This window comes from Sciurus carolinensis, chromosome 4 (genome assembly GCF_902686445.1).
Source record: "Sciurus carolinensis chromosome 4, mSciCar1.2, whole genome shotgun sequence".
Lineage (NCBI taxonomy): Eukaryota > Metazoa > Chordata > Mammalia > Rodentia > Sciuridae > Sciurus > Sciurus carolinensis.
The window spans coordinates 125406901-125983616 of NC_062216.1; the positions used below are offsets into that span (position 1 = coordinate 125406901).

A 576716-nucleotide genomic window follows, 5' to 3' on the forward strand; every position below is an offset into this window, starting at 1 on the left:
CCTTGAATCAGGCTGTCCTTCTCTAACTTCCACCAGAACTGGCCCCTAACACCAAGACCTCAGTCCTTCCATTTCTTCCTTTTCCCTTAGTCTCTCATGACACCCTACCCCTGCCTACCTCCACCAGGCTTCACATCTTATTATTATTATTATTTTTTTATTTAAAGAATCTGGGCAGCCTCCCCACTTTCTTTTCTGCTGTATCTGACCTGCAATGTGCTTTCTCTGCACCTGAGCACTGTTAAAGTCATCTGCAGCACTGTGCTGACTCTGTGCCATCCCGCATCTAGAGTACCTACCTCGGCCAGTCCTACCCTGCTGCTCAGCAGCCTGTATGTCTCGGGCCATCCCAGCCCCTTTCTGCACAGTGGCTGTTGGAAGGCTGCCCCTCCAACCTCCTTGCCTCTCTGTCTTCCCACTCAACTTGGCCCCTGAACCTGCTTTCAGCTTTACAGGGAAAAGAGCAGGCGTCCAGTGGCCCCTTGGTCCCCTCTTTTGCTTGTTAACAGATCAGCATCCCATGCATCTGCACTCCCTCTCCACCAACCCAGAGGTTTTCTTCTGCATTCTGGATCCCTTTTCTCTCCTTTGCTCAGTCAACTAGCCTTTGCGCTTCACCATCAACCACTTACTTTCTATGTCTGCTTCTTCACAACATATACCCCTGATGATAACTTTTTTCAATATTTAGGAAGAAACCCCTTCCTTTAACATCTATCTTCATCTAGCCTCCTTTTCTTCTCAACAGGGCTCTTGAGAAAGCAGATTGTACTGGCTCACCCTTTTTCTTTCCTCTTTGTTCCTTGGTTCCTTTAATAAAAGGTTTGCCATCCTCTCCACTCCAGTTCCAAATAATCAATGGCCTCCTAAGGGTCAATCCTAACGTAAGAGTCAATACTAAGGTGCCACCTCACTTGGTTCTCTCAGAAGTTAACATAGTTTGTTGAATACTTTCTTCTGAAAAATCTCTCTCTCTCTCTCTCTCTCTCTCTCTCTCTCTCTCTCTCTCTCTCTCTCTCTCTCTCTCTTCTCTCCTCTCTTCTCTCTTCCCCTTCCAGAATACAGCTCTCCCTTGGTAATATTTCTACCACTTTGATCTTACTTCTTCCTTCACCTCTTCCTCCTCTAGTATTACCTTAGAGGTTGCAATATTCTGGGTTTCTACCTCTGCCCTTCCTCTCTTCTTATCCCTCCCTTCTTCTGTTCTGCTCTCCTCCTCTCCCATCCCCTCCCTTTCCTTCTTCTCTCCTCTCTCCTCTCTCCTATTCTCTCATGACCTCCCTTAATGAATTCATTTACTCCTGTGACTTTAACCACCCTCTGTTTTCTGATTACTCCTCAAACTCTGGGCTCCTGGTTCTCTGAATCAGAGTAATTAGTATCAATCAACCACAAAGTTTGCCAGCTGAGCGAACTTGGGAAACTCAGTTCACCTCCATAAGCCTCAGTTTCCTCATCTGTAAAATGAGATCAATAATCTACCTGATAGTAGTAATATATCTACTTCCCAATTTGAACTTTGCTCTCTGACTTGAAAAAAAAAAATCTGTTCTATTTTACTTGACCGTTTGGAGGCCTGCAAATAAAGAAGTCCATTTTTAAATTATTTATTTTTTTTACAGACTGCATTTTGATTCATTGTACACAAATGGGGAGCATCATTTCGTTTCTATGGTTGTACATGATGTAGATTGAAACAGCCTTTGAAGCCTACGTAAGACTAGTTAACACCAGCAATCTGAATGCAGTTCCGTGCAGTGTCTGTCAACTCCATTAATATGCAGAAAGCATATCTGGGGAGCATGCCCACATAGGCATGCCTTACCCAATTAAACCACTGGCAATTCTAGAAGGCACCATGCCGCTGTAGCCTCTCTTCGTGAATGGCCTCTCTTCCTTGCCACCTTCCTCTGCCAGCTACCCCAACACCTCTCTATCAGCTCACCAGTAGATTGACTACTTCCATTCTCTCTCCTGCAGCACTTATCAAGTTCTACTTGTGCCTGCTTCTCAATCATCCTGAACTTCACTTTTCTGTCATATCTTTGTCCCAGAGCCCAGCACAATGCCTGGCATAGAGCACACATTAAGCATCTGTACTTGGATTGACTAGATAAATGAAAAACTCTGGAGCCATGCTCCATTAGAATTCCACTAGGGGTCACTTTCTCTACATGTTAGGCAGAAACAGTGCAGGCACTTGGTGAATCAGTTCTATGAAAAATTCAGCTTTGTGTTTAATTTTTAAAGTCATTTGTTGTTTATTTAATGGAAACTGAAATTCTGGCATGTCGTACAAGCCTTGGAGCACTGTATGAATGTCAGCTCTATCTGATTTTATGGATAATGTCAATATTCATGTTTGTGTAAAAAATGAAATTGAATATGGCATTTAATTTTGCATATTAAGAATTCAGATCACTGAACTCACATGAAAGGCTATTGCCTGTTTTTAAGTGAATATCCTTAGATAAGGTTCATATTTAATTAGTTCATTTAAAATATGTTTATAAATTATCTCAAAGATCTGTTCTTCTAAATATTTATTTTCCACACACACCCTCATTTAACATCAGTTGCAAAATTAATGATTATTCCTACAATCATCTTGATCTACTTATTACCCCAGAGCTTTAATAAGGGAGGGTGACATGAAAATCAAAGGAAGATTAGTAGAGGAACAGGACCAGAGGGATGGAGGAAGGAAGGAAAGGGGGAAATACTGGGCAATGATATTGGTCAAATTCTATTGTTCTATTGTGTGCATGTACAAATACATAATAACAAATCCCACCATTATGTGCCATTATAATATACCAGTAAAAATATGAAAAAAATAAGAGGAGCTGATCAGTGCAAAGCTGATTCAGTAACCATAAATAGCCACTTAAATACAGCACAAATATACTTTGCACAGATATAATGCTTAAATATTTTGGTTGATTTCCTCAAATGCAATATTCTTGACTGGTCTTCAGAGCAGCCGTGGCACCAAGATTCTGTTAAGGAAAAACATTGTTCTTAGTAACATTAAACTTGTAATGGCACAGCTAACGGCGAGACAGGGAGCTTAGATTCACTGTCAAACGTTTAGAAAACACAGAGACATCAATCAATGATTAAACACCACGAGGTAAGAGTACACAGGAGGAATTACTAAAAGGATGGTTGCCTGGTGAAACTGGGCCCTGAGGACTATTTCCCGTAACCTTCGGGAAAGCCTTCCTATGAGATGTCTCCCTCTCATCACAGAAGTCTCCTTCTTCAATGACTGACTATGAATGCAGGTCATTTCTTTATATGCCAGGAAAATTATATCTACATCAAAAAAACTTAGTCTGTGTTGTGTGAGCATATTGCATAGAAATCTTCCTATTAGGAAAGGTCTCACCATTTTGGAAAAATCTCTGCCTTCACCTAACTGGAGGAAGTCTTTGTTTCTTAACTTTGATTTGTCATTGTTGCAGCTGTTGTTACTGTTTTGGATTTTGTATCCATCTCTGCATTCATTCCTGAAAGAATTCTTGGAGCAATCTTGGCTTGCCTGAGCTCTGCTCTGAATACCTAGAACAAGCTGCCCACATGGAGTGACCTCTTCCTCTTCCTCTGTACATGAGCAGCAGGGTAACTACAGGTTTTGGCTCCATCCTTTCCTCAGAGAAAACCTCTCACCTCTCAGATTAGGTTAAAATTGTTTTAAGTCCTCTTTTAGCTCTTCATATGTCTCCTTTATACTATTTACATGGAGATTCTGGTAATTTTCTTTTTCAATAACTGTCCCTCAAACTCAGCTGAATGCTTCAGGAGAGTTCCAGGTGAGTCTTTGCCCACAATTACCCTGCAGAGTGTCTGAAATGAGATAAGAATTCAATACATAAATGCATAAGTGAATAAATAAGTGCATGCATGGATGTTACAAGGAATGAATAAATAATTTAACCTGTAACACCACCAAGTTGTTATAAAACAGGAGAAAATAAATGTATGGTACTGTTCCTCCTCAGTAAGTCTTGAGATGATAGACATAGGCAGAGGTATTTTGACTTTGAACCCTCTCTAGAGTAGAATTCTATCTTCAAAGTTTCTTTCCATTCTTTGGAGGCAGAGTTCCCAACTGTAGAATGCAGGATTCTTTAGGAAACTTCTGGAAATGGAAGAAAGGTCCTGGATTATTCTGGATGAGTGGGTATGAGACAAGGGAAGCTAAAATGTTCTGTATGATAAAGAAACAGAAATGTTAGCTATTTTCCTTTGCAGTCCAAGAAATTCGTGATTTGGCATTCTCAGTGCAGGGAAGAGTTGGGAAAGGGGATTCAGCAGGGGGGAAATGGTCTTAGGAATATGTCAAGTGAAAGAAAAAAGGCTACTCCTCCTCCTCTCCCATCTATTACTGACATCATTTACTAACCCAGGACCTGGTCTAAGTGTTCAAGTATTTTGCTTATTTGATCCTCACGAGAACCCTAGGAAGCAAGTTTACTGTTTCTTAATTTTACAAATGAGTAAACGAAGATGCATGAGTCAAGGAATTCACCTGAGGAGGCACAGCTGGTCGGAGGCTACTCATGTAGCAACCTCTATTAAGGAAGGATGAAGCATTTTAATGATGCTAATGCCTGACGTTTAATTTTTTTTAGCTTTTAAAAAAAAATTTTGAGGTGCTGACAATCTAACCCAGGGCCTCATGCCTGCTAAGAAAATGTCCTACCACTAAGCTATATCCCTAACCCTTTTTATTTTTTCGAGATAGGATATTCTAAGTTGCCCAGGCTGGCCTTAAACTTACAACACTCTGCCTTAGCCTCCCAAGTAGCTGAGATTACAGGCATGCACCACTGTGCCTAGCCCAAGTCTTAGCTATTTAAGGCTCAACCTAAATGACATTCATCTGTGCTAGGTGCTGTGGCTACAGGGTGAACAAGAAAGTCCTCATCTTCTTGGAATCCACATCAAAATAAGGATATTGGATAATTAAGGAAGCTACTTAATTGAAATATTATGAGTACTTCGATAGAAAAACAGCAGTGTAGGGGAATTTACTTGTTATTACATACAAAGTGCTCAAAACAGTGCAAGGCTTGCAGTAGGCATTATAATTTTCATCATGATCAATATCATCATTAGGAAAAATGCCAACACAGAATGAGAAACTTTTCCTATGGGGGAATAAGAAAGCCTCCCTAGGGAAATTTGCAACTGTACAAAGACCTGGAGGCAAGAGCGAGCCCATTGAATGGGATGCACTGTGTGAGGTTCATTATGGCTGGAGCTTAGGGTGATGTGAAAGACAGAAGCAATAGGAGAGAAGGTAAGCTCAGGAGTTAGGCTCACACAGCTTGGAAAGAAACTTTTAATCATGTTTTATGCTATGGGCAATGAGAGCTGTTGATGGGGTTAATTTTTGGATGCCCTAGATGCATTGTGGAGGACGGATCAGAGAAGCATGAAGAAGGGAGTCAGAAAGACCACACAGGAGTTTGGTCAGGAAGAGAGAATGATGACCAGGACTGGAATAACCCAGGGAAGATGGGGAGAAGAGGGCAGAGCAAGCACAGTTTCAGGAGGTAGTACTTATTTTTTTATTATTATTATTATTATTATTATTATTATTATTGTTATGTAGCTTTTAATTTTTTACAGACTGCATTTGGATTCATTGTACATAAATAGGGTACATAATTTCGTTTCTATGGTTGTGCACAATGTAGATTCATACCATTCATGTAATCATACATGGTAGTACTTATTGAGCTTATAACAAAGTGAGCAGGAGTGGACAAAAGCTGGAGATGCCTCTAAGATTCTAACTTTAGCAGTCAGGTGCAGGACAGGATCATTCAATGGCATAGTGGACTCTGTCAGATGGACAGGTGTCCTAGGGAAGTCACTCCACTTTTCCAAGGACTGACACAGGTCACCCATTCTCTGGGTTCATTTACTTATCATTTCTTTTTCTGTTAGAACATATATCAGGACTCTAGACTGCTGGGGCTGCATTGGATCTCACAGAATAACAATGACCTCCTTATATATGAACTTCAGGAGTCACAGAATACTTCAGTCTTCAGTAGTCTCCTTAAATAAAACACCTCAGGTTCATATGGTGTGGAGTTGCAGGAAATACAGTCCTGCCCTAGCTATTTCTGACTGATCTGAGGAGGATGTTTTCATGGCCTCTTGTCCCCTTAACTGCCCATACTCCTGTCTTCTATATAACCCTCTGTCCATTACCTCTTTTACTCTCCAGAATGTTCCAACTTTTTCTGGACCACTTCACTCTAATTTGACCTCACAGCCATGACCTTGCAACTTATAAGATGCTATGAACTCAGTGCTGTTTCCTGTAGCTTGCACAACAAAAGACTGAAAGAAAATAGAGTGGAGTTACTACACAAAATACAAACCATTAGAATGAGGTAGCAGACTTTCCCTTAACCCACTGTCCATTCTGTCCAGCGTCCTTATCCCTGCCAGCTGCCATGTGGCTGGACATGCTTTCATTTACAATAGATCTCTTCACCTGGCTTGTCCCCTCTATTCCTTGAGATCCCAATCCTCTGTCCTCTGCTCCTTTCCCATGTCAGCTGTCATTCAAAAAAGTCCTCCCCTTTCCATTTTATCCACACCAGTTTTATTTAGTTATGTTTCATTTTGCACTAGGCTCTGGATCTTGACTGAATAACCAACAGGCTCCCAAGATGAACTCTGCTGCACTTTTCCAGTAGTACTTTTCCTTCCTGCTCTCCATACTTTATTTTGATGAGAAAACAGAAATCCTCAAAACCTAAGTGACTTCAAAGTTGAGTAGCTTGTCAGTGATAACTTTTAGAACAGAGCATTTTTTCCCCTGAGACTTCCACTTCCAGTCCCATATATGTTTTGTCCAAATCTCCTTTTTCCAGTCTGAGAGGTCCTTGAGGACGTGGCAGTGCTAGGTCGCTCATCTCAGTGCTGCGGCGTAGTAAGATTATGCTCCATGAATGTTTGCTAAATGAGCTTGCTTCGTTCACATTACTTCAACATTCTTTGGTGAGATTTGGTGACACTGGCTGCATGGTGGAGCAGGGATCAGAGCCCAAGCCACCCTGCCTTTCCCTTCAGCGCCAATGACCACCTATGGCCAGTAGAGGGCAGCAGAGGCACAAAGCACCGACCCTGAAGGGGCTTGCTGAAACACTGCAGCCAAGGTGAGGTCAGATACAGCATGGAATACAGTGGGTGGTTGTCAGATTTAGCAAATCAAAACATAGGATACTATGGGACTTACTTATATTAAAGTTATTTGTTGTTATCTGAAATACAAATCATCTAGATGTCCTACATTTTACCTGAAACCTCAACAAGTACTATTGCACATGAACCTGATACTCAAGAAGTGGCTATCAGAAACACACTGGAAGGAATTTGACAGGGAACAGCATATGGTGAGCTTACAAAAAGCAAATATGAGTGCTTATTGCACAAGGGATTGGCTAACTCAAGTCAATATCACAGGTTTCCCTGGAGGATAGACTCTATGGTGGATAATGGAGCCATCAAGGTGACAAGGCCTTCTTCTGTCACCTCCTGTATGGGGCATGGTCCTGCATGCATGCCATGCAACAGATGGTGACAGTAGAAAGAAGATGTGCAAAACCTCAGTATGTGATCACAGATCAAGTAGTCATGGCTTAACTTGACATTAACAATTGTAACTTGTATTAACCCCCTTCTTTGACCTGGGGAGTCTTTCAATTTGCATAACAATCCATTTCCATTTTTCCAGAATCTTAGTTTTCCACATAATTTTCTGCAACATTCCCTCTTCCCTAAGGCTCATTTTCATTTGAAATACCTCCATACTTCCACTTGTTGAACGTACTTTTCTCTAATTAAATGGAGATATTAATTCTTAATCTAATTGATAAATACAAATGTTGAATCATTTGAAACACACATTCATTTAGGTCTGCATATACTGAGTATTTACCGTGTAAAAGAAAGGCTTCACCATTTGGAAATTTATATTCTAAGCCAGGCATGGTGGTGCTGTAATGCCAGCTACTTGGGAGGCTAAGGAAGGAAGGTCACAAGGTCAAAGCCAGACTCAGCAACTTAGTAAGGCCCTGTCTCAAAATATAAAAAGGCTGGGGTGTGGCTTAGTGGTTGGGCATCCTCCTGGGTTCAATCCCTGGTACCGAAAGAAAGAAAGAGAGAGAGAGAGAGAGAGAGAGAGAGAGAGAGAGAGAGAGAGAGGAGGAAGGGAGGGAGGGAGGGAGGGAGGAAAGAAGGAAGGAAGGAATTCTACTTAATAAAATAAATCATCAGGCACCTGGTCCAACCTACTCATTTATGGATGGGGTGGCCAGGCCCAGAATGTAAAGACTTGCAGGAAGTTCGACACAGAACTTGTGAGAGTGCTGGGGTTTGAACCCTCCTACACGCCTCCTTGCATCCATTTTGGTACTGCACAATGCTGTCACTGTGCTTTAGCATTCAAAGATCCTGCCCCCAGTGCAGTTTTCCAGTCCCTCATTCCATACATTCTATATACATTCTCCTTAATTAAATTATAGACAATTGTCATCAAGGGCTCTTATGTGCCTAAGATTAGGTTGTGCAGGACTAGATATGACTCTGTGTCCTTTGGTGACATTTTCTCCCATGAAACCCTTTAGGTCCTTGACTTTATAACCAAGGAGGTTCCCTCTCTGCCTCCTTCACTTTTGTCTTTCTCTACCCAGAAGAAGGAATGTTCCTTTGAGTTCACTCTATCACTCTCCCTCCACAATTTCAACGAATACTGTCATTGTTTCAGTTGCCATAAAGCCACCTCTCTGACCCAGATCTTTATCTTCACTCCTGACACTTCCCTAGGACCATACATTCAACTCTTATCTGGGTATTACTTTTCAGATGTTCCACAGATACCTCAAACTGTCCCAAACTGAGCTCTTCTCTTTCCTCTTTCCCCCAAGCTGCATTCCAGATCTTGCTAGCGACATCATTGTTCATCCAAATTTCCTTGTCCCCCACCCTCTAATTGCTCACCAAGCTCTCAAGTCTGTCCTTAGCATTCCTTGACCCCATCTCCTCCTCTCACACCCCCTGCCTTGGTTAAGGCCAGGTGTCAGAGATTCAATTGCCTATAGGAAGTGAACAAGCGAGAAAAAACATGTCATTAAGAGGGCCAGTGAGGAGTGTGACCAAATAGTCAGCAAGCCTCATTTAAGGGAGGCACAAAGCACTTAGTTTAAGCAAACTCTTGCCATGCGGGAATGCTGGTCCACTATTGCCAGCTATTCCAAATTGAAGAGATGCTTACATTTTTAATGTGAAATCTTCTGATTTTTAAACGTGGGAAGTTATTTAAAAAAAATTTTTTTTAGTTTTAGATGGATGCAATAACTTTATTTTATTTATTTATTTTTATGTGGTGCTGAGGATCAAACCCAGTGCCTCACATGTACTAGGCAAGCGCTCTACCACTGAGCCACAAACCCAGCCCCCATTTAATTTTTTTAAAAAAACCATTTGGATGGGAAAAAAGCACAGCAGGCCCCTGAGATAATGTCTGTGGGTAGATTCTGCCCTTTGCCTACCAGTTTGCAACTCCTGTGTAGGCTCTCCTTCACTCTTACTTAGACTATTGCACAAGATCCAGAGAGGTCTTCCTCCTCCACCCCATTGTCAGAGTGATTGTGTACAGGTGTAGTGGTGATGATGTTGATAATTAAAATTTTGGTTTTGAGAATTTACCATGTACCATCTATTTAATCCCCCAAATTGTCCCATGAGGTACTATTTTGTGCTGGGGATTGAACCCAGGGCCTTGTGCTTGCAGGGCAAGCACTCTACCAATCAAGCAATAACCACAGCCCCTTGAGGTACTATTGTTATCACCATTTTCACTGAAAGTTATGCTTTTAGTGAGCTTTACTATCATGTTCTTTCCATGTGGCCTTCCATGTCCTAATCTGGTGGTTTTTAATCTTTTGTGGACCCTTGATCTCCTGATAAATACTATAGAAAGACCCCAATTCCTTACTTGATTCTTCTCACCCTACTCTGAAGGGCTTTCTAAGCACTTCCAAGAACTCCTTTGGTATTTAAAACCAGCTGAAATTGACAATGGCTTTTGGGTGGTGTGCCCCAATTATGGACTGGGATTCTATATGGACCTCAGTCTCTTTCTTCCTTTTGGGGTGTCTCTGACCTGTTCCTTGGATAGAGTGGACAAGATGCTTTGAGAACTTACATGACTCATGTCTATACAGTCTTTCTGGGGGCTCTGAGGTCAGGTCCAGTTCTGAGAGGGGTGACCTGGCAAGTCAATCACTCGACTGGGTAATGCAGTATTTTTTATTTATTTATTTATTTTTTATTGTAAACAAATGGGATACATGTTGTTTCTCTGTTTGTACATGGCGTAAAGGCATACTATTTGTATAATCATAAATTTACATAGGGTAGTGTTGTTTGATTCATTCTGTTATTGTTCCCTTCCCCCCACCCCTCCCACCCCTCTTTTCCCTCTATACAGTCCTTCCTTCCTCCATTCTTGCCCCCCTCCCTAACCCTAACTCTAACCCTAACACTAACCCCTCCCACCCCCCATTATGTGTCATCATCCACTTATTAGCGATATCATTCTTCCTTTGGTTTTTTGAGATTGGCTTATCTCACTTAGCATGATATTCTCCAGTTTCATCCATTTGCCTGCAAATGCCATAATTTTATCATTCTTTATGGCTAATATTCCATTGTATATATATGCCACAGTTTCTTTATCCATTTATCAACTGAAGGACATCTAGGTTGGTTCCACAAACTGGCTATTGTGAATTGAGCAGCTATGAACATTGATGTGGCTGTATCTCTGTAGTATGCTGATTTTAAGTCCTTTGGGTAGAGACCAAGGAGTGGGATAGCTGGGTCAAATGGTGGTTCCATTCCAAGTTTTCTAAGGAATCTCCACACTGCTTTCCAGAGTGGCTGCACTAATTTGCAGCCCCACCAGCAATGTATGAATGTACCTTTCTCCCCACAACCTCTCCAACACCTGTTGTTGCTTGTATTCTTTTTTTTTTTTTTTTTTTGGGTTCAAGAGTACAATGTCTTTTATTTTATTTTATTTTATTTCTGTTATTGTTATTTTTTTCCCCTTCCCCTTCACCCCCCACCCCTCTTTTCCCTCTATACAGTCCTTCCTTCCTCCATTCTTGCCCCCCTCCCTAACCCTAACTCTAACCCTAACACTAACCCCTCCCACCCCCCATTATGTGTCATCATCCACTTATTAGCGATATCATTCGTCCATTGGTTTTTTGAGATTGACTTATCTCACTTAGCATGATATTCTCCAGTTTCATCCATTTGCCTGCAAATGCCATAATTTTATCATTCTTTATGGCTGAGTAATATTCCACTGTATATATATATACCACATTTTCTTTATCCATTCATCAATTGAAGGACATCTAGGTTGGTTCCACAATCTGGCTATTGTGAACTGAGCAGCTATGAACATTGATGTGGCTGTATCTCTGTAATATGCTGATTTTAAGTCCTTTGGGTATAGGCCAAGGAGTGGGATAGCTGGGTCAAATGGTGGTTCCATTCCAAGTTTTCTAAGGAGTTTCCACACTGCTTTCCAGAGTGGCTGCACTAATTTGCAGCCCCACCAGCAATGTAAGCGTGTACCTTTCTCCCCACATCCTCACCAACACCTGTTGTTGCTTGTATTCTTGATAATCACCATTCTAATTGGGGTGAGATGGAATCTTAGGGTGGTTTTGATTTGCATTTCTCTTATTACTAGAGATGTTGAACATTTTTCCATATGTTTGTTGATTGCTTGTATATCTTCTTCTGTGAAGTGTCTATTCATTTCCTTAGCCCATTTGTCAATTGGATTATTTGCATTCTTGGTGTAGAGTTTTTTGAGTTCTTTATAGATTCTGGAGATTAGCGCTCTATCTGAAGTATGATTGTAAAGATTTTCTCCCACTCTGTAGGCTCTTTCTTCTCATTGCTGATAGTTTCCTTTGCTGAGAGAAAGCTTTTTAGTTTGAATCTATCCCAGTTATTGATTCTTCCTTTTATTTCTTGTGCTATGGGAGTCCTGTTGAGGAAGTCTTGTCCTAAGCTGACATGTTGAAGATCTGGACCTACTTTTTCTTCTATAATCTGCAGGGTCTCTGGTCTGATTCCCAGGTCCTTAATCCATTTTGAGTTTAGTTTCGTGCATGGCGAGAGATATGGGTTTAGTTTCATTCTGTTGCATATGGATTTCCAATTCTCCCAGCACCATTTGTTGAAGAGGCTATCTTTTCTCCATTGCATATTTTTGGCCCCTTTGTCTAGTATGAGAAAATTGTATTTATTTGGGTTTGTGTCCATGTCCTCTATTCTGTACCATTGATCTACCTTTCTATTTTGGTACCAATACCATGCCGTTTTTGTTACTATTGCTTTGTAGTAGAGTTGAAGATCTGGTATTGCGATACGCCCTGCTTCACTCTTTCTGCCAAGGATTGCTTTAGCTATTCTGGGTTTCTTATTCTTCCAGAAGAATTTCATAATTTCTTGCTCTATTTCTGTAAGGTACATCATTGGGATTTTTATTGGAATTGCATTGAATCTGTATAGTACTTTTGGTAGTATGGCCATTTTGACAATATTAATTCTGCCTATCCAAGAACATGGGAGATCTTTCCATCTTCTAAGGTTTTCTTTAATTTCTTTCTTTAGTGTTCTGTAGTTCTCATTGTAGAGGTCTTTCACCTCTTTTGTGAGATTGATTCCCAAGTATTTTATTTTTTTCGAGGCTATTGTAAATGGGGTAGTTTTCCTAATTATTCTTTCCAAAGATTCATCGCTTATGTATAAAAATGCATTAGATTTATGTGCATTGATCTTATATCCCGCTCCTTTACTGAATTCACTTATGAGTTCTAAAAGTTTTCTGGTGGAATTTCCTGGTTCCTCTAAGTATATAATCATATCATCAGCAAATAGGGATAGTTTGAGTTCTCCTTTTCCTATTCGTATCCCTTTAATTTCTTTGATCTGTCTAATTGCTCTGGCTAGAGTTTCAAGGATGATATTGAATAGAAGTGGTGAAAGAGGGCATCCCTGCCTTGTTCCAGTTTTTAGGGGAAATGCTTTCAGTTTTTCACCATTTAGAATGATATTAGCCATGGGCTTAGCATAGATGGCCTTTACAATGTTAAGGAATGTTCCCACTATCCCTATTTTTTCTAGTGTTTTCAGCATGAAGGGGTGCTGTATTTTATCAAATGCTTTTTCTGCATCTATTGAAATAATCATGTGATTCTTGAGTTTAAGTCTGTTGATATGGTGAATGACATTTATTGATTTCCTGATGTTGAACCAACCTTGCATCCCTGGGATGAAACCCACTTGATCATGGTGCACTATCTTTTTAATATGTTTTTGTATGTGATTTGCTAAAATTTTGTTGAGAATTTTTGCGTCGATGTTCATTAAGGATATTGGTCTGAAATTTTCTTTCCTCGATGTGTCTCTGTCTGGTTTAGGTATCAGGGTAATATTGGCTTCATAGAATGAGTTTGGGAGGGTTCCCTCCTCTTCTATTTTATGGAATACTTTGAGAAGTATTGGAATGAGCTCTTCTTTAAAGGTTTTGTAGAACTTGGCTGAGAACCCATCTGGTCCCGGACTTTTCTTTGTTGGTAGGCTTTTGATGACTTCTTCTATTTCATCACTTGAAATTGGTCTATTTAAATTGTGTATGTCCTCCTCATTCAGTTTAGGCAATTCATATGTCTCTAGAAACCTGTTGATGTCTTCGAAATTTTCTATTTTGTTGGAGTATAGATTTTCAAAATAGCTTCTAATTATGTTTTGTATTTCAATCGTGTCTGTTGTGATATTTCCTTGTTCATTCCGAACTTTAGTGATTTGGGTTTTCTCTCGTCTTCTCTTTGTTAGTGTGGCTAAAGATTTATCAGTTTTGTTTATTTTTTCGAAGAACCAACTATTTATTTTGTCAATTTTTTGTATTGTTTCTTTTGTTTCAATTTCGTTGATTTCAGCTCTGAGTTTAACTATTTCCTGTCTTCTACTACTTTTGGTGTTGGTCTGTTCTTCTTTTTCTAGGGCTTTGAGCTGTAGTGTTAGATCGTTTATTTGTTGAGTTTTGCTTCTTTTATTGAATGCGCTCCATGAAATAAATTTTCCTCTAAGTACTGCTTTCATAGTGTCTCAGAGATTTTGATATGATGTTTCTTTGTTCTCATTTACCTCTAAGAATTTTTTAATTTCCTTCCTAATATCTTCTGTTATCCATTCATCATATAATAGCATATTGTTTAATCTCCAGGTGTTGGAGTTGTTTCTGTTTTTTACTCTTTCATTTATTTCTTTTTTTTAATTGTAAATAAATGGGATACATGTTGTTTCTCTGTTTGTACATGGCCTAAAGGCATACCATTTGTGTAATCATAAATTTCTAACGTCAATCCATTATGATCTGATAGAATACAAGGTAGTGTCTCTATCTTCTTGTATTTGTTTACATTAGCTTTGTGGCATAATATATGGTCTATTTTAGAGAAGGATCCATGTGCTGCTGAGAAGAAAGTGTATTCACTCCTGGTTGGATGGTATATTCTATAAATGTCTGTTAAGTCTAAATTATTGATTGTGTTATTGTGATCTATGGTTTCTTTGTTCAATTTTTGTTTGGAAGATCTGTCCAGTGGTGACAGAGGCGTGTTAAAATCACCTAGTATTATTGTGTTATGGTCTATTTGGTTTCTGAAATTGAGAAGGATTTGTTTGACATACATGGATGAGCCACTGTTTGGGGCATAGATGTTTATGATTGTTATATCTTGCTGATTTATGCTTCCCTTAAGCAGTATGAAATGTCCTTCTTTATCCCTTCTGACTAACTTTGGCTTGAAGTCCACATTATCTGAAATGAGGATGGATACTCCAGCTTTTTTGCTGAGTCAATGTGCATGGTATGTTTTTCCCCATCCTTTCACCTTTAGTCTATGGGTATCTTTTTCTGTGAGGTGAGTCTCTTTGCCGGCAGCATATTGTTGAATCTTTCTTTTTAATCCAATCTGCCAGTCTATGTCTTTTGATTGATGAATTAAGGCCATTAACATTTAGGGTTATGTAATGCAGTATTTTTAAAGAATTGAATGAAATTGGATTACTGGCTTGGTACTGACATGCTAATTTGGAATAACTTAAATTGTTTAATATACACAGGAGCCCAGTGCAAAGTATTTCTGCAGGACTGTCAATGTGACATAATAATGGATAATTCAAAGAGACATTTCAGAAGAACAGATACAACATAGGCATTAATTACATGTACTAATATCTGAGTGTCATCTTTTCAGGTGAATTTTTTTACTTCAGAAATGTCCCCACAATGATCATCTCCGTAATTTGGCAATGAAATCATTTCACAAAGAGATAATAAGTGGAGCCTTTAAAAAAAAAATTTTGTAGTTGCAGATGGACAGCACACCTTTATTTTATTTATTTATTTTTTTGTGGTGCTGAGGATCAAACCCAGTGCCTCAGACATGCTAGGCAAGTGCTCTGCCACTGAGCTACAGACCCAGCCCCTAGGGAGCTTTTGAAGCATGGTGTGGGAGCTGGAAGGAAGCACTTTTTTCTTGAAATATGAACTCCTGGTCAAGTATTATGGGAAAGGTGTCAATCAACAAAAATCTGTCCCAAACAGAGGCAGCCAGAAAAGCACAGAACATTCATTTCTCCTACCTGTACACTGTTAGTCTTAGATGCCTGTGCATAGAGTTCTTACAGATTGATCCAACAGCTGTGAAAATCAAGAAACCTCCAGGGGGGGAAAAAAAACTGCCATGCAATGTAAGTTATTTATCACTTACTGATAATGTGATGTTGTAGTGTCTTAATAATTGTTTTAAATTTGCCCAAAGGTCCCAGAGAAGTGTGTATCTGTTTGACAAGTATCAATATACAAAAGAAAGGCAGCAAATCAAGGACGATTTCCACTGTGCTGCAATGTGAGCCTCTGATCTGTGCCTGCTTCCAGGGTACACCTGGGGATGTGAGGAGGCTCGCCAAACTTTCTGTGTTTTTTTCCACCCAAAGTGGAATTCAGGGTTTTGAATTTTTAAATTTTTTTCTTTTTTTTTTTTTTGTGGTGCTGGGGATTGAGCCCAGGGCCTTGTGCTTGTAAGGCAAGCACTCTACTGACTGAGCTATCTCCCCAGCTCGAATTCAGTTTTGTTAGTACCTTAATGAAGTCTGCCACTGAGTAAAATGTGTTACGGCATTGGGCTTTCTTTTCGAAAGGAGAATTCTCGTATTCTTTTAAAGTTGCTCTGTAGCTGCTCCTTTATCCTCACTGTAATTTCTTTTCTGCATTCTCCTCTTTTCCATCTTCCTTTCCTTTTCTTAAAACATATTTTTTTGGGGGCTGGGGTTGTGGCTCAGTAGCAGAGCACTTGCCTGGCATGTGTGAGGCACTGGGTTTGATCCTCAGCACCACATACAAAAGAAAATTAAAAAACAAAACATATGTTTTTAGTTGTCAATGGGCCTTTATTTTATTTATTTATTTATATGCAGTGCTGAAGATGGAACCCAGGGCCTCACACATGCCAGGCAAGCACTCTATCACTAAGCCACAACCCCAGCCCCATTTCCTTTTTTTTTTTTTTTCCTCCTCCTAATTCCAAGTTAGTTAATCATCACTTTTCTTCAGCGTTCCATAAGCTGGATGATACTTTTCCTCCTTGGTCAGAAGTAGATGTTGTATTTGGAATTTTCTTGCAAATGGAGGGGTTTTCCAGTCATTTAACACACCTGTTAGCCTGCATGCAGTTGGTCTTCTGTGATAAGATGGACCTGCAGAACACTCAAATACATTTCTGTCCCACCAAGTCAGTCTATTTCATGTATTACAGATCACACATGGCATAAGCATGGCTTTTTTCATGTGTTCTCTAATTTGCATTCTTCCTATTAAATAATTAACTCCATAGCCAATATAACATAATATCTCATCCATGTCACTTTTTAACATCTCTGCCTCTATTTCAGTTGACTACTCTCTGAAACAGCAAACCTTCCCCAGTCACTCTCTATCCCCTTACTGTCTTTTATCTTTGCTTCTAGAATACATCATCACTTAATATTTAGTTTTGTATGCTCTTTGACAGGGATATGGTCTATTTTGTTTATTTATTGTTCTTCTCCAGTATCCAGAACAGTAAACTCTCCTGAAATATTTATCAACTAAATATTTATTGAATAAATGAATTATAACAACCTACTTCTTCTTACTAATACTTTCCAAACATTTTGCTGCCTTTTTCCTTTTCTTTCTTTTTTATTAATCATATAAGATCACAAAATGCCAACCTGGCCACCTAGGGATTGATCCCCAGTACTGTCTCTTTGTGGTAGCAGAGTTGATGTGGTTTTTCTTTAGTGCTTATTTCAATAATATCACATTTGCTAACAGAGGAGCCTCTATAAAACATATTTAAGAAGGCAGTAATAGTTAATCAACATAATCTCCCATAACTTATAAACTCATATGTTAAAACAGAAATATAAGAGTATGGTCTTAGCCCAAGAAATATTTTAGCTTAAGCATTACTCATGTAATAAAGCAAACTACATTGAATTATAATAGAGGTAATTGAAGTCAATTACTTTGCTTGTATCATTGGCCAAAGCAAGTCAGATAGCCATGATGACCTTCAAATAGATGGGGAAGTACAGTCCTACTGGCTGCCTAGAAAGAGAGGAACCAGGTATTAGTGGACAGTAGCACTACATGCCATGTGTGAGATCTGTTGACTGAATAAAATCTAACACATCTTTAGTATAATTTTTGCTCTGTATGCAATTGCCAAGCTCTATGGTAATGCTATTATCAACTCATTTCTTGCCTTAACTCTACCATACCCCTTTGGGTCCCACTAAAACAAAACAGAAAAAAAAAAAAATGCTAGCTTAAACATTCATTGGAATGAATTAATTTGAAGTTCTTTCAACATAACCACTGTTATCATGACTACATCTTAATTGTACCCTTTACCCTGTCACACTGATTAAACAGACCACTAAACCTTATTCCCTCCCCACTCACCTGGTAAAATGTTTAAGTTTTACTAATGATAACTTCACAGTATTACCTGCCTGGAAACTTTATAGGCACACTAAAACTAATATATTTTGCACATAACCAGAAAACACATCATGTAACAGGAAAATATCTTGCAAAGAAGCAACATGATGCATAATATACTTGAAGATTTTGCTTCATGATTCAGATTAATTGATTCATTTAAGAAGCCTTCCTCGGATGGATTTCAAGGGGATGTTGAAATTAGAGCTTGGTTGATGAGAGATAAGTAGTTATGTTTTCAGAAAAAGTGTTAAACTTCTGTCTGACACTTTTAGTGACTGCACTGATCTGCCCTTGCTGTGAGCCCCTGAAGCACTGTAAGCTCTGGCTCTACCCCACTGCTCTCCAGCCTCATCTCGTACCCACTGCACATGCTTAGACTTCAGTGGCAGTTCTGGAACCACAGGCAGTTCTGGAATTCCTCTTGTTCTTTCCCCACCTGTTTCTGCATGACAATGACTTTCTGGAAAATCCGTTGTCTCACAGAATACTCCATCTTTTTGATCAGTTATAGGTAAACTGTGGCCTGTTTTATATAGCCCCAAAGCTAAGAATAGGTGTAAAAAAGGTGTAAGGGGTTGTAAAAAAACAAAAACAAAAAACAAAACAAAACAAAAAAACAGTAAAGAAAGTGAACGATGAGAAGGAAAATAAGGAAATGTAGGCCATGTGCAATCTGCAAGATCTGAAATGCTTACCCTCTGGCCATTGGCAAAAAAAGTTTTCTCACCTGCTTTATCCTGATGAACTCTCTTCTAATCTATTTCTTCCCGGTATCATTCAACTGGTGCCTCAGTTCCTTGGATTTTGGGAAAATTGGAAATTAGGTCTATAATTGTGCTATCCAATATGGTAGCTGCTAGCCAGTTCCAGCAACTTAGCGAAAATCTAAACCAGAAGCTTTCATCATTGCATTCTGTAAAGATTCTTTTCTTCCTCTGTTGGAATGTAATTAGACCCTATATGAGGAATTGATCTTGGAACTTCTGCATTCGGCTCTTGAAAATCTGCTCTTCCATTCATCTTTACTCCCAACAGCAGCAGCAGCAGGCGACTGCACGAAGAGCCCAAGTGATCAGAGGCGGAGGCCCCGAGAGGACCCCAGAGGAGGCAGGGAGGAAGAAAAGAGTGTGGGACCCAGAAGGGGAGGGGGTGGACTACGATGCGACCTCCAAGTCACCCAGATACTGCTACCCAAAGCACTCAGGAAACGATTGTTTCAGAAAGAAAAGTTATCTGTGTCAAATCCTGCCAGGTCAGGTAAAACAAAGGCTAGAATGTATTCACCGGATTTAGCCCTTCGTTGGGGCAGATTCAATGATGTGGTGGAAACAGTAGCCATTCCTGTGTTTCTACACGTGGTCCTTGGAAACATTGGGGTTTTGTCAGCTGCAACCAAGTTTTTCTTCTAAGATAAACAGAGTATACATTTGCTAATTTGTGTGTATGTGTTGTGGGGCAGACTATTTCAGTTTTTTTCTCCCATTTTTTTCCCTTACATCTTTGGTGCTATTGTTTAGTCCTTCAGTATATTTTATGGTGGATTAGTTCCAGGACTCCCCAACTCCTATACCAAAATCTGGGGATGCTCAAGTACCTTATATATAATGGCATGGTATTTTCAGATAGTCTAGTCACATCTTCCCATATACTTTAAATCATCTCTAGAGTATTTTTTCACGGGGGCGGGGGGGTACAGGGGATTGTACCCGGAGATATTTGAACACTGAGCCACATCCCCAGCCCCGCCCCCCTTTTGTATTTCATGTAGAGACAAGAGCTCTCTGAGTTGTTTAGGAGCTTACTAAGTTGCTGCGGTTGGCTTGAACTCGTGATACTCCTGCCTCACCTCCCAAGCCCCTGGTATTACAGGCGTGTGCCAATACTCCCGGCATAATTTTTAAAAATCCCTCTCTTCCTCTTATATTTCCCTTTCTCCACCCCTTTCTAATCTCTGGGCTGCAAGTACCTAGTTTTGCCCTACTGCAAACAGATAACACCCAACTTAAAGACGTCTGGGAGAGAAGCATGTACTCACAGAGGAAAGGATGAAAAAAACTTTGTTATCTAATCCAGTAGTTTCAAAACCTGGCAGAGCATCCCAGTAGACAACCTGGGACCTGCATTAAAAAGAATACTAGGTCCCAGCTTTAGATTCCATTTCAGTGGGTCTGGAGTGCAGCCTAGAAATCTATCTGAATAGGTGCCTTAGGTGATAAAAACTCAATTCTTCTGTGGACCTTTTATAGTTAAAAAAAAGCGAAGCCCCAAACTGTCACCATTAAAGCCTCCCGATCGCGGATTCGCTGTCATGTTTTCCTTAGTGGCCGAAGGTCGTGAGGGTCATCAGCTATTTTGGTTTTCAGCGAGGACCGATGCCGGGGTCCGGTTTCTGAGGGTTCCCGGGGCTCAGGAGACTGGGCCTCTCGCGCCCCGCCCTTTTTCTCTCCCAGCCCCCGCCGGACTTTTGGGCGGGGCTTGGCCGCCGCCCAGACCCTCCGTTTAGTCACGCACTACATGGGCGGTCCCGGAAGCCGTCGGTCTGACGGTCGAGGAGCTGATTGGTCTGTAGTGGTCATGCACCTCTCCTGGGTTTTCCAGAGTTGTTTGGGTTGAGTTCCGGAAAAGTGAGCATGGCCAGGTTGAACGGGCACTTGCGGGAGCTGCGGGGACCTCTGCTCCCGCCCAGGGAGGAGGTGGAGGAGGACTATGACTATCTAGAGGAAGATGTGGAGGAGGATGAAGACTCAGTGTTCCTGGACGCCGAGGAGCTCTGCAGTGGCGGCGTCAAGGCTGGCAGCCTCCCTGGGCGCATCCAAGGTTGGAAAGAACCCGGCCCTGGCGGGTGGTGGGCTTCGAGAGTCAAGGAAGTGTCTCCTTCTGACTTCGTCCTGGAATAGTCGTTCTCTGGGCGCTGCTCACAGTCTTACCTTTGGGATGGTCTAACTGATTTATTCCTACTTAGGATAAAATAATCTTAATAATAGTATCTTTAACACATGCTACATATTAAAGTTGAATTTTGTATGTTATTTCATGTTAACAGTTATTCGAGGTAGTTGTACAGTTAAGGAAATAGGGATGTAGAGCCTAAATCCCCACCCAGCATCCGGATTTTTAATTATTTACCTACCCTGTCTAGAATGAAATACGTGGTCATTCTTTAGCTACTTAGGGGAAGATATACAAGGAACATCCCAGCATATTCTTGAGGTGTTAAATTTGTGTTAATAACCTTGTGATTTTTTTGACTTTTTTGCAGTTTTCTGTGCTGTGAATTATACTTGTTGTGTCTGTGTAGTGACTAGTATTTAAGAATATTTTGATGTGTGGACCATTGCTTTCCAGTAGAAATTTCTGAGATGGTGGCCAGTTCAATAGCTACTTGCCACTTGTGGCTATTTAGAACTTGAAATGCCAGTGCAACTAAGGAGCTGAATTTTAAGTTTTATATAACTATAAATTTAAATAGCTACATGTAAGTAAGCAGTGAAGATTTAGATAAAATTTTCAAGTATTTGTGGATGGTTTAGTTATTTATTCTGAAGTATTATCAACTGATTATTATGTTCAAACCAAGATGTTTGGTGCTGGCATGCTCCACAGACATAAAATGATGAGGTTACTGTCTTAATAGAGCTTACCTTCTAGTGAATTCAATAAACATTCTTTACCACAGTACTTAAAGGAACTCTAAATAGTACTTTGAGAGTTTATATTCATGAGATTCAGGTAAGGCTTTCCAGAAGAAGCGACAAACCAAGATCTGGAGTAAATGTAGTAAACAAGGAGAGCATTTAAGGCTCATGGAGTAACTTGTGCAAAGACCCTACAGTGGGAGGCACCAAGGGATTTTTTAATCAATTGCATGAAGGCCACTGTTGATAGATGTCAGAGTGGCAGGGAGAAGACTGTTTTAGAAAGGAAACATCAGACACTTGCCTTACAAATACTGTGCTTATCTTTTGGAATATAAAGATGCATGAAGCACTGTCCCATTATAGCCAGCTTGCAGTGTAGTAAAGGGAATCAGGTAACAGGTAGGCCGAATGAATTGTTGTAAGTACCCTAGTAGCACCTAAACATCCTATACATCACTCAGTAGGTACCCTAATAGCACCTATAGGGGCTATGGAGGATTTGTTAAAATAATGGGGAAGAGGATTTTAAATCTCCTGAATTTACTTTTTTCCCCTTTAGTTTTAATTCCTGATGAAAATACTCAAGAGAAATGTAAAGTGTTTGGACGTTTTCCAATAACTGGTCCTTGGTGGCGAGTGAAGGTCCAGGTGAAGCCTACGGGATTGAAGAACTATCAAGTTCAAGGATTTCCATCATACTTTCTACAGTCTGATATGTCACCACCAAATCAAAAAAGTATCTGTTCCCTCTTTCTTAAAGAGTGCGGTGTCTCCTCTGATAAAAGAGAAGAATTTTTAGCATGGGTAAACAATGTATCAAGCTATAACGATCTCAACTTTGAAAATCTTAGGGAAACATTAAAAATTTTCTACATGGAAGAGGCAAGAAAAAATAAAAAGAAATCTGCAGAGAATGAACAGGAGGAGTTATTACTAGATGGTGAGATAAGTGTTCCTCCGGAAAATACAAGTAAGTATGATTTATCATGGGTTTTTTTTTTTTTTTTTTTTTTGCAGTGCTGGGGATTTGAACCCAGGTCCTTAGTGCTTGCAAGGCAAACACTCTACCAACTGAGCTATATCCCCAGCCCTATCATAAGTTTTAGTGTCATTGAGATCCTGAATGACTGGAGTGTTTGAAATAGTACCATTGACATGTCTTGGTTTAGTACAGGTTGAGCATCTCTATTCTAAAAATCTGAAATGCTCCAAAAATCTGAAACTTTTTGAGTACCAACCCAATAGTGCCAGTGATACTTTCTGATGGTTCATTGTACTCAAACTTTATTTCATGCACAAAATTCCTAAAAAATATTGTATAAAATTATCTTCAGGCTATGTATAAAAGGCGAGTATGAAAAATAGGTGAATTTCGTGTTTTGACTTGAATTCCATCCCCAAGATATCTCATGTGCTTACAGATATTTCATTTCTGAAAATATACAAAATCCAAAACACTTCTCCCAAATATTTCAGATAAGGCATTCTAGACTTGTATTCCTTTTTAAAATAAATTTAATTGAAATGTGTTTTGGTTGCTTTTGGAGGATGTCACGGGTAGCTCAAGTACCTCATCTGTAACATGAAGGAAATGCATGAGATGATCCTTAAGTTCTTTTCCCACTTCCTTCTGCCTCTAAAATTATGATCTCTCTCTCTCTCTCTCTCTCTCTCTCTCTCTCTCTCTCTCTCTCTCCCTCTCTCTCCCTCTCTCTCCCTCTCTCTCCCTCTCCCCTCTCCCCCCTCTCTCTCTCTGACTTTTGAGAACTCAGAGAGTGCCTTAAGTTCTTAAGAAAAAGTTGTTAATTATTGTTTTTTTAAGAAGACAAAAAAATAAGGCTATGAGTAATCCATTTTGGAAAGATTTCAGTCCAAAATGATTTAAATTTGGTTTGTTACCTGGATATTCAGATATGTAGAATATTGCATTTCTTAGTTGTATCAAATTTTGTGGTACATCAATAAATGACTTCAAGGACAAAGCAATCATAATTACAGTTGGAAAAATGATTATAAAGATAATATGTCAATTATTTTTATGCTTTATCTTTGTGTAACTGAGTCAGAATTTTTCTTTTTATATAATCATGTTTTTAACTTGTTTTTATTAGTGTATTATAATTATACATATTTGTGAGATTCATTGTGACATTCATATAGTCACATGATTTGCTCCAGTTCATTCCCCAGTGCTTGCCCTTTCCCTCCCTGCCTCTCTCCAAATGTTCCCCTTCCATTTTTCCTCTGATCTTCCATTTATTTACATGCATATTTTTTTTCATTAGTGAATTATAATGATCAAAGTACGATCCATGATGGTATATTCATACATGCACATAGCACGGTTTGGTTGATTTTATACTCTAGTTCTTCCCCTTTACCTCCTTTTCTCCCTCCCCTTTGGTCCCCTACCTGAATCAAAATTTTATTCTGATTTTATTGCAAGTGAAGGGAAACAAAAGAGTTTAGAAGTAGTTATCCATGCATTTAAAGAACATACATTTGGTGTTAAACACAATGAAAACTTTCTCAATATAAAAATGATTGCTATAATATAAATTTTCTTACTGGCTAAAGTACATTTATTAATTTTTTTAAATTTAGATATCTTTTTGGGGGGTGGTACTAGGGATTGAACTCAGGGGCATTCAACCACTGAGCCACATCCCCAGCCCTATTTTGTATGTTATTTAGAGACAGGGTCTCACTGAGTTGCTTAGCAACTCGCTTGTGTTTAGGCTGGCTTTCAACTTTTAATCCTTCTGCTTTAGGCTCTAGAGCCATTGGGATTATAGGCATGCACCATTTAGCCTGGTTTGATTTAGATTTCTTGAACTTGTTGTGCTAAATGAGAAAGTCCTTCAAGTTAGTCGTTCTCTGGGCTAAATTAAAATTGTTTAATTTCTTCTTTTGTCATATCCTGTAGTTCCATTTATATATGTAATGACAGCTTTGCAGTTTCCAAAAGTAATGGAATTCCTTCCAGTTCTTCTGCCTCGACACTTTAAACGACTCATAAACTCTGATTCTAATGAAGTGTTAGAAAAGATTGAAGAGATTTTAGGTACACACCCATGGAAGCTGGGATTTAGTAAAGTAAGTAAGAAATTTGTTCAACATCTTGTGATCTTATGTATAAAGCAGAATTTTTCAGATTTTAACAATTTTTGCCTTTCTTCCAATGGAAAATATTTTGCATGAACCCCAGTGTTGATTTTTCTTGGAGTGTAACAAACTTCTTGTGCCTGTAGTTCTTTTGTAATTATGAAGTTGATAAATTTATGAATGAAAACCAAAAAAAAAAAAAAAAAACCCCAAATGGATGATATTCATATTCTTGGTATTAATTTAATCATATCACAATTTAATCTGACATCTTTTTATGTAACAATATTGCCATTTACATTGATCTTATTGAAAACAAGGGTTCTTGTGAATTTGGCAATTCCATTCTGCTGTGCAATTCAATTTCCACTGTTCAATAGGGAACTATATAAATTTTTCATTATTATTTTATGATTCATTATGATAACATTTGATTTTTAATTGGCATGATAATATCATTTAGAAATCAATTCACTTCTGTTCTTGTTGTTAGAGACCAAGAGTAGAAAAGTGGTACTCTGAGGCTCCATGCTGGTAAAAGCAAATGTTGTACTTAAATTTGGGTAGTATTTGGTTATAGGTGGTGGGTTTTGGGTGGATTTTGTTTTGTTTTTTTGTTTTTGTTTTTTTGGTACTGGGAATTGAACCGAGGGGTGCTTAACCACTGAACCACATCCCCAGTCCTTTTTATATTTTTTTATAGACAGGATCTCGCTGAGTTGCTTAGGGCCTCACTAGGTTGCCAAGGCTGGCTTTGATCTCACAATCCTTCTTCCTCAGCCTCCCGAGCTGCTGGGATTATAGGCATGTGTCACCATGCCCAACTTATAAGTTGATTTTATTAAATGAAAATGTAGTTGAGAAATTCGTTGATAATTCTTGGACTCTCAAAATGTTTGCAGACAACAGCTTAAATAATTGGGATAATGAATTCATCCTTTAAGTTTTATGACTATAAATTCAATAGGCTTTCAAAGATAAGATTCTGAAACATCAAATTATCATGATATATTTATTCAGTGAAGAAGGGAGACATATTTCTGGGTTGTAAGAGGCAGATAATTGTTTACCTTTATTTTTAACCTCCCATCTTTGTAAATATAAGATATTAAGGAGAGTACTTCAGAGATCTAAAATTTGTGCCTGTCCATATTTCAAGAATAAATTATGTACACTGTTACTACTAAAAATGTATATTGTGTTAGGTTGATACAATTTAGCAAACATTTATCCAGACCTTACCAATGTAGAACACAGATGATCAGACCCTCACCCTTATTTTGACTGGGCTCACCATCTTCCTGGTGAGGAATAGAACTTGAGTTTTTCTTTGGAGTCAGTTTTCAAACTAAGGCCAGCCTTCTTTTCTCCTTCTCTCTGTCCTTTCCTCTCTACCTCTTCTTAAAAAAAAAAAAAAAAAAAAAAAAAAATTGTTCTTAAAAAGGATTAGCTGTCAGCTACTTCATTTTTCACCTCCTGGACTAAATGGAATCCTGGATTAGAAGTGGTTGGAATCCCAGATTCTCTCCCTAGAGTGGTCATTAAATAATTTATCCTGGCAAGAGAACAGGGCAACACCCTGATGACATTCAACTGAGAGATGCCAGGCTTGGGGACACCAGGTGATATTGAGGCAAAAATTATCTGGTGGTGACTGAGATTATTCAGTTGGGGAAGAGGCCCCTCCTTTTTCCTCAGTCTGTATCTGGGAGTCTTGTCTCCTGTCCAGTCTCTGTTCTCAGAGAAGTCATATGTGGGAAGTTAGGCCTGGCTGCAGAGGTCAGGGACTCAAGTAGGATAAGGAGGGCTAAAGCCCTGCCACTCTATGGTATCGTGTTCATTTCCTGGGTGGCCACTTAACACAACAATCTGGGTGGCCTAAACAACAGAAATTTATTCTCTCATGCTTCTGAAGGCTCTAAGTCTGGGCTCCAGGTGGTGACAGGGTTGGTTTCTTCCAAGGCCTCTCTCCTTGGTTTGTAGATGGTCTCTTCTCCCTGTGTGTCCACATAATCTACTTCCTTGCCTTTCTGTGTCCTCATCTGTTCTAACCACACTAGTCATATAGGATGAGGGCCCATTCTAATGACCTCATTTATGAGGTTATGATCTCATTTAACCATAATTACTTCTTTGAAGGCCCTGTCTCCAAATACAATCACATGCTGAGGTACTGGGTGTTAGGACTTCAAGGTATGACTTTTATGGGAACACAATTCAGCCCATGACCCACTGAGTAGATCTGGGTGAAGAGAATTCTGTGCCTCTTCTGTAGTGTTTTGGAAGAATTGTTGGTGGACACATAGGAAATTAAGCCAAGAAAATGAGGTAGTCATTCACTCATGATATATACAAAGTCCCACCCAAAATACATCATGTTATTAGATTGTGAATCCTATTTACATAGCATAATAAATACTGATTTAAACTAGATTGATTAAGAAAGTGTATCCTATAGAGCCAGGTGTGGTAGTCCACACCTGTAATCGCAGTGGCTCAGGAGGCTGACATAGGAGACTCAAGATCAAGATCAGTCTCAGCAACTTTGGCCCTAGGCAACTTAGCAAGACCCTATCTCAAAATTTAAAAAAATAGTAATAACAAAAGGGCTGGAGAAGTGGCTTCATGATAAATCCTGATGCAAAATTAAGAAAAAGTAAAAAGAAAATGTATGCTGTAGCTTTTTCCAAAGACAGGAAGAGGAGAAGTGTGCATGGAGGTGATAGTATGAGAGAAAGAGAGAGCTCTTCCTTATTGAAACTATTTCCATAGCAGAGAATTAATAATAGAGATCTAAAAATTTGTTTTTAAATTCAAGGAGTAAGATAAATATTATTTATAAATTTACAGATAAATTCCAAAGTGTTGATGATGTTTCTTTTAGGTAGTCTGGGAAAGAGTAAGCCAGGGGATTCCTATTTATTGTAATAAGCCTTGGAGTATTATTTGACTTTTATAAATGATTTGTATATTTCTTAGATAAAATATAATTCTATTTTAAAAATTATATATAGCTATAATCACAGGACAGTCCATTAAATAATTAGTGATATATTAAGTATGTAATTTTTCCTCAAGATTTAGTTGAAATATATAATTCTGGGACTTAAAAATTGTTAGCAAATAATATGGTTTTCTGTAATTCTAATAATACTTATCAATATTTACAATATTTACAATTTCTGTAAAGCAATTTGACCTTCATTTCCTCAAAGATAACCTACAGAGATCTGAAGCTTTTGCGATGTGAAGCAAGTTGGATGGCTTTTTGTCAGTGCCCGACTCTTCTCCAGTTGATGACTGACTTGGAGAAGAATGCCCTGGTCATCTACTCTACCCTGAAGCAGATCTGTAGAGAGCATGGTCACACGTGCATTGAACAGGCTGACTTGACTTTGGAAATGTCAGAGCACATGTCTTTTCATGATGCTTGGCTATCTCTGAAGTTTTTGAAGGACATTGGCGTGGTGACATTTGAGAAGGACTGGATCTTTCTTTATGACCTTTATCAGGCTGAGAGAGGCATTGCCTCATCAATAAGTGACCTGATGAAGAGACCTCCGTGGCATTTACACGTTGATGTCAAGAAGGTGCTGGCATCTATTCGTGCCCCCAAATCTGAGGATTCAGGAAGTGATGAGGAGGAAAGTAAACCTGATGAAACAGAGTTAGAAAATTCTGAGGGCATTTTGGACCCATGGGGTAGTGATGACCTTACTTGGGATAATGGTGAAAATGAAACTAATGCAGAAATAAATGAAGTCCAGTTGGATCAGGATCAAGTGGCTGCCTTGGAAATGATTTGCTCCAATGCTGTGACAGTCATCAGTGGGAAAGGTGGCTGTGGGAAGACCACCATTGTTAGCCACCTTTTTAAACATATAGAGAAGTTGGAAGAAATAGAAGTTAAAAAAGCTTGTGAAGATTTTGAACAAGACCAGAATGTCCCAGAAGAATGGAATACCTTCTTTGAGCAGAGTCATCTGGGAGCAGAAAAGACTATAGAAGTTCTGCTCACAGCACCTACAGGGAAGGCAACTGGCTTACTGAGACAGAAAACTGGGCTTCCTGCTTATACGCTCTGCCAGGTAAAATCTTTGGCATTTTGACTATTGATAAAACTTTTGCCATAAAGATACACTTATTTCTTACTTATTTCATTAAGTTCAGTGTTTCTCAGAGACAGATCTTGACCAAGTTTCTTATGCATCAACTCTGATCAATTGGTAGTATCTTACTATCTGTTGGATGTTGAGATAATATTTCTGAAACCATGTTTAGGCCCAAAAGGGAGAGCAAGAGCACAGGAAGAGCTCTGGAGTGATAATTATGCCATTTATTTATCATCTTTGAATTAGGGTTACCAGATAATAGCAGATGTCAATATAAATAATTTTTTAATATATGTATGTACCAAATGTGCATGAACATACTTATAACTAAAAAAGTCATTTATTGTGTATGTATGCAGTTCATATTTAACTAGACATCCTGTATTTAATTTGGCAATTCCAGCTTTGGCTAGCGTGTAGGGAACCCAGGCTACAAAGTTCTTGGAGTGATCAGAGTGCTCATGGAGGAGACATGTATTGAGGTGTTTGTACTAGAAGTACAGAGGAAAGTGTCAGGGATTTCTCAGATCATTAGTTGGAAGTGTCAGACAAAAGAAAGGAAATGACTAGAGGTAACTCCAAATGTTTTGCTGTGAGACAAGGCCACTGAGAGAATGAAGATTTTGTTCAACAGAATTGATGCATTTGAATGGGAAATATGAAGGCTTTCTTTAATAAGCTTGTTAAGTCTAGTTTTAATAGAAAATTAAAGACATGATGTGATACCATTTAAAATATGCATATTACACATATATTACACAGCTGTGAATTGGAAATATTTCTGGCATGATATACACCAAAATGTTTAGTTTTCTCTGATTGCAATTTGACAATTTTTTCCTCATTTATATTATAAAAATTTAATATCACTCCTGTAATAAGTAGCATTATTGGGTGAATTGGTGTGGTGGTAATGGTGGCTTTTAAAATGAGGAGGTCAGAAGCTTAGAACACTTGAAAGAATAAAAGGAGTAATTTTAAATTAGGTGGAGAAGGCAAGTCCTTGATGTCCAGAACAAGAGAAGAGAAGGGCTTGAGGGATTAGAATATCTCAGGATGTTCAGAAGTTTAATTTGGGAGTGAAAAAAAACAGGGAACTTTCTCTGGTTTAGTGCAACTAGAAAGTGTAATGTTTTACAATGGAGCTGTGTTTGAAGATTGCTAAATTAAATACGTTCCTTGCTGGGAAGCAGTTTTTTGAACTGTTTCATCCTTTTATTTTGTTTTAAGATTATTTGATGTATCTTTTCTTATGTATTCATCCCTCTAACTTTTATGTCCTCTATTTCTTTATCTCTTTCCATATCTTTCTTTATTCCTCCTTCATATATAAGGGTTTTGTTTTAAAATTATGTTTTTTTTTTTAAACCTGACTTTAGATATGCCTTACTTTGCTTATAGGTCAATTATAGCTTCTATTTATGGGACAAAAAGCTGATGGACAAGAATATGCCATGGAAATTTTCTTCGGTTAGAGTTCTGGTTGTGGATGAAGGGAGTCTGGTGTCTGTAGGCATCTTCAAGTCGGTTTTAAAATTACTGTGTGAGCACTCTAAACTTTCTAAGCTTATTATCCTTGGTAAGTTATAATATTGGTGGAATTCTAATGTGGAGTTCAAAGCACTGTGGTCAGCGTGCTGTTCACGTCGTTCCATTGTACCATTTCCTAGGGTGGGAAGCCACCCTTGGGGCCCTCACCAGGGCTGCACTTAGTTAAATCTGACCACTCTCTAAGCGCCTTGGGTGGGGCTTTGTTTGACCAGGATGCTAGCAGGTGAGGATGAATGAAAGGGCTGTCAAGGGTCACTGCAGAACACCTAAATGATGGCTATTGTTAGAGGAGTAGTGCCACAGAGTCAGAAGAAATCAGACTATAAATTATTTGGAAATGGTAAAATATCTGAATTATAGAACTCTTAAAAGAAATTCTATGATTTGAAGCTAATTAGAACATGGCAGCCTCTAAAGTCTTCTAATTTGTTGAGGTTCCCTTAGATTCTAATGAATAGTGATCTATGGACTGTATGATTTAATGCAGAAAAAAAATCAAATAGCAATCTGAGAATCAAATTATATATAAATTTTTTTTATATCTTTGAAAATGTTTTATAAGCAGCTGATTGTATTAATGGCTGAAACATTTTTCCTATTTCTACCTAGATACATATATTTCTTACTTTTAGAGTTTGTGTTTTGTTTATTTCAAGCAGAGATTTTTAATAGAGTGAAATCTGTTGTCATTAGATTGATGGAACTTGTCTGTTATCAAGTGCTTATTTATTTTATATTTTATGAATTTATGTAATTGAGGCCATGGATTCTTCCAGGTTCATTAAGACATTGAGTAAGACTGAATAAGTGACTGACTACTAGTTTTCTAAGGCCTGTTTTTTTTTTTTTTTTAAAACATGTTGGTTAAAATGTATATCCCTCTATAGTCTGCCATTGTTACAGGTATGAATGAAGTTCAGTTTAGATTTGTTGCCTTATTGTGTTTCATCTTTTCTTTTATCTTTTAATGTTTAATTTGAATATTTTAAAAATATTTATTGTTCTTAAATAATTTTGAACAAAGATTTTGGGAGCTTTTTTTTCTAAATTATAGCAAATTCATATTTATTACATGTATCAATGGGGAGAAATAAAAATAATTTCTGAAGTTTTAGATTCCAGTTACTAAAACTTAGTGTCTTTTTTTTTTTTCCTCTCCTGTTAGGTGATATTAGACAGTTACCTAGTATTGAACCTGGTAACTTGCTGAAAGATCTTTTTGAGACTCTTAAGTCAAGAAAGTGTGCTATTGAACTGAAGACAAACCACAGAGCAGAATCTCAGTTAATTGTGGACAATGCTACACGGTATAATATAATGAAGACTTTGCATTTTCTTTCTGTTAGACTGGAAATAGAAAGTAAAATAGAAATAATAATAATTAGTATGTGTGTGTGTGCGTGTATGTGTATATATATATATATATATATACACATATATATGCACATATATTAACTTTTGAGTTAAAGTGATTTAGTATAATATACTTATTGTACCTTTTATCAAACCTATCTTAAAGTAGGTATCTTTTGCTCACAGAAAAACAAAGTTAATATTCTTTTCTTAAAAATTGTTTTTAGATGTTGATAGACCTTTGTTTTATTCACTTATTTATATGTGTTGCTGAGCTTCAAACCCAGTGCCCCACACATGCTAGGCAAGTGCTCTACGACTAAGCCACAACCCCAGCCCAAAGTTAATATTCTTAATGCTGGTCCAGCATAAATTATTATTGAAACTTAAGAATGGATATGTTTTGCTGATTTGAAATGCATCTGTAAGTTCCACCTCTGTGGATTCCACCTATCAGGAATTAAAAATATTTTTAAAAAATTTGCATCTGTTCTGAATATGAATAGAATTTTTATCATTATGTCCTAAACAATACAATAACTACTTACATCTCATTTGTGATAGGTATTATAACTAATCAGAGGATTATTTAAAATATGTGAGAGGATATGTGTAGGTTATATGCAAACACTCTGCCATTTTATATAAGGGACTTGAGCATCCATAGATTTTGATATCAGTTGCATTATGTTTAGAGACTGGAATAAGCCCAAAGAGAACAGAGGCTTGAAAATGAATGAGTTCACTCATATTCAAAGGAGATTGAGAGAAATTTTCCTTTAATTTTTGTGGGGGGAAGTCTAATGTATAAAAACTAAATGTGATATTTACTCCCAAATGAATCCTGGTGGCACCCACAGCATATTACTCCTCTTAAAGTAGAAAAGAATCCACTTCTTCCCTTAGACTTTGCATAAACCTTTGGACCGAGCCTCTGTGCAATCAGGCATTTGCTTTTTTCATAATCTTTGTACCAGAAAATCACAATTATTACTATTTCATGACATTTATAATATTAAAATATATAGATGTAAAGGAATCTTGAAATACCAAGAAACTGTTTCATTCATTGGGTCAAAAATTAACTTTATAATTGACAGGAGTAGGGTAGGTGATGTGGATTTGTATGGAGACATTAAGAAAAATAATGAAGTTAGATATATAATGTTCTTTTCCTATAACTCTTTTGCTTCTTCCTAAATGGCACTTTTTTTTTTTTCTTTGTACTGGGGATTAAACCCAGGGGCACTCAACCACTGAGCCATATCCCCAGCCCCTTTTTATATTTTATTTACAGATCTTGCTAAGTTTCTTAGGGTCTAAGTTGCTGAGGCTGGCTTTGAACTTGCAATCCTCCTGCCTCAGCTTCCTAAACCACTGGGAAGGGCATCTAATTTTGCTAGATGATTGGTCATTTTAAAGTTCCCAAACTTGGAGGAATCTCAACCACATTATATTCCTTAAATTAATTTTACCCGAAACTCAGGAATTCTTCTTAGTAACCCTTTCCAATATCAGTTGTCCAAGCTATGCTCCTATCATCATTTCATCTCAATCATCATCCCCAAATATTTATTGTGAAGAATTCCTGTGCTATCCCAGGAAAATACTTCTAAGAAGTAGGCTACATGTCCTGGATCAGAAGCAAAACAGGAAATCAATGATGATTCCTAGGAGCCCGCAAATTAAATCTCATTCCCTTTCCTTTCTTCCCGTTCAACTTTGGCAAAGGATGAAGATGATACAGAAGGTCACCCCACCTCGGAGAGTCAGGCTGCTGTGGGGTCTATTCCCAGATTCAGTCAGTCTTCTTCCAAAGAACTAAGGAGAGGCTCTGTTATGACAAGCCCCCGGGATCTTACTGTGTTTTCTGATGTGATTCTCTAGTCTTGAACACACGAGAATGAGGGAAGAATGAGGAGGGAATACAATGAGACAGATGTGGGCATGCGACTCCAATGGGAAAATGGAAGCATGTACACAAAACAGAAGAAAGGAGAAGAGGATGGTAGAAAGTAGGGAAAGGCCCCAACTAGTCCAAATCAATTTAAATGGAGAGGTTATATCGAACCCCCTGGACTCAGATTTGCCTCCCAGTTCCTTGCTTGCTATCTGTTGGGTGGGACAACTCTCTAGATTTGACTAAGCCTCCTATTGCTACTTACCTCTGAAATGAGGATAATACCTACCTTGTATGGTTCTTTTGGGTCTGGAGATAAGTAGGTCAGGTTCTTAGTAGTGCATAATACATCCTCTGGTAGTTTTTTTTTTTTTTTCCTCAGTCTTATAACTTAATAAGAGTAACTGGCATGGTGGTGCATGCCTATAATCCCAGCGTCTTGGGAGGCTGAGGCAGGAGGATTGCAAGTTCAAAGCCAGCCTCAGCAACTTAGCAAGATCCTAAGCAACTTTTTATCTCAAAATAAGGGCAACTTTTTTTTTTTTTAAAGCACTGGCTTTTTAATTTTTATTTTTGTTTTCTAGTTGTAGATGGATGTAATACCTTTATTTTATTTTTATGTGGTGCTGAGGATCGAACCCAGGGCCTCACACATGCTAGGCGAGCACTCTACCACTGAGCCACAACCCAGCCCAATAAAAGCAACTTTTAATCTCGAAATAAAAAGTAAAAAGGGCAGGGATGTTGCTTAGTAGTTTGAGCACCCCTGTTTTCAGTCACTGGTATCAAAAAATACAAAATAAAAAAAGTAGGGGATGGCATGCTAAATGTAGCACCTGACTTTGTGGTCTCCAATTCTATTAGAAAACTCATTTACTATTTATAATGCATATCTGGGTGGCATTTTCTTTGTGCTTATTATCTTTAATAGATATTAATTTTTGTAAGTCTGATCATATATGAAGATATTTTTAAATGATAATATTCTTGGTTTATTTTATCTTTATTCAAGAATCTCAAAACGTGAATTTCCAAGATTTGATGCAGAACTAAATATCTCTAATCCTCCATTCCCCATCTCAGTTGAAGATAAGACATTTATCTTTGTCAGACTCCCAGAAGATGACACCAGTTCTCAGTTATCTGAAAGCAGTCGTCACTCCTGTAAGTGTATGCTTCTATGACACATAGAGTTACATATTTCAGTTTTATTATATAGTTAAGTGACTAATTATAAGTTTATTTGATGATAGACATAAATATTGCCAGTCAATGGGCCACTGAAAATAAATAAATGGATTTACTAATTTTCAAAAGCAGATTACCCTAGAAGTGTGTAAAGAAGTAAGCTCTGGACGACAGTAGGGACCAGTAAATACTTGTTGAGTGAATAAGTAGCTATAAATAATTTTGTTTAAAAGATGTAGAGAGAGTGGAAAAAGCAGACAGCAAAACAGCACGACACTGTATGTGCAAATGAAAAAAAATGTTGAGAGACATTTGGAGATTCCTGCTCTGGCAGGCCAAGGTTTTGCTCAGATTAAGCTCAAGTTTGACCATTTTCTAAAAATAATCCTCCCTTGATTTGAGAAATAAAGGGTTCAGTGAGCAACTAATTTAGCCTTCCTAGAGCAGATGATCACATGCCTGGGGTTTTTAATTCCCCCATGATTCTTCTTCTATTAGGGAATTGCACAAAGCCTAGAGTTCCTACGTAAATTTTTGTTACCTTCTGTCCCATGAGAAAAGATTGCCTTTTTGTACCTTTACTGAGAGACTAGAGGAAGTCTGTTTGTCAGTGTTCCATGTAAAAGGAGGTTTTAAGTAGTTGTCATTGTGGTCAGTCATCTTAGCTCTAAAGAGGAAGGGAGGCTGTCCCCCTGCCCCCCATTTGGATGATTATGTCCACCAGCTTTCATTTTCACATTCATAGTTTGGATATAATGAGTGGTCAGACTATTTAATAGCTGGTAGTCAGCACGAATTCCATTGGAACGGTTTCTGCTATGCCAGGGCTAATGTTTTAGTAATTGAATCATGGAGAGGTCTAGGGGGAAGGAAGGGAAAGGTTGGGAGGATATTGTGGTATTAGGGGAGTGTCCTTTTCCAGTCAATGCAGAAGCATCTCAATATTGTATACTGGTATGTGCCAGTTAGATATTATTTTGAATATAATACCCATCTCATATGAGTATTATAAATATTAAGATAACATTTAAAGCATATAGATTCTCAAATTCTCTTTCTAACCACTAGTACCACAGGGACTTAAAACAAAGTTTTATATTACTAATTCTGTTACATATTTTGTATTCTTGCTCATTTCTTAAGTTCAGCATTCATAAATTATCAGTGAATATATAGTGAGCTTATTACAATAATAATAGGAGCCATCCAGGCCATTGGTTGATCTCTCTGTTGAGGGTGGGATGTCTGGAACCCTTCTGTCCATTCTCTTTCCTATTACTTTAGCTGATGCAGGGAATGAGGTGGGCATTTCCATGGGAAGCTTGTGTTCCATTTGGGGAGATATTTTTTGAGGCCCTTAGCAGGAATTCTGAGTTAATTTCTCCATAGAAACAGTGTTATGATTTGGTAATTTTCTGTGTTAACTTTATTCTTTTGCTTTATCAGATTTATATTCTGCAGTTAGAAGTTTACTGGAAGAAAATGACTTTAAAAGTGCAAAAACATCACAATTTATTGCATTTAGGAGGTAAAGCATTTGCAGTACTTTAATGTTTTTCATCTAGCTTTTAAATTTAATAACTCGTTAATGTAGATCTTACTTGGAATGGGCGAGACTCTTATAATTTATCACTGTTAATTCTCATTCTTACTTTGGAGGGCACTTTCTAAATGTGGCTCTTTCTACCAAATATTATATTTAGACATTCACAGAAAATCTAAGTGGAACAAAAGTTTATGTGAGCATATAAAATTGTAAAATATTTTTGCTGGAGAAAGTTCTGGAATCTTCTTATAGAATCCAGTATATCAAAATTGTTGATAACACAGATAATCTTATAGCAGACACCAGTTTTTTTTTTCTTTTGTGGTGCTGGGAATTGAACCCAGGGCTATAGCAGATGCCAGTAAGGTGACCCTTGCATTTTCCTGTGTTTCAGGCAGGACTGTGACCTCATCAATGACTGCTGTTGCAAGCACTACACAGGCCACCTCATCAAGTGAGCATCTCCAAGAACTGATACTTCTGAGCACAGTCCTTCCTTGAGTCCTTGTTCTTTTGTTTGCTGTAGACACATATACTTTTTTTTCCTCTCCTCATTTGTGAAATATAATGATCTCTTCAGTTAAATATATATCCATAGGAATTGACATTCGTGGTAGTGAGTGTATTAAGAAGAAAAATAAGAAATGAAATTTTCCTTTTGATTTCAAGTGTGGTAGCCTTCAGCTTCTGCAAGATGAACATAGGGAGTCAAGGAAGAATTTCTAAAATTATAATGTGTAGTGCTTCCAAGAAACTAAGCAACCTGACGCCTGCAGAGAGTACCTTCATGAATGGCCAGCAGAGAAGCAGGAGTGTAAAAGGGCCACTCTATACATGGGGAACATTAATTCATTTATCTTGTGTTTGCCAACACTTACTCTTTATTCAGTATAGACATCCTAGGGCCATTTAAGGCACAGGAGCTCCTGCCTGCTGAGGAAAGATACACAAAAAGCTGTGTAAGGTAGCCTAATTAGGGGTTAAAAATAAAGGGTTGGGCCCTTTGGGTCCTAGTAATTGTTATCTTAGAAGGTAATTTCACCTTCACATGTATTTAAAAGAAGATACTTTACACAGAATTTCCTTTATCAAGCTGGAATAAGAGTGAATAAGATAATAAAGCTAAAACACCATAGTAACTGGTGTATCACCAATATTTATTCAATTTGCTGCTATTCTAATAGGTGAACATAATTATTTTCATAGAAATATGTGTAAGTGCTCTAAAATCTGAAATAGGATAGTAGTAGGTAGTAAAAGGAGAGGAGAGAAGGAATTTTAAAGACAGAATCAATAAGATTTTTGGTAAATTTTAAAATATAGGAGGGGAAAGAGCATTTACACTAAAATTACTAACTTGAAAAAATTTGCCTAGGAAATGGCATTTACATTTGAGGTGATACAAAAAGCGGATGTAAATTGTCCCATGATAATTGTGAAAATCTGATTTCTTGTTGACCTTTGGAGAATGAAAACAATATAAAGAAAGTGTGGAAATCATTTTGATAATTTAGTCAGTTCTAAGTAGGAGCTAATGTTTAAACAAAATAAAATTGAAATTTTCTAAACTCTGATTATATATTATCATTTTCTAACGCAGAGACCATCAGAAGAGACTCATATTTGGAGTTGGTGATAAAATTTGTTGTACCAGGAATGCATACCTTTCGGAGTTACTTCCTGGAGTTACCTCTGGAAGTCAGCCTGATAATGATCTAGAAGCCAGTGGAGAAGGCTTTGGTGGGACTCCTCATGATTTTCCCAAGAATAAGCCTGACTTTGAAAGTGGTATTCGCCTGTGCAATGGAGAAGTATTTTTCATAACAGGAGTAAGTGTCAGAAAAATAATACCTTTTTACCAATTAGAGCTATATTTTTATTGCTTTATAATTGTAATGTCTGGTTTTAGTGTCGGAATAATGATGGAATAATTGAGAATAATTGAGTTGGAAAGGGCTTCTTTTTATATTTTTCCAGAAGATTTTGTAAGGCCAGATATTTTTCAATAAGTTTAAAGACCTTGAGTAGCAAAACCAATACACAAGTGAGATACGTAGACTTTGCAAAGCATCATGTCCTTAGTTGTACCTTAAATATAGAAACGCTCACTAAATTTGTTTTCATTTTGGAGACCTCTTCTAAACTTGTATTCTTAAAAAGCTGTGAGGATTGATTCCTAAGTATTTTATTTTTTCCGAGGCTATTGTGAATGGGGTAGTTTTCCTAATTATTCTTTCCAAAGATTCATCACTTATGTATAAAAATGTATTAGATTTATGTGCATTGATCTTATATCCTGCTACTTTACTGAATTCACTTATGAGTTCTAAAAGTTTTCTGGTGGAATTTCCTGGTTCCTCTAAGTATATAATCATATCATCAGCAAATAGGGATAGTTTGAGTTCTTCTTTTCCTATTCGTATCCCTTTAATTTCTTTGGTCTGTCTAATTGCTCTGGCTAGAGTTTCAAGGACGATATTGAATAGAAGTGGTGAAAGAGGCATCCCTGCCTTGTTCCAGTTTTTAGGGGGAATGCTTTCAGTTTTTCACCATTTAGAATAATATTGGCCATGGGCTTAGCATAGATGGCCTTTACAATGTTAAGGAATGTTCCCACTGTCCCTATTTTTTCTAGTGTTTTGAGCATGAAGGGATGCTGTATTTTATCGAATGCTTTTTCTGCATCTATTGAAATAATCATGTGATTCTTGACATTAAGTCTGTTGATATGATGAATTATGTTTATTGATTTCTGAACGTTGAGCCAACCTTGCATCCCTGGGATAAAACCCATTTTATCGTGGTGCACTATCTTTTTAATATATTTTTGTATGCAATTCGCTAAAATTTTGTTGAGAATTTTTGCGCCGATGTTCATTAAGGATATTGGTCTGAAATTTTCTTTCCTTGATGTGTCTCTGTCTGGTTTAGGTATCAGGGTGATATTGGCTTCATAGAATGAGTTTGGGAGGGTTCCCTCCTCTTCTATTTCATGGAATACTTTCAGGAGTATTGGAATGAACTCTTCTGTAAAGGTTTTGTAGAACTTGGCTGAGAACCCATCTGGTTCCGGACTTTTCTTTGTTGATAACAAAAGAGGTGAAAGACCTCTACAATGAGAACTACAGAACACTAAAGAAAGAAATTAAAGAAAACCTTAGAAGATGGAAAGATCTCCCAGTATAGGCAGGATAGGCAGAATTAATATTGTCAAAATGGTCATACTACCAAAAGTGCTATACAGATTCAATGCAATTCCAATTAAAATCCCAATGATGTACCTTACAGAAATAGAACAAGCAATCATGAAATTCATCTGGAAGAATAAGAAACCCAGAATAGCTAAAGCAATCCTTAGCAGGAAGAGCGAAGCAGGGGGTATCGCAATACCAGATCTTCAACTATACTACAAAGCAATAGTAACAAAAACAGCATGGTATTGGCACCAAAATAGAAAGGTAGATCAATGGTACAGAATAGAGGACATGGACACAAACCCAAATGAATACAATTTTCTCATACTAGACAAAGGGGCCAAAAATATGCAGTGGAGAAAAGATAGCCTCTTCAACAAATGGTGCTGGGAAGACTGGAAATCCATATGCAACAGAATGAAACTAAACCCCTATCTCTCACCTTTCACAAAACTCAACTCAAAATGGATCAAGGACCTCGGAATCAGACCAGAGACCTTGCATCTTATAGAAGAAAAAGTAGGTCCAAATCTTCAACATGTTGGCTTAGGATCAGACTTCCTTAACAGGACTCCCATAGCACAAGAAATAAAAGCAAGAACCAATAACAGATAGATTCAAACTAAATAGCTTTCTCTCAGCAAAGAAAACTATGAGCAATGTGAAGAGAGAGCCTACAGAGTGGGAGAAAATCTTTGCCACTCATACTTCAGATAGAGCACTAATTTCCAGAATATATAAAGAACTCAAAAAACTCTACACCAAGAAAACAAATAACCCAATCAACAAATGGGCTAAGGAAATGAACAGATACTTCACAGAAGATCTACAAGCAATCTATAGACATATGAAAAAATGTTCAACTTCTCTAGTAATAAGAGAAATGCAAATCAAAACTACCCTAAAATTCCATCTCATCCCAATTAGAATGGCGATTATCAAGAATACAAGCAACAACAGGTGTTGGCGAGGATGTGGGGAGAAAGGTACACTCATACATTGCTGGTGGGGTTGCAAATTAGTGCAGCCACTCTGGAAAGCAGTGTGGAGATTCCTCAGAAAGCTTGGAATGGACCTACCATTTGACCCAGCTATTCCACTCCTCGGCCTATACCCAAAGGACTTCAAATCAGCATACTACAAAGATGCAACTACATCAATGTTCATAGCTACTCAATTCACAATAGCCAGATTGAGGAACCAACCTAGATGCCCTTCAATGGATGAATGGATAAAGAAACTGTGGTATATTTATACAATGAATATTACTCAGAAATAAAGAATAATAAAATTATGGCATTTGCAGGCAAATGGATGAAATTGGAGAATATCATGCTAAGTGAGATAAGCTAATCTCAAAAAACCAAAGGAAGAATGATCTCGCTGATAAGCGGATGATGACTCATAATGGGGGGGAGGGGGCAAGAATGGAGGAAGGAGGGACTGTATAGAGTGAAAAGAGGGGCGAGAGGAGTGGGGGGGAAGGGAAAAAATAACAATGAATCAAACAACATTACCCTATGTAAATGTATGATTACCCAAATGGTATGCCTCTACTTCATGTACAAACAGAGAAACAAGATGTATCCCATTTATTTACAATAAAAATGAATAAAAAAAAAACAAAGCAGGCAGAGTAGCTTTTCCTCTACTGCTTGTAAACCTATTAATAGTCATGTATTCTTCTGATGCTATTTATTACAATGGCATTCTAATGGCTACTAACTTTTAGCCACAGTGTACAGGTGACATGGATGGAAGTTTATCTGGGGTTAGAGATTTGAAAAAGAGTGGAGATCTCAAATGATTAGAAACATTTTGAAAACTAACCAGTTTTAACTGGTTTACAAGAATAGGAGGTTGTTTCCAATGAATGAATACAAGTATTAAACATAGACAATTGCTAAGATCACAGAGAGACAACTAAACATGATGTCCTCCTATAGTCTTACCAGACATTTCCTACATTCTTGATAAAAAGATCAAACATGAGCATCTAGCTTCTGGATCAGACTATCTCTGTTGTTACACTTCTGGAAGAAAGATGACATAGGAGCATGTTGAGCTGTGCCAAGAGCATAAGATCAACAATATCCAGACTGGCAAACTCTACAGGAAAAATGGCCTGAATTTTTTAACAGATAAATTTGTAAGGATACAAAAGAAATGGAAGAGAAAACTATAAACTGAAAGAAATTTAAAATAAATATGAAGTTTTCAAACCATGGTCAAGTCTAAAACTATAATGTACCTTTGTGCAATAAAACTGTTTAAAATGTGAGGACATGATTACCATAAAAGTCAAGATCAGGATTGCTTTTGTGGGGAGAAAGAATTTGTGATTGGGATGAGGCACATGGTTCTGGAACTGACAAAATTTTTTTCTCGACTTGGATGGGACTTGCCTTATAATAATCCATTAAATGATTCATTTCTTTCAAAAAAAAGAAAAGAATGAAGGAAGGAGGGACTTTACAGAGGGAAAAGAGGGGCAGGAGGAGTGGGGGGAAGGGAAAAAATAACAATGAATCAAACAACATTACCCTATGTAAATGTATGATTACACAAATTGTATGCCTCTACTTCATGTACAGAGAAACAACATGTATCCCATTTGTTTACAATAAAAATAAATTTAATAAAAAAGCTGTGAGGAAAAATACTTTGAGAAGTTTCAAGACTTAAAGTTTCTATTTGGTAAAATATTTTGAGTGTGGATATATTCAATTAGGTATACATTTTAAGTCTTTTTTGGGGGGGATGGGTACTAGGGTTTGAACTCATAGGCACTCAACCACGGAGCCACATCCCAGCCCTATTTTGGATTTTATTTAGATACAGGGTCTCACTGAGTTGCTTAGAGCCTCATGAAGTTGCTGAGACTGGCTTTGAACTCTCTGTCCTTTGCCTCAGCCTCCCAAGCCACTGGGATTACAGGCATGTGCCACCATATATGGCCCATTTTAAATATTTAAAAAAATTTTTTTTGGGGGAATCTAACCCAGTGCCTCATGCATGCTAAGCACATGCTCTACCATGGAGCTACACCCCCAGTTCCACCCCAAGTCCCAAGCCTCTTGAAATTCTTAACTGTAATGAATGTACATTCTACTTTACTTTTAAGGTGCTTACATTTCCTGTTCAACCCAAAGAGAATATCTTTACTGTGTGTGTATTTGAAGACATACAGATAATTTTTTGTTTTTGTTGCAGGATGTAACTGATGTAACTTTTGGAAAGAGAAGGTATTTGACCATTAATAACATGGCTGGCTTGGAAGTAACAGTGGATTTTAAAAAACTAATGAAATATTGTCACATAAGACATGCATGGGCAAGAACTATCCACACGTTTCAGGTAAGAGTGGACTTATACAAAGCTACATAGATTACCAAGCCATCGAGAACTTTTCTTTGTTTTCTTTTAAATTTTATTTGCTTTTATTTTTCTTTTTATTATTTTTGCAAGGTTGAGGATTTAAACCAGGGTCTTGCACATGCTGAGAATTCTCTGCCACTGAGCGACATCTCCAGCCCTTGCTTTTATTTTTTTGATTAGAAAACAAAGTGCACAAAAGTACAGAAAACAGTAAACAGATCCTAATGTTTTGCTCTTTTTACTTCAGAGCCCACTTTGTTTTGGGAACTGAAACATGTAGTTAAAGCCTCATCTTTCAGGTCTCCCCTCCCTCCTGCACTCTCCAAGTGACTTGGTGTGGCTCCACGCTGCTCTTATCTTTATTTGAAATTTTATATTTTGTTCATTATGAATGTTTTTCCACCTTATTTTTGATTTCTAAGAATATTACATTAAAATATTACTTATCTTATTGCTGAATTTCTTAGTGCCCCTTGAATTTTGTACCTGTGTAGTCCTGGGCCTGTTTCCCACCTTCCTCTGAAGGGACTTCTGTCCTGTATTTGGTGTATGTTGTTCCATTTTATGCAGAGTAATATGTACATCTTCTCTGTTTCCAAGGTTTAAGCAAATGGTATCATCACATTTCTGTTCTTTTACAACTTGCTTTTCTTTTTTTCTTTCTTTCTTTCTTTCTTTCTTTCTTTTTTCTTTTGTACCAGGGATTAAACCCAGGGGTGCTCAACCACTGAGCCACATTCCCAGCCCTTTTTATATTTTATTTAGACACAGGATCTCACTAAGTTGTTTAGGGCCTTTCTAAGTTGCTAAGGCTGGCTTTTACCTTGTGATCCTCCTGCCTCAGCCTCCTGAGCCTCTGGATTACCCGTGTGTGCCATCACACCTGGCTCCTTTTGCCTTAATCAACTCTGTTGTTGTAGAGTTTACAAAGCACATTTTAACTCTAAAGATGGTTGAGTTTTGACAAGTGTACTTGTGAGGCAACCCCCAATTTAAGGTTTTAAACTTATTTCTGAATAATTGTTAGATTTACAGAAGAGTTGGAAGGATAGCACCGAGTAAGGAAGGATGGTAAGGATGGTAAAATGGTTGCCTCTAAGAGCAGCGTGGAGTACGGATATGCACTGCTACTCTATGTGCTTGCTAGTGTAGACTGCAAATTTGGCTTAATTTTCCTTTTGGTCAAGGTGCCAAAATAAAGAAAGACACAGTTGATTGTGCCTATTACAATTAGTTGATTGTTGGATAAAACAAACCAGTTATTTTATTTTATTTTATTTTTTATTTATTTCTTTTTTTTAGGTTACTTAAGTTGTTTATTTGCATTAAAGAATAATCTTCCAGTTAGTTTACAAACATTGTTGAATTTTTCTTCCATAAATATAAAGATTGCAGATACACTAACAATTTTTTCTTTGAAAAAATAATATATTATGCAACACCTTGTAGTATACAGTTACAATGTATGCATGTGTATATGTGTGTATAAATTTAAATACACACACACACACACACACGCACATACATTTTCTACAATCATGGAATTGGAGAACAATTCTGTTATTTCTTTTCATCTCTGACATTCTCTCATACTGATTTCACTCCTGAAATTTAACTGCCAGATGTGTTCTTAGAAAAATCCATATTGGTTTCCATTACCACCAGAAAACTGACTTTAGGTGAAAATGAATGGGGAAAATGAATTCTGTAATTATGTCATTAAGTCAGCATAAATTATTGCCATTTTGTATTTAAATATGGTTAATTTTTTCTTGCATATATATGACTATATTGAAATGGTTATAAAGTTAAAATATAGCTATTAAATGGCTTCGAACTGATAGAAGAAAATCAAATGAAGTCTTTTTTTTTAAATTTATTTTTATTGTAAACAAATGGGATACTTGTTTCTGTTTGTACATGGAGTAACAGTATACCATTTGCATAATCATACATTTACATAGGGTAATGATGTTTGATTCATCCCGTTATTTTTCTTCCCCCCCACCCCTCCCATCTCTCTTTTCCCTCTACACAGTCCCTCCTTCCTCCATTCTTGCCCCCCTCTCACCCCCCATTATGTGTCAACATCTGCTTATCAGTGAGATCATTCCTCTTTTGGATTTTTGAGATTGGCTTATCTCACTTAGCATGATATTCTCCAATTTCATCCATTTGCCTGCAAATGCCATAATTTTATTATTCTTTATTTCTGAGTAATATTCATTGTATATATATACCACAGTTTCTTTATCCATTCATCCATTGAAGGGCATCTAGGTTGGTTCCACAGTTTGGCTATTGTGAATTGAGCAGCTATGAACATTGTTGTGGCTGTATCTCTGTAGTATGCTGATTTGAAGTCCTTTGGGTATAGGCCGAGGAGTGGAATAGCTGGGTCAAATGGTAGGTCCATTCCAAGCTTTCTGAGGAATCTCCACACTGCTTTCCAGAGTGGCTGCACTAATTTGCAACCCCACCAGCAATGTATGAGTGTACCTTTCTCCCCACATCCTCGCCAACACCTGTTGTTGCTTGTATTCTTGATAATCGCCATTCTAATTGGGATGAGATGGAATTTTAGGGTAGTTTTGATTTGCATTTCTCTTATTACTAAAGATGGTGAACATTTTTTCATATGTCTATAGATTGCTTGTAGATCTTCTTCTGTGAAGTATCTGTTCATTTCCTTAGCCCATTTGTTGATTGGGTTATTTGTATTCTTGGTGTAGAGTTTTTTGAGTTCTTTATATATTCTGGAAATTAGTGCTCTATCTGAAGTATGAGTGGCAAAGATATTCTCCCACTCTGTAGGCTCTCTCTTCACATTGCTCATAGTTTTCTTTGCTGAGAGAAAGCTATTTAGTTTGAATCTATCTGTTATTGATTCTTGCTTTTATTTCTTGTGCTATGGGAGTCCTGTTAAGAAAGTCTGATTCTAAGCCAACAAGTTGAAGATTTGGACCTACTTTTTCTTCTATAAGATACAGGGTCTCTGGTCTGATTTCAAGGTCCTTGATCCATTGTGAGTTGATTTTTGTGCAGGGTGAGAGATGGGGATTTAGTTTCATTCTGTTGCATATGGATTTCCAGTTTTCCCAGCACCATTTGTTGAAGAGGCTATTTTTTCTCCATTGCATATTTTTGGCATCTTTGTCTAGTATGAGAAAATTGTATTTATTTGGGTTTGTGTCCATGTCCTCTATTCTGTACCATTGAACTACCTGTCTATTTTGGTGCCAATACCATGCTGTTTTTGTTACTATTGCTTTGTAGTATAGTTGAAGATCTGGTATTGCGATACCCCCTCTTTCATTCTTCCTGCTATGGATTGCTTTAGCTATTCTGGGTTTCTTATTCTTCCAGATGAATTTCATAATTGCTTGTTCTATTTCTGTAAGGTACATCATTGGGATTCTAATTGGAATTGCATTGAATCTGTATAGCACTTTTGGTAGTATGACCATTTTGACAATATTAATTCTGCCTATCCAAGGACATGGGAGATCTTTCCATCTTCTAAGGTCTTCCTCAATTTCTTTCTTCAATGTTTTGTAGTTTTCATTGTAGAGATCTTTTACCTCTTTGGTTAGATTGATTCCCAAGTATTTTATTTTTTTTTGAAGCTATTGCAAATGGGGTTGTTTTCCTCATTTCCCTTTCAGCTGTTTCGTCGCTTGCGTATAAAATGCTTTAGATTTATGCGTGTTGATTTTATAGCCTGCTATTTTGCTGAATTCATTGATGAGGTCTAGAAGTTTTCTGAAGGAGTTTTTTTGGATCCTGTAAATATAGAATCATGTCATCAGCAAATAGTGACAGCTTAAGTTCCTCTTTTCCTGTTTGTTTTCCTTTAATTCCTTTAGTCTGCCTAATTGCTCTGGCTAGAGTTTCAAGGACAATGTTGAATAGAAGTGGTGAAAGAGGACATCCCTGTCTTGTTCCTGTTTTTAAAGGGAATGGTTTCAGTTTTTCTCCATTAAGAATGATGTTGGCCATGGGCTTAGCATAAATAGCCTTTACAATATTCAGATATGTTCCTACTATCCCTGTTTTTTCTAGTGTTTTGAGCATGAAGGGGTGTTGTATTTTGTCGAATGCTTTTTCTGCGTCAATTGAAATAACTATATGATTCTTATCATTAAGTCTATTGACATGATGGATTATGTTTATTGATTTATGGATGTTCAACCATCCTTGCATTCCAGGGATGAACCCCACTTGATCGTGGTGCACAATTTTCTTAATATGTTTTTGGATACAGTTTGCCAATATTTTGTTAAGGATCTTTGTATCTATATTCATCAAGGATATTGGTCTAAATTTTTCTTTCCTTGATGTATCTTTTCCTGCTTTGGGTATGAGGGTGATATTAGCTTCATAGAATGAGTTCGGTAGGGTACCCTCCTTTTCTATTCCCTGGAATACTTTGAGAAGTATTGGAATGCGTTCTTCTTTGAAGGTCTTATAGAATTTGGCTGAGAATCCGTCTGGTCCTGGGCTTTTCTTGGATGGTAGATTTTTAATGGCTTCTTCTATTTCATTCCTTGATATTGATCTGTTTAAATTGTTTATGTCCTCCTGGTTCAGTTTGGGAGGAGCATATGTCTCTAGAAATTTATCAATGTCTTCGGTAGTTTCTATTTTGTTGGAATACAGATTTTCAAAGTAGCTTCTCATTATGTTCTGTATCTCAGTGGTGTCTGTCATGATATTTCCTTTTGCATCATGTATTTTAGTAATTTGAGTCTTCTCTCTCCTTCTCTTTGTTAGTGTGGCTAAGGGTTTATCTATTTTGTTTACTTTCTCAAAGAACCAAATTTTGTTTTGTCAATTTTTTGAATTTTTTCTTTTGTTTCAATTTCATTGATTTCAGCTCTGATTTTAATTATTTCCTGTCTTCTACTACTTTTGCTGTTATTCTGTTCTTCTTTTTCTAGGGTTTTGAGCTGTAATGTTAGGTCATTTAGTTGTTGACTTTTCATTCTTTTCTGGAATGCCCTCCATGCAATGAATTTTCCTCTTAGTACCTCTTTCATAGTGTCCCAGAGATTTTGATATGTTTTATCGTCATTCTCATTGACCTCTAAGAATTTTTTTATCTCCTCCCTGATGTTTTTTGTTATCCATGTTTCATTCAGTAGCATATTATTTAGTCTCCAGGTGTTGGAGTAATTTCTGTTTTTTATTTTGTCATTGATTTCTACTCTAGTCCATTATGATCTGATAGAACACAAGGCAGTATCTCTGTTTTTTGCATTTCCTAAGGGCAGCTTTGTGGCATAACATATGGTCTATTTTTGAGAAGGTTCCATGTGCTGCTGAGAAGAAAGTGAATCCACTCATTGATGGATGGAATATTCTATATATGTCTATTAAGTCTAGGTTATTGATTGTGTTATTGAGTTCTATGGTTTCTTTGGTTGGATTTTGTTTGGAAGATCTATCTAGTGGTGACAGCGGTGCGTTAAAGTCACCCAGAATTATTGTGTTATGGTCTATGTGATTCCTGAAATTGAGAAGGATTTGTTTGATGTAAGGGGATGCACCATTGTTTGGGGCATAAACATTTAATATCGTTATGTTTTCCTGATTTATGGTTCCCTTAAGCAGTATGAAATGTCCTTCTTTATCCCTTCTGACTAACTTTGGCTTGAAGTCCACTTTATCTGATATAAGGATGGAAACCCCCGCTTTTTTACTGAGTCCATGTGCGTGGTAGGTTTTTTCCCATCCTTTCACCTTTAGTCTGTGGATGTTTTTTTCTATGAGATGAGTCTCTTGCAGGCAGCATATTGTTGGGTCTTTCTTTTTAATCCATTCTGCCAGTCTATGTCTTTTAATTGATGAGTTTAGGCCATTAACGTTCAGGGTTATTATTGAGATATGATTTGTATTCCCAGTCATTTGGCTTATTTTTGTTTTTAAGTTGGTTTGGTTTCTCCTTTGAGTGGTTTTTCTCTAAGTTAGTTCCTCCCTTTGCTGACCTCCATTGTTGTTTTTCATTTCCTCCTCATGGAATATTTTGTTGAGAACATTCTGTAGTGCAGGCTTTCTATTTGTCAATTCTTTTAACTTTTGTTTATCATGGAATGATTTTATTTCATCTTCAACTCTGAAGGTTAGTTTTGCTGGGTATAGGATTCTTGGTTGGCAACCATGTTCTTTCAGAGCTTGAAATATGTTGGTCCAGCCCTTCTAGCTTTTAGAGTCTGGGTTGAGAAGTCGGCTGCTATCTGTATTGGTCTCCCCCTATATGTAATCTGATGCTTTTCTCTCGTGGCCTTCAAAATCCTATCTTTATTTTGAATGTTAGGCATTTTCATTATAATGTGCCTTGGTGTGGATCTGTTGTGATTTTGTGCATTTGGTGTTCTGTAAGCCTCTTGTATTTGATTTTCCATTTCATTCTTCAGGTTTGGGAAATTTTCTGGTATTATTTCATCGAAAAGGTTGTTCATTCCTTTGGTTTGTATCTCTGTGCCTTCCTCAATATCAATAATTCTTAAATTTGGTCTTTTCATGAAGTCCCATAGTTCTTGGAGATTCTGTTCATGATTTCTTACCATCTTCTCTGTTTGGGCAACTTTATTTTCAAGATTAAATATTTTGTCTCCAGTGTCTGAGGTTCTGTCTTCCAAGTGGTCTAGTCTTTTGGTGATGCTTTCCATTGAGTTTTTTATTTGGTTTATTGTTTCCTTCATTTCAAGGATTTCCGTTTGGTTTTATTTTGAGAATCTCTATCTCTTTGTTGAAATGATCTTTTGCTTCCTGCAGGTAGTCTTTCAGTTTATTGGTATTATCATTCATTGCCTGCATTTGCTCTCTTATCTCATCCTTTGCTTCGCGAATCATCTTAATCATGTATAATCTGAAGTCCTTTTCTGACATTTCTTCTAACACACTGTCATTGAATTCTATTAATATAGAATCTAGATTTGTTTGGATCATTTTCTTCCCTTGTTTTTTCATGTTGTTTATGTGTCTTCCCTTCTAGCAGTGCAGATCTGGGGTATTGCAGATTTCCCCCTATAGGCTTATAGTGGCCCTATAGGTTTACAAAACCCTTTCTTTAAGGGGAGATCAATATTAGCAGTGCCCAAATCAGACACTATGCAATCCTAGACCAAATAGGCCCTATGAGGACAATAACAAAATTGTCATAGTAAACAGAATGAGTTCAAATATTATCTTCGGTAAAACAAACAGATTTGCAATAAGGTCTGCAGTTTCTAATGGAGGACAAAGAAGATGCAGAGGGATGTAGAATGTGGCTGTTAATGGGATAAGAAAAGAATATACAGAAGTTCTAGAAAATTGAAAGAGTGAGAGTGTAATCAAAAGAAATTGGATATTAGCATGCAAAAAAGGGAGAAAGAGACTCTGAGGGAACTGGTAAACAAAAGGAAAAGAGAGCAAGAAAAGTAAAGAAATAAAAACTTAAATTTTTTTAAAAGGAGAAAAAAGAAAATCTACAGTATAACATTCATATACTAATGAAACCTCCAAGTGTTCAGTCGCCTGATGCATGAGAGGTACCTGACAATGAGCTCCAGCAGGCGTCGCAGGATGGGATTTGCCCCACCCAAAGATCGGAGCTCCGGCTTCCAGGATTATCCAAGATGGCCGCTCTGGCTTCGAAATGTGTTGGCAAATGGGGAGCTGCAGCTCAGGGGTGGACGTGGTCAGCTGGAGGTCCCGGAGGTGGGATGCGGTTGGTCCAGCAGGGGTCCTGGAGGTCCGGAGTGTTTGGTGTGGTTGTGGGATCCTGGAAGCTGGGTCCAATCAGTCGGTCTGGGGTCCCGGTGATAGGGCGCAGTCAGTTGGTCTGGGGGTCCTGGCGGCAGGGAGCAGTCAGTCGATGTGAGGGCCCGAGGCAGGGAGTGATCGGTCAGGCTGAGGGGTCCTGGAAAGGGGGCTCAGTCAGTCCGGCCAGGGGTCCTACGGGGCCTGGCTGTTGTCTCAAAATGGTGGCAGCCACGTGTAATCAAACTGCAGGTACTGTAACAGTCCAAACCCGTTATTTTAAATGCCAATATTCCTGACCCTGAGATCCTGGAGAGATTTCTCCCATGGATCTTCCTTATGGGATATTTCATTTTAGAAATTCTGTCCATTAATTTGGGAAAATTTTCATCTTTAAGATTTTTTTTCCTCCCGTTCATCTATTCTCTCTCTGATTTCTAGTATGTGCATATTGGACTTCTAAAACTATTTACCTTAATACCTTATCAAATGATCATTTTGCCCTGTTTTCTTAAAGAGTCCCTAAAATTTATATTCTTGTTATTTTGTTGGATTTCTGAACAAATGCAGAGTGAAGGGGTCTTTATTATTATTGGGTTGAGTTTAAAGTAGTTCCATTTAAAGATATTTGTTGAGTTCAGCTCTGTTCTTGGTGCTTAGCATATGTCATTATATGAAACAGACAAAGATCTCTGCCATTATGAAGGTTATACTTGGTGGGAAAAGGAATAGAGACAGACACAATCATAAAACAACACAATAAAAACAAGCAAAAAAAAACAAACCCCTATATATAGCTTGAATATCCCTGATCTGAAAATCCAAAATCAGAAATTCTCAAAAATATGAAACTTTTTGAGTACTGATCAGATTTTTAAAAAAATAGAGGATTTCTTTTAATCATTTCAGATTTCAGGTTTTCAGATTAGGACTGCTCAACCAATCATGTTTGTACAAATATTCCAAAATCTGAAAACCTCCAAAATCTGAAATACTTGTGGATGCAAGCATTGTGGATAGGGAATCCTCCACCTGTATTGTTAGAAGGTAGAAAAAAGGTGGGTGTGGGAGCAGTTGTGATTTTAAGTAGGTGATCAACACAGACCTTGTCAAGAAGGTAGTGCTTGGCCAGGGTTTTGAAGGAGGTAATTAGTTAACCATGCAGGTGCGTCTAGGAGAAAGGAATTCTAGATAGAGGGAGTATCCAGAGCCAACATTCTAAGATGGGAGTCGACGTGGCATATTTGAGGTGGAAGAATAGCAAGGAGACCACTGTGGGAGAGTGACAAGAGATAATGTCAGGGAAGTAATGTGGGGTGGTGGGGCATCAGGTGGCTTCCTAGGGTCCTCTAAGCCTATCCCATATGGTAGCCACATGTAGCTATTGAGCACTTGAAATGTGGCTAGTGTGATTGAGGAACTGACTTAATTTTAAAAATAGTGGATTCAGTCATTAGAAAACTTAAGTACATTTGAAACAATTTGGGTGTGTTTTTCAATAATAAATTATGAACTCTAAATATAGGTTGAGTATTTCTGATGAAAATTTAGCATCCAAATTGAGCTGTGCCTGGAGTATGAAATACAGAATGTAGGTAGACATTTCATGTGTAGGAATACATGAGTTAAGTCTAAGGCGAAGAAGTGGTACAGAACTGTAAAACGTGTTTGGCTTTGGAAGAGAAGTAACTCTCAGACCGCTACAGTCTGAGGAGTTGGTTCAAACTCTGTGGAGGGGGATCCAGGACCTTGCTGGGAATGTGCTTTCAGTTTGTTTTGGTGGATCTGTATTTTCACAGGTGACATCTTGTCAGTTGCCTTTCCACAGTTCTCCTTTTGGTGGGCGGGATGTGGAGCATGGAGGAGAAGTGTTTGCACCATTGTGTTCCTTTGTGTTGGCGCTGGTTGTGCTGCTCGCAAAATCCAGGAACCGAGAATAGTCCTCAAACGTGAAACTGTTTTACAGTTACATGGAGATGTTGGCGTTTTCCTTGCCTATGCAGTTCTAAACTATTTAGGTTTACTAAATTTAAAAAACAAAGGTTGGGTTTTCTTTTTGCTTTATCTTGATAAAGGTAATAAATGGTTCAATAATGAGAAAGTGCATTGGAGCAGTCATTGTTAGGCCCTCTCTTTGGAGACATTAAAATTTTGATAGAATATTACTCCTTTTGGGATTTATTTTGTTTTCCATATTTATGTTGGTTTTTAATGCACTTTTTAAAATCAGTGATTTTATTTTTTACATACTTGTAACCATCATTCTTTATAGTGTCAGGTTTTTACATTTTTGTTATATTTTAAAGCAATTTGATGTTTGTAGTCAAGTGCGTGTGTGTATGCATCTGTATTTTCAATATATATATGTTTATTATTTCTATTACTAAAGGATATAAAATATGTCCATTCTTTTACATTATAAGTAACATTAGGATAATACTTTTATATCTAAAGTCCATACAGTCATCTCAAAGTCTTTGGTTAGGGAAACTTTGGCACTGCATGCCATCTTTGAAGTTTGTGACTGGATTTCCACGAGGCACCTGTGGACCTGTGAGACCTGAACTTAGCAGCATTGGTAGCCAATGTGAGTTCTCAGGTCATACATAACATGAGTCCATGAGATGGGTTCATACGAGTGCTCCGACCAGACGGAGGGCGCGGGATGCGTGAGAGCGTTGTGTGGACTCACCTCTCTCCCCCTTTTGAGAGCTTTCTGAACCCATTCTCAGTGCTGTCTCCATACCTTGTTATCGCCTCCCAGGGGTCCGAGGAGGACACGGTGGTCTACGTGGTGGGGAAGGCAGGCCGCCAGCACTGGCAGCACGTCTACACTGCAGTGACCAGGGGCCGCTGCAGAGTGTACGTCATTGCAGAAGAGTCTCAGCTCCAGAATGCAATCAGGAGAAAAAGCGTTCCCAGGAATACTCGTTTAAAACATTTCTTGCAAAACAAGCTCTCCGTTAACCATGCATCTGTAGCAGACCTTCCGTCCCAGTTGAAGAACTCTGGAGACAGTGGAGGTCCCAGCACACCACCTTCGGCATCACCCCTCCCTACAGTCCCAGTCAGCACAATCACACACGATGTCTCCAGGTGCAAGTCCTCTGTGGCTGAAGATGGGACCTTCGCCTGGGATGGAGGCTGGCAGCTGTCTTCATTTGACGAAGCGGATGCAGATGAGGATCTATCACAGTCACGAGGGTCCAAGAGAACCTGTGGAACAAGTGACTACGAAAGTCCAAACAAAGTCCTCATGGTAGGAGTGGCATTCAAATGTGCTGCTGTTTTATTTCATTTGCAAATGACTGTGTATTTCTGTTAGCATTGCATTATGCTATAGGACTTAAAAACTGCTTTCTCATCCTTGTCAAAATTCCCCTCTTCTGCACCCAGTTGGTCCTTCTCACCCATGCAGGAGGCCTCCACTCTAGGCAGCCTGGATGGATGGGAGGTGAGATGCCAGGAGAAAGCTCTGTCACTCGACACCTTTTTTCCCCATGTCTTCCTTGTCAGCTTCTCGCCCTCTTCCCCACCCCCACTTCGCAGGCCATAATCTCACTTATCTTCCCAACTCCACTGAAACGGCTTGTTCCGGTCCTCAGGGCCTTTTCTTAGTCTTGTTCTTCTTGACTTTTCCTTGACACATAATAATTTTACCTCCTGCTGTTTCAGTGTCTCCTTCCCTTGATTTCAGGGGTACCTTTTGCAACACGTCTCCTACCTCAGTGTCCCCTTTTTTTCCCCACCCCTTGTTTCCTGTACCTGGTGACATCTTCCCAAGGCTCAGTTCTCTTTTCCTTTGGGAACACACCACATTCTCACCACTAGAGCCAACCCCTTTGCACTGGTACTTCATTCAAGGAAGCTTCAACTTTCCAAGTACTGGGAACTCAAGATAAGCAGGTAAGTGACAGTCCTCCCTTTGCACTGATTGCCCATAGTGGAGACAGACAGCTAGGTAAGTGACTTGGTGATTCACTGATTGCTCTGATGCTAGAGAGCAGTTAATGAACCCGTTTCCTAATCTGTTTCTTTGTTCCTAGAGATTGATCTTTCTGGAACCACAGCCTCGCATTGTACTCTCTCTTCCATGTCCCTATTTCATTCTCCAGTCTCTTAGTGATACAGCTTAACGTCTTGGAGTCACCTCAGACTTCCCTTGCCTTCACTCTACCTCCTGGGAGTTTGCTTTATTTCAAAATATCTTTCTCAGGGATTTCTTCCTTTCCATCCAGTCTGTCCTATTTTAGGTCCTTATCTTGTCTTGGATGATGTGAACCTCGCTGCCCTCCTCTGCCTGTTCCCATTCTGCTAATCCACTCCCCACCCTGTGATCACATTATCAGCCCCCTGGGTACTCAGCTCATTCCTTTGTTCAAAAGCCATCAGTGGCTCCTGGTGCCTACAATATAAATTCTCAACTATTTGTCTTGACATTTGAGACCGTTCTTGGTTTGATTCCAGCTTTCCCAGCATCGACTTCATTTCCCACTATTCATTTTCTACTTCAGTCAAGCTAGTGTCTTCATTGATTAAAATGGACCAAACTTTCTCTAATCTTGTCCCTTTGGCTCTTATATCCTGGAGATGGACTCTGTTCAGCTTGCTGACTCGATAGGAAGGGTGGGAGGAAGAATAATCCAAAGAGTTCCTGGATGTCTAGTTGAAACAGTTTGGGAAATTGGCTGTGCCATTTCCTGAGATGAGAAAAATGTGAATAGAGCTCGTTTGGGGAAATGCAGGTCTCCTGTGACAGGCTGTGTTTAAGGTGCCAGTTAGACATGTGGGATTATAAGTTACTTCTAAGTATAGTTCCAACAGAAGCTTCAGAATTGCTTAATGTGCAGCAGCAGACTTGGTAGGATGAGTCTGTCAACTTCCAAGGCTGTAATAAATTCAAGGGGCCACCGTGGGAGCTCAGAGAAGAAAGTGCTCATGTAACCTCCCGTCCCAGACTGAGTTCTGAAGGGGGAATGCTCATGTCCTCTGTCCCCAGAAAGATAGGGGACATTTCCCAGGTTCTCTAAAAGAGTCTGCCTGACAAAGGGCTCAGTTGAGAAGGGTCAGTTATGAGTATAGAACAGCATGGCTTGAGCACAGGGTGCAAATGAGAGTGGAAGCTACGGTCACAGGAAGACTCAGGAAGGATAGGCAAAGGGTCTCCTGAACAGATTGTCCATTCTTCTGATTACAGTGAGAACAGCAGAAGCACTTTAAGTGATTCATGAGTTGAAATTTAGGAAGGTGTCTTTGACAGTGGTTTAGTGGGTGGTGGCGAGGGAGACACTAAGGAACAAGTTCCAAGCCTAAAGACTATTTCAGTAACCTGGATAAAATGATGAGCTTGAAGTTAGCTAGCAGTGGGGATGGGGAAGAGATGCTAAGGGACAGAGCTGCTGGGACCTCATCTGTGTATCTGCCTTGGGGTGAGATGACTCTTAGGCTCCTGGGCTGGGCATGCAGGTGAATCCAGGTACTATAAACCAGGGTCATTAGAAGAGGCAGAGGGACAGGTTTGGTGGGAAAACTAAGTGGACATAAACTGCCTCACCCTTTAGTAATATTAGAATCCCTGCTGATTCAAAGCTTCATTTTATTCCCAGGATCAACTCTTTAATCTGGAATTTCCATGTCAGTAAAACACCTTTTTCTAAAAGTAAACTTATCATCTCTTGCAAAACTCCCACCCCTTGTTTTCTTTTTTGGTTGTACTAGAAATTGAACCACGGGCCTCGCCCATGCTAGGCAAGTGCTTTGCCTCTGAGCTCCATCCCCAGCCCTGTTAAGAATTTTATTTTGAAACATGATCTTGTCAAGTGTCTCAGGCTGGCCTTGAACTTGGTATCTTCTGCCTCAGTCTTCTAAGTAGTTGGACTTACAGATGTGCACCAACATACCTGACTGAGATTTGTCATTTTTTAATACAATGACAGAGCTGCCTGCATACCCTTCCTTCACATTCATATGGCTTCATAAGAATCACACCTGCATTTAAATCCTACCATTACAGTCATGCGTTGCTTAACTGCAAGGATAAGTTCTGAGAAATCCTTCACTAGATGACTTCCTTGTGCAGTGTCACAGTGTGCATACACCAACCTGGATGGTGTAGGTCAATCACTCAGTGTGGCCCCTTGCTATAGTCAAGAGGCACAAAAAGAGCCTTATGTGATGCACATGCCTGTAATCCCAGTGGCTCAGGAGGCTGAGGCAGAGGATCACAAGTTCAAAACCAGCCTCAGCAACTTAGTGAGACCCTGTCCCAAAGTAAAACATTAAAAAAAAAAAAAAAGGTACTGCGATGTTGCTCAGTGATTAAGTGCCTCTGCGTTCAAGCCTTGGTACCAAAAAAAAAAAAAAAAAAAAGAGGTGCAAAAAGCGTGAGGTGGATAAGACTTGCTGGCCTGATATGGCATCCTGTTTGATAGTAAACTTTTAGTTTTACTGAAAAATTTTACTTAAGTAGTACTTAACAACTTTTAGTAAGTAGAGTGCACTCTAAAATAACAATAAAAATTATAGTAAATACATAAACCGGTAACATAGTTATTATCAAGTATTATATTGTCTACCTGATTGTATGTGCTGTCCTTTTATAAGACTGGCAGTGTAGTGGGTTTGTTTACACCAGCATCCCACAAATGCAGGGATAATGTGTTTATTGCAGTAGGCAACAGGAAGTTTTCAACTCATTATGATCTTATGGGACCACCATCTTACATAAGAGTCTGTTGTTGACTAAAATGTCATTATGGGGTGCATGGCAGTACTAATGTCTGAGCCCCTCCCAGATGAAAGCTTTTGTGCTTCTTAATAGATTTATGGCTTTGGGTTTTGAAAAAAGTCCCCAAAGAAATTTCAAGTTGATATTTTTCCTGCCTCCTGCCAAATACAACAAAAAAAGAAAAACAGAAATGTACCTTTAGGTAAAAGCATATCAGTAAACATTGCTAAACTTTATAGGAAGAAGTGATTTCTAGAATTTTTTAAAAATCACATATAAACATAAAAAATAAAGTAGGGAGGCATGTCATATAATTCTTGAATAAAGAACAGTCCTTATGTTAGTCAAGGTTCTTCAGAAAAATAATCATTAGGAGACACATGCACATTTGTTTATTTATATATATGTATATATATCTGCTTACATATCTCACAGTGGGATTTATTTCAAAGAATTGATGCATTTCATTTATTTCAAAGAAATGTGATTATGGAGACAGGCAAGTCTGAAATTTGCAGGATCAGATTTTGATCATGCTACTCCTTGAGTCTGAAAGCAGTGAGCTGATGCAATTCTCTCTTCCTTGGGGGAGGACGATCTTTTCTCTATGAAGACTTTCAGCTGATTGGACCAGGCTCATCCACATTATAGAGGGCAATCCCCTTTACTGGAAACTAGATGACTTCAGTGTTACTCTCATCCAAAATATAACCTTCATAGAAACATCTAGAATAACATGTGACCAAATGTCTTGGTACTTTGGTTTTAGACACAAGATAAAATTAACCATCACAGTGCTCTAAAATTAACTATTTAGCATCATAAAGAATGAATTGTGTTTATTTTCCTCTGGTGGTGAAATGTCTGCCCCTCTTGGCCCACTGACTGGCTCTTGGGAATCACTATTTGTATGAAGATAGGACCTTGGCACTGCAGTGTTTCATCTTACCGCATGTAGATCCGTCTTAATGAGCATGCAACCTGGGCTGTGTACTTGGGAATGCACACATTTTTAATGCTCAGGCATAGTCATCTTGAAATTCTTCATGTTTGAACAAGGGGCTTTGGTTTAGTTTTTTACTGTACTGCCAAATTATATAGTGAGCCCTGTGCATACCTTAAGCAGGTGGACCCATGTCCTTATTCAATAATAGTCACTTGTACATGAAGACCCAGAGTTCGGTGCTGGGGATAACATGGTGAGCACAAGCAGACCAACCCTCCCAGGAGTGACAGATGATGGTTCTGGTCACTCACGTCTCCCCAGGTTTGGTAGAAATGTATTATTTCTTCTTCAGAAGCAGTGGGAGGGAATAGAAGTACATAGAGATAGACTGACTATATTTTTATAAAACTTGTTTTTATTGTTGTCCTAACAGGTGGAAGAATCGTCTCCACAAGTGTCTTCTAGACTTCAGAATTTGAGACTGAACAATTTAATCCCCAAGCAACTTTTCAAACCCACAGACAATCAAGAAACTTTTAACTTTCCCCAGGATTGCTCAGAATAATTACCTTTTTTTGTTGTTGTTGTTTTAAGACAAATATGCACGTTTTACCTTCAAAGTTTCAAGATAAAAGAGGATGCCTATAACTGGAATTTTGCTTGAAGATGTTTGTGTTAGCAGATGTTTAAAATCCACTTGATCAAAGAAAACTTTAATGATTTCAGTATCTATCATCATGAGAACTGGTAGCCATGGACATAAACAAGGGGAAATGATATTATATGTTAAAAAAAAACCCTTGTATTTTAAAATGTGTTTTATTTTCTAGTATAATGCCTTATTAATTTCCATGATCATTGCCAGTTGTCTTTGCCAACAGTTAAAGCAAAGAAGAACTGTCGCTCTCACTGACACACAATCCAGGATGCCAGGTCTTCTGCAGATGGTCCTTCACATGCTGCTGCTCACTCCATCGCTGCTGCTGGGGTGGGGACTTTGCCTGGAAATGTCTTCTGAGTTAGGAACATGTTGTTCTGAGTAGATCTCATGTTAGGAAATTTCTCTTAGAGCAATTCAATTTAAAATTTTTTTATTGTTAAATACACTATGGTTTGAATGTGTCCTCTGAACTTCATGTATTGGAAACTTGATCCCCAATGCAAAGGTGTTGAGAAGTGGGGCCTCAGCCAGTGATTGTGGGAATAGGCTTCTGATAAAAGGTGAATCCAGCCCCCTCTTGCTCATTTGAGTGGTTCTCTAGTCCTTCTGCCTTCTGCCAAGAGGTAACAAAGCAGGAACACCCTTGCCAGATTCATTACCTTGATGTAGGCACACCTAGCTTTATTTACTGTGCTTTACTGCGCTTCTCAGACATTGGGTTATCTACAAATTGAAGTTCTGCAGCACCCCTCTGTGGAACAAGTATATTGGCATTGTTTTTCCAATAGCTCAGATGATCCAGTTTTTAGCAATAAAGTATTTTTTAATTGTTTTATATGATTTTTGATATAGAACTATTGCATACTTAATAGACTTTTTAGTAATATAAATAAATTTTATATGTATGGAAACAAAAAATTCATGTGACTCATTTTTTGTGATATTCTCTTTATTTTAGTGAACTAAAACCAAAACTAAATATCTCTGAGATGACTGTGTTGAACTTCCCAGCCTCCAGAACTGTGAGAAATAAATCTATTTTTTAAGTAAATTACCCAGTCTGATACTCTTTTATAGCAACAAAAGTCGACTAAGAAAAATAATAAAAGAAAAATAAAGAGGAAAAATGTACTTGTTATCCCAATTTTTAAAATATCTTTGTTGTGATCCCCCCATTTAAAATGTACCATGCAGAAAGTTTTCGTTTGGTAACTGTTAGTACATTCACAGAATTGTGCAACTTTCATTACAATTCTAGAACATTTTCATATCAAAAACATGCCACACACCTTAGCCATGAGCCCCTAAACCACTCCAACCCTGGGCAGCCATTCATCTACTTTGCCTCCATAGGTTTGCCTGATTGGGACATTTCCTATAAATGGAATCATACAACATGTGGTCCTTTGTCACCGACTTCTTTGACTAGCATTATGTTTTCACCTTTCATCCTATTACATCATTGCTTCCTCTCATTTATTGACAAATGATATTCCATTGATAGCTAGAGCACATTACATTTGTCCATTAATTAGTTGATAGACATTTGGGTGGTTTCTACTCTAACTAATGCTGCTTTGAATGTTTATGTACAAATGTTTGTATGGATGTATGTTTTCATTTCTTTAGGGCATATAACCCAGAGTGGAATTGTTGGGTCATCCATCTGGTAACTATATTTTACCATTTGAGAAGCTGTTACATTTTATATTCTCCCCAGCAATATTTCAATTTCTGCATATTTTCTCCAAGATTTGTTTCTTTCTTCTTTTTTCTCCCCAGTGTTGGAATCAAACCCAGGGCCTCATGCATGCTAGGAGAGTGCTCTGCCACTGAACTATACCCCCAGCCCTTAATTTCTTGACAATGGCCATTCTAGTGTGTATGAAGTGATATTTCATTGAGGTTTTGATTTACATTTTCCTTATGGCTAAAGATGTCCAACATTTTCCATGTACTTTTAGTCATTTATATGTCCTTTATAGAGAAGTATTTATTCAGATCTTTTGCCAACTTTTTCATTAGGTTTCCTTAAATTATCAAAATGTAGGAGTTCCACTTAGACTGGGCAGAGGGGAGTGAGGGGAGGGGAGGGGACATGGGGATAGGAAAGATGATGGAATGAGATGGACATTATTACCCTTTGTACATGTAAGATTACACAAGTGGTGTGACTGTATTGTGTATAACTGGAGAATTGAAAAGTTGTGCTCCACTTGTGTACAATGAGTCAAAATGCATCCTGCTGTTATGTATAAAACTAATTGGAACAAATAAAAAAATTTAAAAAAATTTTTAAATGTAGGAGTTTCATATAAATTTTACATATATGTCCTTTATCATAAAAATTATTTGTAAAAATTTTCTCTCATTACATGGAGTTTTACTTTATTTTTTCTTTTCTTTCTTTTTAAAAAAATTTTTAAAAATATGCAGTGCTGGGATCAAACTCAGGCTGTGCACATATTAAACAGGGGTTTACCACTGAGCTACACCCCCCACCTTAAGTTTTACTTTCTTGCTGGTGTTCTTTGAAATATACGTTTTTTTTTTTTTTATTAACTATGTCTTTTTTTTTTTATTGTAAACAAATGGGATACATGTTGTTTCTCTGTACATGGCGTAAAGGCATACCATTTGTGTAATCATAAATTTACATAGGGTAATGTTGTTTGATTCATTCTGTTATTTTTTCCCTCCCCCCCACCCCTCCCACCCCTCTTTTCCGTCTATACAGTCCTTCCTTCCTCCATTCTTGCCCCCCTCCCTAACCCTAACTCTAACCCTGACACTAACCCCTCCCACCCCCATTATGTGTCATCATCCACTTATTAGCGATATCATTCGTCCTTTGGTTTTTTGAGATTGGCTTATCTCACTTAGCATGATATTCTCCAGTTTCATCCATTTGCCTGCAAATGCCATAATTTTATCATTCTTTATGGCTGAGTAATATTCCATTGTATATATATGCCACAGTTTCTTTATCCATTCATCAATTGAAGGACATCTAGGTTGGTTCCACAATCTGGCTATTGTGAACTGAGCAGCTATGAACATTGTTGTGGTTGTATCTCTGTAGTATGCTGATTTTAAGTCCTTTGGGTATAGGCCAAGGAGTGGGATAGCTGGGTCAAATGGTGGTTCCATTCCAAGTTTTCTAAGGAGTCTCCACATTGCTTTTCAGAGTGGCTGCACTAATTTGCAGCACGTTTTTAATTCTGATGATGTCTAGTGTTTTGCTCAGCTTTTTTGTTGCTGTGACCAGAAGATCTGAAAAAGAATAATTTTAGAAGAGGAAAACTTTATTTGGGGCTAACTGTTCCAGAAGTCTCAGTGCACTGATGGCCAGTTCATTTGCTCTGGGCCCCAGGTGAGGCAGGACATCATGGCAGGAGAAGCTTGGCAGAGGAGCAACTCAGGACATAGCATCAGGAAGCAGAGAGAGACAGCTCCCCTCACCACAGACAAAATACAAACTCCAAAGATGCTTCCTCAGCAGCCCACCTCTTCCAGCCACACCCTACCTGCCTACGGTACCACCCAGTTAATCCATATCGGTGGATCAGTGATTAGGTCAAGACTCCTAGCCTAGTCATTTCACCTCTAAACCTTGCACTTTCTCACACATAAGCCTTTGGGGGACACCTCATAAATAAACCCTAACACCCAGAATATCTATTTTTTAATTGTTTTATTGCTTGTACTTTTGGTGTGAAACCATTACCTATCCAAGGTATGAGGATTTACTCCTATTTTTCTTCTAAGCATTTAATCACTTTAAAAGCTCCTACGTGCTATAACCTGCGCAGCAGTTAATTCAGAAGCTGGCCAAGGGGCATTGGGGGATTAAGAAAAACACACAAACCTTTAGAGAGAAAAGTGGGATCAGGTGGGAAACCACTCAGAACAGTGACCCAGAACTGGCACCACATGTTTATTGTATAGGTTCTATCATCAAAAGGTTGTGAGAAGTTTCTGCAAAGCAGACAGACTTGAAGCTCACAGCACTGAGGAGACATTATGGTTATCTGGCTATGCTCAGAATCCTCTATCCCTAGGAGTCAGTGTCTGCATTTCAAGGTCAGGACTGATAGCTGAGTGTTTGCCCAGAGTGACCAAGAGCCAGTGTCACCATAGCAATGGGAAATGTTAACCCTGTACTTGAACACAGAGGAATCCCAGTGCAAGTGCACGGCAACCGCGAGGCCATCAGACACCTCCACTCCCCACACTTATATGTAGATTTTTCATTAATTTGGAGTTAATTTGTGTATTCAGTGTGAGTTAGAGATCTTGCTTCATTCTTCTGCATGTGGATATCCAGTTGTTCCAGCTCCATGTCTTAAAGGGATTATTCTTTCCCTATTGATTTGTCTTGGTACCCTTGTACCAAGAATTGAATATAAACGTGAGAGTTTATGAATTCTCAGTTCTGTCGATTCACACACTTGTCCATGTGCCACATACCTCATTGCTGTAACTTTGCAGGTTTTGAAATCAAGAAGCATGAGTCTCCCAACTTTGATGTTCTTTTCCAAGACTGTTTTGGTCCTTCTAGGTCCCTTGCATTTTCATATGTAAATTAGGAACTACTTGTCAGTTTCTGCAAAGAAGCCACCTAGAACTTTGATGGGGGATTATGTTATTAAATCTATAGAATTGGTGGATATTGCTATTTTAACAATGTTAAGTCTCATGATTCATGAATATGGGATTTTCTTCCATTTATTTAAGTCTTTATTAATTTCTTTGTTGTTTTCAGGTATACTCTGAAAAGTGCTTTTTTTAAAGTTACAATTCTTTTTTTTTTTAATTAAGTTTATTCTCAAGTATTTTTTTTGATACTTTTATAAATGGAATTGTTTTCTAAATTTATTTTTGGTTTGTTCATTGCCACCATGCAGAAGCACAATTTATTTTTATAGATTGATCTTGTATCTTCTTGTATATTGATCTTGTATATTGATCTTGCATCTTCTTGTATCTTGTATCTTGGGGAGTTCTCTCTTGTTCCTAGTGTGTGCTTATCATGAAGGGGCATTGAATTGTGTCAAACACTTTTTCCAGGACTATTGAGATGATCATGTAATTTTGTCTTTTTTCATACCGATCTTACACCAATCTTCTGGATGTTAAACCTACTTTGCATCCCTAGAATAAATCCCACTTAGTCACAATGTATAATCCTTTTAATATGCTGCTGCATTCACTTTCTAGTGTCTTTTGTTGAGGATTTTTATATCTGTAATCATAAGAGTCAATCTATAGTTTTCTTTGCCTAGCGTTGGTATCAAGGTAATAGTGATCACTCAGAATGCAAGGAGAGGTATTCCCTTCTCTTCTATTTTGGAAGAGTTTGTGAAGAATTGGTACTGATTTTCCTTTAATGTTCGATAGAATTCACCAGCAAAGTATCTGGGCCTAGGCTTTCTTTGTGGATAGTTTTAAAAGTACTAATTAGATATTTTTATTTGCTGTAGATCTATTTAGACTTTTTATTCCATATTCTATTTCAGAGAGTCAGTTTTGATAGTTTGTCTCTCTAGGAATTTATCTGTTTTGTATTTATTCTGCTGTCACACAGTTGATTCTAGTATTCCTTTATAGTCTTTTCTATTTTTGTAAGGTTGGTGGTGAAGTTCTCCTTTCCTTCCTGATTTTAATAATTTGAGTCAGTCCTCTTTTTTCTTGGTCTGGCTAACAATTGATCTTTTTAGTTTCACAGATTTTTCTCTACTGCTTTGCTTTCTCTATTTCATTAATGTTAACTTTTGGACCTTATGACTCTTAGGAAGGGCTGTCTAGTGGGGTTGTATGCTGGCTTATGCTGAAGGTTAGCCAAAGTTCTGGGGCCTGTGGGAAGGAACTTACTATTTTGTCTGGATGGTTCAGTGGGGTACAAACCATTCAGTCAATCAGTTATGAAGCAAAGAATAGGAATTTGGGAGGACATTGTGTGTCTTGTCTTATTAGGTAAACAGGGGGGGGTGGGCATCTATCAAGTGATATGGGGAAGAAAGTTTCTTTGCAATAAACTACTTCCTGGAATACAAAATCTGGCAGGTGGGGAAGAGGGGCCATTAATACCAACCTTACAGAAATTTTTTTAAAAAATTACTCTAATTGGCTATATTTCAGAGCACAGGGTGCAGGTAAAGTATACTGTTGTCAAGAAGAAATTTAAAATAGCCCATTTTCCTTAAAACACAGTAAAACTAATATTTTGTAATTGAATATTCCAAAGCATCAGTTCTGTTTTTTTTTTTTTTTTTTTTTGTACTGGGGATTGAACTCAGGAGCACTCAACCACTTAGCACCTCCCTTTTACCGAGGCTGGCTTTGAACTCACGATCCTCCTGACTCAACCTCCCAAGTCACTGGGATTACAGGCATGTGCCACTGCACCTGGCTCAAAGCACCACTTCTTATACTGGATTATACTGCTCACCAAAATACAGGTAACTTATCCAAGATTCTATAACCTTTGTTAAAAGAGGATGCTTCTAGGAATCCATGGTTTGGATTTAAAGCAAATAGAGTTTAATCAGAGCATGTTAAGATTGTGGGGTCACATAGTGCAGCCTACTACTTTGCTGGACGCCCATCAGTCATCAAAATTACACGCATCACTAGTGCAAAAAGTCCTGACTGGAAGCCATGACCATTGTATAAATCTAGGGTTATAAGTAACTTTCATATATTAAACTGAAATCCGTGTCATTGGAACCTCCATTCTGATTCTGACCTAGTGATACAAACACAGACCTTGCCTCCTCTGCCCAATTCTACTAGACTTTGGGTGGTAGCACAAATCCTTTCAGTTAGTTTGAGCAGAAGGCTGTTTTCTAGAAGAATGCTCAAAACTGTGGACTGACAATGGCATAGAGGCCTGGTCACTATATTCATAATGTGCCACCTGAAATCATTGGGTTTTATTGTTTCTTAGTTTGAACTGAGATGCCTGAGTCTTTCACATGATATATAGCTTCTCATTTGCATTTATTCACATAATCAGTGCTAACCACACATCAGTCATTGGCTCTCTGCAGAAATTAGGCCACACTACAACCAGTGCAATAAAAACTTGAGCAATTGTTCGGGTTTTGCAATATGTTAGAAGATAACCATGTTTCAGAATGTGACCTAAGCATGCTGAGTGTAACTGTATACAAATAAAAGAATGTGAATTTACAGGGCCTGTGTTGGGACTATAGGTGTACTTTTATTTTAGATAGCATAATTAAAGTTTGTATATTTTAATAGTTAATGTAAATGTATACACATGTAATGTCCTCTGAGGGCAGGTGTAATCCTTGAGTTAAGATCCCTGTTACCTTTCAGCCCTTCCTCCTGTTCTTTCCCCCCAGCTCTCATACCCGTGACCTTCAGAAGTGCAGGTGGAGAAGCCGTCTCAGGCAAGTGAATTTTATACCACCAGTAACGACCAGAGCTGAGATCCAAACCCAGGTGAGATTTTAAAGTCCATGCTCTTCTCATGTGTCCACGGTACTTTTCAAGTTTATAGCAAAGCATCTCCCAGTGAAAACTGTATACAGGTGAGCACTATGTGGCACTCAGGGTGGACCCTGAAATATGAATTCAGTGTACCAAAAAAATCCACGTCAGAGTTTTTTGACTTTTTAAAATCACTGTTTATTCCATTTGTAGAGGGTTTTTTTTCATACAAATATTTGCAACAGTTTTGAATTCCCCAAAACCATACATAGACGATAAATACCATGCTATTAAAGTATTAAATTTGTACAAAAATACTTTACAGTTTAATACTTGTTTGTTACAAATAAAATACATATTTAAGTGACTCATGATCTTTTTTTTTTTTTTTCTTCCTTAACATGATTCTGCCATATACTTTCTTGCCCTGGCGGTTCTGAAATGTGATTTAAATAATATATTTCTTTGCACAAAAAGAAAGGTGAAATTTTTCCTTAAACAAAGGACACAGTGTTTGAATGCTTTGCCTAAGTGGTTGTTTGGATTATTAACCAAAATGAAAATGTTTGGAAAATAATTGTTTTGACGTTCTACCATCAATATACAGATCTATATTTTAAATATTTACCAAATAACAGTTATTAGTGTACTATTCAAAATATCTGAACAAATGAAAACAGTTGCCAACAATCATTAAAAGCAACTGTCACAATTTATTGCTTTGAGGGATGGTAATAATTGGCAATGCATTTTGTGAAAAATGTATTTACAATTTCCATAAGTGGCATGGCTCAGAACAAAAGATAGTCCAGTGTCATTTTTAAGTACATGTGCTGTACACCCCTCAATATTAACCAGTTTTCAAAACATGTCAAGCAGTATGAGTTTAATTTGCCTATTATTAAGATGAATCTCATTTTAATAGAATCTTCATTCTCTCTTAAATTCTTAGTCTTGAATTTTAAAAACAGGATAATATAACTAATTCTCAGTGTTCCTACACACTCTAATTTCATTATCAGAGATTTTCAGCTATTAAAAAATGTGTCCTTAAAAAAAAAAACAGGTCACAAGACATATCCTGTTTGATCATTTGTTGCATAGGGAATAGCATACATCTTAGTTAAAATCATTCCTATATTTGGGCAAACATTTACCACCACCTATTATGGTCTCCTACGTGCATCATTGCTGAAACATTTTAAGATAACTTTATACCCGTGCCCCTCCCATCGCGGCAGCCCCTGCAGCGTACCAAATACTAGTTCCCCAGGAAAGCCAGCTTTGTGTTGGTCAAGTTCTTACGTTCATGACTTCATAGTAAGAAACCAATTTCAAGGTGAATTAAGGAAATTATCATAGAGAATATTTTCAGACATACATTTCTCTTTTTAAAAAGCGATCATTAAGATGAACTTGTAAAAAAATTTCCTCTGCTGTTAATTGTGGTGTGGGGGGGAGGGCAGCCTATTTTTCTCTTTTTCTCTACCAATGGGCCTGGCAGGGAATTGCCTGCTATATATCATAGTGGTCACCTAAAAAGAAACCTTCAACTTGAAAAGGGAAGTGAACATGAGCCATGAGAGATTTTAAAAGACCCCTGTGCTTGCAGTTAATGCCACGTGATTATCTGTGCTTCAAATGTCACAGAAATCTTAAAGGGATTTTTAGCACCATGTAGATATTGTCTTTTGTCCTGCTTTATAAAAGTGTTGCTATAATGTATTAGTGGGTTCTCGCATCTCCAGATTACCACCGTGGCTAGGCTGTTGGAAAAAGGCGCTGTTCTGTTCACTCCAGTCTCCTCCCGGTAGAGTCTGTTCTATGGATTTCTGGGAAGCCAGTGGGTTTCTGCTAATAACCAGGTCCAGCTTATTACCAGATTCTGCTATGAGGGGCACGACAAGACAGCAGTCAAAGTCTCTAGTTCGGACATGATTAATCTGAAAGGCAAAGAAGAGTTATTGTTGTTATAGCTGTTGTTTCCCAAACCTGGAGTGCATGTCTGGTGTAGCAAGTTGGTTAATCAGGAAGGTGCTTAAATGTGCATCCTGTGCAAAGGTCCCCCACCCCTGTTCTGACTATACCGTGATGTGGCCACCGGCACACAAATCATTCTCTGCTAAATTGTAAGGCCCCTAAGAGCAGGAACAAGTGCACATCCTCCCTTCCCCAAGCTAGCAAATTGCCTCTCTGAGTGGAGGTGGCCCCACTGCTGAATATTACCCTCTTTGCAGATGGTAATAAAAACTTTGCAGAGGCTATAAAAACTTTGTCTCCCAATAATGGGTCGAACTTTTGCCCACTGAGAGAATCAAAATAGTGTTAGAAGTTCATTCTGTTGAAGATGAAACAGTCATTGTTACTGTGAATGTAATTTTAAATTCAGCAAAAAATACAGTATTGATAATTATTTGTTTTGCAGTAAATATACAAATAAAATTTTTAGTGAATAAAAATAAATAAATAAAAGTTTTGTCTCAGAGGAGCAGTTGGTAAGGGTGGGACTAGGCTGTAACTGCAGGCAGTTCAGCAGGTTCCACAGCCCACGCTCTTAACCATGACCCTTAAAAGTGAGCTCCTCTTGCCTGAGTTTTTAAAACCATCTCCATTCTGCTTCTACTCCTTGACTTCCCCTTCTTTCCTCCATCTCCTGAAGTCTGCTCCTGTCACTTGTATTGTACTGCCGGAGAGCGACCCCGGAATGGTGTCGAGTTTTCCTCCTCCTTGGCCTCTAACACTTTCTGCTCTCAACCTTTAACTCTCTTCCTTGGTATGCAAAGGCCACATTCAAAAGCCCAGGTTGGTGGCCAGAGATAAGGAGCTAGAGTTATCTTTCTCTGCTAGCAGGCCAAGCTCTCTGCTTTCCTCACCATTTCCTTTAAATGGTCCATTCAGACATTTTGCTCTCAAATTTATACACAAGGGAATGGATGACCCTCAGGAATAGGGTGACCTACAGGAATAGGGTGACCCACACCCTATTCCCTTGTGCATAATGCTAGCTGTTGCCCTCTCTTTCTCCCTAACTCTTCATTCCTGTCTGTGACCTGGGAACAGTTGGACTGTCCACTGACCCCATTGGGCCCTCCCAGTCCAGGGTCTATTGGTAAACAGATAGGAATTTGCCTCCTATTGTGATGCTGTATTGAATTTGAACCTTCCTGGGGAGAACCAGAAGCGGTCCCAGGCCAGGTTTCCCCAGAGAACTGAAGGGTGGTCTCCTTGCACCAGGGTTGACAACCAGGCAGCATCAACTGGACACTTGTCAGACAAGAGCCATAAGGGCCTCTGCCAATATAAAGGAGTCTCCCATGTGAGGCGCCCTGTGTCACAGGGCAGACAACTAGGCCTTGGGCCATTCAGTACATGTCCATAGTTGTTCATCTAGTAATTTCTAGAATATATATGGAAAATGAAGCATCCTAGGACAAGACTAATTGTTCTATTGCTAAAGTAAAAATAACCACCAGGATTGGTATTAAAACTATGTGGTTGATCAAAGATAACTGGGTAAAAGACATTCCATGAAGGGCACAGCAGGAATGTACACACTCATCTTTTCCTGACTGACAGGGGTCGTTCCTGGTGCTGGAACCCCAATTTATCTGGGGGCGCTCCAGATGCTCAATTCTTATTACACCACTCTATTTTGCTTCTCTTACCATTCTAACTGTTTGCCTTTGGTATTTTTTCTGCCTTATTGCTTCCTGTCCTCTAAATGTTGTTATTGTTAGAATTCTATACATGGTTTTCTCCCTTACTATAAATCAACTTTATATAAATCCTCACCTTCAGCATCTTTAGCTCTTGCTCTAGCTAGCATCTCTGCTAAGCAGATATGACCTTTCCACTGCCTCCCAGGCTGCTCTGCCAGAATGTGCTGAAGCTGGTTAAGACTCAGTGGGTCTGAAATAGGTGTCTTACCCACAACTACCTGGTTTCCTTACCTGTCTGGCCCCATTCACCCATGATAATATTGTATTGCCTTTCTAACTTACATATTATGCCATCAGTTTGCTTAAGAAATTACTATGCCTCCAAAATAGCTTTATCATGGCATCCAAAGCCTTTCACAGTCTGAATCTGCTACTTTTATATTTCAGCTTGGAGGTATAGCTCCAACTGGTGGATCACTCATAGAGGCTCGGTACATGCCCATAGTTGCTCATCTAGTAATTTCTTAGAAGATATATGGAAAATGAAGCATTCCAGGACAAGACTAATTGTTCTATTGCTAAAAATAACCAAAATAACCACCAGGATTGGTATTAAAACTATGTGGTTGATCAAAGATAACTTGCTTCAGTGAATACTCCCCTGCAAGTCAACCAATCAAGGGCAGCCTCAGGCTTTGAAAGTCAGCTCTTGGTGACAGACTTATTCCAGCTGAATATGTTTCTAAGACTCACATAAACCCACTGCCTTTTTTTCTTTTTGGTACCCAGAGACACTCAACCACTGAGCCACATCCCCAGACCTTTTTATTTTCATTTTTAAAATTTGAGACAGGATCTTACTAAGTTGTTTAGGGCCTCGCTAAGTTGCTGAGACTGGCTTTAAACTCTTGCCTCAGCCTCCCAAGCTGCTGGGATTACAGGTATGGGCCTGGCTTAATCCACTGCTTTGCTTGCAAAATGCTCTGAAATCTGTACTATGTACTAAAATCTGTATATAGGTCTGGCATTTGCTTTGATAAATGAAACTATTCTGACCATAATACTATATTAAGTTTTAAGGTTCAGCTCTTTGGTTTCAGATATTGTGTGAGATATTGAGATTCTGAAGGACCATATCATGGCAAATGGAAGAATAAGGTACTAGCCCTGATCTCAAGGAGTTTGTAATCTGCTGGGGAATATGGACAGGGAAACAGGCAATTGGAATAAGGCAAATTCTGCCAAAGGAAAAAGATTCTATCTGAGATTGATTGTAAGATATATGTTTAGGAGTAAGTGAGCATTGGTCAACTAAGACTTTGAGGAGAAAGCTAAGTCAATACTTCCAACCTGGCTGCTCATGGAATCACTTGGGGGATGTTTTAAAATCCTGATGCTGTTTCTTACTCCTAGAGATGCTGATTTAATTAATCTGAGATTTGTTCTGGACATTGGGATAAATTCTCTAATTGATTTTGTTTTTCAGGTCAGGTGGAGAATCACTGATTTGAGTGAAGCCAAAAGGTTAAGTAGGAGTTGGGCAGGTAGGCAAGGGGACAGGAAAGCAGGAGTTTGCTGTGCAGAAGGTGAGAGTGTGTTGCAAGGTTCAGGGCCCAGATGCTTCTGTTCTTCCATAGAGTGCTGACTACTTTCCATGTGACAGGCATCGTTCTTGGGACTGAGCAGAGTGGTGAGTAAAATCCCTGCCCTTACAGAGTGATATTTTAGTGGGTAAGAAGTAAACAAATAACCAGTGAGATGTCTGGCCATACCGCGAGCACAGAAGCAGGGTAAGGGAATGGAGAGCGACGGAGGTATTCAGAGGGTGGCTTGGCAATGGCCTTGGAGAAGGGACCTGAAGCAGGGAGCATGTGCATATTTGGCAGAGGAGCACTGAAGTTCAGGGAACAGCAGGGTCAACTGCCTGAGTACGAATGTGCTTGGTATGTTAAGGAACCTCAGTGGAGCCTGGGTAGGAAATAAGGCACATGTGCCAGTGATAGAAAGCCTAGTGGTGGCAGGACATTTCTGCCTTCCTGAAACAAGTCCACTTGCAGCTAGAGAATAGATGAAGAGAGGGACAAGACAAGACACTGGCAAAGGAGAGGCTCAATCACAAAGGTCTTGTGGGTTATACTGAAGAGTGGAAAGCAAGGACTAGATGGTGGGGACTTGGAGAGAGAAAACTATACATAATATTGACTTATTAATACATGCCACACTGATTTCATATACATGGAGTGTCCAGAAAAGGCAAACCTATGAAGCCAGAGAAAAAAATCTGGAACTGACTAAACCTAGGTATAGTGATGAGGAATGGGATGTGACTGCAGATGAATATGGGGTTGTGTTTAGGAATGATGAAATGTTCTAATTAGATTATGGTGAAGATTTCACAACTTTGTGATTTTACCCAAACCTGTAAATTCAATACTTTAAATAGGTGAAATTTGTGGTATGTAAATTATATCTCGATAAAGATGTTAAAAATGTAAAAAAAAAAAAAAAATACATGGTCACAGTTGAATATTAGTGACCCATGGTTAGCACTAGATTGGGAAAGATGGCTTGGAGCTTAGTGCTAAAACACTGATAAGAAAACAAAGAACTCTTTAGGCTGGGATAGAATTTACTAGAGCTAAAAATTCTTTATTTAGCTGTTTATTCTTACTAATTCTGTAATCTTGATGACAAGGTTTGAAGGCAAGAGTGCAAAGAACTCCAAATGTACAGGGACATTTGGAGGAAGTCCCCAGTCATGAGTCAGTTGCAAGGAAGTGGGATTCCACCTGAGGTCTTACCTGTAAGAGCCTGTCATAGGGCTTTAAGCCACCAAGATCACCTGGCCCAGCTGGACGAATATTTTTGACATATACTCCTTTCTCTAGTAAGCCATCAGCTACGCTGAACCCGAAGTCCTCCATGTCAGAATCCTTGTACAAGGTCACCTGAAATGTGAAAAAATGTGGAGAGAAAAGTTAGCAGGCTGGAGACTTTAACTTCTGAAACTTTTTGATAAATAATCTCTTCAAAATACTTTCAGCAATATAATGGATTTATAGACTAGCATAGGTAGCTCCCACATCCACCCCTGCAACTGGCTGCCACTCCAAGAAAAATCACTGGAATCTATAAAGTTCCATCCAGAAATGGTAAAAAAGGAGGGGACCTGGAGAGTCCTGTTGTTTGTTTTGTTTTGATTCTTTTTCTCCCTCTTAAATTGCTATCACCAGGTATATGTAGGGGAGAACTTCCCTAGAACAGGTTGACATCTGCTCTTTTCCTGGAACACCTCCCTGAGATTGAAGAATAGCCAAAGGCCTTTCCCTCTCCCCACCCCAGCCTGGAGCTATGCTAAATCCAATTCTCAGTGCACCCTCTTTTCTCTGAGCAAGGACCATGAAGTCCATTATTTTATTTGCTATGGTACCAAGTCAGTTCCATCAATGAAAGTGTTCCTGTAATGAACACCTTGCTCTTACTAGGCTCGACAGATTTCCTCAAGACATGCCTAGGGTTTGGTCTCATAGCTCAAGGTGTGCACCCTTTCACATTATGAATGTCAGCTGGTTCCCTTTGCACCCAAGGCTAGTTAAAGCTTTCCCAATCCTCCTTGCTCCACCTGACCACCTGCAAGAGTTAGTCTGAGGTTAGAAGAAGAAATTATTTGTACCTTTATCAAATCCCTACCATATTCTAAGCACAGGCATGGATGCTGGAAACACCAGTGAAAAAGAGGAAGTGGAGTTTGCTCTCAAGAGCAAACCCATGACCTTGAATGGTCTCTGTACCCTCCTGTAGTAAGGAAGTTCACTGGTACACTCAGTATGTCTCATTCACTATAAGGTGGGCATTGTTTATATGAAGATGTACTTGAAGCCCTCCACAAAAACTGATGCACAGTTCAAGCAATGATTTGGGCTTACTTCTTAAACTGCCATTTAAAAAATCATTTACTTAATTTTAAAAATAGAACTAATGGATGAATACACTTGCAAAATGTGAAAATTAGGTCTTTTAGAGCAGGATTATTCTTTATGTCCAGTTATTTTACTTCAGAGAGGTATGGAGTTCTGCAGGAAATAAAAAAGTGGTCAGTTTGTGGATTTTATTTTACTGGCTGGAGAGCTAAAATATCTGGCTGACTGGGTCAATACTATTCACCAGGCAGCCCTAGTGGTTATAGCCATATTAGAAGTGAAGAAATTCAATTTTATAGAGGTTAAGTAATCCGCCCAAGGCCACAGAGGTAATAAATGGTGGAGCCATGTCTGTCAGACTCCAGACACAAAGTACTTAACTATTATACTCCACCAATGCTCCAAATGCTTTATTCCATTGAGTCTACGAGGCAGGTTTTTTTTTTTCTTATTTAAAATTTTCTGAAATCAGACCCTTTTGTAATTAATTGATGGCATCTTGTATCCTGTGAAACAGGGTGCTAAGCATATCAGCATTCCCCTCTGCCCCCACCAGAAGAAAAGGGTCAGAACTTTGCCTCACCTTTGTTTCTTGGGGAAAATGGGCTTGCCAGGTAGAGTCCTCCTGAACAGGAGTATGAAACAGTAGCCCATGGGTCTCAGACCCCATCCCAGAGCCCAGTGTCGACGTTGTGTGTGTGTGTGTGTGTGTGTGTGGGTGGGTGTCCTAGTAAAATCCTACAGGCCTCCAATCTGGCATGCACACTGTTGCATGTGTGATTGAGAGAGTATCCCCCCAAAGCAAGACTCATCAGGAGAGGAGGGGAAGTCTTTCTTGTTGACTTGGGCTCAGCTATGTGGCAAATAACTGCCCACCCTAGCTCTGTAAGGTGAGTAGAGGTCTTTTTTGTTGTTGTTCATGGATCTATCTGAAATTCCCAAATAGTGTCTGCCACATAGTAGGGTCTTGGGTGGAATAGAAAGGGCTCTTTCTAATATACCATTTGGTCAAGAACCAGATGTGTTGTGCTATGCCTTTGAAAACTGCTGCAAAGCACATGAGTGTAAACTAAAAGGAATTTAATACTGGAGTTCAAACCATCTTTCCTTGTCCTCACTCAAGGTCTTGCTGGGTATTTGCAAGGCCATCCTGAGACACCATGGCTGGACAAGAAGTTGCAATGGCGACACCTTGTGGCCATGAGAAGTGAGACACCTCTGATACCACAGCCAGGTCTCCTGGTAGGAAATCAGGATTCCCAGGCAGCAAGGGAGGTGGGTAGGGATTCGGTCCTCCAGGGGTAGATGCTGCTCTTCCCACTAATAAGATCTGTAGGACTTGCGAGTAGTTTAGAAAGCTAATAGGGTATTGCTGTCCCTACAAAGTTTGTGGGATAAGCCACATAGATATGAAAATGAAATCTCAGAGAGGGATAGAAACAACTCCAAGGTCAAACAGAGCAAGCAACAGAGAACTGGTTTCTGACTGCAAGTTCTTTTGCACACTCTGCCTAGCACAGAGTTGCTTAAAAATACTCCTTGCAGGCTGAGGGTATAGCTTAGTGGTACAGTGCTTACATAGCATGCCCAAAGGCCCTGGGTTCAATTCCTAGTACCCTAACAAACAAACAAAATCAAAATCAAAAACAAAACAACCCCCCCCCACACACAAACACATCATAGGAATATTTACATCATTCCATAATAATTATTACTATTTTGTCCTGGCCACAAAAGATTTTTTTGCACTTCTTTCTCAATGAAAGGAAGCATTGTTTATTGGAGGATAATTTTTTAAAAAGAAAATTTCATGCATATTTCAAGAGTAAAGAGGCTGCAACACAAACCTCATTACTCAGAGCCAATAACTACCATGGGCTTGCCACTTTTACTTCATTTACCTTTTTCCCCCTTGAGTAGTATTTTAAGGCAAATGCCAGCCTTTGTGTCATTTCTCTTTTACATACTTTCATATGCATCTCTAAAAAATATGCTCACTTTCTTCTGAATAGGCATTTCTCAAAAGGAAACATAAAATGGTCAATAAGATATGGAAAAAATACCCAATGTCTCTGATCACTAGAGAAGTACAAATAAAAAACCACAATGAGATGTTGCACCCCAGTCAGAATGGCAATTATCAAAAGGATGAAAAATAACAAATGCTGTCAAGGATTTTGAGAACAGAGAACTTTTACGTACTGTTGGTGCGAATGTAAATTAGTACAGCTATCACAAGTATCAGTATGGAGGGTCCTCAAAAAACTAAAAATAGAACTACTGTATGATCTTACAATCTTACAAAGGAAATTAAATCATTATGTTAAACAGATATACCAGAACTCCCATGTTCAAGTCCACACGTTACATCTCTTCTGTAGATCACGAGCCTTTTCCCCACTAGTGCTACTGACTTACTGTTAACCCCCTGATCCAGCACTATTCTCAATAGCCAAGATATTAAATCAACCAAGGTGACCATTGACAGATGAATGAGTAAGGAAAATGTGGTATATACACAGTAGAATATTATTCAGCTATAAAATAGAATCAAATTCTGTCATTTTTGGTCAGATGAATGAAACTGGAGGACATCATGTTAGGCTAAGTAAGTCAGGCATAGAAAACCAAATACTGCTTGCTGTCATTCACTTGTGGAAACTAAAAAGTTGATCTCATGGAAGAAAGTAGAATGGTGGTCACTAGAGGCAGGGAGAGGAGACAGAGGCTGATAAAGGGGACCAAGAAACATTCAGAAAAACTGGGTCACTAGTCCTAGTGTTTCAAAGCACAGTAGAGTGATTATCCTCTATGACAATTGATTGTATATTTCAAAATAACTAAAAGAGTCTGAAAGCTCTCAGCACATAGAAATAATAAATGTTTGAAGAGATGAAAATGCTAACTATCCTGATTTGTACATTATACACTGCACACATGTATCACATTATTGTAACTGTACCCCATAAATATGTACAGATATTATGTGTTGATGATAAATTTGAAAAATAATAAAAATTATTCCTATTAGAGAAAACTAGAAGTATACACAGGTTGCAGACATAGGAGAGAGAAAACATGATAAATCTCTTATATAACCTGAATGTCATTAATTCACTGGCCCAATCTTACTCGTAACTCTTTTATTTTTAAGAAATTTTTTTAGTTGTAGATGGACATAATGCTTTTATTTTGTTTACTTACTTATTTCCATGTGGTGCTGAGGATCGAACCAGTGCCTCACACGTGCTTGGCAAGCGCTCCACCACTGAGCCACAACCCCAGCCCCTTTACTGGTCACTCTTATTCTTCCATATCCTCTGCCTAGTCTGTAATTTTCCCAATTGTCTCAAAGCTGGTCCCCCCTTCCCAACAATCATCTCAAAACTGGTGTTTTTTGGTTTTTGTTTTTGTTTTTTGGTAAAACATAATACATCTATGTTAGGCCTCTTAGATCTCCTCGTCTGTAAAGCATGTGCCGACACTTTTCCCCAGTGTTACCTTCTTACAGCAGCCCCACCTGACTCTGAGGTTTCATTCCAAGACCTCAGTAAGTGTCTGAAACTCTATAGATAGTACCAAACCCTGTATTTAAGTGCTTTGATGCTGCAGCAGTCAATCTGATCACCAAAAGGGCTACTTGGTGACTAATGGGAGGAGAAATGTGTGTAGGGTATGAGTAAAATTGACAAGGGGATAGTTCACATCCCTAAAACCTCAGAATCGTTTAGAATATTCCATTTAATATTTTTAGACCAAAGATGGTGGCAGATATCTGAAAAGTTCATGTTATGGTTTAGATATGAGGTGGCATCCCAAAAATTCATGTGTGAGACAATGCAAGAATTTTCAGAGTTGAAATGATTAGATTATGAGAATCTTAACTAATCAGTGAATTAATCCACCGAAATGGATTAACTGGGTGGTAACTGTGTGGATAAGGTGTGGCTGGAGGAAGTAGGTCACTGGAGTGTGTCTTTGGGGCTTATTTTTTGTCCCTGGTGAGTGGAGCACTCACTCACTCTCTCTCTCCCTCTCTCCCACACACACACTCCTCTCTCCCTCCCTCACCCTCCTTCCTAGTGTCATGTGCTGAGCTAGTTTCTTCCACCAGATTCTTCTCATGATGTTCTGCTTCAGCTCCAGCCTAGAACAATGGAGTCGGTCATCTGTGCACTGAGACCTCTGAAACTGTGAGTCAAAAAATAAACATTTCCTCCACTAGGTTGTTCTTGTTAGGCCTTTTGGTCATAGCGACTAAAGAGCTGACTAACACATCGCAGAAAATGAAAGTGCAGGTAGGAGGGTGAGCCACATGGCTGACAGTGCCATCTGTCTTGTAGCATGTTCTTCTACCTCACCTGTTTCTGTCAATGGAACCTAGCTCTATGCTTGGTTAAGTCAGGGTAAGCTTTGCGGGCATGGATAGATCACAGGTGCACAGTGCTTCCTGTGACATCACATCGCTTAGTCACTCAGGGTCTCCCTGTCCCACTTGGGTTGGTCGAGACATGATAGCCTAATTCCTCCTCTGTAAGGCTCCTCACCAACAGTTCATCCATACATGATCACTGTCTGAAACAATAATTTCATTAGGGTTGCAAAGTGATAATCTTTTTCTAATCCTATGAATCTTCTGAATTTATCATCTAGAATTCTTTTGTAAAGGAGAATTCTTTCTTCAATTATTGTTGTTTGATTACTTTGAAATGCAGTCCGTATAAGATAGGCAGAATGAATGTTAATTCTTTCTTTGCAATTTCAGAACAGAGAATGAGTGCACTGAATAGTTCCAACGGTGTTCCCAGTGAGAATTTCTTTTCTTTACTTAATTTCTGTTAAGTATCACTATGACTCTGGGTTTTTGTATATTTGTCATTTTTCTTTGTTTTGCAGTGCTGGGGATTGAACCCAGGGCCTTGTGCATGCTAGGCAAACACGCAATCACTGAGCTACACTCCCAGCCCTATTTGTTGCATTTCAGTCAACTGCATCGATATCCTTTTGGATGTTCAAAATGCTTTCATTATCTTTGAGCATGGGAGTCCTTCATGTGGACTCATGGTCCTTCTAATAGAACCTTCTGTTCTGATAAGCATAAGATATCATAGACTTGCCATAAATACTTTCTGCTCCTTTTCTGGGATCAGCCATTCCCCTGAAGAGCCTTGATTAGAGGAAATGCTGCTATTGTATATTTTAGCTCCTTTCCTTTAATCTCCATGCTCCTCCTTCAAAGGAAGGAAAAGAAGGAATAGCGGGGAGAAGGTGTTAAAGGAAGAGGAGGAGGAGGCAAATAGGTAACGGTTGCCAAGAGATTGGCATTCTTTGGGCCCTGTTTACTAGTAGATGAAATCTCTCTTACTGAGGTCCCTGATTATGTATGCTTGTCTTTGGTGTTGATTCTGGGGTCTCTTAGCCTTTTGCTCCTTTTCTGTCTCTGTTCCTAGCCATATTTTCTCCATGTGACAAGCAGCATACCTGGGGCAAAAGATGTTGCCACTACTCCTTAGAGGGTGGTGTATCTTCCTAGCTGTCCCTGTTCCACGTGGGTACAGCAGTATGGACCCTGTGCATATGGTTTGTTGGGTAAGTGGATCAGCATCTGTCCTGCAAACTCAGCCACATTCTTGAGGTGCATCCGAATGTGAGAGTCCCATGTCTGATCTTGCAATGGATAGTGGAAAGCACACTTTGATCTTAGATCTGAGATATGTCTTCCAATGCAGTAATCCAGAATCTTGCATTTGGGGGAACATTTGGGGTAGACTTGGAATAATTATAAAGCTCTTCATTGTTCAGTTGGCCTGTGACTCTTGACTACCTGGCTCCACAGGTCAGAACCCAGGATGGGAATGGCTTAACCATACTTGGTGTTGCTGACTCCAATCAATGATAACACATTAGCCAAACCATTGGGATGGATGCTGACCACAGTGGCTTAGCAGATATGCCCACTACCTTTAAAGTCATAGTTTCTCGCCAAGGCCCTCAACTTTCTTAAGGGTCACATTTGATGTATTTGTCTGACAAACTCCTTAGGATGAGAGGTCAGTAAATGGTTTAAAATGGAAAGTAATCTGTTTCTCTGGGAAGATTTCCTAAGGTTAGAGGCCACTCAATTTTAATAGTCAGCTGTATCCTTCTCCTGGAAATAGCTTGGTAATAGTAAATTAACAAAAATGAAATGATATAAAAACCACTTAACAGAGAAGATTCCAGAAATCAGTCATAAGAATGAGGAACACAGCTGACTTCTCTCAAAGCGGCCACCACAAACTGTGCTGCGTAGCCCTGTTTGCCTGAAGGTTGGTAGTGGTCACTTGGTAGTGATTTATTTCTTGTCCCAAAACAATTCTAAGGATTCTGAGGTATAAGTCTCATATTTCTCCCCATAGATGAATCCCTTACCCAGGCAGCTTCTTACATTTGATTTCTTTGGATCTCCCAACAACCCTGTACACCAGACTCATTCCCTGTCTACTCATAAGGACACCAAGCTTTAAAGAAGTCGACAGAGAGATTTGTCCTGATAGGAAACATAAGCTCTAGAATTCTACACAAGAACACCTGACCTCATTGGCTGTGTTCCATCCTCCAAATCATGATTTTTCTTTTCTTTTCTCCTTTCTCTTAACAAAAATCTCATAGCTGGTCAGGACGCTTTCATTCATTTTAAGAGCCCTAAAAGCTAAGGATGAATAATTCATCATGTCTGCTGTTTCTTCTTATCAGAGCCCTCTTGTGGTTTGCCAAGAACATCCACGCACACTTCTGCTCTCTGCTTCTAAAGATCACCATCCTGACAGTTGATTTTGCAATTCCCCCAGCCCATGTGAAGCAAGGTTTTTCTTGAAGGGTCTTATTTGGTATTGAATAGAGGATGCCTCTGGGGAACCTGGACCATGAACACATTTGCAAGTTTTTTTTTTTTTTTTTTCTAAAAGAGTTAATGTACCTCTAGGAACATGACACTCTGAGCTAGAATACAGTTCTATAGAGCTCAGGTGAATTTTAACTCTTCCTTAGTTCCTGCTGCCATTTCTTCTAATGGCCCCCTCCCACCCCCAAAACAGAAGCTGTGGCAATAGGCAGAGGGCATTCGCCAAGATTCAAGTTCAGCCTTGTAGCCAGGTGTGGTGGTACATGTCTGTAATCCCAGCAACTCAGGAGGCTGAGACAGGAGGATCACAAGTTAGAGATCAGTGTCAATAATTTAGCAAAGCCCTAAGTAATTTTGCAAGAACCTGTCTCAAAATAAAAAAGTAAAAAGGGCTGGGTATGATGCTCAGTGGTAAAGCACCCCTGGGTTCAATCTCTAGTCCCCACTCCAACCCCAGCACAATGACAAGTTTGCCTTGTTTTACATTTCTAAGCAAGTCTATGCATGTCTGCACCAAGTCCTCCAGGCTAAGATCAGAAACCCACAGCTTTTTTTCAGTTTTAATGCACGTGACAAGATTTAGCCAGCTGAGCCCACTATCTCTCCATTTGGATTTTAAAGGCTTTAGCATCTTGAGCAAGTCATGGCAAGTGACAGTCATTCCAGAAGCAGTTCCCAAACATTGACAGTCTCCCAATGGCTCAACCTCTGGTCCCAGTGGCCTCAAGGAGCAAACCAACACCTCCCTCTGAGAGATGGTGCTGGTTTTCCTGCAAATCGCCATGACTTGGGTTTACACTTGGTAGACAACACTGGGGCACACACCCTGTTCCTTTAAACCTGACAATTTAAATAATGTCCGTTTTGGTGACAGTCCTATATTACCAGTGAATCTGGAAAAAAAAAATGCCATCCTCTCAATTGCAATTTTCTAGCCCAAGAGGAAGCAATCTCAGTTTATGCCACTAGAAACTCATGGGTTTCCAGACAAATTGGGTCAGAAAGGCAGCTGCTGCCTCCTGTCTGGGGAGTCTCCTTGGCAGAGGACAGAAAGGGACAGCTGCTTCAAACATTGCCTCCTGCTGCTCTCTGGCAACAGGGCTGGAAAAATGACAGCTCACCAACAAGAGAATCAGGAGCTAGCATTAGGCTCTAAGTGTGAGCAGGTCAGGGGCTGACTTGTCCTTGGAGCATGAGTTCCAACCAAGGGAGCACACAGTGCCTGCGAGCTGTGGCGGATTTACATGCTGTTTTCCTGATTCACCCCAGTGCACCTTCACACACCTACCATTTCACATAATGTCACAGATGAAGGAGACCAGTCTCCAAATTCTGCAGGAGCTCAAACCCAGCCCTGTGTTGCTGATGGTCACCTAGTCATTGTCAGCTCAATTACTGGCCCTTTTTATTTGCCCCAACCACTTCCAAGTTGGCCAGTAGTGTGGCCAAGTCCCTGTTCCTGGCATCTCTGTTCAGGACTGCCTGCTGCCTCCTCACAGCACTGTCCCTCTCCACTCCACCTCTGCTTCCTAGCTCCTAAGTCACTCTGACCTGGCCCTTATCCAACTATTAACCCTTCCTGACTCCTTTGCAATTTATAGACTTCCATTCCCATAGGCCCATGTGGGCCTCCTTGATTCAGGGACTGCTTGCAGCTCTGGGTAGGAGGCATGCTGTCTACCCATGCCTTGGGCCTATGGATATTGGGATCCAGGCTCGCTGTCATTCAGGAAGGATGACAAGTTACAATGACCAGACTCCCAGGGCACTGAGTGCCAACTGCCTTGATTGAATTTCCTCATTCTAGGAATTACTGAAGTCTGACATTACAAAGAGCCCAAGAAAGAGCTCTGTATTCCATTTAGGGAATAAAGGACACAAGTCTAGGGCTCCACTGTTAGCCAGTTAAGGACCACAGTCCTGCCAGACAAGTAATTTGGCAGAGAAGTGATGGAGGAAGGGGTGCAGAGGGCTTTTCTCCAAGAACCTGGAAACCAGGGAAACAGAATGACCTTCAGAGCTATACCACTTGTGAGCATCTTATAGATAATATGAAATTTTACAACCTATAAATAAACATATTTGATCATAACAGAGATGCGACAAGGACATCAGGGGGAGATGAACAGTAAGACTTAAGGGAAACTGTTAAAATTTCTGAAGAGAGGCAGTGGTGGTGGATCCATGACAGCTATGATAGGACTCACAGTCAAAACTGGAAGCAAGGCACATCAGAACACTGTCCAGCCAGCCTGCCCGAGCATGACTGGAGGCTGGGGCATGGCAAGTCTGCTTGGCTTACTGTTTCATTTCTGTTGTTCACAGCACAGGCTGCAAAGGCGACAGCAACTCAAGGAAAGTGATAAGATGTAAACTGAGTTCAGTCTGGGAAGGATGTGAGTGATTTCTGCTCTGCCCCTTAGAAAAGATAGTGCCTGCCATGGGTGTTGTAATCCCAGTGGTTTGGGAGGCTGAGGCAGGAGAACTGAGAGTTCAAAGCCAGCCTCAGCATCTTAGCAAAGGCCTAAGCAACTTAGTAAGTGTCGGGGTTTCTAGAGCCCCCGGCCTTAGACATGGTCAAGATGGCGCCTGACGCTGAGCCAAAAGCGGCCAGCTATACAGTAAACAACCAGCGAATTCCAATGATTGGCTAGTTAACGATGTGACTAGAGCATGCCCCCTCGTGTACCCATCCTGCGCCTGCAGCTGTCCGCGTTTATCTCGTGTACTCTCCCCTGATTGATTGAAGTGTATATAAGCCTGGTGGGTGGGAGAGTAGGGGGCAGAAGCTGAGGAAACGGAACGAACGGAGCGGAAGAAGCTGCGGCGACGGCGGCGGCGACAGCGGCCGCGGCAGCAGCGGGAGCGGGAGCGGAGCTGGAAGGAGGGAGTACGCGGGAGTGGAAGGAGCTGGGAAAAGGGAAGCTGAGAGTGCGCAGAAGCTAGGGGTAAGAGAAGCGTAGGAAAGAAACTGTGCATAATAAACTTCCAAAGCTTCAGACATTTGTCGTGTCTCTCTCTGCGGCCAGAGGGGACCCGATAAGTAAGATCCTGTCTCTAAATAAAATATAAAAAAGGGCTAGGGATGTGGCTCAGTAGTTAAGGGCCCCTGGGTTCAATCCCTGGTACCAAAAAACAAACAAACAAACAAACAAACAACAACAACAACAACAACAACAAAAGATAGCCCCGAAACCTGCCTAATTCCTCTACAAGTCACTGAGCAGTTTGATTTCAACTTAGAAATCTCACACCAACATTCTTATTTTCCTCACTGACTGAAATGTGTCTATATTGCTATCTGTATCTATCTGTATAATTTCTTTATCCCTCTTTAAATGAAGGTTCCTTCTACTGTCATTCTTTGTTATTGATTTAAGCAAACAAGCATTTTTTGGCACTTGACAGTCATTCATATAAAAATGATGTTTTAAAAAGTAATTTTGGACAGAATCACAGACACGGGAAATGATACGTTTTAAGGATTGTCAGGGCTAGATGCCATTATTTATTTGAAACATACAATCCAGATTCCAACCCTTGGTTTTCAATTCCAGTTTCCACAACTGGCATAGGATATAGGGACATCAAGATGGTGGTGGCAGGGCCCAAGAAAAATGCTGACTGGAGTTTAAGACTGATAAGTCACCATGTCCCTGTTTATGATAGAGCCCATTACCATGACAGCACCCACCACTGAGGGCTTATCACCCATCGCTACAGGTTCTGAATTCTAATCAGGTAAAAATCAAGTAACAAATGGAAACTGTATTCTAGTTAGGTGACAATAAAGTAACCAATGGGAACAAAGGGGGCAAGGTCTTCAATCAGCAGAAAGGAACCTAGGCACAGCTCAGCACATAAAGACAAGACTCATTCACACCTGGGCCTAGAGCCACCCTCTGGCAAGGCCCACTCTGCTCTACTTTATGGAGTACACCTTCACCTTCAACAAGTCTGTGCTCTGCCTGTTACTTCTGCACGTCTTGCTTAATTCTTTTTTAGGATGCCAAGAACCTGATCCTAACTGGAAACCTCAATAGTATCACAGCAACGTGCCCGTTATCTGTCCCTGGTGTCAGAGGGAGAGAATACTCCTCAGACTGACACAGGGACCAGTAACACACCTATTTCTCGGATCCCACTGGGGCTTCTGTCTTCTTCTGTGGCTCTAGGGTGGCAGTCTGAAGCTTGTGAAAGTCTGGGTTCCGGGGAGATCTCATTTTCTGAATTTCTGACGCCAAAGCTGAGGCAGAAGTCTGAATGAGGGTGACTTCATCAGGAAAAGGTTATTGTGTGAGGTCTTCCTCTCCCAATAACAGGCTACCCTGCCACTTCTTTGCTAAGTGAGAAATTGGAGGTGCAGAGAGGTGACATGGCTTCCGAGTGGCAGTGTGTGCCTAACCTAGGTCTGCCTCACAACAAGGCCTGTGTTGTCTCTGCTTTATCATTCCTTGCCTGAGGAGAGAGCGGCTCAATCTAGCAAAGAGTGACAGACAAAAGCAAAAAAAAATTCATACGTTGAGGGTGTTGCTTTAGCTCCGACTGATTTCCACAGCAGACAGTTCTCCTCTAGCTATTTGGAGAAGGTCTACACCTGGCAAGATATTGAGTGCCAGCTCCAAATATTTAGTGAAGAAAAAGAGGTGTGTGCCAGAATAAGACATGTAATTCCATTTCATCTTCCCTCCTAGGGCTGAGTCTGTTACTGCCTCAGGAGAATGTTGTACCAGAAGCTGGCTTTAAACACCAAAAGTGACACTTCTTTCGAAGAATAAAACAACTTTACTGTACCAAAAAGAGCAAAACTCCCCTCTCAGAAAACTCAACACATACTGCAAATGCAAGATAACCTTGGGTGGAGGAAAAGCTGATGTTTGCAAAACCAGCTGGGAGAAACAGAGGTCACTTATGAGTGACTCGGGTGTTCCAGCTTTGTGCCACCAGTAGCTGTAAATAAAGGGAAGTGCTGACAATTTAAAAACATTTAAAAACATTTCTGTGAAAAGAGAAATGAAACTAGAGGCATACAATTAAGAAGTACAGTTCTATTGAAGACCATGAATGACAGGGGAAAACGAAATGTCAATATATTTTTTTAAAAAGTTCAAATGCTCTGAATGTGGAGAATGTTCCATTCTATTGAAGATTTTGTTTTGCCTTAAGGTGTGAAAGGAAGTGAGGCTAGAATTCATCTCAGAAATAGATTAAGTGGACACCAAAGGATATTTAAGTTTCAGAAGGGAAATAAGGGTTATCGATGAACTGTAGCTAAGATCACAAGCTCCTTATCTGCAAAGAGAAAGAACCTGCGATAAGCTGTAGGACAAAACAGAATTCATTTTAAAGATAAAATACAGAAGCTGCAGGGCTAAGATGCAGCCTTCCTTCCTCTTTAGATTGACACTCTGTTGCTGCCTATGATTTTCCTGAAACAGAATAATCACCTGCAGTTAGTAAAACCTAAGGGGGCTATTTTCAACCTTTAGCTTGCACTGAAAAATCCATTGAAGGGGTTACTAAAATGTAGATCTTTACCCCTTCATGAAAACGCTGACCATGTAAGTCTGGGTGGACTTATGAGCCTATAAGGACCATGCATCTTAACAAGCATCTCTCAGTAAAGGTTATTAGGAGTCCATAATCCAAACTATTGTCTAAGGCTATAGTCCTTAAACTACTGATTGAGACTTATTTTTGTATTATGTGTGGATTTGGTACTGGGGATTGAACCCATGGGTGCTTTACCACTTAGCCACATCCCAGTCTTTTTAATTTTGAGACAGGGTCTTACTAAGGTGCTGAGGGTCTCACTAAATTGATAAGAACTTGCAAACTTGCAATCCTTCTGTCTTGGCCTCCTGTGTTGCTGAAATTAAAGGCATGTGCCACCATGCCTGGCCAAGTTGGGACCTATTAATAAGTCTGGAAATCATCTTAATGCAATTAGCATTTGAAAAGAAACCAAGCAAAGTCAGTGTATACTGTGCAGCAAGTTTTGAATTCATTCATATATATCAGTGTGGGCGAATGGGAGTGTTGAATTAATCAGTACAATGTATTTCAGACTGCGTCTCAGCTGAGCAAATTGGAGAAGCAGTGACCTAATGGGATTGAGCATCCCTTCTCTGGACTCCCTCAATGTTCCGTGCACCCTGACACTAAGTACCAAACCAAATCAACTTCCTCCTTCCTACTACTTCTACATAGCTGGAAGGATGACAACTAGTTTTTTTTTTTTTTTTAACTACAGGAATGAATGTGGATGACTTGAAGAAAAGCCCGCCAAGACCCTGGAACGGCCTCAGACATAGGTGACAGGAAATGTACTAAAACCATTTGGAACTGGGGACCCTCCAAAGGTCTGAAGAAAGAAAAAGAATGGAGGAAAGGGATGGGTAGATGATGGGGAGCAAAGACAGGAGGTCAAATGGAGCCATGAGAAACTGGTAGATAAGCCAATACTTCATTTGTTCTTTATGAAGATAGTATTAGTGACCCACCCCACCCCCGTCCCCAGGAGATGAAGTGGTTTCAGCTTTTCTTTTTCTTTTTCTTTCTAGCAATGCAAGGGGTCCTTATTTATTCATTCAGGTTATCCAACTTCTAGTAAAAATAGTATTTTGCAGGCACTGGCCTGGATACAAACAGCTTAACCATGTAGCAAACAGAAACTAGAAAGTCAGCAACAGGAATAGCACCACGCGTGTTTAGAATGGTGTGCTGTTTACCTCGCCCAGCCTGCCCAGTCTGCATCTGCAGCTCTGAGGAACTCCTCCACTAGATCTGCTTAGGACAGTTCGCAATGCGGCTCTGGGGACTGAAAGCCAGCCCTCATTCTGACTGCCAAGCTAGGCACTCTGGTTTGGGCTATCTTCAACTTGAGGAAGGGGCATTTTTTAATTCCCTATCCTTCTCCATGCCACCACCCTGAGATGCCTTTTCCTCATTTTCCACAAAGATTTATGATAGGTTAGCAACATACCAAAGGGAAGATAACTCCATTTCATCACAAGTCTGTCTTTCCATGATGTTGGGTAATCTTTCAGTGTTCAAAAGACCCAGGCATAATTAACAGTGTTGACTGTGAGCTCAGCATCTTGTCTAAAGATAGTTGCTCTCCTTCTCAAGCACTTCAGCATTTGAGGGTGTTAAGCAACACACACCTTGGATGCCCCACCAGAGTAACAAATTCACTTTAAAAAGAAGATACTGGACATGTGGGCTAAACCACTCCAAAAAGTCCACAGGCTCCTCTGCTTCTTCACTTAACTAGGAAATTTTAAGGGATTCAAGGACACTTATTTTATGGTGGATCACCTTAGAAAAAAAGAGAAGTTACATGGCAAATGTACTTATTGCCACTGTGTAGGACGAAGGAGTGAAGTGAAGGGAAAAAAAAGCATGTAATTTATCAGGCCATGTTAGTCCGGCTGTGTCTGTGATCTCATGGCCTCCAACTCACATACTGCCATAAGATGTCCCAACCAGTCTGTCCACTTCTTTTCATCATGTCAATAGTAGATAATAATTTTTTTCCTTTTGAACAAGATATACTTTTTAGTATAGCTACTTAAAAAAAAAAAGCAACTATAATAACTTGCACATCCAATTCACTGTCATTATCTTTGCTAAATGCTTTCAGCACAGGAGGGATAGGAGACAGGTCTTTTGTATTCCTGGCCATCAATAATTGTCCTTTGAGGAGACAGCTTCACTCCAGAATGAAAAACAACAATAAAAAAAGAAAAACGACTATTTTATACTTGTTATTTCCTTTTCCTATAAATAGGGATAATAAATACCTCTTAAAGGAGGGCTATTGTGAGGGCTAGAAGTATACAGCATGTAGACAGCCTATAGTAGGAACTCAATACCTGTTGGCATCCTTTCTCTTTGGGGCTGAAGGAGGGTGGGTTATCAAGCATGCTCTTCTCTGCATGCACATAAATTGAGAGGAGAGGGAATCAGGAGGGCCCAGCCTTCTTGGCACACAGAATTAGCATTGAATATGTGGCTTCTGCAATTTAATCACTGTGGGAGTTCCTGCAGCCTAATGGTGTGCCTCAATTAATGTATCAGGATATGTGGCTTACCAAGCAGACACATCCATCGCATGGTAAACAGGTAAATGAGCTACCTAGTGGCATGGGGCTGACCCAGGTCCCCATTCTAAAATGCCAGAGACATTTTTGCCTTCCTGTAAGTCTAATTCCTCCTGATGCATGGAGCTCCAATTCTAGATTCTGAACATGTGGAAAGATATGCATTCCCTCCATGCACCCCTTGGATAACCCTTTGCACATGCTTCTTCCTGTGTTAGGAATGCCTCCCCCACACCCTCCTCTGCATGGTCAACACCTACTTCTAGATGCCTTTCTTGCCCCCTTTACAGTGGGTGAGGGTCCACCCTCTGCACTCTAAGGTTGCCCCAGCTTATCCTACCATTATCTCCCCACGTCTTCAAGACTGTCTTCCCACTCAGCTACATGCTCCCTGGGGATTTGCAATACATTCTTTGAATGAATGAGTGAATGAATGAACGAATGCACAATCTATGTATTAAATGAATGGATGACTGTGTGGTGAAAGAAAGGACCCAGGATTGGAACCCAACTTCCACACTATCCTTTCTTTCATCATATTCTTTTTGTCTGCTATAAAATAAATAGCCAGATTTTATGGGGGTTGTTAGGGAAACTGAAGTCTTAAAGAGGAAAAGGGGGGTAGTGGCCTATAATCTACTCTCAATCTAACATCTATTTGCTCTTCTGGGTAAGATGAATGATGAATCTCTGCTTAATAGATTCTTAACTAAGGGAGAGTGTTGGTTCTCAGAAAAGTGAGGTGAGATTATTACTATTTTATACATTCTAGCATTTTCACAAAATATAAAGCACTAGCTCTAGAAAAGGAAGCCAAAGACACCTCCCAAACACAGCTCTCCTCAGCCAGGGTCCCATAGACATTGATTACATATGCCTTGTCTGAATTCTGCCAGCAGCTCTGGATTCAGCTGAGTACAATAGGGAAGCAACTGTCATTGTCAGAGATGGAACATCACTAGGGCCCCTCTTTGTCCTGGCCCCAGAGAACTTCCTTGCCATCTACTCTAAGTCTGTACTTGAGGATTAAACCTGAACCCCCTTTTCAGAGACGCTGTGAGTGTATGATTCCTTTCCCACTTCCCATGAAGTTGGAATAATAGACTAATAACAGCTCCATGTGATATTGGAGCCTCACATTTTCATAAGATTTTGAACATAAACACATTCCTGACACATACACTGCTTGAAAGCCAGTCTTCCTTGCTTTCCAGAGTAACTTTGCAGGGATAGTGTTTTGAGAGAGACCAAAGCCTCTGGGCTCTGCCTTGTCTCCTTGACTAAGCTCATGGAGAGGGCTGTCCCCTATCTGCACCACACCATGCAAAATGGCTACTAACTTTGACCCCAGGGAAAGAGAAGAAAGCTTCCTAACCTTGTGCAGCTCCACAGGAGTTGGGGACATTATCTCCTTTATTTCTTGCTTCATTTTTCTCAGGGTCACCGACTTCCTGCCCACATCTGAGGGCAGGGTGTTGCTCCGAGTTGTTTGGCTGTAGTGTGGCCGTGAGCTGCTCCGTTCCTGGAAGCTGGCCTGTCGCCCCAGCTGGCTGCGAGGTGTCGGAGTCTCATGATTCAGACTCATAGTGCTCCCCGACATGATTGTTGCCTGTGGCATTGACAATTTTCAGAAACAATTAAGCCATGGGTGAGGAAAGGGTTTGGTTGCTCAAGGTTAAGCACAATTCTCCTTCTGCCCAGTCCAAATACATTCTCTTCAGGGCAGAGGCAAAGGCTGGAGAATGGACATACTAATTGAACTATGAAAGTCTGGAAAATGCTTTGCAAGTGACATTTGTAATGCACATTTCAAATCCAATGTAAATACTTAAGCCCTTAAGTTTATTTACTCAAATACCACCCCTAGCAGTTTAAAAACAACATTTGCTTACTACATTTTAAGCGTTAACTTTTCAGTGAGTGGGTTCTTGCAGAAATAAGCTAAGAGCCTCTCAATGGGGACCAGGCTGCCTCTATTTCAATGCTATTTCTAGCTCCAACTGGAGCTAACAAAGGGTTAGAATGGGATTATTGATACACAGGCAGTGTATCCTCAAGCTTCCCACCTAGCACTGTATATTGTCCATCCTTTGGTCAAGTGGCTTATCCTAGAAGACAGACCTAGTTGACCTCCACATCTTTCAATATAGAAATGGTCTCTGTAAGATCTGCAGGGGATAATCATTTTTTTTTTATTGTTATTGAATTCAACCCTTTGCTTAAAAGCTATGTGACTTGGATTAGATTTCACCAGTGAATTGGGAAGTTTGTTCAGTTTCAAGTATATTTCCTGCCTAATACATAAGCAAGGATAAGATTAGATCCCAAAGATGACTGAATCTCAGAACCAGAACAAAAGAGGATTTGAAACCAGTATTATGCTGGGGATGTTCACTTCTCATGTTAGGAAGATGTGAAGAGGGGCTGGAGTTGTGACTCAGTGGAAACCCACTTGCCTGGCATGTGTGAGGCCCTGGGTTCAATATTCAGCACCATATATAAATAAATAAAAGATGCATTGACAACTAAGTATATACATATATATATATAGAAGAAGATGCTAAGGTTCTAAAAATATTACTGTAGCCAGCTCTGTACTCCTAGATAAGATGGATACACAAAGGTAAACTAGCACTGGTAAATCTGCCTATAATCATGGGAACAGAAAACTAGTTTACTATGCATGTGATTGATTGGCTAAAGCATGATTTATTTATATTCACAGCAATGCTAAAAGGAGCGGTTTAACTTGTTGAGTCCTTACACTCACTCATGTTGGCCTTCCAACAACTCTATGAGGTGGGCTCTCTTATTCCTCCTAATTTACAGGTGAGGAACTGGGACTCCAAGAAGCTGACTTACCCCAGATCACATGGGAATCATTGAGCCAAGGGCGCTATCTACAACTATTTACCAGAGGGAACCCTGCAAAGTGAGGGCCGTTTTCATTTGGCATCTCGCTAAGATTTCACAATTCCAAAATTTACCTGGTGTTTACGCACTACTAACAAAGTCTTTAAATAACAGTCAAGACATGTACATATATCTAACAACTCTGCTGAAAAATAAATAAAACCAGCAACATATTGATATTCTGACTAGAGCAGTTATCTTACTGATAATCCTAAAAAGGAAATTTATGACTTAAAAAAAACTTCTTGCTGAACCTTAAACATTAACCCATGCTAAGTACCGTATATATTATGTACTGATCACCATTTAATACTTAAGTAACTCTGTAGGGTAGGTATTATAATTATTAAGTTTCCCCATTTGCAGTAAGGAAAAAGATGCTCGAATGAGTTAAGCAACTTGCCTATGAGTGTGGGCTTAGAATCCCAGCAGTATGGTTCCAGAACCCTTGATGACCTGGGTACATTGCTTAACAGTCCAGTATTAACCATATAAAATATTCTTATATATATATATATTGAAGTGTTGGGGATTGAACCCAGGGCCTTGATGATGCTAGTGTTCTACTACTGAGCTATCTCCCCAGCCCCAGGAAAAAGGGCCCCTAACTTTTAAATGAGTATAGAAATCCATATGATAGTTTATTTCAGATGGATACCCCTTTAAAATGGAAAAACACCTTTCCATGGCGAGCTGTGTTGGCATCATGGGACATCCTTTATTTTCTGGCACTTAACATATATCATGTCTGCGTTTTATCCACTCTAACTGACAGGCACTTGATGATTGTTTTCCTGTTGTGGTGACCATCCATCTATTATTTTTACCTACTTAGACTAGTTATTTGCTTTGTTAATATCTATTTTTTTTACATTCATTTTTCACAGGATGGGCAGGAAACACTTCATCACTACATCTGGGAGATGACAGTTTGGCTTTGATGAGTCCCAGCTGCCATAGAAGAAGTTACAAACGGATTTCAAAGAGTTCCAGTGGAAAAAATGAGATTCTATCAATAGTTCTTTGGTTCAACTTTTCAAAACATGGCTTGATTGCTTTGTTTACAGTGAGCTTCAAGTAAATTAGTAGCATCCAAAGAGGAATATAAAAGTTAAAGAGTACATAATAATTTAGGTTCTGACATTTAGTTAAACCTTCTTCCTTCATAATATTAAAAAAAATAGTTAAAGCAGTGTTCATTAATCAAGAAATGGCAAATACCATCGTAGTTAAGTTTTATTGAACATTTTATTGAACATTTGTTAAGTTCTATGTTCTTAGTGCCATAGCTTATTATGATCCCCATATTTTATAGAAGGAATATCTAATAAGAGATGTTGAAAATTTGTTCAGTCAGCCTCAGTTTGAATTTTTCTCCTTGGGTAAAGCTATACATTTTTCAGTGCTAAAGTTGGACCTAAATTATTGCTATCAATAGGGAAATGATTAGTAAATTAATCGCTTTCCATTTTCAAATCAGTTGTAATCGTTTTTCATCTTAGTTAATTTACACTTATTAGTGCTGTAGTATACTTTAACTTTCAATATTGGACAAAAATTTCACATGCAGGAATATAGTTCCAATATTTTTTTCATAATAGCATTTCCAGTCAAGGGAATGGAGTTCATTTAAACTAACAAGTGAATATTATTTGTGGTAAAGGTATAAATATGACTCTAATTTGTGAACTTGCCAATCATTCAGACGATCCAAAGATTTAATTTCTCTTTAGCTTATACATGCAGTCCATTTTCTTTCTGCATATATAATTTCAAGGGCCACACCTGCAAGGAGTTATGTTAGAGCAAATTCGTAGGCGGTCATGACGTGACTTCTATGCTAATGGATGTTGTTTTCATGAGATAACTCAATTTCTGTGTGAAAATAACAATCTCATTACATTACTTTTAATATCTTCTTTTTGCCTAACACAAAAGAAGTTAGAAGAATAGTTTGTTCTTCAGAAGAGAAGTATTGAAATGCAAAAAAAAAAGGCATAGGAGGCAAACGTGTTTTTTGAAAGAAGGGTATGCTCAAGAATTATGAATCAAATCGTGAATATTGTCAATGCCTTGCTAACTTTGGGCCACTTTGACTCATCTTTCTACATACAGGAGGTGGTAAATGTTTAAATAAACCAGCTGACACTTAAGAATTCTGTTCTTTTTGAAAATTATATAAAAAGAAATCAATTGCTCACATATTTATTCATTTAAATTATATAGAATTATCCATAATCCATATCCAGGTCCTTTAACTGTGCTCTGAAGCTGAAATTCATGCCAGGTAATACTATGATGTTTATAAATTCAAACTAATATTTTTTTATAATTTTCTTTGCAGATTCACAAACATTAGAATCACATAAAATATCCACACATGCAATCGAAAAGCAAAATAATATAAAGATGAGTAATCATTTTAGAATTGCAAGAGTTTCACCCAGTTATGCCATTCACATTCCTTATGGTGATTTGGGGACCTTTTATGACATCAAAATAAAAATGAGACTTTTGCCACTTTTTAAAAAATTTTAACAGCTTGGAAAATTTAAAAGAACATAAAAGGAAATAGTCCAGGGCTTCCCAGACTAAAGTGTGAATACTGTCAGCGAATTCATGGCTTTGATTACAGTACGGCCAGGAGTTCAAGCCGTTCCGCTCCATCTTGTTCCTACTCAGATTCACATGAAGTTAATATGGAATCAGGATTTGCAATTAACAGCAAAGTACTATGTAATATTTTGCCTGCTTATCAAATAGACTGGCCTTGTTTGCCAGCTGCATTATCATCTCCTTTAGAGGCAAAACAAAAACACAATGAAATTTCCTCTTATGTTCCTCTTGACATCAAATTCACTTCTATACCAGGTACAAATGAAAACATGCCAAAGAAACCTTTCTAAAGCAACTAAGAGAATGAGATGCGCCACTGCTGGGAGACTTAGCTTGCTCCTTAGCCATTTGGTAGGGAACAGTCAGGGTTAGCAGGGAGCAATGGCAGAAGCCACAAGTCAGTAAGCTTGGGGTGGGAACAGGAAATAATACTTTCAACTGCATCATATAAAATCAAATTGCTGTCCAGAAGGCAAGGAGGCAGGGGAGGCAGCTTCACAAGCAAAAATATAAACATAAAGGGTAGCTACCAAGAGAGTCATGTTTCTCAAAGACACACGCCTGTCAGCTTTCTCCTGTGGAAAGGGGTTAAAGCTTTTAAATGAACTGGTGTGATCAGTGCAAACTTAAAAGGACCAAAAAATGAATGTAGAAACAATAAAGCAAATAGCAGGACCGAGGCTACCTCGAGTTCTCGCAGAATTCCTGACTGTCCACATGTTTCTAAATCCTCCAGTGCTTGAGACCAGAAGTTCTCCTCTTGCTCAGCCTCTGCACTGTCAGAAGTCCCTGCAAAACTGACACCACGAAACACAGTCAAGGTTGAGAATTTACCAAACATAATTTTCCTCCTGTATGCAGAACATTTCTCTTTTATCTCACATGCACAAAAAACAAATTAAATAAAGATTAAGAGAGAGAGAGAGAGAGAGAGAGAGCATTTGAATCTGGCTTTCTTTTAACTCTGATCTCCAAGTAAAACCAGCTTGGGTGTAAGGATGTTTAGGAAATGCAAAGTCTTGTAAAGAATGAAAGGCTGGTTCATTCACAGCTACTTCTAAATGTGCTGCATTGACACAGCCCTGTTGGAATGGAGTGCAACATGGGGACACATCTTAACTGATTCAAAACAATAAATGGGTAAGCACTGGAAAAATAAAAATCAAAAAGAAACGAGAAGGAGTAGTGCACAAAGGGAGGACATGGTTTATAGAAGTTGACTTCCAGAGCCAGGAATGGTGGTGCACACCTGTAATCCCAGTTACTCAGGAGGCTAAGGCAGGAGGACAGAGAGTCTGAGGCCTCGCCTCGGCAAATTAGTGAGACCCTGTCTCAAAAAAGAAAAAAGAAAACCAAAAAACAAAAACGGTGACTTCCCCCTGTGCTACCACTGTTGTCTTTAGAGGAAATCTAGCTCTGCTTGTGTAGTGGTGCCAGGCTGGTCAGGCAGAAGTTTTAGAAACTGCCTTATGGCCACCATGGCTTCAGGAAGTCAATGCTAACATCATGTGCCACTGGAAATAGAGAACTTCAAATCTTGCCCAAATGACTGGCCACAAAGTCATCTTGGGTGGGGCAGCAGTGGATGGAAACCTTACCCACTGGTTGTGGACCGGTCCCACTCTTCATTATTCAGTCCCACATCTGGGTAAGTCTGGCTTCGAGGCTTGGGGACCGGGGACAAGCTGCCTCTCTGTTTCGGACTCCTCCAGTCATAGGTGTTGAAATTGTATCCTGAGGCCTGAAAACTGGTGCCTAAAACATAAACAAAGTGTTAGGACTGGGCCTGGGGATTGTTGAACCTATTGAGAAAAGACCCCGTCAGTCAGCAGAGGGCTGGCACATAGCAATAGCAACAGCAGCGACAACCTCGAGCATACAGTGGTGCTTATCACTCACAAAGTGCTCTATTTGTGTACCTTCTTTATTCTTCAGAGCCAAATTTGAAGGTAGGTACTATGGTTATTGTGTTTTATAGCTGATACCAAAGGTTCAGAACAGCCACTTCAGGTACCCAAGGCGACTTGCCAACCTCCCTGGGGGTTCAACTCATAACTTCAGTAGAATCAATTTTCAGATCCCCAAATTCCACAAGCACTTCTTCCCCTGATGTAGCTGACACCATGCCAGTTCCTCTGTCTCACTTCCCCTCTTTTAATTGCTCTTCTGCCACATTACGAATGAAAGACATTTATCATCCATTTCAAATTTTTGCTTGGCTTGGGAGATTAAAAAAAAAACCTCAGCTGCCAAATCAAGAAATAAGTTAGGAAAGGCTCATTTCAATGAGCAGGTCATTTAGAACCCAGGTCTCATCTTAACCAGGCAAACTCATGGCTGTCAGGGACCAAGAAGTTCTCATTCTGAGAACATTCTGACCTTTACAATAAGCAGCAGCACCCCTCCCCCCCCCCGGCTGATAATTCTGACAGTATGGCGCCTATGGCGCCCACGGCTTCTCTTCCGGGACTACACTTTCCCGCCGGCGCGAACTTCACCTTCCCGCCAGCGCGAATTTGCACCCTATCAGGAACCCAGCAGAAGAACACAACCAACCAGGCTGCACCTCGTCATACCCCTCATTCCCTCAGCATAAATACCCGTGAGAACAATAAAAATTTGCAGCTTGATCAGAATTCCTGTCTTGCTGTCACTCCCTGTGTCTCTTGTCCCTTCATTCCTTCTCTCTTAGGTTTGCTGTCCTGCGTTGATGTCCCGCGGGTCGGGACAGTTGGCGCCCAACGTGGGGCTCGAGCCTTTGTTTGAGAAGCGAACGCTGCCCTCTGGGGAAGACTTGGCCAAGCGGGATTCGGGATCGCCTCGGTAAACGCGACTGGGAGTCAGATCCAGGAGGAGAGTGAGGCCGGCGCAAGGTGAGTGACGCACCATGGGACAAGCAGTTTCGTCACATGATTTGTTTCTGACGGGTCTCAAGGAGGCCCTCAAGACTCGGGGAGCGCGTGTTAAGAAAAAGGATTTAAGATCATTCTTTTCATACATAGAGGATTTGTGTCCTTGGTTTCCCCTTGAGGGGTCAATTGATGGTAAAAGGTGGCTCAGAGTAGGAGACTGCCTCAAAGATTATTATGAGACTTTTGGTCCTCAAAAGGTGCCTGTCACTGCCTTTTCTTATTGGAATTTAATTAATGAGATTCTTAAAAGCTCACCCTTTGACAGTGGTACTTTAAAACTTGTAAAGATTGGGGAGCAGGCAATGCAATCCACCTCTTGCCCCCCATCGGCATGCCCTTCGGTTAGTATTCATATGCCCCCTACTCAGCCTTCTCAGGACCCTGGGACCCTCCCAGACCCCGGGAACCTCCCAGACCCCACCTTACCAAAAAAGTCCCCTAAAAGTCCCCCTAAGATTTATCCGGTTTTAAATCCCCATGATGAGTTGACCCCAGAGGATGAGGCTACCCTGGAGGAGGCAGCGGCTCGATACCATTCTCCAGACCTGCCACCTCTTAAAAATCCACCTCCCTCTTATATATCCCCTGCCTTTTGTGCTCCGGCCCCTCAGGGACCTACTGCCCCCCCAGACATTTTTTCCCCACTTCCCTTGCCTAATCTAACCCCTTTACGCGAGTCTCTCCAACATAGGTGGGAACAAATCCAACTTTTAAAAGAACTAAAAGCCCTTGAGGCCGAACTTCGCTCACTGGCCTTGGGCATGGAGTTAACACGAACTGGCCCAAGACCCCTTAATACTCGTAAGGTGAAGCTGCGTGGTCAGCCTGTTCTTGCCTTTCCAGTTACTCGCAGTCAAGCAGATCAGCTCGCACAGACTAAAGCAGAGGGTCTAGAAGGAGGTCAGGAAAAGGAATCAGGGGAGGAACAAGAGGTAGAACCAGAGAGGGAACAAGAGGAGGACCAGGAATCAGGGGATGAGGAGGAGCCCACCTCTGGACAGAGTGGAGCCCTTGGTTCTTATAAAAGGCTGAGCCTCCGCTTTCTTGAAAGACTTAAAAAGGCTTGTACACAGTATGGCCCCACTGCACCTTATACACTGGCCTTGCTAGAGAACCATAGTACACAGTGGCTCACCCCTAATGATTGGAAATTTTTGGCCCGAGCCACCCTCAGTGCGGGTGACTTCCTGTTGTGGAACGCAGACTTTAGGGAATACTGTCGGGAAACTGCCCAAAAAAATTCAACCAAGGCTTCCTCTAAATCCTGGACCTATGTTAAACTAGTGGGTAATACGCCATTTGATACTAACCCTAAACAGGCACGCTTTCCTACTGGGCTCCTAGCACAGGTTCAAACTGCTGGTTTGCAGGCTTGGAGACGGCTCCCTCAAAAGGGCTCGGCCACCACCTCCCTAGCAAAAATTCGTCAGGATCCTGACGAGCCTTACAGTGACTTTGTTGCCCGGCTTAATCTAACTGCGGAGCGCTTACTTGGACCAAGTGAAAACGAGAGCTCCTTTGTAAAATATCTTGCCTTTGAAAATGCCAACCCAATATGTCAAGATGTTCTTCGGCCCCACAAAGATAAAGGGGACCTTTCTGACTTCATTAGGCTGTGTGCCGGGGTAGGAACAGCCCATGCCATGGGTCTCGCCATTGGTGCCGCCTTCACCAAGGCCCTTCACCACCCTGGCCCACGTACTTGCTTTACTTGCAAACAACCTGGCCATTTTGCGCGAGACTGCCCAACAGGGAAACTGGGTCAAGGACCCATATCTCCTCAAACAGGGACTAAACCACCTCCGCTCACCCTTTGCCCTAAATGTGGTAAAGGTCGCCACTGGGCCAAGGAGTGTAGATCCAAGACCAATGCCCTTGGACAGCCTATTCCCTCTAACTTCTCGGGAAACTCCTCTCGGGGCCAGCCCCTGGCCCCGACCACCCCCAGAGCAAACCCAGGGGCAATAAGGTTTGTTCCCTCTCAGACTCCCAACCCAATCCAGGCTCCCTGTCCTTCTCCACAATCACCTCCCTCCAACGTGCTACCCCAGGCAGCGCAGGATTGGACCTCTGTGCCTCCACCGATACAATATTAGACTCTATGCAAGGACCTCAAATAATACCCACTGGGGTTGTAGGCCCCCCTCCACCTCATATGTGTGCTCTTATTCTTGGGAGAGCTTCTACCACCTTACAAGGTGTTCAGGTCTTCCCTGGCATCATTGATGATGATTACACTGGAGAAATTAAAATACTGGCCACAGCTGTTAACGGAGTAGCGGCCATCCCTGCAGGAACAAAAATTGCACAATTAATACTCCTTCCCCTCAATTCAGGAAATTCACCAGGAAACACAGCCTCTTTAGGTTCCTCTGATGTGTATTGGGTCCAACCTATCTCCCACAAAAGACCCACTCTTACCTTATTTATTGAAGGAAAGAAATTCCAAGGGATCCTAGATACTGGTGTGGACGCCACAGTTATTTCTCAAAAATATTGGCCATCAGAATGGCCCCTCACCTCATCACTAACTGACCTTAAAGGAATAGGGCAGTCAAGAAACCCCTTAGTTAGCTCCAGGGTGCTTAATTGGACTGACACAAAAGATAACACAGGGAATAAAGGAACCGTTACCCCCTTTGTTGTTCCTGATCTCCCTGTCAACCTTTGGGGACGAGACATTCTAAGCCAAATGAAAGTTACTCTTGCTAGTCCCGACTCTTTAGTCACTCATCAAATGCTTCGTATGGGCTTTATCCCTGGTACAGGCCTTGGGAGGCTAGGACAAGGACAGGTTGAGCCTGTACAGCCCACACAAAAAACAGACAAATTTGGACTTGGGTATTTGGATTTTTAGTGTCGGTCCCTGACCCTCCTGTACCCCATGCAGACAAAATTATTTGGGAAACTCAAACTCCTGTGTGGGTGGATCAGTGGCCCCTTACCCAAGAAAAATTAGAGGCTGCCTCCATGTTAGTACAGGAACAGTTGACAGCCGGCCATGTGGAACCCTCAACCTCACCCTGGAATACTCCTATTTTTGTTATTAAGAAGAAATCAGGCAAATGGCGCCTTTTACAGGATTTGCGCGCTATCAATAAGGTTATGCGCCCGATGGGGGCATTACGGCCAGGCATCCCTACACCGGTAGCTATTCCTAGGGACTATTATAAAATGGTCATCGACTTAAAAGATTGCTTTTTTACTATTCCTTTACATCCTGAGGACAGACCCTATTTTGCTTTCAGCCTCCCCCGCATCAATTTTCAGGGCCCTATGCAAAGATTTCAATGGAAGGTCCTTCCCCAGGGTATGGCTAACAGTCCTAGTCTTTGCCAAAAATATGTTGCTCAAGCGGTAGACCCTGTGAGAGAGTGGTGGCCACAAGTTTATATATTACATTATATGGATGATTTGTTAATTGCTGCACCTAATACCTATGATCTTAACAATTGTTATTTGGATCTCTATAAAGCCCTTACTGCCTTGGGACTTCAGATAGCCCCTGATAAGGTTCAAACACAGGACCCCTACACCTACTTGGGCCTCAAACTTCAAACTAATCAAATTCAAATCCCTAATATACAATTGCGTGTGGACCATCTCCACACTCTTAACGATTTCCAAAAACTACTAGGGGATATCCAATGGCTAAGACCATATTTAAAACTACCCACCTATGTGCTTTTGCCTCTTAATGATATTTTAAGGGGAGATCCTGACCCTTCTTCTCCTCGAGAGCTTACTCCCGAGGCACGGCAAGCATTAATTCAAGTCACAGAAGCCATCGCTCAACAATTTGTTACACAAATATAACCTTCCTTTGGTTTTGGTTATATTACACACCCCTCATACACCCACAGGACTATTCTGGCAGCGGGATCCACATTTTAAAAATAAGGGTTGCCCCTTGCTCTGGGTTCATTTGCCCGCCACATCCTCTAAAGTTATTGCTGTCTATCCTGCTCAGGTAGCTTCTATCATTATTAAAGGTCGCTTGCTTTCTCGACAACATTTTGGCAAAGACCCTGATAACATTCTAATTCCATACACTAAGGATCAAACCCAATTTTTGCTACAGACGAGGGATGAATGGGGTATTGCTCTATCAGGCTTTTTGGGAATAATCGATAACCACCTTCCCAATGACCCCCTTTTGCATTTTGCTCAGTTACATCCATTTATTTTTCCTCGGGTTACTCGGAAGGCTCCTATTCCACAAGCCCTTACTGTTTTTACAGATGGCTCCAGCAATGGCCGTGCAGCCTTTGTTGTTGATAATCAGCCTACCACCTTTGACACTGCTTATCCATCAGCACAGCTTGTAGAATTGTTTGCTATAACACAAGTCTTTATGACATTTTTTGATAAACCTATTAATATTTATACAGACAGTGCTTACATTGCCCATTCTGTGCCCCTATTGGAGATTTCACCCGCCATTAAGGCTTCCTCCAATGCAGCCTTTTTGTTTAACCAGCTTCAACAACTAATTCAGGCTAGAAAATATCCATTTTTCTTAGGACACATTAGAGCACATTCTGATCTTCCCGGTCCCCTATCACGGGGTAATGCTCAGGCTGATGCAGCCACTCGGTCTCTTTTCCCAGTTCTTATTGGATCCATCCAAGAGGCCACAGATTTACACAAACTTCACCACTTAAATTCTCAGAGCCTTCGGTTACTCTGTAAAATTACCAGGCAACAAGCAAGGGAAATTGTAAAAGCGTGTCCTGCTTGCGTTGTCTCCCTTCCTATTCAACATCTGGGTGTTAACCCTCGAGGATTACTGCCCAATCAGATTTGGCAGATGGATGTTACTCACTTTCCTGAATTTGGGAAAACAAAGTACATACATGTTTCCATAGATACCTTTAGTGGCTTTATTTTTGCATCACCGCATTGCGGAGAAGCTACCAAGGATGTCATTTCTCATCTTGTCTCAGCCTTTTCCATAATGGGAAAGCCAGCACATATTAAGACAGATAATGGCCCTGCATATACCAGTACCAAGTTCAAACAGTTTTGTGCCACTCTTCAAATCTCTCATACTACTGGAATTCCATATAACCCTCAAGGGCAAGGCATTGTGGAACGTGCACACCTCACCTTAAAAACCTGGCTTACCCGCCTTAAGGCCTCTTCCCTTGCATTTACCACTCCCAGGGATCGCCTTAATCATGCATTATTTGCTCTTAACTTTCTTACCCTAGACAATGAAGGACATTCGACCGCAGACAGACATTGGCATCCCTCTTCTAATTCTGCTCGCCCATCTGTTATGTGGCGCGATCCTTTAACAAATAAATGGAAAGGCCCAGATCCCGTCCTCATTTGGGGACGAGGCTCAGCTTGTATTTTAGATCAAGAACAAGCAGCCCCAAGATGGTTACCAGAACGCCTGGTCAAACAGGTCAATGATTTACCACAACCCAGGGACGGAAACCTTCCCCCTGAGGATGAATCTTCCTCTCTTATAGATGCAGCCGACAATCTATGCGAAAAATCCCCTGAATGACAGACCCTGTGACTGCACACCATTGCTTCTCTGGATAATGGCTGCCTGTTCACTGCTCTCCCACAGCCATGCAGGACTTGAGGACCCTGCTGCGGCTCGTGAGTATTTACTGGAGCTCAGAAACAAACCATGTAAGTGTGAGGGAGGATTTATATTGAGTACTGATGAGGCAAATCACAAGCCATCATACGTTGGTAATCTCCCGAAACAACGCCAAGAGATAGATTGCGGCAGTCACATCGCAGTTTGGGAAACGCATACTCAGTGGTCTTGTATCACAAAACCACAAATTATTCCCCCAGTTAATGGCAAACCTGCACCCTGTTCTTGCACAACCTTTCACACTTCCTTCCATAGTTCTTGTTATTCCTCCGCTCAAACCTGTTCCTCAGGGGGTAAAATCTATTTTACTACCACTTTGTTAAGGTCCCATACAGGATCAACTGGAGGGGATTGGTCTAATACCCCTGGAAAATTAAGTGTTGCATCATGTCCTGCAGACTTAGTAGGGCAAACAGTTTGTTGGTCTACTATAGCCCCCCTACATGTATCTGATGGAGGAGGCCCACAAGATTCTAATAGAGCCAAACAAGTCTATGAGAAAATTCAACGGATGTACGAGGAACTGCATCCTAGTCTCTTATATCACCCACTAGCATTACCTAAACACAGACCTTCTGAGATAGACCCTGCCACTTACGATATTCTTGAAGCCACTTATGCCTTGCTTAATCGGTCTAATTCTCCCTTGACTGCAGATTGTTGGCTTTGCTTGCAGTTAGGATATCCCGCTCCATTAGCTATTCCAATTGATTATAGAAATGACTCAGCTGCTACCCCTACTAGAAAAATTGCTGGAAATGTAACCTATCCTAATACACCATGGTCCAATTTAACCAGTAAAAATTGTCTACCGACTCCACCATTTTTGGTACAGCCATTCACATTTTCCAATACTACTTGCTTTTTCTCACCTGGCTATAATAATACCTGGGATTTAAATGTAGGGATTATGACATTTAGTGATTGCTCTGAGACATTCAAATTTTCACAGCCATTGTGCCCCCCTAATGGCACCGTATTTGTCTGTGGAGGTAATAAGGCTTTCACTCAACTGCCAGCCAACTGGACTGGACTATGTGTCTTAGCTGCCTTGCTCCCAGATGTAGATATTATTCCAGGAGACGAGCCTGTTCCTATACCAACAATTGATCACATTGCAGGACGAGCTAAACGTGCTGTCACCTTTATCCCTTTACTTGCAGGACTTGGAATAACTACAGCAGTGGCCTCAGGTACTGCTGGTTTGGGGGTCTCTCTTACTCAATATACAAAATTATCCAGACAATTGATTTCTGATGTACAGATACTCTCAAGTACCATACAAGATCTTCAAGATCAGGTGGATTCCTTAGCAGAAGTGGTCCTACAAAATAGGAGAGGTTTAGACCTTCTAACTGCCGAACAGGGAGGCATTTGTCTGGCTTTGCAGGAAAAATGCTGTTTCTATGCCAACAAGTCAGGAATTGTTAAGGACAAGATCAAACAGCTGCAGGAAGACTTAGAAAAACGCCGACAAGCACTGGCTGATAATCCACTATGGACTGGATTCAGTGGACTCCTTCCCTATCTCCTTCCCTTCCTAGGTCCCCTCCTTTGCTTGCTGCTTATTGTATCTATAGGTCCTTTGATATTCAACAAGATCATGGCTTTTCTTAAAGCTCAAATTGAGGCTATACAGGCGAAACCTATTCAGGTTCATTACCATCGACTGGAGATGATGGATCGCGATGGTGATCTTAAAAGACCATCACCCCTGTGAGCTGAACTGGACAGCCAATGACGGGTAAGATTCGTGAGAGCTCATACCAACCTAAGACAGGAAATGAGGGCCAGAGCCTCATTATCCAATGACGGGTAAGGATGTTGCTCTGCCACGGACAACCTAAGACAGGCGCAGTTCCCGAGGGATTGTCACTCCAGCCCTATACCTGTTCAGGCAAGCTGTGCCCCCGTCTCGCCACATAACCTCTATCACCCCCTTAAAATATGGCTATCGAAAAATGGTCAATAATTTTATATAAGAAAGGGGGAAATGTCAGGGACCAAGAAGTTCTCATTCTGAGAACATTCTGACCTTTACAATAAGCAGCAGTGCCCCTCCCCCCCCTCCTGGCTGATAATTCTGACAGTATGGCGCCTATGGCGCCCACGGCTTCTCTTCCGGGACTACACTTTCCCGCCGGCGCGAACTTCACCTTCCCGCCAGCGCGAATTTGCACCCTATCAGGAACCCAGCAGAAGAACACAACCAACCAGGCTGCACCTCGTCATACCCCTCATTCCCTCAGCATAAATACCCGTGAGAACAATAAAAATTTGCAGCTTGATCAGAATTCCTGTCTTGCTGTCACTCCCTGTGTCTCTTGTCCCTTCATTCCTTCTCTCTTAGGTTTGCTGTCCTGCGTTGATGTCCCGCGGGTCGGGACACATGGCAAGGGTTTTACTCCTCTTTTGTCCATCTTTCTGTCCCTCAGAACTGCAGTTCAGAAGTAAGATGGCAGGGTGAGGAGGCTGGTGCATCATTGTTTATTTGAAGCAAAATAAAGACTGACTTCTTTTCTGACAGGGAGTTAAGTCTGATTAGCTTCCTGGGTGACGGAGTGAGGGATGGCTTTGGCAATTAGATTACATAATGGACATTTCCCATGAGTTTGAGTTAAGACAGTGGCTTCAAGATCTTGGCAGAAATATACTTAAAGCATATTTACAACAAATTACATTTAAATTGGAGGAGAAAAAAATGTAGATGACAACTTTAAGTATGTGACAGGATATGTGGTTTTTCAAAAATTCTTCAGGGGGTTCAAATGGGAGAATGGAAGTTTGGTTCTAAGTCTGGTTCCACAGTCATCACAATTGCTTTGTTCACCACTTTGGGTTGTGTGTGTGTGTGTGTGTTGTGTATGTGTTTACATGTATGCAATACAATGTATATACATTTTTTTACTGTGTTTAAAGCATTTAATATAGCAAATAGGACTGGGCACCTGTCTTCACAGTTCCATGACCTGCTCATGTAAGAGGACTCTGTCTCCATTGACATCCCTGCTACGTCTTCCCATTCATTTCCCTCCACTGTGGTAGGATCCTATGATCTGGCTGCTAACTAGAGTCCAGGGAAAGTATTATGTCTAGGCATAGTGCTCCCTGATCAAAGCACTGGATCTCAAGAAATCAGGGCAAGTCCCAATAGCCCCTGATGGAAATCCTCTACAAACCTTCTGCTTCCCGTCCTCGGAGCAGGGTAAATATTGTAACAGTGGTCCACTTTGTGTCTTTTCTTGCTGCTCTGCTACTGCAGTTTATTTTTAAAATGGACGTTTCTTTCTCTTCCTCTCTCTGCTCCTCCCTAATCTCTCCCCCTCCTGATTCTCAGGGGAAACAGGATTACCTTTCTTCCCCATTTTAGACAGATTTATCTGTCCTTGAGTACACACCCACCATAGGAACGCAGTAAACCAGACTTTGGGGATGGTACCAGAAGATCTCAGAAATGACTATCTCCCAAATTAACAAGCAAATTACAATTCCAGGCAGAGAACCCATGGAATGTAGTCTTTGAGCCACCTCTTTAAAAGTTCCCTGTTTTTGCTGATGGGCAGAGTCACAGCCTCTAGGATAGGAGTCCCCTGGGTTTCTCCTTTGCTAGCAAAGCAATGAACCTTCTTTTTCCTTTTTTCTCAAACCATGTCCTTATTATTGAATTGGCATCAGGGACAAGGACTGAGCTTCCAGTGACAATATTAACAGTTCACTATCCCATTCTCTCAGATAACTGCAGAAATGTGGCTAGTATTTCTGTAACTCCTTGTGATGGGCTAATCTTCTCATTCCAAACCAAGCCAACCAGCCCCAAGTACATGAAGTCTCATTTCTTCTGATACAAAAAGCAGAGGCTGGTACCTGACTTTCCTGGCTTTAAACTCATTAAAGGCCAAATGCTCATTGGCGGTATCCTCCTGGGGTCTTCTTTTCAGATAAGCGTTAACCTGTATGATGGTTAGGTTCTCTGAGGAAATTCCCACAAGTTTTAGACTGGGCGGAATAATTTTCTGATGTTCTTTCCATTATTTCTAAGTAGTTCTTGGTGACTTAGGCAGGAGTGAGAGGATGGGCTTGAGCAGATGTGCATCCCATATCTAGAAATGCTGACCATGAAAGGCATGTGCATCTCTAGTGGCCTTGCTTATTTTTTTGTGTTAGTTTATTTATTTATTTATTTATTTATTTTTGCTACCAGGGATTGAACCTAGCGGTGCTTTACCACTGAGCCAGCTGATGTGCAGCCCCATATCTAGAAATGCTGACCATGAAAGGCACGTGCATCTCTAGTGGCCTTGCTTATTTTTTGTGTGTGTTAGTTTGTTTATTTATTTTTGCTACCAGGGATTGAACCCAGTGGTGCTTTACCACTGAGCCACATCCCAGCCCTTTTTTTATATATTATTTAGAGACAGGGTCTCACTGTGTTGCTTAGGGCCTCGCCAAGTTGCTGAGGCTGGCTTTGAACTCCTCATCCTCCTGCCTCAGCCTCCTGAGCCACTGGGATTACAGGCATGTGCCACTGTGCCCAGCCAGAATGCCAGTCTTGAGGCGGGAATACTACTGATCAGACTAAAACTATATTTCTTAGCCTCTCTCAAAGATAGGTGTGATCTGATAAAAGCTCTGGCCAATCACACGATCAAGGGAACTTCCAAGAAGGCTCCTTAAAACTCTTGTTCCTGACACTGGGGATACAAATGAAACAACTGGAGCTCTGGTAACTGTCTTGAATCCAGAGGTAACTTCAAGGATGGAATTCAAGTGCTGAGTATAAAAAGGCAGAAATATATCAGTACATAGGTCCTTGATAACATTGTGGAGTTATGTTTCAGCCCTGAAATGCCTACATCTTTATAATTTAAGTCACTGCACTGTTAGGATTTTCAGTTCTATTTAGCTGAATCCAATCCGATGGATTGGTAATCAATTGGGTTATAGTTTGCTTTATAAGATCATAGTCCTGATGATCCTGATTTTCTAGGAAAACAAATAATCAAAAAGCACCAAGGACCAAAGCTTGCTTAGAGACTAGAAAATAGTAAGGAGTTGGGTGTACGAGGAGTCAAGGGTGCTGTGAGGAAGACTAGATTACAAAGAACTCTGCGTTTTAAACTGAGGACTTTGGCTTTAGCCTGTAGCAAGAGAGAACCAGCAATGAGATTTCGGGTTTGTTTCAAGGAGTGCTATTTGGCTTTTCTAAAGACCACTGATAGAAATGTGAGCTGATAAGATGCTGGAAGTAAGAAGCTAAGTGGGGACGTATTTAGTTAGGCCTGGGTGAAGCTATGTGACAAAGGTGGAGGTGATGAACTGTTAGAACTAGGAGCACACCTGGCCCCAATGACACCGTGGGCTGACCTGCCTACTTCAGACTATAAACCACAGTGCAAGCAAAATAAATACCCAGCTCCTTATAATGCCATCATTTGGATTTTCTTTTGTAAGCAGTTGAACTCAATCCCTACTTGATGCAGGTGGACAGTGATATAATGATTTTAAATAAGGAATATCTTAGCAAAATTAGGTTTGGACAAAGGCAGGCGAGTTGCCAAAGTTTAGCAGTGAACAGGCCAAGAAGACTCAGTAATCTCAGGAGTCAACATTCCAAGCCTCAGAAGTCCAGGTAAATATATCTCAACTGCCAGAGACAGATTTAAACTGCTCTTATTGAATGGCAGCATCAGCACATGAAATTAAAATACTTGTATGACAATGAAAACTATGTCTTAGATTAAAACTTGGTAAAAGAAAGAAAAAAGAAACCATTCAAATATATATATGTCCTAAGTAAGTACTCTTTTGATTTAGAACTGAAAACCTTTTTTCTTCTTCTTTTTTTCATCTTTATTTCTTCTGTACCTGGGTGTCACTATCTGGTTTTATACTTGGTGTCATAATGTAAGGTATAAAATTCAATCTGGATTTCTTTCACTGCAAGTAATGTTTAGTTTTAGTTATTTGCATAATGGAAAATGTTGGTACTTCTGAAAGTGGATGGAATCTTGCTATGATGATTTTATTTTTAGGGTAAATAATTATTTGTAAAGTTCTGATACTCCAACAGTCATGCTTGGTTTTCAGTACTAATGCAGATTAACATGGTCTCTCTCTGTAGTTCTTAGTTCATACTCAGTCTTAATGTAGAAAAGCAAACTAAACAATGCTGGAACATAGTCATAAAGTTTGAAATCAGAGGATGGTTTTGGACTATGCTCTTCACAAGTTGGGGCTGTAGCTCTCGCTGTTACTTTCATTTTTGGAAACCAATATTAGTATAGGAAAGAAAGCCAGGTAATTCTTGGCTAAACTGGTTTTCCAAAGACGCATTTTTGTTAAGAATGAGAAAAATCAAATCTTACATTTGTATAACTATTCGTAATTGTTTTTGCCAAGAAATATTCAGCGTTTAGATGAGCTCTGCTTTTCAAATGACAGAGCAAAGCTCATTCTACCTTCTCTTGGAAATCAACTCAAAATAAATAGAACTGACAAATAACAGTATGTATTCCATGTTCAAGCCCATGAGAACATTTCTCATAATACAGAAGAAACCCTAATACATGAGAAAAGTGGCCAAATGCAGTGAGTCAATGGGAAGCCACGCTGGGAAGGTGGTGGCAGGAAGCTGAGAGATGACATGAGTGACCAGAAATTACAGAGGGAGTTCAGCCAGCCAAGGCAGAGGCCACAGCACCAGGTCAACAACAACATGCAGACTGGGATACTAGAATGGGTTGGTGGTAGGAAGTGCCCTGGAACCATTTAGGCACCAGGCTAAAGTCAGGGAGGTGGGCTGACAGGCAGGGCCTTCACACAGGCCACAGCCTGCAGGAAATGATATGCCAGGTGGCAGCCAGGAGTCCTGCACCGTGAGCCACGCAGCACCACTCACTGCCAGCTGTGGAGGGGCTCACTCACTCATGCCACACTGTGAAATGCTAAGCTTTGCTAACCTGGAGCACAACCCGGCCTCCTCTAGCTCAGAACCTTTACTAAGCTTCAGCTGAGGAGGAACTCACTGGATAAAATGATGAGCAGTAATTTAAAAAGGACTGGCATATGAGGTATGCCAAGTTAACATCAAACAATTAGAACAAAATAATAGCAAAACAAAGCTGTCACAGATGAAGGATGCTCAAGAGAAAAAGCATGGCATGGAGCAAATGATAAATATAACCAAATAGATCATCACAAAATTAAAAAAATGCAGAGCAAGGCCATCATTCTATAGAACAATGGATCAAAGCAGAAATATAAGAGCTCAGGGGAAAATGTGCAAGGCAAGATGATAAAAGGAGAGAAAACATGAGCATGTAGAGATCAGAGAATAAGTGGAAGGAAAATAAATCCCATCATCTGGGCTGCTCTCTGTGTGGAGCAGGTTTATCCTTAACTATGTTTAGAGAAAGTTGGGCTCCAGCTGTACAAGTGGGCATCTGCTGTCTTCTTTTGTCATCTTTATGAAAACTACAAGGAGGTATGGGAACAAATTAATTATGCACCTGATTCAAGTCAGAAAAGGAACGAAATTGAAGAGAAACTAAATGAAAGTTAAATTAAAAGCAAAATTTTAAGGAAAAAAGAATCTAGAAAGGAACTAATAAATAAATGTAACTGTCAAAACCCTAGAAAAAAATACTAAATAAGACAAATTATTCCTAATTGAACCCTGGAAGCAATAAAAACATAAATATACCAATTAAGGAACAATATTAGGGTTATAATTTTAGAAACTGAGAAAATAAATGGAATTATGAAATGACTTATTTGTAACTACATCCAAAAATCTAAAACAGTTGATTAAACAGTTGGATGTTTTTCCCCCTGAGAAAATACAAATGAGCAAAATGACCTCAAAAGGGAGAAAAATCAGACAGTACCTGAGTTGCCTCAGGGATTAGAGAGTACAGGAGCTACACTGTCCACGAGAACAGCCCAGTCCAGGTTTCTCAGTTTCCTTGTGCTGACCTTTGCTACATCCAGGTAGAGCAAGCACATGGATTTCTCAGAGGAAGGAATACTAAACATAAAGGAGCCCAAAACACAAGATCTGGCTAAGGTAGCAGGGCAGGAGACATAGAAGGGGCTAGAGAATGGGGAGTGGAAGCTGCCCCAAGAGGCAGACTGGAAAAAGTTTGCATCCTAGAGCTACACAATATAACTGAGGATCACCCACTGTGGGACTTCCTTAAACATATTCCTTTTTTCCCTACCAGCTCTGATCAATCTATCCTACTTCCCTTTTCATTAACTAAGTATTGCTTAGCACTGTTGTTATTTGTTTTTAATTTGTTAATCATCTGGTCCTTCAGGTGGGTAACCTCTTGTATGAGAACAAAGACCCTGGCCCTGTTGTCCAACAGTGCATCCACATTGTATATTGACCTTATATCATGCCAGTCATTACATAGCCATTGGCTGAATAATGTTTGACATTCTGGAGAAGCAGCAGAGAACAATAAGGAACATGGCTACAAAGACATGGATTCTGGGCCCAAGGAGGAAGATATGCCTCAGGAAAGTACAACATTCCATTGGGAATGGGGCAGTGATAGTAGACTTAAAGAAGCAGTGAGAATGTAAAAGGGCTTGCTGGATAGAATAGAGAGCCTCCTGAGAGGCTGGGGACAGGTTGGAGGGAGATGCAACATTCATAACATGATATTTAATAGGAGGGGGAAAAAGTGTACTTGAATGCCTTGCTTGCAAAAAAGTCAACCAATGCAATCTGGAAAGACCTCATTTAACTCATCATCACAAGTAATGAAAGAAAAAGAAATTCAGATTCTGAGAACTTGGCAAGCAGTAAGCTAAAAATGAATGACAGATGTCATATGCGCTCCCCAAAACCCTTACATGGAGGTAGGCTACCTTGACAGGCTCTACTAGAATCACTAAAGATGGCTTGCCTTGCTCTGGGCTGTCAGACTTGTAAGACTTTGCTTTCTGAGTGCTACACTTCAGCAAGTATAGAGACTTGAATATAGTCAGAAGAGAATACTGCAGGATGATAAAGTAGGTTAGGCAAGGAACAGTTAAAGAACCGGAGGCTATTTTGCTTGGAGACCGAAAGACTCAGAAGAGAAGTGATAACCATCTTCAAGTACCTGAAGGGCTGTCAAGTGGAAGAGGCTTTAGTCTCCTTCTGAATCACCTTGAGGGTAGAACCCAAACTAGTAGGCAGAAGCCAGGGGCAGGTGGATTGCAGCTCAATACAAGCAAGGACTTTGAGCTGTCAGAGCTGCAGCAGGAACCTGTCACTTCAGCACTTGAAGTCTTGCTACCCTGCTGGCCTATAGCAAGTCTGCACAGAGCACTAAGAGCTGCACTGGACATTGCCTAACCAACTCTAAATCCTCTCTTCACACTGAAACCTGCAATCAACACCAGTCTTCGACCCCCAGGTTCATTTGAGAATCACTTGAGGTTAGTGATCTGCAAGTGCTCAGTAGAGTCCAAATGTTCCACAAACACAAGATGTGGCTACAATTTTTTGATTATCTTGGAGGACTTCAATTCCACCCTGATAGTCGTTATCTCTACTTATCCCTTAGTTCCTTCAACCTCATAAAGATTTCTAATTTGTCAATGCCAAATTTACTACTATTATAACCACTATTCAAATTTTTGAAATGATTCATAAATAATAAATGTTTCTTCATCTTTCATTAATGAGAGACAGGCCCCATATTTAGCATGCTGAACACGGTCCTCTTCCCAAGGAGAAAGGACTGGAATAACTTGAGTTCTTACATCTCACCTAATGGGGTGGAACTTACTAATGTCAACAGATTCCTTACAAAAATTTCTGTGTAACAAAAACATCTTCACATTAATAAACAAACAAAAACAAACACATTAATCAATGAACCTCAGACTCTATTCTGATAGAATTTGACTTGTGTCCTTTATCTAGTGTTCTTTGGTGGCCCATCAATTTTCAGGCAATGAGAATGTCTGTTATTGAGTGGCATAACTAACTTGTCACAAGGTGTTATGACTTGGAAAAATTAATTGCCAGATAAATGAAAGTCTCAGTTCTATTTTAGATGTTCAATATATTTTCTCCACCAAACTCCATTATCATCTCTAATAGGTAACCACTTGACAACTTTGAAATATCATTTCCTTTCCATTTTTCCCACCCATCACAGAACTTAACAGAGAGCAACACAAGAGAGGTAAGCTGAGAGAAAAAAGCTGAGAAAACAAGGACAAAGTAAAACCAGACACAGACTCTTCTAAAAGTACAGCTAACCAAGCTACCAAGCCACCCACACATCCGAATGCGTGTTCTGATTGTTTGTTTATGCATTTTCTTCTTTGACTGACAGTGAAGATGATGCCTGTAAAGAAAAATCTACTACATATTTTCATGTACTCTCATTACACCTCTCTAATGCTGAGTACCAGGGAACCTCTACAAGTTTCTAATTAAAGCTGAGACTAGGTAAGAATAAGTGGTGTCACAAATCATTGGATGATCTTTTATGCTTAGCATCAGAATCCCCTATTCCACCTTTGTGGAAAGCTTGCAAAAGGCTAAAAAAAATGAGATAATGGGGCTTGTCTTCAGTGAACCACTTCATTGTAGGGTCTGCCTCATATCAACCAGGAAAACATCTGCATTGAACATTTGGCCATGAGAAGACCTAATGGACGTCTGTTAGTGTTTGATACATGTTCATCAGCACTAAGGAGTATTCAATGTGTTCGTGTGCTGCCACAGACAGACACAGGTTAAGTAAAGATATGGAGCAGAGAGTGGTTCTCTGAAAACAGGGGTTCACCAATGAGAAGTCCTGGGTTTCAAAATGCAGGGCATACCTTGATTCCCATAGCTGGCATCTATTCCAGACCCATCCCATGAGTCCACTGCACTGTCCACGCTGGGCACCGTGGAGGTGTACATGTCAGAGAGTTTGCTGGGCTTCTGTGTTGAAGAGGAGTCCTCCTCCACATCTCCTAGGTCACTCAAGTGGCTGGGAATGGGGAACTTCTTGGGACTCGATGCTGACGGGGCTTTACAGACAGGAAAGAAGGTCAAGTGTCAGAGCAAATTTAAACAAAAAAGATCCTGGAATACACTGCAGGTGGAGAGTCACTTCTCTAGAAACACACATGTAGACATTGGTACATTCTTTTAGAAAAGGAAACACATTGGAAATCCTTAATTGAGGCTCTCGACCCACTCACCATCTGTCTGTTTCTTAATTTTCAAGGTGACAGTCTCTCCTGCCATCTGTAGCAAATGGATGGCCTCACTCAGAGGCTTCCCTTTCAAGCTGCTGCTGTTGATGGCCAGGATCCGATCTCCTATGTGGATTGCACCAGTTCTGAAACACCAGAGAGTAACAGGAGAGGTAGAAATAATCTCTGCATACTTTATCCATTTACAACAATAAAGACTTGGCAAGGGTCTCCAGAAGTCACTTCAAGCTTTCTCTTGGGCATTGCTATAAGATAACTGCATCTGCTGTGAATTACTTTTTAGTTTCAAGTAAAATTAGAAAAATTGTTTTAATTAGTTTTGAAAATGAACTTGGATAGTTTTTAAACTCCAAGAAAGCTGAGTCATTTGGTATCCCCCTAACAAGTTCCCCCCCAAAAAGTTTTAATGTTGGACAATAAAGGTAGTGACATGTATCATGGACCATTCTTTCTACAGATTTAAAATGTTTATCAGTTTATAAGAAGTGAGGTTCAGGAAGATGGGGACACACACCAAACCCTGATGTGGCAGGGCTTCCCCTGTTGATGATTGCAAAAGGCTGAAAGCAAGAATTAGTTAGTGTTATGTTTGAATCTCTCTGTCACCTGCCAGCAGAGTCATCCCTAGTATGATCTGGTACCTTATGTTAACCTCTTTGGGTACCAGTTCAACATCATTATGATGGAGACAATCATCTCACAGGAAGCCCTGAGGATTAAATAGGAAGGCATGTCAAGGGTTTGACATATTGCTTGGGATGTGGATTAAGAAAATAAATTATTGATCAACAAGCTAATAAACTTAGATCTTTTCTCTTCCCATCTGCATCCAATTCTGAACTAGTAGATTGGTATTTACAATCCTGATGTGTACCACATTTGTCTTCACAGGGAAGTACTGGGTGGGAAAGGAGTAGACTAGGCAGAGAAGTTCAGGGATGGTGTGAAAACTCAGCTCTTTACTCTGGGATGAAGGCCGGAGAATCCAAAGTCCACATACCAGCCTCTGGTTGGATTGGCTCACTCTAAATACACTCAGTGAAGGAATTATTCAACTCAAGAAGCTGCTGGTGATGGGTGTTCTGGTCACAGCTTGCTTCCAGGCCAGTGGCAGAGGTGCTGGGCAGCAGCAACTGGGGTGACAGAGGTGACTCATGGGCACACAGGCTACTATTGTATCTATTCTTAAGGATTTTTTTCCCCCGGCGGGGGGGAGGTGGAAGAAAAGCTCTCTCATAAAGAGTTTTAGTTTACAAAAGATCTAGGTTGTAAGCCATAAACTTTTCACTGTATCAGATCAATAGTAATTTTTTCTTTCTTGGCTCCCTAACAGAGATATGTAGGACAGGAGGCCACCTGGCAATACTATGTTCTGTCTGCTTAATATCAGAATATCAGATATTCTGATATCTGACCCTTCATGAGCTGGGTCAGTCTCCTCAACTTTCAGATGACGATGTTGGAAAGCTGATTTCTAAGGTATTTGCAGCTCCAAAATTCCACAATACTGTTTCAATTTTGCAAGTCACTGTCTTCAAATGTCAGCATGAATATTGTGTGTATTCCTGAGCTAGGTCACTGGAGAACAGATCTGGCTATAGGGTTTGTTCTATGTCCAACAACACATCTCAGAAAGAAATGTGATTCAAGAGAGGGTGGAGAGTTGGTGAGGTGTGTGTATCATTGGCAAAGGAACAGGTGAACACTACAGGAACATCCCACACTACAGGAACATACCACACCATTCGGATGGGTCACTTTGTATCCTGTAATCTCTGAGGATGAAGCCTGTATCGTTCTTTTGGAAAACATGGCAGCCAGGCACAGAACCTGCTGTCAGCAAGCAGAGGCTCAGCAAATGTTTGCAGAATTGAATTGGATAAGACTTTTAAACTCTCTGAACTTGAGTCTCCCCAAAATGGACACAACATAAATTCACTGTGGTCAGTTTATACATTTCTGGAGAGTAATATCAATGCTAAGCCCATGACATCATTTACTGCCTGCAAAATCCCCCTCAAAGTCAAGTCAGAGCTGTGCTTGAGAGTTCTCCAGCTCTGAAATCAATCCTCTGTGCAGATTTAAAAGTCAACAGATAAACAAACAGGAGAGGGGAACATATTTTTGTGTGGTTGGGAGGAAGGAAGCCCCTCTCAGATGCAGGTAATTATAGCAGTTCTTTCATATTTTACCTTTCAGCTAATCCCCCTTTAGTGAGGCTTGAAATGATTATAGGATCAAATGGCTCTTCAGTTCCTGAAATTGTGATGCCAAGGGGCCCCCCGTAGCGCTTCAGCTCCACAGTGTAAATAATTGCTCCGGAACTTTCTTGTTCATCTGCAATAAATGCCAAGGAATCATAATTGGTTTCTTTGGAAAAAAGCAAAATAATAAGACACATATTCATACATAAAGTAGGAAATTTGAAACATCACCATCAAAGCATTAAATCTCAGAAAATAATGACTTTAGGAAGTAGCAGTTCCTTAATAGGATTTTACATTATAATGTAGGGATATAGTCGTCAGTGTCAGTGAAGGAGAACACCGCCTAGTGATTTGCTTTTCAATCTGTGAGTGATTCACCTAACTGGGGCTGCAGAACTTTTAGGCACAGTGCTGGCCTAGCATTTTGGTAAGTATGTGCTAAATACGGTGACATAAACATCTGGCTGAGTAGGTACTGTGGAAGGAGAGGGTTACTCTGTCACAAAGAAGAGCTTGGGCTATGGAGTTCGCATTTTCAAGCTTTACATGTAAACTCTCGATGCAGGAAAGGTGATTTTGCTCAGGGTTGGATCATGTGATAAGACATGGTTGAGACTTAGATTAACTTGAAGACAATAGCAGGAAATTGAGACTCCTTTACATATCCTCCCACAGATAGTGTCTTGAAATGTGTCTTATGGATGGAATTCATGGGTATTAAAACAGAGGCTTGAATGATCCTTTGCTCTTGAGAGTAACAGCTGTCCTAAGCTATGTTTCAGGAGCTCATGCCAGGGTGCCACATTGTCCTGTGCTAATTTTGGTTATTCAGCATTAGCATGAAGGAAGACATTTCTGAATATGATCTACCTCAAGCACTGGTCAGAAGATATCATGAGCCACCCACCATCGGTGAGTGCTGTGTCCGTGTCCCAGTTGCATTATGAAGTCTCAGAACTCAAAGAATTTTATTTGCTTGTGACATGCTTAAAGTTCCTGAGCATTTCTTGTTTATTCCTTGAGGCTAGGAGCTGTGAATGGTTAAGGAGCTGTTTCAGTTTGTACCTAAGGATAGAATGAAATGGTCCAGTAGCTACTTTAAGCAGTCAGCTTTTACAGTCAGACTGTATCATAGTAAAGCAGCAAGCTACATTTTTGCAAAGAGCAGCTGTTCATTTACGATATGAAACTCTTAGAGGAGGAGGGAAGGAAAAGCTTGAGTTAACAATTCAATTATCTGTGTGTGCAATGAAGAATTAGGGTGAATATAAAATGAAAAGTCCATGTGGGAAACAATGTGCCCTCTTCTATCAGTATTTGCTTTACTTCTGGCCCTACACCAGGGGTTCTGGGGTATAGCCATCACCCTCACTTTCTGAGTACTCTATTCCTTGTAGGTTCATTATGTTTAGAATTGAAGACCATCTACCACACACTGAGATGATTAAATCAACTTCTCCTCTTAGGGCATGCCAATCTGCAATAATTGACTCGAATTTATATTAGCAGGTGAGAATTCTCCATATCAAGCCTAATATGGTTCATAAATTTCTTCCATGCTTAAGCTGTGGCCAATAAGCTCGTCATGATCTGCAAAGTCTCCAGAAGAAGCATCAGGGTACAGGGTCATCAAATCAGGGGCAGAGGTCAAAGCTTCCATTTTTCTATAGTATATCTTGTTACCCTTCAGAACTGGTTTTGATCTACCTCAATAGGTTGTTTAGATTACATGTACTTTACAGCCTGCAACAAGAAGTATATTCTGGCTTAGTTAAGCATTATTTACTGCAGGACACTCTCTCTGGGTGGCTGGGTATGCCACTGAAAGACTTGGCCCTTGAATGCACACACTATATAGGGAAGCATGAAAACAAGGTTGTTGGTGGGCCCCAGGTATTCTGTATTTGGGCATCAGCTCTTTATGGGATTTGGGGAAAATGGCAGTTTCCCAACACCTGGAGACTCAGGATCTTGTAAGAAATTTCAGTTGAAACTTCAGTCAGGTGGAAAAGAACGCTGGTCCATGGGCAGGTGACTTTGGGTCAGTCCCACTCTGGGAGATTGGGGAGAACCAGTTCTAGTTAGCTAATCCTCTAGGCAACCAGAGAGAGCACTGTTATTTGTGGACAGTTCTGCACCTTGCATCACAAAGATGACAAACATAACATCAGAAGTGGAGCAGAGGGGTTTTAGGAAAGTAGGTTACCTTATGTAGGGATATTTCATAGGCGTTTAAGGCATCACTATAACTATTAAAGCAATAGTTAGAAAACTCAGTGAGTTCAGATAGTGATGGAGATGCAAGTCCATCATTCTTTATCATCTATCTGTATATATGTATATATGAAAATCTGAATCACATTTCTGGGAAATGTGAACATTGAGTGAATATTTGATTAAGAATTATTGCTACTATTTTGAAACATGATGATGTTAGTTATATGTTTTAAAAGACTTTCTTTCAGAGATACATTGTAACATTTACAAAAAAAATAAAAAATTGGTAGAATCGGGCATGGCGGTGCACACCTGTAATCCCTGCAGCTCGGGAGGTTGAGGAAGGACAACTGCAAGTTCAAAGCCAGCCTCAGCAACTTGAGGCCCTAAGCAACTCTGTGAGACCCTGTTTCTAAATAAAATACACAAAAAGGGCTGGGGACAAGGCACAGGGGTTAAGAGCCTCTGGATTCATTCCCCAGTACCAAAAAAAAAAAAAAAAAAAAAAGGTAGGCTGCCTGGAATTTCATAATCCAGCATGTGGGAGGGCTAGAGAAAGTAGACTGGGATTATGGATGAAGTAAGATTGGTCACCAGTTAATAGTTAATGCTGATTGACACATGATGGCTTATTGCATTATTTTTCTCTGTTTTTGTATACACTTGAAATTTCCTAAGTTTTTCTTAACAAGAAAGTAATCTTAGTTCTCTTGGAAAACCCCATGCAGATGCCTTGAATAAACAGGTATTTAATTAGTCTGGCTTTCTTTTTTCATCAGTGATTGTGGTGGCTGCCCACACATGGTTTATCCAGACCATACGGCCCATCTGGTCACAAGGCAAGGTTCCCATGTCTCCCAGTGCCATTTACCCTCCAGGAGGCTCTGTCTGGCTCTGCTCAGCTTTTCATAGCCAGGGTTTCTCAGTGGTTTTCTTGCTTGAGATCCAGCTTTTACTCTTTCTTTACATCTATTCTCCCCAGTGCTGCAAACACATAATTCTCTCCCTTTTCTTCCAGAATTTTTTTAAAAACATAAACCTAGATAGGTTACTCTTTACTTGAAGCTTTTCATTGGTTTTCCAACTACTTATGAATAAAGTGAAACCCCCTTTGAAAGAGCTGATCTGGAGCCTCAATCTCTCCAGAGGGTCACATCATCCTTCCTTTCTCCCCAATCTAACCTCCTAATTCATTTCTTGCAGAATCACTGCCATTCCTTAAAAGGCAGTTTCCTTTTCTTCCATATATATATATATACATATATATATATATATATATATATATATTTTTTTTTTTTTTTGGTGCAGTCTAAGGTGGATTCATGTTACATGTTGGTATATAGACACAATATTGCAATAGAGTTTGGCCAGTACTTCTGCTTTCCCTTCCTGCCTCCTACACGTCTGGTTCCTTTCCTCTACTGATCTCCTTTAAATTTTCATAAGATCCAACCCTCTCCTTTCTTTTCCTTTTTTTCTCTCTGGCTTCCACTTATGAGAAAAAATATATGACCCTTGCCTTTCTGAGTTTGGCTTATTTCACTTAACATAATGTTCTCAAGTTCCATCCATTTTTCTGCAAATGACATAATTTCATTCTTCTTTATGGCTGAATAAAACTCCATTGTGTGTATATACCACATTTTCTTTATCCATCCATCCACTGATGGACATCGAGGCTGGTTCCATGATTTGGCCATGGTGAATTATGCTGCTGCTATAAACATGGGTATGCATGTATTACCACAGTATGATGACTTTAATTCTTTAGGATAAATACTGAGGAGTGGTATAGCCAGGTCATATGATAGTTCCATGCCTAGTCTTTTGAGGAACCTCCATACTGATTTCCATAGTGGTTGTACAAATTTGCAATCCCACAGTGTAAAAGTGTTCCTTTTTTCCACATCCTCTCCAGCATTTATTATTGCTTGTAATATTGATGACTGTAAAAGGCACCTTTCTAACACTGTCAAACTGCACACGTTACTCCCTGCGCACAGACATCCTTCTTCCATCTGTTCTGGAGAATTTTTTCTACTTCAAGACTCAGATGTCTTATTTTTCAGGGAGCCTTCCTGGCCCCTCGGTTGGGTCTAGGGGCCTTCCCTATGACACCTCACAGTCCCCATGCACTCTTCTAGTATTTTTCAACTTTTTATTTTCATTCTTTCCACAAAGGAGAAAAAAAATTAAATTCTTTTGAATGAGAGAAATTAAATAGTAAGGAATAAAACTCAGTCAGGTAGGGATTGAGCTTCAGAGAGCCTCAAACTATTGTCATTACTATAGTATCTAAGATTCTTTGCTCCTTGAGAACCAATTTTTTGCCCTCATCAAAATGCATGTTCCAGCATATACTTTTCACTCTACATCTTAATGGATCTCTTTTCTTGCTTCCTTCCTTAGAATAGGATCATCTTGAAAACACAGGTTTTTATCTTCATATCCCCCAGCATGTCTGGCACCAGGGAGAATTCAGTAAATGCTTGAAAGGAGCAAAATCATAAAGGAACACTACTGTGTAGACTGGTTCCCAGGAAGAGACCCCTAGGAGAGCCCTGAGTGAGCACCCTTGCTGTGCCAAGGTCTACCTTCCTTCTTCAAGGCAGGTGCCACAAAGCCAAACTGACCCTTGTAACATGTGAAGCTAAGACCTGGGCTGCCATCCTGGGGACCAGCAAACCTAGAACTTCCTCCTACCCATGTTCCCAGAGTGTAGAGTCAGCTCCAGGCTGAACTTCCAGTTCCATCTGCCTTCTTGGGCTTTAGCCCAACTGGCGTCTGAAAGGCCTTGCGCTCAGGAGGAGAGTACTAAATGCAATTTAGAAAGCAGGGCTCAGACCATTTTGGAGGTGGAAATACTCCAAGGTTCTCTCTCCTTGAGGCTGCTGCAGCTTAAAAGCTTAGAAAGAAGCAGTTAGAGCATTCAGCCAGAAGAGAAACTTTCTGAGAAGCAAAAATGCAGAATTACCAGTAAGTTTCAACGTGAGCCTTAACAGATGTTAATGATATTATAAGCAGCTTTTATATCACAACAGAAGGTTTACAACTATTAGTGAAATACAGGAAAGAGGGCCAGCCTACTTGTTTGTTCTGCTCAGCTCTAGTTAAGAAAATTAATGGGACCACAGAACAGATGCAAAATTGCTGCATTACTTATCTACGATGTTATTTTCAGGCTTCTTGAGCGCTGCCTGTTTAACAAAATGAACGCTCTCTGGCTTGGATCCACAATAGCAGCTGCTTCTGTGGCCAAGCAGGAGGCTTGGATTCGGGAGAGAGTCTTTGGAAGGCAGACACGGGCAGGTCAATCAAAGTTCACTTCAACTAAAAATGATGGCTCTAAAACAATGAATTTTTTTGAGTGTGCCTAAATTTCTTGGAGTTGGGCAGGCCTGAGAAACCATTAAAGAGAAACCCTCCCTATAGCTTCCTTCCTGTTGTAGGGCCATTTCACCTGGTCATGTCAAAGTAATGAACCAGAAGAGTTCCAAGGAGTTGTGGAGTGTTTAAGAATGGAATTCAAACTTCCCTAAGTTAGGGATAATTTTTAAGTCTCAAAGATAGATTCCTTTGTGACAGCCCTTCTTTAAGTGTCCTGGGACCGAGAGTTTTGGCATCATCTGGGAACTTGTTAGAAATGCAAATTATCAGTCCACTCCCAAACCTGTAGGAATCAGGAACTTTGGTGGAGGGGCCTGCCTTTCTGTTTTTTTGTGGTTTGTTTTCATTTTTGTTGTTTTGTTTTGTCTTTGGTACCCAGGATTGAACCCAGGGGCACTTAACCACTGAGCCACATCTCCAGCCCTTTCTTTTATTTTATTTAGAGACAGGGTCTTGCTGAGTTGCTTAGGGCTTCACTAAATTGCTGAGACTGGCTTTGAACTTGCTATCCTCCTGTCTCAGCCTCCCTAGACACTGGGATTAAAGGTGTGTGCCATGGCTGATCCTCTGTTTTCACAAGCTCTCTGGTGATTCTTGTGCACATTCAAGTTTAAGAGGTATTATTTTGAGAGATCAAGTACAAAGAAAAGGAAGAATACTTCTGTTTTTCTATCATAGGTTCTTCCTATAACCAGCTTCTTGCTGATACCCTATATTCCAGTGTTTCCAGCATATCCAGGATCATACTTGGGAGCATATAATGAGGCATCTCCCCTCTAATCTAGGTATATGTATATATCTGAAAGCTCAAATCTTTGAAGGACAGATTTAACTGGTAATAAGGCTATATTTGCATGAGACTGTGCTTGGAAATGTATAAAGATAATTTGCTGTGGATGGAACAAGCTGCTGTCTGGAAATATTTTTCAATATGGATTCAAGTTCATGAAAGTAAAGTACTATTATTAGAATAACAAGCACTATATATGAAGCAAGATCATTTAAATCAAGAGAGAAATCATTAAAGCTTTGTAACTGATTGACAGAAAGGCAGTAATACAAAGCAGATCCTTGTAAACTATATGGGATAGATTTGTAAAACTCTATCTCTTCCTACAGATCCCCAAAAGTCTCTATAAGCTTTGCTTCAGGGATCCAGATGCAGTCAAGGTGAAACAACAGGTTTTTCTTGGAGAGGATTATTTGCATCTCTGTGGACCTGGGGACTGAGTAGCAGCCATCATCTTGGAGCTGTGGACTCACAAGAACGTTTTGTCTCTAGTTGGGTATGTTCCTGTGATGATGAAAGATGACAAACAAAAGCTTACAAAGGCAGAATGGTGACTGAATCTAGAGGGAGAAAAATGCCTGTCACCCCAGTGTTCCAAAAGATTTGCCTATGATTAAGTAAAGCTAAAATTATTTTTAAAAACATTTTCATAATGACTTTACCCATTCACTGGGCCTCACTAGGTATAAACAATATTGCTAAAATAATCAACTCCTTTGATCCTTAAAACAGCCATGCAAAGTAGGTATCAAATGGACATTTATAGTTGAGGAAACTGATGCTCAGAGAAGTTATTGGGCTCAAGTTTCCCAGCTTGTCAGATGGGAAACCAGTCTAGTGTTCTTGGTTATTTCATTCTACGGAGTTGGAAACAGTTATTTCAGACTCATTCAGCATGTTAGTAAAATGAGTGGTCACTAACCAAACAGTATGGGTGCACTTCCCTGCTGTAAGTCTTTTGGTGGTCCCATCCCCCATTGGCTTTCAGGATAAAATTCCCATTTCTTAAGATGGTTTGTGCAAGGCCCATAATGGTCTGTCTCCAGTGGGCTTCCCATCTCACTCACTACCATGTCCTTACACTTTAGGCTTCAGCCGTGGTTGCCTATGGAGATATGCCTCACTTCCTCTCTCCTGTCCTGCCTGGGCAGGACCCACACTTTGGAGACTAAGCCTGTTAGACTCATCTCCTCGAGCTCCCTATGCTCAAAAAGATGCCCCCCGCCCTTTCTCTTAACAGGTATGTAAACACAGAGAATATTCATGGTACTGTTAAAGGCAGGTTTCCTTCTGTTTCTCCTGTTGAGTGATGACTAATTTAACGGCAGAGATTGGGCCCTCTTTATTTAAGAGTCCCCAGCACAGTTCCTGCCACCTCATAGACACCAAATAATGCTGATAGCATGGCTGAAGACCAAAGATTATACCAACACGTGGGATCATCCCACCATCTCCTTGTATAAGGTCAATGGCAGAATAACAAGATGGGCATGCCCAGAAGAAATGCTGACATTTTGAAGCAACATCTTTGAAACCTGTTGCAGTACTGGCTAGCTTAGGAAATCAGATTGCATCAGGCATGGTTATAGACTCCTGTTGGCAAAGGATGGCAAAGAGCAGGCAATTAAAGAAAGAAAGGGAAAACTCTTAGGGTAGAGAAAGTCCAGTATTAGTATGAGCAATTTTTCAGGGGTAGAGGATGTATGTACACTGAATATTACCATTCAAAAGTATTGAGACAAAGGATGGGAACAATTCATTGTGACAATTCAAATTACCAGCATAATTTCAGATTAGGAACAATATCACAGTTCCCAAATTAGTCACTATCCTGATGACAAGTGCTTATCTTCCACTCAGTTGTATCTTGATCAAGGATCAGAATAAGTGTAGGGAAAGGGATTTCAGGAGCTTCTTATAGTAAAAACACTCCCCACTCACTGAACACTGACAGCCAGTCCAGGTTACAACAGCTCTCTGAGGGGGATACATACGTTTACATGCATGTTATTTGAAATAGAGCTGAATCTAAGAGAGGTTTATTAACTTGCTCAAACTTCCACAGCTCAAGTATAGCAGAGTTAGACCTTAACCTCAGGTCTGTTGTGCTTTAAGATGACACAGACTAGCTTGAAGTAATCTGTGACCAGGTTTTACATTTTTAATGATGGGGGTTCTTCCCACTTGCTTTGCTCTAAATAACAAAGAATTTTTTTTTTTTTTTTTTTTTTTACTACTCAAATTATTATTATTATTATTTTTTTATTACTCAAATTATATTTTCACTCTCCTGAGGGAAGAGGACATGAGGGTCATCCTAATTCTTCCAAACTGATACTCAGATGATAATTTTCAAATAGTGATCTGTTATAAAAACTTGTCTGAATGCACCTACCTTTTGGTATACCAATTTGAGAAAATTTGGTTTGGGTAAATATATCCCTCACATCAATATTTATAGTTTTATTTTGTCTATGTGTATTTTTTAATGGAAGTATTTAGAATTTTTAAAAATAGATCATTTTAAAAGTTAAAAAACTCTTAATAAGCATGATAATTACCATAATATTAGGTATAAGGATTATAGAAGAAAGGTATAAAGCACAAAAATAAGACAAAGGAAATCAGCAACTGAAACTAAGATTTAGCTTTCCAAGTGCTCTGTTGTTGTCTCTGAAATCCCTGCCAATACATCTGCACAGCTGGACTTTGAAATGAGACACACTGCCAACTGTATACACCATACATATTCATCTCTGGCTTGGCTTTTTCACTGTGCAAGGAAGTAGACAAGATCTGCTTAGCTGGGCAAATCATGCAAAATAGTTTTCTCCACAGGGCTTTGCCTCTTCGCTAGGATGGAACCCAGATGATGCTGGAGGCTTTAGCCCTCTCTTGAAATAAATCCCCAAAAGCAAGTGCAACTGAAGCAGACTCAAACGAAGAGGAATGCAAATGTTGGCATAGAAAATCAGTTGCTTGAGAAATAATGAGTACCAATGAGTGCATATTTTTAAACATTGTCATAAAATATATTTGTATATAATCATCATTACCAACTGTGTTGATCAATATAATGACTAATTTTTTTAAACTTTGAATAAAAAGCATTAACACATGACCTGACATGACCATGAACTCTAGATCTAGGTGGTTGATGGGAAGATTCCAGAACATGGATAATAATTCATTACTGGTCGATGCTATGATTTGGATCTTAAATGTCCCCCCAATCTTAAATGATGAAGGCCTGGTTGCCAGTCTGTGGCACTGTTGAGATGGGGTGGAACCTTTAGGAGGTAGGGCCTTGTTGAAGAAAGTTAGGTCACTGGGGGCATGTGCTTGAAAGGGTATTGGCACCTGGCCCCTTCTCCTCTCTCCCTTTGCTTCCTGGTCACCATGAGGTAAGTAGCTTTGTTCTATCATGTGTTCCCAGCCATGATGTTTTGCCTCACCACAGGCCCCAAAACACTGAAACCAACCAACCATGAACTGAAAACTCTGAAGCTATGAGCCAAAACAAACCTTTCCTTCTTATAAGTTTACTTCCTCAGGTAATCTGTCACAGTGATAGAAAGCCGATTAATGCAGTGGGAATAAAATTACATGTCTATATCTAAATTATAACCAGTCCTTGCTTAAACAATTTAACTACCCAGTTTTTACTTTATTGGATTAATTTTGGCTTTCCATTGTAAAATATACAGACTAATGCTATGAAATTCTCCTGAGAAATAGGTTTATTTTTCTAGTTCCCCTGTACCCTTCCACTCCTGCTCTTCTTGGAACTGCAATGTTGAAAGTTTAGAATCAATTATGCTTATTCCAAGCTTGTTTATGCCAGTTATACTTGTTATTATATAAAGAATCTATATAGTTGTTCCATAAAAACAAAATCAAATACATTAGGCAAAAATGTATTGTTAATTAAATAGAAGAAAAACTCTAAAACATTGGAGAAAATAAAAATGTAAGTGAAGTAAGTTATAAAATTGCTTTAAATTCTCACTGCATTAAAATCAAAACTGCAAAAAAGTTTTGGTGTACTATTGTGCAGTAGGGGGACGATAGATAATAACAATGTACTATATATTTCAAAAAAGTAGAACAAAGGATTTTAGAAGTTTTTATCATACAAAATAATAATGTTTGAGGAGATAGATGTTTAACCTCAGTTAAACATTCCATAAAGAATATGTGTGTCAAAACATGTTACCACATTAATAGGCATAATTTTTGTTTTTATGTATCAGTTTAAATACATTTAATTTAAAGAGTAAAATAAAACTGAAAATCATGAACTATATGCATATAGTTTAGACAAAGATTTGTTAACTATACTCAGCAGAATTCTATTCATAGGAAAGACCTTGACTTTACCCATAAGATTGGCAAAATTTAAAACTAAATGTTTATGCTTTGAATATTTATCATTTTCTATAATTCTTCACCTTATTTGACTTTTTCAATTAATAAACTTTTTTTTTTTTTTTTCATTTAGCTCCAAATTGTTACCACAGACAATAGACTCCCTCTGCAGTGTCAACTCAAAGTGTGCTGTTTGCATGACTGAGCAGCACCACCTGGAAGTTTGTTAGAAATGCAGAACGCCAGGCCCCAGCTGGGGATGGGGCCCAGAAACTTGTGTTTTTGTAAGTCCCAGAGGCATTCTGAGGCTCCCAGAGGCAGTTCCGAGGCCTGCTAGATTCTGAGAAGCATCGTTCCATTCCTACTGCATTCACATGCTACTGGACACCCTGAGAATGGACACAGGCCTTCAAAAAGGCAACATGGCGCAAGATGTATCAGAAATCACAAGTCTCCTTCTTTTTTTTGCTCAGCAATCCTACTTCTGGAAATATTTTCTAAAGAAATAATTCAAAAGAAGAAAAGTTGAACAAAGGTATCTATGCATGAACATCTATGATAGCGCTATCTACTATCTACAATAATGAAGCAATGGAAAGCAATTTAAGAATAAAAGAATGGTAAATAAACTACAGGCAATGAAAAACAAAGACAGATACGAAGGTCTTGTAAATGGTAAAGTGTCTGTAAAGCTAAGTAAAAATGCAACAGTCACTATGGATATAATTATGTAACATAAATATCAATGAAGACTTGGAAATGACTAATTCCATTGTATTACTGTGATATTGGGCGATGATTCAGTTTGCATCCCCAAAATTATTTAATACAAGCACAATAATATATATAGTAAAAATACCTCAATTATTTAATTTAAATGCACCATTATTAAATTTTTTTACATCATTTAAAATTTATATGATACCCTGAATGCACTATTAAAAGTTTCTTTTAACTACATCAAAAACATTGCTGCGATGTCGCTAGCCAGCTGTTGTGTGTAAAACATCAAGCGCTACTATATTTTGACAGATGGACAGTTAGAAGAATCAGTCATAAGTAAGGATGCCATCAATACCTGAATTATCTTCATCTTTGCGGATTTTGAGCTTTACCAGGTCTTCACACTGCTGGAGGATCTGAACTGCATCTTCCATGGAACAGTTGTCCAGCCGGATGTTATCAATTGCAAGTAATTTATCCCCAAGTTCCAGGGTTCCAGTTCTGCGAATAAATGCAGAGTAACACATGACTAATGATGAACACTTAAGCAGGCCATTTAAAGAGGCATTAGCATAATGCAGCATTATGGTAATCTTCAGAGGAAAAGAGTTTCTTCAAACTGTTTTTAAATTGCACTTATTGACAAACCCCATTTTTTCCAGCCTTGTTTGGGATGGCTGATGTGACATTAAATTGCTGAGTATTACAACATTTTAAAAATGCTTTTGTCAGTTAAACGGGGCATCCATATAAGCTTCACTAAGAAAGTCCAAGGTTCCTGGGAAGTGGGGTAATGAGCTGGGGTTTGCAGAGACTTCTGGGTCCTTATGCTCTTCCACACTGTTGAACCACTTGGTAATCAAATAGTAGGAGAGGATGAGAGAGCGGGGGAAATCAAGGTAGGATGGAGTTAGAGGGAACTCCAGAATTGGAATCTCTACCATTTCTGCAAGTGTCTGGAGGAGGGAGAAAAGGTGTAGGTGAATCTGATGCTAGTTTTTTGGAAAGTGGCCTCTTAGAATCTAACACTAACAATGAACAAGTACAAGTCTGTTGAAAGTTTTTAAGGTCCATGATAAAATGAGAAAAATAATGAGAATGTTGTGCATGTGTGTTTGCATGTGTGTGCATGTATAGGCACACATATTTGTAAGAACCGTCCTCTATGTATCAAGTCTTTGACAGAGAATGCTAATTGCTTCCTAATATCCATTTTCCCCTTTGTTTTTCTGAGTAACCTCCTAAAAAATGTATGTTCTTAGCCCTTCTCCAACCACTGCCTTCTGCCTGTGTTTAGGACAGGGGGATGACCATCAAGAAAGAGGGATTGCTACTTTCTCCCAGCAGTGACCCCCAGTCCTGGATGGCCTGCCTACCTCCCAACTGTTTTATGAGAGACAAACTTCTTTTTTGTTTGATCCTTGAGATCAATAAGTTTCTTTTTCACAGCAGCCAAGTCTAGACCTATCCACTTAAACTTATACAATGTCTTTCCTTCCTTTTGCATGTTAAAATACTTCTTTAATGACATGCTTGTGGAATAAATGGAATTTTTTTGAAGTCCTTAATGGAAAAATAAAAGGAAAGTGAATAGTCTTATATCAATATTTTCAATCATTTAAGAAGTAGTTTTATCTGTGAAATAAAAGTTTGAGACTCCCTGATTTTAGTGGAATATGAGCCAAATAAGAGACATGAACATCGCTAATGCTCATAGATCTTGTGTGCTCAGGGAGGATATTCTGACATCTAGCAACACTGTTCCATGAGCTGTCATGTCTATGAGGAATACCTCTCATAATTGGGGCTAATTTCAGGATTTTGGCTGGAAAATCAAAGATGGAAGATGACCAATGAAGAAGAGCCCACACTAAACTCATGAAAGGTCCTGAAAATCATTTTTAGTTGATTCTTGTCTGCTCTGGGTGGAGAAATAAATTGATATAAGGGGAATATCTACATAACCATTGCTACCAGGTATATCAAATATGATTGATTAATAGGGACTGCCTATACAATATTGAGAACAGTGATCCATTAGCAAGATCTGCCTTGGGATGGAAGGGGTCATTTTTGCTTCAATTAAGAGATGTCTTGGAATAAACCAGAAAATACCTTTCCTTACCTGTGTGCCACACTCCCTTTCTTGATATCTGAAATGACAAGGGGATCCCCTGGTTTTCTACTTGATGGTGCTGTAATTATGAACATAAGACAATCATATCTTTATACCCATGATTTGCCCAGTACATTTCCCCTGATTTATAATAACTTTCATTAATGCAATTAGAGTTTGTATGCAAAGCAAACATAATCAGTAAATGAATTAGAAAAGGTGTACATAATATCTACAACAATGTTTATGTTACTTATAAACTTAAAACCTAAAGCAAAGTCATTTAACGTTGCAGTTGGAAAAAGCAATTGGAGAGCTGTCCATCAGGTTTAAATCTCTTTTAATCAGTTATTCTCCAGGGAGGAACTGACGGATTGGTACCTCAATAGGAGAATTTTAGAATCCACTGGGACTTCCCTTAGTGCTGCTGACAGGTGATTCTTTCTCCCAACCTGTCCTGCACTCCTTTCCAGGGAGGATACTGTCCTGCTGATGGGGATGTGCCTTGTTACTCAGGTGAACCAGGAGGCAGAATGGATAAGAAGTGCTAATTTGAAGCTCTTCTTTTTTCCCCCAGAAAGAAATCTTTTGGTAGGTGGGCTATAAATCTTTAACTTCTGCTCTCAAATTCACATCTATTCATATCATTCTGAAATGTTCTGGAATATGACTATTTTATTTTATTTTTTTAATTTTTATTTTTTACAGACTGCATTTTGGTTCAGATAAATGGATGGAATTTGAGAATATCATGCTAAGTGAAATAACTGTTTTATTTTAATGACTGTAGTAAGTATTTTATTGCTGGTTAACTAAATTTTCATATATTCTGATATAACTTTGATTAGGTTGGCCATTGAAGCTATTATTCTGCATAATAGTCAGTTTTAGGTTTTATAAATTTTCTTAGGAATATTTCCATTTGATAAGTATGAAAACCAATTAGAACTGAGTTCACTTAGAATTACCTCTGGAAATGAGTTATAGTCCACCTAAGTACAAAAAATCATCTTGACTTAGGAAGTTTACATGTAATTTAGGAGTTTGATACTAAAATTAACCAAATTCAATATTTGCAAAAAAAAATTGGCCTCTGAGAGATGTTTTGCCAACCTGAAACCTGGAATAATATGCTTTTAGAGACCATTAAGAGGTCCCTAAAGTAAGATTTTATGATAAACAGTCTGATAAACCCATAATAATCATAGAACCATATCATATCCCATAATCCCATCTGAATCCCAGGAAAAAGTTTATGCACAAGAACAGATGGTTTAATATCTAACACAATATTTTTTTAAAAAAAGCAAACACAAATATCAATATCTGACTCACTGTTTAAATTAGTACACAGTAAATACTAATGAGACTTCATTTAATCATTATACTTAGCTTCTGGCAAAGAATACAAACTGCTCTATTTGCTACAATTAATTCATTATTTAAGTCCTCAGTCAATGCTTTGATACAGTTCCTCTAGAGAAATCTACCATTTTTTTACTCATGTCAGAATTGCCAAACTGTTCTGGGCACAGCTGTAGAGTGGTTGCTTAGCAAATATGAGGCCCTAGGTTCAAACCTACACTCAAACAAAAGAAAAAAAAAACCAAAACAACATAAAAGAAAAAAAAATGTGTCAGAGGATGTAGAAAACCATACTGTCTGAAAACTTTTCCTGTTTTTGAAGACAAGTACACTCTTGTGAATTCTGAAATTAAATGGAAATCAATGAAGTGGTTCAAGAACGTTCTGTAACATCCAGTCATTGGTGGAACTTATTCTGCTAGTGAAGGCATTTGGCTCAAAGAGTTTGATGAAAAAACAAAGCTACCATGGAGAAATTCTTTGTCCCTCTCTCTGTGTTTCTCATTAAACCTTGCTTTAATTGCAACCGTATATACAATGTATGGCAAGTAAACTGGGTTATTTGATTTGAAATGGAGCACTGAGTAAAGTTTTTTATTGCAAAGTTGGCAAAACCCATGAACCATTCTCTTCTAAATGTGTGGAAGACTTAGGGGGAGAATGACAGATCTGTTGTGCTTGTCATAAAGGTTACTTCATGATTTTCTAAGAAATAAAGCAAGCCTTCATTTCTGCAAACAATTCAGTCACAACCAAAAAGGAAATCCAACAAATTAGCTGCACTCAAAAAATTGCTGCCTTTTGCTTTTCTGGTACAGAATTTGTGAAGGTTCATCAATCAGACGGTGACAGGGCTGAGAGGTGTGCCGTGAGAGTAAAGCCAAGGTTAAGGCAGACAGAATGGTTTTGGACGTCTGCTTGGCCCTTTATTAGCTCAGGGTCTTTGGGCAGGTTATGCAGCTGAGCTGGACTGTCCTTTCTGTGAAATGGGGACAGAGGTCCTGGGGTTGCTTTGAGGATTAAATAAGAAAACACATAGAACTACACAGTGCCGTGCCTAGCATAAGGTCCATATAAACCCCCAAAACAAAATCTCAGAATTTTGTTTTATTAGAAGGGCTTTACTGACAGTGGCACATGACACAGACAGCCAGGGTTTTCTGTCTTGAAAAGCAGGAAGGTAACAGCTATGATTCTGACTAACTGGGTGTGAGGGTGTCCGGGTGTGGCTTCCAGTCCCAAACTGCATCCACTTTATTTGCTACAGTAAATCACTCCATACTATAGCAGTAACATCCACAAAAGTAATGTCTGATGCTAATGTGCTGTCAAGGTTTTATTGGGAACTTAAGAAAATTAGTCTAAAACTGTCCGCCACGTCCTCACTCAGGGACTTGTTTCTTGGTTGATGAGGTCTTGGAGGGTGCCCCATAAAGGTTTTGATGGGATGTTTCCCTGGATGAAGGGCCCTTTTTTGGTACTCTGAGTTTTCACAAGTAAATAGAAAGGGATTTTGTGTAAAGATGGTGAGGAAAATCAATGAATCCTTAACATGCCTCATTTTCACTCATAATACCTGTGTGTGTTAGGGAAGTGGGTTCCTGGATTTCCTAACTTAGGAGGTATAATTTAGAGTAGGCTCTAGAATTTGTGGTCTAGAGCTGGGTTTAAAATATTGCACAAGGCTCTTGTGTGCAAAGTAACTAATGGTCATCATTATCCTAACATCATTATACTAATGTTAGGGTTCTCAACATGTTCTAGGCATTCTACATACACTAACTCACTTAATCTTGTCAATGCTGTGCAGGAGGAAATATGTACACCCTTTTAAAGGTGAGGAAACTGGGACAGAGAGAGCGAGAGAATCAGGTGATCACTGTCCAAGTCAAGGCTTCCTCAATTCATTCAAGAGTCTGTGCACAAACATCTGTGTTCATCATCTCCTGTCAAGGCTTGTTTCCTGGAGGGAAAAGGGCTTAGTACAACATTGTTTGCTCATGAAGACTTCTTATTCACTCACTTAATAAATACAGGTTTAAATGAGCACCTTGTATGTGCCAGGAACTATGGCAGGCCGTGGGAATTTGCTATTTTGTAGCAACACAAATGGATTCTGTCCTTCTCCCCCCCCGCCACCCCTTTTATCACAAGTTGTGCTTTCTCAACTGGCAAATTATAAGCATGTTCCAAGAGGAGACACAAACTCAGCATGGTGATGATTAGTGGCATAAATGGGGCTGTAGTTCTGCAAGGGCTGGCAAGCACGTGTGACAGGCTTGTGTGTCATTTCTCCATCCAGCAGTGGCACGGCACTTCCAGCTTCCATGAATAGCATTTGCTCATGGCTGGCTACAATTCAAGCCATTCTTGGGGGGGCGGGATTTTGGGGTTTTGCCATTATCAGTGTTAAAGTCAGTTTTAGCAGTAATGGTTGGCACATACAAAAAACATCATAAGAGAATTTTAAAGATCTCCACATGCAAATAAACAAATATCGTGCAGCTGCATGTACGTAACTACATCTCAAGCTGAGCAGATCAATGTCTATTCTTTTGAAAAAGATGCCACAGGGTTATGTTTGATGGCTAGTTAATGAATCATATCTTTATTTATATCATTTTTTTAAGATTAAATTTATTACATAAAACAACCGAAGAACATTTTCCTAAGTAAAAAAATTGGAAGTAAAATAACCGGCAGTGATGGTAGAAGTTTCCACGGAGGTGATGCCCTCAAAATACCCACCAGCAGGAAGCATCTGTCTGGACAGGGCATTTACTCCTGAAATCTATCACAGGAACACAGGGGGCAGGATGTATTGACTGTGTGAAGGTAGAAGAAGGGAAGAACAGAAGCAAAAGCAGGTCTCTGGGCAGAGCCAAGAGATTACACTGTGTGCACCTCAAGGGATACCGCCTGAGCAGTCTTACGGTGGAATGAAGGAATGGAACGAATAAACAGAATAAATGAAAATTGCCCTAAAGTTATGTGGGGTTGCAGAAGCCACTTTGAACCCTAAATGTTTTGGGGATCATAAGTCATGATGTGTCCTCCCTTAATCTCAGTAGCCACAGCTGTTGACAGAATAATCACAAACTATATTTGCTTCACAGCATTCTTAGAGGCTGAAAGACCCAATTTAGAGTATAAATGACTTCAGACGCACTTAAAATAGGAATAGAGTCGCCAAAATCTCATTTGTCTTTCTACTTTCCTCCTAGTAGGCCACTTTGGGACATGGAGGGATATAGATCCCCTCTCATATATATGGCTTCTTATTCTTAACATTACTCTGAATTGTAGAAACAATCTTTCTGGTGGTGTAGTAGATACGCATGTTTTATCAGTTATAAATAAAATTGCATTTTTAGCGTTAAATTTATATCATCAAAGTGGAACTGGACAGTCGCCCTTCATACTGCCCACTGAGAAGTCCTTTTATTTATTTTGCTTTAACCACGGACATAAATGCTATCTGACAGTGTTGGAGGTACTTTTATGTAGCCTCATCATTCTTGAGGCAACGACCTCCTGGTCACAGTCATTGCCTCTGTGTCTCCTTTCACCTTTATGCACTGATCATTTGCTTCATTTTCTTGGGACATTTATGGATGAACTGAGTCTATGGATCTTAAAAGGACAAATCCTGCTCCCCTCAATTTCCATTTTATGAAAGTCCATTGGGGAGGAAATTTTTAAAATTGTTTTACCAAACTAGTCATAAAACTAGAGCCTGAGGAAGAAAATGAATTAAACACATTTATATACTTTGCTTTTCCTTTTGGTTTGGTTAACCAACATACTTTCAATGCCATGGAAGAATGCAGGGATTTAATAAAGTAAGGGACCTTGTTTTAGTCTTGTGAAATGGATTATAGATTCACAGTAGACACGAGAAGATAGTCTTAAAAGTGAAAAATATTATTTGTTTTATTGCATTAATTAAATATAAAACTTAATCCACAATATGTTAAAATGTAAGGAATTTATATATATGCTTTTTTATTCATTTAATTATTCATGGGGGGAGTTGAAACATACTTACTAAAAACTTACTTTTTACTTGCTAGGCACTATACAAGGTAAGGCAGTAAATGATTTTATATAATACCTAAAACAACTGTGTTTTGTAGATATCCTCACTTCCATGTTATAAAGAAAAATAGCATCAGACAGTGTTTTGGTGACTGGCCCCATTCAAAAGGTAAGTGCTAGAGGATTGACCAACTCCATGTTTTTACATCATGACAGCAATACTCAGCCACCACACTGAAAACATGTGCCATGCCTGTAAATCATTCAACGACCCAATTTTCTAGTGTCTTTAAGATTTCATGTTTTAAATATTTCATATTTCATACTTTTACTTACAACTGATCGTTATTCCAAGTTCCACATTGTGCTTCTTGGGGAGCTTTACGTGAAATGTTCCACTACTTGGGATGACAGACTCTGTAATTTCAAAATAAAACAAAGAGTTTCATATGATAGTTGTGGATCTGGGGTTGGAGAAGTGCCTTAATTTATAGTGTTGACAATGAAAAGCTTAACAAAAGAAGTAGAAACAAGGATGATACTCAAAACTTTTTGCAACCAGAGCAATAACTGACTGTATAACCAATTATACTGAATGCTGACTCTGCAGAGTTCAAACAGAGTGACCCAAGAGGCCCCAAATGCAGCCAGAGTGACCCTATAGTCTATAGATCCTGGGGACAGACTGGAGGTGGGCTCAGATACTGACCAGTCAGTACAGAAGTAAGTAAACTAGTATTGCAGCAACACAGAGAGAACTAGTGTGCCCTGGCTGATTCTCAACCCTTGATAGAACTAAGTTGATTTTACCGAGACCTGACTCTATCTGGGAGAAGGAATTGTTACATACTCTTTTTAAAAATTTTTTGATAACTTTTTTATTTTTATGGGGTGCTGAGGATCGAACCCAGTGCCTCACAGGTGCTAGGTAAGTGCTCTACCACTAAGCTATGGCCCCAACCCTTGTTGCACATGCTTAAGTGTACACTTAAAATTACTTTAACAGTCTGGAAAAGCTTTAATTAGTGATACATGGAAATAACCTCTAAAGGGATAACATGTACTCATACGAAGTTGCTAAAGACTAAAATCCCTTCTTGAAGGTTTTGGAAAAGTGTAGGAAGAAGTCTGAAGAACAAAGGAAATGTGAGTGGAAACAGGGATTGTGGGATGGCCAAACTAAGCCCCCTGACAGCCTCATCATCTCCATTCAAGGCTGATTCCAGAATGAAGATCTGAGTACAGCAGCCATGGTGTGGGCAGAACTCGCAGGCCCTCGGGTTCCCAGGCCAATTTGTTAATCATGTGTTTAACACACTTTGAATCTCTGCACAGCAGAGATGAAAGCCAGGATTGGACTCATGGAAGTAGTACTCCCTTCCTGGTCCTGACTGAAATTGCTCTTCTTGACCTTTTGTCCTCTCCCAGGAGAAGTTTAAGCAGTAGATTTTTTACAAGACCAGCATCTGATCTTCCAATTAGGAAGGTTCATCCAAGAGTGTTAAACGAGAGAACACAATAAAAATTCCACCTTCCTCAGCCTCCAGGCTTCTAGAAGGCCCCCTGTAAGAAAGGATCTCTAGCCACTCCTCTTTCAGAGGTGCAGCCAAGTCTTCTGTCTCTGACCTCCTCCCTTCGCTCTTCAATTCACTTCTAAGGGATGGGAGGGAATTGGCTACCTTTCCCACTTGCTCAAACTCATCTCTCTGAGACCAGACCAGTGCTGACTTCTCTGTTGTCCTCAACAAACAACACTCTGATGTGCCAAGAAGCGAACCCACATATATGTCTTAACTTATTCATTAAGAGTTTGTATCTTCCAGGCATGGTGGTACATGCCTATAATTCCAGTTGCTCGGGAGGCTGAGGCAGGAGGATCGCAAGTTCAAAGCCAGGCTCAGCAATGGCCAGTTGCTAAGCAACTCAGTGGGACCATGTCTCTAAATAAAATACGAAATAGGGCTGGGGATGTGGCTCAGTGGTTGAGTGCCCCTGATTTCAATCCCCAGTATGCTACCCACCACCCAAAAAAGAGTTTTTATCTTTCTCATTTTTCCAAAAGGACTTGAGATAGATAAAATTATTATTCATTTCTTCTAATAGATTTTAAAAAAGATCTGTTAATTTTGATAAACTGGGATAGAAAAGAGAAAAAAGAAGGTAAAAAACATAGATTTTCCTCCTTCCTAACTACCAGTACTGCAAGTACTTCCCAAATATTTCTCCAACTCCTTCTTTTCCTGGAGACATCTCTTTCCTGAGCCTGACTTATTCCTCACTCCAACAATATAAGGCTAATTGGCACCTTTTTTCCCCACAAGTGACCATTTAAGAATTTGGAGTTAGCACGCACAGTGCAGGGAAGGTGGGACCTTTGAAAGTGTGCACACTTTGCCCATATGTACCAATAGTCAATCTGCAGAAAGATGGAAGAAAGAGACAGTGTGCATGAGGAGAGAGCACCAGGTCCCAGGTCTTGAAGGGAGGGCCTGTGCTTGACCTCCATGGCCCTTGGCATCTGCTTGTAGCCCCTCCTGCCTGTGAAACACAAACTATACTTCTAGTGAACGCCTCCTTTCTGTCTAAACTAGCTGGAGTGCACTTCTGTCTTTGCCATTGAAAGATCGTGGAAGAACACACTGATGGAGTGGGATGGGAACCAGCGGAAATCCACCACCCAAGTATTCACAGGCACAGCAGGAATAAATGATTTGGTTATGTGGTCAGAGAGTACACATGGGGTATATAAATTCATGTGGCATAGGAAGCCCTACAATTTTTGGAACCCATTGTGTGTGTGTGACTGTTTTAGTTTTTCTGTTTTAAGAAAAGGTTCTCTGTGAAAGGGGAGGGGAGCGTACTGTATGTTTGTGATTATGGATCTCTGTACAGATATAACATTTTACCTGCACTGCTGGCCTGATACAAGTGAGTTCCTAGAAAAATGCATGACTACACAAATGGTATGCCTTTACTTCATGTGCAAACAGAGAAACAATATGTATCCCATTTGTGTACAATAAAAAAAAAAATGGGCCAGAGAACACTGATCTATAATAATTATTACAGCGACATTTTGCTTTTATAAATTTTTAAAGCAGGGAACCTTGACCAAGATTAATATTGTTAATGGCATTGGAAGGGATATTATCACTTCCTGGAAAACACTAATGAATCACTTTGACTATGTAAAATTTGAAATATTCATAATGATAAACAAATATCAACTAATGAGTCTCTTTGATCAAACTGTGGCTTCATTTTAATCCTTAAATGCCAACATGATTTGTTTTATATTTGTTATTTTTTCCTTATATAATTATTTGGCTGTTAAAGCAAAAGCATATTTAATGTGGGACTTTATAAAGCAAAACAACTAAAGAGGAAAAGGTTCTAATATGTGGAAAAAACAATAGGTTTAGAGTAAATAAATATAATTCCGGGAACAAATGATGTTTATTTTGCTAGACTCCCAAGTGATTATTTTACACTTCCCTGGTTTTGCTTTATCTTTGTTAATACTATAATTAAAAACACATTTGGGTAAAAAGGTTTCCTTCTTTCCCATTGGTCTACTTTTCTGCCTGAAGCATTTATTGTTGGCGCAGTAAGATAAGCACCATATCCTGATTCATCAACTGGGCGCCCTTGTGAGGAGTGCAAATGTTTAACTGCCCCCCTCAGAGGAAAGCATGGGGCTCCAGCAACGGTAGCAAGCGTTACTTGATAGGATTTGCACTGAGAGTTCTTTTCAGAACACAAAGCTATATTTTCTCCAACAAAATAACTTCAGAGTTAGAGCAGAAATTTCAAGTAGTTCTGACATCATTCATGGTAGTTTGGTGTTTGAAAGAATAAAAAAAGGCAAAATATAAATTGTGCTCATACTACAACTTTATAAAATTATACATATACATATAAAGGATTTTGGTAAAGGAATATAAACAGAGTGATGGTGTTATGAGCACTTTCAACTTAAAAAATTCTATTAACATTACTGTGATGTTTGTGCAATACTATCTGTTTGCAGAGACTTAGGCAAAAGTATATTCAGAATTAAGCTTTTTAACTACCTTTACGTCATTTAAAATGCTTATAAAATAGTGGTAGTTTGTCCCTGAGACCCAGGGGTGGGAGAATTAATATCAGTGTATAAACAATTTCTGAGGAACACATTTAGAAATGAATGGCTGACGTCCAGACAACTGGGAGTGGGTCCAGGACAGGGCCGTCTTGAAATAACTCACACCCAGGGATTCCCTAACAACTGTCCCGAATTTTTGACTAACTAAAAAGGATTTTTAAAAAAATTCAGGCAGTTTCCAATAGATTCCAGTAGATCAATAATGACTAAATAGGGTGTCTTACTAAAGATTCTGATGCTGTATCTGCAGGAGAAGAGCCACATCATCAGTGATGTCTGACATGAAAGGAAGGAGAGAATGACAATGGGAACACATTTTTTCTTGATCATCTCTATCGATCTGAAATGCGTTGCTTTCTGGACCAAACAAGGGCTGGGAAGATGACCTTAAGTTTCTTGTTCTTGTCCCTTATTAAATATGGGTACTGAATAAAGTACGTTTAATAGATGCAACCTTAAACTTAAGATATTAAAGTCTTAAATCAGCAAATATTAAAATACACATTAAGTATGCATTAAGCAATGAACAAATTTCAAGGATACACATAAAATAAAAATGCATACATAACACAAGTTAATACTTAGATACTGTTTATGAAGAAGGTCAAATTGTTTGGGTCATTGCACTACTGAAAGGTAGTGAGTAGGTGCTGCTGAATGTCCTACTGTGTGCAGGATTCACAGTTCCCTGCAACAAAGGCTGTCAGTGGGGCAGACATACAGGAATCTGATTGTTTCATAGTGGTAAGTCTAACATTTTTCTCTTTTTTTAAATTCATATTTTATTTTTTTAATGAAACAGCTACCGTAACATGAAATGGAGAATGTGGGCTGCAAGTCAGTGGCTTTAGGACCTACCATTCACTTTGCTGTATGACCTAGAGTTGCCCACCTGAGCCTCAGTTCCCCTCTTATAAATAAATGAAGGTATGGGAGTATAAGAGTTCTTTTACCACTAATGTTCTGTCATTGTAGTAAGTATGTCTGGGGTAACTGGGCAAACTTCCTGTTTGAAAACCATAACGTCACTGCCATCTGATTCCGACAGGGCCCTTCTACCTGGTTCCTGCTGGGTCACAGTTGACTAGAAGGGAGGGATGCTAAACCTAAGCTGGCCCATTAGATTTGCTTTCCTGTGAGTTAGAAGTTAGAACTGGCTGTCCACTTTAGCAAAGATGGGCCCAAAATGCACAATAAAAAGGCAGAGAAAACTTGTCTACAAAGACAGACAGAACAGACTGCAAAAGAAGCAGCTCTGAGACCAGGAACCCCAGAGAAAGTGGGTTTGATCTCAGTTCTTGATGCAAACTGAAGTTCCTGACCCAGCCTCCAACTGCACTTCATTCACCCATTCATTCATTCACCAAGTACTGATCAAGAGCTTGGTACATGATTTTGGGTGCTCAGGGTACATTTGTGAATAAAACCCACAAAATCCTGACATGGCTAGATTTTTCTACTGGAGAAGAGAGACAATAAATACTTCTACAACATATTATCAGAGTATAAGGGCTAAGAGTCATCCATCTGGGCAGGAGGAGAGGGACAGAGAGTCAAGGAAGAGTTTTCTGAGTGAGCGACATTTAAATGAAGACCTGAATAAAATGAGTAAACCACCCAGGGTGCATCAGGGAAGAGCTGTCCAGGCAAAGGACTCACTCACTGCATGTCAAGTGTGGGTGGTTCCCCCTCCCCTCCTGGTTTCAGTCCTGACACCCTTCTAGAAATTTCACTAGTGGAAGGTCTTTCCCTCACCCTGCATTCTCCACTCCCAGATCTCCTTGGGTCAAATGATCTCTGCCTCCACTCCACGTTAGAACATCAGTACTTTGAGCTTTGCTTGACCTTCCCTGAAATTCAAAACCCTAATACATCATGGGCCTCAACCTCCTAGCTGTAGCTCTCTCACCTGCTTTCTCTCAATGTACCCATTTTTCTTCCTGGAGACCCCAGTTCCTTAAGTCCTCCCTGTCCTCTCAGTCTATCAGGCTGATCCTTTTTTGGTTCCCGTCTATCTCCAGCTCCGATTCTTTCAAACACAGGCAGTATAGTGTAGTGGTTGAGTGTGGCCTTTGAAGTCAGCCAGCTGGGGTTATAATGTCAGCCCCACCATTACCACACGGTAAGCTTTGATTTTCTGAGGATATAACACTAGTGGCCAATGTCTTTGCTGTCACATGGGTTAGATGATCTAATGCACACACAGTACTTAGGACAGTAACAAGCCACACAGTGAGCACTTGGTAAATATCATCATGGTAATTAGTGTGCTATTTTCATAATTATTCATCTTCACTCTCAGCAGTGGTTTGCACATTCTTGACTTGGGTTCTTTTATTGAACCTTCTCTAGAAATCTCAGTCTCTGGTCCAATCCAATCCTCTATTTCTCTGCTCTTATTCTTTGGCAGCTGAGATTTCCTAAATCCTCATTTTCATTCCCAAAATGAAATGGGACAAAAGTCCATAATTTGCAGGTTGACTCTGCTTGGTCCCCCACCCAGCTTGAAGATTCCTTTATGTGCTTCCGGTTGGTTTTCTCACTCATTCTTTGCACATGCAAACCAACATCATTCTTTTCAACAACCCAAGCTATAGGCCCTTTCACCTTTGCTTACATGAACTACTGAAACACAGTTTAAAATGTATTTACAGTTTCACATGCTTTTCTTTAAATTCATGAGAGGAGGTCTTCTATCTTCTGCCTTAGGGTAGTTATCTACTTACGTTCTAGATAACATTTCCTTCTCATTCCTTCGGGGACCTGATTCCACCAATTATCTCTTCTCTCCCTCATTGTTTCAGGGCCCCGCCATGCTCAAATATCTCCAATCTCAACAAAACAAAACAAGTCACCTCTGAACTATGAATCTCCCTCTATCTGTTGTCCTATCTCCTTTCTCTATGACTAAATTTTTGGACCTTGCCAAATGTCCCCTGGGACAAAAATTAAACCTGCTTGAGAACTACTGAATAGAGGACAAGGCACATAGAACAGGGTCACAAACACATAACTAAATACAGTACAAGTTTTAAAAAGAGGAACCCATGACTCCCAGTCATTTTCACCATTTAGTTCATTTTTCCTGCTAAACTTGCTTTCTAAACCCAAACCCCAGGCAGGTGACAGGCACAGCAGGTCTGTATTCTCACCCTTCCCTCACTCAGCTCACTACGATCTGACTTCTGTCCTCACATCTGTGAACCTACCCTGGCAGTGTCTTTTAAAAAAAAGAAAATTATAATTGTTAAACCAAAGGACACTTCCAGCTTTGAATTCCCTGCAGTAACATTATGTTATTGAACATGACTTTTGCCTCGAAACTCTTGCTACTCCAAAATGCCACCATCTTTTGGTTCTCCTCCCACTTTTCATTAGTCATCTTCTTTATCTCCTTTGCAACCACCTTAGCGCTTAAAGTCTCAGTATTCCTCAGGTAGAACTCTGCCCACTTCTGCCCGCTTGCCCAATTACCTTCCTACCCTCGCTCTCCCTAATGCTTAGCTTTTCCCCAATGACTTTAACCATCGCTGATATATTGGTCATTCCTTGGTCCTGCTCATGAGCCTGGATCCCAATCCCAGGCTCTTGGAGGTGTTGCCTTCCTGGGCCCTTCCCTATGTCCTCCAGCGGCCACATAAATTCACTAATCCTCTTGTCTTTCACCAGTACTTATTCTTTTCCAATTGGCAATGAACTCCTTGGGATATTGATCCCTCCCATTTTTAGTTCCAATGACCTGAACATAGCACAGTGCATTTAGTAAGGGTGTTCAGTAGCTGCCTTTTGGATTAAGAGGCATGCTTGTCTTGGCATTGGCTATGGATTTTTCAACTCATGCCTGAATTAGAAATCTACTGTTTCTCTCCAAAAAAAAAAAAAAAAAAAAAGTTCCTCTTTCCCTCATCTTCTGTATCCAATCTTTAGTCAAGTTCTTTTGGCCCTACTTCATGCCATGGTCTGAATTTCACTGTCCCCACTTCTTAGCACTACCCTCTTGTCAGGTCATCATGATTTTTTTTCTTTACCTCTCTAATTGCTATAAAATCCTTTTTCTTTTTTTCTGCTTCTGCTATTTTCCCCCTTACATTTCAGAAGGCTGTTTCTGAAACATTCATCAGATTACCCCCACTGTGCTGCATAAAGTGCGCCCTGGCTTTGTTAGACGTGGAGTATCAGTTCTTCACCAGGACACTGTATTCTGTGGCCCCTTCTAGCCTCTTCAACTCCAACTCCAAATCCAGTCCAGTTCTCCCCTCTACTCCTTCCTATGCTCCAGCAACAGTCCTTTCAACTGCTTCTCACCAAACTTATTTTTCAGGCTCAAGTTCTTTACACTGGCTACTCCTTCTGTCTAGAGTGTTTATTTTCCCAGATCCTTGATGGCTGACACTTTCTCTATTTCCAATTTCCACTCAAATATCACTTTCCTGGAGAATTATCCTTCAAGATAGCTCCCCCAGCCATTCCCTAGCCCTCTAGCCTGCTTTATTTTCTGCTGAGAACATATTATTATCTATGTTTATATGTATTGCTTTCTAAATTAACTTTCTGTGCTGCTATAAGCTTCATGAAGACAGGGCTATTTTCTTCCTTTCCTGTCCATTGTTACATCTACATTGTGTAGGGGATTATAGAATACTCAGCAGATATTTGTTGGAATTAGTTGATCCCTGCATCCCAAAGGCATGGCGTATCTTTACTGACTGGTGAATGTTAGTGGGCCGTAGAGTGGAATTTCACTTGAGTATCCAGCTTTCTTTAATGGAAAGTAGATTTAATCTTTGTCAGTCAAACACCTGCTAATTACTGACTAGGACATAGCACCATGACCAAACTCCTAGGCTCCCCTGAGCCCTCTTCTTTTGAACAGGACTTTTCCTTGGCTTGGGAGCTCAGTTTCAGTAAGAATCCTCCTGAGCCAGTGTATAGACACCACCCTTGCCCCCATCTAATCTGGATCCTCCTAGAAATTCCCCTCCAAAGACCTGCTCACCCTCACCTTGTGCATTAGCTACATAGAAATCCCCATCTGTCCTGTCTGTTTGGAGTGGAGTCCAGTCTCTCCCCTACTACAATAATCTTGACTCAATTGAACTAGTCTTGAATAAAGTCTCCTTTATTATTTTAAATGAGTGCCTGGTGCAATTTCTCTTTAACACTAAAGGCCAAATATTTACCTACTAGGCTTGTATAAATTTACCTAATGAATTTTTATTACTCTACCATATAACTTCCCCGTGTTCTTTGCAGTGGGAAGGGTCAGACAGGCTTTTCTTGTTTCTGGGATTAAAGAATTTGGTTTCTCCAGCATAGAGAGGAAGGTTAGAATAAAGGCAACATGACTTTTTGAAATCGCCTCCATAGTGGCTATTACTCATTCAATTTGTCACATTTATTTTCAGTTGTTCTTGTGGTGACATTTTAATGAATAATACAAAAACAATGCGCAATTCAAAATGACACCTGAAACCTCTTAAACAAAAACATGGTCAGTATATAAAAAAATAATTCTCTCTCTTGCCACATAAACAATATAATTCAGATGCGGCCAGCTCCTGATGCTGCCACGGTCTTGAGATTTGGACTGTACCTGCGACATCAAACTCAATTTCCAGGGTGACCTTGTTCGTGATGGAAGAGTCTCGGAGGAGCTGATTGGCTTCCTCAAAGGTACTGTCTTCAGTTGGAATTCCATTAATGGCCATCACTCTGTCTCCGATCTGTAGTACCCCGCATCTAATTTAGAACCACATGTTAGAGGTTGTAGGTAGAATACATAATCATCAAGTTGAACTTGCCAGATCTACCTCATTTGATCCTTGCAAAATAGCATGACTGCTTGGTCTTATTTATTCAATGCTGCGGGAATCACATTAGGTCAACTGCAATGTCTTGTGCTCCTGCATTTCATGGCTACAACTGTGGGCAAGGGAATCCTGAAGTACCCCAGGGAAGTAATTTATATTTTGTGCTCATAGTACTGTTATAATGTGATCAAAACTGATACATTCCTGCATGGTAGTGAAACTACTGAGGTTTGAATTTCAGATTTTTTTTTTTGGCATGGATTTTCTCCTTTTTAATTAATACAGCCTCTAGTCTCCTGATGGACAAGAATCTGCTAGATTAAGGCATCCATGCTTATAATTCTTCTCAAATCTGATCATGAACATAAAATTTTATTGTCACAACAGAGTTCACTGTGTCTGGCATTACCTGCATTGAGCACTGTTCCATAATTTATTAGCCATTCAAAGATAGCCAGCACCAGAAATGCATAGCACAAAAAAATACTGTGAAAGAAAAGCATCTCACCTCTCCGCTGGGCTGTCAGCTTCGATATAGGAAATCAGAGGTGGGGAGGAGAGAGTCTCTGTGGCAAACACACTGCCCTGCAGTTGGATTCCAAATCCTGTGACAGGATCTGCTGTCAGCACAACCTCTGTGGTCTCTGTGTGAACCACCTGTCCAGCCAATCCCACTGTGCTAGAGGCTAAAGACACTGGAGGAACAAACAGGAAAAAGAAGGACTTTAGGTTTAGGCAACTACCAGGAACACTAGCATTTCCCAAATAGATCATGTCCCTGAATGAAAGCCCATTGGCAGTGGTGAGAGTTTAAATTTTGGCTTTTCAGCAAAAAGGTTGGCCAGAGTCAAACGAGATAAATGATTCTCCCCCAATTTTTCATATTTCAGTCATAACACCAGTGTAGTTCCCTCTGTTATACCCGCAAACCAGGAACTGATATGGGGGCTGCAGCAACAGGATGGCCTTGGGATGTGGGCATGTAGGTTCTGGTCCTGGCTCTATCACTGAGCAGCAGCTGGGGGCCCTTGGGGAAGGCCGTTGCATCTCTGTGTGAGTCTGGGTCCTATCTAGGGAAAGGGGAGCTGGGCTGGCAGGTCTAATGCTTTCCTGCTTTAGCCATCTGTGCTTGAGCTTTAATGACTTTTTACAAACAACCTGACCTTCAACTTTCAAGACACAATCAATCTAAATCTGGTCACTGAAGGCTGTTCTGGTCCTCAACCTTATTCCAGCACTGAGTTGGCACAAGAGAGTCATTTAAACCATACACTCCTCCTACCCCCAAATTTGGCCTCCTCAGTCTATGTTCTTTCCCTCTGGGTCTCCAGCCTACCTGTTGTCTCCTGTTCCATTCTTTACTAACACTCATCTGAGCTTCCAGCTAGACATTGCCTTCTTATTCCCATCCCCAGCTTTGACCATAAAGGACCTGATTCTCTCCAGGATGCACCTCCTGGACCGTGCCCACAGGAGCTGGCCACCTGTGCTCTCAAAGCACATTCTCTGCCTGCACAGTCCTATGTTGAAGCGTTACTTCTCCAAAAAAAGGGGTTTCTAGTGCCCTTATTGTAATTAAAGCTTGATGACACCAGATACTGTAAAACCTTTTCTAACGACAACCCATTTTCCTTCATTCCCCTTGCAGGACAAAGAAAGAGAAAGTTTTATAATACTCCTAGCTCCCATTTAAAATTCCATAGTCTTCAGGTGCTGTGATACACACTTGTAATCCCAGAGGCTTGGGAGGCTGAGGCTGGAGGATGGCAAGTTGGAGCCCAGACTAAGCAACTTAAAAACTCTGTCTCAAAATAAAAATTTCAAAGGGTTGGGGATATAGTTTAATGGGAGAGTGCCCTTGGCTTCAATCCCCAGGCCTTCAGAGACAAAAAACAAAAATAAATGAAATTACATAGTCTGTACTCATTTCTGCTTTGTCTCATCTGCAAGTCCATATTTTTCTATTCTTTCAAAATTCCCACCCATCTGCTTGCTGATGTGGCGTCTTTTTTCTTAGCTACTTCCTCTTGCCTGTGTCTTTTCCTGTTCCTTATCATGGCGATGGCCTGTGTACATGCTGGCTTTGCAGCTCTTCACTCTCAGTGTGGGTTATTAGCAAGTCCTCCCTAACGTGGCTCTGCCAGCCCGGCCCGACGCTCCACTCCATCCTTCTTCGACATGGATAGATCTCCAAGGTCTGAATCTGAATTCCCCTTGATGAACACACATTCCTCATGATCCTTCGTTCCTAGTTCCTACACTCTCGCTTTCTCCTCTTTCTGATCCCTATCTCATCCCTTCTCACTTGTCTCCTGGTTTTCAAACAACATCTCTAGCAACAGAATTTCTCTCATCACATGAAAGCATCCTAAAAGGTGCCTTCTGTGCTTCTGTGTCATAAAAACCTCTCTTGCTGCTTTTCTAAACTTTCCTTTTCACTAGTCGAGCTTCACACCAATCTATTGATTTGCATTGATTCTGAAGCTGCTTAGAATTTGGCTTCTTTTACCCTTTGCTGAAAGTACTTTCACCAAGGATTCCCTTACGATCCAAATGAGTGACCTCATCTGCTCCAACTACTCTGGAGTGACTGGTTTCAGGACCACCGCTTCTGAAATCACCCTTTAGGTTTTGATGAAGCTTTGTTCTCAGTCTCCTACCTCTTCAGCCCCTACTGGTTACTTTGCCTCCATCTGTACAAGAATCTCGGGCTCACCTGTGGTTCTATCCTAAGTTCTCTCATTCTTTCCATCGCTTCCAACTTGCCCATGACAGGACCTTGGTGTGCACCTTTTCAAATCTCTCTAGTTTCAAGTTTTAGTGACAAATTTCTTTTCTTGATAGCTAACCCATCTGCAAACATGTTTTGTTGACATCTCATATTTTCCAAAATTAAGTAAATCATCTTCCCTTTCTCATTGCCTCTCCATTCCACAAAAATACTGTCACGTCAGTCCAGGCCTGAAATCTCAAAGCAGCCTTTGATTCAAAACTGCCCACCGTCTCATATCAACCAATTGCTAAGTTCTCACAGGTTGAGCCCTATAAGATCATGTGTATAAGTCCTTTTTCCCCTTTTTACTTTCAATACCTTAATTCAGGCTTTCATTACTTTCTGTTTCAGCTATTGTAATGTACATATTTCTGGGTCCTCTCATGCTGAATGCTCTTTAGATATTAGACCTCCTTCACAGTGAGGTCCGGACTTCTCTGCTCCCCTAGGACTTCTTTACCATAGCACAGGTTACTGTGTAGACCTCCTGTCAGTGTCACTTCCTGTTGTCTCTTGCTATAGGCTTTGTTGCCCAAGTGGCCTTTCCGATAGGCAAAGGTCATCCCTCAGTTTACAGTATTTCAACAGTTCCCATTTCCTAGAAAACAAACTTTTAAATTCTAGCAGTGCATGCAAGACTCTTCACAAGTTCACTTTCTCCTGCCCATCAGGTCTCCTGTACTTCCACAATCCCTCCGTGAGCCACGTGCTCTAGGCCTCTGGACACAGCTTTGTGTCTTAGTATATACTCTGCCCTCTGCCTCTTTAGCCACTCCTCTGGGCTTTTAATGTCCCCTTTCCTGCTTAACTCAGGCAGAATTCGGTACTTCCTTTTCTGCACTTACACATTTATAATTCATAGTGCTATTTTGGTACTTATCAGGTTTGTATTTGCTTGCCTGTCTCTCCACTTGACCCTGAGTTCTTAAGTAGTTGGGAATAGATCTTTTTATCTTGATATCTCGTTGTTGGAATGTTCAATAAATGCTGAATAAATGAGGAATGAGTCAAGTTTTGTGATATCATCTACATTTTCCTCTTTGGAATCGACATTTCACACAGGTGTGATAAGTTAACATAAAGAATTAGAAGTCACTCCTGAGGACCCAAAGTCTTCCATCATGATAGATCACTGTAGTTGACAGGACAAGGGAGGGTGAGGTAGAATATGTCTGGGGCGGGCAAACCCCCTACTTTTCTTTATAGGTTACTTCATTGTTCTGCCTCTGCAGTTGGTGGGTGGGGGAGGGAGTCTCCACCCCAGGCTTTGCACAGACTGTGCAAGTTCCACCATCCCAATGTCCTACTGAGGGACTATCATATATTGACACAGATACATTTTCTGGTGTGGCTTCGTTGATGTTGAGTGTGCTTCGATTGCCCTCCAAATCATACATTTTGTTATCTGTGACAGAAAAGCGAGAGAAGATGCCATTTCCCACCAGTGAGGATCTGATGAGCTGCATTTCCTTCCAGCTATACTCATAGGAGGACAAGGCCAGGTGTCACCATCTTGTGGGGGTTACTTCCACTCATCTTCCAGGAAGCTTTGTGGATTTCAACAGCAACACTTCCCCCCTTTTGAATTTTTCCATAGGTTCACATTAGTATTTCTTTCCATTCAATATCTCAATTTGAAATATTTTTGGGACTACTGAACTGGAGTTAAAAGAAACTGGTTTTACGAGAACAAAGAAACATCATATCAAAATCTCTGGGACACTATGAAAGCAGTATTTAGAGGAAGATTTATTTCATGGAGTGCATTTAATAAAAGAAGTAAAACTCAAAAAATAAACGACCTAACACTACAGCTCAAAGCCCTAGAAAAAGAAGAACAGACCAACACCAAAAGTAGTAGAAGACCGGAAATAGTTAAACTCAGAGCTGAAATCAACGAAATTGAAACAAAAGAAACAATACAAAAAATTGACAAAATAAATAGTTGGTTCTTCGAAAAAATAAACAAAATTGATAAACCTTTAGCCACACTAACAAAGAGAAGACAAGAGAAAATCCAAATCACTAAAATTCGGAATGAACAAGGAAATATCACAACAGACACGACTGAAATACAAAACATAATTAGAAGCTATTTTGAAAATCTATACTCCAACAAAATAGAAAATTTCGAAGACATCAACAGGTTTCTAGAGACATATGAATTGCCTAAACTGAACGAGGAGGACATACACAATTTAAATAGACCAATTTCAAGTAATGAAATAGAAGAAGTCATCAAAAGCCTACCAACAAAGTAAAGTCCAGGACCAGATGGGTTCTCAGCCGAGTTCTACAAAACCTTTAAAGAAGAGCTCATTCTAATACTTCTCAAAGTATTCCATAAAATAGAAGAGGAGGGAACCCTCCCAAACTCATTCTATGAAGCCAATATTACCCTGATACCTAAACCAGACAGAGACACATCAAGGAAAGAATATTTCAGACCAATATCCTTAATGAACATCGACGCAAAAATTCTCAACAAAATTTTAGCAAATCACATACAAAAACATATTAAAAAGATAGTGCACCATGATCAAATGGGTTTCATCCCAGGGATGCAAGGTTGGTTCAACATCAGGAAATCAATAAATGTCATTCACCATATCAATAGACTTAAAGTCAAGAATCACATGATTATTTTGATAGATGCAGAAAAAGCATTTGATAAAATACAGCACCCCTTCATGCTCAAAACACTAGAAAAAATAGGGATAGTGGCAACATTCCTTAACATTGTAAAGGCCATCTACGCTAAGCCCATGGCTAATATCATTCTAAATGGTGAAAAACTGAAAGCATTCCCTCTAAAAACTGGAACAAGGCAGGGATGTCCTCTTTCACCACTTCTATTCAATATCATCCTTGAAACTCTAGCCAGAGCAATTAGACAGACCAAAGAAATTAAAGGGATACGAATAGGAAAAGAAGAACTCAAACTATCCCTATTTGCTGATGATATGATTGTATACTTAGAGGAACCAGGAAATTCCACCAGAAAACTTTTAGATCTCATTAGTGAATTCAGTAAAGTAGCGGGATATAAGATCAATGCACATAAATCTAAGGCATTTTTATACATAAGCGATGAATCTTCAGAAAGAGAAATTAGGAAAACTACCCCATTCACAATAGCTTTGAAAAAAATAAAATACTTGGGAATCAATCTCACAAAAGAGGTGAAAGACCTCTACAATGAGAACTACAGAACACTAAAGAAAGAAATTAAAGAAAACCTTAGAAGATGGAAAGATCTCCCATGTTCTTGGATAGGCAGAATTAATATTGTCAAAATGGCCATACTACCAAAAGTGCTATACAGATTCAATGCAATTCCAATAAAAATCCCAATGATGTACCTTACAGAAATAGAGCAAGAAATTATGAAATTCATCTGGAAGAATAAGAAACCCAGAATAGCTAAAGCAATCCTTGGCAGAAAGAGTGAAGCAGGGGGTATCGCAATACCAGATCTTCAACTCTACTACAAGGCAATAGTAACAAAAACGGCATGGTGTTGGTACCAAAATAGAAAGGTGGATCAATGGTACAGAATAGAGGACACAGACACAAACCCAAATAAATACAATTTTCTCATACTAGACAAAGGGGCCAAAAATATGCAATGGAGAAAAGATAGCCTCTTCAACAAATGGTGCTAGGAGAATTGGAAATCCATATGCAACAGAATGAAACTAAACCCATATCTCTCACCATGCACGAAACTAAACTCAAAATGGATTAAGGATCTCGGAATCAGACCAGAGACCTTGCATCTTATAGAAGAAAAAGTAGGTCCAGAGCTTCAACATGTCGGCTTAGGACCAGACTTCCTCAACAGGACTCCCATAGCACAAGAAATAAAAGCAAGAATTAATAACTGGGATAGATTCAAACTAAAAAGCTTTCTCTCAGCAAAGGAAACTATCAGCAATGCGAAGAAAGAGCCTACAGAGTGGGAGAAAATCTTTGCCAATCATACTTCAGATAGAGCACTAATCTCCAGAATCTATAAAGAACTCAAAAAACTCTACACCAAGAATGCAAATAATCCAATTGACAAATGGGCTAAGGAAATGAATAGACACTTCACAGAAGAAGATCTACAAGCAATCAACAAACATATGGAAAAATGTTCAACATCTCTAGTAATAAGAGAAATGCAAATCAAAACCACCCTAAGATTCCATCTCACCTCAATGAGAATGGCGATTATCAAGAATACAAGCAACAACAGGTGTTGGCGAGGATGTGGGGAGAAAGGTACACTCATACATTGCTGGTGGGGCTGCAAATTAGTGCAGCCACTCTGGAAAGCAGTGTGGAGATTCCTTAGAAAACTTGGAATGGAACCACCATTTGACCCAGCTATCCCACTCCTTGGCCTATACTCAAAGGACTTAAAATCAGCATACTACAGAGATACAGCCACATCAATGTTCATAGCGGCTCAGTTCACCATGGCCAGATGGTGGAACCAACCTAGATGTCCTTCAATTGATGAATGGATAAAGAAACTGTGGTATATATATACAATGGAATATTACTCAGCCATAAAGAATGATAAAATTATGGCATTTGCAGGCAAATGGATGAAATTGGAGAATATCATGCTAAGTGAGATAAGCCAATCTCAAAAAACCAAAGGAAGAATGATATTGCTAATAAGTGGATGATGACACATAATGGGGGGTGGGAGGGGTTAGTGTTAGGGTTAGAGTTAGGTTTAGGGAGGGGGGCAAGAATGGAGGAAGGAAGGACTGTATAGAGGGAAAAGAGGGGTGGGAGGGGAGGGGGGGAAGGGAAAAAATAACAGAATGAATCAAACAACATTACCCTATGTAAATTTATGATTACACAAATGGTATGCCTTTATGCCATGTACAAACAGAGAAAGAACATGTATCCCATTTGTTTACAATAATTAAAAAAAAAAAAAAAAGAAAGAAACTGGTTTTAAGTCAGTTCTTTCTCGTCTCCTTTAAGAAAGAGCCAGATCACTTACATAGTAACAGGCAGGAGCAGATTAGGTCTAGTGAAGACAGGGGACCCTGGGTGTATTTTTTTTTGGAACAGAGAAGAGAATTGAGGGAATTTTATTCTCTAGAATGTTTTTGACAAAGAAGAATGAAATCAATGAGGGTTTCATTAAATCTATAAGCTCTACCTTGAGATAAGCTGAGGTGATAGAAATTATTAGGCAACTTAATTTAGGATTTAACAGAAATTTATGTATTATACATTGATTTTGTAATTACATAAGGTTGTAATTTATACCATCAATATAGGATTATATTAAGTAATTTAGGATTTTACAATGAACTCTAAAAGTCCTCTGATGTATTAGAATCTGTTCTTTGAAATTGTAAAATTTCATTTGAAAGTGTATTGATTACTTACACGTATTAAAGTCTTAGAAACTATTACCAAATATGAAAAAGATAAATTATAGATATAAAAATGAGCAGCAAAAGAAAAAACAACTGATATTACTTAGAGGAAAAAAAAAGATGTGCTTGATTAGCTTGCTTCATTAATGTGGTGAGCAGCAAAAGAAAATAAGGTGATTTGTGAATTATAACACTGTAGTTTAAGATTTGTGTGATAAATTTCCTCTGCAGTAGCAGATCCTTCTGCAAAGTATTCAATCTACAAAGGCTATGAACTATTGGCCCTGGCTCAGGGTTTGTCTACTTCCACTAAAGTGAAGATGGAAATGACTAGGTTGCTGATACCCAACATTTGAATCTAGCTCACTAGGGTGCATCCATCCAGGTTGTGTTCAGGACTCAGTCTGCTCTGTCCTGTTCCCATTCAGGTAGGGATGGTTTTGTTCACAACTCTTCAGGTGTATTAGTCAGGGTTCTCTAGAAGAATAGAATCAACAGGAAGTATGATTATAAAGGGGGATTTATTAGATTGGCTTACACGACCAGAAGTTGGATAGTCCAAAATGGCTGTCTGCAGCTAGAGAACTGGGCAGTTGTGAAGTCCAAGATGCAGAAGTCCCAGAACAAGAAAGTGCTATCCTAGTCTGAGCTAAGGTTTCTGGAAAATACCTGGAGAATCACTGGCAGAGTCTGCTTTGGAAGAGTGAAGAAGCGAGAGTCGGATATCCTCAGACCACTGAAGCAGCAATCAAGAACTCGTTCAAGAAGAGTCAAGCTTGCATCTGTTTCCTTGTTCTTTCAGGTTTTATTCCATCCTATTGGGCAGTGCTGCCCATGCTTAGGGAAGGGTTCACTTCAGGTCACTATCCCACATTTCAATCATTCCTAGGAATGCCCTCATTGACACACCCAGAGGCCTCTTAATCATCAGCATCTCTTAATCCAATCAAGTTGACAATTCAAATTAACCATTACATTAGGTTTGCAGGAATAGCAATTTTTTTTTTTTGGCCAGTTCCTATCTTCTCCAGATCTGGTAAGGAAAGTCAGGGGGAACAAAAGACAGCCAAAGATTTTTTTTTTTTTTAATTCTAGTAAGGTTCAATTTAGGAGGCTGTAATGTTTATTATCAGATAGAAGAAGAATTTAAAAAGAATAGAGAGCATGGAGCCTGAAAGGTTTATTAATAGAATGCATCTATGTTATTTGATCCTGTTATCTGAGACTTCTGTCTCATTACAGTTGCACAGTAAGGGCGACCCTGCTGTGGACCCAACACACTGTGAATCATGTGATCCAGTTCAGAAGAGCAGGAGAGGTGGCCCACAGCTCCCTGACGGTCACTTAGAAAAGCTTACCATGAGCCGCTCTTGTTGTCCATCGTTTTTTCAGGAGTTGGTGAAAGGAACCATGAAAGTTGCTAGGTTTTCTCATTTTCTTCTTTTCAGACTTTTCCAAAGTTACCCTCTCTAGCAGTAAATGCTGATAACCAAAGAAGCAAGGAACATTCTGGGAATATGTTCTAACTTCTGTCTGCTGCAATTCAGGAAGCCTGGTAACAGGTGGAGTCTCTGCTCTGGCTGAGAGTGCAGGAACAGGAAGGAATGAGCTGGATCCACTGCTCCGTCATGCAGCCATGACAAGTGGATAGGAGTTCTGGACGAGGCTTGGTCTCTGGGAGAGCACAGGCAGCGGGGGAAAGGCCAGGAAGATTCTGGAAGAGGTCTGAGACTTTCCTCTATGACATGCTCTGAGACCTTCCCAGGGCTTTGTGACTCTCCTCAAAGCCTAGAGCTCAGTGTGCACACCAGTCTCTGTGAAACAGACAGGGCACCTTCCTGTTTTAATCCTTGTAACATGTTGTTACAGACTTTCTGTGTTTCCCCCTTTGGTCAATGGTACAGAAAGTTTTAATATTCATGTGAGAATATTGCATTCTTTTCTGGTCATGTCTTTACTTTGTACTGGAAACACATGTGAGAATTATTTTTTTTCTGCTTTGCAACTCTAGTCTCAACTCATCATCAATACAGCAAAGAGACTTTTTCTTGTGTTTGTGACTTTTGCCATGATTCACCATCCATACAAATGGCCTGGTTGCTATAGAAACATAAGTATCAAAAAGGAGCAGCGAATGGTGGCACAGAATAAAGGCATAAATAAAGTGGGGGAAATAAACCAGGGCATGGTGAAAATGGCAATAAAATTTTTATTCTCAGTTACTTGGGAAAACCTTTACATCTAATGTGATCATACCAAGCTTAAGCAATAAAAAAAAAAAATAATAATAAAAAAACAGAAAATAAGTTTTCTTCTGATATTTAAAATACTATCATAATTTTTCTCAAATCTTTTTGAAGTAGGAATAAAAGTTTGTAGCATTTGGGGTTTTGTTGTCTGATTAAAATATAAAATGTATGATCTCCTGAGATATATTTATAAACCTCTTGTTATGCACATGTCCTCAGTGGTGCACTTGTGGCTAATGTCTACAGAAAACAAGAACTAGAAATTTCCTGAACCAGGTTTCTGTTTACATTCCTACTATGTTGGAGAATAATGTGCTGATTTATGAGTTGGTTATGGGTCTCAGTGACAGTGTGCCCTCGACTTTGTTTCCTACTAAAAAATTCAAGATGTGTCAATATCAACCTGAGCTAGCCAAACACATTATCATTCATTTGTATTCACTAATGGCCTTAATCAACATAGCAAATCTTACCTAACACAAACAAATGGTTAGCCTTTGAAGCAGAAGTACAAACGTTAATGAATTCATTTTAATTGCTCTTCCCTGCTGAGGGCTGTTAGTGATAAGTACTGTACATGAAGCCATTATGTATATAAAAAAAAGATTCATATGCAAATATCTACATTAAACCCTAAAGGCATTAAATGAAAGACTCGAGACCTACGCATTATGTCAAAGTGTACCACTGTAGAAAATGAGTAAATTTGAAAGTAATGTCAACAGATTTTCACATTGGACAATTCAGGTTCAGGTATATAATACTAACACAAACTATACAGCATATCTAACAAATAGTGCTCACCATTCACCAGATGTTGTTTAGTACACACCCATATACATAAATGGAATCTTCAAAATCACCCAAAGAAGTAAGTAATACAATGATCTGTAATTTTCACTGAGGCATAAAGAGTTAAGCAAACTTGCTCAGGGTCCTATAGCTAGAGCGTAACGATGCTGGGATGAGATTTCCTGGTTCTAGAATCCAGGCTCATAACCACTGTACTATATTACCTTCAACTAGTTTCTTCCCAAAGTAAATAATTTCCTCTAGTCTTAGCTAAGAAATGATTGGAACTCTTGATGCTTCCTGATCTTTCTTTGACTAAACTCAGTCTTCCAGTTTCCTAATTTCAAATTTATTGTCATTTTCACATACTAAAGATGACAAATCTCCTTGTATTTGAAAGGACAGGAAAGTCAAAATCATGCATGCATCATGGTGGTGACTCTCTTTTTCTGATTTTCTTTGTAAGGAAGGCTTTGGATTCCTTTAACATGAAGAAACCACTTCCCAGTGTGGGGGATGGCTGGTGACCCACTGTGTTGGAGAACTGATGGGACTGGTAAGGGGTCCTCTAGGGATGAATCTCTGGCAAATCACTCCCTTTTACAAGAGCATTCTGGTCAGAACCAGCCTGGAAGGACCAGGCTTGGTGTCATTTAGACAACTTGAGGCTGTTTCTTCTTGTATTTCCAAGGTCAGCAGAGGAAGAGACCACCTGCTACCATCTTCTTTCAGTTTCTTTACAGGAATCACAACCACCAAAAAGATAAAGGGGCAAGAAATACACTTCTCTAAACTATGATTAGACCTTTTGGAGATGTTAGTGTTCTCTTCAAGTTTTGCGATTATGGTGAGATTGTGATCTTCCTCTACAGAAAAGAAAAATTAAGGAGTGATTTGTGTTTCTCCCCTGTTAAAACATTTAATCATCATTTTTTTTTTCTTTATACAGACAGCCAGTTATCTCAGACAGAGTAGCCAATTACATCTTTCTAGTCTTGCTTGGTCTGTATTGTGTCTGGCTGTCCCAGAAGCTAGCTTTTCCAAGAATGACAGTTGAAGTTTGGACTTTAGGATGGTTGCTTGTAAATTTGAGCATTCTTCCTACCTTCTTAATGCTACAGAGGGTAATAAGAAATTCATGAAGAGAAGTGAGTCTCGGTGGGGTAAGTTGGTGAAGCAAGTAAGGAAAGTTGCAGAATGAGATATAATATGAAAAGGTACTTTCAAAATTTTCACTGATTTTGGTGGTGGTGGGGTCACGTCATGAAATATAATTTAACTTGTTATATTATTTGTTAAATAACTTATTACATAATTTGTTCAATTTAATTTGTTATATGAAATAACATTAAACAAATGCATGAGATTATTACATTTATCAAAAGGGAGGCAGAGTGTGCACAATATACTTTTAGAGGGAATAAGAAACCAACAACAAAGGTTTCATCCAAAGCTATCCAGAATAGAAGAAGGAGTCTTAAAAGAAAAGTCACACCTTTGACTACCTTATGACATCAAAAGAGTAAGAAAAAAATGTCAAATAAAAAGTTGCAGGACTTCACCATGTTGGCTTAGTATCTGACTTCCTTATCAAGCCTCCTAAAGTGCAAGAAGTAAAATCAAGAATCAATAAAGGGGATGGATTCAAACTTAAAAGCTTCTTCTCAGCAAAGGAAACAATCAATAATGTGAAGAGAGAGCCTACAGAATGGGAGAAATCTTTACCACACGCACCTCAGATAGAGCATTAGTCTCCAGGATATATAAAGAACTCAAAAAAACTTGACACCAAAAAAACCAAATAACCCAGTCAATAAATGGGCTAAGGAACTGAACAGACACTTCACAGAAGAAGAAATATAATCAATCAACAAATATATGAAAAAATTTTCAACATCTTTAGCAATTAGAGAAAAGCAAATTAAAACTACTCTAAGATTTCATCTCACAATTGATAATGGCAATTATCAAAATTACAAACAACAATAAATGTTGGTGAGGATGTGGGGAAAAAGGTACACTCATATATTGCTGGTGGGAATGTAAATTGGTGCAATCATTATGGAAAGTTCTATGGAGATTTCTCAGAAAACTTGGTATGGAACCACCATTTGACCCAGCTATCCCACTTCTTCATTTATACCCAAAGAACTTAAAATCAGCATATTACAGTGATGCAGTCATATCAATGTTTTTAGCAGCTCAATTCACAATAGCTAAATTATGGAACCAAATTAGGTTGCCTTCAACAGATGAATGGATAAAAAGATGTGGTGTATATATGATGGAATATTATTCAGCCTTGAATAAGAATGAAATGATGGCATTTGCAGGTAAATGGATGGAGCTGGAGAATATCATGCTAAGTGAAATAAGGCAATCCCCAAAAACCAAAAGCTGAATGTTTTCTCTGATATTTGGATACTAATTCACAATGTGGGGATGGGGGATGCTAGGGAGGAATAGTTATAGTAGATTAGGCAGAGGTGAGTAAAGGGAGGAGAGGGGTCTGGGGATGGGAAGGATAGTAGAATGAATCAGACATTATTACCCTATGTACATATGTAACTACACAACCGATGGAATTCTACATCATGTATAGCCAGAAAAATGAGAAATTATACTCCATTATATATGATGTATTGAAGTGCATTCTACTGTCATGTTTAACTAATTAAAACCAATTAAAAACTTAAAAAAAAAGTGGTAGGAAAGGAGAGTAGGAAACTAGTGCAGCCTGAAATTATACCCAGTCAATATTATCATATAGAATATGGGCACATGTCACGGTCCTTGGTCCAGAGCTCTGGCTTCGTAGCATCTCCCTGGTCACTTAAGCATTCAAATGCTCTTCCCATAGGTCAGTGAGTCAAAGATCCAGTGCCTGCATGCCTCCCACAAGCCACAAGACTGACATTGGCTGGCATTCCACTTACGTGAACTTTTGAAGTCTTTCTTTTTCAGTCTCCTCCTCATCATGGTCCCGCGTGGGCTCGTGGAGTAGAGGCTTCGAGGTAAAGTCCCCATGTTCAGGGAACTCAGGCTGTACGCACTCATGGAGGCAGGAGAGAAGGAGGAAGACACCAGAGCTGCTGTAAGAGAGTGAAGACTTGGCACGGAGCACTTGCAGATGGCCCGTGAGCTGCCACCCCCGCCAGCCAGCACTAAGTCAGAAAGACACACATGATCAACAGCAGTGGCTAGTAGCTACCCAACCAGACAGAGACCAGGCCTCGGGAGCCAGGGGACAGCACTTTGGAATCTCAGAGTTACAAGAGCTTAGAAAGTGCTGAGGAGTAACAGGAGCCTCAGAAGCACACAGGAAAACAGAGACTCCATGAAGTTTGCTTGAAACCAAAAAACAGACATTCAAACAAATTTCTCCATAAACAGTAAACCAAGACATCGAATACATGATCTAATGTTCATAGATATTTTCTGATGTGGGTTTCATAATTGATTTCACATATACAAGGAACCGAGAACACCGTCCTCTCTATAACGTTCTGAATGGTTATTTCCTGAATCAGGTATGAAGCATTCTGAACATTAACTTCCTTTCTTAATGACGAATGCTTTCCCATGGAAAAGACTAAGGAGACGTTGCAAATAACACATGGTTACTATGAAAAAAGCACGCAACACCCACGAAGCGGAAGATGGAATGGATTAGAGGTGGAGGGAGTGAGAAGAAGGCAATTGAAATGAAAGACCGAGAGGAGAAAGCCTGGAACATTACGAGGGCTGTTTGGAGGAGGCGCTTTCGGGAATGTCAGAGCTGGCACTCTGCAATGGTCAGGGTGGTGCGTGTTACACTGGTGGTTGGCATGGAGGCTGCAGTGGTTGCTGGCCCAGGAATCCCAGGGAAGTTGCCTGTCGCTCCTCTGAATTTTCACTGCCCATATGAAGTGATGATGAGAAATAAGAAAAACAAACAAAGAACCAAAAAAAAAAAAAAAAAAAAAAAAAAAAGGAAAAAGTAACTGAATTGCAGAAATTAAAAAAAAAAAAAAACTAACAAAAATGAAAGCTGCTTGCAAAGAAAAAAAATCCACTTGGCTTTGCCCTTTTCTCAGTGATCAGTGAAAGAGATGATTAACATCAGCAATGGAAACTTTTCATCTTCTCAAGAATAATGCATGTCTTTCCCCAACCCATTTTTTCTCCTTTTAGGATGACCATTGAATCAATTTCTAATCTCCCTCTGTGCTTTGCAGTGGAGATTAAAAACATTTTTTTTAAAACTTAAAAGTCAGCTCCAAAAAGATCTATGGCATACAATTAGTAATTAAAGATTTGCAAATCTTGGCCAGTTAGTAGCACTTGTTTAGAGAAAAAGAAAAGAAGGAACAATAAATCACATTGTCTCATGATTCGTGTGGGTTACTAGTCACACATCACAATTTACTGCTCTGACATTTTAATTACACCATGATCCATCACTTGGACTTGATTTTCCTCAATAATAAACCACTCTAATCATCTGTCAGTATCAGAATCTTATCTGTATCCTGACTAATAAGGAGAAAATAAAAGTCTATTTTATGATTTTTTTTTTGAAAAAGTGTTTTTCCATTAGAAATAGTTAATTCTGAAAATACTTCACATGTTCTTCTATTTCTTTCAGGTGCCATAAAATATGAGGTTTATTTCAAAATCTTGGTGCCCATTTTATTTATTAAAGAAGCACTTACCATGTTTCTATTCTAGTATTGGTGTGATTTTTCTACCCAGCATTCTGAAATATTTGTAATTATGTTTGCTACTGACAGGAAGTTTGTCACTGAACATCCTGAAAGAGTTAAAGTAACTATGAGGTTTTATTTCCTCCTGCTTTCCATGATCCTAATGTTAGGTGTTTTCCATGTGAATTATTTATCAGTAGTTATTCATATAGAGAGGCTGAATGTATATATACATGGGAGAGTCATTTAGATAAGAACTTAAGTTATACTGTCCATGAACCCAGCTTCCTTAGTGCGTCTCTGCTTTCTGAAGTGGGACAGTACATGGAACATAAGCTCTAGCAGGGACCGGTCACTGTGCGGTGGGGATGACCTGGCTTTCAGGTGCCTTTGCCCTTCCTCTCTGTATGACCTTGGCTAGCTACTGAGCCTCTCAGTCTCCTTTTCCTCATATCCAACAGGAGGTCGTGAGAGCGTCTGCTCCCCAGGACTACAGGGAGGGTTATGCAGGCAAGGAGCTCAGCGTGGTGCTGTGTGAATAAAAACAGGTGAGCTGGGAGTCCTCACTTGATTCTCCTTCCGTTCTCTCCACTTACACAATAAAGGGCCTTTCGGAGGAAACAGATGTGGCTCACTCAATGAATGTCACTCACTGGACACTGAAGTCTCAGAGGGCTTGTCAGAAATCTGCAGAACACTTTCGTAGCCAATTGGTAGTCCTAAATCATCTCGCCCTTTCCTTCCACCCCAACGCTCTTTCTGGTTTGGGTTCCCACTCCCTCTCCACTATCCTGGTTCAAGCCACCACCTCCATCTAGAGCACTAGGACATCTCCAGACTTGGTTCCCTGATCACCTCCTGCACCCCTGCTCTCCAGGATCCACAACACGGCCAGGGGGAGCTTCTAGAAAGTACTCAGGACACATCATGTCACTCTTGTTTGGAGGGCTTACCTTTACACCCAGAATCCAATGCAGGCCCTGCTTCTTTCTCTCTGTGGCTTCATCTGCATCCCCACCTTCACCATTCACAGTCTCAGTCTCACTGGTCTTAACGCCTGTTCTTAGAACAAGCCAGACCTCCTTCCTGCCTCCAGGCCTTTACCTTGCTATTCTTTCCCCAGTTGTCTGAGCAGCTGGATCCTTCTCACTATTCAGGCCTCAGCTCAGATGCCAAATCCTCAGAGAAGTGGCTGCTGACCTTCCTGGATGAACTAGCAACCTCTCAGATGGTACCCCATTATTGTTTTATATTTTGACTTACTACTGTCTGAAATGGCATTGTTTATATAATACAGTTTTTAATGTTTGCTTTTTTCTACTAGAATTTAAATTCTCAAAGAAGATGAATCTACTCTGCCTGTCTTACTCACTAGATGTATTCTAGAAACTGAACTAGTGCCAGGTACCTACTGATTGATGCGGGAATACATCAATAAATGAATGCTCAGGGGAGCAGGGATAGCAGTCAGAGTGTCCACATCTACACAGCAGCTGCATTTTCTCTTGGATAAAAATGTGCCCCAGGGATGTCCCTAGTGGATTCTCTTTCACCATCCTCATTCTACTTTGGGGTATAAAAGATAACTTTTTAGCAAAAAGCAGTTATCGCTGAGTCTGGCTAATCTACAACCTCAGCTACTCTATTGTATTCTTAACAAAATATTATCCGTGTTTAAAATGGAGTTGGGGGCAGTGAATGGGCTTCAGAATTCTACACCCACCTCTTTTGACCCAGTTCTTAGTTGAATGCTTTGAACATGCCTCAGCATTCATTCAGACTGTCAAGTGCAATTAATAAATCAATGAGACAGGTATTATTGAACACCTGTTGTGTACCCAGCACTGTGTCAATTGTAGGCTGGCTAAATGTAGGTTGTAAACTTTACCTGGACTTTGAACTATTATTAGGGACTGAATCTTCATACACATGAAATAGTTCAGAGACAAAATGATATAAGATGATACCCAAATTGCATGTCATGGATAATGAGTGCAAAAAGTCTTCAAATAATTTAGGACAGAGGAGAGAGTTGTTGTCTCTTCTGAATGTATGCTCCTAATCTACTGCACTTTACAGCGGTGCACTTAATTCTCATGTTATTATGTATTTCAGGAATTCAATAACCAGAGGTTACATTTTTGGCATGCTCTTTCCTTTTGCAAAGCACATGCAGACATGTTCTCTTATTTCGTTGTTCAAGAACGGCAGCCTGTTTCCAGTGAGTCCTCACTATATTCCAGGCACTATGCTGAGAAATTTTCAGGGATTATCTCAGATAATGTCCATCCCATTCCCATGAGACAGGTATTATAACTCCTATTTTACAGATGAAGAACCTGATGTGAAGAAGAGTTGGGAAGCTTGCTTAAAGTCCCAAGTGGTGGAGCCAGCATTAAAGCTCTGGAAGTCTGCTCTGGAGTCCCTGCCCTCAGCCACCACACTCTACTGCATCTTCTTCCTACGGATGTCCTAAAGACCTTGTTCCAGAGAAGTAAACAGCAAGTTTATGTCATGGTGGCATCACTGCTGCAGTCTTAAGAGGTGGATAACATGGAAGCCGCTGTCCTCTGCTTTCCTCTCTAATTATATCCCCTTGCCCCGCCCAGGATGTTTGAGAGAGTGGGTAACAGCTGCTCTGGTGGCTGCCCCTGGAGTCCAATGGAATGTTCTCCTTGTACTGAATGTAACAAATTTAGTGATTTTGGCCATTTTCTTTTCCAAAGTCTCAGTTTCCTCTCATCATTATGTTCCCCAAAGATCCTCCATGGGAATACTTATTAACCTAATTGAAAACTCACTTTTGTCAGCTTCTTTAATATGGATGACTCTACCAGCACAGGCACCACTAATCTCTTATTCCAAGTCTATATCCATTTCTACCTTGCCCTGAAAACACTGTGGTGAAAGGTTTGTTGCTAACAAACTTTGAGAAATGTATCTCCATCTACCTGTGGGATGGGAGACCCGCTGTTTTGGCATCAGAGGTCTTGAAACAATAACCAGAACGTTCTTGTAGAAAAAAGGCTGAAACTACATAAAACTTGACTAATACAAAAACAGAAGTTTGAAAACTGCAAACACCACAAAAATTTTCTTATACTATTTTTCCTTTTTGACTATGATTTAATTAAGTTTGGGAGTTGGCATTTATTTCCTTTTGGAAATGCAAGTCTGATTTTGATGTTAAGTGTGGGGGAGATGCCTATATGTTAGGTAAGAAAGAAGGTGAATGACTTTTGGCAAAAGCCAATGATGGGATCAGAAGTATAAGCTGGAGTCAACTAAACCATCAGCTTCCTGCCTCCGGATATAAATATCAGATTTTCCACAGTAAAGAAAAAAAATGTGCTCTGGGTCCTCACATTTTAGTATCTATGTTCATCTTTTTAATTTGTCTTAACAAGGAGGTAACACTACTTGATATTTTAAGAGTTGGAAACTAGTTGAGCCATTTATGATTTGTGTACAGGACAAATCAAAGTAAAATAAATGAGTTCACAAAAGACAATAGCATTTTAAGAGAGTCTGTTACACATTTCTGATTACAGAATGGAGCAAGCAAAACACTATGCTTAGCACGCACTGCCCAGCGCACACTCTTACACTGTATGCTCCAAATCCAGTGCAAGTTAAGATTTGCTTCTAAGAAATTGAAGCAATTTTAGTGATCTCTCATCTCAGCCTGTTTTCAGGAAAGGCCCATTGGGGCTTCTGGTAGGAAAGGTGTGCATGCCATGAACTTCACCTTCGTATAGTTCCTTAGCATCTCTAGTCAAATGATGCTGATTTTCTTTTCTTAACCTGCCTATGCTGCATCATATCTCTACTCCGATGTGTAAAATTAAAATCTGATAAGGGTAATGTTGTACTAGAGATTTTCATTAGCTCCAGGGCTGTCTAAGCTCCATTTAATTAAAAAGGTTGCATCCAGCTGACTCATTCGGTATGAAAATTATCTAGTTTTTTTTTTCTTTTTTCACTGCAGAGAAGTGCAGCACATTTTAGAAGTTGGGAAACACATAATACAAATGACCTCTGCATAAGCAAAATTTCAATTCTCAAGAAAATGTGCTCTCTTTAAATAGACAGAAATGTGTTCTCCCCCTTTTAGGCCAATGCTAGTGAGACCCCTTCCTTCAAGGAATAAATAAAGAAAGCACTGGCTTAAGGAACAGGCAGGAGGAGTTGGGACAAAGAACTCACTGGAGATCCTGACTTCATTTGATTTGGGGCTCAAAGTCCCTTTTCTTGCACCAAGTTTCTTTTGGAAGTGCACGGGTAGATGGTATTTAAATACTCTGAAAACATAATGGTGAACTCTAAGACAGTGAAAATGCAGATCCCCCTCAGCTGAACCTTTTTATTGAATAAAGGGAGTCAAGTATTGATTGTCCTAATCAAGATGTGTGATCAGAAAGGTTGTTCTCTCTCCTAAGAAAAACACCACTGGAGTAAATAGCAAAATATATAGGAACTCAGCCCTTCTTACCACTGCGACTCCCTACCAAATACATGAAGAGTTTGGTATTATTAGGTATTTTATTTTAAAAAGCGAGTTTTACTATTTGCCTTTATTATCTTTCATGTAGACTGGAAATTCAATATGAATACTTTGATATGGAAGTCAAATTATTCCCCTCCTTACCACACCCAATTTGTACCCAAGACAATTTCTTAAAAATATCAAATAGCACTAGCCTGAAAATTCTATTTCAAACAGTGTTTCTTTCTTCAATGTTGGGATTTCCAGTGAATTACAAAGTTGCTTGAAATAAAAGAGATTTGGAAGAGGAAGTGGAGTACGCAAAGATAACCTGTTGTTTTGAAAAGAAGTGACAGAGGCAGAATTGAACTCAGTGTCTTTCTGCTTTCTAACTCTCTGGAGGAAGCCACAACTCCAAGACTAAGATAAAGAGATTTATCCAGATGGATCCTCTCACCGTGGTCGGGTCCCTTCAGAGCCAGGCGGGTCTGATGATGGGGAAGGATCTCTAACTTGACCAGGTCGGTAGTGTTTGCCAGGAACTGAGTCGCTTCCGCCAGCGTGCAGTACTCCATGCTGGTGCCATCAATGGACAGGATGTGGTCCCCCACGTGAAGCGCACCACATCTACGGGAAGGAGAAACACTGGGTACCATGAAGCGTCTTCCTCTTTGGAATACGACTTTCATGTCCTTCATAGTTAGAGTTTCACACAGTTTTCATTTACTTAAAAAAAAAAAAAAAAGGAAAAGTTTGAGTGTTATAGGAAATACCATCTGTCAAATTATAAGCACCTTGGATGTGAATAGGAATGTAAAGTCTTGTAGAGAATGTAGAAAAATGCAAAGGAATGTTATTTTTTTTCTCTTGTCCTTCTTTAAAAAAAATTATTTGGGGATGGTGATGCTGGATGTTGTGAAGTGAGCAAGAGGACAGTGAAGCGCAGGGAGAATTTTCCCCTTGACTTTTTCTGTTTCTTCCTCCTACGATTTTCTATCTATAAACCCAAGTTGGTTAACATTAAGAATCTGGAGACAGGACTCTCAGAATTGGAAAAGGGTCTTTTTTTTATGTGTGAATGAGAATAACTTGGGGAGCTTCAATTACTACTTCCTCAGAATTCCTTCATACAAGCTCTCAGATCGCCATTTCTTTCTTACTGGGCTTTCTTTTGTTATTCTGGAGTTAAACATTTATTAGTACAAAAGCTCTCAATGACAATGGAAATTATTCAGGATCAAGTGAGTAATAAAACCAGGCCTGCTTGGTGAGTCAAGGGGAAAGCTGGGGGCGGGGCTACTGCTACGTGTCGCTGAACTCAGGGGACTGGCTACTGGATGAGTGGAGAAAAGCAAACACAGCAGTCAGCATCCCGACGTACCAGTCAAGTGGACAGCTCCTTAAACTGGTTACCCCCTGCGGAATGGGAAGAAACAGAGGGAGATGATTAAAGCATCCTACACCATTGGACTGGAGAACACCCCTGGATCAATGGCTGCCACAAAGGACTGCACGTTAGGGTACGACTACAGTGGAGCCGTAGACTGACCACCAGTGGGGGCTGCTGCAGGACCCTGTGTAGCTCGCGGACTTCCAGACAGGGCCAGGGCACGTGGAAAAAAGGGTTGGAAACACAGGGGAGACTGGTGTGAGTTGTCTACTTCTCAAGATTTCAAGTTATCCCTGGCATCTAAAATGTTATTCCATGTTGATTTACTTGAAGTGCTTCTGCTACAGGAGATGAGGACTTTCTTACCAGGAGTTATACAAGAACTGATTAGGTGGGAAGACAATCTTTTTTCCCCTGCCCTTTTTACAAGTCTAAACTATTTATTAGGAAAATAAGTTTGATTTTTACTATGACACTGGAATGAATGATGTTTTAAGAGACCCTGGAAAGTTGTAAACTCAAGACTAATTACTATGGTAGTCTCAGACTTGTCTTTAAAGATCATATTCTTTTAAAAATGCTATTTTATTTATTTAAGGAAAAAAGGAATACAATTTATGGTAGTGGAATTTAATTGATAACAATTCAGGAAAACCTGTGACTTCTTTACTCTGGGCTTAATAAACAGCAGGTCAGCTACCCTACATCAGGAACAGACAATTACCCTAGGGCGCAACAAGAAAAGTTACTTGTTTACTTGTTTGCTTGACCTTTTTTTTTTTTCTTATTGCTAAAGGGCACTCCAAACATTTGGATGAAGTCACACTACATCCTGGGGTGGTCAACAGTGTGGGTAAATTTTTAAGTCCCACACATTAACTTGTTTTCCTACCTTAAACTTTTATAAACTGACAAGAGAGCTGCTTTTTACTGTGTATGTGTATGTGTGTTACATTTGTGTGTGTGTGCTTGTGTGTATATATGTATAATTTTTAAAAATACATATGCAATTTTGAAAGGTAGGCACTTTTTATGATACTCACCTATCTGCAATGCTTGCAGATTTGATTTTGTCTATGACAATGACCTGTTTGTTACAGCACATCGAGGTAGTTAGGGCAACCCCAAGGCTGGCACCAGGAGTTTTGGCAACTTCAACTAGTAATGGCCCAGATGCTGTTGCCACAGAATCTGTCAAAGAACAAATTTCAGAATTAAACAAAACAAAACAAAACAAGATAAAACAAATAAGCAAACAGAAATAAGACAGAAAATATTTAGTCTGATGTCAGCCTGTTAATTTTATCACTGAAACTCAGGTTTTCTTCCACATAATGTCTCCACAACCAGGGGGACCCAAGGGTACCTCTTGGGGCCCCTGTTCCATCGGCTTCCATCATAGCTGTATGTGCTGGTGTAAATCTCTTCAATTAGCTTTTAAGCATCTTGCTGGCTAGGGTAATGCCTTATATATCTTTATGTCCTCCACATTGCTTGGCACAGTGCCAGACACATACAATGTCTCTCAATAAATGTTTTATAAATTAACTAATTAACTCAATAATTATCTGGCACCTACTGTAAATAAATGGATGGATGGAAGGAAGGGTGGATGGATGGACAGATGGGGTTGATGGAGAAAGGATGGATTAAAAAAAGAGGAAGGAAGAAAAGGAGGAAGGTAGGAAGGAAGAAAGAAGAATGAACGGCTGGATAGATGAATGATGGATTGATGGGTTGATGAATGAATGGATGGATGATGTCTGTAATTTGTCAAATAGCAGGGACAGGTAAACTAAGTGGCATATTTAAATCTTTGGATCTTTCCCTGTCCTGAGTCTGACTTAGGATCACTTCCCCTTTAGGAGTGACTTCACATGCTTCAGTTTTGGCTTGGAACACTCTTCAACTCCTGCTCACTCTTGGGAAATCTGTATAAGCAACAACTCCTGTGGGACACTTCTCCAACACATGGTTGCTGAGATGTTTTACACGTGTGTTCTTGCAACCTGCTCTAATCTTTCTCTTTTAGCATACACCTCAAAGTTTCATCATGGCCAGTTTGGATTTGCCTCTGTCCTCTGCCAGACTGTAAGCTTGTTCTGAAGACAGAGATTATAGCCTGTCAATCACAGCATTTGCAGTGCCTGGCACAGTGATTAGCACATAGGTATGCAGTGAATAGGTGTTGAACGAACGTGTGAACCTGAGAACACTCTTGATGTCACTTAAAGCACAGAAGAGGCAGGGACAGAGCTCTGGACCTGAAGTTAAATGCCTGCATTTAATTCTTATTTTCACAATATTTGGGTCATGATTCCTTAGACAAGTTGCTAAAACTTTCTAAGCCTGACTACTTACCTATAAGCAGTACTTTTCCATGCTGCTTATTATAATTGTGTCAATGTATACTTAAAGCACTTCGCTATGCACATAAAAGATTATTGATATATTATGACATCCAACATTTGAGTCATCTCAGTTTTTACGACTGCATGCTGGTCTGTAATATTTTTCTGATTTTCTGCTGCTCTCTTGTTTGAGACTTGATCAATCACTTTTGTTGTTCCACAAGTGTATCTTCATCAAGACACCACTCAGAACAGTGAACTGAGAAACCAGTGCTTCTATGACTGAAGTTCAGGGGTTTGTACTTATTCATAAAGCTGAAGGGTTCATGTGAGAAAGCCATTTTCAGTTTGAGTGAAATGAGATATTTCTTAAATAAGGTAAAATGAGAACATCCATGCCAACAACATGCATCATATTCCTGCACTAAGAATTCTTATAGATATCACGTTTCCTAAACGATCATTAATAACCAAAAAACTTAGTATTGAAAAATGGTGAAGAGAACATTAGGCCTTGAATCTTCCTGTCAATTCCAGGGCAGAGTCTCATTAATGACAGGAGGAGCCAGCAGTCTTAGTCTACCAAGTGTGCCTTTTTGGTTCTCAGGTGTCATAGATATTTACCCCAGAGCCCATGGTTAATTTGCCCATATTCCTAACTCTTTGGGGGCTACTACTGTCTAGTTTGACTCAGCTTGCTATATTAATTCCCCTGGTCTCCCTGATATCATTCTAGGGCTCTTGACAATATCCTCCTTTTCTCTCCCCTTGTCCTTCATTTCCAGAATTGTTTCTGTTCAGATATTCACTTGGTCATGATGCTACCCAGGGCCCCCCTTACTTTCACCTTGGAGTTTTTAATGAGCGGCCCCCATGCTATATGCAGCAGTGGATTGAACCTCATATAGCTCATTGTCCCCTCCGACCCCAGTTGAGAATTCTGCTCAATACCACCTCACTAGGGTGGTTGATTCTGCCCACCCCTCAATTCTAACAACAAAGATCTGCTGCTGAGTCAGTGTCCATGCCTCTAGTTCCACTCCAAAGTTGTCTTGTTCCTTGAGCATGCTCCCTAGCAACCGCTATTCCTGCTCTGGTCAAATCCAGCACAACACTCTGACTATTTAGGGCCCTTTATCATATTATCTTTCTAGGACTTTAGGATGAGAAACTTTTATTTCTCAATTTCCTATAGTCTTATTGGATTTTAATAGGTAGGTTTGTGGGATGACAATCACTTATGCTTTTTCTCTTGGTTTTGTCATGTCCGAAGATAAATTTATTTTGCTTAACAGATGAGAATAATAGCTTCCATGTTACTTATACCTTAATCTCTTAATCTTTATGCTTGATGTCACAATAACATCGAGTTATATGTATAATGTATACAGTATATATGAAACATAATGAATTTTATGTTTATTTTTGGATACTATCCCTGATATCTCTCATTAAGTATATGCGAATATTCCAGAATCTAAAATCAATCCCAAACCTAAGACCCTAGTGGTCCCAAGCATTATGGGTAAGAGAGTCATCCTGTATCATGGTGAAATATCAGAGTTTCAAAAGAGGTTATTAGGATATTCAAAAATTGTTTAAATATAAATTCTAAAATTATTATTTTTTTCCTGGCCTACCATTGTGTCTAAGTACGGAAACTTGTATTCTTGTATGATTCTCATGCTCCAATTAGAGTGAAGAATTAATATTAAATTTTTCTTTTGGAAAGAAATGAGGAACAGGGATACCAGGAAGTTGAGGATTAGGGAACCAGACCTTTGCACTGTACAGTCAGAGGGGAGGGAAGTCACCCACAGCTGCTCTGCCGTGCCTCAGTGACTGGAAGCTGGAGCAGCAGTCCTTTATTGAGTAGTATTTTTCTTATTTAGGCTTTAAAGGAACAAGTGCATTTGGGGGAAGAGAATGTGCAATTCATGAGTCTTTTAAATTTTAAAGTAGAAAACTTCAAAATTCTGAGACAAGAAAGATTTGAAGTCATGGTTGAGGGAAGAGGCAGTGCGGCTTAGGACTGGGGGGCTGGAGGAAGTCCTTTCTCTACCACCAGCTTGACATCATCTCCTTTTACCTCATCTCTTCATGTATAAGATGAGGAGGTATCTGACTCAGTGAGTCCGCAAAGAAACAGTGGTGATGACAGGCTAGTCGGAGAAAATTAAGGAAGGCTAATCACCTGCATAAAATACACAGCAGCTAGAATGGAAACCCCCAATCCTGCTAATGAACAGAAGAGGTGACGTGCTAGATAAAAAAGTGATTTTAGACAACTGATGTTTATGAAGGCGGCATGAAAAACTTAAAAATTTTTAAAATTTTGATGACTGCAATAACATCCCTTAAAGACTGATTTGAGCTGGGCATGGTGGCACACTCCTGTAATCCAAGTGACCCTGGAGGCTGAGGTGGGAGGATGGAGAGTTCAAAGCCAGCTTCAGCAAAGGCAAGGCACTAAGCAACTCAGTAAGACCCTGTCTCTAAATAAAATACAAAATAGGGCTGGGGATGTGGCTCAGTGGTCGAGTGCCCCTGAGTTCATTCCCTGGTACCCACCCCTCCCCAAGAAAAAAAAATACTGACTGGAAGGATGGTCCCAAATCTTTATATAAAGATTATATTTATATAATAATATAAAATTTTCACATTCAGGAGTTTCCAGGACACAACAACTTTCTAACAAGATTATATCATAGAGGTTTTAATTAGAAAAACGTGGTGAGGAGGGGAGGGTGCTTATCTCATATAAGGATCATCCTCAGGAGCCTGCAGTTCCACTCGCCCTGATCATGGTAGAATCTGTGTCCAGCACACATCTGCCTCTGAACTCCCACTGCCACTGGAACAATTTTTTGGTTTGATAGGCAGGACAGACCCACGTTCAACTGAAGGGCAAGTTCACCCATCCCATTGCTGCTTCTCCCAGTTCCCTTCTGTGTTAACAGCCCACATTGTCCCTCATCGTGCAAACCAGAAGCTCCAGAGCCACTCCCAACTCCATTTTTTCTTTCATTCCCACTCATTCCTTTTGATTCTACTTCCTAACTGCTTTCTTCATTTTTAGATTCCAACTCGATGATCACTATTTTAGCCCAAGTAACCACTGTTTTTTATCTCAACATCCTCTCATGCCCTCTACCTTTTCCCAGTCCAGAGTGGTGTTTTAAAAAGTGACGACTATTCCACCATGCTAATGCCATGCTTAAACATTTCAACAGCTGTCCTGGCAACAGGGTGAAAGTTCTAATGTGGTCTATAAGGACCTTCATGCTCTGGTTCCTGCTTCTCCTATCAGTTCTGTTTTCCTCCATTCTGTTGTCCTCTCAGCTCTAGGTCCCTACTCCTCTTTTGATTCTTCAGAAATTCTATAAGCCAGGTGTGGTGGCATATGCCTGTAATTCCAGCTACTCAGGAGGCTGAGACAGGAGGATTGCAAGCTCAAGGTCATCCTGAGACACTTAGAGAGACTCTGTCTCAAAATAAAAGGTCTACAGATGTAGCTCAGTGGTTGAGCACCCCTGGGTTCCATCCACAGTAACACACCCCCCCCCCCACACAAACATGCACAAATGCCATGGGCACTTCTGCCTCGAGTTCTTTATATATACTATTCTCTCCACCCAGAATGTTCCAGCTCTTCCCCCGTGCCCTCCTTCACATGCTTCATCACCACGGTTCTGCTCAAATGTCACATCCTCAGGGATTCCTGCCTTGAAGTGAAAACCACAATAACCTGCCTATTATAAACTTTCATAAGACCTGTACTTTTCCGTTATAGCACTCATAATACATGCAATTTGATAATTAATTCTGTAACTAGCTGTCAGTTAATTGTTCCTTGATTAAAAATGTAAGCTCACGCAGCAGGGATTGTGTATGTTCTGCTCATGACTGTGATGCTCCACAATGTCTAAACAGAATAGGTGCCCAGTGATATTTGTTAATGCAATGAGTTAAAGAATGAACACCTATTATGTTCTTCAAGCCTCTATGTTAATGATATTCATACAAAAATTTAAGTCATGTTCTTTTGCTTGATACAGTTCTCAGAGTATTTGGGATCATGTTAATTCCATGCTTAAACCCTTTCAATGACTGTTCTTGCAACAGGATGCATATATGTACCTTGATGACATTGGTGTATGGAGGGATATGTTTTATTTTGTCTAACTTCTAATCCTACATAAAGAACTCCCTCTAATTCATCATAACTTCAGATTGTGAACTACTTGAATTTATTGGATAGCTCAAGCATTAGCACAAAGGGCTTTGAAGGAAAGGTAGCCCCACCTTCTTCCAGATGAAAAATGAACTAATTAGTCATTCTTCCTCCATATAGGGACACTAACACATCTGGAAAAAGATAAGTAAATACCACATCTTCAGGATATTGAGCTCTTAAAAGAGGCCGAAATCACTCAGGGATTGGCGTGGAGGACCTGCATCTTAAAATCATGAAGAGACGTGAAGGCACTGGAAGGCGGAGTGAGGGCATTGCCTGACCTCAGGAGAATCTACCGAGCCAGGTTATCTGCAGAGGACTCTAAGCAAGTCATGTTGACTAACAGCTGAACACAACCAGGGGATGGAGAATGCTTGTTTAAGTCAGGGTCCTGGCAAGAAACAGACGACATATTCAAATCAAGACAATATGAGGTGAATTTAGTAAGGGAACTATTTAGAAAGGAGTGGAATGGTAACAGGGAAACTACAAGGAATAGTACAGTTCTCTGGGGCTAGAAGCCATAGGGCACCAGACACTACTAAGCCTGGAAAGGCAAAGAACAGACATGTTAGTGGAATGGGGATTCAGAAAGGACTAAGTAGCAAGGGCTACCTGACATGAGCTGGGACCTTCAGTCAAGGGATGCAGCCAATCCCAGGGAATTCACAGGGAAGAAGCCAGGGAAAATACTCGACAACATTGCCCTCCCTTCAGCTGATCTGCAGCCATGATTTTGTGTTAGCCAAACATAACTGGAAGCAAGTTATCTTTCCACATACATCTTGGATCTTCTTGCTTTAAGCAAAATATGTAATATAAAGAATTGCCCAGGAACAAGAAAAGCCCATAAATGCCTTATCCACAAGGGTTAATTACAGGTGCTTCAACTGAACTACAAGAATTACTCTGAACCTTAAGTAAATCTGTAGATACAGAAAGTGTATTAGTAGCTGCCAGAAACTGGGGGAGAGGGGAAATGACTACTTAATGGGTATAAGTTTTCCTTTTGGGATAATAAAAATGTTTTGAAACTAGACAGAGGTGACGTCTACCCAATATTGTAAATGTACTAAATGCCTTTGAATTGTAAACTTGACAATGGTTAGTATACTATAAGAATTTTGCTTCAATAAAAAGAAATGACTCTGAACTTCCAGGCAACCAAGACAATAAAAGAAACATGTTCAATTATGTAGTTCCCACTTTGGGGAAGGAGAAAGTCTATCAGTTCCTATGGCGGAAATAAAGATCCTTCTAGCGAGGAACTCTAAAAAATATGTCCTCTGTGGGGTTTTACACATAGATATTGGTAAAGGATAATGGCTAACGTCCTCACCACATTTTCATACCAGGATGCAGAGGTGGTTCCAATGGTTGTTCCTGGATCATAGTTGAGGCACAAGAGTAGAAAGCAATTCAGTGATGGTGTCTATAGAACGGGACAAGCTGATGTGTTGGTCAACTTTAAAGACACATCCTAGAGTAGACCTGCTGAATATCTCTCTAGAAATCTTTGCTAGATATTAATCTTTTCTCTCACTTAGGTTTCTTTTTTTTTAATTGTTCGATTTATATCATAAACAAATGGGGTACAACTTGTTTCTCTGGTTGTACATGAAGTAGAGGCGTACCATTTGTGTAATCATACATTTACATAGGATAATGGTGTTTGATTCATTCTGTTATTTTTCCCTTCCCCCCACCCCTCCCACTCCTCTTTTCCCTCTATACAGTCCCTCCTTCCTCCATTCTTGCCTCCCTCCACCCCCATTGTGTATCATCATCCGCTTATCAGTGAGATCATTTGCCCTTTGTTTTTTTGAGATTGGCTTATCTCACTTAGCATGATATTCTCCAATTTCATCCATTTGCTTGCAGATGCCATGATTTTATTATTCTTTATAGCTGAGTAATATTCTATTGTGTGTGTATATATATATATATATACCACAGTTTCTTTATCCATTCATCCATTGAAGGGCATCTAGGTTGGTTCCACAATCTGGCTATTGTGAATTGAGCAGCTATGAACATTGATGTGGCTGTATCTCTGTAGTATGCTGATTTTAAGTCCTTTGGGTATAGATCTAGGAGTGGAATAGCTGGGTCAAATGGTGGTTCCATTCCAAGTTTTCTAAGGAATCTCCACACTGCTTTCCAGAGTGCTGCACTAATTTGCAACCCCACCAGCAATGTATGAGTGTACCTTTTTCCCCATATCCTCGCCAACACCTATTATTGCTAGTATTCTTGATAATCGCCATTCTAATTGGGGTGAGATGGAATCTTAGGGTAGTTTTGATTTGCATTTCTCTTATTACTAGAGATTCACTTAGGTTTCTAACAGTAGCTAGGTATTAGACAATTCCAGAAGGTCCCCCATGATTAGGCTCTGGTATTATAGCATTTTATATAGGTGACTAGAACCAGATCCATACACTTTGGACATTAGATGAATCAGTGGCAGCATAATATACTACAAGAAGGCTGGAGAAGCCTAAGCAGATTCTTGCCAGAGTAGAAGGCCACCCAGTCCATAGCCCCACAAAAATGGCCTTTCTAAGACTGCAGGTTATGTTGTCATTCATGCAACAACATGAATTTAAAGAATACATTTATTGAGTGCCAACTATATGTCAGGCACATCAGATGGTATTGGGATTCAAAGATGAAAATTTATTATCCCTTCCTTCTAGAAACTCTTTGGAATCCCATGCCAAGAAGGTTTGTGTGTGTGTGTGTGTGTGTGTGTGTGTGTATGTAAAACTCCTGGATTCTACTATAAAAATATATTCTGTTGAATGTCATGAACATTCTAGTTACATTTTGTCCTTTTAACTGTAAGATCCATAGTTTTTGAAAGCCTTCCCATTCCTTCCCTGCCCTGCTCAGTAAAATTTTTAATAAGTATGGTCAAAGTGCTCATTAAAAAAATGGATTATCTACTAGGATATGATATCAAGGTTTCTAGGAATATTACTTGAGTATGTCAGAAGATCCACAGAAGGTGGCTAATGCTACCTATCCATAAGGTTTATAGAAAGACAGTTGTTATTACCAACTAAGAATGGCAAGCATCAAACAAATGGCAGAGATAGTTGAGCAAGATGAGCTGGCATGGTTGGCAAGAGCTTATTAGATGAGATAGAATTTAATCTGAATGTTTCTCAGTTGACTTTATTTTAATGGGCCCTAGGTAATCCACAAAACTATTTTAGCAAGAACGATTTTCCAGCAATACCCACATGGCAGTTACTTTCTGCCTCACAGAAGGGAATCTACAAATGTTAACGTTTAATTGATCATTAGCCTTGTCTGGCAATTGCTTTTCATAATAAATGTTTCCCCACAACAACTTGAGAAGCTCATACTACCTTGTGGGGCTCAGCCTATTTCCCTCTCTGTCACACAATTCCATGCACAGAGAGCATTATGGTGGCTAGGAGTCCAAAGCTCTGACTTGATTCCAACATGTCTAATAAGAAGCTGGGAAAAAATAAATATAAGTGGATAAATGAGACACTCTTAGTTAAGAAGGTGCAAGAGGAAAAAAATGGAGTGTGTCAAAATGAGAAAAATAAATAGAAGAAAAGTCAGGAAGAAATAATCAAAAGCCCATTCCTAAATAGATGATTAGTTCATCCAGCTGAAATGGAGCACAGTTGAAAAACATGGATCATGCAGATATAAATTATTCATGGCTAAAGGCATCTCAGTCATTAAGATATTTACTCCAAAAGTAAAACCCTTGCACGCTGTGTTGATTTATGGGCTACATAATTACATGAGATACACTGATGACTGTTTGCATGGGAAACACTCTGGATTTTTTATTTTGTTAATCAGTTTTCCCACTTCTAAGCCCTGCATTTCAATGAGTGTAAGGCTTGATTAGAACCTCCTGGGGGTAGCAGAAAGACTGTACGTGGTAAATCAGCTTTGTCTACCTTGTATTCCTACAGATAAAAAGTACCTATTGGGGACTTTTCAACTTACTGTTAGTCAAAAATACTTTTATTAAAGCTATCATATTAAGTAATGCTTCTAATAATTTTTAGCCTTTTCAGATAAGCAAAACTCCAATAAAATTTTAATTGCTAATTTCTTTTATTTTTGTCTATTAAAATGTAGTATTTAACAAATACTTAGGCTGAAGTGCATCTTCAGGCTCGAATGAGCTTTATCTTAAATCCTAGCTTTTCAAGCTTGTTAAAGGAGACAACAGGAACATTTATTGTATTGTAAGAGTCAAAGCAAGTGAAACTCATAGCACATTTGAGTTTTATACAGCATGATTAGTGACTGACCCCCATTCTCTGCAACAGGCTCATCCCAGTAATTTCATTAACTTTGGAATAACCTGATCCCCCATTTCACATTTTTTTTGGTATATTGCTTGTTAGTTTATAGTATTTTTAAAAAATTTTAATTGAAATGTAGAAACACAGAAAATGCATAAAATCATAAATTAAAATTTGATAAAACTGAACACAGCTGTGTAACCATTCCCAGACCTAGAAATAGAACTTCAACATCAAATTCAGCACTATGTACTCCTTTAAACCATCCCCCCACTCAAGGCTAACCATTAGCCTGACTTAGAATAGGTTAGGCTGCTGACACCAGTAGTTCAAAAACTACTTAGCTTGGCTTCTTTTGCTCAATATTACATTTGTGAAATTCATGCATATCGTTGGGGTAGTTTTAGTTTATTCTCATTGCTGTATGGTATTGCATGGGGGCAATTATGCACTATTTATTTACTATTTAGGTATTTTCTGGTTTTTGGCTATTATGGATATTTTTGCCAGGATATGCTAGTAGGTCTTTTGGTCAACACGGGTATGCATTTTTGTGGGAGCTGTAAGTGGAAGTGGATTGACTGGGTCATAGGGTAGGAATATTTTCTGCTTCTAAAGATACTGTCAGAGTTTTCCAAAAGAATTTGTATGAATTTATCTTCCCTCTAGCAGGGAATGAGATTTCTAGTTGTTCCATGTGTTGCCACCTCTGGCTATGGTGGGGCTTTTCCACTGGAGCCATTCAGCTGAGCGAGTAGTGGCATTTCACGGTCATTTTTCAGTTTGCATTTCCCAGATGACTAAGGTAGTTGAGCGGTTTTTTATATACTTATTGGTCATTTGAATATCATTGTTGGTAGATTGTCTAAGAATTTTCCCCGGTTTTCTATTAAGTTGTTTGGCATATTGCTTTGTGAGAATTTAAAAAACATAGTCTGCTATGAGTCATTGTTGGATATGTGGTTTGCAAATATATTTTCTCCTTCTAAGGCTTACCATTTCAGTCTTTTATTGGTATCTTTTGACAAAGAGAAGTTATTCACTTTATTATAGTTATATTTTGAGTTGTGTTTAAGAAATTTTTACTTAGTTTAAAACTATAATGGTCTCCTATACTTTTCCTACAGTCTTTATTATTTAACTTCTTTTTAGATTGGGAATCCCTGTGGAGTTGATTTCTATGTATTGTGTGAAGTAGGGTCAAGGTGAATCTTCTCCACATGAATATAACTTACACATCGTAATTTTTAGAAGAGACCATTATTTCTATTGCATTGCAATGTCACCTGTACCATAAATCAGGTGACAAAATATACACATATCTATTTCTGGACCCTCTGCTCTGTTTGTCCTTCTTCTGCTGGAACTATACTATCTTAATTATTTTACCTTCTTAATGGATCTTGCTATCTGACAATGTAAGTTCTCTGGTTCTGTTGTTGTTCTAAGATAATCTTGATTTTTCTTGACTCTGTATTTAGTTCAGGACAAACTAGAGTGCAGCAACTAGATAAGACAGGGAGTTGGAAGTTCCTGCCAAGAGAATAGTAATATATGAAATAATCACACAAGGATTTATACTGAAAGATTTCAGTATTAAATTTGATACAGTGACATAGTTTTTATAGATATTTAAACATGCTTTGTGGAGCACTAACCAAACTCTCTTCAATTCCTAGGGTCTTAATGTATCTAAATATTAAAGAAATTTAAAATTTTTAAAATGGAGGGTAGGAAAAGGTCAGTTACAAAATTTCTTAATTTTCTTGATCACGTTTTAGATAGGAATTGTATTTTTGAAAGTAATAAAAGCATGCTATGCCACTATGTGATATACTTCCACTGATTTTCTGAGCTCAGCATAGTGAGTTGGCGCAGACTTTCAGACACCACCATGTCCTTACTGCACAAGCTCTAGAACCTTCCATTTCCATTGTCGGTACTGAAGTGAAGATTTTGGAAAGAGGGCCTAATTTTATCAAGAACAATCTTTCGGGAAACTCAAAGTTTAAGTCTTCATTTGATTTGAAAAGGGTGAATAGTCAAATCAATCTGTCACGTAAGTGAGGAATACCCAAGGAAAGTGAAACTATTTACCACCTAAGTGAAAAATCCTTTGCCCTGTCTGCTATAAAGACTTGGCACATTACACATGGCTACTGCCTATTTTATGTCATCATTCTCCGATTCCTTCTCAGTCTAAAATTAGTTACTGTCAGGTTTTTCTGGGCTAGATAAGTGATCCACACAGAAAATGGAATGATTCTCCATCAGGTTCTGCTGAAGCAGAGAAACTGCTTGAGTAGGAGTAAGTGCCTGGCAGCTTGAAAAAGAATTGTTACTACTCAGGACTCAACCTCCCAAAACTGGAAAGGAACTGTCAGTCAGGGGGCGTTAATGGCTCAATAGCAAGATGCAAGTTCTCCCTGGCATCCTGCGCTAGACTTGGCTATATGATTACAGTTAAAAAAAAAATAGCATCTCCTAGTTCTCTAAGAACCAGATCTGAAATAAGACAAATAAATACCAGCTACTCAGGTATTCTAAAGCCAGTTTACTTGGAAGTTATCAAAAAATATATTGAAGGCATCTTGATCCTCAGGTTTTTATAGGAGGTAGACATAATATTAAAAAATGAATCAATACTGGGCAAATGCATAGGTTTAAAGATATGGCTAGATTAAGAAAAGAAACAGCAGCTTGATCATTATGCATTAAAACAAACAGTATGGAAACAAAGTGAATCCTACCAGAGTATCCACAGAGCAAAAGTGCTAAGACAGCCCTGTGGCTTGGACCACTGTGACCACTGGACAGGAAAAGTAAGTGTACAATCCAGAGTCTTACATCTAACGGAACCTCAATAAATACCTATTAATCAGAAATAATATCTCCAATTAGAAAAATCTGACATATAGCTGGAAGGAATAGCAAATAAGTTAGATATCAGAACTAAAGGAATTAAGACAGGTTAGAATGATGGATGAAAAATTAAAGATTAGTATTTATTATTCCTTATATTATTATGGAGAGTTACAATTTTACAAAGTGCTTTCACATATAACATCTCATGCTCACAAAACCCCTCTGAGATGGGCCTTAACATTTTAAATGCTTTGTAGGTGATTCCACTGTGCAGTGAGGGGTGGAAATGACTGCTGTAGGTTGTAAGGTTTGGCTGGTAGTAAGTTGTCCTATCATGAGTGCTCATGTTGAGTTCATAAGGAGGGTCCTGAGGGCCTCCCAGAATTGCAAAATGTCCTAGTAAATGGTGCTGATTCAATTATTTTTCAGATCATCATCTCCACAGAGCCTTAGATGTCTTTAGAAGAATGTGACATAATATTTTCACCTGATTTGTGAGATAGGTCTTCTCTAGGCATCTGTTTCTTGACCACATTTTAGACAAGAAGTGTGTTTGAAAGTGATAAAAGCAATCTCTGCCACTATGGGATATACTTACACTGACAGACATTGAGGAACTCCTCATTTCAAAGTATCAGAGTAAGACACTCTCCTAAATCTATATACACAACACAAAGAAGACCTGACTAATTCTTTGGGGACCATGAGGATCTATGGAGTCAACTACATGTGCTACTGTTTGGATGTGGTTTGTCCCTCAAAGGTTCATGTGTTGGAAGCTTGGTAACTAGTATGGCAATGTGGGAAGTGATAGAACCTTTAAGGGGTGGGACTAGTGAAAGGTCCTGAGGTCATTAAGAGTGTTGCCCTTGTAGGAAATGCTGGTCTTTTGAAGTGAGTTCTTAAGACAGCAAATTTTCAGAGTGAGCCTAACCCATGCGTAGTTCTCTGGCTCCTTGTCTGGTAATGTGATTCTTACTCCCACATACACTTCTCCCATGTTGTTACCCACCATGATGACTCCCCCGCCCCCTGAAGGCCAAGTCAATGGGCTGACTGATCTTGGATTATAAATCCAAGCCTCTAAAACTGTGAGGCAAATAAACCTCTTTTATTTATGATTAAAGTAGCCTATGTCAGGTATTTAATAATAGTAACAAAATGGACAAATACAATGTACATTTTGCACATGCCCATAGAATTGAGGAAAGCAAGAGCCTTTGCCAAAGGACAAGAGGTAATAGATTGTCTCCTTTTAAAATCTTCATTATAGAACTCTTATTTTAATGATGACACTGAAGGAACACTCCAGATATCTTTACTGTGCTAAGAAGTAAACAGAGGCCTTATTTTAGAGTACCCCTGTGTTTCTTTTCCTAGGCTACTTATTCTTCTCCTGTTTTCTGAGGCAAGCTGGATTCTAAAAATTCTGATTCATTTTATGGAAACCTGGGCTGCAGGTGGTGCCTGGGAATCTGTGAAGACATCTCTGGGTACGTCTGAGATATTAGCAGGGTAAAGAAAAAAGAGGTAAGAGGATTCCAGGAAAATTATACCTCACTCCTTTTAGTCTGAGTAGCTTTACCATAATCTGAATCAATAAAAATGCCCAAATGATTAAACTTCAGTAGATAATTAATTCATTGTCTCACTTTCTTCCTTCTTACTCAGAACTTCCTTAGGCACTTAATGTTAAATATTTGATGTTCTAGGATTTGGGGGGGGGCAATGCTCAATAATTCACTTAGACCTAAATTACTATATTTTAAATGGTAAGATTCCACTTTTATTTTTAAATGCTCTTTGCAAGACTTCTATTATTGAAAAAATATTAACTGAGTCTTACACTTCAAATTCAGAATCTTAAGTTTAGAAAATATAAGGATGCATTCCATTACTTATTCTTCCACCTTCAAAATGTTCATCTATATTTAAAACATTTATTATTTTCTACATCTGCTATAATTTCTCTTAATCTGCTGTGGGTACAATATCAGATCTGTGAAGTCCATTGGGATTTAATCCTGGGTATAACATCATGTGATTTGTGTCACCTTGGATAATTAACCTCTTTAAATCACAGCTACTTCATCTGTAAGGATAATAATGTGCTGTGTCATACAGTTGCTTTGAGAAAGTTAATAAAATGTATAAAGTGCCTTGCACAAAGCTTGGCAGATACAAACTGCACAAATTAATATTAGTTCTCTCATTCTTGGCTTTTTCTTGGGTTAATACCAGGGCACACTGATGACATCTATAATGCCTAATTAGTTTCTAGTTGAAGTGAAAAATTACTTCTTTCCTTGGCCAGAGAAAGCGAAAGACAAAAACTTAAATTACTTATTTATATGCCCCAGAACTTAAAACTCATGTTTGCTTCTATGTAAGATGCAGTGAGGTTGTCCCTAAGGTAAAGTTATAACAGAGGGAAGGGAGGGGAGGAGAAGGAACTGGACAGCTTCTCCTGTATCATTAGGTACATTTTCATGTGTCGTTCCACTTACTTAGCTTTAAGTGTTGTGAATGATTTCAATATTACCCTATCTGCAATTTTAGATTATCTACAGTGCCATGGATTGAGTTTTATAATCTATAACTAATGAAGCTATATCTTGGGTAAGGTGTTCAAAAAGCATCTACATGTTGGAACATCTGAACTACATAAACTATGAAAATTAAATTAATTTTTACTTTTTTCACAGGTGGCATATTTAATATTTCTGCCAAATGATTTCTTCAGCTTGATTGCAAACTAGACTAAAACCTATTTTAGGCTCTCATATGCCCTCCCAAGTGTAGGAATTCTGCTGGAAAGGCTTTTGCTCTGCTTTTGTTTGGATAGTAAGACTTCAGTGAAGCAGATTCCACAAGGAGAATGTACCACTCAGCACAAACTATCTTTTAAGGGACTCATCAGAAGCATGAAAGCTAAGGAAATCACCTTTGAGAAATAAGAGATCCAACAGTCATCCAAAACAGGTCTCCACTGGGTAAGATGTCTCAGATCCAATCTGTAGCAAAACTTCAAAGGAGTCATAAGAAGCAGTAACTCACAGTGGATGCACCCAGGAGTGGGAGAGAAAGGCTGGTGTGCTTTTACATGAATGCAGCTGAAACACTGCTTTTGTACTAGAGCCAATTCTGGTAAATTAATGATAACTACTCTTTCCCACTGTCTGAAAGACCATGACTGGCTTAGTCTTTTTTTTTTTTTTAAATAAATTCTTAAGAGCCACAAACTTAAATATGCTTGAATGATGTCTCCATTGAACTGAAAATCTAGTCTTAATATTCTGCTATTCAAAGATATGATCAGTGTGGCTTATCTGATGCCACACTTACAGGCATCTAAAAGAATCTCCTTTTTACCAGTACCTACAAGTTTCAGGCTCTGTGGAAGATATGGAATATGGTACCGGTTAGGTGCTGAGTATCCAACAGATTTACCTTCCCAATCAGTAGCAAAAACTGAAATTAAAGAGTTAGGGGTCCTCAAATGATCTATAGAACCCTGAGCTTCCAACCAGGCAAGATACCACAGCAGATTAAATTAAAAAGTCACACAATTAGGGATCTTTACCATGAAGACTAGCATTTGTTACTTTACTAAAACAAGGGTCTTCTAAAACAGGATGATGGAGACAGGGTGATAGAGGTCACTTAATAATCCCATCCCAGAATTCTCCAATCTTCAAAGAACTGAAGAGAAATAACTTGTTGCTTGTGTACAAGTGTTCCTTCTGTGGGAGTCTCCCACTGTTCTTCAGTTGAATCTCTAGACTAACATTCACTGCTAGATTCCGGAGCTGTAGTGTTTCCAGATCACACAACTGCTAATGACAACTTGGGCAAGAAATCAACTGTTGGTGTTGGCAAAGGAGTCATTGAAACCCTGCCATGTTGCACTCTGGGATTCAGGCTCCCTGAGGCTTCCATCTACAACTGGGTGAATGCTTCTTTAAAGGAAGGGGAGGAAAGGAAAGGGAAAGGGGTGGGGGAAGGGAAGAAAGGACTAGAGAGGAAGGTAGGGGAAAGGAAGGAAGGGAAGACAGAATAAAGAAGAACATCAAAATATGAATGCAAATTGCTTACTTAAATCTTTTCACATCTCTTAGTGCCTTTGGAGGTTCTTCCAGGGAACAGTAAATATCTACTCTCAATTTTGATGAAACACAGGGACCACACTCTTTTTAAGTTGTCTGTATTTCAATCATCCAACAAATATTTGATATGAACCCTTTTGTGCATATCAGACACATACTATGAATACAGTGGTTAAAATATATCTACACACATATGTATATATTTTATATACTTATATATTTATACATAAAAATGTGTATAAATATTTAATTCATATTAAAAATATATTAAACATATATATTAACACACATATATGCATAAAACGTCCCTGTCCAGACCCTTATGGTGTTTATGCTTTATTAAAGAAGGTCAGAAGGTTAGTTTACCAATAAATTAGCATTATAATTGGGATAATTATTGAAAAGGAAAAAGTAAGGGTTCCCTGGTGGAGTAAAACCGAAGATCTAAGCTAGATAGGGTCTAGTAGGAACCCACTAGGTGGGAAGAGCTTAAAAAAGAAGGCCTTGAAAGTCAAAGGGAAGAGCTCGACCAGGACACTGGAAGGTGGAGATGGGGAGGCTATTCTGGGGCAGAGCATTCCGGGCTCCGCAGTAAGGCATGGCTGTAATCACGGGAGGGAGTGACATACTCAGCGTATGCTCTATTAAGGCCTGTGTGCGCATGAATTCAAATGGAAGTGGTGTGAAGCGTGGAGACGTCTGTCCTTCGTGGGAGGGAGATGGAGTCTGTGAGGGAGAGGCATAAAAAAGTGGGTGGAAAACGAAAATGGAGACTAGCAGGCTGGAGCGGGAGGAGTCAGAACCTGTGTTAGGACCTGGCTTGAGTAGGGAAGGGAAACAAAGGGTGTCCCCGGCTTTTTAATTGAAAATTGCTCAATGGAGGCACTGTTGCCTGGGAAAGGGGAAGGTGGAAGAGGATAGGGTCCCAGGAGAAATGGAGAATTCAGTTCTAAACATGTAACCTTTAGAATTATCATATGAATGTGACAAACTGTTCTGATTGGTTAAATTGCTTTTAAGCAAAGATTCTGGAATTTTGGTTTTCTTAATTTCTTTCTTGGTAAGTTATTTTATTCCCTCTGATTACTTAAATGGGAATTCTTAGGTTTCTCTCTTTAGATAAAACTACGAGATGATATTTTTTAAATGAGCATTATGGGCACTATGTAAATGGAAGTTATTATTACTGCAATTTGCTAATAGCAATGTAAGCTAGAGAAAACACTGAGATTTGACTTTGGCATTTATAAATTGTGTCATCTAGGCAAAAAAAAAAAAATGTACCTTAGATTTCTATTTTTAAAACTAGCCTAATACCCTTCTTTCCTACATCACAAAGTATATTAACTCTAACATCTGTGATTTATTCTTGAACCTACAGGTCCCATTGATAAGTGATGATAAGCCTTAGAATAAAAGATTCTTCGTGTGGAAGGAAGAGAAAATTAGGACTATTTATAGTTTGTGATTACAGAAACTCTGAAAAAAACAATGTAACTATGTACAAGTTTTATGTGCCAATTTGAAAGCATACATTTTATAAAACAATGTGGTAAAGAGAACATTGAATTGTGGGAAGGTCTTTTTTTAAGAGCAGTCTCATGTATGTTTACCAAGAAGAAATAGAAAGTTCACTAAGATGTTCAAGTGATAATTACAAAGTTTTTCCAACTTTAACTTCATGATGACCATGAAGCTTAAAATATCCTGTATTTTTTTTTAGAAAATGGAAAATGTTAGCTTAAATTGCAAATGCATTCACTGTCCATGTGTGAAGTAACCTACTATTGTAGAAATTATGTGGATGTCTCTATTAATCAAAAAAGTGTCAGAGGCTCCTATGGTCAACACAGAGAATATAGCACCTTTGGCCTTTCTCAGAAAATAAGACATAGCCTGGTTTCCTGAACAGGTTATCATGAGGATAAAATAGGATAAAGTTTGTGAAAGTGCACTATGAACTGAAGTGCTCTAAATATATCCCAATTACTTTTTAAAAAATTATTTATTTTTTATTTCTACAGACTGCATTTTGATTCACTGTACACAAATGGGGTACATCATGTCATTCTATGGTTGTGCACGATGTAGATTCATGCCATTCATGTAATCATACATGTACATAGGGTAATGATGTCTGTCTCATCCCACCATTTTTCATACCCCATCTCCCTCTCACTTCCTTATACATAATCTAAAGTTCTAATCACTGTGAATATCATTAAATTTAGGGAAAAGATAAGCTCCGTATTAAAGACTCCTCACTCATTCATTTGGTCAACCAAGAGGTAAATCACATCTGGTGTCTAGGGCCCTACAGAGGATACAGAATGGATATAAAACAGTCTCTGTCCTCAAGGAGTTTATGATTTCATAGAGAAGACAGAGTTGAAAATAGACTGCTACACTCCATGTGATGAAGACTATAAAGTGATGTAAAAAAATCAGTATTGAAATTAAAAGGATAGAAGGCTTTCTTCCAGCTGGATTTATTGAGTCTAGCTTCAAGAAGTAATAAAATAGAAAGTTTGTCATAACAAAGTGAGGAAGCTCATATACAACCATAATAATGACAAAATCAATAATAAAAACAGATTTTTAAAAATTTCTGTGTGTGTCAGGTGCTTTAAACCTACAAATAACTTTAATTATCAGAATAGCCACAGGAAGGAGCTACTCTGACTAACCCCATTGAACAAGTGGAGAAATGGAGGCTTAGGAAGTGATACATCTAGTAAGTTACAGAGATAGGATTCAAACCTGGGTCCTCTTAATCACTTCACCATAATGTCTCCAAATAGAATGAAAGCCATAAGGACACACACATGGATACACCTGGGTCATGAATCATTAAGTATGTTGGTGTGGCTGACGTGCAGCAGAAGAGCCATTTGGAGAGGTCCGCCAGGAAAAGCTCAGAGTCTTACTGTCAGAATAGGAATTCTAAACTTTATTTTATAGCTAACAGGGGCATGTCCAAAAAGAGATGATGGCAGAAATTGTGGGAATACATGTCAAGTTGGAAGAGAGTATTTTCAGGGACAAGAAAGATGAGGAGACTGATGGAAGAATTTTTGAGTAGACAACCTGCATTTTACTTGTTTTAAAATAAAATAATTCTGTAGAAAAGGTGGCCTGTGTAACAGTCAGTCACTCAATATTCCTTGTGCTGACTCCATTAGATGCATGACAGTTTCAAGTGGGATTCTGGCTGAGCTATGGTATCTCCATAGAGATCAGGGGAAAGCCTGCTGATTTTTCCATTTCCTGTTTTATTGCTATCAACAAAGTATCTTTAGGTAATGGAAACTAGGATGTTGAATATTGGTGTATTCTCAATGAAATTCATGTTAAAAATTATGATCTCGGGAAAAAATTTTGATCTCAAACTATTTCCGAGAATTCACTGTTGAGAAATTCTTTGCTCATCTTAAAAATAAACCAGAGGGTCTTTACCAAAATGCTATGACCTCAGACCTCAAGGCAGTTTCAGGACTGTTTCCATCATTATAATTGTGGTTAGGAAGACTGCAGGCATAAGGTCCATGATGAGGTAGGGAGTCTGCAGTGGGTATGATTATAGTGAGTGACTGCACTCTCCTGAATTATTCAGCAGGGGCATCTGGTAGCTACTTTCACTGTTGAAGCCTCAGAGAGAGGTAGTAATAGAGTTCATTCCCTTGATAGTATATTTGTTGGAGTTAACCTGAAATTTTATTCTGAAAAAATAATAATTTTACCACATAGTAAGTACTGAAGTAAATGCTATTGTGCAAAGATAGCTAAAATATGTGGTAAAAAAGAAAAGTTGCATGCTCGACAGGGAATCCCGCAAACTTCTGCTTCTTCATAAGTTACATGCTATGGTTATACATGAGAACAGCTAATGGACAGTGTAGAGAACAGTGATTTCTCTCCAGTGAAAGGTTAAATTTCATTTTACAAAAAGGAGTATGAAATTAGTACACAATCACCGAAACAGGCTATCTTGATAAGTACTTTGGTGCCAGTCTATAAAAGATGACCACACAGTGACCTTATGATCAACAGAAATGGCTGCCTGCTACTACTCTCAAAAGGAAAAGCTGTTCTAGTCAACTAATACATGTGCACGACCTCAAAGAAACTTAACACGAAAAGAAAGGCTGCCCCCTACAGAGTTGTCAGCTTTTCATCTTTCTAAAGTATGTTAAAATTAAAGGACTAATTTTCCCCTTAAAGGACATATTTAATTTTAGAAGCATCATATACAGTCTGAAAATGAGGGAATTTTAAGCAACTTTCCATTAATTTATTAAATGTCTCAGAATGCCAAGATCAAAATCTTTGCAGTTAATGGCTTCACAGCAGCACGTTGGCCTTGTGCCTGTTATAGGGATGTTGGGAAATCATCTCTGGAAAATTTGTAACTGTCAGTGTGACTCCTGGGATTGGTGTGATTAACAAGGAAATGACCAGCTTCCCTTTTTAGATAGTGGGTTTAGCTGTAACCACCTTAAATGGGTTTCAACTAAAGTTAAATATTACTTTAAAATATTTTTCTTTATAGCATTTCTGTTTGCAATTAATGGTTACAGCAATGAAAAAAGCAGCAGTGATAGCGTCTCAAATCTTTCAAGAGAATTCACTAATTCAAAGAAATAGAACAGTAGTATCACCTCTAAGATGATCCTTTGCTCTCCTCCTGATACAAATGTAGAGCAGTGGTCCAAAAGGCTTGAGAGAACTTTCTGATTCTATTGCGAAGGATACCGCCTAAACTAGAATCAATGGGTCCTTTAGGGAAAATCTGCACGTCGAATCATTAATCTACATTACTTACCTTATTCATCACCTTAGCTTCTACACATAAGCTTCTAGGAGCTCCTGAATGGTATTCTTTTTTTTTTATTTATTTTTTTTTTATTTTTTTACGTTTACATAGGGTAATGATGTTTATTATATTTTTCCCCTCCCCCCCACCCCTCCCACCCCTCCCACCCCTCTTTTCCCTCTACACAGTCCTTCTTTCCTTCATTCTTACCGCTCTCCTTAGCCTAACTCTAAACCTAACCCTAAACCTAATGCTAGCCCGTCCCACCCCCCATTATATGTCCTCATCCGCTTATCAGCGAGATCATTCGTCCTTTAGTTTTTTGAGATTGGCTTATCTCACTTAGCATGATATTCTCCAATTTCGACCATTTGCCTACAAATGCCATAATTTTATCATTCTTCATTGCGGAGTAATATTCCATTGTATAAATATGCCACAGTTTCTTTATCCATTCATCAACTGAAGGGCATCTAGGTTGGTTCCACAATCTGGCTATGGTGAATTGAGCAGCAATGAACATTGATGTGGCTGTATCTCTGTAGTATGCTGATTTTAAGTCCTTTGGGTATAGGCCAAGGAGTGGGATAGCTGGGTCAAATGGTGTTTCCATTCCAAGCTTTTTGAGGAATCTCCACACTGCTTTCCAGAGTGGCTGCACTAATTTGCAACCCCACCAGCAATGTATGAGTGTTCCTTTTTCACCACATCCTCGCCAACACCTATTGTTGCTTGTATTCTTGATAATCGCCATTCTAATTGGGGTGAGATGAAATCTTAGGGTAGTTTTGATTTGCATTTCCCTTATTACTAGGGATGTTGAACATTTTTTCATATATCTGGTGATTACTTGTACATCTTCTTCTGTGAAGTGTCTGTTCATTTCCTTAGCCCATTTGTTGATTGGATTATTTGTATTCTTCGTGTAGAGTTTTTTGAGTTCTTTATAGATTCTGGAAATTAGCGCTCTATCTGAGGTATGGTTGGCAAAGATATTCTCCCACTCTGTAGGCTCTCTCTTCACATTTCTGATAGTTTCCTTTGCTGAGAGAAAGCTTTTTAGTTTGAATCTATCCCAGTTGTTGATTCTTGCTTTTATTTCTTGTGCTATGGGAGTCCTGTTAAGGAAATCTGATCCTGAGCCAACAAGTTGAAGATTTGGACCTACTTTTTCTTCTATAAGATGCAGGGTCTCTGGTCTGATTCCGAGGTCCTTGATCCATTTTGAGTTGAGTTTTGTGTAGGGTGAGAGATAGGGGTTTAATTTCATTCTATTGCATATAGTTTTCCAGTTTTCCCAGCACCATTTGTTGAAGAGGCTATCTTTTCTCCATTGCATATTGTTGGAACCTTTGTCTAGTATGAGAAAATTGTATTTATTTGGGTTTGTGTCCATGTCCTCTATTCTGTACCATTGATCTACCTGTCTATTTTGGTACCAATACTATGCCGTTTTTGTTACTATCGCTTTGTAGTAGAGTTGAAGATCTGGTATTGCAATACCCCCTGCTTCGCTCTTGCTACTGAGGATTGCTTTAGCTATTCTAGGTTTTTTATTCTTCCAGATGAATTTCATAATTGCTTGCTCTATTTCTGCAAGGTACATCATCGGGATTTTAATTGGAATTGCATTGAATCTGTATAGCACTTTAGGTAGTATAGCCATTTTGACGATATTAATTCTGCCTATCCAGGAACATGGGAGATCTTTCCATCTTCTAAGGTTTTCTTGAATTTCTTTCTTTAGTGTTCTGTAGTTCTCATTGTAGAGGTCTTTCACCTCTTTTGTGAGATTGATTCCCAAGTATTTTATTTTTTTCGATGCTATTGTGAATGGGGTAGTTTTCCTAATTTCTCTTTCTGAAGATTCATCACTTATGTATAAAAATGCATTGGATTTATGAGCATTGATCTTGTAACCTGCTACTTTACTGAATTCACTTATGAGTTCTAAAAGTTTTCTGGTGGAATTTCCAGGTTCCTCTAAATATATAATCATGTCATCAGCGAACAGGGATAGTTTGAGTTCTTCTTTTCCTATTCGTATCCCTTTAATTTCTTTGGTTTGTCTGATTGCTCTGGCTAGAGTCTCAAGGACGATGTTGAATAGAAGCGGTGAAAGAGGGCATCCCTGCCTTGTTCCAGTTTTTAGGGGGAACGCTTTCAGTTTTTCACCATTTAGAATGATATTAGCCATGGGCTTAGCGTAGATGGCCTTTATAATGTTTAGGAATTCTATAACATTTTATATTCTTCCTTTGGTGTTACTGAGGAATTCAAAAGATATTTATGAATACCTCTTACTCTAAAATCCATAATGCTGGACTGGGGATGTGACTCAGTGGTAGAGCACTTGCATAGCACTGGGTCTGGTTCTCAGAATCACATATAAATAAATGTATAAAATAAATGTCCATCAACATCTAAAATAATATATTATAAAAAAAAATCCATAATACTTTAGAGGCCCAGAAACTAACAACTAACATACTGGGAACACGACTACAAGATTCACATCTGCCCCGCCACCTGCCAAAGATGGGGTGCACAAGCCTGGTGCTTGCTGTGCTGCCCAGTGGGGAGTGGGATGCGGAGCCTGAGGAGGCTCAGGAGACGGGCTGAGAGAGTGCCCACACTAGTGTGAATGAGCTAAGCTGTGCATCAGTTCTTGTCTCTGTCACAAATCTTCACATTGCTCCCAGAAGTCCTCAATTATGTGTTTTGGGAAATATGAGGGTTGGCAGAGAAGAGGGTGGACAGCTGGGAACAGAATGTCCAGGGGAGACCTTCTTTCTGAGTGACTGCACCCATTAAACTATCTAGAGTTAGGCTGGTTGAAACTTTAGCGATCACACACCCAAATGCCAGAGGGCATTGGCAAGACTTGGACTTGCTGTTGGTGTCTAGGAAATGACTTGAACAAACTGGAAAGAACATCTCCCATCCAAAAGGACAGCCTGAGATTCAACTCAAGCAATAGTTAGGTTGGCCTAGTAATGTGAAATTAAGAGTAACCAGGTATTTAGACTTATTTTAAATGAAAATTTTCTTTAGTTTTAGATGTTGAAAAGTAACTCTGACTTTTCAAAAACAGTTTGAAAATCAAAGCGTACATGTCCTGTGGCCATGCCCTCCAGAATTTGCTTCTTGTCATATAGGATATAAAACTGGATTAACGTGTACAGTTGTAGAAAGAAGGAGATACAGTTGCAACAAAAAGACCATGTAAAAAGTAAAAAAAAAAAAAAACAAATAAAATAAAAATTAAAAAAGATCATAAAGGGTTTTATATTTCAAAATGTATTAGATGGAAGGGCTCTCAAATGAATCATCTATCCACTATCCACTAGTTCTTTAATCTAGAGGCTGGAGTGCCTCTTGGATCTCTACATGGGTATAATTACACATGTTGTCACATGTAGCTATAGTGCTCAGGTACAAAGTGTAGCAGATCACAATGTTTTTGTCCACTGGGCTTGGCTCAAACTTCAAAATCCTTCACACAGTGCTTCAGCTGGCCACCATCAGTTAATCAGAGATGACATCAAAATAGAAAATTATTGATTTTCCCCTATTCTAGATGTACCTCATATATAATGTATATAGTTTTGAGATGTCGTATTAGTTTATTTGTTCAAGAATATTCAGGGAAAGATGATATAACATGCAGCAATTGATATAAGGATAAAAGGAAACCTCCAAAAGTACTCACTCATTCATTCAATAAATGTAACTGAGAGTTTATGGCAGACACTTTGCTAGGCACTGGAGTGAGTAGCTGATCATTTCTATGAAGTTGTTTTAGACCTTTAAGAGCTGAGATTTTTTTCTAGTCTGCTCCTGCATCTTCTTGGCTTCAGTAAGTAGTTCTTGTGATATATAGAATTTCTGAATTCACTCCCCAAAGATTCTGCACCCTAACACCAGATCCTATCAATAAGATGCTGTATCACTGATGAGTGTATCATGTTATACGGCGCAACTGATCTTTAAAAAAGGACAATTGTCTGGGTAGGCACAATGTAACCAAATAACTTCTTAAAAAAAAAAAAAAGAACTTTCTCCAGCTAGTGGTACAACAAGATGGTAGTAGAGGGAATCAGAGAGATTTAAAATGTGGGAAACTTCAATACACTATTCCTGCTGGAGCAGGACATGTGAGAAAAGATGTGGGTCATTGTGACTGACAGCCAGCAAAGAGAGGAGGACCTTAGAACTTCTACTCCTGAGAACCTGATTCTGCCAATACTGTGTATTAGCTCAGGGGTGAACTCTTTTCTAGAGTTTAGCCTGCTGTCACCTTGACTTTGGCTTTGTGAAATCCTAAGCAAACTTAGCCAAACCTATCTGGACTTCTGATCTATAAAATTGTGAGATAATAAATGGGCATTGTTTTAAGCCACTAAGTTTGAGGTATTTTGCTACACAGCAACAGAAAATGAACACAGTCCTAAAACCCAAAGGCATCATCTATTCGAATGTTGCAGAACAAACTAGGTGAAATTATACACCCTCTTCTAGATTTCTGCACATCTAATTCTTGAAAAAAATTTCCCTAAAACAACCAAGTGAAGTTTTTTGTAACATTATATTTTGTATCTCCCAAAATTGGCATTCATTTTACATTCAGTAGTTAAGGTTAGTTTGTAACACACAGTAATCAACAAAGTGCTCATATTTGCAATATGCAAATCATATTAACCAATAACAACAATATAGTTTCTGATAGAAAAAATGGATCAAAAGAAATGAGTAGACATAAAGAATATGGCCTAGACTGAAAAGGTGTTCAACATACTTATCCACCTGGTAAACATACATTAAAATCATAAGGAACTACCACCACACACTCATCAGAATGATTAAAGTGAAAAAGACTGACCAAGTGCTGTCGAGGGTGTGGAGGAAGCAAAACTGTTAATGGAATGCCAGCTGCTATAATCACTTTGAAAACTTCTTTGTGAGTCTCTAACAAAGCTAAGCATGCATGTGACTTATGGTCTACATTATGGTTTGGATCTGAGAAATCCTAAAAGCCCACTAAAGGCTTAGTTCCCAGTTTGGTGCTACTGGGAGATGGCAGAGACTTTAAGAGATGGAGTCTAGTGGGAGGCTATCTGGTCACTGTTGGTATGCCCTGAAAGGGATGTGGGGCCCTGGTCTCTTCCTCTGTTGTTTCACATCCTGGCCCTAAGGTGGGCAGCTTTACTCCACCATGCACTCTCCACCAGGATGTGCTGTCTTGCCGTATGTCCAGGAGCAATGAGGCCAACTGATCATGACTGGAACGCTAAACTGTGAGCCAAAATAAGCCTTTTTTCTTTATTATAAGTTGACTTGCCTTGGGTGTTTGTAATGGAATATTATCACAGTCTAGAAATTCCTCTCCCAGGTATGGCCTGATAGAAGTGCATACATATGTTTACCAGAGGACATATATTAGAATGCTTATAATAACATTATGGAAATCTCAAACTGGGCGATATTCAAATGATCACCAACAAGGAAATATTCAAATTGAGATATATAAAACAATACTATACAATAATAGTAATGGACTATGGCTATCAGCAATAATATGAATGCATCTTACAAATATAATGTTGGGTAAAAGAAGCCAGACAGCAAAGAAATCTGCCATATGATTCTGTTTACACATAGCTCAAAGCTCAGCAAAATGAATTTCTGGTTTAGGAAGTCAAAATAAAGGTTACATTTGGGGAAGGGAGTGGGTAGCAATTGGGAGAAGACATAGTGGAACTTCCGGTGATAATAATTATGTTCTATTTCCTGACCGGAATGGAGAATACACAAGAGGAAATTTAACAAGTGGTATAAATAAGATTTCAGCACTTTTCCCTTTGTGTGTTGTACTGTAAATCGAAAGTAAATTTAAAGCATGCCCTATTCTAAACTAGCAAAGTAAAAGTAAGAAATAAAAAGTATACTGTATTCTAATTTAGGGAAATTCCTCACTCATATAGGACAAGTGGTTCTGAGTTTGTATATGTAAAAAGGAATGAGGTAGGTGAGAATAAAGTGTATTGTGCAAAAATTCATTTTTTTTAGATAAAAAAGGAGAATAAGTAGAACATCTTAGAAAAATAGTATTCTAAATAATAAAAGACTATTGTCACTTAATACACTTTTATGTGGAACTCTCTGGTCTTCCATTTATGATATTTTCTAGGAAGAAGAGAAAGTTGTGCTGGTGACCCACAGGAAGCACGTGTTAGGTTATAAACACTTCAGCAGGCCTTGAAAACTCCTTTTGCATTCATTGAGATCATTTAAAAGAAATCAATGAAGAAAATACAAAAAGTGCTGATTTACTTTTGGGACTTGGTACTGAAAATTCACTAGTGGAAGTTTCATATCTTGATCTTGATCTTGAGCTTGATCTTTCCAAAAAAGTAAAATGCAAAGCATAGCCTAGATCCAGTTGTGGATATATTTTTTTAAATATATTTTTTTTCAGTTGTAGATGGCCACAATAACTTTATTTTACTTATTTATTTTTATGTGGTGCTGAGGATGGAACACAAGTGCCAGGCAAGTGCTCTACCACTAAGCTACAACCCCAGCCCACTCTGGGGCATTTTTTGGGTTTTGGGGGGTACCAGGGATTGAACTCAGGGGCACGTGACCACTGAGTCGCATCCTCAGCCCTGTTTTGTATTTTATTTAGAGACAGGGTCTCTAAAGCCTCACTGTTGCTGAGGCTGGCTTTGAACTTCTGATCCTCCTGCCTCAGCCTCCAGAGCCACTGGGATTACAGGTGTGTGCTACTGTGCCCAGCCACTCTGGGGCATTTTTAAAGAAAGGCTAAAAGAAAAAAGAACAAACAAATGAATAAAAAAAAGAGGGGCTAAAGTTTTTTTTTTTTTTTTTTTTTTTCAGTATCCTCTTTGGTTTTGCTTGCTGGTATCACCAAAGTGAACATAAAGAAAGGTTCAAAGATGAGTAGAGAAAGTGACAGTTAAAGGGAGAGTCAGAGACTTTCAGGAATTCAGAAACACATGATAGGTAGATTCAGAGGTGTTGTGATTTTAGGATTTGTGATGTCATTCTGCAAAGTAAGATGGAATCACAAATCATGAAGTAACTACTCTTTGAACATATAACAAAATCATTAATGTTTTGCCACATTCTACACATACCCAGTTAATGATGACTGGCTGTAAGGATTGCTAATTTATAGGTGAACACATGGTCCAATCCACAATTACCATTGTGTGCCTTCTGTGTGTGACTGAAGGCTCCATGTGAGGTGTTATGGAAATAAGGAAATAAAGATGATTTGGTTAGTGTTCCCACAGGATCTGGGGAACCTAGTGACATAATAGAAACACACAGACAACTAACACAAAACAAAATGAAGAGGTGCCAAGAAAGCGCTGCACAGAGCAATCCTTTCCCTCTCAGAAGGGACAGAAAATGAGAGAGTGAGTGATCTAATAACAGTAGAACCAACAAAGAAGTAGCTTTAACCTGGGCCTACAAATGTATAAGCTCATTTTTGAAAGGACCACACATGGTAATAATAGACATTGGGCACCACAGTGTTGGAAAGCTCCGGACATTTGGGAGAAACAGCAACCTGTCCATCTTTATTATCAATTACAGTAATTTGCTGTTTACATTCAAAATCTACTAAGATCACTGTTGACATTAACTGGTTCTTGGTAAGAAAGATCATTTAAATCACACAACAGGGAGCTTTGTTTAATACAGCTAACAAGAATTCCATTTTTACTGAAAGCTTCCTATGACTCTTTCATAGAAAGTTGTGAAAGAAAAATTATTAGATAATCACATAATTTTTTAGATTCAGAGCAAGTTATCAGTCAGTACCAGTCAGATTTGATATCATCTTCTACATCTCTTGATACTGTAACACTGGCCTAGGGACTGACTTTCAGAAAATGTTACTGAGATAACCGTTGTGTCACTACACCAAAGGCTTAAGTATCTAACTGAATGTACATCTCAGAAGCATATTTTGGAAATATTTTCAGCAAAGGTTTAAGCAAAATAAGTATTCTAATGAATATTTAGGAAATAAAATGATCCAAACACATAATTTCCAAAATATTTTTTCTAGCAAGAATTTATACTTAATAGATTCAAAATTCAACTATTAAGTTTACTTCCAACTTATTCTTCCCATATATTTATTTTCTTAAAATGTTATCAGACTAAATTCAACTTTAGTTAATAAGATTAATAGTTTCAATAGCTTTCTTAAACAGATCACTGGACTTGCTAAAATTTATGACCTGAGATTTATTTTAAAATATATCTAATTCCAGGGTTGAGATATTGATTATGTTGCATGCACACACGTGCATGCACACACATATACTCTTCCCAGGAGATAATTTGTGTACTTGTAATAGTATCTAAATAAATGAAAGTATTAAAAGTAAATCAAAGCAATAAGCATGTCCCACTGGCAAATGAAAAGGTGTTCCATATTGCTATTCATCAGATACCACCTACATGCCCATGGTTAGAATGAAGTGGACACAGAATACCAAATACTGGTGAAGATGTGAAGATATGTGTTACAAAACTAACCTTAACTACTGAATGTAAAATAGATGCCAATTTTGGGAGATAACAAAATATAATGTTCCAAAAAACATCATTGGGTTGTTTTAGGGAAATTTTTTTCAAGAATTAGATGTGCAGAAATCTAGAAGAGGGTGTATAATTTCACCTAGTTTGTTCTGCAACATTCAAGTAGATGATGCCATTGGGTTTTAGTACTGTGTTCATTTTCCCATTCTTGTGGTTGTATGTGATACGGAGTTACACTGGTCATGTATTCGTATATGAACATAGGAAAGTTATGTCCCATTCATTCTACCACCTTAGAAACAGCTTATTCTTATAACTCCAAAGGTCATTTTTTTGAGATTTTGAATAAAATCAGATCTATTGATAGATTTGAGAGAAATTAAATCTTTTAGATACTAACACTTCCCTTCGAAAAAATAAGATCTTGAGTTTCATGTACTTAAGTTTTCTTTTATGTATATGAATATGTATATGTGTATCTTTATCTATAATGGGGTCATACAACTTTGATTAGATCTATTTCTTATAGAAAGCTTATGATTTTATTGCTATCATGAATGTATCTTAACAATTTAACTTTCTGTTTTTGACTGTTACATAGAAAAGCAACTAATTTTTGTATACTGATCTTATATCCAGCAGCCTTGAGGAACTCAAGGAGTTTCCTTCCTACCCTTACACAAAGTGGGCCGACTAGAAACGCTGGGCTGTGAAGATTTCCAGGTGTCATTTGGAGTGTGAGTGTGAGTCCGAAAGAAGGAAGATAACCCTGGCAATGTTGACCCATGAACTCATACTCCTTGGAAATGGTATCCATCCCAGAGGGGAAGTTCTTTTCTCTGAATTATAATGCTCGGGGCTTTCAGATATTTGTTGTCTTCAGTGTGGGATCTGGTTCCTTCTAAACCTCTCACTTTTAGGCTGTCACTGTATTTAAAGCACCTGCCAATCCTTACCTGTGCCTGCCCTTATTCCCTAGTACAGAATCCTGCCCATACTCTTTGTAATAATTACCCCTCATGAGTGCTCATTTCTTTGGCAATATTCTTGTTTGCTGTTCTTCCTACATTGGTGGTCCTCATAAGGGTAAGGACCAGGTCAGTTTTGTGTATTGTGCATTCCTGATACCTGTCATTTAACTCAATAAATGTTTGAGACTGAAGGAATGAGTTAAGTATATCCAACATCTACTTGATATTTTAATGTTAATAATTCATTTGTCATCATTTAAAATATTTTATCTTCACAATTGTCCTAACAAATAGGCATTGCTAGTCCCCACTTGGCAAAGAAAGCATAGGAAAATCAAGTGACATGGTTCAATCAATAACTGGAAATCAGAGGAACTGAAAACAAAAGTAAAATCATCTACTAAAATCTAATTCAAATGCCATATAACAAAAGATATAGAGAAAGTAGAAAAGAGGGAGAAAAGAAAAGAGAGAAGATAAAGGAAGGTAGGAAAGTAAAGAGGGAACATTCATTTGTGAACATTTTGTGTTAAAACCATATCACACCATTTACCAAGTTAAAAGCTCCTTAAGTCTCATATCTAAAGCTTGTTAGAAAACCTCATACCTCTCTAAGACATTATAGGTCAGCAAATAGATTACGAATACTCTCAAAAGACATTGTTATATATAAGAACATAGAGTAGAAAATAAAGGAGTTAATAGTTATTGAATTAGTCTTTTTCTTTGCTATAATTTATCAGCATAAAATTGGCTGGCAATGCCAGGTCACATAGTCAAGTCTGATAATTGTAAGTACTTACGACAAATTGATTTAAGTTTCAATTTCCAGGTCCAATCCATTGTTTCATAATTTTTCTGCCTCATTCAACATATTTAAAACTTTGACTCCAAACATTTAAAAACCCAATAAGAACATCTTGCTAATTTTGTATGAGTGTAGGAATAGTTACTTTCTATTAGAATTCCCCATTGTCTTTTAAATATTTTTTTAGTTGTCAATGGACCTTATTTATTTATTTATTTATATGTGGTGTTGAGCATCAAACCCAGGGCTTCACGCATGCCAGTCAAGTGCTCTACCACTGAGCCACAACCCCAACCCCTAGAATCCCCTTTTAAAGAAAAAATATTGCACTTAATTTTAATCCATATTGCTATATGTCCCCTTCCTTTCTCTTGTCCTTGAGTCTGGTGATGAAGTAAATGATCATTTCTATTCATTCTGATTAGCTGGTTTTAGATTATAAAGTTACAAGAAGGAAAGGAATCTCCTACTGCCAGTCTCCATATAGTAAAAGTAAAAGTAGCAGTCCTTCCGTTAATAACACTATTTTTGTGATTTTGGAGGGGAAAAATACTTTGCCACCAAGGAACCATCCATACCGAAGGGCTGATTGCTGGATGAGACACTCATAGAACAAGACCTCATGATGGAACATGAGAACTCTACACCATTGAAAAGTACTAGTCACCTCTTCCTGAACTCAGAATACAGTGATACGGTATCAATGCAATTCTGTCTGCTACAGGAGGGCAGAGAAACATGCACTCGTCTAAAGTGGTTTTTCCGGGATGGACAGTGGCATGACCTAGATAGAGCTTAAAAGAGCGCACACTCGGGACTCCAACATACCCATTACTGAGACATCATATTCTATCAGCAGCGTTGCTTCTTGTCCACATTGTTTAAGAATACTCATGGCTTCAGCATGTGTGGTTCCAAGAAGCCGAATTCCATCCACACTGAGCAACCTGTCTCCAGGTCTGATGGTGCCCTCTCTAAAGGGAGAAGAAATGAACAGTCTTGATTAATGTATCACAGTGGGGCTTGGTATTAATAGTTACTTAGTCAAAGTCATTCTTTTACACACGTGCTTCCATCTGTTCCATTTGCACTCTTTGTAAGCATCAGGTATGACAGTAAGGGTATAAAGAGGCAGCCCTGCACAGAAAATTGCTATAATACCAAAAGTCAGTAAGGAGAAGATAACTACACATTAGCAGACAACCTAGTTACCCATAGTTAACTCCTGGAGTACAAAAGTAAGAAAGACACATTTTCTCTTTTCTAGGCTTTTGCCTGAAAGTCTAAAATTGATTTATTGATGCCCAGGAAATAGCATCCACCTATTTTCCCAAAGTCAGGTGAGCTGAAAAGCCTTCTTAATTTCATTCAATTTATTACCAGTGAACCCAAGTGGAATGGGGAGTGCTGGTGAGAAATTGCACTAGTCTGGAAATTTCCCTAATGATTTATAAGGCTGTTTGGCAATCAATAAATGGATTCAGTCTCACATTTCTGGGAAGAAGCAGACAAAGTGTATTTTCCCTGCTGTGACCAGGTATTGGGAGATGACACCAGGATGTTATTGACATCATAGAGGCAGAGCCAGGGTACCTTCAGGATTATAGCCTCCCTGCCTCGGGGGGTTGGGGGGGTGGTCTGAGATGAGAAAATCATATGGCAGGGTTATAAGTTTAGGATTTGGAAAGAATATAAAAGATCTTTTAGACATCTTTCAATCTCTTAAGTTTTTAACACTTGGATTTTCTTGAGTCCTAAGTTAATTTGATAATGCATTGCTCATTAATTTATGGTCTGTTTCTGACATTCCTGTTAACTCTGACCCTAAATGTTGATAAGAAATGGACATATGTCTATTTTCATCAGGAAGAATAATTCCTAAGAGAAGCCCAAGAAGGGAAAAGGCAAAATTTTCCTGGAGATTTTAACTTTGTGCTATCTTTTGCAAAGGCAAATATACTCTAGCACTGTGCATCCCTACTCTCTTACTCTATATGAAACATCATTTTTCTTAAAAGTGAGCTAACAGCATAAGCTTTGAGGAAAACAAACCCGAATTTGTATTCTGGTTCTTCCTCTTAATAGCTGGCATGTGACTTAACCATCTGGGCCTCCATTTGGCCATCAGACATACCGTAAAAATAGCTCATTCACAAGGTGGTTGTCAGGCTAAAGTACAACAAGGTTGGCCAAGGAGTTAGCACAGTTCCTGACACACAGTGTATGTTTAATAAATAGTATTTATTATTATCATTTCTATTTCTTAAAAAGGTTTGAAATCTGTCCTGGTCTGAAACAAGATTTTCCTCCTCTCCTGCAATGATATCTCATGGCAGGAGTGTGTTCCTCCATCATTATGGAGTTGACTTTTGCAGAAGGAAGGTAACACAGAGATAAGTATATACAGAGACACCTAAACTGTGAACTTACCTGGATCCCAACAAGGCTTATGATATGAGGGCTGCAGGCACTTGTCTTTTACATATTCAAATTCTCAAGGAAAAGAAATGGAAGGAAGTGAAAACTCTATAGAGATTTGGCAAAATTCCTTGTGTTTTGCTAAAAGTCACTTCCATTCTGACATGCATTGTCATCATCTAGAGGGAATACTAACAGTGATAAGGATGATGAAATTTGCAAGAATCAGATCACCATGACCCATGCTACTAGGTCAGGAGGTTAGCAGTTGATTTTTTTTTTTTTTTTTTTTTTTGCTGTGCTGGGGATCGAACCCAGGGCCTTGTGCTTGCAAGGCAAGCACTCTACCGACTGAGCTATCTTCCCAGCCCCAGAGGTTAGCAGTTGAGAGGCCAGATGCCTTTCCTAAGTGCCTTCTGTATGAAAGCCCCCCAATGACACCATGCATCTCAGACCTTTGATAAAAGTGAACAGACCCGAAAGGCAGGTATTATTGTCTACATGTACAGTGGAGGAAATTGGCTTGGAACCCAGTTATTGCCAGTGATAAAGTGCACTAAGTGTTGGATCTGGAGACAAACATTATTTTTTTCTGATATTACTGCTCCAACTCTTTTAGTTTTCACATCCTAACATATTTACTTAATATCTATCTTTTGCTATAAAATTTATAAATCACATTCTATGCCAAAGTCACCAGCTCTATTTAATCTATTTTGGATAGTAACACAGAAAGATGAAGTTTACCTGTCAGCAGGCCCTCCAGGACGAACACATGTTATCACAACTGGGCGAGATTTATTCCTATCATCATGGGCTCCCCCTAGCAAAGAAAAGGAATACAGCTTTAAAATACGTTCATCGTTGCCATTAAAAAAACCTCACTTACAAAATGCCAGCTGAGAAACTGCAGTACATTTGTTGATGTAGGAAGGAAAACTTGCAAAACTTGCCTTGTCACATATAATAATGACCTTAAAGGTCTTACTCATTTTATGGAATGTGTGCAATCAATGGAAATCGAACTCTCCTACCTTCAGGCCACAGCATTACTCTTCTTTCTATGGGTACAAGTTCTATTGTTTAGAGAATCAAAATTTAAGAATCGGTCACTTATATTAATTAGAAACGTAAGTCGGTTCACCACCTAAAAGCTTATTTTAACAGCCAAAGTACTATTCCAGCAGGTTTTGAAGAAATTCTCAGCACTAAATGGACATGCTCCTTCTGTAATAACAGTCCCATTTCCTGATTTTCCTGGTATTCTCCCTTGATCTCAAACTAATTCAAATTCCATCTATGCGAAAATGTCTCAACAGTAATGCTAATATTTACCCACTTGTCCCTTTTCATTCTGATTAACCAATGATTCTTAAGGGATGGATGGTGGCCACCTGTTGAGCTGGGAAAACCTTCTAGAGATGGACCTCAAACGGATTCAAAAGTGTAAGTCCTTCTTTGATTCACATTGAGAAATTAAACAAAATTCTGTGAACTTTTATTTTTGACCAATGTATTAACAAAGTTATTAAAGTCTACAAAAATACTGTGCTTATCAACTAAAATTGTTTATTATCACTAAAATCAGAATAATACCAAGCAGTCTAATGTTCACACAAATCTAGGCAATATTTAATTATTCTTTTTTTTTTTTTTTTTTTGGTCATGGGGATTGAACTCATGGGCATTTGACCAATGGGCCACATCCCCAGCCTTATTTTGAATTTTATTTAGAGACAGGGTCTCAATGAGTTGCTTGGTGCCTCTCTATTGCTGAGGCTAGCTTTGAACTAGCAATCTTCCTGTCTCAGCTCCAGAGCAACTGGAATTACAGGCATGCACCTTCATTTAATGACTGTTACCCATGTACCAGCCAATATTGTAGGCTCATGTTATAAAACTCCTGTGCAATACATACAGATATATGAAATTCCTGAAAATTGTGGAAAGGACATTCTGGTAACATTAGTCATTTGTTTTCTTCAGGTGGTCATAGAATTCAATTACTTCTATTCTTCTTTCTTTCTTTCTTTCTTTTTTTTTTTATTGAGATGCTGGGGATTGAACCTAGGGCCTTGTGCTTGTGAGGAAAGCACTCTACCAACTGAGCTATATCCCCAGCCCTTGTATTCTTATTTCTTAATGATAAATTGCTATTGGTTTGGCTCGTTCATTGGCAATTTGATTTGTTACTGATTAGCGACCCAGTAACTAGTGACGTACACTTGCACCACCAGTATTTTTTGCTTCATCCTTTCAATAATAAGATTTGTATGCATGTGATTCAAGAACACTTCCTTTCCACACCTATGTTGAAAAAACAGATGACACACATGGGCACTTTGTCAGCTTGTGTCTTAAATTCACTGGACTGTAATTCCCTGTAGAAAGAGATCTTGTCTTAGGACTCCATGTACTGATACCTATGCTAACATTGATGCACACTTAGAAAATATTTGCTTGATTGATTTGCTAACCGATTGGTCCATATCGGGACCTAACATTTAAAGTTCTGCACTTAAGACAAGTATATACAAGCAAACATATTTCTTTTCATTTTTGATGCATGTATATTTATTGAGATGCTTAGTGTTAATTTGTTTTAATAATTTTGATAGATTTTTATTTTTTACTCTGGTGAAGTATAGAATGTTATAGGTAAAAACAGAAAAAAAATCAAGAAATGTATAATGTTGGGACTGGAGTTGTGGCTCAGTGGTACAGCACTTGCCTGGCATGTATGAAGCCCTGGGTTTGATTCTCAGCACCGCATATAAATAAATAAAATAAACATCGAAAACTGAAATTTAAAAAGAAATGTATAATGTTAAAAAATTCCTGATGCTTATATAGTTCCCTATTGAACCTCATTGTCACATGAGGAATTGAGAGTTGTTAATATAAACATAGTATTATAGAGATGAAATTGCTAATGATAAAAACAAAATAATAAAATCCAGACTCATAGCTCAGATTCAATAATTTTATAGACAAGTTAGAGTCAATTGAAATCTTTATTATCAATGCCATCCCATAATAAGATGAGTTGAGCTGATGCACACAGGTATTCAAGGGATTAGATAATCTTAAATCCGTTTTTAAAAAGCTACAATAACAAAATGTATTTCAAGAGGAATTAATTTAGACAAAGTTGGTTAATCCTTACATATTCAATCAAGTCAAGCCAACTCATCAACATTTTGGATTCAGTAATATAGAAAAGGGAAAGGCAAAAGACCTGCTGAAAAGTGACAGATAAGTAGCATGACTGTGTATTGACAAGGTTTACACGCACTGGCTGTTTGTTCTGTTAGTGGACCAAAAATAATGCTGATCATTTGGATTCCACTTTAGTTCCCATTGTTTTATTTATTTAAGGAAGAGTAGGTTCAAATATCACAAAGTAACTTTCAACATGAAAACATCAGTTTTTTGAGAACGACTTTCCTGTTCGCTTCTAATATATCATGCCACATTCTCCAAGAATTTCCAATGGTTCTAATCACCACATACCTCGTATTACAAAACCAAAGGTGTTGCCTTCTTTATGTAATGTGACTTCCACTGTTCGGAAAATAACACTTGATCCTTGTACAGCTGCATATAGGAAAGAGAGGGAAATATGTTTTTAAATATAATAATATTTCCAAATTTTTCAGTCTGGCATAAAATATGATATATTCCTCTTGCAAATATTTTCATTTTGAGTAATAAAAATCAACAATTCCCAAAAATGTTAGAAAAAGTAATTATAATGACATTCAAATACCATAAAAGAGTTACTATCCAAGAAGAACCAAAATCATAGCTCTTTCTCTTCCCGTGTAGATGATTTCTGCACAGAGTAACAGTTACATTGCTTGAACTCTATTGAGACAGTCTTCAACAAGTAGAACTGTTTCCGTTTTGTGAAATGCAAAAACAATGATTTTTGCAAAATTAATGAAATACTTTCTTCAATTATTTTTAAGTTAAATTTGTTGGTAAGATGAAAGTAGAGATGTCTTTAGAATTATTAACATACACATTTTACTTTTTACCTAGGTTGCTAGCCAATCAGGAAAGCACTTGTTTTTATTTTTGTGACTGGTTACAGAGGGAAAAAATATTACTCTCAGACTGCTATCAATAGATGTGAGTGATGCAAACAGATGTTCTGATATATAAATAGCTATTAAATGAAGACATCAGTGACCCAAGTGAAACTTGGAGAACAAAACAAGACTAAGTACATTCGAAATATTACTACTAAGAAAATAAAGATCTACTTAATTTTACTTGATATCACCATGCTTATATTGTTTGCCTGTTGGTTGCTTTCATTTCACAAAATGAAACTGCAGTGCCGAGCTGAGATCTCTAGTCATGTTACACACACGTGTGAGGATGCAAGTTATGTGAAGGCACAGTACTAAGATATCCTGTAGGACTACTTTTAGGAAACTAGTGAGTAATTGTGGTAGTATATTGCACTTTTGCTGCCTTTAGAAAACAAAACTTCACAAATTAATATTTTTTTCATTATGAATATAGGAGTATTTTTATGCATGGAGACAGAATATCCTGTGATATGTAAAAATGGATGGTTTTAGACTTTAAAAATCTGTACACTGGTATCTAATACCATATTCATTGTAAATAACACATTTACATTGTTACTAGATCCTAAAGGATTTGCTTATTACAAAAAACTATCAACAACAGACAGTCCCTGACTTGTGATGATTTCCTTACGGTGTTTTAAATTTAATGACAGCAGCAAAAGTGTATCTATACAATCACTCTGCTTTTCACATTCAGGGAAGTATTCAAGAAAGTACTGAGAACTTCATCACTTTATGATAAAATTGGCTTTGTGTTCCAATTTTGCCCAATGGAAGCTAAGCTTGTCAGAGGTAGAGTAGGCTAAATAATACAATTTGACAGGATAGGTGCATTAAAAGTAGTTTCATCTTTTGACATTTTCAACTTAGCAATGGGTTTATTGGGATATAAACTCATCATAAGTCAGGGAGCATCTATATATAGACAGAATTTAAAGGTATCTCTAAAAAATACTTTCCTTGCCATTTATAGAAATAGCTAATATTTTAATTAAGCATTAGTTATAATTATTTTTAATTATCAGAAAATCTTAAGCCTCAAAGGAATACTGTAGAAATGTTTATGAAAAGTACACATTTAAATTTACAAAACTGCACATTAACAGGCTAGGACATAAAGTGCAAAAATAACTTGGATCTGCTGAAAAACAACATAAACCTGCAGCTGAACAAATGTTTTGGTATACTGCTGATTTAATTAAATGTCATATTCTTGCTACCAGGGGAATTATGGTTTATTCCAATCAACTAGGAACAGTACAAACAACTGAGAGAGTTGAGGTATAGTTTTAATTAAATGAAAAACAAAATTGGGTTCAAACCAAAATTTTTTTTTTTTTTTAATTTCCATGACCCAACAAGCCACTTGAAGAAATTGGTTAAGAACATGTTTTTGTTCACCTGGTAAGTGAGAAAAGCAAAGGATATGGGAGAAATAGCCAATAGCATCTACTCTGTGCCCAGACATCTGCAAGATGGTTTGCAAATATTATTTTATTTAATCATTAAATCATCTTTCAATTATGTACAACCAAATCCTAATTCTGGACCACCTGTCCTTGTTGACTGGATGTCTGATCTGGGAATGCAAAGTACTGGAATTTTAACATTGCTTTAGTTAAATCTTGATGACCACAATATCTTACAATCAAATCTGAAGTCACTATAACGACTTTTGGGATTATCTACAGCTTTAGATTATCTACACTATCTACACTATTGCTCTCCATCATTTACAATGATAAGTGTGGATGCTCACTGCATTTTATCATAATTAATGAAACAGATTTGATCTTCACAGTTTTGGTTTACATAACAGGCTATTGGTAATTGATTCAGTTTTATGCCTAGAACCAGGTGTCTCATATTGGTCACTTGAACTTTACTCATTACTTTGCATATGTGCATGAGTATTCAAAGATGCAATTAAGGTCTTACCCAAAGAATCAGAGGGCCAGGTAAAGACTAATTTCACAATGTTAAACTGCTCTTCACTATTTTGGTATCACTTGTTCGATATGTGAACACGCACATGCTTCTATATAGTTCTTTTACTTTGGTAGATGAGATCATTCCAACCTATGTACTCCTTCTCTGCCTCCCCAACTCAACAGGAGATAAGGGATTGTATACTTCACTACTTCATTATGTTACCCTTGCTCATGGTTCTTACTTGCACCACTGCGAGGTTAAGAGATGCTAGTAGAGGCTAGAAATGTGCTCATGTGGCCAGGCTTGTCCTCTTTTTCCCACTGCCACAGGAAGAGCTTTCCTGAGAAGTGGTGCTCTCTTATGCTTAATCCCAGAATGAACCTCATGAAGGAAACCTTGAACTACAACCCCTTTCTGCTCTCTATCGCCACCACCACCATCATCGATCTGCTGTCCATCAATATTAGAATTGTCCAGTGACATGTTTTAACACCTTTAGCTGAATTAAGAAAAGACTCCTTTTCATAAAAAGCTAGTCTGACTCAGTCAATGGTTTAACCATGAGGAGTGCCTCTGCCAATCAGATTATGTTATAGACATTGCTAATAAATAAGTAAATCTGTAGCTCCAAGGTTTAAATGGAAACAGTATGTAAATAAGCAACTTGCTAGAAATTACACTCTTTCCAACTATGTAAGCTTATGATAAAGAATTCTAGGTGTTAACTAAAAATGGATGAGAATTATTTAATATTTCAAAGTTCTGTAGGGGTTATGTGACATAAAGTTTGAAGGCACTACCCTAGTCTGACTTTTAATGCATAATTATCTGAGAAACTGCTGGGTCATATTCGCCTGAAATACAGTTTCAAAGCATCATATAATTTGAAAGTTAAAAAGAAATATAAAACTCATGTAGACCAATCATTTTATTTTTGTAAAGAAACTGAATCTCAGAAAAGATAAGTGGCTTGCCCAAGGTCAAACTTTCCTCTATCAAGATCATCGACGCACACATCCTTTCTCCAGCTCTTTCTAAGCTCTGGGGTTGGCTGAACCTCAAATTGCTGTGATCTGCAGAGAGTTACTGGCTTTGGCTTTGGCCTTGGGCAGCTTATCTCTCGGCGTCAGTTCTCCTCCCAGGGCCTCAGCTGTGGTGGTCTGTTTTGCTCTAGCAGTCTTAGCTAAGTAGAGTGGAGGCTTGCTAATCCCTCCGACCTTTCTGAACTCAAAGATCTTATTAATTTCTCCAAACATAATAAAAAGAGACACAGATCATCCTCAGAGAATAGACCTCTTCTATCTGATTTCTAGCATAAAAATTCACATTTTTGTGTTCAAAAATTCCTTTTTTTCCCATCAGTTTTATTATGTGAGGCAGATAAAGCTGGTATAATCACTGGGTTATGACAGGCTTTTATTCCAATACATTTCTGACATCCATCCTTTCTTCTTTAACTCTACGGATGCAATACTGATTTAGGAGATCACCTCTCCTTTGGAAAACTATAGAAGACTTCAGGCTTATAGCTTCTGGTCTACACTTCAGTTGGCCTCCAAATTGATAAACCTAAAAGTCCCAATCTAATGAGGCAGTTTTAAAGACCTTTAATGACTCCTCACGGCCCTCTTGATGCCATCCAACTTTCAGCAATGTGGTGTAAAAGGCTCTCTTTGTTTGTCTCCTGTTGACTTCTCTGACCTCTTCCCTATCCCTGGCCTCTCTGCTATTCCCTTTGTGCTCTAACAAATCCAATCTGTTCATGGTTTACCCTGCACACTGGGCTATATTGTCTCACCCGCTTGCTGCACCTCTGCATGGAATGCTGTTCCTTTTTCAACTTGACTTGTACTGTTTCCTTTCAGTCTTTCCCCAGATACCCAGCTCAGAATCACCCAAAATACTGGGCCATCTCCACTATGGGTCATGCCCTGAAAGCTATACTAACAGCGCCTTTAGGAAGAGGTAATGGTTGAGTGATATTTATATACCCAATGTGATGCAAATTCATATTCAAGTAGCATTGGCTCTAGATATCTGGCTCTCTTAACTCCTCAGCAATGATGTGAGATGGTGATTTCCAAGCACACTGACTGTCCTAACATTCAAGATAACAAGGAGGGAGAATGGAAGGGAGGAAAATGGGATCATGGGGAACTAAAATGGAGTAAATCAAATTCTGTGCATGTATAATTTTGTTAAAATGAACCCAATGACTGTGTATGACTATAATATTGTAATAAATAAAGAAGAGAAAAACCACAGTACTTTTCAGTGAAAGAATAATAATAACTAATAATAATGATGATGGTTAATATTATTAATTCCTTACCAAAGTGTGTGATAATAGTCTAAATAATGATTATGTGATGATAGCCTGTGTTCCTTAACAAACATCCTACAAGAATCAAAGCCACTTAACAGGTATGAAACCTAAGACTTAGAGAACTTAAATCACACATCCAGAGTTCACAAAGCTAGAAGTGGACAAGGCAGACATTTAATTAGTAAACCAGTCCATACCTTCACACTCTATTTTACTATCTTACTCTTGCTTAAAGTGAAAAAAATCTAGCAATATTTTTTTAACATAAACAAATTGATTTTGTGATAAAATGAGTACTGTTACATTTTATATTAAGAATAGGTACTTGTGACTGACTGTGTACATATTCCAAGTGCTCTTAATTCGGTCCCCAAGCTTCAAACATCATTTCTACTTCCATCATGCTCAATTCACATTTCCAGTCCAGATCTTACACCCCAATTCCAAACCTTATCTGCAACTCTTTTCTTGACATTTCCTTGTGCATATAAAATACACATCTCAAATATCAAACAATGACCTCCTGATCTTCCCCCAGGTCATCTCTTCCCACATTCTTCCCCACCCCAGTTAAATGGCAACTCCATCCTTCCAGTTGCTCAGACTCAAAACCTTGGGGCTACCCTTGACTCTTTCATTTCTGCACAGCCCACCTTAAGGCCATTAGGAAGTCTGTTGGCTCTGTCTTCAAGACTGATTTAGAATCTGACTGCTTCTCACCATCTCCATTCACCATTACTCCACTGGATCAGTACAATAGCCTCAGCTTCTGTTCTTGCCCTATATCTGAAGTCTATTCTCAACACAGCAGTCAGAAAGAGCCTTCAAAAACAAATCAGATCGTGTTTTTCTCTGTTCAAATCATACTGTGGCTTCCTGCATCATGTGGAGAAAAACTGAAGGTCTTTCCAGTAGTCTCTGAGGACACCTCCCACCTTACATTTTTAATCTCATCTCTTAATCCTCTTCCTGAGTATTCTGCTCCAGCAACACTACCTTTCTTTATGTTTCTAGAATCACCCAGGCATATTCCTGCCTTTTGGTCTTGGCACTAGCTGTTCCTTTTTCCTGGAACTCTCTTCCTCCAGAAATTGATATGGCCACTCCCCTCCCCTCCCTCAAGTCATGAACAAATGTCATCTTCTCAGTGGCTGTTCCTTGACCATCAAATTTAAAATTGTAATTCCACCCCAATTCCATGACCCCTAATCACTTTCTTGCTCTGATTTCATAGCACTCATGACCCATACTATATAATTTACTTATTTATTATGTCTTTGTTTTATTATCTGTCTTCCCCTGCTATAATTGACATTATATTCCACCGATGTACCCCAAGCTCCTAGAGTGTAGCAGTGGCTGGAATATAAATCATTACTGAAAATGAATTATTACCAACTCCTAATATTTAATCTGTGTTCTCACCAGTAGGAGAGAGCAAAGAGATTTCAAGGATAGCAACCTGTGAATAACTAATAATCAGAGAGGTGGTTCTAAAATAGCACAGCTTAAATGCAGAGCAGCAGTAATACATAGCACAGGGTACACCTTAAATGAATAAGCACATGGGCTTTGAAATCTGGCAGCCTGGGTTCAAACATGGACTTTGCAGACTAGGATTACTAATTTGGGAAAGATTCGTAGACCTCTGTAAAGTGAGCAAAAGAGCAATAATGACTACCTTGCAGTGTTGATTGATTGATCTACTATTTATTAAAAACTTTTATAGCACCAAACACTGTTCTGAGTGTTTTATAAATATTAACTTAGTTACTTCTCTAGAGTAACTAAGAAATTAATATTGTCCCCATTTTAAGGATGTGGAAACTGAGACATAAAAAGTTTAAGTAACTTTCTTAAAGTAAGTCTTTTGTAAAAGGGTAAGTTGGGATTTGAACTTGATTATTAGATAAATTAAAGTTCACCTCTGTTGTTGACACTGTTTCTGGTGAGGATTATGTAAATCAATGTGAGTCAACTTTCTTATGATTTCAGCCTTTAGTAAGTGTTCAAAATGTGTTAGCTGCTCTTGTTATTACCATTATTATTATTTGATAATAATGGGATCTGAGGTTATTTTTGTTTCGGACATAAACATATCTATACAAGAGTCAATATAAAACATGCTAAACATGCTTTCCCTAAATCTAAGTGCAAAACCTAGTACTTAATGAACAGAATATATTTATGTATATAACCGTTTATTTTTTATTATTTATTTTTTAAAAATTTTTTATAGACTGCATTTTGATTCATTGTACACAAAGGGGTACATCATTTCGTTTCTATGGTTATATTGTTTATTAAAATAGCTTGAGTGGCAAAAGTGTACACAGACCACATCACCTTAAAAGAACATGGACCCTAGGTAATTTCATTGTTACTTATTCTCTTTTTAGTTTTTCCAGATGAGGCTATATATTTTTCAAATCAAAAACTTAAAAAATATCAAGACATTCTGCATTGACCTTGCTGTAATGAGACATTGGTGACAAAAGGGAACAACAGAAGCCAGGCGTGTTAGGAAGCCATGTGGTACCGTTATTCTGCCCCAGATTGTGATTACTCACACACAGGTGGAAGCTCATACTCCACTTCAAGAACCACTCTCTCCCCGACATTCTTCAGCAAGCTGATGATCTCATCATGGCGGAATTTGGCCAGGTTGATCCCGTTCACAGCTTTGATGTAGTCACCCACATCCAGCTGGTCACTTCTGCAAAATAGACAGTGTTAATTCAGCGGGCCCATCCTCTCCCCAGGCCAGGCTGGATCCATTTTCCACTTTCCCCTCACGAATAAGCAAGTTTAGAAGGTGGCATAGAGAAGTCCCTACTGCCCAGGATGTGACTGGCCCCTGAGGAAAGGAGCATAGCACAGTGTCAGTGGGTTCTGTCTTCTCAGCTGTCTGTCACACTTTAGAAGATCTTCTCCGGGTATGTTGCTATTTTATGATTTTCCTCTAACCTTTTCCATTTTTAAAAGCACCATAAAACAGTTTTATTTATTTAATTTTTTAGTTGCTCAGCCCCTTAAGGGCTAGTTCTCTGGGAATGGATCCAGATCCCAGATACTTCCGTTTTTTTTCTTTTTTAGTCTCTCTCATTTTTGCTGCCTGCCTTTTGGACATTTCACAGGTTACAATAGCTTCACTACGGAGTTTGTCCAGGGCCCAAGAAAGTCTCTTAAAGTCTGAAGGAGAAGGGTTAAGGTCTCCTGTTCTGTCAGCCTCTCCGATGCATGACGCCTTTGCATGAGGGAGCAATCAGCTAGATTGAGCTTATAAACTACATATGTGGGTTGATTATCAAAAGTAGTCACTATTTCAGATGACACTTTATGAGACAAGAACTCCAAACTTTAACTTGGAATTAAGTGGACAAGAACATTGGTGTCCAGGATTTAAGGACCATTGATCTCACTTTTAATAAAGCTCTATAATCCCATGTCCTCTTGCTGAGGTAAATTTAAATGTGTCTGTAAAGCAAGCCCACCCTGGCCCAGTAGTTAAGACATTCTGCCTTTGGCAATGCTAGAGTAATTTGCAGTTCATTGGAAGAAGGGCAAAGTGAGATCTTCTCCTCTAAGCCTTCTGCCCTTTGGAAACTGTCCTTTTATCTTAGTGGAAAGGGCAATCTCGCAAGGAGAAAAAGTAGAAAAGCAAAACTTTTACTTGGAAATGGGGCGCTGGGCCTCCAACTCTTCTTGGCTAGCCCTTTCCTCCTGTGGCAGTTTCCCTGGACATATCACATGGGTCATCTGCTTCACATTAATTGAGAAAATCTGTGTCTCGTTCCCACTGCAGCTCGTCTGTTGTTTGGTGGCACATCTAGGTCTGGATCCATATACGCATGTTAAAATTAAAACTTTATGAGAGGCTGGCTGCTCCTGAGATGACACAAGAAATCTCCCTAGTGACTTCAGCATGGGCCAGAAAAGCCACGGGCAGGCCCAGGGAGCAGCTTCTGAACAAGCCCTGCTGAGCTTCTGCAGGGACGCGCTGCCTGACAGATGGCAACTGTCATTTATTTATTAGTGACCTTTTCTGATAGAGCTTTAATTTTTGAATTAATTACACCCCACGTCCCTTTCCCACATCTCCCTCCCGAGGCAGGTACCTAGCAGCAATTCCTCCCTGCCGCAGGTTGGACACTCTTGGCTTGCCATCCTTATCAATTCCTCCGGACACTGTCAGACCCAGGGTGGTGCCTTCCTTCTTCATCAGTTCGACAACGGTGGAGCCCTTGAATTCCTCTGTAAAATAAAAGCGTTTGTCCTGTTAAATGAGAGCAGGGCCACAGATGTTGTTTCATGATTAGGTGACTTCTCCCCAGAAACTCTTTTTCACGTTTTCTTCTATGAGAAAAGATATTCATGGTCTCCTTCCATTCTAAGCTGCAGAGTGTCTTGTAAAGAGCTATACACAGATAATACCAAGGCAGGTATTCCAGGAGGGTTTATTCACCTGGCACCTGTGGGGTGGTTTGCTCTAGGTTGGCAATAAATAGACTTATGTACCAATGATGATATTTACCCTGTTTCCTACTATTCCCTAGTGACTTTCTCTGAATTCTGTCCTTGTAACTCCAAAAAGGACAACTGAAAGTTGTCAGATAAGAAGTTAGAACAGGATTTTAAATAATAACATGAATGCATATTGTGCAGACTCCTAGTTCCTGGTATATTTCAGTTTAGGAAGCCAAGAAGACAGGACAAGATAGTTCACCACAGGTTCAAGAAAAATATTATCAACTACCCTTTTTTTGTCTTTCAAAAACAAAGTACCAAATGGCTTAAGCAACAACTGATATTATTTCCTGCTGGACTTCCTCCCTCAGTAGGGCAAGGCAGTATTGGTTCTCAGAATTTCTGGGTAACCTCTGTCAATTGATCAATATGCAACATGATTTTAAACTCTCACAGATCTTGTGGGAATAATGTCTATACACCAAGAGGGAACTCAAATCTTTTCATTTTTCACAAAACAGAAGGTAAGAAAATGTTAAGAATATTTTTCCTTTCAGAAATAAAAATGAGGTCAATATTCACCTGTCCAGAAGCTAATTATGATAAATAGTGCTTTAGACTCCTGTGATATTACTCTTCTCTTTCCTACTTGCACTCTTTCTGGGTACAAATGGGGAAGCTAGGTGCTTTTCCATCTTCTCCAGAATCAAAGGCCTGCTTTGACCCTCAATTTCAGGGTTATGAACTTCTGAAATATCAAAGACACCCATTAAAATGCAAGAACAGGCTTGCTTTTTCAAAGTCAGATTAAAAAATAAAGATTGTCCTTTTCTTAATTACATGTAACAGTTCATTATAATCTTAAAAATCTCTATGCATGCTTATCATCAACGTTTAAAAATTGTTGCTGCTGGTATATAATCCAATGAAAAATTCAAATCAGGGAAAGAAAGAAATCTCTCATCTAGCCTAGTGAGAAGAACGGAGTGCTTGGGGGAAGGAAGCAAGGGTCATCAGGTCACTAACTTCCTCAGAGCCACAGAGAATGTCACTCCCGGCAGGGCAGTCAAAGTTTCCAGGCACTGTGATACTTGAGTCCCAGCCCACCGTCGCTGGAAGCCTGCTTGACCCTTCAGTCTCACAGCCCTACGGGTATGAGCTGACACTGCCCTTCAATGCAGAAGCGGAGAGAGAGGCTGTGAATGCTTATGATGTCAGCTTCATGCATTACATTTTATATGAGAGACCAAATAAGGATTGAAATTCAAGAACCAAAATTCTGGGCAAGGGCATTAAAATTCAGGTTATTTTATGTCACTGACCTGAAGAATTTGTAACCATGTCCATTGTTGTGCACTTCACCCTTGTCTCCTTAGAACAAAACAAAACAGCCCCTCACATGCACCATAGAAACCCACATGGGCCCAGTTGATATTTGAAGAGATGAACTTAACAAATAACCTCTACAAATTCTGTTGGTAGGAGGCAATGCCTAAATTTTAAATAAAGTTACTAGAAAAAGGCATACTCATACATTGCTGGTGGGGTTGCAAATTGGTGCAGCCACTTTGGAAAGCAGTGTGGAGATTCCTCAGAAAACTTGGAATGGACCCACCATTTGACCCAGCTATCCCACTCCTTGGCCTATACCCAGAGCACTTAAAATCAGCATACTACAGTGATGTAGCCACATCAATGTTCATAGCAGCTCAATTCACAATAGCTGGATTATGGAACCAACCTAGATGCCCTTGGATAAATGAATGGGTAAAGAAATTGTGGTATTTATACACAGTGGAGTATTATTTAGCCACAAAGAAGAATAAAATCATGGCATCTGCAGTAAATGGATGGAGTTGGAGAATATCATGCTAAGTGCAATAAGCCAATCCCAAAAAATCAAAGGCCGAATGATTTCTCTGATAAGTGGATGATGATACATAATGGGGATGGTAAGGCAAGAATGGAGGAAGGATGGATTGTGTAGAGGAAAATGAGGGGTGGGGAGGGGGTAGGGGGAAGGAAGATAATAGAGTGAGACAAACATCATTACCCTATGTACATGTATGATCACACAAACAGTGTGACTCTACTTCGTGTACAATCAGAGAAATCGAAGTTGTACCCCATTTGTGTACAATGAATCAAAATAATAATAATAATAATAATGATAATAAGTTTTTTAAAAAAGTAACAAAGATGACAGGAAAAAATGGTGGGTGACTATTCTCACCACGGAGCTGTGAAGTGCCTAGCAATTTTGGCCAAGAAAGAATTCTCTGCATCTTCTTGAATTATGCAGAGTAATCCTGTATATTTAAACTTTGATGATGGGACTTTCTTTTCTTTATGTGTGTGTGTGTGTGACCAGAGATTGAACCTAGGGGAGCTTAACCACTGAATCACATTCCCAGCCCTTTTTATTTTTTATTTTGAGACAGGGTCTCACTAAGCTGCTTAGGACTTTGTAAGTTGCTGAGGCTGGTCTTGAACTTGCCATCCTCCTGCCTCAGCCTCCTGAGCTTCTGGGATTACAGGTTTGTGCCACGGTACCCAGTTATAGATCCTTCTTGAAGCATGGGAAGCATAGTGTTTTTAAGTGCTGAACCAGAAATTCATAAAGAAACAACTATGAAACATAATACCAGGCATGTGAGAAGTAAGTTTCCATTCATAAAAAATTTTGTCCCTACTCAGGTTTTCAAGAATATACTTCTTGCATAAAATGGAATACCATCACATGGGTTTGGAAGAAGTCTCAGGGAGAAAGAGGACAGTGCAGTTTTGTCTTGAAGGAACTCAAGTCCTTCCCAGGTTTCTGGCTGCATCTTAAAAATCTAGAAAAACTCAATGACTATTTTAATTTATTCTCTAAACATATAAATCCATTGATCTGGCTACCCTTTAAACTGGAAATAGTCAACTATCCTCTCATTTAAAAATATTTCAAACCTTTTCCTAAGAGCAGTTTTAATAACAAGAAAGAAAATATTTATATCCCTGTTATTGGAGTAATTTGTGCATTCAATAACTTAACTGAATGCCTACTATGACCCAATCAATGAAACTCAAAGATGAAAAAAAATGAAGGCCCTTATTATCCTCTGGATGCTCAGCCTAGTCACAGAGGCAGAGTCGTAGGCCACTGTTCCACAGGTGGATTGTGAGGAAGGTAGGCACAGAGGAGACAGTCCTTGAAACAATGTAAAACAAAGGATGGGGTTCCAAATGCAACATCTATTTCACAGTTTTGTCTTCTGACCAATCTGTTGTAATTATTGATCAGGTTTAGCTGAGCAGAGCAGACCCAAGAAGGGATATAAATTAGGTAATAACTCAGGAGTAAATATACAATATTGTTGCAAGGAAATGCACTGAATCATAAGAATGTTGACAGCCAATAAGTATCTTTAGTCCCAAAGGAATTGACTAAACCTGTTATAGGTATTTTCAAAGGGGGTGGGAGAGAAGAAGAAGTTGGAAAGGGAGGAACCTGCTTCTGGAGTTTGCGTTCAGCTAACCTGCATTCTCTGCACAAGTAATCAATCATTTGATGTCTTTTTTGGTGTTTAATGTTTGCATAATGATCTAATGGCAAAGAGAAATGAAGACAGATGCATTCATTTGCATGAGTTCACTTATATATCAAGGCTTAGTGAATCAACACTGCAGTAAAACAGGGGAACTTGGGCAAGTCAATATGTACTGACAATTTCTTTCTTTTGTGATTTAAATTGCAAATATTCCTCCCCAAATGAAGAGGACCAAAGAGCAAACATTACAGTTTCTCCAAATTAGCAAGCAGCACAGAGAACAGATGATGCCTGAATGGCAAGGAATAACATGGTTCTGGATTTGACGTTTTCCTTAATCACCATATTTAATTATCTTAGAGAAGAAATTACAGGTTTATATCTGTACCACTGCTTACTCACATCACCAACAAGATCCCACTGATAGAATGGGATTAGTTGTTTGTTGTTTCTCTCTTAAGTTACTGAACTCTAGAAAATTTTAAGAAAAACAATGACACTTGGCAAAAGCAAATAATTATGTAAAATTTTTATACACAAATAAAAAAATTTAATAATACAGCATTTTACAAAATTAATATGCATGCAGTAATACATATGTAGCCTTTATATAGCCAAACAACAGTCAGCTAGAAGTCAACGTAGAAAGAGAAGAACCGCCACCCAACACCTGCTTCAATAGCCAAAAAGTCAAATCTCAGGAAAAATTCATGAGAATGTGCTAGAGCTATAGGAAGAAAACTTTAAAAGAGTTGTGAGGGATATAAGGTCAAAATAAATGGAAAGTGGGGCACAGTGGCACATACCTGTAATCCTAGCGGTTTGGGAGGCTGAGGCAGGAGGATCATGAGTTTGAAGTCAGCCTCAGCAACTTAGTGAGGCCTAAGCAACTCAGAGAGATCCTGTCTCTAAATAAAATACAAAAAAGGGCTGGGGACTCTGGCTTAGTGGTTAAGCTCCCTGGGTTCAATCCCCGTACTAAAAACAGACCTAAAGAGAAACCCAAAATAAATGTAAAGGCAACCCATTCCGTCATTCAATAAAGACTGAGTGTTATCCATGTTCCAAGCAGTATTCTAAGCACTGAAGATAAAGCCCAAAGAAAAAATGGACAAAACTCTGGCCATCTAGGAACTAATATTCCAGTGATAGCATAACCCAACATAAAGCATGTGTCAATTCTCCCTAAATTAGTCTATAAAGTTAACGATATCAATAAAAGTACCAATATGATGTTTCTGGTACAAGATACATTTTACATTATCGCAAAAAAAAAAAAAAAAAATAGAACATACATCCTTGCAAAGATTCTGTGAAAAACTGGGTTGCCAATATACACTAGCTCACTGTTTAATACTGCTGTGAAAGAGTGGGGAGAGCCAGCCATGACACCTCTCTGAAAGAGGTAATGGAATTGTGATTGGATGTCACACTACCAATCATGTCTCCCTGAGAGGCTGTAAAGAGAAGCAGACTTGCAGACACAGAGGACGGGGGTGGGGAGGCTGGCAAAGCCCTCAGCGTCTAGATGCTTCCCCAAATTAGTAAGAGTCTACATTTACTCAGATATGTAGGAAAATAAAACAAACCAACGAACAAACAAAAAGAGAAAGAAAAGTGTCACAGGCACATGGCGTTCTGGACCCACATCAGACCACCTTATGTTTTGTAACACCTCTTTGCATAGAAAAAAATGTACGGCACCCTATGTAGCTTAATAATCGCATTTTGTTCTGTGAAACCCTTGGTGCCTGGAATCTTCTGCCTCATTGCTTATTTTAAGAAAGTATTATCACAGAAAAGGGGAGTTACCCCTAATTTTTGATGAGCACCCGACATTCAGGAACTACATGTACAAAGTGGATATTAGCAACACGAGTTGAAAGAGGAGAAACAGACACAAACTATGATGATGACAGAGTGCAAGGCAATTCAAGAGTAAAAGAAGGGCTGGGAGGTGTGTCCTGCAAGGCCCCTGCTCAGCCTGGGCCAGCAGGATTCTGGATCCTTCAGGGGAGCAGAACAGGACAGCATCAGGCAGGCAAAGGAGAGAAGGAAGGTGTTAAAGCAGAGCAGCAACAAAAGGCAGGGAATTCTATGGTTCTGGGAAAGGCAAATCCATTAGTTCCACCTGTAATTCCTCAATGCTGGCTGCAAGTGGCAATCCCCTGGACAGCTTTTAAAATGCTGATGCCCAGGACCACCCCAGTCCAATAGAATCCGAATATCTGCTTATGGGATTTTTTATATTAAGTTTTAAAGACATTTTAAATTTTGAGATAATTGTAGATTTTCATAGATCCCTTGTGCCCTTGACCTTGTTTTCCCCAATGGTAACATAGTGCAAAACTGTAATACATTCATCTGTTGAAGGGCATCTAGGTTGGTTCCACAATCTATCTATTGTGATTTGAGCTGCTATAAACATTGATGTGGCTGCGTTACTGTAGTACGCTGATTTTAAGTCCTTTGGGTATAAACTGAGGAGTGGAATAACTGGGTCAAAAGGTGGATCCATTCCAAGTTGTTTGAGGATTCTCCACACTGCTTTCCAAAGTGGCTGCTCCAATTTGCAACTCCACCAGCAATGTAAAAGTGTGCTTTTTTCCCCCACATTCATGCCAACATCTATTATTGTTTGTGTTCTTGATAATAGTCATTCTAATGGAGTAAGATGAAATCTTAGAGTTGTTTTAATTTGCATTTCTCTAATTACTAGAGATGTTGAATGGATAAAGAAACTGTGGTATATGTACATAATGGAATATTATTCAGCCATAAAGAAGAATAATATGGTATTTGCAGATAAATGGATGGAACTGGAGAATATCATGCTAAGCGAAATAAGTCAATCCCCAAAAACCAAAGGCTGAATGTTTTTCCCTGATAAGTGGATGATGACATATAATGGGGATGGGGAGGTGGGGGGTGAGAGAATAATGGAAGAACTTTAGATTACATAGAGGGAAATGAGAGGAGGGGTATGAAAGATGGTGGACTGAGACAGACATCATTACCCTATGTATATGTATGATTACATGAATGGTGTGAATCTACATTGTGCACAACCATAGAAATGAAAAGATGTACCCCATTTGTGTACAATGAATCAAAATGCAGTCTGTAAAACAAAACAAAAAACTGTAATACAATATCACATCTGGCACATTAACATGGATGAAGTCAAGACACAGACCATTTTCCTCACCTCAAGCATCCTATTACTCTTTTATAGGGACGGCCGCATGCCTCCTATTTTTATCCTTTTCTTAACTCTGGAAACTCCTAACCTAGTATCTGTTATCAAAATTTTGCCATTTTGAAATGTCGAATAAATGGAATTAGACACAGTGAAATCTTCAGGGTTGATTTTCTATGCTTAGCCTCATTCTCTAGTGATTTGTCCAAGTTCTTGCTTGTAGCAATGGTTCTCTCCTTTTTAATGCTGAGTGGTATTCCATGGCACAGATATGCCAGAGTTTGTTTGAGCACACACTTATTGAAGGACATCTTGACTATTTCCAGTTTTTTGGCTATTATGACTAAAGCTGCTATAAATATTCATTTACAGGTTTCATGTGAACATAAATATTCATTTCTCTAGAATAAACACCCACGAGCATAATTTGTGGGTCATATGGTAGTTGCATATTTAAGTTTTCTAATGAACTGCCAAAATGTTTTCCAAAGTAGCTGTACTGTTTTCATTCTTACCAGTGTAAGTCACTGAGTTTGTCTGCAGCCTAAAAATTATTTGGTGTTGTCACTATTTTATTTTAACCCTTCTGATATGTGTTTAGTGATATTCTAGTTTTAATTTTTGAGTAATTTTTGGTGTCTATTTATTTGCCACCTGTATAACCTCTTTGGTAGAATGTCTCTTCATACCTTTTCCCAACTTCCTGATTAGATTGTTTGCTTTCAGAATGTTGAGTTTTGAGAATTGCTTATAAGTAACAGATACTAGTTGAATACATGGTTTGCAGATATTTTCTCCCAGTCTGCAGACTTTCTTTTCAAGCTTTTAGAAAGGTCTTCGATAGAGACTCCATTTTAAATTTTGATAAAGTCCAATTGATTGATTTTTCCTTTTATGGATCATGCTTTTATCAAGTCTAGCAATTCTTTTGCTAAGCCTTCAATCCTCAAACTTTCTCCACTGTTTTCCCTACAGTTGGTAAATATTTCCTGCAATTCCTATAATATTATGATGCACATTTAAGTCTATGGTTCATTTTGATCATACAAAGTATGAGACTTTGGTCAAGATTCTTCTCTTTCTCCTTCCTCTTTTTTGCTTATACGTGTCTAATTGCTCTGGCAACGTTCACTGAATAGGCTATTTTCATCTACTAAGTTGCTTTCATATCTTGTTAAAAACTAGTTGGAGCCGGGTGCTGTGGGGGTACACCTGTAATCCCAGAGGCTCTGGAGTTTGAGGCAAGTTCCAGGCCAGGCTTAGTTACTTGGTGAGGCCCCAAGCAACTTAGTGAGATCCTGTCTAAAAATAAAAAATAAAAAAGGACTGGAGATGTGGCTCTGTGGTAAATCGCTCCTGGGTTTGATCCCTACTAACTCCTCCCTCCAAAAAATCCAGTTGAGCATATTTCCATGGGTCTTTTTCTGGGTTGTCTCTGTGTTTGTTCCTTCATTAATGCCACACAGTATTTATTACTGTAACTAAATAATGTCTTGAAATTGGGCAGAACAATTCTTCTCACTTTATGCATGCTTTTAAAAATTATTCCTTTGCCTGTCCATATAATTTTTAAAATAATCTCTTCTATAGTTACCAAAAATGTTTGTTGAGATTTTGGTAGAATTTGTGTTAAACTTATTTACCAACTTGGAAAGAATTTACATCTTCATTCTATTGAGTCTTCTAGTTCATAAAAGATGGTGTCTCTCTCCAACTATTTAGATTTGATTCTTTGATTTCCTTCATCAGCATTTTTTCTTTTAGTTTACAGCATACAAATTTTGTATGTTTCATTAGTTTTAAATCTAAGTATTTTATTTTGGGGGGAAAATTGTAAGTGGCATTTTATTATTAATTTCAAGGTACACATATTCATTGCTAGTGTACAGATATATGATTTTTTTTATATTTATCTTATATTCTGGGGCATTGCAGAACTCAGATTTGTTCTCGAAGGTTTTTTTTTTAATAAATTCATCAGAGTTGTCTATGAAGATAAGCATTTCATATGCAAGTAGGACCAGTTTTATTTCTTCTTTTCCAATCCATATGCCTTTTATTGACCTTTCTTTGCTAAATGTGCTAACTGGATTCCCAGCACTATGTTGATTAAGAGTGGTGAGAATGGACATCCTTAGTTTTTTCCAGTCTTAGGGGGAAATTTCTCATCATTATTATGCTAGCTGTAGTTTTTTTTCCCTGTATACACTCTTAATCAAATTGAGAATGTTCCCCTCTATTTCTACTTTTCTGAGAGTGTTTCTCATAAATGTGTTTGAATTTTGTCAATTTTTTGCATTGGTTGATATGACCATGTGATTTTTCTTTATCTTGATAATATGGTTTTTTATATTGAGTGATTTTTGTAATATTGAATTAAACTTGCATCCCTAAAATAAACCCCAGTTGGTCATTTGATGTAATATTATTATATGTTGTTGAATTCTATTTGGTAATATTGTATTAAGAATTTTTCATTTATATTCATGAGTGGTATTGCTTGTAGTGTTCTCCTTTGTATTGTCTTCTTTGGTTTTGGTATCATGGTAGCAATATTAGTTTCCTAAAATGAACTGGGAAATGCATTTCTTCTTCTGTTTTCTAAAAGAAGTTGCGTAGAATTGTTTTTAATTTTTTTTTCAATATTTGGTGGAATTTTCCAGTGAAGCCATGTTGGCCTGGAGATTTTTTTGGGAGTTTTAAAATTGCAAATTCAATTTCCTTCATAGTTACAGGGCTATTTAAATTATCTACTTGGTATTGGGTGTTGTAATTCGTGTTTTTAAAAACAGATCCATTTTGATTAGATCAAAGTCTTTATAGTTGGGGTTTGTTTTGTTGTTTGCTTTGCTTTGTTTTGTTTTTGCTTTTTTAAAGTTCTAACATGTAGCCAAGATGGAGACACTAATTTAGGGTTTGGTGAATGAGGAGAGATTGGCAGAAAAGAGACTGGAAAGCAAACAGAGACTAGACCATGAAATATCCAAGAGAAGTGCTCTGATTTGAGTTTGACAAAAGGTTAGCCTCTGGCCTGTTGTTAGTGTGAAGCAATGGTTTGGCAATGGAGACATGAAGTGTTGGGGAGAAACATTCCAGCTGGCTCAAAGAGAACTGTTAAAAAGCCACTGAAGTGATATAATGTATTAAGTTATACAAGGTTGTATTAGCAAATCCAAAAATAAACAATAGCCCACATACAACAGGAGCTTATATTTCTGCTCATAATCCACATCCAAGGTGTGTGTTTCTGATCAGCAGTTAGCTTCTTCCATGTTGAGTTATGGTTCTGTGCTCTTTTCTATTTTGTGTCCCTGCTATTCCTTATAACTTTGGTTCCCAAACTGTGCATAGATAGAGGTACCTTAAGTTTCATGGTGAAGTCACAGGTCCACTATGGGTCATTTTGTATTTTTGAGGGAAACACAGCCATACTTTATATCTGTTGGACACAACAGTATCTCCTACCTTGAGGGAGTTCAGTTCAATATTTGATCATACTACACTGTTTTTTTGATGTCCTATCTTTCCAAAGCTGGTTTCTGGTTATTGCTATGATAAAAATCAAGTTCCCTGTGAAAATCAATGTGAAACAAGAAGTGAGGTTGTTGATGCTTAATCTGATTTGTGGGTTTGAGAAGCTGTACAATGCCCAACACACACACATATACAGTTACTAGGCACTTGTGGCTACTTAAGAATGAAATAAACATATTTTATACTTTCTACTTATGTTTCTTTTCAAATGGTAAATAAGTTGTTTGGATAAAATATGCACAATGTTGTTTTGGATTCAACTACTTTATAAATTGAACTATTGTATTTCATTTGGCTGAGGGGTGCTGTAAAAACTGTGCTGAGCCACCAGGGTTCTGTGAACAGAGAAAGTTTGGGAACTTCTGCACTAGGAACACATCCTATCTGTGTTCAGCAGAGGGGAGGGGAAAGAGGCTCTGGTAGAACTCATTACTGACTTGCATATGTACTCAAGGGTATGGCTTATTCCATGTTCACCCCTAAATTCAAAGGAGGCTGAGGTTTAGAGCCTAGACAGGTTCCCAGGCTATGAGGTAGGGTGGATTTGGGGGATAGATGGCTGCCGAAGTCATACATAGGGAATGCGTGAGAGACTGAAATACCCCACTAGTTATGTGGGTAGCTTGGATTCCAGATATGTTAATGAAGAGGAATTCCCTTGAGTTAGAAACCAAATAGGAAATGGGGAGGAGCAAGGAAGAGGAGGGTCAAGAAGACCTCAGGTTTCCCAATTTGATTGGTGGGTGTTGATGTCCATCACTGAGAAAGTGAAGCTAGAAAACAAAGGAAGTTTGTAGAGTTGTGAATAATTGGAACAGAAGCAAATATGCAGCATAATATTGTATAAGAGAAACTCAATGAGATTTAAATACCAGGGGGTAAGTTCCAAAGTGGTAAGACCCTCACTCCATAGCTACACCATAAAAAGAGAAAACGTGTTAAATCAACAGTGAGAAGCATGTTCAGCAAAACAGGTACTGGTAAGGCTCCTTACTCTTTGAAGTGCATACATCAAGTGCATACATTTTTAAAGATACTATGAACAGCAAAACAGAAATACCATCGATGAAAACTCCCTATGGCAAGTCACAAATTTTGAAATGCTGATGTCAGAGATAGCATTTTGTTCTCTGCTGTGTCCCCAGGGTCTGGAATGGTGCCTGGGACACTTGCAGGTGCATCCTAGTAACTGCTGAAGGCATGAGCACATCAGTCCTGACACAGGGCATTGTGTCAGGGCAGTGAGCAGTGGTTTGTGACAAATAGAATTATGGCTGCATGTTGCAGAAACAGAATGATAACGGAGCAGAGTCTGAGCAGGAGCAGAGTTATCTCCTATGCTTGCTTGGTTGATCATTTTAACCGATGCCATGGCAAGGGAGATGGGGCTCACATCAGAACACAAGAGTTACATCTGCGTACTACTTTTGGAAAGAATATTATTGCTCACACTACAGTTTTATCCGTATATTACTTTTAGTGGTACCACTAGGAAGTTTATCCCTCTCAGGAAATAAACAGATGCTTTTTCCAATACTCATTTCAAACTCCTCCTAATATCCCCTGGTTCAGCAAAGCTGCAGGGATCAAAGCTGGGTTTCTGTGATAAATGGCATTTTCAGTCTCTGTTCTTGCCACAGACTAACAGAGAAAGGTCTTCTGGCACTTTCCACTGCTGTGTCACGACATGAGGGATGTACCAGAATTGTCCTCATCCCCTGGGAACATGAGCGTAAATTAGATTAGTGGCAGGGATGTACAGTGTATAAATATTACCCAGCACAAATATTCATGTGAAATAAAATTATGATCAGAATTTATCTCAGGCTGTGAAGGGGAAGTCTGGATTAATATCTATATGTTTCTTCTTGGAGCATCTCAAAAGACAGGAAATCTACAAACATGCAGTGCCAAATATAAAAATCTGTGACTCCTAAAGTATGTGACATTTAGATTAGGTTTTAAAATGTATTATTCTAGAAAATTTTTATTGTTTCCTTTTATTTATACATAACATTAGAATTCATTTTGACATAATTAAAAAACATGGAATATAATTTGTGATTAGATCAGACTTTAAGAGAATACATAGATGTGGTCTCTCTTATTGGTACAACTGATTCAGATATCAAATATCTCCTAAACCATTCAGTGAAAAAAATTGTTTTTTAAAATATGAAAAGTAGAATCATTTTGATCTTCTATTTTTCAAAATCAGTTATTTGTCAAAATCTGCTGTTAGGTGTTACAATTGATTAACAAGTTATTTAATCTTTCTGGTTCTTAGTTCCCTTACCTCTAAAATGAGGATAACAATAGTTTCTACGCTCAAGGGTATTTTGAAGACTGACATATTTCTTGTAAAAAACTCACAGTAGTACCTGTCACATAGTGTTTATGTTAGCCATGGCATTACTGTCATTAATTTTTTTGGAAGATATAAGTATGCAGATTCTCAATCTTCTGTATTTTGACTGTTATTAACATAAGTCAAAATAATTAGCAGTGATATTTAACTGTTGATGGGATCACAGACTATTTGGAGAATGTAATGAAAACTGTGGACCCTTGTCCCAGAAAAGTTTTGTATATGATTTCAGGGAAATTCATTCTTAAGTAGGGAGTCCTCTGGAGTCCATTTAAGGACTCTATAGTAATAGCACCCAAATCCATTGGTCATATATTCCCACAAATCAGTTAGTAATCTAAATGAAACTATGATTCAAGTTATTAAGAGATAGAAAGTGGCTCACCTTGGTGAAACCTTCTTTCTTCCAGAGCATGACTGGCCAAGTGATGTACAGTCATAAGACTCCATAATCAGAAAGAGCATCAGACAGGAGATCTAGAAATGGTGCCTGCTTCTAGAGTCCCAAGCAGTTTTCCTTTGGGAAAACATATGATCTGTGATTTTTACTTGTAAGTAGTTGTAGCTGCATTTTTAAGTTGTTGACATGATTAAAAATTGGATTCTTTAAGTTAACTTAAGCATATTGTCCCAGCTTACTAACAGATTATTTTTGATCTTCAGCGTTCCTTTTCAGAAGTTAACTACAATCTCCTCATAGTTAATCATGGGCTGTTTTGTTCCAAAAACATTTTTGAGTACCTATAATTGCCAGACCTATATTAGGAACTGGCATTTCAAAGATAAATGGCCACAGTTTCTACTTTTCTGTGGGTCATAATCTAAATACCTAAAAGACAAATGTCTATACCAATAACTTCAATGAAGTCCATGACAAGACCTGGGAGACTGAGAGCTCTACCTGCGGTCCTGGGAAATCTCCTGTAGACTATAGATGTATATTTAGAGGTTTAAGTTCTTCTTTAGATGAAAGTAGGAAATTTATTTGCAATATTACTATTATTTCTAAATAATAGTAAGAGAAATTAAAGTACTAAAAATTGCTCAGTAAGTTAATAAATTTATAATAATTAGTAAATTAATAAAATATTATTGGGGGAATTAATTTATTTTGCACTATTTTGATCCATATCTGATGTTGAATAATTATTTGGATATGAAAAACCAGAGTTACTGTTCCAGGATTAGAATGATCAGATGCCCTGACCCAGCTGATCAGCGAGGGGCATGTCGTGTCCAGTTGGGCGGGTGAGAAGAAAGGAGCACCTGGGAAGTGAGGGCCTATCCTAAGATGGAGAGTCTCAGGTGTGCACTGCAGATAGTGAGAATGAGTCTCTGTTAGGGAGCCGAGCCAGAGTCCCAGAGAACAGGCTAACTGCCTAAGGGCTCTTGCTTCTTCAAACTGAGAGGACAATGCTTGGAGCCCCACTCAGCCTGAAAAGGAAAGGGAGGAAAGGTCAACTTCCTCCAGGAACCAGAACTTCTTAAATAATCAGGGAAAATGGACACTTGCTTGTCCCCTTCCTTCCAGGGACATCCAAGAACCCACAAATCTAGCAGGAGCCACACTACCTGTCTGAAAACAGAAATTAAAATAAAGAAATCCTTGATGCTTCTTGAGATTATCCATCATCTTCAGGCAGTTTATACTTTTCACAATGTTCTCACGTCCATTATCTAGTTTAGCTTTCAGAATAACCCTGAAAGGAAGATAATACTCCCATTTGGGAGTTTGGGGAAACTGAAATTTGAAATCAGGGTTCTTTTCTTAAGCGGCATTTTGTACCTATTTTAGGTCCATGAAATTACCTCTTCATAAAACTGGATGCTATAAATTTTCAGACTCATCATAAAGTAATTGCTGAACAGTAGACACAGGAATATGTAAATGAAGCACTATTGAGAAAAGGACTGAAAAATAAGGCTGGCCTCTGGCAGACTCCAAGCCACTAGGGTAGCAGTAAATCAGTAGCTCTCATTTGTTACAGATGCTTGTATGTCAGGACCATATATTTGACTTTCCCTTGTTTTATGAGATTTGATCTATTTTAAATAAAGGAACAGATGGAAAACTAATAGTGTAGTTGCTGCAGATAACCAAGAGGCAAGCCATTGAGAGGCCCTGCAGACTCTCCACGGGGGAGCCAGGAAGTCTGCTGCAGTGAGTTTGAGTTTTATTATAGCCCTACTGAGACCCACCAGGATGCAGGATGGAGGAGGTGGCAAGGTCCATATCGAGGACAGCTCTCATACCCTACTTTTGGTTTCCTTTACCCTAACGGGAGGGCAGTGTTCTCTTTTGGTTCCTTTCCTAGTCAAACGTTTATCTTTTTCTCCAATAAGAAATGACTATATTCTTGCCCCAAGAAAATTGTTTCCCATTAGACTGAGCAGTAAGGAAATGAGTGGACAAACCAGTTACTACTACTTCCTCTTTAGTTTCATTTTTTGCATTAATACTTCAGTCATCATGTGTAACATCACCTTACCCAAATAAAACAATATTCTAGTCTCCTTCTGTGTTTGCAATGTTTTTGTCTTTTTTTATCTACCCATCTATCTTCCATCCCATCCCATCCATTCATCCGTCCATCCACCTACATTTCCACTGAATATCTATGGATCATTTGCTAAATGCTAGGTACACTGATATCTAGTTAAAAAAAAAAAAAAGATACAATCTTAGTCCCTGCTCTCAAATAACTTTCATTCTAGTAAAAATTAAAGATCTCAAGCCATTAAAGCTCTTAACAACACGATCAGTAGTAATTGATAAAACAAAGGCTAAGTCTGGGGCTAATTAGGGACAATCACCTGAAAAATATTTGCAAATGATTCATTATTTCCTAGAAAAACTGGTCATATTGCTTTGGGCAAGTCACTAGGACCTCTCTGTGCCTTAGTCTCTGAACTGTAAAATGAGGAAAGTGAACTATATGGTTTTAAAAATTATCCTATTTCAGGCTGGGAAGGTAGCTCAGTGATAGAACACTTGTCCAGCGTGTGTGAGAGGCCCTGGGTTCCATCTCCAGTACTTCAAAACGTTTTTAAAAAATAAAACAAAATAAAAATAAAATTACCATATTTTGTTGACTTCAAAATGTCATCACTTATAAGACACACTTATTTCATTTACCAGTAAGAAAGAATTTGTTGTCAATTAAATTACAATATTAAGATAGCTTGTCACTAAGATCTTAAAATTTTATACTTATTAAAGAGAACAAAGTGTATACATGAATAGAAAAGTGTAAATGAAATAAAGCAGTTATGGTATTTCTCCAACTTTTCCACATTCATCCTGTGAACCACTGTCACTGATATCCACATTTTCTATATGATATTGTTTTCTGTGCCATTGATAATACTGGTGACACAGCATTGACTAGAAGGTTCTATAATTGTCCCCTGCATGTTCTTCATGGCTGCTGAGAATCTTATGGCAAGTTTTGATGTGTGTGCTTCCTTGATCTTGTGGGACAGGGTCAACAGAATGCATTAGAGAACAATGCAAATGTCTTTCTGAAATGGTCCTTAATGGTTCATTGCCTGAAACTTCAAGAGGTCGTGTTTATCCAATCATATCTCCATGAGTTACAGCCAAGGTAAGAGCAGATGCAGAAAGTAATGATGACATCACAACTTCTACAGGCTTAAGATCAACTGAAAAACACATCCCAGCCTCCAGGTGTCGAAATGTATGGGTGTATGGGGGTGGCCAGTGAGTGGTGATCAGGATATATGAAATACATTTTTCCAAACTCCATTTTCAACTGAAATTCTTAAGGTAGAAAAACAAATAGGCATATCCCAAAGTCTCTGGTCCCACCTTCTCTTACTCTTATCTGTTTTCTCTCTTGTGCTTTCATGTAAGATTTTGAAAATATTTCTATTGCTTAAAAAAAAAAAAAAAGAAGTGGGAATCCCTGTTAGCTGACAGATATGGCCATTCCCACCTCTGGCATTCTGTAGGTCTGTAATAATAATGCACATGTTCAGTAATTGACTCTAAAATTTCTAAGAACTTCTCTGGCCCAGGCTTCTTCCAAAGTCTTAAGAGATTTCAGCAATGTATTCACATAGTCTTTTGGTTTGTCAAACTTTAAAAAGATATTTTGTATTCTCAAATGGTATAAACTTGAGCATCACAAAACCTAGATCTTTCTTTGATACTCTGAGTCCACATCTTTATAGCATTTAAGTCAGCCAAAAGAGTCACATACATTTGATTTTCATAGAAACCCAGAATCCTACAGATGACAGTATGAAGATTTTTCAAGGTTAGATAACTTGAATAAGGACACATAATGGGCAAATTACTTTGCTAGAATTGTTTCCATTCTATATTCATCCTTCTTTCCACAATATCACCAGTTAACATGAATTGTCTTGGCTTGACCAAATTGCTAGACTCTTATAAAAAAAAATTCCAAATTCCAATAAAAAGTTTTAAGATTGTCTTTAATGTAAATATGAAACATTAGAACAAAATATTGTTTAAGCATGAATTGTGAAAGACAGTTTCACACAATGGATTAAAGAATATTTTCTGATTTGTATTGAGTTAGTGACCTGTCAATCTCTTGTTTGGAAGTCCACACCGGTTTCAGAGAATAATAACTTTGTTTTAAAATTCTGGAGATATATGCCTTACTGAATATCTAAAGGAAAAGGGTTACTTTCTTTGTTTGTTTTACTTCATCTTTGTTCATCTTAGTGTTACATGCATACACAAGAATATATTTTTCTCATCTCTGAAATCTGGATACATATTTCCTGAAAATATATTTCTTCTCTATTTCCTTTTTCCATTGCATGTTTTCTTTAACAAATGCATCATGTGGTCTGAATATAATATCCATTCTTGTTATCAAGCATGAACAGAACAGAAGACAGTTTCTCTTTAAAAGTACAATGCCCTACCAATGCCTTTAAAATCCATTAAAGAATATCTCACCAAGCCCACAAGAGCTTTACAATAATTACTTCTTTCACCTAGGTGAAAAAGGACATATCTGTCAACCAAAGAAGTGCAGAAGCAATTAACACCTTAATACTCTACTGGGAAATTGCCTAAATTAAAGAAATAACAGGAATGCTTCATGGTTATTGTATTTCTAATATTTAGTTATTAGCATGGCTATAGAGTTCCTCAGTCATTCCCATGTACCCTCCCCAGCCTAAGAGAGCCAGGGACAGGTGCGTACATGACATGGTCTATTTAGGTGCTGTGCATGGGGCACATATGATCCTTGGGTCACATCCTTCAGAGACTGAATTTAGAAATAGGACTGACACATGTACTGATAAAAATTAATATGCAAGACTATGAATGTTGTAAATCAATAACCTCTCAGGTATAGAGAACATATTTCTGGATTCTGTGCTGCCATCCATGGAGGTTTTATCAGTCCTCTTTCAGCACTGGGCTACTAAATAGAAAATTTATATTTATCAGGCCTTCTGTACACATAGCAGGCATATGAATAAACTAGGCAGTGAAGCAGATGGGTAAAGAGCCTTGTCCTTCAGAGCAAGATCCAGAGAGCCTAGAAGTCCAATTGGTCAAATTTTCCTTTTCCTGGTGATGTAAGGTACCCTTTTCACATAAAGTCTAGGTAAACAAATCTGGTTAGAACTTTGAGAGATGCAGAAACAATAAACAAATCACAGGTCCCTTTCCTTTGAAGACAAATCATAGTGGAGGTAAAAAGTATTTCATTCCTTTCTCCCACCCCAACTCCAAGGTTGGCTATTTTATGAGGCACTAGGAAGACTAAAGAAAACCATATAGGATGCTCTAGTTTCCATTTTAACACAGATAAGATCAGGTAAAATGAAAAAAAGAGACAGCATACAAGAAGAAAAGCAGCAATGAAATCAGAAAGATTCTGGAGGAGGCTGGAAAAGAGGAAGGCAGTTCATTCTCTGTGAACACTGCAGTGGGAGAAATTAACCCTTTCCAGTAGCTTCAGTGAATGATAACTAATAGTTATGAAGCACTTTATATGACTGACTTAGTATGCTGCAATAGGCAGACTCTGTGGTGACCTCCCATGTCCCTAACTCCTGATGTTCACTCCCTTGGCTTTGTCCCCAGCTGTTGGTATGGTCATGACACGTGACTTGTATCTAACCAGTCGAATATGGCAAAGGTTCCAAATGTACATTATCACGTGCTGTGATTCTGCATCTCATGCTGGAGACCCCTGCCTTGCAGGCTGTGAGGAAGCAGGTAGCTGTGTGGGACTGAAGGTAGCCCTTGGCTGATAGCCAGTAAGAAAGTGAAGCCCTGAACTGAATTCTGCAAGTAACTTGAGCAAACTTGAGAGCAGATCTTTCCCCAGTGAAGCCTAAGATAAGCTGCAATCCTAGCTCACATATTGATTAGAATTTTGTGAGACCCCCAGAGAGGACCAGATATGCTGTGCTTAATATCCTGACCCCAGAAACTGAGATAGTATGTACGGTTTAAGCTGCTAAATTTGTGGTAATACTGTTACACAGCAATGGATAACTAATTCAGATGCTTTATGTATATTAATTCGTATAATCCTCATTATACTCTCATTTCACACAATGGGAAAACTGGAGCATTATACTTAAGCAAGCAGCTTAATTCCACATAGCAATAGGTGGCAGGGTTGGCATTCAAACAAGGCAGTCTAGCTCCAGAGCCTGTGTTCCTAACCAGCAAGGTGTGCTGCCCTTCTGTACTTCTTGGAAAGTTCTACCCTACGTTGTATTCAAACCTGATTTCCCATAACTTACCCTAACAGCACAAGTCAAGTATTCAAATGCAGATTGGATAAAGTGAAAAAAGCAGGATGAATATAGAATTAAAACTGATCAGTGGGGTGCATGAAACAGGGCGAAGAGTTACATGTGATGCCTTGTGAGCTGCCCTCAGCCAGGGGAATGATGATGGTTGGTAATTGTTAGCATATGATTTCTAGTCCTGCCTCTAAGATCATTGAGAACATATTGGTCTCTTTCTCATATGATTTGAGACCACAGATCATTTTTGCTTCCAATCCTCTATTTTCTCCTGCTCATACAAATGGAGAGAACCTCACATTTTTGTTGTTCTCTTTGGCAGATGGTCTTCTTGCACATACACAGGTATAGGTAAGACTGTTGGTTCTGTGTAGTATCAGTTGGCAGAAATGCCTCTTTCTCTTCTTGCAGGGCTGGGTTTCCTATGCCCACCAAGTTATGGATTGGCCAGGCAATTCCAATGCATTGACTTTTCTTCTAGTCATAGTGAATTTAAAAACTTACCCTTCACAAAGATCTCTCCTAATAACCTGTAGATGGGATGCAGCACTCTGAGCTGAAATTTCAAGAATTGAGGCTCATGGAGGATGATACCCAAAGTCTGCAGAGAAAAGCAAGATTTCTGGTGGGGATGCTACAGGACTGTTTTGGTATAGCCATGCTCAAATTTCTTAACATCTATTAAATACTTATCAAATTTGTGACTCATTTACTGCTAAGAAGAGCAGAAAGTATTATGTGATGAGGAGGAAAAGAGTGAATCATTCCAGAGCTGTCGAAGGAAATGTTCAGTTTCGGATAGCATATGCTAAAGAGCACTGACAACTGGGAAAAGACAACCAGGGTATGGAAACAGCGTCACATACATCAAGACAGAAGAAAGGAATGCATTTTCCTTGTTTCTGCAACCACAACTCTGGGAAGAAGTGATAGGTGTATTGAAGAATCAAATGACCTACTTTGGGAAGGTTCAGAAGAATTAGAAAAGTCAATGGGTCAAGGTTCAAGGTGAGAAATTTTATCCTGCTAACATAAGGAATACTTAACAGGAGAGATTCTGAAAAGTGCTTGCGAGAGTAAAATTTCTGTCTTTAAAAAAATATTAAAGTAAAAAAAAAGCTATATGTGAAGTTTTCAATATTTAAAGCAGAATGCAGAGGGAAAAATGTATCTATGAGCAAGTGTGTGGTAGATTTAGAGGGTTCTTAGTGAGAGCATGCCACGTTTTGTTACTCCCTTTCATCACTTTGGAAGGAGTGATGCACAACAGTGATGGGATCTTAAAGTAAGTCATGAAAGGAGAATCTTTAATTCAACAAACATGGGCTGCACCCAGCTATGAATTCTGGCTAGGCAAAACTCAGTGGGGGAATTTTTAATAAAGAAATACTTCCTTGACTTCAAGGAACTGCTACCTTAAATCAGATATAAATCTAGAATCCAGGAAAACAATTGCAGAGCAACTTGAAACAGGGTGAACTAAGCTGCAAAAAGCCTCAGAAAAATCACAAAATGCTCCGGGTGTTCATAAACAGAAATGCTTATGGAAAGAAGTCGTAGTAAGAGAGCTGCAAATGGAAATGGAATGTGATACATGGAGATGACACGGGGCAGGAGCATTAGAAGGGTAAGTCGGCTTTATCCCTTTTTGATTTGAGGAGGCAGGGCTGGTGAGAGAGAAGAGTGTTGTATTTAGATGGGAATGTACTTGTACCGCAGGGTAATCCTCTGACATTGCCTTTGGTAATCCACTCTCCCAGTCTTTGAAATGACACCTTCTCCTCCCTCGGCAAGCCTGCAGCATCCCTTTCTCCTCGTGCTCTCTGTGAATGACTTCACCTTTTCTTTCCCTAAGAAATAGAGTCATCACAGGGGACTCACATATTCTCTCGGGAGAACTCTGGCACCCTCCTGTCTTCTGCCCAGCCTTTCTTCCTGCTGATGCTGGCTGGGCCTCCGGCCTCTGCCCCCTGAGCCTCTTCAAAAGCTTTGCTTTTGCTTTGATCCCCCTCCCTTGGGCAGCACTCTCCCACTCCACTAGATCAACCAAATCAGCACATGAGCTTGCTGAATCCTCTCATATATGAAATAAATGTGTGTGTATACATGTATCTGTGTATTTATGATTATATATTTTTCAAAAGTTTTCCCAGATCCCAGGTGTCCTCTGGCTGCCCTCCCATTTCTCTGTTCCCCTTGATGGAGAAGTTCTTTGGGAGTCTGGCTACATTCTCAGCCTGTTTCCTCAAGACCTGTTCTCACCTCAACCACTCAGGCTGGGCTTTCCCTCACACATTTTCATGGAAACTATTCTCATCACGTCCTCAGAAACTCCCTTCTTACCAAGTCTCACGGTCAATTCTCAGACTTCATCTCATTCATTTTATCATCAATATTGGACCAGGTGTTCCCTTCCTCCTCAGTGGCACACGCCTCTTAGCTTGGATCCCAGGGTACCGTATCCTCCTGGCTCTCCACTTACTGCCCTTGTTCCTTGGTGCCATCTGTTGGGTTCTCCTGATCTCTAAGGGTTGGTCTGCCCCAAGCTTGGACCTCGGACCTCATGTCAATCTACTGGCACCACCTACATGATTTCACCCACTCCCAGGGTGAAAATGTCGTCTATACGTTCATAGCTCCAAAATGTCTATTTCCGACTAAGCCCTCCTCTGAGGTCACCACTCACCTCTTGCACTCATCCTCTTCCTCTTCAGTGGCTCTCTGTCTTCTTCAAAATTTGGCCCCCTTTCTACTACCTTCAGCTCTACTTCTGCCTCCACTTTTCACTACACCCACCTTCAAATTTTAATCATTTTTCACTACTTCCATTTCCACGAGTCTGAGCCACCATCATTTCTTGCTCCGAATACTGTAAGAGCCTGCTAAATGGCCTCTCTGTTTCCACTGTTGACTTCTTACAGTCTCTTTTGCATACAGCAGCTAGAGAGGTTAAAACAAAAAACAACCCCATCGGTACCTCAACTGCTCAATGGCTGCAATGACTTCCGTCACACTCAGAATCTCAGGTCTAATCCCAGCCCACAGACTCTCAGGAGCTCTCCTGTCTCTCCAGTCTCTTCTCTTAGCATTCTCAGCCTTGTGCCTCCCATCATTTTGGATTCACTCAAATGTGACTGCCTCGTGGCAGCATAGAGGCCATCCTGACTTTCCTTTGGAATGCAGCCCAGGCCTTTCTTCCTCCACCACGTTCTGCTCCTTGTAGTTTATTTTCCTTTGTTGTACGTAGCCTGACCTAATATTAGAGATGCAATGTTGGCCGAACGTCTGTCTTCTCCACTAGCTCGCCAACTGCAGGGGCATGGAGATTTAAAGGCCTGGTTCACATCCATGCTCCTGGAATGGTACCCAGCACATGGTGGGTGCTGGATAATTACATATTAAATGACTATATATGAGGGTCAATCTAAAGGAATGCTCAGGATCAAAAAAAAATGAGAGATTGTTTTATTACTGTGGATATAAGGAGCAAGTAAAGGATAGGTTAGAGAAGAAAGGAGCAATGCTGTGAAGCACACATCGGTGAAAGGTGTGCAATTGATGCGCAGTGGTTCACATTCCATGCAGAAAGCCGGGAAGCACCAGGGTGTTATCAGAACAAACAGCGTTGCCCAGTGCTTAATGTATGTTCACCTAAAATCTGAAGGGGAAGTCCTTATAACACTTGTTTAATATTTAGTTTAATAGTATGATTTAGAAATGTGTAAGGATATTTAAGAGTTATTAAATATTTTTGTTATTTCCTAAACTTTGGGTAAATATTATTCAGTATTATTCAGTGCTTTCTTTAATTCTTTATTGTTCAGTGTTTTTTTTTTTTCTTCATTTTTTAACAGAACCCCAAATGCGTTTTGTTCCTGCTTAAATGACATGTTTCTGGATGAAAAATCAACAACTACTTATTGATGTACCAATAAAGTGCATAGCACTAGAGTTCTCAAACTCATTCCATCAGAGAAGGATCTCATCCCAATCAGTGTTTTCCAAAGTATGGTGTATATAAACAAACATTGATGGACACCAGGTGATTTGAGGGGCCTTATAATCCTTTATTTTAAATTTTTAGTTGGAAACATTTAAAATTTATATTGGGGAAAAAAATGATTAGTGCACCGATTCACAGATATTAAAATTTAAGAGAAAACTAAGAAAATGAATCAATTTAAATCTACTGAAAATCACGTTTATTATAATAAGGCATAATATAGCTATGTAACAAAATTTATGAACATGATATATGAGTAACTGAAATTTGGGAAGCTGTTCAAAGTCATTTGAGGTGGAAGAAAAAAAGAGGAGTGTCAATGGCCCCAGAGCTCAATGCTATAGTAAACTGTATATTTCTTCACTTTCCTCAATGTCGGTCAAACAATAAGACATTCACCCAGTCTAATTCTCTAAAGTCACTTAATTTTAAAACACAGAATTGAAGGTCTCTCTAACCTAGAGAATGGGAAAATTCATTTTTATTTAGTGCAAAAGTTATTGTGGGAAAAGTCTCATATATTTGAGACTTCTTGTAAAATGTTTCTCAGACACTTATGACTGAGTGACCCGGAGCCTGGCACTGTGCAAGTGCCATCATTCCTGTAACGCAGGGGTCTCAGGGAACATCAAGGCACAGTCTTAAGTCACCACAAATAAATTTCAACTGAATTGCACACTAGAGGAATTATTATTTAAAAATCACTTGCTGCGTATGTACCACTTTCTTGTGTTTCAGCCGTGGTTACTAAGGCATGAGAGAAGTTCAAACAGAATAGACTTCCATTGTTATGAATTGCTAATGAAGACTACAACACTGAACACACAAATCAAGCTGCTCGCTTGGCCTAGTGCTATTTGAGAACTCAGTACATACCCCAGTCACATAGCAAACTGGATCAGCTCTCTGGGGGAAATCCTTAATGTGTACCTGCCATGATAAGTAATAAGTTCTACTTTGCATTGCTCTATTTATAGACTTGAGTGATTTTTCACACCTTTTTAAAAACCCTTTTCTATAGCAGAACAGCAGAATGAATCACTTTCATCTTGTCAAATTTATTGTTAAATGATGTTCAAACGTTTTCTTCAGATGTTGGAGGACTACACAGACATTTTCTGCTTAAACAGAAACAAATGAGGCTGGAGAGAGATCTCTGGCCTTTAAAAAGTTTTTAGCTTTGAGCTGAACTATATTTCATTCATTAGTCTTGGGCAGCAGATAGTTTCCTAAGAAATGTGATATTTGATGCTGCTTCAAGGCCAACGTGCCTGCATTTGTAGAAACATTCAATGAGGCAGAAAACATGTTGGAAAGTTTACTAGGCATGAGGTCTCAGAATCAGCATAGAGAAACCTGCTTGGTGGTCTTTGCTTTTTCATTCATTCAACAAGTACTGATTGAACTCCTAACATCTGTTAAGCACGGTTCCAAGTATTGATGATACAGGAGTGAATAAGACATATACAGTACCTGCCCTCATTAAGCTAAATTTTAGCTACAGACTAAGAAAGAAAATGAGAACATGTTCATCAATTAATTTCAGACAGTGAGAAGTCATATAGAAAAGTCAAATACAAATGGGGGAGGGGCAGAGTCACAGGCATATACACAGTGCTTCCTATAGTGGTGACTTTCTGATCTTAGAAACCTATCTCTAAATATGTGCAATAATTTAGCTAATTTGTCAAATATCCAAATTTTAACACTGGAAACGTCATTATTTTGAGGTTTTGTTATGTTGCCAGTGAGGAGCTTTGGTAAGGTCCACCTTTATGCTCCTCTTGCCCCATGGGATGCTTATGAGGATGCAGGGAAGCCTGACTGCATGGCAAAGGTGCTTGTTGCTTGGTATTTCCGGATGTTGGTCATGTCTCATTAATAGCACAGCCTTGACTTGGTGACTTTTGTTAGCATCTGTGGTCCCATTCTTTGTATGACATTTCAAAGTTGGTGGGTTCAATAGACTTTGAATAAGTCTCCTATCTGTGAGACTCATTCATTTCTTAAGATCAATGGTAGAACTAAACAGATGAAGTAGAACCAGGCATAAAATTCAGAGTAAATGCCCTTCATACACCTGAACAGTGATGTAGCTATAAAATCCTAGTCTAAAAGTCACCCTAGAGACCTGCTGTGAGGATGAGAATTTAGACCAATGAAGCATCAAATTGTGTGCCTAGCAAAGATAGGAAAATGCTGAACAGAAAGGGCAGAACCTTCAAAATTTTTGTCTACCCCCTTAATTTGAGTGATGTCAAGAGTCTGGCATTATTTTCCAGATTTAAATTTTTTAATAGGTGTTAATCCTTCCTGGATATATTCTAAACAACTTGTCTATATATTTTTGGGCTACTGGGCATTTAAAACTCAGCTCCATATTTTTACTTATCCCCAAGGACCTAAATGTGACAACCCAGAAAGACTAATATCAACTTCATTCCATTAATAAATGTATTTTCTATTATTTTAGGAAGGGGAAAAATCCTGTGCAAATGTTTGTGACCTCAGTGACCTCTGGATGCAGATTTAAGACACTTTTCTTAAGTGCACCCAACTTTGGAAATGCAACAGACGTAAGTACTTGATATCACCCTGCATTTGTCAATGGCTCAGAATTCTTTTTCAAGACTAACACAATCAAAGAAAGATCCTGAGTGGAAAAAGGGAGGCAAGTCAAATAAATAATATCCTAACTCTTGGCTTTGGGTAGTATCCTATCTTTTCCCTTCACAGAGAGTAGACAGACATAATTAAATACCTCATCTTTAAGGTGGCAAAACCACAAATTGTTTTTAAAAATCTGTCAAACCCAGAGTCTGTACAGATGTCCTCTAATAATTTGGACACACCCTTAAGCAGTCAAGCTTCAACTCACCAGTTATCTGTCAAATTAAGGAATATCAGAACAACAGATTCCTTTTAATATAGATCGATATGTTGTAGAATCTGTTAGTTCAAAATATCATTGTACTTGGAATTCATCACATCTTTCAAAAAATGGGCAGGAATACAGTGCAAATATACTTCTTCACATTAAACAGAACGTTGTCTCTAAGTTTAAACTCCAGCATGGTAGGGAAACTCATGTCATTTTTTACTATGATTGTTAAAAACGTTACAAAAGCTTATGAAAGACTAATACATCTTTTTATTTTTACATATTTTGCCATAAGAGACATGATTAAAACGACAAGTTCCCAAATAACATTAATAATGCATTTCCCCTTTATCCAAAGCAAATGTATTTTGCTCCTAAGAGATGTTTAATTCATTCCCTTTTTTGGGAAGAGAAAAGGAGGGAGATGAAAGGATTTACAGTTAGAACTGGCATTTAATGAAAGATACATATTTGACTTGTGATTATAAAATAATTGCTGTGGTAATTTTGGATTTAGAGAGTGGTACTGAATTTTGATATGAATGAAAAGCAAATTATACTTCTGCTAAAATTCAAGATTACCTCTCTGGTACAGTTAAAAGTTACTGCCTATTATGCTATGAAAATAGTGGAGCTCGTGTTAAGAAATCTTATCTGTATATGTAAATAAACATTTTCTCTGGGAAGCACCAGATCTACATTTACAGAGTAATTTTCAAATAACAGCTAAACTGCCACAAAACTTGGACAGACAGGCTTCGGATCCCTCTGCTACCATATACTCTTCCTCCACCAAAGTCCCACCCCATTCATCAAAGGAAGTGCTGATAGGAATAGTCAAATTCAACCACCATCACTGGATCACTGGGAGAGGAGCTCTGGGGGAGTTCTGGGTCAAGCCATGCTCCTCTGAGGTTTCAGCCTCTGGGTTGGCTTACTTCCCAGCAGGTAGGGGAGTTAATTGGCCCTGGGACTGCATTTACCTCAGGAGGGAACCTCTGTACTGAGATCAGGGGCTGGTAGCTGAGCCAAGCTTCCTTTAGGCTTTCTCTTCCTTGGTGTGCTTTTCTCTAAAGGCATCTTCCCTTGTTCCCAGGATGGCAATAACCCCTTGAGGGACGTAAAACTGGGAGATGAGCAGGAGAAAGGGAGACAAGCTGTAAACGCAAATCTAACACTTCCAGCCCTATGTGGTCCAATGTAGGCTATCAGACCCCGTTAGAATTTTTTGCCAAATCTCCAGCAAATTTTGGAGCATGCATTTACCTGGCCTTCCCCTCTGTGCATTTCTCCACTCCCCCAGCTTTTGGCCAGAACAAGGCTTCATAGACTTTAAAGTAAGACAATAAAGTAAGGATTAGAATTCTAAGAGTCTTCAGTCAGTTATGATGCATTTTCCGAGAAGTTCTTTAATTTCCTCCTTCAGATAATAGTGAATATGATCAGCTGTTAACCACTTTAGTTTCTTAACTATTTGGCTGATAAGGTCTTTTCCTTTTTTTGGGTCGGGTGCTATTTTAAATAACTGAGAAGATTTTGAAGATTCCTGAACCCTTTGGTTTCTTCCTGACAAGTGATGAACAAACAGTACCCACCCCCCGCCCCCGCTGGTTGAACTCCATGAGAACAACCCATGATGCTTACAAAAATGTTTATAATTTCAGTGACTTTTAAATTTGGCACACAGAGAAATAAAAGGAAAAATCCTAAAATGAAGAATCACTTGTAGGTTATAAACTAAAATTTATGAGTAGCCAATTTGTTTGCCTCACATGTAAGTTGAAAGACTACTAAATGATTTTAAGTCCAGTCCTCAAACATGTGTTAAATTTAGTACGTAACTAGAAAACCTTTGAAAGAAAAACATTAATAATAGTTGGGGCTGGGGACATAGCTCAGTTCATAGAGTGATTTCCTGGGTTCAATCCCCAGCATTGGAAAAAAAAAAAAAAAAAAGTTGGTGGGTTTGTTTATTATCACCTAAAGTAGTAAGGACAGTGGGAAGTCTCTTGTCTCTTCCCATCAGATGAACACAGGAAGGAATTGATAGAAAACTGACATTCTTGACCTTCAAACGCTGGGTACTTTCTTACAACTGACAAGGAGAAAGCAGAGAACACAGCCCACAGCTGACTGCAATAGTTTTTCTAAACGTGACCAGCACTAAGAATGCTGCTTTATAGGATAGAATAGAAGAAATCTCACTGGGTGATGCCATCTAATTACAGAATTCAAATTGCTTTAGAATCTTCAAAGCAACAAGGATCTATAACATACTCGTGTCTCCTTTTAAGACATGTACTTTCATAATAAATCTAAGCCTTCAGAATAAGAGCAAAAATAACCACATGTAAAAATTATAAAAATAAATAATAATCATGAACAAAGTTGCTCAGAAACTGGGCCCATCGTGCTCTTTATTCAAATGGAAATTTTCCCTTTTCACGGATGGATTTGCTGGTTCATTCAATTTAATGCAAGAACCACTGCTACTTTAAAAATCCTATAGCTGAGGTTTACCTGTACTCAATTTGTTTACATAAAATACATAAACACTTTATTTTTGACACATATTTAGATGTCCTAATGCTTTAAACTCTGCTCTTAAGTACCGCTGCTTTCCTAAGGGGGTTTTCCATGAATTATCCAGTGGAGATAAAGTTTGAATTATAATTTGAATTTCCTTTTCCCTTTGAGAACTTGAATGCTTTTGTGTCATTTTCAAAAATCAAAGCTTCAAAACACTGACGTTGTGGGCTAGAGACATTGTTGTGTTGGAAAAACACAGGCTACTCTCACGGCTTTAGAAGAATCTCAATCACACCTTCCTGGGGAAGCAAAGTCCCAGAATTTTACAAGAATTGCTGCTCAGTGGAAGCAAATTCAGGTTCAAAGAGATGAGAGGAAAGGAGTTATTTTTTTTATTCAGCATGCACGATCTGCTACTGCAATTTCCATCCCCTTTTTCCTGCCAGGTGTCTCAGTAAAGAAATGGATGCTGCTGTGAAAAGTCATCCCGTTGAAAACAGAGGTGAGAGTAAGTAAATGAGTGAGAGTTGAAATAAATTCAAGTCATTTCACAAAGGATTTTGTTATGACAGATTATAAGATGGATTTTCACAAGTTGGTAAGGTCTTCCAAAGTCTAGCTTCTGACTACTGTTTGAACAAGTTGTGTAGAATGGAGTCTACACTCTATGAAATAACATGACTTTTAGTACCAGGTTAGGATTATTTAGGATCACCCAATAACAGGATTCAAAAGTAGGTAAAACAGCTGAAAAATCCAACAGTCTGGTCTAACCTGGGATGCTCTGTCTCCTCACAGCCAATGTTCCATCGGGCGGCTTTGTCTGGCTGGCGGATTTAGTGTAGGGACTCTCATCTGCAAAGGTACAATGAAGGGTTTGGTTAATTTCCATCAGGTTTCTGGTGCAGTGAAGATCTTTAATGGATGGCAATCCTTCTGCCAGAGAGAGGTGATATGGCACAGTAGAAAGAGTTGATAGACCTGAGTCCTGAACTTGGGTGAACTGTGGGACAAGTCTGAAAAATGTCTTGGAAATCAGCTTCTTTCCCTGTAAAAGAGGGTAAATTTTTCATTTACCTCAGGGTTGTGAGGTTCAAAAGCTATAAATGCACATGAAGACATTTAAAAAGTTGTCAGAAGTATGCAAATGTGGTATATAAATTATTTGCCTGTCACCTACATTCATTGATAAATAAATATCAGTGACTATGTATAGCTGGAGGACAAAGAAGGAATAAAATGGCTCAATGGGCACTAAGAATAAATCAGGTAGAAGAACAAAGGAAATGAAAAGAAATGCAATATTTCAGATAAGCAGATGACAGAGCATTAGTATCACAGGAGAATAAAGACAGTTAGTAGGTTAGTCCTGTCAGTGTGAATTGACATCCAGGGTAAAGCAGAGGGATAGGGTCATTCAGAGGTGAGACCAGAGAAGCTGGACTGGGAAGAGGGAAGAACCATGGTGGCAAAAGAAGATGCACATTGCAATGAGCTGACTGGACTTCTTTTACAAAGAGATGAAAATAACCTGCAGAACAATAAAAAGAGCAACTGAAAAGACAGAAAGTCTGAAGTTCAGCACAGTGGGAGTTAGGCAAGAAGCTCAGTGATGAAAACACTAAGTGATGAGATCGTAGAGGAAATGGGTCTATCAAATTATAAGTAAGGCAATTGTTTTAGGATTTACTCTGACTTGGAATACAGGAAGAGTGACTTAGGATGGCAGATATTAGGGTTAAACTATAGGAAGGAATGACTCTTCCTAGTTTCTGTGGCATTTGTATCCAGTAAGAGATGTCAGAGTAAAAATCTTAAAAGTTTCAAGAAAAGGTCGTATATGGCTCAGTGAATATAAGGTGCAGTAACTGCCTAGCATATTCAGTCCAGCTAAATGAACCAAGTGACACTCTGGTCACACTATAACATTCGTTTGTTAATTATTGTTGTGTAAACAAGAAATCATTAAGGAATAAAAAGAACCATATTGCACATGACAAACTATTAAACATAACAAGTACTTAATTCAGAAACAAAGCTTTATCATCTGAGAACATGAATTCTCCCACCTAAGTGGCTTGTGTTTCAAAAGTGAGGAATTCATTTCCTCTCTAGGATGTTCTTCTCGTTGAAATGATTCATGATTTCTTCATAAAACTAACAAGGTCTTTGTAAACAATGACAAAAAGTAAAGATTAACACTGCTGTAAATTGCAATTAACTTAAAAAATGACAGTCACACTCTTTCATGTTTATATTCCATTTGTCGCCCACTTCTTTACATTCTTGCAACCATAAAAAATACGACCAACTTTCAGATACCAAAACAATCAACCACATTGCAGTTTTATTTTTCTTCCCCAGTACTGGGGATTGAACCCAGGGGCACTTTACCACTGAACCACATTGCCAGTCTATTTTTTTAAATAATTTATTTAGAGACAGGGGTCTTGCTGACTTGTTTGGGCCTCCCAAGTTGCTGAGGCTGGTTTTGAACTCACAATCCTCCTGTCTCAGCCTCCCGAGCTGCTGGGATTACAGGTGTGCACCACCATGCCCAGCTCACAGTTGCTTTTAAAGTAGCATCTCCGGTCTCCGACTCTTCCCTTTGCAAACACAATTTAGAGTATAATCAAAAACCACAAAACAAAATCTAAGCATTGCATTACAAAGTCTCCCTTTGCCCATCATTGTCACCTGGGAACTCGAGTGCTTTTTCTCACAGGGCCAGTTTAATAGCCAAGCTTATATAGCACCTGTAAAAATAGACTCTATGTAAAAATCTGAGATTCTTCATAAGACTGCTTTAAAAATGTATTTTCTTTCATTATCCAAAACTTTGAAACTGTGTATTTTTTTTTTTTTTAAGTACAGAGCTCCAGTCAAGTGATACAGATCACAACAACCTGATTTAGAGGTGGCATCTTAGAAATCTAAAGGCTTTTCTCAGTTTTCAATTTGTTAAGGGTACTGCCCATTAAAGTCTTAGTTTGAATCCAGTGTTGAATTTCCTTAAAGGGCAGTAAGAGATTTGCCTGGGAGACTCTGGAGTTATCTGTACTTGATGCTCTATTTTAAGGAAACATTCCTTTAGAAATTTACCTAGTTTGCATTATGGATATACTCAACCCTGGTAAAATGGTTTTCTCATTTATATTTGAAAGCAATTTCCTTGATTTAGAGCTGAGATAGTCTAGTTATGCGCATCCTTAAAAGGTTGAAACTGAATTATAGATGGCCACCTGGCCAGCATCTACATCACCATCCCCCATCCCTCCTATACGCCTAGCATCCAGTGTCCTTCCTGAGCACAGGCAAAAGTATATAATTATCTGGAAGCCAAAAGTTGTCTTAGTCAAAGGACCAGACTGAAACAAGTTCAATACTATCTAAGAATAGCTTGCCCAAGTGAACCAGGTTGAAAGCGATAGTTCTAAATGGAAGCAAGGGGGAGCTTGGCAGCATCTCTCACAAGAGTTAAGGAGTGCATAGCAACAGAGAAGCATGGTGTGAGGTAACCCTTGGTTTTCAGAGAATTTGGCCTGTATCTTTATTTTAAACAAAGAAAAGGCAACATGAACCTTTTTCATCACAAAATGGATTTCTACTCTCTTCATTGATTTACTAAACGTCATGTTTTGATTGTCTTAGCCAGTCAAATAGAAATGGAGTGGGACACTGAAGGAATCAATGACTCCTGGCTCCATAACAGGATTCCAAAGGACAAGAATGTCCAGGGAGTATTTTTAATCCTCTTCATGAATCATGGAAAACTATGGAGGCCTCTGTCATGGCCTTTCCATGTGTTCTTAAGTGGATTTGTAGATATATTCCTAGATTGACATATTTATAAGAGACCATCTAAACTACTCTTTCATTTTATGGTTAGGTGTGGGGCCCAGAGAGATAAGTTTAAAGAAGGATACATATTTAGAATGAGTCTAGACCACCTATCTTTATTCTCATGTTCTGTCCTCTTTACCTTACTTCCTTATGGAGAGATGGTGATTCCTTAGGTTATTGGCTTACATGTTGCAGTATCACACTACGCCCATCATGCCAGCAGAGACCTTGCATGGTGTAATTCTTATGGAAAAACCTCTGAAATGTGCCACTGTAGTCAATTCTTCATGCACATGAATAAATATCCTTTCCCTTTCCTGTCTAAAGTAGATAATACTTAATATTCTCAAGTTCACTCTTTTAAAGATAAATATTTAAAAGAAATACCAATTTAATTCATTGTTCTTCAGCATGGGCTTTACTAAGTCATTGAATTATAATATAGATGTTAACACTTTTCCTTTGGTCATCAGGGAGGCACCAGCTATACTTTGAAGTTCCATCCAAACATAGAAATGAATAAGAAAGTAGGTCAAATAAGGAAAGGAATCAATAAATAGATAGCATGTTTAGAATAGCACCTGGCACATACTGAGCATTCATTAAATATTTGCTGATAGATGAATGAATTATATTTAATTGCCAAAGGAGCATTTATTATAAACAAGTAGCCTTAAGTATGTGAGCTAGGCTCCCTCCAATCTCTGATTTTCTTTTTCTTATAACCTATTCCTTGTAAAATCACATCACCACCCAAGAGCTATTAAATGTTGACCTATAATAGGTTAAAAATCTGTGGCTCTTCATAAAAGTGATATTAAAATATATTTCCTTTCATTTTTATTCAGGTTATAGAAAGTGTTTTAGTCAGCTTTTCGTAACTGTGACCAAAAGACCTGACTGTCTAAGTACAACTTGGAGGACAAAAGTTTATTTTGGCTCACAGTTTCAGAGGTTGACTCTGCGGTTGGCTGGACTCCATTGCTCTGGGTCCAAGGTGAGGCAGAACATCTGATGGAAGGGTGTGGCAGAGGAAAACAGCTCAGCAAAGTACACTCAGGAGGCAGAGAGATCTTGAGTGTAAGGAAGTAGGGATAATATAATCCCCATCAGGTCACCTCCTCCAGCCATGTCCGCTTGCCTAAAGTTAGTATCCATTAATCCATTCAAATCATTAACCCATTAAATGGATTAATCCACTGACGAGGTTGCAGCTCTATTAATCTAATCACTTCACCTCTGAATATTCCTGCATTGTCTCACACATGAGCTTTCAGGGGTCGCCGCCTATCCAAATCATAATAGAAAGATTTATCAAACAACCTTTAACATAATTCCTTCAAACAAAATAATGTTGATTTTCATATCAAACTCTCAGGCTTGACTTCCACGGTAGATCTTTTCTGCAAGTTGCCGTGGGAGCAAAGCAGACAAGGAGCCAGTGAGCTGCTGCTCCCTGAAAGGAATGCTGCAAGTAATCATAAAGGGCATCTCAGGGCACCAGGACTGCCAGCCTTTTCTAATGAAATCTTAGCAGCTAGATAATCGCTGTCACATATGATGGCCTCCCACTGTCAGAGGGGCTTGAATATTGGTAATAACAAGGAAAAACACAGGTCCTTTTGCAGAAACATCCCATGACACCAGGGAATATGCCCTTCATTAACAGGGACAATTGACATGGTGTCAGAGGCTCAGAAAGGGCTTAGTCAAGCATACACTTTAAATGGAAGAAGAACAATGCAGAGAGCCATCTGTCCATCTCATATACGTCAATTTGGCCAGTGTCCTCATGTGCCAAACACAGGAAAGGCAAACACAGGTCATTTATTTTTTTCTATATTCTACGTGAAGTTGGTGTTTATATAAACTTGAAAAACACACAGCAGGCACCTATGGAGGAAGATTCCACTCTGCATCACAGACAAAGCCCATGCTGGAGCTGGAGAAACACATCTCCAAGGGGCTCTGGTCCCCTCAAGCTCTCATATCCTGCAATGGTTGCCTGGCATCAAACAGCATCTACGTGTAATCAGACTGGCTCTTGTCTCTCCAGGGTCTGGGCTTCTCAGACAGAGCAGATATGACTATGGTTTCAGAAATCTATGGCTGTGTTCTGTGTTTTGTTGAAGAAAAAAATTCAATTTCCTTTGGCTGAGACTAATCAACTTCTGCTAAACAATTCTTAGTAACTAATTATGCACAATTGAGGCACCTGCTAAGCCAGAAGGTCCCTTAACTTCTTGATTAGAAAAAAAAAAGATATTTTGTGCATTTAAACATTAGGACCATTTTCCAGCAGTGGGGAGACAGGCAGCTCATGACACAGTGCTCATGTCATTACAAACACAGAAGAAAACTCTCTTCCATAAAGGAACAAAACAAAATCCATTGTGAAGGAAATAATCTGTTCCTTGAATTCAATTTCCTTCCACAAACTTTAGTGCCTACTATGTGCAAAATGAGGATCAAAATGGATAAAAGGTAATGAAACTTTCAGGGGAATGCTGATTGCAGAATTCTTATTACCTCCTAGGAGTGAGAGTGGGACATGGTGCTTGATTCTCCTGAGGAAGAAGTGGGGATGAGCATGGGCTTAAGGTGCTGGTGGAAGTGGGGCATAGGGAGAGAGAGGGGGATCCATGACAATGACCCATCCAGAGATCTGCAATCAGGAAAATCAAGAAGCAAGACATTTTGAGCTTTTAACTAACACGAAAATTTTGCATTGGTGGAAACCTTGTTCTTTTCTGAATTCTGGTCCTCTGAGCATCTTATACCACTTCAGCATGCACATATTGTGGCTGCTTCTCTCTCTTGCACCCTGACCCTCCAGTTCAGTTTGCTGCCTTGATGATTTGATAGTATACTCTACAATTTAAGCAACATTTCCTGAAGGATAGCTGTCAAAGGCTTTTAACAACAGAAATGAGTTATGTCCTTCTCTTGTTATTAAAATGATGTGTAACTATGATAACAGTGCTTCACATAAAGGCAAACTCAAAAATATAATCTAGTACGCCTTTTCAATCCTAAATCATTCTTCCTTCCAGATTAAAATAATCCTATTTTTCTAGGGTCAAGCAGAAGTTGCATTCTGGACCCTTCTATAATCAGAAGGCTCAAGCTCCTATGTACGCTGTGGCAATACAGCTTTGGCATTCCAGGCTATAACATGAAAAGCTGCTGACAACTTATCATAAAGAATAAGTTAATTTCATCTCCTTCCCTAACCTCATAAAGTAGTCCACACAGCTGGGTTTAAACCAGAAGGGAATACGACTTATCTGAGCTTGACGGCAGAGGCAGAGGGTTTCTCTCCCATTAAGATATGAGCTTTCCCTCACTCCATCCATCTACATTCCCTCCCCTCTTTTGTGAGTTGTTTTGCATCTGCATGGTATTAATGTCTATCCTGACTCTGCAGGTTTCCTTACAGTTTTATAATTCAGACACAGATGTGCTTTATATTCTTAAAGGGACCAGGTCTTTTGCTTTTAAACATTAAAAAAAAATCATATGAATACAGCACAACTTCATTGTAAAAACGAAGGTGCCTGGATGGAACTCAAGACGATTATGTTCTGCAAAATAAACCAAACTCAGAAGGTCAAGGGTTGTATGTTTTCTCTCAAATGTGGATGCTAGAGAGGAGAAAGGAAATGAATAGTGTGTGTGTGTGAGGGGGGCAGAGAGGATCTCATGAAAAGCAAAGGGAAATCAGTAGAGGAGAGGGATCAGGGTTTGGGAGGAGGGAAGGGAAAGGAAGGGGAGGAAGGGACATTGGTCAAATTATATTTTTGAATTATGTGAATGTATGAATATGTAACAACAAATTCCATAATCATGTATAACTATAATGCACCAATAAAAATGTGGAAAGAAAAAAAACTTTTAAAAATCACCAAGGACCTTAAGAAGTTTTTATTTTTGTAGATCATATCTGTCACTATTTATCATATTGGAAAGTAAAACTTATAAGATACAAACAAAAATTTAAAAGTTAAAAAAAAAACCAAAGGTACAAATAATGGTTTCTTCACAATTATAGGATGTCCTCTAAATTATATTAATCATAATTGCATAGCCACTTCAAGCATTAACTATTATAGCTAAAAAGAACACCAACTATGCTTCTTGCATTATTTTAGGCCTGTCTTACAAAACCATTGTCTTCCATTATTAACTAAGTCTTTACTTTTCCAAATGTGGTCCACAATCTGCATGAACATCACTTGGGAGCTTATCATAAATGCTGAACCTCAAGTCCCACTGACTTATGAATTCTAAGTGTGAATCTCCAGGTGATTCAAATGCACATTAATGCTTGGAAAGCCCTGCTCCAATCAACATGACCCACAGCAAGCAATTGTACAAGTAGTGAGGTGACAGCTGTCCTAATGTCTCATCTTGTTGTATCAGTGGCAACCTACAAAGGATTTGCCAGAATTCCAATAGTATCAGTGAACTCCAAAAGAATCTGCAGGCCTCAGGCTGCAAACATCAAGTTGCATATGGAAGGATTTCCTCACATAGAAATAAAACTTTGCAATGTTACGGTTTGGGGTAAATTGTACCATCTCTTGATCGACCTTAAACCTTTCAACGGTCCTAAAATGGCTGAATTATGGTGGCTATATCTAAGGTCAGACTCTCTGGGACAAATGATGGGTCATAATAATCTCTAAACTTTAAGGTGGAAGAGGAAGTAGTATTGAGTTACTACTCCCTAGCTGGTAAAGAATAATAAAAAATAAAAAGATATGTCCTGTCTTATGACAGGGACATGGGAGAAGAATCTTCTTTGGCATTATCTCCTTAAATTTTTTCCCTCTGATGCAGAGTCGCTTCCTTGAATCTGCACAGTTGTCTTAGAACCAAGAAGATCTCCAGCATAGAACCTGACCCCTGATGTACACACAGAGACTAGGACTGCAGTGGCCCTGAACATCTGGTCAACCTTGTGGAAGTGGTCCATGGAAACCATGGTGCTTGGCGATGTCTGCAGGCCTTTTGGAAAAGTAATATCTCCAGCCAGGTTAATTTGTAAATCCTCTTTGAAAGTAATGAGCATGAAATTGCACTTTTCCTGCCTCTGGCCTTCCTATTGCTAATGTGTCTGAATCACAAATGATAACTCCTCTGCTTCTTAATGTTTCCAGCAAGGATGGTTGAACCAGAGTCATGGTAGTAGCAGAACTGCCTCATCATCAAAGAATCAACAATTCTAGAGGACTGTACTCTACCCAGGAGGCCCATTTTCATTACCCCATCAGCTCCTACTTTAACACCTTAAAATCTTAATTTCAGTATAGTCTCCACATTCTCTGTATGTAGGGAGGGCTATAAGCTTAAGCCTTTAATTTATCTATTAGATTATGATAGCTGATAACCTCAGTATATTACACTGTTAAATACTCATAGATTAAACAATCATTAGCATTAGAATGACAGAGACAAATAAGAATGACCTCAGGGTAGCTAGGATGGGCTATTTAAAACCACCTTTTATATTTATGTTTAAAGACTACATCAAACTTTAGGGGACAAGAATACAGTTTATATGGGTATCATTGGACTTGACCATATCTGAGTATTCTTGGAGGATCATAGAATCAGTATTTGATTTTATGTAGAAAGAAATAAAGCTGTGTAGTAGGAATTATAGACACAAGTAAGACATTTGAAGAAATTAAGTCTTCCTCAATTTTTCTGACCAACATTTACAAAGTTAAGAGTTCATTTTCTTATATATTGATCACAGTTTTACCTGGAATAAATTTGGGAGAAAAATTTAAAATAGGACATAAATTTTCTTGAGATAATTCATGAAACAATTAAAGATGTCTTCATGGAAAAAAGTTCCAGTGTTTTCCAAACATTCCAACAATGATAATAACAATACCTTCAAACTGGATTATTCAAATTATAATATCTGTTCATCTCTTGATTACTTAAATCACATTTTTTCTTCTTCTCTGTATGTGTGTGTGAGTGTGTGTGTGTGTGTGTGTGTGTGTGTGTGTGTGTTGCTGGGGATTCAGTCCAGGGTCTCAAGCATGGTAGGCAAGTGCTCTACCACCAAGTTACATCTCCAACCCATCTGGGACTTTTTTTTTTCCTTTCTGATATAAATTGTAGATAAAACAATGGAGCTCTTGTTAAATCAGGGGTTTTCCAAGAGTATTTTTTTTCCATGACATTAATGCAAAGGTTTCTATATTTAGAAATTCTCACTGTGATAGTTCCTCAGATGAGATCAAGATTGATGGAAAAATAAGAGAAAGTAAGGAGCTACCAGATGACTTCATTATGGAGGACTAAAGATGGTGCCAGTGAGCCAGATGTTACTAGAAAAAGAGTGATCCAACGGTATCTGTGGGGTGGTGCATTCATGCCTTGGTTTGATTACTGAGAAAATAGCCTTTAAGACCCCCACTTGTTGCTCCAAAGAGCAATGATAATTAGGGGCATGATCAAATTTCATAACAATGTAACTTTAAAACCTAGTTTAGTGACTTGGTATGTTTTTTTCTCTTTTGATGTTTCTCTAATGATCAGCACAAACCAAAACAAATGTCATCTGCAGGCGACTTATATAATACAAATAAATGGTTAGACAGTCATTATTGCTAGCAAATTTCTACAAGAAATTAAAAAGAAAAAGAAGCATTAATACCCCTACTTAAATTCAACTTTGAATATACAAGCTGGACATCTGTCTCTATATCTAGCATTCTGGAATAATAAAAAGAGAGACATATGTAATGTATATTCATAATCTTGAGTAACATTTTGGAGGTAGGAGCCTTCACTATTCTCCTCAGGGTCACTGACTTGACTGAAGAACAGGGCTGCAGGTGACTTCCAATTCCTACCTCATGTCTGAAGTTTATAGTGGCCTCAGAAACAGTGATCCAAAAGGTGTGTCCAATATGAAGACAAAGCACACCCAAAAAAGATTTTTCCAGGTATATACTTTCATTAATTCTTGAAACAGTAGAACAAAGAGATAGGACTTTGTGGTAACAGAAAAAATGAACCAAGTCAGAAGTTATCAGTCAATGAAAGGAAAAGTGAGCTGCAGGTTGAAGCCCCTGATTGTAAGTTATATGAAGAAAAAAGGGGTGGATTATAATTATAAAACTAAAAATATATGGTTCTTTCATTATACATGTCATTGGCTTCCTTAACAAGTAATCTAAATAATTTCTTACAAAACTTTTTTTACTTCTGAGTTTGTGCTTACTGTAATAAGTAGTTTAAGCATACCTCAGTCAACCAAAAGCTTTTAATGTCAATAATACTAGTAATACTGCAAATAATTATAGCTAATATTTATTGAACACTCGCTATATGCCAGCATGAGTTTAATCCTTTACATGCAGAATCTTATTTCTTCTCACAAGGACTCCATGCAACTTAAAGTTGCATAGAATCTATTCTTAACCACCATGATATACTGTTTACAAAAATTTGATTCACATACTTTTTTATGATTCTTATTTGCACGTGTAAAAAGAGGTACACCCTTACATAATTATCACATTGGGTGTATTCTGTGTCACTATCATTGGTATAGGAATTTGGGGCAGCATCATCTCACCAATTTTTAGATCTTGCTTCTTTGTAATGAATTCCTGGTTTCATTTATAATGTAAGATTTAAGGTTTTTTCCAGCACATAAAAAAATCCCTTGAAAGAATTCCTTTTAGCCAAGAAACTCCAAGCCTTAGGAGATGAAATCTGGCTGGGTTTCTCCCTCTGACTCCCACTCTGTGCCAGCCATTCTCTACTGACACAGCATTTATAAATTGGTTACCTTAAGTGGTTTGTCGTCTTAAAATGAATAAACAATGGGACACTCTTTTTTCCTTTAGTATTCTACGCAGTATGCTCATAGCCTGCTTCTTACAATATTTCAAACATTTCACTAGTGTTTGTGCAGCCAGAGGTGGGAACAGATCTTGGACCTGGTAATATCAGCAATGCGGTGAAGACAATGGTGGAATAGCTTCTGTGGGGGTGAGGAGGTCAAGCCTGTTGTTCCTTGCCCTGTGACTCTCCACACCCATCTCTACATACAGTCAGGACCCTAGAGCAGGAGGGACTGCAAATGAGCCTCAGACTCAAGAGTGGTTCACGCAACTGAGCCACTGGGTGGACAGGCCCAGACCCTACTAGACAAGACTTTCATAGGGAGCTTTTGAAAACAAGGTGATGACACATCTACTAACCATTCTTCCAAAAATTGTCACCTCTCCTAGTCCTGGATCACTTCAGGATCTATCTCTGAATTCACTTTTTTTTTTTTTCTTTTGGGAATTCCTATATTTAAGCCCAATTTGTAATTGTGGGTGGATGGTGTCCTTACATGCCATTTTGGAACCAATACTTTCTTGCCCAGATGGGGGAAGGGGGCAGAAATCACATTTGGATGCCTTGGGAGTAACATATTTCACACATGTCTGGAATTGTCACATATTTTGCTTTATTAATTCATTGCTAGGTCAAGCAATAGCAGATGACTGCTTATCAAACAGATGACATGTGTTTTTAATGCATGATTAAAGCAGGATTTATCATGGTTGTCAGAATCCAGGGAGTCTGTGGTTTTTCTTATTTAAAGCCATATTTTGGAAATGCTGGTTTTATAGTAAGAGGTAGTGATTACATGAAAAAAGCCTCACTAACATGTTAGGACAGATATAATTTTTGTCTGGAAAGTACGAAACCAACTTTTACTTCACTAGGATTTCAATGGGATGCCATGGTTCATATTGGTCTACCACTTACTAGTTTTGTGACTTTGGATAAATTATTTTTCCTGAGCCTCAATTTCCTTGCTTGTAAAATGGAAATAATTCCACCCTCACGGGATTCTTATGAGAAGTAAATAAAATAGTACTAAGTAAAACACCAGGACTTGAACCATCACTGTTCAAAAGGTGCCGGTTCAATTCTCTCCAGTAGAAGAGGAAGCTGAGTGACAGACAAGGAGCAGTGGAGATCCTGCAGCAGCAAATTTCTTTGCTAGCACTTATCCTGGTACCTTATAATATGGACCCTTCTGAGCAGGGATTTAATGTTAGGGTCACAAATATTATTCCAATGATGACAGATGAGAAAACTGAATCCTATAGAAGTTAAAAATCTGTCTAAGGCTAAACGTTGCTAATAAGAAGGAGACAGGATTCTTACTCAGGTCTGCTGACACCAAAGATATTCTTTCCCCAGTGTTGCCATAGTGCCTCAACACAGAGGCTTGTGTGACAAACAGTCCTGAAGCATTCCCCAACCTATACCTCCACCTCCTGTCATCAAAAAGATGCAGACACTTGACAATTTTTTTTAAAGTTATGGGCTACCATTTGGTAAGTTTTTAGTTGGAGAAATTCATTTGTATTAAATGGTATGTTACAAATTAGTTTGTCAGTGGCAAAGTAAAAATGAAAACTCTGGTACCTAGATGTAATAGTCACACATTATCAAAAATATCTTGGTTTGCTTCAGAGACAAGTTATTCAGATATACAGTTTCCTCACGAAATCCTTGCTTGTCTAACTCTCTTTGGGTTATGTCTACTTCATCAGCTTCCCTACTTTTTCCACAAATATTGCCTGAACAAAGATTCAGCTTTTACACTTAATTAGGATAAATGAGGAAAATGCAATTCAACTCCACAAAACGTGAATGTTTAATTTAAAACTGATTTTGTAGCATCATACTCAGTAAGACTCTTTTGATTTTCCAATTAACAAGTTACTGACATTTACAAACATCTAGAATAAAAGAAACCTTTCCCTCCATCATTGTTTGTCAGTTTCATTATTGAATTTTGGGCTTGCTTTGGGACACTTCAATCATGAAAGTAATCATGTAAAACTATATTGAATTCTATTAGCAATAATACCTTAGGGGAGGTTCATTTAGGAACACTGAAGCTTTCTCTAAGTCTTATCTGCTATGTCATTTGCCTTAAGGCATTTTCAAATCACAAAGTCAAACCTTTCGAAGAGTACTCTGAACTACGGTAGATTTTGAAAGAGAGACCTTTTTTTAAAAAATATACTACCTACAGGCAAGCCAGTAGGTACTTTAAATGTAAACATGGTTTAAATGTCTAGATCAATTGTATATAAATACTATATGAAAAAATCCTAAAGGAATATACACACCCGAATACTCATAGATGCATATACATACATAAGCATATGCATACATACATATTTAATGGATACAGTAGTCTATTTATAAGCACTACTAAGAAAGAGTACATATGTGAACAGGAGTTCCAAAAGGATCCTTCAACCCTAAGACATCCTTTCCTATCCTACAGGGTAAAAACCAGTGGGCAGAAGTTAGAAATTACCACCCTTGTCCCGGGGACTTCTTGTGGAGACATGCAGTAGAGTGACCAGGAGTTTAAAATCAATAGCAAGAATCAAGAAGGCACAGAACTTCTATAATATTCCTGGAACTTCAAAATTTCAGAAAAGGTATGCCAGATTTAATTTATGTAATCCATAGACTTTGAAATTTTATATTTAGTATTGCCATGAGACATCAAGACATGATTTAAGAGAAATTGTAATTAAGCTTTGAGGTGTCCCACAAATATGAATATATATGCAACATAAGTCCACAGCTTGTAGAAGAAGAGTTATGTGAGAAATTGGTTTATCTCAGTGGTCCAAAGAGAGTAACTGAAGCACAACACAGCAGACATTGTAGGGGTGGGCATGAATAAAATCCAATGTGTATTAGGCATACATTCACTGCATAAAGAAGTAGCTAGAAACCTACTGAACAATTTGGATACTGATTTTAAGTATATAGTCTGCCTTTGCTTTCCTCCAATGTATAACTGCAGCCTTCATTTGCTTGTATTTTGCTTAAGACAAGCTTAACGAAACATTCGATATTTATTGTGATAGAAAGAGTAAACAACACATAATGGCTAGTCTGGGTACAATAAAGCTCAGATATTTGTTTCTTTCACAATTAGGAATGTATTGCTTGGAATAAGGAAAAGCATTTGAGTATTTATCTGAGAACCATCTCATTTACACAAACAGAGATCATAAAATGGAGACATGTAAGCACCTCCGGTGCTACTCTATCAGCATTTTCCCCCAAGGACATGATTTCAAGGGATTTTTTAAAAAATTCCAATTATGAGAAATTTTAACTAAAAATCTATTTGGTCAAAAAATTCTTTGTGAAACTAATTAGAAAACTTTGCCACCTTTGTTAAATATCTACAAAACTTAATTGAAAAGATGTTGAATTTGGTGAAGAAATACCAGAAAGCCTCAAGCAGCTTGTATAATTAAACCATCTTTTCCCATTTCCTTTATCTTTTCTACTTTCAACCCTAGAACTTCTTTCTTGCATTGTATATTTGTATATAATTGAGATGAAGTATAGTGCAAAGGTTGAATGCTCATTCTATGAGCCCTTAGAATCATTTGAGAGCTAGCTGTCCAGTGCATAATGTCTATCAAACTTAAGGATCAGATGTACATCCACAAAATGATCTCTTTTCAGTAAGACTGTGAATCATGCACACCTATTACAAATTTTATTAGTACAAAAAGGGAAAGCATTTACCACATTTATTTTTTCTGCTATCAGCAAAGATAAACCAATTGGAAATAAGCAAGAAATGCAGTTCTTTATTTTTCATATAGATCTTTTCTTCCTGGAATTTATACCAATGGAGTGCACATGTGTATTATATCATTTGAATGCAACGCCTAGCATTTCTCAGTTTATCTTAATCTGGTCTCATGGCAAACAATTTGAAATATGAATGGAGGTTCTTCTGAAGAGAGTTAATACGGAATTGGGGAAAGTATATGTGCTGCATGTTCACAAAATATTTGCAACTTGTTTCCCATTTACTTCAAGCAAGTTATGTAAATCCTGTAAACCTCAATTTTTCTCATTTCTCAAATGGGGTAATATAATTTTTAAAACTTGTGGGAGTTAATCAGAATAATGCATGTAAATACCATGGTATTTAGCATAGACTCAATAAATACTAGCTTCTCTGTGCAACCTGAGTCTCATGATTTTCTGAACCCCTTGGGCATTTGATAAATGTGAATTAATCATATTTGGCAGAAATAGGAATCATACCAATGGAGACTTTCAAAAGCATGGAATTTTCTTTTTCATATTTTTATTTTATTATGAGGGCAAGACAGAACCCAAACAGGAGAGAACAAAAGCATTACTGTTGACACAATAATTTGAATGAATTAGAGATGAGTTTTGAGAGGACCAAAAATGATTCCTTAAAATGTATTTAAATAATCCCCCCAATACACAAGAAACCCATTATGTATAACATATATCTTTAAAACATAATATGGTAAATCTTCCCAGAGGCATAAGTTAGTTCCTTAAACCAGGCACATCAGGTGGGCAAATGCCACCTCTTTCATGGTACTAGAAGATCGTTTATTAAATTACCACTTTAATCGGACCCTGGTGGCCCTAAAACTAATGCTCCTTGCAAAGGTTTAAGTTAGAACGAGGCAGAAATTTGCTCACCTAGTCCTTTATGCATAATTATCACTAATTACACAAATCTGGCTTGTAGTTGTTCCATTAAGTACTTCCAAATACATTGTTCTGTATACAGGCCACTCTGAGCTTCACACTGCCTACATGCAGAAAGTTCACTACACATTACAATCCATTTCATTATTAATTACATAAAACATGAGCAAGGCAGCTACAACCTTTACATAATGAGAGTGCTCCAGTCTTCTTGCTTTACATCATAATTGATGACAAAGGACAGGGTGCTATCATTACCCAGTTTGGAAACAACTATAAAAAAATAAGAACTTTCTAATTTTGTCCTATAAAATTTTATTTTAAAAAGTGAAATATGGCAAAAGGCAACTACTCTTGGGTATTATAAATCATATCCCAGCTAGGCAGAGAATGTGCTGGAAGGCTGCCCAGGGCACACCCATTTGTTCTCTTTTCCTGAATCTCTATTAGGGTGCAATTACTTTTCATTGAAATTAGGTTTGTTCTGTGAAAGCATAAAATAAGATGCTCTGCATCCTGGAGCTTAAAAGAACAGAAATAGCACACATTTAAAATGCAGTATAGGTAGCATCTGTCTCTAGTCAGAAGATTCTTTTAGAAAGCATGTCAGAAAATGCATCATTAATGTTATTTAAACATATTCCCCAATCTCTTCATTCTTGACATTTCAGCAGCATTACAGGAGTCAATCTCTCTTCCACTTGGCTTTGGACACACACAGTTGCTCTACCTCAGTCACCACACCTTCTTGGCCTCCTTTGCTGACCCCCCCGCCCCCACTTCTTCTCTTCCTTTTGCAGACTTGGAAACAGGGCTATATTATAGCCCTTGGCCACTTCCTCTTATCTACACCCCTTCTCTCCTTACTATCTCACCTGTTTTCATGCCAAATGCTAATGACTCCCATATTTATGTCTGCAGCCATGCGCTCCCCCAGAGCTCCATACTCAGTATACACACCTGTCCATGTGGCATCTCTGGTTGAATGTCTAAGAGAGTCTCAGTCTCAACATTCCAAAACAGAATTGTTGTTTCCCACACTCTATGGCATTCCCAGTCAACTGGTTACTTCAATCCAAACCCTCTGAGTTGGCTTGGGTTCCCTCTTGCCCTTTTCTTCCACCATGAATCCATAAGCAAGATCTAGAGGTGCTTCCTTGGGATACAAGGGCTCCTCGATGGGGTTACTTATTAATAAATTCATAGTAAATTAAAAATATCTTAAGTTGAAAACACCATCATAGCTTAGCAAACCCGTACATTGTAGACTTGAGCTGCTGACCCTCAGGCTTACGTGGCTGACCGGGAGCAATCCGGCTGCCGTCCGGCACTAGAAAAGAGGAGTGAATGGCATATCACTAGCCTGGGAAAAGATCAAAATTTGAAATTCAAAGTATGGTTTCTACTGACTGCATATTTCTTTTGTGCATCTTAAAGTTGAAGAATCTTAAGTCCAATCATTGTTGAAGCCAGTGACCATCTGTATATCCCATTCTCTTCCCAACACCTACACTGCTACCCTCTTGGTGTCCACCATTGTCATCTCTCACCTGCACTACAGGGACAGCTCCCAAAACTTGCCCACATATGGTTCATAGGAAAAGGTTACCTTCCAAAACCTAAAAAGAATTGAGAATTTCTCCTCAGCTCCTTGTTCCCCAGAGGCTTCCCATTATACTTTGAATAATATGCCAACACCTGACCATGGCCTAGTAATCTGGCCCCTATCCACTCTTGTTCACCTCTCCTATCTTTCTCCTAGTCCATTCTCCACATTCCAGACACACTGGTTTTCCTCCTGCAACTTCAACATGCCAGTCATTCTCTCCTAAGAGCTTTGAGCCTTGCTATGCATTCTGCATGGAACGCTATTCCCCCAGGTCTTCCTTTGCACAAGCAGCCTCTTCTTGTTATTCTTATCATGCTGAAATGTTATCTCTTCACCCTTGAGCTTTCTTTTCCAAACCGCCCCCCTCTCCCCAGGTATCTATCTATTGATATCTTTTTATTTTCTTCTAACAACCTAGAACTATCTGAAATATCTATTTATCTGCTTAGCATCTGTCACCCCCACTAGAATGGAGGCTCCACAAGAGCAGGAGCCTTGTGCATATGGTAGACGTGTCTTGGCATATTGTAGGTATGCAGCAAATATTTGTTGGTTGAATAGTTTGAATGCATTCCTGATCATCATATACAAGTAATGATTTATAGAGACACTATAAAATAAAGACAAACATGACAAATACAATCCTTTATGTAATCATTTAAAACAATGAACTCATGTGCCTAGTTAGAGTTTTGGTCTGGGAGGAGCCTTAGAAAATATTGTGCAATCCCCTTCTTTCATAATGTCCTCAGAGAAGGGAAGTGAGACACTAAAGAGAGAAAGAGGTAGAATCAGGCCTGGCCAGGGCTCCAACAGAGCATGAACACACTCACTGCTCCTTATATATAACACATGGGCAATTGTGTAGAACCCATTGACTATACAAGAAAACTCAAATTAAGCACCTCTGCATACCAAGCAAAAAATAAGACCTCAAATCATAAATTTGATTCATATTAAATGAATACACTAGTGTTCTTAAAAATAACTTTTTAATTAATAGTTTGCCTGCATTAGAATTCAGAAGGTCTTTTCAGGGCTACTTAAATGACCTATGTCTCTCTTTTTCCATTTAATTTTTAAAATTTTTCTAATTAGTAAAATGCACTTATGCGCTTTGATACATCATACCTAAAAGGAGTATAATTTTTCATTCTTCTGGTTGTACATGATGTAGAATCACACTGGTGGTGCAGTCATATATGCACATAGGGTAATAATGTACTCTGCTTCCTACCCCCTACCCTTCCCCTCCCTTCACTCCTCTCTACCTAAAGTAACTCTATTCTTCCCTAGCCCTCCCCCTTTATTGTGAATCAGCATCTACATATCAGAGAAAACTTTCAGCCTTTGGTTTGAGGGGATTGGCTTATTTCACTTAGCATGATATTCTCCAGCTCCATCCATTTACTGGCAAATGCAATAATTTCATTCTTCTTTAAGGCTGAGTAATATTCTATCATATATATATATACATATATATATATAGTATATATACATATACATATATATATATATAGTGTGTTTGATTTTAACACACTATAAATCAAAATCCATAAGAAAATGGGCTTGTGATATTAACAGAAATTCATATAAAAGGAAATAAAATGACTCAAAACTAAGAAAAGATCTTCAATCTCATTCATAGAAAATGCAAATGAAAGTCACATGAAATACTATGTTTTTACTTCTAAATTAGCCAAGCCTTCAAGTTGGTCAACATGCATGCTTTTGAGGCGGTGGGGAAATAAACTCTCATACAATGCAGGTGGAAATATATATATATATTCCACATTGTCTTTATTCATTCACCTGCTGAAGGACACCTAGGTTGGTTCCATAGTTTAGCTACTGTGAATTGAGTTGCTATAAGCATTGATGTGGCTGTAATATGCTGATTTTAAGTTCTTTGGTTATAAACCGAGGAGTGGGACTATAACCAGCAAAGTCAACTCATTCTTGCAGTTTCTCTCTATAAATGTCTACGAACATCACTTTCCCAAATCCCCCTAGCTGTATCTCATTATCTGGGTGGTTTTAGTTAAGGGACATACTATGTATATAACACAGTTCTCTTGAGTACCTGATTATGCAAGGATTGGGGAAATTATGTTCCAGGCAGAAGGGAACAGCAAGGCTAAAAGCTCTAAAATGATGTGTCCTAGAAACTGAAAAAAGCCTGGGCATGTTAAATCTCGGGGACTTCTGGTATTTTTTATTCTTTGTAAATAAGGAAATGTTGAAATGAAGTTACCTAAATTACATAATACTTAAATATTTACATTGAAAAAATTAACATTAACCTCCAAAAGAGTGACTTGTAATTACAGGATTCATTAAAAAAAATGTTTATTGTACAAGAGGCAAGGCTCTATGGTCTCCTGCAGGTACATACATTATAAAATTGTTCCCCTGCTCCTTGAAACCCTGTCTGTAAATCTCTGTTATCTATCTATCTATCTATCTATCTACCTACCTACCTATCTACAAATGATGGTAAAAGTCTAAGTGTGAAGTTCTTTAGGGAGATGGCTTTTCCTGGCTCAGTGGCCCTCCTAGTACAACAGATCCTTGTACCTGATTCACTTTGCTTTCTACCTCACTCCATCTATGAGCAAGTGGGTGGGGAAAGGATGGGGGAGACATGGGGCAGAAAACCAGCTGTAGTCAAACATGTGAAAGGTGAGGGAGGGACAGAACCTTTCCAGTTTTAGAACTTTAAAACCAACCCAAACAAGCACAACCAACGGACAGGACCATCTTCCTCTCTCTCAGTCCACTGACTTTCTATTCCTTGGGAACTCAAGTAGCTGCCTGGGATTTACAGTGGCCTATTCCAGAATGAGGACAACCATTCTGGCCATGGCCAAATCCTAACATACACATTCCAGGCAGGGACAGAAACCCATTCAATTATCTATGTACTTGCATTAATCCCACCAACCTCACTAGATTTGCAGATGTGTTTGGAAACTTGTCTGTCCCTGAGAGGAAAGTAGGAGAAGAAAGGAAATCAAACTTCTTTCCTTAAGAATTAGGGAGCAACTTGTCAAGCAACAGAGGTGTGTGTCTCTAGGGGAAGTGAAGGGGTGGATAACGGGAGGTCCCTTTCAACTTCAGAAAACCATCTCTATGTTGAGCCTGCAAGATGACTCAGTTTTAATTATCCATCTCAGGTCTGACTGCTTCCTCCACACAGCCAGAGAGAAGAGCTGCTTGTAAATTACTGTGATGGTGGTCCTATTCATCTTTTTTAGTGACACTACCCCTCTAATAAGCTTTAGTTCTTAATTATTTTTACAAGAATGATGTTTAATAGAAGCTAATGACATCAGGGATCTTGAATCACGGCATGAATTAATTTAGCAATATGAATGCTTCATCACATTCTCTCTTCATTTCTCTCAATATTAATTAGAATTGTTTCCAAAAGAAAGTGGAAGTTCCAGGAATGACCAGGATTGCCCATTTTTCTACCCATGGTAGACATATTCCAAGAATTCAGTAGGTCTCAGAAAGACTGATTTTGGTGAGAGATCAATTGATGAGATTTACCCAAATCTGGGATGTTTACATAATTTTGATTTTAACACACTATAAACCAAAATCCATAAGAAAATGGGCTTGTGATATTAACAGAAATTCATATAAGAGGAAATAAAATGACTCAAAACTAAGAAAAGATCTTCAATCTCATTCATAGAAAATGCAAATGAAAGTCACATGAAATACTATGTTTTAACTTCTAAATTAGCCAAGCCTTCAAGTTGGTCAACATGCATGCTTTTGAGGTGGTGGGGAAATAAACTCTCATACAATGCAGGTGGAAATATGAACTGGTACGCCCTGGAAAGGGCAATCTGGGAATACTCATCAGCACTGTAAATACATGAACACGCTGATTCCACTGCCATGGTTACCTTAAGACACACTCACACGTGTATATATACTAATAATAATGCTGAATGTAAAGGATATTCATCATAGCAACTTCTTAGTAGCACAATATAACAAATAACTCAAATGTGCATAAATGAGGGATCATTGAAATTAATTAGGGTGTAACAATACAAACATATCATGCAGATATAAATAATGTAAAGGATATTCATCATAGCAACTTCTTAGTAGCACAATATAACAAATAACTCAAATGTTCATAAATGAGGGAGCATTTAAATAAATTAGGGTGTAACAATACAAAACATATCATGCAGATACAAATAATGATGAACCATTTGTTTTACCAATATGGAAAGGTCTCTGAGATGTATTTTTAGTGAAAAACTAAAGGGTAGAACAAAGCATATAATACTATATTGTATTTTTTAAAAAATATTATAAAAATGAATTTATATTTGCTTACATTTGCATAAAGAACATCTGGAAAATTGTAAGAAACTAATAAAGTTGGTATATGTAGTGGAAATTGTCTGGCTTGGGGATATGGAAGAGAGAGTGAATCTCCTCACTATATGTTTTTTTAAGTATGTTTTGAGCTTTAAATAATATGATTGTACCAGAATCTACTTATTTTAACTTGTTCTAATTAGTTATACATGACAGTAGAACATGCCTATTAAAAAACTATAAAACATAAAGCATGATTAATTAGGATGTTATTATTTCTGGGTTTACAAAAACATATATTATAAGTATGCATATATACACATAAAATTAAAATTTTCTTCAGCAACTTCTTTGCCAAGGAAGTCTAATAACTATAAAATAAAAACATTGAAAGGCATTTCATGAAAGTATGTGCATAATGAAACACTTATAAAGATTCACTGGCACATGTAGTAAATTAAGTTTACTGAAAATTAACATTGATTAAATGTCATACTTGTAAGACAATTAGGAACTAAAGCTTATTAGACCATCTGCTGAAAAAAGAAAAACACCATCATCGGCAGGGGAAGACAAAAACTGGGATGGTCAGTAGGTACACATAGCATCTTAGTAAGATGGATAAGGGATGTGTTCATTTTCCTAAAAGTTCCTAATACCAGGAAATTCACATTCCTATTAGTCCATTGCTGTTCAAAATGATGTCCAGGCAGATATGAACCAAGGGTATTTGAAATACTCGAATAAGTGCACAAGAGACATTTCCCTCAAGATTTTTTTGTTCTTCTTGCTATTTCAGTTATTTGAGGTCTTTCTTGTGTAATCAGAAATGGAAAAAAGAATCCAAGGGATCAAGAAACAGAGTTAGTATAGATTAGGTAGAGGTGAGTGAAGGGAGGGGAGGGAGTATGGGGATGGGAAGAATAGTAGAGTGAATCAGACATTATTACCTTATGTACTTATATAAGTCTATGACTGGTGGGATTCTACATCATGTATAGCCAGAAAAATGAGAAACTATACTCCATTATATATGATGTATCAAGGTGCATTCTACTGTCATGTATAACTAATTAAAACAAGTTAAAAATTTTAAAAAAGATACAAGACAAAATAAAATCTACTGAAATGTACACAATTAACCTTTGAATGAAACAATGTGACTGCAGAAACAGTCAAGGTGCTGTACAGAGGCAAGCAGCACTGCGATAAAGGGTTCTACTTCTCTCCCAACAAGGGAGCCAAACCCTACATGGTGTATTTTTAGATGGGCACCTGGTGTTCACGATTCACAATTTTAAAATGACATATTGAAAACTAGGTCCTAATCCATAAGGCCTAATGGGTCATCATAGAGCCAGAATAAAGTGGACATAAATATAGTAAGCCACCATGGGTAGCTTTCTCTTGACTCCCTGAATGACCAACTCACCTTAGGGAAATTTTGCTTTCTTACTGGTGGCATCTTTGCCAAATCAGGAGCACAAAATTCGTACTCAAGGCCCACTTCAAAAAGAACAGAGTGCTAAGCTTCCTGTGTTTGTCACGTACCAGGAGTAAAATAAGGAGGAGTCATAAATGAACACTGAAGGTGAAATCAATGAAGACTACAAAATGGCCAACTTATTAAACTCTTCACATTTTTATCTGCTTTGTATACGAAAAGCAAAAGAAAGAAAGAAAATTCTGAGGGCAATTATAAGGCAAAGGCCTTCCAAACATGGTTACAAAAGCAGGCAATCAGACAATATCCATCTAATTTCATTCTCCAGTGAATGAGAAAACATCCAGAGAGAATTCTGTATGTAAAAAAGGATGGTAAAAAAGAATGGGGTAAAAAAGGATGAGATTAAAAAAAAAAAAAACGATTTACTATTAGACGGTTTTGATTGTTGAAGGAGCAAAAGCAATTGATCATTTGGGGTTGAACTTAGCAACACTTACAAGCCTGTAATGAGAACAGTCTTATTTAGAAAGCATTCTGTAGTTTCAAATGCAATTTTACTTCCATTATTTCCTTTGACAAGTTGACTTCCTCCACATAATACAGATAACATACAAAGGCCAAACCCCAGATGCACTAAGCTACCTGCTCAAGTTCACATAGGTACAAAGTAGCAGAGCAGAAATTCAAACCCAGTTCACAACTCCACAAATTCTCTGCTCTGTGCAGCACAGTTCCTAAAAAATATGAACATGTATAAGTAACAACACCCTAGCGGTCTTGGAAAGATGAGTGATTAGCTAGGGACAGGCACTTCGACTGTCTCTGTCAGTGGTCTGCTGAGGGGCTGTCAGAGAGAGGTCAGTGTTGGTTATGACTGCACATAGATACACGGTCCCCATTCTGGACCTTGGATTCCCTGTAGCCTAAAGGTCAGTATAACTTTGAGTCATGAGTTGAGCAACAAGTTGGTTTGTCCTTTGATTCAAATTCTTGAGTAAGCTGCTTTGAAAACCTGGGAAAACTTCCTTTTTCACCTCTGGCCATGCCATTTCAATATCTGATGTTATTTCAATAACGGATGTTACAGATGTTAGTAATCAGAGATGCTCCAAGAACAATAAGCCTAACAACAGAGGAGCAGGATTGATCTTCTACACCAAGTAATAGCTCTCTGAGGATACCATGCCTTTCTAGAGAGTGAGAACAAAAATAAGACTTCACAAAGCTGTAGACAAGTGCCCTTAATTTTTTTTGGTCTTCCCCTAGCTGCCTTCCCCACATCTCCAAAGCCTCTTGACCAGAAGGCCGGGTAGGAATGGTGGTGTAAGGGGCTTCTTCCTCATTGTGAATGAAGGGTTGGGCAGAAGACGTTCCGAAGCCTGGGAGCTGAAGCATGAGATTACTCACTCAGAACACCTGTTCTTGTCCAAACCTCTCTAATTGCCTTGGATTGCCACACTCCCAAGTCCCAGGAGTAGCAGATAATGAATGAATTAAATTTTTCAAAGCCATGAGTGTATTTAAGAAAGTTTTAACCTATCTTGGGGAAGCATTTTATAAAAGGCATGGAGATTCTATTTCAACAACTTTCATATCATAGTGAAAGATACCTTAAGGTAAGATTTACCGTGTTACTCATTTGCAGGTCGGTGGTGTTTGTGTCTTTAATGTAGTGCAGCACCGTCACTCCCCTTCAGAACATTAACAGTAGGTCCTCACCGTCCTCTTTCCCCAAATCCTGGCAGCCACTTCTATCTTTATGAATTTGCCAGTATTCTTGTTACCTCACATAAGAAAAATCTTACAGTGTCTGTCCTTTGTGCCTGGCTTATTTCACTTAGTATGGCTGAAATACATTTCATCATATGTAGTGATCATATTTTGTTCACCCTCCAATCTGTGCATGGCTGCTGGGGTGGTGCCCACCATTTGGCTATGTGAAGAATGCTGCTATGGACATTGCTGTGAAAGCATCTGTTTGATTTTTTGCTTTCAACTTTTTGGGTATACACCCAGGAGTGGAATTACTGGGTCATATAGTAATTCTATGCTTAATTTTATGAGGAACTCCCAAACTGTTTTCTACAGTTTCTGTACCATTTTATATTCCCAACAGTAATGCACAGGTACTAATTTCTTTCTTTGTTAATATTTATTTCTCCTTTTAAAAGAAATGCCATCCTAATGTGTGTGGAGTGCTATTTTATTGTGGTTTTGATTTGCATTTTCCTAAAGACTAGTGCTGTTGAGAATCATTTCTTGGGTTTATGGTCATCTGTATAACATCTTCAGAGAAATGTCTATTCAAATCCTTTGCAATCTTTGAATTAGGTTATTTATTGTTTTTGTGTTGTAAGAATTCTTTATGTACTTTTGATATTAATCTTTTGCCTGAATAACGATAGGCAAGTCTTTATCTCCTGTCCAACAGTTGCCTTTTCACACTGTCAGTGAAGTCCTTTGTGAAGTACAGTTTTTAATTTTGATGCATACAAGTTTTTAATTTGGATGAAGTCCAATTTATCTTTTTTTTTTTTTCTGTTGGTGCCTGTGCTTTTGGTGTCATATCCAGGAAGTCATCGTAGTGATTCCATTCTGACTGCCCTCTGAGACCATTTCTGAGCTGCACAGATCAACTTGGCTCAAATAAACCCCAATGGAGTAAATTGTGACCGGCCGGCATACCAACATGCTTGGGCAACTGAACGTTGGCTTCTTGTTGACCTTCAGTTCAGGCCCCAGTTCTATGGCCTATTTTTCTTTATTATGTGGTCCCTGCCTACTTTCTGAGATCTTTTCCCCTTGCTCTCTCACTTCAGTTATCTTGAATTTTCTGTGCTTGGAAATACTTTACATGTGCCCTTTTTTTATGCTCACCCTTCAAGTCTCCACTCTGCATCACATTCTCCACTCTGCATGATTTTCCACATCATGGAAGTCTCCCATGATCTGTCCCCATTCCCATCCCGCAAGGGGTTGATGTGCTGACTTGAGCTGCCATGGCACCCCAGATGTTGTTTGCCACAAGATACACAACATGGAATTATTGTTTATTTAGTTGTCTTTCCTTGTTGTTTTTAAATTCTACGAGGACAGTAATTTATAATTATATAATTCTACTTATCTATGATTTATTTTTATCACTGTATCCTTAGTATCTAGAACAATTCCTGACATACAGTAGATGCTCCGTAAAATATCTCCTGAGTCAATGAATGAACGAACCAGACTGTTCTAATAGTAATTAAAAGAAATGCTTTCATGAGAAGGTACTTAGAGATCTAGTGTAAATTTCCCTGCTTTTCTCAATATTTTCTCTTCTGTGAAGTTTATTTAACAAACCTTGAATCAACTAGTGTCCTAAGTCCTTTTTCAATATTAATATATTTAATCTTCACCTTAGCCTGATGAGGCCTACCGTTATTATCTGTAGTATTAAGAGAATGAATCAAAAGTACAGGGATGTTAACTAACTTGCCTATAGTCACACACCTACCACATGGGCTTTAGCTTATTAAGAGTCATTCAGCCAGTACGATTCCTTGGTTGTAATGAGTTCCAACTAAAAGTGAAATAATATATGCTTAGCAGACTTACAAGAATGGTCAAGTTCATGAAATTTATGATTTTTCCAAACTAGATTTATGTTCCTGCAGATTTATGGTCTGATTTTCCTCCTGGGAGTCCAGTATCCTAACTGGTACTCAAATGCCTTTTATCCCCTAACTCTTTAAGCTTCCTCTCAGAGCCTTAGCTACTGTCTCATTCTTTCTTAGGCTTCCTGCTGGAAGTATCACACAGTGGGACTACAAATGGACCACATGAATTTTTAGAATTAAAACCAAAACTTTCTACAGGATTTTGGTTGCAATTGATCAAGGTATTCAAATGACCATCCAAAATGACTCTTAGATTCTTTCCTCAATTGTAGTTGGTAGTAGCTCAGCTTATCATTTTACAGGCCTATTTTCAATTTTTCCTTTTAAATTTTGGTTATCTTGAGTTAAAACTGATCTTTTCCCACTTTAGTATTGTTGCACAGCTAAGTATTTAAACTCAGCTTCCTCCTTCCTTATCTTCCTTTTTTTTCTTTTTTTGCTTCCTTTCAAATTCATTTATTCACTCACTTATCTATCCATGCAAACATGTATTCAGTAATTAAAAGGTGCAAAGAACCTAGAAAATGAGAATACAGTTTTACCCTGCAGGAGTCAATGTCTTCCCCATGTAAAAATCTTGCACAATATCATGAAAGTTAAACATTTCTCTGGTTTTGAATAGTTAAAAAACATTTCAAAAGAAAGTAAATTATTTGAGTTGGTGCCTCTTTTCCCATACTTTTATTTGCCCTCTGAAAGGGTTAGGTTATGTTGCATAGTGGTCAGTACTATTCCTTTGACTTGAATGATTAAACGAAATGCCTCTTTCAAAAAGTACAAAAATATATAAAAAGATAATTTACAATTTTAAGACAAAATATGTAATAGGTTGTTATAGTTGTGAGTTAATCCCTGAAGAAAGAAAGAAAAAAAAAAAGAAGTAAGTTACATTTTAAAGCAAAATGGATATATTAGAAATTCACCATTGGATACACTGCAAAATGCCTCTTGCCTCTGCATAATAAATATAATTTATTGATTCTCTCTGAATACATTAGAGAGATAAAGCATGTACAATAATCATTTATGCTAAGGACATACAACAAAGAATCAAAATTACTCTCTGCAGCAAGTACTAGGCTGATGGTTAATAGCATATACATTCATTTTCATACCTCTTGCCCTTTTAAATATATCTCTAAGGAAAGACAGTGGTTATTATTTGGTTTTCCCCATGTGAAATTTCTCATACAATGTAGCAAATCTTTAAAAGTTATGTGAAGAGTACATTTCTCTTTTAAGATTCTCATTCATAGTTAAGTAGGCTTATGGGTATATTTCATTTAGCATGGACAACATTTCCAATTTAACTTGTTCCCAAGAATGTAACATTTGCAGCTAATTTCCAATGTAACATTTAGATATAGTTCAAAGTGAAAGCCCATGATTGGTTTTTGTCATATATAAAAGCCAAAAGCAAATGAAAACCACGGCAAAACTACATTTTACTTTTAGATTGTGTATTTAAGTTCCATTTACAGAAAAATAGGTTTGGTGTAGGTGGTGAGCTTGTAATGTCATTTTTTATTTAATACTCAAGGTAGAAAGGTCTCAGAAAGGAAAGGACACATGTTTAAATCTGTCATGACCCTGTACTCATACATCTGCCATTTGCCAACAGGTCTTTAAACAAGCAGATAGGCTGCCATGTTCTCTAAATTTACACATACTATAATAGCTTCATTTTTTGTTAACCACGTATAACTTAAATCTTGTCTTTTATATCCTGTAAGCTTTTATTATGGGTGACTTATATTATGTTTTCCCCAAACTGAACAGACTACCTAATCTGGGTTATCATCTTACTTGCAAATGGACAGATTTTCACAAATGACCTAACAACCAGTAGGTCTCATAACATTCTTTTCTGAGAATTTTATAATGCTACAATTATGACATCAAACTTTAAACAGACTCCATTAAACAATAAAACATCCAGAACTTAGATTGAAATATGCTATCGAATTTATACTATTATAGTATAAATTATCTATATTATTAAAATTATCTATATTATTTATTTTTATCATAATTATCTCTGAAAATCTTTACACAATGGAAAGTTCAAAGCTATGGGATTTAAGCCAATATACATAATTTTTAAAATGTTAGAGCTTAATGGAAAATGTCACTGAAGAACAATTTTGCAAATGTAAATTTTAAATGGAGCTTCTTAACAAGGAATAATTTTAAGATGATCTAACAGATTTGGGGGTTATTTAGATAAGGAATTTGCCAAAAATATAAATAGTATAAAGAATAGAGACATTTGAAAATGTGTTCTATATAGGATTCAATTAAATATTTATTTCATGCCAACTAAAATGTGGAGAATTCCTGAGCAGAAGGAAAGAGGTACTTTGAAAGGAGCAAGGCCTCCCTGTGGAGGTGGAGACCCAAGTGAAGAGAAGGAGCCAGTCCTACTCTAAGAGGGAATGTCATAGGCAGACGTGAGAACAAGTACATCGGTCTCAAAAGCATCTTAAAAGTATATTTGTTTTTAAAACTAAATGCTGAAAGAATCAAAGGGAAGTTTAATTACAAATTAATATATGTATAACTAAGGTGTGTGTGCATTTGTGTATGTATGTATGTGTGTGTTCAGAATATGAATACTGAATAATGGGTGTATGAATAAGTGGAATTTCTCTAGAGAAGACTGAAGAGAAATTTCTTAAGCTTTGAGTAGAATCAGCAGTAGCTAGGAGTATCCATATAACCTATATCCTGGAAATATTTGCTTACAATTTATGCTAATAAGTGTACCGACCTTATTTTCTCTTGTCCCCTCTTTCTGCCAGTATCTCATATTCTGTACCCTTCCCTGGGGAGCCGGTGAAGGTGAGAGGACCTTACTCTTTCAATTAGAAAGAGGGACATCACAACTCCACACTGCCTAGTTCTGGAAATGAGCATAGAATCCTGATGAAAAAAGAGGCCTGCTTTTTCCTACAGAGGTGCCCCTGCAGGTGCTAAGAAGAAAGGGCACTGAGCTAGGACACCTGGAGACTTGGTGCTCATGATATTCTGCCAGGATTTGTGCTCTTGTGCTCTCTGACCAGCTCTGCCTGGTTCAACTAATTTATTTGCATGCACATTAAACTCCAAATGTCATCACGCACTATGCCTTCCCATTTTCTAACCACAGGTGCTTACAGATCAGGCTCTTGCTTAACCTGCCACTGGCTGCTGGGTCATTATCTGTCCTTCAGAGCATCAGGACACCTGGACTCTACTTTGATCAAGAACACTAGGTGCACTCAAGAAAGCTTACCTCACCTTAGGAAGACAGGACTGCTACTGGCTTTTCTTTAGACAAGTTTTTGGGGGCATACCTTGCAGTCTATCCTAACCATGGTATGCTTCTGTTCTAGGAAGGAGACTGTGGTCCTGAAATTCAACACAACGAGCAAGTTTACCAACTCTCTATCCTGGACTACCAAAGAGGCTGCTAACTGATTTTTCCAACTCTTCTTCAATTTATCAGAGCTCTATCCAGAAAACAAATGAAAATGTCAGTTCACTTGCTCTTTTACTCCTAATATAACAAGTATCTACAATATTATCTTCCCTGTGTCAAGCACACATCTGACAAGGGTCTAAGTTCATGGTAGCAGGGCTGACAGTATAGTCGGGGTGAAAAGGATATCTCACTGTGGAGGACAAGTGGTGGTCTTGTCCAATTGGCTGCCATTGCTTCCTTTTCTCCTCATATCTCTGCGTCTAGCTGGGGAAGTAGCTTTCCCCCATTCCGATTCCATGCCATTGGAGTGGAGTTGATCTAACTGCAGATTTGGAGAACAGGTTGCTGAAACTTTCATCCTGGCCAATCAGAACTGTTTTTTCTTGAGCACAGTGACTGGTTCAGGGATCTATTAGACAGAGCACCATTCCAAATGGTGCCTTTCGTTGGAGATGTAAAGAGAAAATCTCCTGCTGACTGCAGAGCTTAGAGGATGTGAGGACTCTATGGTGGGAATTCAGCTGCCTGGGAACGAGGATAAGAGGGAGGCCGGCAGAGAAAGGAAGAGGGGAGAGACAAATATGTGTACAAATTCCAGCACTTGAGAGTTTAGGTTCAATTGTGGCTAAAGCTCTAAGGTCAAGGGTAGAAGCCTTGCCAAGTCCCAAAAAGAGGGCAGCGAAGAAGCAACAAACTCCACCTGGAGCAACTAGGCTACCCATGTTCACCTGGAACCTGCCTGTCCTTCACTAGAATAATGACTCACTTCCTTTACTCTGTTCTAGGAACTCTGAGCCAGACTTGGCTTGGTTATATTTATATCTCCAAGTGCTTGGCACTGTGCTTGTTAGATTAAATATATATTATGATTTCAACAAAAATTCCTTGAGTGCCTCTAGGTAGCCAGCCCTGCACTGAATGCAGGATATTTTGACAGGATCTGAACACTGCCCTTCTCTTGAGGGATTCTCCATCAGTCAATATGTACACAGGACTGGCCTTCAGAGAGAGACCTGAAATAACTAGTTCCTTTCCTCATTTCCCCTCCCCCGGCCCCAATCCTCTTATTCCTGTTAACCCACTATCAGAGCTTACTACAAAAGTCACATGCCACTATGAGAATGCTCTGTCAATTTAGATTTGGTTTCCCTGTGACACGTTCTCAAAATACCTTGCAGTTTTCCTTCATATAAATCAGTACTTCTCAACAAGGGGTGATTTTGCTCCCCTTACTTGGGGACATTTGACAACATCTGGAGACATTTTGATTGTCATTAACTGGGAGAGAGGATGGTGTGGCATCTTGTGGGTGAAGGCCAGAGATGCTGTTAAGCTTTCTACAATGTACAGGACAGCCTCTCTACAACCAAGAATTATCTGACCCCATATGTCAATAATGCAGAAGTCAATAAACTTATATAAATAATCATAGTTTAGATCAATCGTTGTCAGTTTTCATTAATGTCTTTCCCTCCATTAAACTATAAGTTCCAAAAGGGCAGCCACTGAGTCTATTTGACACCATTACATGGCCAAAGATTCACAACAGTAGTGAGTGGGAACTCAACAATCACTTGCAAATGTCATCATTAAAGAAACGTCAAATCTACTCTCTGAAAAGCAATACAGCATTCAAATCATTGCTCCTTCTTTATTGCAAGGAGTGTATTAGCAGGGGAAAAAATTATATGTTTATCATCTTCTAGAAATGATAGTTCTTGGTGCAAGGTTTTGTTTTGATTTAATAGAGGAGACTTCATTCCAAATGAAAATATTTGCTTTAGTGTATTAGGATATCCTTGGGTATTAACAAGACCTATTCAAAGGCACAGCTCTGGCTACGGTATTCAGTAGTCCCTCATACTTTGGGCATGTAGTGTTGGCAAGCCTGAGTGACACAAATGGCATGGTGCCTAACACACGTGACGACCAGCATTTCACAGAGTTATTCAGAGTGGCACCATGCAATCTCCCTAAAGCAAGAGATGATAGAGGTAATTACTCTGCATGTTGGCTCCCTGCGCTCAATAAGCCTGGATTTCATGGAGCTGTGTCTTCAGTGAGTGGCTGGTAGTGCTAACACTCCTAATTATAATCTTAAGTCATAACATTCCCTTTAAAGCTTCAACTCAAGGGAAAATGCAGCTGGTATTTTTTACATAGAAGTCAATTTCTGAAAGAACTACAGTGCAAAAACTTTGAGAAAAGGTCAGGCTTAATTATTATACTAAAGCCAAAATAATGCACTAAAAATACACTACTTTATAAAAATAAAATGTAACTTGCTTATCGATCAGGAGCATATCCTTAAAGGCATGTTGTGAACCCACATTGGAACTATTTTCATCGAGAGATGTTGACCTTCTTCTCTACGAGGCAGTGAATTCTTTAAAATATACATGAAGCCTTCATTTGAAAGCATGCTAACTCATTTATCTTTTATATTTCTATGTTGAAAAATTGTGTGAAAAATTGTGTCTGGATTCTGGTTTCTTATAATACATTTTAACTTTGACCCAAATTTTCTTTTTCCCTGAAAGTCCTTGAGTCTCTGATTCTTGCTTTATCAAACACAGGCGAGGGCTTTGAAATCTTTAGGCACCTTTCCGATTTTTTGTTTGTTTGTTTTTAAAAATCCAACAACACAATATAACAAGCCCTTTCATCTAGGTACTGAAGAGAACATGAAAAATTCATAATTCTTCTCCTCCAGTTCCAACTCCAAGACTCTCTGGATTTTTTTCCTCTGGTCTCTTCCCTCAAGGAGCTTAAACTCTCAAATAGGGAAGAAATACAAGGACTTTAGAGCTTATTTTGTTATTTTGTTTTTAAAAAAACCACAAATAAGGGGTGGGGATATAGCTCAGTTGGTAGAGTGCTTGCACAAGGCCCTGGGTTCAATCCCCAGCACCACAAAAAAAAAAATTTTTTTTTTTTGAGTTAGAGAATGAATCTTGTTTGACATATGGAAAAACTAAGGCAGAGAGAAGCTAGTTGAAAGCACTATGAAGATACTCTCTTGGGTCTTGTGGGCACACATTACAAACATGGTTGTCCTGCATCATGAGACTCATGCACAGGCCATGAACAGCCATGAGGGCAGAGAGAAGAGCCACAAATGATTGTAAGATAATAAGGAGAGGGAGACTTTCCTTGGTCATGGACTTGATTGAGAAGTCATTGGAGCTGGGCTATTTCTTACTTATTTTTCTCCCCATAAAACATCCGGTAGATTACAGATGCTTAATAAGTATTTGCTTATTGACTCTACTTTCTGCACTGAGAGGAGTGATATTAAAGGTAGTATTCAAATAGAACCTGAAAATGTATTGACAAGAAAAATAAACACTACTTATTTCCACCCCTTTTGATGACTGTAACAGCACTACTAAAGACATAGATAGTGGATCACTGTTTTTGTTGTTGCTGTTTCCCCCATTTGGTAAACATTAGGAAGATGCAAAATTTTTCTGTTGTTAATACAATGCTCAGCCACTGTGAATATCTGGCTTTCAATGTAACGTACAAATGACACTATGGTTGTTATAATGGGAGACTGGCAACAAATTACAGCAGGTGGTCCCACCATGTGAGCCAGTTGATGCACACATTTCTATCTAACCAGAGGATTGCCAAAAGACGACAAAATGAAAGTAGAACATATGCGAACACTGATGATATGTCTAGGGCTGCTAAGGTTTTTATGTGCCTTGTTTTACTTAATTCTTGTGCAGCCTCACGAGGTAGGTATTCATTCCTACACAAGTTCAATATGGGAAATGAATGTGAAGATCTGTGAAGGGGAGGTGAGAACCAAGCTCATCACAGGAGCCCATCTCCTACAAGGGCTCCAAGGAGAGCTTATCATGTGGGTGGCCTTATCATGGCTGCACTCTGGCAGTCTGCCTTGCAGGAGTAGGAACTTGCCTTGTCAACATATCGAGAGTGTCTACATTTACAAAAGGCAAAAAAATGTACCACCAAAGTGAGAAGACAGGTGCATAATGACACTATGTATAAAGAGATTGGTTGTCACAGGTACAAGGACACTCTCTGTAAGCAGAGCTGCATGGGAGACAAAATATAACCAGAAGGTGGCTGGGTGAATAGGAAATGAAAACGACAGGAGCTAAATCTAAAGGGAGGGCATTGTCACAGGAACCCCTGAAGTCCTCAACAATCACTTTGCGTCAGAGACGATCTAGTGATGGGACTTGAGATGCCTGAAGACTGTTAGCTAAGACGTCCTCTTCTTGCTTGGTAATTTAGTCAGCTTTTTCACTGCTGTGACTAAAAGACCTCACATGTACAATTTCAGAGGAAAAATTTATTTGGGGGCTCATGGTTTCTGAGGTCTCAGTCTATAGAAGGCTGGTTTCATTCCTCAGGGCTCAAGGTGAGGCAGAACATCATGGTGAAAGAGTGGCAGAGGAAAGCAGATCAGGACATGGTCACCAAGAAGCAGAGAGAGACTAAGTCCAGCTCACCAAATACATACCCCAAAGACATACCCTCAGGGACACACCTCCCCAGCCCCAACCTACCTGCCTACAGTTACCACTCAGTTAATTCCTATCAAGAGATGAAATCAATGATTGAATTAAGATTCCCATAACTCAACTCTTGCATTGTCTCACACAGGAGCTTTTGGGGGACACCTCACATCCAAACCATAAAACTTAGTGTTGATATTTACTCCTGTGACCCTCCTGTTTCCTATGCTTCTGGTGAGGAACTACCCCTGTTTTGATGTATTCTTTCCTTATCAATTTATATGAATATATTTGGTCAGGTAAGAGTTAAGTCTCTCTTTTAAGAAGTTATTTGGTCTCACATTAAGGTTTTTAACCTTTTGGGGGCCATAAGGTCTTTTAAGAATGTTCTGAGAGTTAAGGATTTTTTGGAAAAAGACATATACAAAGACAAACACATAATCTGAAGGATTTCAAGATTCCTAGAAACATATATGTGAAACCCAGGTATAAAACATTAAGATAACTGCCTATTTCTGTTCTAATCTATTGACACAGATAAAGTATAACTTGTAGAGTCTAAGGAAACCTATACTCCCTATGAATTAGTATCATTTCATTTTATAAATAAGAAAACTGAAATTCAGGGAGTATAAGAGACTTGTCACTAATGGGCAGAATAAGGAATCTATCAGTCTTCATAACAGGTACAAGAATGTTGTAATTTTTAAGATCACTCTTTAAGAATAAAAAGTTTCATCAAAATTCTGGAAGAAGGCCATGGATTTTTTTCTTTGATTCTGAAAAGACATGTATTGAGTTACCATTATTCCCATTTTAAAGAAGAGTAAAAAAGTCTCCTGAGGTTAAATAACTTGCACAAATTTCTTTGGGGCAGAATTAGATCTGAACTAGAAAATTATAAAGCTGTGATCCACAGGCTGTGCTCTTACCCTCTCCGCTATGTGACCTCTGTCACAACCTAAGCAATCTCTGGCTTCACCCACCTTCATTAGCAAACTCTTAACCGAAGTTGCCAATGACAGTCCTTTAAGCACACTTGAGGGTATTATTTGAAAGTATGTTTAAACTTCAAGTTCAAAAGCGTAGAAGTCCAGGGTAATCCTCAGATGGGTGAGGCATAACATTCACATACTTTCATTCAGCTTTTCAAAGAAATGTGAAAGTGTTTAGGTTTGACTTAAAAAATGGCCTATCTCTGCATTTTCCTTCTGTGTTGTGTTATATTTCATTAGGCAACAAAGGCTTCTTCCTCTCCTGGTAATATGTAGTGATTAATCACAATCACCTGTCACACTTAATTTAGCATTCATTCCATGAAAAGATTTTCCACAAGCTCCAAGGTGAAATTTACATTTTAATATCCACAGATAAAGAAGTATAGCAGTATGTGTTACATTTTTTTCCACTATGAAAACCATTTTCAGGAATTTAGACTGTTAAATAATCATTCCTTTTATGAGACTAGCTCTAAAGACACATATAAATTTTGAAATCTATAGTATTACTTAGCAATTTTAGTGCTTTACTTTTTGCAGCCAATCATGGAAGACTTGCTTTTATAGCTTTCTCTGCAGAGTCATCTTAATTATAGGGAAATCCCGTTACAAATGACTTTCCATTTACAAGCGCTTCAGCTGGAATCTAAAGTTGGTTTTATTGGAAATGATGAAAAATTACACTTTCTGGGACATAGACTTAAGAATCAGGATTGGAAGCAAATTATATTCTTTTAGCTTTAGGAAAATTTAAACGCATCATATTCTTTCCTTCTAAATAGTTTTCCTCAAAAGGTTAAATGTAGCAAAACATTTTAGATGATCAGACTCTTAGAAAAATTTTCAAGGTGAAGGGGTCATGCAGGTTATCTCATTCATCCACCCATTTTAACTGACAAAGAAGATGAGTTCTACCCAATTTACAGAACTGGGATGGAGTAGGACTAAACCTTGGTCTGTGGGCTGCCACTTGTACCCTTTCAGCTACACTTGCTTCCAATGCCATCTTCTCCTTTCTTTTTGCATAACTCACATGGAGAGTTCCCTGATCCCAGCAATAAGGATTTCTTTTGACCTTTCTTGATAGCCTTTAGTCAAGCAGGTATCATACTACATATTCATTTGGTCATTGTCCTTCCCCTTCAAAGAACATAAGCTTCATGAAGACAAAGACTGTATGGCATCTAATGTGTCTGCCATGTAGTAGGACTCAATAAATACTTGTTAAATGAAGTTTCAAATTTAACCTTAAAGATTTTCATGTAGGTGTTCATTCACATCTTGAAATACCCATATTTGCTTTAACTGGAATTTTAAGAAATTAGGTATCTTAATGTCCTCAAGAAAAATGCCTTCTTAAACAGGGTAAGAAGTCATTAATAAATGATAAACTGTATTACAATAAAATGAAGGGGTTTCTCCTTAACACAAACCCACCAGAAATAAATTATAAATTTACTCTACATTATAAATGTACTCTACATTTGTATTCTACTGTATCCAGAATACATAAATAACTTCTAAAAATCAGTACAGAAAATAAATACTAATTACCCATTCAAAAAATGGTAAAATGTATGAACATATATTTTAAAAAGAAACACACACAAATGGCTAATAATGAGCAATAAAAGCAAGATCAGCTCTTCAATTCAATGAATAATCAGGGAGATGCAAATTAAAAACCGTAATGATACATATTCAAAAAAATTTCAAGCAGGAACTCAAGGAGATTTTTGGGTACGATGTTCATAGGAGCATTATATACAATAGACAAAAGGAAGCAACCAGAGTATTCAGAGGTGAATGAACAGAAACACTAAATGTTTTGTTGACAGATGGAACACTCACAATGGAATATTACTGAGCTTTGAAAAAGAAGGAATCCTGTCACATGCTACCTCATGGATGACCCTTGAAGATACTATGCTAATGGGAAAAAAAATAAGCACAAAAGGACAAACACTGTATGATTACACTTTCATTAGACACTTGGCACATTTAAATTCCTAGAGATGGCAGGAGATCATGGTTGCCAGGTGGGAGGGGAGTGGGGCGTTAGTGCCCAGTGGGTATTGAGTTTCTGCCTGGATGATGCAGATACCTGGATGTGGACTGTGGAAACAGTGGCACAACAATGTGAATGCTCACGATGGTACTGGACTGTACACTTCAAGAAGGCTGAAATGGTCAATTTTATTGTACCACAGTTAAAAAAATGAGATACCATTTTACATCCATTATTTTGAAAAAAAATCCTCAATAATAGTACATATTTCTACTTACTGTCCACTGACTTGTGTCTCCTTACACCCCAATTCATATCCTGGAGCTCTAACAGCACCCTGACCCTGCCATGTGATTGTACCGAAGACAGGGCTTTTAAAAACTCGATTAAAGTTAACTGAGGTCGAAAAGGGGGATCCCTGATCTGTGTCCTTCTGAAAGGGGAGGAGACACCAGACATCTCTCTTTCTTTGCCATGTGAGGACACAGTGAGAAGGTGGCCATTTGCAAGCCACAAAGATGGCCCTCACCAGAAGAACAATCTTAATGGAACATGAACTTGAACTTTTCAGCTTTCAGAACTGTGAGAACACACATTTCTGCCGTTTGAGCCACCTACTCAGTGATATGGTGTCCCCCACATGGCGTGCACACTATAGAAACACCAGCATGTGTGTAACTTGAGAAAAGTGCAGGGAAGTTAACCTGAGCCCCATTTGTATTGGCAAAATCCAGAAACAACAAAAATCTGCATTAACAAGAGAATAGGAGCTATAAGGAAAAACAGTAAGTAATACATTTAAAAACACAGGTGACATTACATTGGGGAAGTCCTTGAGAAGTATAGAGGAACTTCACATGATCATTAATATCTCCATAGCGGGCACATGGATGCTTTATTATTTTTCAATATATATGTATATATATCCATCAGCATATTCTCAGTCTCTCTGTATGTATTTATTAAATAAACTAAATTAAAGACAATATCCATAGCATATGGTTTAATTTTATTTCATTCATGATGGATTTTTTTTACTAATAATTTTATCTTTCCTCTTGCTATGTTCCTCTTGCTTATGTGGTTTAAAATTTACAATGATAAAGAGATAAGGAAAGTAATTTTATTCAATTTAAAGATCTCAACCTTTTATTTTGTCCATCAAAAGCTGAGGCCCCTGGAAGCCAATTTTCCACAAGGACTGTGGAAGGTTCTACTGATCTCACAAGTCCTCCTAGTCTTACTCAGCTGCATTATACAGTTTCCCAGCATAAGTGTCTATCATATCACAATGCAGGAGAGAGAAAAATGGAAGGTCATAAATAAATAGAGTATAAAACTTCAAGTTTCAGGGCATAACTGGGACAGATAACTAAGCAAGCAAAATTCTATATAATAAATTACTTGAACTGCCTAAAAGAGTGGGCTGCATAAATCACAATTTTACCAGAAGTGCTATGAAATCCATACTGGGAATAAATGCAGTGTGAACAGTAAAAAAAAAAAATTGTACTCTACATCCTGTACATAAAGTATGAAGGCCATTTAGGTATATGCCACACACTCATATAGATGATCTTCAAGGGCAATTTCCCCCCTTGGGGTAAGACTGCAATTGCCCTATGAAAACATATCATTACATTTGCTATGGCTCGAGGAGAGAACAACAGTGAGATCTTAGAAAGAATGAGAGCAAACAGTTAAAAAGGAATGTCAAGCTCACTAAGTAGTGCCATATTTTACATTTTACTCTATAAGGTAAACAAATTATCTCAGGGGCTCTGAATGTAACCCAAAACTATGTTAGGTGCATTCACATATATCATCTTTTTAATCTTCCATATATCATCTTTGATAGGTATTAGTTTTCTCTTTTATTATGAAAAAAGGAAAAGAAAGATTAAGTAACCTGTCTATGGTTACAGTGCAGGCAAGTCGGTGAGTTGGGACTCGAGACTCGTTTTTACTGACGTACTTTGGCCACAATACTTTTTTTCTTGCTGCCTTAAAAATAGTTTTTAGAGTAACAGCCAAAATAATTAACAAGGCAAGAGCTAATCAGCCAGGTTCCATACTTCTCCCCCCGATTTAATGACTTTTCTTAACTTTTTGGCTCAATTCCTGTTCATTAATTAGTTTTTACCAAGATAAACCAAGGAATAAAATATGGAATTGAGTCTATCAATTTAGGACCTTCTTTAAAACTCAGATTATCATGTCTGAAATGAGTCATAGAATTCTTTTCCTTTTGTTTTTCTGTTGCAGATTTAAACCCTTAAGCTTTATTTATAAATACACAAAGTGTTTGTGCTGTGGTGCTGGCCCAGAGTAGGAACAGGAGTGCCTGGGTACAAACCAAGGGGAAATATTTATAGCTCTGGGCCCTAGTGCATTTTAAATAGCTTCTTTGTGTCTTCATTTCTTTGTAAAGATGAGGTTAATGCTTCATACTTTTGTTTGTGAGGATGATAAAACGTAAATAAAGCAAGTAGTAATTCCCAAACATAATAGGGGTTTAATAAGTGCCAGGCATTGCTATTATATATACACAAATACGTATCATGTGTATGATGCTTTATAGCACCTAAGAATTGTTAGGTATTACTATTAGCATACCTAGAGGACTAAGAACATTACTAATAGTAGCGACACTCCAGTAAGTATACTCAGGTGCCATGGGGCACTGAGTCCAGAAGCAGAAGAAAATTAGGAAGATCTTCTAGAAGAGGTTGAATTTAGCTGCATCTCAAGGTGAGTGGGAGTTAGCCACAAGAAGGTGTGTGTGTGTGTTGTGTGGAGGGTATTCCAGGAAGAGGGATGGCATTCTGAAAGCAGAAAGCATGAACAGGATGAAGTACAGGGTGGATTGTTCGGGCCGGATGTCAGCATGGAGGGCCCTGTTACAGTGCAGTAGCCGGAGTGAGGACCCAACTGAGGGGCCCAGAAGGGTCGGGACAGCAAGCAAAACACGACTTTTTCAGATGGGTAGGAGGTGATGAGATTAAGTAGTTATCCTAGGAGTTAGAAAAAGCCATAGAAAAGACAATTCAGTGCAGAATGTCCATTTGAACTATCTTCAAATTCTTAATTTTTAACTTTTTGTATTTTCTTGTTTGAAGCCTAAAATTTCAGAGATAAATGTTGTAGAAAACATCTACATCAGATATCCTCGTGGTGATTCTTCTATTAAAAAATAACACACATGATAATGAACAAAAATGATTTTCTCATGAGTACAAGAAACTGGATGGATCTGGTAGGAGCACTGTCATGCTAGTAGAATTGAAACAGAGGCTGGGACAAATTCGAAAGAAACAACATTAAGCATCATTCTTTCTACCTATCCTGAATTACCAAGGACTTCTTGAGTGTAGGCAATGCCTTCCCACATTCCCCCAAGTGGTCTCCTCCCCTCTCCTCTAGCCATGCTCTTCTTAGTCTTAGAAATTCAGGGGTAGGCTTGGATCATCTTGGGATCCTCCCCCACCCTCCAGTCTTGTGCTTATCTCCCGGCCCCAGGGCAGCCATACATGCTTTGTGTTAGCATCTTCCACACTAGAGCCTTCCACGATGAAGTTATGCAGATTTGAATTTCCCACTAACTGTGAGGTTCTTTTAAGGCAGGGATCATGGCTATTCAGAACAGAGATTACACTCAAATCTGCACCCCTAATCCCAACACATGTAGTTCGTGGTTCGATCTCAAGAGTGCACAATTGAAAAATAAATTTATCATTTTAGAATAGTGAGATGACTGTGCATAGATTCCTTACTTCTCTACCTCAAAACTACAAATAGATTATAAGACAAAAATGTCCCAAAGACAACCGAAGTCGGATGAAGGTCGACTCAAATACTGTCTCTCAAAGCTGATTTTGAGAGTGATAAGAATTTTTCTTTGTTATGCCCACTGAAGCTCTACTTTGGCTTACAGATCAGTCCACCTTCAAATCGATAGTTTTGATTTTTTATTATTGTGAAAGAAGAATAACTCTCATCCACAAAGTAGGCTGTTATAGCATTGTCAGATCATTTTCTCCATACACGCACATACAAACTGAAAGAGGAACATTGACGGGATTAATGTTTCAAGCAAAAGTCTTTCAGGGCTTTGCCACAATCTTTCAAAAGAATCTTCTCTCTGGATCTCCCAAAGCACATTTTCCATGCAAAGGAAAATCACTTGACTTTTAAGACGAAAAGACAAAATATTGCCTGGAAATAGTTTATCAACCCCATTGGGGGAGAGAAAGTTCTTACACAACAAAAATGGAAGAACATTACATAGAATTAGGAATAAAAAAAGATCCAAGGTAAGGGTGTCTAACATTTCCCGCCCCCTGGGGGATCACTCCAATTTCTGTGCAATGCCTAAAATGTTATAATAGGCTGAGTAGTAAGTACACATACTTGATATAATCACATTTTCCTCATTTTAGATAAATACAGCTTTCTTTGTCTGATGCATCAAGAGAGTAATCCTTCAGGGCAATTTGTCAACTTAATTCCTTTCACTTAACTGTACCAGGCTCTGTGGAAGTAGCAGTAACCAGGACATTGCTGATGGCTTACAGAACTCACAGAAACATACACATGTCAAAGTGGGGAGCAGGAAAATCTGTACAGGTGCTCCCAACAGCAATAGCAGTTAGCCCAGAAGTTAGGCCAGGCCTAAAGGATGAGCTTAAATAAGGCAGATCAAGGAAACAAGTAATGGATGTGAGTCTGAGATAGTGATTGAAAGGGAGCCCAGGGGGCTGGGGAGATAGCTTAGTCGGTAGAGTGCTTGCCTCGTAAGCACAAAGCCCTGGGTTTGATCCCCAGCACCAAAAAAAAAAAAAAGAAAGGGAGGCCAGTTTGGATCTGGGAAGTTGGAGACGGCCCCTGGGAGATTGGAATGTCAGTGTCTTCAGAATCCCTTGATCACCAAGGTTACCTGCCTATACTACCCCTCCCAAAAGGCTGCAAGCAGGGAATTAATTGCTAATTAATGCTCCCTGGGCTGGTACCTACCTGAGTCACTCCATTTGGCCCTTTCCCCTGCCATCTGGTTCTCATCTTTTAGCCATCTCACCAGCATCTCCTGGGTCTAGTCAAGTAGGCAGGACGAAGAGAGATAAGAGGGGAGAGAGCAGGAGAACAAAGGAGACTTTAGTCTACAAGAGGGGCTGGGCGTGCTCACTTTTGGGGATACCAGAATATCAGCCATGGCCCCTTCTCCCTGCCAGGAAAAGTCTGGGTCACTACCTTTAAGTAAAACCTGCTTTATATGCTTGCTTCGGTGTGTTCCTCTGGTGTTCAAACTTCAACATTTGAGGAAGCAGAACTCGTCACCAATAACTGGAGGTACCATAAACATGATGGGTCACTTCTCTGCCTCACTGTGGATGTACCTTGCAAGGTCCCCATGGTAATGACACCTGACACTGAACAGATTGTGTACATATTGATCAGATGAGAAGTGGAAATATGTATTACTACTTTTTATTCTGAGAAAGTAATTCATAAACCAGATCAACAATTTAGCAAATGCAAAGGAGACCAAGATATTTTATAATAGTCATACTGTCAACAGAAAGGTAGTCCCCAGTGACGGAAGGAAAATATAGGCCCTGATGTTGAAGACAGACAGCACAGCCATAGAAATGATGGTTTCACTCATTGTTTTGTTCATCAATGGAAGTGACTGTGCACCGTCTGTGCCAGCTTACAAGGTGAATTAGAGTGGTTAGCAAGGCATAGAGCTTAGATGACCTTATCAATCCAGGGAGGAAGACAAGCCAGTGACCAGTTTCTTATAAAACAGTGTTAAATGCTTTCTCAGGGCATGTTGCAGGGTGCTAAGGGAAGACACAATAGGAGCAATAAACCAGACTTTGCAAGGAGGAGGAAGGTGTCAAGAAAGTGACATCTAAATTGAAGCCAGAAAGAAGTTTACCAGAAAACAGGGAAGGATGAGGGAGAAGAGAACTCTAGCTAGTGGGAACAGCGTGAGAAAGGCAGAATGGCACCATGTGAGTGTTACATTCCAGGGGCTAGAGTCAGGTAGGATGCTGGAACATGGTGCCTGAGTGTGTGTGTGTGTGTGTGTGTGTGTGTGTGTGTTACAGCAGTAATGAAAAAACAATTAAGTGGGTTGTTATGTAGAAGCCAGATCACCCATGGCCTTGAAAGTATTTTAAGGAGCCTGAGCCCTATCTTGAGGATAATGGGAAGTCATTATAGTACCTTTAGCATGCCAAGACCACAGCAGACATATACTGTAGGAAGATCCTTGTGGCTGCAGGGTGGAGAATGGGGTTGGCAAAGCCCAAGAGGTCAGTTAGAACTCTAATCTAAGTAACACAAATACTATCATTTGGAAATTGTGAAGAATGATTCTAAAGTCCATTTGAAAGAACAAGTGGATAGACATGACTCCTTCCAAAATCTCCACCCCTGTCCCAATCAAAGTATTTAATTTACTGCAATTAAAATATAGTGGTAATAGTAGAGAAATGGTACAAATGGATCAATGGAAAAAATTCAAGAGATAGCCCAAGTATGTATAGGAATTTGGGTTTTGCTAAAGATGGCCAGCAGAATTAGTTTTTTAAAATATCTAAAATTTCATCATATCGAACAAAGACAAGTTCTAGATGAAATAAAGACTTAAATGTATAAAGTAAAATCAACACTATCAATAAGCAATTAACAAAAGAAGAAAAGCAGATGCTAAATAAACATGGCATTTTACCCAGCAGATTGGCAAGGATTAAAGAGGTTTGTAATATCTATGGGCAGTAGGTACAGAGGACTAAGGATCTTCTACTCCATTAGTGTGAGTGGATAAAATAGGCACTTCCTTTCTGGAAGGCAGCTTAACAACATGATTCAAAACCTTTAATATATGCATTCTGTGTGACCTAGAAACTCCATTCCTAGAAATTTTCCCAAGGAAATAATTGGACAACTGCCCAGATGCTTAAGTATAATGATGGCAATAGCAGTATTTTGAAAAATAAAGATATTAATGACAACCAAAATGCCCTGCTATAGATAATGGATTACAATAAGCCATTTAATGTGAAGATACAGAACTATTTTAAGGACATGAAATGATATTCACAAAATTTTGATGTGTGAATAAACAAGGTTATAGAATGATGAGGATAGATAATTCTATATTTGAATAGTAAAAAGGAAATTTATGTAGAACTATTAATAATTTTCTCTGGTACTAGATTCCATTTGGTTTCTGTTTTCTTCTTATGTATTTTCTGCAATTTCCTTGCCATGAATACATATAACTTTTATAATAAAAAAAGTAGGAACTATATTTTTCAGTATAAAGAGGTACCAAATAACATTGATGGGGGAGTTAATAACTCAAGAGAACCCAAGGAAAGAGCAACTATGTGTATCACATTCCAAGTCATTTACGAGTGCTGGTTACATAGCCTCTTCTCTGTGCATTCAAGGAGAAAAACTGACACAGAAAAACTTTCTACCACCAAACCTCAAAATTAACAAATGAAAATCCTTGTCAGGAAAACCAGCAGTGTTACTGAATAAATTACATTATATTTTGTGCTTCGATTGCAGAGCTAACATGGACACTTAAATCACCCTTTCACACTCAATCCCCATTTATCAAACCATGTCAAATATCGTAAGCAGACAACTTAGCATAAAAATATGACTTTCTCTTGTGTAGGACTAAGTCTCACTTGCATGAATCCTCATTTAGTTATATGTTTTCTAATTTGAAAAACAATAAACTATTTCATCTATTCTAACTTTGCATACCCAGTATATCATACAATACATGGTTAAAGTTTCCATAATAGTCTAAAATCAATAATAATACATGCCACCTTATTTTTGTAATGTATAGTTTTTCTAAGAGTCTTGTGTATATTGACATATAGTTTTAAAAAGACCATGTTTAGTGGAAGATCAGACATCTTAATTATTAGTAGCACTATTATTTTTTCTATTCATATAGATAAGTTACTATCAGAGAAGTTTATTTCCCCAATGGTTTCAAAGTCAATCTACCACAAATTCAGATTTGCACCTAGTTTTGCTTTCATAATGGTAGTTTTTAGCTCCTATAAATGATAATTTTTAAAGAAGAAATATTGAAATAGTGGAGTGAACCAATTTTATTTTTCTGCCAAGTACATAATTCAGAATTTTAAAATTATGGAGCCCACACAGGTCAATCTCTTCATCTTATTGACAAGGAAATTAAAGCCCAGGGAGAGTAAGCAACTCTTCCATATCTCCATTGTCATTAGCAGAGTGGAATCAGACCTTGAGCCACCTTACCTCTGTTACAGTGTTCTTTTTCATTGTGCCATAGAAAGCTCCCAAGGTCACTGTAGCTGCAATAATTGACAGTGTTTTCTCATTCATTTATTTCCCATCATAATCTTGTGAATCAGCATTAATACTTATTGCTATTCTCATTTCACAAAGGGTAACTTTGGCTTGAAGAATTTAAGAGACTCCTTAACATTTTCGGTCACAAGGCTCAAGATTTTGCCTTTCTAAAACTAATATAGTGATTTGTTTTCTGTAATTAACTCTCAAATCAAAGAAACCCACTGCCGAGTAAGTTTTGGACCCATAAAATTTTGTAACAATCTTAGGAACAGGTTTACAAGTTGCTAGACAATTATTTTCCAAGGGGGGAAAATACCCTTCAGAGCATATACCCTCTCAAAGCATCAGCTTTCTGCAGATAATTAAAAATTGAACTCAGAGAATAATGAAAGCTTACCACTGTTTGGTTTAGTGAGAAATTCAAGAGGACTCTGATCCAGGCTAACCTTTGTATCATTAATATCAGGAGGCTCACAGTTTAAGAGGAAATCGTCAATGTAAGCATCTAGGGCTTCAGAGGCAGAGAAATAGGGTTTTTCTTTATATCGTATGGACCCATCGGTATTAAAGGAGATGCTGTTCAGGATTAATGTTGCTGGTAGACAAGATGCAGGAGTGATAACCTGATGTTTCTTAAGTGACTTTGCCATGATTTTCTCAAAATGGGCTGGAATGTCCACACATCTTTCAAAAAACTCTAAACACAAAAAAAAAGGTACACAAGATTTCAGTTAAACAGGAATAGATGACAATACACACGGAATCCTTCTAATGTTTCATCATGTGCAATTACTTTTTAGATGTGAAATTATTCTTTGACCCCCTTTGACTTTCAAGAATGCTTGTTGACTAAGAGGTTGACTAATTTTAATGGCATGGCTACAAGTCCAATCTATAGTCTAGAAATACAACAGGGAACTCAGAAAACAAGGCTTGCTAGGTGGAGCATAAAATAGAGTAGTTATTTTCTATTACTTTCAGCTTTCTAGATTGAATGAATCTATCTGGAATCTTGAGATACTTTTACTTGCTACTTTACAACAAGGTAAGCATCCAGAATCAGGTTCTGTTTTCTTCCCTGTATCTCTTACTCATTCTGTTGATGGGATGGAGAAAGCCATACATAAAGACAAAAGAATGATGGGGTTCCCTGGCATGACACTGATGACAAATAGAGGCCAGGGAGAGGAAAATAAAGGAGAGGTAAATAGTGAAAGGAGAATTTAGTGGAGAGTGATGGGTCCTCTGATCTTCTGCCACTCTGAGCAGCCTCGATGTTTTCATCACCACTGTACATCAATCACTTACTCTTCACAAAATCTATAAAAGATTGGTACTATTAGTACCTTCATTTCCCAGACGAAAATGCTGTGGCAAGTGGAGATCACCTGGTTCAAAGGTATAAAGTCATAATTAAGCAGTACCTAAGGCTGAACCTCAGCCGTGGATCCTGAGTCTGATCTTAACCACTACCTCATCTGCCCACAGGACCTGGGATCTCTAAAGGTTTACCACCACAAATAGACTGGTAACATCTGACAAAGGTGGATGGCCAAATTCTGTAGTCCCCAATTTCTCTGCACTGCTTGGAGTATTCATTCATATTTTCAGGGGTAAGGTGTGGGGATGCTGTTCCTTTGATAATAATAAATATGTAAGTGCCAAAGAGCAAGTACTCACTGTTGAAGTCTTGAAATTCAAGTGCGTATCTTGTATTTTCAGAATATTACATTATATGACATCATAATACTCAGATTTGCATCTGTGGAATATTTTATTCAGAGGCCTTTGAGAATTAGACAAAAACTACGATTCACCTTCCCACGAAAATGCACCTTGGCCAACAGACGTTAAAGATTCTAGGACCCCTGAAACTCATTTGTGGTCCCCCTGAATCTGAACCCTAGATTATGAATTTTGGTCTTAGTCAAAGAAAAATTACTTTCTTTGATTAAGATGTGGAAAGGAAGGAAGAGAAAAAAGACTAGGAAAAGAACAAGAAGATTCTTTTTAGGGACAAAACTAACTTGATATCACATATTTGTGGAATACAATGATGAAATATCTCTTGACTTTAAAAGCCCAGTTCAAAAAATACTTTCTTTGTAAATCATGATCATGATCATCTTTTCCTTCTCCTTCTCTGAATTTGTCAATAAGAATTACTTGTCCTTATAGATGAAAGACAATGGACTTTGAAACAAAGGAGACAGGGTAAAATTCAGTATAGTCTTTTCTAGCTTAGTGTCTCAATCCCCTCCCTAATGTGTGATTTCTTCATTTTAAATTCTGCTTAATATTTAGCTGAGAAAGTGACTGTTTGACTCCTGCTGCTTTGCACTAGGAGGGCTAAGATACTAAAATACTTTCAAAACAACTAGTAAAAGCCTCTGTCTTTTGCCTCCTCCCTCACCCTGCCAATGCTTCTTGTTGCCCAAGCCCTGGCCCACCTCCCCCAGAGGTCCTCAGAACTGCCCATGAACCAGCTATTCACAGGGTACTGTCTGGCTCTGCAGGAATCTGCCCTGGGCTATAGCCAATGCCCATTTTGTCTGGTGTCTGGCCATAGGGATTGTTAAACGTTTTCAATATCATCCCTGACAGGATGTGGTATGCAGTAAGTTTTGGAGTTTTTCCTTGTCTTGTTTTTTGTGCTCTGCCATTCTCTATTCTGAGTATTCATCATGGTTTGACCTATAGGACAGCTGGTTATATGTCTTGTTCTCTTTCCAAGCACAAACAAAATAAGCAACGTGTGGGTATCTTCAGATTCCAGCCCATGGCAGTTGCTCGATAAATGTTTGTTGAATTGAGTTTCAGCCAAAATGTTCCTTTCACTATAAAGCGTTCCAGTGTTATTACTGTTGTCATGAAAATGTTCTGAAAGGCACGGTCCTTTGGGTTTATTAGCAGTTGCTGAGAAGCAACAATACAGGTGAATACATCTATGTATTCAAGTCCAGGAATCAAGCAGAGAATGGCTGGATGCACAGAAAACAGGAAGTCAATGAAAGAGTAAGTGAGATTTTCACCTGTTGGTAATATTTTTGAAGTTCACTTATGGCAAAATTTTAGCACCAGACTGTCCAAAGTACACCCACGTTTCAAAGTCCAGTTTTAGCTGGAGATTTGAAGGTGTTCTGTACCCACTCATTTGCATAAATAACACTATTAAGGAAATCCGATAATTAAATGTTTCTAAAACAATCTAGAAAATGAATGTGTAAGATATGTCAGTGATCCTGAAAATTGGACACTATTTATAAGCTTATTTTATGACTTTCATTGGATTATACATATGGCAAAGTACAAATTCAATCTCTTGGTTTTTCACTCTATAGGGTCACAGGGGACTAAGCAAAGAAGGGAATGAACATTCTTGTAGTTTAGAAAGCACAAGGAGAGGATCATATGCAATAAATAAGAAAAAAGAATCAATACATTTTCTAACTGTAAATCAAATAAAATGTGGATTGTTTGGATATTTCTCCTTGCAATTTCATGTTTGAAATTGGTCTGACTTGATTCTCTTTGATAGTATTTTAAAAAATGTATTCAATCTATTAAGTCCTCAGGGTGGTCCATCTACTAGGAGGCAACCTAATTCCTGAAGAATATAGAATACAAATAGGAGGGCTAGAGGAAGCTATTGGCTCTGTGTCCCTTATCCCTTAGGCTAAATTAGACTCTGTCAAATAAACTGAGTTCCTCCAGCCCGCTCGGAGAAGGGTCCAGAGGGTTCCACAGAGTTCGGCCTCCCTCTCACATTCAATTCGATTAAAGACACAATTATGGACTGCCAGTGTGCAAGGAACTATGATAAGCACCATATAGGGAAGCAATGGTGGACCAGACAATATTTCCTAACAAGGAGCTTGTGGCCCAGGAGGAAAGATAAAAGCAGAATATAAATGAGTGTAACCCAAAGAGCATATTAAATGCTATCAAGAGCCCCAAGAGTAGCTGGAACACAGCAAAATGAAGATTTACTTCTCTTTGGTAGAATTGGGGAAAGTTTCATTGTACACAGGGTATTTAAACTAGACCTTTAATAAGAAGTAGGTTTCAGACACATGGAAATGAATGAAGGAACAACATCATCAAAAGCATTAAAGAGAACATACAGGCATAGAAATATATATGATTTCCTTGAGTCATCAGACAGAGGTTGGAAATACTATGTTATAAGCCAAGGTAGTAAGTTTAATGGCTAAGTATCTTCCAGAAAAGGAAAAGTACAACCTCAGAAAGCTGTTAACCTAAGAATATTCATCTAGCGAGTGATAGGTTGGAACTTAAAACTTCAAAGATCATAGTCTTTCTACAACCCCATAACATCTGCTCTCATCCTGCCTTTTCCGAAGAAGCGAACAGTCTCTCCTGGCCACCTCCTTCTATGACACCATCGTGAGTAGCTCCAAACCCAAGTGAGGGCACCCTACCCCACCCATGCAGCTCTCAGAAGTCTGTACCTCACTTGAAGCCACTGATGGAATAATCCTTTTAAAAGTCTACTTGGGTCATCTGATCAATGGATTATTTTACAAGCCAAAGTCCATCTGCATAGTCAGTTTTCTTTTACTATTAATAATGCCTGAGATAATCTACTTAAAAAGGGAAAAGGCGTATTCAAGCTCACAGTTTAGAGTTGCAGTCCATGAGCCATTGCTGTGACATTCAGGCCTGTGGGGAGGGGATATATGGTGGGGAGAGTGAGGCAGAGAGAAGCTGCTCACTTCATGGCTGCCGAAAGTGAAAAAGGGGGAAAAGACAGGTAAGGGTCCCAATAACCCCTTCAAGGGCAAACTCTAATGACCTAGCTTCTTCTACTAGACCCCACCTCCTAAAACCACCACTACCTCTAAACAGCACCACAAGTTGGGGACCCACCCTCCAACACATGGACCTTTGGGGAACCTTCAACAGCCAAACTGCAGTGACCAGCTATATCTCAGGATGTCTGAGGGAAACAAGAAGCAGCAGGACAGATTTCTTAACCTTATGGGGTTTGTCTAAGGAACAGTAAGCAAATAAAGCATATTTTATTGGAGATATTATCTTAACTGTTCTGTCTTACTGAGCAATTATGAGCCCTCAAAAATCCAGTTATGAACATACTGTTATGGAATTTGAATTTGGTAGAATAAAGTCAGTGAGATGCAACTTATGTTTTCTCAGGGGAAAGGACCTAATCAATATACTTTACACATAATCACAATCACCAGTACTATGACACATAATGCTTTCTTTGAAACATAGTTTATACATACTGGCCACCATTCACAGTGACTCAGAATTTAGATCACAGGCTGATCTAATTACTGAGAATGAAAAACAGAAGGAAAAAAACCTCAAAATAATGTTTAAATATATAGGGCAATACAGATAAAAAATGCTCTTGAGATTTTTTTCCGTGAGTAATCAGGGTCATGGTACCAAAGAGCACATATACTGGTGCTACTTTTGTATTATCATTTATAGCTTGAGGTATGTAATAAACTAGATTAACAAATGATTGCAGTGTTGTAGAACATATTTTTACAAACCAAGTGGCAACCCTTATACACTTGAGGATTAAACTTTTCCCTCAAACTCCCCATTTATTCAGCAGAACTTTATTGTCAATATAGAATGGCAATACACAGACGAGGTTTTGTTGACCATGTTCAGATTGAGTAGGACCTTAGGCAAACTATTTAATTTCTTCATCTCTAAAGTGGGCATGGTTATAATACCCAACTCACAGTATTGTTGTAAGGATTAAAAGGGTTCATACAGGTAAAACTCTTAGAGCAATGACTAACATACGTGGAAAGTGCTCAGTAAACACAGTAGTATGTGCTTGGCCCTCCTGCTAGAACATTCATTCCCGTTGGCATGCATAGTTTTTGGTTTTAGGGGATTGTATTCTGCCTAGACAACAAGTGGTATAGCAACTTTGGAATATTAAGCACCAAAAAAGAGAAACATAGAATTTTATTCATTGTATCCATTAATCTTCTTAAATTCACATCCCATAGATGAAAGGATTATCCTAAAGCAGGATCGATACTTGGTTCATTTCACATCCTACAATTTTCTGTCGAGCCTAGGAAAGCCTGAGGCTGAAGAAGAGGCATCAGCAAAATTTAAATTATTTTCTAAATCTTAAGCTTTAAGAGCTATTGTGTTCTGCTCTAGGGACTGCTTTTTCTTCCTATGTCATTTAGCTTTTCCCCCAACATTCTCAATTTCTCTTTATTTCAGATTCAGAATACATACAATTATTGTTCGTTTTAACGTGGAGATGAGCGTTTCAGCAGAAATAGCTGCCAAACGACTTTGAAAGATTTTATTCACTTTAATACACCATGACTAATTGGGGAAAACAGCAAACAAGCACATTAGGATTATGTCTGTGGGTCTATAACCATTCATTGGCACACTGGCAATGTGTTAAATAGAATTTTACAATATTGGGTAATGAGGGAAAAAAATCCTTTGCTTGCTGGAAATCTCTGTGGACATGATTTTAAGGAAGAAGGAGAACTTTTATTCATTCTTTCTAAACTAGATAATATCATCCATCACTTCAGAATATAATTTTTTCATTAAGGAAAAATATTAGAATCAGGAAGGGGATATAAGGGCTGCCTAGACCCATGTCCTACCAAAATGTACTCTATAGTTTAAGGGTTTTCTTGACAGAGGTTGTGGCATCTGAAGAAAAGTTTAAATATCAAGAAGGAAAGAAGGTTCTGGATGCTATGTTTAATTTAAGAGAAGAAAAGCCTGCCACTTCTTGGGAGAGGCAATTTTTAGTCCAAAGTTCAATGACATGAAATAAGCATACTCCTTTATGGAAAGTCCTATAGTGGGAGCTATGGAGGAAAATGAGGAAATATGGAGAATGCTTTGCCTTTGGGGGACTCTAATACATTGGAAGAGAGAAAAAAATTGTGTGAAAGTTAGCAGTGAGCACTGGGCAGGTGCTAGGTGGTCAATGAGCAGAGTCAATGACATGCCAGTAAGTGGTCGTTGGTAAGTGGGGACTTTGCACAGAGAGTGCTGGAAAGGGCCACGGGTGAGCTACTCTGCTTGCCCATATCACTTCATGTGTTTCCCCCTCTAACCAAGTTGATCTGAATGACAAGAAGTCTGTCCTTTCCCCTTAGAATTTGATGGAAGAGTTCTACTCCAGAGACTTGTTTGAGGCTTTCATTAGGGCCTTGCATATGGTGGAAAGACCCAGATGAGCATTATAAAACAGATTTTCATTTCTAGAGGTTTTGTTTGTTTTTTTGTTTTTATCTGTAAAATGGAAATGCCAATTGCTTTACTTAAAAGATGCCACAGGCAAAGCTGGACATGCTGGCATATGCCTGTAATCCCAGCTAGTCAGGAGGCTGAGGCAGGAGGATTCTAAATTTCAGGTCAGTCTAACCCACTTAGTGAAACTTTCTCTCAAAATAAAAAGTACAAAAGGGCTGGGGATTAGGTCAGGGGTAGAATGTGCCTGGGTTCAATTCCCAGTACTGAAATTAAAAAAAAAAAATTTTTTTTTTCCAAAGGTAAAGAGGACCCTTGGTTGTTCTGAAATAAAGTTCATTGAGTTCATAACTAGATTGTGCCAGGAAAGTCAAAACTGACTGGTAAGAGCAAAATTCTGGGATTCCTTGGTAGTGGTTTCTAGACCCAGGTTCTTCAGTTGCCAAATAAAATTCTCACTGAGTTTCTAAATTTGAAAGGAAATTAAAAGTCTCTTTTGCACAAGTATTAGTATGTAATCAATCCTTTAACTTTCCATGCATTCATTTTTGGGGAAAATTATAAGAAGCCAAAACCAGGTTCTTTATAAATAATAGGTGCCTCTGTAAGATGAACAGCTCTCATTTTTGCACATCATTTCCTATTAGCCAACCTACCTCCTGAACACATCACCAGAGTGTGTTTTGCATACTAATTTGGTAAATACAACCAGAGAACAGTTTAATACCCTTGGATTAGCAATGCCTCCACTTACTCATCCAACTTGGTGGAAAAGAAGCTTCATCTCCCGATAGCCTTTTCTTTAACTTCTTAAAATATCTAAATTGTCAAGTCAGCATTGACCTCCCTGTGAGAGGATATCAAACCCAAGGGATTATTGATGCACACTAGACCAGGAAGAAACTATTTGCTGTAAGAATTTGGCACATCCACCATAAACCCCATCCAAGAGATTCCTTTGCCTGAACCATCCAATGCAATTCAGTGGATAATTCTGATAAAGATTGTGATGAACTTGCTGCTCATGTTAAATGTACAGCAATGAAATTCATAAGAAAATTAAGGGGACATGACCACTTGTAAAAGCAAGATAAGCATCTTTGTGAATTAATATTTAAAATGAAATGTACATCATTTTAATCATGGGTGGGGATTCTAGCAGCAAACATATAGGGCTCTGGAATAGACAGAGGTTGTAGAGACCTGATGTTCACAGCCTGACAGAGCGGGGACTAAAAGCCCCTCACACGTAGAAGTCAAGAGATATAGGATCACTGCATGAGCCAGTGAGCCAGGGTAGGACACCTCTGCCAGCACTGTGAGCACTGATTGGGGTAGAGGGAAGGCACAGAGCTACGAGGCACAAAACCTAGATAGTAGACTTAACTCTCTCAAAGGGGGCAATTCCTACCAGCCATAAGAAAACCAATCTCTCAGTAGTTGACCCTCCTAGGTCAGAAGGAGACAACTAGAAAAAATGTGAACAGAAGATACAACCTTAAGGAAAGAAAAAACAAATCAAACCTCAAAATAACAAAACAAATCTTCTACTCAAGATGAACTTACAAGCCAAAGGCTTAATAGAGTGCAATCAGTGCCAGTAATATGATTAGGAAAACAAATTTCTCCCAAGTCCTACGGAAGAGGTGGAATTTGAAATAGGCTTGTAGAAGGGAGTCTGAGAAGGAGAAAAAGGCAGGAGTATATGGTGAAGGAGAAAAAAGCAAATCACAGACTGGTGCTTGGATTCTGGGAGGCATGCACTGCAAGGTGAGGAGAGAGGGGCTCAGGAGAGTTGGAGAGTTGCAAACTATGGTGCTGCACAAACGCTAGGAAGGGAAGGTGAATTCGATTTGTGAACACAGGGAGCAGTTCAAAGGTGTGAAGAATGAAGTGGCAGAAATGTAAAGGCTAGAGGAGAGGAGGGATATGGAGGGAAGGAGTTGTTCAGAGGCTGCATGGGCGTGTCCAGGCCATTACATTCCAATAAGAATGGAAAGAGAAGCTTCATGCGCAACAGGCGGGGTTAGCCACTAGGAAGATATTTTAAGTCAGCAGGGAAGTTTCAGCCACTAAAGCAATGGCAAAAATTAGAAAATGCATTCCCTTGGGAATAAATAATCTACTTTAGACCTATGGGTGTTTTCTCATATTACTTTTATTTTCTTTTTAAAATATTCTAAGCAGGAATACAGAGAAGATAAGGGATTCCTAAGCACCCATGGAAGATGCCACCAAAGTTTATATTTTGCACAGCTGTATCTGATATTTTTAAAGAAATGAGATGTTGCAACTCCCATTCTGGATAACATCCTCATCTCTCATCCCTCCCTCTTCCCCCTACAGGCAACCACTATCTTCAAATGGATGATGCTATCCTCCAGGTGTACAGGGTTTTATACTTTCCCCACATTTGGATGCCCCTATAACATATGGTATTGTCTTGTGTGCTTTAAGCTTATATGCTTTTTATGCATATAAATTCACATGGTGGCAGGAAGGGAGGGAAAGAAAAGGTACTGGGAAATGAGATTGATCAAATCATGTGCATGCATGAACATGGCATAATGAATCCTGCTGTTGTGTCAAATTTTAACATACCAATATTTTTAAAAATTTTAATAAATAAGCATTCATGTAAACTCATTTTGCATATCTGTTTTTGAAAAGAATTTTTTTAAAGAGTAGTTTGGGGTTTGCAACAAAGTTGAAAGGAAGGCACAGAGATTTCCCATATACCCAGGCTCCTGAACACAAAGCTTTCCTCATTATTAACATCCCCCATCAATTTCGTACAATTGATGGACATACAGTCACATCATTACCAAACACCACAGTGCACACCGAACTCATTCTTGGTATTGTACATTCTGTAAGTTCAGACAAATGTGTGGTGACATGTATTCACCATGCATGTGTTTTTGTTGCAACTTTTTTTCTCACAATTTTCTTTGAACATGCATTCATGTTAATATAAAGAGAGCTATTTTATCGATTAAACCATATTTGAGGAAAGTTAGATACATAGAAAGTCAGGTGAGAGACTGGAGTTCTAAGTATTGATTGTAAGCCTGTAAACATATAGGGACAACCGAACGGAGTGCAGATTTGTTCTCCAGGAGAGGATGAAGCTTGCACTAGACTCAGTTCTGAGAACAATGAGCCTGTATTATTTCTTTCTGAAAGTTCCAAAGTACCACTCGTAGTATGATACTCAGCAAATGTTTGTTGAATTAGTGAATGAATACACAGTTTTTTTTTCTTTGGTAGACTATGCAACACAGCTTGGAAATTGGCAATGACAGGCAAAATTTGAAGTAGAAGCTAATTTTGTTAACCAATAAAGTATTTTTTAATAGAAATGACTGATTTATAATTGGGAGATTACATTGACTCTGTATAGTACCTTTGGTAGAATGGTTATTTTGACAATATTAATTCTACCTATCCAAGAACATGAGAGATCTTTCCATCTTCTAAGGTTTTCTTCAATTTCTTTCTTTAGTGTTCTGTAGTTTTCATTGTAGAGGTCTTTCACCTCTTTTGTTAGATTGATACCCAAGTATTTTTTTTTTTTTTTTTTGAGGCTATTGTGAATGGAGTGGTTTTCCTAATTTCTCTTTCAGAGAATTCATCACTTATAAATAGAAATGCATTAGATTTACGTGTATTGATTTTATATCCTGCTACTTTGCTGAATTCATTTATTAGTTCTAGAAGTTTTTCTAGTGGAGTTTTTCGGATCCTCTAAATATAGAATCATATCATCAGCAAATAGTGACAGCTTGAGTTCTTCTTTTTCCTAATTGTATCCCTTTAATTTCTTTGGTCTGTCTAATTACTCTGGCTAGTGTTTCAAGGATGATATTGAATAGAAGTGGTGAAAGAGGGCATCCCTGTCTTATTTATTTTTTAGAGGGAATGCTTTCAGTTTTTGTTCATTAAGAATGATGTTGGGGGGCTGGGGAGATAGCTCAGTTGGTAGAGTGCTTGCCTTGCAAGTACAAGGTCCTGAGTTCAATCCCCAGCACCGCCAAAAAAAAAAAAAAAGAATGATGTTGTCTGTGGGCTTAGCATAAATAGCTTTTACAATATTGAGGTATGGTCCTACTATTCCTATTTTTTTCTAGTGTTTTAAGCATGAAAGGGTGCTGTATTTTATCAAACACTTTCTTAGCATCTATTGAAATAATCATACAATTCTGAAGTTGAAGTCTATTAATGTGATGAATTACATTTATTGATTTCTGGATGTTGAACAAACCTAGCATCCCTGGGATAAACCCCACTTGATCATGGTGCACTATCTTTTAAATATATTTTTGTATGCGATTTGGTAGTATTTTGTTAAGGATTTTTGCATCTATGTTCATCAGGGATATTGGTCTAAAGTTTTCTTTCCTTGATGAGTCTTTGTCTGGTTTTGGTATCAGAGTGATACTAGCCTCATAGAATTAGTTTGGAAGGGTTCCCTTCTTTTCTGTTTCCTGGAATACTTTGAGGAGTATTGTATCAAAACAAGTCATTCTACCAAAGGCACTATACAGATTCAATGCAGTCAATGACATTCCTCATAGAAATAGAGAAAGTAATCATAAACTTCATCTGGTAGAATAAGAGACCTTGAATAGCCAAAACAATCCTGAGCAGAAAGAGTGAAGCAGGAGGTATCACAGTACCAGACCTTAAACTATACTACAGAGCAATAGTAACAAAAATGGCATTGTATTGGCACCAAAATAGACAGGCAGACCAATGGTACAGAATAGAAGACACAGAGACAAATCCACATAAATACAGTCACTTCATACTAGACAAAGGAGCCAAAAACATAGAATGGAGAAAAGATAGCCTGTTCAACAAATGGTGCTGGGAAAACTGGAAATCCATATGCAGTAAAATGAATTAAACCTCTATCTCTTACCCTGTACAAAACTCGACTCAAAATGGATCAAGGACTTAGGAATTAGACTAGAGACCTGAACCAAATAGAAGACACAGTATTCCCGAATTTTCATCACGTTGGCTGAGGATCAGACTTCCTTAAAAAGACTCCCAAAGCACAAGAAATCAAAGCAAGAATCAATAAATGAGATGGACTCAAACTAAAAAGCTTTTTCTCAGCAAAGGATACAATCAATAATGTGAAAAGAGAGCCTACAGAGTGGGAGAAAATCTTTTCCACATACACTTCAGATATAGCACTGATCTCCAAAATTTATAAAGAACTTACAAAACTTTACACCAAAAAATACAAAGAACTCAATCAATAAATGGGCCAAGGAACTTCTTTACAGAAGAAGACATACAGACGATTAATAAATATATGAAAAAGTGTTCAACATCTCTGGTAATTAGAGAAATGTAAATTAAAACAACTCTAAGATTTCACCTTACTCCAATTAGAATGGCTATTATCAAGAACACACACAATAATAGATGTTGGCGTGGATGTGGGGGAAAAGGCACACTTTTACATTGCTGGTGGAGTTGTAAATTGGTGCAGCCACTCTGGAAAGCAGTGTAGAGAATCCTCAGAAAACTTGGAATGGACCCACCTTTTGACCCAGTTATCCCACTCCTCAGTTTATACCCACAGGACTTAAAATTAGCACGCTACAGTAACGCAGTCACATCAATGTTTATAGCAGCTCAATTCACAATAGCTAGAGTGTGGAACCAAACTAGATGCCCTTCAACAGATGAATGGATAAAGAAACTGTGGTATATATACACAATGGAATATCATTCAGTCATACAGAACAATAATATTATGGCATTTGCAAATAAATGGATGGAATTGGAGAATATCATGCTAAGTGAAATAAGCCAATCCCAAAAAACCAAAGACTGAATGTTTTCCCTGATAAGTGGAGGATAATACATAATGGGGGAGGAGGGTGGGAAGTGAGAGAAGAATGAAGGAACTTTAGATTTTGTAGAAGGAAATGAGAGGGAGGGGGGTATGAAAAATGGTGGAATGAGACAGACATCATTACCCTATGTACATGTATGATTACATGAATGGTATGAATCTACATTGTGTACAACCATAAAAATGAAATGATGTACCCCATTTGTGTACAATGAATCAAAATGCAGTCTGTAAAAAATAAAAAAAAATAATAATTTAAAAAATAAAATAAATAATTGGGAGATTTCCTGATAAAAATCAAATTTCTGGGCTACATTGCAAAATCTAAGTATTTGATAACACTGGCTTTGACTTCATCCTCAAACAGGCAATGCAAGCAGCTACGACCACTTCCAAACGGGCCCTGTGTTCCCAGCAAGTCTCCACCAACTGCCCTCATGACACTGGAACCAAGACCAATTGTCAGTGAGCACCAACTTCTGTTTGCACGGTAGTTTTTCTTGTGGTAGGACTCATTGTACCTTAGTTCTAAGGAAGAGGGAAAAAATAAAGGTAGACTGAGAGGGCCCAGTATTTTATGAAACCAGGAGAGAATGAACTTTTTTGCAAAGGTGAAGGCTGTACTGATGGATTTTTTTATCTGCTTTTGCTTTTTTGAACTTAGGGGTATTTTACCACTGAGCCACATCCCCAGCCCTTTTACTTTTTTGTTCTGATACAGAATTTTGCTAAATTGCTTAGGGTCTTGCTACTAATTTGAGGCTGGCCTCAAATTGCAATCCTCCTGCCTCAGCCTCCCAAGTTGCTGGGATTACAGGCCTGCAACATCCTTGGATTGTTAACATACCATCAGTGTGAATAGGTCAGATAGTCCAGTTTTTAGGGATGGTACTACTTATTTATTAAACAAGTATTAAATGTGTGACTGCTCTAGGCTTTTCAGTTTGCAAGCTAACACCTTTTCTCAGATACTTTTAGGAATAAACTTTGAAGAAAGGTATTTCCTCTTTGGCTTTTTATTATTTAATCTCACATGGTTTCCATCCCAATAGTAAAACCTCTCTAAAAACCTGAAACCTTCCTAATCTCCACTTTCTCTGTTAGACTGACTCAATAGGACCAGCCATGAGTTTGGCAGAACTTATTATCAGCATATATAATGTTTCCAAAAGTTGTAATAATTTGTTTAAATAAGAAAAATGAGAGTGGTTCCTTTTTTTAATTTTTTTTTTTTTTTTTTTTTGGTTGTAGGCAGACAGAATACCTTTATTTTATATTTATGTGGTGCTGAGGATTGAACCTGAGCTCCACGCATGCTAGGCGAGCACTCTACCACTGAGCCACAACCCCAGCCCAGGAGGGGTTCCTTTTAACTCTAACATTTTCACTTATAGGAATTTAATCAAATGTTTGATTTGCCTCATTAAATTGTTGCCAACTTTAATGCTAAGTGACAATTCTCAATCAAGGATTCATACCAGCAAGGAAGAAGAAGAGGAAGGCCATGAGTAGCTGTCTGCCTACACTATGATCCCTAGGCAGAGAGGCCACCCAGGCGTCAGGAGGACCCCAGGTGCAATTGGATGCCTTCTGTCTTAGGGAGACAAGGCAGAAGCTTTGGTGGCCAACCTCATAGCCCAACAGAAGGGGGACTCAGAAAGTGTGGTGGGGCCTGGCTCGTTTTCTGCCTCCAAGTGAGTGTCCTTGTGTCCAAAAATAAATGTGCATTTGAGCTCTACTTCAATATACTGCTTAAATGAAAAAGGTCTTTTAAAGTTCTTTACATTTACAGAAGATTATTTTTGATGAGAAAACAAGGCCTTTGATTAGAAAGTACTGCTCATTAGGCTTAAGAGTAGGGAAACCTGCTCCTTGTTGGAGAAGCAGATTCTAACAGTGGCACCATCCCTCATCCCAGGCTTGGGTATTTAGAAAATTTATTTTCAGCTACAATGAGTTTCCATCTCACTGCATTTTAAAGACTTTTCTCCACATCTAGCATGTTCCATGAAAATGAGAAAGATCTTTCTACATGGATAAGACAAAGATAGTGTACAAAGCACTATGGTCATAATGCTGCAGGACAAAAGGAACTGCTCTGGGTGATTTTTAATGCTTACACTTAAACATCTAAAAAAGTCATTTGTTTCAGGAATTGAAATTAACTTTCGGTTCTTACAGAAAGATACAAGATATTTTAAATTTTATAAGTGAATAGTTAACAGTGTTTTCTACCATAAGGAGGTAATTTCTTTCTAATAAATCCCCAAGTGGAAAATTTTTCAAGTTCAACATGTAGTTAGTGGTGAAATTAATGGTGTACAATTATTTCAGGAGTTAATAAACACTACATATGATGAAGAATGTTTATACAATTGACATGTTAATGCAAAAGAAAAGACAAAAGAAATCAATAAGAAAAATGCAGACAATGCACAAGATTATTGCTACTATTAATTAGCAAATTACTTTGAGAACTTAATGCAAACTATGTTAACTGTAGGTCTGGGATAAGGAATCTCTTTACAGCTAGAAATATCCTTTTAAATGTGGAGAAATGCCTCATAAGTAGAGAAAGCTATTAAGTAAAATTGTAGTTTTGGATTCCATACCTTTTGGGACCATCTCAGGGGTATGGCTGCATATGTATATGATAATCAACCCAACTTAAAGTCCCTTATTTACAAAGCATCTCCCAAACTCCTCGCCTTGCTCACTGTGCTCTAACAGTCTTGACCCTGATTCTCTTTATATGCTGAGCTCATTCCTGCCTTGTGGCTCCTGCACTTGCTGTTGTCTCTATGGATAACACTCTTTCCTGGATATTCATGTGGCTTTCGGGTCTTAACTTAAACATCATCTCATCAAAGGTTGCTCCTGACTACTCCATCTCAAAGAGTGCTCCCCCCTCAGTCTGCAACCCCAGACCCTCTTTCAAACTTACATGTACTATTCAGAGTGTGCATTTATTTGAATATTTGTTTATTGTCTTACTCTTCCATTGGAATTGAAGTTCCAAGGATGCAGGGACAATGTGTGTTCTGTTCACTGCTGTGTGAACCCTCACCATGCAGAGCTTTAACTCACACATAGTAGCAGATGCTCAAAAAATATTTGTGAATAAATGACATTCATTGTGCATTCCTTTTCGAAAAAGTCTTTGTACTATTTCCTACAAAATAGAATATATAAAAGCCACATTCCTATATGCATGTGGTATAGTATGACACAATCTTTGAGGATATGAATGTTAATATTTTTTCCATTTCACAGGCTACTAGGAAGAACAGATGCACTGGTATCTGTATAGATTTTAATTTAATATGCACTGTACATGTACACTAAACTCAATCTAATAGAACAAATCTTTCCTCCTTTCAAAGAGTTTTTCATTCTGACAGTGTGTCTGGTATGTTTTCTCACACGGATATTTAAAAGATATATTTCTTGAAGGACTCAGTTTTGCACCACAGAGCTACTAGAGACTCAATAACTGTTAACTCTTGGTGAATTGTTGTCTTGCAGTTCCTCTATAAACTCTCTCTGGTGGAAAAGGAAAAGAAGTTCTACCTTGCTTTAGACCAGAAAAAATGGCCTTATATAGTATAAACTCCACAAACATCTCTCAAGTTTACACACAGGTTGTACATACAAAACAAACAAAGGAATGTTTTCCTATTAAAATGCTTCTATTTTGCTGTACAAAGATAGCCATCAAAATAAATCAATGTACATGCTTCTCTAGAGATAGAAACTAAACCATCTATTATTTTCTACAATTCTCATGTTGGTGCCTAAAGTGTATAAGATACAACAAATTCAGCCCAAATATTCTCTGGTGAAACTAAGGAATCGATACTTCATTTTCATTAGAATTTTCTTCATCTATCTTCAAATTAATTTGGCTATTAAAATACACTTATTCCCTAAAATGAAAACTCAATATTAAATATTGTGATAAATATCATAATATACCATACCTCCATATGTACTTCCATAGTCAATAAATGGTCAGATATTAACAATAAAATATTTACCAAACTTTTCCTATATCACAAACATTAAATGCTGTTTAAACAAGGAAAAATAATCAAATCCTTGCTTTATCCTTTTATTGATATTTTAAATCAAGAAGTAATCTCTTAATTAATGAGCTCATATTAATTAGCTATTATTAATCAAGCAACTGTTACTAAAATAATACTTGTGTAATCATATTATAACATTTTAAATACTTGTATTTCATGGAACCATACCACTACTAATATTTAAATATCATTTTACAAAGCAAAGTTCTTATAAATAGTTTCTAAACCCACTCTTCTGTAAGACAACACCTATTAAAACATTTCTGTTTTGAGAATGATATGTAAACAGAAGCCCAAGTGAGTACTTTGATGGCCAGTTCAATTTCATTTAGATATTTATATGTTTATCAATTGTCTATTATGGTATGGGATAGGTACTGGAGATACTGAGCGGAGCACCATATGGGCCTTGTGCATTAGAGTAGTGTAGTTATTTAGCTATGGCAAAAGTAAATGTATTTTTGCAGAGCATTCAATAAATTTGTGGTTATATGTTTGTGTGCATATATATGTGTGCATTCATTTATAAATACATATATATTAATTATATACATGTCTCATATAAAACATGTATTATATATTGTGTGTACATACATTATCTAAAAATTATCTTAAAATTTTGAGACACAATTCATACTCTGAATACTTGTAAATATTTTTAGAAATATTTTTAGAAAAATAAACACTCAAAGTAATGATTACTAGTGACTTTCCTAGAAACATCAGAAATATGCTCAAATTTCCTGCTGTGATACATGTAGAAATTGAATGGGTTAAATGATTTCTATGCAGTACTATGAAAACAGAATTGTCCTTAAAGGTAGGATGTAACCTTCACTGCTAATTTGAGAAACTCCAGGAAGAACTTTCTATGCTGAATGTCAGCAGGTTAGAGTTTAAAGCTCCACCCCTGGAGATTCAAATTTTATGAGGGGTTTTGCTCATGCAGAATTCCCAATAAAAAGTCCATGTCTTTGGAGGGGAGAAAAAAACAAAATTCCTAGGAGCTCATTCTCAAAGGAGGGACTATTTCCATGAAAAGATAGATAGTTCTGAGAACAAGGTCCTGTGGAAATCAGGAAACCTTGGTTAGATTCTGTGCAAACAGGGGAGGAGAGAAAGAAACCCCCAAAACCATACCTACTACTATTTTCAATTTGACTTGGGGGAAACCCTGTCTGGTCGGTATAATTTTCACAAAACCTCAGAGGGCCTTTATTTGACTATAAGACAGCTTAAGACATATTTTATATTTAGTTTTGCTTACAGTTTTTCTCAAGTGATAGAGAAGATCAGATAAATCGTACATTTTCTTTTATCCCCAATGAATATTTCTGAGTCTTGTCTTCTAGTGAAGCATTGCAAAGGATCATCTCAAGCTTCACAGTGGCCCACACACTATTTATAGTTATCTATGCATTCTTGTTCCCATCTCTGTCCTTAAGACAATCTAAATAAGATTATTAATTTCATCCTAAAAATAGTCTTTGGTACTTGATATAACCATTCCAAGATTTCATCAGTGTATCATTTGGTTCAGGGAAATTTCAACTAGATAAGATTCAGATGCAGCAAGGGAGTTTTGCACCCCACTTACAAGGAACATTGCAGCAATCCCACCTGGATCGAGTGAGATAATCAGGCCCTCATGTTCTGTGGTACTCATACTCCAGTGCATGTTGAACGCCACTAATTGTGTCCTTGGAAGAATTAAAAAAATAGTCACTCTAAACATTATCAGATGAGGAACTCAGACTGAAGTTCAGATGAGGAAACTCAGGCTGAGAATGATTGGGATTTGCTTTATTCAAAATATACTTCTTAATTAAATTATGGCATTTGACAGTAAATGGATGGAACTGAAGACTATCATGCTAAGTGAAATAAGCTAGTTCCCCAAAGCCAAAGGCTGAATGTTCTCTCTGATAGGTAGATGCCAACACACAATAAGTGGGGGGTGGGGGTGGCAGTGGGGGTGGGAAGAATAGAAGTTCAGTGAATTAGACAAAGGGGAATGAAAGGAAGGGAGGGGGTATGGAAATAGAAAAGCAGTAGAGTGAATTGGACATAACTTTTCTCTGTTCATAAGTGAATACATGACCAGTGTAACTCCACATCATGTACAAACTGCAAGAATGGGATCCTAATTAGAATAAGCTACACTCTATGTACGAATAATATGTCAAAATACACTCTACTGTTATGTACATTTAAAATAGAACAAATTAAAAAGTTTTTTTAAAAAGTACATAGTAATGGTACATATGTCATTTAATTTTGCAGTAACCCTATAAGGTTGTTATTATTTAAACAAAATAAAACAAAATATTCTTTTTAGGGTTGGGGCTGTAGCTCAGTGGTATAGTGTTTGTCTAGCATAAATGAGGTTCTAGGCTCGATCCCCAGTATTGAGGGGTGGGAAAGTCCTTCTAGAGAGGTCTAACCAAGGTTGACCAGTTGTTAAATTTGATCACCTCCTGTTGCTTTTCAGTTGCCTCTCTGCTATAGGCAAGGGCCCTGCTTCTTCTCTTCCCTCTTCTTAAGGTTCTTCCCATTTCCCCACTCTATGCTCCTGGGTCCCCAAAAGTCTATACAGTTAACACAGTGTGGATGAAATTATACAAAAACTTGTAAAATTCAAATCTTTGCCGAGTATCATCTTCCTTTGGGGGGGATAAAAGTTCTAATAAACTCCTGTCAAAATTCTTGTGCCCTGCTATAACTTCCCCAGGGAGAAACATAGAAATACATGTTTCTTCAGATAATTGGGCGAATGATTTCATGAGGCTTTATTCACATTTTTGTGGTTTATAGGGCTATACCTTCTCAGCATTTGGTAAGTAATGCCTTAAAATTTTCTACTACTTTCCTAAATGTTGAAAAACATCTCATTAAATTCTTCTTCCTACCAGAATTATTGAGATTCTATCCCACTTTTCTTCATAAAAACAAAACAAAACAAAACAAAAAAATGGTAAGCCCAAGTCACTCCATCTCATATGGTGCATTAAGGAGCTTCAGTTGATTATGGCTCTACCCTTCCTTAGCACATTGAGACAAGGTTAGACTTATTCTCTTATTCATTGATCTTTTTTGCCTTTGATTCCACAAACAGGAACTATCTATGAGTCAAGCTGTACAATCTTGGATTAAAGCCCAGGCTATTAATGCTTTTTCAAAGGGTGCACCATAATACTGCTGTCAGAATCAGCGCGGATAAGAATGCGTGTTTGACAGATCAAATTCTAATTCTAAATGGTGTGGCGTCCCCTTTCTTGTTAACCTTTATCAAGACAACTTGATAGTGTTTTGAGATCAATTGGAATTATGCCCACAGGCTCTGCCAAATTGAAAGATGACTATCATCTTTAATGCCAGTGTTATTTTTATTATCAGGATGTATTAATTATTGCCCTAAAGAACTCTGCACAAGATTTATTACTGAGAAAGTGTTTATATTTGGTAAACATTCTCTAATATGTAAGTGAAAAAATTAAACACCCTCCCCCCCCAAGTTTACTCATTTAACTGCATGAAAAAGGTGTGTTGTGTAGAGAACTTAAGAACTTACCTTGCCTGGCTCCTCAAAAGCGGTTCTATGCAAAACTAGACATAGTTTTGATCATCCTGGGCAGTCAATTAGTAATAGCTGCCTTTTAAACATTATGAATTCAGGTCATTGCTTTCATGCTTCATGGCAAAGAAACAAATGTTTGATGCAACTGACTTGAATTGATTTCACAGATTGAAAATGCAGCCAGCTCTGTAGTCGGAGGTGTGGGGAGCGGGCAGGGGAGGAATCTAATTCAGCTATAAACATTGCTGCAGCTTATTTCTGTGAGGATGTGAGTGGGAAGACTCTGTCCAGGAAAGAATGAGTCAAATTCTTAAATTTTCATATGGGTGTAAACTTCACCTTTTATATGTCTCGACTCCATTGCATCTGAGTCTAATTTTATAAACAATTCCAGAGGATACTGGCACTAGGGTCAATTCTCGAAATTCAACTGTGATTTCCCCACCTTCCAGCACTTGTCAAGAGTGCATTTGAAATGACTAGTGTGTGGGAACTACTCTCTGAGGATCTACTAAAGCTTGGTGCCTCAATGCTAGGTGCTCCGACCTGGATGGAGGTAAACTAATGTGTCTCCAAATCTGGTTCTGCAGTGTTAATGTTACTGGAAAAGAAGTCCAACCACCAAATAAATTGGGGAAATACTGGGTTAAATAAAACTAATTAGCTATATTTCCCATTGGACTTCTAAGGGTCTTTAATATGCAAATATGGTTTTGAATCTACAAAGGGAAGATTACAGTGTGTTGCATTTTCCAAGATAATTTAACTTAAGCCCATTTTCCATGGAGTAATGATTAACATCTAGCAGAATTAATTTTTTGAACAACGGAAGTGGGCAATGGTAAGTAAGAGCTCCATCAATCAGTGTACCCAGACTCTACTCTCTGTGACTCTTGAAGAAATTACTTCCCTGGATGGTGATAAAATATCATGTCCTTGGCTTTGAGAATGAGTCAACAAGAGAAAAAGTTTAAAAATAACTTTATTATCTTTTAGCCATATCATAATTATACTATCCAATACATTAGATAAATACTCATACTCAGCATTTCTTCCAGAATTTATTGCCAGTTACTAATGATCTCTCCAGGCTTTTTAATGAGCAATGAGATTTATTAACACAAATGAGAGCTCCTCACCCAACCCTCCTTGAACCCTAGGGAACTCCACTTCTAATGTGTCTAATATAATGAGAAACATATTCTAAGTTGCTGAAATTTTTTTCTTCCTAAATAAAGTTTTATATTGTTTGTATTCTAAAAGTGTGTCTTGATGTTTAGTTTCCCTTTCATTAAAACTGGGTTAATAAGTTTCATATTAATAAATGTGGTAAAGAATATGAAGTGTGAAGACTTAATTGAGATAAGTTGCATAGAATATCCAATTTAGTATCTCAATAATGGCAAGCATGAAATGAATGGTAGCTATTATTAGTAGTAATATTAATATTACTTTGAATCATTTTGCTTCTTTTTAACGTTAATGGTACAGAAAAGTAAAAGATGAAAGTAAAAATTCCTTCTTCTATTCTTTCTTCCCCTCATTCCCATTCGTCAATAGCAAATTTTTTACTGTTTCAGTTTCCAAAGTTATGAAAATGCTAAAAGAAATGTTATCATTTCTTTACTTATTATTTTAGACAGTTAATTGTCAATGGTCTATGAAACCTATAAATTGGTTTAATTTATATGATCCTCATTTTCCTCACTCAATTCTACTAGTTATCAACTCTTCTGTTAGTTATGTTTGTAACATTTAAAGAAGCTTCAAAGGTTATTTTTGAATTGTAGGTCTTAAAAATAATTTTTTTCTTAAAATATAACACATACACAGAAGGATCTCACAGCGGACATACCTCTGTAAGAAACAGACTCATGCCAGTATCCTGTAAGTCTTCTTCCTGTCTTGTCCCTGAAGTTAGTAACTATTCTGACTTTGATCCTTGTGAAATAGTTTTGCATGTTTCTGAACTTTTTTCAGAAATTAAATCACTTATATTTTTGTGTTTAGCTTCTTTGACACAACATTGTGCTTTGGAGTCATCCCTTTTGGCTCATGTAGTCATGTACTTAAAAAAAAAAATTCCATACAGTATGACACTAAGAACTGTAATGCATTCATTTATCCATTTTACTAGTAAGGGATACTTGGGTTGTTTATGTCTTTTGCTAGTATGAACAGTGCTGCTAGGGTCACTCTTGACAAGTCTTTTGCATCCTGTTGAGTATAAAACCAGGAGTGGAACTGCTGGATCATAGGATATGTAGATACTACTTCAGTAGATACTACCTAACAGGTTTCCCAAACTGTAGTAGTAACAATTTATATTCCCCTCTGAAACTTCCCATAACTTCATGTCTAGGCCGACTTTTCTTACTGTCAGTCTTTTTATTGACCTTATATTCTTAATATGTCAACTTCACACAGTACTATATAATAGACTCTACATAAGTTGAGGAAAGCAGCAATCTGTACACTCTTCCCTTCCTTTGTGTTTCCTCCATAACTCTAAGCTTAACAGGTATGCAATTATTCTTATTTTGCAACAGTTTGTAACATTTACATTCTATTTCTATGTGTTTTGTGCTTTCTTTGTGTAAACTATAAAAATAAAAAGAACAGCCATTACAAAAGCATAATTATATGAATATTATTCATTGCAGGATCAAATCAGATGATGAGATCCCTAAAAGCAGGAGTTACACGTCTGTTACTAAATCTGTGCCACTCAACAGAGAATTTTCCAAGTCTAAAGGCTAAGTTCATTTGCCAATTATTTAAAAACATACATACATCATATTGCTTCATATTTGGATTTTCATTTTCTTGGTCCTGATTTTGCACTCCTTAGAGTTTCTAATTCCTTTCTTTTTCTTATGGACAAAAGAATAATTTTTATCTTCATTTCATAATTATTATCCACTAATGAAAATACATTAGTAATTATATATATATATATATATATATATATATATAGTAGTTAATCAAGTAACTATCATTTATTAATTGCTATAAGAAATTCATGTTCTTTGGAGGATGTTATTCAGGGCCTCTGACTCTGATGATATATTCTACACTTGATTTTAGTCAAAGGGCAGTGAAGTGATGATGACATATTCTAGTTTAGACTACTTTCTAGTTTAGACTACTGTCTTACAACATAACTATCTTTCTGGTTATATCACTCTTTTAATTTGATCCACTACTTTTTTTTTTTTTTTTTTGGTACCAGGGATTGAACCCAGGGGCACTTTACCACTGAGTTATATCCCCTGTTCTTTTTATTTTTTAATTTGAAACAGGATCTCACTAAGTTGCTGAGGCTGTCTTGAGTTGCTGGGATTAGAGGAGTGTACCACCATTCCCAGCAGATTCACTGTTCTTGACTTTCATTCTTTTCTTCTTCCTGAAATTTAAGTATACTCTCCAGTAGTTTTTTCTGAAAGTGTGGGTTTGATACAAACTTTCTGATTCACTGCATGTCTAAAAATGTCATCCTTGGTCAATGATTCTAGGCTTCAAAGCTTTTCTTCTCAGAACCTTGAAAGCATCAAAAATATTTTCTGAGGCTCTAGAGTTGATAAAAGTCTAATATCAAGTTGATTTTAATTCCTTTGTAGAAAACCTACTTTTATTTGTCTTGAAAAGCTCTTAGGATCTTCCATCTTTTTTTGATGTCCTAGAATTTCAAGGGAATTTGTCCAGATCTTTTTTCAGTCATATTGCTTAGGGTTCAAAGGGTCCTTCAATCTGAAAATATGTTTTAATCATGGGAATTTATAGCAATCATTTCTATTGTAATTTCTTTCTTCTTCCCTCCTCTATTCTTTCATTGTCTTTTAGGTTAGAATTTCTATCCAGTTGATCTTCTATGTGCCTAATTTTTTCAAATATCTGCTTTTATCGTTAAGAATATTTATTTTATTAGTCATATTTTTATATTTAAAAAATTCTGTATGTTTCTCTTTTGCTGTCCTGATCATTGTAGCTGGTCTTGTTTTGTGGAGGTAATACTTTTTCTTAAATGCTTCTGTGGTTACTGATTTTTAAAAATGTTACTATATTCTAAATTTCTGTTTTCTGCATGGCAGTTGTTTGTTCAAACATCGGTGACCTGGTTATGGGTTTATGCTTATTAGTAAAGAGCTAGGTGGTCTAGAGCAGCTAGTGCAAGCTGCACGGTTCTCCTAACCAGCCTTAACCCAGAGTGGCAGGCATAGTACTGCTGGCAGGCGCCCCCAGGAGGCCTCAGACGGCATGGCAGCTACTCAGCTGCTTAAGCCTCTCTGGCTCCAAGTCAAAATGGGGAGGGCTTTCCCCTGGGGGTCACCATCCCTGCAGATTCATGAATTTCCTTAAACACTGGCTTTCTGGTTTCAGTTACAATCCTACTATAATGGTAGGTGATGGGGGGTAGTATTGAATTTTCCATCTGCTCTTTCCTTCAGAAACTCTCCTGTTCTTTGCCTTCTTCCCCTGCCTGGCCCACAAAGTGGCACAACTTGGCAGCCTCTCTGTGGCTCCATTGCCAGGAAGTATGACCCCCCTTTCACCTTTTTTGTATTTGCTCTGGACATAATGTTTACTTTGTTTTTTCTACTTTTCATCTTCTCAAGTTTATGAAAATCCCTGGTCTCTTGATAGTATTGTCCCATTTTTAAACTGTCCCTTTAACCTTTCATGCTGATATTTGAAAGGTAACAGAAGCGATGGTGTGCGGTCAGTGTGCCTTCAGCTGCTAATCTCTGTATAGATTTAGACATTTAGGCATACGTTTAAAACAAACAAATAAATAGCCATCTATTTAAAATACTATTAGAAATTAATCACTCTTAGAAATTGTTTTCTCAGGCTTCATCGCTGAATAATCACAGTTTATGAACCAAATTTATCAACAAACATTTAGAAAACAAAGGCAGTAAATGAAATTCATTTTTGATCCCTGTGAAGTCACCTTAGCTTGATAGAATAGGAAAGATTCAATTCAATCAGAAACTCTGTGGGGCCCTAAATATTCCCCAGATTAAATTCAAGTGGGAATTCTGTCGTGCAGAATTTAACAATAGTTTGTCCTTCAGCCTGCAGCTCCCCGGTGCTGCTCCTGGCCTCCTGCCAGCACCTTCCTCCAGACAGCTCTGAGCAGGTTTTGAGAGGAGGAGGGACTGGAGGAGGGCAAGGAACACCCCTCTAGTTAAAAGGGAAATTGGGAAATTAGCAGGTGTTAGAGGATGTTCGTTCAAGATCCTCAGAACATCCCTGGAGCGTACTTCATTGTGTGACAGGAAAAACTGGAAGAATATTTTCAAATATCAAAAACTCAGGTGAAAAGGAAGGGTATTTCCTGAGACATTCCCAGTCTTAAATGTGTTAAGTGTGGTTAATTCAGGAGACCTTTGGAAATGAACACTACCCATTCAACAGATATTTACTGGGTTATCTTTTTTTGGCACCAAATACTTTGAATTTGCTGGTGACAGAAATGATAGGTAAAACATGGAAATGCACAATCTGATGGCTGTATAAGGATAAGCATACAGTCCCCATTCAATTTAAAATGTGTAATGAAAGACATCTACACAGATTTTTATGAATACACAGAACAACATTACCTATTCACTGATGTTTTCGTAGATGTCGAACAACTGGTTTTCTGAGGAGTTAAGTGGAGTCCTGATTCACAACATCTGCCAATTTCCCTAGTGTAAATACTCCCACCCTAGTCAATTTCAGGTTTTTAACTTTTGTCATTGAATGTGGAGATGGTAAGAGATGTGCAGCAGCATACCATTGTATAGTACTTTTACTACACAGATACAGACAACTTCAAGACTATAATTAATAAAATGCAGTAAAGTGATAATTAGGAAGTGATGCATTTGGGATATTTATTACTTTGTTTTTAATATAATTTATTAAATTTATATAATTTTTACTAACAGTTATGCTTAACAACTGACTCACAAAATTCTTGAAAATTCAGCCATTGACTTCATATAAGCTGGCTCCAGGATGTTATCTATCCCTAACTACAGTCTACAGTGACAGACTTGCTGCAGGGTACAAAGGATGATGAAATCAGCCCTCAGTAGGTCAATACCATTCGAAATTACAAGAAGGAAAGTTACAGGAGGAAAGAGGGAATAAAGAAAAATCTGATGATTCCCAAGGAGTGTTCTCCATACCACCAAAGCAGCAAAACTGGTAACCCTGCTTTTCAATTATTCTCATGTTAAACAATAGCCTTCTGCATAGGGGGAGGGAATCAATCCTTAGTTCCCTAAACAGGAAGGACAGAAAAATCATGTGAAAACAAAATATTCCTTTTCCTTCCTATGTGGGACTTTCTTCTAGTTCATGCTGAAGTGACTTGACCAGTGGACTGCAAAACTAAATGACCCAGTGGACATGTCTGAAGCAGCAGTGGCCTCCTAACACAGAGCTGGGGGACCAAGATCTGCTGAGGCTGTGCTCCTGTTCACACTGTGTCCTGTGGAACGCAGGTGATTCAGGAGTACACTGGACAAAGGCTTGCCAGTTGTCATTTCAAAACTAGATCTTAAACATGCTTATCGAAATGTACACACACAAATGTGTTATAATGCACACCAGGCCTCTTTGATAACAAATGACACAAGACCTGGCTCTAGTTAGCTTAGGTGCTGAAGAAATGCATTGGTTAGCATAACCGAGGAAGTCTAGGAGAGCTGGGAGCTCTCTGACGATAGTCTAACCATGTGATGACACTCAGGTGAGGACACTCAGACATGGTCTCTCTGGCTTTTGGCTCCATTTGCACTTACGGCTCTGCCATCACAGAACACTTGCAGGCTCCAGCGGCTCCAGCCCTTGCATCTGCTCAGCTTCTCCTTCCCAGTGGTTGAATAAAATACCCGGGCTTGCCTCTTGCTGAAATGCCTTTGATTCCAAAGGCTCTTTGTCTTATGAAGGTGTCTCTTTGCAACTACATAAATAGTTAGGTCAGTGACTCTTCAACTCTGCACAGTAGAATTGCCTGGGGAATTTGTTAAAATTCTGAAACAGTCCACCACTCCACCCAATTAAATCCTAATCTCTGGAGATGGATCCAGGCATCATTATCTTTTTAAGTTCCCCAAGTGATTTCAGTATAGAGCAAAATTTAGAAACCCCTGAATTAGGAGCTTATAAAAATATGGGATTTTAAAGTCTCCTTCAAATTTATGGAGAAAGTCAAGTTAGGTTAATTTCCTTAATGTCTGCCTGAGGATCTTTGTCCCAAGCTTCCTGTCTTTCAGATAGGAGTGTTCTTCTTGCTTGCCCCAGCTGGCTTCATCTGTATCCTCCCACCCTTCACCCTGACCTGTCTTGTTCAAAGAATCATCTCTCCTCTAGTTTGCATCTTGAAACTTTGCCTCTTAACTGGCTCCTTCCCAAAATAGCCTCCCCTACTCCCTGTGGCCCTGCCTTCCATTCCTTGCCAACACCCCAGGATACATCCCATCTGCAGCCTCCTCTTCACTGTCAGCTTTCCTAGGAGAGTGGATTGTCCTCACGGCCTTCAGGTATGCCTAAGTTCTTACAGTCTAACTCTGGAAATGGCTACTCTGCTGACATTGTTCTCTCAAAGGTCAGCAATGACCCACTTACAAAACCAAATGACTGCTTCTCTCCTCTCTTTCTCTCTCATCCTCACTTTGCTTTTGGATACTATGGTTTCCAAACACTGTTTCTCTCACTGATTTCCTCTTTGCCACCTTGGTTGCTTAAAAAAGCCTTGAATGAAATGTTTGGGATATGTAGCCTAAACACATTTTTTGGGAACTATGTATCAGGAGACTTGAAATAAAAATACACAAAGGCAGTGCTTTAAAGCAAAAAAGAAATTCTTTAAAGGCAACACTATCATTTATTGAAGTGAAAATCTGAGAACAAATTAGAGATGTACAATATGGTAATTCACATAACGGTATACCACATAGACAGTAACATCCTATGGCAAGTTTGTGCTAAGATATACAAAGGGGTAGAATATTAGAAAGAAAATGTAAAAATATATACTACATAAATAGCATGTTTTCAACTCAAAAAAAGCACCATAAAACAAAACAAAGACAAAAAGCAAAAGGAATCTACTTGTTTCCCTCTATTGAGTTTCATTATTATTAACCTATCTTTAGTGACATTATTTATCCTTTTCTTCCAATTCGCCTTTGTTTTGGAAATGGGGTAGAAATTTCCTTAGTACAAATTTTACTTATTGTCTTCTTCTTCATATATTCAGCTAGTTAATAACCTAGTTTGAATTATTAATAATAAGCTATTTTCCATTTTTTAATAACCCAAGAAACTCTGCTAGAATTTAGGTGGTCATCACTGACTGATATAATTTGGATAGGACATGTCCCCTGAAAGTTCATGTGTGAAACAATGCAGGACTGTTCACAGGTGAAATGATTAGACAATGAGGGTTGTGATCTAATCAGTGTGTTAGTTCACACTTTTGATGGATTAATGATTTAAATAGACTAATGGGTGGTAACTGTAGGCAGGTAGGGCATGACAGGAGGAAGTAGGTCCCTGGGGATCATATTATCCCTGGCTCTTTGCACTCAAGCTCTTTCCCCTTTCTAGCTGTCATGAAGTGAGCAGCGCTCCTCCACCATGACCTGCCAATCATGATGTTCTGCCCTACCTTAGGCCCAGAGCTAAGGAGTTGGCCGACTATGGACTGAATCTCTGAAATCATGAAACAAAATAAACTTTTGGTCCTCTAAGTTGTTCTTGTCAGGTCTTTTGGTAACAGTGATATAAAACCTGACTAATATGAGACATATGAGATAATTTTGTTTTTATTACTTTTTGTAAAGGCAAGACCAAAGTTTCTCTTTAGCTTTGAAAGGTAAAATAACATTCTTTAATAAGCTACATGTACTAAACATTAAGGTGCATGGTTTTTCTTATGGATATATATGATGTTGAAACCATTTTAATAAAGTAATTATAAAAAACTTTAGCCAATATTATTTTTGGTTGTAGAATATTAATTTCAAGTTTAACATATAATTCTCATACATATGGCAAAATAATGCTAAAAGATTAAATAAAAATGAGAAAAAGAAAAAAGGATGGAATCCAAACACTGGCTGCTTTCCTTTTATTTTTAGAAAAATTCAGAATGTCTTTTTGGTTTTTCAGAAGAAAGCATTATCTTACTTTCTTTCAAATAGTGTGAAATTAACAAAGCATATTTATCAGGGCTGTGGCTGTAGCTCAGCAGCAGAGCAGTTGCCCAGTATGTGTGAGGCACTGGCATAAAAATAAACATATAAAATAAAGGTATACTGTCCATCCACAACTACAAAGATTATAAAAAAAACATATTTGTCAAAAATACAGTGGATTTGCTAAGAAATCCATAGAAAGTTGAAATTACTTTGTTAAAGTTAATATGAGCCTAAAACCATGAGAAACAATTTTCCCATGTGATTTTTAATTTCCAGATGAGGAAACTGAGATTCAGAGAGTAGGAGCAGTAGGTTTTTGTTTTGTTTTGGTTTTGTACACATGTAAAAATTCACACCTCTAACTTCCAACTCTACACTGTCCCCATATTATTTCATGGAATGCTGAGGGATTTGAGAAGCACTAACTTGGCTGATTTCTCTTTAGTAGTCTATATGGTAGGTCTATGGTTTTATTTCCCTTCTCATGTAGAAAAAGTGGTGGCAAAAATGAAACTAGGTTTCAGCTCCACCTTTCCCCTAATCTTGCAATCTTAGAAATGCCCCACATCTCTGAACTTTTTTTCCTTTTTTCATCTGTATGATGGAGATAATAACAAGAGTATTGCTGTGAGAATTAAATGAACTAGTACATGTAAAGTATTTAGAATAGTCCCTGGCACATAGTAAGTGCTCAATAAACGTGAGCTACCATTATTTTTTATATCTCCTCCCAAATATTTCCTCAAATTGTATAAGTGAATAGATTAGAATACTTTTCCTAAATTAACATTCCTTTTTCTCATAGCGAATCAGTTTTCTTTTCCTGGTCATCCACAATCATACCAGGAGGGACTGAACTTGCTTTTCTTCCTATAAGGTTATATGAGGTATAGCCAAAATATTTCATCAGAAGGAGAGGTACCTCCTGGAAGAAGGTAATACATCTCTACCATGCAATTCCCATTCAGAAGATAGAGAAATAAACATGCCACTATGATAAGTCTAACCAGTTTTAGAAAGGAAGAGCTTCAGGCCACCAGGGAGTAAAGTGTCTAAGCTACTGTTCAGTCTAAACCCCCTCAAATCTCTGCTTGAGAAGCACAGCAAGAAATTCATCACACACAGCCACACTATCCCCAGCACTTGTGTGAGAACAGCACTGCCCCCTTCCCCTTGCAGAATTCTCTTATTCAAGTGGAGTCTCTCTATTTGTGAGAGAAATTTGCCCCATGACCTAGCAATAGATCACACTCCAACAAAATAAGACAACCTTATTTTGTGAAGCATTTTTAAAGTGCATGTTATTTTTAAAAGTTTGTAGGCTGGAACGATAAATCAGTTCAATAAACTAGCTTTGATGGTCTGAAATTAAGGGTAGAGGTAAAGGAGAAAGGATAGGTTTTCAGGTGAGATTTGAAAAGGGATGGAAAGTTAATGAGGTGGAGAGACACAGTCAAGCTGTTCCAGATGGCAGGATCTGACAGAGGGGGCCAGGGAGGGTTAGCAGAAGGGATGAGGATGGGGAGACAGGAGAAATGAGATCCAGCAGAGAGACAGCATTCTCCACCCAGATGATAATCAATTCCGAATCATATCACAGAGTGGATGAGGAGCCATTAGAGGAGAGTACTGAAGGAGCCCTGAGACTAGACACAGACAGATGGGAAAGTGCAGGGGGACCTGAGCAGAAAATTTAAGGCTATCAAAAAAGGAGCAATCATGTTCAAAACAATGACACTGAACTCAATGACCGATGCAGAGTTGCCTGGATTAAAAGATTTTGCAGACAGGAAGAGAGAGGAAATATCTTTCCTCTTCTACTGACAAAAAAAAAAAAAAAAAAAAAATCAAATGTATTGCTGTTTTGATTGAGATTACATAGAATGAATTTCTGATTAGAATTTTTAAACATTAGATGAGTGTCAAAGAATCTCAGAGCTAAAGGGAACTTAGGGGTCACTTGAATAGTCCTTTGGAAGATAACCAGATACACTATGAGACTCTTCTTGTTGGAGAGAATCGAGAATAAGATTGCTAGCAGGCTAAGATGGTTGAGTTTGTTTTCTCTGGAGACAAGTCCTAGATTAATGTCTTCCTTTTCAAGCATGATGATTCCACTATGGGGTAAGTATAAGAATGTGGGTGTGACCTCAACACACAGCCTTCTAATTTTGCCCAGTACTACTGGATAAAGCAATACCTCTACATGCCCAGGCACAGAAAAGAAAAAAGAATGCTGAGGCTGGGAGAGGAAACCAGGGAAAAGAAAGAGGGAGGGGAAAGAAAGTAGAATACACAGCAGGAAGCAGCAACAGACATCTCAGATGCCCCACTGGGATGAAGGTCAACAGGACTGCTGTAGAAAGTTAATGGGAAAGGGGTGGGATAGTTAATTCTATTTCAGGCCATATTGTTATTTGGGGACAGAGAGGAAGTTGAAAATGACACTTTGCTGAAGCAAAAACAGAGATTTGGGATCTGAGTGTTGAGGCCAGTAGGGAGAAGATAGGTACATGGGTAGCATTAATAAATAAAAGGTGACCAGAGCCATGCTCCCGGTGGAATGTCAGTAAATATTAATTGGCTGATGTTGACCTTGGTAGAACAAAGCATGTGAATGGGAAATGCCATGGCCAGCGGAGCATAAAGAGTTCAGCTCTCTGAACTGAAAACAGTAGAGCCTGAGAGAGAGTCATACCAGACAGCACAACAGAAAGGATTCCTTGCACAAGAGGCCAACATGTCTTAAGGAAAAGTAATGCCACAATCATTTCAAGAGAGCACGAACAAAGCCTGCAGGAGCCATGATGGAATATTGCCTACTCTGAGAACATAATCACTTCTCCTGAGGTATAGAAGCCCCTGGCTGAGCACGCGGGGTTCTCTGAGGTCAGCAGGTGTGCAGGTAAACGCCAAGAAGCCTGGCCTGGCCCGCTCAAGAAAATTCTTTTGTCAGATGTGTCTGGAAAGCTGAGAAAATGTTATTTTAGGATTTGGCTCCAAGGCAAGGGAATCAGTAGACAGGTCCCGTTCTGGAGGGACAGGGAGGGCACCAGAGGAAGACAGCATCTCCTCTGATTTTCAGTATTAGGTACAAAAGAATACTTTGGAGAGTGGTTGGTCTTCCAATGACTCGATGTTCCTGTCACAATTATTTTTCCTGTTCTACATTGGTAGGGGCTGAAAAGGTGAAATAACTCAATCTGATGCTTGAAGCCTTAATAAGAAGAAGACTCAAGTCCCAAGTCTGAGAAATGCTAAGTTCACCTGAAATATGTTCAGCATAATACTGCAGGTCATGCAATCTATGCAGGGTGATCCAAGGATTTGTCTGGAAAATATAGATTTTATACATCTTTTAAAATTTCACCTCAAATAAAGAAATATTTATTGTTCAAAAATATATTGAATAACAATGCTCAAAAGACCTATTAAATGCCCCCACTTAGGATTCTAGAACAAACATATCAGTGCCTGGCACATGGTCGATGTTGGATAGGTATTTGCTAAATGGTCAACACAGGGATATGGGAGGAATGTTAAAAAAACAAGTAAAATACTTCCCTCTGATTGCATCCTGAATCCTAAAGAAATTTAAAAAGATACTGCAATTGCCATCCTGCTTCTCCTTATGGGTGACCACAGCCATGAATAGCAAGGTAGTTTTGAAGACATGAAGCCAACTTTTTTACCCTCTATGATCTAGGTAAGGTTTAGCCACAAGGGGTCTAGTAAAGCTCTTGATGCATTTCCCATGAGCTCACAGAAAATCCAAATGTCCTACTACTTTCAGCTAGACATATTCAATTCATTTTAACCATTTCTAAGCGCCTCCTATGTGAAGGGCACTGTGCTAAATAGCTGAGAGCGAGTACCAGGTGCACCCCTCAATGGCGGTGGAGGCCAGGGTGTGAGACCTGAGTGAATAGGGAGAATGGGGCAGGAAAGAAAGAAACTTCCTCCAAGTTCACACCATCCTCACCCCAAAACACCAACGAAGGGAAATTTAAGATTCTAATGACAAGTATTTCTTGGTTTTATTACTATAGTTTTAAGAAACCACCATCATGGTAGGAGTGGGGTTCTGGAACTCCATGAAGCCACTCTGAAACAACAGGTAGCTGGAACTAACAACAGGTGAGGCTGGAACTTTGACAAGACTGTACGTGGATGGCAAGGTAACACATTACATTACTTGGCGTGTTCTTGCAAACCTCTGAACATTTAGTCAGATACAAAGTGGAGCCCAGCTATGGCAAATTGATACCAGATAGATTTTAATTTAATCACACATTGGAAATCTTAAGCTAAATACCAAATATTGGAAAGAACTACGAAGTAGCAACTATAAAGAAACTATGAATATTTTCTGTAGTTTTCTAGATGTTTAATAACTCTTTTAGTAAACTTTAAAATCTTCTTTGGATGTAGGAGATCAAAGCTTCTGTAAGACTCAGAAAACTGTAAAAACTTAAAAATATTTATATGAACTAAAAATTGATTGTATATAAGACTTATAAAAGAATTTATGAAGGCTGAGGCAGGAAGATCACAAGTTCAAAGTCAGCCCCAGCAACTTAGCAAGGCCCTAAGCCACTTAGTGAGACCCTGTCTCAAAATTTAAAAAAATAAAAATAAAAAGGGACTGGGGATGTGGTTCAGTGGTTAAGCAGCACTGGGTTCAATCCCTGTTACAAAAAAAAAAAAAAAAAAGAAAAAAGAAAAAAGAAAAAAAGGAAAGAAGGAAGGAAAAGGAAAGAATTTGAGATACACAAGAATATTATTTCATAATTATAATGGAAGCAGACCATCAATTCAACATCAAGATAAATAGATGCTAAAATGAGCTAAAAGAGAAACTTCTTAGAATCAGAAATCTTCAAAAGTCTTAGCCAAACCCATAACATAAAGGATAGTGTCTTAATTGTGAATAATAAAAAGAAATTGTACATTTGTATCAATACAGTCAATACAGAATTTATAGTCCCATGCTAAGAGCCTAATTTAAAATGAATAGTCTTTCCTACATTTTCCCCAAAGTACCTTTGAAAGAACTCACTCTGCCATCCACACAACTTGCAAATGCATTCGGTAAGTTGGTCTATAGTATTTATTCTCTTTCCTGTTATTGACTCCAGATCTATTTCTTACTATTTGCTTTGTGCTCATTCTTCTGCCAAATAAAATATTAATTGCATTTTTAGCTGTACTGCTGGTGCTCAAAGAACTCTGATATGTCAAGCTAAACTGATAGAAATAGCATCCATTAACATATTTATAGGTTCAGAGCTTCTAGAACATAATTACATCCATTAATTACTTGACAGTACTCTGTTACAGGCTAGAAGAGAAAGGCTTTTGCAGCTATACTTTTCTCAGAGTGAAGTTTCTTTTTCAATAATAAATTTTCTCTAAAGAATATTCTAAGGGAAATAAGGTAAGGGGACCTGCAGAGCTCTATGTACACAGGAAAGGGCTTTTAAAGCAGCCATCCACGAACTTTGCAATAACCAGCCATACAAAGTAAATGATATGACACGGCTAGAGTTGATTTCAAAGAAAAGCATATTTTAAACATCATGGAGGGATTTAATTAATATTTTAGAGTTCTAAGAAAGACCATCTCAAACCAATGATCCTGGATGTTAAGAGGCAGAGCAATGATTTTTACTTTCAAATAAACTTCCCCAAATGTCACACAGGACCACAACATTTTGAATTACCTTCATTTTTGAACATGTAATTCTAACACATAAAAACATTAAAAGCTATCCTGGGAAAAAGCTTATGAGATGTTGAAAATTAATAGAATAAACAATTATTCTGTGAATTTGCCAGCTGTGTGAGTCCTGAAGCTGCCAGATGCATTTAAAGCATGCATCATAGCAAGGACAGTAATACATACTTGACTCCTCTTGACCAGTTAATCACCATGTAAAAATGATGTTTTCCCCATAATAACTTCAGCACCGGACCTGAACACATATTCTCTTCAGCAAAGAATGAAATCATGTAACACACACACACACACACACACACACACACACACACACAGAGTTTCCTAATTTCAGCACGAACGTAGCTGGGATGGACGGACAGAAAGCGAAGCTGTGCCTACCTGTATGTATGTATCTATACATATTTCTCTGAGTTCTTTGTTGCCTGGCAATAAATTGTAAAAGCAAGCATATTTGAAAGTAAAAACCATTAAACTGTGTTTATAGGCTACTGCAACAGACTCATGGACTGAATAAGAAGGAAAGCACGATACCTTTAGTAAGTCGCCTCAGAATTTGACAACGGCATTTAAAAGAGACAGCTATCATTCTTGCTCGCTGCTTTCTCTGGCAAAGTGTACTCAGGGCTCTGCTCTAGTGGCTGCGGCGGCAGCAGCATATGAATTCCTTGCGCACATACCAGGAGAAAGGTAGTCCCAGTGGGGAGTGACAAAGCTTAATTCCTCTTGGCTGATGCAGAGGTCCGCTACATGTCATCTGGCAAAGCTGTGTCATTCACTACTACTACCACCCCAGCTCGCCAGCCTCCTCCCCCTGCACAATCACAATGGCTTAGAAAGTAAGGCTGTTTCGATAGCAACAAAGCACCAAATTGTGAAAAGCAGGGACACGGCTGGGTGAGGAGACACTCCATAAATCTCACACTAAGCACTGTTTCAGCCACAGGGCTGTGGACTCCAGCCAATTCGGCCACCACCACCCCCTTCCTTCTCAGCGTCAAGTGAGTATCCTTTATGGATCTCACTTAACAGGAGATGCAAGTGAAATGCTTGCTTTCTTACTTTAGGAAGAAACACAAGCATCATATAATATGTTATTTAAACAACAACAACAACAAAAGGAAGGCAAAGGAAGGAGGCAGTTTATCTTTGGGATTCAGAAGGCAACCACATTTTCTGCTCATAGGGAAGCAGCCCTTTTGATAGTCAGGAAGATCTATTCGTCACTTTACAAACCTATAGGGGTCAGGGCTGTGTAGGTTTACAGATGGAATGCAAGGAGGCAAAGGGAAGATTCAGGCTGGATGGATCAGCAGGCAGATGGAGCCCCAACCCCTTTAATCGCCCTTCCCAAGAAAAGACTTGGCTGGAAAGCAAGAGTTGAGACTGTTTTTAAAGATACCAGGAATAAAAGCAAGCAAGGCCAAGTATTTCTATTTTTAATGTACCTTATTATCGTATTTCCCAAACAGCCCTCCCCCAAACCATTCTTCTCATTATGCTAATAAAATGGTCTTGCGGCATAGCAGATATTCCTGAGTATCTGCTCCAGTGGAGTGAAGAGCAAATTAACAAACCCTTCACAATCCATTCACAAAGTGACAAGAAGGTGGGTGCATTTCTTCATCTGCCAGCTCCAGCCTACTCATGATGTAGTCAATACAAACTGACATTTGGTATGGAATTTTAATCAAAATCTAGAAATCTCCCACAGGAGTTAACACAAACATTCAGGGGGGAAAATCAGACAGTTGGCCAGGATCTTAAAACACAAATCAGTCAATTAGTCAAAATGAAAAGATAGATCACTGTCTAAACTATTTGATTAATATTTCTAGGACTGTATGAATTATTCATACAGTTTTATTCTCTACTCTTCAGGCTATAAAAAAAAAAAAAAAACCTTTTAAGCTGAGGATTCTAAAATAGCTTCCAATATTCCAAATTTAGTGATAGAGATTTCTCCTCTCCATTCATAAATTCCATATTAACTTGAATAATTGCAATCCACTGATTCTGAAATGCATATGCTTTCTATTTTGAGTTCAACAGAAAAAATAGTTTGTGTGTCAAAAATAGATGAATATAATAAGCATCTACTTCAAAGGTTTTCATAAAGAACACAATTCTCTTAACAAGCATAGTCTAGCTAAAAAAATCAGCCACAACTAAAAAGACAATAAAAAATGGGTAGCTATGCACACCAAATTTTTGTAATAATTTCAACTAATGTAAATTTTTTAAAATTTCAATTGATTTAATTTCCATCTCTTTTAAGCCATCCCTAGAAATACTGTATATGTACACACATACATGTATATTTATAGTATTTTTTATTTTTATTTTTTTGCTTTAAATAGAAATATAACTCAGTGCTAGAGAATTGGGTTATTCACTAATGTGAGATAAATATTTATAGTTAGATCTTTTCAATATTTTCCCCCAAATCTACCATCTTTCCTAAAATCCAGGCACTCAGAATATGCAGCTGTCAAATAGTATTAGTAAAATCTTGCTCATGGAACATCACTACTCTGGTCCATTTTTATTAATGTCTATTCAAATAAAACTCAAAATCATTCAGGAATCTCTTGCCCCTCTGCTATTATGCAGACTCAAATCTAATTTGCTTCTTCCTCAAGGCTAAAATGATCAAATATTTCCTCCTTTTACCAGCGTATCCATTTTTTTTTTTTTTTTAACTCTGTCCTCTGGTCCCAAGAAAGATTTTCAAAACTATTAAAATGTCCTATTTTTCTGCAAGAGAAATAATCCATCCTAAAGCACTTTGAAAGGTTCCTGAGGGTCCAAACTAGGGGATTTTTGTCCCCCTTTGGATATGATGAAGCCAATTCATATACATCTGATTATTTAGCTCAGGTTCAACTCTAGAAATGAGCCTCCTGAAAGAGCCCCTTTATAAGAAATAAAGGACTCTTTCAGCCATCCCACCTCTTTCCATTTTGGCCCCGTTTGTGCTCAGAGATTTCCTTGGGAGCCATTCCCAGGTTAGCCTTCTTGTCCTAAACTCTTTGTCTTCTGCCTAATGCAAGTTTAACCTCAGATCCCAAACTCTAGCTCTAGAAACATGCCTCCCAGATGTTGAGGTTCCTATCTCACAGTTTTCTGACCTGTCATCCAAAAGTCTCAAGTCACCAAGGCATCTGGTGGAACTAGACCTTAGTCTCCTAACATGAGCCCCTTCTGGGAAGAGTGACCTACATATTTGGCCACTTGATTAATATGAGCACATGTCTTTGGACCCTGTATTCAATCCATGTCAGTTATGTTGACTAAGTTTTCTAGATGGCTCAAACTAACAAGCAGGGGTTACGGAAATGTAAATCAGGTAACTAACAAGCAGGGGTTACGGAAATGTAAATCAGGTAAAATGCACACACACACACACACACAATTAAGTTCCAACCTGACCCTGAAGAAGAGTGAGTGAGCTAATTCCAGATGTTTTCTCTTGTTTAAAAACAAACAAAAAACCTCAATATATGAGGACATAGACTTGCTGGATTTGAGGCAAATTAATCCCATAAAATGATCATTGATTTTAGAGTTTCTTTAAAATAATAGCTTTTCTAAGGTATAATACAAATGTACTATGCTTATATAGAATTGAACAGATTACAAAGCACTTTCACACACATTGTATCAATGGAGAAACTCTGTTAGGGTTTTTTGTTCCTGATAAGAACACTGATTTCTCAGAGAGTTTTTCATCAGGGTTACTTGGTTAGTAAACGGCAAAGAACAAGAACCAAAGCTTCTCACCTTCTGAATGTTTCCATTTTTTGCCTTCTCACTGTTCCCTTTCCACTATAGGGAAGTGTTTACAACAGCTGTCTCTTCCTCTGGTCTTTGTCAGGCCTGTTTTAAAATATTTTGACTATCACCTCCACTGAAAATATGGTACTAATTTCATCACAGGGTTGGGGTGGGGCATGAACAAGAATCACAACAAAATAACCAAAACCAAACCTTCAGATTGGTTCACGTATTGCAATACCTTCTCAAAATCAAAGTGTTCCACAGCTCATCAGAGAGTGGGCACACATACTCACATCTGCACCCCCCCTATCTTTTTCTGCTAATTTTTCTTGAGCCTTTGAATATCTTTCATTCTATTTATTCTTCTGTTTTATATCTCCACCATCAAAATAAACGTGTTCTCTACAAGTCTTCTGATTCACAAGGAGGAAACATCATAAGCCACAATTTTCCTTCAACATAAGCCCCCTGAGAATTTATTAAAAAAAAAAAAAACCATGGAATTAACTCTACAAATAAAAACCCCACTAATTGTTTGATATCATTAGAATCAATGTGATTAAAATGTTTCACAATAATTTGAACTTTCTTCCTCATTTCAACTAATTTCATGATTCTGTTACAAAGCATACACTTGATAGATCTCATTTGCTCATATGTTTTTGTATTTGTTTTCTTTGGATATAATTGCTTCAAAATGTTTAACATGCTTAGGTCATTATTTAAACAGCACAGGATATCCTGAATTGGCTAGTATTGAATATACTGTTTTTTTTTTGTTTGTTTGTTTTTTTTTTTTTTGCCTCCATGGTAAATAACTGTTAGGCATTTCTTGAATATTTAGGTGATATTTTTAACATAATATTCTTTTTTTTTTAGTTGTAGATGGACACAATATCTTTATTTTATTTATTTATTTTTATGTGCTACTGAGGATTGAACCCAGTGTCTCACAAGCGCTAGGCAAGTGACCTACCACTGAACTACAAACTCGGCCCAACATAATATTCTTGAAGGTGTAAAAATGTGGCCCCCATCCTAACCTTTTCCAGTTCCTTATGGGCAATCTCATCTACTTACATTTAGCTTATTAAAATCAGTTGGTTTTCTTTTCTTTTTCAAAGAGGCTGGAAGCGACTGTGAGCCTCAAACATGTTATGATTATCATGAGCATTGTCTGCTACTTAATTCATGGAGTGAATCAGTGTGAGACTAGGCATTAAGAATGGTCAAGACATGGGCTCCAAAGGTAACCTGCCTGTAACAGAGGATCACTACAAAAAGCCAGACCCAATCTGCCAGCAGAGTTCTCAGGCTGTGAAGATTTGGTATAACTGTCCAAGACAGGATTTTATTAGGCATTCCTTTTTAAAACCAATACTTCATGAGAAAACATTTTTATAGAAGCAATGATGCCCTTTAGTAAGTGTTATTAGGACACATTCTTGCAGATCTGGGGTGATTAAAAAGCACTTAGTGGCTCTGAGCCTCTGGTGTGTTGTGATAGACAAGAGCGGGTATAATGCACAGTCCATGTGTTATTTGCTTATCTAGTTGGGGCTCTAATGCCCTTCCCGGTGCCAAGGGAAGAAGCTTGCCTCTGCTTAACAGGAGGAAGCCAGGAAAGCTACAGGAAGTAAAAACCTGTGGTGGGAAGTGTTTAAGAATAGAAAACATAGAAATTGAAAACTGCGGTACAAGAGGAGTCTTAAAAAAATCATCCCCCCAAAAGCCCAGTTAAATCTAACTACTTATGGGGTGCAAGGTGAAGAGAGGATGGAAAGTGGCCAAAAGTACAGGCTTTAGATTCAGATGCCTGACTTTGCATCCCGCTGTTTCCATTAAATGACTGTGTAACCTTGGGCAAGTTTTTTAACCTCTTTGTTCTTCATTTGTAAAATGGTGAAAATCATTTCTAGGGTTGTTTTAGTGACCGAGTTTACTTGTGTTCTAGGCACAGAGCAGTAAAAATCTTTATTAATCTCTACATATTTCATGGGAAATGCAATTTTACCATCTGGCTTGGTTACAGAGCCTACACTCTTCTTTATATTGGCCTCATGTGATCAGCATTGATTATTTTGGTCAGAGAAATCACAAGGAGATGGGTGTTGGAATTAACAACCAAAATGATTCCTTTTTCATGAAGTCTTTCAGCTCACAATGGCATGAAGTGATCTCTCCCCTTCAACTCTCAGAATTTCCTCTCAGGCCTCTTTTTTTCTCCTGGCCCCAAACAATAAAATTTCCTTAAGTTCTGTCACAGCCTCTTGACGAGGCTCCAACAATGACCTTTCTACTTTGACTTCCACCTTGATCATCAATGCAAATTTGCTCTCTTACTCTGAAATTACCATCCCTGATCCTTGATTCCAGGACCTGTGGGAAAGTATCATGACAATCTCAAACTAGATCTGAGTCAAATGGAGCTCCCCATTTTCTTCACAGAATGCTTGCTTTTCTTCCATGACATCACCCTCCTCCTCAACAGTCCACCCCTTTCAAGTTCACCTGTAACACCTCTCTCAATGCACACCCATTCTGACTGCCAGTATCCTAGGTGATACCCGCATGGGCATTGCTCCCAGGAGTTTTATGAATTAATTGATTGCTTTGTTTATGGATGGCTTTGCTCTAAGCTCTGGTACACTAGCCCCACATGAAGATACACCCTCCTTTAATCATTGGCCAACATTTGTTTTAACTTTTAGGGATGTATGAATAGCTCTTTGAGGGAAGCATTACTAGTCACCTCTTGTAGTGCCAGTCAAATATTGTTTTATTCCTTGGTTCCCTCCAACCTAAATTAAAGGGTAGTTCCATATAAATAATCTCATAGATTAAGGGCAAACTCATAACCTGAATTTATTGGATACTTGTGACCAACAATTTTGCAAATCACTTGAAAGATGAGTACATTATTTGAAGAATAAAGTGGGAAATCTAATAGGAATAAGATCTGTGGTTATTAAAATAAAATTTTCAAACAGATTCATTATAAGACCATAGACAAAAGCTGGCTTATAGCAACCTGTATTTCCCACACTCCCAGAATGCAGTGGTGGGCTTACGTGCTCCTGAGAAGGCAAGAAACATAACTAATTAAAATGTCTCACCGTAGGAGTGGTGCTGTGTGTCTAAGAACCAGGTCAGATCAAGGGAGATTTCTCAAAGAAGGTTAGATGAAGTGAGTTATTTCCAGCACTTTCTTCTGCATCCAACCTGTCATCATTTTCTGCTTTATTTTTTCCATGTCACTAAACACCATATATCACACTTGCTATTTTAACAACTTATTTGTTTATTGTCTGCCTTCCTTCACCCGACAGGTTTTTGTTCTTATTTTAATCAGGGTAAGATTTTTTTATTTTTTTGTTCTGTTCTGTTCATTGCCTAGAACAGCACCTAGCCTATAGCCAACGTTTAGTAAATTTTCATTGAATCATTAAGTTTTGGGGGGTTTCCCTTCTAGGGATTTTTTTTTAACATGCCACAGTGTTTCAAAAGCTTGTCCACAAAAGCTTTTGTTAATGAAGTTAACCAATTACCTTACAAATCAAAGGCAACACTTTGCCACTTTAAGAGGAACTTCTTCCAAACAACACATTTCTTGAATGTTGTTTGTGGAGGGAAAAAGGGAGAGGGATGTACTGTGAGCACACCTCAGATTTATTCCTGGTGCTCCTGACAAGATGATTCATAAGGGCTCTGTTGTTTTCCAACTGGATGGGAAGGTACAACCCATCTAGGTTTTCATTCTTTAGAGGCAGTAAAAAGGGACCAAGAAAAAGGCAATGTACAAGGTTCTGAAATTGGAAGAATTCTCTTTGGTTTGGCAATGTGAATGAAGGAAGTAGCAAATACATACTCATCCTGAGAATAGATTCTGGTCTCATATGCATAATTATAGCCTGCCAAGGATGTAATGGAACTCTAGAGTAAGGGATGTGTCTGTTTTTAAAAGTTTCTGTATTCACTGATGCAATGCTAAAACACCCAGCAATCTCATCTTCAACAGGGCTCTGGACTATAACCACTTCTGCACAGATCTTCGTCTGTTTTTCCTGATACTGTGGTGACCTGCATTTTATGGCACAGGAGATAAGTTTTCCCTAGTCAGAATGAATGCCTTAACAACAAACTACCTCAACAAAGCCTCCTCAGTTCTATGTCAGTCCACTCATTCAAGTAAAATTGTACCTACAACACTTGAAGATATCTTACAATAAAATCTAATAAAATTAAACAAAAGGAGGGAAAAGTAAGTCTTAATATAATTATTATTTCTGATACAATGAAATGGACAGACTCCATCACTTTTTCCAAGAAATATATAGTATAGTTCACTAAAACACACACAATTAGGTGACCAATGCCACCAACTACTAGAATAGTTGAATCAAGTAACACTGATGGCAAGGGCCATAGACATAAAGAGGAAAAATTAAATATGGGAGATAAAATGGCAAAGTTGAAAGGTGTCTAAGGCACCAGAAATCTTGGGTTAAGGTCTAATGCAGTTACATATTGGTTATTTACTCTTGGATAAAAGTTATTGAATACATCCTTCATGCGCACCGCAATGATGGGGCCCGGTATAAAGGTGAAAAAAAAAAAAAAAAAAAAAAAGGAATTGATTCGCTGGCAAGGAACATTAGTGGGGGAAATGCTAACTCAGACCACCATACACATGCATAAGTTCAGAATTCTAATCAATAAACTACAGAACCACTGTATACAAAATGGCACTTAGTCCATGGAAATTGCTCATGTCTATGCAGCAACAAGGCCCCTCTCCTCTTTGAATAGTAATAATACCTTGATTTTCTTTGTGGATCAAATCTCAGTACATGTGGTGAGTGAGGTGGCACTTTCCCACCCCTCCCCCATCAGACTTGACCACGTAGAGCACCCCTTCCCTTAGCCATTGGGCTTGGTCCAGAAATAAGCAGTCCTGTCCTATAAGGCAGGCTGATGAGATTAAATCTCAAAACTTATGTTAGAACTATTGAAAGGACGATCCTCTCATTCCACTGGGAATGCTAGGTTATGAACCTGGAATTGTCATTTTATCATCATTTTGGAAGAAGTGGACTTTGGTTCATATCATGACTCTGGACAATAGAGTCCAGATAGAGAGTGGGATTATCTGGAACCATCCTCTGTGAAACTAACACATAGGACAGTATGGTCTCCCTTCTGCTATTCCAGTTTGAGTTGATCTATCACTTGGGATCAAAAGAGTCTTGACTAATATGGTTCTAAATCTTTCTATTCTTGATTTGTAAAATAAGGAGATTGATCCTTCATGGATCTGCAATTCTATTCTATTATAATTCAGAATTCACCTACAGGGTTGCAGGGATAATCAAATCAGATAATGAATAGAAAAGTAACTTTTCAACTTTAAAGTGCTTTAAGAAAAGTATTCAGGTTTATATATAAAATATTTGGATCTATAAATGTGTGTATATGTATATGTATGTATGTGTATATGTGTGATAGGTATGTATGTATGTACATGTTGTTGTGCATAAAGGTAAGAGGCTCCAGAGTCGACCTATTTGTGATATAGTTATTTAAGAAGCACAGATTAGGAAAACAAGGAAGGGACAGGACTTACTCCTATGCTTCTCTCATAAGAAATCCACATTTTACCAAATCACAAAGGTTTTTATTAACCATATCCTGTCTTCTTAAGTCCATTACCACGAGCCAGAAGGTTCCTTTTTTTTTTTTTTTGCCTTAAAATAACATTACCCATTATATTTCACTTTAATTTCCATATAAATAACATAAAAGATTCCTTGGGGATATATTGCAAACACTTTCAATCACTGATCACTGATTGAAAAAAAAATCAAGGTATTTCTTCTATTTTCCTCCAAAGGAGGAAATAACCCTGTAATAATGCCTACAGGGGAAAAAGGCTCTGTAAAGATAGCAGAAGTACAGAAATGAGGAAAAGAGAAAAGAAGCCAATGTAGAGGGACGTTCTATGCTTTGAATATAGCCCTTGCTGCTCTGCCACTGAGACTTGTTTTTAAACACCTTTGTTCTATTTATTTTTATGTGGTGCTGAGGATTGAACCTAGTGCCTCACACATGCTAGCAAGCACTCTACCACTGAGCCACAACCCCAGGCCCTAGAGGGACATTCTACATAGGGTCAGGCTCTTAACCAGCAGTTGTGGGAGGCCCTGCAATCAGCAAGCTTGAGGGTTTTTTGTTTTGTTTTGTTTTTTGTTTTTGTGATGTGACTGTGCAGCGGGGTGAGTGGCTACTAGAGGGCAGCAAAGGGTAAGAAATGGGAGGGCGGGGCTCAGGTAAGCTGACTGGAACTGACCAGGTAACCAAAATGAGGCCAGAAGCCTCGGACCTCAGCCCAGTTTCTCATGATAAGGCAGGAAGGTTCGGCTTGCAGGGGCCCCTCAAAGTTCTTACATAGCTTATGGCAAAGCCTGTGTCAGCAACAAGCCAGGGACTTAGCAGAGTATCCAATGACCAGAGGCAGATAGTTGCTAAACCGTAAGTGTTGGAGAAAGTTAAAGGGGAGACAAAGTCAGAAAAGGCAGTGAGAGGTTAGAGACACTGGGTTCTGGCAAGTCCAGTCAATCACAAGGGCTCTGCCATCATCTCATCAACTCCTTGTCATCATCATCCTCTATACGGCTAGCACTTCCTTGGAGCTCCCTGTGTGCTGGGCATGGTCTACGCACATATACACATTTCCTCATTTACTTCTCACAAAACACTGTGCAGGAGAACCTATCCCTCCCCCCACCAGTGTTACTGAGGTATAATTGATTTAAAAAATTGTATGTAATCAAAATGTACAACATGATGACTTGATGCACATATCCTTTGTGGAATGATTAGCATAATCCAGTAATCAATACATCCACCACTGCTCTTAGCCATTTTGTGTGTGTGGATACTTAAGATCTACTCTCTCAGCAATTTTCAAATGGGTGATAAGATAGTATTACCTATAGTCACCATGGTGTTCACAAGCCCCCTGGAACTTATTTCTCTTAAATTTGTACCCTTTGAACAACATCTCTCCGTGTCTCCCACTCACCCAAACCCTGGAAACTACTGTTCTGTGCTCTGCTTCTATTAATTTGCCTTTTTCAGTTCCACAGACAAATGAGATCATGCAGTATTTGCCTTTATGTCTGGCTTGTTTTGCTTAGCGCTGTAGTATGGATCTCCAATTTTTTCCAAAGTCTTTTGTGTTGAAGGCTTGATCCCCAGGATGGTACCCTGGGAGGTGGTAGAAACTTTAAGAGGCGGGGCCTTGTGGGATGTCATTAGGTCATTGGAGGTGTAACTTTGAAGGAAGCTGTGGGACTCCAGTACTTTTTTTCTCTCTCTCTTTACTCTCTGACTTACGATGCTACGTGGCACATTCTTGCCACAGATCCAAAGCAATGGGTCCAGCTGATCATGGAGTGGAACCTACAAAACTGTAAGCCAAAAATCTTTTCACTTTATAAGCTTATTATCTCAGGTATTTCATCACAGTGAAGAAAGCTGACAAACACACTTCCAGATTCATTTGTGTTATGGTAAATGGCAGGATTTTCTCCTTTTATATGACTAATTAACATTCTATTGTGTATTTGTGTGTGTGTGTGTGTGTGTGTGTGTGTGTGTGCATGCATGTGCATGGATGCTCTATATTTTCTTTTATCAGTTTATCTATCAATGGCATTTAGGTGGTTTCTATATCCTGGTTTTTGTGGATAATGCTGCAATGAACATAGGGAATGCAGACGTCTGATCAAGATGCTGATTTCATTTCCTTTGCATATATACACAAATGTGGAATTACTAGATTGTATGGTAGTATATTTAAATTTTTTGAAGAACCTTCATTCTATTTACCATAAAAGCTGTACCAATTTGCATTCCTATCAACAATGCACAAAGGTTCTTTTTTCCTCCACATTCTTGCCAACACTTATCTTTTGTCTTTTTCACAATGGCCATCTTAACAAGCAAGAGGTAATATCTCATTGTGATTTGGATTTGCATTTCCCTAATGAATAGTGAGGTTCAGCACCTTTCTATATACCTATTGGCCATGGGTAAGATACTTTGAAAAAATGTCTGTTGAGATAGGTGGAACTACTGTTATCCTCACCTTGGAGTTGAGAGACTATTTCCTCTTCACCCACTGTGCCTTAGGGCAAGGATATGTAACTTGCACGGTCATCTTCCCAGGGCACTGAAGACTTTTGGAGGACACAGGCAATCTTACCATTCTTGGGGTTTCAGAGACTAGGATTTGGAAAACAGTAGGTTCTTAATACATTTTTTTCTTGAATGAAAGAAGGAAGGGGACATTGGAGGTGAGAGCTGGGAAAATAAGAATGTAGTATATCTAAGTGTGTCACTAAGAGACACTGGAATATAAAAGACAGGACTAATCACAAAGGAGCTCAAACTCTCAGGAGTGCCAGGAAACCGGACCTAATCTCAGTTCCTCATCTCAGGTGGGGGATGGGGTGTCCTGCAGCACTTTCACTTGCAGGAGGTTCTTACCTCTACACTTCTCTTTCTGCAGTCCTTTCTAGTACTAAGGAAGCTGAACAAACAGACGCGTTAGAAAGCATTATGTTAACCAAGAGCTTGGAATGTCACGTGCCTAGTATAGGGCATTCAGGGACAGTCTGTAGATTTCAGGTGTGAAGTCACCTGAAGGGTCAGAGCTTCAGAACCATCCAGGGACCTGGTTGACAGAATTCTTGTAAACAGTGTCAGGACCAGGGCCTTTCTTCCAATTCTGTTTCCTCTTTGTGGCTTCTTTATCTTTTCTGCCTTTTCCTAAGCATACTTCTATGCATGGGAAGTATGATTCCAGCTCCTTGGGAGTTTCCTTAGACAGTTTTAGAAACACCTGCAGCAGAAGTACTTCGCACACTAGAGTATTCAAAACCTACCCTATGCCACTTTGGCCACAGAGAGCTCTTGAAAATATCTTGAGGCACAAGGATATTTTTGCAAGGTACTGTTTCCAAATCCTTGCTGCTCTTAGACTTTTAAAACATCAATTATATGCTGACATTTAGAGCAATTCTATTCAATGTAAATAGGCAAGCCAATAATGGAAAACCACACTGAAGTAAAAATAAACTTGAAAATAATAAAATATTAATGTTTTATTAACTTGATAGACCTAAAATATTATCATTTATCATGTAATGAATACAAAAATTGTTAGATTTTTAAATTTTAACCATTGTCAGTCATTGAAATTCAGTGCTTATTTTATGCCTATGACACTCAGTGTTTATTTTACACTTAAGACATTTCAACTCATAAAACTACATTTTATATGTTCCCTAGCCATGTGTGGGTACCATAGTGAATAACACCCAGGCCTAATATAATCTACATTATAACAATTAGGAAAAGAACTTCCAATAGGATACAACATTTTGCCATGGGACAAATCTGCTTCTCATCTTCTCTAGCATTTCCTATCCCAGTAAGCGACACATCGCACATTTAGTCCCCCTCAGCCCAAACTCTGGGGTGTCATCCTGGGTTCCTTCACTATCCACTGGCCACCAACTTCTCCACACTCCAATGGCTGCTGCCTTCTTTTACAACATCATGTCTTGCCCTAAGTTTCATAGTGTTAGCATTAATTTTTCTTAAATCTTCTCTATCCTCATACTTATTTCATCTTTTCTGAGTTTTGCTTCAGAATTTAAAAAAAGAAAAAAAGACTAATTATTCCCAATCTTAAACACTTTCAATTTCCATGGTGTTTCCTTCAAGGATCTTCATGAAAGGGACCTCACCCCGCTTCTAAGCACTGCCTCACCACTAAGGTTCACAAAGTTCCAGCCATACACAATGACAAGGAACACCCATGACACCCCAGTGCTCTCAAAAATCCTCGACTTTGCTTTCTCTATCACCCTTGCCATGAGTGCTGTGGACTGAGTTCTTATGAGTTTAACAGTTAAACTCTTCTACTGGGCTGAGTTCCCTAAGGAAGATATGGGTCTGGTTTGTCTTTCAGTTGGTATGGCAGAGCATATAACTGAAACACTGAAGGCACTTGATAAAGACCTGAGTTTACTGAGATGTGTCCTCATTATTTTCTAGCTACCTGGCCTCAGGGATGTCTCTAACACTTTCTAAACCTCAGATTCCTCACCCATAAGATCTAAATTGTAATACTTGCCCGGCCAACTTCACAGGTTTAAGTGTTGTTATATAATGGATCATATATAAATTTATATAAATTTTTACAAACATAAAAATACATATAAATGTATTTTATGATTCATGTATACTTATAGATAAAATATAAAATTATGTACACATATGTGTCTATCTCCAGACAAATCTAATTTCTCAGGTCATTCCCTTCCTTTTTCCCCACCTCAAAAAAGAAGTTAATCAACACCAGTTACATGAAGCACTGACAATCTGGAATGTTTGTTTCAGATGTCTTTCTTTTTTTCCTCATGTTTTTATTGATGCATTATTCAGACCACTTTCTTAAGGTCAATAGATACTCCAGTATAATTTATGAATATAAACTCTGAAATATAAGTTGCTAAGAAGTTTTCAGATACAGAATATAGTCCATGTGAAAAATACTAATTATAGCAGCAGATGGAGGTATCTTACTATACATACCCAAACTAAAGAAGTTTAATAGAAAGCTTTTGAAAAATTATTCATTCAATGATTGATGGCACATCTTATGATAAGCATTTCTAGCAATTGTTAGAGATATAAATGAGAAGGAAGGGATGGGTACCTGTCTTAAGGAGTCTAAGCTCTAGTTGAAAGTGAACCAAATAGGGAAAAGATACACTTATGCATTGCTGGTGGGAATGCATTGCTGGTGGGACTGCAAATTGGTGTAACCACTATGGAAAGCAGCTTGGAGATTCCTCAGAAAACTTGGAATGGAACCACCATTTGAGTCAGTTATCCCACTCCTAAGTTTATACCCAAAGGACTTAAAATCAGCATACTACAGTGATGCAGCCACATCAATCTTTATAGCAGCTCAATCCACAATAGCTAAACTATGGAAACTACCTAGATGCTCTTAACAGATGAATAGATAAAGAAAATGTACATATACACAATGGAATATTACTAAGCCTTAAAGAAGAATGAAATTATAGCATTTGCAGGCAAATGGATGGAGCTGAAGAATAACATGCTAAGTGAAATAAGCCAAACCCAAAAAACCAAAGGCAGAATGTTTTTTCTCATAAGCAGATGCTGATCCATAATGGGGGATGGGATGAAGGGACTCTGGATTGTGCAGAGGGGAGTGAGGGGAGGGAGTGTGGGGATGGGAAGGACGGTGGAATGAGATGGACATTATTACCCTATATACCTGTATGAATACACTACCAGTGTGATTCTGTATCATGTTCGTCCAGAGGAAAAAGCTCCATTTGTGTACAAGGTGTCTAAATGCATTCTATGGTCATGTATAACTAATTATAACAAATTAAAAAAATTAATTAAAAAAGTCAAATATCTAACATGAAATATGCCTGTGGGAATAATATATTAGGAGGTTAGAGAACAGTTGAGTCTATTTTGAATGAGCATACATATACAAACTGCATAAGAGTTCTCAGTTCTTACCTGACTCTCACAAAGTGAGCATTTCTACACTGAATATAATTCTCTAGTTGAATATGATGTGGTCCCTATATTTTGGCCAGCTGTTCTATTTGCTCAACCTAAGAAATACAAGGATTGGTCAAGGGCCATTTTCACTTTAGGAGATTTTTGCCTCACCTAACTTTAGAACTAATTTCTACTTACCAAACACCAGTGTGATTGCTATTAAATTCACAGATCTTATAAACCAATTCTGATTTGTCATTTCTCAAGGTGAAGACTTTCTTTAAGCAATGTGTCTTCAATCATCTATATTGAGGTCCTGGTTGAGGACAAAAGCACAAACTATACGACACATTAGGTTTGTGCACGTGCTGTTATTTATGCTTAGGCCCAGTAAGAAAAAGTATCAAATGGATGCACCAGATTTTTCTTCAACAAAGCAAGAAATAAAAACCAAAATATTTCAAAAAAGTAAATGGGAAAAGTTTGCTTCCAAGCCTTTATAGGGTATTTGAAAAAATATTTATTTTCTGAACAGTAGCTAGATCCATCAAATTTTACCTTTGTTTTTGGATAGATCTCTGAACGGTTTTTAATGATTGTCTGTATTATCAAGCATGATGTTATACAAATCCCCTGCATGCCTTTGCCCCCTCATTCTTCCATGTATTCAGTTTTGAGTTCTATTAATGAAAACGAGTCCCCTTTACAGGCATTTTTTATTCTGAAGCTACCTTTTCTCTGGTTTCACATGTACTGTTTTATTTTCATGAATGATATTATAAGTAGTCCAGGAAGAGAAGCCTTCCACAGGCCTTCTCTCTGAACTAGTTTAAGAGAAGGAAATACAGGAGCTTAACTGATCAAAAGGGAGTCAGAGAAGGATGAACTATTGAATAAAAGCATGTGCTAATGGAAATGAACCCGCCTCCCAGATTCATTGTTTACAGAAAGCATCCTAAAACTGGTGAGCTTATGAATGGCTGCAAAGAAACAGTCAAATTTACTCTTTTTTTAAAAAAGAAATTATAAAAGGTCTATTCTAGAAATTAGAGACCTACTTGATGTAATTTATGGCATATGACAGCTTTGGAGTACATTTGCACTCTGCCCCTCCCTCACCCCTCCCTCTGTGTTCCATTATCAGTCTCTCAGCAGGGTTTGGATTTCAGCTTTGGCACAGAGGGAACTGGAAATAAGCACATCCCAGTACCTCACTCCTATGTCCATAATATCATCCTTTTTCATCAGACATGGGTTCTGTGCTGCAAATGCAGATTGAGGTCGATTCTCTGTCATTGCACCTATCATTTCTCACTCTCTTTAGGAGTTCCTTTTGTGCAAAACTTCAGGAAGTCTCACTCCTTTGAGGAAGTTCACATGAAACAGGAATTTGAGTGAAGAATTAAGCTGTTGCTTTCGTTTTCAGCACAGCAGCTAGGTGTCATCTTACTATAATACAACCCTTCTGACTTCTGTGATGATAGTCAGGGCCAAACTTGCCAGAGACAAAAGATAAGCCCATCTATCAGCATTATTTGGAAATCTCATCTAGCAAAGGATTTATGATCTGCTCATTTCAAAGGAGATTAAAAAAATAAAATAAAGATTGAATAAAGCATGGCTGATGATGCATAAAAATGAGATGGGGATTTCACAGATGGCTTGGGGCTGACTACACTGGGTCAGAAGTACCACACTGCCATGCTAATGAGGAGGGGTGTGTCCAAGACTAGCTCCATAGCAGAGAGAATTTGAAGAGTGGTCAGTACAACAGGGAACATTCCAGAGGCAATCAGGACAGCACAGTGTGCAGTCTGGGATCAAAAGGTCTAGGCTGGAGTCTAGAATATGAGCTAGGACACAAGACTAAATAACCCAGTGCCTCAGTTTCCCTACATATTCAAAAAATTGTTATGAGGATTACAGAAATCAAGGATTACCTAGAAATCCCTCCCTAGAGAAGTAACTAACATGCAGCCAATGCTGGTTAAGTGTCTGCAAGGCCTTTAGTAATCTAAATTCACAGGGTTATTGAGAAGGTTAAAAAGTTACTATTTAGAATAGTCAGTCCCAAGTATACGGGCAGGGCTATAGTGTTAGCCATCATCATTATGCATGTTGTTATAATGATAACTATAATTACTAATACTCAAATTCCTTAATATGGCCTGTTTTCTCATCCCATCCAAGAGCATCAAATCTTGAACTTTAGTCACAGGCTGACATCTTAACTTGGTTCAAGAGCCACACAGGACCTATAGATAAATTCATCTCACCTGAGATGTGCTTAGAAATAATTTGAGTTAGTTGCACACTTCAGAAACTTACACAGTCTATAGGAATTATGGGTTTGTGCGTTCTTTAAAAAAAAAAACAAAAAAAAAAAAAAACAAGAACCCATCCACATAGGGTCTACAATCCTGCATGGAAGATCTCAGCTGGGCTGCATAAGGGCTCCCTTTCTCAATATCTGGTGCATATATTTTCCAGGTCACCAGGCTTTCTTCTTTTACTGTTATCTGCCTGGACTTATAGGCACTTGAGTTTGTTGCCCTCTTCCTGAAATCTATTCAAGGCCTCCTTGGTTGATATGCCCTCAAATAGAATGTGCTTTTGTTTTGATTTAAAAATATTCTTTTAGTTTTAGATGGACACAATACCTTTATTTTACTTATTTATCTGTATGTGGTGCTAAAGATGGAACCCAGTGCCTCACACATGCAAGGCAAGCACTCTGCCACTGAGCTACGATCCCAGCCCCCGGAATGTGCTTTTTTAAAGCCCTGGACTCATCTGAATATCTGACAAATGTTGGGGGAACACTCCACAGTAAAATGCATACAAGTTCATGTGCTCACAGTATACTATAATTCCAGGGTGATCATGGAGCCCCTAATTATGACCCATGGCAAAATGTCCTGCTTTAAGGGTTTAATTTTGAACAAGAACATTCCATTACTCCCCTAGTCTTCCGTAGATGACACTGTTGCAAGGTGGAGATCATGACTCAAAAATATGTCATGCTGACGCGTACAATAAAGGAATATGACAGAATAAATGCTTTCAACAGACGATTAATTTAGTTGGTGGATTTGGTTGCAGTCAAATTTGTCATCTTTAAAATAAAAGTATCACATGGGATTGCTATTTAATTTCACCTCCCAAGCTCTTCCCAGCTCTCACCTCTTCTTCAGATCTCTTATCACTGAAGGGGTCACTGTTAGCCCAGACGGTACCATCCTGAGTGTAAAAAAATGTGTCCCCTTCTCAAGACATTCTACTGCCATCTGCTGGGAGAATAGTGCCACACACACATGGATTTCCGGTATGTGAGATGGAAAGGCAGCCCTGGACAGGGTGTGCTGAGTACTGTAACCTGCATGGCACTCTCCAGCAGACGAGTTGTAGCATCCCTGCCGTGGACTAACCCCAACTGCAGAAGGCTGTTATCCAGAGGAGGAGCAGAGAGCAGTCGTCACAAGTTTCACTGCTTTGAGTTTCTTAAAACCTTTTAAAAAACTACTTTTAGACTCTAAAAACTGCAAAGGTAGAAGAGAGTTTCTGCATACGCTTTTCCTCTCCCCCAAGGAGTTTTAGTTCTATAAACATAAAAACCAGGTATGAATTTTATGATTCTGGTAAGATCTTGGCACATGGGCACAGGGCCAGTACATAATAAATACTCAATATGTCTGTGTTGTTATTTTGTCATCTGCTGAAATCAGTTTCCTTAAGTGTAAATGAAGATACAAAAATAGTGAGGTTTTTACTAAATTACAGTAAAGTATTTAGCACAGTATTTGACCTACATACTAACTGGTGTTGATATTGTTGATGATATCAAATAGTGTTGTTATTTCTGGTTTAATGCTCTCCTCAACTCACAGATATCTAGTGCACTGTCACCCTAGTTTTCTATGTATACAATCGTTAAGTAGTGAGCGTGTCTCAAATGCCCTCATATTGCAGGAGTAGGTAATCAGAACCAGAGACCAGGAACTACCCAGTGACTGAGGGCAGAAACAGCTCCAGGCTGAGATGTGGCTCAAAGTAATCAAGATCTGCTTATGAAAGCAATCTTAACGGAGGGCTGACACTTCTCTGGAGTATGAAAGTGTTACTGATGGGTGTTGCTGTTATTGCTTTAATTTCACAAAAGAAAGGAAACACCACGCTCCCCACCCACGCAGTCTAGAGCCTTAGGCAAGCTAGCAAGTGCTCTACCAACTGAGCTACACCCCCAGCCCAAGGCAAATCTTTTTGAAATTAAGAAGAAAAGCTTCTTGTTCCAAATCACAATTCTCTCAAAGTTATAAAGACCTTCAAGCTGCCTGTGCAGTGAGCTGGGAGAGATTTCAACAGTAGAAATGAGCATTTTGAAAGACATTGGTTCCCAGGACCAGCTCCCAGTCCTGTGGGCAGAGAAGTCGGGGCGCACTTGGAGAAGAGCAGAAGAGCGTCACTCCTGGGCAAGACAGTGGCTCCAAGCACTCCTGCACTGTCGACTCAGCACGCAAGCTCAGCTTCTTCTTTCCAGCATCTGTTTATACAAATTCTGACCAGGTGGCAAACTCTTCCCCTCTGCTCTCAGCAACAGGATGCAGGACAGAGAACACCTGTTCTAGAAATGGACTGATTAGCCCGAGGTTGGCAGCCACAGCACGGGCTTGGGGCCACACGTGAGGAGAGGACCCTGCTGCCTTGTCAGCCGTTGGCTCTACTCCTGCTCTTGGCTCCAGTCCATGTCTACCGCTAATGGGATTGATCCACAGGCATAAATCTGAAAGACCTTGCTCAGCGTGTGGGAGGTTATCTTACCCAACACCACTGCTGTGTGCGGCTGCTACTCTCAAGCAAAGGTTTCGAGCACTTGGTAGGGTACCAGAAGTGTGCAAATGAGCATGATGGTCTTCATCCTCAAGGAGGGGTTCCAAAGATGACAAAATGGAATGCAAGTAGGATTTAATGAACGCCTTTTCTCCAGAGTAATTCATATATGCAGGATCACATTCAGGAATAATTTGGCAGGACATGTGTTTTTGAAGTGATCAATAGGATGTGTGGAAGCAAAAAGGAAGGGGCAAATTACGGAGGCAAAATGGATAAGTGAAGCAGGAGGGAAACTATGGGAGAGATTAACAGGGGAGGAAGTCCCTAGCTGGATCTTGAAGGATGAGTCTGTCCAGGGGAAGAAACGGCTTGCAACACGGGGGCAGTGGGAATGAAGCTCGAAAGAAATTGAAATAACTAAGTGAAGAAGGGATGGGAAAACCAAATTACAATGTAGCCATCAATTAAGAAGAAGCTAATGACAAATTTAGTGTTATCTCAAAATCTCATCCTGATTACATCATGACAACTCATCACAGTATGTAGCATCTGTGAGGCTCTTCAGTGAATGCCTATGTCTCAGTCATGGTCTGTCAACCCAGTAAATATACGGAAATACAAGTCAGCCTATTCAGCTCTCTAAATTTACAGAAAATTCTAACCCTGAATCCTGATTGCTGTTTTCAAATTCGTTTTATGGTAAGTACATTGCTACCTTCAAGTAAAACACTAATCTAAGCATTATTGAGGACAGAGTTACGAAGAAGAAATTCTATAAACTACTCCTTCCTGGTAGTCATAAAGGTCAGAGGTCACAAAGAGCATATTAGAAAACAAGGAGTACACTCAATATGAAAAAGAGATGAAAAATAATTATAGTTAAGGAATTTTAGAGCCAGGAGGGATGTCAGGTAGCCTGTACCTAATACAATTTGGCAGATGCTCAAAAAATAATTGTTGAATGAATGATTGAAGGAATATCTATTTCAGTGGTTTATAAACCGCACTTCCCGAAGGCAGTTCTGGGTTCTTCAAAGCACCAAGCAATTTCTGTACAACAATGAAATTTCAAATTGCTATGAAGACAAATCTGATCCTAGTGCCTAGTTTATTCAGCAGGTGCTTTATAAACATTTGGCAGTAAGTGGACATATATTAATGAACAAAGGAAGACATACTAATGAATAGAGGACAAGTATAGCTTGAACTTCAGCAATCATGAGCCAAAGCGCTAACACATAGAGGAAAAAAGATAAAGACCAATCTTCCTTCTCAAGCTTCACTGTTGCTGTATCTTACTTTCCTGCAACAGGAAAAGAACAAAAATGACAATGACCTTTTCTTCACTTCACATATTGCAAAAATATGTTAATATGTGTGAAGCTGCTGGAGTTCCTGGAGAGGGCAACTACAGGTATTAATTTCATTATAATAAGCTTCTTGTGAAAACACAGCTGTTGTACCTTTAAACAAACATTTCTGACAATATCTCAAGTATCTTCAAACAGAAGAGGCAATGGGCTATGTCCCCATAGGAAACTGCCAAGAATACAAACCCACCTGGCCCTCAGCCTTCGAATCCCTTGGCGCTTACTATGGGGTAAAACCCTATTTTATTTAGGTTGTGAGGTGAGGGGTGGGGAAATACACTGTCTGCCTGCACTGAGCTGATTGGGGAGGAGACCGATGTCATCTTTCTTTGACTATCAAAAGCCCTGGTTTTGAACTAAATTCCAGGAAAGAAGGTATAAGGGAGATGAAAAGCATTGGATTTGAAGATACTCTAAGAGGGTTATTCTCTTTGTAGGAAGTTCTGGCTCAGTGCAAACTACACTTCTCATGGGGACATTGCAAACAAACTGCTCTAATCAGCAATTGCAAATCAAGACACCCTCAATAAAGAGGAGTGGAATAAGAATAAAAGCTTATTGATCCTCTTGTTATTGATCCAGACCATACATCTAGATTTACCAGGATTCTAGAACTAGAAGATCTCCTGGGCACAGAATTAAATACAGAAAATATCAAGAGCAAAGCTTTTTACGATATGTAAAACAATCAAAGATTAGGAATTTGAAAAAGAATGGAACTAATTGCTTTATGGGATTCATGCCACCAGATACACAGGCTCACACCATCTCTCTCAGTTCCTCTCAATCGTCATACCTTCAACATACACCTGCACATGACTATTCACTGGGAAGAATTAACACATCAAAAACACAACAAGGGGAGTGAGCAAAGGAAATTTAGATCATGCCTGCAGTGTGTGTGGAAACAGTGTCACCAAGCTACAAGATGAATCTTCATATATGAGGATGTTGGATTTTTTTGAATAATATTTATTAAAGAGTAAAAGCTGTTCTATGCCTGTGCCTTTTTCCATTTGCACAGATGTCAACACTGGGGAGATCCGCCATCATCTCAAGTCCCCTAGAGCTTAACAAGTTCTTCCCATGAGAGTTCTTTTTCAACTATCTTCATTCTGTCAGTGTGGCCACCAACCTGCTAGTCTTCTGGGCTTGAAATCCGTTCTTTGGTGTTTTCTCTGATTTACATTCTCTAGAACTTTGTCTTCAGTAGAATTGTGGAAAGAAAAATATCCAAATTTGCATTAGGGGAACTCATTTAACTTCTGGGTCTTATTTCCTTATTTATTCGGTGAACATAACAACAGTCTTGCTCCCGCAGCCCTTCTCTGTTAGCTCCAGGTGGAAGCATGATACATGCTCTCTTGGGTATGTTAATAATATCTGGTTGTTTCTTTCTTTGACATTTTAAAGCACAGTTTCTAGAAGTAAAACTGCCTGGGTTAAAACTCCAGCATAACAATTGTAACCATGGGCAAGTTCAGATTTTCATAAGTGAGAAAATAGCAGCACCTACCTGGGAGAGTTGCTGGGAGGCTTAAGTGAAGCCTGTGGCAGGCTCCATAAATATCACTGTTAACATTATTGCCACCCACCCGGTCTTCTCTTTCTCACCATAACTCTCACCAGGTCCACGTCACACTATAGTACCACATGTGTTCAGCAAGCAAACACTCATAGACTAAGTACCATCTGTCCCTTGGAGTATAGGGTGCTGGACACATAAAGATAAGAGTCTTCACTTTTAAGAAGATAAATCTAGAGTCGAAGACAAGCACATAGAGATGATTACGATGCAAGGTCATACTTGAGTGGCTCAATAACTAACATTTCTTTTTCTTCAACCAAGGTCAGAAACAATAGAAATGCATAATGGAATCGAGCAGATAGAAAGTAAAATATTACCTTGGTAACTAATAAAGCTGTTATTGAAGAAAGTGGCTTAATGTGGGTCCAAGGGGCTGGCTAGCATCCTCTGGGTCAGACAGACTTTGCTGTCAATGTCACTAGCAGGGTTGAATAATCTCAGCTCCCTGTAGGAGGCCTGTGCCTATAGGATATAGGGCATGAAGGCGTCAAGGACACTGGCTCCCAGAGAGGAGAGAGGGAGGTGAGCACAGCAAGCTGGCTAATTAGGACATGTGTCCACCTCTTGAGAGGGGGCAAGTTGGGGCAGGAGTCAAGCAGGAAGTGGGGAAAACTTCCCCTTCTGCCCAGGAACTCAAAGAGATCACAGAGTAACAGAACAGCAATGGAAGTGAGAACACAGCCAGGCTGGGGGAGGAGAAGGACCCAAGACGAGTGTCTAAGGATAGGCAGGAGTTAGGAGAAAAGATTTATATTTTACTGTATTTCCAGCTAGATTTTTGGCAGAGGGATCTGAGGAAGGGCCTAGTGTGAGCAAGGACCATGGGCACTTTGATGTTGCTGGAGTTTAAGTTCAGTCTGGAAGTGCAAGCCCTGAAGCTGGGGAGGTGGGCAGGAAAGGAGATATGCTGTGGGGTCTCATGTGGCATGTGGAAGAGTATAAACTTTATCATTTGTGATGGAAACCGTCAATGGTTTTATTTGTGTTTAAATTGTTGTGGTGGCTCTCCAGGATAGACTGAAGGGGGAATGTTAGGTTATCCTGGTACTTCCCGCAACAGATGCCAGAGGCCTGAACCAGGATACTGGTGTCAGGGACCAAGAGAAGAGAACAAGTTTGAGACATATTTTGAAAAATAGGACTGGCAGAACTTAGGAAATACTCATTTGCTGTCTGAGCTTCCAGTCACCAAAGTGTCCACTGAATCCCTGGGGCAGGCCTGAGTTCCTGTATGCCAGCTCTGTGCTGTATGCTCAAATTACTTGCTTATCCTCTTGAATTACTTATTCAGCCTCAGAGTAACATCATGAGGCCGGTGTGAATAACTCCTGCTTGGCAGAAGAAGAAACTGAGGTTCAGAGCAGTTATGTCTAACAAGGTCTCGTGAGCAGATGATGGAGTTGGAATTCATATCTAGGCATTCTGACTCCAAAACTGTACAAATAACCAAAACAGACTTGCCTCCACTCTTCAAACTTTTGCATGGTCCCACTATTCTATTGCTATTTCTTAATGTTATCTGAGTTCCAAAGTGCTCTCTCTGGGCTTCCTGCCCCACCTTACCGTCTCTCCTTTTTCACAGCTGCCTCTCGGTCATTGCTTGCTCTGATACTTTTCTACTGAATAGTCACTTGAGCTACACACTTTAGTGACACAGCACACGTTTCATTTTGTCAATAGGAAATACATACACAAGGCAGGAAATTCAAAAATAAAGCTGGAAATACAGTAAAATATAAAGCCTTCCTGGATCCTTTTCTCCAGAGGAACCCTTATAAAACAATGTATATAAACACAGCTAGCTGGTTGCTGTTTAGGTAGCCCACGGAAGGCTTCTCTGATTCCTGCCTTCACTGTTCTTTTCCTTCTCTGGATTCCTCCTCTTATTCATAATGCAATGACCCAGAATTTAGCAAAAAAGTTAGCTTCAGGTTGTTTCATATGTATCAGTCTTGTTTCATTGAGGGTAATGGTTCATGCATACTCGTGAGAGTGACACAGTACATGTTCAATAAATGCCTGCTGACTGACTAAACTTTGAATTAACTCCACACTAATTTAACTGGTCTATTTCATGCAAACCTTTAGCAGAACCAACACATATCATTCTAGACAGTTGCTTTTGCAAGAGTTCTCTCTTATAGCTATGGATCAACAATTGGTCATCAATATCTTTTTAGAATTTCAAGTGTACAGGCAGTCAAAGAAGTCATTTTGATGGATGTTGATGTTACAGTAATGCCGCCATTCAAAAACATAACACTTAAGATATTCATGTTTCATTGAGCCGGTCATACAACACGAGTTCCAACTCTACTTTGAGAAGTCTGGTTATAAATGATGGGAAAAGGAAGTGAAAATTCCTTCTGTTTTATCCCAACAAGAGTATTATTTCTGCCACTTATGCTAGTTATATATTCAGCTGGGATAAAATTTAAAATTAGCTTTATTATATTCATGATAAAAGGTGACCACCAGACACTTTCAATTTACTTCTCAGAGGAATGAATCTCAAATCATCTGTTAGGGAAAGGCCAACTGCTTCTTTCCACTATGACACAACAATGTTCTCATTTAATGATGCTCTAGAATTACATTTTCCTCCCCTAATTTGGCACCTCTTATGCTAGATTCATTTCTTTGTTCTCTTGCCAGTTCTGGTCATGGTTTAAATATCTAGAGCTCTGCTTCCAGGGTAGTAACCTTTGATCTTTATTTTTAATGACAGCAAAAGTTCTATGAGAGAGTTCATAGGTATGGGTTGCTCTGTGCATTTTATAAGCCCAAAGAGAATCACTTCAGTTACTGGCAAATGGGTCACGACAAAGTGGTTGTAGAAGTAGCTTAATAAAGACAACCTTAATTAAAAGTCACCACAACAAAGCAAAAATGAGACACAGTGCAATGCACATTAATAACTTATTCAGAAGCTAACTACAGAATGAGTGGTAAAATCAGGAAGTTTCCTGCACAAGCCAAGAAATCTATTTAAGGAGAGGAGGGCAAGGGTCTCTTCTGCAATCAATAAAAAGTGGTAGTGAGAACTCAAGAAAGAAACAATTCAATAAGTTTCCATTGTGAAATATTTCAATTAACTTCCTTCAGTTTTAAAGAAATGCCATGAGATGACTGACCTGCCAGTGAGGGTATTTACTGTGTCCTGCGCTGTGCTGAGGACACCCCGAGGTCCTGCCTTCGTGGAACCTTTGGAGAGCAGATACTTAATTACATTGCAGCATTGTGGCTTCCAGGGTAGAGTTGGCAATAGTGCTAGCAGAAAAGCAGAGAACCCACAGCCTGAGATAGTGGTGGGAATGGGGAGGAAAGGAAGACTGGAGAGAGAAGAGGGTTTTCCAGGCATGAGCAAAGGAAGATCTGGCACCTTGACAAGAACTGGCCCTGCTGGGGTGTGAATGCAGTTCAGTGGGGCATACACTTTCTATGTGTTTGTGTGTGTGTGTGTGTGTGTGTGTGTGCACGCACACATGCACCAGGATAGAGGAACGGAGGTGAAAGAACAGTAGTGGATTTCTAAGGCCTTGCCAGAGAATCTAAAGTTCACCCTGAAAGTAATGAGCTTCAGAAAGATTTGAAGCCAGAAAAGTGGCATGTAATGTTTGTATTAAAATAATCAGTGGCACCCCGCCTGGAGGATGAATGGGAGAAGGCCAAGGGAGAGGAAGGAGAATCTTCCAGGAAGTCAGGGCAATGACTCCTGTGGTAGGTGATGAGGACCTGAACAGTAGGGCCAGTGGTAGATCAAAACAGAATGGCAACCTGAGGAATATGAAAAGCTGAGGTGACTGATGATGAGAAGAAAAAGAAAGAAAGAGCAGTCGAAGACAATGCCATGCGTGGGTGGCTGGAGAAGGAAGTGGCATTCACATGTGGTATACAAGATACATCAGGGGGAGCAGTTAAGGCAACACTACAGTTCCCAGCATGGAGTGATGGTAAGTGTCAGAGGCGATGGGTATGCCAGTTTCCTGGAGCTAACCATCACACATTACATACACGTGTTGAAATGCCACAATGGACACCATAAATATGCACAATTGCTATGAGTCAGCTAAAAATGAAAACTACATTAAAATAAAAACAACACTGCATATACATAAAACTATGAGTATCAACTTTAGATATGTATGAGTCATGGTTTGGGTGATACTATGCTTAGATATTAAAGTGTACTGCAAGTGTATCATAGTTAAAATGGTATATGTGTGGAATTATTCTTTGATAGGCATAGGGCTTCCATTGGGATGGTGGAAACTAGAAATGGATAGCACTGATGGCTGTTCAACACCGAGAAAGTACATGGTGCCACTGAATCATACACTTAGAAATGGTTAGAAAAAGAGAAAGAGAGAAAGGAAGGAAAGAAGGAAGGAAGGAAGAAGGATGTGAGAAAGGGGTGAGAGGGTACATATATGCCAGTGATGGAGAACAGATAGACCTAGAGCAGATCCAATTAGAGGGATGTAGTAGATGACAAGTGATATGTCAATCTGAACAAATAGAATGAAATTGACTAACTTCTTCAAAAATAAGTCAAAGTGGATATGTCACACAAGCATCAAACAAACTCTAGTTTAATAAGCATAACATGCAAACCCAGAAAATACAAAATATCTCAAAAAACATCTAGGTAACTCTGTAATCTTTGGATGGAGAAGAATTTTCAAAGCATAAAAGCAATAAAAGAAGTTAAAAAGGGAGAAATCAATGAATTTTGATATTCCAGATTATTGTTTAAAAAGTTAAAAGGTAATTGGAACTATACAGAATTTGAAATCAATGTGAAAAAGATTAACATTGTTCTATAAAGAACATGAGGAACAATAAAAATATCACTAAGATGCAAGCAGAAATATGGACAAAAAATGTGAATAAACTGCAGTAGAGAACCAACATGAGTAACTAACAAGTAAATGAAAAAACTCTTTGGCAATTAAAAATAATCACAGAACTTCAAACCAGAACAAGAGGTGATTTTCATCTATGAAATGTAGAGTTCTTTAATGTTTTTACCCAAGCACTCAACCAATACCACATGCCAGATACCACAGGAAGCTGGGCAGTTGAGGGCTCCTATTCCACAGAACTCCCTGAGACTTTGTATTAAGAGCCTTACAAATGTTTCTGTCCTTCGATGTACTAATTGCATGGGAGGGATCTATCCTAAAGAAAGATTCAGAACTATAGCTAACATTTTTACATGTCATCATAATCTACTTAAAAGTAAAAGACATGTTGATCCATTTGCCAGAAACACTTTTCCCATTCTCTCTCTGGGTAATTCCCCCTTTTCCTGTATGGCTCAGCCTGTCCCTGCTCTATGACCACATCGCTCTCTCTTTTACACATTGCTAATGCATCCTGCAGTTCCCTCCATGACACTCACCGTGCTGAAATTGCCTGCTTGCTCAGATGTCTTGTCTAGCCAGCAAGTTTCCTGAAGGTCTTCATTATATGCCTACTGCCTAGTGGAGTCCTTAATGTGAAGTACTCGTTGAACAAATGCTCAAAAAAATGAATGAATATATACTTTCAGAGAAGTAGGATTGCAATCATTTTTACTTTTCTTTTTTTTCTAAGATTCCATGTTGATTTTATGGGACTTTTAAAATTAAGAATAACTGCCATAGAAGCTATAAAAAAACTAGCATTGTTTCATCAGATGTCCCTGCTGCACTAAAAGTTGATACTTCCAACTGTGAAATACTTACTATGTAGGATTAGAAACTAATACAAAATATCCATTTAAGATTCATTTTATATTTTTTGGTAGGGGAGAAAAAACAGACTGAACCATCTTGGCTCCCCAAGAATAGAGTTGCTCTCTCTGTAGTCTTCCTCTTGGTTCCCTAATCCATATGTTCATGGAGACTTCCAACGACAGAGCCCTTGAACCCTGAGCCATGTCATCTAACCTGTAGCTCCTGCTCCAAGGGTTTCCTGGAATTGACCCTTAGATTTTGAGACCAAAGGAATTATTTATTATTATTGCTGATTTACATGCTTATTTGACAGGTTAACAGGTTAAAATATACCATGTAAGTAAGTGTGGAAAAATTAAAATCAAACAGATAAAGGCAGATTGAGGTGATCCAAAATACCAGGCCCAGAGAACAGGAAGGAGCAGACTTCAATCAAGTCTACCTCCAAACAGACTTCTGATCCGGTGCAACATGCTACATCCTGTAGCTCCAGAGGTAAAGCTTTCATTAGGGTGAAATATTCTGATCCTGCAGATAGCCACCATGATCTTCCCACCCAGAAACTCTATATCCTTTCTTTTCTTTATTTAATGTATATTTAGTTTAGTTGTTTGGATCTTTTATTTTATTTTTTATTTATTTATATGTGGTGCTGAGGATTGAACCCAGGGCCTCCCTGTTTTGTTTTCTCTCCCCTCCACTTTCAGAGAACTTCTTTTTTGCTTATTCTTTCAATTAATCAATCCCTTTCTTATAAAAGAGCTTGTTACCTTGCCTGCACCATCTAAATTCTTGACAAACAACTGACATAAACCTCCTTCTAACTTGTGGGTTTTGCCTTAAAACTTGTTCAAAATCTATGTAATCCCAGAGTACATGTCGGCCTACCTGAATTTGAGTGTCCTGAGTTGCAATTTCAATCAGCCCAAATAAACTCTGTTTCTTGATCAATTTGTACCTCATTTTCTCCTAAAAGGGTCTATGTAAACAACTTGAATAAAAACTTGCTTAAACTCAGTCTCTAAAACCTGATTAAAAACAGGAAACACAATCTTTCTTCTCTGAGTAGCAGTGGTGTGCCTTATACTCCCTGAGCCAATCATTGATTGAAAAGAAAAAAGTTCTAAAAATTGTTCCTGGCCTACTTAGAGACCTATGGTGAATGCTGTTACACCTTCTGAACTCTTCAAATAATACTTTTCTTACAAGGAGGTAAGGGTTTTGTGCAAGTGGGAGAAAAGGTGGTGGCAACCTCCTTCCTCTACCTCTTTCCTGCTTATTTCTCCTTGTCAAAGTTGGAGCCTGGTGTTTGTCTTCATAATTCAATCATTCCTAAAATTCCTTTCAATACCCTGAAAAACTATATATTGAAAAGCCACACATTTTTGCAAAAGCAAGTCTCCATCAGTTTTAATGTGTTATATATTACTGTTACACTTCAGAATATAAAATAAATTATTGCTGTCATTAAAAGTTTGAGCTGGGTTTGGTGGTGCATGGCTATAAACTGAGGCATAGAGGAAGCTGAGGCAGGAGCAACTTAGCAAGACCTCCTTGAGAGAAAGAAATCAGGTAGGGAGGAAGGAAGGAAAGAGATAGAAAGTAAGAGAGAAGGAAAGAAAGAAAGGAAGAAAAGAAAAATTAAAAAGGACTGGGAATGAAGTTCAGTGGTAGAGTATTTGCCTAGCACATTCAAGCCCCAGCCCTAGTACCACCAAAAAAGAAAAAAAAAAAAAAAAAAATTGAAATGCTATATACTATGTTGGATTAAAAAAAAGTAAAAGACAGGCAAAGAAGGAAGACTAATGGAGCAGAGGAAGGGAGTCAGGGAGAAGGAGGGGAAGGAAAGAAAAAGTACTGGGGATTGAAATAGAGCAAACTATATTATAATATGCATTTATAAATATGTAAAAATGAACCCTATTGTTATATATAATGTACTAATAAAACATAAAAATTAAATTAAATTAAAAAGAAAATAGAAGAAATGGGTATTTGCATAATAGTCTCTATTCTAATAATGCTGTTAATAGTCTAAAAGGGCATGCTTTCAGAATTCTCTGTTAATGCCTTTTGAATATTTAAAGTGAATTGGTTCATAAAATCTCCACAACCCCCAGCAGAAGTGGAAAGTCTCTAGGGACACACGGCTTATGCACACAGTGGGAAGAGTTTAATGAGGTCACTTGAAGTGCCTTTTTACATCAAAACTTGATATATAGAATCAGACATAGCTTCCCAAAGAATCACATGTGGTATGTTAAAGGAAATAAAAGGAAGGGAGGGAGGGAGGGAGACTTAGCTCTGCTGAATTTTTTCTTGTTTAAATTTTAGGTATCTAGTCGAAGAGTGTTTTTTATGGCTATTAATCCAAGGTAATGACAGAATTATTTTTATTAGTTTATTAGTTTTGTATTACTTTATAATGCCAGAATTATTTTTTATTAGTTTATTTTTAAGTTCTATTAGGAAACTTTAATTTGCAATATTCATTTTTTAGTTCAGGTCAGGTAGATCAATGATAATCCAGTGCATCCCACTAATAATCAAATAAATTATATAGAAAATAGGATGAACCAGTCAGAAATTCTCTCGTTGTATAAATTTCTCAAAGTTTAACCAGCAAAAGAAACCACAATGACAGCGCTTTGTCAGGCAGAAGGACAGCCTCTGGTTGGGTTGGTTCCACAGAAGACAGATGGAGATAGCAGGCACACGGCATTAGGTACTTTACAGCGTTCACTTTGCACAAGCCTATGGAGCAGACAGAGTTTTGTAAGGAATCAGGGATGTGTACTTTGTCCTTCCTGATCACATATTTACTAATGAAACTGCTCATATACTTCCTCATCATTGCAGCAAATTAGACTAGCTTTGAGGAAGGCTGTTCTGCATTAAGGGACAGTGGAGAGGAGCAGAGGGAGTAAGAGAATGTGGCTGAGCTGCTGGCTGGTCCCCCTCACAAAGTTGACAGGTGTTTCCTTGAACAGCCTATGGCTGCTGCACTTGGTACTGAAGGAAAACTGACAATATACCTTTCATCTTACTATTTTAGAATCATTTCAAATAGTCCTTTGATAATAATTAATCATAGGTACAATTTGATGATTGCATTTTAGGACTTATAATATTTTACTTCTTTAGAATATTAGGGAAATTATTTTTATACTTCTCTTGAAAATAAACATGTTTTATGTTCTTATGGTTTCATATCTTTTTTATACTTCATGTTAAGAATATGTCAGGTGAATGAACACAAGAATATAGATAATATTTATGCAACCAAAAAATACTTCTGTGGCCTCCCTACAATGAAAACACATAAAGTTAGGTTATATTTATGGTTAGATAATGTGTATATACTTAAAAATTATATACCTATACATTTCAAGATCCACAAATTAAAGTCTATATTTTTTCTTTGAGTAGCTGTGTGAAACTATATTTAGTTGTAGTTGACTCCCTCTACTGGCTAAAAACGGCATTTTTGTGAAAACATTCTGGTCAAGAGTTTGAGATTAAATAAACATAATTTGTTAAACTTCTCATAAGTTAATAACATTATCATGCATCATGTTTTTTATAACCAGAGGGAAATTAATATAAAGTAAAAGAGAACATGTCATCATGAATTAGAACAGAATGAAAAAGAAGAAAAAGCTATTTACAGCATGGAAAAGGTAATTCTCAAAGCACTTTGAAATAAATGCTGGTGCTTAGGAAAATGGCAATTATATTCAAGGATAAATATTTTTTCAACTAAATGAAAAACATCTCAATCAGTTCAGAAATCTATGAGAAGGAAAATGTTCCTGTTTAGTGTATTTTATCAATGACTTGAAAAAATTTTTCAAGTACGTTTTTAAAAAGTAAATGCTCATATTCTGGTGATAAACAGACTTAGGATTCCAAATTATCCGGTGGGTGGTACAATGGATTGGCTAAATTTAATTCCTTGTCCATGGTTCCTTTTACCCCTTTTGATGGCAAGATCTGACCAGAGCTGACAAGAGGTTGTGTTAAGTTTTTATTAGTCCTGATTTGTGTGAAAATTGGTATATTCCATTGCATTAATATTAACTGTTCGATTACTGAGCTGTTGTCTTTTAAACACTATTGTGTTCCCAGTCCTTGGTTAGTCATTTTATATAAACTATCTCTAATCTTTACAGCAATTGCATAAAATAAAAATTCCACTCTCATCTTATAGATGAGACAACTGAGGCTCAGTGTGATCAAATGATGCGTGCTGAGGTCATAGCTACTGCAGGCGGAGCCAGGCTCTGAGTCCCACACCTCCAGACTTGGTGGAACTCCTCTGCCATCCAAAACAGGATGGGACGGAATCTCAAACAGGCTGAGAATATCAGGATGAAGGGCAGGGGGTGCTAGAGAACAGCACTTGCTGAGATTAGAGTAGAACAAGATTCAGAGGCACAACAGCTCTCCTCAAACATGACAAGACTCCATATAAAAAATTTAATCAACTTTTTCTTTCCTAAGAGGAGCCATAGGGATTCAGTTCAGCTCAAGTTGGGGAGGCATTTTGTGATTTTCATGTGTAAACCTCACATGGGCCGGGTATTTAGTCTGAGTTTTTCAGTGACAGATCCCAGAGGATAGAACATGGCCAATTATATAGCAAGTCCTTCTTTAAATGTTTACTGAGGAATGAATGAGCTGACAAGAAATGAGAGGCTGTGGTCTGTTGTCAGCAGCCCCCCACCCCCACCCCTGCCCAGCGCAGGGGCTGTGGTTTCCGTGACTACATTCCAGACACTGGGTTTAACTGCTGATTTTGTCCCCCTTGACTGGCTGAGCCCCTGAAGCCAGGAATGTGCGATCCTTTTATCCTCAGAATCTATGCAAACTGGCAGCTCAGAACAGATGCTTAGTAAACTACAGTTGAATGAAGGAATATGGAAATGTTTCATAATGGTTACTCTGACTTGCTGTACTACACATTTCATTTTAGTAAAAAAGATCTTGCCTACAATATACACATAATGCTATTTCTTCATGTACAATGGAAGAGCTAATACCTGAGATTACACTACAAGTAGATCTGAGCCCAGGATTTCATCTCTGGGTCTAGAAGTATAAATGTGAATAATCCAAGGTTCAAAAACAACATTACCACTTAAAGATGATGCTGGTCATACTATACAGAATACTAATTCTGAGCATCTGGAACTTAGATGTTTCTCTCTAAAAATGAAAGAAAATCCAATAAATCCTATACAAATATGGTTCCTATAGGCATATATTGATTTTAATACAGATATTTCACATATATAACTTGCTAGTGTTTTTTTGTATAAAATTTTTATTTTAGAATAGTTTTAGATTTATAACAAAATAACAAAGGTAGTACAGAGAATTCCAAAACACTTCACACCTAGTTTTCCTTTTTATTAACATCCTATATTTGGAGGGAATATTTGTCATAACTAATTAAAAAAATACTTGTATGTTGCTAGTAACTAAAATTCACACTATATTCACATTTTCTTAGTTTTACCTCCTGTGCTTTTCCTGCTCCAGATTTCCATGCAGGATAGCACATTGCATTTAGTTGTCCTCTCTCCTTGGGCTCCTCTCAGCTGTGACAGTTTCTCAGACTTTTCTTGGTTTTGATGATTTGAGAGGTATTGGTCAGCTATTTTATGGAATGTTCCTAAGCTGAGATTTGTCTGATTTTTTTTTTTTTCATGGTTAGACTTCAATTCCACATTACTGGCAGTTGGATGGAATAGGTAACATGCCCTCCTACTCACACCATATCAAGGGCACAGACTAGAAAACCGACTCATGGCTGCCACCAATAACCTGGCCGAGGCAGCGCTTGTGGGGTTTTCCTGCTGTGGAGTTCCTCCTTCTTTCTCTTCCTTCTTTGGAAGGAAAACATGAGGTGTAACCCAACTCAAGGAGTGGAGATTTATGTTCCCCCTCCCTGAGGTTTTTTATTTATTTGTTTGTCTGTTTGTTTGTTGTTGATGGATACAACACTTTTATTTAATTGATTTATTTTTATGTGGTGCTGAGGATCGAACCCAGTGCCTCACACATGCCAGGCAAGTCCTCTACTACTGAATCACACTCTGAGCCCCCTATGGTGTTTTTAAAAGTACAAGAATAGAGAGAACAGTCTTAAGAAAGAAGAGAAAGAATTTGGTAAAATAAACAAGATGCATCCTGTCCTGTGGAAGATTAAAAACTGGCTGTGGGAACTCGAACAATAACAGTTTCTTGGCAATATAAGTGGCACTTTACTGTCCAAGATACTTTCAACAGAGATGTACTCTGTAGTTTTCATTTTCATCGGAAATAGGCAGATTATTTCCGATGTTGCTTATCTGTTTTATTTTAGAATAGTTTTAGATTTATAACAAAATAACAAAGGTAGTACATCTGTTGCTAATCTGTCTTATTCTTGAGGGTAGGTTAATATGTATTTGTTAAAAGCTTCGGATGTGGTATTTCTAAACCAGACTGATTTGTTTCAAACCTATATATTAGCTCTCTCCCACATGTCTCACTCAAATGCAGAGAACCCAATCCACTTTCCTTGGGAATTTACTGCTGCTGTGACCCCTGAGTTAATGACCTTAAATACACAGAAGAAATTCAACCCTCCCCCTGTCATGCACTTGGTAAGGCCTTTATGATTAAAGAGAATCTTAACATAAATAATGCAAGATCAATAATGTAGTATACCAAATTGCATTTAAAATATTCATGTAATTCTTTTTAAAAATAAAGCCACAAATTGCAATTCAGATGAAGGCTTCTGAAGGGAAAGGGATACAATATAAGAATGAGTCTGAATACCTATCTCTGAAATAAATTTATAGAAGAATCTTCCACAGGCTTCTGCCTTTCTGGATTACTTCAGCATAGTTTATGATAGTAGTACAAAGTGCAGCATTTCTGAAAATACTAGATAATATGGTGTGCTTGGCTCAGATATGGTAGATTTGTCTTCAAGCAATCTGTTGTGATTTTATAGAGGATATCTTTTCCTTCATTCTTCAAATATAGTGATATAATTTACTACAGCAGTAAAATAGCTTTTGCTATTGATTTAGAGCTCACATGAATAACTTGATTTAGAGCTTGCTTGCTCAGATTCCTGCTTTAAAAAACAAAGTATTTTCAAAACGTTCAGTTAAAAATGTGGTTAATAGCAAAATAATGAGACTACAGCATTTCAATAAAGGATACTACTGAAAGCATCTTAAAAATGAAAACCAAACTCCCTAAAAATGGATTAGAAATGGATGTGTCTCAGTTGTCATTAGTAAATACATGTCTCAGAAATATAAATTTGTATGTGTATATATAAAAAATTTAGTGATGCCTAAGAATTTATGAGCATAATTAAATCATCAAGAATGTTTTCCGAGTACAGTAAATTTTATCTCGCCATAGATCAACAAAAGATTTTGACATCAAGAAAATTAAATTTTATCTTATGCCTTGACATACATCAATAAAAAAAATTCACTGTGCTTTTAGATATTAAAAAGTCTAAAATGTGGTAGATATGACACATATTTAAATTCAACTTTGAGATTTTTCTAGTGAAATAATTGCACACTGATCCAAACATTGGTAAATTTAAATTCTATAATTAAATGTAAATCCAGAGCACAAATATATAGGTAATGGAAAAAAAACAAAAGTCCATCTACTAATAATATTTATTTAGAACACAGAATTGGACTGTCTGGGTCTGCCACATGGGTCACGCATGAGAAAACATGACTAATGGCATTATTAGATTTGGTTTGAGAACACCCAAATGATTATTTGCCCAGCCTCAAGAACATTTGGAGTCATGGATCCTAAATGGATAAATCAAATCTGGATCGTTTCAGTGCAATGGAAAGAATCTCAAATGGTTTAGGACAAATCATTTTTTAAAATAAATATTCATGCAGAACTATTATATCATATCAGGGAAAAATCAACTGAATTTACCAATCCAAGAACTCCCATTACTTTTCATGTTAATGACAAAGTTTTTAAAAAACGATGAGTTCTTTTTATTTAATGTGGGAAATTTAAAACCTTATAATGTAATACAATCCTTTACATATCTTGTTTAACAGGCAATGAGATGTATTGTTTCCATGTAGTTTGATTTATGGCTCCAATTCATACTTTGATGTATTAAGTCAAACCTGTTACTCTGCAAGTGGACAAAAATTTTATATTAATAAAATAATTAAGAAGAATTATGATACCTTGGTCAAATAAGATGAATACAATTTGTGATAAAACTCGCCAATATTTTGAAGATCCCAGAGAAATTAATAAAATGGCAAAACTCCGATTTTCAACATGAAACAAGTTAGAATGTTATGTGTAAGGACAAGGATGGACTTGTGCAGTCTGTGTTTTTGGCATGATACTGATACTCTGTTTCCTCTGGGACAGCCTTCAACTTTGAACTTGAATTTTGATGCAGTCTAAGATGTTAGTGCAAATTAATAGGTAAATAACTCAATTATACTGCATGATTATTAGGGAATGAACACATGAAGCCAAACATGGGCAAGATGAGAGTTGAATGATGAAGAAAGGCAGCAAGTTTGTGACCTGGTACATCTCTTTCTTCCGGAAACATGGTTTCATCCCCTGTAAAAATCTGCTTTATAAGGCTGTTGGGATTAAAGGCGATGACTCTCGAGAGTGTGAGGCCCAGCACTGATTCTGAGGTCTGGCACTGACTGTTGCTGTTTGGCTTTACCTCCAGGTGGCGAGTACTCTAAGGGCAGGGCCGTTATCTTTTTCATCTCTATATTCCTAGGTCCCTGTCAGCAAATTTTTGAGTCCAGAACAAATGGTGTCTCTACAGAATGATGAGAAAACACTGCCTGTTCAAAAAGCTCAAAGTCCTTTCGTGGCCTTCTTTTCTTACAAACTCTTGAGCCAGAAAGTCTGAAAACAGAGTAGCAATCTACTTCTCTTCTGCTAAAATCACCTATGACCCTTTCATCAAAAATATCCTTCCTTAATTTGTCTTAGGACTGTCAGTGCTTCTACTTTCTCAAAGTGCCATGGGCAAACTCACCTTCTTCGAGCCAAAGCAGAAAGTATACAAATAAGAAATAGAGCAGGAATTGTCTCTCACGATTCAAATGATTATTAGCCAGTGATCTCATTCCTAGACATGCATTTATTGATCACCTACCATCACGCCAGGTAGTGTGACAGGTTTGGAAAATAGTGAAAAGCAAAACAATCTCTACTCAAAGAATGGGTGCACTAAGCAACTGTAGTCTAAGAGTCACCTGGGGTACTTATCAAAAACATAGATTCTTGGTTTCCTCCCCCTCAGAACAGTGGAACCAGAATCTCTAGGAGTGGGGACAGAAGTTGGCAGATGTGTCTCCTGAACCCCACAATGTCAGTACCATTGCTTGTCTGAAATATCCTCTGCTAGCCATCACCCTCCCTGCTCATCCTTACAAGTCTTACTCCAAAGCTCCATCTTCTGAGAACCCTTACTGACCCTTCCTTTCCTCACCTAGAGTAAATTCCTTTCTTCTCTGACTGTGTGCTTTGGACCCATACCTATCCATGACAAGCCTACCATGTTGTGTAATCGACTGGTCTAAACATCTGCTTTCCTTACTAGTTTGGGGCTCTGTTCTCCTGAGCATCCTGGTACCTAGCACACAGCTGTATGCAGTGGATAGCCAGGGAACATTCACTGAATTATAAATAAAAAATTATAATAATGGGGGGAGGGGGTAAGGGAAGAATGGAGGAAGGATGGATTGTGTAGAAGGAAATGAGGGGTGGGGAGGGGGCTGGGGGAAGGCGAGATAAAAGAATGAGACAAACATCATCACATGTATGATTACATAAAGGGTGTGACTCTACTTCGTGTACATCCAGAGAAATTAAGGTTGTACCCCATTTGTGTACAATGAATCAAAAAATAATAATAAAAAGTTATAATAGTTTACTGATAGAAAAAATACATAGGAATTTCCTTAGTAAGACATAGACAAAGGCAAAAATATTCATTTAAATCCACCCTATTGCTTATTCAGTGACTTGATGTAGTATAATGCTCCACACTAGAGTTGTTTTCACAAGACACAGAATTTTATTATTATTTAAATTTTTCTTACTAGATGTATTCAATTGTCCTTATAAGTCCACTACTTATAACTTAAAAGTCCACTACTTGTTCTAAATTAATGTGAAAAATTACCTTGTTTAACTTTCTAAATCTACCCATCAGTTCAGTATGGTTTGACTTAAATCCAATGACAGCATTTTTTTAGCAAATGAAGTTAGAATCCAATTCAAAACTTAAGGTTCATGTGTGCTCAGAATGTGAAATCAAATTTTTCTATTCATACTGTATTTCATTAAAAGTGATAATTTAACTCTGAAATACTTGTGCTATATTACAAGAATTGAGAGAAATAGGCGAGGCCTGGAAGGTCAGTAAAAAAAAATATGAACCAGATTAATTATCAACTTGATCACCAAATATGTCCACTATATCTCTCACTTTCTATTCAGTCACTATGAATGTTTGTGTCAGAATCTATCCAAAATAAATACATCACATAATCTCAATTTTTCTGTGTGAAGGAAATTACCATTTCAAAGGAGATGCTGATGTTTACTCCTTTTATAGTATTTTAATTATCAAAAGATAATAATCAATGCTATTTTTTCATTTATAGTTTACAATGAACATTACCTTCTTCAATATACTACAGGAAAATTGCTTACATTAAATCTTATTTGATGAACACTTATTACGGTGACTTCTTCAGTAGTGTTTTCCCTTATATACACTTGGTGTTCCCCTTTTTCTGAGTGGTCAAGACAGAAAATGGAAGTCAGCTTTGATTCTTCCCTTAACTGCCTGCCATCCATCCATCCATCCATCCACCCATTAGTCAAATTAAGGTTCAATGGATTGTGCTCCATAAACATCTTTTATGATTCCCTCTTCCTTCTTATGACTATGTCCAGTGTAGGCTTTCATATCTGCTTCTTCTCCTTCCTCTTCAGGTATGGTCAGTGATCCTTCCAACTTCCCAGCTGAAAATTCTCCCATTGTTTTCTATTGACAATGGCATAAAAATTCAGAGTCTTTAGCAATGTATACCCCATCTTTCATGATCTACTTCTCAGGCTCACTTTGTATTTGACTCTGGACCCTCAGAAAATACTTGCTCTTCTAGTTGTACTTTCTAGAACTTGTCATGTGGTCTTGCTTCTCTTCAGCTAGTTCTTATGCTGCCCCTGTCCCTAGGATCCTCTCCTCACTTATTGAACTGACAAGCTCCTATTTTATCCACTGGATGTGACTATAAGCATAGGTCCACATCCTTCTATTTATAGTTTGATTTGTGTGGGCGTGTGTGTGTGTGTGTGTGTGTGTGTGTGCGCGCATCCACTTGTTTTCTGTCTTTGTATGCTGTCTCTCCTCTAGATTAAACACCTTATGGGCAAGAGCACTTCTTTTCATCTTCGTTGCTCCCATGGCAAAAGAATTGCCTGGCATAAGAAAGATAGTAAATACAAGTTGAATAAATGAATGCTTGTCTACTTTACCTATGCCTAAGACTGGTCCTGCTCAGAACTGAGTCAGGAGCTATGCAAACATTGAAACATGTAATAAGTGGCTCCAAAGGTGGAGTTATAAACAAGATGCTGATTAGGATTTGGGAATTGTTGTTGCCTCCCTCCTCACACTCTCTTCTTTCTCTTTCCTCACTGATTCTGCAGTGAGTTTTGATGAAAATAATCCCTAGCATTCACAACAATTTTTAACATACTTTTATTATTTGTATACAGCTTATAAATATATTTAATTATCAATTTTTCTTTAGTCAAGTTTAACTAACTTGAAGAAACAGGGTTTTTATTCAGAAAGGAAGAGATTCTGACATTGGGATTATTGGTTTTCTCACCTGATCATTTATTAGAGCCTCCTGGGACAGGCAGATGTCCAGTCCCACCACAGACCTGGGAAATCAGAGCCCCAGGAAGACACCTTAGGAATCTGTGTAGGAAAGGTTCCCAGGTAATCAGCCAGCTTGAAAATCCCTGGTTAAGGTGTAATATTCCTTCAGAAAGTGGAAATATGGGTTAAGAACATAGATACTTGGTCCCAGACAGATTGAATTATAATCCAGATGCTCAACATGCCTCCTCACTTTTGGAGACTCTGGAGTGATGGACTGGGGGCCAGGAGTGATGCCACAGGTGAGGGCACTGAGGAGTGGAATGGTCAGCAGGGAAGGGGAGGTGGGAGGTTCACATTTTACCTCCTGAAACACTTTCACCTTTTTGACACCCTCTTAGGTCCTATGGTCATCAACTCTTAAGACAGGAAACTCAAATCTATTCTGAGAATTCTAGTTTATTTATTTTAATAGTCTCCCCTCCTCAGCCTTGTCACAAACACACAGCCCAGGCAGGAAATTGATAAAATTCTTGAGAACCTGATTACTATTTATGTAACTTTTTATGACACAATATGTTCCAGGTTCCAAAAATCCTAGTCATCTTTAGAAACAGAATTTATTCTTAGATTGAAAATGGTCTCTGTTACCCTAAAAAGAAAAGTCCGGTAAGATACAGAACATAAATATTTATAACAGCCTGTTCTTTTTACTAGACAATTTGTGGCAGAAAACTCTTTTTCTTGAATTTTGTAGACAGAGGGCAGTATGTACAAGCCAACTGTGTAAGCAAAAGTCTATGTACCAATTTTATGGAAAATGCTTTCTTTAAGACATCTTTGCATAATGACCCTTTTAAAACTTAAAATATTCTTTAGTCATTTATAGTAGCCTGGAATTTTTGCTAACAGTAAAAACAAAACAAGTCACTACATAGCTCAGGGAGGTATTTATTTCTTTGTTTCAGAAAATGTATGTATTTGATATCACTATGGCTTTGGAAAGGGTGCACACACAGATGTGATGACAAGCAAGGTGCCAGAAAACTCGGTAGTTAAAAATCATAACTGATCTTGTCATGCTGTCATTATGCAAATCGAAGAAATGTATTGCCAAAGTGATTTATATTAGTGCTGTTGAAAGAGAATTAAAAATGTAATCTTCAGCAAATCATTTTACAATTAACATTCTATGGTTCTCTGTGCCTTAAAATGGTGATTCATATTGAATAGTAAGTGTATTGGTCTTTCCCTCAGTTATAAATGATATTGCACTTAAATTCAATGTACCCAATTGACAAAATTAAGTTAGTGGAGTTTAAAAGATATTGATTTTAAATCTTATTAGGTGTTTTTGAAGTCTCTTTCCCATTTGTATGTTTTGGTTAATGCTGCTATTCTTAAACTAGAGAACAAATTGGTAGTTCTCTGGAGTAGGAGATAACAGGTAAATGTACACCCTGTGTCCTGGGACAATGTGCTCCTGGACATAGGATCGCTGATCAAATCAGTGCTATGCAGGGTCATCACAACACAGTTTCCATGGAGATCTGTCTCTTGCTGATTGCCCTTCAATTTCCTTTAAATTCCCTAACTAGTTTGCAGCTGTAGACTCTTCCCACTACTATTCACACATAACCTTCTGCTTGTCAGTCTTCCCAGGCTGCAGTGACAGCATGGCATTCATTAATGCTCAAGGAGTCATTCCTACCACCCTTAATGTCCTGCGGATTTGGAGTCATCATCAGTTACCAGCACCGGAGAAATAAGATGAAGGAGCTTCTCCTAAGATGATTACCAAGGCTTTTTGTTCTCCCAGTTTGTTGAACCTAAGAGCCCACTCTAACTCCATCATTTCATAGGTGGACTAAGAGAGAGCAGACCTAGTGTGGGTACTATTCAGGGTTCTCTTTCTAACAATTTAGGAAAAAATGTAATTGGAACTAAAGTTAAAATTCTTTTAAACTAGTTTTATAAAAGAGAATCCAAACTGTAGAGTTTGGAACAATAGGTATTTCTATGATTAAATAAGTTTGGGAAATGGTGGGCTAAACAACACGGATTTCTTTCCTGAGGAAATTCTTGCTAATGTTCTTTTTGAATCTATAGGAAGGATGATATATATACAAATGTATGCTCTTTTCTTACTTAGCACCCATGAGATCTATGAATCTACAGAAAGAAAATTGGCAGACAGTATTATAGAGATAAGGGATGACTATATAAGTTATTACCCAATTAGGAAATGTTTGAGAATGAAAGGAGGTGCCACTAATACTTATTACTGGGAAACAGACATGCTGGCACTGTCTTAGATGAGATTGTGGTTTCCACACAGGCATAAAACAAAACAAAATATTTGAGGGCTAAAGCAAATAAGTGGGGCAGGCATAATACTGATTTCTGAACTTGAAGGCTATCATGTACAAGAAGCCTGAGTATTATTCTGTGTTGCTCTAGGAAGATAACAAAAACAATAAAAATAATAAGGGGAAATTACAGGAAGGAACACTTTTACCCAATGTGAAAAAATAACCTTCTACAATTAGATCCACCCAAAATAGGAATGATTTCTGGGGGGAAGAGGTGAGCTCTCTCCTCCTTCCCCAGAGATAGATGCTAACCAGCGAAGGATGCTGTATTAGCAGGAATTAAAGACTTCTAAGAATCAGCTAATATTTTTATGATTTGATGATTTGACTAATGGGAACTTATGGCAAGGTACTGAGACATTACTACATTTCAATCCAAAGAAATACAACTGTTTCAAAGGAGGACTCAAAATATCTTATAATCCAACTTTTCTCAATACACCATTTGACCAAAGGTATATGAAGAATACACTACTGAACAAAGGAAACACCACTAAGCTTGAGTAACTGAGTTTCACACAAGTTAAACCACCCTGAACACTTTGTCACTTTGGTGTCTGAAGTCACCTCTGCATCTGTGTAAAAATCATTGCTCTGAAAATATCCAGGGGCAGTGATGTGAGAATTAAATAATTAAGTACAATTAATAGATGAACAAAAGGTAAACAACCAGACGGAACACTGGATGTCCTTCAAATTAAGTTTGTTCATTCTTTCAAAGGACAGTAGTCCATGTATATAAAGTATCTTACTCAATACTACACATTTAGTTAGGAAAAGAATTGAAATCATAACCTAGGTCCAGATCTGATTAGGACAGGTACAAAATGTTAAAATTTTTCTTATTCTCATGTAGAAAAATAGAATATTGACAAATTTGCATGAATTTTCATTAAATAATGAATGCTGGATAGCTAATTTTATCAAAAAAGGTAGTTATATATGTAGTTTTTTGGAATAAATCTCTAATTCTTCTACCTCCTGAAAAGGTAAATTCAAATTAATGATAACACAAAAATAATCTCTTTAGCTTGAATGTTCTTTACTAATGATGTTATATAGTAATATAGGATCAAAATATCCCATTTTGTTGGTGAAATGGCAAATGATCTGACTGTTTTAGTCAGTTTTTTTTTGTTGTTGTTGCTGTGACTAAAAGACCTGACAGGAACAATTTTAGAGGATGAAAAGTTAATTTGGGGTTCACAGTTTCAGAGGTCTCAGTCCATGAATGGCCAACTCCATTGCTTTGGGCCCAAGGTAAGGCAGAACATCATGGTGAAAAGGTGTGGAGGAGGAAAGCATCTCAGGACATCGAACCAGGAGGGAGAGAGAGAGAGAGAAAGAAAGAGAGAGAAAGAGAAAGAGCTCTGCTCAACAAAGACAAAATATAAGCCCCAAAGGCAGGCTCCAAATACCTACCTCCTCCAGATACACCCTCCCTGCCTAGGGTACACCATCCAGTTAATCCATTCAACTGGGTTAATGCACCACTTAGGGAAAGGCTCTCATAACCCAATCATTTCACCTTGAAATTTTGCTGCATTGTCTATGATATGATCATTTGGGGATAGCTCATATCTACACTATAATGACAACAAAGATCAAATAGGTACAATAGGAAGAACTGGAATTCTAACCCCATCACGTTATTTGAAAACAAGTACAATAGAATTCCCATTGTGCTTGCCTGTTCCCTGTGAAAATATTTGCTTTGCCAAAGCAGCTTCTGATATTTCTTGATATGAAAGCATTTTCGCATAGAAAGTCAAAACAAAAACCTTATATCAATGGATCCATTTGTCCTCAGATCTTTATTCACCCTAAACCAAGATACTGGGACAACAGGCTAAGGGGCCTAATCCTTGATCAGCTGTCAGTAAATATCTTCTGGGTAGGGGAAACTAACAAATGGAAGAACATAATCAGTTGAATTTCTACACATGGGAATCCTCTAAAAAAAAGTTTTTCATTTTCCTTTAACTTTGAGAGTGCAAATGAGAAGTTCTGCACACACCTAGATTTACTGTGGAGTTTTCTGAGGCACTATAAAGCAACACACAATAGCAAGTTGTATATGTACAAAGCGATCTCAGATGTTGAATAAAAAGCATGTTGGTTTGATGAAATGGGCATTTCTTTCATTAAGTCAACATGCTATAAATCCAGTTGCACAGTGGGAGGAGAAAATATGGGCTAGGAAATTAAAACGAACTAAAACACATAAAAGGTACTTTGTACAAATGATAGGGTAGGAGAGCATCATGCCCTGATGTCATAATGCACTGACATCCTTGTAGTCCAAAATAATAGTTTGGGAGTTGGCTTAGTCCACCATTACAGTTAGGAGACTCTGGGGATTCACACTTGAGCAGTGAGAGAAGATGGCTGGTATGTAGATCTGCTAAGTTGGAAATAGCTTTTGGAAAGCCAGCTCTGGCCCTCCCACAGTGAGAAGTTTCTGACATATCTGAACAGCGTACTGGCAGTCATTTCTTTACACATATCTGCACACTTTTTAGCAAACTTCCTCTATAATACTTTCACAGAAGAGGAGCAGATGGGTGTCACTGATACCAATAGGAACAGAGCACTAGTGTGACCTTTGCTGGGTCAAAGCCAGACAGAAAGGCTCAGAGGTGAGGTGACACAGTCTGCTCAATGCACTTACAAGCCAGCACACCACCCTGCAGCTCTCTTTCTCCTTCTGGGTTCATCTCGAAGCCACATGTGGTACCATAGGTCGAAGTGCCTGGGTCATGGAATTACCACTCAAAGACGACACCCTGGAGTCTCATACAGTTGCATAGGAATTGGCAAAACAAGAAAGCTTATTTGGAGTTATTCCCTACATTCTTTCCCATGTGAGGGTTAGTCATTTCCATTTTACAGATAAGGAAATTAATCGAAGGTATTTATCCAACCAGTAGAGTGATAATTTCACATATCCGACAGTGCTATGGCTTAAAGTTATTCTAACTACTGATTTGTGCCTGTAATAATTTGATCCTTATTCACTTGAAGAAATTGCTAGACCTGCTGCCTTAGAAAACTGTAAAACTGTGAGAAAATTATCTCATGGATCATAAATTAGCTATTGTGTCAATTTATTTTTCTCATTGAAAATGTTGAACATTTTGTCTAGATCCAATAACTGACTCTATTCAACTTCAAGAGAACCAGAAATGTAGGGGAGCAGAAGGATACACATGAGCAGTAAATGTCTTCCCCACAGAGAATGATACCAGAATTGCTAGGAACTGGCTAATGATAATGACCTATATTAGTACGTATTCACTAGTTTAAAACTGTAGTGTCCAGCATATCATCATGATTAGTGTCTCTGTTTTCAAACTGTGATCTGGGGGCAAGAACAATAAAATTTTAAAAGCTTAAGCACCTATTTATAATTGATCTGACCTCTAACAACGAATGAAGTAGCCTGTCATGGAGCTGTAATATTTTATGTCCACAGAGGCCCCAAAGTATATTGCAATCGTATATAGAAACTACACTCTGTTGAGCAGGGTATTTTTAGCACAGTTCTCAAAGCCTCACTGAGCTGGAAGAATCTGAAGCAGTAAAGTTAACCACTATCTTCATTTTGTCTATTAAGATCAACTGGACCCTCAAAAAGTGGCACCAGTTATCAGATAGATGTGAAAGCAAACTTCCACCAGAACTAAATGTGTCCTGCAGGATATTAACTGATAGCCTTGGCATTTAGAGCTAGTTAAACATACACAGTATGCAATTAGGTTAACTGACCAAACCACTTATGTTATAAAAGTATAAAAGGTAAAATCTCTGTTTATAAAGGCTCTAAAAATAAAGAATTCTCTAACACAGCTGAAACCTCTCAAAGTTTATATATTCCTTGTGGATTTTTAAGTCAGGATTAGATGATTCTGTGCATGTGTCTCAAAAGTGCACACAGATGTGTATGATGGGTATCAACACATTCACTCATCATGGCATGGTAGAATGAAGTCCTACTTCAAAAATGTTCAGTTTGGGTTGGGGATATAGCTCAGTAAAAAAAAAAAGTTCAGTTATCCTATAATAGGATTATAGGTCTGCACCCTTGGCCACATGACTTTGCCATGCCTCTCCATGGAATAGGTAGAGTAGATACCCCTGACTCACTGAGTTGGCCAAGGACTCTGTCATGAGTGACAGACAGCAGTGAGGTGAGACTTTAAGAGGCAGCATGTATTTCTACTCAGTTCTCGTGCTCCTCTGCCATCTGCCAGAGAAGGAACATGAACTGGGTGGCTGCCACCACAGAATGAAAGACACGAGAAGCAGAACTGAAAACAGCCAGCATCTGAAACAAAGCTGGCCATCCCATAGACCCTGGAATGAGGAAATGGGTGAAGGTTATTTTAAGTACTATACTGAGGTTTTAGGGTTATCTGTTATGGTGCGTAATGGACAGTAAACCTCACTGGTTGAAAAAAGAAGGGGGGGAAACACAGAAACAAAATCTCTCTTTTATTTATTTCCAAAGCCACTACAAATTCTGTATTTTTAAAAATTATAACCTCTTCAGAGAATGTAGAAAAAGAATGGAAATACCATGGAAATTAAGGAGGGTAGACTTACGAGTATTTGTGAGATAAACAAAATAGATGGAATGGGTTTGGCAATATGCATATAAATTCTTAGAAGCTGCTAGTATTCTTAGAGAAGACTGAAACAATGCTATGTAAAGAAAAAAGGGTTTAACTTTCATAAGAACATAAGCAAGAAAGAATCTCACTTTTCTTTAATAAGACTGACCTTGATAATGCTACATCGTGACTTTTTAAGATGATTCCTCTAATTCAGAAAGACTAATTAATACTGTTAGATATTGATATGATTTTACAGAACAAACCAGACACTCAAAAGAGAAAAACACTACAATAGACATACTTCAAAGATAAAAGACTCACCTTGAGGGCTAACATTTGTAAAAATGAAATGGAGAAAAATAATTGGATTGGGTTTCAACTATGAGCAACAGATAATTCAAACAATAGTGGTGTCAACACTACAGGATTTCTTCTTTCTCATGAAAGAGTCTGGAGGCAATAAATGCAGAGTTGGAGGGTGCATCACCGGCCCAGGACTCTAGCTTGTTGCTTCACAATGATTAGCACATGGTTTCTTCTCCTCCTTAAGCTCTACGATGTTTTCCCAGAACCCAGCCAGCGCACCCATGATAAGGAAGAAGAGAGGAAAAGATAACCAGGATCACCTTATTTGTATAGGCACTTCCAGACATTCCATGCAATGATCTAGCCAATGTCACTTCAGTCAAAATTTAGATCCCCTGGTAGCTTTAAAGTAACATACCCAGGTGAAAGATGGAAGGAAAGAGAAGGGAAGGGAAGGGAAGGGAAAAGGAGGGGAGAGAAGAAGAGGGGAGGAGAGGGGAGGGGAGGGAGGGGAAAGGAAGAAAGGAGAGGGAGAAAGAGGGGGGAGGGAGGAAGGAAGGGAGGAAGGAAGGAAGGAAGGAAGGAAGGAAGGAAGGAAGGAAGGAAGGAAGGAAAGAAAGAAAGAAAGAAAGAAAGAAAGAAAGAAAGAAAGAAAGAAAGAAAGGAGGAAAGACCAACCAGTGGTTTATTTTATTAAAAAAGGAAAAATGGGTATAGGGGACCAGTAGCCTCTGCTTCAATTCTTATTATTTTGAGACTGCAACATACAGGCAAGAAACAAACCTGCCTCAAATCACCACGGTAAGTCAAGATGAGAACTTTACAGAAATAAAACACTAGCATTCCATTTTGAGATCTAAACAAAACATTAATAGCATTAACTCATAGAATGACAGCATACATAAAACACTAAGGCGACATCTGTAATCCCCTCCCTCCCTTCCTTCTTTCCTTCCTTCCCTCCTTGTTTCCTTTCTTCCTTTCCTTCATTGGTGCTGAATAAAATCCTAAGTCCAGTTATTACTACTGTTATCCAAAACATCTTACTAGTAAATTAAAAATGATTTTGAGGTTAACTAGGTTAAGAAAGTTTTCTTCATACAAAATGTTAATCCTGATTGCTAGCATCGTGGTCTAAATTTGATGAGAAGAGGCACATATTATGTTTTGCCCTGTCATATTTAACTTTAGGTATATTAAGAAAAATCATTATTGATATTAATCTTTTCCTACATAAAGAATATTTTGAATGTACATAATCATGTAGATTATTCATAATTTTTCCCAGGAAAAGGGTATGACTATTTCATAATGAAAATATGTAGATAGTAAGCAAAAAGTGAATACTCTATATGTGCCTGGCACCATGCTGTGCACTTAACATTACTAATTTCATTTTTTCCTAACTCTTTTTTCAAAAATAAATCTGGAAAGAGGGTCAGTTTTATTTTCCAATTTATAAAATAGAAATTTGAAATGGGTAATTTGCACATAGTTGAAGGATGGTCATGACAGAAAGTGAACCAGGATACAAGTTGAAACCTCACTGACTTTAAGATTCAAGAATCAACCCCTGCTTTAGTGCACATGTCTTAAGGAAAACATTTTGGAGATAACTAGATACACACTTTCCCTTATTTTTATACTTCTCTATCTTATCAATGTCTTCTAATTCTAATCTAAAGAATATTCAGAAAACTCTGCCTCTGTTAATCACATTTAGTATATAGCAGACTCATTTATCACAACTACTGGACAGTTATGGAATGACTGAATGATCTATGAAATTACTGTACTTATTAGTAGTTTCATTTTAATTGACTTTCCAATACTTCATACTGTACTCAAGATTTTTATTTTCTACATACAAATACTTCCCAACATCATACACAATTTCACCACTTAGATTTCCTATTATAAAATATCTATCACTGAAGGCTAGTAGTGCTTTCAAAATAAATATTTGTAAATATTTTGATTAAGTGTATGCAGCTTACTGAAACATTCTAAGAACAAAAGTAATGATTGGAAAGTGCATTATTTTTTAAGATCAAATTATAATTTCTGTTACAAACTTAATGATCAATAACCATCTCCTAAGTTTACAAGTCATAATTATCTATCCAAAAGAACTTGAATTTCAAAACTATGTGAATGAGACATTTATTTTTTTCAAACTAGGTCACACAAAGAAGACACAAGTTGTTAACCTATAATATTCTAATTCCTATTCTTAACCCAGAGCCTAACTGTGGAACACTAATCCAAGAATAAGATGCAAGGAGAGTCATCTGCAAAAAAGAGATGTATCTTATATGTGCTATTTCCTGTACCAGTTACACAGGGCAAGGTGCCAGAAGATAGCATTGAGCTGGACTGCGATGTAGGGATAGTGACCACTTCTCTCTGTCTCTCTATCTCTCTGTCTCTCTCTCTCTCTCTGTGTCTCTCTCTCTGTCTCTGTCTGTCTCTCTCTCACCCTACCTCCTTCCTCCCTCTCTCCCTCCACCCTGCCTTTGGTTGCCCTGCCTGTCACTGAGAATTTAATGATATTATTTCAAAATAGAATATTTTGTATTCTTGAAAGAAAAGATGTTAAGCAAGTGTAGAAAGCATTAAAATTAAAGTGATTTGTATCTTGTTGGTTGAGTAACAGGGTGACTGTGAGACTCCTCTCCCAGCTCTGGAGCCATGTGGAGCCCAGGGCTCTCCTAGACATGTACTTATTCTTGAGGAGTTTTCATTGGATGTTTTCTCTACTGATGGATTTCATTATTTTAAGGAGAACCATTGGATAACTAAAGAAGAAAAGAATCAGTTTTGTAGATTAAAACAAAATGAATGAAATAGACTATAAAAAGAAAAAAAGTCTTTGTTATAATCACCTTTACAAAGATTAAAATTGAGAAACACTTTTGGACTATCATTAAACTGGTATTATAACACATTGGACTCAAAAGAAACATGAAATTAATTCATACAAGTCATTTTTGCCATTTGGTATTCACATGTCTTAAATTTAATCTTAAGGACTATGGCATAAAGATGCTGGAACTGCAGAAGATCATTTGTGCACTTTTTTGTGTGTGTTGTAGGTAGGAGCATGCCCTGATAAGGAGTGTCTTGTCCCATTAGACCAGTTTATGATGATTTATAAAATATCTGCCATATTTTAGTCATTGGAATTACAAATAAAAATGGAAAATGACTACCTGCTACTGAAATTCCATCTGCAAGAACATGTCTTGGTGGAGTCCTTCTTGGAGCAAGTACAAAGATGGACAAGAAAAGAAACAGATCATAATAGATACATTCTAAAACAATGAGGGGTTGCACAACAATGGTGTGTTAGTCAGCTTTTTGTTGTTGTGGCCAAAATACCTAACAAGTACAACTTAGAGGAGGAAAAGTTTATTTAGGCTCATGGCTTCAGAGATTCAGCCCATAGTTGACCTGAGATAAGGCAGAACAACATGGCAGAAGGGTGTGGCAGAGGAAAGCTCTTCACTTAGTGATGGCCAAGAAGCAGAGAGAGCTTGAGCTCTGCTCACCAAGGACAAAATATAAACCCCAAAGTTATGGCCCCAGTGACCTACTTCCTCCAGTCACACATAACCTACCTACAGTTACCACTCAATTAATCCATTCAAGTGGATTAATGCACTGATTAGGCCACACCTCTCATAACCTACTCAATTTACCTCTGGACATTTTTACATTGTCTCACACAGGAGTTTTTGGGGGACACCTCATATCAATGCATAGAAAATGGGGAAACACTGCAGTTCACTGTACATTTAAAATAGTTAAAATGCAAGTTTTAGGGTATATATATCTTACCATAATAAAAATTAATGAAAGAATTCTTCATACTGAGTGGATTAAGAGGACTGTCGTGGCCTAATAACAAAGGCAGGGTTGATTTGTTTTAGTGTATAGGATGTGTTGAGGACCTGACTTTTAACATTTCAAGTACATCTGTACCAGATTGGAGGTTTATAAGAAATCTGCTTTAATTCAAAAAATTCAGAACTATGTTGATGAGAAACATTCTTTATAGCTGGTATCCAAAGCACTATATTCAAATGACCCAATATCAAATAAGTTAATCACATGAAAATTATACTTTCAAAATGGAATATTTGGTGATTCAGAAGAATCATTAAAGGATTGTGCTGGGCCTAGATCTTATCATGATGAAGAGTAAATTTTTTCCCAACAACAAAAAAAAAAAATACTAGTTTCTGAATCCAAGTACTAAATAAATAAGTACAGTTCTCCCTAGGTATCCACAGGGGTTGGTTCCAGGATCCCAAGATACCAAAATCTTCAGATATTCGAGTTCCTTATATAAAATGGCATAGTATTTCACATAACCTACAAAGTCATCCCAACTTGCAATTGCATACAATTTCTAACCCATCCGTCAGATAGAATAGGAGTAATATGGATGTGCCATCCCACTGAAATAAGAGAGTCCTCTTCAAATTTTAACGAAAATGTCTTGTAGGATTTTAACCTCATTGTGCAACACATGAAAGTTTTATTCCAAGCGAAATCAAAGGAGAAAAAGTAGCTCCTCTTATGACATTTCAGAGGTAAGTCTGCTGAAGGCCATAGCACCATCACCACAGGGTATCATTCTAAACGCAGATGCTTATTGCTTTCTACCAAGAGAGAGGTGGTTTTCTACATAAGCTGCAACCAGGAGAGGCACAAAGGAAACGTGTGGCCCACACAGCAAGAGCAGCAGGAATCAGAGTTGCTTGCTCTGTAAATCCTGAGATCTGAATGGTATATATGCTAGGCTCTCAGAGGTCTAGTACAATAAAATTCCTATTTTAATTACAGCAGCATACTTAAAGTGCTATCATTAAGGTTGTGTCAGCAATTACTTTTTTACAACCTTATTTTCCAGAGAATAATAAAAATGCATTTGGGACTGATACCTTGAGCTGAAAGTTGGCATTCAGCTCTCCACCTACATGCTTTTCTTTGCTTCTAACAAATTGGGGGAGAGCCTGCAACGTGCTTCCTTGAAATTGTGGAAGAGAAAATTCTCAACGAACAGACCTCCCAAATTGCTTTGCCTTTGATTGTCTGAAATTCAGGTCTGTGAACTATCAGGGTGATCACCGCTGTCATGTTTCAGGATGAGAAAGGTGGTTTCTACGGTAACAACAGCTCGGCATGATTAGGGCTCAGAAATTAAAATCACCTCCTTGAACTGTACTTTAAAGATGGGAACCAGCATCAAGGTGTAGAAGTATTCACTTTTTTGGTACACAGAGGATGATGTGTGCATCCCTTAAAGAAAGGATAGAGTCAGATCAATGAGAGAAGGTAACTCCTGAAATAGAAGTTTCCATAGATGGATGGGAGTAAACACCCAAGTTTTATAAATGGTAGAAAGAGTTATAAAACCACAGTAAAAAGGCAACATTGGAGGATTCATCATTGGAAAGAAGCATCATTAGAAACATTGATGTTTAAAGAGTGGTAGTAAGAATGATAGTGTTTTAAAGGCTGACCCTTTAGGTCAAGTTTCAACTTTAGTAACAATAATAAGTACAACTGATATAATAACTAAAATGTATTGAGCATAAACTATGGGCAGGCCTTTACACAACATTTTTATATGAATGAACTCAGTTAACACTGGTGACAATCCTATGAGATAGGTAGTTTTATTCTTCCCATTTCACAGATGTGGAAACTAGGTTAAGGAAAGGTTCCATTGTTCTTAGCACAGGGCTGGGCAGTAAGCAGGAGAGCCTCCTTTGTTCATAGCAATATGATTGAAAGGAGCAAGGTGGCCCTGGGTCGCGTGCAAGTCCTCTGAATAGTAAACTTCATTGTAACAGACTTGCATGGTTTCATGTAAGAAAGATAACCAGGTTTTAAGATACTCATGCAGAGAATAAAAATAATATGCTTGCAATGTTGAAATAAAGGATGAGCAGAATTTTCTTGGGCATAGAAAAATGATTGAAAAGGAGAAAGAATTCTGGAGCAAAGAAAAGTTATATGAACAAAGACACTAAAAGAGACTGTGAAGTCAGTGACAAACACTCTCAGCCGCCCAGCGGCAGTGGCAGGGGAACCTGGCAGGATAACAAGCCCACAGCCCAGACATCAATTTCTGATTTGCTCCATATTGCCTGGAGTAATTCTAAGACTCCTTTATGACAAAAGTGAAAATCTGATCAAACTTGGTAGGAAGATAAAACGTTTAAGTGGCAGCTGGAGGGAAAAAAAAAGGAATAGAGGTGACAAGAGAAGAGAGAACTGGAGAACAAAGGTGGCAGGAAGGGAGAAAGGAAGGTGTCAGGGGAAAAATACCGTCAAGAAGTTGTCTGAGAAAATAGGCCAAATAAGCAGGGCAATCGATCATAGGTGGCGGAACTTCCAGATACAACAGCTGCCACTACCAAGACAAATCTTTCCATAATCTGGTTTCATATCATTTCCAGCATGAATCCATCCCAGGGGGAATATGCAACTGCATGAGACTGGACCCACAGACTCTCCCCTCCACTCCAGCTTCCTAGTAAGCAAAGATGGTCCCATGGTGTTACACAATTGAATAAGGAAAGGAATCAAGAAATGGAGATGTGAAGGATGCCGTACCCAGGAAAGAACAGAGGTGAACATATACTCTGAGTATTTGAATTGATGTCTATCTGCTGCTAAAAGTCCCTTGGAGGTGAGGGAAGTTATGTGAAAATTTTAAAGAGATACTGGGACAGAGTTTTGCTAAGTAGATAAATTGGTGTCATAAAGGCAGATTGGAATTTGACAAGATCCATTATGACATTTTCCGGAAAAGAAGCCTTCAAGTTGAATATAGATCAGTGTTTGCTTTGACATGAAGTGGCTTTCAAACCTTTTCATTTATTTATTTATTTTGGAATTGTGTTAAGAAAACTAACATGCTGAAATTCACTAGGCTAGGCAGACTGACAACGATTCCTCAGGGATTTTCAGGTACAGCTGCAAAGCAGCAAAGAGTTTGAAGAGTTAGCCAAGTTCATGTGTGCATCTGGGTAGGTTAAATAAAACATAGGGCTCGACAAGGGTCTGTTTCCTTCCCTTTGGTACAAGAAGGCTACTATGTCATTACTCTAAGCTGCACAAGCTGCTTGATCACAGTAACTGACTGTCTTTTTTCTTTCTAGTTTGGCAAATTGTCCTCTGTTTCACCTCTGGTGATTCCCAGGATACTTTCTGCCTGTCTCCTTTACACAATCACCTCATAAACCTACCTCATTACTCCTTATCTCTCCAGCTTTTTAAGCAAAACCTCTATCTTTTTCTTGCTCTCCCTTCAACCCACCATCTCTTGGAGATTATTATTTTTCAAAGAGAACAATATGGCTACATCTCTTTGCTCTATCTTGAACCTATTTCAGTACTCTTTTTTCCATTCTTTCCACAAATATTTAATCATCCTTAACATGGGCCAGGTGCCATGATGGGCATTCAGGATACCACAAGAAGCGAGGGAGACTGATATCGTGCCCTTCAGTGATGTTGAGATTCTAATTGAGAAGGCAGACTTTAAACATGTAAATCTAATGCTCATGCTAATACACTAGAAAAGGAGACAGGCAGAGTGCACAGACAGTATTTAACAGTGGGAGCAGACCAGAGGAAAGAATCAAGTAGGCCTTCACTTAAGATGAAAGGCAGAAGAAGGGAAGGGATTGGGGATTTATTTCTGGTGTCCTGCTGAAAGGCCCCAAGGCCAAGAGATCATAGGAGTCAGAGGGCTGGAAATAAGTACAGAGAGGGGCTGAGAGGTAGCAGAGCCCAAGAAGAGTTGGTGAGGCAGGGTGGGGTCAGAACCTAAGAACCTGGTAAGTGATATTAAAGATTTGTCCTTACCCCATGAACAATGTGAAGGCACTGGAGGATTTTAAGCAGGAAAGAGAGACAAAGTCTACCGCATATTTTCAGAACAGTCATTCCTATGACATGACGAGGATGAATCAGAAGGAACAAGAAGGAACATGGTATGAGTAGAGAGGAGGCCACAGTGATAGTGCAGGGAAGAGATGATGGACACTTACATAGGTATGGTAGCAGAGAGAATGAACAAAACGGTGTTAGAGGTGGTAAGCGTGGAGAATAAAGAACAAGGGTTCTTGATGTTTCTCCTATTGCAGTAACATGAAGGTGTAAACCTGTGGCGGGCAGGAGGCCTCCATGTCCATGTTGCCTCTCTACTCATGCTGGAAACTTCTCTACCCAATTCCTCCTTCACAATATTCAGTGTTCTTTACCTTGTTCAGAGACTCTTTAGGAACTCAGATCCTGACCAGGAGACTCTTAGATATTTGCTCACAGATGGACATGATTTTCTAGTGACCAAACACCAGCTTTGCAATTTGCTTTAAAAGGATCATGTTACTGAGTTGAAATACCTTGTCAACAGTAATTCCTGCTAATGAGAGAACCAGGATTAGAAAGTAGACAATAATCATTGTTATTGACATATACTGAATACTTACAAATGTACCAGGTATTCTAGTTTGATGATCTAATTTGAATCTCACAGCACTCACAGTTTTAGAGATGAGGAGACTGATGCTTGGGAAGACAAAGTTACTCACACAAAAGCACAAAGAGGGTCATAGTAGAGCCAGAATTCTGACCCTGTAGCTGACTTACTTGTTTGCCAAGGTATCACACATCTTGCAATAAGCAGCTTCATCTCCTATGGAGATATCTTAGCTCTAAGCCCCATGTACCCATTACAGGTATTACTGAGAATTTCTGGTCTCTCAGTGACAGCCATATTTGTCAAACTGACTATTGGGATTATCAAAACTTCACTGCTTCCCTGTCTTCATTTTCTTCTCCTAAGAAGAGGGGCATTTACTCAATCCCCACCTTTCAGTCTGCAAATCCAGCCTCCTTTCAGGACTCAAGCAAGAGAGATTTAAGGAACAATACTGAGTCTGTATTCTTCTTTAAGGAAATATCAGCATCAACATTCTTGCTGAGAAAGTGTGTTGAGACTCAATTCTCAAATTAGACTTGTTACTGAGATCCCTGTTTTCCTCATATACAAATTCTAGTAAATGGATGAGTAAGCTGGATGAGCCTCCAGCTTAGGTTACCTAGCACTGTGACCCTACCTTTGCCAGGTATACCCAGAGCCCTTATTTCTACCATTTTTATCCAGGCTCTTCTGGCAAATGCCCCTGCTGTTTACCAAATAGATCTTCAAATAAGGTCATTCAAGAAGCACCATGACTGGTCATGGTCTGGCATTTGGATGCCCTTGTTACTGTGCCACATATGTTGAATCCCAGATGATGAATATGTCTCTTTGCCAAAATCACTGATCTTCTGTCCTGGTTGGATCTCCTACCCCCACCTCTACCCTATAATGAGAAAGACCCATCAGCTTTCATCAGCTGGTTTGGGTTATCTGAATTTAATTGGGTCATCCTCAGCACTGCCAGTGCCCATGAGGCATAGGTGATACACATATCAGTATCAGCATCAATGTGAGGTTCTCAAATTCAACAATGGTATGTGAGGACTATTGTCTCTCCAACTTCTTTCCCAGAGGCTGAAATGTGGCCAGCAATAATTTCTGGCTTCTGGCCCAGGGCATAGAAGGATCAAAGCTTGAGTTCTAATGCCAACAGTGCTTTTAGCTCATTAAAGATGGGGAAAAAAAATCACTTAGCCTTCTGTTCATTCATCCCATTAGAAAAATATGGGGTCAAACTATGGGTAGGTAAATGAAGACTGTGCTTTTAGAGTCAGAGTTACAGTCATAAGACCGCTAATATTTATTGACTTTAATGTGCCAGACACTGTGCTAAATGTCATGGATAATTATCTCATTTAATCTTCACAACAATCCAATGAGCAGTTGTTATAATGACCTAAATGTTACTTTAGAGAAAAATTAGGCTTGGAGAGACGAGTAACTTGCCCAAGATAAACAGAGCTAGCACATCATGGAACTCAGAGACAGCAAAACCCTCTTTCTCTTCCCAGTGCCGAAGGTTCATATTTTCTATCAAAATAGCCATTTGCATATGTACAAAGACATATACATTTTAAATACATGCAAACTGAATTTTTCAAAGTTATAAATGCATTTAAAGAAAAAAATGTTCAATTGGATCAAGGCTTCTTAAAACTATGAGGAAGGGCCTTGGTTGTGAAGAATGATGCTCAGAAAAACTGCTCAGCTTTGTTCAAAGTTCTTATTTATTTTTCAAAGAAGATGCAACATTGAATCCTACTGATAAGAACAAAGGAGAAGTATTCAAATCAATTAATTCTCCTAGCTGTTTTTTATGTAGTATATCTATCAATAATGAAAATTTGATAAGAATTCATACTTAAAAGTACTTAAAAAGACTTTATTTCAGATGATTATCTCCAAGGTCTGTCCATAAAAATAATTCTCCAATTATGGTGTACATTCTTTTTATTCATATGTACCTCCCATTTTAAAAATAAAATTTCCCAAACAGATATAACAACAACCTAAACAAAATTATTCAACTCAGAAGAGAAAAGGTGAGGACTTAGTTAAATCACTACACAAGGAAGTTTAATTGCCACATAGGTAAAAGTTGAAATACTACAGAGATAGAAGATAGTCATACTTACATGGTACAGGGCTAAACCAGCACTGTTCAATAGAATTATAAGGGGAGCCTCACATGTATTTTTAAATTTTCTGTACTGACACTTAAAAAAGTAAAAAGCCAAGTGCAATTAATTTTAACAACATTGAAGCCAACATAGAAAAAAATTCCCATGTCAACACAAACATCTGAAAGTTTAATAAGACATTTTACATGTATATTTAAAAAAAATTTAGTTGTCAATGAACCTTTATTTTATTTACTTATGTATTTATTATTTATGTATTTATATGTGGTGCTGAGAATCAAACCCAGTGCCTCACACATGCTAGGCAAGCACTCTACCACTGAGCTACAACCCCAGTCCGACATTTTATATTTTGAGGTGATGTGATGACATAGTCATGCATTCTTCTTGTCCAAATAGCGCAAATGTATTTACCACCTCACTTCAAATTAACCTTTCTTCAAGACGATCTTGGAAATGCTGGGATTGTTTTTACTGACTTTCTAATTACCTTCCTGTAAGAATATGTTCTTCTTCCAGAAGTGTCGGTAGTATGTCAGAATGTTCTCTGGGCAGCACAGCACCATTGGCAGCTTCATACTGGTTCCTGGTGATACAGGAAAACATTTCTGTCCAGGGTCAGATTCTTACTTGAACTTGGTTCTCCTTCTCTCTCTTCCTCCTTTTCCTCACCCTGCTTGAGTTACTTACTTCTCTACCTCTCTCTCTCTCCCTCCCTTTCTTTCTTCTAAAGAAACAATTTTATTAGTAGTCCATTTGTGAGAAATATCCCAAGATTTTGATAAGCAATAAGGAGATCAGGAAGCTTCCAGTAAAGATGCCAATACAACAGGACAGTTAACTTCAGAGAGATCAGGCCTCTCTCATAGAGGAAGCTCTTTATGCAGTTTTCAGTAGTAAACCTCTGAAATCTGGATCTTATACATTGTCATTGGTGTGGTATGTATTGAAATTCAGATATATTTTGGACCTATAGCACACCTCAATTAGGACTACCCACATTCCAAGTGCTCCAGAGCTACCGGTGTCTAATGTCTGCAGAATTAGTAAGTACAGAGCTGTAGCATTAGAAATTTGTGACTATTCTCCATCTTTCTAGAACAACATGGCTTTCTATCTTTGGAAAATTGCTAGCTCTTACTTCATTCTTTTTCCTTTTCATTGTTATAATCCTTTATCCTTTTAACTGATTCTTTACTCAACTAATACTAGAAAATTATTTTTCTGTCAGAAGATCACAATACTGAGGTGTAAAACTATACACCATTATACCTTTTATTCTCTACTTTATACAGTATCTAAGCTATGTCTCAGCTGTTGTATTAGTTTATTGTCATATTGCCGCCTTTGATTTATAAAAGTTGCCACTTTTTCAGAGATTTACTACTGGAAACTTAATAAAGAGCTTCTTCTAGGAGAGTCTTGATCTCTCTGAAGTTCACTGTTCTCTTCTATTTGCATTTTTACTTACTCAAAGCTTCCTAATCTCATTTCTTGCAAAGAAGTTGGGGTATTTCTTATAAATGAACTACTAATAAAATCATTTCTTTAGGAGAAAAAAAGAGAAGGAGGGAAGGAGGAAGGACAGAAAAGAGATGGAGAGGAAGTCAGTCAGTCAGTCAATCCAAAATGGAGGGGAGGGAGGCAGAAGGGAGGGAAGGAGAACCAAACCCAAATAAGAACATGACTTTGCTTATATCACCAAAGAACCAGTATGAAGCTGCCAATGGTGCTGTACTACCCAGAGAACATTCTGACATACTACTGACACCTCTGGAAGAAGAACATATTCTTACAGGAAGGTAATTAGAAAGTCAGTAGAAACAATCCCAGCATTTCCAAGATCATCTTGAAGAAAGGTTAACTGAAAATGAGGTAGTAAATACATTTGTACTGTTTGGACAAGTAGGATCTGTGACCTTGTTTGGTATATCACACTATACACATTTTACTCAGAAAAATGCCAAGATTGCGTTGTAAAGTTGCTTCAAGTGAGAGGTGGAATGGGAAAACAGAAAACAATAACATTTGAGGAAATGGCTGTTATTTCCCCAGATGATAATATGAAATTGGAGCTGAGAGAAGAAAAGGGCAAATGAAACATGATGAGACAATAACAAAATAGAGAATCTCAGTCAAGTTTATTGCCTCTATTTTGACAATTAAAAATAGCACTTGATTGAATGACTAGCAAAACTAAGAGGAAAAATAGTTAATGTAATAATTAAATTCATGTTGAGAAAATGGCAGTATATACCTCTGTGAGCAGAAAAGTTAACATTTAAATGATACAAGTTGTAATAAAGAACTTTTCAATCTACCACAGTTCCAGCAGATTTCCTGATTGAGCTTGGTAAATAAATAGGCCAACCATAAATGTCTACTGCAGGCAAACAAGGTAGTGCTCAAAAATCCACTGCAGCAATGACAATACATAGGAAATAGAGATGAATAAGAGAACCATTCTGAAGCTAGAAAACAAGGACTTCATTTATTCAACTAATATCCACCTCAGGGCATAATAACTTCTGACATGCAGCAGGTACTCATTAAATATTTGTTGAAAGATTTTTGGCAAACAGCTATATCTGCAGGTTTCTAATGGGCAATTCTACCCCCAAATAAGGTAGGGTAGAAAAAGTATTGACAACCACTGGGTTAGTGGCAAACTCCTCAAAAGGAAGAGTTAAGTATGGGTAGCAACAGGAATCCTGCTATTGTTTGAGCTGGTGGAACAACAAGGGTACTTGGATTATGAATCCCAAACAGAGTAGGGACCATGAGAAGAACCCTATCAGAAACCAAGGTATGACTGATCCAAATAAATCCATGGATCAGGAACCTGGAAAAATTCAAGATATCAGTCAATATAAAAAGTATATTTTTCATGGGACAAGTTGAGTAACAGATATCCACAATAATTTATGGACCATGCACTTGACCTTTACCATAATCCTGTCCTGGAGTGTCTAGGATGTTGTACAAGCCCCCAAAGTATCAAAGTATGGGACAACAAGGACCTGAAGAAAAGTTAACATTATGCAATAAAACTAGACAAAATTAATGGTGGTAAAATTAGTATGCCAAGCAATCAATCAATCTTCCATTCTAAATCACCGGTTCCCAAGGGAATACCACATGGGCCACTGCTGTGAAACAACAGAAATCTTCCTAGAGGGCCTTTCCTTCAGTACATGTTAAGTGAAAAGGTCAATCTGTTATTGACAGTAGCTTCCTAATTTAATTCAGAAATACAATGCTACGAGTGTGCAGAAATTCTTGATAATATCATTACTACCTATGATAATAATGACTTGTTTTTTAGGTTCTTTAAATGTTTTTCTATTGATTCCTCTGTCATAATTAAAATACTATCTGCATTCCATAGTCACACTCTCTCGAGATCTACCTAGGTCTCATTCTTCCAAGTGGTAGCAGTGGAAAGTTCCTAAAGAAAGCAGCAAATAAATAAATGAGAAATTAACCATTGCCTAATTCTATCCCATTTATGTTTCTTTTGCTACCTTATCCCTCGCAATTACATTTATCAAGATGATCCTTTATTCCAAAAAGGAGGCGGGCAATTCCTATGAGAACCGGCAGGCCTTCCTTTCTCCTTCATTCCTATTAAAGTCATTACATTCTTTCTGCAATTTTTGGCCTACCACTTTTGGGGACAGATGCTTGCAGGGGGAAAATTTTAAAGAAACATGGTGTGTGGTCATCTTTCTCACAGAGGTTTTAAAAATATTTTTTCTGAGTTTCTGGTTCCTCTTGCTCTGAGATTCACTACCTCAATTTCTGCAGTCTTCCCTGTCTTTCTGGGTTTCAATCCTACTGTGCATTCTAACCTCCAATATTCTCAATGAGAGTCCCTGATTGTGAAGCAGTCTACACTTGATGATTAACTTTTTGCGGACCTTTAGCTCCATGTCAACCAGGTCTGGCCTATGACCCTATGTGTCTCCAGTCTTTGTACACTAGCCCATCCATGGATGTTTCAGTATCAGTACCTCATTCTGTGTCTGCAATTCAGTACCATCGGGCCTCTGATACTCTCTCAAAGTTAGCTGTTTGAGTAACTCATCCACCATAATTTAGTTTTATGCACAAAAATTCTACCCAATTATATTATAAACAGTTCTCTAGTACTACTAACATTTACTAAATGCATATGGCTTTTATACATCACCAGCAGGAAATTAATGAATTGGCCTTCCTGTTTGAACAGTCATTCTGGTCCTATAAAAAGCAAAAGTAGGAAGTATTACATTGTAGGGGCTATTTGAATGTCAGGGACAAAACATTTCATGCATCACCTGACAGCTGTAACTGAAAGGATCTCTCCATCACATGAGGTCCATAGATAGTCAGCAACATCAAAAGCTGTATTGCTCCCAGGTGGCAAAGCTGCCAAATTACCTCTACAGGAAATCTGACTAAAACATACATAAAGTGGTCAGTAATAAGGACTGCAGTTTTACAGAATCAGCATTCAGGAACACTCAGTAAAACCCTGCATAAAATATACAAATGACTTACAGATAATTCATATAGAGAACACCAAAGACCTCGTTGATTTATTCAACATCACAGATGAATCAAAGCTGAAGAAAGACAAGTTGCAAGGGGTAAATGGTAAATCAGGAACTCAAAGGGAGTAAATAATGAGGAAAACCAGAATAATCAATAAATACAGTCATTCATTCAACAATTACACTGTGCCCAGTAGGTCCCAGTTCTTGAACTAGGAGTTCTAGAAATAAAAATAAATAAGAAAACGGTTTTGTTCTTGAGCAGCTCACAATGCAGTGAATCAGACAAATACACAAATCAGATAAATGCACTTTACAGAGCAGAGAGAAATGGCCAGTTTCATGGAGCAAGTAGAAGTAACCTTTAAATAATATAAAAAGGAATAAGACTCCACGCAGAGAGAGAGAGAGAGAGAGAGAGAGAGAGAGAGAGAGAGAGACAGAGAGACAGAGAGACAGAGACCTTTCAAAATGTAAGAAAAGGTCAGAAGCAGCCAACAAAGGAAATAAAGATGATAAAGTGCACTGGAAAGGACCAGTTAGGAGCAGGACACAGAGCCACCCTAGAGGCCAGAATATGAGAGTTGTTCAATGATCACAGTGTTTCCCATACATGGGAAGTGACTCCAAGGGAGAAGGGTCAGTGAAATGCAGGTTCTATCACCCGACACCCAATTGGAGCCAGGTAGTACCCTGTCCACAGAGTACACTGAAAGCTTACAATTCACAACGGAAGACTACAGATGTAGCCCAGATGTGAGGGTTTGCCTGGCATGCGTGAGGCTCTCGGTTTCATTCCCATCACCACTGAAAATAAGCAAATAGATAAATAAAAAGAAAAAGTGTATTTTCTTGAAGATAGTTCTCAAATAAATGTGCTTAAAATATTTCATAAGATAGGCATCATAAGAAGAAATAGAGCGGCCATAAGAAAAGATCAATTTTGCAGTGACAGGAGTTGCTGGCTTTTACATCTATTGAGTACAATGAGGGAGGGAGGGAGGGAGAGAGAGAGAGAGAGAGAGAGAGAGAGAGAGAGAGAGAGAGAGAGAGAGAGAGAGAGAAAGAGAGAGAGAAAAAGAGAAGAAGGAGAAAGGAGGAGGAGGAGGAGGAGAAGGAGGAGGAGGAGGAGAAGGAGGAGGAGGAGGAGGAGGAGGAGGAGGATGGGGATGGGGATGGGGAGGAAAGAGGGAGAAAGAATAGAAGAAAACAGACCAGAAACCTTGTTAGTTGAAAAATAAAGCTGCTAACCCTCCTGAGAAGAACTTAAGAGAGAAATGGAATGCTGTAAGAACTGCTGAAAAGAGCAGACACCAGGACTCCAAGATGGTTTTCAGCTGTATCAGTGGAGAAGAAAAATCTCATGGAGCTGCCAAGCTGGATATTGATGTGGGATTACCCCTAAGGCATTGTTAAAGGATCCCAAAGAGGTTACTACCAGTATTACAAAAGGTTTACAGCAACATGAAGACAGGGAGTGTGCTGTGGTACACAAGGTGCTCTAAGCTCATGTGCTTTCCACCTGCAGCCTTTCCCAAACATGAGAGGTGACCTAAGTACCACACAAAAGTGGAGGTCCTCTACTCCACTCCGTAGCCCACACTCCTGGCTATGACATCCTGAACCCAGCAGCCCTCCAGATGAACTCAGTCATTACTAAATACTTTCATAGTCTGACAACTAATGCCTAGTGAAAGGTGGCTGATAAAAAAAGAAAAAGAAAAAAAGAGGTAAACAAAAATTTAGAAATGAAAGAACATTAAATTGTTTACTTATTTCCATAACTTGTTCACAGGCACATTGATAATTTATAGTCTCGCTACTCAAAATGTGGTTCTTAGGCCAACATCACTAACATCCCCTGAAAGCTTGTTAGAAATGCAAAATCTTGGGCTGCACCCTGGACCAGTTGAGTTAAATTCTGAAGTTCATTATGATCCCCATAAGAATCACATGCACAGTGACACTGAAGAAGCACTATTTTATAGAGCTAAGGAAATAGCCCACACCACAAAGACAGCAAGAAGCTACAGCTGAGGTGCTAAGCTGGGCTCATCCCTCTCCCCCTTTGGTACCCTCTGGTTTTCTCAACTGAAATCCTGCTGATTGCCAGATATTTCCTTGGAATGCCTCAGAATACCTCCATTACCTACTTTCTTATATCACTGTGACTGAGCCTAATTAGGTACTAAGAGGAAAATAATATGATTTTCTCATTAAATTAATATCTCCTGCACTAAAGTGTGAAAAGCTGATTGGATTAACATTCCCAGCAAGCACTGACATTTTAAAGGAATTTGTTAACCCAAATGAATTTCTAATGGGTAGTTTACAGGAAAGAGTTATTTTTCAGCTGGGAAGGCTTCCAGGTATCTATTGTCCCTGCTCACTGCAGGCCACTTCTAGCAGAACAATGAATTATTAGAATCCACTTATGGGCCAAATCATGTTACAATAAATTAAACTATACTCAACTGAGTTATGGTAACAATGATGATGAGAGGCTAAGTCAAACACCTAAGATCAAATTACATATTACATTAAAAAAAGAACATATGAATAGATAAAGCAAGTGGATTACGATTAGGAAAAAAAAGTGAAAGAGCATCTGTTTTTGGATGTTGAAAAAAAGTGAACTGAGAGGAAATGAACAAATTGTATATGCTAAAAAAAAAATCCTTTTAGATGATATCTAGAAAAAATAGAAGGGCTTAAAAAATAAGTAAATAACAGTTCTATCCAGGTTGCTAGACTGTATATACAACTTAAAAATTAAAAAATAGGTATATTTAATAATGAAGGTATTTCTAACTTGAATAATAAACACAGATTACTGCCTACACAGTCCAAGAGGTAATTTTATACATGAAAAGAATACCTTTCAGTAGAAGCTTCTAAAACAAGCAAGCTACACTTTCTTAAAAGAAGTCCCAAATTTAATTCATCTGATAAATATGTAGTAAAAGATGCATTTCTTTTGATTTTTCTCATTGGGTGAATAAACAGGTGAAGCTTATGGGAAAAATAAAATAGTTTCTAAAAGGAATTTTATTTCAACACAGTGGAGAATGGAAAATTGGTCAGGCTTACACAAAAAATAAGGAAAGTTACACAGGAATAAGTGTATATCCAGGTTTGAGCAAACACTTACACATGCAAGAGCTAAAGTATTTTAACCTTTTCAAGACACTGTCTCTTAATCTGCAAAATAGGTTTAACAATACCTACCTAGATCTTCCTCCCAGGCTGTCTTGAGGACTACCTGAAAAGTGCAGCGTCTGGCTCAATAATACTCAAGAAATATCTGATTTTTGTTTAACTCCAAAGAGAACAAAAAATGGGCTACAATAACACTTTTAATACAATAAGCTATAATTCACATTTGACAAAATTCAAAAATTATAAAATAGAGAGTAAGGGAATAACAAATTCAGGTATACAGTCAGTCCTCTGCATCTGCATTCATAGATTCAACCAATCACAGACTGAAAATATTTGAGAAATAACTGCATCTGCATTGAACATGTGCAGACTTTTTTTCTTGCCATTATTCCTTCCACAATACAGGATATAAACTATTTACCTAGCATTAACACTATATTGAATATTACAAGATCATAGAGCTGATTTAAAGTATTTGTGGTAGTGTACATAAATACATGTAGTTTTAATCCTATATTCTTACCATGTAACTTCACAGTTCTAAGCCCCCAATACTAATTATGTGTGTGAGGACTCTAGAGCTGGAAAGCCTGGGTGCCAGTCCTGGCATTACCTAACAGTAGTGCAAACCTAGAAGTCAGATTTAACTCTCTGGGCTCAATTTCCTCATCTGTAAAATAAGGGTCATAGTAATCCCTATATCTCACATCTCCCATGGTATTTGTTCTTGCCTGGATACCTTTTATCTTTCACTAACTGGTAGCCACATATTCCTTCATCTCTCAGTGCAGATAGCACTAATCCCGAAGTTCTATAACTGTAGTATCTATAGAGTTCTCCATACCACAAGGTGTTTGGAGAACACTATAGATACCTAACAGATTTAGGATGTGGTTTAAAGATTCAGAGAGACTTAGGTCCAATTCCATCTTGGTTGAACAGAAAACTTTCCTTTACAATGACAAGCGACCAGCTCCCAGTTCACAATCTGCTATTTCTTGGCTTGAACTTTCCATAAGATTTTTTCTGATTCAGATGTTCCTGAGTCTTTACATACTCTAGACTCTAATTTGTTTGCTATTACCATTTTTAATGTATTCTTTAAAAAAAAACCAAGGATAATACATTCATTCTACAAAAGATCTGTGCTATAGAGATATGCGTCCATTCCCAAGGATTGACCTCTTTACAGAACTTTTATGGATAAATCCCAGTCTCTTCACTAGGTAGAAGATAGATAGATAGATAGATAGATAGATAGATAGATAGATAGATAGATGAACTGCAGTACCCTAAGCAGGAATAAAACCTACCAGAGACTATGTTGAGTAAATTAATTAACATACCAACTATATCAGAGACTGCCAGTTGTACACCAGTATCTGTTCTTTCCATTCTACTTTTCTTCGATAGAACCCCAATTTTATCTGATATATTCATTATAATCTTCTCATTACATAATTGTCTACCTTTAGAATGTGAGCTACTCCAGAACAAAAACAATATCTGGCATCTACCAGGAATAGAGTAAATGTTGAATGAATGACACCATTTATTGATCCACCTGCTTTTCCTTATGGTTTAATCAATATAATTTATGAAAGCAGCCAACTGAATTCTCCATGACCCTAACTTTCTTGCTTACCCACTTGTCTTTTCTCAGCCTGGTGTTAGGCAATGGCTTATCTAAGAGCAAACTCATGAAGCTTTTTGTATTCTCTGAGTTTTCTGCTGGTAATTTATGTATTTTCTGCCATTTTACTGATTGTTTTTAAATGCTGATTTTGTAAAACTGTAATATTTCTTCCAGTCAGTATCTAGGAGTCAGACTTACTGTGGGGTAATCTGGCACCTTTACCACCTGGGAATAAGCAATAATGACTTCATTTCCCAGCTTCCCCTGCAAAAGGGAATCTGAGCAAAACTAATGTGAACGTCTTCTGAAAGTACCTCCTCCCTTCATTCTTCCCATTGACTGAAATGCAGGTATCATGGTGATGAGACCTCAGGGGTAAGAAAAATGCCCTGGGGATACAGAGCAACAGGACAGAAGAGGATGGGTCCCTGTCATGGTGGACTGCATATGTTCACATGGATATCTGAGAAACACATTTCTACCTTAATTAATGTATTAATTAACATAAAAGCAGGTTATTTTAACAGGTTACCCTTCTCATCCTCTTCTTATTTTTTACTTCTTAGCCTGTAAGCCAAGAACAAATAGGGGTCTCCCATACTGATTGCACTACCTCCACCAAGTCAGTCCCAACGTACTCCAGCCAACAGCTTCCATGTACACGTTAAGAGTACACACCACAGGATTCACGTGTGCCTTTCCTTCTCTCTAACAGGTGATTAGACTGGCTTCTTTCCAAAGCCCAGTGCGGTCACACCAGGCGAATTCCACCTATCAAGCACTAGTCAACAACACACCTGGCAAGAGTTAAATAGGCTCCACTAGAAAAACTTACAGAAGCCAAGGGTCTCCCATACTTCTATCATTTCACAGACAAGCTCACTGGACAGGGTCTACTCTGTGAAGTGAGTCTGAGTCACAGCAGAAGGTCTTCCTCTCCAGCACAGGACACAGTTTGTCAGTGCTTAGTGACAGACAGAATCAGGGAGGGGCCAACTGTTCATGTGAACTGTCAGGGAAAGCCAAGAACCCAGAGCTTTAGATTACCTGTCAAAGGGAGGAAGGCAGGTGCTGCAAGAGCTGAGCTTCAGTGTCATCTCACACACAGAGGAAGGAGGAACTCATTCTTGTCTACCCCACACCGGCTGGTTCCATCCAGTGTACCCAGAGGCAATAGGGCCAACCTAGTTTGACACTCTCTACACAGTTCAAAGGGCACATAGCTGCTTGTGACTAATAACTTAAAACATGTACATTTGATCAGAACAGAGTGCCAAAATATCTTTACATCATAAAGAAAAAGCAAGTCTAACATCAGACTCAAATGAGGCATTCTGACAGCAGTAGCTGCCTAGAGTAAGCAAAAGGCTAGCAAAACAGGAGTTAAGTCATGAAATTGAAGATATCAAAGAGAATTTAAAATAAATCCTTTACATGTGATCATTAAAACAGAATAGGCAATGAAGTATAATTTATCTCCTAAAGTAATAGGAAGATTGATTTAAACCAATAAAGACTAAAATATTCTAAGGTTGCTGTAACTTCATTCTTTTTCATCTTCATATATTTATAATAGTAGTCTGCTTCTGGAAGGGTAGCATTGATTTTTTTTAAATGTTTTAAGTTAAAATGAAAATACTATTCAAGTGAGAAACTGATAAAGAATTATAGATACAATTTGTGGAACCCTCCAGAGTTCTTATTGTCAGACTGTAAGGTAGGGACACTGGAGTGGTTGCCTCAACAGCATTTTCTATTCCACCAAGAGCAATTTTGCCTCCATCAGCTCTACATGTAAAAGAGAAGAAAAGAAGAAGAGACAACTGAGAGAACTAAGGCACACAGAGGACTGAGGTGAAACTAAAAGAATGCTGAGAGATGATCACAGTGCAGGCAGAAGAGAAGCAACCCACATAACTGGAAAACTAGTCTCTCTTCTGCATTCTGTACCCATCCAACTTAGTGCACACTCTTTAGAAATTAAAGGTAAAAGAATCTGCTAGATTGTTTCTTCAAGAGCAGAACAGAACCCAGGAAGTAACTACTGAAGTCTTAGCTCAGTGTATTTCAATTATAACCTGGGTGAAAGCCACATCCTCCTTAGAGCCTTCTTTCACTTGAGCTGTAAGCTCCTCAAGGACAGACACAGAGCTTCTCCTTGGTATCAATGATAAATTCTTAGGCAGATGCTCCATGATTAAATTAAGTAACAATGTAGATTTAGGATGGTGTTTTCAATAGCCCCAGTGAGAAACATTTCAAGGTTTGCTTGATTAAAATAAATTTAAATTTATTAAATAGATTTAAATTTCACATGAATTCACCTCACTTATAAACTTGGCAATTTTGCTTTTACATTTCACACGTAATCTGAAAGTGCCGACAACATATATTGCAAGCTTAATGTCTACGTTATGATCTAATGGTGTGAAGTGAAATCTAAAGTGACTTCTACAACCCTGCTTCAATTTCAAATAAAAGCAAGGCACAGAGTCATAATGAGTATCTATCAATAATGCAAGAAAGCCACAGATTCAAGAGACCCATCCAAGAGACATGCAGAAAGAATAGTAAATTGTCATTCACAGATAGGCCCTTAATTTTTCAACCAATCACTAATAAAATGATGCTTATTATAGAGGACATAATTATCCATATTATAATCTGTGGAAAAGCTTGACATACCATTTATTATAGTTATAAGTTTCTGTTTAAGATACAATGGAGGCTAAGGATCACCCAAATAAACTGATTTGGGTGTCAAATATTATCAAACACCTGCATATTCCTCCATCTGAAAGTTCCATTAATCTGTTTTCAGGGAGACTAAATTCTTATGTATTTTTTAAATGATTTCTTGAATCATAAAATGACATTTAGTGTTATAATAAATTAAAGCAAACACATTCTCATACAAAAATGAATAGAGTATTCCCCTAAATATCATAGTGTTCCAGGACGGCATAGATTTTATTTATGTACAATCCTAAACACCTAGAGAAAAAGGACTTGTTCTCACTACAATGTCCAATTCAAAGCCTTGTATGTATAGGTAATTAACATATGTGATTAGAAAATAATCTGAGGTGAATTATCTAGATACAGTTTCATAGGTTAATGGCATTGCTTATACCTATTTTTTCTTTTTTTTCAAAAAAAATTTTAATTAATTTTTAAAATTTGTTCTAATTAGTTGTACATGACAGTAGAATGAATTTATACATTTTGATAAATCATACATAAATGAAGTATAATTTCTCATTTTTCTGATTGTACATATTGTAGGATCATATCAGTCATGCAGCTGTATATGTACATGAGGTAATATGTCTGTTTCACTCTACTATTCTTCCTACTCCCTACCCCTTCCCCTCCCTTCACTCCCCTCTACCTAATATAAAGTAACTCTATTCTTCTCTATTTAAATAATAGCTTATACCTATTTAAATAATAGCTATTTAGCAGTTATTAAGCTATCAGTTATTAATTAAACACTGAGTACCTCTGTACCTCAACTTTGAGAGAAACTGCAGAGAAATACATAACATATGAAGGTGATGCATACCTTCAATAAAATTATAATCTTAGCTGGCAGGGGTGCTCTCCTGTAATCCTAGTGACTGAGGAGGCTGAGGCAATAGGATCACAGGTTTAAGGCTAGCTTCAGCAACTTAGCAAGACCTTGTATCCAAATAAAAAATAAAAAACACCTCTAGGTTCAATTCACAGTACAAAAAAAAAAAAAAAGAAAGAATAAAGAAATATAATCTTATAATCTTACAGAAAAAAGAGGCTTAAAATTTTAAAAAGGTGTTAGCCAAAATAATGCCTCAAATTCGAGGCATTCAAAAATAAATTAAACTTCAAAAATAAATTATAGCCAAGTAAATCAGTCAATTAATATTTACTTATGATACTAAGACAACAATAAAGTACTATAATACTAATAGGAACTTCTCAGTAAGATTTTCAAGGTTTTTTTATAATCCATCTCTGAACTACCTTTCTAGTATTATTTCTCATTGACCAGTCCCTGTTCACCATGCTGTGCATTCTAGCTAAAAGAGAATACTCCCTCCATTCCAAACTCCTTCATGTTCTTCTTTTCAGTTCATATTCCCATCCAAACCTACTTCCCAATGTAAAATAATCTCATTATAGCAAGGTAACTAGTATTTACTAATATCTGTGTTCTCCTTTTCTACTGGTGCACATGGCTAGAATATATTTTCCCACAACTTTTACAATTAGGTATAACCATGTTGTCTGGGTCCCAGAACACAGAATGTAATTGGAAGTGATGGGGCTACTTTTGGTCTCACCCATACAAATTCCCATCCAACAATCTGGAAGAAGGTAAAGTACCAGTGGGAGGAACCCAAGGTCTCTGAATCACTCTGGAAGTCACCTTCCACCACAACTGATCTGCTTTGGCTACTGACCTGTGCAATAAGTAAGAAATAAACCAACCGTTATGCCACTGAGGTTTGGGAGTGCGTTTATTATAGCAGCTAGCATTATTTACCTTAAGGAATAAGTCCACTTATCTTTCAGTTATAGATCAAAGTTTCCTCCTCTGCAATCTTTTCCACCCCCTCAGGCAGAATTAATCACCCTTTTCATTGTGTTCCCAGAGCATTTATTATGTATATTTATTATTTATTGCTGTCTGAATCATTTACTAGCTTGTGAGAGCCCCAAGGGTAGACACTTTTAGTCATCTGTGAATCTTAAACACCTAGTCACAGTAGGCATTCAAAGAACACTTACTGAAAGTTTTTGATTAACAGTATTTGAAGAAGTCATATTAACCTAATAGAAAGCTCACACATGAATTTTACTCAGAACATGAACAAAAACATTTTTCCTTTCTTTTTAATGGTTGGTGATAAAATACTACTTACTGTTGGTGCAGCAATACATTCAGTACACTTGAATACCATGCCTAGACTATTTCCTCAAATAAATATGGCTTGTTTTTTTCTTCCTCTTTTTGAAGCTTAAATGAATCATCAAATCCAACCACCATAAATGCATCTCCTCTTACTCTGACTCTTAATAGCTCCTTAGAGCTTAAGTGACAAGTCACTGGTAAATAATTATTGTCTGTTGTGATTCTTCAGAATAGTTTTATTTTTCCTTTGGAGAAAGAAAAACTGACTGATAAATGTATACATCTGGTATTCAATGATAATCTGCTGCAAAGATTTTTTAAAAGATTCTGCAAAATAAATGTTAAAGTAAAATTGAAATATTCTAAAATTCAAATTATATCTAGAATATCAAAAATTGAAACAAAACCATATACTCATGAGGCATTCACAAGTATCATGTTTCTGCTTCTCTCCCCAAGGTGCGTTATCACACTGGAGAGTTTCCTAGGGATTATATATGGAAGGGAATAGCCACACATGCACACATAGACTACTACTGTATTAAGTCTGGTTTAAATAGTGAGACAAAATGTTCTATCCAAGTGCATTTTTTATGGTCCATTAGAACTCCTAGCAAGAGAGAGAGAGAGAGAGAGAGAGAGAGAGAGAGAGAGAGAGAGAGAGAGAGAGAGAGAGCTGTCACTATACTGTCCATTCAGTGTAGAAGCTTGTTATAGTTTGGATATAAGTTATCCCCCAAAAGTACCTGTGTTAATGCAGGAATGTTGAGAGATGAAATGATTAGTTTATAAGAGCCATGACCTAATCAGTGGATTAGCCCATTTGATAGATTAATAATTCAAATGGACTAATTGTATGGTGATTGTAGTTAGGGCATGGCTGTAGAAGTATGTCACTGGGGCATGTCCTGGAAGGTTTTATCTGCTCTCTGGTTCCTTTCCCTGTGCTCTCTGTTGCCTGGAAGACATGAGGTAAGAAGCTTTCCTCTACCATACCCTTCCACCATGATATTCTGCCTTTGACTCAGACTCAGAGCAGTGAAGCTGGTCAGTCATGGACCTCTACTACTGTGAGCCAAAATAAACTTTCCTCCTCTCACTCATTAGGTATTTTGATCACAGCAATGAGATGACTAACATATGGCTCAAGAGATCTGAATGCACAATATTTGCTAAACTACTGCCCTTTAATGCCCAGGTTTATATGTCATTATTCCAGAATAAGTAAAATAATGTAGAATTCTCTTGACTCTTCAAACCAAAATCATCCTGAGGGAAGTCTTTTCTTCATGTAGGGGAAATGGGCTTAGAGGATAGAAGGTACTGAGGAGAGAAAGCTCAGCTATGCCTGGAAGTAATTCTGTTTCCCACGACTCAGGGAAGTCTTCCTCCCTGGCTCTGTCTGCTTCATTCTGACACCCTTTCATCTACTCAGCATCACAAGAATTTGGTCTGAAGGTATGATAAAAAATTTATTTCCCTACATGAAAAACTATGCTACCATTTATGAAGAGGCAAACAAGTATAATTTTCACATTTTCTAAAATGCCATTATGTTTAGTTTTTTTTTCCTAAGAAATGTTGACTGATCTGATTTCCCAAACACAATAATGATTCCAGTAAGACAAAAGAAAATAAAATGGAATTCATGAACTTTACCAAGATTTCATCCTATAAAAAATCCTAGAGTAGGAATTGAGAACACATTGCAATGATTCTTCCTAGAATATACTAAAAGGCTATGAAAAACCAAGTCTTTAATATTTTTTAGAAATATGGACTCTCTTAGAACTGCTTTCTCTTATTGCATCACGTGAGGAAAATTTAACTAGAGTTCACAAAATTCTCTTTCTAAAGACAAAGAGGGCAAAGAACATTGAGAACAATTTTAAAATCATGCTCTAACAAGTAATAACCACCCAGTGTTTTCTAATGGGAAGCACCATGATTAGCAACAAGACTTTTATATCAGAAAAAAAAAAAAGGTAGACTATGATAGTAATGATTCCCTTACCACAAAAAGGAATAGTGGTATGTATCAACAGAAATCTATGTACAAATTCATATTCCCTTGGCCATGCTTCTCCCCACCTGGGGCTAAGTTTCCATCACTAGCATCACATGCTCTGGGAATGTTGAATGGTTCCTTGCAGCTGCTGCTGGGCAGTTGGACCTATCAGTCACCCACCTGGAGTTTCTGGCTTCCCCTGCCACTCATAGATGTGAGAGCTGGCATCCTACATAACAGCTGGAGAGGCCCAATGCAACTTGGAAATGTGGCAGAATTAACTCACTGAGGAATAAATTCTGACCCAAGAGACAGGACAGAGATGAGTAGAAATGTTCTCACCCTGTCTTAGGCACTGTTCTGAAGCAGTTATTTTTTCCAAACTATCCAGAAATTTTCCACATGGTAAGTGGATGCAGTTGCCAAGCAATTTGCTGTGTTCCTTAGTGCTCCTATGAAGCAGTAACCAGCCCTGGAATCGTCTCTTCCTACTCTTTACTTCTTCCCTTGCCTCCTTCTCCCCACTTTTTAAAAATTGTGGCAAAACACATATAACATGTAAACTACCATATTAACCATATGTAAGTGTACCTTCCAGGGCTGCTGAGTTTATTCACATTGTTGTGCAACAGACCTCTAGAACATTTTCTTGCAAAACAAACTCCATGCCCACTGAAAACCAACTCACTATTTCCCCTGCCCCAGTCCCTTGGCAACCACTGTGACCATGAGTTAGATAGCTTTCTTAAGTGCAGTCATGCAATACGTGTCCCTTCCATTTTCTTCACCTTGTTGACCTGAATTTGTATATTCCAAATAAAGTACTAGTAGTTCAATCCTTGCCTTAGGCTAGTCTCTAGAAAATTCTGGCTAGGACACAGTGTTTCACTAACTTGGATATTAGAATTACTGTGGAAAGAAAGGTTTCATTTGATAAGATTTTTCTGATAAGTGAAGGGATATGGAAAATAATATTCCTGCAAGATAGCCCCTGAAGAAAAATGGAGAGAGGTGCGGCTAGGGAGGAGGGAGGAGAAACTAGCCAAGGATTAACCTCCCCGCAGATCCTTTTCTGATAATGATGGGCCCAGGGGAAAAGGGTAGATACTGAATGCTGGGCCCTAAACCTTGACCTTCCCCCATCGCAAATTAGTCCTACCATGTAAAACTCAAATCGCCTCTGTAACTGATGGCCATTTTTGTATCAGGGAAATAAGCCCCAATGGTGCCCAAGTCCGAGAATGAATAAAGCCTTCTCTGAATTTGTTGAGGTCTGCATCTTGTCCTTTTGTGCTTACAATAAGTACCTGATTTTTATATCACCACTTTTTAATTGTAGGCTTTTAAATTGTAGATATTAAGTCAGCAATTAGAGCCTCAGTAATGGTGGCAATAGTGATGGTAGTGGTGATGGTGGTGGTGACATGGTAATAATAGAGATGATTAAGTTTTATTGAGCTCTTAGAGCCAGGCACTATGCATTCTCTCACTTAAGCTTGTATGTAAAGTCTTATCATCACACGGTATATCAATTATCACCAGATAACAACTGAGGTTATGAAGGTTAACTAAGAAGTTGAGTGAGGCCACAGAGTCAATAAGGGGCAGACCTGGGATTTGAACTCAAGGCTTCTCTCCCCTCACAGCGTGCCCATTACCAAGTGGTCTATTAAAAAATCAATTCTGAAAGAGTCAAATCAACCCGAGTCCTGTTACATAACACAATCTTTTCTAATTGCTTTACATGCATCTTTTTGTTGTTAAATTCCTAAAACAGTTCTATGAAATGAAAAACCCTCTTTGATGCATAAAACATTCTATTATTTCCCCCAAACAAACCCAACAACTAAATAAAATTTGCCCATTTATTTTATTATAGGAATAAAATAGAAAATTTATGAGATCTGTGAAAAAATAATACAGTTCCAAAATGTACTTAGTGTGGAAGTTAAAAAAAAAAAGAAAAAGGGAAAAAAGAGAAAAATATTTCTTAAAACAGAAGAGTTTTAAGTTTTAAGTTTGGGATAAAAATGCAAGAACAATGAACCTTATACACTAAGTATTCTGTATATCTGGTTGATTTCAAACATATTTCAATGTTTGTGCTATATCCTATTACTTAGTACACTTTTTGCTCCTAGAGGTAAGCTGGGGCTTCTTTATTACTTTGGCCAAAATGTCAGATAGTGAAATTTAATGAAAACTTTGAGCTCTAAAGATCTCCCAAATAACCACCCAATGTAAGATAAGCATGGAATACCACTTCAGTTTCTTCAGATTTATTAATGTATAGCCCAGAACTGGCAAGATGGTCTCTGTCTTCTTGTCTTGGTACTTCATGAATACAGTCAGTCATTTATATTTAACTCTTCTTTCCTCTTGGTTTGTTTCCACCCTATCCCTGACCCCTTGACAGCCCTATGTTAGATCCTTATTCCGATTTTGTCTTTCCTTCATTCTAAAGCATTTATTTCCCTACTCAAAAAATTCCATGGATTCTCCCTCTGTTTTCTTTTTTTTTTTTTTTGCGGTGCTGGGGATTGAACCCAGGGCCTTGTGCATGTGAGGCAAGCACTCTACCAACTGAGCTATATCCCCAGCCCTCTCCCTCTGTCTTCTAAATAAAACACACACATCTTTGTCTGGCATCCCAACCCATGTCTGCCATTGCTGAGTACAGACTCCTCCACTAAGCTTTCTGCTCCACCTTGTTTAAACATCTCTGCTGACTTTTTCCTTGTACCTAAAAGGAATCCCCTACTGGTTCATTCTCAGCAGCACCAGTCCTTCAGATTCCTTCTCCAAGGTTCCAATCTCCACAGTCAAATCTCCCTTCTCATCTCAATGTTAGCTCTGCTTTTCATTGATTCCCACTGCACTGAGATTGAGCCTCTCCTATGACACCAGGTAACTCTGCCCTGCACAATCTCCCTACTCAGTGGAAAACTTCTCAGGACAGGTATGTTGTGTTTACCCTGCCTTTCCTTTGCAGTCTAGTATGTAGCAGAGCTCAATGGAAACAGAGATTTTGAAACAGTAATCACCAGTACTTTCAGTGTTTATAAGCTTAGTTTTTTTTTTTTTTTTTTTTTTTTTTTTTTTTCACGGTGCTGGGAATTGAAGTCAGGGCCTTGTGCTTGCATTCTACCAACTGAGCTATATCCCCGGCCCACATAAGCTTAGTTTTGAAGATATTCTGTGGCTAGAAGTCCTCAAGTCAGCAAACATGGTAGAACAAAAAGGGCATCGATTCTGTAGCCAGATTTCCTGGGCTGATCCTGGCTTCCCACAGGATCTTGACCTTGGGCAAGTTATTTCTTGCTCTCTCATTTCATCACCTATAAATTGAACCTAATATTATCTACCCTATAGGGTAGTTAATAAAAATAAGTGAGATTATATTGGTATTGCACTTAGCTTATTACCTGGCATATAAAGAACTAAAATAATGTCAAAACTGGATCTCCATGTTTTTTGCTCTTTCCATGATAATCATACACTATTTTGAGACACAGGTTTTTCTGAACTTGAAAAACTTTTTGCTTGCTCAGTGTGAGCTTTACTTAATATCAAGTGTCAAGGCATAACTGTTAACAAGAAGATTCTGAATGCAGGCAATTTACCTGACCTGGAAGAGGCTTCCTATTACACATCTGTGACAATGATTTCATTTACCCTGGTCAGAAAATCTATGAGGGCAAAAGCCCTAACCACTCTGTTAAGGAGTTGACAGAGGACAAAGGGCAGGGGTTTGAATTATGTCTGCAGTATTCATTTCCTATTATCTACTTTAATATTTTCCTCTTATTTTTAATTTTACAGTGTGCACTGTACAATTTAAAATTTATCACTAAACATTTGCTTAACTCCTTCAGCATATAGATATGATATTCATTTCAATTCAATTCTCTAAACTCTGCCAGCACCATTCTGTGCTATGCATTATGCTTATGCTGGATTATCAGAGAGAAATGAGGCAAGGTCTCTGCCCTCCAGTACTCACATTTATTTGAAGGACACAGACAGGAAAACACACAACTGTAAAGTAATGTGTTAAAAGCCTTAACAGGAGCATATACAATATGCAGTGGTTTTACAGATTGATTCTGCCCTGGAGACTGGCTTTATTAAAACATCTCACAAATTAATAAACAATACTGGTTGATTTCATTTCATCATCCCCTGTCTTTAATGTGTTTTGTATATGCGGCTGTTACCAGAGCCTGTTGAAGTAAAGTACAAAGAATAGCCCTGATTGTCATCATATGCCAATATTCTGTTTATGGAAGCCATGCCCACATAGTTCACTTTGCTACTGCAAAATGCAAATAAAAGTGTTTGAAGATATCTTTTTCTTTTAAACTAAAGCTTTAAAATTCTATGATCAGATCTCTACTGCTAAACTAAGCCCTGCTGTCCTTCAAACAGGGTCTGGTGCACTTTTTTCCATTTGTGCTTCAACCATCAGGTTTAGAATCTGACCACCTGAACTACAAAGGCCACCAGCTGCAATTTCAGCAGATTAACCTAGTGATTCATTCTTCCCCTCACCCCCAAGCTTCTCTCAAATCAGTTAGTCATTTGCAGGTGTGAATTGATGTCCGGTTCAGCCTACCTCTGTGCAAGCTACCTAGTCTTTAGAAACAACCTCCACCTTAGAAATGTTTTCTGTCATAAAATTACAAACAACTATCAGTCTGACCATGGTCAATAATTCCCCAGGACTCAACTTGACAGGAAAAAAGAATGAAGTAGAAGAAAACTAGATGCTTGCCAGCATGACTGTTAAATGTCAGCTATTTTGGAGTTTATCCCCACTTGAGATATTTCTTTTGTGTAAGAATGATCGCTGAGGAAAAAAAAAAGAAAAAAAAAAAACAGAACATGACAACATAATAAAGCCATGGAAGACAACCCCATCATTACTGCTGCAGGAAATAAAACACAGATTAATGTCACCAAAGCACATGTCAGGAGGGATAATGATGATGTATACAAATGAATCTTCTCATCCTGGACAAAGAACTTAAGTACCACCTAAACCCGCATAATAATTATATACAAATCACCAATGACAATGCTATCTGCTAAGTATGTATTATGCGCTCACATTTTCAAAGACTTTGTTTTATATTTTTCTCTGAAAATTCGCCTAAAGTCTTCCCACTTGTATTCAAGTGACACAATTACAAAGTGGTACAGCAAGCACTTACATTGCCTAACAAGGCAAAGGCAGCCTGCCATAGACAGCTATGGGACATCATGCCTCCCCAGGACTATTCAACGTGCCAAGAGAACTGTGCAGCTGTGAACAAGAAAGGCAAGAATGATGTGGACCATGCAGAGAGGCCATTTGGCTGTCCAAATCAAAACTGGATATAAACAACCATTTGGGAAAATAGGTTCCATTTGTGTTTTTGCCTCAGAAAAACCGGGCAGGGAGTGAAAAATAAATGAGAAAGAATCAGAGGCCAACAGCTGACCAGTGCAAGGAATGGAGACTCTAGTTTGAATACTAAAGACCAAAGGAGCTAGAATTCCTTTATCTTGGCTCTGAGCTATAGTCATCTCACTATTAATTAGTAATCTTAATATGATTTGGCTATAGCATCATCATATTCCAATCAGCCAACTGAGGCCTCAGGGTAACACAAAGAAGACATAATAAATGACAAAACTCTTTCTCTAACAGTTATTGCTTTATTATACTAAGATCTTTGACCAAAATTTAATTTAAACTCAACTTTTTAGGGATATTCTCTATTTCACATCAAAATGTTTGCCCATAGTTGAGAGCAAATGAATGGGTTACAATTACTGAAACCCCACCTAGGAATTTTTATACCTGGATAAATTCTAAAAGGTTTAGATGTTAAAATCTATTAAAATTCACAGTTATATGAAAGGATGAAGGATGGGGACAGAGTTTGTTTCTTCCCCCTCTTTTATTTATATTCTTTCCTATTGAAATAAAGCATAACCTGACACCAAGAATATAACTAGAATTTCAGCAAAGTCTTTAGTCTTCTGCCAGTTCTGTAAAGTCACTGCTGAGTTCCTCTACCTATGAGAAGAGTAGTTTAAGTAATCTAAAAATATAACAATAACACTACTAATACCAGCCAATACTTACTTTATGCCTCCTATGTTCCAGACACTATCATGCTTCATGTGAATTAACTCACGTAATCCTTAAAAAACTTTATGAAGTCTCTATTATTGTACTTTTTTTTTTTTGGTGGCAGGTGGGGATACTGGAAATTGAACCTAAGGGTTCATACATTCTAGATAAGTGTTCTACCACTGAGCTACATTCCCAAACCTTTTTATTTTTCTTTTGAGACAGGGTTTTACTCAGGCTGGCCTCAAAGATGTGTTACTTCTGCCTTAGCCTCCTGAGTAGCTGGGATTACTGGTGTGACCAGGTACCTGTCTTTACTTTTATACCTATTTGATAGAGAAGGAAACTGAAGTACATATATATATATATATAATATGTATATTATATGTATATATATATAAAACTTATTATAAGTAATACAGGTATTTTCTTGTAATTTCAGTACATGGAGAACTAGAAAGGAGACAGAATTCCATATCACACTAAGTATGTACCCTTCACTGAAAGCACATTTGATCATCCTTGCTGATTGGACAGCCCCCAGTCACAGCCTGTTCATCTATCTGGTAATGATACTTCATCAACTTGAACACTCTTAAAGTTCAAAAAGACCTCAGAGTCATTTAGGGCAATAATCTGTTTTGAATGGGTTTTTTGGTCTTGATCTGAATATCTCCAGTCTTTTATGGAGGAGATCTCTGGCTGCCAAGTTGTCATGTTTATTCACATTCATGAAAATCTTTGAAATGACTTATCTTTGGTCCGTCAGGATCTTCCTTTGCAGTGCCATTCTATACAAATCAAAAAATCAAAAGCAATCTCATGGTAGTTTTTTTTTTTTTTTTTTTTCCATAGATCTTTGCTAAAGTAAAAAATGTAATGTTACAGACTTCCTCTAAGGGAGTGACTGAGGCTGGTCCTCATCTGTGGACTGAGATAGCTAACCTTCCTTCCCAGTGGCCACCATTTACCTGCATCAAACTCCCCAGGAGCTTCATCTGGCTTCTCCACAGTTGAACACCTGATCCTTCACTCCACCTTAGTGAAAACACATTAGAAACAAATAACATGTAGCATTTGTGTTGAGTGGAAGCTCTTGATGAGAGAAGCTGAAGGAATTTCTTTTGTAAATGTGGTGAAAACTCACTATCCCCATTCAATTTTAGTGAAAGAAGTATACATTAGGTTTGAAGAGGCAGGAGGAAGTGGGGAAAATAAACAAAGAAGAGAAAGTGAACACCATGTTAGGAGGTCCTTAGATGCACAGCGTGGAGGCATAAAAGATCTTCAGAACCTTCAGATCACTCAAGACTGTTCTGATACAGGATGAGTATCATTTATCCAAAATTCCTGGAAACACAAATGTTTCCAATTCTGATTTTTTTTTTTGGATTTTGGAATAGCTGCACATAAATAATATCTTGGCCATGGCACCCAAGTCAAAACATGAAACTCATCTGTGTTTTTTATACACCTTATACACATAGCCTGAAAGTAATTTTATGCAATATTTTGGTCTGCCTCTGTTTTGACTACAACCTATCACATGAGGTCAGGTGTGGAATTTTATTCTTGTTGCATCCATCATGTTGGCATTTTGGGGCATTTTGGAGTTTGGAATTTTGGATTCTCAACCTGTACCATCAGCTTTCTTTCTATGACCTATATCCACCCCTGATCCAGGATACCCTCCATTGTGACTCTTGTTTTCTTTTCCTTTCACTATGAAAATATGCTCAGAGAAAATATCTGAGGCTTGTTCACATGGAGATGTGAATTTTGGAAACTTGAAATATTAGTATCATCAAAAGCATATTTTTAACAGAAATGAAAATCTTACAGGACTAAAAAACAAGGTCTTGAATTTCATCAACAAGAAATTGGCCAAGATATTTTGGGGGTCAGAGATTCTTTCCAGGACCAGTCTGAATTCCTGGGGCCACCCTGAATTTGGTATAAAAACACATGAAGGTTTTTCAGCTCTCTGCACATGTTCTCTTTTCTGAGAAGGGGCTGGTGTTCCAGGTGGGTTGGCACTCTTCCTTTCCTTTGACTAGTACTGGTACATGCACCTTCATGAAGGCAGTTACCATATTATACTTTGAGTTCATGTGACTGTGACCCTGCCACACTGTGAGCCCCTTGCAAGCAGACAGTGAGTCTTGGTCATCTTGGTCAGCACATTTTAGTAGGGCTTTATGACCACTCCTTCCTTTCATATGAATATCCCGTGAAGAATCCAACACATCAGCAATGATTCTGTTTCTATGGTCTTTTAAGTGAGACGCAATAAAGAGTACAGGAAGTTCTCAGGGAATTGGCAAGCCTTTAACTTAAAGCTCAACAACTGAGGTCAAGATAGGTTAATCTTTCCATTAAACTATAATTTTTGTTAATGACTTATTTGTGATTTTTATTTAATGAAGTTTCAACTTCAAGGTCTGTGCAAGGACATTTGTAGCAAGTAAAATTTAGAAAAATACCTATATGAGAATCCATTCACCACTAAGTAAATACTCACTATAGATGAATATGGAAGTGAACAAGTAGAAAAGGCAATCACTCTCATTTCCCTTTTTCCACTGGAATTTTAGACTCATTAAAAATAGATTGGGTTTGATTGTTTTTAAATTATAGGAGACTTAAAATTCTATATTTCAACATGTTAAGGCACTTATATAAAAGATGAAATGACTTCAAGGTGAAGCAGATAGCATTAACTAAATAAAGAAAAGCCTGATGACCTAGCAGTAGATCAGTTAACTTAATTGTTTTGGCAATAACCTAAGGGGTAGGGGGAGACTGGCTCAAAAAGCAAAAAGTAAGGATTTTCTGTGCTTAGATAACATACAGTGGAAATGGGACCTTTTAAATATTGATTTCTAATTTGACAAAACAGACAAACAGTATTTTAAAACAAATGCTTGAAACCCATTTATTAATAACAGATAGGAGTCAAAAATATAATTTTATAATTAGATATAAAACACTAAATCTTGCAACACACTTCCCATATCAAAAAAGAATGCTGATTTTAAATTAAATGATATTATAAAAAGTAAATATCCAAAAATCAAAGCTAGTGTGTTTTAAAACTTCCAAATCCCTCAAGGAATAAAACAATGCCAAACAAAATTAAAAATTAGAAATCATAAACCCAAGGGCAGGTCACAACACATTTTTGACTCTGTTTATCCATGAAATAGAGACTACTTTGACAAAATTAATTATGAACAATGTATATGTAAGCAAGAAACTGCTCACATATACATCCTTTACTAAAACCTTCTTGTGTTCCAGGGAAAATTCATAAGGTTTAAAGAATGCAGAGGTGTAAAGAATGGTCCATAATTTTCTGAATTAATTTCTTTGATTCTCTTTCCAATCTAAGCATATTCACATCTCAGAAAGCCATTGTGTAGCTTTTGAATATAAATACTTTAACCTGATTTACTTTGAAAATTCAGTCTAAAATACTTTTTGCCACAGAAGCACCTTTAAATTCTAGATTTTTCAATAAAGTACCTCACATTAACAAAATATCTCCCAAAACTCTCACAGTCAGAAGAGGCTGATCACCTCTGAGAGATAAGGAGTGAGGAGGAGGGTGGGGAGAGTTCCCAGAAGAAGCATCTTAGGAAAAAAATGAATAAACAAAACTACTTTCATTATCTATACCCTCTATGCTGAGATGTTTAAAGAGCTACTTCAACAGAAAGGTCTGGGACAGGATTAAAGAAACCAGATACATCTAATTAAACAGTAAAATCTGAAGAACAATATTAGACATCATCATTTTTGCCTTCCCAGCAAGTAGCTGACTCCCTGTTAAAAAATAGCTTTAATCAGTATAACTGACCTTTGATGGGATTAATAGGCTACCAGGCATGATTTCTCACTGTAGGCTGAAAAATTGCAACTAACATGAGAGAAAATTGCATAATCACTGAAGTGGAAGACAAGCAAATAATTTATACATGAGTCAATTGAGATGGAGTGGTCCTGCTTGTTGGTTTGTCTCTCCTCGACTTTGTACACCGGAGGTGTAACATGCATGCTTTGGTACCGGAGTGAGGTAATGCTTTATAATAAGATAATAGCCTTGAGTTTTTCCCCTTCTGAACAATGTTAAGGTACAACAACTCATCTGTGTTGTGCCTTGTTAAAACAACCACAGACTCCATAACAGGAAGAAAGGAGGGTTAAGAATTGACAGGATTCCTGTCAACCTTGTATATCCTGCAGGCTTATAAAAGGTAGAATCAATTCGCTTCAGCAATGAGTAATAACTTCTATGTCCTTGAAGAAGCACTTTGAGAAATGCTAGTCACAGAACTACACAACCAGCGACACTGATTAAATACTCTATTTGCCATATACTTTATTGAAGGTGGAGGCGGGGCAGCAAATTAACATTGCTTCTTGTGCTTCCAGGAGCAGCATTGGAAACTGGTAAGACCATCTTCAATTAGGAAATGCCATTTGCAAATTACTGGTACTTTCTGATGAACTTCACACAAATTAATAATTTATATAACCTCCATTGAGCGGGCACTACTTCTCCAAATTGCATTTTTGTTTCTTATGATTGCCCATCACGAAAGTATTGCCGACAAAGGCACACTCACATACAGTTGCATGCAGCTGGAGATGCTACAGATCTTGTTGTCTGGGACTTGCACCCTTGCCAATTGCTTCCATGACAATAAAAGTTAGGCTTGTCAACACAGGGGATGATGCACCTGAGGGAACTGAGGAAGCCAATGATGTGGGAGTCTGCATGACCCAGGAGACTGGCCAGTGAGGTAAGGAAGGTAGGGCGTGTTCTCATTCCAAACTCATTTGATTTTTCCAATAGCTTGGAGGAAGTTATTTACATTTTCCATGCTCATGTTAAAATGTAAAGGTAGATTATGGAAAATAAACATGTCATCTAGATACTGTTTATATATAACATTTATCCTTTACTTCATACACTGCCATTTCATTATTAGTGACTGGGGTAGAATGCATGCCTTAAAGAGTTTTCACATAGGAGTGACAAATAAACTGGTAACATGAACTATAGGCCAATGGTCATCAAATTTTGCTGCACATTAGAGTAGCTGGAAATACTTAAAAAAAAAATTACTATACTGAGCCTGAATCTAAGATCCTCTCAATCAGAATCTCTGGGTATGTGACACAGATTTTAAACCTCCCCAGATAATTTCAATATGTAGCCATGTTTGAGAACCAACGGTATGGAATTCTACCAGGACCGTTTGGTCTGTGAAAATCATCTGGAACCTTTGTGAAGTGGCAGCATGCTGGGCCCTGCCCCAGAGTTTCTGACTCAGTGCTCTGGATTGGCATTTGTAACAAGTTCCCAGGTGATGTGGATGCTATTCAGGGACCTCACTTTGACAGCCGATGGCTCCCATCAAATATATTCAGTAGTTGGAGTATTTCTCACACTGGAAATGTTCTTTTACTTTAGTCTTCCTCAGAGCACTGTCATCAGAATCCCCTGTTGTGCCTGTTGAAAGTGCAGATTCTTAGGGTCCACTCCAGATGTTTCAGGTCAGAATCACTACAGATGAAGCTCCTTGAACTTCACATCAATACCCCCTGCCACCCTGTGATTCTGCTCTAAGATGTGATGTTTTATCTCCCCTTCCTGTGTGCACACAAAACAGTTCTCCCCTGCTAACCAAATGAGGCAGGCAGGAAAAGGCCACCAGATCCCAAACAGAGAAGCAGGAAGTAGTAAGTTCCCTGAGGTGAGACGTTTTTACTGCATTATTCTGGGTCAGAGGTCCAGATCACAAGTGGCACTTCAGAACACACTTAGAAATTAATTCAGCCACAGAGAAAAGTCTCTAGTGTACTGCATACCACCCTTCATTATCTGTCTTCTTGTTGCAAACCTTCTGAATATGGGGGGAAAATTTCTCCCTTTCTAGCAAGCTCACTGTTTAACAACCAAGGTTTTTCTTTCTGTTTTCCAATATATTTTATGTTTTCTTGGCTATACCAACTCCCATCTCTGGACTCACAAAAATAAAAAAAAGAAACACAGTGCAGAATTAGAAAAGGCAGATGTTTTCTTCCCCATCCAACCTTGCTGACACTCCCATCTCTAATAAATGGGAAGTGAATAATAGAATATTTTATGTGTTTATAATTTTAAAACTACTTTGGTAACTGAAGGATGGGTATTAGAACAATTAAAAACAAGATACAATATCCCAAATATGCCACTCATAAGGTGGTGACCTTGAGAGAAATTACTGAGCCACACTACCTCCATTTCCTCACCTGTATAATGTGGGTAATAATAGTGTTTAACTCATGAGATTATGGAAATGAAGCATAAGAAGCAGTGAGCACAATGCCTGGTACATAGTATGTGTTAGATACATGTGAGGGTTTTCAAAATTATTAGAGAGTAGAGATGGCAAATGCTAAATAAATAATGGAATAAAAGAATAAACAAACAACTAGCCAAGGGAACAATAGGACAAGCAGTCCTTTATTTCTGTCATACTTCAAAATCTGACAGTTTACTGTTCAGGACATCTAAACTTTAGGAGTGCCTGGATGGATAGTATGAACCATATGAAGTTCATCAACAAAAGTATGACAAAACTAATTTTCTATAGCTGGGTGATGCCCAAGATTATTCTGTAAAACTCTTGTCAAGAACAAGAAAAGTAGAGGAATACAGATCTTGTATATGATGGAGAAGATAGCTTGTATTTTTTTTTTTTTTAAAGATAATGGTCAATAGGAGGCAGGAGGTAAAGTGCCAAAGCTGACCCACTGGGAAAGTTGAGGCAGGGCAATGGAAGAGGTTCATAAAATTGCCAGAGAAAAGCAGAGGACTACGAAGGACAATGGGCAATAAAATTGGAAAGGGGAGGCTGGGTGGATCAGGGATGTGCCTTCACTTAACTATGATTGATGGGTTTTCTCTCCTTTATGTTTATGAATAAAACAAGGCATACTTCCCACCTCATCCCCCTAGTAGCCCCCACTTTATCTGTAAAGCCTCAGCAGTTGGCCTATGTGATGTGGTTTATCATTCAGAGACATGCCAAAGACTCAATGCCACAGTCCATTTCATCTTTTGGAGTCTTAATCTCCCACTTAAATTCAGAAAGTGCTTATTTAAAGTAAATCCACTTTTAATGATGATACTTTTATTCTCATTATTACATTTTCCAACCTCATACTGAAATATAATGTGGTAACACACTGCACCATTAAGTCTCAACTATATTTAAATGAATATCTTGGGCCATGAGCATGCAAGATCTTGCACATACACAGAGATGTAGCAATGTTGTATGAACAAATGATGAAGCCAACATCAAAGCCTTGAGTTTATCTTAAATTAAGGCCTATATGTTCTCTGCTGCTACAGATCTAAAGAGTATATGTTAAGGCTGAATTAAATTTGGGATTCCTTTTGTTCCAAAGAGATGTGGAGGCAATTTGCTTCTGGACAATCCCAGTGCAAAGCATTCTCAAAGAACCAGACAGTTCCTAGGCTCACTCCAAATATGCATAGTTATACAAGTGATCAGATTTTTAAAAAAGTCTCCCACTGTTTGGAAAAATTATTTTCCTAAGTCTCAAGTAAACATGAAAAGTTATTTCAGTGACTCTAGAAAGAGACAAAGTCCTTAGGGTCTGGGCCAAATATAACCAAGAATCCCTGATCTAATACAGAAATTAAATCCATAGAGGCTCACTGCAAGTGCCATAAGTTACAGAAAAATGTCCAACTTATTAAAACAGCACCTGAATATATAAATGACTCCTAAAAAGGGACTAAATGTCAAGAAGAAAAACTATAACAAATATGGTAATGACAGTGATGATAACAAAATAACTAAGGCTTATTGACAATTTGTATTCTGGATATGGAGCAGAAATTTTATGTAGTTATCTAACTTATTCTCTAATAGACCCCTGAGAAAGCCTCATTCTACAGCTTAGGGAACAGAGGCTTGGTAAGACTGAGTGAGCTGTCCAAGGTCATGAGCTCATAGGTGGCAAAACCAAAATGCAAACCTAAGTCTATACATGCAGAGCTGGAACATTCCACTGTTACCTCATCTGACTCTCAGGAGAGAGAGCAACTAAGTAGGGGACTCCTTGGTAAGCTTAGATCTTAAATGAGAAATGGAAAACTGGCACATAATTAAGCAATAATACTGAAGTGTGACCCCCAAAGGACGGTAGAGGGGGCTAAAACCCTGAATAAGTCAGATCCTTTAGAAAATTGCTGAAAACTTCACAAAGGATGTTTTATTGATGGGGTCAAAGATTGAGAGCATCAGTCCTGTTGGCGCCCATCTTAAGTCTCAGCTGGGCAGTCTGGGAGGTTAATGGGGTACATCTTTAACAGAAGGGCGGGAAACAACCAAGGGAACAGCATATGCCAAGGGAAAAGCCTGCCGTTACATAAGGCTCCGTCTAAAAGGATAAGGGTGTCAGGTTAGGGGGTGCCTGATGTTGCATTAGCTTCCACTGGAGCTCTGGGGACTGGTGATAGGAAAGCACTGCTGCCTTGGAGCCCTTAGTCTTTGGAAAGCACACAGCAGCCTAGCTTTCAAGCCCTGGTGACAAAGTATAGCACAAACAAGAGGGAAAGTGCTGTGCCTATTGAGTTTGACTCTTAAAACGCCCCCAGAGACCCAAAGTAGGCCTGAACTCACTGGCAGCCACGCCTCAGAGCACCGGAAGCTACAAGACAAAAGCACCTCCCCCAAACATGGCAGCTAGAAAACCAGAACTTTCCAGACCAAGTAGACAAAGGACTTTTGAAAGGCGCTAGAGTGCTGGTGTCTTAAGGGGACTCAACCAGGGATGGAGGCACAGCACAGGAATGCCATCTTCATAGTTACTGAGGACTTCCTTTATGCTCAGGTCAGAGGGGCCTTGGGAAGCTGGGGTTATTTATGTTAGGTTTAGTTTTGGCAAGAGCATAGAAAGGGACAATCACTGTTTTTGCTTGGAGAGGAATTTAATTGCTAAAATGTTAAGAAAACAGCAAAAACAAATAGAAGCCCAGAGCTCCCTTGTCTTCATTTTCTGCATCCAGGAAAACATAATAGGTGAAAAGATAGTCACAAAACAGCCTGGTGCTGCAGTTTAAATGCACTCAAACCTTCAGACACAAATAGCTTACAGGAGAAGATACAAAAGATGAAGTGTGATCCGAGAACCTCTGTGGTTAATCTCTGCATAGTCATGGGAAACCTGAATGGTGCTAGAAGATGGGAGCAGAGTAACATTTATCAAAATTCAAAAAACTGGAACTGTATATCTGAGAATAAATTCAGCGAGCTATTGTCATGTAATAGATAAAGGACAAAGCCAAAGGCTTGAAGAGTGTCATTCAGAGTCTGAGATAGGAGCAACCCACTGCTTCTGTTTGCCATCCACAGAAATGGAGACCACATTACCTGGCTCAGTCCATTCCCAAGGTTTGAAGGAGTCTCTACTGAATGTATGCTTGTGAAAATGCTTTGAAAACTGAAGCTCTTAAAGCTGCCACACCTCATATTTCTATTCGCAGTTTGTATAAAGACATAGAAATAAAACTAATGCAATGCAAAAGTGACACAACTGAGTTCAAGTGAATGTGCTGGGCAGCAGGTAAAAGGAGACTCCTAAAGCTCTCCACTTGCATGAACAATGAGACAAACCTGGCAAGGGCGGAATGCCACAGGGATTGGCTTTCATTAATGTAAAACATTTTCATTGTACAGGTATAAGAGAGTGGGGAGAAGTAGCCCTAACCTTGGAGCATTTGATGTAGGAAAATCCTTGGAGATTTCACTTTACCACAAGGTAAGGATGAATCAACAGTATGATCTGGATGCAAACGAAGAATGCAACCACAGAATTCACTAACGGAAACACCCTGACAGTAGAACAGATGAATGGGATGTATGTACACTTGCATCATTGCTGCCTTGTGTATTAGTTGTTTGTGGCATGCTTTAGATACACAAGGGGCGCGGGGGGTCTTAAGGGGTACTTGGAATCATAATGACTATAAATATACTTCAGCGGGAGAAAAGAAAATGTTCAAAGTTTCAGGTGATTCAAATACATGTTAGAACACCACTCATTAACATGGTTGCGGGGGCATGAGGGTATCAGTACTTGGGTCGGTGTCTCTTACAGTCCCTCCCATCTGCAGCAGGAGCCTCTTCACAGGAGGGGCTTGCTCTTTCAAAGATGATTTGAAAAGATGGAGGTAAATTAACATATTGATTTCCCAGCACTCTGAAGGCCAAAAGCAGCACACACTCGGTCATGTTTCAGATGATGGAATGTGAAATTAAATTAAAGGATGCATCTGTGCTCAGTCCCTAATTGCCTGCCTACTGGATGGCTTTAAGGAGCACAAAGAGGGAAGAGAGAAAAATGAAAAGGAAGAAGCAAGGTGAGTGCATTAGAGAGCCTGAAAAACTGCAAGTTACAACACAGGGGAGGGGCAATGAAGAATTCTAATGCACAGATTAAAGTTGAGTGTTAAATAAGTCTCCACAATTCACAATATAAGCAAAAACAGTCACCAATTGGCATCTCTGACAAAAATAAGTTTTAGAAGCATTCCTCTGGAAACATTTTTACATATCTGAAAGTGTTGCACAGTTAGGAGAAATTAATAGTTGGATTAAAGTTTTTAATCATCACTTCATTCAAATGCCAATTTTCATGCTTAGGCCTGTTTCTAAACTCTCAGGTTAGCTTTAATCTTTCTAATTGGTCCTGGGATGTAGTTCATTAAAAAGCAGATCACTAAATAAAATTGTTCTACTCATCTGTGCCCTATTTTTGTGTTCACCCAGCAACAAACAAACACAAAACTTGATAGTAATCTTTCATTGGATGATTAAGTGATAGAAATACAAAAGGCATGTATTTAATGATAATTATTTATAAATTTATATAACTTACCTCCATTGGTACAAAAATGAAACAAAGAAAAAAATGCTCTTGTTTTTCTCCTCTATTTCATGGAAAGTTAATGTTCTGTGACATATTGATAAGTATTACTAGGAAAAAATAGTTTTTTTATGGTCAAATCAATTTGAGAAACACAGGGATAAAGAGTTTTCTTCCTATGGGGATTTGCAAAACCCTTACTATGCATGGAGGAGGGAGACACAGAAAAACATTTCCAAAATGGAACATTTTTATCATCTCCAGGGATCCAAGTGTGCTGGGAAACAGCCTAAGAAATACTGCACACACTCCTCTGTCTAAATCCATTCTCAAATCACATTTTCAAAATTCTCAAAACCAAGTGACAGTATAGCCACTGGTCTAAGGACCTCAACAGCTGGATGCCTGAGGCTACACACCAGAAATTGCTGCTCAGTTGCAAGATGATAAACCAGATAGAAGCAGATTAAGCTATGGGAATCTGGTTTAAGTATATTTACTGTCACCTACATAGGTGTCCAATTCAGTCCTACTAGATTTTTGTATATTTCAAAAAAATGCTTACTTTGGAGATTAGAAATGAGATAACCAATTGACCATTTCCATCCTGAGTATTACAGATGGAATACATAATTGTTCTTAGCCAGCAGTCAAGAATATGTAATTCAATAAATCAAAGTGTTTCACTGACAGTTATTGCTGTCATTTTAATTACTAATTGATAACATGAGTATAAGATTATACAGCATAATTCAAACAGAATTAAGTCATTTACTTGTCAATTGGCAAAAAATGTAATAACTGCTTATGACTTGTTAAGCAAAGTTCTAGTCACTGGGCAAGGGTGTAAGAAATAGGAGATTAACAAGGCTAAATCACATTAAAATGCCTGTAAATGTCAAATATAGACCAAATTTTTGCAGAATTGTACAAAAGAAAGCAAAATGGTCTATTAATGATCTTATCTTGTTGCAGGCTGAAATTATGCTATTTTGATACATTTGTATAAGATACATATTTAAAGTTAATTTCACTTGGTTCATTTGACTGTTTAAAATGTGACCACTATAAAATAAAAACTCATATATATGTCTATCCCTGCAAAAATAATTTTAAAGAGCGAGAGAGAGAGAAATGGCCAAGAGATTTTGAAGTTAGGCAGACCTGGGATAGAAGTCAATTTTGCTATTACTTTTCTGAACCTTAGTTTCCTGTGCTAGTAAAATGGGGTTATAATCATCTATTTAATTTCCATCTCCTGCAGGAGTGTGGTAGAAATTAAATGAGATAAATGTAAATAAGGTGCTTGGAACACAAAGGTAGAACATAAAATGTCCACTAAAGTTCTGCAATTTTTTTCTGAGGAAACAGTTCATAAAACTGGTGAAAAACTATAAGTGCTACCACTCAGCAGAGGAGTGGTGTCTTCTGCATGCTGTGCATGTTGTATCACCTATGGGAAAGGAAAAGGAAGACACCCAATAAAGATACAAATCTTGCAAGAAAAACATAAACTGGAGATAAGCAAAGGAATAAAAGGTTGGAGCTTTCAGTGCAGAGTTAGAGGCACTCCAGTCTAGGACACCAAATTTCTATATGTAAATAGTTTTATATAAAGGTACCAGGGCTGGGGAGATAGCTCAGCTGGTAGAGTGCTTGCCTCGCAAACACAAGGCCCTGAGTTCGATCCCCAGTACCGCAAAAAAAAAAAAAAAGAATAAAGGTACCAAGTTGTTCAGTTGTGAAAACTTTCCTAGAAACAAGAAAGGGACATGAGAATCCACAGGAAGCTGTGGAGCTTGTGCCAACATCGTTCAAATGTGACACGTGATCAAGACAGGAGTGCAGAAACTGAAATAATCTCACCTCCAGCCAGAGTCAGCTTGAGACTGTAAGGAAGAGAGGAGATTGAGGGGGCACATGGGCTGTCCACACAGCTTCAGAAGCATTCTTCCTAAGCAGAGGAACCAGAAAATCTTTTCAACAAAGAAAAAGTACCGAATGTGAAGATTCCTTTGTTAACAGATAATTTTTAGGTGAAAAAGTGAAATCAGATTTAAGCTACCCAAGGACAGTTTGTCTTTTCTACTCCAGGTCAATATGGCAAGTGTTCAAATTAAGCTGGACTCTCCTATTTGCCAAACCATAGGGCACTGAGGGGAATAATAAGAACCTCTTGAAAATAAAAATCTTGTGTAATGTACTGTAGCATTTATTTTAGTGGCTGAATGTATTTTAATGGCTTTAGAAATGATTTTAGTTCTGTATTCAAAGAAACATTAAGAGGCCACTTAAATTTTTCAGTTACACTTTACTGCACTTTATGGAGGAAGTGTTACGTTATAATATTTGTGACTCTGTGGATAGAAGAAGGCCCCCTAGGCATGTTCCTCATGAATGTCACAGGTTTACTGTATCCAAGAATATTAGAGATAGGAAGGATTTTTAGTAAACTATGGTCCATAAGACAAAGCAGCTTAGAGATCATAATGGCAGTAGATATCAGGGCACCTATGTTGGTCATTCATTTCTCAAACACACATTCGCTCAACATCTTCTGAGTGCCAGGCACCAGGATCACAGTGTTTATAGAGACAGAGTCCTTACATGTCAGTGTTTGTGGTGGGGAGGGGACCCAATAAACAAACATAAATAATATCATCTAATGATAAGTGCAGTGGTGAAAATAAAATGGGACCATGTAGTATAGTATGATCGGGGAGCCACTGTGACAGGAAGACAGGAATCTGAGGATGGGGCAGTTAAAATATTTGAACAGGAAAAGGCATTCAGTCAGGCCTGTGCAAAGTCCTCATGTGAACTTGAGCTAGTCGAGGAAAAGAGAGATTAGTGTGGGGAGCGCACAGTGAAGGGGTAGGGAATGGGCAGTGAGGGCAGAGGGGCAGGCTGGAATGCTGGTGTGCCCAGTGCTCAAGGTAAAGTGCTGGGTTTTATTCTGGTTGCTCTGAGATGCCACTCGTAGGTGCAAGTGGCAAGAGCATGAACTGATTCATATTCTTAAAAGGATACTCTGGGTGAATTTGGATAACATGGTGATGATCGTGGCACCATAATTCTGGGTCTTCCCAATTCCCCACCTAAAAACAGAGCCAAAACCCTGTGGGAGACTGGGGTTGTGGCATAATGGTAGAGCACTTGCCTGGCATGTGTGAGGTACTGGGTTCGATTTTCAGTATCACATATAAATAAAAAAATAAATAAAGGTTCATTGACAACTAAAATAATATTTAAAAAAGAAAAACCACTATGGGCAACTTTTATACCAAACTAAGAGACAATGTATCTCACAAACTACTAACTACAAACAGGGGCAAACCACTAACAAAGACAATACCAGTATCTATACGACAGAAAGCAGAAAGTAAAGAGGTGTCTGAGAATAGCAGAATTCCCAAAGAGCCAACACTAGAAAGTATTGCAAGTCAGTTTGATAATGTGGCTACAAATGACCAACCCCAAAAGCTGGTGAGGGCTAAGGGCTCCTGGCAAGACCCAAACAGTCAGGAGCTATCCAGCCCCTGTTAACTCTTGAATTTGATCAGTCACAACTCCCATCCAGAACAAAGTAAAGAGAAACGATGGGGAGTAAAATCAAATTGAGCAAGTCAGGAACAACAATCACAAAGGAAAGAGAAAATCCAAAGATACATCTGACAATCCTCCCATTCTTGATGGGTTTCTTATGATGTGATCTTGATGCCTCTCCCATTGAATAATGAGGTTCATGGGCTTTCCCCTTGAATCTAGGTGAAATTTTGTGATTTGGTCAACAGAATATGATGAAAGTAACTCTTTGTGATTTTCAAGTCCAGATTATAAAAACGCCATGCATTTCTGCCTTACCCTCTTGGACTGCTCCCTCCTAAAACCCAGCTGCTGTGCTGTGAGGAAGCCCACACTAGCCCAGGGGAGAAGCCACGTGTAGTTACTCTAGTTGACAGTTGAGTGAAGTCCAAGCCAACAACAAGCTGAGGCCCCAGATAGTGGGAAGCAGATGAGCTACCTCTGCTGCCTTCCATCTGAATTCCTGTCCCACAAAATCCGAAAGCATGATAGCATAGTTATTGTTCATCAATAACTATGCTATAGTCTACAGTAGTATAGTATCCAGTGATAGCAACAGAGCTATCAAAGTTTTAGTTAAAATATTCAGTCTTATGGCAAAATTTATAAGGTGTGTTTACTTTAAGAGTCATCTTTATTTTTCATAAATTGTAAAACAAATTCAATGTCAGTAGAAGTACCTTAATTATTGGTGTAGCATAATCTGCTTTCCTTTGCTCTGGATGGAATCTCTTGCTAGCAAACACTTCAAAAACCATGCCAAGCAAAGCCTGTTTTCCCCCAAAATAAGCAGCCAAATTCATTTGTTTCTTTTTGTCTTTTGAAAAAATTTATTTGCAAATGGTAGAAATGGGAGAAGTAGGATGAATGCATAGTCTATCATCCAAACTGGGACCATTTTTCAAAACAGTTTCATTGAGATATAGTTCCCATACCATAAGATTTACCCATGTAAAGTGTACAATTCAGTGTTTACTGGCTACAGTCAGATGTAAACATCACAATCTAATGTTAGAGAATTTTATTCACCTCTAACCTAAGACAAGTTGAAAATGAAAGGAGTCTAATAATTATTCAGGGACAACAGGCATAAATTTAGTACATACAGGGTATAAATTCAAAATAGGAGGTGCTTTAGAAAGAGACAGATGATCAGAAATGGAACTCTAGTTCTTTTCTGGGGTTAAGGGAAGGTTGTATAAAGGGATAGAGCCAGTTTTGAAAACTCTTTGGCAGTATCTATTAAAGCAGAACATATGTATGCACTACGGCTCAGCAATTCCATTCCAAATGACTACTTACTAGATGATTTCATTTAAATCAACTTCAAAAACATGCAGAAGTAATCTATGGTGTGACATTAGAGATTACGATTGTGGTTTACCTCCAGGCAAGTTAGTGACTGGAACAGGCAGGTTGGGAATTGTGAGGTTCTGGTGATGATCTATTTCTTGTTTTACAAAGACGTGTTCACTTCTTAAAGAGTCATCGAATAGTGCATTTAGAATTTGTGCACTTTTCTATATGAACATTAGATAAATTTGTGTTTGGTAAATGGATATTAAGAACCTGAATTGAGAAAAGATTTGTGAGCCCATGAAGACAGCTCTATCTTAAAGAGAGCAATTAAGAGCAGTTAGTGTTCAAACAGTAGCAAATAGGTGCTAATTTTCTCCTTAACACCTTTCCCTGGAACTGGAGGCAATGAAATTCCTAGGGAGATAGAGGTGGGGAAAAGCAAAAGGTCTTTCTCACACAAAGGGAATGTTTAAGTAGAGGACGAAATAATTAGCAGTAAGAAATCATGGAATCTTTTTTTTTTTTTTTGGCAGTGCTGGGGATTTGAACCCAGGGCCTTGTGCTTGGGAGGTAAACACTCTACTAACCGAGCTATATCCCCAGCCCTGAATCTTTCATTTTTAGTTGGAGTTTTTCAATGCTTCTGCTAACCAGGATAGTGTTTTGGAGTTGGAAGTAATATTAAGGATCACTTAATCTTTTTTTTTTTCACTTTCAGTTAAGGAACTAAGGTCCAGAGAATCCTGATACGATTAGCCCACAATTATACAGCTAGTTAGTATTAAAGCTGGGATAAGATTCTAGGCATCTTGACATAGAAACCATTTTTTACCCTATTACTAATGATAGTTAACTGCTTACCAAGTAGCAAACTCTGTGATAAGGGCATTCCTATTGATTTGATATGATCTCCAGGAGAGACAATAGGTCTAACACTTACCCATATTTTATAGAGGGTGAAACCAGAGATGCCTAGAAAAGTTAATATACTTTGACAAGGTTAAATATTAATTAAGCAGAGGTGCCAGGATTCCAATTAGTTCTTACTCTAGAGTCTAAGAATTTAACCCAGGGGCAATATTGCTTCCTTGAATTAATAGTACTTTTTGCCATGTTTCTAAGTTGAAGAGTAAATGAGCTCATAGATGTGTTATTTCTTGATTGTTAAAATGTCACAGGTAAAAATTCTGAGTTACTTTTTACTAGGTTCTAATTCAATTGTTTTTACTTATTTATATCCGAGAACAATACATCCATTCGACCAATACTCTCTTCAATAGGCAGGAAACTTTTCCTCTTGGCAGCTACCTACCAGTGAAGTGGTTGAGTTTACCGATTAAGGAGTCATTCAACACCCAGAGATAACCTTGCAAACAGCACCTCTTTTAATGACACATCTTTATTTCCTTGGTAATGTTCTTAACAACATATAATAAGTTGGGTTAAAGATTCATGGCCAACACATAAATTTCACAGTTTTCTTCTTGAGTATCCATGGATATTTAAGATCAGGTCCTGCAAGAATCTAAATAACCATTTCTACCCAAAACCTCAAGAATCTAAGTAACCATTTCTACCCAAAGTGCTAGAAAAACACTATTTTGAGTTTGATGCAGATACAAGAAAACTCATTCAGATAAGGCATATTTGACTTGGCAAACGACAGCCTGTTTTAGAGTTTGATTTCCTCACATTTTTTCTAAATATCTAATTCATAGTAGAACTGAGACATTTAAGAAGTGCAGGCTCATTCATTATGCATTGCAAAGTGCACTTTCTTTCAATTCATTCATGCTGTAAGACCATCAAGGTTAACAGAACAGTAAAACAAAAATGGTATTTACTTCTCTCTTCATTGTCATCATTTTGAACTTACAGGTATGTAGAGATAGAGAGACCAAAGGGGAAAATGGAAAAGAGAAGCCCCTCATTGAAGCCAATATTTCCTCTAATTTATTTTTAAGTAGAAAACTGTTACACGAAAAAGCAGAGGAGTGAGCATAAGTGATCATTTTATTCAACCATCCCCCAAAGATGATGAATACACAGCATACTTCACTCCATGGCAGACATCACTAACTGATAAAAGCCTGCTTTCCTGCCAAACACAGATTCCCCTGACCTCAGGTTCTTTCCCAAAATAACATCGATCATCTAGTATGTGCAAGACACTGTACTAACCACTTTAAATGCATCACCTCATTTTATAGCCTCACAACATCCTAAGAGAGGTCTATTATTATTCTCCTTTTAGAGAATCAGAGGTGAAGTCACACAGTTGCAAGGGGCTGAGCTAGCATTCAAAGCCAGGTTCATTTTCCTCCAGTGTCAATGCTCATAATGACGACACTATATAACCAGATTCCACCAGCTGGCTGGAGTTAGCACCTAATAGATAAGCTATTGCCATCATGGTTCTCCTTGCAGATGTTCCTTCTCTGGCATCACAACGAGTGGTCACAGGACATTATTGCTTTAAAAAAAAAGAAAAGATCTTTCCTACTCATTAGTCTTAGCTTTGCTTTTAAAGGCCACACAAAGCAAATTCTTAGCTTGCATATGGTAGCATCATTGTACCTCCAACCTCCCCTCTGATATTTTCCTGGGAAGGGCCCTCTTGGCTGGGGTAAGGGCCTTCTGTTCTTTCAGTTGGGCCATATGTGCCTTTTATGTGTCCCCCATCCTTCTGTAGCAGTGCTGGTTTGCCTCCGTCTCTCTGAAGAAGAGAACATGTTGCTACTAAGGTTGGACCAGCTCCGGGGACAGTAGGACTATCCCTACCTGCCAGGTTCTGGTTCTCTTGGTTCTCATGCCTGGTGATTGAGAGCCAAACAAATTTTATAATTCCATTAACTTATGCTGACCATTTAATATTCTATTAAGTTAGCCTAGGCCTCAAAGTCCAGATAAGAAGGTAGATGTAAGAAGGAGAAAGTAGAAGAAAGTTGAGAACTGATTGAAGAACAAACATTGAGGAGATGGAAATGTTTCTGACAAAAGAGTCCGCCAAGTTTCCCAAGTCAATGTGTCCTCCTATCCATGTGGAATACCCTTAACAAAATTTTGTAAAAGTGGCCCAGTTCAAAACTCTTTCTGTTTTACTCTGCCTGAAATCATTTAGAGATTCACTGAGGTTAATAAGCAAAAACAAGCAACAAATGGTGGGTACATTCCAGGTTTTCTGAGGAATCTCCACTGCTTTACAGAGTTGCTGTACCAATTTGCAATCCTACTAGCAATGTATGAGTGTGCCTTTTTCCCCACATCCTCACCAACACCTATTATTGCTTGTATTCTTGATAATAGCCATTCTAATTGGAGTGAGATGAAATCTTAGGGTGGTTTTGATGTACATTTCTCTAATTACTAGAGATATTAAACACTTTTTCATATATTTGTTGATCATTTATATATCCTCTTCTGTGAAGTGTCTGCCCAGTTCCTTAGCCCATTTATTGATTGGGTTCTTTGTATTTTTGGTATAAAGTTTTTTAAGTTCTTCATAAATTTTAGAGATCAGTGCTCTATCTGAAGTGCATGTGGAAAAGATTTTCTTCCACTCTGTAGGCTCTCTCTTCACATTGATTGTTTGCTGAGAAAAAAATTTTTAGTTTGAATCCATCCCATTTCAGCATACTACAATAACACAGCCACATCAATGTTTATAGAAGCTCAATTTACAATAGCTAGATTGTGGAACCAATCTAGATGCCCTTCAATAGATGAATGGATAAAGAAACTGTGTATACACAATAGCCAGATTGTGGAACCAACCTAGATGTCCTTCAATTGATGAATGGATAAAGAAAATGTGGTATATATATACAATGGAATATTACTCAGCCATAAAGAATGATAAAATTATGGCATTTGCAGGCAAATGGATGAAACTGGAGAATATCATGCTAAGTGAGATAAGCCAATCTCAAAAAACCAAAGGAAGAATGATATCGCTAATAAGTGGATGATGACACATAATGGGGGGTGGGAAGGGTTAGTGTTGGGGTTGGAGTTGGGTTTAGGGAGGGGGGCAGGAATGGAGGAAGGAAGGACTGTATAGATGGAGGGGAGGGGTGGGAGGGTTGGGGGGGAAGGGAAAAAATGGCAGAATGAATCAAACAACATTACCCTATGTAAATTTATGATTACACAAATGGTATGCCTTTATGCCATGTACAGACAGAGAAACAACATGTATCCCATTTGTTTACAATAAAAAAAAATCTAAAAAAAAAAAAGAAACTGTGTATATATACACAATATAACCTTATTCAGCCATAAAGAAGAATAAAATTATGGCATTTGCAGGTAAATGTATGTAGTTGGAGAATATCATGCTAAGTGAAGTAAGCCAATCCCAAACAACCAAATATCAAATGTTTTCTCTGATAAGTGGATAATGATATATTATGGGGATGGGGGGTAAGAGAAGAATGGAGGAACTTTGGATTGTGTAGAGGGAAATGAGGGGAGGGGTGGGGGCTGGGGAAGGAAAGTTTGTGAAATGAGACAACACCATTACCCTATGTACACAAATGGTATGAATCTACATGGTGTACAATCAGGGAAATGAAAAGTTGTACAACATTTGTGTACAATGAATCAAAATGCAGTCTGTAAAAATAAAAATAATTCTTTTAAAAAAGCAACAAACAAAGCTGAAAGCAAAACAAAACAAAAATTAAACCATAATAACCTGGATTATCAGATAGTCATACACTCTAAGTGAGAAGAAAGTCATTTGGTTAGCAGATGATGCCACATCATTATTAGTATACCTTTTTGATTGGGATAAGGAAGGAGAAGGTGAGGAAGGCTGAGAATTTGGGGATGGGGATAAGTATTTTGTTAGTGGGAAGACCTGATGGTATAGCACCATGTGAGCCTGTAGCAACAGGTGGGCAGCAGAACAAGGGACAGTTTCAGTAGGCAAATTCACCTCTGTGGCACTTGACCCAGGACTAGGAAATCTGCTGCTTTCTTCTCCTCTCTGATCTCAGCCCAGATGTCATTCTTCTCTTATCACATCCTCAGATGTGGCCTGTGTTGGAACAGCCCCTCCACCAAATATCCTGTCTGCAAAGTGCTGCAGCTGGAAAGAGAGTGGCAAGAGCCCAGGACACACTGACTCCCAGGGGTCCTCCAGGGACAGGGAAGGGGAGGAGCCACGAGGCATCAGGTGACTCTGAGCAGGGACAAGTTGACAAGGGACCGCAGCATGGAAAACTGCACCAAGGTCTGACAAATGATTTGTGGTTTCGCAATCGACCTCATTCAGTTTAATTTAATCACCATAGCAGTTCAAGTGCTCTATTTACTCTCTGGGAAAAAGCTATGGCCAAACCCCTAAGTCTGATTTTTTAGATACTTGAGAATGTAGGGTGGAATGCAACCAACAGCAACACAACAACAACAAAACGATGACAAATAAGCTGCTATAAAGCAGGGACTACAGCTTATTAAGTTCAATTTTACACACAAGTGACCTTGAACACCTAGTATTTGACCCCTAAATGGCCCCAGCTGATCCCAATTACTATCTGTGCACATGCACCTGGGTTTTCTGTAAGTCAACACACTAATAAGGCTTTGTTTTCAGGCTGAAACTTTAGTTAGATGACTCTGCTAAAAACTGAAAGGGGACACGAAAAGGTCTAGGAAGCATTTTGATTCTATAGGACACACTTGTATTGCAAAACTGTGGTTTACCTTTTGTTATTGTTAATTTTAAGCAATTATTTAGCATGAACTCTTATCTGGAGAAGTGTAGTTGTCTTCCTATTCCTCCCAACAAGACAAGGTACATCATCTTGTACACCTACCACTGGTATGGTGTAAATGTCTGTGCCCCCACCCCAAACTCATAAGGTGAAATTTAACCTTCAGGGTGAAAGCATTAAAAAATAAGGCTCCTGGGTATGTGTGTATGTGTGATTGGATCATGAGAGTGGGGTTCTCATCAATGATTACTTTTAAAAGAGGCCCCAGAGAGCTGCCCTGTTCCTTCCACCAATGGAAACTGCCCCAGGAAAAGACGTAGAAGGTGATATCTGTGAGGAACGTGACCTCACCAGATACCGAATCAACTGGCACTTTAGTCTTAGACTTTCCCACCTCCAAAATTGTGAGAAATAAAATTCTTGATGTTTATAAGACACCCTGTGTGTGGTATTTTGTTATAACAGCCTAAATGGAACAAAAAAGCATAGTAATCAGCATAAAACAGAACAGGCAAAGGTACAAAGGGGACAGGCAGGAGTAGTGGTCCTTAGTGATTCACTTGCCCATCTGCCAAAGCTCCTTAGTGTGGTAACAACAACTCAATTTTTCTTTCCTCTACATTCAATCCATATAACTTAGATATCTTACACCTGTCACGTTCTCCCAGAGTCCAGGGGTGAGAAAGTGACCCATATCTGGTCAACTGGGTCATTTCCCTTCTCTCTGACCTTATAGATTACGATGGAGCACAAGACAGGTTGATAGAATCCATTTGAAACTAGTTAGAAAGAAGAATTGAGTGGCAAAAGGACAACAGAACAGAAATTTGCTGGACCTAGTGTCAGGACAACCTTGGGATCTTTTTGTTAAATAATTTTTTCCCTGCTAAAGCCAGTTTAAATTGAGTTTCTGTAACTTTTCCCTTAAAAAATCTAGACAAGGTAGAGGTCAGTCTCTTGGAATTTTGTTTCTTTTGATTTACTCTGTAGTTGAACAACAACATTTAATATGAAGGTAGGTAGCTTTAAGATGACCTGATGATTCTGGCTTCCTAGTGTTCGTGATCTGGTGTAACCCTGTCCTTCTGAGTATAGGCTGAACTCTGTGACATTCTTCTATTGAATGGAAGGCAAGAGTGATGGGCTGTCACTTCTAAAGATTAAATTTCAAAGAGGCTATGACTTTTGCTGACATGCCCTTTCTTGCCCTCTCTTGGCTCTCCTGCTCTGAGGGAGGCCAGCTGCTATGTTTGAACTGCCCAAAGGAGAGAACCATGGAGGGGAAAAACAAAAAAAAAAAAAAAAAAACAAAGCTGAGGCCACCAACCAATGACCAGCAAGGACCTGAGGCCTGCCTGCAGTCACAGAAGTGAGCCTGGATGGGCATTGTCCCCTAGTCCAGCCTAGAGGTAACTACAACTCCAGCCTAGACCTTGATCACAACCTTCTGAGAGACCAGGAACCCAAGGGCCTAGCTAAGCTGACCCACAGAAACTGTAAGATGTGTCTGATATGTTAACTTGCTAAATTTGGGGCTAATTTGTCATGTAGCAATAGATGACCAACAGAATGCTCTTATCCTAAGTAGATTAACAATAAAACATTCATCCTTTTCCTCTTTGTTATGTTTCCCAAGACAACTCTCAATTACTTTATTTATAGGATTTACAAAGCAGTTTTAATATATCAAAGTTAATAACATGTTGATAGTAATGAATTATATGGTTATGAGAAAATATGGTATTTGAGTAGTAAGATTCTTTAAGAGAAAGACTGACAGGTGAAATTTCAATCTAGCTTAGACCAGTCTGTTTTACAAATATACACAGTGTGCACCTGCTATGCTCCATACATAGAAGATAAATAGTGCAACTGGCCAGCTTCAGAGAGCCCAAAAGAGAGGAGAGAAACACACAAGAACGGAAACAGATTAATTAAGGGAAGAGTCCCTTCTTACTAACAATGTAACACTGGATAAGCCATTTAACTTTTCAGTGTTTTGGCTTCCTCATTTATAAAGTGACAAATAACAATAATAACAGCTGATTAATCAGATTGTTTGAAGGACTAAAAAAGAAAATATATATTAAAGCACTATAAAATCCCAAAAGGAAATAAACCATAATAATTATGATGCTTACTACAAAAACCATAAAATATAAGCTTTACTGGGAAATAGATAAGAATAGTTTGTAACTCATTTGCTGTTTACAGCATGTGGAAAAAAATTCCATTGTATATTTAAATATGTTCTTAAATTTGAAAATTGCACTCTAAAGGTAACTGGTTGGATTACTCCTTTAAAAACCATGCAATCTGAATTACTTCTCTAAATATAAACTTCTCATACTTTCATCTTAATTTATTCTCTATGAGAAGACAGTTACAGTAATTGTTTTAGAAAACCTGAGTAAAAATTATATAGAACATGCAAATTCCAATCATTTTGGTCAAATCAAAACTTTCATGATCAAAAATTTTTCTGCCCTCTGAAAAAGAGACATAATTCTATTTGATATTACTTTTAAATAGTGCTTAAAGTTACTATTTACAATCAATTTAATGTTCTCATTGCTTCTATTACCTTCTTCACTAAGGTTCCTCTGATATTCGCTGTGAATCATTAAATCAACATTTTGAGGTCACTGGAAAACACTTTATTTTTCATATTTTCAATTTGCTACTGTACTTCAATTCATTATTCTAGTCCAAATAGCAGATCTGTTAATAAAAATGCACAGGCAAGAAAAATTGATTTCATTTTAGGGAAAAGATATCAACAGTAAACTGCTTTGGACTGAGCAATCAATGGTTATTGAATTCTAGACTCCAAGCTAATATTTCCAGCTCTACAAGGTCCTTGAGACTCCAGTTGCCCACTTAGATTTTAATGAACAAGGTCAAAATCATGAACTGAAATACCAAGACTCTAATAACATATTTTACCTCAGAAAAATTTTGGCCTCTAGGCATCATAAACTGCCAAGTATCTTTCCAGTAAGCCTTTATTAATATACATATCAAAGTTGAAGATAAATATGTCCCTTGGAATCCAGTTGTGCTCTAGTTGTCTACGCTTTGGTACAAATAAAATTAAAATAAACATTTATTAAGCTCTAACTATGGGCTAGCCTAGGAGCAAAGGGACTATAAAGTTGATGGAATAGATAAAATGTAATTGAAAAACTTAGAAAATATAGGGAGTGAGGAGTGAATTTTAGGTTCCTAGTTCGTACAAATTTTAACAGGACAATGCCTTTAACTAAAATAGGGAAGGAAGGTGGAATGAACATGTTTGTGATAGGAGATCAAGGTATTATCTGAGATGATGGAGTACCCAGATGACAGTTGAAAGTAAAGAACCAGAGCTCATCTGTGGTATCTAAACTATAAAGAGGTACTCAAACTCCAGAAAAGACAAACAGCTAAAGCAGGAAGAAGGACAGAAGGAGAAGGTGATCACAGAAATGGGGAAGAACTATGAAAAAGATGGACCTCAGATGCCAAGAGAGAGGGAAGACTCCAAGACCAAAGTCATGAGCCACTGCCAACTTGGACAAGAAGATCAACAGAGTGAAGGAAATTTTAAAGAACTCCTGGTGATGCCTAAAATTTCACTGATGATCTTAGCTGTATCGCTTTCGGTGGACAGCAAGAGTGGAATCCAGAGGACCATGAAACATTTTAACTATGTGCCTTCATTTTGCTTTGGGGATAGGAAAGTACATATGAAATTTTTGGTAAAAGATATTTGGGAGGTGGGATAAGAGGGAATCGGAGTCAAGAGAACTTAGAAGTAGCCTAAATCTTTGGTTGAGAGTATGTATCGGCATGAAGAAGGGAGGTGCAATTTGGGAACAATTTTTGAAGGAAAGGGAAAAAGAGCAACTGGAAATAAAGATAAAAGATTGATGACTGGCATTAAGAGCCCAGCTAAGGCTGGAACTCATAAATCTGTAATGTGGCCAACTACCATGGCGTTGCAAGTTTCCCTTCCAGTAATGTCGGCAGCCTGAGAGCAGGAGTGAAGACCACAGATGGTCTGAAGGAGCCACGGTAGAGTGCTGGCAGACACATGAGGCTGAAGTGTCGAGGGGAGATGAGTTTGTGAGGGGCCTGTTGATGGACCAGGGACTCAGACACCTAATGAAAGAAGAAGTCGACAACATTCTCACAGGGAGAGGGGACAGATAGGGCACTGAAAGGCATATGACTTTAACATTTAGGATTGATGGAGAGTAAGAGGGAGTAACTGGGATATAGGGGATATCTAAGGAGAAAGAAGATATAAAAATAAAGAATTTGATAAAATTAAGAGGTACCAAATGACTTAGCAAAGAACTAGTTATACATTTCAAAAAAAAATGATACACTTCACTATGAATTTTCTCTAGACAGTGTAAAATTTGTATTTTGTTTTTAACAGGAAACAGATTCAAGTCATATCAGGTCATTGCTGAGGTTCACTGTTACATCTCAAACAAAGAGATCCCTGTCATGTTAAGAAAGTATTACAATTTCTGATTATATGAGACCCTTTCAACCTGAAGAAGGAAAAATCAAAAACCAAAACCCCAAAATCTTCCAAATGAAAAGAATAAACAGCTAGTTGTCTGAGACAATTGCAACACCACAAGTAAGACACCTGGACAAAGCCAAGCTGAAACTGGGTTAGGTAAATGACAGAACCTGACACCAAGTTCATTGACCACTATTGCCAAGAATCAGAGTAATATTCACTTGAAATACTAAAACTTTACTGTAAATATTTTTGCTTTATTTGAGAAATATTCCCCATCAGTAAATCTGATATGTGGGCATTTATTCTATTTGAGGGTGAGAAGAACATGATTCATATGTAACTTAGTAACAGAGAAGGCAAAGAAAGGAAACTAGCTCCTATATCACCCTCCAATTCGCATGAACACAAGAATTTATTGGGGACCCCTAGAGAACTCTGCTGTTATGACATATTTACACCCATATTCACATTTTTGCTCATGATGCATTGGTTTCATATATATAGCTTTAATAATGTGAGTAAGAACTCTCAGACAGGCACAAAATGCATTCGCAGTCAGATATTCCAATGGCCAGATGTGGCACAGCTCTCCTGCTTTTAGTTCCATGTTGCTGAGGGGTTAGAAACAAGCCTTAATCAGGGTCTCCACCCGAGAAGGAATCCACTTGCTCACCTTGGCGATAATAAATCCAAGTATCTTCAGGTCCAAACGCACTGTGGTTTATGAACATCACGTTCTAATCTCAGATTCGGTGAGACAACAATAGAGTCATACCAGAAAGTAAGGCAAGTTGTCCTGTTCAAAGCACAATTGAATTCAAAATAATTGAATGAGCAGGACTAAGAAGAAAATTTATCTCATTATACAATAGTTAGTCCTAACTGCAGTCACATTTGCTACTTTTCTTATTCTTAGAGACATGGGATTACATCCAACAGAGCTTATAGGTTTACCAATTTGTCTGGAGGGTTAAAGTTGGGATCTGGAGGCACCTGTGGGCAGACATAAGGAGAGGGGTCACAGAGTGCAGTGTCTGGGTGTTCACCGCACTGCACACAGCTCTCAGTATAAAGTATGGGCTCAAAGAATATTCACTAATAATACCTAACAGACCAGAAAATTGTGTGACATTGGGAAAGTTAATTGGACTTTTTTGGCTCCAGTGTATCTGGAAAATAGGGATAATAATATCTGTTTTGTAGAGTTATGTGTATTAAATGAAATAAAGCATGAAAACGTTTAGTATAGGACCCCATGCATACTAATCTCAGGAACTTTCTAACAAGTGTGGTTGAAAAAGGAAGGCAGACCTAGAAAATCTCATGAAATATAAATGTTTCCTTTCTCCTCCTCCTCCTTCCTCCTCTTCATTCACACATTTCAATTCTCTAACATTGTTGTAAGTGCTGTTTTCTATGTTACATGGAGTAGTAGAAGGAGAGGGCCAGAGTCAGGTTTAGTTTGGATATGGCAAACTAAATCTCTTATGGCCAGAGAATTGTTTTCTAAACTTCCTAATCAACTGGATATGTGAAAATGGACTATGAAGTAATATGGGTAGAAGATGGGAACCAGTGTCCCTCACAGTTTGGCAAGCAAGAAACATCTACCCATGGGCCAGGCACTGCCCAGGTGCTGGAGCATGAAGATGGTAAAGTGGCCCGCTCAACCATCTGGTAAAGGAGGCACACACATGGAGGTAGTCACAAGACCAGGCAGTACATGTGCATGCTACTCACACACACAGAGCCCAAGTCTGACCCTTGGGAAAGTGAGTGGAGTGGCAGGGAGCTGTACTTGGTGGCAGTCTTTGAAACCATGAGAAAGGTTTGAGGGAAAATAAGATAAAACTACACCAACTTCACAGATTTACATACTTATGTCAATCCTACTCTTAGTGGACTATGTAATCCTGAGTTAGATAGCCTTAAAAAAAAAAAATTACTGAATGTTACTACATTGTTGTGGTTAATATGTAAAATTAGAGGGCTGGACTGGAAGGTTCCAACAGTTCTCAACTTTAAGTTTCCTTTTATGCCTAGCATCTTCCAAATGGCCCTAAAAACACCATTACCCAAAAAATTAGGGGTTTTTAAAAATGAAAGAGGCATTGATCCTATAAATCATAAAGCCTCGGTATTGGTAGATAAAACCAGCCATAAACAACAGATTCTAGATGCTGAGAATTCTCCAGTTCTACCTGATAATGAAAGGTCACTGTAAACCAACAAAGGGAAAATTTATAACCAACTGCTGAACACCTGTACATCTCACCCCAAATTTCAGCAGCTACTCACTTAAGGTGACTGTGATTATAGGCCAAGTGAAATGTACTGAGTAAAATATTTTCAAAATAAAAGTTCACACCCACGTCTTCAAAATACTTGCAAAGATGGGGCTGAGGATGTAGCTCAATGGTAGAGTACTTGCCTACCACATACAAGGCCCTGGGTTCAATCCCCATCACCGCAAATTTACATATATACATATAGATGTACTTACAGAGTTAATTTTTTCACGTGTAGGCGACAGTTTAAAAAAAATAAGTGCTAACCACAACTGTGATCATTTGTAAAACTCTCCAGTGAAGCTATTTGTTAACCTACATTCAGTTTTTAGAATCAGCAAGGATGCCACTGTTGGCTTCACATTCTATATTGGCTACATTTGACATGTGCCTGGTTTTATTTCAAAAATGGGGCTTCACAAATCAAATGTTATTTCCTACACCTGAAAATTCATGAACCACATATTGCTGCCAGAAGTGCAACATGAAAACACAAGACCAGCTCAGCAGTAATCAGAAGCACCTGTTTCACAAAATCTTGCCACTGTCCTGAAATTAATCATAAACTTAAAAGTATGTTGCTTAGCCACTATCATGAAAAGCAATTCAGACAATCATCAGAAAATGAAAATTTTTTATATTACACTGGATTTATTTCTAAAAATAAAAGATTAATTCCCTGAATCATATTTAATGAATAGTAATGGATGTAGAAAATAGCAATATTCCAACAAGCAAAATAAGATTCCCTGGTCATCCATTGTTAATAAGATAACAACAGTAACATAGGGTTCAATTTTTCATAAAACAACAGAGGATGGCGATGATGTGGGCTGTAATTAGAAAGACCCTGTGTGAATTTCCTGGCTCTCTGGAAACTGTTTTTGACACAAAATCATTACTATAACATGCATAAGCCATTAAGAATCTCTACAATGTGGTAAATTTCAAAGACGAGGGACAAGTGTGATATATTTTTGTCCTACTGAAAACAAATGATGAACTATAAAATGATCACACATTTTTGTATCCTCTGATTACATGGTAAGTGCACTTTTAGATTAAAAATTGTGCTCAGTGATGGTTAGAACCCAAACACAAAGATTACCACACACTTACTGACACTGTCCTAAAAGCATAACAAACCATTTTAGCATTCCCCTCCCCTTTAGTTGCTCCTAACTCAGCAATATCAAATTTAAAGATGTCTATATGTGATGGTAATAGCAACCCTACCTTTTTGATAGAAAAAAAGTCTTTTTCCAGTAACCGTGTCCCAGTTAGCCAGTGCCACAATTTACCTGTTAATGAAATATTACATAGGTGTGATCAAGCTAACTTTAAATCTGTTTCTCTCTCTCTCTCTCTCTCTCTCTCTCTCTCTCTCTCTCTCTCTCTCTCTCTCTCTCTCTCTCTCTCTCCCTCATTCCTAGGAAGAAATGCATTCTGAATTTCAAACAATTGATATTACAAATGAACATTAAGGAAGTAACACATTCAGAAGATGTCAAGGAAGATGCTGTTTTCGAATTGATAAATACAACACTTTCAACTTCTGAGGGTTTATGGCCCTGCCTCCTCCTAACTAGTTCTTCACACAGTGCCTCCATTTCTTCAAACAGGGCCAGTCTAACTTCTTATTCTCAAAGAGGGCTACCTTAACTAAAAAACCATTTGACTACCTCCGACACTCTATCCCAGAGCTTCGATCTCATTTTCTTCATTGCACTTCGAGCCAGCTTCTGTTCTCTGCTTCCCGGTGAGCTTGCACCTTCTACTGGGGCAAGGGTTTTCTCTGTCCTTTGCACAACTGTGTCTCTGGCACCCAGGGAGGTCTTCCCCAGGTACACATTGATTCTTCCTTGTCTAAAATGCTTGATATCCAAAGTGTTCTGGATCTTGTTTTGTTTAATTTTGGAATATTCATAGATACATGATGAGATATGTTGGGGAAGGGATTCAAGTCTAAATTCTAAATTTATGCTTCATATACAAATAGGCTAAAAGTAATTTTATATAGTAATTTTTCTGTGAGTAAGCTTTGTGATGTATCACACAAGGTCAGGTGCGGAATTTTCCTCTGGTGGTATCATACTGGCACTCAAAAACTTTCAGATTTCAGAGCATTTAGGATTATAAATGTTCAACTTGCATTTGTTAAATGAATAAAGTATTGGGATGCTTACCATAAATTTAATCTTCCTATGCTTGACAGAGTAAGGAATTAAAGAAGAAAATTCAAATATAATACTCTGTCTTATTTTAAATGTTATTAATTATGAGTAACTTATCCATAATCTTATAATATTTTGGAGTCAGTTCTAACAGTTTAGTACAGAGATCTTCAAAGGTTTGGCATATCAACTGAAACTCAACTGAATTTTATACATCTGTAGACCTAATTGCTGATATTTAGTTTAAAGCCATAGATTCAAATAATTTAATTCTACAGTTGAATGTTTCAGACAAGCTTTTTGACTATAAGATTATGTAATAGTTGAGACATCAAAATAGAATTCTAACACTTCAAATAAAAAAGGCAGATAATCAATTGCATTATATATTTAAAAATACCACTGGGAGTGTTTCCCTCTAGTATCAGGCTGAATTATCTGGTGAGAGGTACATGGTGAAGTTTTGTGGTCCCCTCTACAGCCAGATTCAACTCCGCACAGAAACTGGGGACAGGAAATGTTAAGTGCATGTAAGTAATGCTAAGGGAAACATCTTTGGCCCAAGTGTGCCCACTCGCCACCCACTTTCTCCAGCTGTGTGGGCCATGTGCTTCACTGAGATGCAGGCTACTGCCTGTATCACTGGGTGTTTGCTCTTTCTTGGGTCTTTAGTGTCTTACACTGCCAAGTAGCACTCCCATTTTACACCCAAGACACTAAAGCATAGGGACTCAGGTGATTCATCCAAGGTCACAGAGTTCCCTAGTTTCAGTAAGAAAATTAAATTATTAGAGTTTAGAAACTCCCATGGAATAAAATCTATATTTTATTTCTTTCAAATGAAAATAACCCAATAGTCATATTTCTCCAATTAAAAAATAACAAACACTACCAGCTTAGAAACTACACATCTGAGTTTCCATCCTGGTTCTGGTCCTTTTCTCACTACAGAATCTTTAATTTGGGCAGCCCTGGAAACCTCATGACCCAGAAGAAGGGACCATATGTGCCTAAGAGCCTTTCTATTTTTCCCTTCCACCTGTGAAGGCTGATTTGACTCCCTCCCACCTCAGAATGGTTTCTCCTCAGGCAGAGGGCATCAGAGTGAATTTGCAAACTCCTGAGGAACTCTCTGACAGCCCCAGCTTGGTTTACATGTCCATTACCAGACCAATCGCCCTGGGCTAGGAAATAGTATACAATAATGATGACAGTTTTGATCAATCAATAATGACAGAATTGGAGTAGAAATAGGGTATTTTCAATATGGGGGCAGTTCTTCCCAGGGAGGGGAGTGGAGGCGAGTTGGGGCAGAGTTTAAGGGAAGACAAATAGATGTTCACTTCATCATGAAAATGGAAAGCACTGAAATATATTTTTCATTAAATAAATGGAAGGTTTGGTGATCTTTTAGAAATACACAAAAAAGAAATGAAAATTGCCCACATGGATGTGGGCCCAATACAGAGATCTTCTGGGTTTGTATAGTTAAGACAAAAATAGCACTGAAGGAATTACTCACCTCCACATGCCATATGTTATATCCATGAGAGAATAATATGAGTAGAGAGAAGACATGAAATCTTAGTGCCTATCCAATTCAATATAGTGTATATTTATTTGGATCAGGATTTAGATTTTGAACACGCAATGTATTTGTTAGAGTATGCCAGCAACTTAACATATAATTTAACATACAGTTCTGAACTTATTTAAAAGAAGCACAGATTTTTTTCAGTGTCTTGCTCTGCCTGGAAGTGAATGTGTCTACCCTGCAAGGTTTTAACAAATGCTGGATATCCACATAGTTGGAATACTGGGGTAGGATTTCCTGCAATGGCAGGCCTTGCTAACTCAACTCCAAAGCTAGTCCTAATTGATATCTTAAGTTCCCCGAAGAGATACTTATTGGCAAAAGTAGATGTATTTTTAAACCACAGGGCAAATAATAGAAGCAGAAAATACTGTTGCTTGGTCTTTGAGTCATCAGTAATCATTGTCATTAACATCACCCACAAATGAGTTAGTTTGGATTGCAAGATAGACCGAGGAGTTGGTTTTTGTTCAAGAGTTTAGTATAAGAGGATTCAATGTTCAAAACATTAAAGCCACTTATCAAGGAAATCAACCATTGTAATTCATATGTAGATGGATCTCAGGCCTTAAGTATCATTGGAAGGATCAGATCTTAGGAGAGTTAAACATGCATGTAAGATAATGACTGGAGTGTGAACCAGACCCAAAAAGATAATCTGGCTTTTAAACTTAGTTCCGCTGATCAGTGGGCTTGCACATGCATATGTCATTTAATTTGTTGGATAACTTAGTGTTTTCTTTTTTTTTTTTAATCTAAGAGATACTCAGGTGGGACAAACTAGATTCTAAGGTCCTTTTCAACTTTAATATTCCTTTGCATTATTCCACATAGAATAAAATAAAATTTGGAATAATAAAGTTGATGCTACAAAGTACCCAACAAATGGTACATGCTAGCCAGTCATTACCCAAAAAAACAAAACAAAACAAAACAAAACAAAAAAACAAATGTACTATAGATGGAAAACAATTCTTAGGAAAGAAAAATAAACAGGATTGTCATAAAATAACAAATTTGCACTGTTTCCTTATAATTGATGTTGCTTCTAATTCTTCTGGGTTTTCTTGAGTCAAACAGCTGAGGCTTGAATCATCCAGGATCTCACATCCAAGACCTGTCAGTTCAATGATCACTGTTTTCAACACAGAAATGAATGGCTGCTAGGCACTGAAGAAGTAAGGATAGCCTACGAAACATGCTTTCCTCTCTTCTTCCCCCTCCTCTCTCCTCTCTCCCTTCATACCCCAAAGGCTGAGAAAGGCAACCGCTTCTTTGATTATATGCCAGCTCTTGTAAGTATTATAGCAAGGATCAGCCATCTTCCCAAAGTATGTCAAAATTCTCACTCAATCCTTTTCATACATTTATTAAGAGAGAAATGCTGTTCCTTAGATGCAGAGAGGGTATAGTTCTATGAATTTATAAATAAAAAGGTTTAATGTTAAAATTTAGTCAAAGGAACTAGTAAGAAATTAATTGTTTAATCACCCACACCAGTGCCTAAAAATCCTCACACTACAAACACCCACCACTAAATTTTTTTTGCTAAGAATAATAATGCACAATATTTTCCAATTAAAGAAAAGAAAGTGAAGCATTCCTTTTAAAACATAATTCAACATGTAAAGTACTTTAAAGCCTGAATTATCTAAGGATTTTAAAGTTATTAAATAAAATAACTTAGCTAACAATGTTTTATACACACACACACACACACACACACACACAAACTATTGCTCAGTACCTATTGAAATAGGAAAACAAAAACAAATCAACAAATAAAATAATTCATAAAAACAAATGACCTTTCTCCAAAACATCTATACCATCATCATGTTCCTTCCTCTCTCTAGTTTCCCTGAAAGGACCTGAAGGAGGAAAAGTCAATGGGTCACTAACAACTACCTTAAGCAACTTTTATGCACAGTTTTCCTCCTGCAGAGGTGACTCAGAATGAAATGTGGAAGAGCAGTTACCAGGCAGAAAGCCCATGCCTAATTCAATACCACTGCATACATGCAAAAGGTACCAGGGTCTTAGGTAAGAGATAAATAAATTTCCCCTTTTCAAGTAGTTGAATTGTAAGAACGGTGTCAGGTAGAATTTTTTATCAGGGATAAGAACAGTCCTAAGAAAATGTAAATATATTATGTGTTGTATTACTTGAATTTGATGTGGCTAAATAAAAATATATAAACAATAGAGTAATTTTATTTTTTTTGTAAGGTAGTTTAAATAAAATATGACCTGAAAGAGCCTTTAAAGAAATATTGCTATAACACTTGATGGAAAACAAATAAAACCACCAAACATAATACAATTGAATTTTAGGGTTCTCTTTTAGCTCTTTGTCACATTCAGGATTATGGCAGTTCTATAATCAATGCAAATTTTTCTTAAGGAAAACTGCCAAATGATTCATCTATGTGAGAACCTCAGATAGTAAATGGTGCTCCTTGGTAGATACAATTAAATACAAGATGTGATCTAGGATTTACCAACATATTCAGAATTCTGTAGCTTTATGAAAATTCTTCAAAGTTCCTTCATACTCAATGATAGAGTATAATCTTAAAGTGACAGGAATCCCCCCACTAACAATTCCTACCAGAAAGTCAATTCCTTCAAGATACTCAGGTAAGTTTGTTTGTTTGTTTGTTTGATCCCAGTTAAAATCCTTTAGTCAATACCTTTATGCCAAGAGGGGCACAACGGCATGTGCCTCAAGTTCCAACTGCTCTGGAGGTTGAGAAAGGTGTATGGAGAGTTCAACACAACCATTTCAAAAAAAAAAAAAAAGAAAAGAAAAAGAAAGAAAGAAATAAAGAAGAAAACAAAGAACCTTTAACCGAACTGTTAGAAATTATGTAAAATTTAGAATTATATATTCTACACCTAGAAAAGTCTTCAGGATAAAGCCATCTTATGTCACATTTTAGGAAACTAAATCCCAGAAATGTTTGGTGATTTGCCCAAGGCACCTGTCTAGTTTATTTAAACTCCAGAATTATGATAGGACAGACGAGTAACAAAAGCAGTTTTTTAAAGAATCAAATATATTCATCTTCATGTACATTTGCATACATCAATTCTAAATCAAAATGCACAATAGAAGAGACATTATTTAGGATAAAGTTGAATATCAGTAAGCACTTGAAACTGTACAAGAGAGGGCAGACTTATTGGGGAATTTTCTAGGGAGTTCTTTCTACCTCAGTCTTTCATTATCATATGTATGAAGTTTCTCTGGTAATCTGAACCAACAGGAAAATTCACAAGACAGAGTTAAGTTTCAAGAAACAAACAATACAGGGAAAAAAGAATGCCACTTCTATTTTATCAGTGGTGCCAATAACCATGTGAATGTCATTCAGGAAAGTCCACCACATTCTATGCCTTGATGTGAACAGTTTTTAAATCACAAAGAAAACACAGAGGGCATAAACTTTCAAATTATGCCAAAGACTAATTAAAACAGAGAGACAAAAACAAAACAAAACAAAACAAACAAACAAAAAAAAACATATAGATAGCAGATGTCATTGAATTCAACCATAGTACCCCTTTGAGAGGGTTGGCTGTAAGCATTAGTCTCACCCTTCAATACTTTTCTACAGCTGTTAAATATAAATGGATGTCTCCCCTACCCAATTCAGAGAAGCCCTGAAACTGTAGCCAAAAGATGCACTAAGAGGACATCATGCCATATGACACATCTTTAAAAGCTCTATTTGATATCTGACAAAATGCCAAATCCCTAGTGCACAAGTCTACTGTGACATATTCTGCTTATTATGTAGCAGTTTGGAGTTGGAGATTCAATACACATCTAACTCCACAGAGTTATAGCCTGTATAATGGGTGCTTCCTGATAAATCACAGGTGAAAAACATGGGTTTCACATAAAAAGCAAATAACTTTATGGTTAACATCTTATCCTTAGCTTGACCTTGACAAACCAGATAAGACATGATTCTTTCTGAGTTATTGCACTTGACGTATAAAGACTACGACCTGACTTATAACATTTTCTTAATAGTTTTGAAGACATTTCTTGGATACCTCCATAACATTTTTCCTTGTAGATACATTTTGTAAACTTAGAGTTCCTCTGTTGTTTTATAATATTTCACAAACTAGTAGAATGCAGGTATCTAAGGAATTTTGTTTGATTCTACTTGTACAAACGTGTCATTATACTAATCTGAGGCATAAACTTGACACAGGGTATACAGATTGCAAGAAATGCGTACAATGAATGCCAATATAATTAAAAGTACTTAAGCTTCTTTTTTTCCAATTTCTGAATTTTCAATATTACTCATAAAAGCTGACAGTATTTTTTTGATATGACACAAATCTTAAATTCTAGAATATATTAGGAAAACTAAATTTAGAAAAAAGAGACTCACTACATTAGAACAGATTATTCACATACAAGCTTTTTGAGAAAATTATCTTTAAAACTCAGAGATTACAAATTCATAGCCATATTACTCAAGAAAATATCAAATAATTACAATTTTGCTTCATTGTTTTATTGCTACAAAGTGAGTTTTCAAATCTCAGCCTTTATCAATCACAGCAGAATTTCTGGCATTTAGAACTAATTCACATGACTTTCAATGCAACTGAAATTGGGATCTAAATTATTTATCAGTCAATGCTCAGGGGTTGCAAATGGGATATTCATGTTAGAGATCAAAAGGCCAGAGAAAAGTAGGATTGGAGTGCAAATTTACAGACTCCTATTCAAGAAGATCAGAAATAAGTTTTAATTTTTAAAATATAGATTATACATAGCTGTCATCTACCTCTTTCTCATTTGGCACATAAACTCAGTGATCTCTGCTTCCTCTTTGCACCCTGAGGCATTCCTGGGCATTTTAAATCTATCGGGACCCATCCACACCTCACCAGGAATTAAAACACTGACAGGTACGAGAAAAATTGTAGTTCTCTGCTATTTATTAGCTAATTTATGAATGTCTCAATATGAATATGTTATTTTATTTTACGGTTATTGCTGCTTGTGGCTGACAGCAAATAAGAATTCCCTTAATTTAACAAAATTATGAACAAACATCACAGAAAAGCATTTGAACTCCCTTGTCCAAACAGCATTTCAGATTACAGAAAACTGTCTAGAAGTCTTAATTGGAAGTGTTCATCATCAGTACCAACTTGAACATGAACAATTCTTTCTTCCATGAGCTAGCCTTCCCAATTTTAAAATGTGGGAAAAAAAATACACAGCATTATTGAAAAACAAGTACAACAGAACATATTTTGACCAATTACTACATTGGCTTGCAAGATACCTTTTTGAATGACTCATTGAAATAACAATCAATTAATTACATCTAAAATATTAACGATGTGTCTAGACCTATGGCTGGTTATACTGTCTAGACCCTATCTGATAACTATTCTTGCAACAAATCAAGTAAAATGTAGCACTTCAGTACTTACAGACTTCTCACAGAGAACACCATCTGGGGAACCTTTTGCATTTAAGATTAAAGCTGCACACAAGGTTTATTGTTAGTCCCAGCAAGCAAGAAGGAAGAGGAGAAGGGTGGAGGGAAGTGCTTACTTCGAAAATGCTCCGAAGCGTAATAATAGACATCCTCATAACCCTCGTGGTAATCCTCTTCTGGTCGGTACTTTTTGCCTTTTCTTCTCCTAGATCTTCGGATCTGCTTGACAAAACCCAGGAAACGGTCCATCTCTTGCTCACCGTGCAGCCAGGCTCAGCCAGCACCAGAGCGCAGAGACAACCCAGCTGCTTGGGAAGCCGGTGGAGCATGAATGACCAACACCAAGCCTGGGGACCAGACGCACTGCCTCGGATCTGCCTCTATGCTACCATTAGAGCGGAGATTTTAGCCATGGAAGAGATAAAAATAAGAATGCTATGGAGTTTACCTTGACAAGATTTCTCATTTAGTTCAATAAACTGTCAAATCTGCAATTTTAAAAAGGAGAGGGAGAGAAAGTGAAATGATAATGAAAGTCTAGGAGATAAAAAAAAAAAAAAAAAACCAACAACAGCAAAGCTTTGGACTTCAAACAGTTTCAAAACAAAAGTTCAAGAGATTCAGCTGAGGCAAGAGGAGTCCCAGCACTAGAATGTCACTATCCAACCTCTCCATCACCAGGGGCGGGGGGTGTAGGAGAAGAGGGGCGGGGAAACACCAGTAGTCAATGGACTGAACCAAAGAGAGAGACGAACTGACTTTTTCCTACCTACTAATCCCACTGCCTGATTTTAGCACCTCTTCTTTCAAAGCACAGCACATGCTTGGGAAAGTTCTTGGAAAGCTATTGTTTTGCAATGGGCAGACTGAATAACTCTGGGCTTTCTCACATATCACATTAATGAGCAGCAAAGTGGTTCCATCCATATGCACAGCCCTCTTGCTGACAAGAGTGTGCTGTATGTGTTAATTGGAGCAGCAGGGAGAAGGCTCAGCAGCTGCTTTCAAATGACACGTTTACCCACTGGGCATTAATGTATTCCAATCGCTGTTTGATCTAAATATTAAAATGCACTTCACAGAGAAGCTTCTCATAGGCTTAGTAACAGCATACCATAATCAGCAAATAAAGGAAACTGCATGGTTTCAGGGAAAGGAAATACAAATAATCTAACTCTGCTAGCACTGAACTCAAATATAAATCTCGGTGAGTAATTACACTTTAAAAAAATGTGAAAACAAATGGGTTAAAGAGCCTATAAAACATAATTCTTCCTGGTGAAGATGGCAAAGGGAGAAAAGTTTCAAAATATGCTCACACCCTATTCATCCTTTTATCTTTGAGAGTTACAATTTTTTTTTAATTAAGTAGAATAATCAGAAACACTTCAGACCAGATGAAGGAAGCACTCTAAAGTCTAGACAGGTCAGTGTTAATCATGGATAATCTTTTTCTCTCTAGCTTCTTTCTTCTTTAGGTCTTCAGTGGAATTTTTCACACCAGGAAAAATTTGACTTGTGTGTACAGTATAATTAATCAAACACAACAGCACATTACCAAATAAACTAATGATATTCTGCACCATGCTCCCAGAAATGTAATTTTAAAAAATGCTTCTTACTGTATATATGTCATTCAATATCCCTGTAATATCAAGATTGTAGGACCATCCCACAGGTAATTGATTATACATGGCTACCTGTTGTTACATTAACAAGCAATTTGTCTCTCTTCTGGGTTTAAACTATTTTCTAATTTTTTTATATAAATTGCTAATGACAAAGCAGGGAGACATTATTTAGAGAAGCAAATATTCATCAGCCAAAAACATTTCAGCTTTGGAATATGTAACATTATTTTCAATAGTTCCATGAATTTCCGCTATTCCTGGAGATTTCACATTTTTTATGCCTTAGGAGGGAATTTGTGAAGAGAAACACAAACTTAATGATGCTGACAAAGAGATGCTATAAAATGTTTTATGCACATCTTTAAACAAAAAAATCACTTGTCCTTAGGTTCCAAATCCTTCCTTTATTATTCCGACTCCCTCAACCAAAAGAAACTAGAACAATTAAAAAATAAAGAAAAATGTGAAGATCTGGAGTCTAGACCTTGAATAAGTCACTAAATAAATTATGATAATAATAACCTATAATCTTTTAACTTAATCCATCAGTACATCCAACGAAGTGAGCTTCATTATACCTCGATGGAAGAGGGAAAAAAACAAAATATAATTCACTACTCTTCAACAGAGAGAAGTTAACTCTTTTAGAAAGAACAACTCAAAACATTCCACAAGAGTTTACAGATTTTATTAAAGAGTGGTAAGCAACCATTTTTGCACAAGAACTAATGCAGATAAAGTCAAATTATCTATATGCCTATGTGTTTATTTTCAGAAATAAACAGAAATTGTGCTTCTGTGCCTATTATTTGTTTATTTTTGATGGGTTTTATTTGTGAGGTTAACATTTCAATCTCTACTTATAATAATATATTTTTAAACAAAGGAGGTTATGGTGCTGGCAAGGAATTTAGAGGTTAGCTTCATATTTGGAGGGGTACAGTAGAGAGTTTAACAGCTTTATTAAAGCAAACAGATGCTTAAGTAGCTGGAATAAGGGAACCCTTGTCTAGAGGAGGTCTCCCTGGGTCACAAAGAATAAAAGAATGTGGCAGAAAACAAGGTGGGAGTGGGGAGCATGTCTGCATATGTCACAATCTAAAAAACAGAAGACAAGTTACTTGGTGCTTTTGGCTGAAGGATGATAGAAATGGACAGAATCCTTTTTATCAGTCTTCTTGGGTACATCTCTCTGAATGTGTCCCACCTTCTAGTCCAAACATTTCATGTTAGCAATGGAAGACCAATCTAGAATCTATATGACCTTGTTGTTGTGCAACGGTTGGCTCACAATTCACAATAATGTCAAATTAGCAGAGCACAGTTCAAGTCGTTTCAATAAGGTATACTGCCTTTCTGCAGAATCACCCCTGCCCCCTAAAGCATAAGCACTGGTAACTGGTGCTTTTTACCAATTACTGTACTCTACGGTCTAAACAGATGAATAGTGTAGAGGTTGCAAATGGCACTTCACAAAACAAGGATCTCCCTCAAACATGTATTGTTTGGCTCACACAAGTATTTTAAGTTTTGCTGGTATTTGTTTGTGCTTTTAAAACTAGACCAACATCTAAAAGTCAGAAGATTTTATAAGTAAATCAGACATTAGATTTTTTTTTTTTTTTCTGTAGATTTGAGCTGAGTTGTGGCTGCCACCCATAAATAAACACCTGCTTTCATGGGGCCACAGTACCCTCCTCTGGGCCCAGTTCTCTCATTCAGTGACCTCCAGGCCCCTGCTGACATTTATGATTGTGGACCATGGTTGAAGTGCTATTCTAAACAGCCAGTCCCAAGCACTAATTAGAAATGCTAATGCCCCTATATTGTTATGCAAAGAAAGCTGGTTATTCTAACAGATTCCTGGTAGTCGAGCTAAATGTTCACTGAACTATAATATTAAATTTCTTAGAAAAATATGTTCATACGAGAAAATAAAGCAGGTCAAAATATTCAACAAAAGGTACTTAAAGCAAGAATAGCAAATATATGTTAATATGGATATACATATATTGGTATGTGTACACACACACACACACACACTAAAAAGCACTAATTATTTTCCTTCTGGGAAGTAGACAGTTGCCTGTACAACATCTGCTTCCATACTCATCTGAATGAGATTCTCCATCCCCTTTTAGGAAGAGAAAGAATCAACTACCAAGATTAAATCTTTATTTCACATCTTCTCCTAAATTACTGATTAGGGGAGCCCTTCTCTGCATATTCACATTGAATACCAGTTACAAGTATTTTCTGAGTGGCAGCATGAATCATAAAGTCTACTAGTGAAATCTTTAAGACACTAAATAATCAGGTCCTTTTAGATGCCAGTGTATCTGCCTGTAAAGCCAAGAACTGTGGCAGCCTTCCTGTGGCCCCAGGGGACATGCCAGGACACAGTGAAGACAGCAGAATGGGAAAGGGAAAGCATACTGGCCCTTGGCAATGAGGGTTTTTCTTACCCCTTCAGATACAGCACCACTATATTGTAGCAAATAATCTGTAATACCCTTCTTTGCTAAACAAAATCCAAAGATCACGTGGCTCATGCATATGTAATTTAAGCACAAAAATATCTTAACAACAACATGATACATATTTAAAGAAGTGCATCTAGAACAGAAGATGCAGTTAGATCTTTGCAACCATTTCTAGTGGATAATTTTGAATTTAAGAGGTGATCAGAAGTTATTCCATACAAAGGACAGAAAATAAAAAGGTATAGAGGTGAACACTAGAATAGAAAAGAGTATGTTCCCCATATATTAAAACTGTGAAAAATATCTTATACCTCTACACAAGTATTGCATGGATTCAACACGTATAAATAGGTTCACTTACAGAAATATTTATTCATATGGGTTGTTGAGACTGTACAGTACACAAGACAAATTTCTAGTTTGTAGCATTCCTTTCTCTTACTTCAGGATTTGTAGCACTCCAGGCTGCCGCCCACAAAATTCTGGAAACCACCCCACACCTCCTCAACCCACATTCAGTATTGGAACAAATCATCAAAACTAAGACAAAAAAGAAAAAGAAAAGTACTCATTAGTTTTAGAAGCATTTTCTCTGAACAACTCCTAAGTGGGTTTCTAATTTGAGTCTGTCCAATCACTAATTATTCATGTGATTTTTTAAATAAAGGATAGAGACACCTGCCTAAAAAGTAAAAAATATATACATATAGCCTGAGTTGGCTGGTCTATAAATTGAGGAATAAAGTAAGCCAATTCATCCATCTGTGAAATATTTCAAGGTCGACCCTCCCTTGATGACAAGATTTTGAGTTAAAAAGACAGTGGAGGACTGTGCTTAGGGTTTGATAATGTTTGCTTACTGAGCGTGAAATGAAATTTAACTGTGGCATGTCTGCATTTGTAAATTTATTGTGGTTGTTTAGACTTCTTGCAAAATGAAATGTCAGGCAGTCATTCTGAGATCCCAAACATACTAGGCTTCAAAGTGCTCTGATAACAGAGGTTATTCTTTCAGCTTTCAAAGATAGTTTTTCTCTTTTTTTCCACCATGCAGAATTAATTAATATATTTGTTCAATAGCTAAGTGTGGAATGAGCACAGTAGAGTAAAAATAAAGCTTAAAAATAATTTCCTAATTTGAAATGCTAAGTGTGCCATGTGAATATTGTAAGGGTTTGAAAAATGTTCATTGTGCCAGAGTTCATGTTTTCCCTGAAGGTGCAATATGTCTTAAGAGGAAAGATTTAGACTAGAAAGTCTCTTCTAGCTACAAGATGTTATTATTTTTATGCAGCTCGATACTTTCAAGTGATGAAAAATATAGTGCTGATTATGAAGTATTCTAAGGTAATTGTGAAACTTTATAGGATTTATTTAAGCTCCACATGATGGTTCTGAAGAATAAATTACCAAATGGCTTCTATTTCCTGGAAATTTTCTTCTCCCCCCACCTCCCGTCACTCTCTCTCCTTTTTCTTCTACCTTCTTTCTCCCTCCCTGACTTATTCTTTCAGGCTAATTAGAGAATAATAAAAATCTATTTTAAAATGGCATTCATTTATTTATCTATTTGTTTTGTTACTTGTTTGGATGGGTGGTTGATTTACCCAAGCAAGGAGTTCCAAAATGCTCAGGTTTTTCATTGATTGATTTGGCTACAGAAACATCTTCTTGGTATTTAAAATATTTTCCTAATAAGTTATGTGTCATGAGTAATATAACTTAAATTTCTCTTCTTTCCTTTACATATTTTGACATTATAACTCATCTTCCCCACCTTCTTGGCCATTTTGTCTTAGAGCTGTCTCTCAGGACCCCAATCCTAACCATCATTTACAGGTACACTTGTCTAGTTTGGTACGAAATATTTTAAATAGTGTTGAGGACTTTAACCTTTTAGGAGCTCTTGATTCTCTGAACTTTCCTTAGGAAACTTTTTGCTGATTCATCCTTGATTTGTTTCTTCATTTATTCACTCAAGTGTTCCTCACCCAGTTATTTCAGGTCCACATTATCACAAAGTGAGTATGCAGCGGGAGGTGGAGGCACACTCTAAGCCATGGCTCTCCTTGATAGCTGTCTAAGTTTACAGAAAGTTTCAAAACCATTAACTTAAATGAGGCTTTGGAATGTCTGTGGCTTCAAGGATTCACTTATTCAATCTATAAAATGGATGTAGTGCCTATCACAGGCTAGATGCTTAATGCATGCCAGCTCTGACTCACCTTTAGAACTGGCCTTATTTCTTATCTTTGCTGGCCGATTTTGGTGTTTGGCACACTTTTAAGGAAGGAAATTGAAAGCCCTTGTATAATTTACATAGCATGTTTCCCACAAACCATGGATATCGTGTGCTCACCTCACACTCAGTCTGACTCATCCATTTGACAAATGCTCACTGTGTCTGTGGTGCCAGGCTCTGTTCACACTCTGAAGACAGAGACGTGCACAGGAGGGCAAAGCCCCACTCCCACAAGTATTCTAGATAAGGGGGAACAGAGAACACTTAGGTAAGTAAGTCCATCACCTGACCAAGTAATTTCTCCAGCAGGGAGAAGTGACAGGGTGGTGATGATTGAAAGTGACCATGGGGACCTTGTTAGAACAGAGGGGATCTGGGAAGAACTTACAGGGCAACAGAGTTTGAAGAGAGGTAAACAAGACAAAGAGAGACATCATACAATAATCTGGGGGCAGTACCTGTAACACAGAGCAGACAGGAAGGGCAAAGAGCTTGGCATTGTGCCAGGGACAGGAAGGCGGCCACCTTGGAAGGTAATGTGAGAAGAAGCTAAGGAGCTGCAGGGAGCAGATCAGCCTGGCTTTGCAGGCTCCTGAAAGGGACCCTTGAGTTTTATTCTACATTATTAGGAGCACACAGAACACACTACGGAGTTTTAGGCAGGAACAGGACATGGTCTGATTTACATTTAATATGGTCCTAGAAACACAGCAAGAATAGAACTATGGTTCTGAGTTAGAAATGAATCAAGAATGACTTGTGATGCTAGGTTTGAACAATTGGAAAGATAATACTGTTTATTAAAATGGGAATGATGACAGAGGTAACAGTTTAAGAGCTGTACTTGAAAATATTTTGTATATTATACATTTGTATTTTATATATAGTTATAAGATATGCATTTCATTTTAGCTGTGTGACTGAGAGCATGTTACTTAATTTGTCTGTTTTGTTTCTTCATCTGCAAATGAGGATCAGCCATAGTATCAAGTTCACAGGATTGCTATAAGGATTGAGTGAGCACACAAAGCTCTTGGAGACTGGCCCACAGCAAGGAATATTTAAATGGTTATTATTGTTGTTATTGATGATTATTATATGAAAAAGAACCCTCTTCTTATTTCCACTTGTTTTAGTCAGCTTTTTTCCTAGCTGTGATGGAAAGACGTGACTAGGACAATTAGAGGAGGAAAAGGTTATTTTGGCTCATGAATTCAGAGATCTCAGTACATAGATGACTGATTCTATAGCTCTGGACCCAAGGTGAGGCAGAATATCATAGCAGAGGGGAGTGGTGGAGGAAAGCTGATCAGTACATAATAGAGATAAGTAGAGAGAAGCAGAGAGAGTTTAGCTCACCAGAGCTATAAACCTCAAAGATATAGTCCCAATGACCTACTTCCTCCAGCCACTTCCTACCTGCCATTACCACACAGTTACTTCATGTAAGTGGATTAATCCACTGATTACATTAAAGATCTCATACTGATCATTTCACTTCTGAAAGTTCTTGCATTATCTCACACATGAACTTTTGGGGACACCTCACATCTAAACAATAACGACTTATTTTCACTAACCCTATTATAGCTGCTCTTTACATATCTTTTTAATTATCTGTTTACTTAACTATGAGTTCAATGCAAAACTCTCCTTTTCCATATTTCATGCTGACATGTAGCAGAGTAGTTTAAGTTTTCTCCATTCGACAAAAGTTTTACTGAATCCTTACTATGTATCCAGCAGCACAGAACATTAGAAATACCACAAAAACCAAAAAGTAGACATTGAACATGTTTTTATGAAACGTATTTACTAGGGGCAGGAGAATGAGTTTATTGAAAAAGTAAACAAGGTAAATCAATAAGGGGGCCCTACATGGGACATTATTTATATGCATCTAGTAAGTGTTTTATATGAATTTGTTTAAATAATGAAGTAATTACTATGCAGTACCATCTTCTATTACTAACAAACAAAAAGTCCACTCTCATCATCAGTGGTTCTCACAGTAGGGAGTCATGAGAAAGGAGTGTCAGAATCACTGGGGGAGATTTTTCCAAGTCACAATGACCCCCAAAACCCAGTTCAGGTACCCCCTCTTCCAGGAAGCCTTGCCTGAAGCTTATCTACCCTGTCCTTTCCAAGGGACCTGGGTGTGGGAGTTATAGCACCTAGGTTATTCTACTAGTTATCATAGTGGTTCAAGTGCTTTGACAAATTAGTAAGAGTGCTTAAAGGAGATGAGCTGTTCAGGTCTGAGCTGGTAGATACTGGTTGGGGGTGGGAGGGACAGAGGAGGTGGCACTGCCATATGAAGTCATCCAAGGACCCGGGTTCCTTCTATCTCATACGTTATACCCTGAAAGTTTCTCATCCTCATGAGCATGACTCACCAGTACTCTGGCCAAGTTCCAGCCCAAAGGAAGAGGACAGATAGCAGTTGATATTTAAGAACAGAACCAGTAGGTTGCACCTTACACTTCTGCTCAGATGCTACTGCCCCTTTGCCATCCCGACTACAGCTGAGGAAGGGAGGTGTGGCTTCCCTTCCACTTGTGCTCATTAAATATAATCACATCATTTGTCTCATAATTAGTAGGGCTTTCACATTTTATAATAGAGAACTCGGGGTCTCTTAACACTTTTATCTATGCAAGGCACAAATCTTTAAATAAAAAACAATTAAAGAAGTATTTGCAAAGATTTTTCTGCATAGACATTCCTTCCTTAGAAAAGAAATAGAATTTTCCCCAAGAGTTTGAGAAACATCAAGTTAAAAAAAATCAACAACAAAAAAATGAATCTAGACAGGCCTCACACCCTTGATAAAAGTTAACTCAAACTTGATTGTATACCTAAATATAAAATGCAAAATTGTAAAATAATTAGAAGGTAACAAAAATACAAAGAACCCAATCAATAAATAGGCCAAGGAACTGGACAGACACTTTATAGAAGAAGATATACAGGCAGTTAAGAAATATATGGAAAAGTGTTCAACATCTCTAGTAATTAGAGAAATGCAAGTTAAAACCACCCTAAGATTTCATCTTACTCCAATTAGAATGACTATTATCAAGAACACAAGCAATAATAGGTGTTGGTATGAATGTGGGGAAAAGGCACACTCATACATTGCTGGTGGAATTGCAAATTGGTGCAGTCACTCTGGAAAGGAGAATGGAGATTTCTTAGAAAACTTGGAATGGACCTACTTTTGATGCAGTTATTCCATCCTCGGTTTATACCCAAAGGACTTAAAAGCAACATACTGCAGTGATGTAGTCACATCAATGTTTACAGCAGCTCAATTCACAATAGCTAGATTGTGGAAACAACCTAGATGCCCATCAATTGATGAATGGATAAAGAAACTATGGTATATATACACAATGGAATATTATTCAGCCATAAAGAAGAATGAAATTATGGCATTTGCAGATAAATGGATAGAATTGGAGAATATCATCTAAGTGAAATAAGCCAATCCCAGAACCCAAAGGCCAAATGTTTTCCCTGATAAATGAATGATGATACATAATGGAGGTGAGGGGATGGGGGATAAAAGAAGAATGTAGGAACTTTATGTAGGGGGAAATGAGAGGTGGGAGGGGCAGGGGTATGAAAGATGGTGGAATGAGATAGACCTCATTACCCTATGTACATGTATGATTACATGAATGGTGTGACTCTACATTGCGTACAACCATAGAAATGAAAAGTTGAACCCCATTTGTGTACAATAAATCAAAATGCAGTCTGTAAAAATAAAAAAGTAAAATAAAAAGAAGATAACAGGAGAAAATTTAAATGACCTGGGACATAATGACAATTTTTAGATATAATACCAAAACTCCAACCATGAAAAAAAAATAACTCATAAGTAGAATTTCATTAAAAATCTGCTCAACAGAAGAAATGTCAAGAGAATGAAAAGACAAGCCCCAAACTAGGAGAAAATATTTGCATGACATATTTGGTAAAGGACTATTATCCAACATGTACAAAGAACACTTAAAACTCAACAATAAGAAAATGAACAACTCAATTTGAAAAACAGGCAAGGGCCTCCACAGGCACCTCACCGAAGAAGACAAACATGGCAAAAGAGCATATGAAAAGGTACTCCAAATCACATGTCATCAGGGAAATGCCAAGCAAACATCAATGAGATACTGCTGCAAGCCATTAAAATGACCCAAATCCAGAACACTAACAAGAATGTGGAACACAGAAACCTCCCTTCACTGCTAATAGAAATACACAATGATACAGCCACTTTGGAAGACAACTTGGCAATTTCTTATAAAAGTAAACATATCCTTATCATTTGATCCAGCAATCATACTCCTCGGTATTATTGAAAGGAGTTCAAAACATACAAAAACCTGCACATAAATGTTTAAAGCAACTGTATTCATAATTGCCAAAACTTTGAAACATCTAAGATGTACTTAAGTAGGTGAAAAGATAAAGGAATCGTGGCATATCCAGACATTGGATTATTCAGCACTACAAAGAAATGAGTAATCAAGCCCTGAAGGGACACAAAGGAAACTTAAATATGATACCACTGAGTGAAAGAAACTAATCTGAAAATGCTGCAGGCTATATGATTTCCAATTATATAGTGTTTGAGAAGAATAAAACTAAAAGACAATAATAAAAATTAGTCACTTTCAAAGGTTGGGGGATCAACAGGCAATACACAGAGGGTTTGGGAGCAATGGAATTATTTTGAATGATACTCGAATTACTTTGATACTACAATATAGTAGTATGGTAGAATTGCAAATCGGCACAGTCATTCTGGAAAGGAGTATGGAGATACTATAATATAGGTCATTACAAATCTGTCAAAACCTATACAATATACAACATCAGGAGTGAATCATAAGGTAAACTATGGACTTTGGATGATAACGATGTGCCACTGTAGTTGGTCATTCATAACAAATGTTTCACTGTGGTGGGGGATGTTGATAGGAGGAGTGGGCTCTACCTTTGTGTGTATAGGAGGTATGTAAGAATTCTGTGCTTTCTGATCCATGTTGCTATGAATCTAAAGTTGCTACAAAATATAAAGTTTATTTAAAGAAGAAAAATTCAACCTCATCTTTCCCTTGCATTTGTGTAAAGTTGGAAGAAACAAGTAAATTTAGCAAGAACTTTTATTTGACATTGCTGTTTAAATTTACCATGGAGGTAATGAGTACAATGAAAATAGGGAAAAGATTCTGCATCTCAGCAAAAATATAAAAAGCTACAGATGATTAAATATCTTAATAACTGTCATAAACTTATAGATACCATGGATAGTCAATTCAGAACACCATAGCATACATAACTGGGGGTTTTCTGCTGCCTTCTTGCTTTCTGGAATGCAAAATAAATATTTGGTTTCTCTTTGTAATTTTGTAGCTTATACTGAGAAAAAAGTTAAATGTCAGCCTGCAAAGAAAGACAAAAGTTACCCTTGTCATTAAAATTTAGCCATAGTTATGTCTTAATTTTCAGTGGTGATAACTTGTCTCCCTAGAAAAATTGAGGCAATAGTAATTAGAAATCTCTTACACATTCTTGCTCTTCTGGGTTTTGGAAATAAGAGAACCATTGGGATTATCAGTAACTCTCATCATCTTCAGTTGTCTGATGAAAGGAGGTAGCCTGATGGAAAGGGGTGGGATTGAATTCTGAAATCTCAATCCCCATTTGAATGAGAAGGCTTCTGTGTACCAACAACAAAAAGTAGAGATCCTGCTCCAGACAGGTCAGGATTTAAGGGGTTGTGAGTATCAGATCCTTGGTCCACAATGTTCATCCTATGAAAAACACCTGGAGGATGATCCTTTCTTACCAGGGACAAGATAGAAGAACAGGAGTTATGTGACACCACCACTTCTATTGTGTGGGTGTGTATCATAACAACCCAGTAAATGTGCCTCCTATTCTTTTCAATTATTTGATATTCAGAAAGCATCACGCAGTTGAGTCATGTATATAGACTAGGTATAAATAGAATGGCTGAGTGTACGTGACTTACAAAAGTCCAAAAGCCAAGTTGCAACTTGCATAGAAGCAGAGTATCTGGTAGAGGGTGTTTTTATGTTCACCTATGATGTTCTGTGTCTAACAGAAACATACACTTTCTCAGAATATCTGTGAAAGGTTGCAAAGGTCAATATGTCATTTCTTTCAGAATGTCAAAGCCAGTGATGCAGAAATAGGTATCTCACAGAAAAAAGATCTGGTAACTAGTTTCAGCAGAACCCACTAACTAAACTGCATGACAATGGTTACCTTACTTAACCTTTCTAGACTTATTTTCTCATCTGTAAAATGAGGAGATTGAACAATATGATGGCTTATGTGCTTGGATGCCCTAAGTTTGTATGATTTTCTGATTTTATGTCTTAAGACATGTAAACATCTTGAATATCAAAATTTCCTAGGATATTAAGAATATTGTAAAGAATTTTTTTAATATATAATTATGTGTTGTTTGGTACATGTTGGTAATGGTTCTCAAGTTGCTGCCTTTGTATTTGGTTTGGGAAATTAAAATTCCTTGAAGATGGAGATCTCTAGATTTCTATTTGGTTAATTACCCAATAATGTCTTGTAAAGTGCTTTGCACATTAACATTTTCATGATAAAAGTGATCAATTATCATTTAAAGCCTCTCTGCTAAAGTACTGGTTTGTAAGAAGATTACACCCCTATAAAGATTCATCTTTCTCCTCATCAGTATTTAGTGTTTAGTATCCTGCACTAAGCACACCCCATGTATTTACAACTGACAAATTCAGATTTTTGTACTTTGACAAAAAATAATTAGAAATATTTAATAAAAAAGCAATACTGAAAATCAAGTATTTATCTAATAAAAACCACCTATAATGGTAGGAAATCATTTTCCATACCCAGACTCAAAGCCTTCATCTGGATCAGGTCTCATGAGAGAAAGAGTAAAAGGCTTTCAGTGACAGAATATAGTCCTCCCCCTTCCTATCCAGATACTAACACATAACCACATGCTTTTTACTGCCATGTTTCAACTAACTTCCTTATCAAGTGGACCATATGTAAAACATTAAATCTACTGTCATCCTCAAACTCTAAAACAGGAAGCCTGTTGATTCCCAAGTATGACCAGTGCTAATTCTGTTGTCAGTGCTGTCCTCTCTAGGAAGAGTACAAAGAAACAAGTTCCAGTTGTCCTAAGGACCTAATGTTTCATTCTTTGTACAAGCCTGACAAGTTTTCAAATGTTAACAGCATTAGCAGTGATATCATGTAGCCATGGAAGAGCTTCCTTAAGTCACCAGGATATTTTAAAAGGTGGGTAGGGCATAATTCCTCAACACTAAGAGGTTCAGGATGAGGCATTTTAATCTCAGAAAAATGAAACATGCTAACAAACCCACACCATCAACATCACATACACACCACCTTGGAGAGTCATGCATTGGTTGAAAGTCAGTCTCAGAAAGATTGTTCTTATGAAGTTAAAAGGTAATGCTATGGATGGGGTTAGCTCAGTGGCAGAACAGTTGCCTAGCATGAGTGAGGCCCTGGGTTCACTCTCCAGCACCATCCAAAAACAAAAAAATAAAAAGAGAGTTGAGGGGAGGAAGGGGTTGTGGTGGTAAATTCTAGATAGAGAAAAGAAATGGGAATACAAATGAAGCATGTGCTGTTGTAACTCCAAGCCCAGGTCAAGCCTCCATACCAGGACTGCTCCATCTCATTCCTTGAATGGCACTCGACAGTTGCTGCATGCCTCAAGGTTTTCGTGGGTCATTTGATAAGACACAGCTGAGACTTCACAGGGCTTTGGCATTGCAAGATACCTTATAGGTTATTATCCACATACCAGCTCCTTCCTTGCCAAACTGAATGCCCTCGGTACAACCGGGACAAGAGGTTGTCCACTTTCTCCTTCAATGTGTCCAGTGATGAGAAGCTCACACATTTAGGATTAGATAACTATGCCTGGTCCACAGGAAGCACAGGGGACTCATTAATCAAGCATAATTATACAAGAAAAGGCCACTTGAAGCAAATCCACTTAAAACAAAAGCTGAATTTCATAGTAGGGAAGAGAAATAAGAAGGCTGAGAAAATGAACAAAAAATGAATTGAATATTGACTTTAATCTTTTAGAGAAGGGACATAATTTTTTAAATTACTGGAAATGCACACAATAGCACAAATTATATGATAGCAAAATTTAACATCTTTCACTTCATATTTGACTTTCATAGCCCAGTCTAAAACAGGTCATTTTTGTAAAAGTTTTCAAGAGCTTAATTAATTTTCACAAAGGCCTCTCTTAATCCCTTGATACAGAAATCATTCTCTTTTGGCATGTCTGTATTACCATTATTCTTGTCTAGTTTGCATCTTCAGTTTTTAACTAGTCCAATTCTGTCCTCAGATTTGAGCAATTTGTCCACCTATCAATCTCATGAAACTCTGAATTTTACACAAAATTTTTAGTTCACACTATTCTTCATTGCTAAGGTAAGTAATCAGTAACAGCACATATTTATGGCATCTCTTGACAAGAAAAAGGCTGACTGAAAAAAGACTACAGACAAGGGTAAAGAATAAATAAAATTTTCCATGCCATAACAAGTTTTGTTTTGTCATTCATTTAACAGGGATTTTTACAGCACTATTATCATTACCTTTCTCTGTGTGATTTATGCACAAGTCATGAGAAGTTATATATAGAGTCTGCTCATAATATGCATGACCATGTTATTTAGTACAAAGGGCATCAGCTGCCATTTCTCCTGCTGAAACCAATTTGATGTAGATTTGCCTCCATCATTAGTTTAGGAATAAGATAGTGAGTAGTAAGATTTTATATTCTGGTTGGTTGGTATCCTATTCTGCAGATGACTACATTTGAGACTGAAGGCAGGGCTCTAAACTTCTTTAACCAAGATTCCTCTGTAAAATGGGCATAACAACAGTACCTACACCAGCAGCTTCATGTGAGAATTAAATGTCTTTCCACTGCCTGACAAGTAGGCCCCCTAATAAAAGTTTGCTGTGACTCTGCTACTATAATACAGTGCTGGGGATGTGCTTTAGGTGACTAATAGCAAATCTTTTCTTCTTTTTCAAGGAATGAAACCATATTTTCAAATAATAAAAAATTCTACATCTCTGGAATAAAATTTTGATTAAGAATGGAGTAAGCCAGGTGTCATGGCACACACTTATAATTCCAACTATTCAAAATCTGAGGCAGGAGGATTGCAAGTTCAAGGCCAGCCTGGGCAACTTAGCAAGATCCTGTCTCAAAATTGAAGAAAGAAAATGTAAAAAGGTTGTAGGTAAAGCTAAGTGGTAGCGTACGCTTGGGTTAAATCTCCAGTACCACAAAAATTAATAAATAAAATAAAATAAACCTTCAACTAATATTGAAAGTTTTTTATGATCCCACGGTACTTGTAAAGCACTAAACAGATTGGTTGAAAGGTGAGCAAAGTGTTATTGCTTGGTAATTGAATCTAAGTCCTAAATTCTGTTACTATTTCACTTGCTACAAAAGTTGGAGATTCAAACATCATTTTGAGAACTCTCTGCCAATGCATATTAGATGAAAATAAAGTCACAGAAAAGAAAAAAAATGATATATTAAATTCTAGCCAATGGAAAATAATTTAAAAGTGAAATGAGAGTAATTTTCCTCCAAAGTTAAAATTTTACAATACCATTAAACTGAATTAAAACTGAGACAAAGGTAAAAAGATTTATTAAATCATATATATATTACAAATTCAACTATTCTTTTCAAAATATTCACGAGGTACTGTTTTAGTCAGTTTTTTTGCTGCTGTGACTAAAAGACCTGACCAGAACAACTGTAGAAGAGGAAAAGTTTATTTGAGGCTCACGATTTCAGAGGTCTTAGTCCACAGAAAGCCAGCTTCATTCCTCTGGGCTAGAGGTGAGGCTGAACATCATGGCAGAAGAGTGTAGCGGAGGGAAGCAGCTCACAAGGTGATCAGAAAACAGAGACTCCACTCTCCACTCCCCCCAGAGCCACGCCCCCAGTGAGCCACTTTCTCTAGCCACACCCCACCTGCCTCCAGTTACCAGTTAATCCCATTACGGATTAATGCACTGATCAGGTTAAGGTCGTAACCCAATCATTTTCTCCTCCAAAACTTCTTGCATTATCTGACACGTGAGCTTTGGAGGGAGGGAGGAGAGAGGGAGAGAGGGAGAGAAGGAGAGGAGACTCCACTCTCTATATTCAAAATATATACCCCATAGCCATGCCCCAATGAATCACTTCCTCCAGCTACACCCCACCTACCTCCAGTTACCAATCAGTTAATCCCATCAGGGATTAAGTCACTGGTTAGGTTAAGGATATAACACAATCATTTCTCCTCCAAACACTGCATTGTCTCACATACACAGCTGAGGGACACCACACCTAAACCATAGCAGGTACATTTTCTGTTTGATTTTTAGAAATGCATGGAAGAGAGTGTAAGTAGAGGGAAACCAGTATATAAATACTATACATCCCCCAAATGTTTGAATTATCCCAATGTGTTTCCCAGCTTGCTTAAATCCTATGGACTAGGCTTCTCTAACTTTCCTCCTTGAGGCAAGTTCCTAGATGGATGTAGGGAGATCAGTTCAAACTCATTATATCAGCAACTATTGTTACATAACAATATCATTTCAACTCAGTGACTTAGAACTACATGCATTTCTCATCTCCCAGCTCCTGTGGGCCAGGAGTTGAGGCCAGGTTTAGAACTCCACAAGGCTGCAGTGGAGGGGTCACCTGGGTTGAGCTCTTATCTGAAACTCAGCCAGTGAAGGGTCCACTGCTAAGCTTACTCTGATTGTTGGCAGAATTCTGGGCAGTTGTAGAACTGAGAGTTTCCATTTCTTGCTGGCCGTCAGGTGTGGGCTGTCCTTAGCTTGTAGAGTTTCCTTGCCTCCTCAAAACCAGAGAAGCACAGACAGAGAGGAGACTCCAGTAGGACAGACACTACAGTCACATAATTATATACCCATAATCACACACACACACACACACACACACACACACACACACACTGCCCATTCTATTGGTTGGAAAGAAGCTACAGGTCCCGGCTGCACTCAAGGGGAGGGATCACACTAGGGCAGGAACCCCAGGAGGCAGTTGTCAACCAGACCATCTTAAGAATCTATCTGCAAGATTCACCCATCTTAATCCTTAGTAGATTTATCTTCAGTAGAAGAGATGAACACACTGATTTAAGAAGTCAGAAAAAGTCTCCATTCCACATTTCCTTTTGTGAAAACTAGATATCCATTTGCTTATAACTGAATGTTAAAAGATTCTCTTTCATAAGAACATGCCTTGATTATTCAGTTGGTACAGAATAACGGGTCCAGTTCTAGTTTCCTGGGGTTTGATTAGTGGTTGGAGGTTGCTGGCATGGGGACAGCATGGTGCTGTCTCACTAGGAACTGTCATGGGGAGACTCCCCAGCCTCCCCCAGGAGGCAGAGACATCACTGTCAAGCCTGAACTTCTCTAAATCTGGGACTCCTATGCCTCCAGGTCAAATGGGCCAAGTATTTGGCCCAAGATGACACCTTGTACCAGCTCTGTAGTGAGGCAATCATTTCATATTAGTGATAACATTCATGAAACACTACTTTTTCTACAGGCTTCACTAAATTATAGAATTATAGTCCTTGTGAACTATAGATGGTATAATCACAACTGGGGATAATACCACATGTGATAACACAAGGTTAAATAGACTGTGAAAGGCTATATGGGTGGAGGGGGACAGTGAAAGGTTATATGAGCAGGGGGGCGGGGGGTGGCATGAAAGGCTATATGGGAGGGCAGGGGAAACACTAGTAGTTTATGTAAGTTACTTGGGATTTTTTTTTTTTTTTTTTTGATATTACGGATTGAAACCAGGGGTGCTCAACCACTGAGCCACATCTGCAATTTTTTTTTTTTTTTTTTTTTTTTTTTTTTTTAAATTTAGAGGCAGGGTCTTGCTAAGTTGCTTAGGGCCTTGCTAAATTGCTGAGGCTGGCTTTGAACTTGCAATCCTCCTGTCTCAGCCCTCCGAGCTGCTGGGATCACAGGCGTTTTGCCACTGCACCTAACACTTATATTCATGCCATTGAGGTCACCCTTCAAAATGAAGTCCACATCTTCTTATCAGTAGATTCATTTTCTAACCTACAATAAGCAGGATTTAAATAATATGATTTGGCAATTACTGGCATCAATAATACCCAACACTTCACCCCCCCCATAGCTTTACATTTTCAGAACACATTCTTTTACTGTTATCTCATGTTAGATAAGTAAAAATAAAATCGAGTATGATCTATTCCCCCATTTTTTAGTCTGACTTTTAGTATAGGTAGTAAGTTTTATTTCTTTTGCAATAGAAATTCATGGCTTCTCTTCTAAACTCTCCTGGAACTGTGTGCTCAGGTGAGGAAATCAGAGTGCACTCTGCTACCTTGTGCCTCTGCCTTTGCACTTTCCACAGAAGACCTTCATGCTACTTTGTCTCTTATTCTGAAATTTCAATTTTTTTTCAAATGTGTTTTATCTTTCATTTGCTACATGGAAGCCTGTGTTGGTCAACTTTCCATCACTGTGTAAAAATACTTGAGATAAGTTAAAAGGAGGAAAGGTTTATTTTAATTGAGTTTCAGCCCATGGTTTCTTGGCCCCATCACTTAGGACCTATGGTGAAGCAGAACATCATGGTGGCCAGGAGCAAATAGAAAGAGAAAGGAAGGGGCCAGGGTCCCCACATCCCCCTGAAGGACACACCCCCAGTGATCTGACTCCCCCCTTCCCATGAGGTCCTGTTTCCTACATGTCCTGCCACCTCCCAATAGTGCCACAGGCTGAAAACCTAGCCTTCAGCACATGGCCTTTGGGTTATACTTAAGATCCACATCACAATAGAGTCTCATCAAGGGAAGAGATTTTACTTGTTTTTATTATTGTTTGGGATTACTCCTGTAATGTTTCATAAAACTCTTATTCATAGAAGCATTCCAGTGGTGGGTCCTTTAGCTGCTAAAGGAGGAGCTTCATCATTTCAAATAGGCTGTACCTGCTTTCCCCCATATTCCTGGGACAGTCTGAAAAAATGTCTCCCACCCTTCAAGATATATTTGCTTCTTAATCTCCATTATCTGTGACTATCATTTTCTATGGCAAAAGGGTAAATACTGCTTCATATGATGTTATGGTTTAGATATGGTGTCCCCCAAAAGCTCATGTGTGAGACAATACAAGAAGTTTTGGAGGAGAAAATAACTAGGTTATATCCTTACCCGAATCAGTGATTAACTGAGTGGTAACTGGAGGCAAGTGGGGTGTGACTAGAAGAAGTGGTTCATTGGGAGCATGGCTATGGGGAGAGTGGAGAGTGGAGTCTCTCTGCTTCCTAATCACCAGGTGAGCTGCTTCCCTCTGCCACACTCCTCTGCCATGATGTTCTGCCTGACCTTGAGCCCAGAGGAAGGGAGCTGGTCTTCTATAGACTGAGACCTCTGAAACTGTGAGCCCTCAAATAAACGTCTCCTCTACATTTGTTCTGGTTGGGTCTTTCAGTCACAGCCTTGAAAAAACTGACTAAAACATGTGACTAAGGATGTGATTAGGTCAAAGGTTGTGAGAGGATGTGCTTATCCCAGATCATCCAGGTGGACCCTAAATGTCATCACATGTAGCCTTATGAGAGAGAGGAAGAGGGAACGCTGAGACAGAAGGAAAGGAGGAAACATGTACATGGAGGCAGAGACTGGAGTGATGGCCACAAGCAGAAGAATGCCAGTAGCCACCGAGAGCTCTCTGGGAGAATGAAGGACCAGATTCTCCTCAATGGTCCCCTAAGGAACATGGCCCTTTGCACACTTTGACTTCAGCTCTAGGAAACTGATTCTGAATTTCTGGTCTCCATAAATCTGTGAGAAGAAATTCATGTTGTTTTCCACCAAGTTTGTGATAATTTATCATAGCCAGCACAGGAAACTAATAAGAGCCCTCAACTCTAGATCTTTCATTTCTCTAATGAGGAACAGAAAAAAAGTCCTGTTTCTCCCTATACCCCTGCCTCCAAGTCTAATCAAACTCCATCTTCATGATGAATATTTTTGTCCAATGAGGAAAAAATGCATATCTTTGCGGCATTATTCCCCTTCTTGTGGTGTTAATAATTCAAGCACTTCCCAAACTGTTGGATCCTTTAATCACACTGTGAGGTGAAAGAGTGTTATCACCTCTCAGGTTCAGGTTTCAAAGACTGCTCAGAGACCAAGTCATCCCCTACATTCCAGAGAATGCAATCACCCCCACCAAAGCTAGTTAGGCAGGGAAACCCAGATTTCCTGAGGCAACTACCTGCTATGTCTATCTAATCCTCATCACAACACTGTGAGATACAGTTGTTTATATGGAAACTGGCCCTTAGAGAGGTTAAGTTACTTCTCCAAAGTCACATAGGCAGTAAGTAAAGGCATATTCAGGCATATTCATATTCCAAAGCCCATGAGCTCTCCAGATACTGTGTCACAGACTGGGATAGAGGCATAGGAACATTTTATTGCTATGATCAAAATACACTAGAATTACATTCATAGCTAATATGTGTTCAGCCCTTATTATGTGTGAAGGACCATTTAATCATTTTATACACAATAACCTTTTAGTCCCTGAAGCAACATGAGGTAGTGCTATTGATTACTGTAATCAGCCGAATAACCACACCCAAAGATGTTCACTTCCTCACAACATAACAGTAATCAGTAGCACTCATCTCATGCATTGCTGCAGGGGCTAAAATGTTAATGATCTGTGAATATGTTATCTTGTAGAATAAAAGGGAATTTGCAGATGTTCTTAAATCAAAGACTTTAGATGAGGGAAATTTTCCAGTATTATCCAGATGGGCCCAACATAATCACAAAGGTTTATAATTGAGGGTCGGGAAGGTCGGTCAAGGAAGCATGAGGTCAGAGTCAGAGGAAGATTGGAAGATGTTAGATACTGGCTAGTGACAGAGGAGGGGCCTGGGGACAAGGGCTGCAGGCAACCTCCAACAGCTGGAAATGGCAAGGTCTTCCTAGAGCCTTCCAGGGAGCAGGGTCATGCCAATACCTTGGTTTTGGCATAATGAGTTCCATTTCAGACTTCTGGTCTCTAGAATCAAAAGATAGTAAATTTGTGTTGTATAAAATTATATAAGAGATTTGGGGTGATTTGTTATAGCAGCAATAGGGAACTAAATTTATTACCATCCCATTTTGCAGGTGAGAAAACTGAAGCACAGAGAAGTTAAATAACTTGCCCCAAGGTCACAGAGCAAATGTCAGTTGCAGGAGTCAAACCAGGTGCCCAACTCCAGAGCCCAGTGTTAGTCTCTCCTTTATCAACTTCACTGAATTTCTTTCCTCCTTTCCACATTTTTTTTTGAAAAACCACTGGTTATTATTTTACAAAACTATCTGAAGTACCTTATTCATATTCTGAATAAATAAACCCAGTATATGTTCTGAAGTGTGATTTCTAACCCTTTTCAAAAAACGATTATTTTTTTCATAAAGTTACAAACAATCCTCAATATATAAAAGAAATCAAGGCACCTTTGATTGAAGGTAGTGGGGTTGAACCTAGCCTACCTTCCCATCTGCCCTCTACCTCCAACCTGGGACACTCTTCAGAGGCCCCAGGAACCACCTGAAACTATTATATCTGGAGGAAACTTCTGAATTTCGTTCCTACCAACCACTTGGAAGCGGCCACACAGGTTCAGATATGCACAGCCAGCTGCTATTTTACCTCTACAAAGTGACATTGGCTCTGTTTTTCCAGAAATGTTGATTAGTTCCTGCTGATTTATTCACATTAGCATTATGTTAATGTTATTGATATTTTCAAGGACTTTGAGATATCTTACATTAGCAATTTCTCCCAAGAATGACAAGAGAAAGAATGAGCTGACTCTGTCACCCGTATGTCATATGTCGACCCAATCAGGTTGTCAGGATGTATTTCAAAATTATGACAGCTAATGAGTACATGATCTATATGTCCTTGGCAGTAATGCTTCAAAGCAGGTATCTAATCTCTCATTTATAGTTTTAAAAACCAAGACTCGGAGGTTAAATAACTGATTTCGCTATGGTCACAGAGCTAGAAAATGGCCATGCTGGAGCCTAAACCCAGGTTAGTTCACCTCTGAGACACGGGGTATTTCTAGACTTCACAAGGAGGCATGTGTTGCTCTTGAGAAGAGCACATTTTAAAACCCAAATTTACCTCTTACTTGCCAAGTTATTTAGCTTGAAGCTTTGGTTTCCTTGTGTGTAAAACCAAGAGCACAATAGCACCTACCACACAGGCCATAGTAAAAACGAAATGAACACAACATGCAAGTGTGCTGGAAAAAAGTAAGATATTCAGTGCATGTTTTTAGCCATTATTATTATCACAGAGTTAAAAATTAAACTCTCCTCTATCATTCTGCATGACTCCTCTTTCTATCCAGACTCGTATTCAGAGAAATTTTAGACTGCAAATGATCAAGACAGGTTGCAAATTGAGACAAGTTACTTCTGAGACTCACTTTGGGTAAACTTAAGGCCTGCACACTGCTGCCAAATTAGTTTCATGCTTAGAAAATACCAAGAGGTCATTTAGTTCATATTCAAGCTGTGTCCTGGTCCTTTCTGAAATTGTCTACCTTAGTATAAAACACCACCAGAGAAAGAGATTTTATAGATTCCTATGGTAACTGATTTGAATGCCAGCCTTGGACAGAACCAAAGTCATCAGCACAGAACCCTTTGGGTTCAAGGTCAGAAAGACAAAAAATAATCTCAGCTCTTCCTATAGAGACTTGGTGTTATGGTTTGGATGTGAGGTGTTCCCCAAAAGCTCATGTGTGACACAGCACAAGAGGGTTTAGAGGACAAATGATTGGGTTATGAGAGTCTTAACCCCATCAGTGAATCAATCAATCCCTTGACGAAATTAACTGATAGGTGGGTAGGATGTGGCTGAAGAAAGTGGGTCATTGGGGTGTAGCTTTGGGGTATCTATTTTGTATCCGGAGAATGGAGATTTCTCTCATTGCTTTCTGATGATCATGTGAGATGCTTCCCTCGGCCATATTCTTCTGCCATGATGTTCAGCTTCACCTGGAAGCCTGAGGAATGGAGCCAGTTGCCTATGGACTGAGACCTCTGAAACTGTGAGACTCCAAATAAACTTTTCTCCCTCTAAAGTTGTCCTTGTCAGGTATTTTAGTCACAGTTGTGAAAAAACTGACTAAAATATCTAGGCTAGTTCATAAAGTGGCTTCTTCAACTTTAACTAATATTGTTCCTTCTATGTCAATGCTTAATTCTTCCTTCTATCCTTCCTTGGAGCCAATGAATAACTCAGTTTTAAAACCATGTCATCTGTTTATGGAAAAAGGATTTCTTTTCAGAACTGCACAACTTCCTAAGGAAGTGATTTACTACAAACTAATTCCTGTTAGTGGAACAAGTTGAGACACTCTACTGGTTGTACTAAGGCATTGAAAAAAACCTATACTGGAAATACAGAGAAACAGAGTCTATATCAGGCTTCCTCACATACTGTTTATCTGGCCTTAGGCAAAACCATGAAAAGGGTATGGTGAAAACTAACTTGTTTATTTTATAGGCATGTTGTGATAATCCAGTGAGACAGTGATAAGTAAAGCACATCAGTGACTGAGACACTGTAAGAGGTGGCTCCCCAGGGAAGAACTTTGATGTCATAGTAGTTAAACTCTTGGACTCGACTCATGATCCTGACGGCAAGAGCACAGACACCCCAACTTTCTGAGTTCTTTCCACTCCTGAGAATGGGCTTTCTCTGAGATATGCTCTTCCCCTCTCTGTGTGAGTGCCTGACTTGGAGAAGAAAGGAGAGAACTCTACCAATTAAGGGGCAGAACCCGACTCTTGAGTTCCCAATCCCATGAAATCGATCTCCTCCTTAAGCTTTCATAACACAGGCAGCTTCTCTGACTATTGTCACAGTAGTGGTATCAAGGAAGGAGTCTTGTTCTGCCTAGGGTGGTGCTATGATTTAGATACGGTTTCAGTGTGTCCCCCAAAACTTCACGTGTTAAAATTCAATCCGTATTTGTGAGGTGTTGGAGGGGAAAAATTTAATCTGTATTTAGAGGTAGGGCCTATGAAAGGTGATTAGGATAGGATAAAGTCATTAGGATGGAGTCCCCATGATTGAATCCTGGAGGCTTATTAAAAGTAAGGAGAAAGTCAGAAGTCACAGATATATATTCACACTTCCTGTCTTGCCTCTGCAGTGCCTCAGGACATAGTCAGCAAGACGACCATTACCGGATGTGGCCCCTCAACCTTCGACCTCCAGAATCAAAAACCAGAACAAACCTCTTTCTTTTTTATAAAGTTACCCATCCTCTGCAATTTCATCACTGTCACAAAAACCAGACTAATACCGGTGGGCCAAAACTAAATGGTTTATAGTGGAGCCCTGATTACTACTCTGAGTAAATTAACTATATTTATTCTAGTGGACCTTCTCAGATTTTCAACTCCTGTCCCTCTCTTTATTCTGGTACATGGGATTTTCTTTTCTTGTGAAAAATTACTGTATTGATAGACTCTCCTCCTTGAGTCCCAGGTAGGACCCACAACCCACCCCCCATCTTCCCCTTACAAACGGATCTTGGATCTTCTCATATCACTCAGGCACTTTGCTTCATTTATCTTTTTATAGCCCTGGGCTTAGGAAACCAAAGTGTACCCATATCACCTTCCTTTCTCCAGGGGAAAAGTGCCTCTCTCCTGTGCTAATGGCCCAAACTTGTCCGGGTTCCTATCCCTTCTTCCTCCTCTAGCTACCTTGAGGGGTCTGACCTTCCCCCTAGTTCACTGGAACATATATGAAGATTTCATGACAAACCTTACCTTGGAATTAATACAGATACAAAATTAAGCACATGAAGGCCTCTAATCCCAAGGAGAAAATGAAACTGAAAATCTTTCTTAGAATTAAAGAAAAATCAAGTTATAATTAAATGGTCATTATTAATATTCAAATCAATAGCCAATATGATAGCTTTTTTTAGTCTTGCTCTTTATTATATTTGCCTCATACTTTAATACATTTGAAATTTGTTGATACTACACATCATGTTAGTGAAAGTGTGCTTGGCTGGATTGTATGCACAGGAAAAATAGCCCTCTGATGATGACTTTTAGATACAACAGCAAAGGCTCAATTCATAAAAGAAATAATTGATAAGCTAACTTTATTCAATTTAAAATTATCTGCTTTGAAAGAAATGGACAAGAAAATAAAAGACAAGGCACAGCCTAGAAGAAAATGATTGCAAAAGACATATCTGATACAAGACTACTATCAAAATATACAATAACATTCTTAAAACTCAACCATAAGGAAACAACCCAATTAAAAAATGGGTCAAAGACACATACATATACATCACGAAAGGAGAAATATAGATGGCAAATAAGCATACAAAAGATATTCCACATCATATGTCAGCAGGGACATGCAAATGGAAGCAATATGAGATAGTGCCACATGCCTGTCAGAATGACCAACGAACACTAAAGATGCCAAATGCTGACGTGGATGTGAGACAACAGAATTCTCACTCGTTGTTGTGCTCTGGAAAATGACTCAGCAGTTCTTTATAAAACTAAACATATTCTTAACCATTGATCCAGCAGTCAATCTTTGATGTTACTCAAAGGAGTTCAAAACTTGTACTCCCCCCCCAAAAAAAACCTTTTATCAATTTAATGCTTATGTCAACTTTATCCATAATTGCCAAAACTCAGAAGCATCCAAGAGCATCTTTAGTAGATGAAGGATAAAGGAACAGTGGTATGTTCAGACACTGGGATATTATTCAATACTAAGAAGAAATGAATTTTCAAGACATGAAGAGACATGAAGGAAACTTAAATAGATCACTAATACTAAGCTATTTCGAAAATGCTACATACTATATGATTCCAACTCCATGACATTTATTCGAGAAGTGGAGAAATGAGAGGAACAGTAAAAGGATCATGATTGTCAAGAATTAGGGTGCAAATAGGTGAAACACAGAGGATTTTTATTGTATCTAGTATAATGATGGGTACGGGAAAACACCTATGTAACGTACAGTATTGTTACAGTTTGCATATCAGGGATCTCCAAAAACCCCTTTATTGATGCAGGAGTTGAGATGATTAGATTATTAAAGTCATAACTCAATCACTTGATGAAGTAATAATTTGAATGGGCTGCTGGATAATACTGTAGGCAGGTGGGGTGTGGCTGGAGATGGTAGGTCACTGGGGCATGCCCTTAGGGATTATGTTTTGTCCCCTTGACTCCCCAACTCCTGTGCTTCCTGGTCACCATGAGGTGAGCAGCTTTCCTCCATCACACCCTCCTGGTACGACGCTCTGCCTTACGGTAGGCCCAGAGCAATGGAGTCGGCCGACCACAGACTGAAACTCTGAAACTATGAGCCCAAAATAAATCCTTCCTTCTTTAGGTTGTTCCTGTTAGGTATTTTGGTCACAGTGATGTACACAATACCAAGAATTATTCTTAATGTAAACTATAGACATTGGGTGATAATGATGTGTCAATAAGTTTATCAGCTATAAGAAAGTACCACTGTGGTTGAAGATAAAAGGGGAGAGACTGCGTGTGTGGGACAGAGGACTCTCTGAACCTTCCATTCTAAATGAATCTAAAACTTTTTTAAAAAAATAAAGCTTATTTTTAAAATAATAATGCCTTCATGTAAATTTATTACTATTGTTGGTTGGGATTTAAGAGTCTAATTGAATATCAAATATGACTTGATTGTTTTACCATCCTGGTGTGATCTATGTCCCCATCTCAGATATAACAAGTAAGCCTTCCTATAGTTAATAATCTCACAGATGACATTTCTAAGTACTTGGAGAAGAGCTCAGGAATCTTATGACCCTCCATCCCCCCAGAAGTTGCCTGCCTCTCCCAGGCCTTCTCTGGCTCCCACATTTCCTGGGCCTTCATTCACAGCCCTTTTATACAAGACTGCTACTAGTTAATGGGAGCTTTCAGGCAGTGACATAGTGGCAATTACGTTAGCATGCACTTTTATACGTCTTTTAAAATAGGTCATAGCTCTTAAAATAGAAGTGTCATTAGGAGAACCCCCATAACTGCCCTCCCTCAAATCGGTCTTCCTAAATTTGGAGAGAAAATACAGCAAGGTGGGGGAGAGGGGAGAGATACTCATGGATGTATATCTCACATATACCTTTTAAGTAAACTTGTAAACAATGAAATAATGAGAAAAGGAGAACCCCCTCCTTCAGGAGGATGCAAGACTGGCATTGATAAAGCTGCCTCCATTAATAACATGGATTAACGGCTAGCAGCAGTGCTTGGGGTCCTCCTCCCCTGTGTTCCCATTTACGGACTTGAAATGAGTGATATCATTAACAGGCCTCATTTGCAGGCTGGCAGCAGGTTGCCCCACCAAGAGCATGAGTGATGATTAGTTCACTTGAAGGGGAGGCTATTTAGTGCTCACTGTTGTAAGGCTCAACCATCAAAGAAGCACACTGTCCTTTCAAAGAAAAGAAGGGTACATTCATGTTGTTTATTTTTCCTTCAAAGCTCTTCTTTCAAGAGGAGGTCATAGAAGAGGAAATGAAGGCTTTTAATCCAAATGATAATTGCTGTCAAACAAACTAGTCTGAAATCATTTCCATTGTGCACTGAATCATCAAAATCTGTCACTACCACTTTTTTCCCTGAATTCACTGCTCATGACTTTTTTCTATCAAAAAGAAGAAAAAGGAGACAGAGAAGGCAAAGAAGAAGAGAAAGGAGGAGGAGGAGGAGAAGGAGGAAAAGAATTCTTTATTCTCTCACTCAAATTGATTTAACACACATTTATCGAATTCCTCCTATGAGTTATAACAGGCCCGCATGATGCAAAGGTAAGACATTGTTTCACATTAGAGGAAGTTCTCACATTAGAGGAAGGGAGAGAAATCTAAAGAGGAGTTGCATTCACAAAAGCATCTAAAACACACAGAGAAAGAAGCAAGGGATTGACCCTGCTTGAGTGGGTCAGGGAAGACTTCAGAGTGGAGAAGGTTCCTGAGTCAATCATTGATGTGCACTTGATAGACTTTTGGAAAAGGGCATTCCTGCAGCTGCCACAACATGGACCATTATCCAGAGGATGCCTGCAATTAGCTCAATGTGGCATATGTGCAGAAAGAGTGAACTGAGGGGGCTGGGGTTGTGGTTCAGTGGTAGAGTGCCTGCCTAGCATGTGCGAGGCACTGGGTTCAATCATCAGCACCACATAAAAATGAATAAATAAAATAAAGGTGTTTAAAAAGTTTTAAAAAGTAAACTGAAGCTGGAGAAGGTATCAAGGATCAAGTAACACAAGAGCATATTAAGGAGTTTATATTTCATTCCATAAGCAATGAAAGGCCATTGAAAATTTTCTAGAAGAAAAATAACAGAAATGTATTTGAACATTAGAAAAATCATTCCTGAGGTTATATGGAGAGTGGACTGAAGAAGGGTTGTAGGGAAATGGTTAGAAGCCCACTGCAATGGTCCAGGCACAGGGGAGGGTGGGAACAAAGGTGACAGTGGAGGGGTACAGAAGAAAGAGCAAATGTTTAGGACTTAGCAGCAGAATGAAGAAGGCACCCGGAACAAGGCTCCAGCTTTAGGCTTGGTCTCTCTGTGAACAAAGAACCAACTCCTGGGGCAGGGGTGGGGTGAGTTTGTCTTTTCCAGAACAGCAACAGGTGAGATACAAAATACCCTTGTTCATGTGTTAACCTATCACTGAGTCCCATTTATGTTTCTATGATTTGAAGAGCATCCATCTTAAAAACTTTCTAAAATACTTCGAAGTCAAAAAGAGTAACTGGTGAAAGAGCTAACAGGCGGATGAGGTTGGAGCATCAGGATTACACTAACAAGACAGGACTCTGCTTGCCTAGAGTGAACACAGGAGATGTAAAACTCCAATCAGACAAGAATCCTGCCAGGAGCAGAGGCACGACACACTCACTCATGCGTGGGGACAAATCAACTTAGACATAATAAAGCCAAAGAATTTGATTAGGAATGTCCAGGGTCAGTGACTGGGCTAAAATAACTGGAGAGGGAAGTACAAGGACAGAGGCTCACCTGCGCAGGGGGCATGATGGGCTTTGGTTTGGATTAATAAAAAGAGGTGAGTGGGGTCATTCTTTCTGGTTTGGTGATAGTGAGGATTAAGCAAGTGAGAAAATGTAAGAGGTTAAGAAAAGAAAAGTCAGTGAAGAAAAAAGGATGACAGAAGAGGCACAGGGATCAAAGAATTCCTGGAGTAAAATATTGGGTTCGTAGATAAGGGCAGCCTCCTCTGTATAAAAGCCAATTTTAAACTTAGCACCAAGTGAGACATCGTAAAAGGCAAGTCAGAGAGGGAGCAGAAACAATGAGTTGCCTCAGTCAGAAATTCTTCCAGAACTCTACCACTGACTTGAACATTTTATAGCAAACAGCAAGGAAATCAAGACACTAAGTGCTTCTTGCTGCAGTGAGAATTACTGTAATATGACTACTGCTATGAAAGAAAATTAGACTAATTTGGATTTAATCCCCGATAGACTCATATTTGAGGGAAAAACACAAAAGGAAACAGAAAAATGGAAGAACTTTCATTTACGAACAGAAAAAATATCCTCCAGTTAGTGCCAGTAAGTAATGGACATTTGGAATAACTTAACAGGCAAATCTGCCAAATCAGTGATCCTAGATTCCCTAATGAACCTATTAGAGACCATTGTGGGAAAGTAATACAAGTGTACAACTTGATGACTCCTGCACTACCTGCGAATGAGGTTAGCCTGCAATAGACACAACTCTGGGGGTTGAGAATTTTCAAAAGGATTTAATTCTTCAACTTAAATACATGTAATATTCATCTGTGAGTGTTTACATATCAATTTGCATGCACACACTAATGCCTCAGTCTATACATAATATGCATGCTTTGAAGACTCACAATCACATTTAAAAAACCCTGAAAATTACAAATCGGTCAATACTGCATTTGAGTAGCTGTCTAACATAAGAAATAATGAGGAGATACAATGGTAGAAGAGACAGGCTTGGGCTTCCAAAGTAAAAAACAACAACAACAACAAAAAATCCATAACACAGTAGATTCCTGAATCAGCATAGGTAGCAGTCTGCTAAGTGACAGCTTGCTTAGGAGAACAGGTGTCCTAACTGATCAGATTGCAAGGGGGATTCAGACAGAGTTCAGCTCAACAATCTGTACTTATTCTGTGCAAGGCACTTAGCTAAGTGCTTCAAGTTAACAGGGAGACAGATGAATTCGCATTCATTAACCCCTCTGTACCAATCTCCTTTCTTATCTCTATACTATCACCACTTATGTTTGATAAATGTGTTCAACAGATACCAGAGTTAGAAAATAAAATCAATAAGGCTGAAAATTCAATGCAACTTAATCTATGACCAAAATGGGAAATTATTTTTAGATATTTTTATTTCCAGGCTTTGATCTTACATTGCTGTCTCATAGGTTAGGCTTTACTATGGTTTAGATATGAGGTGTCCCCCAAAAGCTTATCTGTGAGACAATGCAAGAAAGTTTAAAAGTGAAATGATTGGGTTATCGGAACCTTAACCAAATCAGTGCATTAATCCTCTGATAGGGATTAACTGGGTGTGGATGGAGGAGGCGGTTAATTGAGTGTATGTCTTTGGGGTATATATTTTGTGAGCTGAACTTAGTCTCTCCTTTTCCTTCCTTGGGGCCCTGTCCTGAGCTGCTTTCCTCCTCCATGCCCTTCCACAGTGATGTGCTGAGAGCAATGAAGTCAGCTGTCTATGGGCTGAAACTTCTAAAACTGTGAGCCCCCAAATAAATGTTTCCTCCTCTAAAATTGTTTGGTCATTGCAGAAAAAAATTAAAACAGGCATATGAATTATTTTGCATTCAAGTTTATGATCACCTCAAGTAGCACTACCCAAGTACAGAGAATAAAATGCCCCCTCAATGTATAATCAAAGGAAAATTTACTGCTTGTGAATTTAATAATAATAGGTTCCTGGTATTGATTGACAACTGAAGCAAACCTGAAGAGCTTTCAATCTCCAAAACTGGTATTTCAAGTATAAAGCCATGAAGTTTACTCTTATTAAGGAATAATAAGGAGCTTTGAGTTTGGGTGGCATTTTGGGTGGTGGCTTTTCATTGCTAATGAAATTGTGAAAACTCAAAATTTTTCTAATGTTAATCTACTAAGGAATGACTAGGAAACAATGTAAGAGACTGCTTTAAAGAAAGAATATTTGTCCTAGATAAGAGCAGGGAAGGAACAAGATCATTAGACAATGACAGCAAGGGCTGCACTGTTAATGAGGCATATGTAAAATTTTTCCTAGCTGATTGGTTGACATTTTTCTTGCCAGTGATGTTATTATTCACCTTGTAAAGTGAATTCATTTCTCATCAGAGCATAGTATTAACTCAGAAATACCTAGGATTTTTCCTGGTGCTGAGCAATCTGTTTATACCAAAATCTACTGAATTCCTACTATGTGCCAGAGTGGATAGAATAGGAGTGCTAACCCTCTAACTTCAGGCCTTGTGAGAGGCAGAAAAGAGTAGGCCTTAAGGTAGCCTCTGATTCTTTAGTGTCTGACCAACAAGATTACTGTCAAACATACACAAATTGAACCAAAAAGCCTTTCTTTAAAAAGAAAAGAACTGGCTAGACATCGAGTAACTTTTTTGTAGTTACTTAAAATATAGAAAACGTTCCTATAAAATTTAAAAGAGTTGCCAAATAAAATATAGGTCACCCATCTAAATTTAAGTTTCAGGTAACAAGAAATAAAATTCTAGTATAAGCATATTCCAAACATGGCATGGGATATATTGCTATTTTTTTTTTTTAGATAATGTTTTTCTGCAACTCAAATTTAATTTTTATTTGCAAAATCTGGTATAGCTGAGCTCTCACAGATATAAGGAATCCTCAGGGTGGGCATGGAAGGCAAAAAGAAATGAAAACTAAAGATCTGGATGCATAATGGATGCCTCCTGTGTGTTTCCTTTTCCCTTCCTCCACTCTTTTCTTGTCTCTCTGCTAAAAGTTTTCTGTTTCTTCATAACCCCAATCATTTTCCTTTGTCAAAGTAGAATCAGTGATGTTTTCTTTATCTTTGCACCTGTGCCCTTCCTGTATGGAGATTAATTTGAAGTGCTTTGATGTGAGTCCCTTCACTGTGAGTAGACATGTAAAATCCTTTTTCTCTAAAAATAAAAATATATGGCCTCATAGAAAAACATTTTAAGTGAATAAAATTAGCCAGAAAAACTTAAACATCTATAATATCTGCTAATAACATTTTCATATTTCCTATTAGTTCTCTTACATACAGTTTAATAATTGAGATCTTATATTTTATACAAAATTTTGTATATGAAAGATACATGTTGTACCATGATTGCATTGGGTGGATATCCCATGGTTTGATGAATCACTTGTCCATCTCCTTAAGAGCTGTTTCAGGGACACTGTCCTGTCCCTGAAAATCTGCATTGAATCCTATGCTGTGTGGGCTTCGATATTCCCTGTTTAGGTCTGCTCAGGGTATTCTAAGTCCTAAATGAGTTAACATTAAGCATGACACTTATATAGTACTTGACATTATTTTTTATGACTATAAAATTATTTTATATATTGTTGAAGGATAAGAAGCTAGAAAAGTAAGAAAAAGAATGTAGATAAAACAAAAATGTCTCAAAGGAACTAACAGGAATTTCCTTGATTCTGTCAGAAATAAAATTTTATATAAATCTTCACTGTTTGGTATATATTGGTATTCAAATGATGCTGTTGACTAAATTAATCACTGAATGGACAGGTCAGTGACTTTCAGTTTGGGTTCACAGGTCACATTTTCATTTGCTTTGATGTGTAAGATAACTCTGAATACTAAAAATACAAAATACAGAGGATCATCAGCTTCTTGCATCCTTGGGATAAAAGAAAATGGTTCCGTAGGTAGGACCACAAGGTATGATAGAATAAATGTTATTAAACTGGTTGAACAAACACATAAATGTATTTGGAAAGAGATTAAATTATCTGTTTGAAAGAGTTTTAAATTAAAATTGTAAAGAAAACAATCTGGAAGGACCTGAGAAAATACCCAAGGATAGTAGACAGAAAAAAAAAAAAAAAAACTGGGGACGAAACTTCCTAATCTAATTCCTGAAAATGGACACTATTCCTGAGTTAGTATGAAAACATTTAAGGATAAAGAAAACAATTGTATTTACAATAACATGAAATAAAATATAAGGTCAGGAATAATGTAATCACACAGGAATAAATCCAATCATAGGTTTAAGAATAAACTTAATCACTCCGTATACAGTGAACATATAAAATATTGCTGAAAGAAACTAAAGAAGACACAAACAAATGTAAAGATATCCCATATTTAGAAACTGAGAGAATTAATGTTGTTAAGATGTTAAGACTACCCAACATGTTCTACAGATGATTGCAATCCCTATCAAAATCCCAAAGGCATATTTTGCAGAAATAGAAATAAAAATTCCAAAATTTATGTGAACTCTCAAGGAAGCAATTAGCCAAAACATTCTCGAAGAAGAAGAACAAATTTGGATAGTTCACCCTTCCTAATTTCTAAATGTTAACAAACAATAGTAAACAAAACTGTAGACCCTGTGTGGTGGTCCACTCCTGTAATTCCAGCTACTCAGGAGGTTGGGGCAGGAGGATCAAAAATTCCAGGTCAGCATGGGCAACTTAGTGAGACCTGTCTCAAAACAAAAAATAAGAAGGACTGGGGATGTGGCTCAGGGGTAGAGCACCCTTGGGTTTGATCTCTGATAACCAACCACTCCCTGCCACACACACACACACACACACACACACACACACACACACAATGTAGCACTGGCATAAATTCAGACATAGAAATCCATGAAATAGAGTAGGGAGTCCCAAAATAAACCCTCAGATATATGGCCAAATGATTTTCAATAAAGGTGCCAAGACCATTCCATGGAGAGAAGACTGTCTTTTCAACAAATTATATTGGGAAATCTGGATATCCACAGCGAAAGAATAAAACTGGACTACTGCTTTACACCATACACATCTTCACCCGGCACAAAACTCAACTCTAAGTGGGTCAGTGACCCAGGAATTAGACCAAAAACTTTGCAACTGCTAGAAGAAAATATAGGTTCAACTCTCCAACATATTAGTGCAAGCTCCAACTTCTATAACAAGACTCCTAAAGTTCAAGTAAAAGAATTAATAAGTGGGATGGTATCAAATTAAAAAGCTTCTGTACAGCAAAGGAAATCATTAAGAGTATGAAGAGAGAACCTACTGAAAGGGAGAAGATCTTTGCCAGCTGCTCTTTCCACAGAGAATTAATATCCAGAATATATAAAGAACTAAAAAAACACTCAACACTTAAAAAAAAAAAAAAAAACACCCAATCAATAAATGGACAAACTGAGAACAAACACTACTCAAAAGAAGAACTACAAATGCCCAACAGTTATATGAAAAAAATATTCAACATCTTTAGCTATCAAAGAAATGCAAATCAAAACTACACTGAGATTTCATCTCACTCCTATTAGAATGGCAATCATTAAGAATACAAATAATAATAAAAGTTGGTGAGGATGTGAGTAAAAAGGAACATTCACACATTGTTGGTGGGACTATTTATACTACAACCACTTTGGAAAGCAGTATGGAGATTCCTTAAAGACCCAGGAATGGAACCACCATATGACCCAACTATTCCACTCCTTGGTATTTATTCTAAAGAACTAAAATCAGCACTCCATAGTGATAGTCACATTAATGTTTATAACAGCACAATTCACAATAGCCAAGTTATAGAACAAGCCTAGATGCCCATCAATAGATAAATGGATAAAGAAAATGTGGCATATATACAAAATGGACTTTTATTTAGTCATAGAAAAGAATAAAATTATGGCATTTGCTGGTAAATGGACAGAAATGGAGAACATCATGCTAAGTGAAATAAGTCGGTTGCAGAAAGTCAAGAGTGGAATGTTTTCTCTCATATGCAAAAGCTAGACAAAATAAGGAGAATGGATAAAGGGGTGAAATCTCATGAAAATGGAAAGAGATCAGTGGAGTACAGAAAGGGAAATAAGGGGAGGGGAGGGTTGGGAAAAGAGAGGAACAGTGGAATGTATTTGACCAAATTATGCTGTATACATACCTGAATATATCACAGTGAATTTCACTTTTATGTATATCTATAAAGCACCAATTAAAAAGAAAAACTAAACAAATAGAAGAAAGACCAGTAGGGTAGAAGAAGGGGAGGGGGAGGAGGGAGGAGGAGAGGGAAAGAGGAATTATTGGGAACTGAAGTGGAGCAAATTACATCTGTGCATATATGATTATGTCAAAATGAACCTGGATAAATATATATAACTATAATGTATTAATAAAAAATGAAAATAAAAATGCATCAAACATCTAAATGTTATAGCTAAAACTTATAATAAAACAAAACAAAAATATTAATTAGGGGAAAGCTTCATGATACTGGATTTTGCAAGAGTTTGTTGAATATGCCACCAAAAACATAGGCAACAAAAGTAGAAACAAACTGGACTATATAAAAATTAAAAATTTCTATGCATGAAAGAACACAACAGAATGAAGAGGCAACCTTCGGAATGTGAGAAAATCTTTACAAATCATAGATCTAGAAAAGGGTTAATATTCAGAAATACTAAAAATATCCTACCATTAAACAACATAAAGCCAGACAACATGAATTAAAATGGGAAAAGGACTTGAATTTACTTCTTTCCAAAGTTATACAAATGGTCAATTATCACATGAAGATATTCTCAACATGATTAATCATTAGGGACATGCAAATCGAAACCATGAGATAACACCACACATCTGTTATGATGGCTTCTACCACAATGACAATAAACAAAAAATAAGTGTTGTCAAAGATGCAAAGGAACTGGAACCCTTGTGTGTTGTTGGTAGGAAGGTAAATTGGTATTGCCACACAGAAAACAGTATGATGGCTTTGAAAAATTAAAAAATAATATTACTATATGATCCAGCAATTCTACTTCTGTGTATGTGCCCAAGAGAACTGAAAGGAGCGTCATAAAGCAATATTTCTACACCATGTTGATAGCAGCATTTTTTACAATAGGAAAAAGTTGGAAACATTCCAAGCATCCATCAATAGATGAACAGATAAAATAAGGTATATCGGTACAAAGGAATATTGTTTAGTCTTAAAAAAGAAGTAAATTTTGATGCATGCTACAACATGGATGAACCCTGAGGATATTACACTAAGTTAAAAAATGCCAGTCTCAAAAATAACAACAACAATAATAACTACTTTTATGAGTAGAGTAGTGAAATTCATAAAGACAGAAAGTAGAGGGGTAGCTGCCAGGGGCTGGAAAGGAAGATGGTAATGAGAACTGGTTTAAAGGGTATAAAGTCATAGTTACGTAAGATGAAAAGAGTTCTGGAGATTTGTTACACAGTAATGTGAGTGTACTTAACACTCCTGAACTGTACAGTTAAAAAAGGTTAAGACGATAAATTTTATGTTGTGTACTCTACTTATTTTACCATAACTGAAAATAAATAAAGATATATACCATGAAAATGTTAAAAGGATAAGTAAGTGTCTTTTATAATACATGATTTCTGGCATTAATTTTTGGGTTCCCCTTCTTTCTTTTTAAATCATTAAGTTTCTGTCTTTTCAACAAAACTGTAGTTTCCTTGGGATCGTAGACTAGGTCCTTTGATTTGAACTCACAGTAGACTTATAATAAATCTTTGATAGTTGGCTGAAATAAAATTAACATAATAATGTTTGGTTAATCTTCTTTCAAGCCTCCGACATTAATACCCTCTAGTCTAGCTGAGCATAATCAGTAGGCAGAGGAAAATCTCTATCCTGCAAAAACATGTACTCTAAAAGACAGAAAAGCCTGAACAAGAGGGACTCTATTTAATTCTCTTAATGAAGTGCCCAGAGGACCACCGATGCTAATAAACTCCTTACCTCGCAAGCCTTCAAGGGCAGAACGCCTTGGCACCTAGCTACTCTGAACCTTTGCTGCTGCTCCTACTCCTCTCTCATAGAGGCCATCCAATCACCTCACCTGGGCTATTCATCATTAGCAAATGCGAAACACACATTTGTCTTCCAAGCCATTGTTCACTCTTTCTCCTGCCCAACCCAAATATGCTCATGTCTCCTGCCCTGCAGAAAGTGTTCCTCATGAATAGTCAGTTGTTGAAGACTGCAGCCTTTGGTGATTACTACCATCTCGGATTCTCATTCACATGTCCTCCTCTCTCAATGAGATCTACTCACAAGTTCTAAGCTGTCTATCCAACCATCTCCTTGGCATTTCCACTTAAATATCTCAAAGTCACTCCAATATTGACATGCCCCACTTTGAACACAAACCATTATCTTAGCAACTAGGGCCCCTTCCAGTTTTCACAGTCTTGCTGAATAGCTTCTATTAAACAAGCCAAAAACATAGGAGTCATCTCCATCCCCTATGTTTCCATCATCTGCACATTCATCTACAGGAATTCTGTTGATTGTACCTCCTAAATATCTCTATATCCATCAATTTCTTGCTGTCTCCACCAAACTACTCCAGTAATATCAAAAAGTCTTATTATTTACTTATGAGATCTACAGATCTGGAGATGACCAGTGAAAACATAGTTTATTTTGAAGACAATGGATATGTTTATATCCATTGTGGTGACAGTAGCACAGGTGTGTGCATATGTACAAACACATGAAATGGTATAAATAAACAGATACCTTCTGTACATCAATTCTACCTCAATAAATCTGTTTTCAAAAACAAAAACCCAATGGTTTATTCTATTCACAATTCTCCAGGTCCTTTGAGACCTTGCGTGTCTGAGCATGGGGCAGGAGAACACAGGGAAATGACTAGGGTCGGCCTCGAGGCAGAGGGAGAGAAAGAAATGGTACTGTTATGGTTTGATCTTAAATGATCCACCAAACCTCATGTGTTGAAGGTTTAGTCCCAGTATAACCGTATTCCGAGGTGGACCTTTGGAGGGTGACTGGATCATCAGAGTTCTGATCACATGAGTAGATAACACATTTATGAATTCATAATTTAATGCACCATTGGGAAGTGGTGGAACTTTTAGAAGGTGGAGGAAGAAGCAGTTCTTGGGGTATGTCCTTGAAGGTTATATTTTGTCCCTAGTCCCTTTCTCTCACTTGTTTTGCTTCCCAGTCACTGAGATGAGCAGCTTTGTTTCACCTGCCATGATGTTCAGTCTTGCCTCAGGCCTAAAGCAATGGGGCCAGGTTACCATGGACTGCGATCTCTGAAACCATGTGCTAAAATAAACCTCTTCTCCTTTAAACTGATGTAACTCAAATATTTTCTCACAATGTCAGAAAGCTGACGACCACAGGGAGGCAAGAGTCTCAATTATAGATTCCAGGGGTAAGTATGAAGGAGGTTTGGGATTCATTAGTTTGAAGGACTTCAGTTAACTTTGGGCATAGGGGCTGCCCTTCCTTGTCTAGTACCTGGCCCTGGCAGGAAGAAAGAGTGAACAGTGATCCAGAGATTGGGAGTCCAATAAGGAAGATGGTGGTGTGGACTTAACCAGAACCAGAGGCTCCAGAAGGGGAACTTAGCAGCCTCTAGCTGGGGCTCCAAAACTAGTCAAGAAAACTTTTTAAAAACTGTCACAAGCATCTCAACCTGCACTGTGACTTCAGTAGCCCTCCAGCAGTCTTCTACCTCTAATTCCTCCACTCCTAACCCCTTCAGGAAGTTCCTATGTCCTCACACCGAAGACAAAATGTTCCTATGGGTCTATGAAGCCCCAGTAACCTGGCCCCTTTCTCCCTTTCTAGGCACAGTTGCACCTTGCTTCCTCTAACCACACACCTTAGGTCTTGTCTATGCATATATTTAACTTGTGATTTGCTTCACAAAGAGGTGCTTCCTGCTGGGAAAAATCAGGTGCAAGGGACATGATGAGCAATTCCAGTTATATGATTCAATTTTATTTGGCAAATTATATAATGTTACTTAGCTTTAATTAATCAAATGTTGCTATCCATTATCCATACTTCTCTGCATCATTAATGTGAATACTAACAGTAAAATGACTGAATTTATTTCCATATAATTTCTATATAATGAGTCACTTTCAGGTTGACATCTTAAATTTGATTTTTGAGTCTTACAATAAAAATTTTCTGATCAAAAAATTCTTATTTCTAGAAAATTTATGAGATAATATAGCCAAAAATTCTGCTTTAGAGTGTGCCCAACACACACATCAGACTCATAAACACCTTCAATACCCAATGGTAATATGGGAAAAACTCATTTCAAGATTAAATTTTTCCCAACACATTTAAATTGCAGAAATAGGATATGAGTATGCATTTTAATTTCTTTTTTGTTGATGCATTATCATTGTTTTAGATAAAACATTTATTTAAGAGATAGCAGTGAGTTTCTTATGTAACATAATTTTTCACATTAACTTAAAATTTTGATTATTTTACAGGAGAATGAAGTAGTCGTAAGAGATATGAAATGTGTCATGTATGATTTTTCAAAGGTCATGGTGCCAACATCATATTCAATTAATATAATGGGTCTTTGCGGAAGGATACATGAAACCACGTGGAAGACAAAGTTCTTTTGTAATAAACCATAGTTCTTTTATTCCTAAATCTTCATTTGTCCTTCCTTCTTTCCTACCTTTCCTGTCTCTGAGTCCTCCCCTGACCCCTTCTTCCTTTCTCCCATCTGCTAATATGAATTCATTCAGTCTGCCAGTCAGTCATTCAGTAATTCAACAAGAAGTTTCTGTATACATTCTCTACCAATGGTCACTATATCCAGCCCTAAGGCTGAAACACTGAAGAAAACAGAAAGCAGCCCTATTGATGAAATGCCACAGTCCAAAAGGGTGGCCGACCATCAAGCAATTATACCCCAGCATGGGAGATGCTATGGTAGGGAAAGTGCAGGGAGCCAGAAAAGCACAGAGGAAAGAAGATAACCTGAACCCATGGGTCACAGGTTTTCTTAAAACAAACAAACAAACAAAAATCATTTAAATTATAGCATGAAATTATTAGCCAGATGGACATTTCCATTTAATTTCAAAGTAATTAACCAAACCTTAAAAGAACAATGAAAGCTAAATCATTACCTTCTATAAACAACTCCCTACGCAACTTCTAAAACACATTTCAATGGTACTTTCTCCCCTATGTTCAAAATTTTGATGTTTTTAAAACATCTTTTAGAGACTAAAAGAAAAAAGAAATCCAAGAGTTTGATTACAGGTGTAGTAGCTCCACTCAGTTCCTTCACTAACTTCTGTCATACTCAGATATCACCCTAACTTCCTCAGTTCCGAGTCTACAAGGAGGGGACGACCCTTGGTGAACTGCTTTCTAGGCTGGGATTCTCATTTTGAGTATCTGGATCTTCCTAATCCCTGTCTTCACTCTCTCCTGCCTTTCACCTGTCTACTGTCTCCCAAATTCCATCCATTATGCACACTGTGACCAGATTTGCCTTCCTAACATACTGTTCTAGTCACTCTCTGCCTTCAACATATTTTATAGTCCTCAAGATATACAGTCCTTCAACATATAACAGTCATCTCACTGTGTTACCAGTCCTAACTCCTCTTCCCAGGATTGGTTTTCCCCCTTAGGCAGGCTACCAAGCACAACTCAGTGAGGGGATCCCTCATACATGCTTCTTCCTGCTCAGTAAACCTTGGTTTTTCCTCCCATCTGGCCATTTCTTATATGTCCTAGAAGGCTATCTTACATCCCAACTCCTTCATGAAGGCTATAATTGCAGGTCAATTTCCTTTCTCTAAACAACTACTGTGACACTTATTTTGAAACCTTCTTTTCATTATCTAAAACTATAATTGCTATTATTTTTATTCCCTTAATGATATTGAAAATTCTGCTAGATCCTAAAAATTTCTTCATCTCCCTTCCTTACCATCTCTTCTGTAGCAAAGTTAAGTCCATACTCTTTGCTGAATCAAATGAAAAAAGATATATATATATATGTATATATATATATATATATATACATTATGTGTGTGTGTGTGTGTGTGTGTGCGTGCGTGTACAGTTTTCCAAGTTCAATTTCAGCTTCTGTTAGTCTCCAGTTGGATAAATCTGACCTAGTTTCTCAGTCTTTGGGTTCCATGATTTCTCCATCTACAAAACAAAGGAGACTGGCCCAGAAAAGTCTCCTTCCACCCTCTACCTTATGAAGTTGCCTATATTCAACAACCCAGGACAGAAATGCATAACCAGAGGGTGACTGGTTAAAGAGGAAGGCACAAGTCAAAGCAAGATAGTATCAGATGAAAGGGAGATAAGTTATAGTACAAATCCAAAAGTCAAAAATGCATTTGGAAAGCTACTGTAAGGGTGAGGTAACAGCTCATCTTTTGATACCTCATCCCTTGAGGAAGTTAGCTAAAATCTCTGATCCATCACAGAGCAATTAAGCCTTTCATTCTTTCTTAGAGAAATTTCTTAGGAATCCAGATCTGGGTTCTTGAGGTGGATGCACAGTTTTCAAGATCTTAGAATGTTTTTGGGTTTACAGTTAGAACAACCTTCTGTTGAAACAGAAAACTGTAAGATTTAGTAAACCATCACCTTACTGTATTTGCGGGTTGCTGCAAATTTTTGGTTTTGTTTTGTTGTTTGCTATTGTTTTAACATTTTGTAAGAATGGATTCAAACTTTCTATCTTGGAATTCCAGATCTTCTTGTAGCATTGGCCTGAGGTAGGAGAGCAATGTACGAGAAACAAATAAAACATTTTCAGTGAAACTGTAGGGTGTTCTTTGCAAAACCTAGAGTTGCCTCTTAGATTCTGGAAAATCAGAAATGCTCCCACAAAAGGAAATGAATAGAGTTGTAGACAAAGAAATTCAGAGCAAATTTTAAAAATACACTTTTCTGATATACAAAATATGTTTTTATTTACTATTTCCAAATGTGTATCAAAGAGCATACAATTTTATTTCTAAAATGTATAGATATATATGCATGTCTAGTACATATTATATATATGTGAGTGTTTAATATAAAAATATTTTAATACATATATTAGAAATGTACACACACACATAGGCTCTCTTTTTACTAACTGAAAAAGGAATGTGTCCTCTCTCCTGGCCAAGTCTCCCTTTTTGGGTTTCTTGAGTTTTTAATTCCTCTCCTTAATTTATTTGACATCTTTGAATCTTTGAGCAATTAAGAATGTAGGTAAGGTAGCTAGTGTGATACCTGGAATCTCTTATTGACTTATTTATTCATACTGACCTCATTTCAAAAGCAATTTAAGGTGAATACTTGGCAAATAGTAGATACTGAATAAAGGTTTAGTTTTCTTCCTCTTTATCTTCTGTTGAATTGAGAGTTACAGATAAACTGAAAAGCAAGGGGAATTTAGGAATAGATTCCATGAGATAAAATATTAGCAAGCAATCCTATTTCCTTTAAAAGTCTTCACCATTTGAAAGAATAACTCCTTCCCAAGATCATCATCTCCTACACAGGACATCTGCAAGTGGAAACAGGAGGCTGCACATTAAAAGTAGGAACATTGGCAAGTGCCTCGGTCTGCTATAAAAGAGGAAGTTATAGGCAAGAGAATGTTTTCAAGCTAGAGCATCTGTCCATCCAAGAGCTCAGCAGTCCAAAAGCCAAAATATAGGGTTTTATTATAATTATGTTTGCAATTTATATAGCCTTTTATTACTACAAACAGCTAACCAAATCATCACCAAGCAAACCTCAAGGCTGATTTATAAGATGTTACCAGTGGGGGCTCTCAGAAGTGAATATGATATAATGGAAAGCAGAAGAGGAGGTTGAAGTGTGGGCATGGTCACTAACCACTGTGACCTGGAGCCTGCCAACTTCACTTCTCTACACTTAGTTTCTTCACATGTAACATGGGCTAACGTACACTTTCATTCAGCTCTAAAATCCCATGACTCCAATTCTACCCACGGAAACTTGCCCATGACCCCAAGGGTCCATGGCTAAGCAGCGTCCTGGATTGTCATTTCCCCATTCTCTGATATTAGTCTCTTTTTATGTTTTTTCTTCCTCACAGAAAAACAAGCAAAGTGCTAAGAAGACTGAGCATTCTCTCTTTACTTTCAAATCATTTGTGATTTTTCAGGTCAACTCTGTCTTTATAGACATAAAATAGTAAAACTTTATCAAAAGTCAACATGTTATGATAATTTACATCATTAACAATTCAGACTTTGGCATCATTAATATTCCTTTATTTCATCAAATCATCACACTCCACAGTCATAGTCTATAAATAGATGGGACAAAACTTCAAAAAAATTCAAATGCATTTTAAAGATATTTAAGGTCTTCTATAAATAGAGCTAGTAACTTTATCAAAGAGGACTAGGTCATGCTGAAAAAGGTTTTCTGTAAAAATACAAATTCATACTTCCATTTTTGGATATCTTTTTGTACCTGATTTTCATCATGAAAATTATATTTCACATCAGCTGAGCCAAGTGATTTTTTTAACAGAGATAAATTTGACATCTTTTTCAAAATTGCATATGATTTGCCTTAAGTCAGGAAAAAGGCCAAAATTTACCTGGTGTGCTCAGTTAGCAGACCTCCCAAGAAGTTAAACTTGAGGTCAAATGAAGAGAAATGTCATTTAGAGCTAGAACACATTAGAGAATAATCTCCTGGTACCGCCAGAGTGTAGGTAGGATTTTTAATCACCCTAAACAATAAATAAATAAAAAAGATGACACACGCAAATATGACATCATATATAGATTAATGTTGTATCCATTAAAATAAATTGGGATTATTGAAATCAGAATAAATTTACATAAATTTGATAAGTGTTTATTTTGATAAATAAAATGTATTTTCCAAATACCAATTAAATAGAGATATCAACTCTAATTATTTTTAAACGTTTACTTGTTACATTATTAATGAGAAATCTGGACCAATTCCCATGTATTTCTCCTAATGCCAAAAGATATAAAATGATTCCATTTATAATTCAAAGCCTGGAGTCACTGCAAGTAAAACAGTTTTACTTTTAAATATTGCAAATCATTAGTGCTATCAGCATATATGCCTTTGGAGAATAGACTCTCATCCTAACACAGACCAATCTCCATTTATTGCCAGCATAAGAGTAAGTAAAACATGCCAAGCTAGCAGAACACATTGTTAACCCTCTCAGGCAACTGCTCTCCCTGTCAGTGTTGCCTTAATAACCATGGAAGGTAACATACAACTTAAATGCTGTTGGCTTGGTGTTCATGTCTCAGGTACCAAATACAGGGGATTTTTCTTCTGACTAGGAAAATTCCCAAGCAAGCATGAGAGGATTCTTTAAAGGAATTACAGGAAAAGGAGATTTTAAACCTCTCAGAACCTGTGGAGCTCATGAAATTTGAAGATGCTCAAATAATTCTGAATAAAAACTCCAAGTCTTTCTCATGTGGGTCAAAGTGTGTGTGTGTGTGTGTGTGTGTGTGTGTGTGTGCGCGTGCGTGTGTGTGTGCGCGCGCATGCGCGCGTGCATGGGTGCACTAAAATTTTGTCATTACTTATCAACAGTCAGTGACACATTTGATATTTGGTTTGTTCCTAGAACAAATGTAAAAGTCATACCCAAAATGAATTATAGAGTAACTAGCAGTGCAAACTATTTGACTGAACTTCAGTTTTAAAATTTATCTTTTCCTTTCTTCTCACATAATCCAAAGCTCAAGGATCGAGAGAGCCACTTTAACAACCCTGTTTTTAAGTAATAATTAAAGCTGCTGCTACACAGGAGTTTTATATGTATATAAATGTCAACTCAGTTCTAAAGAATCTGAGCCTGTCCTCAACAGCTCTAGCACCACACCCATGAAAAAATAAAAATCTGAAATGTCCTTTTTGTCATTTACACATTCAAAAATCACGGGTCAAAGTTAAATCTCAAGTCAAGTACTGTTCATTACTTTTTGTACCAGTGATTACTAGCATGCATTAAAAAATTAGAGCTCTTATCATATTTGTAAGTAAACACCATGTCGAGGCTGTAGAAAACTTTCAAATATCTGAAGTTCAATTATATATATTTAATTCTATGAGGATTATTGGAGAATGCATGAATATGATTGGTTCCTGTCAATTAATGTTCTTAAACCTGCACATAATCATCTGTTTTTGAAATACACTAAAAATAGTAGGTGAGTTTCTGAGTTACAAAATTACTAAAATATGTCTATTAGGATTAATGATGAATATTTTTGCTCTCTTTGACAGGCAAAAGGAAAAAATTAAGGCAAGAGAGAATTCATAAACCAATGGTTTATTAAACATGATGTATGAAAATGCTGAATACTGGGAATATAAATGCAAATAATATTAGTATAAATATAAATAAAATAAATATAAAGAATATGTGATCTTGTAAGGGGGCAGAGCAATGAACAGGTTGTATTAAAATAAAAAAGTGCAACAAGATAATGCAGAAAAAAAATCACTCATGCTAGACTGGGGTGGAGCAAGGAGCAGGCAGGGCAGTCCTCCTGGGGAGTAAGGGAAGCACAGGACAGATGAGCAAAGGCATAAAGGTCAGAGGACAGCAGAGACATTCAGGGTGACTGGTTGTAAAGCATGAAAAGAGGATGGGAGGGATGGAGCCAGAAATAAGCCAGTTCCTGGGAAGCCCTTCTTAACTCAGTAAATGTCCAGTAGATCCTGCAAGCACTGAGAGCCAGTGGAGGATTTTCAGCAGAATTCATTTTGGTATTTTATATTAAGTCCTCCAGATGTGAGGAGGACATTGTGGGAACTAGCACTTGCTAAGCAGCTGTTATATATCAGGCTTATATTATCTCATTGAATCCTCATAACAATCTTAGACTTTTTATCACCATTTCATAGCTAAGCAATGGAGATTAAGAGAGAGAGACTTAGCAGGATTACATAGCTGGTAAACCTGGGATTAAAACGCTGCCTGGTCTACAGGCCCTGATTTTTCCAAATGTGTCAACATATTTCCAAAAGTGCAAAATTAAATGTGAACTGATGTATGTGCAAGCCAAGTTTCATGACTAATTTATGAATGTGCTTATAAATTAAAACAGGAGTCATAGCGTTGATATAAGAGGAACATCTGTGAAATGGGATCAAGGACAGGAACATTACTATTCATCTACTCAATAAGGCAGAAAGGATGAAGAGACTACAAAATATTCACTGTAGACTAATATCTCATGGCTCTCTGTTATAAGAAATTGCTTACTCTGAAATTACAGTATCATCTGATCTTTGCATCACATTATCATCATCATCTCTGTTTGGAGTAATGTGCTCAGGCTCTTCTTCCTTTTCCTTTTCTTTCTTTTCTTATTTTTGGGTGGGGATGGTGCATGTAGGGAGTATGAAGAGGGTCTAACCCACACTAGAAATCTTATGTCTCAAACTTAATGACTCTGTTACTAAGTCATTAAAAGTGACTTGGAAGCATTGGGTTTTACAGGCTGCTATTGTACTCACCTATATATGGTTAGATGCTGTTAGATGCCTTTAAGGACATACCTACTGAAAACAAACCTACTCTTGAAGCAAGTTGGTTAAAAAATATTTGCCTTAAAAGGGTTGTAATTATAATCAAGTATGGCAAATATATAACTTTTCATTGTTCTGTGTCTGTATCCCCACTTCAGGGATTCAATATTCCCATTTTACAAGTGAAAAACTAAGGGTCATGAGGAGAAATGACAAAGACACATTCACAACTTTTGGGCTCCCTGAATCCAAGCTGGATGATTCCCATCACTTAATGCTTTAGAAAGATAAAAAATAATAAAAAATATAATTTGAAAGATGAAAGCATTTACAAATAAAGGGAATTAGAGGAAGCCGTTATCTCCACACTTCTAAAAAATATTGTAGATGATATTATATCCTTCTAAGCAAAATTAAAAGCCTGTGATTCTTATCATTCCTAATACTAATAACCAACCATTAATATACGAGTAACATAGTGTATTGGAGACATAAACAGAAGTTCCCAGAATCTACTACAGCAGCATTCCCCAAAGTGGGTCCCGGGGAACACTAATCCACTAAGATATTCATTGTTTTAATAAGTTTGTAAAACACTAAATATTTTATGCTCTTCATGAAGACTCTAATACACTCTGGTGTATAAAGGATTTGATACTTTTTATAATGTAAAAGAACCTGTTTAACCTTACTTAATTCAGAATTTTTCAAAATAACAAAAAAGTAGATAGGCAGATGTAGTTAAATCTCAGTGACTGAGATCAGAGAAAATTTTACATTTTCAGAGTCAACTCCAACAGGATATATGAATCAAAAGTCAAATCATGTCACCAACTATGAAAAAAAAAGTCGAACTAATGCATGGATTTTAATGTGATTTTCATATGAAGTCAAAAATTAAAATCACTCTTCACATTAAAATCAGTAATGATTGCTTACTATGATTGCTAGGCCATTGGCAGTGAGAACATTGAAACCAGTGTGTCAATCACAATGGATCTGTAGTGACGAGTGGAAGCATGGTGTTCAGAAACACCGTGGAGTTATGCTAGTTCCAGAAAGAAAAAATGCTATGACTGATTTGCAAGATCTGCCATAAATGCAGAATTGAAAAGTGGAGGCAAATATGTCATATTTTCCATCTATGAACTAGGCACTAAGGATACATAAATGAATAAAATATGATTCCTGTTTTCAAGAAGCTCATTTGGGCGGAGGTAGAAGTGAGGCATATCATCACATAAATTCAACATAGCGAGACAAGAATAAGAACAGGAAGTTATCACAGATGCTATCACAGAAAGAGGGGAGCAGTGATCAGCCAGCTTCAGGGATTAGAAGGTACTTGTGCTGGTCTTGAAGGATTAGCGTGAGCTCATTCACTGAAGAGATGAGTATCAATGGTTTAGTATAGGTAGAGGCAACATCAATGTCAGGCCCGGAAGTGGGAAAGACAGAGCACATTTATGGGCTCAGTATCTGTTTCACTGGACCATGGGGTTTACAGAGAAAACACTTTCCATCCTTTCTTTGATTGTATTTTCTAGGGCAATCCTAGAAAAAATCTTCATGTGTTTCTCTTTGTTGGTGAGGGGTGTGGTTAATGTATTTGGCTCTTTCAGTACCATGAAGTTATCCAGCATGGTAAAGGGATAGATGTTCTGTGTAATTAAGTGATATGATTAGGAGATTGCTATATGTATGAGAGATAATTTTTGTTATAATTTAAAAAATGGTCCATATGCTCTTATCTAAAACAAAGATCAACATATTTTATAATACATCTGGCACTCTTGCTGCATCTTTGTGATAATTTACTTTTATCACCAAGAGTAAGTTTCAAAACTCTGAAATATGTATGTTTAAGAAATTAAGATGAAAATGAATCTATGATACATCTCAGAACTACTCTTAAGAACATGAGTCACTCAAAATGACTCAAACTGACTTATTTTTCTTGTCATTTTTGTCTCTTTTGCAGACTGTTGCTACTAAAGCTTTCCCCTGGATGGAACGCCAGGTAAGGGTGTCAATTGTTTTTCTGGCAAACATGTTGTTTTCTTATGCAGAAGACAATGACAAGATTAAATGATCAAGAGTCCACTTTTGAAAGTACCTTGAGACAATAACCAAACACAATTCATTATGGACTTTTTTCATATTTGCTATCATTTCAACTCTATCCTCTTTATATTTAAAGTAAAATCCTCTACTCCAAAGAGGCATGGAGTTGGAGCAAAACCATCAATAAAAGATGAGCTGATGGTATTAGGGGGTGTAGGAGAGAAGTCCCAATTGGTTAGGGAAAAGATCTAGTATTTGTGGCATTAATTTCATATCTTTTTGATGTTTTGTTACTCCAGGGAAATTTTGGTGCATAAGAGTCATTCCTTCAGAGGATGAGACAACAGTGCTCACCCACAAATTATCACTAAGATCACTTTGACGAACCACCTTGACATAGTTTTTCTATTACCTAATGCTTGTGAATTTGTGTAGGCATTTTTTCCTAACAATTTCTACTATGCCCTATCTTATCTTGCACATATGGGAATATGAGTCATATTTGAAATGTGCAGTCACCACAGATATTAGCCAAATTAGAAGCAAAACCATTTTTGACTCTGGAGTATGCAATGCAACAAATTCTCTGGAATATCAAAATGAGGCCTGAAAGACTATATATTATAAATATCATAATAAAATATACATCATTAAAAGCTATATATTATAAATATCTTCTGCAATTGCTACCACTGACATTTAGGCCATTTAGTTCTTTAGCACTGGTGTATTATCCACAGGTTCTTCACAAAAAGTAAGACTTATTTTTTGCCAACTATGTGATCCTGCTTGTGAATCAATATTCAAACTATAATATTCAGTTTTCAGACATGTATAATACATGACTTAACAAATACAACACAAATGGAAGAGGCTCTGAATAAAATAATTTCTCTACCTGAACAATAATCCTACAAAGAGGAACAAAAAAATAATTGCAATCATCCTTATCTTATTGAGATGTCCAGTTCCCTTCTCTGTGGGAGATTCCTCAGTGAACTGAAGTAAACCAGTCAGGATCTTATCTATGTAGGTAATTACAAGTGTTTTAACCTCTGAAAATGGTTTCGAAGAAATCAGCGTTCAGTCTGGGCACGTCCTAAAAGTCAGGCTCTGTGGGCAACGCAGGGCCCAGCATTTCTCCAGGTCCTGGTCAGTGGTGACTTATAGGGGACACCTCGTTGGATTTAGAAGAGAATGTTTGGATTCTTAGCATTCCTAAGTCTGGCATTAATATAATATTATTCTATTACAAATTCTCCATGCAAAGGTCCTCTATCCTCAGCCTGTTTCTAAATCCTTAAGATGGCAGGGCTTCATGAGCTTCCCAGGAGTCCTAGTGGAGAAACTGAGGACCCACATGGCCCTCATTTGGGAAGGTGTCCTTCAGTGCTTAACCTACAAGCTTTCCAAAATTTATATTATAATGCGAGGTCCTCAGACCCTGGGTCTAGAAATCAACCTTTGTTATCTGCAACAGGGATTTTAAGGAGATATACTTGTTGAAAAGGCCTAGGCAGCAGGAGGCTTAGTGAGAAAGCTTGGGCTCCAGAGTCTGCCACACCTGGGTTTAAGCTCTGAGTCATCATTTACTGTTGTGTGAATGACTTTGCAGTTTCCCCTTCCGGGACAGTAATATCAATCAGAGCTGTTATAAAGATTAAGTGTGAACCACAGTCAAAGCCTACTAACCATGTAAATACACGTTGTACATACCTTTTTTTGCATCAACCTTGTTGAGTGTGTTTTTGTTAACAGGCTGTCTATCCCTCACTATGGGCTCCCTGATGGCTGCTATTCTGCCTTGGACCTCTCTGCAACCCCAGCCCTGAGTACCCTGCTTGACACCTGGTAGGGGCTCAACACCAGATTTACATGAAAGGAAGAGACGGCCTTAATAGTCAGTACTTCTCAAACTTTAATATGCATGGAAATTACCTCAGAATCTTTTTAAAACGCATCTGCTGATACATAAAGTCTGGTGTGTGCCCCAAGATATTAAAATTTTGCTAAGCACCAAGCAGACCCATGCTTCCAGCACCACACTGTGAGTAATTGGGTGCTGGTTTCTTTTACTAACTTTTAGCTACCACTGTATTCCATGAAATCACAATAAATAGCAAGCCGTTCTGAGTGGCTCTTTGAGGATTTTTATATCTTGTCAACCATGTCCCTTTCTTGACACACACAGGACGGGGGTATCCAGAATAATATCATGTGAAGATTATTTGCTGATAAGTCTGCATTATTAAGACAAGCTATTAAGTGAACTCCAACATTAACAGTTACAGAAATAAAACTATCCTTAAGGAACCATCATTAGTTTCATTATACTCCTAGAGAGTAATGACACAAAATTACATTCTAGTATAAGATACAGATATATAAATCATTGACATTAAATACTTTGTATTTACAAATAAAAGTATCAAACCTTCCACTACAATATCAACAGAAAGGTTATTTATGAATGTATGTGCTAGAAATGCACACAGCCACTTTTGCAAAAGGAAGCTGTCATCCAGTTGCCACGCAGCGCCATCTGCTGGACAGCTGCCAATGTGCAGCAAAAAAAAAAAAAAAAATCCAAGATGGCCTCTGGAAAAACAATGTGAAAAGTTTCTGCAGCTTTCCAGATTTACACAAACTGAGGCAACTTACTACAGCTCTGCACCAGCTGATTTGGAAAGAAGAGGATTTTATAGTCTTTATGTTCCTTTGCCTTTAAAGGTAGAACAGTTTTATAGAGATGTGCTTTGACCAGAGCTAAAAACTGAACACAAATAACCCACGTGGCTCTGAGGAACAAAGAATTGTTTCTTTCTCCAAAAGAAAAATCTGCTTTTTTTCTGGGCACCCTGGAGTTTATATGAGTCTGCAGCAGTAAAATACTAGGGTACACTATTTTGCACAAAGTGAAATTAATATAATCAAGTAGAAATTACCAATTTCTAATCTAGTTCACTTCTGAATACAAGTTTCTTTTCAATCCTGAAATTGGTCAAAAATTTTTAGTATAAGTGGCAAGGAAAAACTAAGTGAGAAAAATACGTGTTTTACGTAAATCCTTCTTACTGACATCTTTCAAGTAAAATCCCAGTGATGTCTATCCTAATAATGGTGCAATTTTGAAATAATTTTATCAATATCCTACCTGAATTAGCACTCAGTCTAGTATCATTCAGGTCTTAATCAGGCTTCAGTTTTATAAATTAAGCAGATGTGTGGACTTAACTGGACATATTAAAGAATAATGATTAGTGTCATAAAACATCTGCTTTTGGATGCTAGAAAAAATATATGTAATCAAGTCCTTTTAAGCAATTTTCTATAGAGGATCTCAAAAGGCTTTACCCTTTGCTCAGTGACTCCAGAGGGGCTTTACTGAGGCTTTCCTAAGATTTAGAAGTGGAAAGTATGAATAAAATATAGATCAATAAAGCATCTTACAGGTACTTTAAAGGAATATTAAGTAAATTGCTTTAGGTCACAAAGTCCTCATGGTGAGGAAAGAAAGAACCTGGGACTCCCAAACCAGAGCTTAAAACACCCAAAGCACTTCCTCCCATGGAATCCTTTTGGGGGGCCAGTTTCATCATTAATTTAAGCAGCTTGATGGAGCACATGAATTATGTAAGTTATCCATACACCAGTCCACTTCAGAAGAAGCAAATGGCTTCCCTCTTATCATGGCCGGGACTCTTCCTCTTAGTGAAGAAAGTCCCTTGGAAGGAAATAGCAACAGTGCCAAAAGAGATGGCAGCAAGGAGGCTGGAGTGTGAAAGAGATGGGGAGGGGCAAAAATTTCTCCTCCTGCTGTCTTATCTCATCTTGCAGGACCTCCTCTGTGGTCCTGGGAAAACTGACCTTTCTTTCCAATTGTCAAGTCCCCTCACCACTCAGAGGCATGAGATCTAGAGCTCTTTAAATCTGCACTGAGTGCGGCTGCCTGAGGGCCAAGCTGTACTGGTGGAGAGACTGCAGCCTGGACTCCATCTCTAGGAACCGTTCAGACAGCATGGCTCTTCTCTTCCCACATCCCTAAGAATTCCCCATGTGCTGGTTTCAGAAGAATTGAACTAGAACGTTCTAAGCAAACTCTTAAAGGGTGTGATGATTAAAACTAAAATATGAAATAGGGTACTAAGCGTGAAATGGTAAAATGAAGCGAGCACATTGTGAAGCTGGTTAGAAGGCATCACAATGGCAGCAGGGCATCTGGTCAGACTCAGAAAAAGTGGCAAGTTCTTTTATTTTATGTTCTAAAGTCTAAAACCAAATTTGGCTCTACCCCGTCCAACTGAAACTCCAGCTGACTTTTTTCCTCTTATCCCCTTTTCTAGTGAAATTAAATTACTTTCTGCATTTTGAACCTGGCTGAAATTGATCCTGACATTCATTCACGCATGAGTACACTAAGCAAATATTTATGAAGATCCACTATGTATCACATAGAGCTCTGGAAGCTAAGAATGTTGCAGTATACAAGATAAACGAGTCCCTGTTCTTGTGAATTGATTTCTAGAAGGATGAGATAATTGATCAATCAATCAATCAATCAATATCAGGGATTAATAATTTATAAGAGGAAAGATAAAGAAAGGTAAGGAGACAGTGTTGAGGCAGGTGTGTTTAAGTCATCATCAGGGAAGGCATTTCTGATGAGATAACATCTGAACAGAGATTTGGAGGGAGGAAGGGAGTGGGGAGCTGGGGAGAGGTGAGGTACACTGATATGGAGGAAATGCATCCCAAGCAGAGAAGCAGAAAGAAAAGCAAGTGCAGATGTGGTGAGAAGTGCATGCTGGCTGTGCTCAAGAAATTGCTAGGAGGCTGGGTGGCACTGGCAGGATTAAGGGGAGATGATAGGATGGAGAGCAGAAGACACAGTGGGAACCACGGGACAGGGCAGTGCTCCTCAGACACTCTGTGGTAAAGAACTGGTTGTCTCTTTTTTCCTGATCCACTTCAGATCAGTAATTTTATAAAATGCAGTTGAAATGTCACAGCAACATCTACTGATAGACAAGCTTCTTAGCCTATCTCCTCACAGACCGTAACAACTCTTAGATGAGCAGAGATTCAGAATCCCCATGGAACAGCACCAAAGAGGCCTGGTGAAGCAGGGTAAGCCCTTTGAATTTTCTTCTGAGGAAGCAGCACCACTACTAGAAGGTTCTGAGCAGGGAGAAGGCAGTTTTGGGGGGCTGGAATGCCCTTCCGCATCCCATGCCTGGTGAGCACTGGCTCAACTGCCTGAATCATACCACCATTGACAGAGTAGCTTCAGCCAGGAGCCCCCAAGCAGGCTGCATTTATGTTCACCAACCTGATCCCGTGGCCTCTCCTCTCCTCCCGGGCCCAAACGGATTGATTTTAGCTAACTCCCTTCCTACCTTCATCTGTCTACTCTTCATGGCATTTATCTTTGCTATATAATGATTTCTGAGTACGTGCCTGATCACTCTGGACAGTCTGTAAACTCCTACCTATCAGGTATTGTTTTATAAATATTTATACCTATTATATAAACCTAATACTCAATGCCTGTTTTGAATTCTAAACTAGATCCATAGCAATCAGTTATCAATAGCATGATGTGACTATATAGAGCAAGTTTTAAAGGCCTAAATAGCATTTTGGAAGGCAGTGACCTTTATCAAGCTCCTTATTTCCCAAATCTAGAGAATTCTAGCTGCTTCCAAAACTTGTGGTTCTAATCTTGCATCTGTAGCATATTTCCTGAAACAGACGGTCTGTTTGCTGGAACTGTTACCATCTTAGTGCCATGTATATCTCTTTCCTAATGAAATGTGCTAAAATGCAACTTGATCTTAAGTGCTGAAGAATTTAAATGCTCCCTTAAAACTTCAGTGACCAAGTAACCGTATTGTTTGTAGATGTCCCAGACCAACAAATGAAAAGTAATGATCTGCTATGTTCAATGAGTAAGAGAATAATTAAACATCTGGATTAGGGAACTAAAAGATTAAAACCCAGTAGCAAGTTGAAAATTTGACTCTCAACATTTTAACTCAAAGAACCATGGCAAGAAGATTATTGTTCTAAAATTCAATACGAAAAGTTCATGTGGAGTCTAACTTTATTTTTACTAGCAGAAAGAGTTGGTTGCACATTCTTGAGTATTTGTGTCTTTCGACCAAATCAAGATTTATTGTAATGAAATTTCTGATTGAAAAAAGAATATCATGCTAAGTGAAATAAGCCAATCCCAAAAAACCAAAGGTTGAATGCTTTCTCTGCTATGCTGAGGCTAATTCACAATAAGGATGGTGGGGGCGCAAGGAAGAATAGTTACTCTAGATTAGGTAAAGGGGAGTGAAGCGAGAGGGATGGGTATGGGATAGTAGAGTGAAGCACATTATTACCTCATGTACATGTACGATTGCATGACCGAAGTGATCCTACAATATGTACGATCAGAAAAATGAGAAATTATACTCCATTTATGTATGATTTATCAAAAGGCATAAATGCATTCTCATCGTGTATAACTAATTAGAACAAATTAAAAATTTTAAAAAATTAAAAATTAAAAAAGATTCCTAATCACAGAATGTTATTCTTTTACTCAAAATTATAACTTTCACCTTGATAAAAAAAAAAAAAAAGTAAAAATATCTTAAAAATAGAAAGAGTTAAATGGAGCAGCAGATCTTTGCTGTAGCTTTTTTGCATAGATAGAAATAGGTTCATTTCTGGCTGCAGAAGAACATCCTTAGTATGACACAAAGAGTTTTAAAAGGTCAGCACCATATTCTATTCATTACTGCATCCTACCATCCAACCATTCAGATACATCCTCCTTCTCTCTCTCCACCCCCCACTTTGTAATCCTCAGAGTGAAAAAATAATCTTTTCTCTCAGACACTGAAAATTTTTAAAGCAAATCATTATGCATCATCATCCTTTTCTTCCTGTACTCCTAGATGACCATCTTTCTTCAGCAATTTTATTTCCTTCTTTTTACCCAATCCACTCTCATTCTCTCCTTTCCCTAAATTTAAATCTTTTCTTTCTATGTGTAACTCTTCTTTTCTTAACATCAAGTCATAGAAAGAAATTTAAATGAATCATGTAACTTGTACATAGGAATCTGTGTAAAGCAACAAGTGAACAAGAAAGACTTCCTTTGCCAGGTCTTCTTTCTGAGTCTCTCCTGGGACTGATTTTCATAGATGTCCCTAACTTGGTGGCTTTTGTGCCAGCATTTTGTTCAGGAAAACAAAAACCAAAACCAAAAACCAAAAACAAAAGCAAACAAACAAAAAAAGATGATGTGATCTATAAGCCTATGGGGGGAAAAATCTATAAGAAGTAAGAGGATGACCCCCTAATTGTTTTTTTTTTTTTTTTTTTTTTGAGTGCAGTGTTCTCATATTGTGCATTAAAAAAAAAAAAAAAATTAAAGGTTGTGCTTCCTGGACTGAAACTAGTGATCCTTGACTGTAATCATTCAATACCAGAAAAGCTTTAAACTTTGAATTAGCATCATTGTTTTCACTATAAGTTAAAAATATATAAAGTTTAAGCCTTTAGAGAATATCTCTGCCAAGGCTGGGTAGGCAAAGGGAAGGAAAGGACCACAGGAGCTTTTGAATGCACTTGTTTTGCATATTGCTTAAGCTGGTTGATTGGTAGACTATGTTATTTTATTCTTTAAATCTTAAACATATGTTATAATTATCTTGTCTACATTCAATGTATAATAAAAAGTATTAAAGCTCATTCTTTAAAAAATTATAATTGATAATGTCATCTATTTAGAAAACAAAAGTAAAAAAAATCACCCATTTTCTTTAGGCACTTTTAATTAAAAATAAATCCACCAGAAAAACACATCTGGTCTTAAAAAATTTTGTGCGTGATAAAGACAATACATAACTTTTATAGGATTGTGAGTTAGTGACTGTAAAAGCCCCTCTTACATTGCTGATTGTATAGCAGGTACTCAATGAAGGTCATGGAGTCAAATACAGAGCTGAATAGGAAACCATCTCCTATAGGGGCACATGCAGAAAAAAGTTTGGTTTTAAACAATACTAAGTTTTCAATATTCTACATGAAAGGAAGAATATGATACTTAGTTCTAATGTAAATATAGGAACAGAAATTAGGAATTAGGATTGGTAAAAGGTGGGATCACAATAGGTTCAGATAATCTCCATGTATAGGCTATAACAGGAAGACTGTAAAATTTCAATGTGGAGTTCACTTTATTTAAGCAAAGGAAACTGGTAAAATATGGGGCTAATTAAAATTTTAGATTAACTATACCTCATCAGAGAATCAAGAGGAAACTGGTGCTATTGATCAGAAAGAGCAGGGTTTAAGAGGGGAAAACTTCCTACTTATGAAGAGAAGCCACAGAAACCACCACTGAGACAGAGGAAGGAGCCAGCTCCTTTTAGAAACATCCTCTAAGTAATGGAGATTAAACGAGTAAGCAGAGGACTCACTGAGGCACCGTTTGGCAAGGATTTTATGTCATTCAACCATCCTCTCAAAACTACAAGTTGTAGATGTTATTATCCCATCTGTCCATAAGAGGAAATCATAGTTCCATGAAGTTAGAAATGTTCTTCAAGGAGACAAAAAGTTATAACTGGGATTCAAATACAGGTATATTTAACTCCAAAGCCTGTAATCTTTCTACAATGCCACCCCAAGAACAGAAAAAAATTCCAAATATAGTTGTGGTGGAAGGAAGAGAGGGAAATAATCTGTACATACACCCCCAACAAATGGTAAGGCCAAAGAACACAGAAATTTAAAATACTTCATTCGAATCCTTAACTGCAGTAGTTATTAGGAAATTCCAAGAACTAAAATCACCTTTTGAAGCCAAGAGGTCCAAATAATGGTAAGAATGCATGGTGTTCTGCAGCAACTTAACAAACTAGACATACATAAATCACCAGGAGGGGGTGTAATACACTTTGGAGTCTCAAGGAACTTTAGAGTGAAACAGCGGAACATGGACAGCTTGCCATTTACAAAGTTATCCTTATGCAAGGATTTTGAAAGACTGACAGCATGACTCTGATCCTGAATATGGGCTCCAGAGGTCTAGATCAGCAGCCTGAACCTTCATGCATGGCTCACAGATTTGGCAAGAACAGTGTTCCAGATACACCATCAAAACTCTGCATCTCTCTGATATCTCTTTCTATAGTGTTTTGCAGTTATATATGTACATATCTCACCATTCTAACTAGATTTTTTTTTCTAACTAGATTTTAAGCTGTTTAGTGGGGGCTATTTCTTTTGGAACTATGTTTGATCTTTTTGACCTACAGTCTGGCATACTGACCTGTGCTTAAGAGTTATCGATATTTCTTGAATTTCATCAACCTGCGATCACATAAGTAAGCTCTACTAATGGGTAGAAAAGCACCTGTGGTTTCTACTGGGGGAAGTACTGCTTCGTTTTTCTACTAGAATTCTTTAAGAGGTTGAAATCTGTGGCCAAGAGAAACTTGTGAGTATACCTTCCTGAGTAATTTGCATGATTTGTCAAGGAAAGAAAATTGCTATAAAGGAATGTAAAGAAGGAAAGATAAATGTATAATTTCTCTAAATGAAAAGAAGTTAACAACAAGGTCTCTGTGGCTGACATTAATTAACATTTTTTTAAAAAATGTAAACCATCTGGTTGATGAAGCCATAAAGATTCCAGATTGCAGATAAGAAAGTGTCAAGCTGATGAGCATAAATGGCAAAGAAAATGGCAAAGAGTTGAGTGGAATGAAAAGTGACAGATGTGTGTTGTTGAAGACAAGTACAAACTAACAATTAAGATACAAAAGTATCACACAGGACCAGGGAATCTGGGCCATTAGTAGCAACTTAAGGAAGGGAAGAAGGCACTTAAGCTCAGGCATCTTCCACATATCCAGGCCAAAAACTTCTAAGTATTATCAGGCAGGGCTTGAAAAAAACAAAGGGTATTATTTTCCCTTTTGCACCAAATCCAGATTCTGTAACTGTGCCTAACAACAGACACAGAGAGCAAGAAAAGATCCAGAGAAACCCATCTAAAGCACTACTGACATCCTGGGGTGGATAATTCTTTGTCGTTGGGGACTGCCTGGTACACTGTAAAATGTGCAGCATTATTCCCAACTTCTCCCCACTAGATGCCAGTAGCACCCATCCAGTGTGACAACAAAAAATGTTTCCAGATGTTGCCAAACATCCCCCGTGGGGCAGAATTGTCTGGCTTGCAAAGCATTGCTTTAAAGTGATCATGAGACTGCAACTGGAGATGGAATCTGATCAATCTGTCACAGAAATAAACATTCCATGGAAGAGTCAGGGCAAATACAAATCTATTTGCCAAATTCGAGGATTAAGAGTGTAGTTAAAAGGAGGCATTTTTAAGGCAAAAATCACAGGGGTATTACTAAGTAGGATGTTACCTTGGGATTTTAATTTCATCTCTGACAGTGAACCAAGACAGAAAAAAATAGACTGAAGAAATGTCTTTGAAGACAATGCAGTTCCTCCACAGAACATCTAGTCTGATACAGTATGAAAGTTTAAAATTTTAAGCTGAGATTAGTTGTATTCTTTGGTTCTAAGGTCAAAGTGCTATTTCTATTCATTCTGGATTTTCCAAGTGCACCTAGCCTAACTGCAGAAATTATATCTTTTATGAGGTTAGTCAAATGTGAGCAGGACAGGGAGATAGAAAAAAGATAGAAATTGGGTTCTGATAAAATTATTGGCATTAAGTACCTTGAGACCAATAAAACTGGTGTATGACCAAAAGGATGTAAGCTGTTTATAAATGCTAGAATCTATAGTCATGGCCTATGTATGTTACCACTCTATAAACAGGCACTCCATTTCCAAAGGCTGCATGGCAATTGGGTCTCCCTGAGGCTGACACTTTGGGTCTCCCTGAGGCTGACACTTTGTGGCCTTGTCCCATGGTGCTGAACTGTTGCATGTCTCTGCGAACCTTAATATCATAGCTTACACAGTGGTTGAGAATGTGGGATCTGCATTCAAAACCTGCTCATAACACATAACCCTTCTGAGACTCATCTTTTTCCCCACAAATAAAATGCAGGTAATTAATGGTAAATTTCTTGACTAACATGGGGTTTAAATAAGGTAACCAGGTTTGAAAGCTGCTACTGGAATTGTTGTAGGTTGTAGGGAAAAGGGTATCTGAGCCTTCTTAGGCATTGGAGTCTGGAGCATGAATTGTCCAAAGATAAGGCAATGCTACTGCTTCCTTGTCTGTTTTCCTTTCTTGAACAGGGCCACCTTATGAAAAGCTTTGAAAATTGTTTTGGAATATGTTTTCTTTTCTCCTAGCTAACATATAACTGCTATGTGTTACTGGCATTCACTGAGGCATAGGGAGGAAGCATGAACAGCAAGAAACTTATTAAAATCCTTATCAGTGCTTAAGAAAGAAAACCAAGTGTCAGACAACATGGGTGCAACTTCCAGTACTACCTATTATCAGTTGTGTGACCAGTTTGTGCCTCAGTTTCCCCACCAGTGAAATGAGATAATAATAGGTACACACCTCATAGGGTTGCTCTAAGGACTTAAAAGAATCCCTACAAAGTGCTTCAAAGAGTACCTGGCACAAAATAAGCACTCAATGAATGTTGGTCTCATCTCCAAGGTCATCATCATTGCCATCATTGGTTCATCACGTGCCAGGAGGCAGGAACTGATGGGCAAGAAGTACCTGCACCCTAGCGTAAAAGGTAAAGACTACAGTTAAGTTGATTTAGTTCATCTCTTTTGAGAAGATTCTCCTCATTTCCAAATTGTGACAGAGAACCTTTTCAATGAGACTTAAAATTAAAATAAGATTAACCAATGTCATGCTGGAATAGGGATTTTTCTTGCCCCATATAAGTTGGTAGGAAATCTAATATCTTAGCCTGGAGGTGGATCTCAGTACTCCATCAGCTGTCTTCAGTTTTGCATTCTGGCACCTCCAGTATAATATGATCCTTTTAGTTAAGGCCAGGTAGACCCTGCTTTTTCTTACTGTGTCCCATCTCATACAGAACTCTCATGTTTCCAACCTACCTAGCAGCTTTCAAACACCTTAATCATGTTGAGAAAATTTGCTGTCTTATTCATCAGGCTTCATCAGAATCCAGAAAATACAAGTTTCAGACTCTTGCACCTAAATACAGGCACTTGGAATAGGTCTTGTCAGTGAGCCATATGCTTCTGAAACTTTGGTTTGGAAACAAGCAACTTGGAAAAAAGAAGCTTTGGGAGAAGCCAGTTTTGCTAACACTGATAACAGCAAATCAGAGGCCTCCAGCTTAGGGGTGTCTTCCAGTATCCATTGGGCCACAGCAGCAGACACAGTTTCCTCAGCAGGCCAATTCTGATGTGTGGTTCTAGGGTTGTTCTTATCAACTTAGACTCTACCATTCTCACAGGTTTAGTCTCCAGCCCTCCCCACAATTCTGTGCTCTACCCAGTATCCTTACAATAAAATCATTTTCTGATTAATTAGTTAATGATGATTTTGGTTTCTTCCAGCTAATAGTCTAAACTGATAAATTCCAGGAAACCCAAGAGCTGTATGTACTAAAGGATGTCTAGGCACCAACCAATACCAGATACACACACACAAACACACACACACACACACACACACACACACACACACACACACACAAACATATATAAAACATTTGATGCAAAATTATGACTGCTGCTATAATGATGCCTCCCTTAAATATGCAAATTTCTTCTCTAATATTTTCAATAAATATTGCTTCTACCCAGAAGGAAAACTGTTCAGGCATTACAGTGCAGCTGACAAAATGCTTTGCCATTATAATGCTGTTTGCCCTATTGATCTTTTCAGTTAATGATGCTACAAAATAAGCTACCCCAAAACTTGTGACTTAAAATAATAATAGGTCAAGAAATTGAACAGGGCACAGAGGAAACCTCTCTCTGTTCCAAGAGATGACTTCTTAGGGAAGAGTAGAGGGTGTCTTAATTGATGAGGGCTGGAATTATGCAGTGATCTCTTGTTCCTTTATCTTCTACATTGCCAGGGTTGATAAAACTCAAAAACTAGGCCAACAGACTAGAGCATCTATAGGTGGCCTTTATATGTAGCATGGCTTCCTACAATAGGGTGGCTTCAGGACAATCAGACTGTTACTTGTAATCTCAAGGCCCAAAGCAAGTATTCAAAAATATATAGAGAAAAAAAGAAAAAAAAAAAAAAACGTGCATTACCCTTTATGACCCATCTTGGAAGCCACACAGTGATAACACCAGTATATCCTATTGGTCAAAACAGTCACAAGTGGGGGAGGGATTAAGAGGAGGTGAATCAAACTCTACCTACAATTTACCTTCTAGAGAGGAAATGGCACAGTCACATTGTAGAAGAGCATGTGGGATAGAGATACTGCTGCATTCATCTTTGGAAAATGAAATCTACCACAGTGATGCTGGCAAAATGGATTTCAAACCCAAATATTATCCTGCAAATGTTTAGGCATTACAGTCAGAAGTTTACACTGCTGGAGTACTTTGAGTCTTGACTCCATTATAACACTCTGCATCTGGTATAGACAAAAGAATATACTGAAATTCTCAATTTTACTTTTCATTTTTCATCCATCAGTACATGATATGGAATACCTACCTTCAAGAATCTACTAAAATCTCCCAGTTATGGTCCAAATTAATATATAGTTCATATTTTGTTCCACTTTATTATAAATCCTTGGTAGTGTGATTCCTCTGCAAAATAGTTAAAGATCTCTTGAAAAAGCTTATGTTTGCTTTCAGACACTGTCATGAATATAAAATCCTTTGATAAAAGGGTTTTTATGATGTTCCTGTATTTCCTCTGTTTTATAGATGGAAGATGGCGTTGATAATGGCATGATAATTTATATCATACTCAGTGAGCAGAGCATTGTAACTGAGTTTTCTATTGAAAACTTCAATTACATTCCTCTACATTTTAAAACCACTGCCAAAAGATGCACTGAGATCTTTCCTGATTCGCTTTTAGGCAAAAACAAGTTCTGCTACAAATAATCTCTTAAGATTCTTGAAGGACATTTCTCCTCCTCAGTATGTGTTCTGGAGGAAATATAGACTGTTTCAAGATACAGGCTCATCAGTTATTCTTTTGGAAATTTAAAAGCTTTGACTATCTGATTGCAAAGGTAACACCTGAGAGCTATTACTCTTAAAGTAACAGTACTTTCCAGAAAAAAAAAATACAGATACATATTTTAATGGAATATGAATTTTTCCTCAAGGCCAGGCTTGTCTCTTATCCACTGATCTACAGTCCAGTACATTTACATAGGTACTGTTCAGTAAAGGTGTGTGGACAAGAATCTTATGATTATACCTTGCTTCCTTGAATGTGTAATTTATGTACACAATGTTGATCCTTTTATATTTACCTAAGATTTTAGACTTTTAAACTTTTGGTGTTTATGCTCCACGAAGTGTTCACTACATTCACATTTGAAGACACATTATATTTCACGCATACTATGTTTGTGTGCTTCAAAAGTCAATCTTGCTGGGCATGGTGGTGCACACCTGTAATCCTAGTGGCTCAGGAGGCTAAGGCAAGAGGATCTTGAGTTCAAAGCCAGCCTCAGTAATGGTGAGGTGCTAAGCAACTCAGTGAGATTCTGTATCTACATAAAACAAAATAGGGCTGGACATATGGCTCAGTGATTCAGTGCTACCAAAAAAAAAAAAAAAGGGGGGGGGCAATCCTATCAGAATTGACAATAAGATGTATGAAAGTAGGAACTGTAACTATCTCATATTTCCTACACCTAGTACAGTGCCCCATAGTAGATATTCAATAAACATTATAATAATTAAATAAATAAGGGGCTGGGGTCGTGGCTCAGTGGCAGAGTGCTTGCCTAGCATGAGTGGGGCACAGGGTTCAATCCTCAGCACCACATAAAAATAAATAAATAAATAAAGGTATTGTGTTCATCTATAACTAAAAAAGCTTTTTAAAATAATTAGATAAATAAAAGAATGATAAAATATCATTATTAGCTCACCTTGTCTTGTTCGTTCATTAACTTGACCAGTCTCATCCAAAACTAAAGTCGATAATATTGACTTGTTACAAAATGAGACTTTGGCATTTTTAGGAAATAATTGACTTACCTTCTGCAAAGTCATCATAAGATAGGACTTAATTCCCACCACCAAAATACAAATTTGAGCTAGGTTTCCAGGAATGACTTAACTTCATTGAAAAACTGGATGTTCTCCCCTGAAGTTCCCTATTAACTGAGTAGGAAGTGGTCCAGATGTGGCTACCTAGCTATAAAATCAATCTTCATGCAAGTTCCTCTGTGGTTGCTAGGGCACAGGCATTCCACTGGCTGCTTCACAAACATTACACATCCACCATAAAAATAAAAAACTTGGCATCATTGCTACTTAGTCAGTAATTAAATTCCATGCACATCCAGAATTTTGCTTGTATGTATGTTTTAATAATGAGGTTGTCTTAAAGGTTGTTGAAAGGTAGTAGAAGACTTCATTGCTTAACCACAGTCTGCCAATTATCCCTTAACTTTGCAATTTTGCAGTTTTTCTTGGATCAATCATCCATCATATGGTGGTGCTTTAACTGGTTACAAAATAAACGGGAAAAGTAATAAGAAAAGAAAACTAATTTTCCTAGACTACCCTAATCCTGCCAAGCATAAAAATGCACTTAACTCAGAAAACTGCTGAGAGATTAATTCAGAATTTGTGTGCTACTAAAGAAATCATTACAACAGCTAAGTTCTGGGAATTCAGCCTCTGCAAAAGTAAAAGGAAGTATTTCATTCAAAAATAGTGGTGCAATAAAATGTAGATATTTATTCTCTACTGATGAAAAAAAAGGTTTTTATTAGTATATCTTCATTTAAAGTCACGTATGCAAATCTCCAGTGTACTCATGAAGAAAAGATTTCAACTGTCAGGCAATTTAAATTTTAGTATTAGTTAACTGGAAAAGTATGAGCACTTAAAAGAATCTGCAAGAGTGATAATGAGATTCAACCTGGAATAAAATTGAGGAGATTTTGCAGCTTAAAGGGGAAAAAAATTCTAGTTAAGAAAGAAATAAAATCAAAGATAAAAACTTGAATAATTCCCTATCAATGCCAGGGCCACTGCCACCACCACCACCATCATCATCATCATCATCATCATCATCATCATGAGTTATCCTTTAAAAAAGCTAACTCTACTTCAAGCACTTTATATATCTTTTCTAAGTAATCCTCATAATAACTATGAGTTAGGTTCTATTATGATATGTGGTTTACTGGTGAAAAAACTGAGGTTGAGACAGGTTAATTAGCACAAGTATTTGCCTAAAGCTATCAAGTGATGGGTTCAAGACCAAGACAGTCTGATTCCACATTTTCTCATAATTATGTCCAGATATTTCTGATGGGCAGAGTAGCTACAGCCATAGCAAAGCCATCAAGCAAGTCAAGAGCTCCATGAAACTCAACTAGGTTTATGAGTAGCTTCAGGTATCTACAACTCTTCTGGTTTTCAAATTCGATAAGGAAATGGTACAAATAGGACATAGATTCAAAACCTGGGACACCAATCAATAGTAATCAGGACATTCACAGGGAAGTGGAATCACAATGATGGTAGACAGATATTGTGAGCATTTGGTGGACAGAGCCACTCACAGAGGTGGAAATGAATGGGACAATTCCATTAAAGAAAAAATGGCTCCACATAGCACAAATTACCAAAGTCCCACAGACACTCCAATATTCAATAGACCATTTGTAGAATTATTTAAGTCCACACTTTAACACCTTTTTCACAATGTAAATTCAAAGTATTATTTGGGTTTTGTGCTATTTTATTTAGGGGCTTACCAGGGATTGATCCCAGAGGCCATTAACCACTGAGTCACATCCTCAGCCCTTTTCTGTATTTTATTTAAAATGGTCTTGCTGAGTTGCTTAGGGTCTCACTAAGTTGCTAAGGCTGGCTTTGAACTCATGATCCTCCTGCCTCAGCCTCTTGAGCCTCTGGGATTACAGGAATGTGCCACTACACCCAGCATTGTGCTAGTTTAATATATACTGTTTTCTCTAAGAATGCAGATTCAATATCTTTGTATGTGTGTGACTGTGCTTGTGTGAGCAAACTTGCCTCATTTGGAATTTAATCAATTATGGTTTCAATGATATGATGGGGGAAAAAAACCAAACCACTGATACAGATCAGTTCTGGCAATGAAATTTGCCAATAAATATACTTGTGTCCAACAGTAGGTGTGGTTGTCCTGTGTGGACAGCATTGCGTGGTTGTGATTCTACATACATAGGTAAGCACTTGACTCCACTGTGTCTTCCAGAAGAGTCATACTTAAGTATTTATATGCTGACAATAATAAATAAGTACATATACATATATATGAGATATAATTTTATATACTGCATATAATTTTATTTACACATAAATATAGTTTTACCACTCTTGGTTTACTGATTATACACATTTAGTTTATTTTTTAGTGGTTACTCTAGGCCTTCAATATACATATTTAATCTACCTAAAAATAATAAAAATAAAAAAGTAAAGTAATAAAAAAATATATATATAGTTTTATTATAGATTACTCTATTGTTATTTTGCCTTTGTTTTTTAGTCAGGGTGTTATGTTGTTTTTTTTTTTTAAATATCCATGCATGATAATTATATTATTGCTAATATTTATTATTAAGGTGGTATTATTAAATATTTATCACAAAAGGGTGCAGTGGTTCTGATAAAATAGAAAACGTTGGACTAAGTCATATCTAAGGTCACATACAATTTTAAACTTCTATTCCATCTTACAAAATAAAGCCACAATCAATGATTTTCTCTAGAAAGTGGCTGTAGCCAAAAATCAAAATAAATTACATACCACCTTTTATTTAAGATTATTGTTCACAGAACATACATTTAATTTTCTGCAAATTCCCTAATTTGCATATTTTTTATAATGGAAAATATCTTTCCTAGTCTGTGAGGCAGAAAATGGCATTCCACATGCACACCACATATTTATTCTTCTCTCTTACCCCACACATAAAACATACCTGGCAGAAAGTTGGTCAGACTAGAAAATGGAGAGAAATTATGCTTATAAATTTATCTTAGATGAAAATATGTATATAGAAAATAAATGAAGGAGTCAGAAAAGAAATAATGGAAAAAAATGAGAGAAATGATGTGGAATTAAAATAATTAGATTACTTTACATTGTGAACAATTATAGACATATTCAGAGAATTACAACAAAGGATTGTAATTCTATCTAAAGCAGAGCTTAAAGTTTCTAAGGTGCTTTTCCATGTCCAAGAGTCACTTAGTCTACAGTTAGGAAGCAGGTGTTCAGAACTCTAAAGGAACCAGGAGTGACCTTGGTGAAGTCCCTTCTCAGGTTCAGATTGAACTGGCTACAAAAGGTGCCCTGAGCAGGTCCTGGAGGGTGAGCTATGGAGTAGAGAGGGAATGAGCCCTACACTCCAGGCTCCTGAGGACAGAAACAGGGTATGAGGGAGAAACAAAGGACTGGAAAACCCTGGAAGAGTGCCTTTCAACTGGGGGATCTGAGGAGGCTTCTGGAGGAGGTAGGATTTGAGCTGAGCTTGAAGGAAGAGTTTCAGTGAGCAGAAACGAGTGGGAAAAGGGAGGGACCAGACAGGGAAACAAACTGAACCACTGTGGCCTGGAAGGGGGAAAAAAATGTGGGATAAATTGGAAAAGTGATGTTAGTGAAGTAAGATTGGAAAGGCAGGAGTCAGGTAGGAGAGAAAATAAAGATAAATGTGAGAGCCATTTGAGGAGTTGGGACTAGGTTCTGTATATTCACCATGCAGTAAATGAACATGACAGACTACCTATTGTGTATCAGACTCTGTCTTAGGCAGTAGGGATGCAGAAAAAATAAAGTAGACAAAAATCCCTGAGCTCATGGTTCATGTTCAGTTGGAGAAACAGACAGTGAAGAGTGAAGAGTCTAGACAAATACAGTAGAGTGCTGGGGCAGTGGCCAGGCAGAATGGACTGAATGGCAAGTTCTGAGATTCTTTCATTCACTATTCATTCACCACTTTTTCAAGGTTGAACTTTCAATGCACTTTTTTTGAAGCTCGCACAGCAAGCACTAAGCTAGGTGCAGCAGTATGAACAGAACATGAGGCAAAGGGAACCCAGTGCAATTAGTGCTATAAAAAAGGGATGCATGCAGGGTCTGAGAGGGGAGGCACATCTAAGACCTGGACTTGAGAGCCAACTTCAGGGTGAGGAACAGTGAAACCAATTAAGCAGAGGTTGAAGTGTTCATGGTAGGTAGAGTTCACCATGTTGATATCAAGACTCACTTGAAGGAATGCAATAATATGGTGGGGGAGAAAGAAGGAAACGAGAGTAGCTGAATGATAAGGCACAGAGACTAGCTAATAAGGACAAGGCCACACAGTGTGAGACAAAGCAAAGGTTAGTTCATGAAGGGAAGAGGTAGGATGGTCAGGACATGCAAAGGAGGGAAAAAGCTAAGGACGCCAACCCGTTCCCCCAACCTCCTGCCTCAGATGGATGCCAGAGACCATGCTGTGGCTCCCCAGCTTCTTTGGAGGCTGCTGCAGACATTTTGAATTACTCCTGAGGGCATGGTCACCATCATTGGAGGGGGAGCTCCCTTCCTGAGACACCTACAGGAGACTGGAAACCCTTTGGCAGGTACCGCACTCAAATTGAAATACTGAGGACTAGGAGGTTTGAGTAGTGAATGACTGTGAACCATACTTTTTTTTGTTGCTCTTAATTTTTAATTTTTTATTTCCTATTTTCTCTCTCTTACTCTATTTTCCTTTTATTTATCCATTCCCTTGGAGTTTCTTTCTCCCTTTTCTATTGCTAAAGATCAACTTCTTTTGACCATGCTCTCTCTCTTCCCTTGATCAGGAACCTCTATTTACTCACTTACATCCCACACCCCCCCATCCTCTTCATCCAACACTAGAAATACTGTAGATAGTAATCGAACTCATCCTGTTTATTACAATAACGTTAAAGTCTTTATAGGAGCTATCTGGTTTAGGGTAGCACATTGTTTGTATTGGGTGCTGCTAATATTGATCTCCCCCTCAAAGGAGAGGTACTGGAAACCTCCAGGGTCACAATAAACCTGCAGCGGGGAAGCTGCAGTACCTCAGATTTTCAATGCTAGAGGGGAAGATACAGAAACATATGAAAAAAACAGGGAAAGAAAGTGTCCCTAACAAACCAAGATGCTATTTTCATAGAATCCAATGACAGCATGGCAGTATAAATGGCAGAAAAGGAGTTTAGAATCTACAAAATTAAAATCATCTGTGAAGCAAATGATAAGAGAGCAAATGCAAGCAATGCATGATCACTCCAATTAACAGTTAAAACAGCAAATGCAGGAAACAAGAGTACTTCAATAAAGAGATAGAGATTCTGAAGAAAAAAAACAGACAAAAATACTAGAAATAAAGGAAACAATAAACAAAATAAAAAACTCAATAGAAAGCATCAGTAACAGAATAACTCTCATGGAAGACAGAATCTCAGACAATGAAGACAAAATATTTAATCTTGAAAAAAAAGCTGACCAAACTGAGAAGATGGTAAAAAATCATGAATGGAATGTCCAAGAATTATGGGATATCATGAAAAGACCAAATTTAAGAATTATTAGGATTGAGGAAGACACAGAGATACAAACCAAAAGAATGAACAACCTGTTCAATGAAATAATATCAGAAAATTTTCCCAAGTCTGAAGAATGAAATGGAAAATAAAATATAAGAGGCTTACAAAACACCAGGTACACAAAATTACAACAGATTCACAGCAAGGTACATTATAATGAAGATAATCACATAAAAATAAAGATAGGATTTTAAAGTCTGAGAGAGAAAAGCAACAGATTACTTAAAAGGGGAAACCAATATGGATATCAGAAGATTTCTCAGCCCAGACCCTAAAAGCAAGAAGGACCTAGAACAATATATTTTAAGCTCTGAAAGAACATGGATGCCAACCAAAAATCCTATACTCAGCAAAACTAACCTTCAGATTTGATAATGAAATAAAATCTTTCCACGATAAACAAAAGTTAAAAGAATTTACAAATAGAAAGGCTGCACTACAGAACATTCTCAGCAAAATATTTCATGAGGAGGAAATGAAAAACAACAATACAAGTCAGAAAAGGGAGAAACTACCCTAAAGGAAAAGCCAATCAAAGGAGAAACCAAGTCAAGTTAAACACCAAAAATAAGCCAAATGACCAGAAATAAAAACCATATCATAATAATAACCCTGAATGTTAATGCCCTAAACTCATTAATCAAAAGACATACACTGGAAGATTAGATTAAAAAGAAACCTCAAAAAAATGCTGCCTTCAAGAGACTCATCTCACAGAAAAATGCACCCACAGATTAAAGGTGAAAGGATGGGGAAAAACATACCATGCACATGAACTCAGTAAAAAAGCAGGGGTCTCTCTCCATCCTCATATCAGATAAAGTGGACTTCAAACCCAAGTTAGTAAGAAGGGATAAAGAAGAAAATTTCATACTACTCCAGGGAACCATAAAACAGCAAGACATAACAATTTTAAATATTTATGCCCAAAACAAGGAAGCATCTATGTACATCAAATAAATCCTTCTCGATTTTAAGAATCAAATAAACCAAAACACAATAATAGTGGGTGACTTTAACACACTGCTCTCACCACTGGATAGATCCTCCAAACATAAACTGAACAAAGCAACTACAGAACTAAATAATACAATCAATGATATAGACTTAACAGACAAGGACAGAGTATTTCATCCATCATTGAGAAAATATACTTTCTTCTTAGCATTTCATGGATCCTTCTCCAAAATATACCATATGCTATGCCAAAAGAAGCCACTAGATAATTCGAAAAAATAAAGATACTACCTTGTATTCTATAGACCATAAGAAGATGCAATTAGAAACCAACAATAATATAAAAAACAAAAACTACTCCTACACCAGGAGACTGAATAATATGCTATTGAATGATATAATGATAACAGAAGACATCAGGGAAGAAATAAAAAAAATTTTTTAGAGGTAAACGAAAACAAGGACACAACATATCAAAATCTCTGGGACACTCAGAAAGCCCTACTAAGAGGAAAGTTCATTACATTGAGCGCATACATTAAAAAAATAAAAAGGCAACAACTAAATGACCTAACGTTACATCTCGAAGCCTTAGAAAAAGAACAGAGCAACACCAAAAATAGTAGAAGACAGGAAATAATTAAAATCAGAGCTAAAATCAATGAAATTGAAACAAGTAAACAAAATTGATAAACCCTTAGCCACACTAATGAAGAGGAGAGAGAAAACTCAAATTACTAGAATTTGTGATGAAAAAGGAAAGTTCATGACAGACACCATTGAAATACATAACATAATTAGAAGCTACTTTGAAAATCTATACTCCAACAAAATAGAAAATGTCAAAGACATTGACAAATTTTTAGAGACATATGATCCTCCTAAACTGAATCAGGAATGTACACAATTTAAACAGATCAATTTCAAGCACTGAAATAGAATAAGCCATCAAAACCCTACCAACCAAGAAAAGCCCAGGACCAGATGGATTCTCAGTCAAATTCTACAAGACATTTAAAGAAGAACTAATAGCAATACTCCTCAAAGTATTCCAGGAAATAGAAAAGGATGGAACCCTTCTGAACTCATTCTATAAGGCTAGTATTACTCTGATACCAAAACCAGACAAAGATTCATCAAGGAAAGAAAACTTTACACCAATATCCCTGATAAACATAGGTGCAAAGATCCTTAATAAAATACTGGCAAATTGCATACAAAACTATATATTAAAAAGATAGTGCCATGATAAACCATGATCAAGAGGGGTTTATCCCAGGGATTCAAGGTTGGTCCAACATCCGGAAATCAATAAATGTAATTCATCACATCAATGGACTAAAAGTTAAGAATCATATAATTATTTCAATAGATGCTGAGAAAGCATTCAATAAAATACAGCACCACTTCATGCTTAAAACACTAGAAAAAATAGAAATAGAAGGAACATAATTCAACATGATAAAGGCTATCTATGCTAAGCCCATGGCCAACATCATTCTGAACAGAGAAAAACTGAAAACATTCCCTCTAAAAACTGGAACAAGACAAGGATGCCCTCTTACACCACTTCTATTCAACATTGTCCTTGAAACGGTAGCCAGAGCATTTAGACAGACCAAAGAAATTAAAGGGATACAAATAGGAAAAGAAGAAGTCAAGCTGTCACTATTTGCTGATGACATGATTCTATATTTAGAGGATCCAAAAAATCCCACTAGAAAACTTCTAGAACTAATAAACGAATTCAGCAAAGTAGCAGGATATAAAATCAATACACATAAATCTAATGCATTTCTATTCATAAGTAATGAATCCTCTGAAAGAGAAATTAGGAAAATCACTCCATTCACTCAAAAAATATAAAATACTTGGGAATCAATCTAACAAAAGAGATGAAAGACCTCTACAATTAAAACTATAAAACACTAAAGAAAGAAATTGAAGAAAACCTTAGAAGATGGAAAGATCCCGTGTTCTTGGATAGGCAGAATTAATATTGTCAAAATGGCCATTATACCAAAGGCACTATACAGATTCAGTGCAATTCCAATTAAAATCCCAATGACATTCCTCATAGAAATAGTGAAAGCAATCATGAATTTCATCTGGAAGAATAAGAACCTCAAATAGCCAAAACAAATGAAAAGCGCAGGAAAAGTGAAGCAGAAGGTGTCACAATACCAAACTTAAACTATACTACAGAGCAATAGTAACAAAAACAGCATGGTACTAGCACCAAAATAGATAGGCAGACCAATGGTACAGAAGAGAAGACACAGAGACAAATCCACATAAATACAGTTAACTCACACTAGACAAAGGAGCCAAAAACATACAATGGAGAAAAGATAGCATGTTCAACAAATGGTCATGGGAAAACTGGAAATTCATATGCAGTAAAATTAAATTAAACCTCTATCTCTCACCCTGCACAAAACTCAATCAAAATAAATCAAGGACTTAGGAATTAGACCAGAGACCTTGCACCAAATAGAAGACAAAGTAGGCATGAATCTTCATCATGTTGGCTGAGGATCAGACTTCCTTAACAAGAGTCCCAAAACAAAAGAAATCAAAGCAAGAATCAATAAATGGGACGGACTCAAACTAAACAGCTTTTTCTCAGCAAAGGATACAATCAATAATGTGAAAAGAGAGCCTACACAGTAGGAGAAAATCTTTTCCACATGTACTTCAGATATAATGCTAATCTCCAAAATTTATAAAGAACTTACAAACCTTTACACCAAAAATATAAAGAACCAAATCAATAAATGGGTCAAGGAACTGGACCAGACACTTTACAGAAGAAGATGTACAGGTCATTAATAAATATATGAAAATGTGCTCAACATCTCTAGAAATTAGAGAAATGCAAATTAGAACACTCTAAGATTTTGTCTTACTCCAATTAGAATGGCTATTATCAAGAACACAAATAATAATAAATATTGGCGTGGATGTGGGGAAAAAGGCACACTTTTACATTGCTGGTGGAATTGCAAATTTGTGCAGCCACTCTGGAAAGCAATGTGGAGAATCCTCAAAAAACTTGGAATGGACCCACCTTTTGACCCAGTTATCCCACTCCTCAGTTCATATCCAAGGACTTAAAATTAGCACAGTACAGTAATGCAGCCACATCAATGTTTATAGCAGCTCGATTCACAATAGTTAGATTGTGGAACCAACCTAGATGCCCTTCAACAGATGAATGGATAAAGAAACTGTGGTATATATACACAATAAAATATTTTTCATCTTATGACTGAATAATAATAAGAATAATATTATGGCATTTGCAGATAAATGGATGGAATTGGAGAATATCATGCTAAGTGAAATAAGCCAGTCCCAAAAAACCGAAGATGGAATGTTTTCCCTCATAAGTGGAGGATGATATATAATGAGGGTGGGGGGATGGGGGGTGAGAGAAAAATGGAGGAACTTTATTTAGAGGGAAATGAGAAGGAAATGAGAGGGAGGGGTTATGAAAAATGGTGAAATGAGACAGGTATCATTACCCTTTGTACATGTTTGATTACACAAATGGTATGAATCTACATCATGCACATTCATAGAAAGGAAATGATGTACCCCATTTGTGTACAATGAATCAAAATGTAGTCTGTAAAAATACAAAAAAAAATAAAAAAGATTAATACAATAAAATGACAGTGTTATACTCATTTTTGCTACATTTGTAATTCATACATTGTATCCTACAGACCTTATTTACTCATTGTGCAAAATAAATGATGTGTGTGTTTGAATATTAAAAAAAATAAAAGAAAGAGGTGAAGGTGAGTGAAAACTTTATGATACAGTAGGTCAGAAATAGCCATGTTTAATTAAGTAGACATAAAATTAACATTCAAAAGAAATACATCATGACAAACTGAGGATATACTGGGGGTGAAGTACCTTGGCTTGGCGTTCATTGGTCAGAACTCACATGGGTCAACATCATGGTTGGCTGATCCCCCTATCGATTCTCCACATTGTGAGCAAAGAGATCACAAGAATAGCCAGAAAACAAGGACAACCAGAGAGGGCATGATGGACTCTGTTGACTACTTTTTAAATCATGTCTAAGAATTCAATGCCTAGTATGAAATAACATAGATTGTCTTGCCTCCAACTCAAAGACTTTATATTGCAATTGGAGCAGAGCAAAAGCACAGGAAGAAAACTCCAGCTGTGGAAAACAAATAGTAGGTACATGGCAGACTACGTATAACCACTTAATATCAGCCAAAGATGAAGCAAATTAATCCTGAAAGATTGTTGAATGGAGTCACTAACCTACAGTTACATAGCCAACCCCTTAGAAATTAAATAAATTAATTAAATAAATTGTCCATGTTTCTCAATTTCATCTGTGCATTCTCTATAAGCATCCTCTCCCAGTCAGTGGTGGAGTTCTCACCAGGGACTCAACCCACGAAGCCAGGTTTTCAAGCAGAACTTGTGTTCCCCTTCTGTTCTTTTCCTCTCCTACAAATAATTGTGTTTCAGGTAAGCAGGAAAAGGAGGACTAAAGGGAATTCTCACCTTTTTTCTTTCACTTATTAATTCCTGCAGCTAGTGCGCCACATGGACTATCTAATGAATGGTAGAATTCCTTTAAAGAAAAAGGTCCCCCATGGAAAGAACCACAACAGAAAAAGAGGGGAAAAGGAAAAAAAGTATTGTGTACGGTAGTGGGGTGGGGTTAGAGTAGAACTTCCTTTTTTCTGGACACTATTACTAGAGGTCAATTGCAAGCACAACTCTGTAAAGATGTGACATGGGAAATAAAGGGTAAAAGGCTTTAAAGCATAGCTGGAGAAGCTGAAGCTGCTAATTGGCTCTAATGATCTGAATGCAAATTAATAAATCTCTGTGCTAAAAATTACATGCATATATAATTGTGACTTTCATAACTGAAGAGCTTTATTTAACCCATTATTTACGCTGTTTCTTTCCTGAGATCTTGTATGAATGTAGACATTTTCTTAACTACCTTACCTATCTTACATGCACCATTGAGCTTTACAGCCTTGGCAAATCTTGTTAAAAGAATAAAAGGATTGCAAAAATGAAGCCCACAGATATTATATCAGGAAGGAGTTCGGGTAAACCACAAGCCTATGGAGAGTTGAACAGCTCGAAAATTCCCAGCAAAGTTATTGATATAAGAATCCTTGGATTCAGCAAGAAGAAAACTTTGAAATCGCAATGAGTGGGCTGTCAGATATAAAAGGCATATAAGAACACAGCTGTAACAAAATGGTCACACTGCATTTTCTTCAACAAAGTCTGGAGTCATTGTCAGGACTAACTGAGATAATTGGTATTAAAAGGCCTAAGAGAATGACAGGTACACAGCACGTACTTAAGTGTCGTCCTTTCTTTCATTCATCCAGACAGACAGGTGGCAGCTGATTCCTATTCTAGTTCCTATTATTTCACTTTTACCTCACTTTCCTCTTTAAGCTTCTCTATGCTACAGAGATCTTAAATGTTCCTCAAAGGCCTATGTGTCAAAGCCTTGGTTCCCAGAATGGTGATAGTGGAAAGTGGTGGAACATTTAAGAGGAGGGACCTACTGGAAGGTCTTCAGGTGATTGAGAGTATATCCTTGAAGGGGAGAGTGGGATCACAGTCCCTACTCTTCTTCCTCTCTTTCACTTTAGGCCCATGAAATAAGCAGATTGCTACCCCACCGGCTTCTACCAAGATATGCTGCCTGTCCACTCTGCCCTACCCCAGGGGCCAAAAAACATCAGGCCCACCCAATTATGGACTGGATAGAGCCTACCCAACTGCGAACAAAAATAAACCTTTCTTCTTATTAAATTGATTACCTCAGGTGTTCGTTATAGTGACAGACATCCACTCCCTTCTTATTTTTATGCTAGCTTTCACTGTACAGGCAACCACTTAGTTCTTCCGTGACCACAAAGAAGAACAGGCACTGAGCCTTGTCATTAAACAATCAGCAGAGACCTGGACCTTTGGGTCCCTATTTGCCTTCACCCCCTTTGTAAACATAGTCTACTACTGATTTAAAAAAAAAAAAAAAAAAAAAACTTCCATCAGCGCAGATCTTAGTGCATCTGAGTTATAAGTTACAAAGGGGACTTTGCCTGAGAAGCTGGTAGACAGGAAATTACAACAGGCAGGATGCTTCCACGAGCACCTGAAAAACCTGGACACAAACTACTGACTATATTGTACTATGTAGAGATCTAACAAGGGTGTCAGAAGGAAAAAAGAAAGCTAAGAAGAGTCAGAAGACCTGGACAAAAAGCCCATTTTCACCCATTAAATATCTGTGACCTTGGATCACCATCTAACTTCTTTATGTGTCAGCTGCAAAATGAGGCTACTGTGAGAATCATATTAGTGAATACATCTGAAGCATGGAGAACAGGGTTGATTACATTAAGTACCAAACAAAGTATCATCTGTTACTACTACCACAATCATCATCACCATCTTTTAATTTCAAGACCGTCTCGACTGAGTATTATCATCAATTTAACATAACAACAGCATCCCGCTCCTGTCCTCTTTTGCTTTTCAGTTCAGGAAGCACTTTCTTCATGCTGTCCTCTTGGTGTCCCAACAGCTCTGTGGGTCAGGAGGGTTATTATCTCTACTTCACAGATAAAGAAATCGAGGCTGCTATAAGTACTTGCTCTGCTCTGCCATTCTCTGTGAGCTTCGAAACTAGAAAGACACCTTTACTGAATTTGACTCCAGAAATAGGGAAGAAAAACATGCAAGAAAAGTAAGAAAAAGCTTGGAAGAAAGGACTTTCCCTCTCACCCCGCCCCCCGCATTCCATCAATTACCAAATTATGCATATTCTTCCCCCTGCACATCACTCATTTCAGCTCACTCCACTCCATCCTCACTGCCACAGCCTTTATCATTTCTTACTTGGACAACAACCAATTAATGTTCATTCTGTCTCTGGTCTCTGACCTTCAGGACCATTCTCCACATAAAAACCCATCATGTCACTCTCCTCACCTCAGCTGGCCCTGGGACTCCCCCAGTCCTGACCCCATTCCATCTGTGCACTCCCTTCCCTTTAGAGCACTGTCCATCCTAATCTTCAATTGTTCACTTTAGTCTTCACACTGGATTGTAAATTCCTTGAGGGCATGGATGATGTCTTTTCATCTTCATTCTCCCAGTACCCATCAAAAGTACCCAAGTACTCAAACTGCTCAACTAATATATGCTAAAAAACAAACTAAAGTTCTATAATGTAAACAGAGAGGGATGGGGGTGCAGCCCTGCCCAGGTTTACACAGTGCAGCATGAGGGGACACATTTCTGGATGGTGGCCTTCTGTAGTGAAAGCAATCCAATTGGAGATGACGGATTTCCCAACTTTGAAGAAAGAGAATTGAGAAGAACCTCCAGCATCTTTTTCAGTGTTTTCGTGATCGAAATCTTATACTTATGATCGAAATCTTACACTGGGAGGATGTACAGTTAGGGTGAACATGTGCCCTTGTTTGCCCAGAAAAGCCCTGGTTTATAATTGTCATTTCAGTGTTAACGGCAATAGTGTCCTGTCTAAATCTAAAGGACATCTGAGTTTGGATACCACATTACATGGTAAGGAAGAGAGTAAACTGGGTTTGAGCTCTTTTGCCTTCCAGTTGTATGTCCTTGGATAACTTATTCAATTTCTCTAAATTCCTGTTTTTTCCTTCTGGAAAGTGGGTATCCACCTCATGGAATTGTGAAGATTAAATGAGATAGTGCATGCAAGGTTAGCATAATGTCTGGTACACTGTTCAAAAACACTAACTACTGCATTTTGTATTGATTTAAAGAAGTTCCAGAGAGCACACAAATATGAACAGCAAAACTGCAACTATAAAATGTTAGTTCTGCAACGCATTCCAGCAAACAAATTGATCAGGTTTTTAATCCAAACCATGTGTCAATGCCTTTTCATACAAAAGGTATTTTTAAGGACCGAGAAATGGGGAAAAGCAGGCCAAGAGGCTGCATGCTTGGTGTGTGTATTTTGTTAATAATTTAAGTGAGACCACTTAGTGCTCTTTCTCACAACGGGGAGCTGCAATCTGCACCTCCCACTGCTGTATTAGAACTCTTGTCAGCCACAAGGGAATAGAGAGCTATTTGAGAAATTGCCTCTCTCCAGTCTCTAATAATTATATAAAGCATATCATTGAGGATCTATAATTGGTACTGAAGGCTAAAACTAGAAAATGAGAGTATTACTCAGAAGACTCTTCTTAGGATAAATGATACATTGCTTTTAGAATAATAAGAACAAAAACACAGGACTTTGAAAGTAAAGAAACTGACTTGAACAGGTAATTCAACTTAAAATAGTCCCTTCTGGCAGAACTGATGACAATTGGAAATGTGTGGTCATTAAATGTAGAAGTTACAAGAAAAAATCTTTAAGAGAAAGAATGTAAATGGATCATAAAGAGTTTGCAAGCTGTATAGAGTTGACTTAATTTTGAATACAAGACCTACCCAGTGAATACCCCATGTATAATAACTTGAACAGAATGGCAAGTAAAACGAAAAGAAATGCAAAACAGAAAATAAAAGAACAAAAAGTAAAATATTATACTTGTGCAGGTCATAGAATGATATTTTAAAATATCATCTGAAATATATATCATTTCTGGAAATTGTTGTCTCAAAGACCTTTAGTGTTTCAAGTTGCGGCATCCACTGCCTAAAGGAGAGGGCAGGGTCGGGCAAGAAAAATGAAGCCATTGCTTCATTGGGTTTCAAAGTGGACCTATTTCTAAAAAAGATCATGAAAACATTGATTTTTCCCTATAAGAGATGGGTACTCTAAATTTTAAATATCAAAACCAACCTGAAGCATTAACTATAAAATTCTATCATTATCCTGGTCAACTGAGATGAAAACCTCAGAGGGGGATCCAGGAGCTCTGAGAGACCTAAGTTCCCAAAACTGAGGAGAACTCAGGTCCCTTTCCAAGGTTAACTCTCAGTGATGCTGCTCAGCAACTCGAGGAGGCTGTGACAGTGTGGCCAGTTCACAGTTTCAATTCCTGTTCCACCTGGCACCAGCAAAGCAGGGAGGACCACCCCGGGGCTTGGATCGTGACTGAGAGGAGCAGTCCAGCGCGATATCCTCTCAGGGAGATCTAAGTCAAAGAACCTGTAGCAAACACTGACTTGAAAAGAGTCAGGACTAGATGGAGGATGTGCCTGAATTTCAGAGGGAAAACATCATTAGACAAAGACTAAAGTGATGTCCAAGTCAGCAGAGATAGATCTGTGCCAATATCAGATCACAGACATTTAAATAGCAGATGCAGCAAAGGCAAGGGCTGTGGCCCAAAGGACAGGTAGCATGAGATCTCAGAGAAGGCAGAACAAACCAGACAGCTGGTGAGTCTAAGCTGCCTCCTCCCCAGCCCACTCTGCCCCCAATGGCAGGGGTGCTCTAAAAGACTATGCCTGTACAAAAAAGGACTGGCTCAGCATGGAACTGACCTCGTTACCTTGTGTGTGCAAAATTATGAGGGAAAGAGGAAATAAAGACTCAAGAGCTACATGAAATTCAGTTACAGAAAATTAGTAAATGTATGTGACTCAAGATTTGAAATTCTCCAATATATTTTATATCCAACTGTGGAAAATCAAATGAATAGCATCTTTGTTATCAAAGTTTACAAAATACTAGATGTGATGCTTTGGATATAAGGTGTTCCCTAAAAGCTCATGTGTGAGACAATGTAAAAACATTCAGAGGTAAAATGGTTAGATTATGAGAGGTGTAACCTAATTGGTGGATTAATTCACTTGAATGGATTAACTGGGTGGTAACTGTAGTTATGTTGGGTGTGACTAGAGGAAATAGGTCACTGGGAGCTTCCCATGGGGTTAATATTTTATCCCTAGCACCTGGTTCCCCACTCCTCCCTCTCTCTTTCTCTGCTTTCTGGTTAATATGTCCTGAACTGCTTTCTTCCTCCACGACCTTCTGTCATGATGTTTTGCTTCACTTCAGGTTCAAAGCTATGGAGTCAGCTGACCACAGACTGAAATTCTGAAATTGGAAAACAAAATAAATTTTTTCTCCTCTAAGATGTTGTCAGGTCTTTCAGTCGCAGTGACACAAAGCTGACTAATATATAAATTGATACTGGAGTGAGGTCATTGATGAGACTAACTTTACCATGTGGTTCAGAAGCATTTGGAACTGGTTTATGAGAAGTTTGGAAAAATGTGGAGATGCATGCTGAAGATGCATATTGTAAGCAGAGTTTAATGAGTGATTCTGATGGAGTTCAGAAGACCAGAATGCCTACAGGACTGTGGGCAGTAAGGTCTCACAAGTTTTCTGAAGAGAAGAAGGACTCTGTTGGAAATTGGTTTAGGTGCCATTTGGGTTACATTCTGGTAAAGAAGCTGTCTACATTTTGCCTATGTCCTGCAACCTTCTGTGAGGCTGAATTTAAAGGTGATGGACTAATTAATCTGGTGGAAGCAATTTTAAGATAGTACAGCATTCAGGCTGTGGCATGGATATTGCTAGTGGCTTTTAGACAAGGTTACTGCGATAATTAGGAGCAAAAAGCACAGCAGAAAGATCTGAAAAGCTTACAGTTTTGCTAGAAAAGTGCAGGTAAAACTGGGGCCAAGAAAGTTGTGGTTATTAAAGGGATTACAGCCACAAAAGAGATGCTAGGTACTTTGCACAAAGACACTAGGAAAAATGACTTGAGGGCATCTCAGAAATTGATAAAACAACACCCATTGCAGGTTTAAGGGAGTAAAAGTAAAAATTCCTTTGAGAAGACACCATGGGGGCCACCATCTTGCACAAAAGTGCCTAGGAAGTTGTTTTACCATGCTGTGCTGCCCAACCATTCATAGGTTGCTGCAGCCAGGGTACAAGGAGGCCTGGATATTGCTCAAGATGATGGAAGACCTTGGTGATGTTGACGTGGTGGTGGTTCTGCAGATATGAAGTATACTGGAGTGAGGGGTTGTGGAGGCTTCCACTGAGATTTCAAAAGAAGGACTGGGAGGTCATGCAAAGTGTAGTAGGGTCAGAATTGCTGAAGCAAGCCCCTGAGAGGGTCATGTGTGAAGTAGTGAGAAGGAAACCAAAGCTACATGGAGACCCTGGAACTAACAGATACTAGTAATGTGGAATGTTTGCTGAAGAAAGCTGTAGGAATCAAGAAGAATCAAGCCAAGAGAGAGGCCATGTGAGCTGCAACCAGCAAGGTCACTGGAGAAGAGCTACACAGACCTTTGAAGAAAACATCATGATGCCATGTGCTCCAGATGCTGCATATGGAGCTACAAGACTTGTTTGTGGCTGGATTTTGGTCTTACTTTGGCCCTATCCCTTCCTTCTATGCCCTTATTTCTCCCTTTTGGAATGCAAATGTTTACTTTATGCCATTATATATTGGATATATGTAATTTACTTTTAATCTTTACAGGGGTTAACAAGTCAAGTGTTTTCCTTGAGTGTTAGATCATATATGGACTTGAACTTTTGGCAATTCTGGAACTGTTAAGACTATGGGATTCTTGGAAATGCATTAAACATATTTTGCATTGTGAAATGGGTATATGCTTTTGGGTACCAGGATGGAATCTTATGGTTTGGATATAAGGTATCCCCCAAAAGCTCACATGTGAGATAATGCAAGAATGTTCAAAGGTGAGATATGGTTATGAGAGCTGTAACATGAGCAGTGGATTAATGCACTTGGAGAGAGTAACTGACTGGTAACTGTAGTCAGTTAGGGTGTGATTGGAGGAAGTAGGTCATTGGGGAGTATGTGCCCTTGGGGTTTCTAGTTTGTCCCTGCCCCCCCTTCTCCTTCTTGGTTGCCAAGTCCTGAACTGCTTTCTCTGTCATGCCCTTCTGCCATGGTGTTCTGCCTCACCTTGGACCCACAGCTATGGAGTTTGATGAACCAAACCTCTGATGAAACAATGAACCAAAAAAAAATCTTCCTCTCTAAGTGGTTCTTGTTGGGTCTTTTGGTCACGGTGTTGAAGATGACTAAAGCACTAACATATTAGTACTAGAAAGATGCTTCAAGGTTCAACACAGAGCAAAATATTCTTCCTCTTACCTTCATAGGAAAACTATATAAGAAATTATAAGAAACTATAAGAAATTACAAGACAGAATATGGGGTAGGGGTGTAAAATGTACTGAGGATTTTCTATGACCCTGTTAGGCCAACATATTCATTATTCAATCCTAAAAATAACTTCATGACAATTCATATTATACCCATTTTATGGAGGAATCCCAGGCTCACAGAGGTAAATGAACTTATACAAGGTGGCAAAATCCAGATTCAAACCCAGCTTGACCTGACTCCCCAAAGCCCTGGCTCTCTTTCTATTGAAGTAAAGTCTAACTTACTGATGTCAATCCCTGAAAATTAGAGGGGCAAATGCTTAGGAAGAAAAATCAGGTATGAGCATTGCTATGTGTGCTATGAACATGACTGTCACTGATTTATAACTCTAAATAACTGAAAACCACAATTTCTGACACACAACGAAGTATAGAAGATTATTTGTATTTGCAAGGTTTAGAGTTTGTTTGCCACCTCCTTTATACAAATATTTATCTTGTATAACTGTAAGACAAAGTATTATTAACATTTTGTCATGAATTCCTTCAAACTCAAGTGAAAATATGCACTTATAATTAATAAGCTGAGAGTTTTCATAATTGAATATGGACTTTATGATAAGAGTAATTTTGAAGAGAAAAGATTATCCTCAAATCTTACATAATAAAGGCTTTAAGATAAAGAGCTCATAACAAACAAAATTAAATGACTAGTTTTAAAAGTGAAAAACTAGGCATTAGAATTGATAAATCAACATTGACCTATATTTTAGAAGCTTTCTCTTTTTCAGTTTCTGCTTATAAACCTGAGCCAATTACAATCTCCCTACTTCTTGCAAACTTTTGTGAATGCAAATCTAAGAGGTTTCCCTTTAGAAAATACTTTAATGTCCCCCAATTTAAAATCTTCTGATTTAAAAATCTTATGGGCATGTCCTGAACTTGGCACCTGTCTCCAGTACTCATTCATCACATTTTCCATCTGCTCTAGATATCTGAGACCAACTTTTGATCAGTGGCAATCATGAGCAAAAATAAGATAATAATAGCAACAACAATTACAAAGTTAAGAGTAGAACAAAAGTAATTATCTATATATCATACCACAAAACGTACTCTCTTGACAAATATCTGATCCTGAAAATACTATGAAGAAGCAAAGGCAGATGTTGTTGTCATTGCTGTAGTTCATTACTATTATCATTACTGTTATCACTATTTTATCGCACTTCCACACAGAGCCTAAAAACTGGGGGATTTTTGCAAGCGCACACTCCCAAGTGAGAACTCAACTAGAAGCAAAAGTCTCCCAGTGCTCTCTGCACTGTGCCTCACTATCTCTCAGTATCACTCTCCAGATATTAAATGAATTTCAAATCTTCAAAGTTGTGGAATTGAGAAAGTAAAGCAATTAACACTATGGCATATGAACCAGATGATCTTGTCCTTTGTTTTTCTGACTTCGTTAACTATGTCAGCACAGTAGATTCAATTGTTTGAAGACCTGCCTTCTGGCTTTGCCTTGGGAATAAGACGTATTCTAATGAAAGTTACCATTTCAAATTCTGGTAGTATGTTGAAATAACAAATAATGCTGAAGCATAGAAATTTTTGAGGAAAAAAAGGCTTTTAGAGTTAAGAAAAATCATGACTGGTTCTTTTTTTTTTGGGGGGGGGGTACCAGGGATTGAACTCAGGGGCACTCAACCACTGAGCCACATCTCCAGGCCTATTTTATATTTTATTTAGAGACAGGGTCTCACTGAGTTGCTTAGTACCTCACTTTTGCTAAGGCTGGCTTTGAACTTTCTATCCTCCTGTCTCAGCCTCCCAACTGCTGGGATTATAGGCCTGAGTCACCATGCCCAGTTAACTAGTTCTAATATTTACAAAACATTCATGGAGCCAAAATTTTTCACTGTGCCTTAAGGTGTTCATGGGTAAAATGGGTTAGTACAGTACCCACCTAACAGGCTGTTGCAAAGATAATGAGTTTCTACCCTAAGGCACTTAAAATACCACCTGGTACACCTGGAGCTCATTAATGTTGGCCACAAGCATTACCATTCTAATGATAGAATAATAAGCTATAGATATCTTCATTTGGTCTTTTGGGGTTTCTTTCCTTTGTTCATCTGTTTGGAATGACTAAAGATATTTACTTGAAATATTTGTTTGCCTTTTAAGTAACCTGAAATTCTATACATGTGTTGACGGTGTGTTTTGGGTTGTTATGTATTATGTATTGCTATTTCAAAGGTACAAAATCACTTCAGAAACTGATGACTAATAAAAGATTATAAGTTTATAGTTTTAAAATGATTATTAAGCTTACAGTTTTAAAAATAAACACTAAAGCTAACATTATCAAGGGAAACAGAAATGTGGCTTCCCTGCTAATGTGCTCCTTCTTTGTCAAGGAAGGTATTTATTCCCAGATGTCCTCCTCCACCAGAAAAGAAAAAAGAAAAAAAAAAAAAAATGCTACTTTAATTAAAAGTAAATTTAATTTAGATAAGGATAGGCCCAAATCAACAATTGTCTGTCTGCTGTGTACATCTGAATCATCCAGGGTGCAAGAAATTTTAACAAACAGAAAGACCAAATTCCAGCCCAGGAAATTCTGATTCAGCTGGCTCAGGGGTGGGCACGCTAGAACTGACATTTTTAAAGCCTATTTAAATTATGTGAATATGTAGTCCAATTTACTTACTAAATGGGTTCTTAAGAACCTATTTTTTGCCATTAGTTCCTATTTTGCTAATAGGAGCTCAAATTCTGTTAGTTTATTGACTCGGCTTTCTACTAAACCACACAGTTGTTGTCATTTTTAAAGTCATATTTAAATAAACCAAATACTATTGATTAAATAAATCAAAATTTAAAAACTTTATTTTGAGGGAGCATGGCCTAGAAATATTTATAGACTACATTTGAATGGACAATCTGGTCTTCTGTAATCACAATGGGACATTAACGTAGAAGTAATGCTAGAAAACTCAGTTGATCAGAACAAAACTGAAGCTCTAAGAAATGATGTGATTTGTAAGGAATAGAGCCAGTGACTGTCGTTCTTAAACCTGCTTTTTCCTGTCCTGCTACATTTCCTCTCTTATCAGTCTATTTGTGCATGGGCGTGGTGCACAAATTATTGTGTTTTGTTGTTGTAAAGATTTGGAGAACTGTCATCCAACACCTTATACTCTCTATATTGTATTTGTAAAATATGTGAAAAATACGTTCACAAAAATCAAAGTATTATGCTCAGTGGTAAATATGCTAAGATGTATCCTTTCCTTTGGACCCAGAATGAATACAGTTAATTGTCTTTCTAATTTTAATAAAAGTTAGATAATAGTAATTTTCTTAAGCTTAGAATTTATTCTATTTGCATAATTTTTAAGGCTTAAATGTATAACCCAAATGTCCTCAAGTGTTACAAGATATTGTATTTCACAACATTCAATTTTGGATTGTATAGTTTTTATTTATTTATTTATTTATTTTTACAAACTGCATTTTGATTCATTGTACACACATGGGGTACAACTTTTCGTTTCTATGGTGGTACTCAAGGTAGATTCACACCATTCATGTAATCATACAGGTACACAGGGTAATGAAATCTGTCTCATTCAACCATCTTTTCTCCCCCTGCCCCCTCCTCCTCTCATTTCCCTTTACACAATCCAAAGTTCCTCCATTCTTCTCTTCCTCCCCACCCCCAACCCTGTTATGTAGCATCATCCACTTAACAGGGAAAACATTTGGCCTTTGGTTTTTGGGGTTTGGTTTATTTCACTTAGCATGATATTCTCCAACTCCATCCATTTACCTGCAAATGTCATAATTTTATTCTTCTTTCTGGCTGAATAATATTGCACTTACGACAATAATAATGAGTACCTCATAAGTATCCTTCACATGCCATACATTTCACTTACATATACAGCCTGTGCATTTATTATGTAAATTTCATAGATTGGTAAACCAAGGTTCAGAGAATTTAAAATGCTCATGAACATAGCCATCTGGTAGCAAAGCAAGGATTCCAATTCAGATCAGTTCTGTTCAAAGGCACAAACATATTCTATCTGGTAATAATTGTTTTTGAGAACTGTTTGATTTTATTGAATAAAAAATAAATTACAATTTTTAGGTGAAACTCAATTTCCTTATAATTTAGGTTATCAAACAAACAATTGTCTGTGAAAACAATGATGCTGTTAATATGGGTAAAGATTAATAGTCACATACAGTGGATGTAGTGCCATTGAAGAATCTCTTTGCTATCCTGAGTGGCAGAGAAAGATGACAGCCTTCAGAAGTAATATCCCAGGAACTAAATACTATGCTTTGTGTCTAAAAGTGAGTACCATGAAATATAATTTTTTTTAAAAGCATAAGAAGATTTTAACAAATGCAAATAATTCAGAAGATTGTAACTAGAATACAGATGAATTTATTATACATGTTAATGCATCAACTGTCTTCAAATCTAAAAAGAAATTATCTGACTTAAGATAAATTTTACCGGGAGGGCAGAGAATGTGACAGAGTAATAGAAAGAACTGAATCCATGCTGGAGTGAGCACAAAGGCTGGGGATCCCTCACCTACCAGACCACAGTGGATGCTCGAGACTTCATGATGTGTTTCCCAGAGTCAACACCACAGAAGCCATATGGGGTTGGGTGGTTCAGAAACAAGGAAAGTGTTCATATATTTTAATGTTGCTCAAAAATTATATAATTGGTTTTCTAATAACAATTTTATGATTGTTATAAAGTGCCTACAAGTCATAAACGCTAATAAAGAATTTGTTTTGATGAAATAAAAGTGAAAGAATCTCAAATCAAGCTGAAGTTTTTATATTTCTCCATACAGGTTTTAGTCTATATTTAGAAAGCAACTAGCTAAAGTCCCCCACCATTTCCTGAGATAATGCCAATGATGATTCAAAATTCATACGAGGCTTTGCATAACCTTACCAAGAAATAGGCTGCAGTCGTGACTCAATGGTCCAGAACTGCTCAAGGGCTTAATGTAAATTATTTGTATCAAGGACCTAGCAGTGCTTGCCAGTCCTGGAAATGTGTTCATGTCTGAATGGTCACAAAGTCATCAGCATATCCCTCCAGAAGGAGGGGACAGTGGAGAGCCTGGCTGCAATCAGGAATCAACAGGAGGGATCTGTTTTCACCTGGAAGATGCATTGGATGCGTAGGGGATGGTGCACTGGTATTAGAAAGACAACTGAATGATGGGGTGCCAAAAATAAGGGTGAAGTAGCTACATCCTCCACACCACAGGGAATAGAAATTGGGGAGACTGAGTCTCTGCTTGGTACTTCCCACACAGATCACTGAGCTAGACATACTCCTGCAAAAGAGTGAAGATAAATACCACAAAATTGGATTGGTAGTTAGGAAAATGCTTAGACACTGATATTTTCCTTTCTTCTCTCAAATGTGAATGTGTCTTGAGGAAAGGGCTGAGAGATGAAGAGTCACCATTGGAAAACATCCCTGTAGTGAATTTTCCCCCTATGAGTGCAGAAGAGGAATGGCACCGATGGCGGCACCACCACAGTAGTAGTGCCACACTTACCATGAGAGAGTCACAATGGCAGAAAGTGGCACCGAGGTCAGCACTAAGTAAAAGACAGGATTCAGAAATGGTGATGCCAGCTGGGGAGCCTGGTCCTTCTGAAAAATGCTCCATTGCCTGGCCCAGAAAGGGCAGGGGGTGCTCCACCACCAACCCACCCTGGTCCCAGCCTCCATTGTCTCTTACTTAGATACCCATAAGAGCTTTTCATTTGGTCTCTCAGCCTCCCCTCTTGCCCCACAATGTAGATTCAACATAACTGCTGGAGAGAACCTTCATTTAAAAGAAAAACAAAACTTTGAGCAACAATAAAGAGGAATTCTGTGTATCCTTTATGTAGCTCCCACCAATGCAAACATTATAAAATTACAATACATGGTCAAATGAAGAAATGGACATTGGCACAATAGTTATTAACTAAACTACAAATGTTACTAAGTCTGAGAAAATCATGACCAGGATAAGAATTAGAACAGAAGATCAGGACTGCCTCCCAGTGCAGACCTAGGAAGTGAGTAAGGCTCTCAATCAGACCCTGCAATGGACGAGTAGGCATCCTTGAGGCCATACACTGGCAAGTTTTCCAGTTACTGTGTGGAAACAATTTTTTCCATTGTCTTCCTGGATATCCTGATCAATAACCTGGGCTCCCTCTAAGACTAGCAACTTAGCCACTGGGCTTAGGTCTTATAACCTATTGAGCCCCCTCCCTTAGAGAACCACCCTCCAAGAAGTGGTTGTCATTCTTCTGTGACAGACAAGTTCTTCTGTTGTGTCTCAGCTGTGCCTGACTTTGTCCTCTGGGCTCTACCTGGGGCCCCCCGTGCACTGCACCTTCCAGACTCACCTCCAACACCATGAACTGCCCCTAATTGTTCAGATACCCTTGCAGCAATCCACTGTTCCATCCTCCCAAGGAATCCCTTCTCTCTCTTTGTCTCTGCCTGAGTCCAAAACTCTCCAGCTCATTGCCATGCTCTATTGAGCGCCAATAATCAGCAAAAATGCGATATGATTAGCAAACATTGCCTTATTCAAGGATTTGTCCCCAAAGGTAAAGGCAGCTCCAAACCTGCCACTCCCTCCTACAGTAGCTGTAAGTGCACTACTGGTTTACTTTCATATCCATGTTCATTTGTCAGAAGAAAGGGAAATTATAGACATTTTATAGTACCCTATGCTTTCTACTATGTCTTAATTATAAGATTAACATGTTTTTTCTACTTGTTGAACCTAAATTATTCTCAAACTAACCATGGCCACCTTTAAGGAGAATGTCTAAATTCATCTCCATGAGAATAAATATGCTTTTTCCTGTCATTTTTTTCACCTTCATAACCTAAACAGAGATGAAGAGATGGGACAGAGAAACCGAAGAAAGATTGAAACTCCAAAGCCACTACCTGTTCTACTATTCTGATGAAGAATCATTGGCCATTTCGTTTAGTGAAATAGTAATCCTCAGACAAAGGCAAGCCTGGAGTCAAAAAGGGGGTTGTCAGACAGACAATGCTGCATAGAAGGTAAGAAAACCCGAACCTGAAGTGTGTGGAGAACAGGTGGGGGTGGGGCTGAGCAAGAGACTGGAGCTTCCTACACAGGTGATGTGAGAACACTGAGATGGGGTGGCAGAAGGGCATTTAGGAACAGGAAGGTCTAAATTCACTAGGAGATTGTTTGGGTTATGATAATATAACTGCCCTCTTGGCTCAAACAAGAAATAAAGACTGTGACACTTAAAAATGCCTCATATGAATAACCTTGCTGGGAAGTCTAGAAATAAGGAGAAACCAGGTTTCATCTAAATGGAGCAGAGGAAAGAAAATGGCAAGAGGGAGCAACACTACAGGGAGATTTAAAACTCAAAATCTGAAGTGACTGTAAGAACATTACTTCCAAGGAATTTTCCAGAAAAACTTTAGTGGGCCTGGGTTCCCTACTATGTGTAGAATAGAGGTTTTAAGTCAGTGGTTTATGAATTCAAACAAAGAAGGGCTCCTAAGATATCATCTGTGACATACTTTGCATGTGAATGGACACACCCCCCCTCTGAAGTGGGAAAGCAATGTAATTTAATGCACTAGTGACATGAAGAAAGATGTGAAGGGGTTAAAAGTCTACCACAAAGAACAGCTCTGGCAGACTGAAGAGTAAGTCAGGAAGCTGTTTTTAGAATCAAGAGAGTTCCAGGGTAACCAGTCATAATAAATTCTGTATTCCAAGTTAAGTGTCACGAAACAAGGATTAAGAAGGTAGCGTGACAGTTTTCTGGTTCCCTCAATAAAGGAACAAATAATTAGAATGTGGCAAAGCATTTTCCAGACACTCTTCTTTCAAGGCCTTGCTTCAACAGCAACAGGATGTTGCTCAAAATGAAGAACAGAGTGCTGCGATGGTCACGAGGGCAGGTTCTGGAGCTGTCGTGCCTGGGTCCAGATGCTAACTCAGCCACCTGCCTACCGAGTGGTCCTAGGCGTGCTTCCTATAACTTCTATGACTTTTTTTTTTTCTATGTTACTGGGGATCAGTCCCAGGGTCTCACGCATGCTAGGAAAGCACTCCAGCACCGAGTCCTACAACTCTATTTTCTTATCTATAAAAGTGAACAATGATATGGAGTGACAGACCTGCAGTGCTGGTGGGAAGATGGCATGAAGCACTTAGATTGGCACCTTGCCCCCAGGAGGCGCTCAGCATATGATAGCTTTCTTTTAGTCACAGGGCTCTAACAGAACTGGGAAAGTGCTCTGAAGTTCTGCCCTGAGAGCAAAGAATTCAGATTCTCTTGCTTTGGCAAGAAAGCTTGGGTCTTAGACTAAGATTTTTTGGAGCGTTCCATGGAGATGAGGATCAAAGCACAGACAACTCTTAGAGTTTCTGCCTCTTCCTTATCAGCCCCTGGCAACACAAAAAACTGACACTAGCTTAACAACTGTGCTTGCTTATATACCATTCCAGTAAGAAAAATACACCAGAGGTGAATTAAGACCCAGATATCACAGGCAAGTCAGGCCGGCAGTCCCTTCAGAATGTGTTCCTCAAGGAGCACCACAGGCATGCATGGGAGGGCCTGTGTTGGGTGGCGAATGAGACCAGGGCAGGGGTTTTCTCTAGGCAGAGGTTTCACAAACAGAAGCCTAGGCTGTGAACAGATCTGCTTAGAGCAAAACAGGGCAAATGAATGCATGACTTAGATATACGGTATTCAGACTACTGATTTATTTTTGTGAACTGTAATACTTTATTTTCTTGACTTTGATTTTGAAATACCTTTCTTATGTTACTTTGTGGTATGAGTGTGAATCCACATACATCAGTTAGGGCTTTATCAAACCAAGTAAAAATAATTATCTGCCATAAAATGCTAGAATCCTGTTTTTCTATAAAACTCAAATCCTTGCCAAAAACAAAAAACAAAAACACAAAAACTGAGAGGAATACATTGCTGACCTTGAATGCTGTACAATCTCAAACAAATAGCAGTTGGGCAGTTAAGGTGAAAAACAACATCTTCACCTTGATCTCCTAAATACTTGTTCAAATACTATGTTCTAAAACAATACAAAGTGGGAGAACTTTAAAGATAATTTTGCTCACATTGACTAAGGCAAGAACTGAGGTTCAAAGCCAGTTCCCTATGTGTTCAGAGCTTGTGTTATGCCCAGGATACTAATATCTCGAAACTCAGGGTGATCAAGCTTCCTCAGGAACCAAAGTTGATAGCATTTTTCCCTTTAAATGTTGCTCACTTTCAAGAGATGCTTCCCAACAAGTAATCTAAGTCCTTCTCTTCTCTTCCAGATTAAACAATTCCTTCACGTCCCTTCTGGGAAGGGAGAACACTGGGCAGTGTGCTCCTTAATAGCATCTCTTTAACAGTTATTAAATCACATCTACTACAGGCTAAAAGCATCCAACTCCTTTAACCTTTTGTTGAAGGCCTGATTTCTCAACCTATCGATAATTGCATTTTCTCTTGTCTGGAGCTCTTCCAGGATCTTGATGTTGCCTTCAAAATGCACATATATATTACATATGTATGCCCCTCTTATCAGGAAAAGGCTATGTCAAATGAAGCTGAAATAATCCCCTCCTGGTTCTTTTATATGAGAGAGAGATTCATAGTTTAATAATAGCTTATCTTGTTAGGATATTCATTCTCAACCTATAACACATTATCATTACAAATTTCTTTTTACAGCACTCTTTCCTAGTCCAGCTTGTGCCCAATGTAGTGTGTTTATTATCAACAATTATACTCTACCTTGAAATTACTCTCTAAAAGCACGCCAAGTGCCGGCATGCCTAGAGGGGTAGCAGACTGTGCTGGTAGAGATTGGGTTGCAGAGTAGGAAAGTTTATGTGAGGCCTCAACACCAAAAATTCAGACAGTCACTGTGAGCAAGGTGACACAGCATGCATGTGACAGCATCAGTGTCTTCTCCTTCAGTAAGGACAGGTGGCATAAACAGAGTCCTGGTTGTCTTGCTTCTGTGACATGTTGTATCTCTGTACCTCTCTTCAAGTTTGTGCATGAATAACCTGCCCCACCTCCTCAATGTATGTGCATGTTGCTGCTTTGAGGTTTTTTGTTTTTACTTGGATCACTCCTTTAATTTTCTTCAGGCTGAATTTGACCTCTATCTTCTTTGACATTAGCAATTCCCTGGAAAGATTCTGGAAGGCAGGAAAGAATCCCTACATCCAACAAAGGCTTAAAGTGAGCTTTCTCATTTGCTAGCCAATGAAATACTCATTAGGGAAATGCTGCTGGTAAGAATGAGCCTATTTCCTGTAGACATCATTGGACAGGAATTATGTTCCTAACCCATGTGACATTCTAATCCTCTCCACTCTACTTTGCTACAGGGTAGATTCTAGACTTCAGTTCTAGAATGTGTGCAAAAAAAAAGTTCCTTGTCTGACAACCTCCACCTCATAAGTACTATAATGAGTGCTTCTGTGAAAAGTCTCTGGGCTTCTTTGAAATTCTGTGTTTAAAGAAGAACAAAAGAAACAGTAGAAAGAGCTACGAATACATCCTCCATTCTTGAACATGGATCAGTCTACATATGTGATGTTCAGGTGGACACTTCCTACTTGAAAATGTCCTCTTCAGTGCCAGCAATAAATAGAAAAGGAGGAAAGTAGGATTGCCAGAGTAAAGAGGCTGTGAAGTAGGATGGATGGTTTTGCATTTTAACCATGGAAAACTAAAGAAAACTAAATCAGGTATGATTAGTTTTTTTTGCATATAACAGAAACCTGAAATATGTGGCTTAAATAAACCTGTAAACATTTTTTATAGATCAAATGTTTGAGTCCCCTCAATTTCCAATGTTGAAATCCTAACCACACAATGTGGTGGTATTAAGAGGTGAGACCTTCCAGGAGATAATTAGGTTCTGAGGGCAGAGTCCTCACTAATGGGATCAAAACTGCCATGTATGAATGAGGAAATGGGCCTCAACAGACATTGCATCTGTTGGCACCTCAACTTTGAACTTCCCAGCCTCCAATGTTCAAGCTTTAACTCTGTCTCAACTTAAACTAAGACAGAAATATATGCTGCCAAGGTAGCACCAAAACCATCAGAAACACCCAATTGTATCTTTCTACATGGCTTCTATCTCCAAGACCCAAGGTGACTGTGGAGCTTCAAACATTACATTTCAAGCAAAAATAGGAGAAAGAAGGGAAGGATCAAAAAGGTAGGCCTCTCAGCTGAGTCAGCCTGCTTTGCATAACCTTCCTGAAAGACCACCCAAGGACTTCAGCTTAATCTTATTGACTGCCCAAGGGAAGCCAGGAAGGAAGAGTGTTTATCTGGGCACATTGCCAGTTGGTAAGAAAATCAGATTTCTGTGAGTAAAGGGAGAATGAATATCAGGTAGGTAACTAGCAGTTTCTATGCTAAAAACCAAGATAAAATACTTTTCATCTTGGCTCTTAATCCTGCATGTTTGAAAGCAGGGAGGAAAGGAATGCATCACCATCTCCCTGATGCTCCACCTCTCCCAGGGGAGAACGGAGACAGGGATGAAAATGGACCTGCTATTTAAATCAATTGCATGGGAATTTATCACTCACATCTCCTAGATCATTTTTAAGTTAAAATGAAAGGAAATCTTGATTACATGAGAAAACTAACAACTTTATCATATCAGAGGGAGCTATTCAAGCTGAAATGTAGAGCTTTGTTTTCAAAACAAAAACCATGCATTAGAGGCGGAGTTAGTTCAAGGAAAGAAAGAATGAAACCAGTAAATGTCTGCAATTTCATATGATGAGGGAAAAGAAAATATAAAGCTCAGTTGTTTTAAGCAATAGACAAAAGAAAAAGTGAAAGCAGAATCAGGCCTAAGACTTTTCACTCTTGCTGACACAGAGGATGGTTTCATTCAACTATGTGACATATTTGCAGAAAGGGAGGACCCTAAACATGTTATTCAGTTGTTACTGTGCTTTCTGAGACCTTGTGACTAGATAAATACAATCTCTGAATGACAAAATCAGCTTACAGGGTTTGACAAGGGATTTTCTTTTTGCAAAATGATGTTCTTCCTTGCCATACACCCCCAAACAATGGGAGCCTGCTTAGGTGACCTAAACTTTGAAGCTTGTCTTTTGCATATCCCTGTACCTTCCCAGAGTCATGATTTTAGGGCCTTGCCACAGGCCCCAAAACAGAGGAGCTAAAGGACCATGGACTGAGGCCTCTGAATCCATGAGCCAAAATAAGCCTTTCCTCTTTTTTAAGTTGTTTATTTCAGGTGTTTTGTCACAGTGATGAAAAACTAGCACATGAGAATGGTTTAGCTACCTCAAGAACACATTGTTGAGTTTGGCTTCTTTGGTTCATCCTCATGCTTTCTCTCTTGTCACATGATCACTCTGAATGCACCAGCTAGCTCTTATGCTTTTTTTCCCTGCATAGAGCAGCACATGGCCTGCACCAGAAGCCAAGCAGGTGCCAGTGCCATGCTAATGAACCTCTAGAACTGTGAGTTAAATAAATCTCTTTTCTTTATAAATTATCCAGTCTCTGGTATTTTGTTATAGCAAAACAAAACAGACTAAGAGAGTTTCCTTACCTAGGAATTATTGCCCTGGAATGATGCCAAAACCACAAGACCAAGTTTTATTGCTGGTCTAAAGAAGACTTAGTATCAAGGCAAGAGACAAGGAGTAATAGGAAAGGCAAACACATGCTTGTCTTATTTCATTGCTACCTTTGCGCTACAATAATGAACTAATGGTCTATTTAAAGCTCCACAACTTCATTGTAATGTTTAGGGACCACTGCCATACATAAAGGCTTCAGAATGCTGTAATGCATTCAACAACAAAAATATGTATTTCTTTCTGAGCCAATCTTCCTGCGTCTGTGCATGTGCGAAAAGCATAAACTTTGGAGACATAAGTACCTACTGGGGAATTCAAGATCTATGATTCACTGGACAAGGATAACACTGGGAAAGCAATTAACATTTTTCACATGCAAAACTGGGAAACCAGGTCCTTGCAGTGATGTTGCAATGATTCACTGAGATAATACACATCAAGCACCTGGTACTTAGTAGCTATTCAACAAACATTAAAGTCTCTCCCATTCTCTCAACTCCCTACCCCACACTCCTTCCCACTTGCATAGCTTATTCTTTTAAATTTAAGTTCACACATTGGGCATAATATGATCATACCAGTGCACTGTGGAGTTATATGAGAATGCCAGTAAGAGCATAGATAGAAACCTCTGCTCCTTCAGAATGTGACATTAGCATAGACCTGTAGGAAACAGCTCGACTGCAGCATGATTTCAGGCAAAGACTCTAGGAAGGTGCAAGGGTATGTGAAGAATACCAGCTCCAAAGCTCAGATCACCTGAGCATGCCCTCAGATGTTTGATGATCTCCATCCTATACCCAAGGCTTTGCTATAGGGACTAGGAGAAAATTACTAAAAGCTGCCAGTTTCCATTCAACAGTTCCAAACTGAAGGCACCATGGTTGGGTTATAGCTCAGTGGTAGAGTGCTTGCCTCACACAGATGAGGCACTGGGTTTGATCCTCAGCACTACATAAATAAATAAAAATAAATAAATATTATATAAAAAAAAATGAAGGTACCAGGTAAGGTCATTTTGAAACACTGCAGAAGAGAAACAGGGAGAGATTGAAAACAAACTGGAATACACCAATAACTCACCAATGACCTAACACAGGAAATAGTGAACAATCTTTAGGGAAAAATCACTTAGAAATCACTTAATATATTTAGATAGAAATATTGATGTTGTTAACGTTTTAAGAGTTTATATTTCAAAGTGAAATATAGCCCCTTAAATGTATAGTGTTGCTACTGCTTTTAAATTATTTAACAATAATGATACATGTTTTATCTGAAATATCTCTTCAATACTCAGAATTAAGCACTAGGAAAAATTTCATATCTATGTGAAAAATTAATTGCCAAATTTTATTTTTCAGACCATGGAGTTCTCATCTGTTAACCTTCAAACACTTATTGATACAAATACTTAAGTTTATTTTTTCTCAGAGTAAATATAAGAAAAGAGTATAGAATTAAATAACTCACCAAATTCTGAAAGACCAAAATGTTCATTAAAATACAAACTTGTTAATTCACATTTAATGTCTGGGAATCTTTTGCCTATTATTGTGCTATGCAAATCAAAGCAAAAAAAGAACGAAAAATTCAGAGCACTGTACTACAATCCATAGTTATCATTTATTTTGACAATTTCAGTTCTGCTTTAATTATTCATTATAGTATTTTATGGTTGCATATAAATGTCTTGTAGTACATTTTTAAGTTAAAAATCGATGTACTCCAATATCACAGGAATAATTTTTTCCATGAAATGTTTTCAATAATCAGGGAAAAGCCTGCCTTTTAAGAAAGCTCCCAAGGTTATTTATTGACAGAACAGAATAAATTGTGTTCTAATATTCACCAACTTTTACAACTTGGAGATTTTTAAAGAAAAAGATTCTTTAATTAAAATAAAATCTGAAAAATCATATTGTGGGTTTTGTTTAATGAAATTCTTGGGGTTAAAGTTTGAGTCTTTCAAGGTTTCTCTCTAAAGGGGAGGTAAAGAAGAAACCAAATATCAATTAATTGTGGAAAGATTCTAGGTATACTAATTTTCTTTTAAAAGTCTATTTATTGAACTTAACACAGCCAGGAAGGTTTAAATATATAGATCTTTTTCTTTCCCAAAATTACACATAGGGAGAGAATGTGAGTAATAGATAATTAAGAGTTTGGGATCAATGATAATTAGATAACACCAAGGACACCTGTCTTTGTCATAGGACAGGGTTTGTGGACTGCTGCTTTTTGATAGAGAATGGGGAGGAGAGGTAGGAAGCTGAGCTTTTCTCTACCATCTGTCAATCAAGCAAAGGCTTCAATGACATAGCTCCAGATACAGCAGTGCAATGCTTCTGCATTTGTTGACACTTTAGATACTGGATATTTCTTCTGCAAGAAGGTACTGACTCTTCAAAAAACCAACTTTATGTCTGCTATAAGGAAAAAAAGAAAACCTTTTAGAGAGCATTAAATAGAAGATGTACACCTTTTACATAACAAATAATATTAGGAATGAACAGCAGGGAGGGGAAGAATTTTCCTTCCTGCTATATAGGCTAGAGGGCACTGCAGTATAATCTTAGTGGAAATGTCCACAACCTTTCCATAACCAGACCTTTGCACATCAGCTACTGAACATATATTTCAGACTCTACATGGTGCTGTCCCTCCCACTGGCCAGCACTGAAGAGAGCAGTAGTACTTATTTGAGTGTCCATAAAACCGCTGGTTTGTTTGGTTGTTTTTTGTTTTGTTTGTTTTTTCATTTTGTTTTTAATAATATTACATGGGGAAGTGCAAATCATGAAAGTGTTAGTCCTCTTGATAAGAAGCAAGGACCACCAATGGAGGATCAGTCAATATGAGAGCTGGATAATGGTGTACTCAGTTATGAATTAAAACAATCAAAGTAAGGAACTTAGAAATTCTGGGAATTTAAAGATATATCTATTAGGAATTTTATCATCTATTTAGTTCTTTACATATGGACACCCTATCCCTTTAAATGTACAAAGTTTGTTAGGATTTTTTTTTTTTTTAATCTTTTTAATGAAAGAACAAAAGGGTTTAGAAGACAGGTTACTTCTGCAGTGTACTCAAAAAAGATGAACTCACCATCTTCCTGATATTCTATAGATGTTATTGAGTCTGTACACATGTTGGCTCTGCAAAGGCATCTGCAATGCCTCACAGTGTAGGTAGCATTCAGGCATTCAGTAAATGTTTCCTAAAATTGCAATATATATGAAAACCGGGAGCTCTTGGTTTTCTTTGGAAAACTCAAGTAGAAATTGCCCCATGCAGTAACCTGTATTTCATGCTAAAAAGCTCTCACAGTGTGGCAAGGGACCTTCTACCTGCACTGTACAAATGTTCACTGTGGGAAGCCTCTGCTTCAGGCTCCACACTTCCCATGTGTGGCTGTTTGTGTTTGTGAGGTGTGAGTGCCTAGATACAAAGATGATAGATGCCATAGAAATACATGGGTAGGTAGCTGTGCACAGCAGAAAGCCCAAGGGAAGGATGAGAGAAGCAGACAGAAGGGACTTTTCTTTGCTAAGACAACCTTAACTCTTGTTTGTAGTACATGCTTTATAAGAGCAAATGACAGTTTGGTTATGACTGAAATGGAAACTGTGTTTTAAACAGAAAATAACTGCAAATCAGGGGTTTGTCAGCAAGGAAAACAACTACATGCTGACCCTAAATTTCTATAAAAGATTCAACTTTTAGAAAGCCTTCTTTAAATTTTTAGTCTTGTTATAGCTTTTATTAACCACATATATTATTATATCGTCATTTTTAGTGAGAGATTAAGTTTAGAATTCTCTTGGAAATGCTCAGGGAGGTTTTACAAGAATTTCCTGAGATTTTAAACTTGCTTTTCAACTTTTATAAATTATTTAATAAAAGTCAGAGTGTTTTAGATTTCTATTATAATGTATTAGGATAAAGATATCCTTTTACCTGTTTAACATTTTAAAGGGACATTTTCTATATGAAGTTTGAGATGAGATGCTCTTATAGAAAAGGTGCTCAATGTGTGAAGCAAAATAATACGTATTAAGTTGTTTTAAACATTGAAAAAGATGCCCAGTTGGAAACCTGACTGGAAAATCTCAACAGCAAATATTAATGAAAAATTTAAATACAAAGGTAAAATATGTACTATTTAAAATCAAGATAGAAAGAGACCATACTCCTCCTTGTTAGTTCATTTTTCTCTGGCACATCTCTTTATTACCCTGAGTCCCAATGAAAGCAAATTACCAATACACAGGATGAGTGTAGTACAACGTATCATTGCCACCAAAAGGCGGGATGCTGGCCTCTCAAGCACACCCACTCTGGGACTAGGTCCTCCCTACAGGAGCCAAACTGTTGCTAGGTAAGGCAGGAAGGGAGAGGAGACAACACAGCCTTCAAATACCAGAATGGAAGCAAGCAAGGGCAAATTAATTTGGTGTTTATTGAATACCTACTAGACTGGACAGTGTTAGGGGATAGGAATCTAAATTTGAAGACATATTCTTTGTCTGTGATAACTGGCTTTTCTTCTTAATATTTTATTTTATTTGGTTCTGGGGGTTGAGCCCAGGGGTACTTTACCACTTAGTCACATTTCAGATCTTTTTATTTTTTATTTTGAGAAAGGGTCTCGCTAAGTTGCTTAGAACCTCACCAAATTGCTGAGGCTTGCTTTGAACTCACGATCCTCCTACCTCAGTCACCTGAGCTGCTCGGATTATAGGTATGCACCATCACACCGGATTTTAATCTTTTATTTTGAAATAATTTTAGAACATAGAGAAAAGTTTCAAAAATTGTACAAAAACCTTCCCAATACAGTTCAAACTAATTATCAAAACTAAGAAATTGACCTTGGTAGAATTCTGTTAACTCCATTACACACTTTACTTCATCAGTTTTCCATTAATGTCCTTCCATCCTGGGATTCACTCCAGGAATTCACATTGCACTTAGTCATCAGTTCCTTTAATCTCTTCCATTCTGTGACAGTTCCTCAATCTTTCCTTGTCTTTCATGATCTTGCCATTTCCACTAATTGACTTTTAAATAATCATAATGGAATCAGTAGGCTCTATGAAGGAAGTATATTTTTGTTGGATGGATGGGCTTTGTAGAAAGGTGACATTTGAACTAGGTTGGGGGAAAAGGTAGGATTTTGCAATTTGTGTCTCACCAATTCAACATACATTTATAGTAGCGGAAAGAATGTTAGGCATTGGGAATAGAGCCTTGATTCAAGGCATACAAGGCCTCTGCTCTGACATATTTTATGAGATATTAAACAAACTGACATGAGCACTGAGAATTACAAAGAGAAGGTAAGGGGGACGAGGTAATGGTCAATGAATGAATTTCACCCTTTGTGAGCTATCAGGGGAGGTTTCCTGGAGGAAATTGCAGGAAGTCAGGATCCAAGTATTGACCTGGGGCCAGTCAAGTTCAGGCAGGAGCATCTATCATCTTCCAGTAATTTCAAATGCCAATACCCATGAAACATTAGAAAGGAGCATGTAGTACAAAGAAGAGAGACTGAATGGGATTAGAAAGAGAGAAACTGCTAGCTGCATATAAGATGAGTGTTATGGTTTGGATGTGAGGTGTCCCCCAAAAGCTCATGTGTGAAACAATACAAGAAGGTTTTAAGGAGAAATGATTGGGCTATAGTCTTAACCTAATCAGTAAATCAATCCCTGATGGGATTAACTGAGTGGTAACTGGAGGTGAGTGGGGTATGGTTAGAGGAAGTGGTTCATTGGGGGTGTGGCTATGGGGTACATAGTTTGTATCTGGAGAGTGGATATTTTGTATATCTGCTTCCTGATCACCATGTGAGCTGCTTCCCTCTGCCACACTCTTCCACCTTCATGTTCAGCCTAACCTCAAGCCTCGAGCAATGGAGTCAGTCTTCTATGGACTAAGACCTCTGAAATCATGAGCCCTCAAGTAAACTTTTCCTCCTCTACAGTTGTTCTGGTCAGGTCTTTTAGTCACAGCAGCCACTAAATGAGAAACTTCAAACAAGAACCAAAAAAGAAGAGAAAAGATGAGTAGAAAAGCAATACACTGAGATTCCTAAATCAAGTGCTTAACAATAAGTTCCACTCAGTTTCTGAGTTATTCAGGAGGAAGATGGCTGGAGCAAGGACTAGAGGCCACACCAACCTAACTACAGGATACAAAGAGGATCAGAGATACAGAATGACAAGAGCAGTATTGGATTATTCTTCAAGATCAAGATCAGGGCATCAGCAAAATTGGGGTGCCAAAAGTAAGAAAAAATACTTTGAAAAATAGGGATTTAGTATTTGACCCCAAAAGCCTCAGGGTCACAGAAATTATAAGAACTTTGTTAAAACTTCCTTAAACTTATTTTCAATGGCTCTGCATTATCTTTATTTTCAATTATATCACATGGGAGATACAATTTCAAAGTTTACAGCTTCTAAATGTCCTAGTCTTGGGTGAAAATACAGATGCTAATGACAATAGGTCTCAAAACCCACAAGAATACCAGACAAGACAAGACAAATAAGAGTGCAGAGCACAGTGAGGCAGCAGGTAGTGAAGGCCCACATGTCAGGCTGGAGAGGTCACTGGACGTCAAGAAGATTTAAAGCAGGCCCAGGCAGAAAACAGGGAAAGCTCCTGGAAAAACTCAGTCCCAAGAATGAGGGAAGGAAAGAATTTCAAGGAGGGGCTCCTTCCCCTAGAGAAGTGAACCAGGGTGAATACTGAAAACACTTCATGCAATCTGGCCCTGAGCAGGCTGGCCGTCATGGGTGACCTTTGTGAGAATCACTTCGGAAAGGTAACAGGAAAGACACTATAATAAAACAAATTGAGGAACAAATGTAATCTGAAGAAACAGGTTTACCTACTGAAAACCCTCCTCCAGAATTACTCCATGAGGCAAAGGAGCCAGACCAGAGTGTGTCGCCTGCAGGGAGCAGGGTATATCTTCAGGGAGGACGTTGTGTTCCAAGGGGAAGGAGTGAGATGGAGCCTTTGCTGAGAGAGGTCTGCACAGGGGCAGGGAGCCTCCAGTGATAACAGTAGCTGCAGTAATTTTTAGTCATGAAAATGTCTTCACTGCAAGTCTAGGACAAATAGATAAAAGATCTCTGCCTGGGAAAAGACCATCGCGAACTTCTCCTAAGAACAACACCCCAATTGAAGAAGACCCAGGGGAAGCCTGAAGTGCCAGCGCCAAGACTTCCTCAGGCAGTAAATGCCCCTTGACACGCTGCACCAACACAAACCACCTTGTTCTCCTTCTCAGCATGTTCTTCAGTATTTTTATTTTATTCACTATTTCATTTTCCATTCTCTTATTTTATTTTGTGCCCTTACAATTTACTGGCTTATTTTAATTTTTTTCTTGCTAACTTCCTTTGTTTGTAATCTTCTGATCTCATTCCTTCTCTCTGCCCTTGTTCTCACCCACTTCCTTTGTTGCTCCTCACCTCCCCCTCAGAGGGCCTCTAGAACTGCACTTGTCATACCCTTCCAAAGCTCTCTGTGAGGTCTGAGCAAAGGTCATGTGCTGAGAGTCAGGGAGAGGGAGGTGAATGCTAAATTCGGGATGGTTCAGACCAATGGGTCATTCATCTGTTTGAGACTGATAAGGATTTTGAAAATCATTCCACATGCAAAAAACATGACCTAAAATCTGGTTGTAGAACATTTCAGTGAGGAGGTTTTTATCAAAAGCTCACATGGTCCATTTAAGGCTTCTTTTCTTCCCCAACTTTGTTGCCAGTAGTCACACAGTTCTGCTGCCACAGTTTGCTCTTTCACTTATTTCCTCGTTACTCCCAGTTGGATTCAGAGTATCTACTAAATGTCATCCAAGAAGCTATGAAAGCTGTACAATGGAGATGAATGCAGGGTCTGTGGAAACAAGGGTTTTGATGGTCTTCAACATCTTTTGGCTCCCTTCCTTTTATTTTAGCTCCTCTTTCACCTTCTCTTTTCTCTTTACCCCAAAATATTTCTTTTCTAATACTTCTCAAATACCATGTCTCATTAACCAACTGAACACAATAAAATGGTCCCATTTTACTTCTATAATAATATCAAATCTCCCAGAAATGGAATCAAAGACCTTTTGTAAACTAATAACATCCAAAATATCTCACACCCATAGCTTCACTGTTTCATCTCATCTCATCTGAGCAGATCATAATCAATCACAACATTTCTTTGACCAATGAATTTAATTAAGGTCTCCCCTTAATGGACTCTCAAGGCTGAAGAGCACTGTTAAGTAGGATGCGTGTATAAGTAATGAATGCAGCTGCAGACAGAAACCCGCCTGGATCATGAATATCCATCGTTTGGAAGCAACACTGTTCAGACAAGGGACCCATCTCTTCCCTCTCTTCCTGCCATCCATGTTCTCCTTTCCTCTGTCTTTCTGACCCATTTGCTGATATTCCCTTATTGACATTAGACCCTAATCCTCACTGTCTCACTGTCTTTCCCTGCCAAAAAGCAGAAGATGAAGCAGGGCTGAGGCCACTTAGAAACCTATTTCCATCTTCAGGATTGGGCCTTGCCTTTGCATATTTAAGTGGTAACCATGAATAGAACAGAGAGGCCATATTATTACCACCCAAAATCTATTAAAACAAAAAGCTGAGGCAAAACTGTAAATGGACTGAGGAATGTATTGGTCATACAGCCTTCCTGCATAAAAACCTGTGACACTGGGTCTGGGTTCAAATCCAGTACAGGCTCCTCCTATTTAGCGTCTGATTCTGAGTCTTAGAAAACATTTTAAGAACAAGAAAAGAGAGAGTAAGTTTGAAAATAAAATACAGAAAACTTTAGAAACACAGAGATGAAGCATCGAAAAATTAGAAGCCAGAGGTAACTAAAATCTTCAAAGTTCAATTTTGTGAACCAGTGATTTTTGAAACTGTCCCCTAGGTTCCTCAAAGATGTGTCAAGGACTGAATGGTTAGGTCTCCAGATCCTAGAACTCCACTTAACCAGGGTTGTTCCATTTTTATTCTTTTTACATACTGAACCTCCATGTCAAACTTTAATTTGAAGGACAGGTTCTACAGTGTATAGAAAAAAAGTTTAAAATCCAGTTTTTCAACTACAGTCATTCATGTATTTGTCTATTCAACAAACAGTTACTGCACATCTATTATATGTCACACACTCTGCTAAGGCATACAGATGCAAAAATAAGGAGTACATAGTTGCTGTCCTCACAGGTCCTTCCTGGAGATGATTCAAAACTTGGAACCAGTGATTTATTAGATGCCACAGCAGGGAGAAACATGGAGTTTGAGGTCCCATAAAGTAAATGCTTTAACATCGGGAAACTGCTTCGAACTTTTAAAAATATACACAGTGGTGGGAAATTCTATAAGGTAGTTGGTTCTATTTTTAACACTACAATTATTGAAACTTTTTCTGTTGGGGGCTCAAATCTATGTTCTCAAAGTTTCTGCCCATTGGCTCTTGTTCTGTTGCTAAGGGTACATTGAGTAGGTCCATTAGCATTTTCTAAAAGATTGTCTTTTAAGACCTGAATTCAGGCATTGTTCCCTTCAGCTTTCTTTCCTCTAGACACACAGCCTTCATTTACACTAACTACATCATGGTTTTCACGTAAGTAAGGCAAAAGGAAGAACTTGGGGAGAAAGAAAGCTTGATGAAATGACTTTCTGTGTGAGAACTTTATTTGGAATAATTGTAAAAGCAGTCCTGGATATATCCTGGAATCAAGAAAAATATGTAAGTGAAATGAGATATAATAAAATGTTTCTACAGACCATTAAAACTCATTTTTCTTCATTTTAACATTCAAAATTAATGAAATCTAGGGTGTGGCTGAAAACATACTAGAACATACATAAAAATGTTTATTGCTATTAATTGCAATATATGACAGGTCTAACGTGTCAGCTCTCATTAGCAATGCACAGTTCCATGTACTGTGCATGACGGGAAAGAACCCCGGGTGCTAGCAACTTCCATCCATCCCCAGAGCAAGCATCGGACTTGACTCTGGTTTTCACAGAATAAACCAGCATCTTCAGTGTCCTCTAAAAGTAATACAGGAAGGTCAATTTTTTTTTTTTTAAGTTAGTGACATTTTTAGATCTCATGATCACCATCCACTTTTTTATTAAATTTTACCATTTCATTTTTTTCTTATTGAAACTTTTAGAAAACAAGGATACTTAAGTAACATTCCACGATGGTTTAATATCTTGTTTTATAAAACATTTCAGTATTTCTTTCTTTTAACCATAATTTCTAGAGATAGGAATTTAGCTCTATAAAGGGTTAAGTATCTATGAAGCACAATGTGAAATCTAACACACATAGAACACTGAAAAAAAAAATCATCAGTTAAAATGTTTTGAACATGAATTTTCTGAACACAAGCTTTGCATATGAAATGTCTTTCACTTTTAGCATAAACTCTAAGTACCACCTGCTCTTCCAAGGGAATTGAAATAATATATAAGTCTGTTTAAAAAAAAAAAGAGAGAGAGAGAGAAAAAAAAGCATGAATAGGTATTACAATGATGTGCTTTAAATTTAACTTTGATCTTCCTGGCAGCCTAGACAAAAAGAAAAACATGAAAGGATAGTTAATTATACTTGATTCATCTCCGGAGATAAAATATTTATGTTTTTCTAAGAAAAACATAAACATTTTTACTACTAAATTTCAAACAGAATTTATCAGCTAGTAACCAAAGAAACTTAAACAAGGGACATTTAGCAATATTAAATTTACCAAAGTATGTAACAGTAACAGAAAATTAATCCTAATAATGTTACATATTACTTAAATTTTCAGTAAAATTTGAGGGAACAGCATGCAAGTCATTTTAGTAAGGGTATTTTCATGGGGGACTTTCCTGAAGAAGCCAAGGACTACAGCTCTTTTGTGAACAATCAACTTGGGAGCAGAACTTAAATTAAAAGAAGACAAGGTTACAATTTTCTTTATTTCTCCCCTCAGCTGTGGCAATTACAGGATATACATGGTAGTTACCTCTAGTTTAAACTCCAAGCACATAGCCTATAGTGCAGGCTCCTTGTGTTCATGTCCTAAGAAAGAAACCTCCATACCAATGCAAAAGTGCAAAATTAACACTCCATTATAGAAGCTGAAAAACTAGATAAGATACCAGATAACCACACAAATCAGTCAGCCACAGCAGCACCTAGGACCAAAATTGGCCTCAAGAAGCAGCTTTGGATCTTCTCTAGTACTTGAAAAACACTGCTTGTTTGAAACTCAAAAACACCTAAGAATATTGTTCCTCAAAATATATTTTTACTCCAAAACCTCTCAGAAATCTCAGTTAACTATTATGCAGTGTAGAAATCCCAAAGCAAGCACAAGACGTGCAATAATCTTATCTAACCACAATGTCCCCATTTCTTGGAGCATCCTGTAAGACCAATGTCCCATGGAAAACAGTTTGAAAAATACCACCAGAGGTGATATAACCCTAATGCCTCTGCCAAAAACTTTATAAAAACAAATTTCAGTGCTATTCCAGTGAAGTATCTGGTTTTCAGCAACACTAACTCCGCAAAGATCTTCCAGGGGAAGTTAACCTTAAAACATGCCTCTACAACAGACCAAAGCAGGCTTCAGGATGGCTTTGCTGGCCATCACTGAAGAATCATTAGCAAAATAACAATAGCTGTGGCATACTTTATGCTAAGATACTCCTTAAGACAATAATGTGACAAGATCAGCTTCCCAGAGCTGGGGCTAGAAATTCAATGTCTCCACCCTAAACGAGATCATTTTCCATTCAATTGCATCAAGAGGTCATTTAAGTTATAAATCCAAGCGTTATAATAGTAAGACAACTTAAAATGAAAGAACATTTAAATATTATGCTTTTTATGCCATCTGACATTGAAAACTGGTCTATTAGTAGAAAATTCCTTTTCATTACTGTCACTGAAGAAGTATTTAAATGCTGGTTTTGAAGAATCATCACCAGCCTGGGCTCAATAATGATGACAACCAAAACTTACTGTACTGTATGTCAACGGTGTACTCATGTTAAATCATTTAATTCTTAAAACAGTCATCCTATGAAGAATTATTGCCATTCTTGTTTAACCAATGAGGAATAGGCTATACAGAACATGGAAAGTGAGAAAGATCATTTCTTTATTTCTAAATTTTAACCACCTATCTCATTGTGCAAATAGCAAATTCTGAGAAGGTAACTGCTTTTTATTTGATCCAAGATATCTATCTCAAAAGACTATGATAGCAAATAATCAATAATACCATTTCCAGTAATAAGAGAATTTCTTGCAGATTGGCCACTTATTTTTTTGTTAACAATATAGGAAAAGCTTTTAAATACTCTTCATCAGGCATTTGTCTCCTTGATTTATTCAAGTTGTCTAGAAACATGTTTTTTTTTACTTTAATGTTCTCCACAGCACATTTGACAAATGAAATTCACATGCAACATATTCCCCAAAACACAACCTGTTTTTTTGTTTTGTTTGTTTTGGGTCTTTTTTTTTTTTTTTTTTTTTTTTGAAAAAAAAGGAAAAAGAAGTTTTATTGCTGGCAAAGAAGAAACAGGGGACTTTGTCCCGGAAGCTGTGATTCTGCCCATCAGCAAGAAAAAGGAACTTTTAAAGAGGTAAATTCAAAGCTACAGTCCACATGTTCTCTGTGGAGTTATAATTCACTTGTTAACTTGGGAAATTAGTCATTTCTGAGATCTTCTGGTACTATCCCCAAAGTCTGGATTACTTTGTTCCTATGGTAGGTGTGTACTCAAGGACAGATAACACTGACTAAAATGGGGAAGAAAGGTAATCCTGTTTCCTCTGAGATTAAGGAGGGGGAGATTAGAGAGGAAGAGAAAGAAACATGCCTCTTTTAAAAATCAGCTGCAGTGACAGAGCAGCAAGGGCTATATCCAAAGCATAAAGTGGACCACTGTTACATTTCCCCACTGTCAATTCCTACATTCCATTTCTATGGAAAAAATGAGTGATGGCATCTCCAAGCTGCTTCCTGCTGAAAGAGATAACCTGTTTTTAATAAAGTCAAACTGTGATGAAACAGTGCCACAGAATTTTTGCTATGGGTGTTTATAAAAGTAATTCATGAATATATGGGTCAAGAAGCTATAAAATAATAAAAGACTTTAAAATTTGTCATTTATGTGGAAAAACTGAATGTATGAGTTTATATGATCATATATATGTATATATAGATATATATGGGGAAAGAGATACTATTATTCCAAATAATTTTTTAAAATGTGAGTCTCTTTTCCTCACAGAAAAAGTTAATTAAGCAAAAGATAGACATTTACTGAAAGCCAAGCACAAGAATTAAGAATGCATTATATATTGTTGCAAATTGTGGTACACAGAATTTATTCATTGCAATGACTCTGAATCATATTATTGCAAATGTTACTTGCATCATCATCTTTTCTGCTTCATTTTGCTAATCATAGCTGTGATGTAGATATTAATACAATTGTCAATTACTCTTTTTTATGCTAAAACATTTACTAGCATATCAGCAATGACCACAGTGGACTGCTGACTCCTGGTGCGTTGGTATCAATCCTGCCTCCTTCTCTTCCACCTCAGAAAACATATCACAACAAAATGGGCATAAACTTGAACCTACTTTAAGCTACATGAACAAGGATGTCACAGGATGACAAGGATGCTACAAGTCAAGGGTGTTCTAGCAAACGTCCCATGCCCTACAGAACTGATGTATCAGGTCACACTGTAAAGAGTGCCCATTTTAAAAACAGTCCTTGGAAGAGACCTTCCGAATCTAACCTCTCCCATCGAGAGCTTGGCCAATTCACAGAGTATATAAAGTGTTAAACATCATGAACCCAAGACCTGAAAACCAAAGAATCTGCATGTGCCTTGGCAGGAGAAAAACAAAGACAAAGACATTGAGGGGGATCTAATCAGAAAGCCGAATAAAAATCAGACTAAGCCTACAGAGAAACAAGCTTTTCCTATTTTATGAAGCATAAATCATGCCTCTGGATGGCCCAGTTTTATGTGTCCCAATTATCTGATCTTGAAGGAAATCTTTTCCTAAAATTCACATCCCCTGGCAGGCAAATAAAGCCTATATGGGATATTAAAAAAATAATAAAGCCCAATCTTAGCAGAATCTTGCTTTCATATACACATCCTGATATGTACCATTGAAAGGAATAAACATCCCAGAGAACTAAGGGAGGAAAAGGCCTCTTAACTAAAGTAACTCCCTGAGAGTTGGATGAGCAGAGCTGCCTCTGCACCCTGGGGTGATAGTGGAAGTCTAGGGCCTCCCAGACAAGCCCATCTGGAGATGGAAGATGGAATTGTCTAGGTAGGGAGACAGCTAGTTTTAGCAAAGAAGAGCGTACTGTGACAAAAGAGAGTGGAGACAGAAAGAGGATGGGAACTGCGCCAGAGTCTGTTCCCAGCACCACTAGAAGTGGGTGGGAACCAGACAGTGTGACAGAATGAGTACTGTTATCCGTCATTAGTCACTGGGAGCTCCAACCAGGCAGGTTTTGAGAATGGCACAGACCTCCCAAATGAAGCTTCTCCATGTGGGGTATTCAGTCAAGAAGAAAGATATTAAATGAGGAGAATTAGGGTGGGGCTCAGGCCTATAAACTGAATGATGAACTTGCAAGAATTTGAGTCTGACTGTTCAGGATTGTTTCCAGGAATGTTTCTTGTGTTCATTGAACAAGTCTAATGAGGTAGGAGTGTGGGCCAAGACAGTAGGTTACACACAGGGGGCAGGGAGAGGGGACCAAAAATGAAACACAGATCTAACCTCAGGGTATGAGCACCTAATAACACTCATTCAAAACTCGAATTAAAGCAAAAGAGTAATAGCTCAGAATGTTCTTCTTCTTTTTTTTTTTTTTTTTTTTTTGGGTGCTGGGGATCGAACCCAGGGCCTTGTGCTTGCAAGGCAAGCACTCTACTGACTGAGCTATCTCCCCAGCCCCCAGAATGTTCTTCTTTATGGAAAAATTGACAGAAGGCACTTGGAGGTCCCTGAAAAGGGCTGGAGCAAGTTTTTATGAGGGCAAGTGCTGGTGGGTTATGGACCTATGAAGCCAAAGCTTCACAGTACCTCAGGCATGTATGAGCATGCATGCACACAGAGCAGCACATGCTGGGGAGCCTGTGAGTCCTCTGCTTTAAACATAAAATGATTTTTATAAGAAGGAAAATAAAAAATAAAACTTTTTAAATTCAAAATTGAAGGACAGGGTCCCACACGATATGTTAGGTTGTGGTCCCTACAGAGAGCATTGGAATACTGCATCATCCCTCTCAAACTGGAATGCAGCAGGGAAGAGGCCCTTGGGGGAGGAGCTGCTCCTATTTGGAACTCAGTGAGAGCCCTGTGTTCTTGCTCCCCTATACCCACACACAGTTTATACCTGGTCAGGTTTAGGCATGTAGAGTTTGACTCCCCCGAGAAGTCCCAACAGTGTGCAGACAACAATCTGAGCAGTTTCCTTCCAGCAGGCCCTGTCCAAAACTGCCAGTGGAAAAGCACCTTTCATGTTTAAAAAAAAAATCAAAAAAAGGAAAGGTTCAAATAAAAGGTAGAAGCATTATGTTTTTTAAAAAGCAAAATGCACATGTTACTTCAAATTCTCATATTCCAACAGGTTAAGACATTCAAAAAACATTTGAAATCTTTTTTATTTTCCTTGCAAAAATGTTAAGAGAGTCACAGTTGGAAAAAACAGTCAAGAAAATCCAGGACTGAAGCCTCCAGTAGGGAAAAGGGGGGAAAAAAATCTGTAATATAAAACAAGTTCCTCATACTGCACCCTTTGGTCTGGGATAGAAAGGCATTCACTCTACCAGGAGACTTGATACTCTAAAGAGATTGCCTGCATTTTCATTGCTTCATAAAAATTAATTTTGTTCAGCACAAGATAGACATTGCATAACACTAGGAATATATCTTTATAAAATAAAGATGGATTTTTGTTTATTTGGTTAAACTATAAAGTAGTTTCTCCTTACAAATGTTCCAAATTTATTATCCATTTTCCATCGATCCATAACATATTTAGAGGATTTATTGAACTAAATGTGGAGTCGTAAAATTGTCTCACACATATCTGAAGAATATTTTAAAGTTCTTCATGTTTTACCTATGCTTATTTTCAACCTTTCCATAATGTTATCAGCATAGCCCTAATTTAGGATGCATTCACATGTTGCTGCTGTCATCAATAACAAAACAACAAAAAGAATAACCAATCATCTCTACACTTTCCCAATACATATATTTCAAATACAGTTCATCCCACATGGCAAAGAAAAAGGTTGTTTTCTAAACACTGGGAAGGCATCATCTTAATCCAGGAATGAGCTGCTGATGGGCAAAACAGGGGAAAAACGGTTTTATCAAAGACCACATATTCTTAATTGCTTATACTACAACTATACTACAATGCATATTGAGAATGAAATAGCATTTATAACCTTAACTGATAAATAGAAGGTCAATAAATGATTTTTTTATCATACACTGTTATGGTTTAGATATGAGTTATCTCTCCAAAGCTCAGGTGTGAGACAATGTAAGAAAGTTCAGAGGTAAAATGAGTTACGAGAGTTTCAAACTAATCAGCGCAATAATCCCCTGATAGGGAGTAACTGAGTGGTAATTGTAGGCAGGTAGGATGTGGTTGGAGGAGGTGGTTCATTGGGGTAGATATTTGCCTTTGGGAAATATATATATCTCCTTGGTGAGAGGAGAATACTCTCTGCTTCCTGATAGCCATACCCTTTTACTCTGATGTCCTGCCTCACCTCAAGCTCCAAGGAATGTACAGGGCTGTCTGTGGACTGAGACCTCTGAAACCCAGAGCCCCCAAAAAAACTTTCCCTCCTCTAATTGTTCTTGTCAGGTCCTTTGGTCACAGCAGTGAAAAAACTGACTAAAACATATACCAAGTACATTGGATAATCATCATTTATCTAACACCTAAAATATGCCAGAGGGGAAATTTACTACATTAATTTCAATCACTTGAATTTTAAAGAATATTCTGAAACACTTTTAAAACATTATTTCAGTCTCCTGTTTTCTCAATATCATTTTTAAATCAGATATTCTAGAAAACATTAAACTAGACAAATTAAGTCATTTTACATAATGGTCCCTCTAGTGCTTGTAATTTTCAAAATAATTACATTCCATCATTTCTCCCTTTATATCTCTGAACCACAACTACTTAGGCCAACTGTATCAATCAGGGTTCACCAGAGAAATAGAATCAATAGGGGGTGTGTGTGTTTGTGTGTACACACAAGACAGATTGAGAAATCCGTTATAAGAAACTGGCTCACACAATGATACGGGCTAACAGTTCCCGTCAAGATCTGCAATGTGAGACAAGTTAGAGACCCAGGAGAGCAATGGTCTAGTTCCAGTTCACCCACAAGGCCTGTGACCAAGGCCAGTGGTACAGTTCCAGTCCAAAGGACAGCAGCAGGTTTGAGACCCATCTGGAGCCTGTGTTTCAGATTCAGTCCAAAGGCAGGAAAAATCCAGTCCCAGTAGACAGGCAGTTAAATAAGAGAACACTCTTTTACTTGGGGAGGGTCAATCTTCTTAATCTATTAGACCTTCAATTAATTGGATGAGGCCCTCCCGCATTAGGGAAGTCTGCTTTATGTGGTCTACTGATTCAAATGTTAATATAACACTCTCACAGGAACACCAGGATAATGGCTGAACAAATACCTTGGCTTCCCCCTGGACTGATCAGGTTGACACATAAAATTGGCCATCATACCAGTGTACTTATCCCTAGTTCTTCCAAATTTCAGTCTTAAAGCCTTAAAATATTTCTAAGCAACAATTATTTTTTTAAAAAGCCTTATCAGTAGGAGTAAGTTATTTTTATCAATTAGAAAAATGATCCTTCTTTCTCATTTTTATAGGTTTCCATATTTTTTACGTTAATCCTCCCAAGGAAACATTGGCATCATCAAAATAAAAGAAAATGTTAAAACTAAATTCAAATACCAATCTTCATTTGGCAATGTCCCCAAAACTTTCCATAATATCATTAATTCTACAAGGTCAAGATGTTTTATAAAAATGTAAAATGAAAACTAAAAATACATGAATAAATTAATATAAATGTCACAGAATCTTATCATTTAGGATTTCTTTAGTGCCTTGGAATAAACTTAAAATATATATGGGATAATGATGTCTGTCTCATTCTGGTATGAATCTACATTGTGTACAACCATAGAAACAAAATTATGTACCCCATTTGTGTACAATGAATCAAAATGCAGTCTGTAAAAAATTAAAAGCTAAATAAAAATAATAAATAAATAAATAAATTCCATGTTTGAAAAAAAATACATATATATATGGGGAAAAAAACCCACAAGCACTGAACATTCATCATGAACTTGAGAAAAGCAGTCTTTCTTGGTTTCCCCGGGGCACTACAGGTGTGATGGAATGTTCACTATAACCTAAAGAAAAAGAAACCTACTTAAATCCCAAATCATCAATTGGAAGATTTTGTTTGATCCTAGACCTAAGGACACATCTACATGGACCTGTCATTCCTGGGGACTAGGGAAGGGGAGAGAGTTCACCTGAAAGCAAAGTTAGCAGTTGGCAGTTGGCCTGGGGAGAGCAGAAAGAGCAAAGCTTGATGACCTCCTTAGGGAATAGGAACAGTGTAGCCCAGGAACTACCCTTCTCTACCTTGTGAATATTTTTTGTGCAAAGATGAAGATGATTCATTAATAATCAGAACCCCTGCCCTCTGGGCAGTGCTGAAGAAAAATTGTAAATTCTTTCTCTGTAGTTCCGTTCTCTTTTCCAGACTACCCAGGGACATGTTTGCACTTATCATTACGTCATTCTCCCTTATTTTAGATTGCATAATAGACTATTGTCTGCTTCCTAATGATGTAAATGATGGCACCTCAATGACACCAGTGAAGTAAAGCATGAATTTGGTTTGGGGTTGATTTCACCCCTGGGTAATCACCTCAATTATCCATTCCAAAGAGAAGGAAAAGGAAGTGAGATAAGCCAGAAAAATGTGTCATAATGGATACAGTTGTTATTCATAGGATGGAATGGATGTTTGAACAGATGAAAAGAATTGTAGGTATGAGGAGAAAATATTACAGATTTAAAAAAAAATCCTTATACACAAAAACAGCTGAAGTAAATTTTTTACCTTGGTAAAGTTTCAAGTATTTTAGGTGGGAATATTTACATGTACACTGAATACACTCACACAAAAACATAAATTAACTAGAAATACCAGAAAACAATTGCCAATAATATAAATGTAATGGAGATAAGATTTTACAACTATACTAAGAAAATTATGTAAAAAGAGATTATTAACGTGGTCATTTTTAGCAATCATAGGTGAATGTGAATCATAAAATTTAAGGATTGTCAGGAATCAGCATAAGGCAATATGTGGAAGGTAAAATAATGACATCATAGAAGTAGGGAGTAGAATGGTTGCCAGAAGCCAGGCTGTGTAGTGGGGAAGGGGCAACAGGAACAGGAGGAGGACATTCTAGTGTTCCACAACATAGTGGGGCAGCTACAGTTGACCATAATTTATTATATATTTTGAAATATGTAGAGGAGAGAATTTTGATTGATCTCATTAGAACAAAAAAAAAAGAAAAGAAAAGAAAAGCGTTTGAGGTGAGAGACATGCCAGTTGTCTGGATGAGATCATTATACATGTACTTTACATGTCTTGAAATGCCACAGTGTACTCATAGTATGTACAATTATTATGAGTCAATTTTTAAAAATTTAAGTATTAAGATGGTAATACAATCACTTGGTAATACTTGGTGGGGGTGGGGAATCCCTATTCAGCTTTTCCCCCGTCTTTTCATTTCTTGAGCATTAACTTCCGGGCATTAACTTCTGGTGCTATTACTTGCTATTCATGCCCTATTAGTGTCCATGAAGACCACGGTGGTCCTGTGACGACTCTTGTTTATTTTGGCACAAATAACCTGCCACCTCTCAATACTGCCACAAACCATGGAATGCAACAATGTAATCCATTCGTTTGGAGTAGGGCATTAAACAATTCATCCAACTACCTTCTGGCAAAATTGTAACATGGGGTCAGGACACATCCTGTCACTTTCTTTCACTTGGGATGGTATGACACAGCTTCTGAACACAGGTACCCGATGACAGAAAATTAAAGTCATACTACTGGGAAATGAGGCACCCTGATGTTACCATCAAAGACAGGTAATATGTCAGCCTTTGTTACCAGTCATGAGACATCATATCCCACCCAGAGGGAAATAAAGTTGGCTTCAGAAGCCTTGCAGCTCAGAGAACTGTTTATAACTGCAAAGAAAATCTTAGGATAGCCTCTGACCTGACATGTCATCATGGGAGACAGACAAAATAGCTAAGAGAACTGTTGCCCGTAATTCCTACATGTGTCAACTGTCTAAAGCCCCATGTAAGATTCCACACAGAATATGAAGTGGGGGACTGCTCATGACTCTTGCTTCCTGGGTCCTCAGTATGGACATCAAAAAAGGAGAACAAAAATTCCAACTGACTCATCTGAGGATGTCAGCCAGGCTCCCAAGCAATTCCTTGACCTTGTTCTTTACTTCTAATTCACAGGTGAGCCCACCTTACTGCCTCTGGGCCTGTGCACTGATTCCTCATAATGCTAATGTGATGACTCCTGGTTTGGAAACCTGGCCTTGCACTACACACTGCACCAGCTCACCCATCTGTGCCCAGGAAGCAAAACATAACACAGTCAAATGTCAACTACCAAAGAACTCGGGTGGAATACATGAGTCAGGAAGAATGGTTCCATGTGAATCTGCTCAAAACCCTCCAAAGAAACTGGACTCTCCATTAGGAGACACAGAAGGGGTTGAAGACTCAGTTCTACAGATACAAAGGTATTACTTTTGCCTCTATGCCGAATGTTCCCCTTTTGCATGACCTTATGGTTTGAGGCATTTGTAATAACTTCTTCCCTTTGCCAATATATGTAGCTAAAGGGCCCCTGCTAATCTCTTCACTTGCCTGTCATCTGCAAGAAAAGAGGATTAGAAGAAAGGGGAGCACTGCTTCCATGAACAGAGAGATGAAATTTATTACTATGAACAAATTGTGTTTGTTTCAAAAGTGTTTACCTTATCTTTTTATAAGGATAGAGCTGGTTTAAATTTCATTTAGAAACCAACTACTTATAAGAAGAACCAACAACTGTGAAATTCTCTTTGGGAAAGAAGGAAGAAAACCAATTAATAAATACACAAAACAATCAGCAGCAAACACTTTTTTAATATTTCCAGCTTTCCTGCTTGTAGAATACATGAGTAACCCCAAAGCAATTTACATGGTTCAAGGCTCACCCTGGGGAAGAATAAAAGAGGAAGCACCATTTGCCTTTCTCCTTTACAAAACCAGGACTCCATGCTCTCACATCATCTCAAAGTGGAAAAGAATAGCAGCTATTTAACTTCCAAGCTTGTGAGAAAAGCTCACAATGTACTTATCTATTGTCTAATTTCACCTAAGGTTTCCAAATGTTTGGTGTACAACATAAAATGTGAGTGCAAAGGTGCTTCAGAGACAGCAGTTATTTTCTCAGTATCTAGTTTTCTTTTCTTCTTTAACAGCAGGTCCTTATACTGTTATAGGTGGCATTGTGCTTGGGTTTTAAAATCTAAAACTTCACAAATTTTGTTGTATTACAGAGAATTCAAAGAGACTTAAATAGAAGTCACTGACAGGATTCTGAGAAAATGCTTCAGAGGGAACTGAAAGTTGTTGACAGCCTTTACCTCTCCTTCTTTTCTCCCTTTAATTATGGAATGTGGGCATGATGGCTTGAACCCCAGCAGTTTTCATGTGCATATGAGGTGGCATTGAGAATGGAAAATATGGCCTATGAAGAGTTGGTGAAGAAGAGAGAAACACCTGGGCTGATGATCATTGTTTAGGTATCTTGACTTGACTATCTACCTCAAGATTTCCTTTGCATGAGAGAAAAATGAATCTCTATTTCAAGTTACTAGCATCCTGGGTCTCTTTTACTTGCAGTTGAACCTAATCCCAATTGATAAAAGCAGTTATTAGTTTGGTTCCTTTTTTAAAAAAAAATTGTCTTGCAACATTGCATATTGTTTGGCAGTTTGATGTCCATTGAGTCATGCTCCACAGCATCTAAAGATTCCCTGGAAATGCCTGGCACTACTGCTCAGTCTCCACATTGCCTCGCCCAACATGCATTCTTCTAAATTTTCTCAACTCTCTGCCAGTCTCTGCCTCCTTTATTGCCCCCACAACGTTCAACAAATCTCATCTTCCATTTCAGAAAAAAAAAAAAAAAAAAAAATCCAAAATCATCAGATAAAGGATGGCACAGCTCCCTCTGGCTAATCCACAAAGCCATTTGTACAGGTTAAGAGTCCAGAATCAGAAATGTCTGGATGGAGTGTTAGTTCTGCTAACTGCTTGCTAAGAATTACTGGGAAGTTCCCTTAACTTGTCTAAGTTGTAACTCCCCATCTATAAAATGGGAATGATTTTTGCATCTGCACTTCATGAGCTTTTGAGAAGATTCAACGAGATAAATTTTCAGCATGTTTTAAATGCCTGGAACACAGGAAGCACTGAAACAATGCCAACTCATATTTCAATTGTCTATCAGGGCTGTCAAAATCATCAAAGCGAAAGAACCTTACACCCAGTGGCCACATAACACATATTTCCTGAATGAACTAGACATTAACAGATTCCATTTAAAATATAAGGAAAATCCCTGGAAAATAAATATTGGTATATATGATCAAACCCATAATGCAGGTAAGAGATACAGATGCGTCTGTGTGACTTCTCTAGAGTCACACCATCAGCTGAGAGAGACAATCACATTCCCTGAATGCCTTCTGTCTTCTCCAGGCACATCAGCATAGCATAGTAGAATTCCTGAAGACTGGGACTGAAAACCAACTTGGCTCATTTTTAACAGTGATCTGGTATTCGACTGGCTAATTGAGAGAATACCAAGAGGTTTCACAAAACAAATGACGCCTGGCTCATAAGAGAAGCCAGATAAAAATGAATACAGCAAGATAAGCATTTTTTTCCTTCAAAATACAAGTTAGATTATGACTCATAGATTATAATGACATATCATTATAAAATCAATGATAAGACTCTCCTAATAGATTTTGAGCACTTGGGAAGATAAGATGGGAAGATAAGATTCATAGGAAGATGATATAAGTAAATAACTTCACAGGGCTCTATAAATGAGTTTGAGACACGACGCCAAAAGTATTTTTACATTGCCATCCATACACAGTCAGAAAAATTTTTTTTAATAGCTAAATAAAGATCTATGCATACACACTCATGCCTACCAGGGAAACAGAATGTGGAAGCACCAATGAAATGGGGTTAGAGCAGATTGCAAAGCAGCAGGCACACTACCCAAGGCTCCCATGAATGAAGTTGGGAAAATATAATATGTATGCTGAAAAAGACAAAAGGATTCAGAAACACTCGCTCAAGTGTGTGTGCCCTCTGGACATCTGAGGCAGCAGCCCTCCTGCACCATGCAAAGGTGCCAGTGACCACCACTGTCTTCCTCTGTCTGAAACCACATGCAGGGGATGCACAATGTCAGGGATTTCTAAGCTCAGAGAATATCCTAAAATCCACACATACTGTAGTAAAACCTGTTTCACTATGAACAGTAAACAATAAAGAGAAATGGCATAAAAGTAGAAATTATGCCAAATTAATAGACTAAGCATATTAGACACGTTAATATAGGAATAATCATAATAATAGACATTTTAAGAGGTAGATGGATAGACATTCCTCAGCAGAGGCAACTAAAGTAAACTAGCATTCTCCAAGGAGTACTTTCCTGACTGTTAGCAAAGTCATTACCCCACAATGTGCTTCAGAGGAGTCACCGAGGAGTTTTTGTTTAAAATGCTCAGTATTCTAACAGTGTTACCAGTTCCACCAACAATAACTTTTGGTTTTTTACATGTAATCATGTTTTCTACCACCTAAGGAGATTGTTACTTTCAATTGTTTTTTTTTCTTATTCTAAATGGCCCATTAACAAAAAAAAGAAAAAGCCCTATTCAGTATTTGCAAGACCCCCATAGTTCTAAGCTAGCTACTGCCTGAAATCAAACTTTTTATTGGTGCATACAAATTATAGAAAATCGTGTGCTTCATTGTGTCAAATTCATAATGTACAATAAAAATGTTATTTGATCAATTTCACTCCCCAACACCTCCCACATCCCCTCCTCTCTCCCTGGATCCCCTTCCTCTACCCCAATGGTCTCCCTTCTACTTTCACAGCACCCCTTTCTTTTCCTGTTTTTCTCCTCTAGCTTCCACACATGAAAGAAAGCAGTGATGCTTTGCTCTCTGAGAAATAGGCTCAAAATATGGTCTTCAGTTCCATCCATTTTTCTGCAAATGGCATAATTATATTCTTTTTTATGACTGAATAAAACTCCATTGTATATATATATATATATATATATATATATATATATATATATACCACATTTTCTTTATCCATTCACTTGTTGATGGACACCTAGGTTGAATGTACTATTGTGAATTGTGCTACAATAAACATTGGTATGCATGCATTTCTGAAGTGTGCTGACATTGACTTTGGGATAAATACCAAGGAGTGGTATAGCTGGTTTATAAAGTAGTTCTACTTTTAGTTTTTTGAAAAACCTTCATACTGATTTCCACTGGGGGGTTTAGTAATTTACATTGCCACCAAGATTGTATGATCTGCCCACCCTTCCTTGACAGGCAGTTTAGTTTTGTTTGTATTCTTGATGACAGTCAATCTAACTGAAGTGAGATGAAATCTCAGTATAGTTTTTTTTTTTTTCTTATTTTATTCATTCTTTTTAGGTATACACTAGAGTATACTAGAGTATATTTTGACATATTATATATACATGGAGTATATCTTATTCTAATTAGCATCCCATTGTTGTGGTTGTACATGATGTGGAGATTCACTGTGGTGTATTCATATATGAACATAGGAAAGTTATGTCAGATTCATCCAACTATCTTTCCTATTCCCACCCCCTTCCCTTCATTCCCCTTTGTCTAATCCACTGAACTTCTATTTTTCCCCTTCCCCCAACTCAACTCAGTGTAGTTTTGATTTGCATTTCCCTGACGGCTTAAGATGTTGAGGGTTTCTTTTTCATGTAGTTTGTGGTCATTTGTAATTCTTCTTTGAGAAGTGTCTGCTCTCCTTTTATTGATTGGGTTGTTTTTAATGTTGAGGTTTTCTAGTTCTTCATGCATTCTGGATGTTAATCCTTTATGGGAAAAGCAACTGGCAAAGACTTTCTTCCATTCTGTAGGCATTCTCTTTGCTCTGCTAATTGTTTCCTTCACTGTGCAGAAGCTTTTTAATTTGATGTCTTCCCATTTGTTGATTCTTGTTCTTACTCCTAAGCTATAGGACTTCCCATTTATGATGTCTTCACCTGCAACTATATATGGAAGTGTTTCCCCTATTCCTTTTAAAGGAAGTCAGCTGTTCTCATCACCCTCTTATTTCTTCATATAGTCGAAGGGCTGCAGTTAAGTTGAGGAATCTTGAGTTCAAGTTCTCCCACATCTCTACCAGCACTAAAGCAGCAGGCCTTTGCCCTGCTTCCTTGGCCTTATGTTTTGCCATCTGCAAAACAAAGGAGTTAGGTTACCTGGTTTTTCAAGTTCCTTCCAAATCAAGTAATTCTATATGACTTTAACCATCAGTTTGGTTTGCATATGCAGTTAGCAGACTTTGATGTGATTTCCTTGCAGACACTAAAGAGGCAATTGTGTTAGTTGCAAAGTCAACACCTGTGTGCTCCAAAGAAACTGACTTTTGCTGGGCATGGAATATTGACGGGCAAAGCACACTTCACTAGGTTACATTTTTCCATGAGAAATATAGGTCTTCATTAAAATAACAACACAGTAATACTATCACAGATCACACCACTAAAAGTAAAATAAATAAATACACGTATGCACAGTGAGATATGAACTACTTAATCTAATCACAATATTCTCCCAAATCTAATTAGAAAGTTCACCATTCATTCATCAATTATTTATTGAATGTGTACTACATGTAAGGTGCCATGCTAAATATTCTTAAGGAGTAAAAAGCCTTCCAGGGCATAGACACCACTACAACTTGTCACATTACATCAAGGGCTCACAACTTTTCTGACATCAAAAGTCTTTTATTACCTGCTTTCACCCTCCAAGTAAGACAGAATTAATTTACCTCCTCAACTTCTTATCTTACAAACCATCCAAGTATTCAAGCCTGCCACCAAGCTACTGTTGTACAGGCCTCTATTATCCTATTATCCTTTCAAAAAATCATTAATGATTTCAGCTCCAAGAAACATTACCTTAATAAATATGTGCAGCCTGCTCAGTACGTGTCAGGCAATGTGTTAGGCATTAGAAATACACAGTGAACAAAATAGAAGAATAGTTCCCATTCTCGTAGAGCTGCTAATTGAGCAGATAATGATAAAAGATGAATGACATCAAAAAGACATATCCCTAAGTTCATGGTCACCCCCACATCTATCCTTACCCACTTACTTGAGTGATTCTCTCATTATTTATATGACTAGCCTGCAGGTTTCAGTTCTTAAAAAGCAATACAAGCCCAGTAAATATTTTCTAAATGAAGAAAAAAAAAGTTTTAGTCCCTCCCTGCTTGTATTCACGATCAAGAAACTGCTGTTCCATGCAACTTAAATGAGGACTAGGATGTAGCTCAGTGGTAGAGTGCTTGCCTAGCATGTGTGTGGCTCTGGATTCAATCTCTGGCATTTGGGAAGAAAGAAAACGTGGATGAGACCCAAACAAAAAACAAATTAGAAACTGGTCATTAAAACATCTACAATGGTTTCTATAAACTCTTTCCTTAAAAGAGTGGTTGTGCACTGAGTATCCATCTTCCTCTTCCTTTTCCTAATGGTGTCATGATTTGGTTCAGGGCTCCGAAGCAGCCCACTGTTCTCAGGTAAGTAAACTGTCCCCAAGCTCAAGACTGAGTCTGGGTATCTTACCAAGGTCATCTATTCTCCTGCATGCTAATGGCACAGGAGTAAGCACAAGACCTAAAGTACTTCAATGGGAAGAAAGAATTTTTAGTCTATGATTGGAGAACAAGACCCTTCTCCAACTACAATTAGGTACAATTGCTGTTGGTGGTGGCAATTATCTTGTGACCAGAGTGGAAGATAAGTTGAGAAAAATGGTCACACACAGAGGAGAACATAGCTGAGTTCCCAGAGATGTGGGATGGAGAACTGCATGGCCTCTGACCTCAGCTCTGTGTGACACTAGATCCATGTGTGTGAGACGAGAGAGAACTCAGAGTTTAATACCCACTAGGACACTTACAAGTGCTGTGGTTTTAAAGTTCTTTCTTCAAATTAAAAAGGAGTTCCCTTGAATAAAACGCAACATAAAACAATCTACATTGAACAATTCATTCATTCACAGAAGAAAAAAATGTTAATAATAAATAATCTGAGAATTGAGAGCCTTTGAAAGAATCATGGGATCACAGACTCAGGATGTAAAAAAAAAAAAAAAAAAACTTAGAGATTGTCTGGTTATTAGTTTTGAAACTTTTCCACTGAAATTCATGTGGGAAGAGTTTTTGGAAGCTTGGAAATAGGGTTTGAAGTGGCTTGTCAAAAACATGCACTATCTTGGCATTTGACTTTTTAATCTTAAAAATGCAAGGGAACTTTGTAATCCTAGTGGAAAAATGATATTTACATATAATTTTTCCCAAATCCTTACTGAAAGTATTAGCTTAGAAAGTTTTACAGTGTCCATCTACACTGTGGCTCTGTGTTGACCTCTACCGGCACAGCATTGTGTATCAACCCCAGGGACAGATGGTATGTTTACCCAAGTGCAAGCATACAGCTATAGACCATTATACTCATGTCACAGATCAGAGAACTGAGGCCAGGAGAGGTAGATAATTTGCCAAAAGTTCTGAAGATGGTTACTGCAGAGCTCTGAGCAGAACCAAGCCCATTCTGACTCCCAAGACCAGTGCTCTCTCCAAATGCTTCTTTCAATCTTTGTATGAATATGGGAACAAACCAAGGATATTCAGCTACAGCTCTGATCAAATGTACAGGGCTACAGATCATTCCTGGACCATGCTAGCCGCTTACTGTTGCATTTGCATTCCTTCTTTCTAGAAGGCTCTTCTGACTGCATGCATAATTTCATTCCATCACTCACATCTCAGTCAAATATCACCACTTCAGAGCAGAGGGCTTCCTTCACTGCACTCTCTAGTGTGCTCTCCTCCACCCCAATTTCTCTCTACCATATCTGATTTGGTCCTTTCATAAGACATCTTACAATATGAAATTACCTTATTTGCAAACATTCTCTTTTTATATTGTCTGGCTTCCAGCCTCTTGAATATAAGCTCTACCAAAAAAAAAAAAAAAAAAAAAAAAAAAAACAGACTTTTTTATCCTTTTCAATGCTCACACCAAAATTGGAGGTTCCCACATAGAAGAGCCTTGAAAACTACTTTTTAAAAGCAAATGAATCCTTATACTATCTTTCCTCTCTGTTTTTACCCAAGCTACCACTCTCCTAAAATACCTTTCCTCCTCCAAATTTGTCTACTCAAATATTACCCATTTGCTATAATTTGGATCTGAAATGTTCCGGAAAGGCCCATGGGTCAAAGGCTTGTTCTCTAGAATGTGGTACTATTAAGAGGTGACAGGAGTTTTAAGAGGTAGGCCTAGTTGGAGGAAGTTAGATCACTGGAGGCCCTTGCTGGGAATATCAGGACTGGTCCCATCCTCTCCTCTTTTAACTTCCTGACTGTGTGAGGTGAGCAGCTATCTCTACCACACACACCCACTGTAAGATACTATAATGTCACAGGTCCAAAACAACAGGGCCAAGTGACTATGGATGGAACCTCTGAAACTGTGAACCAAAAGAAACCTTTCCTTCTTTTAAACTGATTAAATCAAGTATCTTATTACAGTGCCAGAAAGCTGACTAAAACACCATTTTAAGTACACCTCAAATCTTGGCCCTCAGGAGGGTTCCTTGAGATCTATATAACTGAATGTGAGGCCATTGAGAACAGGAAATTTGTCTTATTCACATTTACAGTCTTTTTTGTTTTTTTTTTTTGGTATGTGTGTGTGATGCTGGGGATTGAACCCAGCGCCTTGTGCAGGCAAGGCACACACTCTACCAACTGAGCTATATTCCCAGCCCTCTTATTCACATATGTGTTCCCAGATGCTGAGAGAGGTGAACCTTTCTTCCCAGTCTTTCACTTCTATCACCTACTTACTTACCTGCCTTTCTCATCTCCGTGTCCTTTTTCTCTCTGTTCTAGAAACATTTTCAAAATTACCCTACTCATAATTGACTATTTTTTGCTACTATGTCAATTCTGTTCCTAAAACACATCAACGTAAATTATGCTCTGGTTGTTTCATTTGTGGTTGCTGTTGGTTTTTTCCCCTTTTTTCTAGCCATCTTTTATTATCCAGGTTCTCTTTCGATCTCAATGTATTCATTCCTTTGGTCTTTCTACTCTTTGCATTAAAACTATCTCTTTCTAGTCCATTTAGGATGACTAAAAGTTATTTAACATCGTGTGTGATTTTCTGCAATAAATTATATTCTGAACTATCCTATTTCTTTGATCTTCAGGCTAGATGTTACTTTCCCTTAATTGGCACTGTTATTTTATGGGTCCCAAATTTAGAGTTTCTTCTGTTTTCATCAAGCGGGAGAGTTCTAAACAGACTTGCATGTTGACCAAACAGGTGCTTTGTAAAGTTGCTAGCTTCACTCGCTGTTTACCAGAGAACAGGTTGATTCCTAGACATAAAGCAAAGGAAAAACTTGGCATGCCAGATCTATTCTAACACCCAGAATCTAGCCTGATTTAGAGCAGTGCAGGTGGACTAAGGTGGGATTGTCTCCCAACCCTACTGCAAGAATAGGTTCATTCCTATGCTTGTGAACTTCATTAGAAGGAAAAGTAATTCCTACGATGCTGTGCACTTAGACATAAAGCACACACAGGCTAAAGTATTTCCTAAGATGCAGACACTCCTCCCCCAGCTCTCACTAGACAATGTTCTGCCCTGTTGTTTTCTGCATTTGTTGCCTTCAGATGGACAATTGAAGGAACAGAACTAAAACTTCTTCACAGAAAACAGAATGAAGGGAAAAGGCAAGGGGCTGAGAATTAAACCTTAAAAATTGCTAGCCTTAAGAAAGAAGGGGGGCAGCAGTGTAAGAGCTAAATGATAACCAAGTCACCCCATAAGATGGCCTGAAGCAGAGAGAGGGTTGAATACCATCAATGTCAAGGATTTCAACAAGGAAAAAGAATGAATACTGCATGATTAGGAGGCCCCTGATGTCCTTGGAATTACCAGAAGAGCGATAACAAAGAATATCATTCTGGCAGGTGATTAAGCAATGAGTGCAATGATGAAGAAAGGGAAACTAGGGCATGCTTGCTGAGGAAGATTGACAGTGAAATATGGGGAGAGAGAGATAGTAGTCATCTATTAAATACCAGAGACATTAAATTCTACCAGCACTATTTAAATCTCTAAGCAAAATAATAGGCATAATTGCTTTTTTTGAGTTTGGGAAGATTATCTCAGGTTTAGAAACTAGTGAGAGTAACCACTATGTAAATCCTCTTATAAATAAAGGGGCACAAAAGGGATGAGAGGAGATGAATTCAACACCAGAATTTAGAAATCCAAAAGTATTAGATAAAATACCAGAGAAGAAATATTATGCCTCCTCAAAGTTCCATGATTTTCCCAACACTGTATCCAAAAAAATTTTTTTTTCTTAACTCTGCTAAATCTCCATGGAATTTTTGGACATCTGCATTAAATATTTTGTTAAATTGTTACATGGCCCTTTATAACAACTATGGGTTACATGCCAAATTTCTTCTTATACTAAATAAAACAGTGAATTTGTATGGTTTGTCAGCTAAACATTATCACATTTGTTATCGTTTGGATCTCTAATGTCCCCCCTACCAAAGGCTCATGTTAAAGGCCTGGTCACCAGCCTATGCCACCATGGAGATATGTTAGAACATTTAAGAGGTGGAGCCGAGACAGAGGAAGCTAGGTCACTGAGGGCGTGCCTTTGCCAGGGATATTGAAACCCTGTCCTCTTCCTTCTTCTCTCTCCCTCTCTCTCTCTCTCTGCTTCCCACCAACCATGAAGTGAGTAGCCTGCTCTGCCAGATGCTCCTACCATGAGGTACTGTATTGTTACGAGCCCAAAGTAACAAGCCAAGTGACCCTGGACTGAAAGCCCTGAAACCATGAGCTAAAATGAATCTTGCCTCCTTTAAGTTATTTTTCTTAGGTATTTGTCACAGCTACAGAAATGTGACTACTACAACACTCACTGAATATGTAGAGTATAATAGAAGAAAATGAAATTTATTTCAACAGCATTAAAACATATGTGCATTTTTATAGGCAAGGAGAAGTTATTAAACAATTTCCTTTCATATATGTTGCGAGTACCAAAGATTTTTTTCTTTCTTTTTTATTTTCTTTCTTTATTTGTGTGTGTGTGTGTGTGTGTGTGTGTGTGTGTGTGATACTGGTGACTGAACTCAGGGATGTTCTACCCTTGAGATACATCCCCAGCCCTTTCATTTTTTATTTTGAGACAGGGTCTCGCTAAGTTGCCTGGGCTGACCTTGAACTTGTGATTCTCCCTCCTCAGCCTCCAGATTCAATAGGATTATACCTGTGCACCACTGTGCCCAGTCAAAGATCTATTCTTACTAACTACAACCAAATAAGACTAAGAAGTAACAGAAGGCTCCAATTGGAAGCAAATTGGTAAAGGCAGTACCACCCAAGAACTGTGTATCTCAGTTATGAGAGCTATATCCATATCCCACAAGCCTCAAAGATGCTCACCCCACCAGTCTAAACACCAACGAGGGCCTACTTTTTTACTTATTCATCATTTGGAAAAGGTGATGAATTGAAAACTTTGAATTTCAAAGAACTAACTCCTGTCCTAGAAAGGAATCACCAAAATCATCCACAAAATGTTTTAATATTTTAAGTGATTCAACTAAAACAAGGCTCTGAGACAAGCAAACAGGTCACTTAGTTTGACATTAACACGAAATTGAGTCTCTTAGTGACTTGAGCAGAAGATAAGGAATATATATTATATATATATATAATATATATTATATAATATATATATATATTATATATATAATTTCAGCACATTTGGCTCATGGAACTAAAATCAGAGGGGAGAAAAAGTTTCACAAATTACTAATGTGGTTTAATGACAATGAACCTGACCCAGGACGACAGCATTCCTGTAGGTAACGACTTTCATTTTTATGAATCTTTCCTGTTTATGACATCTTTTAGTCTTTAGTCTTATTTCCCTCTGGAATACTGGACTTATCGGTGGAGCATGAGTTTCTACAGCAAACTAACTTTTGAGGATGTGACCTGACCTCTTTCTTGAATACAGGCAACATAAACTGAGGTTGGTAACACCCTTCCAAGTCTTATCCAATATAGAGCCATGACTAAGTGCATCCCTCTTCCCAGAGGAGCTGCACAGGGTTCGGGATCATCAACATGTTGATTCTCCAGAGAAATCTACAATAAAAGATGAGATCACTTCTGCGTAATTGAACTAAAAATAAATTGTCTTGTATGAAAACCACTGCTGACATTTTCTCCAAACATAACTCTAGTCTCAGTGTAAAATCAGCATAGCATTTTGGTGATTTTGAAATTCATCTGTCATACATATTATCTATTGTGAAATTTCTTCACCTATACAGTTTTACCAGAATATATATCTTGGTTTCTTTATATTTAGTTCATTCAGCAAAAACTAAATGATGGATTACCCTATACCAGTCATTTTTCTAGGATGAGGACATAGTAATGAAATAGAATAAAGAAAATGACGTCTTGCACTCAGGGAGCTTAAATTTTAATGGATGGAAATATAAATGCACATTCATACCCATAAACATACCACCCACCTATATAGTCCAATAATGTTTATCCGACTCAAAGTGTAATGTGTTCCCTTCTAAACTTAGAAATATTTGAATAGTATCAGGGATCTACACAAGTCACTAAGCAACTTCTACTCTGCACAATATTAAATTATAGCCCAGATCTAAATCTTAGATTAACATAATAAACTTTGGGTCACTTTTGCCTATAACAGGCTGCTTCATTTTCCTAGACTTTACTTTGTTACCTTTAATGTAGATTTGTTTTTTGTTATTTGCTTTTTCATTCCTATCTCCACCATCCTCCCAAACAGAATTACTCATTGTTCCAAAGTGTACAAAAAATGTTCTCACTATTCATATTCTCATATGAGAGCACTTTGTTTTGGATGGTACTTTCTTGCTGTCCTTGTTCTCCTCTTTCAATAGACCTTCAAGGTCTACTAATGTGGCGCATGATGTGATCACTCCTTTTTTTTCTTTTTTTGTTCAGATCATTTTTTACAACTCACTTTATATTCCATAGAATTGCTTTCATTTCTCAAGCACAGCATGCCACATGCCCCCTCCTGGCCTTTGCTCATGATTCACACACTACTTGGAATGGTTTTTGGTCATATGTTTTCCTAGGCAAATGTCTGTTCATTCTGTAACACTTCAGATATTACCTCCTCCAAGAAACTTCCCCTGACCCTTAAGTCTCTACTCCCTGGGAGTCATGTAAGTTCTCCTCTGTGCTTCCACAATACATAAGAAATGACTGCATCAATTAAACTTACCACACTGCATTGTAATCATCTAGTTGCAGATCTAAAATGACAGGTGAGTCCTGGTCATGTTCAGTACCAAGGCAAAATACAGGGTCCTTTGTATGATAAATACTCAAGGACTTTTGTTCAATAAATATTTGAATTAAAATTATGCTTGAATAAATTTTTAACAGTAAAAGTAACAAGTGACAAAAACTTCGGAAATTATCAAGTTCTTTTAACCAAGGAATATTTGTTAGCTCTGTCCAATATTATTCTTCTTTTCAACATAAGCTTTCTATTTATTTTGCTCCTTGTTTTAACTAGATATCAAACAGAAGTAAGTGCTTGTTTAAACTTGAAAAATCCTACAGGGATCATGGAAGATGATGGTGGAAGCACAGTAAGCAACTGAACAAATATGTGTTGTGAGATTTACCCTCTGCCCAGGAGACACCAAAAGAACTTCATTAGCAAAGATCTTCCTTCATCTATGAGGTAATGAAAGGGGAATTGCCAAAGCCCTCAAGCCAAGCAGTGGGTGACATCAACTTTATCCTCAGCAATTTAAATCTATCTACAGTGCCGTGTCCTCCAGAAGAGGCCTGGGTGAAAAAGATGAGTTAAATATGTTTTCATTTATTTATATCCTTACAAGCTGTACCTCTAACAAAGAGATGAACTTTGTGGAAATTCTCTTGATAGAACTTTTTTACCTCAATTTGTTACCACTGTCTTATCTCTGGGCTAGCTATCTTATAACAAAATTAATAAACCAAACATTTAAAAATTTGTTTATTATATAAATAAGGAACGTGCCTGGTTTGTGTCCCAGGTTCCTGGGATGGAACTACTAAACCTTTGGAATTTCCCAGGTGATAGAAGTGTCTTTGTGGCCTTGGGATG

General features: G+C 38.2%; 2 protein-coding genes across 10 annotated transcripts; one reads left to right on the forward strand and one right to left on the reverse strand.

The window, feature by feature from the left end:
- The first annotated feature begins 20797 nt into the window (after positions 1-20797).
- Helb (DNA helicase B) lies at positions 20798-61287 on the forward strand. 2 transcript variants are annotated; one of them, XM_047551765.1, is made up of 13 exons: positions 20798-20995; positions 22376-22786; positions 24743-24912; positions 28137-29009; positions 30435-30612; positions 31750-31891; positions 34850-35001; positions 36472-36553; positions 36966-37025; positions 38172-38400; positions 42979-43122; positions 53654-54148; positions 58996-61287. In XM_047551765.1, exons 1-13 carry the CDS (start codon positions 20809-20811, stop codon positions 59125-59127), a joined length of 3255 nt encoding a protein of 1084 aa, XP_047407721.1. In that variant the 5' UTR covers positions 20798-20808; the 3' UTR covers positions 59128-61287. The 2 variants fall into 2 exon arrangements, with proteins under 2 accessions (XP_047407721.1, XP_047407722.1); XM_047551766.1 differs by having other exon boundaries at positions 30435-30576.
- Positions 61288-67006: 5719 nt separating this feature from the next.
- On the reverse strand, positions 67007-446320 carry Grip1 (glutamate receptor interacting protein 1). 8 transcript variants are annotated; one of them, XM_047550564.1, is made up of 25 exons: positions 446000-446320; positions 245342-245422; positions 215395-215530; positions 213847-213992; positions 206429-206512; positions 203663-203738; positions 201326-201471; positions 168503-168650; positions 166527-166696; positions 160638-160793; positions 159835-159987; positions 146200-146386; positions 145475-145620; positions 136074-136154; positions 130344-130413; positions 128574-128719; positions 116719-116863; positions 114512-114651; positions 114143-114337; positions 96376-96532; positions 95463-95574; positions 95308-95352; positions 90624-90857; positions 73142-73288; positions 67007-68624 (listed from the first exon to the last, which is right to left on the reverse strand). In XM_047550564.1, the coding sequence occupies exons 1-25, from the start codon at positions 446130-446132 to the stop codon at positions 68397-68399; spliced, it is 3462 nt and encodes a 1153-aa protein (XP_047406520.1). In that variant the 5' UTR covers positions 446133-446320; the 3' UTR covers positions 67007-68396. The 8 variants fall into 8 exon arrangements, with proteins under 8 accessions (XP_047406520.1, XP_047406519.1, XP_047406526.1 ...); XM_047550563.1 differs by having other exon boundaries at positions 159835-159990; positions 446000-446319; XM_047550570.1 differs by lacking the exon at positions 446000-446320 and adding an exon at positions 429042-429160 and having other exon boundaries at positions 159835-159990.
- Positions 446321-576716: the final 130396 nt, after the last annotated feature.

What these genes read in the sequence shown, in the direction of transcription:
- Helb (XM_047551765.1), top strand. Translation starts at nt 20,809, where the DNA reads ATGGCCAGGTTGAACGGGCACTTGCGGGAGCTGCGGGGACCTCTGCTC. An exon ending in TTCTAAGCTTATTATCCTTG is followed by an intron (nt 30,613 to 31,749) that starts GTAAGTTATAAT and finishes CTCTCCTGTTAG; the next exon opens with GTGATATTAGACAGTTACCT. An exon ending in ATTGTGGACAATGCTACACG is followed by an intron (nt 31,892 to 34,849) that starts GTATAATATAAT and finishes TCTTTATTCAAG; the next exon opens with AATCTCAAAACGTGAATTTC.
- Grip1 (XM_047550563.1), bottom strand. Translation starts at nt 446,132, where the DNA reads ATGGACCGTTTCCTGGGTTTTGTCAAGCAGATCCGAAGATCTAGGAGA. An exon ending in CAGGGAGGAATTGCTGCTAG is followed by an intron (nt 213,993 to 215,394) that starts GTACCTGCCTCG and finishes TCTATTTTGCAG; the next exon opens with AAGTGACCAGCTGGATGTGG. An exon ending in AATTGAGTTTGATGTCGCAG is followed by an intron (nt 136,155 to 145,474) that starts GTACAGTCCAAA and finishes TTGAAATTACAG; the next exon opens with AGTCTGTCATCCCAAGTAGT.